This window comes from Panthera pardus, unplaced genomic scaffold, assembly GCF_024362965.1.
Source record: "Panthera pardus isolate Hobbes unplaced genomic scaffold, ASM2436296v1 HiC_scaffold_13, whole genome shotgun sequence".
In the NCBI taxonomy this organism is placed as follows: Eukaryota; Metazoa; Chordata; class Mammalia; order Carnivora; family Felidae; genus Panthera; species Panthera pardus.
In genome coordinates this window covers 49,361,853-49,846,995 of record NW_026526688.1, presented here as the reverse complement: position 1 = coordinate 49,846,995, position 485,143 = coordinate 49,361,853, and the positions used below count along the sequence as shown (strand labels likewise).

General features: G+C 42.0%; 4 protein-coding genes, 2 long non-coding RNA genes and 1 pseudogene across 14 annotated transcripts; 4 read left to right on the top strand and 3 right to left on the bottom strand.

The window, feature by feature from the left end:
- The first annotated feature begins 53,514 nt into the window (after positions 1-53,514).
- LOC109262192 (uncharacterized) lies at positions 53,515-103,158 on the top strand. Its single transcript, XR_002077659.2, has 3 exons — positions 53,515-53,609; positions 55,879-55,929; positions 102,948-103,158. It is a non-coding gene; the product is annotated as an uncharacterized LOC109262192 (long non-coding RNA).
- LOC109262191 (26S proteasome regulatory subunit 4-like) lies at positions 93,580-95,120 on the top strand (annotated as a pseudogene).
- A 64,216-nt stretch (positions 103,159-167,374) lies between the features above and the next one.
- ELP3 (elongator acetyltransferase complex subunit 3) lies at positions 167,375-265,009 on the bottom strand. Its single transcript, XM_019440875.2, has 15 exons — positions 264,895-265,009; positions 261,783-261,882; positions 258,940-259,078; positions 242,124-242,194; positions 241,259-241,322; positions 239,799-239,867; positions 236,754-236,908; positions 219,351-219,512; positions 216,825-216,951; positions 206,270-206,463; positions 193,295-193,385; positions 190,513-190,578; positions 188,665-188,892; positions 187,655-187,736; positions 167,375-168,606 (listed from the first exon to the last, which is right to left on the bottom strand). The coding sequence occupies exons 1-15, from the start codon at positions 264,911-264,913 to the stop codon at positions 168,530-168,532; spliced, it is 1,644 nt and encodes a 547-aa protein (XP_019296420.1). The 5' UTR covers positions 264,914-265,009; the 3' UTR covers positions 167,375-168,529.
- Positions 247,424-256,033, bottom strand: LOC128776518 (general transcription factor IIF subunit 2-like). Its single transcript, XM_053901090.1, is given in 2 exon segments — positions 247,424-254,628; positions 254,630-256,033. Coding segments are annotated over 2 exon segments (744 nt in total). The 5' UTR covers positions 254,696-256,033; the 3' UTR covers positions 247,424-253,950.
- A 120-nt stretch (positions 265,010-265,129) lies between the features above and the next one.
- Positions 265,130-320,645, top strand: NUGGC (nuclear GTPase, germinal center associated). 8 transcript variants are annotated; one of them, XM_019440864.2, is made up of 20 exons: positions 265,131-265,861; positions 273,235-273,356; positions 275,558-275,646; positions 278,588-278,692; positions 279,306-279,414; positions 280,231-280,453; positions 280,935-281,165; positions 285,298-285,507; positions 291,336-291,511; positions 293,089-293,107; positions 293,397-293,486; positions 302,030-302,135; positions 303,328-303,461; positions 307,604-307,768; positions 311,529-311,686; positions 313,391-313,529; positions 314,713-314,821; positions 315,533-315,669; positions 317,940-318,030; positions 320,402-320,645. In XM_019440864.2, exons 3-20 carry the CDS (start codon positions 275,604-275,606, stop codon positions 320,539-320,541), a joined length of 2,385 nt encoding a protein of 794 aa, XP_019296409.1. In that variant the 5' UTR covers positions 265,131-265,861; positions 273,235-273,356; positions 275,558-275,603; the 3' UTR covers positions 320,542-320,645. The 8 variants fall into 8 exon arrangements, with proteins under 8 accessions (XP_019296414.1, XP_019296409.1, XP_019296412.1 ...); XM_019440866.2 differs by lacking the exon at positions 265,131-265,861 and adding an exon at positions 267,991-268,110 and having other exon boundaries at positions 273,235-273,343; XM_019440863.2 differs by lacking the exon at positions 265,131-265,861 and adding an exon at positions 267,991-268,110.
- On the bottom strand, positions 305,545-366,326 carry LOC109262353 (uncharacterized). The gene is made up of 6 exons (XR_002077718.2): positions 366,094-366,326; positions 362,990-363,125; positions 318,441-318,594; positions 313,584-314,230; positions 311,525-311,878; positions 305,545-305,792 (listed from the first exon to the last, which is right to left on the bottom strand). It is a non-coding gene; the product is annotated as an uncharacterized LOC109262353 (long non-coding RNA).
- On the top strand, positions 356,394-482,853 carry SCARA5 (scavenger receptor class A member 5). Of its 2 annotated transcripts, none has more exons than XM_019440874.2 (9): positions 356,394-356,777; positions 361,128-361,245; positions 386,695-386,823; positions 430,788-431,462; positions 441,489-441,569; positions 443,635-443,733; positions 446,524-446,580; positions 470,387-470,581; positions 480,698-482,853. In XM_019440874.2, the coding sequence occupies exons 2-9, from the start codon at positions 361,134-361,136 to the stop codon at positions 480,832-480,834; spliced, it is 1,485 nt and encodes a 494-aa protein (XP_019296419.1). In that variant the 5' UTR covers positions 356,394-356,777; positions 361,128-361,133; the 3' UTR covers positions 480,835-482,853. The 2 variants fall into 2 exon arrangements, with proteins under 2 accessions (XP_019296419.1, XP_019296418.1); XM_019440873.2 differs by having other exon boundaries at positions 470,384-470,581.
- Positions 482,854-485,143: the final 2,290 nt, after the last annotated feature.

Here is a 485,143-nt window from a genome sequence, read left to right as displayed (position 1 = left end):
GCCTGAAACTTACACTTTGTTGTTATTACAGGTCAAAGCCACCACTCTGAACTCTGAACAATTAGCATGATATGTGGTCAGTTTTGCATCCTGATGTATGTTGGAATGTAGGCATGGAGTTTGATTTCGCACATAATGGGGCAGATATTCCTGGTTGCCTTCCTGATACTCATTCCTCTGTTCTTTCTTACTAAACAGTAACCTTGATTGTATTCTAGGTGGCAATGTGCTCTGCTACCCAGCCTTCTTCAAAGCTAAAGGTAGCCAATGAGAATCAAGTTGCTAGTCATTGGGTGGGGCTTCCAGGAAATCTTTTAAAGGGGGCCAATTCAACTAGACAAAGCGTCTTCTTTGCTCTCCTTCCTTTCTGCCTGGAACACAAATGTGATGGCTGGAACTCTAGTAGCTATCTTGGGTCATGAGACAACTTTGAGGATGAAAGCCATGAACTAAAGATGGTGATGCATAAAGACAGAAGAATTCTGGGTCCCTGATGACTATGGAGATGCCATATCCATCCTGGATTTCCAACCTCAACTTTTTTTTTTTTTTTCAAGAGAAAAACCTGAGATTTTTATTTTAAGTATCAGTCAGAGTTCAGTTAGCTATTGCTGCATAACAAGCCACACCAAAGTGAGAGGCTTAAACAAATCCTTTATGTGGCTCGTGATACTGCAAACTGGCCATTTTCGGCAGGGTGATTCTTTTGATCTCAGTTTGGCTTCCTCATGAATCTGCAGTCAGTTGTGTGTTGGCTTCAGGAAGTTGGCTGCTGTTAACTGGGGGCACCTTGGTTCTCCTCCATTTGTCTTATCCTTCATGTGTCTTTCGGATCCCTTCAACAGGCTGGTCTGGCATAGTTTCATAGCAAGGCTGAGGTGCAAGCCCAAGCAAGTATAATCAAGCAAGGAAACCAGCAGATGCACGTAGTATCACTTGAGACCTAAGCTCAGAGCTGGCACTCCACTGCTTTTGCTGCATTTACTGGCTCAAGGCAGTGACTCAAGGCCAGTCCAGAGCCAGGTTGGGTGGAAACTACAAAGTCATAGGGCGAAGGGGGTGGCTCCACAGAGGCTATTCACTGGAGCCATTGATAACTCTAATCTACCATGTTTTGTTTAAGCCACTTATTTGGATTTTCTGTCACATACAGTAAGAAAATCATCTTGAATGATATACCTGCCTTTGAGCACCTGGTCATTCCCAGGGTGTTTGGTAGCCAAGTGCTTTTCTTCCCATGCAGTTGAGGGAAAGAAAGCACAACAGTGAGAAGTCACAGCTTCTTTGAACTCTTCTCGCCTCATAGCAAATGAAAGAGTTGAGCCAAATGACCCAGAAGTTCTCTTTGGGTTGAATGAAGCTACATATTCTGATAGGGTCGTCTCCTATAATGCACGGAGGGGAAGGGCAGGAATGAATCTAGGACGGGACTTTACAACCATTGTTCTGTGGGGGGTATAAGAACCAAAAGCCAGAGAAGATTAGAAAGGGTGCAAATTGGGTATACTCACAATCACATAAAGACTTTCTCCTGGGCACTTTGCCCCTGAATCATGGCACCTTCCGGTCCATAGCCTTCCCTTAGGTGTGATAACTGGTCATTGAAGAATACGCTGTCCTCTGCTTTTCTGACAGTGTACATTTATTAAAATCATTGGTGAGGAAAGGTCACACAGCCTATCTCTAGCGATTACGAGGCAACGGCCGTTCACTTCTGCTTGTACCATCTTGCCGTCCTCTTGCAATAGAGACACCCAAGCCAAAGGGGCTGCAAGAATTAGACTCCATTCTGTTCAGATGGGTAAGTTTTGAGGCAGCCGTTAGAAGCTTTTAAAACCGCCACCAGAAAATTTCAGTAAAGAGAGTATAAGGGGAAGAAGGCAGCCATAGCTAGGCTCCCACAGTGAACTCCTGGAACCTCCACCCACCCAGCAATTTTCCCCTCTCAACGTAGAGAGCCTCTCACCATCAGGTTTTTGGCTGCTCAGAGTTTACTGATTAATTACAGCACCTACAGCCAATTGGTCTCCTTAGTAACCACACTAGCAGGGTCCCAGCTGGAAAAGCTGCTTCTTATTTCCAAAGAGGGCGAACCCTCTTCACATTTTAAAACACCTCCAATTGGAACACAAACAGACTTTTATTATATTTATTTATTTGTTTATTTTTTAGAGAAAAACATCCCTGCTTGTTGCAACAGAGAACTTTATTTTTATTCATTTTTATCTTCACTTATTTTTAAAATATTATTTAAATCCAAGTTAGCAAACATACAGTGCAATATTGGTTTCAGGAATAGAGCCCAGTGATTCATCACTTACGTACAACACCCAGTGCTCATCCCAACAAGTGCCCTCTTAATGCCCATCGCCCATTTAACCTCCCCACCCCCTACCCCTCCCCTACATGTAGCAACCCTCAGTTTGTTCTCTGTATTTAAGAGTCTCTTATGGTTTGCCTCCCTGTCTGTTTTTATCTTATCAACAGAGAACTTTAAAGTATTAAGTCTGTTTTCCTTTTTCCTTTTTTTTTTTTTTTAAAGTACAGTTGACACTCAATGTTACATTAGTTTCAGGTGTACAACATAGTGATTCAACATGTCCATTATGCTGTGCTCACCACAGGTTTAGCTACCATCAGTCACCATATAATACTATTATGATACCATGATTATATTCCCTCTGCTGTACTTTTCATCCCTGTGGCTTATTCATTCCATAACTGGGAGCCTGTATCTCCCACTCCCCTTCACCCATCTTGCCCAACCCTGTACCCTCTTCCTCTCTGGTAACCACCAGTTTGTTCCCTGTATTTATAGGTCTGTTTCTGCTTTTTGTTTGTTAGTTTATTCACTTGTTTTTTATTTTTTTATTACTTTTTTATTTGAGAGAGAGAACCTGCAAGCGGGGGAGAGGGGAAGAGAGAGAAAGAGAGAGAGAGAAGCTTAAGCAGGCTTCACGTTCAGCATGGAGCCTGATGTGGGGTTTGATCTCACAAAACTTGGGATCATAACCTGAGCTGAAATTAGGAGTCAGAAGCTCAACTGACTGAACCACCCGGGTGCCCCTTCATTTGTTTTTTTAGATTCCACATATAAGTAAAATCATATAGTATTTGTCTTTCTCTGGCTTATTTCACTTGGCATAATACCCTCTAGGTCCACCCATGCTGTTGCAAATGGCAAGATCTCATTCTTTTTTTTTTTTTTTTTTTTTGGCTGAGTAATATTCCAGCATATATAAATCCCACCTCTTCTTTCTCCATCCATCTATCTAACCCAACACTTGCGTTGCTTCCAAATCTTGGTTATGGTAAATAATGCTGCAACAAACATAAGGGTGCATATATATTTTTGAATTAGTGTTTTTGTTTTCTTTGGGTAAATGCCCAGTAGTGGAATTTACTGGATCATAGAGTAGTTCTATTTTTACTTTTTGAGGAAACTCCATACTGTTTTCCACAGTTGTTGCACCAATTCACATTCTCACCAACAGTGCATGTGGGTTTCTTTTTCTTCACATCCTCACCAGCATTTGCTATTTCTTATCTTTTTGATTCTAGCCATCTGGTAAATGTAAGGTGTCATCTCATTGTGGTTTTGATTGGCATCTCCCTGATTATTAGTGATGCTGACCATCTTTTCATGTGTCTGTTGGCCATCTGGATGTCTTCTTTAGAAAAGTGTCTATTCAGGTTCTCTGTCCATTTTTATTTGGATTATTTGTTTTTTTGTTGTTGTTGAGTCGTGTAAGTTCTTCACATACTTTGGATATTACCCCCTTATTGGATATGTCATTTGCAAGTATCTTTTCTCATATATTAGGTTATATTTTCATTTGTTGATAATTTCCTCCATTGCGCGTATTCCCAGTAGTTTATTTTTGCTCTTGTTTTTTTTCCCCCCCTTAGGAGACATATGTAGAAAAATGTTGCTTTGGACAAAATTTTAAAACAAACCCATGTTTCTCTACAACCTTGCTTCCAACAATGAATGGATTTTTGAGCAATTGAGGGAAACTTGAATTTTAGTGATCAGTAAGAGATGGGTTTTATTTATTTATTTATTAAAATTTTTTTTAAATGTTTATTTATTTTTGAGACAGAGAGAGACAGAGCATGAATGGGGGAGGGGCAGAGAGAGAGGGAGACACAGAATCGGAAGCAGGCTCCAGGCTCTGAGCCATCAGCCCAGAGCCCGACGCGGGGCTCAAACTCACGGACCGCGAGATCATGACCTGAGCTGAAGTCGGACGCTCAACCGACTGAGCCACCCAGGCGCCCCAGAGATGGGTTTTAAATGAAGACCTAGTCAAATATAATTTTAAGGCAAACAACCAGTTTGACCTTTACAAGTGTAAGTTTGACTACTCAGAGTATTCGAGTGCTATGCTAGGCGATGTGAGAACAAGAAGGACCTGGACACAGGTGTCTGCCTCAAGAAGCTGGCCTGGCGGACAAGACATATGATAATGAATGGTGGCTCGGACAGGGTATACTATAGTGTCTCAGACAACTTAAGAATTAGAAAGGGGCGCCTGGGTGGCTCAGTCAATTGAGTATCGTTTAGTATCCGACTTCGACTTAGGTCATGATCTCTCTCGCAGCTCGTGAGTTCGAGCCCTGCGTCAGACTCTGTGCTGACAGCTCAGAGCCTGGAACCTGCTTCAGATTCTGTGTCTCTCAATCTCTCTGCCCCTCCTGTGCTCGTGCTCTGTCTCTTTCTCAAAAATAAATGAACATTAAAAAAAAAAAAGAATTAGAAAGCACACAGTAAGGTGCTAATTGTAGATCAGATTAGAGGTTAAAGAGAAGTTCAAGTGAGAAGGGAGAGAGGGCATGATGTCTATCTTCTGTTTTGAGTGAAATGTTGAGATGCAGATGATCGACAGCAGGATCTGAGTAGGAGAAAAGTGACAGCAGGGCTTCAATGTGGGTGAGTATGAGGACTGCTGGGACATTAGTCTGCTCCGGCCACCATAGCAAAGTACCACGGACTGGGGGTCTTCAGCAACAGGCACTTATTTTCTCACAGTTCTGGAGGCTGGAAATCTAAAATCAAGGTGTCGCAGGGTTGGTGTCTCTTGAGGCCTCTCTCCTTGGCTTGCAGGAGAGGCCATTTTCTCCCTGTGTCCTCACATGATCGTCCCTCTGTGTGTCTGTGTCCTAATCTCCTCTTTTTATTATATTTTTTATTTAAATGCTTATTTTTGAGAGAGAGAAAGAGAGAGAGCACAAGCGGGGGAGGAGCAGAGGGAGAGGGAGACACAGAATCTGAAGCAGACTCCAGGCTCTGAGCTGTCAGCACAGAGCCTGATGTGGGGCTTGAACTCACAAACTGTGATATCATGATCTGAGCTGAAGTTGGATGCTTAACCAACTGAGCCACCCGGGCACCCCATAATCTCCTCTTCTTATAAGAACACCAGCCATATTGGATTAGGGCCCACCTAATGGTCTTATTTATCCATAATCGTTTCTGTAGAGGCCCTGTCTCCAAATACAGTCACATTCTGAAGTGTTGGGGGTTAGGACTTCAGCATATGAATTTTTCTTGGTGGGGAGAACCCAGTTCAGCCTATAACAGGAGGGAAATGATACTGTGCCATTAGATAATAGTTCCAGAAAGGGAACTAAAGATCACTATGTGTTAGTGGGTGACTAGCGTGCACAGTGGATTTTTTCTACCCTCTGGCCCCCAGGCTCGGGCACTGGTATCCCCAGACACCAAGCTGATAATGTACATCCCGCTTTGACATATCACAGTGTTCCTGGAACATCCATGCATTTAAAAAAATTTTTTTTTTGGTAATGTTTATTCATTTTCGAGACAGAGAGAGACAGAGCATGAGCAGGGGAGGGGCAGAGAGAGAGAGGGAAACACAGAATCTGAAGCAGGCTTCAGGCTCTGAGCTGTCAGCACAGAGCCTGGCTCGACGCGGGCTCGAACTCACAGAGCCCAAGATCATGACCTGAGCTGAAGTCAGACGCTCAACCGACTGAGCCACCCAGGTGCCCCCATCCATGCAGTTTTCATGGCTATGTCTTAAGAGTCTCAGCACCACTGGGAGGTGTATCCTGAAACTTGGAATGTGCAGAACAGAGCAACTGCAGACATGCCATGCTCAGAGTAAGAAGGCATCTAGCCACTTTGGGCACTTCAGATCATGGTTCCTGAGAAGTTTGTAGGATGGTGCGGTTTTTCTCTGTGGGGTCAGTATCTGAATGCCAGGGGGTGGCTCCGATATCCTAATATTCCATTACTCCCTATAAATAAGTGCATGTTCCACATTGTAGACACAAACCCCTCTCCAGCTTGTTTCTCTGTCAGATTAGGCATGAGTTTTGTGTGCAAGCTCATTTTCTTCCACAGCTCCACCCCTTGTGGGGACTCTTAGGTCCCGCTGCTGTCCACATCTCCCCTTGAGCTTTGGATGCCATATTTCCAATACCTTCAAGATCTCCAGATGTCACATTGATGCCCACAAGGATATTGTCATAGCCCCCTTAACTAACTCCTGCCCACATCTGCTAGGCCTATTACCACATTCATTCACCCCTACCACTCAATTATCAATAAACCTAGGGATGGCCATCCCTCTATGAGCCGGTACTGTAGTTACTGGATTCCGTTATAAAACAAAAGCATCCTTAGCTCACTTCTTACCCCAGGGAATGCCTCTTCCTTTAATTCCTATGCTTGTAATTATTGAAACTATTAGCCTCTCCATCCAACCAATAGCCTCAGCCGTACGACTAATAGCCAACATCACTGCAGGCCCCATCTAATTGGAGGGGCTACTTTAGCCTTAATAAGTATTAGCACCTCTGTCACTCTGATCACCTTCATCATTCTTGTCTTACTAACAGTCCTTGAATTTGCTGTAGCCCTTATTCAAGCTTATATCTTCACCTTGTTAGTGAGCCTATACTTACACAACAATACTTAATGACCCACCAAACCCATGCATATCACGTAGTTAACCTGAGTCCATGACCACTCACAGGAGCTCTTTCAGCCCTCTAATAATTTCAGGATTAGCAATATGATTTCACTACAACTCGGTATTACTATTAACTCTAGGAATAACAACCAATTTATTAACCATATGCCAATGATGACGAGACATCGTCCGAGAAATCACGTTCCAAGGCCACCAAACACCTATCGTTCAAAAGGGCCTACAATATGGGATGATGCTCTTCAGTATTTCAGAAGTGCTTTTCTTCGCAGGTTTCTTGGGAGCCTTCTATCATTCAAGCCTTGCTCTGACCCCAGAATTAGGAAGCTGCTGGCCACCTACAGGTATCACCCCTCTCAACCCCCTAGAATGGGGTCCAACACTTCCGTACTGGACTGACACTGAGAAATCTGGGCAGGAAATTTGTCTTGAACGGACTTCCTTCTTGCTCTTTCCACATCCTGTACCCAGGGTGTTATCGAATGTAATCATTTCATCTTTATTGCCATTTGTTAGAGCTCCAGCTCTCCATCTTTCTTCAATCTCGCCTATATACAGCAGCTTGCAGAATATTTTCTAAGCAGCATTTTCAGATTTCTTCAATCCCTTGCTCCAAAATTCCAATTTAAAGGCAAAGAGTGATAGGGTTGGAAGATAGTGGAGGTGCACTACAGAGCCCATTGGACTTGAACTCTAAAGACCCGGGTTGGAGTCTCAGCCCTTTTCCTGCCATGTGACTTTGGCCAAGTCACACCTGCTTTTAGGACCTTGTACTCTTATACATTTTTAAAAAAATTTTTTAACATTTATTTAGTTTTGAGAGAGAGAGAGAGTGCAAGCGGGAGAGGAGCAGTGAGAGGGAGACACAGAATCCGAAGCAGGCTCCAGGCTCTGAGCTGTCAGCACAGAGCCCGACACGGGGCTCAAACTCATGAGCCGTGAGATCATGACCTGAGCCGAAGTTGGACACTCAACTGACTGAGCCACCCAGGTGCCCCAGACCTTCTACTCTTATTCTTTAAAAAGGGACATAGTAATACCTAACAGTGGTGGTGTAAAATTTATACAGTTAATGTAAATGAAGGGGCTTTGAAAACTCTGAGCTACCTCACAGATAGAAAACACACCGATTATCCCTTAAGACCATCTCAAGTAACACTACCTCTTATAACTAATTAAAAATTGGCCTTTTCCTTTCCTGAACTTCCATAGCACTTTTCGGGACAGTGTTTTGTATTCAGATTTGCAGTTTGCATTGGATAGTGTGCCCCTGCTGTTCTCTGTGGGGTGGTCGTGGGGGTTGATATCTTGCCTGGCCAGGAAGACTGTAAACCACCAGAGGGAAGCAATTTGTATTCTCTCCTATTTCTCTCCAGTGAGCACAGAGCCAAGCACACCAAAGTCAACCAATCCCACATGCATGTGTTAAACAACAACTATTTGTTGATATGCACAAGGAACATATTAATAGGCAAGAGAGTGAATGAAATATAATAAAAATCCCAGCACTCAAAGAGCTCACAGTCTAGCTTGGAAGATAAACTGCAAGAGCTAAAAAGGGATGTACAGTTGACCCTTGAACAATGTGGCGGCTGGGGTGCCAACCACCCCCTCCGCCTCCTCCCCCCCCCCCCCCCCCCCGCCAACCATGGAAAGGAAAATACATGGAGGGGTGCCTGGGTGGCTCAGGCGGTTGAACATCCACTCGACTTTGGCTCAGGTCATGATCTCGTGATTCATGAGTTCAAGCCCTGCGTTGGGCTCTGTGTGGACTGCTCGGAGCCTAGAGCCTGCTTCAGATTCTGTCTCCCTCTCTCTCTGCCCCTCTCCTGCTTGTGTTCTGTCTCTCTCTCAAAAATAAATAAACATTAAAAATTTTTTTTAAAGAATAAAAGAAAATACATGTGTAATTTTGACTTCCTCAAAACTAATAGCCTATTGTTGACCAGAAGGCTTACTGATAGCATAAACAACATGTATTTTATATGTTACATGTATTACATACAGTATTCTTTTCAGTAAAGTAAGCTATAGAAAAAGGAAATGTTTTTAAGAAAATCATAAAGAAGAGAAAAATATGTTTATGGTACTGTACTGTAGAAAGTCCATGTGTAAGTGGACCCATGTATGAGTGGGCCTGCACAGTTCAAATCTGTATCATTCAAGGGTGAACTGCATAAGGCCGTTACACTGTTAGCACAGGATGGGTGGGCATTTAAGGGTGATGAATTCCCCTCTGGCTGGGATGGTAGGAAAGGCTTGGCCAAAAGGGAAGATTTGAGCTGGGACTTGAAAGATGGGTGGTATCTGGATAAGTAGAGATGGGAGGATGTAGGAGAGAGTGGACAGGACAGGTGTACTGAAACAGAGGAGCCTTTGCAGAAGAGAGTGGTAGAAGGGGCTGGACATTCGGTCTGCATGAGAAATAGAAGGTCTTGAATGGTGGCCTCAGTAATTGGTACGTTGGCAATCAGAAGAGACTAAAGATTTCTGCACAAGGGGTGAAATGTTCAAGGAGGTCTTTTGGGAGTGTGAAGCTAGGACTGACACTAAGTACTTATTGATTGGAGAAAGCAGGAGAGTATCTACCTGTGTAGGTGTTCATCAGTCTCTGTGGCTGGTTCTGTTTGGATGACTGAAGCCTCATCCCACAAGAAATAGACAAATAGTCAAGCAACTGCCCTGAAAGCTTCCTATTTTTTCAGCAAATAATGTCACATGAAAATCTCCTAACCTCTTGACATTTCCAGTTTCTAGACCAACTCCCACCTCTCTTCACCATCACGATCAGAGCCCTAACAGCCAGGGACAGTCTGAACCTGTGCCTAGCAAAGAAGGACCCCTTCTTCCTCCCTCTGTTCAAAAAGTGGCTGGCGTAAATCGTAGAATGACATTTCACAAAATTGTGTTGTTGTTCATGCAAGATGACTACCTTCCTAGAGCCATTTCATGGTTCTGGAAGGGGAAAATATAAAAATAAAGATTTTTTTTTTTTGAGAAAGAAAATTGTTTCAGTCGTTTGCAAAGTAAAATAACGGATCTCCAAGTCCAATTTTTTTCTGCTTCAATTAAAAGATATTTCCTAAGAACCTTGTTGTAACCTTCTCCCTCCTGCATATCCTCTGCCCACCCTGGGTCTCTACTGGCCACACACAAACATACAGCTGGTACTTCCGGCTCTGTCTACGATCATTACAATCAAAGAGCTTTTTACCAGCACCCACATGAGCTGGTGCCATTAGAGTTACTTGCAAAATTTGTCTTGTTGAATCATAAGAGCACAGCGCCTAAAAGAAAAAAAAAATCCAAAGCCACTTGGCTGGTTAGGATAATGAAATTGTTTCTCCGAGGGAAAGCTAGGTGATTAACCTCTTGTGTCACATAATAACAAAACTGAGAGCAGACCGCCAGGAGAGGAACTTTTTCAGCAACGAACTGGTGCTTGCCAAACATTGGCTCTGCCTTTTTTTTGTCCCGTTGCCCACCAATGTGGAAGAGTTATCTAGTCCTAGGCCGCAGGAGTTCAGGCTTCTATCCTAATGACAGATAAGACTAAATGAGAATGGGACTCCCCCCCGAGGTAGCACATCTGTGTTCCAGGCTGCCACGCCGCCTCCGTGGGGCTGCATCCAGGACCTGAACGTTTTATTGAAGCATTAATAGTGAATTTTCTGCTTGGATTCCTTGCTGCTTGGAGACAAAAGGCACCAGAGGGCTCTGAGTCAGGGCTCAGGGGTGGGGTGGAAACATTCTTATTTGCATTCCATGGCTTCGTGTGTGTGCACAGTCTAAACGCACACCGACCATCCCCTCCCCGCCAGCATAACTACATATTCCGGTTAATTCATTCAGCAAACACAGACCGAGGGCCTCCTCGGTGGGCAGGCACTGTGCTAGGAGCTGGGCACACAGATGACAATGAGACAGGATCCCGGCTGCAGCACACCGTAGCCCTTGAAGCTTGAAAAATGCATTTAGGATTAACACAGAGCAGTATATCTGCCAAACATGAATGGATTGCAGGGGATTTTAAATTAATGAACAGAAGATTCAGAAGAAAGCAGTAAAGGAAGGCCAGATGATTACAGCTGGGTAAATGATATGGATATAGATTGGTGGGAAACAGGAAAGAGAGAAATCATTGACATGGTGATTTTTCCTTCTTTTCAGAATTTTGTTTCATGTGTTGCTGTAATATTTATGCGGTAAAATAGGGAGAAAACACTTAAGTTTAGATGAGAAGATGTTCAAGATATATCCGGAGTCTTTGCAAGCAACTCAGTATTCTCTCATACTGAAATATTTGCTAAATGAATATTTCATCACACAAATAATTGTCTCCACCATTTCCAGAGATGGAAAGACAATTTATGGAATAGGAAATGGTGTTTTCCCCCCAAAATGAAAATAGTTATTTTTCTGACTCTGTAAGCAATGTGTGCTCATTGTAACAAAAAAAAATAGACTATACCCCCCCCCCCCCCCACAAGCATAAAAATGAAAGCATAAAAAAATCTGGAAACCCACAGAGATATAGTCAACTGATCTTTGACAAAGAAGCAAAGGGAATACAATGGAACAAAGATAGTCTTTTCAACAAATGGTGCTAGAACAACTTGACATTCGCATGTAAAAAAAATACATGTAGACATAGACCTTACACCCTTTACAAAAATTAACTCAAAAATCCATCGTAGACCCAAATGTAAAACACAAAACTATAAAACTCCAAGAAATAACATGGGAGAGAACTTAGATGACCTTGAGTATGGAGATGACATCTCAGAAATGCTACCAAAAGAACAGTCCATGAAAGAAAGAATTGATAAGCTGGATTTTATTAGAATTAAAAATTTCAAACCCGTAGAAAAGTTGAAAGAACAGAACAATAAACCTTTCATGAAATTCATCAATTGTTAACATTTTTCCATGTTCATGTGCCTTCTCTCTCTCCATACACACTCACACATTGGTTTTTTTTGCTGAACTATTTGAAAGTCATGATACTTGAATCCTTCAGCATGATCTCCTAAGGTAGAGATGTCTTTTGAACAACTATACCCTTATTGCACCTAAGAAAATTAACCACAATTCAACAATATCATCTAATGTCCAGTATATAGTGGACACCTGGGTGGTTCAGTCAGTTAAGCATCTGATTTCGGATCAGATCATGACCTCGCCGTTCGGGAGTTCGAACCCTGCATCCAGCTCTGTGTTGACAGCTCAGAGCCTGGAGCCTGCTTCAGATTCTGTGTCTCCCTCTTTCTCTGCACCTCCCCCGCTTGTGCTCTGTCTCTCTTTATCTCTCTCTCTCTCAAAAATAAATAAACATTAAGAAATTTTTAAAAATTGTTTTTAACATTTATTTATTATTGAGAGAGAGAGAGAGAGACAGAGCATGAGCAGGGGAAAGGCAGAGAGGGGGAGACACAGAATCCAAAGCAGGCTCCAGGTTCTGAGCTGTCAGCACAGAGCCCAACACTGGGCTCAAACCCAGATCATGACCTGAGCCGAAGTCGGACACTTAACTGGCTGAGCCACCCAGGTGCCCCTAAGAAAATTTTAAGGTCCAGTATATATTTAAAATTTCCCAAGTGTCCCACATTTTCCTTTATAATTTTTTTATCAAGGATCCAATCAAAATTTTTATATTGCATATCTTTGGTCATTTAAAAATCTGTAACAGTCATCCTGCCTTTCTTTTGTGTTTCTTTCTTTCTTTTTTAAAATTTTTTGAAAGAGTGTGAGTATACACAGTGGGGGAGGGGCAGAGAGGGAGGGAGGGAGAGGACTTTAAGCAGGCTCCACACCAGTGTGGAGCCTGATGCAGGGCTTGATCTCATGACTGTGAGATCATGTGCTGAGCTGAAATCAAGAATCAGATGCTCAACTGACTGAGCCAACAAGGCACCCCTCTTGATATTGACTGTTTTGAAACATTCTGGCCAGTTGTCATATAGAATGTCCTTCCTTCTGGATTTGACTGGTGTTTCTTCATTATTAGGTTAAGATGAAATATATTTTTTGGTGAATCAATTATCTAGGTGATGTTGTGTACTGCTCATTTCATCACATCAGGGGATAACTCCTAGTGATATTAAGTTTGATTACTTAGTTAATATAGTAACTACAAAGTCTTTCCATTGTAATGATACATTTTGACTTTCTAATCAGTAAGAAATCTGTGGGTGATAACTTTGAGATTGTTTCCCTATAAATTTATCTAATATTTTTAATGAACTTTGCCTGAATCAATTAGTATTTTGGAGTTTGCAAAATAATAATTTTCTATCATTCCTTCTTTATTTTTAAGTGGCATTTTTGTAAAGAAGAGTTTTCTCCATCCCCTGCCCCTGCCCCCAACCTCATCTTTAGGGGAGCTATAGAATGTATATCTTAAAAAAAAACTCAACCTCAAAGTATTAGAAACACTTACTGTAATTTTTCTTTTTTGATACTCAGATTGCTCCCAAATTTGGCCAGTGAGAGTGCTTCAAGTTGGCTTTTGTGTCCTGAGCCGATGCTATTAATCTTTGAACACTGTGTTTTCTGGCACAATATGTTCCAGAATTATCTTGCAGTTCCTTTCCCCATATCTGGAATCAACAAAAAGAGAGAATCTAAATGGCTTAACATGAATCTGTTACCCCTCACCTTTGACCCCAGTGGCTATGGAGAGGGGTAGAGTAGGGGGTAAGGGCCCCACAGAACAAACCTTCCTACCTGTGTGTGAGTGTGTTAGTGTGTGTGTGTGTGTGTCTGGTGGGAATGGGGATGCCTGTGGGGGCTGGAAAAATCTGGAAGTTTTAATATTCCAAGACACCAAGACTAGGACCAGTGACTAAACCAAGATTTTCTCACGTTACCCTTTTGGGACATCTCTATCACATCTTTCCACTTTAAATCTACTTCTGATGTTCATTTGAACCAAGTTTCACCTGTTTGAAAATGCTGGTGGGAACACAGCAGTTTTATTTGGGCTCCTCACCTCTAGAGATCCACATTCAGAAAGACTCTCAGAAATTCAGCTGATGTTTACTGATCCTTCCACTACATTCCAGGATAGCTGATTTCACAGACATCATCTCATTTAGACCTAAAAACAATCATGCAAACTAGATACTATTGTTCTCATTTTACACACATGGAAAGGAGTGTCAGGTTAAGTAACATGCTTAAGGTCACATACTAGTAAGTGGCAGAGTCCAGGCTTGAATCCATTCTTCAGACCCCAAATGTGGGTATCTCCCATTCCTTGTAACCTTGTATGTGAAAACAACCTGGTGTCCTTGTACAGTCAATCACCAAGTACGTCCTAAGTACCTATTATGTTTTCACCGCTACATTAGGCATGTGCAAGGATATATCATTTATTAAGCACTGACTGTATGCAGTGTTAAATTCATTAATGTAGCAAATGAACAGAAGGTATGATTCCCATTGTTCAGGACTTTATACTCTTGCTTGGGAGTGAGGAGAGACACACACAGAAGGACTCATATAAAGAAGTAAGTGCAGGTTAGCTGGACCCAATGTGAAAAAAGTGTCATAAGAATGTCTAACGAATAGATGCTGTAACAACCATGCTATGTTATTTCAACTTGTAAGAATTTTGTAAAAAAAAAAAAATTTGACCTGGGAGCCAAAAGACTTTAATAATAATTAGATACTCCACCCTCTTTTTAACTGAAGTGTAATTAACATACAGTGTAATACTAGTTTCAGGAGTACAACATATTCATTCAACAATTCTGTGCAACACTCAGCGCTCACCAAGATAAGCAAAGTCACCGTGCAGCGTTGTTACAGGGTTATTGACTATATTTGCTACGTTGTACCGTTCATCTCTGTGACTCATTTAGTTTGTAACTGGAAGTTTGTACCTCTTCATCCAGAATCGAATTTTCTTTTTAAGGCATCCAGTCTGTGGTATTTTGTTATGGCAGCCCGCGCAAGCCAATGCGCACCCATTCAAGGAAGGCAATAGGACCTCCACCTTTCAGACAAAGAGAACACGGTTCCGAGAGGACACGGTTCCGAGAGGCAAAGAAACTTTCCTAAGTTCCTGCAAATACGAAGTAGTGATAGCAGAATTCAAATCTAGGTCTGTCTCACACTGAAGCTATGACTTTTTTTCACTGCACTCTCCTTTGATTGCATTTGGGCACTGCTGCAGCTGAAGTACGTGCCATAAAGGCAAGGATGATGTCTAATTTGCCTACTGTTATGTCCGTATGGGCTGCTACAGCACCAGTCACAGTGCTCAAATGTTTGCTGACTAAATAAGGTTGCCCTAAAGAGCTTTATGATTTGGTTAAGGTAAGAAGGGAAGCAAATCTATAACTCACATTTAACCCCTGGTATGGAGAAGGGTTTTGGGATGGTAATTCTGGAAGGAAAATTCAGGGTGGGCTGGAACATGAGGGAAGGTTCTAGAAGGTAGGTGGAGCTCCAGCTGGACCTGAACTCTCAAGACACAAAGAAAAATAGTCACCATCAGGAAGGCTCAATGGTTTATTTATTGATCTTTTATATTTTAAGTCATTTTGTGAATACAGAAGTGAAAATAAAGGGAGAGTGAAAAACAACTTGATTATAATTTTAATAAGAATCCAAACAAGGCAAACGTCTTTGTATCAAGTAAGTTTTGAGGCACAAACACCGTCAAAAACGAAACAATGGTGTCACATGTCTTTTTAGCAAAATGGGATAAGCCAGGTTCTGTCACAACCTATTGCATGAAGAAGTTCTTCCTTTGACTGACTAACTAGAAGAAAATGCCATCTTCCCTTTTTGTCCTTAAAAGCACATTATTCATATGTTGATTCTTAAATTTGAGAAAAATCACGAGAATAGTGTCATTTGAGGACTCACTGTCTGAGATTTCACTTATGGGATACATTTTACCGTATTAATTGGGTCTAGTGTGCTGTTGTCTGTCTCTTTTCATGTCATCTTCTGGTTGTCTAATAATTTGAGATATCTTCTCCCGTTCATTTTCTTTTCTTTGCCTTTAAGAGTAGAAAATGAAAAATTCTGAATTGTCATTTGTTTCCAATGAAGGCTGAATGCAGACTACAAAGACGGCATGTCCCGCCTTCTGTTATCTGTTATGCCCCTTGAGAGATGATATATTTCTTTTAGCGATAGGAAAACCGAAAGATAGTGATTTCTTCACTACTGGTTCATCTTTCCAGACAATTCCATCATTCTTCCACCTAAAAGCTATAATTATTATCATTTTTTAGTATAGTTGGGGACAGTTGATGAGTAGTGATGAGGGATGATGAGTAACAATAATTCCAGGTAATGGAACAGTAACATGCTTGAAGATATAGGAAAAAATAAGATCATTAAGATCCCACATTGCATCTTAGACACATTGCCCTTCGATAAAACGGTTCATATGGTGATTTCAAGCTAAAATAAGTTTTGTGTAATTAAAAAACATTCAAGAGGTGCCTGGATGGCTCAGTCAGTTAAGCATCCGACTTCAGCTCGGGTCGTGATCTCACCATTTGTGAGTTCTAGCCTGGTGTTGGGCTCTGTGCTGACAGCTCAGAACCTGGAGCCTGGTTCGGATTCTGTGTCTCCCTCTCTCTCGGCCCCTCCCTGCTCATGCTCTGTCTCTCTCTCAAAAATAAATAAACATATTAAAAAATGCAAATTCTCCTTTTGTTCTTTGGAAGACCTCTAGGAAAGGATGAAGTCATAAATATCAATCCTTATAAACAGTTGGAATTCAGAAAAGAAACACAAAAGGGGACTTCCAGCTGTGTGGGGCAGAGTTGGCAAAACACGCAACTGGGAGAGGCAACACAGCACTGTGTATGGGAGTCCGTGAGTAGATGAGATTGATCACAGCTGATATTTTGTTGGAAAGTAGGGGGCTGATGATGGCTACCATCCACTTGAGCAATGCAGTCTCTATTCTGCAAGGCACAGCATAATAATTCTGAAAGCTTTTGAGCAGGGGTGGCAAGATGTGTGCAAACATTTTCTGGCTGTTTTCTACTATGATTGTGAAGCTTTATTCCTAAGGAAGAAATTTAACTTTGAACATGTAATAAAAATCATACATAAGAATCTTAATATTCAGTTCAGTGCCGTACATATTTATTTTCTAGTCCTTCAACATGTATTTCATTCTTTTAAACAAAGTAAAAACCCATATGCTTTTGTCCAATTAAAAGCCAATGAAAACCATACACATTGTAACAAATAAATTACTTAGTAATGTCCCATTTCGTTGGGAGTTTATGCTGACTCCATAGGCCTTGAATGTTTTAGCTGCTGAACTGGTTTGCCAGTAGGGGATGTGATGAGAAATTCTAGACGGTTCAGCTTGGAAAGGTGAAGTTTGAGTGAATATGATTGTAAGTTCTGAAATGGTAAGTGCAGTACATGAATCGAACATGCATTTGTTTTTCCAGTTCTGGAAGAGTTTCGTAGGGAAGAAGCTTATGGAACCATTATCCCAAGAGGGGGTAGTGCCTGAAAAAGTAATTTCAAAGATTAAGATAAATGTGGAGATGACAGCCATAATTGGCTATTAAAGAAACCCAAGTGCCCTGAGTGGTACTCCCCTAGAAGCTATTGTCAGGGCCATAATTTCTAGCTGCTTAGGCTGAATCACACCTAGTATAGCCCTTCTTACATTCTTAGGAGTCAGTCTGTACCAAGAGGAGAAACTCAGAACACATGCCAATTTCCTTCTGCCTCCCTCCCTCCCTTCCTTCCCTTCCTTCCCTTCCTTCCTTGCTTTCTTCCTTCCCTTTCTTTTTCTTCCTTCCTTCCTTCCTTCCTTTATCTCTCTCTCTCTCTTAAAAAAACAATCCTTTATTTTTAACTGGGTTTAGGAGGTGGTTCTCACTTGGGGTTTCTCATGAGGCTGCAATCAGATAATGACAGGAGCTGGAGTCCTCGCAAAGGCTGTTAGTGCTCTCTGGTTGTTAGGACCTAGATTGGGGCTGAGGACCTGGCTTCTCCATTTTTGTCTGGGTGTTCTCACATTATGGTGGTGGGACTGAAGAGTATCCCAAGAGAGGAAGAGCATCTTTTATGACCTAGCCTTGGAAGTCACACAATGCCACTTCTGCCCATTCTCTTCATTAGAAGTGAGTCTCTAAGTCCAGCCCAATACAAGGACAGGGGAATTAGATTCTACCTCTTCATAGGAGGCTCACTGACTTAACTGTCGTTACCACATATTGGCAATAATTATACCTAACATCTCTCTCTCTTTTCCATTCAATCAATCATTCATTCAGCAAATATTTATTATGTTGGCATTTCGTCTATACTTGACATCTCAATGGGGCCTCATTGCTTCAAAGCATCATTTACCTTTTTTGCTTGATATTCTCAACAGCCATGTATAATAAACTGAGCATATTTCATTACTTCAGTTTTTTTTTTTTTTTTTTTTTTTTTTTTTCAGATAAAGCAAGAGAGTAAGGAACTCATCTATGGCTGGTGCCTGGTACAGAGGTTATTCTAACCCAAGTCTGTCCTGGGACCATATTCTTACTATCCGCAGCACCACCACATCTCATTCTCTCAGCATGTCTAAGATTGGGGAGGTTGATGGACAGCCAGACAGACTTGCTCTGAAGTTGCATATCCTCTATACTGGGTGATAACATTATACCAGATGGGGATACTTTGAGAGTGAAAGGCAATGCTACTAATAATTATACAGTGATGATGGACATAGATCAGAAATGTTCCAGGTAAACAGGCCATATCGTCACCCTATCCACATAGTCAAACTGCATTGGAACCTATGTCCTGTGTATTTCCACCAAATTCCTGTCATATTTATTCAACTTCTCACCTCCTAAAGCAAACCCTGCAACTGTTAAGAGAGCCATCAGCGTGTGAGTGATTTACAGCTTCCCCGCATAAGTCACAGGGGCACCTACACACTTACATGCAACTGCTCGATCAATTCCTGGGACCTGGCTCATCCCATATGAGTGGAGGCCACAGTACAGGTTTGGATTGATGGGCAGAGGCCTGTGGGGAGACTGTCCAGCTGTCCTAGGCTTCTTTTCTCCTGTGTTACATTGTTGGCTGGGGAGGCAGGAAGACCACAATCTTGAGAGTTGGACGTGAGGGTAAAGGGGGTGACTTGGGGAATGGGTAAGAAAGGAAGGCTGCCCTGAATGGGTGGCCTAGAATGAGGGCTCAAGCCTAGAATTAGGGTGGGCAAGTCAAGGATGAACAAAATTGAGGAGAAGGTGGTTGCCAGTTGAGTGTGGGTGTGGCATAGCCCGGAGAGGCAAGTGCGGCAGGTAGGGTGCTCCAGAAACAGATGCTAAGAAGTATGGGATGGGAGATGTTTATTAGGAATCAGCATCTGTGAAAGAAAAAGGAGGGAAACAAGACTGGGCTCAGGAAGAAATCACAGTGTGATGCAGGTCTGGCAAAACCCTGGCTAGCCCAGTGGGAAGCTCTGGAGTGAATATTGCCCGCCAGTGTTGCCCCTATTAGGCAGAGATGTCTGGGTCTTTATATCCTGGCTTATTTAGTCAATGGATACAGGCTCCCCTGGGAAGGATGTGACTTTGGGTGACATTTCTACAAGTCCACTTCTACATTTGAGGCAGACCCTCATGGTGCGGAGAGCTGTAGGCTGTGTGCAGACCAGGCTTCCCACAGTGGACCACAGTCCTTCCTGGGAGGTGGTCTGGGTGGTGCATGTCTATGTCTACCCTGGGCTGTTATAGGAAGAACAGAAAAATAGGGAGAAATTTCTATTGTAAATTAGGTACAGTCTCACATTTAAGAGATCCAGAACTGCTGCAGATCCTGGTGCAGATTTGCTACTAATTAGTTGTGTGACCCCAGACGTGTCTTTGCCTCTCCCCAGACTCACCATTCCCACCTGTAAAAGTGAGACAGCCCAATTAGAGTTGGAGCCAGACTCCAAGCAGGGCACTTCCCAGCTCAAAGTTACCTGGGCTAGGCAGACTTTTCTGCCTCCTCGGTGGGTTGAATGAAGCATTTTTGCTGTTGGTTAGGGATATATGTCACAGGCTGTTCAAAGTAAACTAGAATACCCCCTGGAGAATAATGTTTTAAATGGAAGTACAGAAAATTTATTGTGACTGTTAAGTGGCTAAAGAACAGAGGATCCCTAGGGAGTGATCAGATGCCACTTGTCACACTTGGAAAAGATTTAGCCTTTCCATTAATGGGAAAGAGTATAGAATTGTGGTTAATAACTGCAGTGTGCCATCCTTAGCATTTATGGAGAACATTTTCGTGTCTTCCCTTTGGATTTTACTTCCTTCCTGAAAACCTGTCACTGGCCTCTTTTTGTGTCTTGTGAGCACCAACTTTAAATTGCACACTTGATGTGGAAGGTTTCTTTTGAAACTAATGGATTATCTTCAGCTTTCGATTATTCTTATCTCCTGTTCCCAAGGTAATTAAAAGATGGCTGGGCCACTGAGTGATTTCAAGCGCTTCATCCAGTTATCTACGGTTTTTATCTTTCTCTGTGTGGCTGAACATCCTCTTTCATTTCATTGAAGAAATGTTGGCACCTTCATTGTTTCTGACAGATTGCTGGTAGGAAGGATGGAGGTCACTCTGGGACCTGCGAGTTCTCTGGGCAGTCAGGTTTAAATGAGGTTGAGGTGGGAGCCCTGGTTGGCATCTTAGAACATTTTGCCCCCTGACTCCCCTGAGGACAGGTGGAGGATAAAGGGGAACCTGGGGACTTTGGGAAGTGGAAGTCTCTGCAGCGTGTGCAGCTCTGTTGGGGAGAGGTTCAGGGGGCTGTGATTTCTGCCAGGTCGGGGAGAGTAGAAACGGTCCCTTTTGGCAGAAGGACCACCTTTGATGGTGCTGGTCTTCAGCAGTGACAGGGGAGCTAGGGAACCAAAATTGGGGGGTTTACCCAGTTGATAATGGTCATCTGTGAGCTAATCCCAGATTTCCTGGAGGTGAGTTGCTGGCTGGATATTGAAGAAGAGGGGTATAGATGAATGGAGGGGAGTCAGACAAGTGACATGAAGAGACACTGACAGCAGGACCCAGCCAGTCACTCATGCATGTCTGAAAACAGACCTTGGCTGGCAGCAGGCTCAAGGGGGCACACTACGTAGATGAAATAGGATGACTGTTAGTAATCAGAAGTCCTTCCTCTCCATTTTCTGCCAGGAATCTGAGAGGTTGAAGTGGGAACCACTTCAGGTTCTTGAGCCAGTGGGAACATGCATTGGCAGCGTGATTCTAATAGCCTCTTGGGAATGGATCACCGTGTGGAAAAGACAGACCTGCAGGGGAGCAGCACCCGAGGGAGACTGGTGTAACCCAGCTATGAGAAAAGGGAAGGGAAAGTGGTGTGGAAACTCCAAAGTGCTGCACAAATGCTTGCTTACTGTCACCAATACTCTAGAAACCTGGACCTGAAACCCTGGTAATATCCCAAAGAGCTCCACAGTGAATCATTTCCAATATCACTGTCCTGCCCCTAATCGAGCCCATTAATAATGTGAATTTGGACTATTATAAGAGCTTCCTACCTGGGCTTCCTGCCTCTATCTCTTCTCCTTCTGGTTATGACTCCTTCACTGCATCTGGAGCAGTCTTTAAAAAAAATTTTTTTAATGTTTATTTATTTTTGACAGAGAGAGAGAGAGAGAGACAATGCATGAGCGGGCGAGGGGCGGAGAGAGAAAGACACAGAATCCGAAGCAGGCTCCAGGCTCTGAGCCGTCAGCACAGAGCCTGACACTGGGCTCGAACTCACAGACCATGAGATCATGACCTGAGCCGAAGTTGGACGCTTAACCGACTGAGCCACCCAGGTGACCTGGAGCAGTCTTACTAAAACACAGCTGTGATCCCCTCTTCTGGCTGAAAACCTCTTTGCATCCCCCCAGCCCCTCCAAGTGTGGCTGACTTCCTTAGCAAACACTAAGCCCTCTAGCTTGCTTTTTATTCTTATGTCCTGTCTCCCCACTCCCCCCGACCTTTTAGAAAGTGAATTTTAATTGTGCTGCTTTTGTGTGCTTATTTATAGCTTGCCCTCCAGATTAGAACCTCCTTTTTCTCCCCCACTCCAACCTCAGATATAGAACTCTTACCATCCCTAAGGCCTCTTTCTGATGCCACTTTGCCCAAAAAGCTGAGCAGCTTCTCTGGGCAGAATCTGTCTTTTTTTTCTCTGATACCCTATCACTATTATTTATTGCATGTAACCCAGTTTGCCTTATTTATTGGTTCTTTTCTTGTCTTTCTTGTGAACTGCTGGTAATCGAGGGCAGGGGTGGCACCTGACTGATCTGTATGTGCCACATGGTACCTGGAGACTCAGGGACAAATTGTTATAACTGTTACTACTCTCTCCCTTGAACTGTGGGAATCATTTACTCTCGTCCTACATGCTATTCCTCTTGGGCACCAAGATCCCCTCCCCAAAGTTCTGGTTTTGATTCTCCATAGTACCAATGCTATTCTGCTCCCAATGTTCCCTTGGATATATAATAACATTATATTTTCAGCCCCACTCCTGTGGCAGAAGCGTGATCTCACATAAGATTCATTTTACCTGTCCCAACATGGTAACCCATCAGGGTCAGAAGGGCTGAATCACTGGGCAAGGTCCCTAGCCTCATTTTGTAGATGTTAAAAATAGTGGTCAATAATTACTTCTCAAGGGGTATTAAGGATAACAATCAAAAGTGGGCAAAAAAGCACTGGTAAATAAAAGTTTAAACCTCAAGATAAAACACTTAGATGATCCTTTGTTCATTGTTTGTATTTTGGATGTTGTTGAAAGTATTAGTTAACCTCCATTTATCACCTATAATGTTAGAATTCAGGGTCCTCAGAAGAATTGTCTGACCCCCTGGAAGTGTGAGGGGTGGACGGAAGTTTAGTAACTGGCCCAAGGTCACACAGCTAGTGGGTGCTGCATTATATACATGACACAGCATTAACCCAAATACAGAGAGAAGGAAGTTCTGATTGAAGCTAGCTAAAGGGAAGATTTCCTTCCTGAACAGATAGACCTGGCATCTTCTCAACATGTTATTAAGTTGATTGCCGAGGCCATGGCTGTTGACTAAATGGGTCACCTGACTCACCTGTACCTCTTTCCAAACATAGACTCTGCCTTTGGGGTATCATGCTGAAGCTAGCTTACAAATGTTGCCATTATGGACAAAAGCAGTGTGAAAATGCATGGCCAGGAAACCATTAGCTTTCTCGTTGAGTCGGCTTGGAGAATTGGTGCAAAAGTTAAGAGATAACAGGTTCGAAACTCACTCCCCAGCTCCCAACACAGAGTAAGCATTTAATGAATGTCACCCATTGTTGTTATGTTTATTCATTCCACATTCCAGAACTGTAGCGTGAACTACCTTTATATCATCTCAGAATATTCAGCTGGAAGAAACTTTGGAGATCTAGTTTAACCTCTTCAAAGCGGAATTCCTGACAGATGGTGTAGACTGGAGTCTTGCTACCCATTTAATCAGAACTATTGCATTTTAATAGGATTTTTAAAAATAGGAGATCCTGTTAAAACAATCTATATACCTTTAAGTATCACTAGGGAAGGGGTTCTAACTACTCCCCTATTGGTTGGTTTTGTTAGTTCTTCCTTATACTGAATCTAAGTCTTGCTCAAGTGATGTGCACCCCTTGGTTGGAGTTTGGCATCTTGGTGCCACACAAACAAGGTCTTCCCTGCTTTCTCAAGGGCAATCTTTCAGTTATTTGAAGACAACCATCATTTCTCCCCTGAGTCATCTTTCTGCCCAAAGGAGCCTGATCCCTTTAATTGTTCATTCTGACCCATGACTTCCTGAGACTTCATAATCTTGCTTCCCTGCCTTTGGACATTTTTTCGGGTCTATAATTAATGCAGAGCATCCTTCCCAAAAGGATTAGAGGTGGTTTATGATGACAAGAGAAAAAATGCAACAAGGTTTGGCTTTATTCCTTATATTAAAGAGAAACCAAGATAAGGGAAAATGAAGGAAACAATATGAGAACTCTAAGGATTAATGAAATCGATGTAATCCAGTGTAGCATTTGGCTCTGAGCATCTGAACAGCAAAAGTAAAAAGAAAAGGACAATAAGTTGTGGGTACTTATTGTTAAAAAAGAAGAAAGCATATATAATCTCTTGGGAGATATATATATCTATATATATCTATATCTATATCTATATATATCTATCTAACTCTAAGCTTCTCACACAAGCCTTTTCTTTCTAAATGAACTTAATTTTGTAATAATTTTAGATTCATGGAAAAGTTGCAAAGATAGTACAGTGTTTCTGCAGACTCCTCACTCAGTTTCTCCTAACGTTAACATTTTACACAACCATGGCATGTTTGCCCAAAGTAAGGAATTGGCACTGTTGACCTTAAAAATAAAACAGCTAGTTATTTTACAAGGAAAATGAGTTTAGTTGGAAATAGCAGAGGAATTACAATTTGGAACAGTCAAGCTATAGCAAAAGCAGGGAGTTGGGAGGGGCTATTATAAACAAAAAGCCCATTGGTACAAACCAGAAGTTTGAAGTATAGTGGCTTTTCATTGGCTGAGTTGTGATAGTCTCTCATTGGCTGAGCTGTTGCTGGCCAAGGAGAAAATCTTCTTTCCCTCTGCTGAGGTGGCAAAACATCAGCTGAGTATTGGTGGAAGATTTTTTCCATAAAGAGGATAGTAGCAGATCCAATAGGGACAAATGATCAGTATCCTTAGACTCAGCCATAGTGCTGCTAGAGGTGGGACAAACACAAGATGTCTGGAGGTCATTTAATTCACTTGGTTGGCCATTTTGATTGTTACTGTCAAATTCCAGAATTGTTACCCCCTTTTGGGAGAAAGAAATTCCAGCATAATATTTTTCTAAGAAATCTTGACCCAGTAAATGAATAGTGGCAGAGGAGGAATTAAGGAGAAAAAGATGGGTATCTCTCAAAAGGCCTAGGCCAAAGGGAATAGGTTCAGAGAATGGAACCTGTTGAGGTTTATTAGAGACCCCCACTATTTGGACCATTTTAGTACTCCAAGGCAGGGGCTGCTTTATAGAAGCTGGGTTGAGCACTGAGAGTGTAGCTCCAGTGGCAATAAGACACCAAGAGATAAGAGAGAGATCAATTCCCAGTCTGGAGAGTTGTTTTTCCAAGCTGATTAAGAGGGAAGATTGGGAAAAGTCCTTGTTGTTCCTCAAAGCCCCATCACTTCGAATTAGAAGGATACTGGAAAGGCTGGTTAGGGGGCTTAAGGCTCCTGGAGCACTTCAGTTTATAAAAATATTTTTCCCAATGTACTGGCTTTTTGCAATAGTGGAGACCATGAGCTTTTTGGTTTTATTTTGGGGCCTCCATTTTCCAGAGTTGAAATTTAAGACTTGTGGTGGTCTTCCTTTTAGTTGAATCATCAACTAAAAGTTGAATCATCTAGGGAGTGGGTAAGCTGATTTGCCAAGTTAACTAAATCTGGAGTGGATATAGTTTCCCATTCTATCCTGGTACTTTTAACTAAAAGAGAAAGACCCTGGTTTAGCCTCTTAATAAACATAGAATTAAATGCTACCAGAGTGGATTCAACATCTAAAGAAAGACCAGATTTATAATAGTCATGAACAGGTTCATCAGGCTTTTATATGCTAGCCTGAATTTTGTTTCAACCAACAGGCTTAGGAAAAGCTATGGTAATTGCTTGGTGGAGATTTCCAGTGAGTGTTCTAGCATTTTGCTAAAAGTTAGGGGTCTGTTTCTCTAAATCTCTTTGTGAGGATATTCCCAGTGGGGCAAGTTTCATCCAATGTTTGGCCTGACCCTCACAAACAAGCATGTGGACTAATTAATATAATCTAAGAAACCATGTTGGTAAATTTGAATGACTATGTTGAATTCTTCAGCAAACCTGTGGGGGTCCTCAGTTACTTTAACTATTTACTTTAACTATGGCTTACACTTCAGCTTGAGTCCAGGGAGCAAAATTTGGGATTTATTTGGATCCTCAGAAGACTTAACTTTAAAGGAATAGGTTTTAATAGGTTCAGGAAAGGAGGGAGCAGGGAGAGTTTGGGAGGAAAAGGGAAGTTAAGCAAAAGGATTAGAATGAGAGAGTGGGAGAGGAAGTGAGACCCTGAAAAAGGAACAGAGAAAATGGCACCAGATGGGGCCTTAAGCACAAGATGGTTGCTGCAAGCGAGACAGGGTGGGGGGTTAGGGGGTTGGGGGGAGGGAGGCCTCAGAAGTCATTTTGACTTCTTTTGATTATTTGCCTCAGTTAATTTAGAAATAGTATTTTGCAAAGAGGCAATTTTAAAATCCTGAAAACATTTGGAAGCCTCATTGTATCAATTAAAATAGGCATCCCATTCAAGTTTTTTTTTTTTTAATTTAAATTTTGGAGCTTTCTAATTTAATTTTGAGAAAAATAAGTTTTGGGAGATTGAAAGTTCCCCATAATGGCCATTGAGGTTCTAAATTATCTTTAGCCAAGTTGGTCCATTTAGTTAAAAATGCACACGAGGAAGAACCATAGTTTTTAAACATAAAGCCAGCCAATGTTCCTGAAAGGGGTTGCCCTTAGAGCATTTAGATGACTAGGATTTTCTCTAGGGTTTTCCAGGGTTTTTCTCTAGAGCAAAAGAAAAACTAAACAGCCTGGCTGCAAAGGAGTGAGGCCAAATGAGCACAGTTCCAATAGGAACAGCCTGATTCCAAAGCATTTGGGCCAAATGCACAGTTCCAGGGGGAACAGCCTGATTCCAAAGGAGTCAGGCCAATACCAAATGAGTACTCACAAAAAGGACAAAGCCTTTAAACACCACCCTCCCCAAACAGGTCCCAGAAAAATCCTGGAGAGCTCAATGTGCAAAGAGAGTAGAGCTTGAGTTCAGGAGAAAAATTACCTTCAAACTCAAGAGTCTGTGAGAAAGAAGTGAGCTCAATGGGATCAGTGGGTACAGGCACCTATTTGCTCTTCAGCCTCAGAGTTGTTGGGGCGTCTTCTCTGGATTCTCTGACACCAAGTAATGTCGACTTTGAAAGCAATATGGCTAGTTATTTTACCAGCCAAGTGGGTTTATTTGGGAATAGCAGAGTAATTGCAATTCAGAGCAAGCAAGCTATAGGAGAAGCCATAGGCAAGTCCGGAGAACAAAAGAGGAATCCTCCTCCCGAGAGAAAAGGGGGAGGTTGGGATGACTGTTGTAAACAAAAAAATCCATTGGACTAACCTAGGAACTTGAAGTATACTGGCTTCTCATTGGCTGAGTTGTAAGAGTTTCTCATTGGCTGGGCTGTGGCTGGGCAAAGAGAAAATCTTCCTTCCTCCTGCTGAGGTGTAAGCACAGGCTTCTTCCTATTGGGTCTGCAAAGGGCTGTCACATGTGGAAAGTTGTGAGAGCTCCCCTTCCTGGCTCCTGAGTCCCTTTTAAATAGGGTTTTCTATATTCATTTTCACAGTACACAATTCTTAATTAAACTCCAGAGTTAATTTGGATTTCACCAGTTTCCCCACTAATATCTTTTTTCCTGTTCTAATGTTTAGTCCTAAATACCACATTGAATTTGTCATCTGGTTTCTCTAGTCTCCTCTGGTTTGTGAATTTCTCAGGCTTTACACAGGGTTTGTATTGTTGTCCTCATTACTGGAACTGCTGAATAATTTCCTTAGTCACAAGATTTTTAGCAAAAGCAGAATCACATTTCATATACCACCTCTTGTAGTGATGCACAATAAGAGTTGGTGTTAAAACGTTTAAGTGCACTTCAGTGAAGATGTTTCTGTAGCTCAGGCTAATGGGGGCCAAGTATAAATCCTTTTGGAGGTTTGACCTGAATGAACAATCGGTAGATTGAAGTTAGCAACAGATAACTCTAGGCTTTCTTTAAACCTCACATCTCTTAACAAGGCTTTCTACAAGAGCCAGAGTATGTGATTCAAGGTTATATTCTCTGACAGTGGCCTGCAGTACTGGTGTCTATATTGCTGATTAAAGTAGTGTCTATATTACTAAATCCTCATCTTTTGAAAAATCAGGTAATCATGTGGTAGCTCTTTGTCATACTGATATAAAATCCATCTTCTTGTTACGTTTTAAAATTTAGTCTATGCTGCTTTACTCTCCTTCCTTCCTTTCTTCTCTTTTTCTTTCTTTTTCCTTTCCTTTCCTTCAAACTTAGAAAATGAGTATTCTCTTCAAAAGTGTTTTTTTTTCAAGTTGCTTTCACCTCAACTTGTTGAGTGTTCACTCAACAAGAGCATGAGTGAACAGTGAGAATTGTTGCCAAATCGAATTCCCTACAGGATGTAGGTCATGGAAATTATATGGTGGTGATATATGGCAGTTATTAATCAGGCCAGATGAAAAGGGGTTTCGAAAAGAATGTATTGAATGGACCAGAAAATGTTTCTCTTTCTTCAAAGAGAAACTGACACCGGTCTGGTTGAAGGAATCCTCTGGCAAAGCAGCCAAGTCTTTTACCAGAGTGAGAATCATACATTCACTGCCGATAGCACATGTTGGCCTTCTTCACGTGGTTCATTATAGAATTTTGTGACATTGGCAGTATGAATGAGTTCTTCTGGTCTAGATGAACAAAAGTGTCAAGTTTGGATATACAGTGTGGTATCATTTTGGCCAAAATATTCATGTACAGAAACCCAAGTAATATTCCAATCTCAAATTGCTCTTAACATCCAGTATTACATGTAAAATAATAGAAAATTATTTATCATGTGAGTTGCACATGATAATAAAGTTTAAATACTTAAATTCATTAAATAATTGTCTTAGTCCTGCAGGGCTGCTATAACAGAATAGCATAGACTGGATGGCTGATAAACAATAGAAATTTATTTTTTACAGTCTTAAATTATTTTTTAGCAGTCCAAGATACAGGCACCAACAGATTCAGTGTCTGGTGAGAGCCAATTTCCTGGTTAATAGGTGACCATCTTCTTGGTGTGTCTCCATATGGCAGAAGGGGCAAGAAAACTCACTGAGATCTCTCTAATAAGGGTGCTAATTCCATTCATGAAGACTCTACCCTCATGACCTTATCACGCCCCAAAGGCCCTACTTCCTCATGCTATTATATTGGGGATCAGGTTTCAAATATATGAATTTTGGGGGACACAAACATTCAATCTATAGCAATAGTTATGGAACATTTGTGGAAGGATTGTAACAAAAAAAAGTAGAAATTTCAGTTCAGTTGGAAACTGTTTAACTCAATAAATAATATTTTGTGGACATGCCAAGTGTTCAGCACTGTGCTAGGCTTTAGAAATACATAAATGAATAAGACAAAGTCCTTCACCTTGAGGAGGAGTTAACACTTAGAAGGAGACAACGCAACTGAAGTTCAATAAAATGTGTGGTAAACATTATGAAAGAGGCATTCACAAAGTGCTATGAGAGTACTGATGAAGAGTATTCAACCCAACCTAAGGGTTTAGGGACAGCTTCTTAGAGGTGGTGACACCTGAGCTTATCTTGAGAAAAAGAAAACTTGGAAATGAGATATAGCAGCATCAGCAAGTGTACATGGATGTTGGAACTACAAGCAGTTCTGTCCTATTCAGGTGTAAAATATGCATCCGTGATTGGTAGAATAAAACTAGTAAACTCTGGTATACAGCTTGCACCTCATTTTTGTGTGAAGGAGTATCACAGAGGGTTCTCATCACGTATGTTTTTATGTGTTAGATACGTCCCTCTGGAGACTATTTGAAAGATAAATTCAGTGGTCATAGGACTGGATGCAGAGACTCTGGAGAGGTTGGATGGAGCGCACACTTTTATGGTCCCCCGTCCTCTTCTCTGCTGGGATCATCAACTAAGAAGAAAGTTGTGTTTCACTGCTGGAGCCTGGAGGGGAATCCCCAACACATCTGGAGCTCTGAGTGGGAGAAGTGTGGGTATGGACCAGTAGAAGGTTACATTTGTGCACCATTATTTGCAATTACGGGGAAAAGCCAAAGGACTTGGGAGGAAGCCAGACTTTCTGGCCAAGGCTAGGCCGGAGCCCACTGATCCAAAGGGCATGGACTACTGGTTCCACCAGTCCTTGGGAACTTCTTTGCTGGTTGAACTGCTTTCTTTCCATGTAATTGTGAGACAACTTTTCCCTCTGTAGTTCCTGTGAAATTGGGTGTCTCTTCAGGTGCCTCAGTCAAGAGATCCCAGCATGCCAGGCCATTTGACTCTGACTGAGAGTCAGAGATTCCTTCCTAAGCAGCCAGCTCCCCATTGCCTGTAAGAGCCCAGCATCCTAACCTGTATTAAGTGATGCAAGTAGGCAAAGAAAGTAGCTTGAAGGCAAATCTAACTAAAACCTGATTTGGTTCTGATTAAGACTCAGGAAGAAACAAGAGATTTAAAAAAATTATATAAATCTTACAGAGATATTAAACTATATTGCAAAGGGATGGTCAGAGAGCCAAAAATGTTTCTAGAAGTATAAAATTCTTTCTCAGTTGAAAAAAGTGAACAGAATGCCTGAAAAAATGGAACAAACATGACGATTTAGTAATCTGAAAGATCAAAAGGAGAACTGAATCTGTAGATAATTGTGATCTCTGCTCAGTTATCAAGGGATTACCAGGGATTTTCAAAGGTAGAAACAATGGGGCCATATTATGCATATGCATTTTACAAATTTATAAGCCCAATTATATATTTTTTAAATTTTTTAAGTATTTATTTATTTTTGAGAGACAGAGAGAGACAGAGTGGGGGGGGGGGAGGGGCAGAGAGAGATGGAGACACAGAATCCAAAGGAGGCTCCCGGCTCTGAGCTGTCAGCACAGACCCCGATGCAGGGCTCAAACCCACGAATGTGAGATCATGAAGTCCAATTATATTTTAACTAAAACTTTACTGCATTGTTGTTCACCTTCTCAAAGGTTGTGTATGGGTTGTATTTTGCGATGTCATCTCCTATAACATTTCAGTGAATAGATTCAGTTCTTCAGTTTAGTTCTTCGGTCTATATATTTACGTCATTTGTATGTTATTGTACACATTTGTTGGATTTTGCATCCATCACAGTTACTTTGTATTGTAATGTCTGGAAAACCAGTGGAATGAAGAACAGGAGAACATTTTATATCAAAACCAATTGGAAACAGCGAAAGTAACATGTAAGGGAAACTTTGTCTTAAAATGTAGTGTAGTATTTGCCCAGTTTACAAAGAAGGATGGATGGCTTGGAAGTGGTTCAATGAAGCGTAAAAATAGAGGTGAAAACAATAATGTAAACACTACAATTCAAATGTAGAATGTGCTGGAACAAGTAAAACTGCACAATTTGTCAAAAGAAGTGCAAGTAAGAAGTATTACAATAAATTAGAAATTGGATTTTGTTGGACAGGTAATCCATTTTCCCCCTCGTCTCTAATATGCTGTCTGCTATGAAACTTTGTCAAGTAGTGGTATAGAGCCACCAAAATTCTTGCAAATGAAGCACAGAAATCTCTTCAGTAAACCTCCAACTGATTGATTTTGATGCATAAAGCAAAAAAGACGCCAAATCTAGCGGCATCTTTCAGAGTTGCAATCCCCATAGCAATAAAAAGGTATTAGTTACATTATTGATGGGAAGTTTGTAAAACCAACCAAAAGGTGATGATAAATATGCTTGGAGAGGAAAGCATAACAAGTTGTTGAAAAATTCATTAAAAAAATAATGCTGTTGAACATCATAAGCAATATGAAAGAGCAATTACCATCAGGTAAGTTTGGACGAAACTAGTGATGTATAGAGTATGAAATAGCTCTGATATAGGTGTGATATATACATAAGGGAGAAGGGCTTTGAGACATTTTGCCTTGCTTATCATTTGAAAAGCACATGCTGCAGAAGAGATTTTTCATTTTGTTGCTAATTCGCTCATGAGTGTTGGTGTAGATTGGAAATTAAGTGTTGAGATCTTCTCTGAACTTACTTAACTAGGTGTAGAGCAAGAAGGGGCGTTCATTGCTCTACAAAGAAAAGAATTTGCTCCATAATGTCTTCCACTTATTGCCCTATTCACTGAGAACAGTTGGTGGCCAGCAGTATTCATGCTGTATTAAGCATGTCTTCTATTTTCTGTTTGTTGATGCTTTGACATCTAAGTCCTTGCAAACACTGGAGGGACTGCCTGTCCCAGGGTTGGCCAATTCTTAGAGACAGAAAATGATCCCCATGTGAGTGTGACTTTCATATGCAAACCAACCAATCCACAGCCCATACTCCACCTACTTTATAAGGCTCTCATACCCTGGGGCCAGTATCCATCTGCTAATCACTCCAGGACCAGATAGCAGACCACTAGTGACAGCCCCTGTGCCCCAGAGCGTGATGAAATTATCCAAACCAGCCAATCCTTACCTGGTTTACCCTGCTTCACCTCTTCCTTCCCGTTCAAACCACAATAAAGACTCTTGCCCACATTTCTCCTCCTTCACCTTTGCCTCAGGACGGACCCTGGTGCTTCCTCATGTGCTCTCCCCCACTCCCACGAAGTGGTGTGCTCCTACCTCCTGGTATCTGTATAATCTATATAACAATCTGTCTTTTCAATGGCAATTTTCTGTTGGCTTCTGTTGGCTTCACCATACCTGAATAATAATAAAGTCTACATTTCAAACACAATTTGACCTTGATTCAAGGTTAATAGAAATAGTGAAAGTTGTAAACCCATCCAAATTATGCCCACCGGCAGTGTATCTTTTCAACACGGTATGTCAAGAAATGGACATCTAGTACAAGACGTTTTATACACGGAAGTACCCTAGCTGTCAGAGAGAAGGTAGCTCTCAAGAGCTTTTGAAATTAGGAATGAAATAAAAACATTTCTTCAGGACACCGATAATGTCATAAACTCCATTTCTAAGACTTCAAGTGTTTTGCTCAACTGTGTATCTCAGCAAGGTATTTATGGTCTTTAGAGCCTGAGCCTATTGCCTAAGGGTTGAATAATAATGAATTTTAATATGGAGGATAAAATATCAGAATTTGTCCGTGGTACAAATAGCTCAGTTGCAGAAAGTTTGTCTTTTTTCTAGCACTTGCTGATTTTCTTCTCAGGGAGAAAGAAATCAATGATATATTATTGGGCATATTTTAAAATTACCTCCAAGGGCTGCAATGGAGCATGAAAAGCTACTTTCCAAAGAGTAGATTAGGAATCCATTCAGCACCAATTCCCAAATTCAGAGTCATCCGTCCAGCCTTTGAGTGTGATATGCTTACTGACTTAGCATCTGATGGAGAGCTAAAAGACTTGTGACTCATCTCTTCATGATTTCTGTGTCCCTATTCAACCCAAATATCTAGCACTATGTGCCAGAGCCAAAGTCTTGCTGTCCTGCTCAATAACATCATTGAAACTTAGTATTTTATAATTTGGTGGAAATAAAAGAAACTAATTGGATGTAGAATCTGGTGGCACAAACTAGGTCATCAAGCCAAAAAGTACAAGAGTTCAAATTGTCACCCCTTTCAATTGATCTGAAATAAACAGTATTGACTTTAAAGGATTTAATTTTTGTTATTAAAATTATGATGACTCTCTTTAGAAATGACCTAAAATTTGGCCCGTTAAGTGGTCTGTGGATGCCCAAAGTCAGAGAAGTCCCAGTTTAATGTAACAGCTCCTGAAGAATTGCCCTTCCATTCCTTACTGGGTCAAGTACATTTCCTTATTCTTCTAGGATCATTTCTCTGGCAAGAGGGTCTGTACTAGGGTTCCCCAGACAAACAAAACAAATAGAATATTTATGTATGTATGTATGTATGTATGTATGTATTTAAGAATTGGCTCACATGATTGTGGAGGCTGAGAAGTCCCTAGATCTACAATCCAAAGGCCTGAGAACCAGGAGAGTCAGTGGTGTAAATTCAAATCTGAGTCCAAAAGCATGAGAAGACTGATGTCCTAGCATGAAAACTATCAGGTAGAAAGCAAATTTTATCTTACTCAGCCTTTTGTTCCATTCAAGCCCTCAGTGGATCAGATGAGGTCCCCCATCATATTGGGGAGAGCAATCTGCTTTACTCAGTCTGCTGATTCAGATGCTAATTTTATTACCAAACACCCCCACAGACAAACTTAGAAAAATATTTAATCAAATATCAGGATACCCTATGACTCAGTCAGGCTGACACATAAAATTAAGCATCACAAGGTCTTCAGTCCTCCTGCACAGAGGATTATGTGTGACCATTCCATTAGCCTGCCATAAAAGGTATGATGAAGTCTAGCAAAGAATAGATCTTAAATTTTCTTTCCAAGAGGCACCACAGCCCATATAATTCCTGCACTAATAGACTTCTGGTGTGACTGTGCCATCAACTTTCTAGGTGTGCCTAGAGCCTGGATCTTTCTGGAGTTTCTGGATCTTTCATCCTCATCCAGGATCTCTCATCCTGGATCTGTCAAAGTTCTTAACTGCAGGCAACAGAAATTGATTCTGATTGATGTTAGTGGCAAAGTCATTTATTAAAAAGATATTCGGAAGGAAACTCTTGTGTACTATTGGTGGGAATGTAAACTGGTGCAGCCGCTATAAAGCAGTATGGAGATTTCTCAAAAAATTAAAAATAGATATACCATATGATTCAACAATTCTCCTCCTGGATATTTATCCAAAGAAAGCAGTCACTAGCTCAAAAAGATCCCTGCACTTCCATGTTCCTTGCAGCATTATTTACAATAGCCAAGACATGGAAGCAAACTAAGTGTCCATCAACGGATGAATGGATAAAGAAGATGTGGTGTACTGGAATATTATTCAACCATAAAAAAGGAGGTCCTGTCATTTGTGAAAACATGGATGGAACTTGAATTATGCTAAGTGAAATAATTCAGACAGAGCAAGATAATACTGAATGATCTCACTTGAATGCGGAATCTGAAAAAAGGAAATAACCAGAACTCAAAGATAGAGATTGGTAGTTGCCAGAGGCACAGGGTAGGTGTGGGGGTGAGGGAAATGGGTAAAGGTTGTCCAAAGGTACAAACTTCCAGTTATAAGATAAATAAGTCATGGGGATATAATCTCCTGCACAATGACTATAGTTAATAATATTGTATTGTATATTTGAATATATTGCTAAGACAGTAGGTCTTAAAAGTTCTTATCACAAGAAAAAAAATTGTAACTATGTGTGGTGATGGATGTTAACTAAACTTATTATAGTGATCATTTTGCAGTATATACATATATCAAATCATTATGTTGCACACCTAAAACTAATATAATGTAATACATCAATTATATCTCAATAAAAAAGAATAAAAATAATAAAATTATGATAATTCCAAAAAAAAAAAAACAAGAAAAGATATTGGGTAGCTCACAGAAGCCCTGGCTGAGGAAGGGTTTGGAAAACTAGGCTTGGAGGCCATACAACCAGGAGTCATGATCAAAATTATGCCTTAGATCTATCTGTGACTCCCACTGCTGACTCCACCATCAAGCACTCAGGTGTAGGTTGTTGACACTTTTGACCTTGGATAGAACAATAGCACGGCTGCCATGTGGCTCAGGAGCTCAATCAGTGCAATGCCACTGCCTCCAGGCAAGTTCTCCGTGGTTTTCACTTCTTTGCACCGTACACCTGGCTCCAAGTCTGGGGCAGGTGCTTCAGATTGGTAGAGTCTAGATTCTGGGCCCATGACTGCAGGGGGTTCCTGGGAAGTAAATTTCTGAAATTTTCTAAATGCTTCTAAAATGGCAGTTGGGTTCTGCCTTCCACCAGAAACCGCAAGATGGCAAATGTTCTGAATACAGTTAATAGAGTGAGGGCAATAGAGAGTAGTAAAGTGTGGACTTGGGGGTCAAACTCTCTAGGTACAAATTCAGGGTCTGCCACTTACTAACTGTTAAGTTAAATTATACAACATCCCTGTGACTGAGTTTCCTCATCTGTAAAAGGTGGAGAGTGATAGTACCTATCTCATAGGGTTGCCATGAGGATTTTATTAGTTAATATAGATAAAACATTTGAAACAGTGCCTGACATATGATGAGCACTCAATAAATGTGAGCTATAAAGATGGGGAGTTCAAATGCTGTGTGGCCAAAAAATTGGATGTCCATCAGAGTCCACCATTTTGATTGTCCAGTGTCATATACACACACCCTTCTTCCCATATTTATATTTCCATATGTAAATTTAAGAGCTCTAGCCTCACATAATATAGCAGTAGTACAATAGAAAATGCATCCATCAAAGAGGGTTGACTCAAATACTCATCAACGATCACATCTAGTTCCATTTTAGGATCTTGGGATAAAAGCCATTCTTGTAGTCTACCTACTACTAATCCTATATAGTTGATGAGGGCAAGGGAGAGGGATATCAGGGTAAAATTAAAATGCAGAATGTTTATTTGACATGTCAGAAAAGAAGATATGGAGAGATGTTATAGTTCTTGTTTCTAAATTATTCATGAAGCTGAGGTTGAGAGTTATGACCACCCTTCTACAGCACCATCCATCCCTTCTTCTCTTTGTTGTCAGCTAGCACTTCAGTTGACTGGAATTTGTCTCTCAGTAGGGTGAACCAAATCTTCATTCTTGAAAGCCCAAAGTTTTGATGGTCCTGCCTGTTTAGGGTAGCTCTGACCCTCCATTAATTTAAATGACTGTACATGTGCTTTAGGGTGCTTTTGTCAGCAAGTAATAGAAAACCTATTGAAATGGCTTAAAAGAAGATGACATTCATTCATTCTCTCATTTGAAAATGTTTATTGGGTGCTAATGGTACCCTAACCCGTCTAGGTGCTGAGGATTCAACAGTGAACAAAATGTTCCTCCTTCATGAAAAATTCTGTTTGGAGGAAGTAGGAAGGAAGAAAATAAATCAATAAACTATATATAGGGTATTAGTGATAAACTATTTTTGGGTGTATAAGTGCAAAGGAGAAAAACAAAGCGGGTTAGAGTAACTAAGTGAGGTAGGGTCTGCTATTTTTAATAGTGTGGTCAAGGAGAGGTTCCTCAATTAGGTGACATTTGAGCAGAGACCTGAAGGTAATGAGGGAGTCAGTTATGTGAATATCTGGGGGAAGGGCTTCCATTTTCAAATTAAGGTTAATTGGATTATTCTGACAAACTCTGTTTCTGAAAATAACTAAAAACGTTGGATTAATTTTTTAAGCAAACTTTTCCTTTTGAAACAGATTTAGGCTTACAGAAAAATTGCCAAACTAATACAGAGAGTCCCCATTTACCCCTCATCCAGTTACCTTTATTGTTAACATCTTACATAAGAATGATACATTTCATGACCCAGCAAGAACACTGCTAGGAATTTACCCAAGGGATACAGGAGTGCTGATGCATAGGTGCACATGTATTCCAATGTTTATAGCAACACTTTCAACAATAGCCAAATTATGGAAAGAGCCTAAATGTCCATCAACTGACGATTGAAAGAAGATGTGGTGTATATATACAATGGAATACTACTTGGCAATGAGAAAGAATGCAATCTGGCCTTTTGTAGCAACGTGGATGGAACTGGAGAGTGTTATGCTAAGTGAAGTAAGTCAGAGAAAGACAGATACCATATGTTTTCACTCTTATGTGGATCCTGAGAAACTTAACAGAAGACCATGGGGGAGAGGAAGGGGAAAAAAAGTTAACAGAGAGGGAGGGAGGCAAACCATAAGAGACTCTTAAGGACTGAGAACAAACTGAGGGTTGATGGGGTGTGGGGGAGAAGGGAAAGTAGGTGATGGGCATGGAGGAGGGCACTTGTTGGGATGAGCACTGGGTGTTGTATGGAAACCAATTTGACAATAAATTATATTAAAAAAAGAAAAAATAATAAAAAAGAATGATACATTTGTCAAAACTAGGAAACTGGCATTGACACATTACTATTAAATAAAGTCTAGATATTATTCAGATCTCATTAGTCTTAAACTAATACCCTCTTTCTGTTCCAGGATCCAATCCAGGATATACCACATTACATTTAATTCTTATGTCCCCTTCTGATCTTGTCTCAGTCTGTTCGGGCTGCTTTAACAAATTAATATAGCCTGGGTAACATAACATACATAGAAATTTATTTCTCACTGTTCTGGAGGTTGGGAATTCCAAGGTCAAGATACTGGCAGATTTGGCATCTGGTTAGGACCCAGTTCCTCATTCATAGATGACTCTTTTTGCTGTGTCCTCACATGATGGAAGGGCAAGAAAGCTCTGTGGGGTCTCTTTTTTTTCTTTTTTTTTTTTGTGGGGTCTCTTTTATAAGGGTGCTAATCCCATTCATGAAGGCTCTGCTCATGACCTAGTTACCTCCCATATGCCCCATCTTCTAGTACCCTCTCCATGGAGGTTAGGATTTCAACGTATGAATTTGGGGGGACATAAACATTCAGTCTATAGCAGTTCTGTATAAGCTTTTCTGTATTTTTCATCACCTTGACAGTTTTGAGGAATACTGGTTAGGTATTTTGCAAAATGACTCTCAGTTTGATTCTGTCTGATGTTTTTCTTATGATCAAGTTGGACTATTGGTTTGGGGGAAGAATACCAAAGAGGTGAAGCATTCTTGTCACATCATATCACAAGGTACACAATATCAACATGACTCATCATGGGTCGTGTTAACCTTGATCAAGGTAGTGTCTGCCTGGTTTCTTCAGTATTGAGTTGTCTCTCCACCTCCACCTGCCCCTTTCCGCACTCTGATCTTTGGAATCAAGTCATAAATCCAGTCCACACTGGGGTCTGGGAGGTGGGGTCAAAGATGAGAATGGTTGATTAAACTCCACCTCTGGGAGGGCATATCATCTACATAAATTATTTGGAATTCTTCTGTAAGGAAGATTTGCTCCTTCTTTACCATTTATTTATTTATGAAATGATTTACTTTAGATTATAACCCAGTACTATGATATTTATCTCACTGTTGATATTGTTCCAACTTTGGCCATTGGAAGCTCCTTCAGCTGCCTCTTGTGCCCCTTTGACATGTCCTTTTCTCTTATTTTTTGAACATTTTCTTACTCTCTGGCACTACAAGATACTCCAGATTCATCTTGTTTTTCCTTTGCCTCATCCTTAGGACAAGCCATTTCTCTACAGAATCCTGGTTCCTTTTATTGGGGAATAGTATTTAGAAAACAAGATATGGGTGCTGGATGATTTTGTTGCTAGTTGGGTGTTACTGTTGTTGGTCACTTCCACAGTCAGAGCCAGGACATGCATGTATATATACTAACCCATGTGTGCACATATAATTATTTCTGTATCTGTAATAAGGTTGACATGAATTCATACTGATGTCTTCAACTCTAATTCAGTATCTTCATTCTGGTCTTCCTTTCTTATTTGTAACTTACCTATCGAACATAGAGAAACTTGGCTCCCAGTGGCTCTGTCCAGTCCTACCTTTACTGCTTTCCTCTGGTGGTGCTGGTCTCACCCAACATCACGGCTAGGTGATTCAGAGAATATCTAGTTCATAGGCACTTCAGCTGTCATGGCCTCCTGGAGCCCCATGTCAGGTGTTTCATTCCTCAAAAAGAAAAGTGTTATGTACTAAGGAAGTAATATAGCTTTGTTCCCACAACTTTGGGGCTGCTATTGAGATTATCCTTTTTGGGTGGGGTGCCTGGGTGGCTCAGTCAGTTAAGTGTCCAACTTCGACTCATGGTTTGTGAGTCAAGCCCCGTGTCAGACTCTAGGCTGACAACTCAGAGCCTGGAGCATGCTCAGATTCTGTGTCTCCTTCTCTCTCTGTACTTCCCGGCTCATGCTCTGTCTCTCAAAAATAAATAAACATTAAAAAAATTAAAAAAAAATATTATCCTTCTTGGGTTTACTATGGCTCCCAAAGAGCATCTCAATGTGGCATAAGCATGCGGAATACCACTGGAAGCCCTGAGTCATGAGATAGGGCAAGTGGCATTGCAGTTTCCATGAAGTATGGGCAGCTCTTCCTCTACGCATTGCAGCTCTAGTATTGGGACAAATATCAGGAGAAAGTCAAGATACTATAGTATGTTAGTTTGCATATAGATTTCAGCAAACTCCCACAAGAGAAGGAGTAATTTAGAGGAGAGGTTGAGAAAAGAAAATATGACTTAAAGAGAGACATTCATTTCCAGCAAGTTACAGTCTATCTTAACTGAAACTTCTACAATTTGGAGCCTTGAGGGATTGGGAAAGCCAACTTCTCTAGGCCAAAATGAAGCTCGTAGCAGCAGCAGCCTTACCAGTTAGTGAAAAGACTAAAAGTTATTTACCCCCAGGGGGTGCCAGGGTAGCTCAGTCGGTTAAGCATTGGACTCTTGATTGAGGCTCAGGACATGATCTCATGGCTCCTGAGAGGAAACCCTGTGTCAGCTCCGTGTGGACAGTGCAGAGCCTGCCTGGGATTTTCTCTCTCGTGTTCTCTCTGTCCCTCCCCCACTCATGTTTTTTTTTCTCTCTCTCTGTCTCTCAAAATAAATAAGTAAATAAACTTAAATAAATTTATTTATTCCCAAATCCATTTTGCTCCTTGTCTTTAGTATTATGTTGCAAAGCACGTTGCTTTTTGGAATAAAGGACTAGGGGGATGGGTAGAACATACAAAGTGTTATATAAAAGGCATGAATTTTCAATCTTCCAGGTTCTGCTTAAACAACATCTTTGTGGTTAGTAACATGTGAAGTTGATCAGAAACGAATAAATTGGAAGCCTCTAAGTTTTTTAAAGCTGATTTTATTGAGATACCATTCATAAACCATACAATTTACCCATTTAATGTTTATTTATTGAGAGAGAGAGAGAGAGAGAGAGAGAGAGAGAGAGAACACTAGTAGGGGAGGGCCAAAGAGAGAGGGAGACACAGAATTGGAAGCAGGCTCCATGCTCTGAGCTGTCAGCACTAAGCCTGACACGGGGCTCGAACCCACGAGCCATGAATTCATGACCTAAGCCAAAGTCCGAAGCTTAACCAACTGAGCCACCCAGGCGCCCCAATTTACCCATTTAAAGTGTATATCTCAACGGCTTTTAGTATGGCCCACCAAGTTAAAATCTTTTCATTGTGATTGAATATACATAACATAAAACTGGAAGTTTTAACTGTTTTAGTGTGCAGTTCAGTGACGTTAAGTACCTTCACATTGTTGTGCAACCATCACCACCATCCATCTCCAGAAATTTTTCACTTTCCCAAACTGAAACTCTGTCCCCAGTGAAAAGCAACATCCCGGTAACCCTCCTCCCGGTATCTGGTAACCCATGCTACCTTCTGTCTTTATGAATTTAACTACCCTAAGTACCTTGTGTAAATGGAGTCATACATATTTATCTTTTTGTGATTGGCTTATTTCACTTAGCATCTCAGCCCCAAGATTCACCCATGTTGTGGCCTGTGTCAGAATTTCCTTCCTTTTCAAGGCTGCATAACATCCCACTGTATGTATATATCACATTTTGTTTATTCATTCATTGGGACATTTGGGTAATTTCCATTTTTTGGCAATTTGAACAATGCTGCTGTAAACATTGGCCTATCAAGTGCTTAATTAAAAATTTTAAATAGCTAATGTATTCGTATGGCTCCAATACAAAAGAATGGGTACACAGTGAAAAGTTTTGCTCCCATGGTTGCAGCCACCCAATTCCCTTCCTCACTGCAATCTTTGTTACCAGTTTCTTGAGTGTCCTTCCAGAGACAGATGACTTCCTTTCTGACACAAATGACACTTTCTATCCTATATGCACTGTTCTGCACCTGGTTTTGAAATTTTGCATTTCTTGGAGTCCTAAATTAAGAGCCTTTTCATCCCTTTTTTAAATAGCTGCATAGGATATCATTGTATGGGTATATCATACTTTATTTAACTGATCTTTATTGATTGTCACTTAGGTGGTTTCCAATCTTGTGCTTCAGAAACACAGCTGCAATGAATAATCTTGTACAAATGTCATTTTGTGTATATGAATACATTTGTATGATAAATTCCTAGAAGTGGAATTAGTCAAAAGATATTGCATGAGTAATGTATATGTATATAGCCAAATGCATTTAGATATCTATATATATCTCAAAATTACTCATATGTATATATGAATAATATATTTAGTCAAATTGCCCTCTAGGGAAGTAGTTCGAGTTTATGCTCCCATCAGCATATATATGAGAGTGCCTGCTTGCACAGCCTTGCCAACACAGTGTGTTATCAAAGTTTTTGATCTCTTCTAACCTGCTGGGTGAAAAATGGTTTCTGATAACCATTTTGACTTGTATAACAATGTATATAGTAGTCATGCTCATAATAATAAAAACCACATGTATCAATTTTAAAAGGCTGTGAAAGCCATGCAGCTCCCAGAAGGCCATCTTCCTCCATGTCCACCTCAGAGGGGCTGCAGAGGACAATGGGCATGGCAGTTTCTCTCAGAGGCCAGGACAAGGGGTCACAGAGGCCAATGGACAAAGGGGGCCATTCCAAGAGCAGAACCAGGAATTTCTGTGTTAGCTGATTAAGTAACTCATTCTTCTGCCAATGAATGTCTACTCTACTCATCTTCAGTGGAATATGGCACGTGTGATGGACCAGTGAACGAAGGAAAACTCCGTTCTCTTTTCAGGAAAATGTTATTCACCTATCTTATTCCTTTCTTATCACTGTATATTGGGTAAATTCAACTAGGTGAATTAAATACTTTTTTTATTTTTTTTTTTAGGTTACAGGTCATTAGAACTTGAGAAGGCACATTTGGGTCTAAGATCTTGGACTTGGAACTGGTAACTGGATCAGATATTAGGGTGTTGGCTTGTCTCATGGGTAGACTGTGGCAGATGTTGTTAGATCCTTGATAAACATTTATCCCATTTTCCTTTGGCCTCTGGGGCAGAACATAATAAAGAAGCCTGGGTCTTTGGTCTCATTGGACTTCTACACCAGCCCTGTAATTCTTATTTCTAGAGATCTTTTTATAGATTATAATTGAAATCCTTATTGTTTAAGCTACTGTTGACATAAATATTTTATGACTTCCAGCTGAAAACATTCCTAATGGATACACATGAAACTGCCAAAGTCCCATTTGTTAAACTAGTGGGATTTTTTTTTTTTTTCTCTTAAGCTCTGACCATTTCAGATAACCAACCTCCCAGGTCCACCATACTTCTTGTGTTTGTTGTCAAGAACTGTGAAAGATATGAGATTTTGTCTAATTGCAAGCTAATAAATTAGGTTGCCGAAATTTCATGGATGCTGGTGGAAGACATGAAACTCTTGGGTTAGAGACAAAGGACTACTACTCACTGCAATGGCAATATCCAGAATATCAACAATTTACACTAGTTTGCTGAGCGTCAATTCTCATAGGGTAATGTAAAGAGGTCCAGGTGATATCTACACACACACAGTGGGGTGTGCTTCAAGAAAGGAATGCCAACTTTAAGTAAACTGAATCTTTTATAATAGATGTAAACCTGCCTAATTTTTGTCCTAGAAGGAGACATTGTCTTCGTTATACCAGACTGTAACAAATCTGCCCTGCCCTCTGCTCCTGAGGAAGACCCTATGTTTTCCAAGGCTGTTCACTATACAAACATCCTTGAACAGATAGTCTGGTATAGAGTCAGAATCTCTGCTCTGATATGCAAAAATGTGGGAGACCCATGGATAATTGTTTCTTACCATCATTCTACATTCTTAGTTATAAATTGACTTTAGCTGGTGTCAGCAACAGAATAGACTTGTTAAAATGATATAAGATGCAACCACTTTAGAGGACTAGATATATGACAATATCTAGTAGACCTGGAAATGCTCATATGGTATGACGCAGCAATTTTACTCCTAAAAATATACCCTCTGGGAACCCCTGCACACGCATACCAGGAGACATGTACAAGAGGGTCTATAGCAGTATTATTTATATTAGTATAACATTTGAATAAGTTAAATGTCTGCCTTTAGGGGAATATATAAATTGTGGTATATTCATTCAATGGAATTCTATAGAGTCACAGAAATAAAAAATGAATGAACTAATAGCCACATATATATCATCCTGGTAGAATTCCATAGTCATAAAATTGAGTGAAAAAAGCCACGTGCAGAAAGATACATATAGTAAGACACCATTTATATAAAATTAAAGAATATATAAGATTATTACTATCTAGTGCTTAGGGTTATATACATATGTGAATGCAAACACATATGAGAATGCAAATACCAACTGAAAGCAGTGTGGTTGCCTCACTGGGGAAAGGCAAGTGGGATTTAACTGATTTGTCAATGTTTTAGTTTTATAGTTTACTATCTATATACCCTTTATGCCTTACATTTTGCTCTCTAAATTAAAATTTTATAAGAAATATATTGGCGGGGCATCTAGGTGGCTCAGTCAGTTAAACATCAGACTTTGGCTCAGGTCATGATCTCATCATTTGTGAGTTTGAGCTCTGCACTGGGCTGTCTGCTGTCAGCACAGAGCCCACTTTGGATCCTCTGTCCCCCCACCCCCCCCCCGCCCTTCCTCCCCTTATGCTCTCTCTCAAAAATAAATAAAAACATTAAAGAAAAAGAGAAATATATTGGCTAGTCCACTGAAGTGCTAGAGGGATATAGACATGGGCTCAGAGGCCACCAGGCCAAGATCAAGGAATAAGACCCCAGTACATTGCAATACAGAGTAGACTGGGGAGGGCACCTTTGGTGGTCTGCTAAGCACAGGGCCTCCTGTGCAGCACCAGAACCACTGGCTCCAAACACAGGCAGCCACCACTAGCACTGCACCATTCTAGAACTCTAGAACTTCAATCTTGTTTAAATTCCAGACAGAATCATCTGTGGTTCTTGAGTCTACCTCACTCACCCCCGTTTCAAAGTCTAGAGTGAGTATATCTGATTGTCAGAACTTGGGCTGTATGGCCATGACCTAGTTGCAGAGGAGACTAGAAAGGTAACCAATTGGCACTTTCAGCCTCTATAGTGGGAGGTGGGCTCTTCTTCTCACTAAAATTTGTGAAGTTGGTAATTCCCCAACTTCAGTGTTGGACGGAGGTTCTGATTCTGGGTGATCCAAAAGTGAAAATACCCATGAAAAGCCTTCAAAACATGTGGTCAGGTAGAGTTAGTAAAAAAAAGCATCCCAGGTAGAGGAAAATAGAAGAAATGAAAACATTTAAATGGTGTTTTTCTAGAATGTAGAAAAAAATAGTAGGAGAAAATTAATAGGCTAAACTTCACCTGGTTATAAGGAGTATTGAAATCTCAATCTCTCTGTCTGTGTTTCTTTTCTATTTAGTCATCATAATACATATTTTTGTATCAAACCAAAATGATCTCCTCTATTAGACCATAATCTTCTCAAAGTCAAGGATCATTTTTTACCTTGGAGAGACACCATGTTTGCTTTAGAAAGCATTGGCATTCAGGTCAGATGGAACTGAGCTTGAATCTTGGGTCTACTACTGATTAGCTAAGTAATAGTGGTTGTATAAGGCAGGCTCGCTGTGATTTGGTATCCTTGCGAGTAAAATGGAGATTGCACTTGCTTTTCTGTTTGGTAAATATTATATCCAGTATAAATAAGATTACAGCATAGATGTTCAGTAAAGATTTCCTTCATTACCTTATGTTTAGGCCCTTTCTGTTCCTCCTAAGGTCCTGCACTGGGCTTAGAAAACACTTGTCTGGTGTTTGCAGAAAGAATGAACTTTGCTTCATCACATCTGTAGATGTGCTTCTACCCCTTCCTGCCATATTTGAGCTGATTTCGGTAACAATTTAGGTAGCTTACTGTAGTTCCTTTTTACATGACAGCTTTGGGAGATTTTTACATAGTAAAGGACTTCACTCGTGCTACTTTTTCTTTTTTTTTAATTTTTTTTAATGTTTATTTATTTTTGAAAGACAGAGAGAGACAGAACAAAAGCAGGGGTGGGCCTGAGAGAGGGGGACACAGAATCTGAAGCAGGCTCCAGGCTCTGAGCTGTCAGCACAGAGCCGGACGCGGGGCTCAAACTCCCAAACCGCGAGATCATGACCTGAGCTGAAGTGGAATGATCAACCGACTGAGCCACTCAGGCGTCCCTTGTGCTACTTTTTCTTCATTTACTAAATAGTTCATTTGATAAATGGGACATCTGATATGTGCCAGGCTCTTGAGATGAATTACATGAATTTCACCATCATGGAATGTACGGTTGTTATAGGAGAGATGAGTTTTGAATTGCTACCGTATAACAGTAAGTGCTGCAGTAGAGGTAAACAGACAATGAGCAGCTCTCATGACCATCTATCTTAGGAGTTCAACATACACCATTTTATTCCATTGTTATGCCATATAATTCTTAGGGTTTTCCCAAAAATATGAGCAATCAGATAATGATGTCTAAGTATTTTATAAGAATATTTTTAGAAGAAGACATCCCTATACATGCCTCATCAATATGCCCATATCACAACTTTCACTTTACTTTTATTTACCTGTCTTGTGGTCTTCTTGAGTAGGAATTAGTCAAAGGTCCCATCTCAAATTTCCTGCTTCATGTAGTTTCAAAAAGCTCTATTCCCAGAGTTCATCTTGGCTTCTTCCTACTGAGAAGGATCAAGACAATAACAATTTCCACTGAGAACTAATTATGAAGATAGCAGTGAAATTACTATATCAACAGTCCCATTAATGTAATCACTCGAGAAACCGGATGGAAATTAGTGAAAGCTGTAACGTAGTAAGGGATTGGCCCACCGGAAGCACAGGAGTGATCACTGAACCCATCTGGCTCCAAAATCTGACACTCAGTCCTGAGGAGGAGGATGGAAAGAAGGCAGACACTGGACTTTTAGCAAGTCTTTAGCTGTTGAAAAGAGGTGAGGCCATGGAATACTAAATAGTTTAAATGAATTAATTAGAGTTAATACGTGGACAAAGCTCAAGACCATTCTAGAAAGGAAAAAAACAAGTTGCAGAATAATATAAAAGACTTCCAAATCTGCAAAACAATGCTCTTTGATATTTATGTGTAGATACTCAAGTAAGAAAACTATCAAAATGACAGAAATGACAAATTCTGAGTTCAAGAGAGTGGTTATTTCTGGAAGGGAGGAAGGATGATGAGATCCAGGTAGGGACTCAAATATTATCATGATTTAATTAAAAATAACAAAGATTTGAAGCAAATGGAAGGAAAATGTGTGAGAATTGAAGCTCTGCCACCCCATGCATACAGCCAAGGTGACAGAGAAAAGTGGATGGAACTGGTTGGGGAGGAGGGACATAAATCCAAGTCTTATCTCTGCTATGCTAGGTTGTGAAACCTCAGATGAGTTTCTTCAATGAATTTCTTCTGGGCTTCTTTTTGTAGGATGAGGAAAATCAGATTTAGCCATACCTTCTTTAAAGTGTTTCTGTGAATATTCCTTAATCAATGTGTATGAATACATTATGAAGACTGTTGAGTGTTCTCCAAATGAGTGTTTTTTTTTTAAGCAACCAATTATAGCTTTAGAGTATATTATGGTTAAGCCAGGAAAAGATTGAGATTAGCAACCAGACTATAGGAGGCAACCTCTGTATTTATCAGCAATATAGAGCTTAGACAGAAAACAGAGTGTTTCCAAAAACCTGCTAATCACTGAAGAAAAATATCCCTAAAACTCTGCGTTATGTTCCACATTCCCACCCACATGCCACCTTTAGGGTTGTCACATCTCTATCTCTGATGGTGCTCATTGGAACCTTCTGAGGGTGTGTGCTTACTGGTACAAAGGGCAGAGTGTGGGTGGGAAAGAACATCTGACATTACCCTGAACTGCAATGGTCTGATGTTACCTACAGCTAATTACCTGCTCTTCCTTAAGGGTGTGAATACTTGTGCAAGATTCATTTGGATGCATGAGGCCAAGGGCTCTCTATCCAGACTTTCCCATGGGGAGTAGCTTACTGGAGACCCAGGGTGGATGCAATTATACCTTAGAGACTTTCACCTGCAGTCTTTCCTGAAAAGATGGTCACTTCAATGACACACTCATCACCAAGGGTTTTGACTAATGATTTTGGGCTAAGACAGAGAACCTCTGCCAGTAGTCGTTTTGCCTATTGGTTTTTGTGTTTTTGCATTTGTCTCCACATGTCTGTCTCCATTGGCTGTGTCTGGCTGACCCTTACTGTTCTTTTTATTTCCTCCCAAGTCTTACCTGTCATTCATTTCTCCCCCCTCATTTCTCCTCCAAGCTTTTTGCTACTGCTGTGCATACTATATCTTGCTTTCTTGGATGTAGTCTCTCTTTTCTTTTTCTTTTTGGTGTGTGTGTGTGTGTGTGTGTGTGTGTGTGTGTGTTGTGGCTCTTTCTCCCTTTTGTCTCCTTATTTTGTGTTTTTCTGCATGTTATCTGATGCCTATTGTTTGGGGACCCCAGACTACTCTTTAGATTGGATGGGTTGGAAATCTTTCTCTGTTAAAATGGTTACTCATACTTAAACCAGTTAATGCTTTTTCCCTATTGTTCTGCAGGAACACATTTTGTCTGAGTAGAGTGTGCCAGGAGAAAGCAAATGTGAGTCACCGTTCTTTTTCTTCTGTGTGTGCCATGGTTCTGCTTTTACAAGACACCAAGAGTGAGAGAAGGCTATTGTTGTACTGAGTACCTTTTCCCTTGAGATTATGCTGAGTCATGGCTGAGGGAGTTACTTTTCAGGGAAGCAGACTCCAAGGAGTTACTGGGTGAGCAATATGACCTTGCTGTTCAGATATGATTATATGTTGGGAATTCAGAGAGCAGTTCAGTAGACAGAAGAATCCTCATTTCAGGGAGTCATAATTTTCATGGTAGCATGTCCCTGCAGATGGTATCAGAAAGAAAAAGAAACAACAGAAAAAAAATGGTTTAATTTCTCCTGTGGTCACTTGTCCAGCCCATACTTACTACACTGGGATGGTGAAATGAAGATGGAATTTTCTTGGGTTTGTGGAACTAATTAGCTCCCCAAACTGACAAAAACATGAACTGAGGCATTGAAGAATGATGTAGAGGTATCTTTTTTTTTTAAGTTTATTTATTTATTTTGAGAGAGAGAGAAAGGGAGCACAAGCAGGTGAGGGGCAGAGAGAGAGGGAGAAAGAACACCAAGCATGCCCCACACTGTCAACATGGAGCCTGATGCGAGGCTCAAACCCAGGAACCATGAAATCATAACCTGAGCTGAAACCAAGAGTTAGAATCTTAACCGACCAAGCCACTCAGGCATCCCTAATTTTATTTATTCTTTAATTTTTTAACTTTTACATTTTTCAAGTTTTTAAAAATTTACATCCAAGTTAGTTAGCATATAGTACAACAATGATTTCAGGAGTAGATTCCTTAATGCCCCTTACCCATTTAGCCCATCCCCCCCTCCCACAACCCCTCCAGTAACCCTCTGTTTGTTCTCCATATTTAAGAGTCTCTTATGTTTTGTCCCCCTCCCTGTTTTTGTATTATTTTTACTTCCCTTTCCTTGTGTTCATCTGTTCTATGTCTTAAAGTCCTCATATGAGTGAAGTCATATATTTGTCTTTCTCTGACAGACTAATTTCACTTAGCATAATAGCCTCCAGTTCCATCCACGTAATTGCAAATGGCAAGATTTCATTCTTTTTGATTGCCGAGTAATTCTCCATTGTGATATAGAGGTATCTTAAGGCAGCTTTCAATGAGCAGAGTGTGGAATTCAAGGTAGCAAAAAAGAGCTCCTGCCTCTCCCCAAGGTCTCCAATTCTTTTTGTCAATGTTGACAAAGGCTGTTGGCTCAAGGCACAGAAGCTTCAGCTGCCAATTCACACGTAGATGTTTCTCTAGGTTTTAACGTTAGGGTTGTGTCTAAGGCAGCCGTAAACTTTATTCTGATGAGTTCACACACAGTCCCTCCCCCCATGTACACACAGTATGCATCATGCAGCCATGAGCATAGATGCACCCTTACACACAAACCCTTTGCAAAGTGTAGACAGGTTTCCCCTCTCTTTGGAAATGACCTTGCCCTCATACCATGTCCTATGGGCTCTGATTTGATGCTTGCTGCTTCTTGCCAATGCACCTAAAGAGGCCAAGTGTCTTGATCTCACCTCCACACCCTTTTACTACTCCTCTTCCCTGTGGCCCTGGTTTTGACCCATTCTCCTGGTTGCTGCATTGCTCTTTCTGCTGCTCTCATATGCTTCAAAAAAATGATCTTGCCTCTTCCCACTCAAATCAAAGAGCAACTTTATTGTTTCAAACTTAGAGAGATGGATACAAAATAGTATAATGAAAACCCACATACCCATTATCCAGCTTCATCAAATCTTTATATTAAGCCATACTTGCAGGAGAATTCTTTAAAAGAAATTACACGTTATAGATATAATGGAGGCTTCCTGTGTACTCTTGTCAGATATATTTCCTCTCCCTCCCTCGCTCCCCAGAGGGGATCATACTCATGAATTCAGCCTTTATCATTTCCATCTATGTTTTTTATATTTTTGCCACATATGCTATGTACCCATAAAAATTATAAAACATTGTTATGCCCATTGTAAAAGTTGATATAAATGATGTCTTGTTGGAAATGTCACACTGTATCTTGGCTCTTTTGCTGGAAGTTGTTTCTGGGATTTATTCAGAGTTGATAGATGTAGCTCTGGCGCTTTCATTTTTAAATGCCAGATGGTGTTGCAATGTCTGAATATAACGTAATTGACCCATTCATTCTCCTGTGGGTGGGCATTAGGTTATTTCCATTTTTTTTTGGACTTGTTTTGACTCTATCACATACAATCAACATTCTTGTACATGTGTTTTTGTGCACATATGTTAGAGGTTCTTTATGGCATTTATAGACTTTAAATTTGCAGATCAAAGGGTATGTACATTTTCAGCTGGGCTAGATAATGCCAGATAGCTTCCTAACATCATAACAATGCATACTCCTCTGTGAGTATATGGTGTTCCCTGGCTTTCTTCATCTTTGCTAGCCTCTTCATCATCAGATTTCACATGTTTTGCCAATCTGATGGTTGAGGGCATCTCACTGTTGTTTTACTTTGCATATTCCTCATTGCTAGAGACATTAATTCATTTTTTCATGTGTCTGTTGGCTACTTGGGTTTACTCTACTGGAAACTGCCCATCATACTCTGTCCATTTTGCCTCTTGGGTGTGATTAGCACCTTCCCTCCAAGAAAAAGAAAGGGCATTCTGTATTCACGTGTTGACACAGATAGCACATTGTCCAAGCCATAAAATACAAACCCCATCCCTGCTGGTGGTAGGCAGAAGTCCATGCTCCCTCACTTAGAGGCAGAATTCCCAGCCCCTGGTGCACACACATTTTCCTTCAGTATTCAGCAAACAGTAACCCAGGTACTGTTGTGAAGGGATTTTTACAGATGTGATTGAAGTCCCAAATCAGTTGACCTTAAAATGGAGATCTTCTGTAGTCCTGACGTAATTCCATGAGACTTTCAAAAGCAGAGAGTTTTCTCTGTCTGACTCTAGAAGAAAAGGTCAGGGACACACTCTGGCCGACCTGAAAGAAAGCCAACATCCATGTTGGGAGCTGCCTTATGAAAACTGCACCTGGCAGAGACCGCAGGGAGCCTCAAGATCTGAGAGCTATTCCCACCAACAGCTGGAAGGGAAATGGTGAGCTGAGTCCTCTCTTGCAAGGAAATAGATTCTGCTAACAGCCACTGAGCTGGAAGGAAGATCCTGAACCTTAAAGAGAATGGCAGCCCTCACCTGGTGAGACCGTACCTTGGTGTGCTGACCCTGACCTACAGAAACTGTGATAATACATATGCGTTGTTCTACACCACTAAGTTTATGGTCATTTGTTACAAAGCAATAGAAGACTAATGCCCCCATCTCCCAGCTACTGTAAGTGCCTGCTGCACCCTTACCACTTAGAGCTTTAGCCTTAGTCTACCTTCCCTTCTCTTAGGTAAGGTTTATTAAAATACCCATAGAATTACCCATGCTTCCTGACAGTATTCAGTCCAGGGTGAAGCCTTGCTTACTTATACCTACCCCAAATCCCCTAACACAAACCCCAGTCCTATGATTTTGTACATCCTCTCATGGGGATGCCCCACAGTCTCCCATGGTGTGTGTTTCCACTTGCTGCCAGGTGCAATAAACCCAACTCCTTCTATAGGTGTGTTCCTGCTGTCCTTGGCTGGAGGACACTGACGCCCTGCATAGGATAGATGCCTGCACTTTTGAACCACCTTGGGTACTCACTGGCCATATTACCTTCCTGAGTCATCAATTTTAAGAGATCTTAGACGTTTCTTCTGTAGAATGAGAAGGTGGGGCTAGTTGATCTGGAGGGAAAATGTGTGTGGGGGAAATCGGCACAGACCTTTGGAGTTTGTCAGTCCTAGGTTTAATCTCTATTCTGCTTTTACTAGCTATGTGGCTTGGGCTACACATTCATCTTCCTGAGCCTCAGTTTTTTCATCTCTAAATTGGGATCAACAAACCAAACAGGTTTGGTATGAGGATTAATTAAATGTAAATTTCTTGGACTACACGGATGGTCCCTCCAATATCTCTCAATTTTTAAAATTATTTTTAATGTTTATTTATTTTTGAGAGAGAGAGAGAGACAGAGACAGACTGTGAGTGGGGGAGGGCAGAGAGAGACACACACAGAGAATCTAAAGCAGGCTCCAGGCTTTGAGCCATCAGCACAGAGCCCAACGCTGGGCTGGAACCCATGAAACACGATATCATGACCTGAGCCAAAGTTGGATGCTTAACTGACTGAGCCACCCAGGTGCCCCAATCTCTACTTAATTTTAAGTGCACATAAACTTTATAGCAATAAAAAGTATTTTGACAATAGAGGATGCTGATGTTAACTAATGCTTGTTTTGACTACCTTAACGTTTCAACTGTTCAAAATGCCTGATGCCAGCAAGATGTTGACAAGGGTGTGGTACAGGCAGTGGTATATGTGTTTATTGCCCCCTAAAAAGGGAAAACATATTTTTCTATTAGGAGATTCCCAGTGAATTTCCTTTTTCCTTCCTTCTTCCAAAAGATTCAAGCTCTTAACCTTTATGGTTATGCTATAATCTTTGCTGGTATGTATTAAAGTGGTGGTTCAATTTTATGTCACCAACGCCACTCACACACATGGACAGAATCTCACCAGGCTTTGACTCTCCAGGGGATCTCATCAGCATTCATAGCTGTCCCTCGCAAATAGTGCCTGTGTAGAGCTCCTCCAGGAGTCCCCTTCCCTTCATCTTCCTGGGGACCCCCAAAGAGCGACCAGAAGCCCTCATGTGCGGAGACACTTCTAGATTGTGGCTCACTGCACCGCTGCTTTGGACTGGGCCCCCACTCCCCGCCTGCCCGGAGCCCTGCCTGAGCTGTCTGCTCCCTCCACCACTCTCAGATCAAGGCCATGCCCCTTTTAGGCCTCAGTTTTGCAGGTGCCTTGCATTTGTCTGTGAGGTAAGACTAACAGATGGGTCTCACAGCAATGTTGCTGGGGTCCCCAGGGTTGACAGATAAGGTGAGCACTCGTTTAATTCATCAGAGTTCTTTCTTGCAGGAAATACACTTGCCACCAAGATGTCTGGGTTCAGATGGATTTGAGGAAAAGCCACCACTGCCTCTCCCCACTCCTCAGGTCTGGACCTGTATCAGGTGCGGCTTATCCTGTCAAAACTTGTGTTAGGGCACCTGGGTGGCTCAGTTAAGCAACTGACTTCGGCTCAGGTCATGATCTCACGGTTCGTGAGTTAGAGGCCTGTTTTGGGTGAGTTCGAGCCTGCCACGGGTAAAACATGAGCCCTGCTGCGGGTGAGCCCCACTTCTCTCTCTCTCCCCCTCTCTCTCTACTCCTTCTGGGATTCTCTCTCTCTCTCTGCCCCTCACTCACTTGTGCCCCCCCTCAAGAAACAACAACAACCCCCCCCCCCCCCCGCCAAACTTGTGTTAGAGTTCTTCAGAGAAACAGAAGCAATAGGACAATATATATGTGAGGGGGGAGGATTTATTATAATAAGAAAATGGCTCATGTGATTATGAAAACTCAGAAGCCCCATGATCTGCAGTCAGCAAGCTGGAGACCCGGGAGAACCAGTGAAAGTTTGAGTATGAAGAGCCAGGAAGGCTGATGGTGTAAGTCTTAGTCTGAGGGCAGGAGAAGACTGATGTCCCCCCTCAGCAGTTGGGCAAAGATTGTAAATTCTCACTTCGTCTGCTTTTTATGCTATTCAGGGCTCCAACAGGCCCACACACACTGAGGAGGGCAATCTGCTTTACTCAGTCTACTGATTTATATGTCAATCTCATCTAGAAACGCCCTCACAGACACCCCGAGAAATGCTGTGTGACCAAATATCTGAGCACCCTGTGACCCAGTCAAGGTGATGCCTCATATTAACCCTCACAAAGCTCTTCAGAGATGAAATCTGTGGGTGGCCCTGAAATCTCTTCTTCCCTGAAAGCTGTCTTCTGAGCCATGCTGGTTCTCTAGACGTATTTTGTCTATATCTGAATCTAAATAACCAACAATTCCTTATTCTGACACATGTTTAGGGAGCACCCCTCTGGGTCAGGCATTACTCCAGGTGCTGGGGATGTAAGGGGGACAAGAGAAGTAACATTGCTGCTGTCAGGTAACCTGTGCAGTGACAGAGCCAATGAACAAGTACCATAATAAGACAATTATAGAGTATGATCAATGCCAAGGAGGAAATAAATAGAGGGGGTAGGGTATGGGGGTGAGATACTTAGAGTGGCCTACTGTCTTCGTTTGCTCGGGCTGCTGTAACAAAAACCATTACCAGGTGGCTTAAGCAAACACTTAGTTCTCACAGTTCTGGAAGTCTGAGATCAGTGCCGGTGTGTTTGGGTTCTGGTGAGGACCCTCTTCCTGGATTGCAGAAGGATGTCTTCTTTTGTTTTTAATGTTTTGTTTATTTTTGAGAGAGAGCTTGAGCAAGGGAGGGGCAGAGAGAGAGGGGGACAGAGGATCCAAAGCAGACTCTAATCTGACAGCAGCAAGCCCAGCGCAGGGCTAGAACTCATGAACCGTGAGATCATGACCTGAGCCGAAGTCAATGCTCAAATGACTGAGCCACCCAGGCTCCCCCAGAGGGATGTCTTCTTGCTGTGTTCTCACATGGGGGAGAGAGACCTTTGGCCTCTTCATTTTCTTACAAATACACTAATCCCATCATGGGGGCTTCATCCAAATCCAATTACTCCCAAAGGGTCCAACTCTAAACACAACCACATTGGGGATTTGGGCCTCAACATGTGAGTTTTGGGGGGACACACACATTCAGTCTACAGCAGCAGGTGAGACCTTCCTGGGAGGAGTCACAAGGAGGCAGATGCAGAATAAACAGGATCACGTTTGCAGAGTCACGGAGGAGCTGCCAGGTCCTAAAGGCCTTGGTCAAGGCGTTTGGATTTCATTCCAGTAAGCAATATGAGGCAAATAAGTTACATGAACTTTGTCATAGTTAGAAGAAAGGCTAGGCTAATGTAACAAAGCCACCCAAGGACATTTAGTGGCTTCAAGAACACAGAAATTTATTCTCCTCTCATACTAAGGTCCAAGGTAGGTAGGTGGCCTCTGCACCATGACTCTTAGGAGCCCAGGCTGGCAGATGCCATTCTCAACAAGTGACGTGGAAGTTGCACACATCACTTTCAACTACAACCCACGGGCTAGAACAAGTCCCATGGGCATACCTGGCAGTAAGGGAAACTGGGAGATCCTTTCTCTAGCTGTCCAGCCATGTATCCTAGAAAGAGGGGAGAAAAAAACTGAGGAAGGACAGTACAACGGGCCTGGTGGAATTTGTCACATCTTGTTTGGTGATGCTAGAGGAAAGTGTATCTGTATTAAGTTTTATATGATTTCTCTGTTAATTGATAATTTTTTTTTTGTTTGCTCCAGGTGTCATCTGCGAAAGGAAAATGTATTCTATTCTTGGAGTGAAGCCTTGGGGTAAGATTCAAGGTTGTTGATGGTGGGGGGAGGTGTTGTCAGGAGACAGAAGCTCAGAACACTACCCGGGGCTGTAAGTTAATTGAGCAGAAACAATGATTTAGTCAATTGTCATTCGAGTCAGATATGTCTGACACACTCTATCATCAAAGCCAAGGCATTTTGGGAGAGAATGATTATTCTCATTCATTACATGGGGAGATTTTAGACACTTCAAAACCGTTGGATTACAAAGTTGCTGGGGCAGAACCTGCAAAAGATAAAGTTATAATTGAAAGCTACTTACGTGATATATTTAAAATGAGTTCAACGTTCTACTTCTAGGCATGTTAAGAAATCTCAAATAACTGTTTTTGGCCAGAGCTAAATTTTGAACCCCTAAGACAGATGGTTCTGACATGCTCTCACTCAAGTAATGTTAATGGTTTCTGTTTATTACATGCTATCACCGAGTTCCTTCTGCAGGTGTGAGGATGACAGGCCCTTGTAATCATTTTATTTAAACCTCACAATATCCCTGGGTAAGTTCTGGATTTAGCAAATAAAATACAGGATGCCAGGTGAAATTTGAATTTTATATAAATAATAAATAATTTTTCATAGTAAAAGTATGTCCCCAATATTGCATAGAACATACTTATAATAAAAAAAATGTTATTGAGGTGGCTCACCTGGGTGGCTCAGTTGAGTGTTCAACTCTTGATTTTGGCTCAGGTCATGATCTCATGGTTCATGAGTTCAAGCCCCACATTGGGCTCTGTGCTAACAGTGTGGAGCCTGCTTGGGATTCTCTCACTCTCTCTCTGCCCCTCCCCTACTCTCTCTCTCTCTCTCTCTCTCTCTCTCTCTCAAAAATAAATAAACTTAAAAAACAATAAATTTTTTAAAAATGTTACTGATTTGAAATTTAAATTTAACCAGACATTCCTGCATTGTATCTGGCAACCACACCTGAAAAGTAAGCGGTACCTTCCTAATTTTTCACATGTAGAAATGGGAGATTCAGGGAAGCTTAAGTGGCCTCCTTGGGTCATATAGCCAGTAAGGATGAGTACAGGATTTAGACACAGTCTTTTGGATTTTTAAGTTCATGACCTTGCCAGCACATTGTGTTTTTATCCTTTAGAGTGCTCCTTGATACCCTGCGGACCTGGCCCTAACTTCCCTCCAGTCTTACATCACCTCTCCTGTGCTCAGCTCCAACAGGACTCTGCTGGCTGCCACGGCATCCCTGTCCTCAAGAAGCTTCCATCCGTTAGAGGCCAGAATCCAGATAAGAATCCAGCTTATTATAGTACAAAGTGTTAGGTGAGGGGGACCAGTTGAGGAAATAATTTAATCTGTAGTAAAATACCATTGATTGGGTGGTTTAAACAAAGGGAATTTGTTTTCTATCTGTTCTGGAAGTTGGGAAATTCAAGATCGACATGTTGGCAAGGTAAATTTCGTTCTGAGGTCTCTTTTCTTGGCTTGCAGGTGGCCACCATCTCACTATGTGCTCATATAACCAATTCTTTGTATACATGCTATGGGGGGAGAGAGAGAGAGAGAGACAGGTATGTATATATATATATATATATATATATATATATACACACTGAGGGAGAGCTCTGGTGTCTTTTCCCACAAGGACATGAATCCTATCAGATTAGGGCCTCATCCTTATGACCTTATTTGACCTTAACGACTTCCTTAGAGCCCCCCTCTCTAAATACAACCACACTGGGGATTATGACTTTAACATACAAATTTTGGGGGGACATAAACATTCAGTCCATATCAGAGGGACAGTGAAGACTTTGTGGGGCAGGTGACATTTAAGCCAGGTTTAGAAAAATTAGCAGGCATCAACAAAGAAGGAATAAAGATGTTCTAGGTGGAGAGCACAAAACTATGCGCTATGTTAGAGGAACAGTAAGCAGTTCTGGCTTTGGAGCATTGACTTTCAAGCTTTTGTCTAGCTTTTGTGGACCAGAACATCACCTGGGAAATTTGTTTTCAATTCTGCATCAGTACCTGGGTTTAGCAGTCTGCAACATGACCAGAAACCAGGTGATTCTGTTACAGATGGTCTACCAGTCACACTGAGAAACTTGTTTCCAGAAAGCCCCCAGAGATGAAGCTGAATGGGCAGATTGCACCAGGTGGTGAAGAGTTTTTATGCTAGATTGAGAAGTTAAGATCTTATTTGAATGACAACTTTAGACATTCCTAAGGACAGAGATCAAGATGAAGGCTCCTCAAATAAGAATAGAGGTGTTTCTTGAAGTTTCACTTTGAAAAGATTCCAAATAATAAAACTAGAGCCACATTGATAATTCATCTCAGTGGGATCTGGGACTAGGGTTAATCCCAAGGATCAGCTGGAGATAGGGATGCTGGCCAAATGTGCTGTGGGTTGACTGACTTTTATTTATTTTTAAAAAAATTTTTTAATGTTTATTTTTGAGAGAGAGAGAGACAGACAGAGCATTAGTGGGGGAGGGGCAGAGAGAAAGGGAGACACAGAATCCAAAGCAGGCTCAGGCTCTGAGCTGTCAGCACAGAGCTTGACATGGTTCTTGAATTCACAAACCGTGAAATCATGACCTGAGCTGAAGTTGGATGCTTAACCGACTGAGCCACCCAGGCACTCTGACTGACTTTTAGATGCTTGGCTTCTGTCTGTCAGAGCTTGACTGAACATATGTTTCACTCTGGTAGAATTTTCAGCCAGTTGAGCCAGAAAACTGGTGAATGATTTTTTCAGGCTGAAGAAACAATGTATTTGTCTTAATACTATTTTGAAAAAGAGCATCTAGTGGATTAAACATAATGATAATATAATTTCTGTTCTCTGATTTATTCATTTAAAAGTTAATTTTTGTTATGAATAAGCACACCCCTCTTTAAGTAAATTAGGAAAACACTAAAAAGTAGAAGAAAAAAGTCACTCATTATTACTTCCCAAGCAAAATACATTACTTTTTTTGATTTTTAAAATTTAAAAAAGTTTATATTTTAAATAATTTCTTATTTGATGTTGTTTCCTATTTGGACTGGCTGTTTGCAAATGTCCCCAGCTTATCTCAATGAATGTGACTTTTTAAAAAGTTGGACCTGAATTGATGACCTAGTTTAAATTATATTCAATTTGACAATATCTACTGAATGCCTGCCATCTGCACCGTTTTGAGTTAGATCCTGTGGTGGTTACAAAGATTAACAAGACATAGCACTTGACTTAAGTAGGTTATTAGCTAGTGAGACAGCCAGACCTGTGTAGAACACAATAGAAAGATAATATGGCGGTCAACAAAGGAACAAGCTAATTCCAGTTGAAATGTTTATGTGTAGGGTGGAAATGAAGTACACAAACAGAGGTTTTTGAGAAGTTCCATTGAGCTGGAACTGAAAGGGTCCCTTGGCATTCAAGTATAATCTGAAGAAAGGAGAGCAAATATGTGAGACCACATGGTACTGGTCTTGGCAAGTGTGGTCATCATGCTTGAGTAAGTCATGAAGTAGAGAATGGGTCCATCTGAATTCTGAGTGGCTCTCCCTGCAAAAAAAGAAGAGTCAGTGAAGGAGAAGAGATTATATTTCCCATGGGGTGTTGGAAAGCAGTGAGGGTCTCTGGGCACAGAAATGATGGCCAGGGCAGGGAGAGGATGTGCAGGGAGAGTGATGTGTCAGGGAGGTAGGGAATGTATGTGTGTGCTCCTGTGTACACGTGTGTGCAGTGTGTGTGTATGTGCACGAGCTCATGTGTGTGCACGTGTGTATGTGTGTAAGCAGAAAAAGGGAGGGTGAGAGATTGATTTTTAGCAGTTGCTGTTGTGAAAAACATTTGATAAAGAGAGACTCTAAAGAGGATTCTAGAAACCTTTCCCTTTAAAAAAATTTGTTTTTACATTTATTTATTTTTGATAGAGAGAGACAGAGCACAAGTGGGGGAGGGGCAGAGAGAGAAGGAGACTCGGAATCTGAAGCAGGCTCCAGGCTGTCAGCACAGAGCCCGATGTGGGGCTTGAACTCACAAACAGCGAGATCATGACCTGAGCCGAAGTCAGACGCTTAACCTACTGAGCCACCCAGGCACTCCTAGAAAGCTTTCTATATGACATACCTTATAAACTCCATAAGCCACTTTTTCTCACCTTTTAAGAGTATCCTTGAAGAATGTGGTGTCAGATAATTGCTGTTTTGGGATGAGTTGACATGCAGAGTCAGATGGCCCATTATAGTCTGACTTCCTGTATGCTTTCTAAGATTGGGCCCTGAAAACTTTCCATTGATTGAGATGTATTTTCATTTTCTTGTTCTCTCACACTGGGTCAGTTATCTATTGCTGTAGCAGAGCACCCCAGATCTCTGTGGTTAAAAACAACTGTTTTGTTGCTTGTGAATCTGTGGGTCAGGAATTTGGGCAGAGCTCTGTGAGGACGGCTCATCTGTTTCATGTGGTGTCATTTGAGATCTAATATACCTCCCTCACATGGATGGAGTCCCAATGTGGTTGTCAGCCCAGGGATCTTGGCTTTCTTTCCTCTCCCTATAATTTCTCATCCTTGAGGATCTCTCCCTCTATGTGGCCTTTTTCTCTGGAAGGAGATCCTGGACTTCTTTACATGGTGGTTGTGTCAAAACAAAGAGCAAGTGGAAGCTGCAGGGCTCTTAAGATCTAGAACCTCACAATGTCCCTTCTACCACATTCAGTTGACCAAAGTAAGTATCAAGACCAGTCCAGATTCAAAGGGTGGGGGAATAGACCCTGTGTCTTGGTGGGAGATGCTGAAACATGCTGTGGTCATGATTTCCAATCCCCCAAATTTCCCAACAGCATTCCCAGGGGCTTCTTTTTACCAGCCCTGGCCCTGCCCTCCCAGCGAAAGTCTCCAGGTTCTCAAGCAGGCAGCCTCAACCTGGGGTCCCACACTTGCTCGACAGCCACCCCAAACCCTCTGCGGATGGGATGGGGCCCAGAGTAGAGACTCCGTATGTCGCATCTTCACGGGTCTCCTCTCCCCTTCCAGGGAAGAATTCAGTTTCCTGGAGAATTAGGACATCCCAAATTGTGTTTGGGTTACATATATATGTAGTAAACTCCTTTTTTAAAAAGCCAGGGACTGGGGCACCCAGGTGGCTCAGTCAGTTAAGCATCTGACTTCAGCTCAGGTGATGATCTCATGGTTTGTGGGTTTAAGCTCCACATCGGGGCTCTGTGCTAACAGCTCAGAGGCTGGTGACTGCTTTGGATTCTGTGTCTCCCTCTCTCTCTGCCACCCACCCCACTTGTGCTCTCTCTCTCTCTCTCTCTCTTAAAAATAAACATTTAAAAAAAAGGCAGAGACTAATAAACACAACATTCATGATGACGACTGCCTCTTGGGGGCTATGGTGAGGAGGCGGGGAGCTGGAATTAGGGAGAAGCTACCAGTAAAAAGATATATGTGTGTGTGTGTGTGTGTGTGTGTGTATACATGTGTATGTGTATAAACACATACACACACACACACATCTGGGAAAAGTTCAAGCACTAGAGAAATGTACAAAATAAGTAAAAGTCTCCTTCCCTTCTCAATCCCCAGCCTCATAGGTAACTACTGTTAATAGTACCCTTCTGATAAATTTTCAAAAATATTTTATGCACATCTCAGGCAGAGCGAACAGCCTCCATGGGTGCCCAGAGGCAGAAAGGAGCTTGGTGTGGCATAGAGCTGAGCAGCGAGTGTGCCTGGCGGAGAGTGAGCTGGGGAAAAAGAGGCATAAGGCCTTGAAGCCATGGTGGGAAGTTTGGATTTTAAGTGCACACAGAAGGGTTTCAAACAGAGGAATGAATGGATCTGATTTGCATTTTTACCAGGCTCACTTGGCTGCTGTCGCAGAAGGGCTTCAAGGGACTTCCTCTATCATTGACAAGTCTTTACAATTTCTGATTGAATTTGTAACCTATTAGCTCAATCGGACATCAAATGGGCTTTGACTTGCATATTCCCAGAATTAAAACTGACTTAAATTTAATCACTGATGTTTTCTGCTGCTTCTGATACAAGCATATCGCTTTGACTTATTTCTCTTCTATACTCAGGCACTTGTGTGTGCTCATTCTGGTTAGTCCAGCAAGACTCAAAAATCCCAGTGTGGGGCTGCAAAGTCCTTTAGGACTCCATGTAAGTGACACTCCTTCTTATCTCAGGGTCATCCTGGGTATCTTTTCTAAGAGCCTGGAACACAAACCCCACCCCTTGCCCACACTAACCTTGTCCATACAAGCCTTATCCATCTGTCAGCTTCAGCTTCACCTCACTTCTTTCCAGAAGCCTTTGCTTCACTCCAAAACACTCCCGCCTACTATGTGTGCCCAAACATCCTGCCCTTCTCCTTTGTAAGACTCAACGCTTCAGCACTTATTTAATATCTGTCTTCCTTGTTAAGCAAAAGTTCCATGAGGCTGGAGTGTTTGTTTTGTTCACTCTTGACCATTCTCTGAAAGAATCGTTTTGTTGAAAAAATAGTTTCCCTGTTTATTGTTGTCTGTGTGGGTCTTGGGGCCTCGTCCACCTCATTTATCATTGTAGTGCAGCACCTAATAGGCCCCGACACAGAGTGAGCTCTTCCAGAAGTTATGAATGAGAACACAGGTGTTGTGGAAAGGGGGCGGGGGTGGAATCACTCATGCCTGTGTGCCGGTCCCAGGTCACCTCTTACAACCTCTTACACCTCTTAACTTGGCCAAGTCTCAACCTCTTGGAACCTTAATTTCTTTATCTGCAAAAGAAAAAATTAAGATGGACTAATTATGCTTCAGAGGATCGCTGTGAGAATCAAATAAGGTAATAATTGTAAAGTGGCTTATTCTCTTGAAGCCTGCTGAGTTCCCCTTACTTCCCCGTTTTAAGGATTGTAGGGTTCCCAGTTGGGAGGGTACTATGGCAACACTCCTGCCCTAGCCCTGCTGAGATGCATCACCTGCCAGAATCCAATTTCCTCTTCCTCAAAGACTTTACTGTCAGTCGCTGTCTCTTGGCCAATTTTTTCCCTAAGGGGTCTGCTCTCTGAGATGTGAAAATTAGCTCCTTCGTACCATTCTGGGGACCCCTACATTGGACCCTGCTGGTCACAACCAAAGGGGATTTTTTCCCCATGTGAAGGGTCCTAGGAGTTGTCTTGCAAACAGCACTAAATTATGGTGAGTGGCTGGTGTCAGTTTCATTCATACAGCATTGCAGTCACCCTGTAAGCCTGATAATTATCTTCATTTCACAAATTTTCCCGTTGTCCCTTCTCAAAGCTAGAAAGTGGTGGCACCAGGTTCTCTGGTTCTGGAGCCCTTGCTCTCACCCTAAACCAGAGGGTTGATAATAAAGCACTTACCTGATGGTCCTGGGTGCTTGACCCTAGGGGGGAGTATGGAAATATCTCTGAGAGGATTTTATTATTTTATTTTATTTTATTTGAAATTTATTGTCAAATTGGTTTCCATACAACACCCAGTGCTCATCCCAAAAGGTGCCCTCCTCAATACCCATCACCCACCCTCCCCTCCCTCCCACCCCCCGTCAACCCTCAGTTTGTTCTCGGTTTTTAAGAGTCTCTTATGCTTTGGCTCTGAGAGGATTTTATAGTGACAGGATATCAGGGTGAATTGACCTCATTTCCAAATTCATCTGATTGATTCACAATAAATGTCCACAGTTTTGATCTGGATTTTTGAGCCCTGCATGATTTTGATGATAGACTCCTAAGGCTGTGATTCTGAATTGATGGCTCCTACTTTTAAAAAGTGTGGTGTCCAGGGCCATACAATAACTTCTGAGGACTCTTTGTTTTTGGAAAAGTGATCTATGGATGTAGTGAAGTGGAGTTCTTGGCCATAGTTTTCCTCATTTGTTACAGCTTCTCTGCCGTCGAGGCCTCTCTTTGCACAACTTGTTCCCATCTTGGGCTCACTGGTGCTAGAAGAGCGTATTAATCAAGGTTCTCCAGCGAAACAGAAACAGAATACACATTTCTGTCTCTGTCTTTCTCTCTCTCTGTCATCTATTTATCATATCATATCATATCATATCAATCAAACATATCTATCTATCATCTATCTACCTATCTATGCATCCAACCATCCATCTATTTAGATTTATTCTAAGGAATTGGCTGATGTGATTGTGGTGGCTGGCAAGTCTGAAACCTGTAGGGTACGCTGGCAGGCTGGAGATTCAGTAAGACTTGATGTTGCAGTCTTGAATCTGAATTCCACAGGGTAGCAGGCTGGAAACTTAGGTAGAAATTCTGTGCTGCAATCTTGAGAAGAATTGCTCTGGAAAACCTGTCTTTGCTCTTAAGACCTTTGACTGATGCATGAGGTCCACCCATATTATGGAGGATAGTCTGTTTTATGCAAAGTCTACTGACTTAAATGCAATCATATCTAAAAAATAACTACACAGAAACATCTAGACTAGTGTTTGATCAAACAACTGCGTACTAGAACCTACCAAACTGACACTTAAAGTTAACCAAAAAAAGGGAACGTGGCACACTCTGACCCCAGTGTCTGTTGCTGCTATCCATGTTGGTTCTCCTCTCCCCCACCTACTACCAACAATTTTGCCAAAGTTTGGATGACTCCTTACTTTATTTTCTCCTTCCAGAATAATGATGGGGGCACTCTCTTTGGCTCTTACATGTTTCCTGCCACCCCACCTGCTCAGCTTACCACCTACAAAGCTCTGAGGTTGCTCTAAGCTAAATCAGATCATTTTGAATACTTCTATTTGCTATACCTGTCTGAACTTTTCCAATTAACTCTTTAGGAAACTTGGACTGTCCAAACCATCTTCTCAAAGTTTGTCCAGATACCAAAAAAGACAAGGAAAGTTAGTATTAATTCCGTGTTTATAGTTATTATGGTTAATATGTTGTGGATAACAAATTATGATAAATAGAATCATACATTCATGTATGTTTATGAGTGTTCTATGGAATCCCTCTTTTAATCAGTATGTATAGAATATTTAAAATATATTTATGCCAATTCTTGCATACATTTTTCTTGTAAATAATTAGAGCACTATTTTATAGGTAGCACATCTTTGCTTTCATGGTATATTAATGGTACTCAATCAACTTCCAGTTATAATATGGTTTTCACCTGGAAAATATAATCTGCTTTATGATCTTTATGAAATAATTTTTCAGAATTCATTTTAGCCATCATGTGGGTGTCTAGTGCACTTTTCACTTCTGACCTTGGACCTCCCTTCCTTATTCTACCTTCCTTATTCTACCAGAGGCTTAGCTTTCCTCCAGCATCATTGAAGGCCAGCATCTAGTTATCTCTGGTGTAGCTTGAGAGAAAGTAGCACAGATATATTTTACTACATACCTATCCTGAGGATCAGATTTAATCCATAAAAATGGAATGTTTGCCTTCTAAGAAGAAATTTATATTTTTCTTGCTTTCAGAAGGAAGCCTCAAGCTAACATCCCTGTACATTTTAAAATGAAAAAGAGTCTTCAAACAAATCTTTGAATTCACCTTTTAGGAAAAAGCCGTGGGTCCTCGTTACTAATTTATTTTGAAAGGAGCTTTCCATCAAATGGAAGCAGTGTTTGTGAACATTCTGAGTCATGGGAATGGTAAGGCAGTGCAGGGTGATCTCTGAACAAAGGGAATAATTGTTCAATGAAATGCAGATTCAGGCAGTTTTGAGGCATATGGAGCTTGGAAAGAGAGGTGTAGCAGTAGTCCAGGAAGACTTCAGAGAGAAATAAAACTGGCCTTGTATAGGTACGCTTGGTGTGAGAGGAGAGGGGAAGAAAAGCAAGAGCAAAGTGTTGAGTATGGCTGAAAAGAGAGAGCTGGGAAACGGGCCCCACAACCTGGAGGGGGCTCATAGAAAAGGTTAAACAAAGGTGGTGATGCTGGCCGTGGAGCCAAATGAAGGACATGATTTCCTTTACACATCAGGTGTAAGGGGGGGTTGGGAAAGGTTCTTGGAAGAGACCAAATGAAGAGACTGTTTTGGAAGAATGAGTCTAGATGAATTTGAGGGGCAGAGATATATTTGAGTTATGCTAATATGGTAATTAAGGCTTAGTCTAGTTGGCAATCTGCCCAAAGACTCTACCCACACCAGAATCAGGACTCGAACTCATGTCCTTGGACTCTAGGTCTGGGTTCTCCTGGGTGGGGGGGTTGCTAGAAAGATAGCAGTCATCAGGTACCTGACAGACACCTCCTCTAAGCAAGGCCTGTGTGAGAGGGAAAGCCTGCTCATTTATTTCCTTCCTCATTCTGGAAAAAACTTGTTATTTGTTCCTTGTTTTAGGATATGGTTCCCTTCACATGGGGCTTTTAAAGAATTAGAAATGTTTCTGGCAGGCAGCCCATTCCCAGATTCTTTCTCCCTTTAGTGAATCAAAAATCTCTATGGAAGGCAACACAGTTGAGGAGCTCCTAAAAACTGGATTAGGAAATGTGGAGCACGAGAGGAAAAGGGTGTGGGGGTGCAGCATTTACTGATTGTTCTTTTTCACGGTGCTCAATCTTTTACACATTTGTACTCACATCACCCCATCAGGTTGATGGTTGCATCCTCATTTGCAGAAGAAGAAATGAAGGCTTACATATCTTGGTCCAGAGCCAACTTGGAATTCTTGGCCATGAGTCAAGCCAAGTAAAAATTCAGAGTCAGAATTCAGATTCTCAAGATTCCCGTACCTTTACAAGGAAACAAAATATCTGGGAAAACTCTTCCTCTTACAGTTAGGTATTGTATTTATGTTCCTTCTTTTCAAAAAAGAAAAAAAGAGTATATATATTTTTTTTCCTTGGGAGAGGAGAAGGTTCTGTGGAAAGAAGTAAGGGAGAGACTCAGTCCAGAATTTGGGGCTTTGGAGAATGGGGTTGTGTTTGTTTGCTCAGGGCTCCTGAGACAGTACCCGTTGGAGCTCTTAGCCAGAAGACCTACAGAGGGAGAGCAGGATTCCAAAAGCATCAAGAGGGAAAAACACAGAGCTTTAGGATTGGGGAAGTACACCCCTTGTACCGTTGTCTGTGTTCTGCTTTTATAAAGACTGGTAAATCTACTACTCAAAAGATGGGGAGGGACTCTTTACACTTAGAGGTATGGCAAAGAAGTAGTTAAAAGAGTGGTTATTGCCCTGTGGGTTGGGAGGACTCCTTTGCTTTTAATTTTGAAAATTTAAGCAAGTTTACAGATTAAAGAACCTCATAAATGAAACATTTTCTTTCTATTGCTACAGTTTCATCTTGGGTCTGTCAGTGCTGGTTGATTAATGTTTGCGTAGACACAACCTTTGTGGATGCAATCATGTGTCCTGCTTTTATCACTTGGTATTTTTCAAACACATTCCCAGTGTTAAAATCATTTATCTATTTGACATTATTTGCAGCTTCAGAATAGACCAGCCTAATGATTTATTATCCTTTACAATTTCTCTAGTTTTGGTGGGGGTAGTGGCTGGGGGTGGGGAGTGGTGGTACATGTCGAGGTGAGTATTTGAGTTATTTCTAAACTTTCAGTTTTCTGTATGAAACCACTGTGAACCTCTTTGTACAAATTATCTTTTTTTCTTGGGGATTTTCCTGGAGGCTCTTCCCCAAAGTCGAATTACTAGGTCAAAGAATGCAAACACTTTTATAGAACTTACTAGATGGTTTGGAAGTATTTTGCAAACAGTCATCACCCTCCCTTTCCCCTTCCTCCAATGATAGAGATATAGTTAGCTCTGTATTTTGTTCAAATCCTTTAGATTTTCCTGTTTATCTTTTCTATTTTAACTGAAAATCAAGTAAAACTCAGATGAAAACGTATGTAAAAGTACCAAGAAATCTACAAGTGAAGGTCGTTATCTTTAAGATCAGGAAAGGCAAGCGATTATATGCCTTGCAGGTGTCAGGCACGTCTTAAACTTCACCTTATTTAATCCAGTCTCATTGGATTCTTATTTGACCTTGCGAGGTAGGAGCCCACCTTTAATGCAAGAAGAAACTAAGATCCAGAGACAGTAGGTCATTTTCCCAAGTCACACAGCTAGGAAATGGCAGACACAGAATTCTAACCCAGGTTGGTTTGATTCTGAGTCCAGGCTACATCCAGGTTAGAGTCCTCTGGGACCGTTTGCTGTATCTCACTGGCTGACAATAAATTGAAGACTTTTTATTGATTGATTGATTGATTGATTTTTTTCTTTTTCATTTTTAAAAAATATAATTTATTGTCAAGTTGGCTAACATACAATGTATACAGTGTGCTCTTGGTTTTAGGGGTAGATTCCCATGATTCATCACTTACAACATCCAGTGCCTATCCCAACAAGTGCTCTCCTCAATGCCCATCATCCATTTTCCTCTCTCCCTCACCCTCCATGAACCCCCAGTTTGTTCTCTGTATTTAAGAGTCTCTTATGGTTTGCCTCCCTCCCTCTCTGTTTGTAACTATTTTTTCCCCTTCCCTTCCCCCATGGTCTTCTGTTAAGTTTCTCAAGTTCCACATATGAGTGAAAACATATGATATCTGTCTTTCTCTGACTGACTTATTTCACTCAGCATAATACCTTCCATTTCCATCCACGTTGCTGCAAATGGCATGATTTCATTCTTTCTCATTGCCGAGTAGTATTCCATTGTATATATAAACCACATCTTCTTTATCCATTCATCAGTTGATGGACATTTGGGTTCTTTCCATAATTTGGCTATTTTTGAAAGTGCTACTATAAACATTGGGGTACGTGTGCCCCTATGAATCAGCACTCCTGTATCCTTTGGATAAATTCCTAGTAGTGTTATTGCTGGGTTGTAGGGTAGTTCTATTTTTAATTTTTTGAGGAACCTCCACACTGTTTTCCAGAGTGGCTGCACCAGTTTGTATTCCCACCAGTACAAGAGGGTTCTCATTTCTGTACATCTGCACCAGCATTTGTTGTTTCCTGAGTTGTTAGTTTTAGCCACTCTGACCGGTGTGAGATGGTATCTCAGTGTGATTTTGGTTTGTATTTTTCTGATGATGAGTGACATTGAGCCTCTTTTCATGTGTCTCTTGGCCATCTGGATGTCTAAATTGAAGACTTTTTAATGGAGGGGGGTTCAAGGTAGATGTGTTAATTTGCTACGGCTGTCATTACAAAGTACCATAGCCTGGGTGGATTAAACAACAGAAATTTATTTTCTCATTGTTCTGGAAGCTGGAAGTCTGAGATCAAGGTGTTGGCAGGGTTGATTTCTTCTGAGGCCTCTCTCCTTGGCTTGTAGATGGTCATCTTCTCACTGTGTCCTCATATGGTCTTTCTTCTGTGTGTCTGTGTCCTAATGCCTTCTTCTTGTAAGGACACTAGTCATATGGGCACAGGGCCCACTCTAATGACCTCATTTTAATTTAGGTTAATTTTTAACTGAATCTTTAGGAGATAATCTTTAAAGACACTATCTCCAAATACGGTCCCATTCTGAGGTTCTGTGGATTAGGATTTCAACATAGGAATTTGGAGGGGACAAAATTCATCCCATAACAGTAGATAGAATTAATTAATTCCTTACTTCAGCCAATTTTAGTCAATGAAATGTGTGTACTGAATTTATCTGAAACAGAACTACTTTATAAATTGCATACTACCTTGGATTTACAGTGGATTACAGATTGGACACACCTTGCCATTTCAAGCCTTATTTAACAATGCTGTGAGGCATATAGGAGAGATGTTATTAATCTTCTGAAGAAACTGAGGCTTAGAGGTTTCATATGACTCATTCATGGACAGATTAAATTGGGTGTAGTTTTTGCTAGTCTTGCAGTAAAAAGTAAAACCTGGCGTTTGCATATGAAATGTATTGAGTAAAATATGTTGAGCTATTCTCCAGAATGCTGTACTATATACCTTAGACAAACTATTAAAGATGGGGGGGGGGAGAGATAATCACAGTTTTACAATTTTAGGAAAAATATTCTCTATAATTCTACTCCGAATACACCTATTCCCAGTTTTGTGTATTTTTTCTAATCTTTGCACATATTTTTACATAGTTGCAATTATTGTGTATAGCATCTATATACTGTTTTCACTGCATTTTTTTAGTTTTACTTTCTATTTTGAGATAATTGTAATTCACATGCACTTGTAAATAATACAGAGAGATTCCATATTCCCTTTACTCAGTCTCCCCCCATGGTCACATTTTATAAAAATCTAGTACAATATAACAACCAGGATATTGGCAATGATATAATCAAGGTACAGAACATTTTCATAGCCACAAGGATCCCTCATGTTGCTCTTTGATAGCCACTGGCATCTCCACTAATCTGTTCTATAATTTTGATTCTATTCTCTAATTTTGTTATTTCAAGAATGTTACATAAATTGGCTCATGCAGTATATAACCTTTTGATATAACCTTTTTGTTGTACATGTACATGTGTTTCTCTGGCATATATACACAGGAGTGGAACTTATAGAGTATGTGTGTCTTATACTATATAATAGCAACTTGTTTTCTAAATTGATTACACCAATTTATATTCCTACTGGCGATCTAATTTTCTACTGCTCCATATTTTTTTAATAACAAATAACATTTTATGTTTATTTTCTGAATTCTAATTTTTGTCTGTCTGCTGGGGGTGCAGTGGGTTCCCACTGCGATTTAATTAAAATTTTTCTGGTTGTTAATGAAACTCAGCATCTCTTTTCATATGATTATTATTGGCCTTTTGGATTTCCTGTTTTTGTGTGAAGAGTTTGTGTAATTCGTTTTAATAGTTCCTCCCACCCCAGCTTTGTCTGTGTTTTCAAGTTTAATTTTTTAACCTGAGGTTGTCCAGTTGCTCCAGCATCAATTGTTAAAAATGATATCATTCCTCTCTTGGGTTCCTAGGTGACCTATGTTGATATATGTTCCACAAGTACTTGAAAAGAATGTGTATTCTGTTGTTTGATGGAGTATTCTACCATTGATTGGATCCTGTTGGTTGATGGTTATGTTGAGTTATTTTATTTCCTTGTTGATTTTCTGTGTAGCTGTTCTATCAATTGTTGAAGTCTCCAACTATAACTGTGGATTCGTTTATTTCAATTTTACCGGTTTTTGCTCTATGTATTTTGTTTTGTTTTGTATGTCTTCTTGGTAGATTGACCCTTTTATCATTATGTAAAGTCTCTGTCTCTACTAATTTTCTTATTTTGAAGTTTATTTTATCTGCTATTAATATAGCCACTCCTGCTTCTTTTTATTAATGTTTGAATCATATATCTTCTTTTTATTTTCAACTTGCTTGCTTCATTATATTTGAAATGTTTTCTATAGTCATCATAAAATTGGGTCATATTTCCTAATTTACTCTGCCAGTCCCTGTCTTTTGATTGGTTGTCTGGATCATTTACATTTAAAGTAACTATTCAGATGTTAGGTCTTAAGTTTTTCATTTTATTTTTGTTTGTTCTTTTTGTTTTCTTTTCCCCCTCTGTTTTCTGTTTCCTCCCTTTATGTGGAACACTTGGACATTAAAAAAATTTTTTTTTCTAATGTTTATTTATTTTTGAGAGAGAGACAGAGATAGAGCACCAACAGGGGAGGGGCAGAGAGAGAAGGAGATACAGAATCCAAAGCAGGCTCCAGGCTCTGAGCTGACAGTACAGAGCCCCGTGGGGCTCAAACCCACCAACGGTGAGATCATGACTTGAGCCGAGGTCAGATGCTTAACTGATTGAGCCACCCAGGCACCCCACCACTTGGACATTTTTAAAAGTTTCATTTTTATGTTGTTTTCTTTATTTTATATGTTTATTTTATATTGTTTTTAGTGTGTGTATGTAGTACACAACTTATAACAGTCTTCTGGTATCAACACATTACCAGTTCAAGTAAAATGTAGAAACATTAGCTCTTTTAACTTTGCTTTATCCTTTTTGTTTACAATAGAATTGTCTTTAATACTTCCTTTACATACATGTAGCATCATATCAGACAAATGTTATTATTTTTGCTTCAATCATCAAATATAATTTAGAAAATTTAAGGAGAGATGGAAAGTCTCTATTTACTAATATTTTTCTTTATCATGTTTTTTTCTTACTTCCTGGTATTCCAAGGGTTCTTTTTTTTTAATTGTTTCCTTTCTGTTTAGGAAACTTCTTTAGCCATGAGAAATCCATTGTAATTTGAAATGTTTTCCCTTTATAGACAAGGTGTCATTTTTTCCCTCACTGCTTTCAAGATGTTTTCTTCATTTTTAGTTTTTAGAAATTTGACTATGATGCATCTTGGTATAGATTTCTTAAAGTTTATTTTCTTTGGGATTTGCTAAGTTTCTTGAATTTGTAGGGTTAGGTCTTTTGCCAAATTTGGAAAGTTTTCAGCCATTATTTCTTCAAGTAATTTTTCAGCCCAGCCCTTTTACATCTCTCCTGTTGAGACTCCAATGACAAATGTTAGATCTCTTGTTCTGGTTCCACACTTTACTGAGGCTCTGTTCATTTTTTGTCTACTCTATTTTTGCTTTGATGTTCAGACTGAGGAATTTCTTTTTTTATGTTTATTTATTTATTCTGAGAGAGAGAGAAAGAGCCTGAGTGAGGCGAGTGAGAAAGATAGAGGGGGAGAGAGAATCCCAAGCAGACTCCACACTGCCAGCACAGAACCCCATGAGGGACTCAGTTTCACCAACTGTGAGATCGTGATCTGACCTGAAATCAAGAGTCAGATTCTCAACCTACTGAGCCACCCAGGTGCCCCAGACTGGGGAATATCTATTGTTTATATTCAAGTTCACTGATTCTTTTCTGTTTCTCTATTCTGTGTTGAATCTATCTATTGAGTTATCCTTGCCCAGCCTTACTGAGGTATTAGTTGACAATTTAAAGTTACATATATGTAAGATGTACAACTCAATGATTTGGTATACGTATATATAGTGAAATATTTACTATAAGCAGAGTACTTAACATATCCTTTATCTCATATTGTTATCATCTCCTTTCTTTTGTTTTGGTGATGAGAATACTTAAGACATACCCTGTTAGCAAATTTAAAGTATAAAATACAATATTAACTATAGTCACATTGTTGTTCATTAGATCTCCAGAACTTATTCATCTTGCAAAGCTGAAACTTTGTACCTCTTGACTAACATCTCCCGATTTTCCTTTCCCCGCATCCCTTTATAATCACCACTTTATTCTCTGTTTCTATGAACTTGACTATTTTAGATTCCACATGTAAATGAGACCATTAGTTTCAGATATGCAACATAGTGATTCAACAACTCTATACATTATAGTATGCTCACCAAAAGTATAGCTACCATCTGTCACCACATAATGCTATTAAAATACCATTGACTATATTCCCTGTGCTGTAAATTTTATACCCATGATTTATTCATTCTATAATAGTATTTCCCCCTTTCCTTCACCCATTTTGCCCATCTCTCAAACCCCCTCTCCTCCAGCAACTATCAGTTTGTTCTCTGTGTTTGTAAGTCTGACTTTGATTTTTGAGTGTTTATTCATTTGTTTTGTTTTTTATTTTTCAAAAAAATTTTTTTAACGTTTATTCATTTTTTGAGAGACAGAGAGACAGAGCATGAGTGAGGAAGGGGCAGAGAGAGGGAGACACAGAATCTGAGGCAGTATCCAGGCTCCAAGCTGTCAGCACAGAGCCCTACGCGGGGCTTGAACTCATGGAGTGTGAGATCATGACCTGAGCCCAAGTCGGACGCTCAACTGACTGAGCCACCCAGGCGCCCCCATTTGTTTTGTTTTTTAGATTCCACATGTAAGTGGAAGATAAGGTAACACTAGATGTATGGATCTATTTTGGGGCTTTCCATTCTGTTCCATCAGGCATTATGCCTTTTTTTTTTTTTTTTAACACTAGTACCCATAGTGTTTTGATTACTATAGCTTTGTAATATATTGTTAAACCAGGAAGTGTAACATCTCCAGCTTTGTTTTTCTTACTCAAGATTGCTTTGGTTATTCAGGGTCTTTTGTGGTTTCATATAAATCTCAGTATTATTTTTATCTATTTCTATAAAAATGCCACTGGGATTTTGATAAGGATTGCATTGAATCTGTAGGTCACTTTGGATAGTATGGATGTTTTAACAATGTTGGTTCTTCCAATTCATGAACATGGGATGTCTTTCCATTTATCTGTGTCTTCTATAATTTCCTTCATCAATGGTTTCTAATTTTTATGGTATAAGTCTTTCACCTCTTTGGTGAATTTATTTAGGTTTATTTCTTGTTGCTCTTGCCATTGTGAATGGTATTATTTTCTTAATTTCTTTTTCTGATAGTTTGTTGTTTGTGTATATGGAAATGTGGTTGATTTTTGTATATTTATTTGTATCCTGCATCTTTACCGAATTTATTAGTTCTAATAATTTTTTGTTCAATCTTAGGATTTTCAGTGTACATAATCATATCTGCAAAAAAAGATAATTTAACTTTGCCTCCTCTGGTTTGGATGCCTTTAATTTTTTTTTTTTTTTCTGTCTAATTGCCCTGGCTAGGACTTCTAGTACCATATTGGAAAGAAGTGTTGAGAGTGGGCATTTTTGCCTTTTACCAGATGTTAGAGGGAAATCTTTCAGTTTTTCCCTATTGATTTTGTTGTTATCTGTGGGTTTTTAACATATGGCTTTATTGTGTTGACACAAGTTCCTTCTATACTTATTTTGCTGAGAGTTTTAATCATACGTGAATGATGAAAGTCATTCATACCAGGAAGTAAGAAAAAACATAAAGAAAAATATTAGTAAATAGAGACTTTCCATCTCTCCTTAAATTTTCTAAATTATATTTGGTGATTGAAGCAAAATTTATCAAATGCATTTTTCTGTGTGATTGAGAGATCATGTGGGTTTTCTTCTTTCATTTTGTTAATGTGTTGTATCATATTGACTGATTTCTGAATGTTGAGCAATCCTTGCATCTCAGGGGATTATTCTACTTCATCATGGGAATGATCCTTTAGATGTGCAGCTGAATTTGGTTTGCTAGTATTTTATTGAGAATTTTTACATTTGTATTCATCTGGGATGTTGGCCTGTAGTTTTCTTTTCTGCTAGTTTTTTTTTCTTTTTTTTTTTTAAATCTAGGTTTGGTATCAGGGTAAGTCTGACCTTATAAAATGAATTTGGAATGTTCCCTCCTCTGATTTTTTGGAAGAGCTTGAGAAGGATTGGTGTGAATTTTTCTTTATACATTTGGTAAAAATCCACCAATGAAGCTACTTGGTTCTGGGATTTTCATTGTTGGGAGATTTTTTTTAAAAGTTACTGATTCAATCTCCTTACTAGTAGTTGGTCTGTTCAGATTTTCTATTTCTTCATGAGTCAATCTTAGTAGGTCACATGTTTCTAGGAGTTTGTCCATTTCTTGTAGGATTTCCAATTTGTTGGTATGTAATTGTTCATAGTAGTTTCATGACCCTTTGTATTTCTGTGGCATTCTGTGTATTCCAGTTACAGCATCTCTTTCATTTCTAATTTCATGTATTCAAGTTCCTTTTCTCTTCTCTGTATGTCTCTTTGGTGAGTCTAGCTAAAGGTTTATCAATTTTGTTCATTTTTTCAAAGAGCCAGCTCTTATTTTTACTGATATTTTCTACTGTCTTTTTTAGTCTCTATTCATTTATTTCCACTCTGATCTTTGTTATTTCCTTCCTTCTGCTAACTTTGGGCTTCATTTGTTTTTCATTTCCTAGTTCCTTGACGTGCTAAGTTATTTGCAGATCTTGTTTCTTAATGAGGGCATTTATTGCTATAAACTTCCTTCTTAGAACTGCTTTTGCTGCATCTCATAGGTTTTGGTATTGTATTTCCATTTTGATTTGTCCCAATTTTGATTTCTCTTTTATTTTTTAAATGTTTCATTCATTCATTCATTCATTCATTCATATATTGAGGGAGAGGGAGGGGGAGAGAGAGAGAGAGAGAAGGAAAGGGGCTGAGAGAGAGGGAGAGAGAGAATCCCAAGCAGGTTCTGTGAGGTCAGCACAGAGCCCAACATGGGGCTTGATCTCACAAACTGAAAGATCATGACCTGAGCTGAAATCAAGAGTTGGATGTTTAACCAACTGAACCATGCAGGTGCCCCTGATTTCTCTGTTGATTTTTTTCTTTGAACCATTGGTTTTTCACTAGCATGTTGTTTAATCTTTACATATTTGTGAACCTTCCAGTTTTTTCTCTGTAATCAATTTCTAGTTTCATACCATTGTGATTGGAAAAAACACTTGATATGATGTTAATCTTCTTAAGTTTATTAAGACTTGTTTTGTGGTCTAACATGTGATCTATCTTGGAGACTTTTCTTTTTTTTTTTTTTCAATATATGAAATTTATTGTCAAATTGGTTTCCATACAACACCCAGTGCTCATCCCAAAAGGTGCCCTCCTCAATACCCATCCCCCACCCTCCCCTCCCTCCCACCCCCCCTCAACCCTCAGTTTGTTCTCAGTTTTTAAAAGGGTCTCTTATGCTTTGGCTCTCTTCCATTCTAACCTCTTTTTTTTTTTTTTTTCCTTCCCCTGCCCCATGGGTTTCTGTTAAGTTTCTCAGGATCCACATAAGAGTGAAACCATATGGTATCTGTCTTTCTCTGTATGGCTTATTTCACTTAGCATAACACTCTCCAGTTCCATCCATGTTGCTACAAAGGGCCATATTTCGTTCTTTCTCATTGCCATGTAGTACTCCATTGTGTATATAAACCACAATTTCTTTATCCATTCATCAGTTGATGGACATTTAGGCTCTTTCCATAATTTGGCTATTGCTGAGAGTGCTGCTATAAACATTGGGGTACAAGTGCCCCTATGCATCAGTACTCCTGTATCCCTTGGGTAAATTCCTAGCAGTGCTATTGCTGGGTCATAGGGTAGGTCTATTTTTAATTTTCTGAGGAACCTCCACACTGCTTTCCAGAGCGGCTGCACCAATTTGCATTCCCACCAACAGTGCAAGAGGGTTCCCGTTTCTCCACATCTTCGCCAACATCTATAGTCTCCTGATTTGTTCATTTTGGCCACTCTGACTGGCGTGAGGTGATATCTGAGTGTGGTTTTGATTTGTATTTCCCTGATAAGGAGTGACGTTGAGCATCTTTTCATGTGCCTGTTGGCCATCCGGATGTCTTCTTTAGAGAAGTGTCTATTCATGTTTTCTGCCCATTTCTTCACTGGGTTATTTGTTTTTCAGGTGTGGAGTTTGGTGAGCTCTTTATAGATTTTGGATACTAGCCCTTTGTCCGATATGTCATTTGCGAATATCTTTTCCCATTCCGTTGGTTGCCTTTTAGTTTTGTTGGTTGTTCCTTTGCTGTGCAGAAGCTTTTTATCTTCATAAGGTCCCAGTAATTCATTTTTGCTTTTAACTCCCTTGCCTTTGGGGAAGTGTTGAGTAAGAGATTGCTATGGCTGAGGTCAGAGAGGTCTTTTCCTGCTTTCTCCTCTAGGGTTTTGATGGTTTCCTGTCTCACATTCAGGTCCTTTATCCATTTTGAGTTTATTTTTGTGAATGGTGTGAGAAAGTGGTCTAGTTTCAACCTTCTGCATGTTGCTGTCCAGTTCTCCCAGCACCATTTGTTAAAGAGACTGTCTTTTTTCCATTGGATGTTCTTTCCTGCTTTGTCAAAGATGAGTTGGCCATACGTTTGTGGGTCTAGTTCTGGGGTTTCTATTCTATTCCATTGGTCTATGTGTCTGTTTTTGTGCCAATACCATGCTGTCTTGATGATGACAGCTTTGTAGTAGAGGCTAAAGTCTGGGATTGTGATGCCTTCTTGGAGACTTTTCTATGTGTGCTTAAGAAAAATATGTATTTTGCTGCTCTTTGATGGATTATTCTGAACATATTTGTTAAGTTCATTTGATAAGGTATAGTTTATTTCTAATACTTCCTTATTGACTTCTGTCTGGATAATCTATCCATTGAGGAAGGTCAAGTATTATAATCCTCTGTTATTTTTGTATTGCTATCTATTTCTCTCTTTAGGTCTGTTAATATTTACTCTATATATTTAGGTACTACTATGTTGGGTGCATGAATATTTACAAACACTATATCCTCTTATTGGATTGACCCCTTTATCATTATATGATGACCTTCTTCGTCTCTTATTACAGACTTTGTCTTAAAGTCTGTTTTGTCTGATATAAGTATAGCTACCCCAGATTTTTTTTGGTTTCAATTTGTCTGAAATATGTTTTTCTATATCTTCATTTTTAGTCTGTGTGTGTCTTTAAAGCTGAAGTGACTATATTACAGGCAGCATATAGATAGGTCTTGATTGTTATACATTCAGCCACTTTATGCCTTTGATTGGAGAATTTAGTCTGTTCACACAGTAATAAGTAATAAGTAATTATTGATAGCTATGAAATTATTGTTATTTTGTTAATTGTTTTCTGGATGTCTTTAATTATTTGTTCTTTTCTTCTTCTCTTACTCTCTTCTTTTATGATTTTATGATTTTCTATAGTGGTATGCTTAGATTAGATGCATGCAGAACCAGGGTCCAAAGTGAGGGTGTGTGTGTGTGGAGTAAATGTGTCTCCAGGGTCCAGGACACAGGTGCTCCCTCTATAATAGTGGCTCCATCCACTGAATTTTTATTTGATTATTTTACTTTTCAGTTCTATATTTTTTATTAGATTCTTCTTTATATTTTCTATTTCTTTCCTGAGGCATTCTAATTTTTGTTCCTTAAAGTGCATTTTAAATTGCTTATTGAAACACTTTTATGCTGTCTTTTTCAACATCTTTGTCAGATAATTCTAACATCTCTGTCATTTCACTGTGGTCATCTATGATTTTTTTTTTTTTTTTAGATCTTCTTGGTTCTTGGTAAGACAAGTGATTATTTTATTTTTTGATGTTTTTATTTATTTTTGAGACAGAGAGAGACAGAGCGTGAGCAGGGGAGGGGAAGAGAGAGAGGGAGACACAGAATGTGACGCAGGCTCCAGGCTCTGAGCTGTCAGCACAGAGCCCGACGCAGGGCTCGAACTCACAGACTGTGAGATCATGACCTGAGCTGAAGTCGGACGCCTAACTGACTGAGCCACCCAGGCACCCCAAGACAAGTGATTTTTAATGGAGATATTCATTTGGGTATTATGTTATGAGACTGACTCTTTTTAAGCCTTCTGTTTTTGTTGCCTTCCTCTGACACCACTCCATTAAGTGAGGGGAGATGTTGCCTCACTATTTCCAGTGGAGGTAAAAGTCCACATTCCTCTCAGCTTCTGATGATACCTCAATGGAGATTTCCTCATTACTACTGGAGACATGTAATAGCTGTATCTTCCTACTAGGCTTCCGCTATTACTAACTTGGCTATGAGAGGCAAGAGTGCCTTGTTATACTGCTCCCCATGTAGCTCCACTGACACTTTTTTTTTTTAACGTTTATTTATTTTTGAGACAGAGAGAGACAGAGCATGAACGGGGGAGGGTCAGAGAGAGGGAGACACAGAATCTGAAACAGGCTCCAGGCTCTGAGCTGTCAGCACAGAGCCCGACGCGGGGCTCAAACTCACAGACCGTGAGATCATGACCTGAGCCGAAGTCGGCCGCTTAACCGACTGAGCCACCCAGGCGCCCCTCCACTGACACTTTTAATGGGGGAACTGGTTTTGTTTCTGAGGTATGGCGATGAAAGTCCTGATTCTCCATGAGGAAAGCTCTGATAGCATTCCAGAGGGGAGAGGCAGGGTGCTTCTTTACTACCAGGTAGGAATAGAAGTCCAGACTCCCAGTATAGTCTCCGTTGACACTGTGGGGAGGGGTGGTGGTAGTGAACACCATTATCCCCTGGCAGGGTTGAGCATCCTGATCAGTACTCAGCCTTTTCTGACACCACCATGGTTGAACAGGGTATGTGTTGGAGTGCCTTGCAACAGCCTGGCAAGGTAGAAATCTAGGCTCTCCATTTGGCCTTTGCTGGCACGGGTGGGAGTGGGGCCACACTTTTTAAAGTGGTGTTTCACTGGAGAAGAATGATTCTAAATGTTTTCTGTCTTACTAGGCTGCTGTTTACTGGTTTTGGATAGAGAGAACAAGCTTTTTTTTGAGCTTTTTCATCTGCACTCATTTGTGTTTCTGAGTTGGTGGCTTCTTAGCTCCAGGTCTGTGATATGTGAAGCAAAAAGAAAACCCAGGGAATACACCACTAGGTTTCTTAGTAACCAAAGTCCCTACATATTTGACCATATTGTCTCCACCTTTCAGGGTCTTATTTTTTTTCCATATATAATGTTCAGAGTTTTAGTTGTACTTACCAGCAAGGATAGGGAAACGTCTGTCTTTTCCATCTATCCAGAAGTGGAAATCTCTACTGCAGATTATATCACACAATAGTTTATTTTTCAACATTGTCTTCATGACCCCAGTTTTTCTATATTTGAGGTCCATCCCTGGATATATCTAAAGCTGGAGTTTGTTCAACATTTATTTTCATATGGGTTTCTCTCCAAATAATGGCTTATACATTTTATACATTTTCAAAGCATTTTTGTAACCCATTTTGCCTTTCTAGCTTTGCTTTCTTTAGCATAAAATTTCTTTCCCCACATGACCAAATTCCTCTGACTTAGTAGAATGCTACCTCTATCTAAAAGTAGACTCTGTCTTCTGAACTTCTGTATTTGATCTGTTCTTGTGTTCTAGCACCCACACCATCCTTTGTTGTTTCTGTATTTCACATTTACCTTTCTGGACTACACATTCCTTGAAGGTAGAGACAGTTGTGCCTTTTCATCTTTCTATGCTGCATGTACTCACTGGTTAAGTTTTGTTTTGTTTTAAGAGAGAGAGAGAGAGGGCACAAGTGAGCGAGGGACAGAGAGAGGAAGAGAGAGAGAGAGAGAGAGGAGAGAGAGACGAGCGCACCTCATCCAGGGCTCTTGCTCACTGGATGTGGGGCTCGTGTTCACCTGATGTGGGACTTGAACTCACAAACTGTGTGATCATGACCTGAGCCAAAGTCAGATGTTTAATGACTGAGACACCCAAGACATCCAAAACTCATTATATTATGTGAATGAATCAATAATCTTATCTGACCCCTTACCTTATGTGCTGTGAGGTAGACAAGATTTACTATCTTCTCTACCAAGGGGGTTTCCATGTGCTCCCAATATGTGTATATTTGACTTTGAGGAGATGTGGTAGAATTCAAGGAGAAGGACCTTTGTGGTCAGACAAGTTTGCATTGTAACCTGGCCTCTTCTCTTACTGTGACCTCAAGTCCCTCAACCTCTTAGAACCTCCTTTTTATCATATGTAAAATGTGGACAATAACACCTGCCTCTCAGGATTGTCCAGGGTTAAATTAAATATTATTTCTTTTATTCTGTCTGTTCACTTTACTTTGTTACTTCATTTTTATTCAGTGTCTCTGCACTAAATAATTTGCCATCACTTGGGAGTTTTATGTAAGGCCTTAAAAAAACACTTTTTACTCATTATTTGCTCCCACCTCCACCTGCCCCCATACTCCTTGGAGTAAAAGATGCCGAGCTTTGGGACTCCTCAGCAGCACCTGAGAGGTTCCTGAACCTCACAGATAAGGCCAAATCTTTCTGTATGCTCCCAGAGGAAGAGATAACAATAGCTCTATATACAGTGTTACTGTTAAAATGGTGCATTGTAAAATGAATCTCCTTGTAACTGTAAGTGAAAGAACAATATATCTCTTTGGGTTTCTTTCTAAGTGTCCTCTTCCTCATTCAGATATCCTTACGATTGTATCAATACTTTTTCTACAGTGGAAAATGGGATCAAAGTGAAGGTCTGATTCCCAGAGTGGCATTAATTAGTTGCATTAATTGGTTGCAATAATACATGATTTATTTTTTATTTTATTATCAGGATGCTAGTAAGATCAATTCTTTGGATCGAAGAGTGACTGTCTATGGGTTTTTAAATGGTTTGACCTTGAGCATAGGCCTGACGGAAATAGACTCAAGATATAAAAATCTACCTACCCTCACCCTCTCTCTCAGGAAAGGAGCTGCAATTCATATCCACAGGCAGATCAATACTGTTGTGTCTTCAGCTGTGCACATTTTCACACAACAATTGTACCCATAGCACTTACGCCTGGGGGAAGTCCTGTAATTCCAACCGTTTCTTTGGCCAGTTGAGGAATGTAAAACTGTATATTTCCCAGGCAAGGATGTATTCAGGTGCAGAAGGTGAGAGGGTATGTTGGTACCCTATGGCTACTCTATCAAACTATTACAAACTTGGTAATCTAAAATAACAGAACTTTGTTCTCTTACAATTCTGGAGGTTGGAAGTTTGAAATCTATTAGGGTTGTGCTCCTGTAGGGGCCCTAGCAGAGTCCATTTCTTGACACTTCCTGCATTCTTGGGCTTGGGGTTGCCTCACCCCAGTCTCTGCTTTCATCTTCACATCATCCTCTCCTCTGTGTGTCTGTGTCTTCCCTTTTGTCCATCTTTTTTTAATGTTTATTTATTTGAGAGAGAGAGACAGAGAGAATGGAGGAAGGGCAAAGAGAGAGGGAGACACAGAACTCGAAGCAGGCTCCAGGCTCCGAGCTGTCAACACAGAGTCTAATAATACAGGGCTCGAACTCACAAGTGGTGAGATCATAACCTGAGCCAAAGTCGGATGCTTAACCGACTGAGCCACCCAGGCGCCCCTCCCTTCTGTCTGTCTGAAATCTCCCTCTGCGTTTTTCTTGCAAAAACACCTGTGGCTGGATTTAGGGCCCACCTGAATAACCCTCATTTCAAGATCCTTAATTATATCTGCAAAACCCTTTGTTCCAAATAAGGTCACAGTCACAGGTTCCAGATTTGATATAGATGTCTTTTGAAGGGTCACTGTTTTACCCCACCACAGAGGACTAAGAATGACTTTGAACTGAATAACTTGTAGATATTTTCTCATTAGTTTCATGCTTTGATGTTTGGGATGCAGCAAGATCTTTGTAGACTCACATACTAGACAGTTCCTTGGAAAGTACACAGTTATGTAACTAATATAAGCACTATAATTCTGATGATTTCTCCAATTCTGACAGTGAAATCTCACTGATTATAAATATTTTGTAATATGTGTGATTTCTAGGACTCACAGTATGCAAAAAGGAAACCCTTCATTGTTTCCCTTTAATTTCTATCTCAAGCTTCATTTACCTGACTGAAATTCAATCAAGCCACTTCGAAAAACTCAACCTCTTCAGTGATTTCTCAGTCCTTTAAGACTTAAAGTTAGTTAAGGATTTCTCCCACTCTGCTTTCTTCTCTGCAGGATTGATTCTAAATTCTCAGCTTAGGCATGCCAAAGAGTGTAATTGTTTTGTTAGCTTTCAAATCCATACTACCTGCACGGAAAACCAGCATCCTTACTTAGTAGCTGTGCAATCTGGGTGCTGCAGATTGGGTTCCCAGGGAGCAGACTATGAGATGTGAGAGATGTTTGCTAAGGAGTGCCTTTAGGGTCAATACTGTTGAAGGGTGGTGTAGGGAGCAGGAGTGGACACAGGAAGATGTCCAACTGAGATGCAGGCTCAGTGACGGCTTTGGTCAACCCCACAGAGAGCTCTGGAGCTAGGAAAGCCTTCAGAGCTGCCCCAAGTTGAGCCCAGATAGCCAGATCTTTATACTGTCGCTGGCTAATCATTGGATGTAAGCTGCCCTGGGAAGAGATGTGATCTCTGGCAAAGCAGCTCTCTGCAGTTGAGGCAGAGTCCCTTAAGGGGCTGACAGTTGAAAGCTAACTGCCAATAGCCACCCAGTAGGTGCAGATCTAGGTGATGATTTACAGGGTCCACTACAGCCCATTGCACTGCTTGGAAACACTTTCCCATCTATGCATGGGATGCCAGTGTACTTCTCCTCCTGGGGGAAATTTATAAGGGGAATGTTTCTGGGAGGAACTACAACACTACTTCTGAACTGGCCTCCGGGCCATGCTGACACTCATCATCTCCCTCTTCTGCTCTCCGTTCTAGGTTACCCTCAAACTCAGCTAGCACCTTTGCTGGTCCCAGTGGCTACCCTGGTAGCATAACACAGACTCTCACCTCTAAGGGGGTCTGAGCCCTTGTCACCAAATCCCACTCAGGCTGGGATTCCTGCACTTGTCCATTTTTGTTCGTTTGTTCTTTCTTTTTCTTCTTTCATTTTTTCAAGTTTTTATTTAAATTCCTGTTAGTTAATATACAGTGTAATATAGTTTCAGGTGTAGAATTTAGTGATTCATCACTCACATACAACACCCAGTGCTCATCACAAGTGCCCTTCTTAATGCCTATCACCCATCTAGCCCACCCCCCCTCCCCAGTAACCCTCAGTTTTTTCTCTGTAACTAAGAGTCTGGTTTGCCTCTCTTTTTTTCCTTTTCCCCCTATATTCATTTGTTTTATTTCTAAATTCCACATATGAGTGAAATCATATGATATTTGTCTTTCTCTGACTGACTTATTTCACTTAGCATAATACTCTAGCTACATCCATGGCATTGCAAATGGCAAGGTTTCATTCTTTTTGATGGCTAATATTCCGTTGTGTGTATATATATATATATATATATATATATATATATACACAACGTATATATACATGTATATATCACACCACATCTTCTATATCCGTTCATCAGTTGAAGGACATTTGGGCTCTTTCCAGTGTTTGGGTGTTGTTAATAAGGCTGCTATAAACATCAGAGTGCATGTATCCCTTTGAATCAGTATTTTTGTATCCTTTGAGTAAATAACTAGTAGTGCAATTGCTGGATTGTAGGGTTTTATTTTTAACTTTTTGAGGAATATCCATACTGTTTTCCAGAGTGGCTGCACCAGTTTGCATTCCCACCAACAGTGTAAGAGGGTTCCCCTTTCTCCACATCCTTGCCAACATCTGTGTTTCCTGTGTTTGTTTCCTGTGTTTCCTGTGTTCGGGGTCTTTTGTACTTCCACACAAATTTTAGGATTGTTTGTTCTAGCTCTGTGAAAAATGCTGGTGGTATTTTGATAGGGATTGCATTAAATGTGTAGATTGCTGTGGGTAGGATAGACATTTAAAAATGTTTGTTCTTGCAATTCTAAAATTCATATGGAACCACAAAAGGCCCGAATAGCCAAAGTAATTTTGAAGAAGAAGACCAAAGCAGGAGGCATCACAATCCTAGACTTTAGCCTCTACTACAAAGCTGTAATCATCAAGACAGCATGGTATTGGCACAAAAACAGACACATAGACCAATGGAATAGAATAGAAACCCCAGAACTAGACCCACAAACGTATGGCCAACTCATCTTTGACAAAGCAGGAAAGAACATCCAATGGAAAAAAGACAGTCTCTTTAACAAATGGTGCTGGGAGAACTGGACAGCAACATGCAGAAGGTTGAAACTAGACCACTTTCTCACACCATTCACAAAAATAAACTCAAAATGGATAAAGGACCTGAATGTGAGACAGGAAACCATCAAAACCCTAGAGGAGAAAGCAGGAAAAGACCTCTCTGACCTCAGCCGTAGCAATCTCTTACTCAACACTTCCCCAAAGGCAAGGGAATTAAAAGCAAAAATGAATTACTGGGACCTTATGAAGATAAAAAGCTTCTGCACAGCAAAGGAAACAACCAACAAAACTAAAAGGCAACCAATGGAATGGGAAAAGATATTCGCAAATGACATATCGGACAAAGGATTAGTATCCAAAATCTATAAAGAGCTCACCAAACTCCACACCCGAAAAACAAATAACCCAGTCAAGAAATGGGCAGAAAACATGAATAGACACTTCTCTAAAGAAGACATCCGGATGGCCAATAGGCACATGAAAAGATGCTCAACGTCGCTCCTTATCAGGGAAATACAAATCAAAACCACACTCAGATATCACCTCACGCCAGTCAGAGTGGCCAAAATGAACAAATCAGGAGACTATAGATGCTGGCGAAGATGTGGAGAAATGGGAACCCTCTTGCACTGTTGGTGGGAATACAAATTGGTGCAGCCACTCTGGAAAGCAGTGTGGAGGTTCCTCAGAAAATTAAAAATAGACCTACCCTATGACCCAGCAATAGCACTGCTAGGAATTTACCCAAGGGATACAGGAGTACTGATGCATAGGGGCACTTGTACCCCAATGTTTATAGCAGCACTCTCAACAATAGCCAAATTATGGAAAGAGCCTAAATGTCCATCAACTGATGAATGGATAAAGAAATTGTGGTTTATATACACAATGGAGTACTACATGGCAATGAGAAAGAACGAAATATGGCCCTTTGTAGCAACGTGGATGGAACTGGAGAGTGTGATGCTAAGTGAAATAAGCCATACAGAGAAAGACAGATACCATATGTTTTCACTCTTATGTGGATCCTGAGAAACTTTACAGAAACCCATGGGGGAGGGGAAGGAAAAAAAAAAAAGAGGTTAGAGTGGGAGAGAGCCAAAGCATAAGAGACTGTTAAAAACTGAGAACAAACTGAGTGTTGATGGGGGGTGGGAGGGAGGGGAGGGTGGGTGATGGGTATTGAGGAGGGCACCTTTTGGGATGAGCACTGGGTGTTGTATGGAAACCAATTTGACAATAAATTTCATATATTGAAAAAAAATGTTTTTTCTTCCAATCTCACATCTGTCGGAATGGCTAAAATGTTTTCAATCCATGAGCATGGAATGTCTTTCCATTTCTTTGTGTCATCTTGACTTGTTTTTTATCAGTGTTTTATATTTTTCAGAGTACGGATCTTTGATCACTTTGGCTAAGTTTATTTCTAGGTATCTTAAGGTTTTTGGTACAACTGTAAATGGGATTGATTCCTTTATTTCTCTTTCTGCTGCTTCATTTTTGGTGTATAGAAATGCAACAGATTTCTGTACATTGATTTTGTATCCTGTGACTTTACTGAATTTGTGTATCAGTTCTAGCAATTTTTTGGTGGAGTCTTTTGTGTTTTCTACATAGAATATCATGTCATCTATAAATAGTGACAGTTTGATTTCTTCCTTGCTGATTTGGATATCTTTTATTTCTTTTTTTTTCAATATATGAAATTTATTGTCAAATTGGTTTCCATACAACACCCAGTGCTCATGCCAAAAGGTGCCCTCCTCAATACCCATCACCCACCCTCCCCTCCCTCCCAGCCCCCATCAACACTCAGTTTGTTCTCAGTTTTTAAAAGAGTCTCTTATGCTTTGGCTCTCTCCCACTCTAACCTCTTTTTTTTTTTTTTTTCCTTCCCCTCCACCATAGGTTTCTGTAAAGTTTCTCAGGATCCACATAAGAGTGAAAACATATGGTATCTGTCTTTCTCTGTATGGCTTATTTCACTTAGCATCACACTCTCCAGTTCCATCCACGTTGCTACAAAGGGCCATATTTCATTCTTTCTCATTGCCATGTAGTACTCCGTTGTGTATATAAACCACAATTTCTTTATCCATTCATCAGTTGATGGACATTTAGGTTCTTTCCACAATTTGGCTATTGTTGAGAGTGCTGCTATAAACATTGGGGTACAAGTGCCCCTATGCATCAGTACTCCTGTATCCCTTGGGTAAATTCCTAGCAGTGCTATTGCTGGGTCATAGGGTAGGTCTATTTTTAATTTTGTGAGGAACCTCCACACTGTTTTCCAGAGTGGCTGCACCAATTTGTATTCCCACCAACAGTGCAAGAGGGTTCCCATTTCTCCACATCCTCGCCAGCATCTATAGTCTCCTGATTTGTTCATTTTGGCCACTCTGGCGTCAGGTGATATCTGAGTGTGGTTTTGATTTGTATTTCCCTGATGAGGAGCGATGCCGAGCATCCTTTCATGTGCCTGTTGGCCATCCGGATGTCTTCTTTAGAGAAGTGTCTATTAATGTCTTCTGCCCATTTCTTCACTGGCTTATTTGTTTTTCGGGTGTGGAGAGCTCTTTATAGATTTTGGATACTAGCCCTTTGTCCGATATGTCATTTGCGAATATCTTTTCCCATTCCGTTGGTTGCCTTTTAGTTTTGTTGGTTGTTTCCTTTGCTGTGCAAAAGCTTTTTATCTTCATAAGGTCCAGTAGTTCATTTTTGCTTTTAATTCCCTTGCCTTTGGGGATGTGTCAAGTAAGAAGTTGCTACAGCTGAGGTCAGAGAGGTCTTTTCCTGCTTCTTTTATTTCTTGGTGTTGTCTAATTGCTGAGGCTAGGACTTCCAGTGCTCTGATAAATAATAGTGGTGAGAGTGGACATCCCTGTTAATTTCCTGACTGTAGAGGAAAAGCTCATAGTTTTTCCCCATTGAGGATCATATTAGCTGTGGGTCTTTTGTATGGCCTTTATGATGTTGAGGTATGTTCTCTGTACCCCTACTTTGTTGAGGGTTTTAATCAAGAATGGATAATGTACTTTGTCAGATGCTTTTTTCTGCATCTATTGATTTGTGAATATTGAACCACCTTTGCAATGCAAGAATAAATTCCCCTTGATCGTGGTGAATGATTCTTTTAATGTATGTTGGATTCAATTTGTTAGTATTTTGTTGAGAAATTTTGCATTCATGTTCATTGGGGATATTGGCCTTTAGTTTTCTTTTTTAGTGGAGTCTTTGTCTCGTTTTGGGATCAGGGTAAATGCTGGCCTCGTAGAATGAGTTTGGAAGTTTCCTTTCATTTCTATTTTTTGGAATAGTTTGAGAAAAATAGGTATTAACACCTCTTTAAATGTTTGGTAGAATACCCCTGTGAAGCCATCTGGCCCTGGACTTCTGTTTGTTGGGAGATTTTTGATTACTGATTCAATTTCTTTGCTGGTTATCAGTCTGTTCAAGTTTTCTGTTTCTTCCTATTTCAGCTTTGGTAGTTTATATGTTTCTAGGAATCTATAAATTTGTTCTAGATTACCCAATTTGTTGGCATATAATTTTTCATAATATTCTCTTATAATTTGTTTGTATTTCTGTGGTGGTGTTTGTTATTTTTCCTCTGTTATTAGTGATTTTATTTATTTGGGTTCTTTCTCTTTTATTTTTGATGAGTCTGGTTAGGAGTTTTTTAATTTTATTAATTTTTTCAAAGAACCAGCTCCTGGTTTCATTGATTTGTTCTACTGTTTTTATAGTTTCTATATCATTTATTTCTACTCTAATCTTTATTATTTCCTTTCTCCTGCTGGCTTTAGGCTTCAATTGTTGCTCTTTCTCTAGCTCTTTAGGTGTAAGGTTAGGTTATATATTTGAGATTTTTCTTGCTTCTTGAGGTAGGCCTGTATTGCTATATATGTCACTCTTATGACTGTTTTGCTGCATCCCAAAGGTTTTTGACTCATATTTTAATTTTCATTTATTTCCATGTATTTAAAAAATTTCTGGTTTAATTTCTTGGTTGACCCATTCATTCTTTTTTTTTTTTTATTTAAAAATTTTTTTTTAATGTTTATTTATTTTTGAGAGTGAGAGAGATAGAACACAAGTGGGGGAGGGGCAGAGAGAGAGAGGGAGACACAGAATCTGAAGCAGGCTCCAGGCTCTGAGCTGTCAGCATAGAGCCTGATGTATGGCTTGAACTCACAAACTGCAAAATCACAACCTGAGCCAAAAATCGGACGCTCAACTGACTGAGCCACCCAGGCACCCCACCCCCATTCATTCTTTAGTAGGATGTTCTTTAACCTCCATGTGTTTGTGGCCTTTCCAATTTTTTTCTAGTTTCATAGCATTGTGGTCAGAAAATATGCATGGTATGATCTCAATCCTTTTGTACTTGTTGAGGCCTTATTTGTGACTTAGTATGTGATCTATTCTGAGAATGTTCCCTGTGCACTCAAAAAGAATGTGTTTTCTCCTGCTTTAGGAAGAAATGTTCTGAATATATCTGTTAAGTACATCTCGTCTAGAGTGTCATTCAAAGCCCTTGTTTCCTTGTTGATTTTCTGCTTAGAATATCTGTTCCCTGATGTAAATGGGGTATTAAAGTTCCCCACTGTTATTGTATTATTATCAATGAGTTTCTTTATGTTTGTGATTAATTGATTGATATATTTGGGTGTTTTAAGTTGGGGGCATAAATAATTATAATTGTTAGATCTTCTTGTTGGATAGACCCCTTTATTAAGATGCAGTGCCCTTCTTCATCTCTTGTTACAATCTTTGGTTTAAAACCTGATTTGTCTGATATAAATATGGCTACTCTGGTTTTCTTTTGACATCCATTTGCATGATAAATATTTCTCCATCCTCTCACATTCAATCTGCAGATGTCTTTAGGTCTAAAATGAATCTCTTGGAGTGCCTGGGTGGCTCAGTCAGTTAAGCATCCTACTTTGGCTCAGGTCATGATCTCACGGTTCATGAGATCGAGCCCCGCATCAGGCTCTGTGCTGACAGTTCAGAGCCAGGAGCCTGCTTCCAATTCTGTGTCTCCCTCTCTCTCTCTGCTCCTCCCCCACTCACTCTCTGTCTCTTTTTCTCAAAAATAAATAAACATTAAAAAAATTTTTTTAAATGAATCTCTTGTAGGCAGCAAATAGTTGGACCTTGTTTTTTTTTAATCCATTTTGACACCTTATGACTTTTGATTGAAGCATTTAGTCCGTTTAAATTCAGAGTAATGATATGAATTTAGTGCCATTTAATTACTTGTTTTGTCATTGTCTCTGGATATTTTCTCTGTTCCTTCTAGTATTTGTTGCTTTTGGTCTTTCTTTTGCACTCAGAGTCCCCTTTAATATTTTGTGCAGGGCTGGTTTAGTGGTCATAAACTACTTTAGTTTTTCTTTGTCTGGGAACTCTTTATCTCTTCTTCTATTCTGAATGATAGCTTTGTTGGATAGAGTATTCTTGGCTGCAGATTTTTCCCATTCAGCACACATGACATATCATGCCACTCCCTTCTGGCATGTCAAGTTTCTGTGGACAGATCTGTTTCTAGCCTTACTGGTCTTCCCCTACAAGTTAGGGACTTCTTTTGTCTTGCTGATTTTAGGATTTTTTTAAATCTCTATATTTTGCAAATTTAATCGCAATATGTCTTGGCATTGGCCTGTTTTTATTGATTTTGATAGGAATTCTCTGTGCCTCCTGGATTTGGAAGTCTGTTTCCTTCCCCAGATTGGGGAAGTTTTCAGCTCTAATTTCCTCAAATAAATCTTCTGCCCCCATTTCTCTCTTTTCTTCTTTTGAGACCCCTATAACACAAATGTTATTACATTTCATGGAGTCATTGAGTTCCCTGAGTCTACTTTCATGATCCAAGATTTTCTTTCCCTCTTTTGATCAACTTCATTATTTTCTATAATTCTATCTTCTATATTACTTATTCATTCCTCATTGTGGTCAGTTTTGTATCATGGTTATTGCATTTTTCATTTTGGCCTGATTGGTTTTAAGTTCTTTTATCTCTGTGGTAAGGGTATCTCTGATGCCTTCTATGCTTTTCTCCACTTGATCTTAGCCAAAAGGCCGAGAAGCGATTCTATGCTTTTCTCAAGTCTAGCTACTATTAAGATTGTTGCTTTAAATCAATCTAGGTATGTTGGATTAGGCATACTACTTATATCTGTTTTGATTAGATCCCTGGCCATGACCTTTTCTTGTTCTCTTTTGGGATGAATTTCTCTGTCTTTGCATCTTATCTAGGTCTCTGTATTCTTCTGTGTGTTAGGAAAGCCTGTTATGTTTCTTGATCCTGAGAGTAATGGCTTTATGAAGAAGAAGTTATATAATATCCACACTTATAGGTTATATAATGCCTAGCACTTCAGGAAGTGTCTCTGGTGTACGTTGTGTGCATTCTGCTATTGTGTTATTGCTGCTCTATTCCTCAGGTCAGTCCTCTGCAGAGTTTATCCTTGCTGATGGTGGGGAATGTTTGGATCATGGCCAGAGTATGGTGTGTTTTAACTAGGTGTGCTCTGGTATAATTGTTAAAAGAGATATGATACTATTTCCACTAGAGTTGAAACTTTGGAGAATTCTATGGTCAGTAGACATGTTGCATGTGGGAGTTTGTGCTGGTCTTCTGGGGGAAGGGACCCACTGCACTGGTTCTTAGGCACACTTGCCCAAGAAAAGCATTGCCAGGATAGTACAGGGGGGTGGGAATAGGTTTAGTGTAAGCAGATTAAGCAGCCAATGTTGGCACTGTCCTGTTTACTGAAGTTAATTTATGCTGAGGGGCAGGGGAGAGAAATGGTGCTAGCCAGCTCCTTTGTCCCTGGAGAGGCAATGCCACCTCTCTCAGATGTGCTCCAAGAAGGAGGAATCTTCTCTCCAAGTGCATCTCAGACGATCCTCAGATGATTATGCCTTCTGCCCCCAGGTTACTTGCCTGCCTTCTTTACAGGAGCACTGCAGCACCTTCAGGGCTCTACACCAGGACTTCTAAAACTACAGCTTTTAGATTTAGATTTAGATTTAGATTTAGATTTAGATTTAGATTTTATGGTTGCAAAAACTCATAAAAATCAGCCCCTCTTATTTTCCCAGTCAATGACTTTGTGGAAGTGTTTTCCTTGTGTGATCCTTTGTGCACTCCTCTCTCCTTTCTCTCTTTTCTCTCTCCATGACCAGGGCTCTCTCCCCTCTGCAGCACCCACAATCCATTTCTCCCCCAAAACATGTCTCCACACCTCCTACCTTCCATGATGTGGCCTCTTTTCTCCCTCTAGGTGTGCAGTTTGTTCTGTCAGTCCTCAGTTTCATTTGTTGGGTATTTAGAATGATTTGTTATTTATTTAGCTGTGTTCAAAGAACAAGCAAGCCCAGGGTCCTTCTACTACTCCATCACCTTAGCTCCCACCCACTCTTGTCCATTTTCTATCCAAACTGAACAAAGGAAATGCACCCAAATGGATCCTTTCTCCCTCCATTTTATCACAGCAGACATATCCTACTAATGATCAGTGTCAATTAGCCTGCCAGACCAAAACCAGATAAGAACACCACAAAAAAGAAAATTACGGGCTAATTAATGTCTCTGATGAATATAGATGCAAAATCCTAACAAAATATTAGCAAACTGAGTTCAACAATACATTAAATAGCTCATACACCATGATCAAGTGAAATTTATTCCAGGGATGCAAAGATGGTTCAACAAATCAATCAACATGATGTACTACATTAACAATAAAATGAAGGATAAAAATCACATGATCATCTCAATATATGAAGAACAGCATTTGACAAAATTCAACATTCATTTATGATAAAAACTCAACAAAATGGATATATAGGAATGTACCTCAAGATAATAAAGACCATATATGATAAGCCCACAGCTAACATGCAAAATGGTGAAAAGCTGAAAGCTTTTCCTCTAGTTAGGAACAAGACAAGGATGCCCACTCTCACTACTTTTATTTAACACAGTATTGGAAAGCCTCATCAGAGAAATTAAGCAAGAAAAAGAAATAAAAGGCATCCAAATCAGAAAGGATGGCATGATTTACAGATGACATGGTTTTATATATAGAAATCCATAAAAACTCCATGAAAAAACTGTCAGAATTATTCAACAAATTCATAGTATAGTCACAGGATACAAAATCAATATATAAAATCTACTGTTTCTATACACTAACACTGAGCCATCTATCAGAAAGAGAAATTAAGAAAACAATCTTAATTGCATCAAAAAGAATAAAATACCCATTTGAACGGCTGAAGCAAGATGCGTCAGAGTCAGAGTGGTGATCATGGCCCTGGAGGTGGCAAGAAGGATGACAAGGAAAACAAAAAGAAATATGAACTTCCTGGGGCGCCTGGGTGGCTCAGTGGGTTAAGTGTCTGACTTTAGCTCAGGTCATGATCTCGCAGTTCATGAGTTCAAGTCCCACATCAGGCTCTGTGCTGACAGCTCAGAGCCTGGAGCCTGCTTCGGATTCTGTGTCTCCCTCCCAACTCATGCTCTCTCTCTCTCTCTCAAAAATAAATAAACATAAAAAAGAAATAGGAACGTTCTGTACCAACTAGAGCGGGGAAAAAGAAGAAGAAAACAAAGGGACCAGATGCTGCCAGCAAGCTGCCACTGGTGACACCTCACACTCTGCTGGTTAAAATTACTGAAGTTAGAATTAAAGACTATGTTCTCATGGAGGAAGAATTCATTAGAATTCATGAACAAATGAAGCCTTTAGAAGAAAAGCAAGAGGAGGAAAGATCAAAAGTGGGTGATCTGAGGGGGACCCCAAAGTTGGTAGGAACGTTGGAAGGGATCATTGATGACAACCATGTGGATCATCGTGTCCACATCTGTGGGCTCAGAACACTATGTCAGCATTCTTTACTTTGTAGACAAGGATCTGCTGGAACCAGGCTGCCAGTCCTTCTCAACCACAAGGTGCATGCCATCATAGGGGTGCTCATGGATGACATGGATCCCTTAGTCACAGTAATGAAGTTAGAAAAGCTCCCCCAGGAAATCTACGCTGATACTGTGGGTTGGACAGCCAAATCCAAGAAATTAAGGATCTGTGGGGCTTCCTCTCACTCATCCTGAATATTATGAAGAGATGGGTATAAAGCCCCCAAAGAGGGCCATTCTCTAAGGTCCACCTGGTACAAGTAAAACCTTATTAGCCAAAGCAGTAGCAAACCAAACCTTAGTCACTGCCCTAAGAGTGGTTGGCTCTGAACTTATTCAGAAGTACCTAGGTGATGGGCCCAAACTCGTTTGGGAATTGTTTCAAGTTGCAGAAGAACACGTGCCATCCATTATGTTTTTTGATGAAATTGATGCTATTGGAATAAAAAGATAGGACTCAAATTCTGGTGGTGAGAGAGAAATTTAATGAACAATGTTGGAACTGTGGAACCAGTTGGATGGATTTGATTCAAGGAATGATGTGAAAGTTATCATAGCCACAAACTGAATAGAAACTTTGGATCCAGCACTTATCAGACCAGGCAACATTGACAGGACAAATGAGTTCCCCGGCCAGATGAAAAGATTATGAAGCACATCTTTCAGATCCAGATAAGCAGGATGACGCTGGCTGATGATGTAACCCTGGATGACTTGATCATGGCTAAAGATGACCTCTCTGGGGCCGGCATCAAGGCAATCTGTACAGAAGCTGGTCTGATGGCCTTGAGAGACCATAGAATGAAAGTAGCAAATGAAGACTTCAAAAAATCTAAAGAAACTGTTTTTTATAAAAAACAAGAAGGTACCCCTGAGGGGCTCTACCTGTAGCAACCACATTTGCCTTCAAGGAAGTGGTCGGGAGTGTCCCAACTCTTTAGAGGGATGAGGTTGGGGAAGTTGTCCAGAGGAACCCATGTTCCAGTTGATCTTTCTTAGCAAAACCTCCTGTGTACATTTCTAAGTGTTGTGTGTAGAATGCCCACGAGGCTGCCTTCATCTGTTGGCCACATGCAGTGCCCTCCCCCCAATAAAGTGAGCTCCTCCTAAAATAAATAAATAAATAAATAAATAAATAAATAAATAAATAAAACCTAAGAATAAATTTAACCAAGGAGATGAAAAACCTATACACTGAAAATTATAAGACATTGATGAAAGAAATTGAAGAAGACACACATAAATGGAAAGATATTCCATGCTTATGGATCAGAAAAATTAATATTGTTAATATATCTATGTTACTCAGAGCAATCTACAGATTCAGTGCAATCCCTATCAAAATTCCAAAAGCATTTTACACAGAACTGGAACAATCTTATAACTTATATGAAACGAGAAAAGACCCCAAATAGATAATGAAATCTTGGGTAACAAAGCAGGAGGCATCATGATACCTCCTACATGTTTTTGAACTAAATGACACAACTGTAGTAATGAAAACTGTATGATATTGGCAGAAAAACAGACACATAGATCAACTGAACAGAATAGAAAAACCTCGAAATAACCCACATAGATATGGTCAATTAATTTACAATAAAGGGGCCAAGATACAATACGGAAGGACAGTTTCTTCAAAAAATGATGTTGGGAAAACTGAACATCCACATGCAAAAGTATAAGACTAGACTATCTTACATCATATACAAAAATTAACTCAAAATGGACTAAAGACTTGAATGTAAGACCAGAAACCATAAAATTTTTAGAAGAAAACAAAGGCAGTAGACTCCTTGACATTGGTCTTAGAGATGATTTTTTGAATCTGACTTTAAAAGCAAAAGGCAACAAAAGCAAAAGTACAGTTAATTCTGAACTGCATGGGTCCACTTACACATGGATTTTTTTCAATAAACACAGTACAGTACTATAAATGTATTTTCTCTTTCTTATGATTTTCTTTTATTAAAATGTTTATTTTCAGAGACAGAGATCAAGCACACATTGGAGAGGGACAGAGAGAGAGGGAGAGAGAGAGAATCCTAAGCAAGCTCCACACCGTCAGCAGAGAGCCTGACATGGGGCTCGATCTCACGATCCATGAAATCTGAGCCAAAATCAAGAGTTGGTTGCTTAACCTACTGAGCCACACAGGTGCCCTCTTTCTTATGATTTTCTTTTCTCTAGCTTTATTATAAAAATATAGTATACATGTATACAAACATACAAAGTAAGTATTAATCAGCTATTTATGTTATCATTAAGGCTTCCACTCAACAGTAGGCTGTTAGTAGTTACATTTTTGGGGACCAAAAAAATCCACACATGGATGGATTTTCTACTGTGTAGGGTGTCAGCGCCCTAACCTCCACATTGTTCAAACTCAGCTGTGAACAAGTGTAGCTATATCAAACAAAAATCTTCTGAACAGCAAAAGAAACCATCCATAAAATGAGGAGGCAACCTACTAAATGGCAGAAGATATTTGCAAATAACATATCTGATAAAGGTTAATATCCAAAATGTATAAAGAACTCATACAATTCAATCACAAACAAACAAACAAACAATCCCAAACAATTAAAAATTGGGCAGAGGATCTGAATAGTCATTTTTCTGAAGAAGACACACATATTACAAACATGCACATAAAAAGATGCTCAACATCACTAATCATCAGAGAAATGCAAATCAAAACCACAGTGAGGTATTACTTCATACTTATTAGAATGGCTAATATCAAGAAAATAAGAAATAACAAGTATTGGTGAGGATATAGGGAAAGGGACCTCTTGTACATTGTTGGTGGAAATATAAATTGATGCAGCCACTATAGAAAATAAAAAAAGTTGCAAATACAACTAGCATATGATCCAACAATTCCACTTCTAGGTATTTATCCAAAGAAAATTAAAACAGTAATTCAAAAAGATATATGCACCCTTCTGACCTTTGCAGCCAGCATTATTTACAGTAGCCAAGATATGGAAACAACCTAATTGTTCACTAATGAATGAGTGGATAAAGAAGATTCCATATGATGGAATACTACTTAGCCATAAAAAGTTACATCTTGCCATTTGAAACAACATGGGTGAACCTAGAAGGTATTATGCTAAGTGAAGTAAGTCAAACAGAGAAAATGCCATATGACTTTGCTTATATGTGGTCTAAAAAAACAAATGAGAAATCAAAACTCATAAATACTGAGAACAGAATGGTGGTTGGCAGAGGGGACCTTGAGGTTAGGGAGTATGTGAAATGGGTGAAAACAGTCAAGAGATACAAACTTCCATTTATAGAATAAATAAGTCATGGGATGTAATGCTCAGTATGGTGACTGTAGTCAATAATATTGTATTGCATATTTGCAAGTTGCCAGGAGAGTAAATCTTAAATGTTCTACTCACGAAAAAATTTTGTAACTTTATATAACAATGGATGTAACTAGACTTATTGTGGTGATTATTTTGCAGTGAATACAGTTATAGAATCATTATGTTGTACACCTGAAATGAATATAATGTTATGTGTCAATTGTACCTAAAAACATAATAGCCCTGCCAGACTGGTGTCTCCCCTTCTTCCCTGGTGGTCCTTTGGCTCAAGTTGCTGAGATACACAGGTGGCAGTCACAGCTTAAACTTGAAGGGATTTTTGCTATGTCTCCTGGAAGAGATGTTCTCCCTTTGGGAACCAGGAGTTGAAGAGCCCAGAGTTGTGAGGACAGGAAGCACAAATTCCCTATGTGGTTTACTGAATGCGGTGGTAAGTGATGTCACTCCTTGGTTCCCAAGCCATGTATTCTTTCTTTGGGGGCACAGCCCCATATAAGGGTTTTGATTAAAAGTGGGTACTGCTTTGGGGGCACCCCATCATCTGAAATTATTACTGTCCAGCTTTGGTATCCAATTTGCCATTAATACCAGGCCCTATTCCCAGCAGAGTGTAATCACTGGGCACTGTTCCCTCTAATCCTGTCAGGTGGCCTGAGTAGTTTCCTCACTTGTGTGCACTATCAATACTTTGCTGAATACTTGTGGGAGACCCTCTGCAGAGCTCCAGAGTTCTCTTCCTATACAGCTCTGTGTCCTACAAACTCTAGCCTCCTTGGCCTCTCTAGATTCTCTGATCTGTCTTTCCAATTTAGGAGGTCTGCTAGGTTTTATCTGATCCCCCACCCTTCACCATGACTTGGAAACTGTCCCAAGGCCTTATCTGGGGCAATTGTAGGGCTTACCTGTTTATTTCCTATCTTGGAGAGCACTCCTTCCCTACCTGATGTCCACTCTCTTGAAAATCATTTTTCATGTATTTTGTCCAGTTTTTTTGTTGTTTCAGAAGGAACAGAGGTCTGTGTAACTCTCAGTGTGTGAAGAATTTAACTGGGGTTTTGTAAACCTCAATGTTCTCTCCAGTTTCTCCATCACTCCTTTTCCATTGGAGCAATGTCAGCCTGGGATTTCCTGGCCTGCAAAGCAAAGGTTCACAGGTTAAAATAATAGCAGGACAATAACAAACAAAAACAAATATTCCTTAATGACATCTTTCCTGAGGAAGAGATGCAGAAGATTCTATTGATTTCTAAACCCTATTTATTCTTGGTTTTGTTTTGTGGGGGAAATTGTCCAACCACACACGTGAGGAACAAAATTGCCCAATTTCAGGAACTTCAAATGTACCTAAGGAGAGTCCATTGTGCCCCCTGACGCTCTCTCCTCTCAGTAAGATCCATTTCTGCTTGCTTTAATATATAGAGAGTTTAGGTTTTGTTTGTGTGTCTTGATCTTTATAGCCCAGTGGCAGTCTCTGTAGTATTGCAGGCACTTTCCTATGTGCCTCACTGATGCAGGGGAGAGAGAGAAAACTGGCCTGGCTCCTAGTGGGGCTCCCATAAACCCTGTTCTCTGTGGGCATCACAGGGAAAGCAGAGGCTAGAACCCTGAGCATTTGACCCCTTACAGCATCTCTGGCTGTTTATAACCTATTCTGTGGCATTGAACTGATATAGAAGTGAAAGCCCAGCTTCTTTAAACTAACACTGTAGGAGAATGAGTGCTTTAAGTGGACTTCACTGAGGTGCACTGAAGATTCATTTTGGTTGATCTCCAAATAGCTCAGGGAAAAAATTCAACATTCAGCTAAAATGGAGGCAGAAGCCTCCTATCTTACTCCTATATTGCTATCATATAGTAAGAACTTAGAGGATATAGAATGAATCCGGCATTTTATTAAAAATTTAAAATTCTAGGGGCACCTGGGTGGCTCAATGGTTGAGCATCCGACTTGTGATTTCAGCTCAGGTCATGATCTCATGGTTCATGGGATTGAGCTCCGCCTGGGGCTCTGTGCTGTCAGCACAGAGCCTGCTTGGGATTATCTCTCTCCCTCTCCCTGTGCCTCTCCCCCCTCCTTAAAATAATAAATCAACATTTAAAAACTTTTAAAATCTGAAGTTCCACTTATAGTGAAAAACATGCATTTATTGTGTGTGGCTCAAACAGCCATATTAAAAATTCTTGGCATTTTGATTAAACACACATATGTACCTTGCACCATTACAATTGCACATAACAATTTAATTTTTGAAAATATATTGTTTAGATACATCACAAGTTCTGTTAAACATAAGTACTCACTTTCAAATCTGATACTCAAGGTGTGTAATTTGCCTGTACACAGGTAAGCTGATGGTTCAATATGCTTTAGTTGGAGGTACAACAGATCAGTTGCTGAAGTTCTGAATTTCCTGGTAGTGTCCATCTTGTACTTTGATGACACCCATAGAATGCTTAAGGGTACTGAAGTTTAGGAGATAAAGGCCAGATGTGTTCACTTACCTGCTGAATCAAACTCATGCATAACACAATAAATAGTACTTAAAACCTCCTTTAAATTACTATTTCCAGATCTGCTCCAACCACAGACTGTTCTTGCTTTGGGAACAGAAAAGAGAAAGACAGCTGTTGAGCATATTTCTTTTTATTTGTAGTGTTCCATTGAAGAAAAAGACTAAATTAGTTTGCTTTCTTTCCTGAATGATGGCAATTTCAGGAAATCCTGGAACAAATTGTTTCCAACTCAATGAATTCAGGTGATTTTCTTTTTTATTGTGGTGGACATTGGCTTAGGCTAAGCAGATGGACCCATATGCAAAAAAGTCTCTGTATATCTGATCTAGGTCTTATATACAAGCCCTACTAAGCATTTGCAAACACTTTTTGGCTATATTTGACTGTTTAATTATACTTAGTTTAAATTATACTTAGTACAGTTTGGAAATTTCTTACAAAACTAAACATACTCTTACCATATGATATGCAACAATCACTCCATGGTATTTAGTTAAAGGAGTTGAAAACTCATGTCTACACAGGTATCTGCACACAGATATGTAAAAGTGCTTTATTCACAACTGCCAAAACTTGAAAGCAACCAAGATGTCCTTTGGTAGGTGAATAGATAATAACCTGTGGTACATCTAGACAATGGAATATTATTTAGTGCTAAAAAGAAATGAGCTGTTAAGCCATGAATAGATATGGAGGAAACTTAAATGTATATTACTGAAATAAGCCAATCTGAAAAGTCTACATACTCTATGTGATTCCAACTATATGGTATTCTGGAAAGGCAAAGCTATGGAAACAGGTAAAAAGATCAATGATTGCCAGGGATTAGCAAGAGGGAGGGATGAATAGATAAAACAGAGGATTTTCAGGGCAATAAATACTGTAATGATGGATATATGTCAGTATATATGATGGTCCAAACTCATAAAATGTACAACACCAAGAGTGCACCCTAATGTAAACTGTGTACTTTGGGTGATCAGTGTGGCTTATGTGTGCCAATGGAGGTTCATCAATTGTAAAAAATGTACCATTCTCTTGGTGTACCACTCCCCATAATAGGGGAGGCTGTGCATGTGTGGGATTGCTCTGCCCTTTTTACTCAGTTTTCCTGTGAACCTAAAACTGCTCTAAAAAATAAAGACTATTTGAAAAAGATACTTAATAGTGAAATGAAGGATATTCCTACTGTTAAACACCTAATCAAAACTCCTCTTTCAATAATCTGATTAAACTATGGAATGCTAATGCAAATTATTTTATAGAAACACTTGAAGGGGGAAAAAAATCAAATGATATTTCTAAGTAACATTTTATTTAAAAAAAAATTTTTTTTTTACGCTTATTTATTTTTGAGACAGAGAAAGACAGAGCATGAAAGGGGGAGGGGCAGAGAGAGAGGGAGACACAGAATCGGAAGCAGGCTCCAGGCTCCGAGCCATCAGCCCAGAGCCCACGCGGGGCTCGAACTTACAGACGGTGAGATCGTGACCTGAGCTGAAGTCGGACGCTCAACCGACTGAGCCACCCAGGTGCCCCCCCCCTTTTTTTTTTTTTAATTTTTTTTTTTTACGTTTATTTATTTTTGAGACAGAGAGAGACAGAGCATGAACGGGGGAGAGGCAGAGAGAGAGGGAGACACAGAATCGGAAGCATCTAAATAACATTTTAAAGGGAGATAAGTTGATCAGCCTCTGAAGGTTAGTGTTTCCTACACTGTCATCTTGCTCCCCCACTGGGATGTGGCTGGACCATGACATTGAATTTATTACTTTTGTGTTTTTTTCAATACTGTTGGAAGTTTCCACGTCATCTTCCTCGCAGACTGAGTATGCTCTCATATTGTGTTAAGAGCAGGATTAGCCCCAAATGACTAGTGTATGAGTTTGCTTAGGCTGCCCTTTTATAGTACCACAGACTAGGTGGCTTCAACAACAGAAATTTATTGTCTCAGAGTTCTGGAGGCTGAAAGTCCAAAATCAAGGTGTGGGCAGGTGGGCCTCTCTCCTTGGCTTGGTGATGGCTGTCTTCTTTGTATGTCTTTAGTTGGTCTTCCCTCTGTGTGTGTCTGTGTCCTTTATCTATCTATCTATCTATCTATCTAATCTATCTAGTTTTTAAAGTTTATTTATTTTGAGAGAGAGAGAGAGTGAGCAGGGGAGGGGCAGCGAGAGAGGGAGGGAGAGAGAGAATCCAAAGTAGACTGTGTTGACAGCAAGGAGCCCAATATGGGCTCAAATCATGAACTGTGAGATTATGACCTGAGTTGGGCCTCAAATCATGAACTGTGAGATTATGACCTGAGTTGAAACCAAGAGTTAGACATAGGTGCCCCCTAATCTCTTATAAAGGCACCAGTCATTGGAGTAAGGCCCACTCTGATGACCTCTTTCACCTTAATTACACCTTTAAAGACTCCATCTCCAAATGCAGTCACATTCAGAGGTAATATAAAGCTCCTTTTTTTTTTAACGTTTATTTATTTTTTTGAGAAGAGAGAGACAGAGCATGAGCGGGGGAGGAGAGAGAAAGAGGGAGATGCAGAATCTGAAGCAGGCTCCAGGCTCTGAGCTGTCAGCACAGAGCCAGATGCGGGGCTCGAACTCACTGACCACGAGATAATGACCTGAGCCGAAGTCGGATGCTTAACCAACTGAGCCACCCAGGTGCCCCCACATTCAGAGGTAATAGGGTTAGAACTTCAACATATGAATTTTGGGAAGATACAGTTCAGCCCACAACAGCTAGGTTCTGACCCAAGCTAAAGGTCTATGGGGTGTGCTTGGAGAGTTCATGACCACTCTGTGTTACAGTCAATTTTTCTGAGAAGGCACCCTTTTGTCTGTTTGTCTGTTTGTTTGTTTGTTTGTTTGTTTACAGATGAGACAACTTGTTTTTGGATGTGTTTAACCAAGAGTCTACAACTACATGTTTGCAGTGATAAATATGGAAACTGAGAAGTTTGCTGAGCTGGTCCCATCTCCACATTCATCCAGGCAGATGGCACATGCATCATACCCATCTCCTTTCTGGAAATTACATAGACAACGCCTCTTAAGATGATCTTTATAAAATATTTTTTCTAGTTGGATGTTTGTCCTGGAAAAATTGTGTGAATATGAAAATGAGTGTCAGGATGAGATGAATGAATTAAAAAGAAGGAAGAATTCCAGAAGTCAGCTTAATTCTGGAACTGAATCAATGTCACTTCTTTCTTCATATGTGAATTCATCTTTCATAGAGTTACCTGATACTTTCCCAACAAAGGCAGATGGAATGTCACCTTTTCCCCCCAAAACACATTATGTGGATTCCATACTAATTACTTCAACAGTATCAATATTGTGAACTATGGCTGCTTTGTATCCTGTTCTCTGTGTGTTTAAAATCTTAATATCAAAATTACCCTTGATAGAACTGGGCAGAGAAATACAAGATGAGCTTAGAGCATCTTGAAAGCAGGGAAGTAAGGAAGTTCTCACTAAAGAAATAAAGTAAGGAAATAGTAAGGAAGGAAGAGACATGGAGAGAGAGAAATAGAAATTGGAGGTTGGGGGAAGAGTGGTGGGGAAAAACAGAGGGAAAAAAGGAAAGAAGAAAGAAAGAAAGAAAGAAAGAAAGAAAGAAAGAAAGAAAGAAAAGAAGGGATGAAGGATGGGGGAGTGTCAAAGGGACACAGGAGCCAACCGAAAGAACTCCCAATGGCCAAAGTTAGAAAATTTTGAACAATAACAAAAAATGATAGTAATGGATTATAACACAAAGAATAAAGTAACTATCCATTAATCTATACTGATATAAATGACTAAAGAAATAAATGGAGAAGGGACAAATCTTCCTTAAAGAGAATACCAAATTATATATGTGGATTCTCCTCCTTCCAGGAGGTGGATCTTAATTCCCCCACTCTTGAATGTGAGCTAGACTTGGTGATTCACTTCCAAAAAATTGAGTGTAGAAAGGGAAAATTCAGTAACTTTACAGTGGAGAATCCTCATGGGCATGACCTTAACCAAATGATCAAGGTCAACATCACCAGTGATAAATTGTGTTGATGTGTATTCTTTGACATGAAATGATGAGAACAGCACTTTATATCTGTGGCATTCTTGCCAAACCCATAACCCCAGTCTAATAATGAGAAAATACCAGACAAACCCAACTTGAGGGACTTCTACAATACACCTGACCTTTCAAGTTACGAAAACAAGAAAAGACTGAAAAACTGTCACAGAACAGAGGAGACTAAAAAGGCATGGTTCAAAGAAGAACCCTGGATCACATCCGGAGACAGAGGGCAGACATTAATGGAAAAACTAGTGAAGTTCACATAGTGTCTGTAGTTCAATTAATAGTATTGTACTAGTGTTAATTTCTTAGTTTTGACACATGTACCATGGTTAGGTAACGTGTTAACCTTAGGGGAAGTTGGATGAGGGGCATATAGGAACCCTGAACTATCTTTGCAACTTTCTGTAAATTGAAAATTATTCCAAAATAAAAATTTAATTTAAAAAGTTACACATGAAAAGCTGCTCAACATCACTCATCATGAGGGAAACACAAATCAAAACCACAATGAACAATCCCCTCACACCTGTCTGAATGACTAATTTCAAAAAAAACAAAAAATAACAAGTGAAGGATGTGAAGAAACGAGAAACTTCATGCAGTTGGTGGGAATGTAAATTGGTGCAGTCACTGTGGAAAACAGTATGGAGGTCTCTCAAAAAATTAGAGATAGATCACCTAGAATCCAGCGATTTCACTGGATTTCCAAAGAAAATGAAAACACTAACTTGAAAAGATATTTGTATCTCCATGTTCACTGCAGCATTATTTACAATAGCCCAGATATGGAAACAACCTAAGTGCCTATCAATGGATGAATGGATAAAGAAGATGTGATACACACAAACACAGATACTCTGAACTGTCATTCAACCATTAAAAAAATGACATCTTGCCATTTGCTACAATATGGATGGACTGTGAGGGTATTATGCTAAGTGAAATAAATCAGACAAAGAAAGACAAATACCGTATGATCTCACTTACATGTGGAATCTAAAAAACAAAACAAAAACCAAGTTCATAGATATAGAGAACAGATTGGTGGTTGCCAGAATTGAGGGGTAGAGGGAGAGAGAAATAGGTGAAGGGGGTCCAAAGGTACAAACTTGTAGTTACAAAAGAAATGTCATGGGGATATGATGTACAGCATGGAAACTATGGTTAATAATACGTATTGCACATTTGAAAGTAGCTAAGAGAGTAAATCTTAAAAGTTCTCATCATAAGAAAAAATGTATTAATTATGTATGGTCACAGATGTTAACTTACTGTGGTGACTATTTACAATATATACAAATATTGAATCATTATGTTGTATACCTAAAACTACTATAATGTAATACCTCAAGTTTAAAACAATCCATGGAAAGATAAAAAATTATAATCATTTTTCTAATTAACTCAATGACTATCCTAGTGATTTTTCAGGGGTGAAGGTGTTGTAAGCTTCTTCTCTGGTTCTAAATTAATCTCTGGTTCAAGCCTTTAGCCTAAAGTCTATAACCAAATCTTGCTTAGGGACATCAAATGTCTAAGGTACATTTTCAAAACTACACTAAATATGTAAAAATATCTCCATCTAAGGTCAATAGGTTTGAGAATACAAGGTGTCAAACAGCCATAATGGCCTGTATCTCAGTGGGCAATAGCATTAACATTGCCAGAGGGATAGCCCCAGAACACAAATAAGGTTGCTTGGCCATATAGCTACAGGAGGAATCTCTGCCAGGACTTCAGGATAAGTGTCCACACTCGTTGCTACAGCCTCAAGAGCAAGCCTACAAATGAATATTATTATATTTTTGTTGTCGAAAGTTTCTAACTCAAATTCTAAAAGTATAACACTCTAGTGAAGGAGTAATAATATTGCCTCGCACTTAGCAACTACATTCTTGCTCTTATTGCTATGCTATTTGCAACACCAAATAAGTGCTGGCTTTTAATGGCACATCAAAAAAATATAATTAATCCTTTTGTGGTGAGCCCTTATTGACATTTCCCCTTTTGAAGCCAACATTGTGGCTGGATCAGCTCTCGTGGTTCCTGTGATTGCAAGACATACCTCAGCAACAACGATGAGGAAACTTTGAAAACACAAGGTACTCTGGAAGACACCTGGGGTCTCATCACCTTGCTGAGCCCTGCAGGACCCTCCAAAGGGCCCACACCTGTGCCTCATGACAGAGCAAGCACATGGATGCCAGCTGGCCAGAGAGCCAGGCACCCTCATTTGGGAATAGCAACAATCAACCAAGACAGGGACCAACATATTTTGGATTTTTTTCCCCTAGAAAAAGCAAATTCTGTCATGGAAAGTTCTAAAATACATGATAGCCATTTCCATGCAGTATACTTTGCTACCAAATAACCCCATGTGCTTAGAAACAAGAACTCGGGCTTTAAAAAAAAAAAAAAGCAGATCACAGACCTTGTGAATGAAGCTCTACGCTATCTCAGTGCTTATAGCAGCATCCTGGTTGCTGTTAAGCCTCACAGGGAGGAGAAGGTGGTTTGTCCTGGGCTCTAAGAGGAGGAGGTGATGGCAGGAGCCCAGGTGAGTGCACATGGCCACGATGTTTAACATGGTAGGGCATGGGGTCCCTCCATCCTGCACAGTGTGATGTGTTGATGGTACACCTGTTGAAATGTTGCTTCCTCCAGATCTGATCCCGGAACTCTGCAGGATGGCTCTCAGAAAGTCTTGTTCCAGAACGGAGGTATTTCTTAAAATAAGACGTGTGTTCTAAGTGGCTTGACCACCAGCCCAGAGGCTAGTGCACGGCATAAAATAGTTTAGTGTTTTAATTATCATATTTTCTAGAAGTAACTCGATACCTAGGGGTCATAGCTTAGGTGAATCAAAAAGCCCTCCATCTTTACCTGCAGGCAGCATTCTCCAGTGAGTATGTTTACACAACTTTTGTTTAATATGTCTGTTTCTCTAGATCCCAAACTATATGGAATTGTTTTCTTAAAGAATTCTTATGAAGTCTGTTGTTTTCAGTTTGATGAGTAAACAAAAAAATGTGTTTTGGGTACCCCATTTTTCTCTATCATGTTCTTAATGACTTCATATATTTTATATTCTTTGTACCTGAATCAAAGATGATTAATCATGGATATTATAGCACATAATTTGGGAGTTTTACTCTCTTAAGAAATTTTTGAGAGCCCAGAAACAGAACCACCTGTGTATGGGAATGTCTTGCTATTGCAAGTTTGGAGGTCTAAAGTTTGTTTTGCACTCATGGCCTCTTAAGGGTAGGCCTGATTTTTTTTTTTTTCTATTTGCAATAGAGTCCTAAAATATTATCATTTCAATGTGTAACCAATGTAAAAAATTAAGATATTCTAGCTTCTTTTTTTACTGAGTCTTTGAAATCTGGTGTTTATTTTACACTTCCGGTGCATCTAAACCTGACCATTTTGACTAGCCCCATTTCTGGTGTTCACCACCTAAATGAGGCTGCCTGGTTGTAGACGTAATTCTCAAACATGCCTTGTTTGTTTGCTTCTTCACCCTCAAGTCTGTCTTTCAACTTGATGGGAATCACCTGGCAACTGTGTTACGCTAGAGTGGTTAGTGGTGGAGTAGATGGTGGCAGTCCTAATCTGATTTGGCTGTAGTGCTGATTCCCTCTGTGTAATTAAGGAACCTGGGTGTACTAGTGAAGCTTTTAGGGTTTAGATTCTTGGTTCAGCTTTTCCGACCCAAAATTTTATGCTACTTCCTCATCTTTGCTCTCAAACCAACTGTTGTCAACTGTGCTCAACTCTTCCTCATAATCCTTGCTGAATGCAGCAAACACCAACACGTGCTACCACTCCAACTTGTCCAACCATTTTCCTTATGACAATGGTCTCCAGTGGGCATTTGGTCTACCTTCCAAGTTATCCCAGGTGACAGTTTCACCAATGGTTTACCAAATGTTGGTTTGGCCTATGAAATCTATTTCCTGGTAGCTTGCCCTCAATTGCTAAGCTACGGTTACATATTTTGGTTTTAGTATGGCAGCACCCCACTTCAGACCAGGAATTTCTGATAAGGGGTAATGTTAGATGCTCTAGCAGTCCCCCCAAATTTCCATGGTTTTACATGATCAAAGTTCATTTTTTTCTCATATAACAACCCAGCTGGTGGGAATGAGGCTCTGTCTGTCTTGTGGATCCCAAATCCCCTAAGGCCTAATAATTCTCTGCTTTCAGCCAGAATGGGGGAAAAAAGGGAGTGTAGGGAAAGTATGAGTACTTAAAAGTCTTGGCCTGAAATTGACACATTGCTCACATTTCATTGATTAGAAAATAATCCCCTGGCCACATGAACAGCAAGGGAAGCTGGAAAGGGTAATCTTGGTACCCAGGAAGAAAAGGAGAGCTTGGGTTTTGTTGAGTGGTAGGCATCCTTACCATATGAGTGAAGTTGGCATTTAACATCCCTTTGCATACTTTTTTTTTTTTTTTTTTTTTTTAAGAGAGAGAGGGCAAAAGTGGGGGAGAGGGCCAGAGAGAAAGAGAGAGAATCTTAAGCAGGCTCCACGCTCATCATGGAGCCCGATGTCAGGCTCCATCTCATGACTGAGCTGAAATCAAGAGTCAAATGCTTAACTAACTGAGCTACCCAGGCACCCTTCTTTTTCATACATTTCTTGTCTGGTGTTTGGTATTCAAGGTTAGATTTGATTGTGCTAGTCCTAAAAAGATATAAATTGGGAGTAGTAGTTCTTTTTTTGAAAGAATTTGGGGAAGACTGAAATTTACCCATTTTTTAAATGATTGGTAGATTTTTCCACGCAAGTGCTTTGCTTCTTTGTAGAAAGAGTTTTAACCATTGATTCAGTTTGTTAAGTGGTTATGGAATGATTCAGGTTTTCTATTCTTATTAATTTTGGTAGGCTCTACTTTTTAAAGAAATTGATCCATTTCTTTTTTTTTTTATGTTTATTTTTGTGAGAGACAGACAGACAGATACAGAGTGTGAGCAGAGAAAGGGAGGCACAGAATCCAAAGCAGACTCCAGACTCTGAGCTGTCAGCACAGAGCCTGATGTGGGGCTTGAACCCACAAGCTGCAGGCTCATGACCTGAGCTGAAGTTGGACGCTTAACCAACTGAGCCACCCAGGCACCCCAGAAATTGATCCATTTCAATGAATTTTTCAATGAACTTGATAAATATGCGCACAATATACACTCCATGTCTTCTTTTATTTCTGCAGCATTTGGAAGTGTTTCCATTTTCATTTTTAGTATTTATCTACCTCTTTTAGGAATGTAGTTGAGGTTGTTCTCCAGCAAGACCAGGGTATAAACCAGGAAAGGTGAAAACATGGAATTGATGGCCTCTAACCCTGGAGGGAAGGGCAGGAATCCTGGGAGACAACTGTGTGATGGCCTCTGAAAGTCTCAGCCCACAAAGGAGAAGAGGAGTAAGGGTGGTCTTCAGGAAAAAAAGAGGGGGACAGTTCACTGAATGGAGAGTATGACTAAAAGTTTGGGGGGAAAGGCAGATCATTAAAGAAAATGAACTGAGAAAATATAAGGGATAAAACTGCACAAGAAACATATAAGCCAACATAAAATGTGACATAATTATTAGGAATTAATGGGGTGTAAAAATAGAGAATCTTATCTTTCCTCCATGCTAGAGATACTGTCTTTCAAGTGGACCAGTGTCATAAAATTGAATCCACAGAGGAATGAATGTAATTCTAACAATGCCATGCAGCCCAGCATGGGAAAATATTTGTATAACCATAATAATAAAATGCTTTTATGGATTTCAACTTAGACAGTGCGTAGGGATGGGCAAACACTTCATTGAAGGACAGAAGTAGAGTTTAATAAGCCTTGAAAAATATTCTAAAAAGTAAAAACTACAGTTATTCTCATAATGTACATCTTTATACATATGTCCCATTATTTCTTTAGGATGAGTTTCCAGGGGCTGGGTGTCTGCAAATATGGGTGTACACTTAGAATTAATACACTCTCCTTAGAATTAAATCACCCTCTGGAAAAGTGCACTAATTCATAGTCTCTAGGATGTCTCCCTGATCCTATCTGCTTCAGTTCTAGGAAATCCTCAGAGCTTCTGGCCTGTTTATGGTATCCTTCTCTGTTTTCCAGCCTTGCTACAGTTAGTTCCCTGTCTATTACTATTTAGTGGAACATTTCAAAGGATTTTTGCATCAGGCAGGAGTTGGAGCATGTGTCCTCAAATTACCATCTTGAAAGCAGGAGGCCCCTGCCAGCTTTTTAAGTGTAAATTTTTTTTTTCTTCCTGATTATAAAAGTAATGCATGCTCATTGTAGAAACAGTGTGAAGTGAAGCTAAAACACCTGAGCTTTCGAAAAGGCCTAGAAGTAGGAGCATACTGGCCAGGGCAGTCTGTTCTGTGGAGAGTGGTGAAGAGCCTTTTTGGTGTCTCATCTGCTGGGGCAGGGAAAGGAAAAAAACCACCTCTTTCTCCCTCTTGTTTGCCAAAAATATTAAGAGACCAAGATCATCTGGTTTTGCCTGGTAATTTTCCCAGTGGAAGCAGCAAGGCTTTATTTTGGTATCTTCCTGTGATCATTGGTGCTCCTACAATTGGGTTTGCCCCAATGTCTTTCTTTGGCCTCCCTGTACTCCTGAACAGTGAGCCCCATACCCTGGAACCCTGCTGACTGTGCCTGTTCCTTCCTGCAGCAAGATCATTCAGCTGGTTCATTTAGAACTGCTAATGACTTAGAAATCTATATGAAACGTATGTTACATCAGCCTGTGCCTGATGGATTGCCACCACCACGGGGAGAAAAGGAACTCTGCTAAACCAGTTAGATCCAGACTTGATTGGTAAAGAACCAGATGTCCTCAGGGGCTCGAGCACCCCTTGGAAGTCTGGTGGAACTTGACCTGAAATTCTTTCCACAGCCTTGGATTTTCAGTTTCCATACACTTCCTGTCTTTGTTCTCTTGTGGTTTTCTTCTCTGTTCCCACTTCACATCAGCAGCCTCGATTCACAGACATCTGACACATTCAGTAAGTGAAGTTTCATAGGGAGAGACCATTTCCAGCACCACTCACCTCCAACCTTGTCTTTTGTCTTTACTCTCCCTCACCCCCCATGCCTCCCTACCCTCACACCTGCTCAACCACCCATATGCAGGGCCTTAGAAAGGGCGACCCATCCAGGCTCCCAACCATTCACATTACACCAGATTGCCTATCCCCAACGCACTGAAATCCCGGTGAATTAAAATGTCTCCATCTTGTTTTTTTTTACTTTATTATTTGAAAAGAATGCTCTTATGTGATGGTTGGTTTTATATGTCACCTTGGCTGGGCTACTGCACTTAGTTATTTAATCACTGATCTAGGTGTCTCTGTGAAGATATTTCACAGATGTGGTTAACATCTACAATCGGTTGACTTTAAGGAGACCCTCGATATGGGTGCGCCCCATCCCATCCGTTGGAGGCTTTAAGACCAAACACTGAGGTTTTTCCTGACAGGAAGTTCTGCCTCAAGACTGGAACGTTAACTCCTGTTGGAGGTGCCAGCCTGTCAGCCTGCCCTACACATTTTGGACTTGCCAGACTCCACAATCATGCAACCCGATTTCTTTCTCTTTTTTTTTTCATTTATTTATTTTTGAGAGACAGAGCACAAGTGGGGAGGGGCAGAGAGAAGGAGACAGAATCCAAAGCAGGCTCCAGGCTCTGAGCTGTCAGCACAGAGCCCTACGCTGGGCTCAAACTCACAAACTGTGAGATCATGACTTGAGCTGAAGTCCGACGTTTCACTGACTGAGCTACCCAGGAGCCCCTTACAACCTGATTTCTTAAAAATAAATCTCTTTACACACCCACACACACCTATATGAATATTTCTTGTATGAATGTATATCTTCTATCTATCTGTTTTTTCTTATTGGTTTTATACACATCCTATTGATTCTATTTTTTGGAGAACCCTGACAGATATACCTTGTGTATTTGTTGCAATTCATAACTGAAGCATATTTAGTATAGACAATTACAAATCAGAGGAAAAATCTTACCAGCAATTTTACCACCATCAGAAAATAATCACTATTAACCTTTGAAGAGCTATGTGTAGGTGTACATATTTCAAAAAGGTGTATTTTACACTTTTAAAAAACATGTTAATTTTTATTTTGCAAGAGAGTGAATGGGGGATGGGGAAGAGGGAGAGAGAGAAAATCCCAAACAGTCTCCATGCAGAGCTTGACACGGGGCTCGATCTCCTGAACTGTGAGATCATGACCTGAGCAGAAACCAGGACTCAGATGCTTAACTGACTGAGCCACCCAGGGGTTCCTACACATTTTTATAAATAGCTTTCCCACTTAATATATTATGAATAGCTTTCTATGTCATTAGGTACAGAGATACATAATTTTAAATGGTTGCCAAATATTACATTGCTGGCTTTACTGGAATTTCTTTAGTCCTTCTAGTATCGGAAGATTACATTGTCGATTTTCATTATTATAAACAAGGTTGTAAAAAAACATCCTTGCACATATATCTTTGTGCCCTTGGTCTATGATTTCTAAAGGAAAAATTGTCCTGGCCACCCTCTCATGCTCCCACACACCCATACCCCCTGAGGATATTTTCTATAAAACAGTGATCTGCTTGGGCTGTTGACCTAAGTGGGGCTCATACATAGTTAGAGCTGGAAAGACCTTACAGATCTGGTCAAGCCTCATCATTTTCTCATAAATGAAGGCCATGAGAGGGGATGTAATTCCCCAATGTTACATAGCCAGCTGAGCACTACTGATCAGGGCCCAGAACTAAGTTTCACTAAATCTGTGCTTTAAGATGAATTGAGTGCATTCCCTTCAATTGGTGGATTTTATCTCTGCAGAGCACTACACCCTGTTTAGGTAATATCCTTCAGTTGTGTGAAAGTCAACATTCAGGGAAAATGTCTTTAGCATTTTGCCCCAGGGAAGCCAGCCCAGTGAAAGATGAAAGAGAAAAACTCAAGTTCTCAATTTCTGGAGGACCTAACTTCTGTGACTTTTTGATTAGGTAAACTATCCTGCAGGCAAGATAGTGGTTGCTGCTAAATCAATGTGCACAGTAATTATTCATGACAATAAAATATCCTTTTTATTAGGCAAAAAAGTTTTTACATTATAAAAATAACATATGGTCTTGAAAGCCAGGCATTTTGAAGAGTAGGAAGAAAACAAACTTTCTGTAGTCCTATCATCTAAAGATGTTAATATTTTAGTTAATTTATTTCTAGTTTTTGTGTGTTTGTAATTTCTATAATATGAAGTTATGAGAGTCTATATGGATTTCTTCCTTACTGTCACATTGTAAACATTGCCTTTGTTATTATATAGTCTTCATAAATATAATTTTAATAACTGCATAATAACATTAATGTGCCAGTGTAGCATTCCCCTATTATTGGACACGTGGTTGTTTCTACTCTTACACTGCAGGAGATAGAGACGGGGACAGAAAAAGGTCCTCCAAAGGATGTATAGGTTGGTAATGGTGGAAATGGTATTTCAAGGCTAACGTGTATTGGTAGCCCTCGGCTGCACTTCTGTTCAATAGACAGTAATAACTAGAAATAAGATAACGAGGATAATTCTAACCTGACATTATTCTTAGAGTCTTGAGCACCTGTTTGAAGAAGGGACTCTTAACATTCCTATTCAATCTAAGGATTTAAAAAAAATGATCACTTGTCCTGTACATTAAATTTGCAAGATTCTTTATAGGCTGATAAAGTCCTTACAGCCCCATTTTGTAAAACTGTCCTCTGCAAATGAATTGCCTGGGAAATATGTTAACATTTAGACTCCTGAGCTCACCTGTAGAAAGTCTGATTTGGGATTAGGATGGGACCTGAGGATATGCATTCTTATCCAGCACTTCAGGTGCTTCTAATACAGGTTAGACATCAGCCCACCTCAAGGAATTATGATGCTTGTTAGTGGAGTATCTTCTGCGAGATGGATGGGTATATGTCCCACATGTTCAAGTCCATTCACCCACAGAATATTTCTCCCATGCCTCAGCAGTTAGCGATGAATCAGATCTTTCCCCCCATATAAATGCAACTTATTCTTAATTGCAGCTGACATTTTACATCAAGATTAAGTTATAAATGATAGCAGGTATTACTGACTATCCCTTCTGTGGTAGGTATAAATCTAAACATTTTTTCTTAGTTTCAGTTTATTAAAAGGGAGAATTAGACCCTTTGTTTCACAAAATTCACCATAGTCTTCTATTGGACTCTTTTTAAGCAACGATTATGCTTTGACTAGATCTTGGAGTGGTGCACACTGTAAATATCTGTCTTTCCTATGAGCCCCCAGATTACATGAAGACAGAACTGTGGCCAATTATAACAGAGCAATGTTCTGTAGCACAGTCCAAAATAGACTTGTCCATCTTACTGAAGTCACAGCAGTAGGAGACATGAAATGTAACCCATAGTTCAGGGCCTTACTAACAGATATGGCCAACTGGGCTAAAAACAATGGCCATTAAGAAAAAATGGACTCAACAACAAAAAGACAATGCTAAAAAATGGGCAAAGGGCTTGGGTAGACATCTGTCCAAATGGACAATAAATACATGAAAAGATGTTTAGCATCATTATTCATTAGGGAAATCCAGATCAAAATCACAATGAGATACCATTTTATACCCACTAAAATGGCTATAGTGATCATCATCATCATTATTATAAAGAACTTAAGTATTGGTGAGGATGTGGAGAAATTTTAACCCATTGCTGGTGGGAATGTAAAGTGGTATATATAGCCTCTGTGGAAAATGATTTGGCCGTTCCTCACAAAAGGTAGAACCGCCACATAACCCAGCAATTACACTCTTAGGTGTATGCCCAAAAGAATTGAAAACAGACCCTGAAACAGATACCTGTTTACCAATGTTCACGGCGGCATTATTTACAGTAGCTCAAAGTTGAAAACAAACAAGTGTCTGTTAACAAATGAGTGGCTAAACAACAAATGGTATATACATCCAACTGAAAACACTCCATCCTAAAAAGGAATGTAGTTCTGGTACATGCTTCATGTGGGTGAACCTCAAAAGCATTATGCTAAGTGAAAGCAGGCAATAATAAAAGACCACCTATCATATGATTCCATTTATATAAAATGTCCAGAACGGGCAAATCAGTAGAGAGACAAAATAACTGAGGGCTGGGCGGGGGGGGGGGGGGGTATGGTAGGGGGATAAGTAAGGTATTCGGGTTTCTGTTTGTGGAGATGAAAACATTCTAAAATTGATCGTGGCGATGGATATGCAATTCTGTGAATATGTTGAAAAGCATCGAACTGTACATTTTAAATGTGTGAAATGTACAGTATATAAATTATATTTCAACAAGCTGCTTTAAAAAAGGAAGAAAAATTGGCATAAATACATTTATAGCTTAAATTCCAGGGGCGCCTGGGTGGCTCAGTCGGTTAGGTATCCGACTTTGGCTGGGGCCATGATCTTGTGGTTCATGGGTTCAAGCCTAGCGTCAGGCTCTGTGCTGGCAGCTCGGAGCCTGGTTCGGATACTGTGACTCCCTCTCTCTGCCTCTCCCCCACTTGTACTCTGTCTGTCTCTCAAAAATAAATAAACATTAAAAAAATTAAAAAAGAAAAAGGCTTATAGCTTATATTCCAGATTCAGAGGGATTTAAAAAAATCAGGATAACTATTGACATGGAACTCTGCTCATAATTTTATTTAAAAAAATTTTTTTAAACATTTATTTATTATTGATAGAGATAGAGCATGAGTGTGGGAGGGGTAGAGAGCGGGGGGAGACACAGAATCTGAAGCAGGCTCCAGGCTCTGTGCTGATAGCACAGACACGGGGCTCGAACTCACCAACCGTGAGATTATGACTTGAGCCCAAGTCGGATGCTTAGACAACTGAACCACCTAGGCGCCCCAGAACTCTGCTTATAATTTTAAAAGAAAAAGAGACAACAGAATACTTTAAGAAAACAAAACACCCAAAAGCTATGTATTAGTGCACAGCTTGTTGTCCAAAAAACCTACAAGCTGGCATTAAGTTGCAAATTGATATTAGATGATGAAAACTGGAAATATTTTCTTTTGCATTTTGGCTAAAGGCACACGCTCAGGAGAATGTTTTCTGACCTCTTCCATATATATACGTGCCTGTGAGTGCACATCTACATGTATTGTGCATATAAATTTATGTATAACCTAAGATGCATGCATATACATGCAGAGATCTAAAAATTGCTGGCCAGATCATTTCTTATTCCTTTGTGGCTGAACTTGTTCTCCTTACTTGCATTCTGTGAAGAATGCTCTTGATTATGTGAATAACCATGAGCAACTGATGGGCCTTGTATGGAAACTTCCTATGCACAGCATCTAATCCCTTCTGGGTTCCAGCTCCTGTTTCCCTAATGTCTTTCACAGTCTGGCCAATCCACTTGTTAATTCAACCAAAGAACCGGTGATAAAAGTTTACATCCTGAGACTTTGAATGGAGCCCATTAGAGTGGGAAGGAGTGGAAGGAAAAACATAAGGAGAAAAACAATGTTTCAGAAAAAGATTTTTTGCCACATTTTGGTGGTTTGGTTTAAAAGGTCGGAAATGGAGCACACACGTTCCAGTAGGTCCCAGGAAGAGCCTGATGTGTGTGAAGAACACTGTGCCTCCTGGCCCAAGAGTTTTTCATGTAGCTGTTCATCTGATCCTTTGTCATAGAGAGAGGTATGCACTATTGTTTCCACATGACCTGAAGTATTGTTCTTAAAATCTTTGCCCTTATGATTTTTTAAATAGACTTTCTTTTCTAGAGCAGTTTTAGATTCACCACAAAACTGAGCAGAAAGTTCAAAGTTCCCTTATACCCCCTGCCCCACACACTCACAGCCTTCCTACAACCACCATGCCTTACCAGAATGGTACATTTGTTACAATGAATGGGCCAACATTTACACACCATTGTCACCTAGAGTCTGTGGTTTACAGTTGGGTTCACTGTCAGTGTTGTTTATTCTATGAGTTTGTCCGTTCTAGTATCATCCAGAATAGTTCCACTGACCTGACAATCCTCTGTGCTCTACCTGTTTATCCCTTCCTCCCCCAATCCCTGATATTTTTACTGTCTCCATGGTTTTTGTTTTGTAGATTTTTAAAAAAAATTTTTAATACAAGTATAATGAACATACAATGTTACATTAGTTTCAGGTGTACATCATATTGATTCAACAATTCAATGCATTACTCAATGCTTAAACACAGTAAGTGTAGTTATCTGTCAACAAAATGGTGTTACAATATTACTAACTATATTCCCTATGCTGTACTTTTCAGCTCTATGACTTATTTATTTCATAACTGGAAGTTTGTACCTCTTAATCCCCTTTATCTATTTCACCCAACCCCCTACTTACCTTCCCTCTGACAACCATTAGTTCTCTGTATTTAAGAGTCTGTTTATTCCCTTTTTTAGATTCCACATATAAGTAAAATCGTATGGAACTATTTTGCTCTTATTTCACGTAGCCTGATATCCTCTAGGTCCATCATGTTGTTACAAATGGGAAGACCTCATTCTTTTTTAGTGCTGAGTAATATTCTATTACATGTATATACCACATCTAATTTATCTTTTCATCTGTCAATGGACATTTGAGTTGCTTCAATAACTTGGTTATTGTAAATAACTCTGCAAAAACATAAGGGTACACATATATTTTTGAATTAGTGTTTTCTTTTTCATTGGGTAAATAACAATAGTGGAATTACCAGGTTGTATGGTAGATCTATTTGTAATTTTTTGAGGAAACTTCATATTGTTTTCCACAGTGGAAATTTACATTCCCACCAACAGTGCACCAGGGTTCTTTGTTCTCCAAAATTTCACCAACACTTGTTGTTTCTTGTTTTTTTGATTCTAACCATTCTTATAGGTGTGAAGTGCTATCTCATTATAGTTCTGATTTACATTTCCCTGACAATTAGCGATGTTGAACGTCTTTTAGTGTGTCCATTGGATATCCATATGTCTTTTTGGAAAGATATCTATTCAGGTCCTCTGCCCATTTTTAATCAGGTTATTTGTTTTTCTGGTGTTGAGTTCTATAAGCTCTTTGTATATTTTGGATATTAACCCCTCATTGAATGTATCATTTGTAAATATATTCTCCCATTCAGTAGGGTTGCCTTGTTGTTTGTTGATGGTTTCCTTTACTGTGCAAAAGCTTTTTATTTTGGTGTAGTCCCAATAGTTTATTTTTGCTTTAATTTCCCTTGCCTCAGGAGATCTATCAAGAAAAAATGTTGCTAAGGCCAATGTCAAAGAAATTACTGCCTAAGTTTTATGGTTTCAGGTCTTACATTTAGGTCTTTAATCCTTTTGGAGTTTTCTTTTGCAGAAGATGGAAAAAAATGGTCCAATTTCATTCTTTTGCATGTAGCTGTCCAGTTTTCCCAGAACCATTCATTGAAGAGACTGTTTTTTGGGTTTTTTTTTTTTTTTTGCCATTGTTTATTCTTGCTTCCTTTGTCATAGATTAATTGACCATATAAGCATAGGTTTATTTTTTGGGTTCTCTATTCTGTTCTATTGATCTCTGTGTCTATACTTGTGTCCATCTCATACTGTTTTGATTACTACAGCTTTTTAGTATATCTTGAAATCTGGGATTCTAATACCTCTGGTTTTGTTCTTCTTTCTCAAGATTGCTTTGGCTACTCAGGGTCTTTTGAGGTTCCAGACAAATTTTAGTATTATTTGTTCTACTTCTGTGAAAAATATCTGTAGTTTGCTTTAGTAGTATGGATGTTTTAACAATATTAATTCTTCCAATCCATGAGCACAGAATATCTTTTCATTTGTGTCATCTTCAGTTTCTTCAAATAAATTTTCTATCCCCTTTTTCTCTGTTTTTTTAAGGATCCCTATAAAGATTTGGACCATTGTGTTTTGATTTTTCTCCATCTATTTTTTATTTCCTCTTTGATTTTTTGGTTAGCCCATTCATTATTTGGTAACATGTTGCTTAGCCTCCCTGTACTTATGTTCTTTCTGGAGTTTTTCTTATAATTGACTTCCAGTTTCATACCACTGTAGTCAGAAAAGATGCTTGATATGATTTCAATCTTGGATTTATTGATACTTATTTTGTGAACTACACGTGATCTATCCTGGAGACTATTCCATGTGCACCTGAGAAGAATTTGTATTCTGCTAGTTTTGGATGAAATGTTCTGTATACATCATTGTGTTCATCTGGTCTATTGTGTTGTTCAAAGCCACTATGTTCTTGCTGATTTTTCTCCCTTCTGTTGATGTAATTAGGACATTAAAGCCCCCTACTATTATTGTATCACTGTCAATTTCTCTGGTTTTATCTGTTAATCATTTATGTATTCAGGTGCTCCTATGTTGGATGCATAGATATTTATAATTGTTATATCCTATTGTTGGATTGTTCTCTATCATTATGTGCTGTCCTTTGTCTCTTGCTGCAGTCTTTAAGTTTATTCATTTTTAGAGAAAGAGAGAGTGTGTGCATGCATGTGCGAGCAAGCAGGGAGGGGCAGAGAGAATCCCAAGCAGGCTCGGTGCTGTCAGTGCAGAGTCTGATGTGGGGCTTGAACTCACAAACCATGAGAACGTGACCTGAGCTGAAGTCAGACCCTAACCGACCCAGGCCCCCCTATGGTCTTGTCTTAAAGTCTACTTTGTCTGACACAAATAGCTGGGATTGCTACTCCAGCATTTTTTCTTTTGGGGCTTCCATTTTTATGGTATATGATATATGGTATATGTTTTTCCAGCCCCTCACTTTTAGTCTTTAAGTGTGAAATGACTCTCTTATAGGTAGCACGTAGATGGTTTTTTTTTTTTTTTAATCCATTTATGTCTTTTGACTGAAGTATTTAGTTCATTTACATGAAAAGTCATTATTGATAGTTCTGTACTTCTTGCCATTTTGTTACTTGTTGTTTGGTTGTTTTTGTAATTCTTCTTTGTTCCTTTCTTCTTCTCTAGATAGTTTGATAGCTTTCTGTAGTATTATGCTTGGATTCCTTTCTCTTTATATTTTGTGTACTATTATAGGTTTTAGATCTGTGGTTACTATTAGGTTCATATATAACATCCTATGTGGATAGCAGTCTATATGAGATTGATGGTCACTTATGTTCGAGTACATTCTAAAAGCACTAATTTTTTACCCCCTCCTCCATGTTTTATGTATATGATGTCATTATTTACAATCTTTTGTGTATGCCTTGACTGATTTTGGTAGATATAATTGATTTTACTACTTTTGCATTTTAACTTCCATTCTGGTATTGTAAGTGATTAATCTACTACTTTCATTGTATGTTTGTATTTACCTATGGAAAATTTTCCTTTCATAATCTTACTTCTAGTTTTCTTTCCATTCAAAAGTTTTCTTTAACATTTATTGTAAGGCTGGTTTAGTGGTGATGAACTCTTAAATTTTGTTTGTTGGGAAACTCTTTATCTCTCCTTCTATTCTGAATTATAAACTTTCTGCACAGAGTAATCTTGGTTGTAGGTTTTTTCCTTTCAGCACTTTGAAAATATCATGCCACTCCATTCTGGCCTGCAAAGTTTTGCTGCAAAATCAGCTGATAGCCTTATGGGGTTTCTATTGTATGGAATTGTTTTCTTTTCACTTGCTGCTTTTTTTTTTTTTAAGTTTATTTATTTTTGAGAGAGAGAGAGAGAGAGAGAGCACATGAGTAGGCAAGGGGCAGAGAGAGAGAGAGAGAGACAGAGAGAGAGAGAATCCCAAGAGAGAGATCCCATGGATGTCATGAACCATGAGATCATGGCCTGAGACGAGATCAAGAGTTGGACGCTTAACTGACTGAGCCACCCAGGTGCCCCTCTTGCTGCTTTAAAAATTTTCTCTTTGTAATTACTTTTTGCCGTTTTAATTATTATGTGTCTTTGTGTGGACCTCCTTGGATTAATCTTGTTAGGGATTCTCTGTGCCTCCTGTATCTGGATGTCTGTTTCCTTCCCCAGGTTAGAAAAGTATTCAGCTATTAATTCTTCAAATATTTTCAGCTCCCACCCCCCACTTCTCTTTCTGGAATCCTTATGATATGAATGTTATTATACTTGATGATGTCCCAGTTCCCTTACTCTATTTTCATTTTTAAAAAATTATTTTCTTTTCTTTTTGCTGTTCAGCTTGGTTGCTTTCTGTTACCCTGTCTTCCAGGTCACTGATATGTTTTTCTGCATCCTCTAATCTGCTGTTGATTCCCTCTAGTGTATTTCAAATACTGGTTCTTTATCTGTGACTGATTCTTTTTTATATTTTCTGTTTGTTGATGTTTTCACTGATATCCTTCACTCTTTTTTCAAGTCCAATGAGTATCTTTATGACCATTACTTTGAATTCTTTATCAGGCATATTGCTTATCTCTTTTTTTTTTTTTTTAATTTTTTTTTTAAACATTTATTTATTTTTGAGACAGAGAGAGACAGAGCATGAACGGGGGAGGGGCAGAGAGAGAGGGAGACACAGAATCAGAAGCAGGCTCCAGGCTCTGAGCCATCAGCCCAGAGCCTGACGCGGGGCTCAAACTCACGGACCGTGAGATCTTGACCTGAGCTGAAGTCGGACACTCAACCGACTGAGCCACCCAGGCGCCCCTATTGCTTATCTCTTTTATTCAGTTCTTTTGCTGTCATTTTGTCCTTTTCTTTCATTTGGGACATACTCCTCTCTTCATTTTGTCTAACTCTCTGTGTTTGTTTTTATGTGCTAGGGAGGTCAGCTACATCTCCTGGTTTTGAAAGCAGTGGGCTTATGCATAAGAATTCCAGTGGTGCCCTGTAGCACCATGCCCCTGGTCACTAGAACCAGACACTCCAGAGTGTCATCTACTTGGGCTGCATGGGCCTTACTGTTGTGGCTGAGCTGTGTTTGTCTTCCATTCTGTCAGCTGCATTGACTACTTTGCCTGCTGTGGGCACACTGGACAGAATTTGGTCCCTGCATTGTTGAGGGTCCTGTCTGAGGCCAACAGGGGCTTATAGCTGGGCAGACTAGCACTCAGACTTGATGTCTGTGTGTAGTCTCTCTACCACAGATGGAGTCACACTGAACGGCAGGGTGCTTTCCTTACACAGTCAGCTAAAAGGCTTGGCTGCTGCAACTGGGGTTGTGCTGATGTGTGGTGTTATCTCCACCTCTCTCCTGGGCAGGAGTTACTTTGGAGTTGTACCAACCCCTAATGGGGTTGCTTGCAGGGTATGGCAGACAGAAGTTACTTTGGAGGGATGCCTTGCAAGGCAGGTGGGTTAGATGGAACAGGTGCACAGGGGAAAATGGAGGGTAGGCCCATCATGCTAGCAAGATATGTGGAGAGCGTTAGCACTGGTTCCCATAAGTGTCTAGCTATCTAGGCTGGAGGGAGGGGAGAAGTCTTCTTAGAGAAGTCTCCTGAAGATCTCTACCCCTCCAGGGCATGTTCAAACTGCTGCCTTTATACTGTGTCTTGGCCAAATTATTTATTATAATTGCTCTTTAAGGGAAAAGTCTGTTTCTTAAGCCCCACTGTTTTTTCAAAGCTGGATATTATTGGGACTTGTCTGACAGTACTGGTCTCCAGAGCCTAGTGTGGGGTCTGATCCTTTGGCTTCTCCATGCTTGGTTGTGTCCCACTCATTTTAATTGGTTCCCCAGCGTTTAGTTCCAAGTTGTACCTCCACCCCTTCTACCCTTTTCAGTGTGGCCTCTTATCTATGATTAACTGTGGAATGTCTGTTCTCCCTGACTTTGGGTTACTTTCAGAGCTAGTTACACAGATCTAGCTGTTATCTCATGTGTCCATAGGATGAGGTGAACTCAGGATCCTCCTACTCTCTCATCTTCCCAGAACTCCTTACTGTGTCCATAGATTTGCTTTTCCAGAATGTCATATAGCTGAAATCATACATCATGTAGTCTTTTCAGATTGGCTTCTTTCACTTAATGATATACGTTTAAGATTCCTCCATGTCTTTTCAATTCTTTGTAGTGCTGAGTAATAATCTACTGTCTGGATGTATCATAGTTTATTTACCTATTCACTTACTGAAGGGCATCTTGGTTGCTCCCAAGTTCTGGCAATTATGAATAAAGCTGCTATATATATCCATATGTGGGCTTTTGTATGGATGTGTTTTCAACTCCTTTGGATAAAAACGAAGGACAGCGATTGCTGGATTGTATTGTAAGAAAATGTGTAGTTTTGTAAAGAACTATCAAATTGTCCTCCAAAATGGTGTACCATTTTGTACTCTCACCAAGAGTGAATGAGAGTTCCTATTACTCTACATCCTCGCCAGCATTTGGTATTGTCATTGCTCTGGATTTTGGTCATTCTAATAGATATGTCGTGGTATCTTATTGTTTTTATTTATTTATTTTTAAAGTAGGCTCTACACTTAGTGTGTGGCTTGAACTTGCAACCCCAAGAACAAGAGTCACATGCTAGAGCCAACTGAGCCAGCCAGGCACTCCTCATTGTTTTTTTAATTTATAGTTTCTGAATGTCCTATGATGTTGAGTATCTTTTAATATACTTAAATGCCACTTGTATATCTTCTTTGGTGAGGTGTCTGTTCAGATCTCATCCCCTATTCCTAATTGGGTTGTTACTGTTGGATTTTAGGTGGTTTTTTTTTTTTTTTTGTATAGTTTGGGTAAAAGTCCTTTATCAGATATGTCTTTTAGAAAATTGAAGTATAACTGACATACAATATCCTATTACTTTCATACATATACCATAGTGATTTGATATTTTTATACATTAGGAAATTATCTCTATGACAAGTCTAGTTACCATTTGTCACCATGTAAAGTTATTATAATATTGTTTATATTTCCTATGCTGTACATTACATTCCCATAACTTATAAGTGGAAGTTTGTACCTCTTAATGTCCTTCATCTATTGTGCCCATCCCTGGTAACCAACAGTTTGTTTCCTGTATCTTTGAACTTGTTTCTGTTTTGCTTTGGGTTTTTTTTGTTGTTTTTTATATTCCACATAAGTGAAATCATACTATACTTGTCTTTCTATGTCTGATTTATTTCATATGAATACCCTCTAGGTCTATTCATATTGTCATAAATGGCAAGATTTCATTTTTCATGGCTGAGTAATGTTCCATTGTGTGTGTGTATATGTGTGTACATATAAATAAATACACACACACACACACACACACACACACACACACACACCATGACTTATTCATTTATCTATCAATGAACACTTAGATTGTTTCCTTATCTTGGCTATTGTAAATAAATCTGCAGTGAACATAGGGATACATATAGTTCTTCAAGTTGGTATTTTGTTTTCTTTGAGTAAATACCCAGAAGTGAAATTGCTGGATTGTAGGGTAGTTCTATTTTTATTTATGTATTTATTTTTTTGAGGAACTCTCACATTATCTCCCATTGTGACTCTATCAATTTACATTCCCACCAATACTGCATGAGGGTTCCTTTTTTCCACATATTTGCCAACAAAGATACTTTTATATACTAGCCATTTTGATAGATGTGAGGTGATCTCACTGTGGTTTGATTTGCATTTCCCTGATTGCTGGTGTTAAACATCTTTCCACATAACTATTAGCCATAGGTAAGTCTTCCTTGGGAAAATGTCTTTCAAGTTCTCTGCCCATTTTGTAATTGGGTTTTTAATTAGTGTTTTTAATAGTAACTTGTGTAAGTTCTTTATGTATTTTGGATATTAACCTCTTATCAGATGTATGATTTGCAAATATCTCTCATTCAGTAGGTTGCCTTTTTTTTTTTGCTAATAGTTTCCTTCACTGTATAAAAGCTTTTAAGTTTGATTTGATGTAATCTCTTTTTTAAAAATTTGTTTCAGCTTTTTTTGCCCTTGGCCTGAAGAGACTGATGCAAAAAAAATACTGTTAAGATTGATATCAAAAATCTTACTGCCTATATTTTCTTCTAGGAGATTTATGGTTTCAGGTCTTACATTCAAGTTTTTAACCTATTTTGAATGTATTTTTGTATATGGTACAAGATAATGGTCCAGTTTTATTCTTTTGCATATAGCTGTCCAGTTTTATCAACATCATTTATTGCAGACACCGTATTTTCCACATGGTATATTCTTGCCACCTTTGACATAGATTGACCATATAAGTATGGATTTATTTCTAGGCTCTCTATTCTCTTGTATTGATCTATGTGTCTATTTTTGTGCCAGTACCATATTGTTTTGTTGACTATAGTTTTATAATAAAGTTTGAAATCTTGGAATATGATGCCTCTAGCTTTGTTGGGCTTTCACCAGATTGCTTTGGCTATTCAGTGTCTTTTGTGGTTCCATACAAATTATGCGATTGTTAGTTCTGTGAAAAAATACTATTGGTGATTTTGATAGGGATTGCACTGAATCTGTAGATTGCTTTGGGTAGTATGGACGTTTTAGCAATATTAATTTTTCCAAACCGTGAGCATGGAATATCTTTGCATTTATGTGTGTCTTCTTTAATTTCTTTCATCAATGTCATAACATTTTCAGAGTGTAGGTCTTTTACCTCCTTGGTTAATTTTTTTCTCCTTGGTTAAATTAAAAAAAATTTTTTTTTGAGAGAGTGCAAGTTGGGTAGGAACAGAGAGAGAGAGAGAGAGAGAGAGAGAATCCCAAGCAGACTCCATGCTGTCAGTGTGGAGCCTGACACAGGGCTTGATCTCATGAACCATGAGGTCATAATCTGAGCCAAAATCAAAAGTTGGACACTTAACTAACTGAGCCACCCGGATCCGCCTTTGGTTAAATTTATTCCTGGGTATTTTATCTTTTTTAGTGAGATTCTAAGTGAGACTGTTTTCTTCTCTTTCTGATAGTTTGCTATTAATGTGTATAGACACAACCAATTTCTGTATGTTAATTTTATATTCTGTGACTTTATTGTATTCATTTATTAGTTCTAATAGTTTTTTGGTGGAGTCTTAAGAGTTTTCTATATATAGTATCTTGTCATGTACAAATAGTGACAGTTTTACTTTGTACTTGCAATTTGCATATATGTTGTTTCTTTTTCTTGCCTAATTGCTATGGGCAGGACTTCTAATATCATATTGAATAAATGTGGTGAAATGATCATCCTTGCTTTGTTCCTGGTGTTAGAAGAATGGCTGTCAGCTTTTCACCATTAAGTATGATGTTAGCTGTGGGTTTGTCATATATGGTCTTTATTATGTTGAGGTACATTCTACCTATATCCACTTTGTTGAGAGTTTTTATCATAAACTGCTGTTGAATTTTGTCAAATGCTTTTTGTACATCTATTGAGGTGATCATATGATTTTTTTCCTTCATTTTGTGAATGTAGTGTATCATATTGATTGATTTGTGAATGTTGAACAATCTCTTCAGTATGTTGTTGAATTTGATTTGCTAACATTTTGTTAAGGATTTTTTTTTTGTTTGGTTCTGGACTTCTGTTTTTTGAGAATTTTAAATTACTGATTTAATTATACTACTTGTAATCTATTCAGATTTTCTTCATGATTTATTCTTAGAAGATTGTGTGTTTCTAGGGATTTATCAATTCTAGGTTTTCCAATTTGTTGGCATATAATTGTTCATAGTAGTCTTATGATCCTTTGTATTTCTGTGATGTCAGTTGTAACTTCTCTTTCATTTATTTGGGTTCTCTCAATTCCTTAATGAGTCTGCCTACAGGTTTATCTCCATTTTGTTCATCTTTTCAAAAAACCAGCTTTTAGTTTCAGTGATCTTTTCTATTGTTTAGTCTCTAATTTATTTCTGCTCTGGTCTTTATTATTTCCTTCTGTCTACTACCTTTGCACTGTGTTTATTCTTCCTTTTGTAGTTCCTTTAGATGTAAGGTTAAATTGTTTATTTGGAATTTTTCTTGTTTCTTGAAGTAGGCCTGAATTTCCCTCTTAGAACTGCTTTTGTTGTGTGCCACAGGTTTTGGGAAGTTGTGTTTCCATTTTTATTTGTCTCAAGGCAATTTTTCACTTCCTCCTTGATTTCTAGATTGATCTATTGGTTCTTTTTTTTTTTTTAATTAAAAAAAATTTTTTTTAACATTTATTTATTTTTGAGACAGAGAGAGACAGAGCATGAATGGGGGAGGGGCAGAGAGAGAGAGGGAGACACAGAATCCGAAGCAGGCTCCAGGCTCTGAGCCATCAGCCCAGAGCCTGACATAGGGCTCGAACTCACGGACCACCAGATCGTGACCTGAGCTGAAGTCGGACGCTCACCGACTGAGCCACCCAGGGGCCCCTGATCTATTGGTTCTTTAGTAACATGATGTTTAGTCTTCTCATGCTTGTGTTTTTTCCAGTTTTGTTCTTGTAATTGGTTTACAATTGATTTAATACTATTGTGACTGGAAAGGATGCTTTTTATATGATTGCTGTCTTTTTGAATTTATTGAGGCTTGTTTTGTGGGATAAGATGTGATATATTCTGAAGAATGTTCTGTGTGCACTTGAAAAGAATGTATATTCTGCATTTTGGGGATGAAAGGTTCTATTGTATCTATTGAGTCCATCTGTCTAATGTGTCACTTAAAGCCAACGTTCCCTTATTGATTTTCTGTCTGAGAGATCTATCCACTGAATGTAAGTGGGATATTACATTCTCCTACTATTGTTGTATTACTGTCAATTTCTGCTTTTATGTCTATTAACATTTGCTTTATATGTTTAGGTCCTCCTACATTAAGTACCTAAACATTTATGCATGTAATATCCTCTTCTTGGTTTGGCTACTTTAACTTTATGTAATTTTCTTCTTTGCCTATTACTACAGTCTTTGTTTTAAATATTATTTTGTCTCTGGGGCACCTGGGTGGCTCAGTTGGTTAAGTGTCCAACTTCGGCTCAGGTCACTATCTCACCATTTGTGAGTATGAACCTTGTGTCAGGCTCTGCGCTGACAGCTCAGAGCCTCGAGCCCACTTCAGATTCTGTGTCTCCCCCTCTCTCTGCCCCTTCCCTGCTTGCACTCTGTCTCTCTCTCACTCTCAAAAATAATAAACATTAAAAAAAATAAAGTTTATTTTGTCTCATATAAGTATTGATATTCCACCATTCCAACTTTCTTTCTATCTGCATGGAATAACTTTTTCCATTCCTTTACTTTCAAGTTTGTGTGTTTGGATCTGAAGCGAATCTCTTGTAGGCAGCATATAGATGGATATTTAAAAATTTTTTTTTAAATGTTTATTTATTTTTGAGAGAGAGAAAGAGTCTGAGCGGGGGAGGGGCAGAGAGAGAGGGAGACAGAATCTGAAGCAGGCTCCAGGCTCTGAGCTGTCAGCACAGAGCCAAATGTGGGGCTTTAACTCACCAACTGCAAGATCATGACTTGAGTCGAAGTTGGACACTTAACCAATTGAGCCACACAGGCACCCCTAGATGGGTCTTAAAAAAAATCCATTCGGTCACCCTGTATCTTTTGATTGGAACATTTAGTCTGTTTACATTTAAAGTAATTCTTGATAGGGGCACCTGGGTGGCTCAGTTGGTTAAGCATCCAACTTCAGCTCAGGTCATGATCTCACACTGTGGATTCAAGCCCCACATGGGGCTCTGTGCTGACAGCTCAGAGCCTGGAGCCTGCTTCAGATTCTGTGTCTCCCTCTCTCTCTGCTCCTCCCCTGCTCTCTCTCAAAAATACATAAACATTAAAAAAATTAAAGTAATTCTTGATAGGTGTGTACTTACTGTCATTTATTCATTGTATTGGAGTTGTTTTTTTAGTTCCCTATTCCTTTCTTCTTCTCTTGGTCTCTTCTCTTGTGGTTTGATGAGTTTCTTTAGTGTTATGTTTAGATTCCTTTCTGTACGTGTGTGTGTGTGTGTGTGTGTGTGTGTGTGTGTGTGTGTCTATTGTAGATTTCAGTTTGTGATTACCATGAGATTCATATATATTCAGTCTATTTTCAGCTAATAGTCACTTAAGTTTGAATGCATCCTAAAGGAATTACATTATTACTCTTCCCACGTTTTATATTTTTGACATCCTATTTTACATTTTTATTGTGTGTATCTCTTAACTACTATAGTTGATTTTACTATTTTTTTCTTTTTACCTTTGCACTAGTTTTTAAAGTGACTGTTTCACTGACTTTATATTTGCCTATATATTTGCTTGACCAATGAGATTTTTTTTCTTTCAAATATTTACTTATTTCTAGTTATTCCCTCTTCTGTTTAAAGGAGATCTGTTAACATTTTTCATAACACCAGTTTAGTGGCAATGATCTCCTTTAGCTTTTGCCTGTCTGGGAAACTCTTTATCTCTCTTTCAGTTTTGAATGACAGTCTTGCTGGGTAGAATAGTCTTGGTTGTAAGTTTTTCCCTTTCAGCACTTTATTTTTTTGAAGTTTATTTATTTTGACAGAGAGAGAGAAGAGAGAAAATCCCAAGCAGGTTCTGCACTGTCAGTGTAGAACCCGATGCAGGGCTCAAACTCATGAACTGTGAGATCATGACCTTACCTGAAATCAAGAGTCAGACACTCAACCACCTGAACCACCCAGGTGCCCCTGCTTTCAGCACTTTAAGCCTTTCCACTCCCTGCAGGAAATTCAGCTGATAATCTTATGGTGTTTTCTATGCATGAGACTATATTTTATCTTGCTGCTTTTAAGATTCTCTCTTTCTCTTTTTAAAAATTAAAGTGTAGTTAACATACAATATTAAATTAGTTTCAGGTGTATAGCATAGTGATTCAACACTTATACACATTATGAAGTGATTACCATGGTAAATCTAGCTACCATCTGTCACCAAACTTATTACATATTAACTGTATTCTCTGTGCTGTACATTGTATTTCTATGCCTTAGTTATTTTAGAGCTGGAAGTTTGTACCTTTTAATAGCCTTTCCCTATTTTGCCTATCTCCCACCCCCATTCCTTTGGCCACCAGTAGATTTTTCTTTGCATCTAGGATTCTGTTTCTGTTTTTGTTTATTTGTTTTAGATTCCACATGTAAGTGAAATCATATGATATTTGTCTTTCTCTGATATATTTCCCTTCATGTAATACCCTCTAGGTCCATCCATGTTATCACAAATAGCAAGATTTTTATTTTTTATTTTATTTTTTTAATGTTTCTTTGAGAGAGAGAGAGAGAGAGAGAACGTGAGTGGGGAAGAAGGGCAGAGGGAGAGAGAGAGGGCGAATCTGAAGCAGGCTCCACAGTCAGCACAGATCCCAACACAGGGCTCAATCTCATGACCATGAGATCATGACCTGAGCCAAAATCAAGAGTCAGACACCTAACTGACTAAGCCTCTCAGGTGCCCCCAAAACTTTTTTCTTATGGCTGAATAATATTCCATTGTGCATGTGTTTGTGTACATACATATGCATATACACACACACACACACAGATCTACCACATCGTCTTTAGTCATCCATTCAGGTTGCTTCCACAGCTTGGCTATTGTAAATAATGTTACAGGGAACATAGGTTGCATGTATCTTTTCAAATGAGTGTTTTCACTTCTTCATAGAAATACCCAGAGGTAAAATTGCTGGATTGTATCAGAGTTCTTTTTAATATTGTGAAGAATCTCCATACTGTTTTCCACAGTGGCCGTACCAATTTGCATTTCTACCAGCAGTGTGTGAGGGTTCTCTTTTCTCCACATCCTACCAACACTTCTTGTTTCTTATGTTTCTAGGCTTCTATGTTTGTTATGTTTTTTATTTTAGCCATTCTTTCAGGTGTGAGGTGATATTGTTATTTTGATTTTCATTTCCCTGATGACTAGTGATAGTGCACATCTTTGCATGTGTTTGTTCGTCATCTTTGTGTCTTCTTTAGAGAAAGGTTTACTCAGGTCCTCTGCCCATTTTTGAAGTAGATTGTTAAGATTCTCTCTTTAACTTTTGCCATTTAAATTTAAATATGCCTTGGTTTGGATCTCTTTGGGTTCATTCTGTTTGGGACTCTGTACACTTCCTTGACCTGGATGTCTGTTTTCTTCTCCAGATTGGGAAGCTTTTCAGCCATTATTTCTTCAAATACGTTTTGTGCCCCTTTCTCTCTCTTCTCCTGGGACCTCTAAAATGCAAATGTTAAGGTGCTTGATGTTGTCCTAGGAGTTTCTTAAATTATCCTCATTGGGTAATATCTATTTTTCTGTCGTTCAGATCACTTATCTGTTCTTTATCATCTAGTCTGTTGTTAATTCCCTCCAGTGTATTTTTTATTTTAATTATTGTATACTTCAGCTCTGATTGGTTGTCTTTGTTGAGTTTCTATTTCTTATATTTCAACTCTGTTGAAATTCTCACTTTGTTCCTCCATTCTTCTCTTGAGTTTGGAAAATATCCTTATGATTATTTGAACTGATTGTCAGGTAAGTTACTTATCTCCATTTTATTAGCAGTCCCCCCCCACCACCACTTCCAACGTTTTATCTTGTTCTTAAATTTAGAATATATTCCTCTGTCTCCTCATTTTGTTTGACTTTCTGTGTTTGTTCTATAAATGAGGCAGAATTGCTGCTTCTTCCAGTCTTGAAGGAGTAGCCTTGTGTAGGAGTATCCCCTTTATAGACTGCATGTGCCTCGTGGCTTTGGCAGGTCAGGTGAAGGCGAAGCAAGCATAATCTGGGGGTCATGAGGTGCTCTGCACTGGGGTTGCCTTGGTGGGACGGCTGGAGCTGGAGCAGGTATATGCCAAGGGGATCCTGGTGCACACTGCTCTGGGGCCATTTTAGCTGGAGAGATGGATCAGGCACTGGCTAGGTCTGTCCCAGGGCATGTCATGCCAGGGCTGCCTTGGGATGGATAGAGCTGGAGCAGGTATGGGGTAGGGGAGTTTCCTGGGACCTACTCTGCTGGTGCTGCCCTGGTAGGATAGTTGGATCAGGCACAGCCTGGGGGTGGGTCCTGGAACATGCTGTGCCAGGGCTGCCTTGTGGGGAAGGCCAGAGCTCATACAGGCTGAGGGTCTGGGGTGTGCTGGGGCAGTACTAGATGGCTATTATGCAGGGACCCTGCTTCTTCATGAGCTGTCAAGGTGGAGGGGGGATATAAAAAATGGTGCTCATCAGCACCTCCAACCCTAGAGAGAGAAATTCCACCCATTTAATGGAGACTCTCATTTAGTGAACTCACACCCTCAGTTCTGTCTTTTGGAATTTTTTTCTCCCACCATGTGGCTCATATTCTCATTCTTGTGTTACGGTCTTTCTCAGAGCAGAAGTTTTTAGTTTTAATGAATTTCAGCTGTATCAATTCCTTCACACATCGTGTCTTTGGTGTCATATCTAAAAACTCATCACATACCCAAGGTCATCCAGGTTTTCTCCTGCTATTTTCTAGGATTTTCGTAGTTTTGCATTTTATGTTTAGATCTCTGATCCATTTGGAGTTAATCTGTGGGAAGGATATAAATTCTGTGTCTAGATTAATGTTTTTGCATATAGATTGCTGGACCATTTTTGGAAAAAAAAATGTTTAAAGGAATGTTTCTTTTCCCTTCAGTGCGGGCCTTTTCAAAGTCACATCATTCTAATAATTCTTAAACAGTTTTCAAACACAGAGAAAGGTTTTTTCAGCCTCAGTCAGGGACATGAATTTCTTGCTTATCATTTAGAAACAGCGTGAGCAAGAGCCAAGCACAGATCTGTTCTCTTGTTGATCTGATTTTCTTTTCTTTTTGAGTTTGGTTAGTAGCCTGGCAAGGCAGGGCATTTATCAGTGACAACAAGTTTCAGGTAAACAATGAGTTGGGGAAAAGATTACTGCTGATTTTCATTTAGCCAGCAGTGGCAGCTGTTGTATGGGGCCAGAAGCACAGAAGCAGATCCTAAATTGTCTCTGGAAGGGAAAACACAAAGTAGAAGCTACTGAGCAGGGCAGGAGGGGGCATTGGTGATTCAGTGTTTTATGGCTCCTTCTCTGTGAGTCATCACAGAAGCAATTTTCTCAAAGGAATGGTGAGGAGTGTTTGAGGAATGGGACCTGGTAAGTCAAGCCAAGCCTAGTTCTGCAAAGGGAACAAATGACACTGAAGGTGGGCCAGGCTGGTGCTCCTTTCCCTCAGGAGGTGGGGGTGGATGAGTGAAATTTCAACAGAAAAGTAATGTGGGACCTCTCCAATGGTGCACTGTCATGGCCTATGACTGTAGTGGTAGATGAGGTGGTAATCATCAGCAAGATATGGAAATAACTTTTCCTTATCAGTCCTACTTTTCTTATGTCTCTATTTCTTTCCTGGGTTTATTCCTTCATCTTTCCCCTTTTCTTGACCCTCTCTTTCTACTCTGATTCTCACACAGCTCCCTCCCTTGCTGTAGATTGGAGTTTTCACTGAGTCTCCAGCTCAGATTAAATTGAATATCTGCTCTGAGCCCAGACACTGGACCACCACTGGGCATTGGGGAAGAGGGAGAAGAAGAGGTAAAGAAATGTACAGTGGTGTCCTCTGATGTGGAGAACAAAGGGAAAAGGAAATGTAGATAAAATTAAATTTCCTTACAACTTGCAGCCCATTGACAAATACTTAGATTGGCAGAGTATGACATTCCTACAGGAACTCCCAACTGTGTTAATGTTAATGCTTTGCTAGAGGCAAAAAAACATTAGCTTGACAATAGCCAGGCCTCCAGGATCCTGTAAGTCATCTTTAACACAAGCAAATTCTCATGGAAACTTCCTTTGTCCCTAACCACGCCCACCCCCCCCACCCCCCCACCAACTTAAGCATATAACCAATTGCTCCTCACAATCCTAGGGCAGCTATTCCTGCCCCTAGGTCCTGTTCCTGTGCTATAATAAAACCACCTTTTGTGCACTGAAAATGATCAAGAATTCTTTCTTGACTGTTCACTGCTGGACCCCACATCACATCACCTTCTTATCCGTGGGGGATATGTTCCAAGTCCTCCAGTGGATGCCTGAAACTGCAGATAGTATTTAATGTTATATATACTATGTTTTTTCCTATGTATACATACCTATAATAAATAAAATAAAGTAAAATAAAAATAAAAATAAAATAAAATAAAATAATAAAGTTTGATTTATAATTTAGGGGCAGTAGGAGAGTAACAACAAGAATAATAAAATAGAACAATTATAAGAATACTGTGATAAAAGTTATGTAACTCTCTCAAAATATCTTATTGTACTGTGCTCACCCTTCTTGTGATTATGTGAGATGATAAAATGCCTACGTGATGAGACAAAGTAAGGTAGATGACTTAGGCATTCTGATGTAGCATTAGGTTACTATTGACCTTCTGATAGTACATGAAATGGAGAATCATCTGCTTCTGGACCATGGTTGATTGGGGTAACTGAAACCATGGAATGCAAAACTTCAGACAATGGAGGACTACTCTATAAGACATAGTACCTTTTACAGAGATCTTGGAGTGGGAAGATGCAAGACATATCAATATCACCATTCGATATCAGGATCATTTCTTAAAATTATGGTGAAAAATATAATATTAGATGAAAAAATGCTCAGCATCACTCATCATCAGGAAAATGCGAATCAAAACCACAATGAAATATCACCTCACAACTGTCAGGAATGGCTAACATTAACAACTCAGGCAATGACAGATGTTAGCAAGGATGCAGAGAAAAGGGAACCCTTTTGTATTGCTGGTGGGAATGCAAACTGGTGCAGCCACTCTGGAAAACAGTATGGCGTTTCCTCAAAAAATTATAAGTAGAACTACCCTACAACCCAGCAATTGCCTACTAGGTATTTATCCAAACAATACAAAAAATGCTGATTCGAAGGGGCACATGCACCCCAATGCTTACAGCAGCACTATTGACAATAGCCAAAGTATGGAAAGACCCCAAATGTCCATCAACTGATGAATGGATAAAGAAAATGTGGCATGTATATATACATATACATACATACACACACACACACACACACACACACACACACACACACACACACTGGAATATTACTTGGAGATCAAAAAGAATGAAATCTTGCCATTTGCAACAATGTGGATGGAACTAGAATGTATTATGTTAAGCAAAATAAGTCAGAGAAAGACAAATATCCTATGACTTCACTAATATGTGGAATTTAAGATACAAAACAGATGAACACAAGGGAAGAGGAGCAAAAATAATATAAAAACAGAGAGGGAGGCAAACCATAAGAGACTCTTAAATACAGAGAACAGACAGAGGGTTGCTGGCGTGGTGTTGGGTGGGGATAAGGGTTAAAGGGGTGAGAGGCATTAAGGAAGACACTTGTTGGGATGAGCACTGGGTGTTATATGTAAGTGATGAACCACTAAATTCTATTCCTGAAGCTTTTATTACACTATATGTTAACTAACTTGTATTTAAATTAAAAAAAAATTAAAAACTATGTAATATTAGATTTCTGGGGAAGATAGAGGAATAAAAGGACTCTAAGCTCAGTAGTCCCATGGATAACACTCATATAAATCTAAATAACCCAGAAAATGATCCAAAGACTGGGAGAACAAACTCCATAGTTCAATATAAAGAAGAAGCTACATTGAAGAGAGTAGGAAGGGTGGAGATGCTGTGGGGAACTAAACCCCACAGGAGTGGTCAATAGAGGGAGAGAGCCACCGGCCTAGAGAGAAGAGAGAAACAGACTATTACACCAGAGAGTCTGCATAGGGAAGGCAAATCCTCATAACATTTGGCTTTGAAAACCAGAGGGGCAAAGTTCATGAGTTCTTACAACCAACAGGACTTAAAGTCTGGAACTTCAAAAATCAGCAGGCTCAGCTCTGGGAGAGCTGGGAGGGCAACAGAAAATGGAGTCCTTACCCTTGAAACAGCACAACACACAGCCCATGGAGATTACAGTCTGAAAAATGCCTGAGGTATATGGGAAGGAGTTATTTACTAATCTCAGAGAAGCTGAGGGAATTCTCTAGGGACAAAGGAACTGGCAGGTGCAATTTCTCTCCCCTAGCTGCAGTATAAACACACCTATAGGAACCAGCACTGTGCAGACACTCCCTACTTAACTTGCTTACACTGTGCCAAGCCACCTCCAGCCAAGCCTCCCTCAGTGTCTGTGCTGTGGTCCTCTCCCCCAGAAGACCAGTGCAAACCTTGCCAACATCACATCTCCCAACCATATACCTTCTGTGGGGCCTTGGTTCCAGTGGTGGCTGATCACTTCCTGTGAAAGACTCATGCCCCTTGTTAAAACTGCATGCCCCATCCACAACTTTCAAAGGCAAGAGATGTAGCTGACTTTTGTAACAAGAGAAACAGACCAAATGGGAAGACTGAGGAATGTGTCCCTAATGAAAAATGAGACAGGGGCACCTAGGTGGCTCAGTCAGTTAAGAATCTGACTTTGGCTCAGGTCATGATCGAATGGTTTGTGGGGTCAAGCCCTGCATCGGGCTCTGTGCTGACAGCTCAGAGCCTGGAGTCTGCTTCAGATTCTGTGTCTCCCTCTCTGCCCCTTTCCTGCTTGCACTCTGTCTCAAAAATAAACAATAAAAAAATTTAAAAAAACAGGAAAAAATCACAGGAAGAGACTCATGGAGATAAGCAAAATGGAGATAAGCAAAATGTCTGATAGAGAATTTAAAGTAATGATTATAAAGATACTCACTGGACTTGAGAAGAGTAGAGGACCCTTATGAAAGATTAAAAAAAAGAACCAGTCGGAGATGAAGAACACAGTACTTGAAAGTAAAAATACTAGATGGAATAAATAGCAGGCTAGAGGAAGCAAAGAACAAATCAACCTGGAGGAAAGAGTAATGGAAAGTAATCGAGCTGAGCAGGTGAGAGGGAAAAAAAATATGCAAAATGAGAATAAACTTAGGGAACTCAGTGACTCCATCAAGTGTAATAACATTCACATTATAGGAATCCTAGAAGAAGAGAGAAAAGAAGATAGAAAATTTATTTGAAAAAATAAAGCTGAAAATTGGGGGAAGGAAATAGAAATTCAGATCCAGAAGGCAGAGGCACAGAGATCTCCTAACAAAATTAACCCAAGGAGGTCCACACCAAGACACACAGTAATTAAAACTGCAAAAAGCAGTGATAAAGAATTTTAAAAGCAGCAACAGAAAATAAAATAGTTATATACAAGGGAAACCTTACAAGGCTATAACCTGATTTTTCAGCAGAAACTTTAGAAGACAGTGACACGATATATTCAAAGTGCTGAAAAGGAAAAATCTGCAGCTAAGAATTCTCTATCCAGCCAAGGCTATCATTTAGAATAGAAGGGGAGATAAAGAATTTCCCAGACAAGCAAAGTTAAAATAGATCATGACCACTAAATTATCCTTGTAAGTAATATTAAAAGGGACTCTTTGAGAAGGAAAAACCATAAGTAGGAGTAAGGAAAGTGAGAAGTAAAAAAGCAGTAACGTAAATGTATCTGTAAAAATCAAAGGATTCACAAAATAAAAGGATGTAAAGTATGACACCATATATCTAAAACATGGAAAGGAGAGGAGTAAAGAATAGGTTTGAACTTAAGTGACCATCAAGTTAATATAGACTGCTATAGGCACAGGATTTTGTATACAAATATAATGGTAACCACAAATCAAAAACTAGTAATATATCCAAAAAATAAAGACATAGGGATCCAAGTATATTACTAAAGAAAGCCAACCTAGAGAAGACAGCAAAGGAAGAAAGGAACAGAGAAGATCCACAAAAATAAACACAAAACAAATAACAAAATGGCAATAACTACCTATTTATCAATAATTACTTTGAATGTTAATGGACTAAATACTCCAATCATAGAGTAATGGAATGGATTAAACAAAAGAAAACAAAACAAAAAGACCCATCTATATGCTACCTACAAGAGGCTCATTTCAGCCCTAAAGACACATGGAGATGGAAAGCAAGGGGATGGAGAAACATTTATCACACAAATGGATGTGAAGAGAAAACCAAGCTAACAATACTTGTAACAGACAAAAATGACTTTAAAACAAACACTGTAATGAGAGAAAGAAGGACACTGTATAACCATGAAGGGGACAATCCAACAAAAATACACAATTTAAAATATTTATGCACCCAAAATGAAAGCTCCTGAATACATAAAACAGTTAATAACAAACATAAAGGAACAATCTGATGATAATACAATAACAGTAGGGAACTTTAACATCCCACTTACGTCAATGGACAGACAATCTAAAAGGAAAATCAATAAGGAAACGATGTTTGATTTTGAATGATACACTGGGAAAGAGGGACCTAAGAAAAATTTAGAACATTCCATCCTAAAACAGCAGGATACACATTCTTTTCAAGTGCACATGGAACATGTTCCAGAATAGATCACATATTACATAACAAAACAAGTCTCAATAAATTAAAAAAGATCGAAGTTATAGCATGCATCTTTTCTGACCACAATGCAATGAAATAAGAAGTCAACCACAAGAAAAATCTGGACAGATCACAAATACATGAAGGTTAAATAACATGCTACTAAACAGTGAATGGGTCAACCAAGAAATAAAGGAAAAAATCAAAAAGTACATGGAAACAAAAATGAAACAAAAGGGTTCAAAATCTTTGGGATGCAAGCAAAAATGGTTCTAAGAGGGAAATTTACAGAAATGCAGGCCTAACTCAAGAAGAAAAATCTCAAATAAACAACCTAGCCTTACACCTAAAGGAGCTAGAAAAAGAACAAACAACACCCAAATGCAGCAAAAGGAAGAAAAAAATAAAGGTTAGAGCAGAAGTAAATGATATAGAAACTAAAACAAACAAACACAAGAACAGATCAATGAAACCAGGTGATGGTTCTTTGAAAAGATAAATTGATAAGCCTCTACCCAGACTCATAAAAAAAGAACTCAAAATCACAAAGGAAAGAGGAGAGATAACTAACACTACAGAAATACAAAGGATTATAAGAGAATATTATGAAAAATTATATGCCAACAAACTGGACAACCTAGAAGAAATGGATAAATTCCTAGAAACATATAACCTACCAAATCGGAAACAGGAAGAAATAGAAAACTTGAACGGACTGATTACCAGCAATGAAATTAAATAAGTAATCAAAAAACTCCCCACAAGTAAAAGTCCAAGACCAGATGGTTTCTCGGGTGAATTCTACCAAACATTTATAGAAGAGTTAATACCTATTCTTCTCAAACTATTCCAAAAAGTAGAAAAGGAAGAAAAACTTAGCAATTCATTCTATGAGGCCAGCATTACCCTGATACCAAAACAAGATAAAGACTCCACGAAAAAAAGAGAACTATAGGCCAATATCTCTCATGAATATAGATGCAACACCTCAACAAAATATTGGCAAACCAAATCCTACAATACATTAAAAAAAATCATTCACAACAATCAAGTGGGATTTATTCCCAGATTGCAAGGGTGGTTCCATATTTGTAAATCAATCAACGTGATACATAACATCAATAAGAGGAAGGAAAGAACCATATGACCATTTCAATAGATTTGAAAAAACATTTGACCAAGTACAACAATTATTTATGATACAAACACTCAACAAAGTAGGTTTACAAGGAACATACCTCAACATAATAAAAGCCATGTATGACAAACCCCTAGGTAACATCATACTCAATGGTGGAAAAACTGAGAGCTTCCCTTCTAAGGTCAGGAACAAGACAAGGATGTGTAATGCCTGAAGTTCCAAAACCTCCCACAAAAGACCACCAGAGTCGTAAGTCAAAGCCAAGCGGCAAGGGTCGTTTATTGCAGGTTCGAACCTGGTCCTCTGCGCACTCGTCGCCGGTGACGCAAGAGGCCACGATCAGGGTTGGGACAGCGTTTTTATAGACAGAGACAAATAGCACAGGGGAGGTTTCAAATTATGAGGGGCCTGATTAGTTGATTTTAAAGTAAGGACATTTGTTGTTCTCTGATTGGGCGTCCTTTGTCCTTTGGCGGGAAGGCTTTGTTCGTTACTTGTGGAGGGAGGAAAAGGGGGAAGGGGGAAGGGGGAAGGGGAGGAATGTGTTGAGCAAGCAGGTTTACAGAAGCGAGAAATGCCGGTTAGTTTATGTACAATCACTCATTCCATTACATATCAGACTACATTTATGAAGTTTTACAACCCATTCTACTACACAGCGGGTTACATTCAGGAAAGGCCTCACAATGCTCGTAGCAAACAGCAAGCAAAACAGACTTCTCAACAATTGTATTTCTTATCAAAGATCCATAATAAGCAGAAAAGAGAACCTAGCTTTAAACTAAGGCAGGGCTGTCATTTGGATTGTTCCTTTCAGATGTTCACTCTTAACCACATTTACCCACATAGTACTGAAAGTCCTCACAGCAGGAATCAAACAATGTAAAGAAATAAAAGGCATCCAAATTGGTAAGGAATAAGTAAAACTCACTTTTGGTAGATGACATGATACTATATATAAAAAACTTGAAAGACTACACCAAAAAAAAAAAAATGCTAGAACTGATAAATGAATGCAGTACAGTTGCAAGATACAAAATCAATGTACAGAACTCTGTTGCATTTCTATACACAAATAAGCAGCAGAAAGAGAAATTAAGAAGAAATTTCTGTATACAGTTGCACCAAAAGTAATCAAATACCTAGAAATAAACCTAACCTGGGCACCTGGGTGGCTCAGTTGGTTAAGTGTCCAACTTTGGCTCAGGTCATGATCTCGTTCACGAGTTTGAGCCCCATGTCAGGCTCTGTGCTGACAGTGCCAAGCCTGCTGGGGATTCTCTCTCTCCCTCTATCTCTGCCCCTCCCCTGCTCACATTCTCTCTCTGTCTGTCTCTCTCTAAATAAATAAATAAATAAGTAAACTTCAAAAAATCCTAGAAGAGAGCACAGACAGCTCAATGCTCTTTTACATTGGTCATAGCAGCGTCCTTCTAGATATGTCTTTTAAGGCAAGGGAAACAAGAGCAAAATAAACTGTTGGAATTACATCGAAATAAAAGGCTTCTGCACAGAGAAAGGAAACAATTAACAAAACTAAAAGACAACCTACTGAATGGGAGCAGATATTTACAAGTGACATATCTGATAAAGGATTAGTATCCAAAATACATAACTTCTACAACTCAATACCAAAAAAAAAAAAAAATTGTCCAATTAAAAAGTGGGCAGAAGACATGAACAGACATTTCTCCAAGAACAGATGGCCCACAGACACATGAAAAGATACTTAGCATCACTCATCATCAGGGAAATGCAAATCAAAACCACAATATCACCTTACATCTGTCCAAAAGGCTAAAATCAAAAACACAAGAAACAAGAAGTATTGGTGAGGGTGTGTACTGTTGATGGGAATGCAAATTGGTGCAGCCACTCTGGAAAACACTATAGAGGTTTCCCAAAAGTGAAAAATAGAACTACCCTATTGATGCAGTTTTGGAGTAATGGTGGGGGTCCAGAGCTGATGGCCAAGAAAGAATTCTTGGGATCTTTGGTGCAAAAAGGTGATTTTATTAAAGCACGGGGACAGGACTCTGGGCAGGAAGAGCTGCACTGGGGCTGTAAGTAGTAACTAATTATATACTAAGAAGTAGAAGGAGGTAAAGGCAAAAGGGAGGTTTCCAAAAGGACTTTCATATGCTAAAGAAGACTCAAATGATACCAGAGGCCTAGCTATTGTCAAGCTAAGATTGTTTTTCCCTCTAGAAAAACATTAACATTAAGACAGTAGGGAGTTTCTGGAGGAATCTTATACTCTATATTTGCCTCAAGTATTTGTCAATGGGCTGCAGGTTATAAGGAAATTTAATTTTATCTACCATTTTCTTCTTGCCTTTGTTCTCCACATCGCAATGGAGGGGAGGGTGATGTTGGGGCTCCATAAAACTGAGTCTATGGGTTTCTGGAGGTTAGGCTATTGATAAGATTGTCTTTTTTTTTTTTTTTGTCATTTACTAAGGCTTTTGTAAACTGATGGAGACTCCTGTCCTGCATGGCTGTAATCTCTATCAGTTAACCATAGTTTTAGCCTTTCCTTTGTTCTTGAGCAGCAAGGACTACCTGAGGAATATCACACATATCCCCTCTGAGGGCAGGGGGTAGGTTGCTAGCTTGTGCTTTGCCCTCAGCTTGCTGAGGTTCCTTCATCACTATGATCTGGTAATTGCACTACTAGGTATTAATGCAAAGAATACAAAAACACTAATTTGAAGAGATATAGGCACCCCTTATATTTATAGCAGCATTATTTACAGTAGCCAAATTATGGAAACAGCCCAATATCCATTGATTGATGAATGAATGGATAAAAAGGAAGTGGTATATATATATATATATATATATATATATATATATATATATACACACACACACACACACAATATACATACACAACGGAATGTTATTCAGCCATAAAAAATAATGAAATTTTGCCATTTGCAATGACATGGATGGATCTAGACAGTATAATACTAAGTGAAATAAGCCAGTCAGAGAAAGACAAATACCATATGATTTCACTCAAATGTGGAATTTAAGAAACAAAACAAATGAACAAAGGGGGAAAAAAAGAGGTAAGCCAAAAAACACTCTTAACTATAGAGAACAAACAGATGGTTAACAGAAGTGAGGTGCGTGGGGGGATGGGTGAAATAGGTGAAGAGAATTAAGAGTACATGTACCTCGGTGAGCACTGAGTAAGGTATAGAATTGCTGAAGCAATGTATTGTATACCTGAAACGAATATAACACTGTAAGTTAAGTACATTGGAATTAAAATTATATATATATATATATATATATACACACACACACACACACACATGTGTGTGAAATGAAATATATACATATATATATATATATATATATATATATATATATATATATATATATATTTATAGTGTGTGTGTGTGTATGGCATTAAATTTACCATCAACAACTTTTAAGTGTGCAATTCAGTGGCATTAAGTGTATTCACATTGTTGTGTGACAGATCTTTAGAAATTTTTCATCTTGCAACACTGAAGTGTGATACTCATTAAACACTCATTCCCTCCACATCAGGACAGGTTTAATATCTATCCTGACAACCACAATTTCAGAAAACAAGCAATTGCATTTTCACCTTTAAAAATATTAAGCATATATATTGATATGCTTTCATTTTCATTGAATATCTCTGAAAAGATGAGTGGTTGCTTTTGGGAGAGGGTGGGGTGTCTGGGGACAGGGTGGTAAAGGAGGTTTATTTTTCATGACATATCCTTCATAGCTTTGGAATTTTGACAGGTGTGCCTGCATATCTAATGAGTAAAGGCTGAGAAGAGAAAGAGTTCAAGTCGTGTGCACCACAGACCCTCTGTTAAAGAACAAAAATTTAATGGAGTAAATTTTAAAGGTCTAATTGGCTCTATTAAATGATTCATGAATGAGGCAACATCCCATCCAGCAAGTAGAGGGGTTCCAAGGAGGGGTACAGAATGGAAGGTGTTTATAGAAGGAGGGCAGAGCAAGACGTTACTAGCCAAAGAACAAGATTGTTCCAGGCAAGGCTGCTTTTCCTTAGGGGGAACGGCAAGAATTCTCATCCTGCAGATTACCTCATCGTTCGGGGGTGATGGAGAGGGCCCATGTGGAGGATGCACTGGCGCTGTTAGAAAAACTCCTGACTGACCCGTTAAGACTACATTTCTGGAGGAGGTGCAAACTGCAATTAGATTATATATGAAGCCCTGATCTGGGGACTCTGTCTAAGTGATAGCATTTTTGGCCTGTGGTTTTCTTTTTATTATAAAAAAGTGGTCAAGGCAGTGAAAATCAAGATGATTGCTAGAGAAAGTTCGAGGAAAGCATTCAAAAGTTGGCTACATAGGCAGTGGGGAGTGGGGAAAGACAAGGAAGAAAGCAAAGTCCATAGTGACCACAGACTCAGTCTGGGCAGTTGGAACGATATTGAAGCCATTAACAGAAATAGAAGTCAGACAGGGCAGCACTTTTATGGGGATGGATGGGGTCAAGTTTAATTTCAGATGACTTTAAGGTAACAGTGGGCCATTACAGTAAAAATGTCAAGAATGCAATTGGAAATGGGTGACTGGAGCTCATGAAGAGGGGACACGATTGTCACTAATAGAGTCACATTGCACCTTAGAGCAGAGTGGATGCATTGTCAGTGTGGAAAGGGGACAGGAGGCAGAGGGGAGGGCAGTGGGGGTGTTCAGTTGTACATTATAAAATGTCATAGAAGACCAAGGAAGGTGGGAGGGGTCATCAAAATCCCAGGCAAAGAGGCCCAGGAGGAAAAACTCAGGAGAAAGGCTGCCAGAGTTCAAAGTAGGAGATCAATGTTGACAGTTTAAAGCATAGACAAGTTTTTCATAAAAACACTTGAAGTAAAATCTCCCCCACTCACAATATTAAAAGCAAGCTATAAAATGTACAGCATCTTTGGTTAATTTTGTGTTTGGCAAGACAAGTGCAAAAAGATTCAGAAAAACAACATTTGGATTGACCACAATACCCTCAGCTTCTTTATAGTGTCTCCCTAATTCCACCACAGAACAAGGACCGCCATGTTTGCCGTTCTTCCAAAGAATGGCACTTCCAGAGGCCTTCTGGGTGCTGCCTGGGCTCTGGGAATACAAAGGTGAAGGGGGTGTCTGGTGTCATTGAGCCTGAGTAAGCTGGGGTTAAGGACGCTGCATTTGCAGCTCTGTGATCCCTCCCCCATCCTGCCCTTTGCTGCTATATTTTGAGTCCTCAGATGCCTTCTCTCCTTCACCTTTGTTCAGCCTATTGCTTTCTAAAACTGGTCTTTTTATTGTCTCCCCAGCTCCAGTCACCTCTAGGATGCATGCTGCAGCCTGTGGGATTCCCTTAGCCTAGAATTCTCTCTGCAGCATCTTGTTCCTCCTCATGCCCGCCCCTTCCCCATAGAAAGCTTTCTGGATTTCTCCTACTGAGTGTACAACCCCCTAGCTTTCTGTAGATTTCCTACCGTCCAGATCTTGGTAATCAATGAATGCCCTCAACTGGTCTCCAATGAACAGTTTTTGAGTGTTGACTTCCTCAAGGTAGCTAAACCTGCTGTGTAATTTCCAGGTGAGGGATAAGAGTGTTAACGGAGATTACAGATTTTGAGAAGATGTTGTGATTCCCTGAACTTTTTGCATATGAGATGTAGAGTCTAAAGATGAATATTCAAAATTCATCCTATTTTTAACCCTGTTAATGAAATTTCCTTAAGTGTTTTAAATCACATTCAGGAATTCGTATCAATTCAGTATACTCGATTTTGTTTTTATGCACTTCAAATGCTGGACTAGTCAGCTTATGACCTCAACAACAATAATTCCCAAGTAATTATTTTTAAAAAATCTTATAATCTAGGGTCACCTGCATGGATTCTTTATTTTAGCTTAAGTCATGATCTCATGGTTTGTGAGTTTGAGCCCCTTGTCAGACTCTCTACTGCTTGGGATTCTCTCTCTCTCCCTCTCTCTCCTGCATTCATTCTCTCTCTCTCTCTCAAAATAAATACCTGGAATTTAAATAAAACCTTTAAAGGAAATTAAACTTTAAAAATCTTATAATTTAATACATAAAAATTTCAATATAGCAAATCTCAACTTAAATATTCCAGGATTATGTACAAATATAGTCAAATTCTCTCACACCTTCCCACTTAGAATCATGTCTAGAAACCAACTCCACATTTTATTTATTTATTTATTTATTTATTTATTTATTTATTATTTATTATTTGGGGTTTACTCTTTTTTTTTTTTAATTTTTAATTTCCATCCAAATTAGCATATAGTGAAACAATGATTTCAGGAGTAGATTCCTTAATGCTCCTTACCCATTTAGCCCATCCCCCCTCCCACACCCCCTCCAGTAGTCCTCAGTTTGTTCTCCATATTTATGAATCTCTTCTGTTTTGTCCCCCTGCCTGTTTTTATATTCTTTTTGTTTCTCTTCCCTTATGTTCATCTGTTTTGTCTCTTAAAGTCCTCATATGAGTGAAATCATATGATTTTTGTCTTTCTCTAATTTCACTTAGCATAATACCCTCCAGTTCCATTCATGTAGTTGCAAATGGCAAGATTTCATTCTTTTTGATGCTGAGTAATACTCCATTGTATATGTGTACCACATTTTCTTTATCTACTCATCCATCGAGGGACATTTGGGCTCTTTCCATACTTTGGCCATTCCAACTGCACATTTTAAATTGGAATCACAGACTAATCTGTCATGTAATCTAAAATGTCAAATTCTCTGAAACATGACACTTTAAACTCTGAATGCAGACTGTCCTTAACCCCAAAGTATTGATAGTAAGAATTTCCTTTCGTTGTAAACTTTTCTGTTGTTAAACAATTTCACACATTACATATTCCCAGTCTGAGGACTGAAGGCTGATTCTGCCGTTACAGAGCAATGTCAGATTCCATACCTGTCACCAACAGGGGTAATCGATGACTAAACCAAAAATGGTAGTTAAATATTTGTTGTTCATTTTTCTTTCAGTCTTCAATTTAAAGTGGAAATCTAGTGTTGTCTATGCTAATCAAATAGGCTGACTGAGCAGATAGAGCATGACCATAGCTATCTTGAAGGAGTCCAGCTGATGGAAGGTTCTCAAGGGACATCCATGAGTTTTATGATCTCTCTCAGGTAATACAATGTCCCACCTTTTCCTTGAGCCCCTCAACACAGTCCTAGTTCAATAATGAGAATGTCCTGTCCCATACACTATCCATGGTTCAAAGGTGTGACCTCTGCCCTTTCCCCAGTGGGGGCCTGCTGCACTGGGGTGTCAGTGCCTCCTTCCCCCATGCCCCACTCCCTGCAAGAGGAAGGTAAGAAGAAGGATTTTAATATGATAGGCCTGTCCTAAGCTGGCTTTGTGCTCTCTGGGCCAGCAGAGGGTTAAGCCAACGTGACAGAACATCATGCATCTCTATTTTGGTTGGCCACTTATTCTTTCTGTAGCCCTTGGAATCTGGAAGTGCTTTCAGTTTCTCCTAGCTTAGACCTATTTGCCCCAGGAAGCCCTAGTTACCCCATGCTTCCTCTCCTGTGTGGCTTGCCTCTAGTTCCTGGAAATACTCCAACAACTGTATCTAGACACATCCTGAGAACAGGCATCCTTCCCTCATCTCCTTCCTTATTCCTATTCCTCTCACTTTCCCTGGAGGGGCTGTCAGAACCTTTCACATTTCCCTGGAGAGAGATCCCATGCCCATGCAGGGGGGGCACATAACTAGCTTTCCAGGATCCTGTTGAAGCTTTATTTAGGAGAGGGGCCACCCTTCACCTCGCTTCTTTGAGGAAAGGGATGGATCTCTCTTTTTAAAAATCTTTGAAAAATTATCTCTTCATCTGCATTTAGACTTGCTATGCTCCTGATCTGGATGAGAGGTTTAAGATGAGTGTAAAGATCTCCAACCATGTGAGGCGAGTATCTCATTTGGATAGTTCCCTTCTCAGGACTCTGCTGTAGCTTCCGTTTTACCTTTTGTTATACAGACCAGCTCAGCTGGCATCATCAGAAAGCAACTTTCTTTCTTTCTTTCCTTCCTTCTTTCTTTCTTTCTTTCTTTCTTTCTTTCTTTCTTTCTTTCTTTCTTTCTTTCTTTCTCTTTCTTTTTCTTTCATTTATTTTACCACCCTTGCCTTCACAAGTCTCCATCCATCTTCTTCCCTGCCCCCCAGTGACATCTCAGATCCATGATTTCCCTGTTTTAGCTATAAGAGCTGTTTCCTTTGTTGGCATTAAAACAAACAAACAAAAAAACAAACAAACAAAAAACAGTTCAAGTCAACAATGCAATGTACCACCCAGTTCCAGACCTTCTCCTCCCCTAGCCATGAGGAAGGGACCTAGATGTCCTGTCACTCTTCTCCATCTTGCTCTGTCACTGTACCTACCTCAAGGTGGGAGGCTCCTCAAAGGTGTGAGGGGGACAGGGGCCATAGAAGAGAAGGGGTAAAGCAGTCTGTGACAGAAGGTGCTGTTATAAGCCCACCAGGCACCTTTTACTCTAAACGCATGAGGTGCATTTCTGGGTCCTGGGAAGACTTTTGCAAGGACTTTTATACCACACTGCTTCTTGCTATCTGGCAGATTATTTCCCACCCTGATCCTCCCACCCTATCTGTATCTATAGTTTCTGCTATGGTCTGAATATTTGTGTCCCACCGAATGCATAGGTTGGAATTCTAACCCTTACTGTGATTGGTATCTGGAGGTGGTGCCTCTGGGGTGATTAGGTCATGGGGGTGGAGCCCTCATGAATGAGATTAGTGCTCTTACAAAAGAGACCCCAGGGAGATCCCTTGTCCCTCCTGCTGAAGATGGCCATCAGTGAACTAGGATATAAGCTCTCACCAGACACCAAATTTGCTGGTGTTTGATCTTGGACTTCCCAGCTTCCAAAACAGAAATAAATTGTTGTGTTTAAGCTACCCAGTGATATTTGTAACATGGACTAGAACTGTCTCTTCTTGTCAACTCCTTTCATTTCTGCAGACACTCCTCTTGGGAGGACTAACTTCAAGATGTCTCAAGCAGTCTGTGTTCCTGGGTCTGTGTTTTCATGAGAACATGTTCATCCTTGTATTGGTACTCCCCACTGTCCCCTCTCCTCTGTTGTCCTGACTATCCCAGTTGGCTCCCACTTGAGAATTCTCCTTCAGAGGTAGGCACTGGACTTCATGTTCAATATATCCCCTGTTTCTTCCACAAACCCTTTCTCACCATGTATACCCTGGTGGACACACAGAAATAGGCCCATAGGTTTCTACAGCTGGAGGGAGGCATGAGGCTCCCCTTTCCCAGGCACCCGCATCTTGCCTAGTGGTTCTCTTGGAGACTCTTCAGCTGGCTTGTGGGAGACCCTTGTCTCCCTCTTTTCCCATGAATTCCCTTCCAATAATACTCCTTTTCCCATTTCAGTCTCCCCTTTTTAGGCTGAGGGTGTCCAGCTAGATGGGTTCCGCTCTAGTTTATTAAACCCCTCTAGTTGGTCGAATCTCCATTTTCTGTAGAAGTAGAGTCTTCATCACTATCATCCTCAGCTTGGAGACTTTGGCCAAAATTCTGAGACAACAGGAAGAGTATCCCCAACTCTTGCTTGAAACACATACTTACGCCATAGTTTTGGTGGTTCTTTTTCTTAAACCAACTTTACTCATTTACGTTAATCCCTTGGCCACTGCGGGCATTTGAAATTTATCACCCCTGCTCTGTAGTTTTATATATTAAAAAAAAAATTGTTTGATCTTACTCTGACAAAGATGAGTTAGTCTCTCATTGCTATTGTGTTTTGTCAATTTTTCCTTGCAGGTATGGCTTTTTGTTCTTTTGCAAAAAAGGTTATCTGAAACTTGGAAAGGGGTAAAAGAGATTACTAGGTGTTTTTGTTTTTTTTTTTTTTTTTCAGTGCAATGCTGGCCTTAACTCTACTTACTAGGTATTTTCTAGGTCTGATAGGGCAGAAGTTAACTTTTAAATGGTTGTCAGGTAGAGATGGAAATAACTTCTAAGCAGAGGAACAGATAACCCCAAAGTTTACAGTTTATGGCCCTGTTGGACATTAACTAGTGTTGTATCTAACTCATATCCTATTAACTGTATGTACATATCTAGCTTCTCAGATGGTCTTTTGATTGGTTTTATGTTTTTCTGGTTCTCTCATTAATTAGGTAGTTAAATAAAATCTTTGACACATGTTCTCTTTGTATTTGTCTGGGAGTCCAGATTTTACCTTTTTGAAAATTATACTTTAATCATTTATTTATTTGATACTTTTATGTGGTACATAATAATTGATGTCAGTTATGACCTCAGTGTGGAACATCAGCTCTTTTGTGATAAAGTTTTGTGTGTTTAATACTTTTTGTCTCAAACTCAGCTTTGTCTGATATTAACATAATTCTGCTTTTGCTTTTGGTTGATGTTTAATAATCATGGGTTAAATTTAATAGGTTAGATACTTGTTAATTTCCATCTTTCTGAGCCACTTTACCTTAAATATTTCCTATTCAGGATTTACTTGAGCTATATTATTTGACCTAATGTGAGTTTGTTCTATTTACATGTTAAAATTAAAGCATGTGTTTGGTTTTAATGCTGTTATCTTCTTATTTTGTTTTATCTTCAATTCCTCTTTGTGGTTTTCCTTTATCCCTTTACTTTTTTTAACAATTCTATTTTCCAAAATAAAATCAAGTAAAATAAATAGTGCATAAAAGTCTGTATGCCTCTCAGGTCTCCTGGTTTCTTCAGTCTTGTTTTCCAGAGGCTCATGGTCTTTTCTGTACCCTTCTCCCCTGCCATCTTCTTTGCATATTGGACAATTATACATTATTTTTAGTTTTTCTGTTAATGACCATTACAACTTTGTCCTCTGTTTCTTGATCTGTCAAGGTAAAAAGTGAAGTTGAGTCTATTGATTCTTGTTATTAAATATGAGAAAATCAGTGCACTCATATTTATATCTTCCTTCCCTTTGTTTCTTATACTTCCTAATTTTTATTCATAGTAAACTGTCCCAGTACATTATGATTATAATTCTCTTACATTGTATAGTGCTTTTCTTTTTAATCCATTTTAATAAGTGGGAAATATATCATATTTTAAGGCATACAAAATATATATAAAGTATGAAAAGGAATAAAATAAACACCTGTTCTTACCTTATCACAACTTTATTATTATTTTTTAAACTTTATTTAAATCCAAGCTAATTAACATATAGTGTAGTAATGGTTTCAGAAGTAGAATTTAATGATTCATCACTTATATATAACACCCAGGGCTCATCCCAACAAGTGCCCTCGTTAATGCCCATCACCCATTTAGACCATCCCCCTACCCACTACCCCTGCAGTAACCCTCAGTTTATTCTCTGTATTGAAAAATCTCTAATGGTTTATCTTCCTCTCTGTTTTTATCTTATTTTTCCTTCCTTTCCCCTATGTTCATCTGTTTTGTTTCTTAAATTCCACATATGAGTGCAATTTGAAGTCTGGAAATCATTCCACTCTGACTGACTTATTTTGCTTGGCATAGTATACTCTAGTTCCATCCATATTGTTGCAAATGGCAAGATTTCATTCTTTCTGATGGCTGAGTAATATTCCATTGTATATATATACCATGTCTTCTTTATCCATTTGTCAGTCAATGGACATTTGGGCTCTTTCCATACTTTGGCTATTGTTGATAGTGCTGCTATAAACATTATTTTGCTTATGTTTCCCTTGCCTTAGGAGCCATATTGAGAAGGATATTGCTATGGCCAATGTAAAAGAGGTTACTGCCTGTGCTCTCTTCAAGGATTTTCTTTAAGTTTATTTATTGAGAGAGAGAGAGAGAGAAAATGTGAGTGGGGGAGGGGAAGAGAGGGAAGGAGAGAGAATCCTAAGCAGGCTCCATGCTGTCAGCACAGAGCCTGACACAGGGCTCAATCTCACAAACTCTGATATCATGACCCAAGCTGAAATCAAGAGTCGGACACTTAACTGACTGAGCCACCCAGGTGCCACTGTCTTCTAGGATTTTTAAGGTTTCAGTACATACATATAGGTCCTTAATCCATTTTGAGTTTATTTTTGTATATGGTGTAAGAAAGTGGTCCTGTTTCATTATTTTGCATGTAGCTCTCCAGTTTTCCCAGCACCATTTGTTCAAGAGACTCTCTTTTTTTCCATTGCATATTCTTGCCCCCTTTGTCAAAGATAAATTGGCCATATGATTGTGGGTTTATTTCTGGGCTTTTTGTTCTGTTCCATTGATCTTTGTGTCTATTTTTGTGCCAGCACCATACTGTTTTGATTACTACAGCTTTATAATATAACTTGAAGCCTGGAATTGTGATACTTCCAGTTTTGTTTTTCTTTTTCTTTCTTTATTTAAAAATTTTTTTAAATGTTTTATTTATTTTTGAGATAGAGAGAGACAGAGCATGAGCAGGGAAGGGGCAGAGACAGAGGGAGACACAGAGTCCAAAGCAGGCTCCAGGCTCTGAGCTGTCAGCACAGAGCCTGAGGCAGGGCTCAAACTCACAAACCGTGAGATCATGACCTGAGCCGAAGTCAGATGCTTAACTGACTGAGCCACCCAGGGGCCCTTGTTTTTCTTTTTCAAGATTGCTTTGGCTATCCAGGGTCTTTTGTGGTTCCATACAAATTTTAAGATTGTTTGTTATAGTTCTGTGAAAAATGCCATTGGCATTTTGATAGGGATTGCATTACATCTCTAGATTGCCTTGAGTAGTATAGATATTTTAACAATATTTATTCTTCCAGTCTATGAGCATGGAATATCTTTCCATTTCTTTGAGTTGTCTTGAATTTCTTTCATCAGTGTTTTATGGTTTTCAGAGTATAGGTCTTTCACCTCTTAGGTTAGGTTTATTTCTAGGTATTTTATTATTTTTCGTGCAACTGTATACAGAAATTCCTTCTTAATTTCTCTTTCTGTTGCTTCATTGTTTGTGTATGGAAATGCAACAGATGTGCACGTCGATTTTATATCCTGAAGCTGGACTGCATTCATCTATCAGCTCTAGCACTTTTTTGGTGTAGTCTTTCAGGTTTTCTATATATAGTATCATGTCATCTACCAAAAGTGAGTTTTACTTATTCCTTACCGATTTGGATGTCTTTTATTTCTTTACGTTGTTTGATTGCTGCTGTGAGGACTTTCAGTACTATGTGGGTAAATGTGATTAAGAGTGAACATCCTTGTCTTGTTCCTGACCTTAGAGAGGAAGCTCTCAGTTTTTCCACCATTGAGTATGATGTTACCTATGGGTTTTTCATATATGGTTTTTATTATGTTGAGTGTTTGTATCATAAATAATTGTATGTAAACCTACTTTGTTGAGTGTTTGTATCATAAATAATTGTTGTACTTGGTCAAATATTTTTTTTCAAATCTATTGAAATGGTCATATGGTTCTTTCCTTCCTTTTATTGATGTGATGTATCACGTTGATTGATTTGCAAATATTGAACCACCCTTGCAACCTGGGAATAAATCCCACCTGACTGTGGTGAATAATTTTTTTAATGTATTGTAGGACTTGTTTGCCAATATTTTGTTGAGGTTTTACATCTGTATTTATCAGAGATAGTGGCCTACAATTCTCTCTCTCTCTCTCTCTCTCTCTCTCTCTGTCTTTTTGTGGAGACTTTATCTGATTTTGATATCAGCGTAATACTGGCTCATAGAATGAATTTGGAAGTTTTCCTTCCTTTTCTGTTTTTAGAATAGTTTGAGAAGAATAGGTATTAACTTGTCTTTAAATATTTGGTAGAATTCAACTGTAAAACCATCTGGTGCTGGACTTTTGTTTTTTGGGAGTGTTTTTATTACTGATTTAATTTCTTTGCTGGTTATCAGTCTTGTCAAATTTTCTATTTCTTCTTGTTTCTGTTTTGGTAGGTTATATGTTTCTAGGACCTTCTCCATTTCTTCTAGGTTTTTCTATTTGTTGGCATATAGTTTTTCACAATATCTCTTATAATTGTGTTTCTATGCTGTTGGTTGTTATTTCTTCTCTCTCATTTGCAAGTTTATTTACTTGAGTCCTCTTTTTTTCTTGGTAAGTCTTGTTGGGGTTTATAAATTTTATTGATTTTTTAAATTTTATTTTTTTAAATTTACAAATTAGTTAGCATATAGTGTAACAATGATTTTAAGAGTAGATTCCTTAATGCCCCTTACCCACTTAGCCCATCCCCCCTCCTACAACCCCTCCAGCAACCCTCAGTTTGTTCTCCATATTTATGAGTTCCAGTTCCTGGTTTCATTGATCTATTGTTTTGTTTTAGTTTCTATGTCATTTATTTCTGCTCTAACCTTTATTATTTCCTTCTTTCTGCTGGTTTTACATTTTATTTGTTTTTCTTTTTCTAGCTCCGTTAGGTGTGATGTTAGGTTGTTAATTTGAGATTTTTCTTGCTTCTTGAGGTAAGCCTGTATTGTTTATACTTCCCTCTTATGACTGCTTTTGCTGCATGCCAAAGGTTTTGGACCCTTGTGTTTTCATTTTCATTTGTTTCCGTGTTGTTTTAAATTCTTTTATATTCTTGTTGACCCATTTGTTGTTTAGTTGCATGTTTTTAACCTCCATGTATTTTTGCTCATTCCACATTTTTTCTTGTGGCTGATTTCTAGTTTTATAGCAGTGTGGTCAGAAAAGCTGCATGGTATGACTCTGACCTTCTTGAATTTGTTGAGACTTGTTTTGTGGCCTAATATGTGATCTATTCTGAAGAATGTTCCATGTGCCTCTGAAAAGAATGTGTATTCTGCTATATTAGGATAGAACGTTCTGAATATATCTGTTAAATCCATCTGGTCCAGTGTGTCCTTCAAAGCCATTGTTTTCTTGTTGATTTTCTGATTGGATGATCTGTCCATGCTGTAAAGTGGGTATTAAAATCTCCTACTATTATTGTATTATTATTTATTAGTTCCTTTATTTTGAAATTAACTGTTTTATGTATTTGGTTGTTTTCATGTTGGGTGCATAAGTATTTATAATTGTTCATCTCATTGGATTGCCCCTTTTATTATTATATAGTGTCCTTCTTTGTCTCTTATTACCATCTTTGTTTAAAAGTTTATTTTGCCCAATATAAATATTGCTACGCTGGCTTTCTTTTGACTTCCATTTGCATGATAGATATTTTTCCAGCCCCTCACTTTCAATCTGCAGGTGTTTTTAAGCCTAATATGAATCTCTTGCAGGCAGTATATAGATGTGTCTTTTTTTTTAATCCATTCCGTCATCTCATGTCTTTTGATTGTAACGGGTAGTCAATTTACCATCAAAGTAATTATTGATAGATATGTATTTGTTGCCATTTTCTCTCTTTGGTGATATATTTGGATTCCTTTCTCTTTATTCTTTGCATATTAGTGGTTTTTGATTTGTGGTTACCATTAGGTTGGTATATAACATCTGCACATAGCAGTCTGTAATAACTTGATGATCATTTAAGTTTGAATGCATTCTTTACTTCCCTCCTCCTCATGTTTTAGGTATATGGTGTCATTTTTTACCTCCTTTTATTTTGTGGGTTCCTTGACTGTTTTTTACAGAACTATTCATTTTTACTGCTTTTGTGTTTCTTACTTTCATACTGCACTTTTATTCTTTCCACTTAGAGTCCCCTCTAATATTTCTTGCGGGATGGCTTAATGGTCACAAACTCCTTTTTATTGTTTGTCTGAGAAACTCTGTATCTCCCCATCTATTCTGAATGATAGCCTTGCTGGATAGAGTGTTTTTGTGTGTTGATTTTTCCCAGATATATCATGCCACTCCCTTTTGGCTTGGAAAATTCCCACTGAAAAATCCTCTGATAGCCTTATGAGGTTTTCCATATATGTTAAAGTCTTCTCTTGTCTTGCTATTTTTTATATTTTTCTTTATCACTATATTTTACCAGTTGAATTTCAATATGTCTTGGTGTGGATCTGCTTTTGATTTTATTTGGAATTTTCTGTGATTCCCAGATCTAGCTATCTGTTTCTTCATCCAGTTTAGAGAAGTTTTTAGCTGGTTTCTCTTCAAATAATTGTTCTGCCCCTCTTCTTCTTCTGGGAATTCTATACTATGGATGTTATTACATTTGATGGAGTCACTGAGTTCCCTAAGTCTATTCTCCTTTTGCATAATTCTTTTTTCTTTTTCCAGCTTGGTTACTTTTTATTACTCTATCTTCTAGGTCATTAATTTGTTCCTCTGATTCTTCCAGCCTGCTGTTCATTGCATCAGGAACATTTCTAATGTAATTTATTGCACTCTTCATCTCTGATTTGTTCTTTTCTATCTCTGTGTTAAGGGTCTCACTGATGTCTTCCACTCTTTTCTCAAGTCCAGTGAGTATCCTTATGATAATTGCTTTAAATACTCCATCAGGCATTTTGCTTACATCTGTTTCACTGAGATCTCTGGTAATGGCCTTGTCCTGTTCTTTCATTTGGGATAAATTTCTCTGTCTTCTCTTTTTCTCTAAGTCTCTGTGACTGTTTCTCTGTGTTAGGAAATTGAGCTATATCTCCTGTTGTTGAGGGTAATGGCCTTATGAAGAAGAGGTGCTGTAGTGCCCTACAGTATAGTGTCCCCTATTCCCTAGGGACTGGCACTCCTGGGAGTGTCTCCAATGTGTGCTGCATGTGCTCTGCTGTTGTGTTCTGGCCACTCCATACTTCAGGCCAGTCATCTGTGGAGGCTCTTTTTGTCTGTTGTGGGCAGTGTTTGGTCCCTGGCCTGAATGTGGCATGTTTTTACTAGGTGTGTTCTTGTCTGTTTGTAAAATGAGACCTGTCACCACCACCACCGCCACCAGCACTGAGACCCCCCAAAACTCCTGGGTCAGGAGATGTGGTTTTGGCAGGGGTTTGGGTTGGCCTTCTGGGGGAGGAGCCCCACTGTACTGGGACTGAGGCAAGTATGACCGGGGATGGCGGTTCCACTGGAATGCAGGGGGCAGGGCTTGGTGTAAGCAAATTAGGTAACTAGCGTGGGCATCACAATGGGTCCCACAGGTGGCCTTATGCTGAGGATGGGGTAGGGAAATGACTCTGGACAGTTTCTTTGTTCCAGAGGGGACTCTCCATGAGTGCTGGCTTCTCTGGGATGCTCTCTGAGATGAACAAATAACCTCCCCACTGTGTGCCCCAGGTGATCTTCAGATTGATGTTTCCACACTGTATGTCTAGGGGCTGTTTATCACTCCTTCACTCCTTCACTCCTTCACCCCAATGCCCTCCTGGCTCTATCCAAGCCAAGCCCACTGACCTTTAAAACTTCAGGCTTTAAGCCCCACGTGATTGTAAGAACTCCCTAAATTCAGGCCCTCTCACTTTTCAAGCCATTTGCTATGGGGGCTCATTTTCCCTGTGTGCTAGTCTGTCTCTCACCCTTCTCCATTACTGTGGTTCCTTCCCCACTGCAGCAGCCATAATCCATTTCTCTCCCAAACTACATCTCCACACTTCCTATTCAGTGTGGCCTCTTATTTATCTTTAGCTGTGGAGTTTGTTCTGCCAAACTTCAGTTCAATTTCTGGGGTATTTAGGGTGATTTGATAGTTATCTAGTTGTATGTGTGGGATGAGGTGAGCCTAGGGCTGCCACCTTCCCCTCCACCTTTATCATTTCTTAATGTGTTTATTGCTAGGAACATCCCTCTTAGGACTGCTTTTGCTGCAACTCATACATTTTGTTATGTTGTGTTTCCATTTTTGTTTGTCTCAAGGTGCTTTTTTATTTCTCCTTTAATTTCCTATTTGATCTATTGGTTGTTTGGAAAAGTTTTATCTCATTTTTATTATTCATGTGTGCTAGAAGTTTTCCTCTTCGTATTGATTTCTAGTCCCATACAATTTTTGTCAGAGTAGATATTTGGTATGATTTCAATCTTCTTGAATTTGCTAAGACTTTTTTTGTGGCCTAACTTATGGTCTATCCAGAAAATGTTCCATGTGCACTTAAGAAGAATGTGTATTCTACTGTTGTCTGATAGAATGTTCTGCATGTATCTGTTAGGTCCATTTGTGTATATAGTGTTGTTCAAATCTGTTTTATTATTTATTGTTTGGATGACTACTGAAAGTGGGGTATTAAAGTCCTCAACTAATATTATTGTTTAATTCTCCTTTGGCTTTGCCAGTTTTTACTTTATATATATAGGTTCTCTAATGTTGGGTGTATAAATATACAATTATATTTTCTTGATGGATTGACCCTTTTATATAATGGTCTTCTTTGTCTATTTTTTATTTACCATTTTTAGTCAAGGTATATTTTATCTAATATATGTGCTTCTGCTTTTTTTGGTTACCATTTTCTTGGTAAATCTTTTCCATCCCTTCACTCTCAGTCTATTTGTGTCTTTAAAGTTAAACTGAGTCTCTTATAGGCAGCATACTACTGGATCTTGTCTTCAAAATGCTTTCAGCTATTCTATGTCTTTTTAGTGGAGAATTTAATCCATTTACGTTTAAAGTAATTATTGATAGATAATAGTCATTTTATCTATAAAATGACTATAGTCATTTTATTAATTGTTTACTGGCTATTTGGTAGAATTGGTGTTCCTTATTTCTAATCCTGTTGTCTTTCTTTGTATGTTGTCTTTTGGCATCAGTATGCTTTTACTTCTTTATCATATTCTTGTGTGTAATCACTATAGGTTTTTTTCTTGTGGTTACCATGAGGCTTACATAAAATGTCTTGAAATTATAACACCCTATTTTGAACTGATTAAAAGCTTCAATAGTACTCCTAAACTTTATTATAATTTTACTTTTCTCCCCTGTCACAATTTAGGTTATTGATGTTACGATTTATTGTGTAACCAATAATAGCTTATTGTAGTTATGGTTATATTTACATTTCTTTTTTGACTTTTAAACTATCATTATAAGTGAATTATGTACCACCATTACCATATTATAGAATCTAACTTTGACTATATATTTATCATTACTAGCGAGTTTTATGCTACCATTTTATGTTTTTATGATGTTAATTAACATCCTTTTACTTCAGATTAGAGACCTCCCTTTATCATTTATTTATAAAGTAAATATAGTTTGGGGAAATCTTTTGTTTGGGAAAATCTTTATCTCTTCTTAATCTCTGAAGGACGGCTTTGCCAGGTGTTGAATTCTTGTTTGGCAGTTTTTTTCTTTGAATATTTTAAATATCTCATCCCATTCTCTCCTGGCCTGAAAAGTTTCCATTGAGAAATCTGCCAGTAATCTTAGAGGGGTTCTCTTATACATAACTTCTCTCTTTTCTCTTGCTATTTTAAAAGTTCTTTGAATTTGACTTTTGATAATTAATTACAGTATGTGTTGGTGGCCTTTTTCAGGTCCAACCTATTTGGGATCTTTTTAGTCTCATGGATTGATGTCCATTTCTCTCCCCAGGTTTGGGAAGTTTTCAGCCATTATTGTTTTCAATATGCTTTGTCTCTTTTTTTAACTCTTCTCTTTCTGGAATTCCCACAATGTGGGTATTATTTCTTTTTATTGTGTTCTATAAATCCCATAGACTTTCTTTACTTTTTCCCAATTCTCTTTTCCTTTTCCTCCTCTGACTGGATAATTTCAAAAGTCCTGTATTCTACACCACTGATTCTTCTGCATGGTCAAATCTGCTTTTGAAGCTCCATATTGAATTCTTTACTTCTCTCATTGTATTTTTTCAGCTCTAGATTAAAAAAATTTTTTTTGATGGTTTCTACTTCTTTCTTGAACTTCTTCCTTTTCATTTTCCCTTAATTTCATTTATTTGTGTGTTCTAATAGTATGCTAAGCTTCTTTAAGAGAATTATTCTGAATGCTTTGACAGTTCATTGATCTCTAATTCTTTAGGTTCAGTTATTGGAGCTTTATTAGTTTTCTTTGGTGGTGTCATGTTTACTTGATTTTTTTTTTTTAACAGTCCTTGATTCCTTACACTGGTGTCTGTACATTTGGGTAAGTGATCTCCTCTTCCAGACTTTACAGATTCCCTTTGGCAGAGACGGTTACTTACCAGTCAGCTCAGTTTGGGTTTCTGGATATGTGTGCTGGTAACTTCCTTGGGCAGATGGAGATTGCTAAACAGTGCCCATTTTTTTGGGTGAGGCCACTGCCTAAACCTCTGAGGTTGGTGGATGTGTCACTGGCTTAGAACAGTTGGCTAGGACTCCTGCCTTGGTTCCCTGTAGGATGAGATCTGTGCCTGCTGGGTTCTCTAGTCAGGCTTACTAGATGGTTAGGACTGGGTACTATACCCAGAAGTAGACAGAGCTATGAATTCTCTTCCCTTGCTCTGGCAGTGAAGCAGGATGGGCCCCAGGGCTTGCATGGCTCATCATTTGGGAATTTGAAATGGCAAGACTGTGCACTGAATTTCCTGGCCAGATGGGGCCACTGGTTTTGTTCTTCAAATGGGGAAAGCCACAGGGTACTCTCTGTTCAAGTGCCTCTGTCAGCAGGGCCTTATGCAGCTTCCCATATGCCCTGGTTAAGTTCCTGATAAGGTGGGATGAAAGCTGTACTTAGCAGCAGGTGAGGATACAAATTAGTTTCCCTGTCCAGACAGAGTGGGGAACCAGCTCCAAGATCAACAAGGCTTTTTTGTGGTCTTGCCTCATGCCAACTAATGCCCCAAGTTTCCTGGCCAAATGGTGTCCCTGGCTTTGCTCTGTGGATGATCAGTTCTGCCTGTTATACTCTCTTCTAGAATGTTGCTGGGCTACACAGCTTCCAGGTGTTCTTGTCAGGTTTTCTGGTCAGGAGGGCCCACAAGCTACACTCAGCAGTGAGCTGGGCTATGATTCAGCTTGTCTGCCTGGGCAAAGCAGAGGAACCCTCCAAGCCTGGCAAGACATTTGTTTGTGTTCTTGACTCAAGCCAACCTACTCTCTACGTCCCCTGGCTGAATGGTGCCACTGGATTTGCTCTGTAGGTCAGTTCTGCCTGCCATTCTCTCTGCTCAGCTTCAGCATGTTGGGTTATGCAGCTTCCAGGTGTTCCTGATCAAACTTTCTGGTTGGGAGGGGCCAGAAGCTACACTCAGCAATGGGTTGGGCTACATATAACTCAGCTCCCTGAGTGAAGGCAGAAGGACAAGGCCAGTAAACTTCATTTGGGGGCCTGAATGAGGTAGACTTGCATCCGGCTGAATTCCCTGGACAGACTGTGCCATCTTGGCTCTGCAAGTGAACAAAGCAGCGGCAGTCATTGTTACTACTAGGTGCCGCAGACATGAACTGGGTCTGTCAGGACCCTAGTGTGGGTGGTTGTGAGCTCTTCCCCCTTCTCCATCACAAACATATTCCCAGGGGTTGAGCCCCTCATATTTCCCTGAAATCCCCACAGGGCTCCCAGGAAGAGACCCACAATGCTGGGGAAGCTGGGTGTCTGCTATAGGCTTTCTTTTATCACTGGAGGAACCACAGACTCAGGGCAGACCTCTTGGTGTGGTGCTGTGCCAGCCTGGGTGAGGGGCAATACAGTCCACATGTACCACTCCTCTTACCCTTCAAATGCAGCCTGTCTTGGTCTCTTGTGGTGCAGAGGATGGTTCAGCCTTATCCCCATGTTCTAGAATTCTCTCAGTGGTGGGCTGCCTGTGGATAATTGTTAGCTGTCCTTCTTGTGAAGGGGAGCAAGTCAGGAACAACCTACGTCACCATCTTGTTGATGTCACTCTCCCCTGTTGTCTCTTCTTATAAGGACACTAATATTATTGGATCAAGGCTCCACCCTTATGACCTCACTTTGCCTTAATTACCTCATTCAAAGGGTCTATCTCCAAATATAGTTACATTGGGCTTCAATATATGAATTTTGGAGGGGGGATACAAACATTCAGTCCATGACACAGGGGCTTAACCAATTTTGCTGTGGAGTGGCCATTTGGGCTGTTTCCCGAGGAACTCCAAATGACAGTCTCTTTTTTAGGCCCTACCTCTAGGGCTGGTTAGATTCTCCAGAAGAGTCTTTCAATTTCTAGTCTGTAGGGAAACGTTTCAGCTGCCAGCATTCTGAAAACTGAGTTTCAGTACTCACTATTTGGTGTGCGTGGGTTGACTGAATCATCCTGTATTTGGTTATATTACCCCAACTTCAACTTTGCCTAGAGTTCTGTCATTCAAAGATCGTCAGTTTGACCCTCTTCAAGAAATAAGCCTCCTGGCCATTCGTGAGGTGGGAAACAGAGCATCTGCTTAATGCAGGGAGCAGGTACAGGGACCCAGGGGCCTACCTGATACCAATTGATTTCCATCGGTCCTCCTTATTTTGGCCTCTTCTCTTCCTCTCCAACACCTGCTGCTGTCAGTTCCTGTGGCTTTTGGTTTCTGTGGTATGAACTGTATTATTGGCTGTGAACTTTCTCCATTGTTCAGTTTCAACTGCTAAGTGAGTTACTACTATCCATCTGCTTTATAGCTTCCAAAATCTTATCACTTTCGTCTCTTCTGTTCTTCCTGTTGTATGAATTTTTAAAAATCCCATTTAGTCTGTGTGAGCTTTGGGTGGGAACAAAACTAGATCTGTGTATTCAGTCCTCCATTTTAACCCAGAAACTTCCATTCTTTTCCAAAGCAGTAACTTCTGGGATTAGTTTCAGTTCTGTATTTAAATAGATTGATTCCTTACTGCTGGTTCTTTCTTCCCATATCTCCCCTAGTTCCAAGTTCTTTATTTGGATGTATCTCTTGGCTGCATTTCTTCATCAAGTAGTTTTTTAGGGAAGAGCTTACTGGCAGTTGTGCTAAGAGGTGGCTTGAGGTAGGTGGGGTGGAGGGCAGATGGTATCTTGTAGGAAAACGTAGCTTAAAAAACACCCTTTTCTAACCCAATTGCCAGCCTGAACCCTTTTGTTTAGAAATTTAGAGTCCTTAAGTCTTTGCAAGTTTGTGAATGCCAGTTTGTTGCCTTTATGTTCAACTCTTCACTTCCTAGTTTTGTGGACTTGGTTGACTTGTTTGGGACCTTGGTTTCTAGTTTGTAAAATGGAGGCCATAATTCCTCAGAGGGTTGTTGGAAGGGTAACACCAGGCCTATCTGTTCAACAGATACTACTTCCCTTTCTCTGCCCTGTGCCCCCTTCCCAGCATTCCTTCCTCCCTTTTCCTCAGATGGATGTAAAGGATCCTTTTGCCTGCTGCTTTAGCACCCCCAGTACGCAGTGGTCCAAGATGCTGTGGAAACAAGCCTCAAACCCAGGCAGCTAAAAGCCAGGCTGGCTCTTCCTAGAGGTTCAGGTGCTGAGCCCTTTCCACCTACCCTGGTTGGGACAGCAGCAACTGTAATCTCGTGTTCACGGCTGCTTACCTCACAGATAAGATCAGCCCTGAGATAAGAGCATAACTTTCACTGCAGGGCTTTAGCGGGCAAAGGAATCTGATTCAAGGCAGTAACTTCCATCAGGGGAGAAAAGATAAGGTACGGTCACTTCTAATCTCAATAAGAGCATGTTCACGGTCTAGTGCCTTTCCGTGAACCAGCAGCTTGACATTTTCTATCATGGGACTTGTTCACAGTCAGGCCTGCCGCTGCTTTCTGAATGAAAAAGGCCAAGTGCCAGACAGGTTTGCTTCTTCCCCATTTCCTACAAGGTGTGTTGTGAGTGAAGGACTGAAAGACTTGGGGGTGGTCCATGCAGCTGCCATGGACGAATGAATGCTTGTAGAAAAAAAAATTTAAAGGAGCAAATCTTAGTGTTGAATCAACTTATGTGTGCAGCCCCCCTGCCTATATTAGGGTTATACATGATTCTAGCTATTGTGACAATGAGAATATAAGAGAACGGAAGACACGAAAGACCTGCTTCCATAAACTGTGGCATCTGCAGACAATAGAATAGTAGTTATAGTTCTATTCATTATAGGTAGCCATTAAAAAGGATTAAATGGATCTATGTGTACAGACACAGGAAGATGTTTACATTTGGTTAAGCTACCAAGGTTACAAAGCAACGTGCATAGTGTGAACATTTTGTGTGGAACTGATGATACGCGTGTGCTCACGTGCAGGTGGATGGAGGATGTTCATCACAGTGTTTATTTTACCACGGTTATCTCTGATGGTGGATTTCAGGGGACTTTGTGCTTTACTGGTTCATTTCAATTAGTTATAATGAGAATATATAATTTTTAGAGCCAAAAGCTTGCTTATCTATTTTAGCTATGTTCATTTAAATAAAAGCAGACTCTGCTTTGCATTCTCTCTTGACCTCATTCACTTCCACTATGTGCAATTTTAAAAACTGGGACAATAGGATTTTCCTCACCGGTTGTTTGTTGTGAGGATGAAATACTATGAAAGCCCACAGGCTTGTTGCTCAAAACCTGCAGGCTGAACAGCTTTAAACAGAAGAGGACTGAAATTTTTTTCCCCTTAAAACAGGAAATGTTGGGTAGAGTGGAGTGAGAAAGGCTGAGTCACTGACTTGTTTGACTCATATATTTATGTATTTATTTTTTTAAAGTTTGAGAGAGAGAGCATGTGTGCAAGCATGAGTGGGGGATGGGCAGAGAGAGAGGAAGAGAGAGAATCCTAAGCAGGTTTTGTGCTGTTAGTGCAGAGCCCCAGGTGGAGCTCTAACCTATGAACCGTGAGATCATGATCTGAGCCAAAATCAAGAGTCAGATGCTCAACCGACTGAGTCACTTAGGTGCCCCGAATCCTATATCCATTTGGTAGCTAAGATCAGGGCTGTCGTGCTTGGTCTTAGGGGCACTTTCATATCACAGTGCATGTGACCCTGACGCTTGAGGACTGGCACAGACTGGAACTGGGCGATGTGGCGGTCCTGCCTGACTCGAGGCTCAGAGGCGAAGATGCCTGCCCGAGTCCTCATTGGTCACGTGGGGGAGTCTGACATTCACCGTTAGAAGAGGACTTTTTTTTTTTTCAATATATGAAGTTTATTGTCAAATTGGTTTCCATACAACACCCAGTGCTCATCCCAAAAGGTGCCCTCCTCAATACCCATCACCCACCTTCCCCTCCCTCCCACCCCCCATCAACCCTCAGTTCTCAGTTTTTAAGAGTCTCTTATGCTTTGGCTCTCTCCCACTCTAACCTCCTTTTTTTTCCCCTTCCCCCCACCCCCCATGGGTTTAAGTTTCTCAGGATCCACATAAGAGTGAAAACATACGGTATCTTTCTCTGTATGGCTTATTTCACTTAGCATAACACTCTCCAGTTCCATCCACATTGCTACAAAGGGCCATATTTCATTCTTTCTCATTGCCATGTAGTACTCCATTGTGTATATAAACCACAATTTCTTTGTCCATTCATCAGTTGATGGACATTTAGGCTCTTTCCATAATTTGGCTACTGTTGAGAGTGCTGCTATAAACATTGGGGTACAAGTGCCCCTATGCATCAGTACTCCTGTATCCCTTGGGTACATTCCTAGCCGTGCTATTGCTGGGTCATAGGGTAGGTCTATTTTTAATTTTTTGAGGAACCTCCACACTGTTTTCCAGAGCGGCTGCACCAGTTTGCATTCCCACCAACAGTACAAGAGGGCTCCCATTTCTCCACATCCTCTCCAGCATCTATAGTCTCCTGATTTGTTCATTTTTGGCCACTCTGACTGGTGTGAGGTGATATCTGAGTGTGGTTTTGATTTGTATTTCCCTGATGAGGAGCGACGTTGAGCATCTTTTCATGTGCCTGTTGGCCATCTGGATGTCTTCTTTAGAGAAGTGTCTATTCATGTTTTCTGCCCATTTAGAAGAGGACTTTCTAGTAAAGAATGGGAAGGGCCTGGGGTGGAGCCCAGTGCAGTGGGGCTCAGCAGATGCTAGTTCTTTCCCTTGAAGTTTTCCAGGTGGACAAAAAGGGTATTCTAGGCTTGTGAAGAGACAGACGTGTCATGCACATTTGGATATAAAAAAGCAGCCAGTTTGCTACTTCTGATAGGGCATGAATTTGATTTTAAAATGAGTTTCTTTGTAAGCTTAGTCTCTGGGACTGCCTTCACAGAATTAAACAGAAATGTACTGCTGGTACGCGCAATTCTCATGTTTACAAGTGTGGCACCACCCTGCTTCACACCCCGAAAGGCAGCTAAGCTCCCTTGGAGGGACTCCCTAGGTGGACACAGCCACCAGCACACACGTGGGAGACTGGCCGTCCACATCATTCCGGGAAGACCCCAGAATCACAGTGAGGTTTTAAAATGTTTTTTTGCTGTTCTAGAGTCTCAGCGAGTCTCTTGTCCCTCAAAGCATGGATTTGATGATTGGCAACCTGTGACTTAGATGAATGAACTCTTCCTTCCTTTAAAGAGTGTTCATTCATTCCCAAGTTTTAGAAACTGTATCTTTGCCACGCCCCTTCACTTGGTGATGACCTATTTTTAAAATCTCATTTTCTATTCAGATTTCAGTCTGCTTTTGATATGGCTTAATTAAAACAAAAACCTCTCCAGGTAATAGAACAAGGTGAACCAAAAGCTTTGGGCTTGAGGTGGCTGCTAGGGACTCGTTCAATATAGATCAGTAACACAGGCTGTAGCTTTATTTTTTAAATTTCTTTTCTTTTAATGTTTTATTTATTTTTGAGAGAGAGAGAACGAGCAGGGAGGGGCAGAAAGAGAAGGAGACACAGAACCTGAAGCAGGCTCCAGGCTCTGGGCTGTCAGCACAGAGCCCGACGTGGGGCTTGAACTCGTGGCCTGTGAGATCATGACCTGAGTGGAAGTCGGATGCTCGACTGAGCCACCCAGGCGCCCCACAGGCTGCAGCTTTAAAGGTTCCGTGCTGAGGCTGGCAGGATCCCACTTCCTTGATCTGTCTTAGGAATTGGCCCATGGGACTGGGGAGCACGTATCTCCGAGGGGGGCCAGGCCGTGGTTGTGCCAAGCACCACACACATGCCTAGAAAAGCCCTTGGCAGTCAGAAGAGCAGTTGAAGTTTCTAGTGGCAGAGAGGCTGCAGGAATTTTGCAGGAGCCCCCGACTGCCACCCCAACGCTCCCTGTGCAGATTTGAAAGTTCTGCCGCTTTCACACAAACTTAGGAGACTCATTCCGAAGGTGGCTGAGGACGTGCTGGAAAGAGGTATTCTTCCGAGCCCCGAGATGAAAATCCAGATGGAACATTGGCTGATATCCACTTTCAGAAACAAGCAAGTTCCTAGGCAATTTGTTTTAAAATCTTGCTCTAAATTATTTTAGGATAAGTTTACATTTTTACAAAAGATCTGTTTGTACATTACACATTTTGATCCATTTAGGTAAATAGGACCTTGAGGATGAGAAAATGGAGGCCCAGAAACTCTTGTGTAAGCCAGGGTCACACTGTGGACAGAGGCGAGCCTGGGTCAGCACGCTCTCCATCCTGTCATCCCCAGTGGTGTGTGCTAACAGCTAGTGTGGCGCGTGTGCTGTTAGTTTGATAGTTTTGTTTTTAAAGGAAAAACAAGGATAATTGAGAAGTAGCTAAATCCCCTAGACTATACTCCCGGAAAGCCTCTGTAGCTCCACAAGCCCCCAAGAGAGCCAGTGTCATCTGCCCTGTGGCAGTGGGATGAAAAGGCAAACAGCACGAAGGAGGAAATAAATAGCATCGCAGATTGGAAACCCAAACCGGCAAATTCATAGCAAATGTCACTACATGTGTAACAGGGAGAGGGGAAAAAACCTTACATGAGTCTTCTCTATGTGTTGAAGATTTTATTTTTCAGGGGCATCAATTCCATTTAATAAAGCTTTGTAAAATGCCACAGAAGCCAGGGGGCACAGGTTTAAGCCATGCTCTTAAGAATTGGCCCTCTCCAGGCTGGGTCTCTTCTGCAGATTACCTAGAAGTTACAAAGAGGAGTTCTTGAATACAAACCTTTGAAAAAGCCAATCTTTTTCCTATTTTTGGATTTGGGCCAAATGCAGAAAGTAGATTTTCCACTTTCTTGCTTTGATAGGAGTTGAACTCTTATCTTTTTTCATTTAAAACAAGCCAAAGTCCCTCTTAAAGAATCATAATGCAGGAAACCGCTTCTGTGGAAGCGAACCTTGACTTAGGGCCACACAAGCTCAGGCATGTGCATGTCAGACTCTGCCTGCTCAGGACACACAAGAGGGGAAACCAAATGCTGCTGCCCACGCTGTTCTGCAGTTGTCTAGAGTAGGGGGAGCACAGACAAGAAAAAGTGCAAAATAAAGGGTGTTTGTAAGGGCCCAGAGTGGATGGGAGACCCCCACATGAGAACGCTGGTTTCAAGCTTCACACACAAACCTACAACTTCAATGCCTCTCTCCTCATCACACTGTTATTTCAAACATCAGCATGGGAATCAGAATTATTTCCATTAAAACAAGAGCTCATTTTCTTGTGCCGGAATGTATATAAAGGCCAGAGATCAAAGCCTGACAGTTTTCATGTTCCAGCCTTTTTGTCCCTACAGTATATAAATAACCTACTCCTAAGTTTACTCCTCAAATGACAATAGCTAGCTTTACTTCATGAATTATGGTGTCCAAATGAGTTGATTAATTTGCTTTCGTCACTGTGCATGAGTCATGGTAGATCAACTGCAGGCTTCATGAAGACTTTAGAAACTGGATACATGACTCAAGAACACGCAGCAGCTCTGGGCACCAGGGGCTTGGTGGGCTTGGTCGGCAGGCGCCTGGCCTGGCCCTGAACGCAGTTTCCAGTCTCTGCAGCTGCAGGATGAGGGTGAAGCTCCTTGCCAGGGAGGCAGGGTAGGTCCATTTGTTTTGCTCGGCCTCTCTGCTGAGTAGTCAAGGTATCTTGAATCTTTATTTTCTGCCAGGGAGGACACTGCATCAAGGCGGGCCGGTGTGGCCATTATTTCAGCGTCTTTACCATGTACGGCCCTTGTAGTCTGTAGCCAATCTTTCTGTAATAATTCCTGGTGCCGACCCCTGTGAGGCAGCAGAAAACCAAAGAAAGAAGAGTATTAAGCGTAAACTCCTGTAAAAACCCTCAAAGGCCAGCAGATGCTCCTCTCTCAGCTCCACCCCCGCCCCCCTCATATTCACAGACCAAATTCCAGTCCAGATCGAACCTCATTTTAACAAGTTTGGAACATTTTTATCATTTTGAATACAGGCTGTATTAAACCATAGAAACTTTGTATTTTAGAGCCTGTGTATTTCAGTCCTGTTGGCACACCATGGGAGGAGGTGGATTTAAGTGTGACCTGTCCACATCCTAAATGGAACCAAACAGTATCACAGTTCCCCGGAAGGTGAAAGAGAGGGGAGACAGGGGAAAATGGGGTCTCCACAGAGCCTAGAGAGGGAAGGGGCACCGAACGAAAAGAAGCTGTGCTTCAGTGTCAGTGCAACACGCCCTCATCGTGAGCGACAATTTCAACAGAATATTGGTCACATTAAATTAATGCTACTTAATTTGCATTTTATTAAAGTTTTGTTTAACTGGCATATTTCTTTCATGTATGAACAGTGTAAGTACCAGAAGTTCATACCTGTTTTAAGTTTGCATGCATTTAAGCAACATTAGCTGATTTAAGTCAATACTAAAGGTCTATGAACTTTTTTTTTAAAAGGGATCTACATATTAAGTTTGAGAAACACTATCCTAAGTGATCCCTCTAAATAAAATACTGTCCCACAGAAGATGCTGAGAGTGCACAGGAGGATAAATGCATGGCTTATAAGGTAGTGTCTACTGGCATGGTTAAGAGGGGACAGGCTCTGGATCAGTTTGATCTGGGTTTAAGACCTGGACCCATTTTACAGGTCTGTGGCCTGGGTCAGTTACTTAATTTCCCTGAACTTTTTTTTTTTTTCCATATAATTTATTGTCAAATTGATTTCCATACAACACCCAGTGCTCATCTCAACAGGTGCCCTTCTCAATGCCCATAACCCACTTTCCCCTCTCCCACTCCCCAGCAACCCTCAGTTTGTTCTCAGTATTTAAGAGTCTCTTATGGTTTGCCTCCTTCCCTCTCCGTAACTTTTTCCCCCCCTTCCCTCTGGTCTTAAGTTTCTCAGGATCCACATATGAGTAAAAACATACAGTATCTGTCTTTCTCTGCCTGACTTATCTCACTTAGCATAATACTCTCCAGTTCCATCCACGTTGCTACAAAAGGCTATATTTCATTCTTTCTCCTTGCCAAGTAGTATTCCATTGTACATATAAACCACATCTTCTTTATCCATTCATCAGTTGATGGACATTTAGGCTCTTTCCATAATTTGGCTATTGTTGAAAAGTGCTGCTGTAAACATTGGGGCACATGCATCAGCACTCCTGTATCCCTTGGGTCAATTCCTAGCAGTGCTATTGCTGGGTCATAGGGTAAATCTATTTTTAATTTTTTGAGGAATCTCCATGCTGTTTTCCAGAGTGGCTGCACCAGTTTGCACTCCCATCAACAGTGCAAGAAGGTTCCCATTTCTCCACATCCTCTCCAGCATCTATAGTCTCCTGACTTGTTCATTTTGGCCACTCTGACCAGCGTGAGGTGATATCTCAGTGTGGTTTTGATTTGTATTTCTCTGATGAGGAGTGAACACTTACAGCAATGGCTAGATGATCTAGACAGAGAATCAATAAAGAAACAAGGGCCCTGAATGATACATTGGATCAGATGGACTTGACAGATATATTTAGAACTCTGCATCCCAAAGCAACGGAATATACTTTCTTCTCGAGTGCACATGGAACATTCTCCAAGATAGATCACACACTGGGTCACAAAACAGCCCTTCATAAGTATACAAGAATTGAGATCATACCATGCACACTTTCAGATCACAATGCTATGAAACTTGAAATCAACCACAGGAAAAAGTCTGGAAACCCTCCAAAAGCATGGAAGTTAAAGAACATCCTATTAAAGAATGAATGGGCCAACCAGGCAATTAGAGAAGAAATTTAAAAATATATGGAAACAAATGAAAATGAAAATACAACAATCCAAACGTTTTGGGATGCAGCAAAGGCAGTCCTGAGAGGAAAATACATTGCAATCCAAGCCTATCTCAAGAAACACGAAAAATCCCAAATACAAAATCTAACAGCACACCTAAAGGAAATAGAAGCAGAACAGCAAAGACACCCCAAACCCAGAAGAAGAGAAATTATAATAAAGATCAGAGCAGAAATAAACAATATAGAATCTAAAAAAACAGTAGAGCAGATCAATGAAACCAAGAGTTGGTTTTTTGAAAAAATGAACAAAATTGGTAAACCTCTAGCCACGCTTCTCAAAAAGAAAAGGGAGAAGACCCAAATAGATAAAGTCACGAATGAAAATGGAATTATTACAACCAATCCCTCAGAAATACAAGCAATTATCAGGGAATACTATGAAAAATTATATGCCAACAAACTGGACAGCCTAGAAGAAATGGACAAATTCCTAAGCACCCACACACTTCCAAAACTCAAACAGGAAGAAATAGAAAACTTGAACAGACCCATAACCAGAGAAGAGATTGAATCAGTTATCAAAAATCTCCCAACAAATAAGAGTCCAGGACCAGATGGCTTCCCTGGGGAATTGTACCAGACATTTAAAGCAGAGATAATACCTATCCTTCTCAAGCTGTTCCAAAAAATAGAAAAGGAAGGAAAACTTCCAGACTCATTGTATGAAGCCAGCATTACTTTGATTCCCAAACCAGACAGAGACCCAGCAAAAAAAGAGAACCCTGAACCTTTATTTTATCCTCTGTAATAATGTACTTAAGTTTTCAGGATGTTGAGTATTAAATGAGATAGTCTATGGAATGTGATTAGTGCAGGGTCTGAAAAAAGCCAACTCCTCAGAAACATTGGCTGTTATTATTCTTTTAAAGCTGTTTACGATCTGGTACCCAACTACATTTCTAGCTTTATCTCTTGCTACACCTCTCTTCTTAAAAATTATGCTTCAGCCTTGGTGAATTTTCAATTTTTTAAGTTCTCTGCACATGTCTGGCTCTTTTTCTAGCTTCCAGGTCTTTGCTTATGCTTGTTCCCTCTAGCAAACTAATCAAACCTAAGAAGGGGGTGGTGGAAACCTCCATTTATAGGTCAGAAGCACTGGTAACAACCTGGACTTGCAATTGGCATTTGAAGTGAGGACATTCTTGTGGGCCTGAGCCCTTAACCTGTGGGATCTGAAGCTGTCTCCAGGTAGACAGTGTCAGAATGGAGTTAAATTACAGGACACACAGCTGGTGTGGCAGAATTGCTTGATGTGTGGAAACACCCTACATTCGGTGTCAGTAGCATAGGTATTCAGAGTATCGTGTGTAATGTGAATGAAAACAACTGCGGTTTTCTTTACAGTGTTCTGCCCCCCAGAACTCCCCATGGTGGACTGTGCCACTGTTGGCCTCCCTAAGTGGTACGAGTTCTATTTACCTTTTTCTTTACTTTGTATTCCTAGTGCTGAGTATTGTGCATGAAATAGAGACTCTTAAATACTGAGAACTGAGGGTTTGATGAGGGTTTAAGGGGAAAGTGGGTGATGGGCACTGAGGAGGGCACCTGTTAGGATGAGCACTGGGTGTTGTATGGAAACCAATCTGACAATAAATTATATAAAAAATTTTAAAAAAACCCAAAAAACAAAACAAACCAAAAACCCAAAGAACTGTTAGCTCTTTCAAGTCTAGCCTAGTTCTTTAGCCCAAACATTTGCTACTTAGGAAAAGGACTTTCCCCACCATGTTTTGTTTCCTATCTCCTTTGAAAGTTTTCAAGTGTTTAGAAAATTGAATTGAAGCTGACACAATGGAAGTAACAGTACTATATCATGTGATGACAGGTCACTGGACAATTTCCCTTTTAATTCAAGGATTACTGAGAAACCACAAGAGACTCCTAATGATAGGGAACAAACTGAGGGGTGACAGAGGGAGGTGGTTGGGAATGAGCTAGCTGGGTGATGGGTATTAAAGAATGCACTTGTTGTGATGAGCACTGGGTGTTGTATGTAAGTAATGAATCACTGAATTCTCCTGAAACCAATATTGCACTGTATGTTATCTAGAATTAAAAAAAAAATAGGATTACTGATATTCTATCTTGCACAATTTCACCTTGTCTCTACATTCTAATCATTACTTCTACTCAACATTGTGGCTTGGGATACAGCAAGAGGAAAACACACACAAAATATAGGTCAGATAGTAGCACACACCCACTGAATATAGGAAGACAGCTCAGAACCCCCAGAGGGGTACAACCACTTTATTGTTTGTACTATTTCCTAAAGCTCTCGTTCCATAAGCACATCCTATAACCCAGCAATTATATTCCTGAGTGAAGAGAGAAATGAATGCTTATATCCAACAAAAGACATTATTTATAATATCCAAACAGGAAATAACCCAAATATCTATCAGTAGTAGAATGGATAAATTATATTTTCACCCACAGAATGGAAAAAGGAACTATAGCTATCTGCAAGAACATGGATGAACCTCAAAGGCCTAACATGTATGAAAGAAAGCACATATGAAAGATCCCATCAACACAAAGTGCAGACACAGGTAAAGTTAATTTTATGGTCCTGGAAGTCAGAGTACTGGTTACATCTGGAAGATGGTATGAACTGAAAGAGGGAAGAAGAGTCTCCTGGAGGGCTGAAAAAGTTCCATCTTAATCTAATAGTTACATGGGAATATAATTCACATGCAAAAACTAATCAAGTGGTACACTTAAAATGTACTTTATTGCATATAATATCTCAATTAAGAAAAAGGCTCAAGAGGGGCACTCCATTTTATAGATGTTTCAATGTGTTTTGAGAACTCAATTTGTCCAGAGAATTTAGGAAATAAGGTAGAAGGAATAGGATGAGTGGCTCATTCCACACTGAACCCTCAACTTGGACAAACCCACCACCAGGAGACCTCGGAATATACTTCTCCTATCCACAAAGAAGCTAGAATTCATAGCATCTCTCTCCATGCTAGCTGCTTCCCTTACTTATAGTCCTGTTGTTCCGGTCGCCATGCTGTGCTTCATTTGACTTGCGTGTCTATCTTCCTAGAATGTAAGCTCTTTGAAGTCAATGACTTCCATCATTAGGAAGTGTCTGGCATATAATCAACTATTGTACTGTATTCAGTTATTATGTTGTATACATACAAAGAAATGTGCCCCTGAGGGATGTCTTTAAAAAGAAAAAAGAAAGAAAAAAAATTGCCTGTATGTTAGGTGACAGGTAGTGAAAATGACTCAGTGTAAAAGGCATGAAGGGCAGGGCTTTATCTAGTTCCAGCTTTCTTACCTTGTTAAAGATTTAGAGGCAGCTTTCTAATTTATACTGTTATCTCTTATAAAGTTGCCCCCACATTTTAAAGACATAGCTCTGGCTTTTTATATTTTCTAATTTCACAAAGTAGATGCCATTTTCCATGGACTTAATTTATTATGGAGAATATGTAAAAGTAGAGGTGATGTATCGAACTTCCATATACCCATTACCCAGCTTCAACAATGATCAATTAATTCACCAGACTGCTAATGCTTCTAGCTTTCTACTCATGTGAAGTCATAAAATACATTGGGTTTCCTTCTGGTTCTGCTCAGCATGTTCACTGGAGGCATGTTTTAATTGCCTTCTTTCAAATAAAGATGGTGATATCTCCTTTACCATTAATTACCAGACTGAAGGTGTACTGTTGGTCAAAGTGCATCCTAAAACAGCTACACCTGTTATCTGTCCACCATAACCAGCAGAGGTGAGACAGAAGCAGTTCCTTACATCTAACACAGGACAGCCCTCAGATAAGTGCAAAGTTCAACAGAGTGTGCCCTGATTTCCTAAGCTGCTGAAAAGAACAGCTTTACTGGGGTAACACTAAGCATTCCTCAGTCATGATTCCAACTGAGCATACAGACTCCCTGAGCTATTTCTGCCTTTATACAGGGCATGGGCCTTAGAAACCATTACAACTTGAGAAGAGGCATTCAGGCTTTGTGCTTTTTTGAAAGAAAGGTATATTTTCAGGCTCCTATCTTTGTTTCCACTAACATGCAGTAGCACGGAGATGGAAAATCTACTTCTGGACCCTTTGGGAAGATTTAAGTATTTTGGGGAAAGAAGTCTGACCTCCAGCGGGTCTGAACTCCAACCTCTTAAACAACTAAGCAAAAATACGCCCGTTTGTATTTCTTTGTGCCTCTTGTTTCTGGACAGCTTCCCCACCTCCATGCCCCTGCTGCATTTCTACAATCTGCAGAACAGGCTGGTAAAAGCATTAGCACTCTTAGCCAGCTTGGAGGAGAACAGGCCATCACTGGGGCTGGGTATGGGCCACACCCTGCTCCCCTCACCCCTTGGTGCTGAGCAGGGCTCCAAACAGTCCTCCTCACAGTAACTTTCCTCTTGTTAGTCGGCCAACAGCAAGCAATTACATTTCACAGCTGACGTCTGCCAGCCTCCTGGACTGACGTAGGCAGACTGTGTCACAGGCCTCAGCGTTAACACTGCTCCTGCCCTTGAGAAGAGATGCAGTGGACTCTACAAATAACTGACTTCTCAACCTGATCGCTTGGGTGTGTCTGCAAAGCCCAGTGGGCTAGGGAATGAGCAGGACTTGAACCGATATGCAGCAGTCCTCAGGGTGCCCTACTAGCATTGTTAGTAGAGCATTCGGGATGGGAAGGGCAGGGGGTGGTCCAAATTCCTGTTTTAGCTTCATTGCTTTGCCAGATGTGATATGATCAAATGAGATAAGGTAGAAAAAGAGTATCCAGACACGTGCCTAGAGTAATATTCTGTGATTTGGCTTTGGTCACCAGCCTCTTTAGCTACCTTCAGCCACATCACATTCCTGAAGCCAAACTTGAAAATATGTTAAATCAACCCTTTGAAACTTAAATCTGATTTTTCTGAGTAGGTACAAAAGATTGAGATGATGATTCATAATCATTAAAAAAAATCAGTGAAATAAAAACAAACTGTTTTAATTACTTTTGGGTTCAATTAATCAACTATTTATTGAGTACTTGGTATGTGCCTAGCAGCGTTAATACAAGGCAAATGTATTCATTAGTTTCATTCATTTGCTACTAAAATGAGACTTTATTACATCTCATTGATCGCTTAGTTGGATGGCACTATTTCACTCTTCAACAATGCCCATGTAGGAGAGTTGGGAAAGGTTTTTATTCTGAATGTCTGAAAATGAACCAGTTAACTAACTCAATGACCTTAAATCTTTGAAAGAGAGTTTTTTCCCCCTGCTATGTTAAAAAAAAAAAAAAGAAACTTACAAAATTACCCACATGTAATCTTAGCTCTTCAAAGCAGCTGACTATTTCAAATCATTAATAAAGCACATTAGGACCTTATTCTCCATCATCCTGGATGATACAGAGAATATCTGAGTAGAGGTATAAGATCCAACCTGCTACCCAGCAGCCTAAAATTCCTCTATCCATTCTGAAATGGCTATACCAAGGTAATAGCGAAGACAAAATGAACAAAGGATAAAAGTAGATAACTTGTATAGCAGTTACACAGAATTTAAATGAAACCTACTGTGGTAACTTAGAGTAGGATGACGGTGGTAGGTTATCTTACAGCTCTTAGATTTTTTTCCCCTCACACAGTGTCTGACCTAGGAGAGCCCACAAACTTCTAATTCAAAACTGGACTGGCTCTGTTCATATCAGTGCAAAATATCTGCTATGTCACAGATCATTCCCACTACTTTGCTCACGTCCCAAATCATTAGTGTGTCTCTGCAGAAGTTAAAGACTGTGCCATCTGCAACCTGGAAGGAAGTGGTATCCCTTATAGTTTTTTAAAAAATTGACTTTGAAAAAGCAAATGGTCAAATAGGAAACTCCAGAGATCAGTCCCTCCACTGAAACCACCATTAAACTGGAAAAAAATAGAACCAACCATTTTGAGACACTAGAAATTGATAAGACATTTATAGCAACCGGGGTGGGGGGGAGGGAGGGCACTTGATGAAGGAGCTGCTGAACTCTGAGAAGAGAGCAGCAGATGTAAACCACATACTCTCCCCCATTCCTACAGCAGTTAGCTAAAGCCAGCTAGCTGTGTATTTTGTTTGGTTTGGAGGCTCCTGGAGGAACTACTGCCTTTGCTTTGGCCTCTCCTTTCTGTGCTGGGTGTTTGTTTAAGATTTGAAGAGACATACAGCACCCTCCCCCATTTTTAAAGATCCAGACATTTAAGAAAATCTCTGTCAGGTCACAGGCTGATTGCAGAGAGGACAGAAACTTTAGTGTCCACATGCAACAAAGAACTGACTTTACAAAAATAGTTTGGAAAAGTCACTACACAAATGGATGACTGCAGCCCTTAAGAGCAATCCTTGAAGAGGGGGAGAATCTTTTATATTATTCAAATGTGCAGTTCTCAACATCAACAACAAAAACAAACCCAGGAAAATAAGGCCATTCATGGGAAAAAGAGAATTTGACAGAAACTGTGCCTGAGGAAGCCTAGATACTGGGATTACCAGGCAGAATCAACGGTATTAAATATGCTCAGGAGCTAAAGGAAACCATGAACAAAGAACTAAAGGAGCACAACCAACAAAAGAAAAATCACTAAGGGGGACTGTATCAAATTAAAAAGCTTCCATACAGCAAAAGAAATAATCAACAAAATGAAAAGACAACGTACGGAATGGGAGAACAATATTTGTAATTCACATATTGGATAAGGAATTTTATCTAATATACTTAACTCCTACAACTTAGTAACAAAAGTCAATCTGATTAAAAATGGGCAGAGAAATTAAACTGACATTTTTTCAAAGAAGATATCCACATGGCCAATAGGTACATGAAAAGTTGCTCAACATCACTACTCATCAGGGAAATGCAAATCAAGACCACAATGACATGACCTCATTCATACCTGTTAGCCTGGCCATCATCAAGAAGACAAAAGAACAACTGTTGGCAATATGTGGAGAAAAGAGAATCCCTTGTGTACTGTTGGCTGGGAATGCAAATTGGTGCAGCCATTATGGAAAAACAGTATGGAGGCTCCTCAGAAAATTAAAAATAAAATTGCTATATGATACAGGAGACAAAATGTTCAATTCATCAAGGTTTAACAATTATAAACACACATACACCTAACAACAGAGCCCCAAAATATATGAAGCAAAAATGGACAGAATTGAGGGGAGAGATAAATAGTTCTACAATAAGAATTGCAGACTTCAACAGACATTTTCAATAATGGCTTGAAAAATAAGACAGAAGATCAATAAGGAAACAGAGGACTTGAAAAACACTTTAAACTGATTAGACCTAACAGGCATATACAGAACACATCACTCAGCAACAGCAGAATATGCATTTTCCACAGGGGACATGAAGCATTCTCTAGCTTAGATCATAAATCAGGTCATAAAAGAAAACTTAATAAATTTAAAAAGACTGAAATCTTAAAGTATGAAGAAAAGTATAAAGAAAAAGAGACTGAAATTACTAAAATTAGAAATGAAAGAGAAATTTATTTATAGAAATAAAAAGGGTTAGAAGAGAATACTATGAAGAATATTGATGTGTGTATACACTAACATACTGGATAACCTAGTTAAAATGGACAAATTCCTAGAAACACAAACTACAAAGATTTACTCAAGAAGAAACAGGTCTATATGGTCCTACAACAAGTCAGGAGATTGAATCAGTAATAAAAAACCTTCCAACAAAGAAAAGCCCAGAACTAGATGGCTTTACTTGTGATTTCTATTAAATGTTCATACACACACACATGCACACAGCATACACACGTGGAATATTGTTCAGTCTTAGTAAAGGAAGCATAATCTTTTAATGTTATAGTATGAATAAACCTAGAAGACACTATGCTAAGGGAAATAAGTCAGACACAAAAGGCCATATACTGTATGATTCCACCTCACAGAGACAAAGTAGATTAGAAGTTACCAGGGGCTGGGGTGATGGGAGAATTGAGAATACTGCTTAATGAGGACAGAGTCTCTGTTTGGGGTAGTGAAAATGTTTTGGAAATAGTGGTGATGGTTGTATAACGTTGTGACTGTAACAAATGCCCCAAAATGTATACTGAAAAATGGTCATAACGGCAGGGGCACGTGAATGGCTCGGTTGAGCATCCAACTCTTGATTTCGGCTCAGGTCACCTTCCCAGGGTCATGGGATTGAGCCCAATGTTGGGCTCTGTGCTGAGCATGGAGCCTGCTTAAGATTCATTCATTCTCATTCTCTTTCCCTCTCTCTCTCCCCTTCTGCTTTTGTAGGCCCCCCCCAAAAAAAATTAAAAAAAATTTTTTTTTTTAATGTTTATAATGGCAAATTTTATGTCATATACAATTTACTACCTTCCCAAATTGAGAAAACAAGACTTCAAGGTCCATTAACTATTTTCAGGTGTTTGTTTGGGGGCAGGAATGTGGATAAGGGTAGGATATCTTTAGAGAGAAACCAGCCCAAAGATGGTCTATATTCTATAACCTAGAAGAAAGGTAAGTGGCCAATATCATAGATCTAAAGGATTAAACATTTAGATAGGCTTATAAAGGGAAATACAGAAATGTCCTCATGGAAGAGAGAGAGCAGACAAAAGGTCAGATGCAGGGGCTACTTGTGGGGGCCTGCCAAAGTCTACTTAGGACAGTGTTAGGTATAACTGTGCTGCCATGACTGGCTCTATGAAACCCTGATATTGGGTTTGGGACAAGAACTCTTGAATCTACATATGGCCAAAGACAGTCCATCCTGGGAGAAGGCTAAATGAAGTTTTCTGTAGAAAGGGACTGGGTAACTTAATCTCAAGTTAATGAAAACATATTTAACTTAGTAGGCAAAGGTGGCCGCCACCAGATCTTCTCTTTAAAAGTGGATATATTTCCTCTCTTTTAAAATGTGGGCTGGCCCAATGACTCTGGTAACCAATAGAATGGGGCATAAGTCACATTGTGGTAGACAGTCTCTAAGAGGAGGACTCCCAAAGTCCCTGTCTACTGGTATTCAGTCTTGCATAATCCCTTCCCCTTGAGTGTGGGCTGGACTTGTTGACTTATTACTAAGAGTAGGTATAAGGACTGTAGCTCCCATCTCAAGGGGCCGTCTCTGTGATCACTCTGCTGAGGGCAGCAAGCTGCCATGTGATGAGCAGCCCTTTGGAGAGGCCTACATGGCATGGTGAGGAACTGTGGCCCTAAGACCAACAGCCCATGAGGAACTGAAGCCTGTCAAACCACATGGTAAACCCGGAAGTGGATCTTTCAACCCCAATTGAATCCTGAAATGATTACAACTCCAGCTGATACCTTAACTGGAGTTTTATGAGATACTTTGAGGCAGAGGTACCTCGCTAAGTCACTTCTAGATTTCTGACTTACAGGAATTGTGATGACCGCTTGTTTTCAGACATTAAGTTTTGTGATTATTTATTACACAGCAACAGATAATGAATATAAGATGTTCTGGGACTTCTAAGTCTAGTCTTTGCTCCCTTCCTTTAAGAGCCCAGCCTTCATGCTATGAGAAATGCAAGTCAGGTGGAAAAGAACCAAGGTGCTCATGCTGACAGTCTCAACTGAGCACCCATTACCAGCTAGAACTGAAACTCCAGACAAGCCAACCTAGTCACAGCTGATGGCCATTTAAGCTACCCCAGCCAAGGTCCTAGACATCATGAAACAGAAGTGAGCCATCTTCTCTATGCCCAGTTGAATTTCTGACCCACAGAATCACTAAGAAAATAAATTGGTTGTTGTATTAAGCCATTAAATTTTGGGGTGATGTGTTACACAACAAGAGATAACCAAAACAACCACTAATTAGTAGGATTTGCAGTAAGAGGTAACAGGGCACATAGGATATAGATCTGGGGCTTCTGGACTGCTTTACCAAACAACAGTGATTCATTCATAAATGGTGGATAAACCAGACAACCGGATGCTCAGGGAGGTAGAGGATTGGGGGCAGGGGGCATAAGGAAATATAATCCCATGGCCACAATCTAAAACCCTAAATCCATCAGTTAATGTCTCAGAAATGTGAGTCAGAGACAACAGTTCAAGCCATGTGATAAAAAGAATAAGAAATTCCCTGTGTTATGTCTTGCTGGAATTAGAAATGCTTAAACTAAAAAGCTCTATAAAAACAGTATCTTGGTTGCTAAGGAAGGCAGCATCAATGTTTTCCAGAATTATTTAGTAATCTGCTCACCCAAAGGGGAAGAATCTGCCAAATCCTTGCCTCTAAGATCTAAAAGAGAAAAGTTTTATCAAAAATTGAGTGGATTATAACAATGTCAAATATTTATAGAAAAGAACAGTACTAACCACATGAAAGTTACATTGATAAGGAGTTAATACTGCAACAAACTAAAATCAGACATTGTGACGAACAGCAGATGATGAGAAGTCTAGACTAGACAACTCTGGAGAAGGCTTCCTTCCTCAGAAAAAAGCCGATGAAGCGTCTAACTTTACAACAAAGGCAGTCATTTATATCAAAGCACCCAGACCTCTCAGGAATATTATTAGAAGCCACATGATATAGCACTATTCCTCTTCCCAAGCAGAAGTACAGTCGTAATTCCCAATATCTATAAACTAAGAGGAACAAGAATGGGGAGAAAAAGTATACATATGTTAAGCATGTCAACATTAGCAGGGCTGTCCTCTGGGACATTAATGTACACATTTCTGAGATACAAGGATACTTGATAGCATGGACCTAGGAAGAGAAACAGCACTTGCCAGATGCTGTTCCTCCTGTGCCAACAAGCTACTACCTACTCCTATCACTAGCTTCTGCCTAGGAAACCTCACCATAAGATCCAAACAGTGGACACTCACCAGTGGCCTATTAAGGAATATTTGGAAAACACGCATTAGTTACTATAGTCATGAAATACAGAGAGAGGGATGGGTATAATGCACTTGATATGCAAAGTACTACAATCTGGTACCTGATTCCTCTACAAATGAATGAATAACAAATCAGGGAATGCAGAGTCCTGGGAGGAGCTATGCAAGGCTGCCTCCACAGTCCAGCTGCAATACACACACCAGTTGGCAAACATTTAGCTAATTTCTTATCTAGCAAAATAGTATTCCATATCATCATTGCTAGTCTAATGATTAAGAATCAAATTCTTGTAGCAATGCAATATTTTATGTTTTTATCTATTATCTTTAAACAGAAAGATATTACCCACCACCACAATACAATCCTATTGGAACATGCACCAAAAAAGAAATATGGGGGCACCTGAGTGGCTCACTTGGGTAAGTAAGTGGCCAACTCTTGATTTTGGCTCAGGTCATGATCTCATGGTTTGTGAGTTTGAGTCTGGCATCAGGCTCTGAGTTGACAGTGCAGAGCCTTCTGGGGATTCTCTCTCTCTCCCTCTCTCTCTGGCCCTACCCTGTTTGCACTCTCTCTCTCAAAAATAAATAAACATTTAAAAAAACATTTAATTGTTAGAATGCTAAAGTGGAATAAATAGAGGAATATACAGAACCCTAACAATGTGCATTTCATTAGGGGATAATTTATTACAAGATAAATTATGTAAAGGGATGAAACAGAAACTACAAAAGAGCACACAATCTTTCCCCTTTCTGAGAAGTCCTATGCACACAGCACACAGGCGGCACAAACTGGTTTGCATTTGGCAGGCTTCCTGTATCCTTAGCAAACAAATAAGCCAAAATGAGGAAAAGCTTTTCTAGGCATTTTGGTAAGGATCAAGAGTCCATTACCAGACACATCTAGTTACAAATGTACGCTTCTTTTCACCTAGATTATAATGCAGAGAATAAAACTACCTTCACCTTAAGTAAAGGGAGATGGGTTGCAGCCTGGAATACAGGTGAAGTTTCTGGGGTTCAGTAAGTAAATCTAAGCCATTTGTAGTTTAATGAAACCAAATGACTGTTATTTTCTGCCCACATATCATTAAACACTGGCTCTGGGGTACAAGACCATGAATTTCAGTCCCAGGAAACCATATTGGATTATGTAAGGCATAGGCATGTTGGTTTTTTCACTAGTAGGAATTGTAGATGTAGCTTTTAGAATCATATTCTGAGCATCATGATTTTAGAATGATCTCCTCTCCACAGTGACTTGTTTACTCACTCTATATTTAAGGTTTAAGGATTATTCATCCTATATATTTATCTTCCCCCCTTCTCTCTTCTTTGACTTTAAATGGGTTTAAACAAAATGGCTAACAGTCTCTGACTTCAGTGGATTTCTGTCATCAACCATTCAGACATTTTCCTCATTTCTCACCATCACTGTGTGATCTATCAGCCTTGTACAATTCTTGGCCAATGGCCATATTAATTTTCTACTTGAAAGAACACAAATAGAATACTGCTTATGACGAAGGTACTAGGGGGAGCTTGGGAATAGCTGTTTGTCTTGATGCATAGTAATTAGCTTGGCAAACAGAAACAGTAACACGATTGGATCTGATACCTAGCCAAAACTGCCAAAAGAAAAAAAAAATCATCTGTTGGGTATATTAAGTGGCTTTTTAAATAGCAGCTATCAACAGTTATATTTGCCCTTTTGGAAATGGTACGGGCAGTGTAACATCAGAGATCTCCAGTTTCCATGGTGATTATTAGTGATGGCATTTCAAATGTTGTAGGTTAGGTTCTACAGTATAATCACTTGTACTTGACACCATAAGACAGGGAAGAGAAAAAAATGGCTTCATCCTAACATATTTAAAGGAAAGAGAGATAAAAATCCACATAGATAAACATCATGGCTTTTAAGTAGATACAATTTGTTAATCTTAAACAGGTGTATGTTGACAGAAGCTACATAAGCTGGTGAGAGATACTAAAGCACTTGGATATAATAGGGACTAATTAATTGCTTATTTAGCAGTAATTAACTGCCCACACATGTTATAAACTGGTTGTTCTTACCTTACTGGTTTACCCATTTTGTATGTACAAAAAAGATTATTTTCTTATTCTGAAGCAATTAATCATGAGTTGAGATATAGTCTAAGTAGAGAGAAAAATTTATCTTCCTCTGGAGTTAAGGATAATCTGTGGGGTGAAGACTGAGTTAACTGTGCAGCCCAATTTCAACACCCCTCAAGGTCCAGGCAGTAGTATCTCATACTTTCTTGATCTGCCCTCTCAACTCCGGTCCCTTGAACATAGGAGACACTCAATACACTTGGTGATTCTGATGCTGATGAAGCCAATCATTTCATTTTTGCTTTAATCTTCAAATTTAGAGTTGATGGTTAACTTTGAAATACAGTTTACTTACGAAGACAATTATATATACTTAAAAAAATAGAATGAATAATCTAAAAGGTCTAAGTGCTTCACCTGACTCCAATAAACAAGAAAATTTTCAATTTCCTCAAGTAGCTATAAAATCAGTCTTTTAAAAAAGGATAAATTAGCTGTAAAATATTCAGTATATACCTTTTAGAAACAAAATATATTGAGGTAACAAAGATAAAAACCAATTTGTTTTTAACAGGGAAAAACAGAACACATGGAGTCTGACTAGTGATTCAAATCAGATCTACTGTGCAGTTAATCATACTGTCTAGAGGCAGAATCAAAGATTATAAATCCAAATAACAGAAAATCTGCTGGCAAGTTGAGGGGAAGTCATAATGAATCAGAATGTAATTAAAAAAAAAAAACTCGACATAAGTGCATTACTCTTACAGTCACTGTAACCAGAATGATAAATGACCTGTCTCTCCCTTACTCAAGCTACTAGTTATGCCAGGACAGAATATGTAGGCCACCACTGTGTACAAAAGCCTGCAGACCAGAACAAGGATGGATTTACAAATCAAGGACAAGGTCAGAAAAAAACATACGACGCTTAGGTCACAAAGTAGCACCAAATTGTGATGAAGTCAATATGTATCCACAAATCATAGGATAACCTAACCATGGGAAACTTTATCATTTTTATCATCAAATATCTAACATACAAGGAGACTAAGTGCAATTACTAATGAAATTAAAGGGCTTCCTAACATGGTTTCAGGAAAGAATCTACTTAAAATGTAATCAGTAAAACACAAGTGGTTATGTTGAGAACTAAAAGAGATGAAAACACTAAGGGGCAGAATTCTAGACTGCTAGAATTGTAGAAGATAACCTACCCCAATTTTTTTCAGTAAGGGAAGAATGGAGATCAAGTGAAATTATCCAAGATCACAAGAAGTGAGGGCTACGGTCAACACAGGATTGGAATCCAAACTCTCCCGCCACCAAGTGTCTCTTCCTATACAGCACACCTAATGAAGCACTGTGAATAAACACAGTAGACAAGCACCACTGCGATCATAAGGAGATTTTCATTCCAAGGATCAAATTATGGAGAACTGTTTGACTTTTTACAAAAACTAATTTCACACACACACACACACACACACACACACACACACACACACACAGTGTACTCAAAGCAGAAAGACCAAAGTGAAATATGAACAAACATGGAAGGACAAAAGCTACATAAAAGGTGATGATAATGCATACTTTAAATCTGTACTACTCCAAGTTCTGAATAATGGACATCTCAGGTGTCTGATTCAGAAACTTAACTGAACAATATGTTACTAAATTAGAGGAATAAAATGCATCATACATAGAGAAATATTCCTGGCTTTTTTCATTAGAAGGGTGATCAGATCTTGAGTCAAAGAGAAAGTCAAGGTACTATGTGCTTTCCCTAATAGAAAGCAATGACGCAACTTAGAGACTAGAGTGACAGGAAATAATGCTTCCTTCCTCCCACAGAACTCACTTTAGTTCCAAAAGACAATCCAGGACTGCTCTTACAGAAACCCACTAGCCCAAAGAAACCCCCTATACAGAAATCTAGTAGTCCTACTGTAGCAGCTAAGGAGAAAGGTTCTTCCCAGCTTTTTTCAGCAAGACTCTTATTTTAAAAATTCTACAAGCAGATGATCTGAAATTGAGCTATTATTTAGATTATGATAAAAAGCTAGAAAGAGGACAGATGCTGATTTCCACTTAGAAAGACACCCTGCTCATAAAAAGCAGAAACTAAGGCTCTTATGGGTGCCTGAATAGAACCTCAGCCAAGTCAGGGGCCCTCTCTGCATGTAACATTTCTACAAATGGATAGATATTATGAAGGTTAATGAAATAATGTGGAGAAGTAATAGAATACCAATAGTTCTTCGGTTGTAAAATTGATTATGTTCCCACAGATACCAGAAAACCACGTGACTGCACAGTAGACTGCGGGTGTGCAGGCCCCACCATGGTCACAGAGAGTATCTTTCCCTTAATGGTTTGGAAGAGAATATGAAAACCTTGCCATTCAAAATGTGGTCTGAAGACACAATTAGCACAGGTATCACTGTAAGTTGGTTAGAAATGCAGGCTCTCAAGCCCCACCCCAGACTGAATCTCCATTAAAAAAATTTTTTTTAATGTTTATTTTTGAGAGAGAGGGAGAGACAGAGCGTGTGCGCATGCGCGCGCGTACACACACACACACACACACACACACACACACACACACACACGAGTGGGGGAAGGGCAGAGAGAGAGGGAGACAGAATCAGAAGCAGGCTCAAGGCTCTGAGCTGTCAGGACAAAGTCCGATGCAGGGCTTGAACCCACGAGCAGTGAGATCATGACATGAGCCAAAGTCAGAAGCTTAACTAACTGAGCCACCCAGGCGCCCCCTGAATCTGCATTTTAACAGGATCTCTGGATAATGTACAAGCACATTAAAGCCTGAGAAGTACTGTGCTGAACACACTGACAGTGCTCTAGCGAAAGGGACTGCTGAATGTCAGGTGCTTTCAACCCTTCACAGGTGTGTGTGTAGAGTAAGTCTCAAGTCAGGCTGGACCTCTTCGGGGAACAGGAAAGGTTGACTTCTGGACAACCACAGGTTACAACTGAGACGTAAACATTTTTTATTACAAATATCAGTATCACTTAGGTGAGCCTCTTTTTAGTGAAATTAAGGTAACAGAGAAAAATATATAAAGCTAGCTATGTTAAGAAATGTTTTACTAATCCATCTGGATAATGCCAAAAACCATAGCCAGACTAAATGATTAAGTGAGCCTGGGTCATTACATTTTCATAATTATAATCATTAAAACCTGGGCAAGGGTGTTGATTTATTGATTAGCAACAATTTATTTTTTTTTTAAAAACGCATTTCAACTCTCATTTTCAGAAAAGATTATTTACAAGATCTTAAAAGAAAAGAATCTGCTTTAAGAAAGGAGCATGTTTTCTAATGGGAAAATAAACCTGGAGGAAAAAAACCCCTACATTCTGATCATGGCTTTTACCACATTAGCTTCTTATTAGGAATAGCAATTTTTGGGATATAGTACTAAACAGTAGGAGTGAAAGGGTATCTATATTATTTCTTTTTCTCTCACACTAGAATTTCCTTTTTGTGCCCACTTCCCTTTGTGTGATGTCCCACACAAAGTATGGGGAAAGCTGCAAACAAGGGAAAGCTGTTCCCTGAAGCAAAGTCACTGAGAGCAATATTTATGGAACAAAGAACTCTGCCTTTAAATATCTTGTACTGGCAACTGAGGTTCCATTTTAACTTTCTGAACAACAGTGTTGATAACAGCCACACTGGTTTACTTTTTCTTGGATCCATATCACCAAATTTCAATTTCCCAGACAGAGTAACTGGGCACAAAGCACAAGAGAGGAAATGACGACTAGTGGGGCAGACAGACGACTGGTGTGACAGCAAGAAAGATAGGACACCGATTACTGGTCTTGCCACTCCGTGCTTCTGAAAGCTCTACTCCACCAGACTGCTTACAGGAATTCTGTGTGTGAGCACAAGTCTTTTACTGTTGTACTTGGCCCAATCCTGACTAATCATAAATAGGGGTAAGAGAGGCCTGAGATAGTTTTAACTGTGATACCAAGTTAAAATGTGAATGAATCATGAATTTTGCTCTCCTCCAGTTACCTGATATAACAGCTATTTTCCCAGATCCGTGTTCTTCTCTAGCTATTCTTTCTGCCTCCTCCATCAGAAGCATGCCAAATCCCTGGAAGGAGCAAAGGAGGGGATTAGGGAATTGAGAAGAAAGGAAGTCAGTAAGAGGGGTCTGTAAAACAAAAAGGCTAATATTTAGTAGTTGCTAAAATCTGCTAAAATAAGAGTGACAAAAAAAAATGCATGGGAGTAAGAAAAGAGAAACCATTCAATTATACCAAAAATACCCTGTAGCAGACTAGTAAAAAAGGGAATAATTTTGCAACAAAAGCCATCAAAAGGTATTCTGTGGATGATGTAATCTCATCACAGCAAGGGGGCAATTGCCTCTCAACTTCCTGTCTCTTTTTAAATAAGTTCTAGGCAATCTCTAGGTGATGAAGTCTGGGGCATCTAATCTTGTATCTATTAGTCACCCCTACAATATCTAAAAGGTTTTTGAAAGCAGGCAATATTCTTAAATCACTAAGTTTGGGGTCTACTCTGTACCCACCAATAGTGGTTTTAAGCCACTTCCTGGAAATTTTAAAGAGTGAGTTATTTCTTTATTTAGGTTGTCTGTGGGGAGTGGAACAGCATTCCACTACATGTCAGATATAGCTTGCATCTATGAAGACCTTTAATATTTCACAAGTGCTTTCACATTATCATCTGCTTTGATTTCATAATACATAGCTGCTGAATCATATGAAATTGCTGGTATTAGGCCATTTCTGACTTTCAAAAATAGCAATTTCATATGGTTCAATCTAATACTATATTCTACCTGAGTCTCCAATTTGTCTCTCGCTCCTCCTCCTTCACACTCAAAAGAAAACATCTCTGAACATACAATATTAGTTCTTCAGTTTCTGTCCTTGCCTTTCCCCCTTCTTCCTTCCTCCTCTGCCTCTGCCCCCTCCTTCTGCCCATTCCTTTCCTCTCTTCCTCCTTTGGGCAAGTTTCTAATTATAGTCAAATAGAAATGGAATACAGGATACCTGATGCTGAAATTTAGTAGGATCTCGACTGCTCACAGGGACTACACTTCCGTACACATGCAGCTCTCGAACTATGGAAACACCTCCAACCAATTCAAAACGGAAGGTTTCTTCCGAACATTTTCGTAATCTCAGGAGGCCAATCAGAATGTCTTGATCTGGGTCTTCATATGATAAGAATGTTTCCCAGCCACCATTCGCAACATAATCTCTCCTTACCAATTCAACCTGTTTAATAAAAAGTCACACACACAAAGTTTTTTAAATTAGAGAAAATTCATTTTTATAATTGTAAGTATTTATTTAGGTTAATACACACAATTAAGGATAACAAATAATCACGAATTAGGTTTCTTTTTACTTGTCTACTTTCAAATATCAATGATTAAGAAAGAGTTCATGCCTTGTTCATGGAATATTATAAAAGGAAAACAATTCTAACTGCATAAATATTTGAACTTCATTAACCTTGAGATTCTTACAGAGATCTGGCTCAGTAAATGCTTCTATGTACTTAAACCTCTGATCCTCCATGAAGAGTCTCGAAGGTAAAATTACATATTATGTCACATGCATAGCTCTTGGGAGCACCACTGAGCCCCAGAACTGTTAGGTCCTCAATGGTTTCATTTTCTAGCCTTTAGTTCTTCCACTAAAACCTGATTTTGGGGGAAAAATGTGTTACTGGTCACTTGTTCCTTGATGGGCTTTTAAGAAAATATGGCATCCCACAGGGCCCTTAAAATATTATGACTAGTTATAAGATTAAACATTAAAGAAAATTCAAGAACTGGAGAGTAGCTTATGGGGGAAGCTCTGTGGTACCAATCTACATAGGCTTTTGACTCTTCAACTCATTGTTCAAGTGGCCCTTGAATTTTGCATCTGCATAAGCAATATGTAACAATATTCAGAGACAAACCTACATATGTGGGCATGGTCACACTCAGACACATTCTGAAGATAGGCTGACTGTACCAGTAGTGAAGTGAACAATTCAGACCAATGCTTAAATTTCCTCTCAAACTTAATGTTTACTAACTAACTGGATTGCACAAGAATTTGGAAAAATGACTAACTGTGCTTGGGTCTACTTTTTTCTTCAAAAGGTCCCAGATGTTAAAAACATCAATTAAACAAACCATGCATTTTGAGAACAGAAATATCAATGCAGGTGTCATCTAATCTCTCTCAAGTAGGGTTCCATAAAAGAGCTAATCCCCACAGAAAGTTTGGCATATAGCTAGGCATTATAGGTACATAGGAGAGAAGTTAACTCATTACAATGACTACTTTTAGGCATCAGGCTTAAGTTTTGTGGAACCCTTATTGACAAGGGCCCTGAATTCATCTGATTACCACCAATGGGCAATAATTTTAATAGTTGTAGTACCCACAAAGATAAACAGATCACATTCAGCTCTACCTGAAGGTAGCCACTAGCTGTATGTAGCTATTTATATTTGGATTAAAATTAAATAAAATTTAAAACTCAGTTCCTCAGTTGCACTGGCCACTTTTTAAGTACTTACCATCACATGTCACATTGGACTGACACCACATTGGATGGCACAGATTATAGTTTGCAACCCTGCAGAAGGTTTTAGTGGACAGTGCTGATCTAGAATGAAGTTCAGACTTGGTTTTCCTAACCTGTCTCTTCTACAGTTCAGCCACCCTCATATTTGTCTTTCCTGTCTTAACATCTATATTTGATCCTCAATTACTCTTTGCTTAGTTTACTTATTAACTTCTAGGGATCAGTCCTGTTGGTCAGAAAGTGTGGGTCCAGGTCTGAAAAAAATTTATGAACAGGACCCAATCTCTCTATGAAATGAAGAAACTAACCTGGTATGGCCGTACTTTGTGATGAATTTCTTGGATTCCAACCTCTCTGGTTCTCACGTCTCGACACTGAAGAAAAAAAAAGTGGAGGAAAGGGGCAAATACAAAACTGGGTTAACTAATTCAATTTTTATTCATACCTTTCCACCAAACCCTGAGTTCAAAATTAAGTTTGGACATAATTTACAATGAGATAATAAGAACTAAATTTAAAAATAAAACCATCTTTAATGAATCTGAGGATAGGGGAAAACAAAGTATGAAGTTAGTATAGTATTGCTTTACAAACAAGCTTAGAATTTAGAGATCAATATATGATACCCAAATAACATATGTCCTAAAATCTGGAAATAGTTTTTTTTACCCAGGGGATATAGCTGTACCTATAAGTAGAACCCAAAACTATGTATACAGAAGAGTAAAAAGCAAATTCCTAATTTTTAAATATCTTCATCATTTTATGGCAGTTAACATTTTTAGCATTACCATGCTTGTATCATTTAGAAGTTGGAAAGACTGCTGTGGTACTTTTTCTTTTTTTCAGAGAAGGGCACTGTGGGAGAAAGGATGGGAGGGAGGGAGGGAGGAAAGGAAGAAAAAAGATGGAACCTAGAGCTATTTATTATACATCTGAACCACAGTCACAAGAGCATCACTGGGAGGCTGCAGATGATATACATGCAATGCTTCTTGTATGGCCAAGCTTATGTGATAGGACTCTTATGTCTTTTTTTCTTCTTCTTAATGTTTATTTAAGGGGGGAGGGGAGGGAGGGAGGGAGAGAGAGGGAGAGGGCAAGAGAGAGTGAGTGAACACTCAAGCAGGGGAGGGGCAGAGAGGGAGAGAGAGAATCCCAAGCAGGCTCTGCACTGTCAACGCAGAGCCTGACACAGGGCTCAAACTCCCGAACCGTGAGCTCATGACCTGAGCCGAAATCAAGAGCTGGATGCTTAACCAACTGAGCCACCCAGGCATCCCGTGACCCTCACTTCTATTCCACAATACAGTATACATAACTACATAGCCTGACATTTATAATTACAGAGTCATTACAGTATTCCATTATATATCCCATGGTATATTTTCCCATACAGAACTGTAAAAATTATTTTCAGGATTCTAACATTTTCTACCAGTGAGAAAAGATCACCCTAGGAAATGTGATGATGTCATGCAAGCTATACTACTAAAACAGCATTATTTATGAAGTGCTGTTATATATGTAAAGAATTCCACGAGAAAGATAAGAGCTCACTATTCAGTTTTATAAAAACAAAGCTATTTCCATGTTCCAGACATGAGCCCAAGATAATAACGCTTTAATGTGGAATCCATGAACTCAAAAATTATATAGCAAACAAAGATCACAAGTCTCTGTAATTACAAATCTATTACATTTAGATGTTGTCTTTTAGCTACAGCAGTTCTATACAGTAGGTTGCATGTGAACAAGCTATAGTTACATGCTCTTAATGAACACCTGCATGCCTTTTTGGTGGTGGTGGTGGGGGGGGTGTTATGAGAGAATGCTTTTTAAAAGCAGAGATTGGTGTGTGCTCATTTTCTGGTAAAGACAGTCTGTGAGCTAGATGTCTTTCAGCTGTCTTCAGTGTTTAGACTCAAACCCAATTTAAGAGAGAATATAAGGGATACAGGGTTAACGACGATAGCTAGATAATGAAATTATCAGGATAACCAGGTCAGGTCAGTCACTTTGGCTGTGGTATTCTCAGAGGAGAGAGGTGTTGGAAGACAAGGACAGCTGGAGACTGGGAAGAAGAACGGGCATAATACAGACTTGTCTGCTTGTTTGGTGCTATTAATTACTCTGATTACTGTATTTGCTATTTTTCCAGAACTTGAAATTGTCTTTTTTTTCTTTCTTTTGTAGAATAAGCCGATCATGTTCACAAACTCTCCTTTGGACAATTTTCTGAAAAGGTTTCTCTATAACAATTTGACTGAGAGAATAAAATGTCTTGGGCAGGTGCACAAACATGACATGCAGTCTTCAAAACGATGTCTCTCAAAGTCTGTATTGTTCATGAGAACATCCCACAGCTCCATTCCAGACCTAGTGAATCTGAATTGCTGAAGGCAGAGCCCAGCAATCAATGCTCAGGCCTTGACCCCACTTCTGGCTTTTCCTCTTTAGCAGCTCTAAGAAGGAGTTTCTAGGGCACTGTGAATTTATGTTATAATCACCTTACTGTGATTTATGAATCATGTGCAGAGACTGTTAAGTTGCAGATTCCTGGGCTCTTCTGCATGTCCAAGGCCAGAAGAAAGAAGGTGTTTAGTAAATATCTGAAATAAGTAAGTACTTGAAAAAACATGGGGGTGGAGCAGGGCAAGGGACATTGGAATATGTGGGCAATAGCACTGTTTCGTAATTATTTTACACAGGTAATCCTGGTGTCTTCAAACATATACTCATATCTTCTATCTCCACTAGTCAAGAACTGAACACCCAATACTTCAAAAGAAAAAAAAAAAAGAAAAAAAGAAATACTTCAAAATTTAAAAAAGAGAGTTGAGATCATAGTTGGCATCTGGCACCCTTAAATCGACAAATATGCTCTTTTAGAAGCAAGCAGAGGGGTGCAAGGGAGAAGATGCAGCCTTTGCAACCACTGGTTTCAGCTTCATGTTTTATATACACCTAGTAAGAATGCCTTTAGTATATGAAAACTTTTTGACCAAACTTGGGAGTCTGTGTGTTCCAAAGTTAAGTGCCTTGTGTTTCAGATTACTTTGATCTCAACAGTTACTGTCAGACTCTTACCTGTATTCCAAGGTCTTTCATTCTTGCAAATGCCAGCTCTCTCAAATTACCATGCTCTACTCCTGAGCTGACTAAGGGCATTGGAATATCTCTGCAGAAAAAAAAAAAAAATCAGCTGTTGCAATATATAAATCATTCTCTACAGCAGAAAGGCAGGGATATTGTAAAAAAGGAAACAAAAAAAACCCAAACATACAAAAATCTACAGAGGAGATCAGAAAAGAAGGATAGTCTAACCAGGAGGCAAGGTTCAGGGCTTCTCTGTCCCTCAGTTTTCCCATCCATGAAATCATGATTTTCACCAACCACTCAGGGGTTTTGTGAGAAACACCTGATGGAAATCATTTTATAAGATTACAAAGTATAAAACAAAACTGATCATCATCAGTAATGATTTTTGGTTGAAGAGATATATGTACTAAACAAAACAAGAAATCCAATATGTCTAAAGAGGAGAAATAATTACTATTTTTTAAATGTTTATTAATTTTTCAGAGAGAGAGAGAGAGAGTGCGCACGCACACGTGCATGTGAAAGAGCACTGGGGGACGGGGCAAAGAAAGAGAGGAAGAGAGTGAATCCCAAGCAGGCTCTGAGCTGCCAGCATGGAGCCGGATGGGGGGATCAATCCAAGGCCATGAGATCATGACCTGAGCTGAAATCAAGTTGGACATTTAACCGAATGAGCAACCTAGGTGCCTCAGAATAACAATTATTATTAATGCACTACTTTATTGATGGCTTATAAACACTTTCCCATACCCGTTGTTGAATGATAAGTAACCAGGAAGCTCAAAAGCCTGGTTTAGCCAACAACTGGACTTAAAAAGAATATATTTTCCCTTGTTTCATATAAATCTAAATTAGAAGCAACCCTGCATTAGAAGAGTTACAGCTTGCCTAAAAATGAGTGGAGAAAATTCTATTTCCAGCCATCAACACAGCATAAAGGGCCAGGCATCAAGTAGACGTCAGTCAAACCTGTAAGTTATGAGTTTTATTTTGGTAGCCCCAACACCCTCTTTTAGACAGAAATCAGCATCTAAAGATAAAAGTTAAAACAAATCTGAAGAATATACTTAGCATATCTGTTTCCTATTCAAAGACAAGTCCCCAGTTTGTTTTGTCTAATATTTGGCTCATTAGAAGAAAGACTTGAAGAATACACCAAATATCCTTTCTTCTCATTTTTGCTTTTGAATTATCTCGAGTCTTTTTCTTCTCTTTTTACTTATCCCTCCAAATGTTAAGTACATACAATTAGCTAATTCACCCATTCAATTCTAATAAGATATTTCTCATTCACTCAAAAGGATCAAAGGCCAGTCAATTAACATTAAACCCTACACACAGGGGTGCCTGGGTGGCTCAGTAGTTGGCTAAGCCTCTGACCTTAGGTCATGATCTCGTGGCTCCTGGGTTAGAGCTCCACATCCGGTTGTATGCTGACAGCTCAGAGTCTGAAGCCTGCTTCGGATTCTGTGTCTCCCTCTCTCTCTCTCTGCCCCTCCCCTGCTCATGCTTGGCCTCTCTCTCTCTCTCTCTCTCTCAAAAATGAATAAACTTAAAAAAAAAACTATACACAGTAAATCTATTAGGCTCTGGAAGCCAATGGAGTTTCCATTAGACACTATATGAAGCAATGAAAAGCCAAAATTCTTTAAGACAATGAATGACACAACAGGGAGTTCAAAGTTAGAATGATATTGAATAAATATATTTTAAGTGATTAGTTAATATATGTGGTTTACTTACAGCTTTTAGTAAAAAAAACTATCTTTGAAACTGTAATTTCTTTTTTTATATAGCTTATTTATTTATTTTGAGAAAGAGAGAACATGAATGGGGGAGGGGCAGAGAGAGAGGGAAAGAGAGAATCCCAGGTAGGCTCTACACTGACAGATGCGGGGCTCAAACTCACAAACCATGAGATCATGACCTGAGCTGAAATCAAAGAGTCGAATGCTTAACTGAGCCATCCAGGCGCCCTGGAACTATTTTCTTAAACTCAAATACATTTTAAATTAGTAATCAGATGCAACTAAATGAAGGTTACTGAAGTAAAAAAATATGCTTTATTTCAGCAAGGAATGTGCAAATATACTGTTTTAAATATTTTGCTGTTTCATATTACATAAACCAAAGTTCAAGTCTTCTAAATGCCCTTTTATACCCGGAGACATTTTACAAATAACTTACAAATATCTGTACTTTCACAACTTAAAGTAAAATTTAAAATCCTGCTATACATGACATGAAATTAATCTGATAAAGTCAATGGCAATCACTGTTAGTACCCGTTATGTGACAGATACTTCGATTCTTGTTACTCTCTGCACTTAAATTCCATAAAGGTACCTTGCACACTGAATTCACAAATACTTAAACACAGCTCCTGCAGAAAATGCAGGGATAGGTTTCTGTGAACCTGTGGTCACATTTTCTTCAACTGATCAATACATAACTCTGTTTTATGTGTTTCTTTTTAAAGATGCTTTATTTAACATATAACAGATTTATTAACATAGTACTTGTGGGTAGCAGCAGTATAATTCATGTCTTAATGAAGCTTACCCAATATTCGTTTTCTTCAAAGGCTCATCACAGCCTTCTTGTGCTTAGGAATGCTAGATACAAAGCATTTTAGCGCTTTGCGTGGGGCCACTTTAAACAGCAAAATCAACACAGAGCACAATAATGTGAAAAATGGGTTAAGCAGATTGCGAAAAGGATGCCTGTTTACAGTACGAGGGCTGAAACAAGCACACAGTATCAGAACAAAATCTTGTTCCTCATCAACCCTTCAACTACTAGTCTAACATACACCACTGACTCTTGTTTCACCATCTCAATAATGGCTGTCAAATTGGTGATTATCATCCCTTCTGCATTTCTTAGTTGGGCTTGTAAGGAAGAACTTCCTCTTCTCCATTTATTTATTTATTTATGAACTCGTGGACTCCTATTTCATTCAAAGAGCTGTAATCTGATACTAACATTATTTATTTTGCTTAAATTAGATTTGGTCAGTAGGTGTGTATTCAGGCTGGTTTCTGGGTCTTTTTGACATGTCCTCATTCCTTGGATATTTCCTTACTTTCTGGAACAACAAGATGTTCCAGGTTTATCTTGTACGTTTGCTGTCCCAGCCCTGGAACTGGCCATTTTTCCAAGCAGCCCTGATTCTTTTAAGTGGAGAATGGTATTTATAAACCAAGATCTGGGCACTCACTGTGTTCATTACTACTGAGGTATCATTGCTTCTAGACTCTCAGTATAAACAACCAAGAAATTTATGTATGTATTATGTGTATATATATATACACACACACTCATATATGTATGTACATGCATGCATATGTTTATATATCCATAACTATATCTATATGTAAATTTAAAAGCCCCATGAGTTCATGCTGATAATTACAATTCTAATCCAGCATTCAACTTTCTACCTTTCAGTGTTTATAAATCCCTTCAGACAGTGAGAAATCTGGCTCTTTTATCTTTAATGTATTTACATTTTTGCTAAATCAAATAATTTATTTGCTCAGTATAACCAATCTCCTAACTACTCAAGCTGCTACCACTGTACTCCCTACCTTTACTCTCCCTTTCTTCAGATGGCAGACGGTTAATGCCTCCATGGCATTGCCTCCATGGCATGGTGATGGGAAGGAGAGATGGAAAGGGAAAGGAAGATGGGCTCTATAAGTATTTTTAATAATGAACCAGTACTTTCAAAAGACCCTAAAATTTTCAAAAGAAGTAAACTCTGTAAGGGATAGGTTTTATCATATAGTGTTGTTAAGCAGAATTATATGACAGAAAGAATTACCAGCAAGGCTGGCTAATAGTTTGTGGGGCCTAGTACAAATGACAAGAGCTTCTTGTTAAGAAATTATCAATAATTTCAAGACGGTGAAAGCAAAGCATTAAGCCAAGTTCCAGGCCCTATGAGACTACACAGGTCATATGTCCCAAAAGCTGGCCAAATCAGGGCCAAAGCACAAGTCAGAGAGGACCGAGTAATACAGGGCTTTATAATGATGCAGACAGTTCATAAATGTCCTTAAATTCATGTCTGTCACTACAAAACCGCAACATGGTTTTAACAGTCTTTGGCAGTGACGTGCCTCGAGTATGCCAGGTGCTAGTTTTTCCTCATTAAGGAATAGAAATGTGGCAATCTCCACTTTCAGTGATAAGGTCTTTCTCAATGAAAATGAAGGGCCAGAATTCTATATATCCTGAGCATCCTCTATACACAAAGTAGTGTAGTAAATAATCTGGAATATATAAACAGATATTGTTATAGTCTTCTAGGAGTTCAAAGCCCAGGTGAGATTACTGACCATCTGAACTCCATCTAGGTAGGAGTTAAAATTATTTTTAGGTTTCTCAATTTGTTTCAATCTAGTTTCACTTTCTTGGCTTGAAGAGAGATTACATTCAAGAATATTTATTCACTTTTCTATTTCAACAGGTAACATTTTAAGTTCAGAGGTGCTAATATTTGCAATTTGCTCATCAAAAACCTTTCAAAGTGATGTCTAGAGCTTTTCTGGTCTGAAGTTTCTCAAGCTTCAGAAGCATGTTTTGGTTGCAAATTGGTATTCCTATTCTAATGCTTCACAGTGACTTAAATATCACATGGAGGCCAACAGCTGTCAAATAGCCTGCAGGAAGCAGCACTTTCCTGAGGCTCCATCATGTGTCTGGACAGAATTTTACATTTAATCATTCACTGCACCCTTCAAGGCGGCAATACAGAATCACTATTAGAATACTGCTTCATAAAAATACCCAGTAAAATGTTATTGACCCAAGTGTCATAAAATTAAAAGTGTAAATTAGTTAAGGTGGGGAAAATGTCCAATTAAAAATATCAAGCAATGTATCTGTAAAATATAGTATTTTTAAAAAGCCAAGTATAAAACATTGTGCTTTCATTTTATTTTTTTATTTATTTTTTTTAAATTTTTATTTATTTATTTTTGAGACAGAGACAGAGCATGAGCAGGGGAGGGGCAGAGAGAAGTGGAGACACAGAATCCAAAGCGGGCTCCAGCCTCTGAGCTGTCAGCACAGAGCCCAACGTGGGGCTCAAACTCACGGAGTGTGAGATCATGACCTGAGCTGAAGACGGATGCTCAACCTACTGAGCCACCCTACTTTCCTTCCTCTGTCCCTCCCTTCTAACACCTGTCTGAAAAACATTTTTCTTCTCCCTGTATGTTTAGATTCACAAGTCGATACTAAGTATATCGCCTGTCACTGGCAGAAGTTGTCACTGGGTGAACCTACATAGGAAGAGTCAGATATCCTGAAGGCTCAGAGCACGAAGACACGTATGATTTTCCTTTACTATGATTTAAAACAAAAATAAACTCTAATTATTAAATTACCCAGATTCTGTACTCTGGGAGGAGGCTTTTCTCCTTTGCCAAAAGTTTCTTTATCAGTTTTCTACATTCTCCAAATTGCTCTAAAAGTTTAAAACTGAAGCTAGAAGGAATGTTGGTAAGTCAAAACCATATGATTCTCTCTTCCCAAATCAGGTTTCTTAGTCACTTAACACTGTGTAGAGACCCAGCCTTCTCTTGTACACACTGTGTACAATGTTTGAGTTACCCACTAAAACTTTCCTTAGCACCCCTATTTTCAAAAATTTACCATCAGCTATTGATATCAGTTTCTTTTCTATATTTATTTTTGAGAGAAAGACACACAGAGAGAGAGACAGAGCATGAGTAGGGAGGGGCAGAAAGAGAGGGAGACACAGAATTAAGAGCAGGCTCTAGGCTGGCAGCACAGAGCCTGACGTGGGGCTCAAACCCACCAACCATCAGATCATGACCTGAGCCAGTCGGACGCTTAACTGACTGAGCCACCCAGGTGCCCCACCAGTTTCTTTCTAGAGGTCCAGATATACCAAATTTGAGCTATAACCAAATATAAACATGAGTAAATGGAATTTAAGGTTTTTAAGCAGAGGCAGGAACCTGTTTTACAAGAACACAGCTATCAGACTGTTACTAAGTGTGAAGTGTACTATGTGAACACGGACATGGCTTTTTGTCTCCCTAGCCTTTGTATTTATCGAGGAGAGTGAAGATAATTCAAAAGGGCTCTGAAAGATAAAAGCAAAATTAATGAAATTTTCTTCGAGCTACCGCAATAAAAAGTACCATCTACTTTATGATCCAGATTCCTGAATGGCAAATTATATATAAACCGACAACTGATTTAAGAAGAAACACAAATAATAATCAGTTATATGAAGAAAATGTTAATCTTCACTAATTACTACAGAAATACAAATTAAAACCCCTGGGTAAATAAAAAATATAAGTATTCAATTCCATAGAGATAACTATTTATTACTCTAAATTGGTAGATTATCCAAATCCCTTTGGAAAACCATATCAATATATAAGCAAAAACTATAACTCCCCTTGTTCCAGAAAGTATATTCATCATCATCATACAAAGATGCTTACTTAGTTCCTTTATCATGAGTAGTCCTAGATTATACTAGTCTAGTAGATTACTTCATCAAAAGTAAAAAGTTCTATGTACATGGATTTTAGCTGTAGTGGAGGTCAGGAGAATGACTGCAAAGCAAAAACCCTTGCTTGAGGAAAGCATCGGCCTCCTAGAGACTGGAAAGCAAGGGCTTTGGATGAATGCACTAACCTCTGCCGCTACACTTCTTCCCAGCCTGTGCTCTTGCCTACAGTCTTAGACCCGAACCTTGGCCTCCAGCACTTGTCCCCTGCAGACTGGCTGCCCCCACAACCCACATCCTTCTATCCTGGCCATTTCTCCCACCTATTGGAGTTTTGTGCAATTCAGAGCTTAATAAACCGACAACTATTTGCATAGCCTTTAGTCAATGGGAGATTTTTGTTGAAAAAAAACCAAGGACATCCCTTCAGTCCTGAATAGAGTTTTACTCTTAATTCCTAGTTTGCTACTCATTAAATGTGTTAACAGGACTCTTAAAGCTTTATTATTTAAAGAATTTTTTTTTTTTAACGAATTTCTACACCCAATGTGGGGCTTCTGGATTGAGCCAGCCAGGGACCACCTTAAAATCTTATTTTATTTTAGCTTTACATTTCGGAAATGGTGAAACATATATCAGTTCAATTAAATAAGTAATAACCATGAAAAAAAATGATGAAAGAAAAAAAAAAAGAAGGCTGGAAGCAACTTACATGTCCAACATTAGGGAACATTTTACTAAATGAGACAAAATGCTAGACTACTGTGCTGCCATTAAAATTTTAACTATGGAGATTACTCTAAGCCTTTAATAAGAAATGGACACAGAAATGCAAACAGAATATTTGCCAGTATATAAAATGTACTGTTGTGTAAAGATGCATTTCAAATATACAAGGAAATTTTGGGAAAAATAATATTATTTATGTATATTAATATATGTATGTTATTAATACACATTTTAAAAATGTTTTTAAAGTAGCTTTATAAAGAAATTATTTTGGTATGTAAATACAGTACCGTATGGCTGGAAATTAAGTAGGAAATGTAATCTGGATAATTAATAATATTCTACAAACTCTGTTGGAAAAAAGTATAAAATCACATTCTCAGAAAGAAATGTCTTGGGAATCAATGAACGGTGGTACATAGAAGCACTCACTACCCTCAGCACCATGAAAATCTAGGCCAGAATTTCAGTGATTATTGACAACAAAAAGCATGTCAATATAAAATAAATTTGAACAACTTTTTATGCAGTATATACAAAGAAAATATGTAAATAAAAATGGGTAAAAAGTAGCAAAATATAAATCTGAATGAATTCCTATGTAGGTAGCGACAGTAATAGTTCAGTAATATTCAGTGCAAAACATAAGGTAACATATTTGAAGGAATTCTGTCCACGCTTACAGGGAAACCAATGCTTTATTTAACATTAGTCTACAGTAAGCTACATGAAACAAAAGAATTCTAATGGAAACTTGTTTAATAATAGCATAGTTGTATAGAAACAAAAAAAAATAAAAATAAAATAGAAAGTATCATAAAGATTTTAATCTTTATTCTAAAACACCTAGAAAATAATTGCATTCAAAATTAAGTGAAGTATCAGTCCCAAAGCATGAAAATCTGACATCACAGGTAGACTCTGGATGACTCTCTCTACCAAAGGCATTTGCTGTGTTAGGAACTAAGTCATCACTATCTTGAAATAAATTCTGAGTCTGAGATATTACTAATTCCACATTTTTAAAGAGATTGAACCTCGTTTCACAGCATTCCATTAAATTTTAATCCCCTGCCCCACATTTGTAAAGTAATAAGAGTGTCAATTCAAAATCTTAAACCCACACCCACCCGTACCATTTGCCCTGCATAAATCTCTTAAGTGATGTACTGACAGAAGTAGAACTGACAGTATGGCCTGTTGGCATTAGAGCTGAGGAACTCTTCTACTGCCCGATTCTCCAGAGAGAGCTGTAATGGGGTCATCACAGACAGGAAAACTGAGAACAGGGAGGTTGTTTTCATCAGCCTCAGGTTGGTTATCCACAATATTATGCCCTTCTCATCATACAACTTTTGGTTGTATAATACACATGTTCTAAATTCTTCTGGTCATGACCCCTTTACAATTGTCCTACAGAGATTATTTCTGCTGCTCTGGTTTTCTTAAAGTCCTTATCTTCTCAGTTGGTGGTAGGCCAGGATAATGTCCTATGGTTATATTTCATGATCTATAAAATTAAGCTTTTAATGTTATAGCACTGTCTCTGTTGCCTTTGACTCACTGGTACAGGAGTAGGAAATTTAAAGCTGAAAGTGAAGGGGGAGAATGCAAATTCATCTGATTGTGTGACCTATACCTTGTTACTTTTGTTAAGAAAACTATGGTGTCTTCGGCTGTGAAATTTCTATCTACTCTGTGATATTTGCTGCCATTCTCTGCTGGTGGGAAGTTATTATCTTCAGTGTTCTCTGGTTGCCCTGTAGTGTAAGTGCTTGACATTAAGTTTTTGATGTCAGAAGAAATCCATCCTGAATAAACACATTGCCACTGTATGACACAGCTACTTGCTAAACAACCAGATAAGGAATAAGGCTGCCCTTCCCCCCATGAGGTTCCCTCTTTCACAAAGCCCTGGGTAACCTAGATGACTGACCACCTGAGTGGCCCCATTTCTTCCTTATCACACCCTAATTCCCATTCCTATTCTTTAACCATAAAGAGTGAACCCACAAAGCCCTAGACACTACACCCTTGGATCCAAATAAAGGCCGAGGTCCAGGTTCATGCCTTTCCCTTCCTACCCCACAACCTCACTGTGTACCCCTCAGGTTTTCTGGGTACCCTCCAGGACATTTGAGTAATAAATGTTGTTTCTCAGGGCGCCTGGGTGGTTCAGTTGGTTAAGCGTCTGACTTGACGCTTAGCTCAGGTCATGATCTCGCGATTCTCGAGTTTGAGCACTGCGTCGGGCTCTGTGCTGACAGCTCAGAGCCTGGAGCCTGCTTTGGATTGTGTCTCCCTCTCTCTCTGCCCCTCCCCTGCTCACACTCTCTCAAAAATAAACATTAAAAAAAATTTAAATGTTGTTTCTTAAAGTCCCCCTGATGGTTTTTACTGAGGTGCATCCTATCATGATAAGCAGTTGAAAAGCTGGTCCAGCAACATGGTCCCCTTGGGGGAAATGTCTGTTGGGGCTCACTATGAGTAATAGGGGCCAGCTGAGTGCCTCAGGTACTCAGAGCTGATAGGATTGCTATCATTAACACAACGGAGAGATTTGTTGCCATGCTCTGCTACTGGGAAGTAGTATCTTCACTTATATCTAATTGTTCAAGTCAGTTAAATGCAAATAATCTTTTCCTTTTGTCTTTGTTAATACTACTTATTACATCTTTGTTTTTAATACAATAGTATTAGTTTACATTTTTTGGAACAATCCTAAAGTTACAGAAAAAGTCCCAAGTGTATTTCCTTAAATTATTTGATGGAAAATTGGGAACAAGCTGTTCCAACACTCCCAGCATACTTATAGTAGTTCCTATGACAGGGATCCTCTCTTACATAAGCATAACATGACCATCAAAATCAGGAAATTAACACTGGTACTTCACTACTGTCTAACCCTAGACTCCACTACAGGCTCACCACTGCCCAACTAATGTTCTTTATACCGAAAGGATCTAGTCAGAACCTTGTGTTGTATTTAGGGGTTGTGACTTTTTTAGTCTCCTTCAATATGAAACTCTTTCCTTAATTCTTATAATTTTGAAGATTTCAGGCTTTTTAGAAAATCCCTCAATTTGGGTTTGTCTGATGTTGCCTCATAATTAAATTCAGATTATGGCACTTTGGCTGAGTCACACAGAAGTGACTCTGTTTTTGTTTTTTTTTTTTTTTTTACATTTATTTATTTTTGAGAAACAGAGTGAGACAAAGCGTGAGCGGGGGAGGCGCAGAGAGAGAAGGAGACACAGAATCTGAAGCAGGCTCCAGGCTCTGAACAAGTGGCCAGCACAGAGCCTGATGCAGGGCTCGAACCCACGAACTGTGAGATCAGGACCTGAGCCGAAGTCAGACGCTCAACCCACTGAGCCACCCAGGTGCCCCGAAGTGACTCTATTTTTAATACATACTATCAGGTGGCACATGACTGTGCCTTGTACTATTACTGATGCTATTCACCTTAACCAGCTGCCAGTCTTCTCTAAAGTTCTTTCTTTCTGCTCTGTAATTACTAAGCATGTTGTAGGGAGGTACTCTGAAACAATGTGCAGTCAATTCTCGTTCTTCACAGTAATTATGTTCTACAAAGTTGTCGTGAACATTAAATTAGTGAATAGTAAGACATTGCTCCGAGGGGAAAAAACAGGGCTAGGTTCCTGTGAGCCTCTGGACACAACATTTTCATTAACTGACCAACATACAACATTGTTTCACACGTGTTTGTGTTTCAGAACACCATGTACTGCGGACAAACTAACACTGAACTCCCAGCCAATAGTGCTATAACTCAAGGCTGAATGAAACTTCTCCAACAAATGTATTTTCTCTATAAGGCACATGAGAGCCTTCTTACACTACACAACATTTCAGTACTACTTATGGGCCATTTTAAACAGTGAAATCACCAAGAAACAGCACAAAAAATGCAAAGAATGTAGTACTAAACAGGTTATGAAAAGGACACACACACACACACACACACACTATACTTATTATTTATTACATTTACAATTATTTCTGTATCTACCTATCTGTTGAAAACCATGAGTTCACACCAATGTCTCCTATTCTAAAACACCATGGGGCACATTCTTCTTCCTTTTTCACACTGTGATGTCCTTTTCAGGTAACACAAAATCTAGCTCCCATTAACCTTAATATTATCTACTTATTAGATCAACCCTCTGCAAGTAACCAATCTTTTGTTGCTGTCCTCCTCTCTGCACCCTGACATCCTCCTCGCCCTGCTCAGCCCTCAGTGAGAATGCCTTTTCACCACATTTGGTATGCAAGAGACCACACTGTTCACACTGCCTTGTCCACAAGAGCAGCCTACACATGCTGCTCTGAGCCTGTGGCCCCCACGTCTGTGCAGATGCCTGCACTGTTCAGCACCTCCTACTGCCTTTTGAACTGAACGGTTTCAGAAGGGTTGAAAAAGAAGGGGGAAGACAATGCAAACAATTTTGGCAGCTGAATTTCCTTCAGTATTTAAAAAAATAAATTGCCGAGATCATCTAGGCAATTTAGATCCTTAAATTGGGCCAATAATATAAAAAAACCCTAAGAAATCACTATGTTGTGGCAGAAGTATGGTGTGAACATCCTTCAACTTTTAAGCAAATCCATTTATGCTCTTGATAATTTTCCTTTAGTTGATACTTCTGCTTGTTTTCAGTATTGTTTCATATTATCAGGGAACACAATTGTGCTCAGTAGAGTAACAGTCACAGTCACAGCAATTGATTGCACATGCACATGCACGTGCAATTGATTGCACTAGTCACCTTTTCACTGTGTATTTGTACTACTAGAATCTGGGCAGGTTTTGGCAAGGTGGTGAAAATGTGCCTTACTGACCAGTAAATACAGGAATGGCTTTGTCAAGATTGTAGGTAGATAGGTAACTTTTTGGCTCCTAAAACTTCTTCAAGGTTATGTTTCTTGTAAAAAAAAAAAAAAAAAAAAAAAAAAAAAAAAAAAAAAGAAAGTAATAAAGGCCAGGAATGCAAATGAGATCTTTGTTTTTCTCTCCTAGGAAAAAAGCAGTTAAGATGATTTCCTTCATGCCATCAGGAACAGGTCAGTCGTTCTCCACACTTACATTAATATCTGGAAAGAATGGAATTGTTGCTACTCTTTCTTTTTTCTTCAGAGGCTCTACAACAGGGATAACAGACACACGGCTACACCTCCTCCTTCCATCCTCACTACTGTATCTAGTCATCAGCTCCTAGAACCAAGCATCATGCCTGTTACCATCTCAACGCCATCTCCTGGCACATCAATCAATGGCGAGATGAATACATGAATAAGATACTGGCAAAGTGGCTTGAACACACTGTCCTTTCATTTCCATCCCTATGTACTTACAGCATTCCAGGGTCCCATTTTTGATTAAAAAAAAATTTCAAACCCCTCAATATTAAATCAGACTATGCTCATTTTAGAAATTATAAACAAGGGGTGCGTGGGTGGCTTAGTTGGTTAAGCATCAGACTTTGACTCAGGTCATGATCTCATCGTTCTTTGTAGGTTTGAGCCCTGTGTCGGGCTCTGTACTGACAGCTCAGAGCCTAGAGCCTGCTTTGGATTGTGTCTCCCTTTTTCTGTCCCTCCCCCAATTGCACACTGTTTCTCTCTCTCAAAAATAAACATTAAAAAAGAAAAAAAGAAACTGTACACAGACTCATCACTGATTATTTCTGGCAGAAAAGATAACACACTACCTCTGCACTCGGTACACTCGAGTCCATGGAGGCACAAGAGCAAGGATCCGAGCCACCAATTCGATCAGGTCACTAGGAGAATAACTTTTATATCTTCCTGATTTCCAGAGCTCATAAAGCCCAGTTCCACGAATCACCAGGGTAGGGTAGAGTTTCAAACCATCAGGACGAAAAGCAGGGTTCTCAAAAAACTCCTGTGAATGGAGAACAGAAAATTACCACTCCGTTAGTTCTGCAGAGATTGGTGAAGTTTTGGTGGTCAAGTTTCAGTCCTGGGCCAAGTTCTCTCACATACCTACACAGTCCTTAGACTGCTTTTCCTTTCCATCAAGGGAGAGGATGCAGACAGAACAGAAACTCATTGTTTTCACAGCCTCACTGAAGCAAGCTGTGTGTGTGCTGGGTTACAAAGCCCTCGTTAATCCAGCCCCTGTCTATTGCTGCAGTCTCAGCTCCTGCCACCCTCACCACCTTGCCTTTCTGCCTTTGCGAAGGCAATTTCCTCTGCCTGGAAAGGACATCAATTTTATTTCATCTAGCTAATCTTCAGGTCTCAGCATGAATGCCAATTCTTCAGAGAGGCCTTCCTGACCTTCAAATACAAGTTGCCTCCCTTAAAAAATATTATATTGTATTCTGTATTACTGCTTGCTTAATATCATCACACTGATAATTTATCTGATGCCTGCCTTCACCTCTAGACTGTTTCTTTCCTTAATAATAGATTTAATTGTTTAAACTTCTAAAAAGTTGTGACAGAAATCATCACTTGCCTGCAAAACCTAAAATGCTTACCAAATAGCCCTTTGTAGGAAAAGTATGCCAATCCCTGGATATGACTATTTTGTCTTCAGGCCAGCTGGCACTGTTCCTAACCTGGGATACACACTATTTGTTATCTAGACACTGAGAAATACATCTAATTTATCTACTCTGACATAGTCATTTCCTGTACTATATCATCCCAGCTGGCTTTATTTGGGAATAAAGCAAGGAGACACCACGCATTACCCTTTCCATGACTTTGCACTGCTCATTTGCTTTTAATTTTGCACAATGTGTGATGGAGGAATGAAGGTGGACTCAGTTTCCTCTAACCCCACCCTGGCATTAGGATCTATAAAGCCAGCAGTACTGCACCTTGTGAAACCATAACAATGCTTTTTATTTCGTGCTACATTCTTGCCAAGCTTTCCATTGCTTAACTTGCTTTTCAAAGAAATGTAACTATAGACTTTTCGATCTCTCTCATTGACTTGTGTAATATTCTTAAATGCTGTATTCTTTGTGCATCATTTGGTCCTAGGGATATTCTTCTGTAATTGCAATGTAATTTTCCCTGTAACATTTATATATTAAAGATTCATCAGGCCTTTGATAGTTTATAGCCACCCAAAAGAATACATATGCAAGTCATTCTGTACCTAGTTTTGAATCCATATTAGAACATGGTATTTCAGAGGAGCAGTTCAGGTGCTTATATGATAAGTTTAGAAGGTAGATGGGCTGATAAGAATGATGATAGACGAAACTGCTTCTGGACTTCTGGCTAAACATGGAGAATTAAAATATGTGTTTCCTTCTTTTCCCTCCAAAACCACAGTAAAATAACAGAGATGATTTTTTCAAAAAGTGTAAATCCAGAAGAACAAAGAGAATATCAGAGGAGATGAAGGTGGAGGGGAGAGAGGACTGGCCCAGTGATGGTAATACATTTTTGAAAGACAAAAATGAAGACTGGTAAATGACTTTGCAAGTATAGAAAACTGTAAACAAAGTATTTGCAAAAGGGGATACCAATGAAAGACCAGCTCAGTTACACTACAGTCCCAGAAAGGCTCATGAGTCAAAAGTACCAGGAACCAGGCAGGATAGAAGCAATCATGGCATCAAAGTGTATACATGGAGGGATTTATCCCTTATTCCTTTGCCCTTCCCATAAGAATTCTACCTATTTGTTCCCTGAAGAAACTGCTGGATTCTGAAATTCCAGGTACAAAGGAAAGTCTGGGTGGGGATAAAGGCTGGAAACAGGGAGATTAAGTGAAAGTCAGCACACTGACTAGTGGATTCCCTGCCTTGCTCCCCTGATGCCAGCAGTCAATTTTCTATGACCTATTCATACTGCCAGCCCCCAAACAGGAAGTTGGAGAGTTCATCTCTGGATTAATCAAATGGCCCTAAATAAGAGTTCAAGATACTGACATTCAAGTACTGCTCTTTTAGTCCCTTACTTTTAAAGTATGACCATTTGGCTAAGGATCACCAGAAACTTGCGGAAAGCCTAGAAAAGAAAGGGCAGAACAAAACAAAAAGGAAAAAAAAAAAAGGAACTGAGAGGAAAGAGGCATTGTGTAAAGGAGAATAAAACTTAAAAAAAAAAACCAAAAACCTTTATAATTTCTTCAGAGAGATAAGAGAAAATATATTACATCCATTAAACACGAATAAAATGCTAGAGAAAAATCAAACAACCAGGATGTAAGAAAGAACTTTTGAAAATCAAAGCCATTACAAAAATTAAAACATGTATTAGAAAAGTTGAAAGACAAAGGATAGAATATAAGAAGAAAGCAGGAAAAAAAGGACAAATAGGTAAAAAATTTATGAAAATTCTTGATGACGAATGTGAGATCTAACATTTGCTTAAGAGGAGTTTTAGAAAGAGAACACAGAAGGGGCGCCTGGGTGGCTCAGTCGGTTGAGCGTCCGACTTCGGCTCAGGTCACCATCTCGCAGTCCGTGAGTTCGAGCCCCGCGTTGGGCTCTGGGCTGATGGCTCAGAGCCTGGAGCTTGTTTCCGATTCTGTGTCTCCCTCTCTCTCTGCCCCTCCCCCGTTCATGCTCTGTCTCTCTCTGTCTCAAAAATAAATAAACGTTAAAAAAAAAAATTAAAAAAAGAAAGAGAACACAGAAAATGAAAGGGGAAAATTATCCAGTGGTACAACAGATGACAGACCCTTCAAAATCTAGCACAATTAGTTAAAAAAAAAAAAACAAAACAAAAAAACTCTTGCCAAGATACATTACTGTGGAATTTCACAACATATGGGATAAAGACAATTTCCTAAAATATTCCAGAGTAAAAAACAAACCAACCCATCCAGGTTACATACATTATAGGATTAAAGAGTAAGGAATATAGGATGAGGAATAAAAAAGATATTGTGCTCCTTAAGAGCAGTACGAAAAGCTGCACGGCAGTGGTGCAATGCCTTAAAAAAATTATTTTACAGAATTCTGTAAGTGTGAAGGTAGAACAGAGCCATTTTTTAGCACGCAAAAGGCTTACTTCCCATGATGAATTCTTCCTCAGGAAGCTGCTGGAAAATGTATTTTAGTAAAGTCAAGGAATAAACCAACAAACAGGGTTAACTTGGAATCCAGAAAACAAAGTATCCAAGCCACGAGAGTGGTGACAAGAAGCCCCCAAAGAGGACACTTGTGAAGTAGGCACAGAGAACTGCCAGTTCAGTTTGGAGTTGGAAGAGGGGACATCCAGGAGTCATGGTGCTAGCCTAAAAAATTAACTGACAGAATATCTAATAAGTTAGGACACTGATAGAGAGGCTTTACCATTGGGTGGGTACATTTGAAAGTTACAGGTGCACAGAGAACAAGGTAAATAATAATAATTAAAAAAAAGACAACTGTTAACTCTAGAAAGAAACAAATGGTTGTTCAAGAAAAGAACGTTAGTATATTTCATGGCTCCATGTCAGTAATCATTTATGTAAAAACTGTAACGTAAACATTGACCATTAACTACTAATGTAACTAAAATAGTGATGTAACAATATTGGGAGAATGGGAGCAGAGTATTAAAGAATGAACTTTTCAAAGACTATAACAGAAAGACAAGAGAATCGATCTAAAACTGACAATCAGGAAAAAAGCAATCCAAGCCTGGTGGTAAGAAATATAGAAGTAAATACCAGGGCAACAACCCCAGCTACAACAGTTGAAAGTGGCAGAGGACTACTGTGTTTGTCATTTTATTATGTAACAGCTTTTCTATGATAGGGATAAAAAACTGAATAAACGTCATTCTGGTACCACGTGAATGGCAAGTAGAAGGGAACATGGCTACTGGCAGGGCGACTTAGCTGAGGAGCCGTTTCACTGTGCAGGTGAGCCGAGGAAAGTATGAACTCCAGTTGCGGCAGTGGGATGAAGAGGACATGACGACAGCTTTGAAAGATACGCAGAGGGAGAAACTGACAGAATGTCCCGTGGAATTCGACTCAGGGTATGAGGGGACGATCACAGCAGCAAAGATTTACTGAGCACTCACTATGTGCCAGGAACTTTTCTAAATGTGTTGCATGTATTTTCTCAGCAAATCTTCATAACAGGTTGATACTATAATTAATATCATTTTTGAGATGCGGAAACTGGGGAACAAAGCAGTCAAAACAGTCTGCTACTAAGTGGTGGGGCCAGGATTCAAACTGGACAGTCTGGCTCCAGAGTCCAAATATTCTCTACCTGCTCCTGAATGATTCCTGAATTTCTGACTAGGGAGAGTATATGGATAAAGGGGCCACCAACTATGATAGGAAATACAAGAGGAAGGGGGAACAGATAAATATGTCTATACTGGACATACTAAGTTCTAATTACATGTATGGCATCTGGTGCTAGTTGAAGAGTATTAAGTAACTGGTCCTAGGAGCCTAAGGCTTCAGGCTGGAGAGAAAATGAGGCTCACTAAAGCATACGTGGTCAAGTTAGAACAACAGAAGAAAGGCAATCATACAGAACAGAGCAAAAGATGGAACCTACATCTAAATGGAGGGAAGAAAAAGAAGATAGGGCAGAAAGAGGAACAGTCCTGGAGGTAAGAAGAGAGCCAGGAGATAGCAGAATCACAAAAGCCAGGGAAATGAAAATCCCAAAATGGAGACACTCTTTAACAATAACAAATGTTAAGACTGAATAACATGACAGGAGAGAAATATTCTTTGTGTTTGGAGATTAGGAAGTATTTTACAACATTTGAAAGAAGAGTTTCAGTGGGAGGTGGAAGCCAGATTGCAGCGGATTTGAGAAATGAAGGGGAGGAGGAGACAGAGACACTGGAGCGTTTGTAAAATGACCTGGGTGCACTCAAGGAAAAGAAAAGAGGGTATTGCTGTCTTTCACTGTAGTCACAATTTGACTTTTAAAATGAGACATGTATTCCTTTGATACAACTAAAACATAACTAAAAACAGAAAGAGGTTTAAAGTTTTGTTTAAAAAAAACCTCAAAATGGATAAAGGACCTGAATGTGAGACAGGAAACAATCAAAACCCTAGAGGAGAAATCAGGAAAAAAACCTCTCTGACCTCAGCCGCAGCAATTTCTTACTTGACACATCTCTAAAGGCAAGGGAATTAAAAGCAAAAATGAACTATTGGGACCTCATGAAGATAAAAAGCTTCTGCACTGCAAAGGAAACAAGCAACAAAACAAAAAGGCAACTGACAGAATGGGAAAAGATATTTGCAAATGACATATCGGACAAAGGGCTAGTATCCTAAATCTATAAAGAGCTCACCAAACTCCACACCCGAAAAACAAATAACCCAGTGAAGAAATGGGCAGAAGACATGAATAGACACTTCTCTAAAGAAGACATCCAGATGGCCAACAGGCACATGAAAAGATGCTCAATGTCTTTCCTCATGAGGGAAATACAAATCAAAACCACACTGAGATATCACCTCACGCCAGCCAGAGTGGCTAAAATGAACAAATCAGGAGACTATGGATGCTGGAGAGGATGTGGAGAAATGGGAGCCCTCTCGCATTGTCGGTGGGAATGCAAACTGGTGCAGCTGCTCTGGAAAACAGTGTGGAGGTACCTCAAAAAAATTAAAAACAGACCTACCCTATGACCCAGCAATAGCACTGCTAGGAATTGACCCAAGGGATACAGGAGTGCTGATGCATAGGGGTACTTGTACCCCAATGTTTACAGCAGCACTTTCCACAATAGCCAAACTATGGAAAGAGCCTAAATGTCCATCAACTGATGAATGGATAAAGAAATCATGGTTTATATATACAATGGAATACTACTTAGCAATGAGAAAGAATGAAATCTGGCCATTTGTAGCAACGTGGATGGAACTGGAGAGTGTTATGCTAAGTGAAGTAAGTCAGGCAGAGAAAGACAAATACCACATGTTTTCACTCATATGTGGATCCTGAGAATCTTAACAGAAGACCATGGGGGAAGAGAAGGGAAAAAAAAAAAAGCTAGAGAGGGAGGGAGGCAGACCATAAGAGACTCTTTTTTTTTTTTCTTTCAATATATGAAGTTTATTGTCAAATTGGTTTCCATACAACACCCAGTGCTCATCCCAAAAGGTGCCCTCCTCAATACCCATCACCCCCCCCCCCCCCCCCGCCCATAAGAGACTCTTAAAAACTGAGAATAAACTGAGGGTTGATGGGGGATGGGAGGGCGGGGAAAGTGGGTGATGGGCATTGAGGAGGGCACCTGTTGGGATAAGCACTGGGTGTTGTATGGAAACCAATTTGAAAATAAATTTCATATTAAAAAAAATAGAGTTTTGTTAAGATCCAACTTGACTTGTATTTCAACATCATTCAGGTCACACACAGTCATTCATAGTCAGACTTCCCTTCACCTAGAAAAGCTAACACAGAAAGATGCCATGGAAGGGGTGCTTACCTAAGAGCTTGGAGACTCACCACTGACTAACAGTTACTTAATCTCATGGAGCCTGTTTCCTCAACTGAGGAGACTATAACAGGTGGTCTTTTCTGATATAATACTCTTCTTAACCTGTACCCTATGACACTATCTTAAGTAATAAGCCTTTAAAACAAGGCATTAAAAACAAAACAAATAATAAGAAATGCCTCTAGCCATCCCTGCCAAACAGTAACTTAATCACATTGGCTTTGGGGGGAAAAACAGCTCAGTGGGGGTGGCGGGGGGGGAACTTGTGAGTGTCCAGCATTAATGGACTTTGAAAGACTTCTGGTAACTGACAGGTGATTCTGAAGAGAAATTTTTCCTAAAGAGAAATAGACATTCTTCATGCATTTTTAGCAATCTTAGCTTGGATATCCAAGAGCAGTCTAATTTTTAAATTAATAAAACACCAAACCAGCTAAAAGTTATTTTGAGTAATAAGTAAGCTCTATCTGAGGATAGGTGGAAAGGGCGAAGTTAAGAAAAAAGAAAACTTCATTTCTGAGTTACTGGAAAAGAGAAGTAAGTGCTATGTATCACACACAGCTATACGCTGTGCACCTACCACTGGATGAGAGTGTGAATTTGCAATAAACAGATGCAAATAAACAGACACTAAGAGTAGTGACCGAGAAATGACCTAAACAGCAAGGTGTAAGATCTAGACAATTTATAACACGTATACTGTTAAGCATACGACCCAAGATACGGCTGTGATAATCTCAGTAGGCTGGGTAGTAGCTTTATGGATCCGTGCCAGGAAAGGCTATCCTGTCCTCTACAGAGATAACATTTTGTAGACTTGTGTAATTATACCAGCAGAACCCCAATTTAGCAACCTTTCCTATGGAACAAAACACATTAAGGAAAATATATCTGTGGGTTGCTAATGATGTGACAATAAAATAAAGTAGGGAAAAAAGTTTTAAAGTATAAAATATTACTGCCTACTAGTTCAGGAAAGGTTGTGAATTCCAAATAGACCCAAACAAGATTTCCTAAACAAAAACTAGTTTTAAAAGTTTTATGTGAATTTTTATTGGAGTGTATCTTAAACACAGAAAAGTACACAAACTCCAAGTGTACATCTTGACAGATTTTTATAAATCATGTAACCAGCACCCAGATACTCAAATTAAGAAAAATCGTATCAAAACCTTAGAAAGGCCACCTCATACCTATTTCCAGTTACAATTCCACCCAAAGTTTTTGGACTTCATATTAACAGAAATGTGTTTTAGGTGGTCTTTTGGATCTGTTTTCTTTTGCTCAATTTTATGTTGAAGAGAGTCAGTCATGTTGTTGCATAAGGTTGTAATTCATTATTTTTTATAGTATTTCATTGTATAACTACATCACTATTTACACATTCTTTTGTTAATGGACACTTGGGTTCTTGTTGCTCTGATATTACCAACAGTACTTTGTAACCATGACTTTTGGTAAATATATGTAGGCATTTCTGCTGAGAATACATCTAGGAGTACAATTCCTAGGACATGGGTATGCATATGTTCATAATTAGCAGATAATGTCAAACAGTTTTTTTTTTTACCATGATATACCAATGTAAATTTACTGCCACAAGCAGTAAATGAAGAAAGAGTTCTAGTTGTTCCATACTCTTACTAACACTTGATTTTGTCTTTTTTCATTTTACCTCTTCTTAGCTTTTCTGGTAAGAATACAATAGGAACGCATCATAGTTTAAAATTTCATTTCTTTGAAGATTAATGACTTTAACAACTTTTAAATATGTTTACTGGCTGTTCAAATATTGTATTTCTGTAGTAGTGCCTGTTCAAGTGTTTTTGCCCATTCTCTTATTGAGCTTTCTGCTTTTTTCTTATTGATTTGTAGAAATTATTTAAGATAATTTTAAATTAATTTTGCAGAAAATTTTTCTCTAGAGAGAAATAGGATTTCTCATGTTAGCTCTATTTTGTCACTCATTTATGTGCTGGGATGTAGTCAGAAAAGAAATAATATAGTGTTCATATTCTCTTTGAGTTTTTCTGAAAAGATTACAAACAAGGAAGACAGATCTGTTTACATGAAGGGTTATCTTTGCAATATTATCACTGAACTTTTCTTTATTTTGAAGACACTAAGGAAAATGAATAGTAAGCCTCCGCTATTTGCTATTATTTGAAACATGCCATAATTTTTTCCCCAAGGATACTTAAAGTTATGAATTCTAGCTATATCCCTGATTAACCTAAGAGCTGTGCTAAAGAAAAGTGTTTCAGAGGACTTTTAGGCTTGAAGCCTGAGTACCTGGCTATTAACTACTGAGGAGAGGTTATTAGATTCAAAATCTACTACACAGCTAACACGGGGGAATTAGTAACAGGGACATTTATGAATTAGTACTATCTTCAGTTGTAATTCATGGGCTTAAAAATAAAAAAAATTTAAAAGGAAAGAAAGAATTATTAATGTCACAAGGCAAAGTGAATTCCATTTTTCTAAATAGAGTAAAATATTTTTGTGAATAAAATAACTTAATACTTTCATCCTCTTCTCTCCAAGAATATCCCTAAGGCACTTTCCCTATCTGAGAATCTAAAGGAAAAAAAAAAAAAAGTTCTTACCAATCTCATTTCCCAACATGTGACAGAGAGTAAAAACAAACAAAAACCCAGCCAACCCGGAGTTAGATATTAAAATATCAAAGAAGAGAAAACCCAGAAAAAAACCCAAACATTTTCTTTCACTATTTAAGGAAATCCTGAAAGAGAAAGGCAGTTCTAAATTCAGAAGCATCTGAAGAAATCATAAATAAACAGGATGGATTTGACAGCAGATACAAAAGTGAAAGGCCCAAGACAGGCTGGGTAAAAATATGTGTAACAACTATAAAAACAAACAAGGAATCTATAATGTCCTTACCTAGAAAGTTCATCTAAATTAACATTAAAAATAGTCATATCCAATAGAGTAATTGGTCAGAGAACAAAAATGCACAATTCTAAAAAGATGAATTATGATTATTGCATGCAAACCTAAAAAGCGTATTAATATAATTACAAAATACAAGTTGAAATGACATTTTTATCCACTAAATTAGCAAATATAGAAACATTATAACTATGTGTGTATATAAATATATAAACAGGAGAGTGTTACTTGGGGAAAAAATAACCCTGCTAAAGTGAGTATAAATTGTTATAACCCTCCGAAAAGCAATTAAGTAATATGGAGAAACTCTTGAAGTGTTTATACCTTTACCTGACAATTCTACTGCAGGGAATTTATCCTAACGAACAGTCCTAAATACTACAAAAAGTTATAGGCATCAAATTGTTTACCTGCAGTGCTATTTACAATACAAAAAACTGGTAATACCTTCAATTTAAAAAATTTGGAAGTAGTTAAGCAAAGTAAGGCATATTTATTCAATGGAAATTAAGCACACATTTAAATATGTTAACATTGACTAACACAGATAAATGCTTATATAACATTAAGTGAAAAAGCAATTAAAATAATTACTTATCATATATATGCCAGTTTGTCTGTGTGTGTGTGTGTATGTCTGTGTGTATATCTATATCTATCTATCTATCCATCCATATATATACGTCTGTGTGTATATCCCTCTGAAAAGCCTAAGCATAAAAAAATCCTAGAAGGAAGTACATTAAAATGTTAGGGTTTTATTTGGTGTGGGCACTGTGAAGAATGACTCTTCTTTGTTTACAGTGTTCTACTCTTCCATAATGAGGACATATTGCTTTAATAATGGGGGAAACATTAGCAGCAAATAATCACAAAGAGCAGAGGGTGTAGAAGCAGCATGCAGAGGCAGCCTAAATCAGCCTGGTTGAAGACAACACTTACTGTAAACTGTTCAATGTCCCTCTCTAGTCCCACATTTGGCAGATCAGGCATCATATGAGCCACGACTTTGAAACCAGAATCCTTGGCCAGGTGAAATGACTCGCAGACTGCCTTCACAGTGTGGCCCCTGAGGAAAGAAAATTCACTACCTGTTACACAAATAAAAGGGCAAGAAGGTTAACACAAGAAACAGAGGAAAAACGATCTATAACAGTGGTTTTATAATGAAGACTAATATGGTTGGGGAATAAAAATCTCAGAAAATCATTTTTATGTCTCTATCTCTGAGAAGGCCTGGAAATAAATCATTTCACTTCTGAGATATTTCTCAGAAATTCCTCATGTACCTACTCAAGGTTCTGACAGTAAATGACTGGGGTAACCAGAGTTAATGTCTACTAAAATTATTTGGTTTAGCATCATCAGCCAAAGTAAGGTTACTAATATACATATTTAAGTTAAAAAAAAAAAAATAATGGGCTCAAAACCAGGCAGAAGCAGCCTCTTGTGATGCTCTTTCCTCTAAAAACCTTTTGAAATTATTTGTAGAAATAAATTAGGTGTCATAGAGTGACACCTATGTACAAAATAGATTTCACTCTGGTGGTCTGCAAGGTCCTTTAAAAATGAGAAAAGTGAATGATACAGTGACAGGGCAGAATCATTTGCGGCCAGCTGGATAAATCACCTTAACATTCCAGTATCACATCCAAGTAGGAAGCAAGCCCAAGAACAATTTGGGGCTACTAATGACTGAAGCCCTATGTCAATCCTTTCATCTTTGAGACATTCCCGTTCACCACAAAAAATTCCTAGAAACATGGACTCCAGCCCACTCTGGATGTTCCCATCCATTTCCAATCTCTTTTTGCTAATCATTTCCCAATTTATATGACTAGGCCAGGCCTCTCTCCTGACACACCATCCAAATATCCAGTACTCTAAAACTGTACTGTCAATTGTACAATACCACAGTCTCTAGGCACAGTCACTCGGTTTATATTAATTAATTAAAATGAAAAATTTAGTTCCTCGTACTACCGTATCGGACATCGTAGGTGTAGAACACCTTTCTTCTTTAACACCTTCTTTAAACACCTTCTTGTTTAAATGAGTGCAACAGTCTCTTAACTGGTCTTCCTTCTAGCTTGTTCTTCTTAATCCACTCCCATACTGTGATCCTTACAAAGGGATCTTTCTAAAACGTAGGTATGCTCCTATCACAACTTAGTTTAGTCTGTCCTCAGATTAAAGCCCAAACTCCCTGGGCTGACTTCTAAGGTTCCTCATCATTTGGCCACCCTGGCTTACCTTTGCAGCCTCACCTCTTACCACTCTCCTATCTCATGCTCTATGCTGTAACCAACTTAACCTACCCCGAATCCCCGAAATATGCCATATGCTCAGGAGTTTGCTTGTATGCTTCTTTCCGCTTGAAATAATCCTCTTCCCCACCTAAGTCATACTCTTCCTTTAAGCCTCAGGTCTGACGTCATTCTTTTCAGAAAGCCTTCCTGACCTTCAAGAGACTCTTCCCATCTCCACAGGTATGACTCTTGATTACAGCAGCAGTCAAACCAGTGTTTCCGGTTTAAGCCTCCCCCTACAAGAGTGCATTCTACTCAGGTTAATCTTTCTTAAGTCTGATATCTGTTCAATTCTTCCCTGTGTTCAAAAGTATCTAACAGACCTCTATTACCTAAAGGAAAGATTCCTCCCTCCTCAGCCTGGCATTCTTCCTGGTTGTTTCTAAGATGCTGACTGGTGTAAGTTTCCCTAGTTCTCTTTTACTTCCTTCTCCTACCACAACCCCCAGTCATGTCTGCCCCTCCCAGTAAAGCAGACCCAACTCAACACATACCAATTCCCTGAAGCCTGTCTTTACACCTACAGTCAATGATCTGTGCTGCCTAATAAAGTCCTAAAATCTTTTGCTTTTCTCTAATTCACCAATTAATCATAAAGTTCCTTACACAGCTAACCTTTCATGTGTGTCTTTTCTCCCCAACTTAGTGATCTATTTCTAGAGTTCTAGAAGAGAGCTTCATAGGGCTCTATCAATCCTTATTTCTATCCTTCCTTACCTCCCAAATTTCTCAAAGCTTACAACCATTGCCCACCAACCTTTCATTACTCTGCCGACTGGCATCTGCTTCACAAAAACTAATCTTTTAAATATCACTTCGACTTCCTTCTTATTCAAACCCATGCTCCTCGCCTTCTCTCCAGCTTTAAACAACTGACCTTGAGCCCTGCCTTCTGCTTTCCATATGGGAAAGGCTGTTTATGACAGGAAGAAATAAGAGCATGTTTACAGGCTACTGGAAAAGAGCCAGTAGAGAAAAGGCTGGAAATCAAGGAATGGGGATGGAATTAAGAGCAGAGATAGAAGAATGACTCTGAGGAGAAGGAAACCTATCCATCCTTCTCTAAGATTGGTAGCAAGGTGGAGAGAATGAGTGTGAACATAGATATAATCAGTGGGAGTAGAAGAAGGCTTGTGCAAAATCATTTGCCCCATCTTACCTGTTGGTATCTCTGGCCACATCTTCATAGACACTCTGTACCCCAATCTCTAGCCTTGTGCAGCCATAGGTCAGCATGTCACTTAAATGCCGCTTCATACAGTAATCTGGTCTGGTCTCAATAGTAATACCAATACACTTTGTGAGGCTTCTCTCAGAATACCTGTAGAGCAAATCTAAAAGTAAACAACTTGCCACACTTTAGGACATTTGCTCCCATTTAAAGGACTGTCTTCTCTTAGTCCTCTCAGTATAAGACAGTTATTAAGAGCATGGCCTCTGGAGCCAGACTGTCTGAGTTCAAATCCTGGCTCTGCTACTTCCTAACTATGCAAGCAGAAATGTTATTCACCTCTCTGTGCTTTGGTTTCATCATCTGCAAAATGAGGCTAATAGTACCCATAGGACTGACATGAGTTAACTAGCATACAGTAGTGTTAGCATCATTATTATCATTCTTATTCTCCCATAGTATGCTGCAACCATAATCTCCTTGCAAGCAGCGATTTCAACTGTGAAAACCCCAGCAACCGTTTTTCATACAAGTGAAAACTATTCTGCCTTACTTACTTCCCATTCCATATTTTACATTCATATTAAAGAAAAGGAAAGAAAAAAAAAAAAAAGAAGGGGGTAAGGTATGTATAATGATCATAGGAATATTTTAGATAAGATGTCTTCTATATACACACAAGTCATTCTGCCAAGTCTATTAATCTTAGCAATGGTTTACAAAATTAGGAATCATTTTTCTTGTTCACTAACACCAGATATCAAAGTAGTGAATAATACTTTAGATTCAAGCTGCTTGAGTTAATGGCCTTACTGCGGGCCCAAAACCCAGAGATAAAAGTGACCTGCTAAGGGGGCTGCTGATGTGAAGGGATAGGAGCGGACATTTTATAGAGGCCACTGTGGCCAAGCACTATGCTATACGCTCCATCCATATAGAATGCTCCATCAGCTCTATGAAGTGTGTCCTCTCATCTCCATTTCACAGATGAAGAAACTGATGTTCAAAGAGATGAAATACCTTGCCAAGGGCACAGAGCTCATAAAGTCCAAGTCAGGATTTGAAATTGGATCCACCTGACTTCTAAATCCTTATTCTATATTTCACTTTATCCCATTGCTTAGATAATTCAGTATGGAACATCAGACTTCTCTTTTCAACTTCTCTAGTGTCCTAGAACCCAATGACTTTTTTCAGTGCACCCTTCCACGGCTTTCTCAATTTTGGGGGAGGGTGAGGGAAGCCTCTTCTTTTAATTTATTTATTTTTTTCCATTTAATTTCCTTCCTTCCAAAAGAGTTCATAGCTCTTTCTAGAAGTATAAAAATCATAAAATTTCCACAATTTTGTAACTACTCCTTTAGGTTCATTTCTTCATTGTCAGTAAAAATGGACTCACTTAATAACAGTTATTAACAAAGTTAAGAATCACTGAACTGGGAGGACTAATTCTAAAATCTTTCATTCTCAACATTCAAACTCTTCTGCAGTGTTTATTACTGTATTCTGTAAGGTTTTACACAGGATTACCAGAGGCAACAGGACTGAAAGTAAACAAGTAGCCCAAAGTTACTAAAAAAATGTAACATAAGACAGAAAAAGAGCTCAGATTTTATCAAATCTTGCCTAAGACAGGATACCAAATCATTCCGCTTTTTTGAAATGATTAAGTCAGAAAGTCTCATGCCTCTCAAATAGGTGGGTACCAAGACCTGCAGTAACAGAAGTACAAATGCCATGGATAAATGTAACCTTCTTTGAATTACCAATTGTTGTGTTTGGGGAAAATTATTTAAAAAAAAAATTAAAACAAATATTCCAATATTATGGAGAAGAAAATTACAGGAAGAGTGATTAAGAAAGATGAAAGCAGGAAACTCTAAATTAGTGTATTTAAGAAAGTAAATCAGAACATCTTAGAATCAGGCATTCCAAATTTGCATCACAAACATATATATATATATATATATATATATATATATATATATATATATATATATATATATATATTTTAATTAATTAATTAATATATGAAATTTACTGTCAAATTGGTTTCCATACAACACCCAGTGCTCATCCCAAAAGGTGCCCTCCTCAATACCCATCCCCCACCCTCCCCTCCCTCCCACCCCCCATCAACCCTCAGTTTGTTCTCAGTTTTTAAGAGTCTCTTATGCTTTGGCTCTCTCCCACTCTAACCTCTTTTTTTTTTTTTTCCTTCCCCTCCCCCATGGGTTTCTGTTAAGTTTCTCAGGATCCACATAAGAGTGAAAACATATGGTATCTGTCTTTCTCTGTATGGCTTATTTCACTTAGCATCACACTCTCCAGTTCCATCCACGTTGCTACAAAAGGCCATATTTCATTCTTTCTCATTGCCACATAGTATTCCATTGTGTATATAAACCACAATTTCTTTATCCATTCATCAGTTGATGGACATTTAGGCTCTTTCCACAATTTGGCTATTGTTGAGAGTGCTGCTATAAACATTGGGGTACAAGTGCCCCTATGCATCAGTACTCCTGTATCCCTTGAATAAATTCCTAGCAGTGCTATTGCTGGGTCATAGGGTAGGTCTATTTTTAATTTTCTGAGGAACCTCCACACTGCTTTCCAGAGCGGCTGCACCAATTTGCATTCCCACCAACAGTGCAAGAGGGTTCCCGTTTCTCCACATCCTCTCCAGCATCTATAGTCTCTTGATTTCTTCATTTTGGCCACTCTGACTGGCGTGAGGTGATATCTGAGTGTGGTTTTGATTTGTATTTCCCTGATAAGGAGCGACATATATATATATATTTTTTAATGCTTATTTTTTGGAGAGGGAGACAGAGTGTGAGTGGGGGGGAGGGGCAGAGTGAGAGAGGAAGACACAGAATCTGAAGCAGGCTCCAGGCTCTGAACTGTCAGCACTGAGCCCAACACAGGGCTTGAACCCACGAACTGTAAGATCATGACCTGAGCTGAAGTCGGACATTTAACCGACTGAGCCACCCAGGCATCCTACAAACCTCCCTATTAACTGGTAGTGTTATAAAGCCTCCAGTATTTCTTAAAAGGATGCCACTGAGTTAGGAAGCTCTGCAGCACAACAGAAATTGTTGTGTGCAACAGAAATTGCATCACTGGGAAAAAAAACTAGAGGGTGGGTAAGTGCAACTCTGTCTAGAGGAAAGAGAAAATTACCGGCTAATCTTTCTATTGCACAGGTCATCTAAGGCATACAGACATACAGAAGAAGCTGCTGCAGGGATGATAGGGTCTCTTCGTAAGTAGGCGGAATATAGTATAAAGACAGAAATAAACCCTATTCTCAATTTAATTCCATTTCAAAAATGTGTTTCCTTTGGAAGGAAATGTCATTACCTTTATCAGGCAAAGAAATGGAGGAATTAAAAAATAATTACAGTTTTTAAAAGCAAACACTTCATGTTCACAAAAAGCTTTTACCACTATATTCTTTTTAGAATTGTATTTTCATTTGAAAAGCAATTAAGCAGAAACTCTTATCAAATTTGAATGATAAAAACAATGAAGCATTGTCCTAAAGAACAGAGTATAAGGTCATCTTTCCTATAAGATCACTGTATTTTTATTAGGATTTTTGTTAATGCTCTTTTTAGGCCTACAGCCACTGAACCTGCCTCTTCATTTAACAGAGGTATAAAGATATTAATGATTGTTCTGTAAATATTTACATACAGGCTTTCAACTACTCTAAGCAAAATACGGCTTTCATGGCCTGCTCTAACATTCTGTTATTATTTAGGTAGCCATCCAATAGGATGAGTCTCTTTTAGTACCTAGCTCAACCCCCATACCTTCCCGGGGTCAACAGAAGTCTTAAGCTCTTGAGTACCTAGGAAATGTGCCAAACATTTTCCAACCTTGATCATAAACCCAGGTCTTCTGATTCCAATTCCACTGCTCTTTTTGTGATATTACAGGGTCATCTTAAATAAATCTGGAGACCACCAGTATGGGGCTACACATAAGTGCATCCTACACTTTTTTTGTATGCCACAGTAGTGGCACCAACTACAAAAGATGCTAATATGCTCTGCAAAGCCAAATGTAACTTAATAACTTATGTTGACAGTATTTTTTTTACAAGGTTGGGGGGGTTGAGTTGAGATGGGACAATACCTTCAGAATTTAAAGCACGCAAAAACTAAATGCTACCCAGCCTTCAAAATATAACTTAAATTACAGTTCTCCTTCCCCAACATCTTCCCAGAGCCTCGCATAACTTTGTAACCCCACTCCCAAAGCATCTTGCCTATGATATGAACACAGTTTGCCATGTTATTTGTGGATGTTTGTGCATCTAGACAGGAGGTTCTTGGAAGGCCAGTAGGCTCGAATATATTTAGAGGTAACTGCTTTAGGGCTTCAGCACTAAAAACTCTCCTTCAATATAAAAAAATACAAATATGAAGAATGAATAAATGAATCAGGCATAACCAAAGACACAGAAGGTCTCTCTTTACTCCCATGGCAGCCTCTAGATAATTTTGCTGGTTATCTTTCCTCTTACAGAGTCAACCCTAGAAGGTGCCTAGCACTAGACCAGGTATTCTATTGAAAGTAATAATACAGTGGCGCCTGGGTGGCTCAGTTGGTTAAATGTCTGACTCTTGACTTTGGCTCAGGTTATGATCTCGCGGTTTGTGAGTATGAGCCCCACATCAGGCTCCATGCTGGCAGTGTGGAGCATGCTTGGGATTCTCTCTCACTCTCTTTTTCTGCCACTTCCCAGCTCACCCACCCACTCTCTAAGTAAATAAATAAACTTAAAAAAAAGTAACAATACAATAATTCTTGTGCTAGAGATGCTAATCTAGCTGCAAGAAATGACACATAGATAAAATCAAGAACTACCTAAGAACAAAGAGCTAAAAGTGGCAGAAATATAAACATACATTATTTCTGGGTTCTATTTATAGGAAGAAAAAAGTGAACTATAATAGTGATTATCCATGGGGTGCCTGGGTGGCTCAGTCGGTTAAGCATCTGAAATGGCTGAGGTTATGATCTCACAGTTCGAGGTTCCAGCCCCACGTCAGGCTCTGAGCTGACAGCCAGGGTCTGGAGCCTGCTTCAGATTCTGCATCTCCCTCTCTCTGCCCCTTTCCACTCATGCGTGCGCGCTCTCGCTCTCTCTCTCTCTCAAAAATAAACATTAAAAAAATAAAAATAACTATACCTATTACTAACTCGTTGGTTGAGGGACCCCAACCAAGAGGACACTGAAGGAAGGCAGCAATTCAATGTTAAAGTCTCTGTTATCTTCTGGAAACTACATGAGTCACTCCAAGAAGGCTATGGGTATCAAAGACCGCTTCTCATTGCTATCAGTCGTTGCAGTCCTCTCTAAAAAACCTCCGTCATCAATAAAGGTGGCTATGTCTTAGTCTAGTCCTGTGTGAAATCTCACTACAGCTCTAGGCCTAGGTTCCTGAAAGCCCTACAGAACCTTTCCTACATAGACCTCACCCTGCTCAAAGCAAAGTGCAAAGTAAATAAAAATGGTACATAGATGGAATGTTAATTTTCATTTGTCATAACATACAAACTCTCTTCTGTATCTACAATCCCAAAATCGGTAAGTGGAATTTATAAACTTCTTTGGACAACCAAAGATTTGTTTGAATTGCCAAATAACATCTGGGGTTACTGGTACAACTGGTACAATTCCTCAGTAGTAGTGCCACAGAACAAATTCTTTTTGATATAATCATACTTGGAAAATTTCTCAATACAACTTTATGCTCTGTACAATGCTATGCTGGTGGTATTCTAGACTTATGAATGACCGATTTGGGTGTTTGATGATTTAAAAATAATATTTTTTTCCTTTTTTTTTTTTTTTTTGTTGAGACAGTGGTCAAGTTTGCTTCCTAGATATTGATTGTTATGTCAAATGACCGATAAAACAGTAAGGTTCTACCCAACACACACCAAGGAAACAAACAGAATTTTGATTTTTAGATGAGTACAACTTATGAAAAACTAACCTGATGACTTTGTGTTTTAGGAACTAATCAGGGACCCTTGATCCCTATCGTGTTAGTTGACAAAGTTTAAGGTATATTAAAAACAACTCATAACATTTTGGGTTCTGTTTCTTGCGACAGCTGACAAGAATGCTATCAGACAGTTAAGAACTAACAGCAAAGCATTATTAATAGACAAAAATCACAGTTATTACACATTCTTTTAACATTACATTCACATTCAAATTTAAGGACTATATTCATAAATGCATTATAGAAAAGTTGTCATTGTCAGAAAATGACTGCTATATGAAAAATAACTTGCAAACACATCTTTTAGATAAACATTCTCATTCCAATAAAATTCTTCAAACCACAGAATGTCAGAGAAAGAAGTAATTTTAGAGATAATATAGTCCCACCTCCTCATTTTTATAGATGAGGAAACTAAAACACAGAATACATAAGTGGCTTAAATTAGGTAATAACCTAAGATAATAACAGAAATAAGTCTGGAACCCAAGTCTCCTGATTCTTCATGCACAGTTCTTTACACTATGGTTATTTAATAATGTTTACTTAGTACTTTCTATCCCTAAGACATTGTGCTAGATATAGGCACAATGTGTCTCTTAAGAAAACATTCCCTATTAAAGGAAACAGGGAAAAAGTGCATTATACAGAATTAGACAATAACAGTATTCACTAAAACTATTATTTTTGGCTACTGAAAACCAAAGTGAGGGGATGATTAAAGTAGTAGATGCAAATATACTCGCACCAATAATTACAGTAAATGTTAACAGATTACCCTCCAGTTAAAAGACAATATAAAAATGAGTGAAAACCAAGACTCAACTACTATAGACTGCTGTCTAGAAGAAACCCACTTTCAATATAAAGGCACATATGGGTGGAAAGAAAACGGATGGAAAAAGTAATACATAGGGAAAACAGTAAACACATGAAGACTAATAAATTAACATCAACTAAAGGAAACTTCAGGGATAAAAACATTTCATAATGAGTAAAAGTTCATACATAAGGAAAAACACAGAAATCATAAATATGTATGCACCTAATAATTGAGTCTCAAAATAAATGAAATAAAAATTAACAAAACTGAAAGGAGAAATAGAGAATTCTTCAATCCTGATTTGAAATTTTAATATCACTCTCTCTTAGCAACCGATATAAAAAGTAACAGTATCAATCACCTGAATTTAACTGATATTTATAGAACATTACATTGAACCAGTGTAACTGATATTTATAGAACATTACATTGAACCATTGAAAGAATACATATTCTTTCAAATATACATAGTATGTTCACCAAGTGAAACCATATATGCCGGGGCCACAAAATGAGTCTCAATTAAAAAAAAAAAACAAAACAGGGGCACCTGGGTGGCTCAGTCAGTTAAGCATCCGACTTCAGCTCAGGTCATGATCTCGTGGTCCGTGGGTTCGAGCCCCGCGTCGGGCTCTATGCTGACAGTTCAGAGCCTGGAGCCTGTTTCAGATTCTGTGTCTCCCTCTTTGTCTGACCCTCCCCTGTCCATGCTCTCTCTCTGTCTCAAAAATAAATAAATGTTAAAAAAAATTAAAAAAAAAAACAAAAAAAACTTAAAAAAATTAAATTATATAGAATAGGCTCTCTCTGATCCAAATGGCATTAAATTAGAAATTGACAACAAGATATCAAGAAAGACTCGCTTTTGGTAATTTGGAAATTAAAGAACCCATTTCTATATAACTCGTAGGTCAAAAAATATGAAGGACTTAAAAAAATATTTTGAATGGAATAATAATTAAAATACAACATACCAAGGTTTGTGGGATTCTGTCATAATAATGCATAGAGGAAAACTTAAAGCATTGAATACTTACATTAGAAAAGAAAAAAGGTCTATAATGAAGGCCAAGCCTCTATACCTTACTAAGTCATAGAAAAAGAACCATAAAGTAAACCCAAAGAAAGTAGAAGACAATAAAAAAAAAAAAAAATAAAGCAGAAATCAATGAAATAGAGGACATAAAATCAAAAGTCAGTTCTTTGAAAAGAATAACAAAATTAATAAACCTCTAACTAGATTAATCAAGAAAAAAAGAGAAAACACAGATGATCGGAACCAGGATTGAAAGAAGGGTGATCACTAACATTATATAGACATTAAAAGCATAAAAGGGAATATTATGAACAACTTAATACCAAATAGTTTGACAACTAGGATGAGGTAGACAAATTCCTTGAAAAATACAACTTACCCAAAATGGACACAGATGAAACAGAAAATCTGAATATCTCTTTCTTTATCTATTAAAGGAATTGAATCAATCATCCAAAATTCTCCCATAAAGAAAACACAGCCCTGGATAATTTTACTGGTCAGTTCTAGCAAACACTTATGGAAGGATTAACATTCATTTTATATGAACATTTAGAAAACAGAGGAGGGGGGACGCCTGGGTGGCTCAGTCAGGTAAGCATATGGCTTGGCTCAGGTCATGGGTTAAAAGTTTGAACTCTGCATTGGGCTCTGGGCTAACAGCTCAGCCTGGAGCCTGCTTTGGATTCTGTGTTTCCCTCTCTCTCTGCTCCTCCCCTGCTTGTGCTCTGTCTCTATCTCAAAAATAAACAAACAAACAAAAAAGAAAACAGAGGAGGGAACACTTCCTAACATGTTTTATGGGGCTGGCATAATAACACTAATACCAAAACCTAACAAAGAAATTATAAAACAGGAAACAACAGACCACCATCTCTCATGAACATACACACAAAATCCTTTCCAATGTATTAGTAAAATGATATATAAAAAGGATAACACATTATGACCAAACAGGTTTATCCTAGGAATGCAAGGTTAGTTTAATATTAAAAAAAAAAAAAAGTAATCTACATGATCAGAATAAAGAAGGAAAATTATGTGATCATTTGAATAGATACAGAGAAATCATTAGACAATTGAATTAATGATACAACCTCTCAGCAAACTTCTTCAATAAAGGTATCTATAAAAAAACCCCTCAAGTAACATTGCAGTTAATACTGCAATATTAAATGTTTCACCTGTATTACTGGGAATAAGACAAAGAAGCTTACTCTCACCACTTCTATTTAACACTGTACTAATGTCCTAGCCATTACAATAAGGCAAGAAAAAGAAAAGCATGCAAATCCAAAAAGAAAAATTAAAGCTCACTTTATTTGTAAATTAAGTGATTGTTTATGAAGAAAATCCTAGCAGATTTACAAAAACAACTTTTAGAACTACATAGTGAAATTAGTGAGGTAATAGGATACAATGTAATGTACAAAAATCAATTACATATTATACACTATCTGTAAAACAATTTGAAAATGAAATTTTTAAGAAGTTCAATTTCTGTAGCATCAACAAACACAAAACTATTTTGACATAAATTTAACAAAAGGCTAACAACATCTCTACACTGAAGATTTCTATGAGAAATTAAAGAAGACTTAAATAAACAAAGAGACAGACGATGTTCATGGATCAGAAGACTCAATAATGTTGTCAATTTTCTCCAAACTGTTCTATAGTTTTAATACAATCCCAATTTTCTCACACTTTTTAGCAGAAGTTGACAAGCTGATTCTAAACTTTACATCGTAGAGATGCAAAGGAAATAGAATATCCAAGACAATCTTGAAAAACAATGACAAAAAAGACTCACAGTACCTGACTTCAAGATATACTATAAAGCTACAATAATCAAGACAGTGTGTTACTGGCATAAGAACTGAGAAATAGATTAGTGGGACAGAACAGAGCCCAGTTCCACATGTATAGTCAATCAATTTTTGACAAAGCCACCAATATAATCCACATAGGAAAGGGAAGTTTTTAAACAAGCAATATTGAAACAGTATCTACCTACAAGAGGAAAAAAGAAACCACAAATCCTACCTCACAGTATATATAAAAATTAATTCAAGATAGACCACAAGTCTACATAGGCAAGCTAAATACAAAAAAAAACTGTAACTGCAGGTAGAAGAAAACACAGGAGAGAATCTTGTCATGTATCTTCTTGGGAGTAAGCACAAGTTTAACAAAAACAATACAGAAAACAATAGCTATTAAATAAAAAAATTGCTAAATTAGACCTAATCAAAATAAAAACTTCTGCTTAAAGTTGTCCTTAATATAATGAATACTCAAACCACAGACTGGGTTTTCATATTTGTCAAATACAGATCCAACAAAGGACTGGTATCCAGAATTTAAACAGCCCAATAAAAAATGGACAAAAGAGTTTAACAGATAGTTCACAAAGGAAATATATACAGAAAACACAAGCATATAATAAAGTGCTCATCATCATTAGTCATCATGAAAATGTAAATTAAAGCCACAATGAGATACCATTACACACCTACTAGAACGGCTAAAATTAAAAAGACTGACAACACCATATGTTGGTGAGGATGTGGAACAACCAAATGCTCATACATCACTGGTGGGAGTACAAATTTACAACCACTTTGGAACAATGTCTGGCAGTTTCTTAAAAAATTAAACATATGATGTAGCAATTCTACTTCTAGCTATTACCTAACAGAAATAAATACTATATTCATAGTAAAACTTGTATGAGTATGTTCACTAATTTTATTGTAATAACCACAAACTAGAAACAGCCCAGTGTCCATCAATAGAACGGATAAACTGTGGTATATGCATACAGTGGAATACTACTCAGCACTACAAGGTAACAAAGAAATACCCAACAACATTGATGAATCTCAAAATATTATGCTCAGTGACAGAAGAGGGACACAGAAGAGTATATACTATATGGTTAATATGGAAGGGAAAAAAGGAATAATGATTGCCTGTGGGAGGTACAGGTGAGGATTTAATGGGAAGAGGAATGAAGGAACCTTCTGGGATGTTCTATATCTTAACGGAGTTTTGATGCACAGGTATATGCATTTATTAGAACTTGTCAAATGGTACACTTAAGATCTTTGCATTTCATTGTATGTAATTTTGCTTCAAAAGATAGCAACAAATGAACTAGTTAATGATGTACACGATGACATATTTGGAAAGAAGTGTACTGAAGTGTACAACTGACTTCGAAATGCTTAAAAAAAGAGGGATCCATGGAAGGGTACAGAAATGAATAGTTGGATAAGTATGTGATAAAGCAAGTACTGTAGAATCCAGGTAACAAGTATGTAGTACCTGACAAGTTCCTTCAATTTTTATTTGCTTCATATAAAATGTTGGAAGAAAAACAGCATCATAGATGACTGAGATTATTTTAGGTTGGACTGCCAACGTTAAGGATTCTGGTCACCATCCATGAAAATCTGGTTGACCAAGAGAGAGAGTAAAGGCAGTAAATATATAAAGTAAGGGGTGGGGAGTATTAGAGCCAAAGCCCAGAAATGCAAGTCTGAAACCTGCCGGAAATAATGCCCAGGGCACCAAGGCAGAAAATAGTCACTTGCAAGCCTTAGGAGATTTGCTTTTGCTTTCTTCCTAACTTCTGCAAGTCTATGAAACTGTCTTCTAGGCCTAGTATCCAGCAGTAAGCTAGCGCTCTAGCTCTCTAGCTTTTTTCCAAGACACATAAGGACACAGCTGGAGGATTTAAAGTCATTGATGAGGGGCAAAAAAGGAAGGAACGGAAATGAATTAAAAATTCCACTGGGAGAAGGTATGACTCACCCACTCCTTGATGGGTAACTGCCCTTCGAAATAGCATCTTTTGAAAACAGCCAAGGAGCATTAAAGATTGAACATAAAACTGCTTCTGGGCAGGACTGATTAAAGAGGAATAAAACTATTTTAAAAGGTTACTCTGAGTTATTTGGCAACATTTATTTGCATTCCGGTGAATGGGTGACTCAGATCCCACTGCCGGTCCTTTTCATCTCCAGAGCTATGATTTTTAGAGGACAATAGTCACCAGTAATTGTTGCTTTCTGGAGACAACTGAAGTCTCAGTCTAGCTGATAGAAATGAGTGATTATCACTTTGCTTGATTTAATGCGCCTTCACAGAAACCCTATACCTGCTTTATCCTTGAACTCTATTTCACTCAGCTTTTCAATTTTTCTATTTGCAAGGATATAACATACTTTTTGCTACTAACTTGCTGTAAATAATAACCAGGTTCACTTTTGGGGGCTATTCCTTACCTTAACTTTTAATCTTTTAAGTAAAAAGTAAAATAATCAGGTTTAAACATGGTCTAAACTTTGATTGGATTAGACATAGGATAGCAAAGGAGGCTAACACAAGCTAATAACCTCTAATTTGACCGAATACTGTAACCTTAAACATTGACTCATCTGTCACTATGTAATTTTTAACCTAATTTAAAATTAGTCTTTTAAATAAAAACCTCTGATACACTAATGAAAGTATTACATCTGTGTAGTCAGCAAGTACAAACAACTAATATCAACTAACACTAAAATAAAAATGAAGTTCATTACTTTACATCTGAAAAAGGTCAGCCACACTGGGTGACCCAAACAGTCTTCACAAATACCCTCAGTGAAAGATAATATAAAGAACGGCAAGTTAAAGATCACCTCCAAAAATGTGAAGAAAACATATTATGTACAAAACATAGTATCTCTGGGCTGTTCTTTATTTCACAAAATGTTACCATTTGAAAATGGTTTGCTATGTCTCTAGTTCTATAGTACAAACCAGATTACTATTTCTTTGAACTATATAACAACATTTCCCTAAAAAACAAAATACCACCTTCATTGTAGGGCGTTAGTAGTAAAAATTTACCTTAACAAAGCAAACAAGATGCCACAAATCAGCTTTTTTTCAGATTATCTCATAAAAGTATAGAGACCAGGAGAAAAGAGCAAAACATGTCAAGTGTGGGTTGGCATGATTCAGTGTAACATTTATGGATGGTTTTAAGGCTCCCAGATTGGACTTTTATTGTTTCCCAAGAGTCATTCATGAGATCTGTTGCAATGAAGGCTCAAATCATATATAAATTTTCATCTGAAAGTAAAGTGTTTGTTGCCCTCTTGAGGTAAATTCAAGAACAGAAACAAAACAATGCTGGCCTTGCCTAGTCCATTACAGAAAGGGGCTTTCTTTTCCAACAGGCTTTTTGGCTTTTTCTACAAACATATGATCTGAAGCTGGATAGTTGTAACGTAAACTCTATTTTTACCCCAACAACAGACAACTTACAAAAGACACTAGAACATTTCTGTAAAAATAAAACTAAAACTTTACACCAAGAATAAGCAAAAATTTTTAAGTTTCAATTGATAAAAATGTCAAACTAGCTATATCCTAAAAATTCATTAGGCAGATCTCCAGTTAGCCTAGCTCACCTGACCCAGGGGACCCAAACTATACACTGTGAAAAGCTTTGTGGCAAACTTTTATGGGAGCTGGGAGGGTGGGGCAAGTCCAAGATATGTATATTCAATTCCACTTACTAAGCAAGGTTTTCAGGGTGCCTGGGTGGGTCAATCGGTTAAGCTGTGATCAGCTCAGGCCGATCTCATGATTTGTGAGTTCAAGCCCCAGACTGGGCTCTGCACTGGCAGTGTGGAGCTTCAAGCCCCAGACTGGGCTCTGCACTGGCAGTGTGGAGCCTGCTTTGGATTCTTCGTTTCCCTCTCTCTCTCTGCCCCTCCCCTGCTTGCATACGCACACACTTTCTCTCTCAAAAACAAATAAACATTTAAAAAAATAAGCAAGGTCTTCAACACAATAACAGCTGCACTGAGAAAAGAGTATATGATATATAAGCGTGGGTACAAAAAGTCAATGGTCTTGTAGATTATCTCACCAGGGAATTCTCAGAGTTAAATGAATTTTAGTAACTCTGAGGTACTGTTGCCATTTCAGTGTCATGGGGCTTTGAACTAATGAAAGTTGTTTTCTCTCAAACTGCATTTTACACTAAGCTATCATTTGATTTTCGGTATTATTACGAAGAATGGGTTGGGTTACATCATTATTCCTCTAAAGTTTCAAACACTTCAGCGTTTTACTAAGCATGACTTAATATTCATGAATAATCAAGATTTTGAATGAGCAGTAAAAACATGGTTAGGGGTGCCTGGGTGGCTTAGTCAGTTAAGCCCCTGACTCTTGATTTCAGCTCAGGTCATGATCTCATTGTTCGTGAGTTTGAAGTGCGGAGACTGCTTGGGATTCTTTCTCTTTCTCTCTCTCTCTGCTCCTCCCCATTTGCTCTCTTTCTCTCAAATATAAATAAACTTAAAAAAAAAAAAGTATGGTCACCATCTTATCTTGCTACTAAAGCCCATGTAGGAGGAAGAGATCACACCAGCCAGTTGTTGTTAAAAACCTAGATTTGTGGACATACAATTAACCTACCACATTCTCTAGAGGCAATCCAAGTAGGTTGCTCACACACACTCTCCCAGCTGCTGGACTCTTTATACAGGTCCCTCAAGATACACTTGATAGCCAAAGGTCTCAACAGGGAAAGTAGGAAGGACACAAAAGATGTCCCTATTCTAAGCCCTACCTAAGTCATTAGCTGTCAGTATTTGACCTATAGATTGATCATTCACACAAAATGCATTCGGACATTTACTTACCGCTACTGTGTATCACAAACCATTTTAATTACGGTGTAATGAAAACCATCCTTAGATTCATTCAAACTTTGGTTCTACTTATCACCTCACAAAAAATTCTCTAAGAGGGGCACTATTTGAAACAACTCTGTAATTAGCTATATGACCCTCTCTCCCCAATATAAAAGAGAAGTCAGAGAAAAGCCTGAAGGCAGGAAGAAGAGTGCAAAAAAAAAAAAAAAAAAAAAAAAAAATCCAGAGAGATATTTTTTCCAATATTTTGAAGCTCTGGTGGTGTACACACACACGTGCTCGTACACGCACAGACACACATTTTCACACACTTTTACACGTAGCATAGTTTCTTGCTAATATTATAGCAAAGTTCAGGCTCTTAAAGCAAAGCCGCCTGGGTTTCACAACCCGACTCCCACCACCAACTAACTACCTTTGTAACTTTGGCAAGTTGCTTAATCTCTCTGTGCCTTGACTGCCTCATCTGTAAAAACAGGGATAATTTATTATTTTTTTTTTAAAGCTTTTTTTTTTTTTTTTTTTTAACATTTATTTATTTTTGAGACAGAGAGAGACAGAGCATGAACGGGGGAGGGTCAGAGAGAGAGGGAGACACAGAGTCTGAAACAGGCTCTGAGCTGTCAGCACAGAGCCCGATGCGGGGCTTGAACTCACAGACCGTTGAGATCATGACCTGAGCCGAAGTCGGACGCTCAACCGACTGAGCCATCCAGGCACCCCAAAAACAGGGATAATTTAAATACCGAACTCAAATATTTACTGTGAGTTTTAAATAAATGCTTATCACAATGCCCAGCCCAACCATAAATGTGCTCCTTTACCCCCATTCTCCTATGTCCTTTCCTCCTCTGCTCGAACTCATGCCTATAATAATCATCACTCTCACCCCCCTTTCACATTTTCTATGCATTTACATTTATGTGGATATACACAAATATGATGGATCCATACTGTAAGAATTGCTCTAAAAATTGCTTTTTCACATAGTATACCTCGGAAACCAGCAACTCTCCCACATTAGGTGATCTTATCCACTTGCATGGCTATAAATGCCATCTGTGGACTGATAATCCCAATTTTGCATTGCCAGCCTGGATGTCTCTTGTACAGCCTACCTGACATCTCCACTTGAACATTTCCTAGGCATTTCAAATTTAATGTATCCAAAGTAAAACTCTTGATTTTCTCCCATAAACCTGTTCTTCCATGTCTTTTCCATCTCAGGATATGGCGGCGTTACCCATTAACCATTTCCTACAACCAAAAGCTAAGCGTCTTCTTTGATTCCTTCCTTTCTTACCCTCAACCCAATTCAAAGTCCTGGCATTTGCAACAACAAAACAGAACTCTAATCCATCCTCTCTTCTCCATCATCACTGCCACCACCCTGAAGTAAGCTATGATGGGTTTAACAGTCTTTTCATCTGGCTCCTCACTTTCACTCTTGTACTCCGCTAATCCATTAGCCAGACAATAGACAGAATGACCTGCTTATCAACCTGAAATGTGTCACTCTCCTGCTTAAAACCATTCATCTACTTCCTACTGCATTTCAAATAAAACTTTAGCTCCTCAAAAGCATTCTATTCTCTGGCCCAGACTTAACTCTTTAAGCTCACCTTAAGACATTCTCTTTTGTTCACTGGAATCTAGTCACATTGGCCTCCTCTCTGTTCCTAGAAGACCCGAAAATCTTCCCCATTTCAGTGCTTCTGTCATATTTTTTTCTGCTTTTAGCCTGATTCCTCCTCATATACTTTGGGTCTCAGCTTAAACATTACCACTTCGTCTGGAGAAAAGTCTTAATCTCTATCACAGTAATCTATCTCCACCATAGCACTTCATGTTTGTTGAACTAGTAGAAATAAACACAAGGGCAAGGACAATACCTATCTTGTTTCACCATGCTGTTCCTAGTGCCTAAAGCAGTGCATAGCCCCTAGTGGGCCCTCCATAAACATTTGATAAATAAGAGGGAACAGTATATGGTAACTAACTAGGCTTTCCTGAAACTTCTGAAATACTGTATGTGAAACCTTAGTATTCTTTTTGCTAAAAACAGAGATACAACGTATCAAAAGAATGCATAATTTTGTTTTGCCAATTAGAATGAAAAAGTGATCTCATTCATAAACAGAAATTTTAGTAGTTATTAATAATAGCTATTAAAAAATAACTTGTTTTGATTGTATGGCAGCTAAATGTTTCAGACAAAGTGTACCCCTAGTGTTCTTTTTGAGGAGGCTGAAAACTCAACTGGTCAAATCAAAACTACTCCTGTACTTTAGACCAGCCTAAGGTTGAAAAAAACCTTTAGTGATTTAATGAATCACTCTTTCTCAGAGAATACAAATGTCAACAAACCACACTCACTTATTAAGAAAAAACTATTAACTATTTCAATGAAAATAATCCTTTCCCACAAAAAAGAAGTAACTATGAGAACTAGGAATGTATAGGACGATGGATGTGATTGTGATGGATGTGAAAGTAACTGTGGTAACCATTTCACAATGTATATGTAAGTCATTATGCTGTACACCATCAACTTTTACCACGCCGTATGTCAATTCTATCTCAATAAAACTAGAAAATATATTTAATTATAACCCATCCAAAATATGCAAATAAAAATAAAATCCCCCCCCCCCCCCCCAAAAAAAAAAAGAACTAGGAATGTAGATGTAGAACAAAAGGAATTCTCACAGGCTGCGGCTCAGGGGATAAACTGACAACCACTCTGCAGAATATGGTAAAATAAGGATTTCTTACTTGACTGCCTCGTAAATATTGTTGGAGGTATGTCCTGATAAGGCATCGTGTAAATTTCGAATAAAATAATCTCTGTATTCTTCTGGAAGGGCCATAAACGTTCCACCCATCACAATAAACTCCACTTTATCCACACTGTGACCAAGTTGTTTTAACTGAAACACATACAAATTCATCAGCATTAGATGGATATAGTCAATTACCCTAAGAAAGCACTGCAAATTTCTAATTTTATTTTGTAGTTTTTTCATCAGTATAGTTTAAAAATGAAAAGCAATTAAACATATTTAGCAAAGGTTTGGATTAAAAAATAGACTCCAGAGTCTTAAAGAAAAAAAAAATTACTAGAGATCGAGGAGGCAAAGTGAGAATTAAAAACAATAAACAAGAAGCTTGACATCAATACCTATGTGGAAATTTAAAAACATGTGGAATATAAACTAGAAAGCAGTAAGGGCAAATATAATAATACACTATGCAACATAATAAATAAATACTTATTGATCATGTATTTTTTATGTCAGACCTTGTGGTAAGCCTTGGGAACAAAAACAGTGACTGTGCAACATAATCAGGGCTTGATGCCAATGGAAGAAAAAGAACACCAGGTTAGAAATAAAAATTAAGAATGCAGTTTTAAACCAGTTGTGAAGATTATGAGCACAGGTGGCATGGCTTTCTGGAGAAAAAACAAAATAAAAATCTGATTGATAAACTATAAAATATTATGTCTCTCTACTAGTGGAGAGAATGGTACAGATTTTTCATTTTGCCAACTATAATAAGCCAAGATTCTAAATTTTAAAAACAGGTATTTAAATTTCGTAGGGTCCTTAAAAAGTTAAAAATAGAAATACAACATGATCCACTAATTACACTATTGGGTATTTAAAGAAAATAAAAACACTAATTCAAAAAGATGTATGTGCCCCTATGTTTATTGCAGCATTATTTATAATAGCCAAGATGTGAAAGCAACCCAAGTGCCCACTGAGAGACAAATGGATAAAGAAGATGCAGTGTATATATACAACGGAATATAACTCAGCCATTAAAAAAAGGATGAGATCTTGCCATTTACAAGTGTACAATATGGATGGAACTAGAGGGTATTATGCTAAGTGAAATAAGTCAGAGAAAAATAAATACCGTATGATTGCATTTATATGTGGAATCTAAACAACTAAAATAGATAAAAAGACGAAAGACCTATAAATGCAGAGAACACACTGATAGTTATGAGAGGGTTAAGTGGAGGAGGGGATGGGCAAAATGGGTAAAGGGCAGAAGATACAGGAATGAATAAATTATGGAATGAATGAATCCAGTTATGGAATGAACAAATCATGGGAATAAAAGATACAGCATAGAAAATACAATGATATTGTAACAGCACAGTATGGTGACTGATGGTAGCTATACCTGTGGTGAGCACAGCATAACAGACATGTTGAAACACTATGTTGTACACCTGAAACTAATGTATCACTGTGTGTCAACTATACTTCAATTAAAAGAAAAATTTCTTGCCCTATCTCAGGCTTGAGAAAAACTGGGTCAAGTAGACTACTAAACTATGAACTCTAATTAATGTTCTATGTAAAGGATGTCTACACTTAATATGGACAAAAAGGCACCTTTTTAAATGTTTGTTTCTGACAACGGCAAATAAAAATTTATACATATTTGTATCTTTCTGTAATTGTATTCATATATACATATGCATGAAAATATACATGTAAGTATATATAAGTGTGCATGTAAGTATATAGGTAAGTATGTTTATATGTGTGTGTGTGTGCATGTGTGTATATATATATAAATACTAAAAACAACTCTATGATTGTTCACAAGAGAAACACAACAAAATCATTCTGGGTACCTTTTTCAAAATACCTTGTCAGGACCCTAAACCAGACTTAATCAGAACTCCTGAGGTGAAAATCTGGCATATGTTTGGAAAAGATACTCGGGTGATTCTATTGCATTTACAGTGAAGAAAAAAATCACTGCTGTATGCTAGTTTCTAAACCTTTTAAAACCCATTCTCTTTTTGGTAAACATAAACATTTTACACTCTACTGAAACATTTTAAATGAATTAAATATCATAGCTAAAAAAGAAATTGAAGCAGTGGTCAGTTTAGAACATGCTTTTCTAGACTATACAGGTTGCACCCAGGTGAGGTCCTCTCCTATGGCTGACAATCCTGATCCACACGTGCTTGGGTGACAGTGAGGTGAAAATATGAACTGGCTGGTATTCATCGATACTAGCTAAATGAACAGAGAAGAGACTTAATGACTATGGTATGTACTACTTTCCTTTCGAGATTCTGTAGTTGCCCTACTAGGTGTTGTTACTGTAAAAATTATAGATGGTACTCACACTTTTTTAAATCGGACAAGTTTAAAATAAAACTATAAAAAAGGAAATCTGAATTACTGTTCAGATTTCTCAAGCAGAGCAAGGCCATTTAAACAGTACTACTTGTTTTTCATCAGTTATATTGAAGTATAATTTACATACACTAAAATCAATTAATTTTAAGTGTACAACTGGAAGGGTATGGATGAGTGTTTACAGTTGTGTAACTCCCACCACAGTCAGGATGCAGAACAATCCCACGACTCCTAAGAGTTCCTCACACCCTTCTGCAGTCAATTCCCTATTCCCACCCTGGCATACCAGTCACAATAACTTCTTATCTGGCTCATGGAAGCAAAAATTCAATCCATCCACCTACTGTCTAAGAACATTCTCACATCTCCATCTGTAAATTTCATATGGTTAATGAGTCTGTATAAGTTGAAAGAAATTTAAAGAATATAAAACGCTTAAAGAAAATAATACAGTCTCTAAAGGAAGCAGTGATTTTGAGCTTGCTGGGTATTGCAGAATAGTCTTCCTCCCCCAGATGGATATTAAAAACTTACCAAGGGGACAGGCACTCTTTTAGTTATTTCAGGTTCAACTCAAATTAAACAATAATACCTTCTAAGTATGTACAAAAATCTAACTTAAAAATGCTTTTTAGAAACTTACCTGTTCTATCCGGTGTCTTGTCTGTAGATAAGGGTCATATCTAGCGCGGATAGCTCGCATGGAGGTTGGCTAAGAGAAAAAGAGAAAAATCTCCTGCTGGGCCCACATTGAATAGAAAATAAAAAGTAGTTCAAAAGAATTATATTAAAAATAAAATTCTCTTGTGCTCCTTCCTTCCTTTCTCAGTTTAGGGATCAAAATACTGTTCTGAATAGCATCTGGCTAGTCTCCATCCCCACTGTCTTAAGATTCTGAACAGCAGGGCATCTCCTTGAATCATATTTATCTTTGTGTAAACACTTATGAAATCTCCAGGGTCACTTTCTGCTGGAGCAGAAAGGGGTGGCTAAGGGACAGAAACGAGAGGGAGCCTTTTCACTGAATAATTCCTTTTGTATTTTTAAAAATGTGAACTATGGAAAACAAGTAAAAAGTGAAATTCCATATATAAGAGAAAAAGTCCAATGGTTTTCTGGCTGCTGACCTCTTCCCGAAAAGGCTGACTGCTTCAAAAGAAGCCTGCTTGCTGTTCTGCTTGCACTCTTGCCCCCACTCTAATCCTTTAACCACACAGCCATCAAATGATCTCTTAAAACCCTATACTGGATCGCATCATTCCCCTGCTTTCAACCTTAATGGTTTTTCATGACACCTGTAACAAAATCCAAACTCTATGTCCAGCTTACAACCTATTTCATCTGTCTCTCCAATCTCATCCTTCCCCTTACCCACTATGTCCTGGAACACCCCACTGTCATTCCTACCATGGCTCCTTGTTCTAGCTATCCTCTCTGCTGGGAATGCTCTCTGCTGATATTCTTGCATGGCTCCTTCTTGTCATTCAAGACTCAGTTTAAGTATCATCTCCTCAGTCACTTCCTAACTACCAAGGCTAAAGTATCTACTCAGTTTCTACAAACCTCACTTGATTTTACTTCTCTACTTAGCATTTACTGGTAGTACCTGATATTTTCTTCTTGTTTCTTTATTGTCTATCTCTTATTATTAGAATGTAAATTCCATAAGATTAGGGACTTTATCCATTTTTCACTGTTGAAGAAGCACTATGATATCATGGTGAGGAACACAAAATTCAAAACCTGGCTCTGTCACTAATTAGCAGTGTATCTCTGGGCCAATTGTTTAGGGCCTCTAAAGCCTGTTTCCTTATTCATAAAGCCAGGATAATAGTGCCTGCCTTCAAGGTGCTGCTATAAGGTTTAAAGTTGTGAAGACTTATAATAGTTTAACATACAGTAAGAACAAGTGCTTATGTTAAGTATTTCTCCAGTGACTAGAGCAATATACGTAGACACTCAGCAAATATTTAATGGATGAACTTCTGTAATCAGGAGAAAAATTAAAAATAAAAATAATTTAAGAAAGTCAGTACTTGTAAGAGCACACTATAGGTAAAGTATGATGTCAAACTTCCTCAGGACAACCTCATATTACTTTACCTCATATCCAGTATAAGACTGGGTTGAATATTCAAAATCTGAATCAGGTCCACCAGGGCAGTATCTGCCAATACAACCAAAGAATGAAGATGTCAGATACAAAATTTACTTCAACAGTCTAGTTCAAGTATCTGCAGTCTCCATAAAATTCTGAGAGCAAACAAGTTTCATATTCAAATCCTAATCGAAGAGCCTACGTTTAAAGTATCTACAATTAATATATTTTCTACTGACAAGTAAACACAATAAACATATGAGGAACATCATAGTAGTCATTTTCAGAATATTGCAGTCACTATCATTTCAGAGATTTACACTTCTAGGGGCAAGTAACAGCATCTAACTTTTCCTAGGTTTAGAATGATACTCACAGTGCTCTCTTGGTAACTATACTTAAGAAAATCTCTCATTTAATCTTCCTACCTAGAATCATGCATTCTGCCTATTTTTCCAATTATCTAAATTTAAGAAGTTTAAAGGTTATTTATAGAGATAACTTTTTAATTTGATTCTTTTCTGATCCAAACTCATTTGAATTGCTGACAGAATTTAGGCAGTTCATATCTCCTTGTTTCATTTATCAAGTTAATAGACTTTTAGTCTTTCACGTTCTATAACAATGTATTTTTTATTGTTTACTGCAACATATTAAAATATATATTTCAGTTTTAAAGCACTGAAACATCCTATCAATGGCTGCTTGTTTCAAAGAACTAACTTATGCATCTACTGGATCAAAGTTTTAAATATTACCAGCATGCACTGATTAAGGCTCTAGGGAATTAACTAATTCAATTAAAGCGCGCGCACACACACACACACACACACACACACACACACGCTTGAAGAAAATCATCATACTTACACACATATATTTCCTGTAAAACTGATGTGTGGGCATCTGTGGGGTTTGCACATCACAGCCACAACAGCAATCTACAAAAGATTAATAAGAAAGCTATTATGGAATAATGAATATACAATGCTGGAGAGTGGTTATCTCCCAGGAGGGAGAGGAATGCAATCAGAGAATGGCACATAAGGGACTTCAAAGTATTGGTAATACTGTATTTCTTGAGCTGAGCTATGGGCATAAGGGTGATCCCTTTTTGATGTTTTTAGTCTCTAAAATATACATATGTATTTATATACTAGCTATTAAATAGTAATATTTTACAATAAATTAAGTGCAAAATAAGGCATTAATCATTTTCAAAGTCACAGTGATTCTCTTACTCTGATTTATTTTACTAAAATACCCTACAAGAAAAAAATTATGCAAGTCTACAAAATTGTATCTAAATGCATTAATTGAATATATATAAAACTGTAACTCAGCCTCCTCATGGACATATTAGATCTCAATATTCAGAGCAGACACTATTAAACTAGGAGCTACACTTCACAGAGTGTGTGCAAAATATTCTCAGAAGAGTCTGTCAGAGCCCTCCTGGGGTGAGGACATTATGTGCTTGAGAAAGAGGGTGATAACAGAGACAGAAGTATGGTTACATATGGGGGGAGTTGGCCAAATAAGGCTATAGACTAAGGTGAATGCAAGCCAGGTTTCTTACTATCAGAGAAGGAAGCTATAAATATAGAAAGGGACAGAACTTGCATGGAATGGAAGGTATTGCTGTGAACTCATAGTTTTCGATAAATACACTGATATGCAAATAAATATAAATGCAAAGGTGTTAGTATACGTATATGCAGGTGTATATGTATACATACAAATATACTTCCTTGCTTGGTCCACTAGAGGGTCTAGGAGCAGCAACACTCTAATAGCAATGAGTATATCTAGCACTCAGGTCTTGGTTTCTAAATACCCATCTCCAGTGAAAGAAACCAGGGCTCTTTAGAGAAATGGCTGATTCCAGACCTGGGGCAAAGAAATGACAAAAGAGCCTGAAACATTTTATTATGACAGAAAGCTAGAAACTGCTCAAAGAATGATGGAGACATTTAAAAAAGACACAAAAACCAGCTTGAAAGGGCTCTCTCACTGGTCAAATCAAGGATCATTTGTACATCAAAATAAATAATGATAGTAACAGACTATAACCCACCAAATAGGAAACCATTAATCCACTCATACAAATAAATGAATGAGTAAACTGAAAATCTGATGAGTTACAGAAAACTTACATAGCTTCAAAGTACTTCACCACACAAAACTTAATTACAAAGTGGAAAAGATTAACTTCACGGAGGAGAAGGCTGGAAGACACTATCTTGATCAAAATGAACAATATCAGAAAGAAGAACAAAGATGGAGGTATCATACTTCCTGATTTCAAACTATACTACACAATATGATATTGGCACAAAAACAGACACATAGATCAAAAAAAGCAGAGAGCCCAGAAATAAACCCCTCATGCATGGTCAATTAATTTACAACAAAGGAGCCAAGAATATACAATGGGGAAAGGACAGTCTTTTCAATAAATGGTGTCGGGAAAACTGGACATCCACATGCAAAAGAATGAACTAGACCATTATCTAGCATGACACACAAAAATTAGTTCAAAATGGATTAAAGACTTGAATGTAAGACCTGAAACCATAAAACTTCTAGAAAAAAAATGCAGGCAGAAGCTCCCTGATGTTGGTCTGGGTATTGAATTTGTGGATCTGACTCCACAAGCAAAGGCGACAAAAGTACAAAAATAAGTAAGTGGGACTACATCAAACTAAAAAGCTTCTGCACCATCATAGGAAACCATCAATAAAAGGAAACCATCAACAAAAGGAAAAGACAACCTACTGAATGGGATAAAATATTTGCAAGTCATATATCCAATAATTAATATCCAAAATATATTAAAAAACTCAACTCAATACAAAAACCAATCTGATTAAATAATAAGCAGAGAACTTGAACATTTTCCCAAAGACATACAAATGGCCAGCGGGTACATGAAAAGATGTTCAACTAATGTTGATGTTCACTAATTATCAGGGAAATGCAAATCAAAACCATGAGATATTATTGTTAGAATGGCCATTATGAAAAAAAACAAGAAATAACAACTGTTGATGAGGATATGGAGAAAAGGGAACCTTCATGCACTGCTGGTGGGAATATACATTGGTGCAGCCACTACTGAAAACACTATGGAGGTTAAAATTAAAAACAGGTCTACCATATGATCTGGCTATTCCACTTCTGAGCATTTATCCTAAGAAAATGAAAATACTAGTATGAAAAGATAAAAAGATATATGCACCCCTATGTTTACTGCCACACTGTTTACAATAGCCAAGATATGGAAATAACCTAATTACCCATCAATGGATGAATGGATAAAGAAGGTGCGATATAGATGTATATACAGTGGAATACTGCTCGGTCATAAAAAAGAATGAAATCTTGCCATTTGTGACAACATGGATGAACCCTGAGGGTATTAAATGGTAGATGAAATGAGTCAGAGAAAGACAATACCATATGACCTCACTTATATGTGGAATATAAAAAAGAAAACAAAACAAAACTCATATATACAGAGAACGGACTGGTGGTTATCAAGGAGGGAGGGGGCTGGGAGAGGGACAAAACAGGTGAAGTGGGTCAATTGTATGGTGATGGGTGGTAACTAAACTTATTGTGGTGGTTACTTTGTAGTGTATACAAATATCAAATTATTATCTTATACACCTGAAGCTAATATAATGTTATATAGAAATTTTATCTCAATAAAAATGTTACAATAGCAATTTACCTCAATGAAAAGAAAGAACATTATCCATGACAGGACAAATTGAAACTATATATATATATATATATATATATATATATATATACACACACATGTATATATATATATATGTATATATGTGTGTGTGTATACACATATGTATACATATATATACACGTATATATACATGTGTATATACACATACACACATATATATGTATATATACATATATACATGCACACATATATATGTATGTGTGTATATATGTATATATACACACATACATATATATACACACACATATATATATATATACACACACACACCACCTGATAGGATACAATAAGAATACATTATCACTTCTGTGATGTTCCAATGCTAAAGATGTATAACCTGAACCTAATTATGAGGAAACATCTGACTAAGCCAAATTGAGGAACATGCTACAAAATAACCTGCCTGAAATCTTCAAAAGTGTTAAGGTAATGAGGGCAAGGAAAGGCAGGAAGTGCCCAGAGTGAAGAGACAAGACAACCAAATGCAACATGTGATTCTGAACTGGGATCTGTAGGTCACTACTGAAATAGTGGGTGAAACTTGAACGAGATCTGAGGATGAGATGACAGTATTTATCAGTGCTAAATTCCTGACTTTGATGCTGTATTGTGGTGATTTAAGAAATGTCCTTGTTTGTAGAAAATGCATACTAAAGTATTCAAAGGCAACTTACTTTGCAACTTACTCTTAAGTGGTTCAGGGGGAAAATGTTCTTTATATTGGACCTTCAACTTTTCTGTAAGTTTGATTATTCTTCATAATAAAAATTATTAAAATTTAAAGCATTAAATAGTGATCTACAGAAAGTCCAAAATTTCAAAAAAAATTGCAATTCTGAATGAAAAATTTAGATTTTCAAACAAATGTTTTTAATACAAGCCACTGATGAGATCAGTCTAATTCAATAATTGAGGGCCCAGTACATGGGCCAGGTTCTGAGCTACACAGAGCAAATGGGCTTTGAGACCACAAAAATATTGCACTGTTTCTGTCCTCTGAAAACATACCTATCTAGGTGAGGAAGACACATAGAAAAAGGCTATTTTGGAACCACATGGTAAGAAGCATGTATAAAATACCAGGAATGCCAAAGAAGGCAATTAGCCCTGACCAGGGAAGTCAGAGAAGCCTTCCAGAGATGCTGATTAGGGTTAATTAAGTCAAGAGGATAGGGTAAGGTAGGGCCAGGGAAGTAAAGCGCAGTAGTTTTCGAAGAGTTTTTAAGCAGTAGAACTCTCCTTTCAAGTAACATTTTACTTAAAACCTCAATTTATAAATGAGATAAAAGCTACAGCCCTGGGTGAAACAGCGATGTCCCTGCTCCTGTGGTTTCACTACTTATTATGCCCCACAGTAGCTTCAAAAGACTTCTACGGAATTCAAGTTTTATAGAGTACAGTTTAAAAATTACTGGTAAAATAGAAAAAGCGATGACTTCGGATTCAGTCAGAGAGATGTAAGTTTGAATCTTTTCTTTGCCCCTTACTGTGAATTTTCCTATTTGGTAAAATGTAAGCAATAGCACTTACCTCTCAAAACTGTTTTGAGGATTAAATCAGAAACACAATAGCCAGTATGTAAGAGGTGGGCAACATATGGTAGCTGTTATTATATTTAATGTTGATAGGAAGAAGAAGAAGAAGAAGAAGAAGAAGAAGAAGAAGAAGAAGAAGAAGAAGAAGAAGAGGAGGAGGAGGAGGAGGAGGAGGAGGAGGAGGAGGAGGAGGAGGAGGAGGAGGAGGAGGGGGAGGAGGAGGAGGAGGGGGAGGAGGAGGAGGAGGGGGAGGAGGAGGAGGAGAGGAGTAATCATGGCATTCTAAGCAAAACAAACACAAAAACTCAAATACAAACTCAAAATGGATCACAGACCTACATGTAAAGTCAAAACTATAAAACTTCTAGAAGATAATACAGGAGAAAACCTAGGTCACCTTGGGTTTTACAATGAGTTTTTAGATCAACACCAAAAGAAAGATCCATGAAAGAAAAAATTAGTAAGTTGGACTACATTAAAATTTGGAAGTTCTGCTCTGAGAAACTCTTAAGAGAATGAAAAGACCCATACTCAGAGAAAACATATGCAAAACACATGTCTGATAAAAGATATGTATCATAAATATACAAAGAACTCTTACAGTTTTAGAATAGGAAAACAACCCAATAGGAATAGAGCAAAAGATCCAAACAGACACCTCATCAAATAAGATATACCAATGACAAATGAGAATACGAAATTCTAGGTATTTACCCAAATGAGTGGAAAACTTAGGTGTACACAAAACTCTTCAGACAATGTTTATAGCAGCATTGTTCATAACTATCAAAATTTCGAAGTAACCTAGATGTCTTTTAACAGGAGAATGGATAAACTGTGGTAAAGACAGTGGAATATTGTGCACTTCTAAAAGGAAATGAACTGTATCAAGCCACTAAAAAGACATGGCATAGCTTTAAATGCATAGTGCTAAGTGAAAGAAGGCAATCCGAAAAGGCTATGCATACTGTTTGATTCCAACTACATGACATTATGGAAAAGGTGAAACTATAGACAGTAAATAAATCAGTGGTTGTCAGAAGTTTGGAACACAGTAAAGGATGAATAGGGGAGCTTTAGGGCAGGGGAAATATTCCATATGATCCTGTAATGGTGGATACATGACATTATGCATTTTCTAAAACCCAAAGAATACACACCACTATAAGTGACCCTAATATAAACTGTAGGCTTCATTTAATAACAAGGTAGTAATACTGGTTTATCAATTATAACAAATGTACCAAATCAATGCAAGGGCAACCTGGGAAGGGAGGAAAGGAAGTATATGGGAACCCTGTGTACTTTCTGCTCATTTTTTAGGTAAACCTAAAACTGCTGTTAAAAAAAGTAAAAAATCACCACTAGAGTAATAGCAGGAATAAAAGCATGAAGGATAGGATGCATAGCAGACAGGGAATACAGTCAGCTGTATATGTACCTCTGATACTTTTATATTTTTAATTTTTAAAAAATTTTTATTTTAATTCCAGTTAGTTAACATCCAGTGCTGTATTAGTTTCAGGTATACGATAGGGTGATTCAACAATTCTATTCATCATCCAGTGCGTGTCACAAATGCACTCCTTAATCCTCATCACCTATTTAACCCATCCCCCCAAACCCCTTCCCTCCAGTAACGATCAGTTTGTACTATATACTTAAAGTCAGTTTCTTCATTTGTATCTTTTTCCCTTTGCTCATTTGTTTCTTAAATTCCACATACGAAATCATATGGTATTTGTCTTTTTCTTCTTTCACTTAGCATTATACTCTCTAGCTCCATCCATGTTGTTGCAAATGGCAAGATTTCTCATTTTTTATGGCTGAATAATATTCCAGCATGCATGTGTGCGCGTGTGTGTACACACACCATATCTCTATCCACTCATTGATCAATAGACACTTGGGCTGCTTTCACAATTTGGCTATTGTAAATAATGCTGCAATAAACAAGGGGTGCATGTACCCTTTTGAATTAGTGTTTTTGTATTCTTTGGGTAAATACCCAGTAGTGTGATTCCTAGATCATAGGGTAGTTCCATTTTTAAATTTTTGAGGAACCTCCCTACTATTTCCCATAGTGGCTGCACCAGTTTGTATTTCCACTAGCAGTACAAAAGGGTTTGTTTTTCTCCACATCCTTGCCAACACCTGCTATTTGTGTTGCTGATTATAGCCATTCTAACTGGTATGAGGAGATAACTCATTGTAGTTTTGATTTGCATTTCCCTAATAAGTGATGATGAGCATCCTTTCATGCATCTGTTGGCTATCTGGATGTCTTCTTTAGAGAAATGTCTGTTCATGTCTTCTGCCCATTTTTAATTGGATTATTTGTTTTTTGGGTGTTGAGTTTTACCAGTTCTATATATATTTTGGATACTAACCCTTCATCGGATATGTCATTAGTAAATATCTTCTCCCATTCAGCAGGTTGCCTCTTAGTTTTGTTGACTGTTTCCTTTCATGTGCAGAAGATTTTAATTTTGTTGTAGTCACAACAGTTTATTCTTGCCTTTGTTTTCCTTGTCTCAGGAGACTAGAAAAAAGTTGCTACGGGCGATGTCAAAGAAGTTGCTGCCGGTGTTCTCTTCTAGGATTTTTATGGTTTCAGGTCTCACATTTAGGTCTTTAATCCATTTTGAATTTATTTTTGTGTATGGTGTAAGTGGTCCAGTTTTCCCAACACCATTTCTTCAAGAGACTTTCACCCAATGGATATTCTCTCCTGTCCTATCAAACATTAATTGACCATACAGTTGTGGGTTTATTTCTGGGTTTCCTATTCTGTTCCATTAATCTACATGTCTATTTTTGTGCCAGTATCATGCTGTTTTGATTACTACAGCTTTGTAATGTAACTTGAAATCTGGAACTGTGATGCCTCCAGCTTTGCTTTTCTTTTTCAAGACTGTTTTGGCTATTTGGGGTCTAGTGATTCTATACAAATTTTAGGATTGTTTGTTCTATTTCTGAGAAAAATGTTATTGGTATTTTCATAGGGACTACATTAAATGTGTACATTGTTTTAGGTGTATAGAGATTTTAACAATATTTATTCTTCTAATCCGTGACCATGGAATGTCTTTCCTTTCTGTCACCTTCAATTTCTTTCATCAGTGTTTTACAGTTTTCAGCGTATAGATCTTTCATCTCTTTGGTTAGGTTCATTTCTAGGTATTTTATTATTTTTGGCGTCATTGTAAGTGGGATTGTTTTCTTAATTTCACTTTCTGATCCTTCATTATTGGTGCATAAAAATGCACCATATTTGTATCTTGCAACTTTAACGAATTTGTTTATCAGTTCTAGCAGTTTTTCGGTGGCCTTTTGGGTTTTCTACGTAGAGTATCATGTCATCTGCAAATAGTGAAAGTTTTACTTCTTCCTTACTGATTTGGATGCCTTGCATTTCTTTTTGTTGTATGATTGCTGCTGCTAGGTCTTCTAGTACTATGCTGAATAAGAGACTACATCCTTATCTTGTTCCTGACTTTAGGGGAATCTCTCAGTTTTTCCTCATTAAAGATGAATGTTAGCTGTGGGTTTTTCCTATATGGCCTTTATTATGTTGAGGTATGTTCTCTCTAAACCTACTTTGTTAAGGGCTTTATATCATGAATGTTGTATTTTGTCAAATGCTTTTTCTGGGTTTACAGAAATGATCACATGGTTCTTTTCCTTTCTCTACTGATGTGATGTACCATGTTGATTTGCGAACACTGAATCACCCTTGAAATCCAGGAATAAATCCCACTTAATCATGGTGAATGATTTTTAATATATTGTTGGATTTAGTTTGCTAGTATTTTGTTGAAGATTTTTGCATCTATGTTCATCAGGAATATTGGCCTATAGATGTCTTTTTTAGTGGTGTCTTTATCTGGTTTTGGTATCAGGGTAATATTGGTCTCATAGACTAGACTTGGGAGTTTTCCTTCCCTTTTGTTTTTTGAAATAGTTGGAGAAGAATAGGTATTAACTCTTCTTTAAATGTTTGGTTTGCCTATGAAGCCTTCTGGTCCTGGACTTTTGTCAGGAGATTTTTTATTACTGACTCAATTTCTTTGCTGGTAATTGGTCTATGCAAATTTCTTCCTGTTTCAGTTTTGGTAGTTTATATGTCTCTAGGAATTTATTTCTTGTAGGCTGTCCAATTTGTGGGCATATAGTTCTTCATAATATTCTCATATAATTGAATTTCTGTTGCTTTGTTATTTCTCCTTTCTCATTTGTGATTTTGATTCCTTTCTCCTGTTTTTCCTTGATAAGTCTGGCTAGAAGTTTATCAATTTTACTGATTTTTTTTTTCCCAAAGAACCAGCTCCTGGTTTCATTAATCTGTTTTATTGTTTTCTTAGTTTCTATATCATTTATTTCTGTTCTAATCTTTATTATTTCCATCCTTCTGTTGGTTCTATGTTTCATTTGTTCTTTTTCTAGCTCTTTTGGTGTAAATTTAGGTGGTTATTTTGAGATTTTTCTTGCTTCTTGAGGTAGGTCTGTATTGCTATAAACTTCCCTCTTAGAACTGCTTTTGCTGCATCCTAAAGGTTTTGGATCATTGGGTTTTCATTTTTGTGTTCATGTATGTTTTATTTTTTCTTTTACTTCCTGGTTGGTCCGTTTATTCATTGTTTAGCACGTTATATAACCTCCATGTATTTGTGGTCTTTCCAGATTTTTTTCTTGTGGTTGATTTCTAGTTTCACACCATTATGGTCAAAAAAGATGCATGGCAGGTCTTCAATCTTCTTGAATTTGTTGAGGCTTGCTTTTTGGCCTAACGTGAACTATTCTGGAGTATGTTCCATATAAACTTATTTATTTCTCTTTATTTTTTATTTCTTTATTTCTTTCTTTTTTTATTCTATTTTAGGATGGAATGTTCTGAATATATCTGTTAAGTCCACCAGCTCCAGTGTGTCATTCAAAGCCACTATTTCCTTGTTTCTGGTTGGATGATCTGTCCAATGATGTAAGTAGGCTGTTAAAGTTCTGTACTTTTATTGTATTACTATGGGTTAGCTCTTTATGTTTGTTATTAACTGTTTCATATATTTGGGTGCTCCCATGTTGGGTGCATATTTACAACTGTTATATCTTCTTATTGAATGTCTCCTTTATTATTATATAGTGTCCTTGTCTCGTTACAGTTTCTGTTTTAAAATCTATTTTGTCTGATACAAATACTGTTACTCTGGCTTTCCTTTGACATCCATTTGTATGATAGATGTTTCTCCATCCCCTCACTTTCAGTCTGCAGGTGTCTTTAGGTCTAAAATGAATCTCCTGTAAGCAGCGTATAGGTGAGTCTTGTTTTTTAATCCATCCTGTCACCATATGTCTTTTGATTGGAACATTTAGTCCATTTATATTCAAAGTGATTATTGATGGATATGTATTTATAGCCATTTTATTACTTGTTTTGTGGTTGTTCCTGAAGTTTTTTTCTGATCCTTTCTTTTTTCTCTTTCATGGTTTGCTAGTTTTCTTTAGTGATATACATTTGGATTCCTTTCTCTTTATCCTTTGCATATCTATTAGTAATTTTTGATTTGTGGTTACCATTAGGTTTGTATGTAACATCTACAGCATACAGCAGTCTATATTAAGTTGATGGTGGTTTTAGTTTGATTCCATTCTTTACTCCTCTTCTCTACAGGTTTTAGGTATATGGTGAATATTTATATCCTTTTATTTGTGAGTTCCTTAACTGATTTTTGAGACAAATATTCGTTGTTACTGCTTTTGTGTTTCTTACCTATATACTGCCACTTTTGGTCTTTTCTTTCCACTCCAAGAGTCCTCTTGAATGTTTCTTTTAAGGCTAGTTTAGTGGTCACAAACTCCTTTAGTTTTTGTTTGAGAAACTCTTTATCAAGTCTTCTTCTATTCTGAATGACAGTCTTACTGCATAGGGTATTCTTGGCTGCAGATTCTTCCTATTCAGCACTTTGAATATCATGCCACTCCCTTCTGGCTTGCAAGGTTACTGCTGAAAAATCTGATAGCCTTACGGGTTTTACTTGTATATAACTGTGTTTTCTGTTGCTGCTTTTAAGATTTTTTTTTAACCATTACTTTTTTAATTTTAATTTTAATTTTAATTACAGTATGTCTTGTCTTAGATCTGCTTTTGTTGTGGGTTCTCTGTGCCTCCTGGATGTAGATACCTGTTTCCTTCCCCAAATTAGGGAAGTTTTCAGCTATTGTTTATTTAAATAAATTCTCTGCCTCCCCTTTCTCTTCTTTTTCTGAGCCTCCTATAATATGAATGTTAGTTATTATGTTTGATGGAGTCACTGAGTTCCTTAAGTCTATTCCAATTTTGCATAATTTTTTTTCCTCTCTTTTGTTCAGCTTGATTACTTTCCATTATTTTGTTTTGTAAGTCATTAATCTGTTCCTCTGCTTCTTCCAGCCTGCTGTTCATTCCATCCAGCTTGTTTCTCATTTCATTTATTGAGCCCTTTATCTCTGCTATGTTATTCCTGAAATCTGTGTCAAATATCTCACTCATGTCTTCCAGTCTTTTCTCAAGTCCAGTGAGTATCATTACAATCATTGCTTTAGGTGTGTTACTCATATTTGTTTTGCTTAGATCTCTGGCCATGGCCTTGTCCTGTTCTTTCATTTGGGATAAATTTCTCTGTCTTCTCATTTTGTCTAAGTCTGTGCTTCTTTCTGTATGTTAGGTAAGTCAGCTACATCTCCTTTTCTTAAGGGTAATGGCCTTATGAAGATGAGGTCCTGTACTGCCCTGCTGTGTACAGTCCACTGTTCCCCAGGGCCAGGTGCTTCTGGGAACGTCTCCAAAATGTGCTGCATTTGGTGTGTTATTTTGTCCTGGCTACTCTATACTTCAGGCCAACTGTCTGCAGAGGCTCTCTTTGCCTTTTGTGAACAGTGTTTGGTCCCTGACTTGAATGTGGCGTGTTTTTTTTTTTTTTTTTTTCCAGAAAAAGGAATTTTGGCTTTTTATTCCTTTTAAGACTTTCTGTAGTTAACTTTTTTCTTGCTTTACCATTCACTTTGGATTTGCATTACCTCAACTCTGTGGAGATAAGACAAGGACAGAGAGTCCTCATTTAGAAATCATTTCCTAATTTTACATTTTAAGAGTCAATATTTAAAAAAGAAAAACCTTCTTAACCTCCCCAACCCCACACCCGCTCCTGAATAATCTAGTTTAATGCAGGCCTATAAATTTTTTCATCAAAAAACACTTAAGTAACAAGAATTGTTGTTTAAAAAATTTATGTAGGGAAATTAAATTTCCAGTCATTTTACCCCTATAACAGATGGAACTCAAGTATTTGATATCAATGGTGTTTCCTTAGCACATCACCTTTTAGTTGTTCTGTTAGCATGTTGGCTGAGAGTCTTCTTAATCGCTCTTTTCTTCTCTTTGATACTGTCTATACTCTGGCTTCAGCTCCCGTGTGTTTTTGTGGATTCCTTTTACATTCTGAACACCAATTTCTTTCAAGATTTCCTTTAGGTACCCCACAAGTTGTTTTGTGATGTCCACCAAATCCTTAAGATTGCAATACTGATGTTTCTCAAATGCTGAAAATAGCATGTCTAAAACATGTTGTTTATCAGCTTGAGCTTGTTTTCCATCTTTCTTTTTCCTTTCATATTCAATATTGTATTGATGATTAGCAACAGGTTTATAATTCGTTGTCACAACTTTGTCCAGTTGTGATAGCCTTACAGGTTTGGAAGATTCTTCTATTTTCAATCTCTTTAATCTCATGTAGTTTTCACTGGCAGCAGGTTGGCATTCAGCTCTTTGTACGACTATTCCTTCCAATGAAAGTTTATTTGATGAGCCTCCAGTAAAGACTGTTAAAGTCTGTCCTCCAACACTTTGTAAGACAAATGGATGTTCTCTAGCAGTGCTGACAGAAGCTGGTTTTCTGCCAATATCGTGACTATTTGCAAGAGCCTCATTCAGAGTAAATGACACCTCAGTCCTTCCTTGATTCTTAGCAATCTGCAGTTTCCCAACTTTACCTCTTTCAGAGGCTTCGGCCCATTGCTAGGACGAGTATTTAGGGAAACTTGATGAGCCATACTCTGGTGTTCTGTTTGGCGCCGGTCAAATCGAGTTCTTCAAGTTTGGCCATCAGTCTGTTGACGGTAGAGGCGAATAGGCCAGAGCAGCAGCCCGGGAGCCTGGGGTCCTGTGGCACGAAGGACTGGGGAACTTGGTACGCCGCGACCAGAGGCTGACTGTGAAGAAGCGGAGTCCACCTGCCAGGATATTGGGAAATCTCCGGAAAGCGAATGTGGCATGTTTTAACTAGGTATACTCTGGTCTGCTTGTGAAATGAGACCTGTTGCCACTGCTGCCAGAACGGAGGCTCCACAAAAGTCCCAAGTCAGGAGACACAGTATAAGCAGGAGTATGAGCCAGTCTCGTGGGGGAAGGCACTGGCCACGCCAGGACTGAGGCAAGCAAGGCTGGGAAAGGCAGTTCCCGTGGAGTCCAGGGAGGTGGAGCTTGGTGTAAACAAGTTAGGTGGCGAGTACGGGCACTGTGCTGGTTGCTGCAGGTAGCCCTATGCTTATGCTGAGGGATGGGGGAAGGAAATGGCACTGGCCAGTTCCTTTGTTCCTGGAGGGGTTTCTCCTTGAACTCTGCCTCTCTGGGATATGCTCCAAGATGAGCAAACAACCTCCCCACTGTGTGCCCCACACACTCTTGATATTGCTGTTTCCATGCTGTACATCACAGGTTGTTTGCCTGCCTTCTAGGAGCAATGCAATGCCTTCTGGGCTCTATCCCAGCCAAGCCCACTGACTTTTAAAATTCCAGGGTTTAAGTCCTGCTGGTTGTAACAACTCCCAAAATTCAGCCCCTCTCACTTTCCAAGACTATTGCTGTGGGGATTTGTTTTCCCTGCAGGCTTCCCTGCGTGACAGTGTTACTCTGTCTCTTGCCTTTCTCTGTGACTGCAGCTCCCTCCCCACCACAGTGGCCATGATCTATTTATCTCCCAAAATACATCTCCGCACTTCTTACCTTCTTCAGTGTGGCTTCTTCTCTACCTTTAGTTGTATAGCTTGTTTTGCAATTCTTCAGGTCAATTTCTGAGGTACTTGGGATGATTTGATAGTTATCTACTTGTATTTGTGGAACGAGGTGAGTCGAGGGTCCTCCTGCTCTGACATCTTCCAACCTTCCCCTGTACTTCTGATATTTTTAACAGCTCACTCTGATGATATTGTCTTACCTGCACCAAATCCATCTTTGACAAAATAGACTAGTTAGGAAATGACTGAATAGTCTAAATAAGAAGTAATGAAGGCCAGGGGTACCTGGGTGGCTCAGTCAGTTAAGCATCCGACTCTTGGTTTTGGTTCAGGTCATCATCTCACAGTTCATGAGTTTGAGCCCTCCAAGAGGCTCTGTGCTGACAGCATGGAGCCTGCTTAGGATTCTGTCTCCCTCTCTCTCTGCCCCTCCCATCTGCGCTCTCTCTCTCTCTCTCTCTCTCTTTCTCAAAAATAAACATTAAGAAAAAAAAAAAAGGATGGAGGTGAAAACATTCCTATTAGTGGTTGTGGAATGGACAATACATTTCACATCTTTTGGAAACTGAGTGGATGGAGGTACCATGAACTAAGATGGATGAGAAAGATGAATGAGCAATTTCGAGGTTAGTTTTGGTTATGTTATACTTGAGGGTATCCAGGCAGTCAGAAGAGAAAAGTTTGATAGGCCATTTGACATGAGCCTGAAGGTTAGGGAGAGGTCAGAGCTGGAAGTCAGCACATAATACTTAGAAATGTCAATGGATGAGAACACAAGAAAGGGCATGTACAGTACTAAAAACAGTGGAGCCAGGTCCACAGAAAACATCAATTTTTAGAGGCAAGCAGGACAAGAATAGATCTCAAAGAAAGAAATAATCAGAGGTAGGGTGAGAAGGACAGAGAATGGGGTCATGGAAGCCAGGTTTATCAGTCAGGTTGAAAGGTTGCTAAATCTTTGTCTTGCACAGCAGCAAGCTCATACCTAATGCTGAAAGCTAAGAATAGAAGACTTATCTATAAAGTGTGTTATTTAGGGATATGGAAGTAAATGCCAAGAAATCAGCTAAGAGTTAAAAGTGGTTGAGCTGAAGGGAAAAATGAGAGGTGAAGGGTTTGAAACTATAGTTGACCCTTGAACAAAGCAGGAGTTAGGGGCAATAACACCTCAACTCAGTTGAAAATTTGCATATAACTTTTGACTCCCCCAACACTTAACTACTTGAATAGTCTACTGTTGATTAGAAGCCTTACTGGTAAAAGAAACTGTCTATTAATACATATTTTGTATATGTATTGTATGCTATATTCTTACAATAAAATAAGCTAGAAAAAAGAAAATATCAAGAAAACCATAAAGAAAATACATTTACAGTACTATATACGTTGGAAAAAATCTGCCTATTAAGTGGACCCATGCAGTTTAAACCCACGTTGTTCAACTATATTAGTTTTTCTTAAAGAACCCTTTACACCAGGTATGAATAAATAAAACAAAAACACTGAAGTACAAAGGAGAAGAGACCAGGATTGGTGATACATTGTGTATAAAATTTTAGGGTTTAATTAGCCACAAATACAATCCAGGAGATATGGCCACCAAATAAGTCAACATAAACTGTAATTACTACAAGTATAATACTCCCATCCAAATAACAGACTGAAGTTCTATGATCATATCAGGAACACACAATTCAATTTTGAGTACCATGTTTTAAGAGGGTCCAAAATGTATCTTTCACACTTATTCTTTGTATCCTACAGCCCCTACCCTAATTCCAGCTCTTAACACATTTCACACCTAGATTAAACCAAGAGTATCTTAAATGGTCTTTTTGGCTCCAAGCTACTCTACATCTTGTAACAAAATTTTCTGAAAATCTGTTTTGTTCATATATCACTTTCCTTCTCAAATATCTTTAACAGTTTCTTATTATCCAGCTACTTTGCAGGACATTTAAGATCTTTTATAAGTTGATCCCAAACTAACTCTTCAACCTAATGTCCTGCTGCTTTCTCAAATGAATTATCAACTCTAGTCAGTCTGAGGTACTCATTGTTCCCTGCACATACCATACCTCTTATAACATCACTATCTGCGCCTTAGTTCCCTGTGCCCTTGCTCCCATTACTCAAGACTGTTCTTCTCTGTTTATATGAGCACTATTTATATGCCAAGCAAATGCCATGCTTTCTGTTGGGCTTTCCCTAGTCTCTTTTACTACCAGGCCACCTTTTCCTCTGGATTTCTATAGAGCTCCCAATTATGTTAGTCGCTTCACAAATACCATATATAGAATGACTTTGCACCATTAACTATCTTTTATATTTATTTATCTTTTAAAGTTTATTTTGAGAGAGAGCGAGAGAGCACGAGCAGGGGAGGGGCAAAGAAAGAGGGAGAGAGAATTCCAAGCAGGTTCCATGCTGCCAGCACAGAGCCTAATGCGGTGCTCAATCTCACAAACCATGAAATTATGACCTGAGCCAATAACAAGAGTTGGACACTTAACCGACTGAGCTACCCAGGTGCCCTCATTAACTACCTTTTAAAAGTAACTTCTACAGGGGTGCATGGGTGGCTCAGTCGGTTGAACATCCAACTTCAGCTCAGGTCATGATCTCACACTCCATGAGTTCGAGCCCCGCATCTGGCTCTGTGCTGACAGCTCAGAGCCTGGAGCCCACTTCAGATTCTGTGTCTCCCCCTCTCTCTGCCCCTCCCCTGCTCATGCTCTGTCTCTGTCTCAAAAATAAATAAAAACATTAAAAAATAAATAAAGTAACTTTTACAAGTATCTATTGTATTGAAAGCCATGAGCTTAAAATGGCCAATAATATTTATCATATTGTGACAGTCACCAAGCCTCAATTTATACTTTTTTTTTTTTTTTTTTTAACGTTTATTTATTTTTGAGATGGAGAGAGACAGAGCATGAACGGGGGAGGGTCAGAGAGAGGGAGACACAGAATCGGCAGCAGGCTCCAGGCTCTGAGCTGTCAGCACAGAGCCCGACGCGGGGCTCGAACTCACGGACTGCGAGATCATGACCTGAGCCGAAGTTGGACGCTCAACCGACTGAGCCACCCAGGCGCCCCTCAATTTATACTTTTAAGGACATAAAAACATCATCTACTCCTTTAAGCACAATAAATGTTTTTCCTCACTATGCCCTCATAACATTCTGCACAGGTCTCTACTGTAGCACATGTTAAAATATATGAATTTTATTAAACCAAATCCTTCATTTTCACCTAACTGTGTATTAGCCGGAGGCAAGGATTTCTGGCAGAGCAGATATGCAACCAATGTTTCGTGAATCAAACCACTCACCCCACTGGCAGTTCTGATGGGTTTTGCCTTTAACTTGGGGACCAAAACCTTTCGATACTGAGGTGGGACTGCAGCAATGATATCCACCAGGCGGGGCTGTGCTGAAAGGCCATATTTAGCAGCTGTCCTGGTTTTCACCCTGAAAGTAAAGCATCCATCATTATCAAGATCATAAGATTTCAAGACAATCTACCAAAAGAATGACCTATAAATAACACCATCAACTCCTGTCATCCCCCTATCCTTTCACCAGGTGACAACACTGGCTTTAACATTTGTTGAACAACAGGAGAATAGAAGAAAATCAGGAAAATGCATCAATGACTTCTTCTTACCCTGGAGTACCAGAAAACAAGATGACTACAGAAAGGGTCCCAGGATAGTGACAGAAGGTAGGTCTCACTCAAATTAGTGCTCCAGCTTCATAGAATTCTACCGTTTTCTCAACCTTAACACCATAGCATCTAGGATCAGGGTAATTCTGTTGCAAGGGACTGTTCACTATATTATAGGATGTTTAGCAGCATCACTGGCCTCTACTCACCAGCACCCCACTTCCCTTTATAACAACTAAAAAATGTCTTCTGACATTGAGAAATGTCCCCTGGGATGGTGGGGGGAGGGGGGGAGAATGCCTGGTTGTAAGCCATGGTCTTAGACCAAAAATAAAAACAATCAAAAAACAATTTAAAGGAAAGGTATGCAGAACCAAACAGGAAATAAGGTACATACATTTTTAAAAGTGTTTTAAAATGTATTCTAAAATATTATAAACAACAGAACATAAAACATAAATACACTTTAAAATTTAGGAAGCAAACACTTGTGTTACTACACTCCAAGAAACAGAAAATGATCAGGATTTCAGAGGATCCATTTATCCCTTCCTGACTGTAACTCTATCCCTAATCCCTAGAAATAACCTTTAGTACAACTAATAATTCCTTGCTTTTCTTTACAGTTGAATCGGTTTCTTGTTTCTTTGCTGCTAGCAAACCCTAACAGTCACCTTAATTTCTGATTTTAGTCCATCTAAAATTATTGTGAGGTGTTTGCATCATTTTCAAGAACTGTTAACCCAGTACCTGATTCGTAGAGAGAACCTAAGTACTTGGTATGCCAGGAAGTATAAGGCATAGTTGTTTCATGCCCTATGTTGGCATTTTGCAGACAGGCATGCACAAAAATAAATGTGTAAGTGATAAAAACCTATGTGATACAACACACATACAATAATGAATGTGTTCAAAGCTCAAGAAAGGATCCCACTGTGTGCTGGGGAGATAGTCATGGAAAACAGGCACAGAAAAGAGTTGGCTTCAGACAGGCAGTAAAGACATGGCGATGCCACAGAGAGCAAACAGGTGGGCTTATGTGAAGCAGGAATGCACATATTTTAAAATATATGGGTAGATCTGACAGAAAGCAGATTTTCAGGGTAAAGGTACAGAAATTTAAAAAGTTGGGATAGTTGAAGCCAGATGGAGAGACTTTACATAATGGGCTGAGGAATTTGCACTTAATTCCATAAACACTGGGAACATGCTGAAAGTTTCTGTACAGGGAAATGACATGATAAAAGATAAAACGAGGAACAATTAACCCAGTAAGGGATAAAAAGAGGCTGAAAGTATTAGCTACTGCACTAGTCTAGAATTAAGTTTAAAAAGAGATGGTTAGGGAGTTGGCAGTGGAAATGAAAGGGAGAGTCATGATGAAGAAAGTAGGCAAAGTTAAATCCTAATTGGACCTAACGAAAACAATTTGAAGAGGACACTAGAGTTTCAAGCCTAGGTGAAGGTTAACACAATCAGGCAAAGAGGACATCTGCATAGGGGCTGGTTTTAAGATGTTAGCATTTACTTTAGATGTGCTAAATTAAAGAAACTGACAAAAATAAACAAAAAGTAGGAATGTTCACTAGAAATAAAAGACTTGTATAATTAGGGGGATAGCCAACACAGACAGAAAAGAAACTTCTAAACACATGGTAGAAAAATCAGTAAACTATAATCTCATAGTCAAGAAAGGATACTTATTTACTCCTTTAGCAAAAGTTTATTAAGTGCAATATTCCAAGGAAGTGAAAAAACACTGAAGTATCTCAAGTAACAGAAAACAGTCTTTAAAAAAAAGTCATGTGTGTGTGGTGATTAGATTATTGGTGAGTCACCTGAGAGCAGGGAGAAAACTCTTTCATTAGAGCGGATCTATATAGTGAATATCTAATGAAAAAAAAAGATGCAGAGATGAAGGTCTACTCTTATTTGAGGTTGTAGCAAAGTCAACACTGAATGTGACTGTGGAAAGGAAATAAATGAACATGTCGAAGAGGCTGTAAAGTAGGAAAAGATCATGGACCTCAGAGGGAGTATTTTCATGAGAGACAGCTGCTGCTACTTCTGAGCCAGTAGGAAGAGAACAAGGATGTAAAGTAATGCAGCACAGAAGATAACATGGGCTCTGAAGAGAGACGATCTAATTCCAAATCTCAGTTCTGCTGATTACTGAGACAGTAATCTGTCTCAGATTACACATCTGTCAAATGAGGGTGATATAAGTACCTACCTCACACAGTTTTTCAGAGGACTGAGTTAATACAGACAATGAACTACTAACAGTGATTGGACCATAGTAAGCATCCAATAAATATTAGGAGCTATTAATATTATTAGGCTATGAGAGAATTTTGCCATAAATGAGGGCAGGGTAGAAAGCTAAATTTTCAACTAAAAACTAAAACATGAGACAGAAAACAAGAAGTATTTGATAATTTCATTAAAAAGGCCTACCACCTAAGAATAGGATTGCCTTTTTTTTTTTTTTTTTATAAATCCACTTACTTATTTAGATCGATGTCTTTCCCCTGTTCGTGGGCTTCAATTAGTTGTTTAATAACATCTCCAATGGTCAGCATCATTAGCTCAGCAGGGCTGAGATCTCCTGGAAAGATATTTAACAGTGTTAAAAATCATACTACTCAGTAAAGATTTTTGTAATTATTTTTTCCTTCCAAAATTTTCCCAACCATCCCAGATGAATAGCTCAAGTTTACAAGACACCAACCTCTACTAAAGTTTGATCATATCTTTTGTATCTTTAATTAAAACAAAACTGGCTTCACCTATATATGGGAAAAACTCACTCTAGAAGCACATATACTATAAAAATGTCAGAACCTAGTTGCATGAGAAAGCACCAAAGTGGTTAAAATAACTTCCCTTTATCTCCATAATTATAACTACCTTTGGATGCATTACTTCATCTTACTCTCAGAATAGGATGCAGTAGATAGAACAGAAATATTTGCTTGTTTTGTGAAAATGCTACCAAGGGGTAACAGTGAAACTCAAATCCAGGTATCCACAGAAGTAATATTACAAAGCAATGCAATACTACTTTGTAATACAAAGGATGTTAGTTCTATACTTGTACAGGGATCTTAATGCATCTCTAAGATATAGTCTGCTCACCATCACGACCTCCTGGCAACCGACACTTCTGTTCTCATCAAAAAGGCAATAGCAGAAACTGACATGTTTTTACTTGACCCCATCCCAATTACGGTTGATTGGTGCAAGGATGGGCACCTCTCCAGATCAGGCAAATCTGAGCTCCTTTCTCAAGGCAAAAACTGCCAGTCTCTCTTCAGTGATAAAAGCTGTGAGACTGCAGCTTGGGAACTGCCAGCAAACATACTTCTAGCCTGTAGAGAAAGCTAGTTGCACGTGCAAAGATGATGGAGTCATCAGAAAAAACTACAGATGAGAAAGCCCTGGCATTTATGGAGCCCTTTCATTTACTTTATCTCATGTGAAACCACACAACACTACAAGGTGGACATTGTTAGCCCCTTTTACAGATGTTAAAAATTAAGGGAAGTTAAGATGTCATTGTAAACGGCATAGTTAAGACTCAAATCCAGGTGTTTTCTCCACAACTTCCACGCTTTTTTTTCACTGTACCAAGCTGCCTCTAATTTAATGAAGCAAAGCTAACACAACGTGAGAGAAAAAAGTCCATGTACAATCAAAGGCTAAATGCTTTCCAAATCATGTAATTCAGCACTCCAGAGTGCCAAAAAAGGCACTGCAAGGACATGTAATAGAAGATTGATGATGGTGGTGATGGAAGAAGGGGGAGAAGGAGGAGAGGAAGGAAAGGGAGGGCTTCTTTCTTCATTAAGCCAAAGTAGCTCGGCTTTCACCTGTTTAATATATTGAAACACTATGTAATAATTAATTTGGAGAGGAAAAGGAGATTCAAGACATAAAGATTTTAAAAACGAATTGTATAGCTCTTGAGTATATCAAAACTTAACTAGAGAAGTAAATTAGTAAGGAAAGTCTTTATGGGGGAAATGGCATGGGGGTCTTTGAAGAAAGGGCAAAGTGGACAAGCAAAACAGAGGGCAATCCAGAAGGAACAGTGCCAGGTACAGGAATTACCTACCTTTGTGTGAAGGAGTGTTGCCTAACTAGAATATAGCCTTTCTGACAAGGCTCAATAAAAAACATAGTACAGGGTATGCTGACTACTAGGCAAGTCGTTTAAATGGACTGGATAATTATATAACCTCAAGTCTGGCAGTAAAAAGAGGAAAGTAGTGTTTAAAAAAATAAGTATACAAAGAAAATGATACAAAAATGATTCAGAAGGTGAAAAGAATACATATTAAGTAAAAGGCTCTAGAAAGGCAACAATGAAAAAATAACCCACAAAGATTTAAAGTAAAAACACTTGGACAATAGGTTCCTGTTCCCAGCCTCCAACACTCACTGGTTATGCGATAATGGGAAGATCAATGACTTCTGTACCCCCATATCCTTGCCTGCAAAATTGGGGTAATACAATACATATTTGACAAGACTATTGTAAGAATCAACTGAAATAACATTATAGGAAAGCCAAAGTACTAGTCAGATACTAGTTATTGACGAAGGTGGGTTAGGATGATGATGGCCAAAATGATGACTAATAAACTATTTCAGGAGGCAGGACTTAGCGACAGGTGAAGAGTGTAAAGCGGTCTGGCCTGACAGGCAGAGGAGCAAGGCAGAGGAAGAAGATTTGGGACATGTAGTTTGATGCCACAGGACAACTGAAGGTAACCTGGACATTTGGAATTGTTCCCAGAAATGGCAGTTGATGCCCAAAGCCATAGTGATAAAGATTTAAACAAACAAACAAACAAAAAACTGTGGGTTTTTTGGGTGCACACAGTCTGACCATCAGTTCCAATTCCTATGTATAATTTTGGACTGGGAACGTTACTTAACTCTGAATCTCAGCTGCTTCTTCTGTAAAGGGGAAATGATACCAACTTCAGAATTATTAGCAAACGCTCAATAAATAGCCTTTACTATGGCAACCACCAATCATTATTAGACTGCTCAACTGAGCGTACAGAGACAAGTTTAGAACTTGTGAGAAAATACTTGAAATTTGACTCCATCCTGTTGAAAACGAAAGACGGAATTGCTCCCGGCCAATTCAGGAGGTAATATAAATCGGGAAGAACTGTATGACTGTCCCACAGACAACCAAGGACTGAGTCTTTCTTTCTTTCTTTTTTTTAACTAAAACAACAACAGGTTAAACGTACCATAAAATCTTAGCAAATTAAGAGACCCGAGAGCACGTTAAATCGACCAACCACGTTGACTCCTTGTAAGGCATACCTTGGAATAAAGCTTTTCCTGCCATCTAAGCAAAAGACACCAAGTGACTGCCAAAAAAGAACAGAGTAACGGCAGGCTAGCTTAAAATGCACAATATGTAAAAGGAGAAGATAGAGGACTGGAGCCGACACACAGACTGACCCTAAGGTGGCAGAGCGACTGGCTGAGGCAGAGGATTCCCGCGGGAAAAACTGCTTTCAGCACCTGACCGCCAAGGTGTTCGCCCCTCCCCTACTACCCCGCAAACCCGCCCGCTTCTCCCTCCCTTCCGCACCTTTCCGCTTCTGCCTCATTTCTCCGCGGTAGTCGTAGCTGCTACCACACACCCCGTGGCTAACAACTCAGACCTCAGGCAAAGTTGACAGCCACAAAGCAACCCCAGCCTGTCGTAAAACGACGTTCAACATATCGTAAAGCTGTTCCCAGAAGACGGCGCGCGCAGAGGCCCGCCCCGCCCCCCAGCGGCGGCTCGCGCAGCTGCAGGAGGCGGAGAAAATCTCCAGCCCAAGCTGCTCCTGCCTCGGATCTAAAGGCTGTAGAATGGGATCCTCTAAACGCCGAGGAGCGCATGGGCGCTAGAAAGCTCGACCTGGACAGTAGAGCGGCCGGACAGTGCTTATGTACAGAGGCTACGCCAGGCTTATTTAGAGAGGCTCCGTTTTATCTATTGCGTTTTTAAGGTAGCCTACCCTTACTCTCTAACTTTTTGGCAGTCACTTGGTGTCTTTTGCATAGATGGCAGGAAAATGAGAGTGTGAATGGGGATGGCTCTAAATAAGGGTACTTGAGCCCAGGGTCCTCCTCCTCCAGGGAGGCTGGGCTGGAACCTCGGTGGGAGATAGTGCGAGGATGAGCCCGCTAGTGTGGTGTAAACTAAATCCAGGGCCTGGTGGCTATTATCATATTTACACTGGAGATTCCCAAGCTTGGCTGCGTATTAGAATCACCTAGAGAGTAGTGAAATATTCCAGTGCCCAGATCACATACCATACTAAATTAAATATCAAGGGGTAGAGCCAGTCATGTTTTAAAGATCCTTGGGTGAGTCCAATGTGCAGCAAAGTTTGGGAACTACTGAACGAGACTAGAAATGATTGTAACTTGAATCGGAGGAGTAAGCTGTGGAGATGATAAGTGTTCAGATTCTGAAAATATTTTGGAGATTTCAACACGATTTCCCGACAGACCAGATATGGGATGTGAGAGAAATAAAGACATCAACATCAAGCTTTTGGATCAAGGTACTGGAACCATATACTTGCCATTAGCTGAAACGGAGAAATCTGTAGGCAGAGTGGGGTTTTGAGGGGGGTGTAAGGAGGTCAATTTGGATATGTTGTATTTGGGATGCCTAGTTAGCAGTAAGGCATGAAAAAGGTTCAGGCTGTACATGCCAAATGAGAGTTATAGGTATATAGGTGAAATTTAAAGCTATGAAACAAGGTGAATGTAGAAAAGAAAGAGAAGACTAAAGACAAAGCTTTGGGGCATTCTAATCCTAGCAGGTTGAGAAGGGGAATAACCAGCAAAGGAAGGTGAAGTGGTGCCCCCAGGGAGTTTAGAAGAAAACTAAGAGAGGTGCGGTTACCTGGAAAACAAGCAAAAGTGTGTTGAGGAGGGAGTGATCTACTGGGTCAAAGGCTGCTGAAGGATCAAGTCAGACGAGGGTCGAAAATTGACTAAGATCAATGGAGACTTTGACAAGAACAGTTTTATGAAACTGTAGATGTGAAGGCTTGACTATAGAAGGTTTATGGTAGATTGAGAGGGGAGGAATTTGAGAGAGTGAGTTTACACACTCACTGCCTTCCTGTTAATAGATGAACTATCGAGGCACCCATTATAGATTATAGATTCTGATGGAAGTTTTCTTTCAATTGCTTCAGTGTTTCTGAAGCAATTCTGAATATAGATTCTGATGGAAGTTTTCTTTCAATTGCTTCAGTGTTTCCAGTGAATTCAATGAAAATGCAGCCTGGTAGCTTCCCCACACTTTTAACAGACCTAGCATTCAGGTGTCCAATACAGATATCAAGGACCACCATAAAGAAACCCAAGAAGCTTTAAAAATGATCAAAATTAATTTTAGTCATTAGGTATTTTAGTAGTGCCTCTGATTTCGAATACGGTTAACTGTTGAAGCAAAGAAACAGCCAGTAGGGGGAGAGCTAAGCATATGTGACATGAACAGAAGATTAAGGTGTAATTTTGCCCAGAAAGAGAAGTAAAGATCCAACATTAATGATGATAGTCACGTTGATTTTCTTTGCTTTGAGCTTTATACTGGTATTTCTATGGTTTTCTTATGGACGAGGCATATCATCTTGCTAAAAGTTCAAAACAACTTTTGAGATCACAGTCTAAATATTTATTTATAATTCTTGTTGACCTCTTTTCTTTCTGAATCCCCACTTTGGAATAAAAAATACCTACAGTTACTGAGAATTATCCTAGTAACAACTGAGTCCGCCTTTGAAGGTCAAACGTAACCTGAAGCTGAAGGTTAAAAAAAATAGCTTTTTCCCTATACTTGATGTGATTGTTTGGGTTGCCAAATACAGTAGAGTAGGTTCTACTTTCTTGTCCATTGGACAGCACTTTTTAAATATTTGTTTTTCTGGTTTAAAAAATATGAATATGAAATTAAGTTCCAGAAAGAGTTCTTTAAAACTGTATGACAGGGGCCCCTGGGTGGCTCAGTTGGTTGAGGAGCTGACTTCAGCTCAGTCATGATATCATGGTTCCTGAGCTCGAGCCCCACATCAGGCTCTGTGCTGACAGCTCAGAGCCTGGAGCCTGCTTTGGATTCTGTGTCTCCCTCTCTCTCTGCCCCTCCCCCTTGCGCTCTGTTTCTCTCTCTCTCTCTCTCTCAAAAATAAATATTTAAAAAAAATTTTTTTAACAACTATGACACTTATTTCTGCAATCAAACAACCTAGCGTTGTTTGGGTTTTGGTGAGTTGCAAGACTTTGTTATCAAGAATCGGTTTATCTTTACCATCTCACGTCATCCATCTTACCCAGTTGTCTTTGTGTTTGGGGGTGTGGGAACCAGTGCATTGTCTCTCTTGGGACTGGGGCATTTTTCCTAACTGCTCAAGTAAGTTAGATCCATCAGAATAAGTTTCCTCCTCAAAGAAAGGATGCTGCAGGGTTGATGGTGCAATTTATTTAGAAAGAATAAAAATGACTAATATCTGCCTGCTTGTAGGAATAGAGCAGAGAAGAATGTAAGATTCCCCAATTCACACACAATTCAAGTTTAAATGAAAGGGGAAAATAGCGTGAATCAGTTTCTGAAGGAGGAGATTGTCATAAATAACCCTCAAATGGCAAATCAGTTTCACTTCTGCTTGGGTGAATTTGGCTTGTGACTGTGGCCACAAAGGGTATATACCCCAGCTGGTTTCACATAGCTATACCAAGGCAAAGAAACGGCTACCATATCCTTTGTGGACTCCTAGAGCTGAAGCAGATAAAGTGACATCTGGTAAGTTGTATTTCTTATGTAATTTATGCTGTAACTTATGGTTGATTTAAGAAACAGGCTTTCGATTTACCGAAACATTGAGAAGATAGTACTGAGAGTCCCCATATAACCCACACCCAAGTTCCTCTCTTATCTTACGTGAGTCTGGTACATTTGTCACAATTAGTGAACAAATATCAATAGCATTAATATAAACTAAGGGCTGTACTCTATTCAGATATTCTTAGTTTTTATCTGTTGTCCTTTTTGTGTTCTAGGACACACATTACAGGTAGTGGTCATGTCTCCTTAGGCTCCCCTTGGCTGTGACAAGTTTCTCAGACTGTCTTTGCTTTGATGATCTTGATAGTTTTGAGGAGTAGTGGTCAGATCACCTGTAGGATTAACCTTTATTGAACTTTGTCTGCTTTTCTCATGATTGGACTGGAGTGATGGGTTTACGGGAGGAAGATCCCAGAGTTAAAGTGCTGCTGTCATCAGATCACATCAGGGTACATACAGACAGCATGATCTATGACTGTTAATGTTGACCTTCATCACCTGGCTGAGGCATGTCTGTCAGGTTTCTCTACTGGAAAATTCCTCTTTTCCCTTCCTTCCATACTGCCCTCTTTGGAAGGAAGTCACTCTGCAAAGCCCACACATAAAGAGTGGGGAGTTATGCTCCCTGTCCTCGAGGGTAGAGTATCTACATAAATTATTTGGAATTTTTCTGTATGGAAGACTTGTTTCTTCTCCCTCTCTTAATCTTCTTAAAGTAATTTTTTTTTTCATGAAGGAAAGTGGGTTTCACTTTCTTTGTTGGTTTAAGTGAACTTTAAGGCTAATGCAAAGACCAATGAACTAGAATCTGGAAAATCAAGTTTTAGCTTGAATTTTACATAAGGGTATGATCTCAGGCCAGTCACTAAATTTTCTCCCTTCCAGAAACACAGCAATTTCAGTCATCATTAGGGGTAGTATTAATGTCATCTTATGCCTCATTAGCTTTGGCAGGCTTGGGGGAGCAATATGAGAGGATTTGAATTCATTTTGTTAGAACCTGATAAGGCACATTATGAAAATATCTGCTTCTTTTACTTACCTATTCATCCAGGGGAGAAGGAAGGAAAAAATCATGCAATCCAATAACTCCTTTACCATAGCTACCCCTGGGGGCTGTGCTTCTCAGGTTGCACACATTAGCTCGTGTATTAATGCTGAAAATATAACTCTTGTCCTTTGGGGGTTCGAAGGCCCTTGTTTCACTTTTGCTTCTGAGCTAATGTGTTTAAATTGCTTTTTTGGCACATACCTAGTTCAGAAGAGCAGTGCAATGTCCAATAAGTGGTTACGACGTGTTGCCAATACTAAAGGTACTTAAAACTTAAAAAGAAAGGAAATAAATCCTAAATGTCACCAACATTCCGTAAGTTAAGAATCTCCTTTTCCTTATTTCATACTCCAGCCCACCCCCCAGTGGGAGGAGGACAAGACCTTCACCAAGGGTTCTTGAAGGATGATGAGTTAGAACTCACAAGGTGATTGATCAGTGTGGACAAGAATGGAGTCAGTTCATCAGTTAAGGTGGCATATGTACCCTCAAAACTAGAGACTTGGCCCAGGTGAATACTAGTACTGACTTCTAGTTTAACTGTCTTCACCAAATATTCTAAAAATAAACGACATTTGTAAACATGCTGAAGTGCCTGCAGACCAACTGTGCATACAATATTACACTTAATCCGGGTATGTATTATATTTAATCCAGTGCACTCCTGATACAGGTATCTTTATATTCTAATTTTCTAAGAGGGGTAGGTGATTTGATCAGTGTTACATTGAAGCCCTGGAGTGTGATCCCCAAATTCAGGCATTCTGACTCCAAATCCGGAGTAATGTCCATTACATTTTGGAATGTAAGCCCTGTGTGTGCAAACACCCTCCCCATTTTGTTCCCTGATGTATTACCAGCACCCAGAACAGTGCATGGCACGTAATAGACACTCAGCAATTATTTGAATAGATGTATGAATGAATGTAATTGCTGCCATTATTAATCTTTTTTTTTAATGTTTATTTATTTTTGAGACAGAGAGAGACAGAGCATGAACAGGGGAGGGGAAGAGAGAGAGGGAGACACAGAATCTGAAGCGGGCTCCAGGCTCTGAGCTGTCAGCACAGAGCCCGACGCGGGGCTCGAACTCACGGACTGCGAGATCGTGACCTGAGCCGAAGTCGGCTGCTTAACCGACTGAGCCACCCAGGCGCCCCTATTAATCTTACCACCTAAGATACACTTAAAAGATACACTTCATTCATTCAACAAATATTTATTCAGTGCTTACTATGTACCAAGCCCTTCCCACATTCAGTAAAAGTAGGGAATAAACCAGTTGATGATAATAATACCCCATAAAGGAAGTTTGCTAGGTTAGGCATTTTGATTTTTTTTTTTTTTCCCATTAGAGCTCCCTTGGGGGGTGGGGGTGGGGGACAGACAGAAATAAAAGGAAAACAAGAATCATGTAGGAAAGGTTAATGATGTGAAGCAAGGTAGGGTGAGATGAGATTCTGACTGAAGGAAAAGAGCTAGGGGAAGAGAACAGGATGTTTGGAATTCTTAAACACATTCAATTCTGCATTAGACACAGAAGGAATGCAGTGAAAGTGTACTATTCAGTCTCTCTCTCTCTCTCTGTCTCTCTCTCTCTCTGTCACACACACACACACACACACACACACACACACACACACAGTCTTGTTTTACTTCTGAGGGCACTGAACAATGTTCAGGCAGTACCTTCAGTTTGAGTCCTAAGTACATTTTTATCAAGTAGCTACTCTCAGTCCTACTCTACAGCTTTCATTCCCAAAATGCTTTTGTTATGTATTTGAAGGAGCCCCTCATTTGTGAGCACCCTTCCCTCCACTCTTAAGCTCCAGAGGCTTTACTTAAATAGTATCTATGAGAGGCTGCTTGGTGGGAGGACGAGAACACTGACCTTGGAGTCACTCCAACCTTGGACGAGTTCCTTCCCCTCTCTGGGCCTCAGTGTCCATATCTCTACAATAAGGGGCTTAGGAGCATTCTTTATTTAATTACACTATATGAAGCTGTTCTAGTACAGGAATAACTGTTACATTTGTGTCACCTCTGTTACGTTTCTTTAAGAAAAAAAGACATTAAGCAAGTACAAACAGAAGAAAGGAGGAGTGGAAGAAGCAAAAATAACTGTCAAAAATCATAATTATTTAACAGGAAATGCATTCTGTGCAACCTTCCCATATCTAGCTAAATATGCAGAGTCTCATTTAAAAGATGCTATTCTTAGGCTCAGTGCACATGAATGTAAATACGTACTAAAAGCAAAACTTAAGTGCTAACCGCATAGTTGAAATACAAGTGAAATAAACCACAGGTGAATACCTCGCCTGTGTGAGCAATAAATTTGGACTCCTTTCTATTGCTTCTCCACAGAAGCCAAATTTTCACAAAATACAACCACCGTTACTGCCCTTCCTTGGGGTAAAGTGGATCCCTACATAATCTGAGGAAGGACTATGCACCCATGGGTCATTGGCTCCTGAAAGTGAAATGAACCTGAAATTAGAGACACCTTCCTTGTGCTACTTTTGATTACATAGGAGCCCTAATCATTGGTATGGTCTTGGTGTCAATGGCAGGTGACATTTTAAAATAAGAACTTTAATCCTTTTGGCATCCAACTAAATCAGAGAATATTCATGGTTTAAGGACTTGTTCAACTCTCATTTATAGGTGGGAAAACTAAGCCCCAGGGTGATAAAATAACTTTTCTGAAGTCTTACAGCTCTTTTGACTGGTGGCAAAGCCAGCACTGTACTTTGCACACCTGATTTGCAGTTTATGGCCCTTCCTACCATCATTTAGTTTAGCTCAGTGACTATGTACAGAGTGTCTGTACCACACTACTCTATTCACTGAAATATTTGTTTATAAGCTTTCCTTTTTAAGTGCCTGCTGTTCCCTTCATTCTACTTTCTCAGTCCTACTGTTAGTTATCTCTTTCCATTTTCCTGTGTCTTAGTTTGCTGATTAAATGGTCCCTTTCTGCCAATCTTTGAACACTGGCAGAAGGAACCACAAGCACAGATAATTTTCAATTTCTCCAAATTTCAGTTAGGGATCACAGATTACTCATGTACCATAGATGCTCCTGCATGGGAGGCTCATGGTTTGGTGTGTCCCCACTGTGTGCAGCTAAGCCCACCCCGAACCCAGATAGTTACATGCTAACAGCCCTTGCTGGCCATTGTGTACAGTTGACTTAATAAATGACGTTAGATGAACTGAAGTTTCTGTGACCCCAATGGCAGCCAAAACCAGTGCCCAGGATTTGGTGAACATGTCTGCTTCTCTTCTAAATCTACTACTGTCTCAGATTGAAGGGCCTTATTCTCACTGTTCGTATGGTAGTAACACTTATCAACTTCTTAGTCCTCTTGGACTTCATCTGACTCCACTATTTCTTCCTGGATTTTGGCTACCAGAACACAAGTTGCCCTGGAGGTCTACAGTGCATTTGTCTATTGATAGGAGCACACATTTTGTTTTGTTTTCAGTGATCTCTATGATACAGTGCCTAATGTTTTGTGTGACTGTGGCTCATTGAGCTGCTGATTTCAGGAAACAACAGATCTCTTTCTTTCTTAGGGGTAATTCCTAGCTCTGTATCTAAAGTTATTGATGGGGGGGTGCCTGGCTGGCTCGGTCAGTAGAGCATGCGACTCTTGATCTCTGGGTTGTGAGTTTGAGTTCCACATTGGGTGTAGAGTCTATTTAAAAAAAAAAAAAAACGTTGGGGTCCCTGGGTGGCTCAGTCGGTTAAGTGTCCGACTTTGGCTCAGGTCATGATCTCATAGTTTGTGAGTTTGAGCCCCATGTGGGGCTGTGTGCTGATAGCTCAGGGCCCGGCACCTGCTTCGGATTCTGTGTCTCCCTCTCTCTCTCTGCCACACCCCCTCTCACGCTCTCTCTTTCCTTCAAAAATAAATGAACACCAAAAAAAAAAAAAGTAAAGAAAAATAAAGTTATTGATAGGCATTACCATATACTTACACACATTATAGCTCATCTATCCTTTGCTTTCCTATCTCACCTAGATCTTGATGTGGTTTGGCATTTCCAACTCAGCACTACAAACCAGGAACCGCTTGCAGCTCTCGTGAATTTTTGTGACCTCATAGAGGACTTCCACTGCCAGCTTTGCTGGTGAGCACTTCAAGTAAGAATATAGGATCTGGGATTTGAAGAGGCCTTCAACCTCATCTAGTCTAATGCCATTATTAAGTGGTCATTCCGGTATAGGTTCAGACACATTTAGTGGCAGAAAAGTCATTACTTTCTAATGAATTTTATATGCACCTCTAAGGTAGTGTATTTGAAGACCACTATGAGGTCTTCTCCCCGTCTTCTGCCTTTGCCTGTGTCATTCCTTCTTCACGTTCAGCTTTCGTGGTTCCTATGAAGTCGTCTTCCCTGTTGATGTTGTCCTTGTCTTCCCACTCTCCCCTTTATTTCTTAAGCCAGGATTCCAATTATATAAAAAACTAACATGGTTTAAACAAAAACGGAATAAAAACTGATTTGGTTTTTAAACATCCTTTGGTTTAGAATCTCATCAGGAGCTTCCCATCCATTATTTTATTTATTCATTCATTCACCAATTGTTGTCAGTCATTGCACTTCCTGATAGAAATGCAACATTGAAACAAATGTAGGTATGACCTCAGATAGCTCATGGTTCAGAAAGGAAAAAGGGACAAGGAAGCATGGTAACAGAGATGTCCTTGGAGCAGTGGTGACACAAGAAGGGAAAGATTTGGGAATCAGGACACAGTTTCACAGAGAAAATGATAAAACAGGATCTTAAAGAGTAGGAATTCGCCGAGAAGAAGAGCAGAAGAGTACCCCACATAGAGAGAACAGTCTATGCTAAAATGTAAGGAATAGGGCGCCCTGTCTTGGAGAACTGTAAGGAGTTTGGGGTGGTCTGAGAGGGAGCGTCAAGATAAGGAATGAAGAGATGAGGAACTCTGCCTAAGGCTCAGGACCTTGCACACAGTAGGGATTCACACCACATCCAGCCAACACCCACCAAGTACAGAAACCATTTGGCCAGTTAATATCCACCAGCCAAACTAAGAATAAGAGGCTGTTTTGACTGAGGAGCTGTGATTTTCATTTGGAGTTAATATGTAAATGAGGCATAATCTCTCTAACAGCCTATGGGTTTAGTGGCAGTTGACAGATCAGGTGGGATTTTGCATTTCTCAGAAGGGCCAGTGACTCTCTGCTTTTGAAGTACATGGCTGAGTGATCCAAACAGCAACATCAGGTAAGGAGAGGAAGCACTTTGGGGCTCTCCCCAACTGTGGTCCTCAAATTCTCCTCTGTGTGTGGAGACAAAGAAACTCCAGGGTAGCATATCATTACCCAGTGTCCTCTGTTCTGAGCCTCTATGGGTCCCATTCTCCCTCCATGCCCATTTTGTCTACCTATGGACTGGAGACAGGTTGGATTTGACATTTCTCCTTTTGGATGTGCCTCTCCTCCCCCAACCCCCCAACCCTTGCAGATGCCCTAACCTATGGCACTGCATATTGTCCATGAGCTGGGGTGGGGGGGTCTTCCTCATTGAATTGGAGTGGGGTAGCAAGAAAGACTCAGAGAACCTAGTTATTGTATCTCTCCTTCCCCACTCAGTAGTTCCCAAAGCAACTCCAGGGAACCCTAGAAATATAGAATATTCCATCCATCTTCCAGATTCTTGTTGAGATCTGCTGGGACTAAACATAACTGAACCTGATTGGGCCACTAATACTGCACCCAAAGCAGCAAAGCCATATAATTTCACCTTGATGGTTCTGATCACTAGAGGTTTATTGTTACTTTAGAGTTTATTGTTACTAAAGATCTCAGATAATATCATTTTAAAGTTCTATACATACAACTATTATTGAAAACCAATGGTCAGGGGCGCCTGGGTGGTTTAGTCAATTAAAAGTCCGACTTTGGCTCAGGTTATGATCTCATAGTTCATGAGCTCAAGCCCTGTGTTGGGCTCTGTGCTGACAGCTCAGAACCTGGAGCCTGCTTTGGATTCTGTGTCTCCCTCTCTCTGCCCCTTCCCTGCTTGCTCTCTCTCTCTCAAAAGTAAATAAACATTAAAAAATTAAAGAGAAAAAAGAAAACCAATGGTCAAACATTGATTTTTGTCATGTTTAAAGCAACATGTAGTATACGAGGCATTGTGAGGAATTCAAAGATAAGTTAGAATGGCCATTGCACTTTAACAGCTTGGAATCTAGTTGGGGAAACAAAGCATAAGCAGATTTACATGTTGTTGTTATTATTTTGCTTTATGTATTTATAATTTCTGCTGTTATTGTCACCCCCATCTTTGTACTTTGTATATATTTTTAGGCTGGTTCTCCTAAGTGGACAAAAGCAGGCATTTGCATAACAGGAAATGGAAGAAACTGAAGATTTTGTGGGTCAGGGACCACACCCAGGTAACATCCCTACAATATCCCCTGATGGAGTGCATACTTCCTATTTACCACTATATAATCAAGGGCAAATGGGTTGCGAGTATTTAACTGTAGTCATTGTTCCTTCCTCTTTATTCAGAAGCTGCTTTCTCATGACACAGTTTAATAGTGAATGAATATAAACTATTTCAAGAATTAAATAGCCTATTCATGATGTAGTGGATTATCTCACCAGCAATTAAATTTGAACACCTCTCCCCTTTTAAAGGGAGGTTTCAGAAAGCCATCTTGGATTTTCAGAGGGTATCCTCTCTGTGAATGGGCAAGGTAAGGCCCCTGGAATCATTTCAGGCACTGTTCTTAGAAGGGGAGATGTAGGGTGAATCCCCTTGGAGTCAGTGAGGTCAGCCTCCCTCCCTAGAAGGCTGGTGTAGGGTCCCTGGAGCCAAGGAGAGAGCCTTCCCTAGGAAGATGCTGGAAAGTTAACCCCTGTGTGTAGAGAACAGGATGTATCACATGTATTTCCTCACTCATAGGGGATGAAATCCCTTAGGGGCAAGGAATGTAGGGTTTCTGGGTCAGTGGGGTGGTGGCTAGCGCTGAAAGAGTGGAATTGTTCAGCTTGGAAGAGCCATGGCAGTCTCTGGCAACCCTCTGGATCAGCAATGAACCTGTATCTTGTGTTAGGTGGCTGGGGATCAGTTTTTTAAAGTGACACCTTGTGGCAGCAAGAAGTAACAGCGGCAGTAGACTAGGTTTACTTCTTTGGCTTGCCCCCACCCAACCTTACTGCTCTTTTTCTTGGGTGATTCAGTGTAAAATGCTGGGAAAGGGGAGGGAGTGCTTGAGCAGTTACAGGGAATGAGAAGAGATGTGGCCAGTTCAGGCCAGTTCATTCCAGTTACAATTTAAATAGAAATACTACCCTTAAATGGTCTAAGTCCAAGATAGACTACTTTCTCCTTTCCAAGTGGTTTTTCATTTTAGCGATTGAAGAAAAAGTTTCACATCCTGCTGTTTTGTCTGACTTCCTAGCCTTTGCTTTAGTTGAGGAATAAGCTTTCAAGCTTTTATCAGATTTCTTGCCAGTTCCTGTAAAATTGAAATGAAGGCCATGGATACATGGGCATGTCCCTTGTTTTTTTTTTGTTTTTTGTTTTTTTTTTTTTAACGTTTACTTATTTTTGAGACAGAGAGAGACAGAGCATGAACGGGGGAGGGTCAGAGAGAGGGAGACACAGAATCTGAAACAGGCTCCTGAGCTGTCAGCACAGAGCCCAATGCGGGGCTCGAACTCACGAACCGTGAGATCGTGACCTGAGCCGAAGTCAGACGCTTAACCAACTGAGCCACCCAGGCGCCCCGGGCATGTCCCTTGTTTTATACATGTGGCTAAGATGTGCAAATATCATTCACACAAAAGATTTCCTGAGTTACAAAGCTGAGATCAAGGCCTGACATCCTTTACTTTCCACACACAGATACTCTCTTGTAGCACAGACTAAAGTATTTGTCAGCCTGTAGCTTGTCTAAGGTCCTGAGTGGTACATTCTTTTCTTCTCTGCTTCTTCCTTCTCCAGCTCCAACCACTGAGCCAGCAACTTGGTATTTAATTCTAATGCGGTCCTTAAACTAAGGCATGATGAAATCTTTGAGTTGAGCTGAGTTAAGAAGTTAGAGTGTCTCAGATAGAGGGTCTGAAATACAAGCTCTTTCAACACCCTGTCACTGCATGAGCATATGAGGTGGCAGAGATTCCAGGTTTGGCAAACAGCACCTTTCTGCACTGTAATACTTTATGGGGTGTGAGCTGGCTCCAGGACATGGCAGGATTTGTTCTGGAAGCCATAAGGCTGAGCAGAGACGGAAGGCTGGCTGGACTATCTGGAAGACCTGCTGTCTGGAGCCCAGTAGTGGAGGCTGTACGTTGCAGGTTGCTCTCCTGAGTCCTGATGTGAGCCTTCTTCTCTGTGGTTCTTCAGGGAATATGACCTCCCAATATCATGCTCAGCTTTGGGGGCTCATACCCTTCCATGAGCCATGACTCTTGAGGATCAATTCTTCAGGTTCATCTCATGGCCATTTCCCAAGGCACGAGCCAATCCCAGGAGCACTGGGTTAGGATCATTTCCAATGACCTTGACTCCAAAGACCCACTTATTGCCCTTTTCTAACCATGTGGATACTGCCAGGGGGTATTTTCTAAAACTCATCCAGAACACAATGTTTTGGTTGTACCCTTTCCAGAGAATTATGGACCCTACCAGCCCTTCACTTCATAACCAAAGGAAGCCCATTAAAGTGAATAAATCTTGGGAGAACTACAAAGTTTTGCTTCATGGGGATTTCTATTCTTATTTGTGTAAGGAAGCAGCTGCTAATGACTTTCAGTGAGGAAGGGGGAAAATTCTCCCAAATTTAACCTCTGAAGGGCGTGCACTGGTAGAACATCCTCCTGAATTATTACATTGCATATATTTTTGTCAGCCCTCTCATCTCATAGATGGTCAAGAAATGGTTTGCCCTGGTCATGTGGCCGATTCTTTCCTCTGCATTCTGCTCCTGATCAATTTCTTTCCCAGTTTGAAATGACCTCCCAGAGGCCTTTCTTCACCCCACACTTAGTCCTCTCTTGGGTTTCTCTGTACACAATTGGCATATAGTGAAGAATATCCAGCCATTTTGGCTTCTTAGGGTTTCCAAACTTGTCATTTAATGTCAACATATGTTCTGGGGAGATATTTTGGACTCTGCACTTCAGATCTAGATGAGAAGTTCTGTGACTCCAGGAAGTAGGGACCAGACCGGAACGGCCCAATGGTGCCTGCTTCTGGAATGACTTTATGCATACAGAGCTGGCAGGAGCCTTCTTAGATTCTTTGGGTTTGTGTGTTGATAGAGGTCAGGCAAGTATACTATGCCCCAGGATCTTTAATTTTATATAATCTCTGTTTATCTCTAGTTGATGATGATTTATTTAAAGAGCCAATGAAAAAAAGAAGACGTTCAGATAGAGACCAGCGGTTCCGAGCATTTCCCTCCGTGGAACAAAGTGCTCTTAAGGAATGTGAGTGTCATGAAACTGCTGTGGAGCTTGTTTTAATGTGGCTCTGTCCTTTTCCAAATGTGTCAAAATGCTCAAGGGAAGAGAAGGTCAAATTGGAAAGAAGGATGAAACATAGTCAAATCATCCTGATCCAGAAAAGGGGGCTTCAGAGTCTCTGCAGAGATCTATAATTTGACAATTCATCTGTAGGAGTCTCTGGATAGGAGGGCTGTTATCAGAATAACCTCTTCCTGATTAGAACAAAGATTGTGAAAATGGTTGATTTGGTGCCTTGGTGAGTATTAATATGACGGCCTTGCAAGTTTTCTTTTTATGACCACAGGAGAGAAGAATCTAGAAGGGCTATAACCCATGACAAAGCCTATACTGACTTCTGTAACAAGGAGTTTCAGAGCAGGCTAGCTCCTTGAGAGGCTTTCACAATCAATAATTGCCATCTCCCATGAACTAGTATCTGTAGTGTCAGATAACTTGCTTTCATATTTAATTGGCTTTTCATTTCATTTCTTTTTTATTCCCTTTCTCTGACGTATTGAGCACATTGCTCTTTTGGAGACCTAGTACTTGATCCCTGCCAGGTACATCCCAGGTAATACATCCCTATTGATTCCAGATGAAAAACTGGAGTCACGGACCAGAAGGGTTTTGAGCAATACTTATCAGAAACTTATTCATTCTGTCTTCCTGGATGACAGCATTCCTAATGGAGTCAAGTATCTCATGTGAGTCTGATATCAGCTATCATAAAATCTTCCTTCCATGTCTTTCCTTATGTTACTGTAGATGCTTTTCTCCAACAATGAAAAGGAATTTTCAATTAGAAACTAAGGAAAGGAGCCTAAAAAGTTATATAGCTATGGGCTATTATGGTTTATACTGATAGTTGACATTCATAGGGTTGCCACTGTTGCTAGATAACCTGCTAAGTACATATATCAAATTTCATTTAATTGTCCCAATACCCTATACAGCAGGAACTATTTGTATCATCCCAGTTTTACTGAAATTGTGGCTTAGAGAGGCCAAGAAGACATTGACCAAAATCACACTGTTGGTAAGTGAAAGGGCATGAATCCAATCCAAGCTGTGTGAAACTTTAGCCTGTGCCCTCAACTGCTGGGCTCAGATGACTAGAGGGACTTGATTGGTGACAGGGCTGAATCTCCTGCTCAATAAGACTCTGTGTTGCTCTCAGCAATACTTTACCTCTGCCCAAACTTTATATCTAGGAACCAGACTATGTAATTTCCACAGGACATAAGCAAAATTGCTTCGTATCTATATAGGAATTACAGAGCTTGTATAGAATTATCATTTCCAAGTAATGGTACTTACTTTTTGCATAATATTTTTTGATCCTCGTGACAACTATGTAGTAAACAGGGACTAATATTCTCCTTTGATCAAGAAAATAGTGGAGACTCAAAAAGATGTACGACTTGCCTAGGATTCGAACTCGGGTCCTTCGTGTTCTGTTTTGATACTCTTCCCACTGTGCTTTGCTGACCATGACAATGTACATTTAAAAACCAATCTAGAAACAGGCTACTTGCCTTGATTGAAAAACCATCATTGGACCCAATCTACATTGGATTATTTGGAAGCACAGGGGCTGGGAAGAGCTCCCTGATCAATGCCATCATCCAGCAAGCAATGTTTTTACCAGTGTCTGGAGAAAGTATATGTACATCGTGTATTGTACAAGTGAGCTCAGGCTGCTGTGAACAATACGAGGCCAAAATCCACCTTCTCTCTGACCAAGTAAGTGTCTCCTTCCTTCCTTGCTTCCTTCCTTCCTGTTTACCCTTCCTGTTTTTCTCTCTCTCCCTCCTCTCTTTCCTCCTTCCCCCTCTTCTTTCCTTCCTTTTCTCTCTTTCCTTCTCCCTCTCATTTAGAGATTAACATGATATTCTTTGTAAATAGAATTTAGGCCTTTGTTAAATGGAAAGAACATAGTACAGAATGAGAAAGCTCAGTGGAGCGAGATGGGGGTTTTAGCCCGCATCCTGTCACTATTGTTATGGGACTTTGGGCAAGCCATTTCCCTCTTTGGCTCCCCGTTTCCTCACTGACAAAACAAGGGGTTTGGATTGGATGATCTCTTGTTGGATTAAATGATTTTAGATTTCCTGAATATGAAGTCTCCTCCTGCCACCCACTCCCCAGAGCAGTGGCCTCCTCCCTTTGTCGTGGTTTTCTGTATCTGTGTTTTGAGGGGCTTGGCCCTGCTCTCCCTTGGCAGGAGTGGAAGGAAGAGCTGAAGAACTTGACTACACTCCTGCACAGGACAGAGGAACTGGACAGAGAAGAGGCAGATGCATGGGACAGGGATGATGCAGTGGAGGAAGCCATCTGGAAGCTACAAATGCTTTATGGAAATGGGGCGGAAAGGAAGAACTATGAAGAGTTACTAAGGGCAAAGCCCAAAGGAAAGATTCCCACATCCAGAATCATCACCCTCAAGGCAGAAGAGGTAGCTTCAAGATTTTTTTCTTTATTTTATCATGTGTCTCAAGTATAATAATTGAATCCATTTAGGAGATTTGCTCAAGGCATGGTGTTTTTATTGGAAATAAGTTGATACCCAAATCAGAAGCATCCCTGACCAAGTTCTTTTTAGTTATTTATGGCTGTCAAATGAGAAATTTTAGTGTCTGAATGGGAGATCTTTTGTGCACAGGAAAGACTATTTATAGTTGCTTGAGGATTAATTAAGGATGCTTTGGGCTGCAGATGTTAAAAAAAAAAACACCCCATTTACAATGGCTTAAATGAATAAGGATTTATTCATTTTCTCACATAAGAGTCTGGAAGCGGTTGAGTTTGTGGGTTGGTTCAGTGGCTCAACAATATCAAGATCAACACCTCCTGAGTTCCCTTGGCCGTTCATCATACTTGTTGCCTCATAGTCACAAGATTGCTACTGAGGTGCTAGACTTCACAGCTGGCTTCATGGCAGAAAGAAAAGGATAAAAAGTTGGCATCAAACACATCTCCCCTTTCCTTGGAAAGTAAAAGATTTCTCAAAAACACCCCCAACAAATTTTCTGGGTAGATTTTTTTTCAGAACTGGCCTCTGGTTCGGGCACATGGCCTTTCCTAGCTGAAAGGGAGTCTAAAGCAAGAAGCAGATGTGTTGCGATTGGCTGCCCAGACAGACAGACAAACACTATTCAGCTAGCACAGACAGAGGACAGGATGGATATTGGATATAGTAGAACAACTCTGTCCTCACTTTTATAATCAATATCCATCTTATTAAATTACATTTCATTGTAAATTTAAGACTTGTAGAACTAATGTGTAACTTATTGAAATTATATATTTAAAACCTAGTTGTTTTTTTTTTGTTTCTTAAAATTCATTTTTAAAATGTTGCTATTCTATTTATAAATCCGGCATTTTTTTTGTATAAAATAAGAACAATTACTTACACTTGTTCTAAAATTTAGCATTCAATTACATCCTAAATTTAACATAGCAAATCCTCCTTAAATAGCTCACACTACTTATATAATTAATCAAATTTCCTTAGACTTTATATTATAGTTCAAATTTAATATATTCAGTTCTCTCAAAAATTTTTAAAGACTTGGCCAGGCACACTTAGAAGTCAAATAAATGAAATCTTTCAAGTCACTTAGCTCTTGTATAGCTAGGAAATCAACAAATATAATAGTCACTTTTTATATTTAAATGGGTATTACTGTTCAGAATAATTACACTCCTAATGTCTAAAACATAGACTGAGTATGTCCAAAGAAATACAATGATTATAAAACTGATTACTTTATCTGCATACACACAACTTAACACCAACTAACTTACACCAAGGTATCAGTATCTATTTCTTCAATATTCTGTATTTAGAAATATCCCTTCCCAGTGTTACAAATTTAGGGTTGAAACAAGGAGTGGAAATATTCATTGAAACACAATTACATCTCAGTGAGTGAGGGCACAGATTGGGTTTGTGTCCGAGGTTCCAGACTACAATGAAGGAAGCTGAGTCTGCCTCCTAGAATGATTTATCCTGAGCCAGTTTATTGGGTTGAGCCTTCTTACACAAAGGGACTTCTCAAGCCCATGTTTGTTCTTTCACATTGCCCTTAATGTATCTGCTTTATTACTATTTTTTAATGTTTATTTACTTTTGAGAGAGAGAGACACACAGCATGAGCAGGGGAGGAGCAGCCTGAGAGGGAGACACAGAATCTGAAGTGCGCTCCAAGCTCTGAGCTGTCAGCACAGAGCCCAACGTGGGCCTCGAACTCACAAACTGTGAGATCATGACCTGAGCTGAAGTCAGCTGCTTAACCGAGTGAGCCACCCGGGTGCTCCTCTGCTTTATTTTTAAATATCTTAAAGAACTTTTATCATCATTTCTTTCACAATTTCCTGTTATTTGATTAGAATTGATGAATTCTGTGACTCCCTACACACATTGCATCAAATCCCTTGATTTAAACCCAACTCTTTTAAGAATTTCCAGTTTTGGGGCACCTGGGTGGTTCAGTCCGTTAAGCGTCTGACTTCGGCTCAGGTAGTGATCTCAAGGTTCATGAATTCAAGCCCTACATCAGGCTCTCTGCTGTCACCATGAAGCCTGCTTCAGATCCTCTGTCCCCCTCTCTCTATGCCTCTACCCCACTCATTCTCTCTCTCTCTAAAAAATAAACATTAAAAAAAATTTCCATTCTTATCTTTCTTTCATGATTATTCTATAGATGTTTATTAACAATGACCACCAGGGACACCTGGGTGGCTCAGTCGGTTAAGCATCTGACTTCGGCTCAGGTCATGATCTCATGGTTGGTGAGTTCAAGCCCCACGTCGGGCTCTGTGCTGACAGCTCAGAGCCTGGAGCCTGCTTCGGATTCTGTGTCTCCCTCTCTCTCTGACTTTCCCCTGCTCATGCTTGCTCTCTCTCAAAAAATAAATAAACATTGAAAACAAAACAAAACAAAACAACGTGCACCATACATCCCAAATCTCCCGTCCTCTGAAGTGGTAGCCCAGTAAAGATTTGCTGCCACACACATAGTTGCTGGCCTGAATGTGTCACTGTCTCAAAATATGTTTAGGTAGAAGAAACAATGGGCTGAGAACAATTCCCCATCCCACTCACCATCATGAAAACATTCTGGAAATGCCTACATGTCAAGATATTTCTTGTACTACGAGGAGAAATTTTAAAACCCAGATCAATTTTTAATTTGGCAAATATGGTCACCATATCACTATCAATTTTCTGTAGTTGGGGACTTCTGGTAATCCAAATGTTTGCATTAGCCATGTTGGAAGAATACTCTGTCTCCAAAATTTAGATTGCATATTAATTGATGTGGTTTTGGAGTGGTGGGGGGGGGGGGTTGTCTGGAGCTGATGGCCAAGAAAGAATTCTTGAGATATCTTTGGTACAAAAAGGTGATTTTATTAAAGCATGGGGACAGGAAGAAGCAGAAAGAGCTGCATTCTAAGTGTGAGGAGTGGCTGATTATATACCTGGGAGCTGGGGGAGGTAAGGGAAAGGGGTGTTTCCAAAAGGACTTGCATATGTTAAAGAAGATTCACAAGATACTGGAGGCCTAGCTATGTCAAGCTAATGTTTTTTCTCTAATAATGCATTAACATTAAGACAGTAGGGAGTTCCTAGAGGAATGAATGTTTTACTCTGCCTACCTCAAGTATTTGTCAATGGGGTGCAGGTTATAAGGAAATTTGACTTTACCATTTCCTTCTTGCCTTTGTTCCCCATATCACTATGGAGGGGAGGGGAATGTTAGGCCTCCAGGAAACTGAGTCTATAGGTTTCTGGAGGTTAAGCTATTGATAAGATTGCCTTTTTCTTGTAATTTACTAAGACATTTATAAACCGATGGAGACTCATGTCCTGCATGGCTGTGATCTCTATCAGGTAACCATATGTTTTTTGCTTTCCCTTCATTCTTGGGCAGCCAGGAGTGGCTGAAGAATATCACACATATCCCACCAGAGGGGTGTGGGGGGGGGGAGGTGTTGTGAGGTATTAGCTTGTGCTTTGCCCTCAGCTTGCCTTTGGTTCCCTGATCATTAATCACATTAATTTTAGAATCGAAACGGGAGGCGCCTGGGTGGCTCACTTGGTGAAGCATCTGACTCTTTATCTCTGCTCAGGTCATGATCTCAGGGTTTCTGGGATCAAGCCCCACATCAGGGTCTGCACTGACAGTGTAGAGCCTGCTTGGGATTCTCTCTCTCCATCTCTCTCTGCACCTCGGCCATGCACACTCTCTCTCTCAAAATAAGTTAGAAAAAACTTAAAGAAAAAAGGAACTGAAATGGAATTTAGAAGATGAAATTATTATCCAGTGAAACTATAGCTTTACTGAAGCTCTGTTCTAACTGACTGTGGTTTCTTCATCTGTAAATTAAGGAGCTTGTACTTTCTGATCTCCAGGGTCCTTTCTGGCTCTTGAAAACTGGATAAGGTCTTCTGGTGCCCATTGTCCAGTGCTGCTTCTTACCACTATTGGTGTACCTTCACTGAACCTGGATCATAGGCGATCCAGGACAGAGGAGCTGGGAGAATGTCTGGTGTGTGTGATTGTGTCCTTCTTCCTCAGGCAGAAGAGCTGTCTGTCAAGCTGGACCCTTACATCCGGACGCACAGGAGAGACTTGGATGGCGAATCAGCTGAGACACAAATTTGGCCCTTGATCAAACATGTGGAAGTGACTCTTCCCAAATCAGAGATGATACCAGAAGGGGTTGTGCTGGTGGACATTCCAGGCACCGGCGACTTCAACAGCAAGAGGGATGAGATGTGGAAAAAGGTGATTCTCTTTCACGTGGCTTCATGTCCTCTTTGCTTAACTCCTCCACCCTTTCTAAAGCAACCAAGGGGTTTTATGAGCTCACTGGAGTTAAATTCTTCTACTTTCTAGGTTCTAAGCCTCAGGGCAATGGCAGGATGTGTGTGGCCAGAGACACTGGGGAGAGATGAATCATGAGGCAGACCTGGAAGTTAGAACAAGAGCGTGTGATCAGGAGAAGGACCAGCAATAGATTGGTCTAGAAGGAAGCAGAAGAAATACAGACAGAGGGGGAAAGGGAGGCCAAGAGTTGAGTACAAGGTAGAGAAGCTTACGGTCCAGCACCAAGGAATGAGGAGGCTGCTACCGTGTGTAGTTGCAAGGAACAGAGACCTGCTGAAGCAATCCCAAGTTAAGAGGCTAATCGGAAGAATATCAAAGGATCTCATGAGACACAGCCAGGCCTCAGGGCCACCTATCAGGATAAAAGCAGCTATTTTCTCTCTCTTCTTCTACATGGCTCTTGTGACTGTTTCTCTGTGCAGTTCTCTGCAGAGCCCTGTTTTTCTCTTAGTTTTCTCTACTTAGCCCTTAGGATCCATATTGTGAAAAATGACCACCTTAACCCTGTCTTTAAATGGAATTGTAGTTCATATGCCTACAACTCTCTGACTATAGTCTCTATGCCTTTTAGTTCAAATTCCTGAGGAGGAAAATGGGATCGATTACTGCCTAGCTAACTTAATCTCTGGATTAAGCATCTATCTTTAGTGCATGCGGTCAGCTGTGCTGAAGGTGATGGTTGAAATGAAAGTCTACCCCTTCAACCAAAACTTGGGTAGGGGTTCAATTCCTGGCAAATGAAATTAGAGCTGGCCAGGCACCTCCAGATATGTCTACAGCCAGAGTAAAGCATTGGGGTAGTTAGATCTGTACCTAATGATTAGAGGTTGAAATATTTTAAAGAATTTATCTCTTTGTTCATTTCCTTTTCATTCATCAAACATGTATAATATGTAAAACAATGTGCTTTGCATTGAGGATGCAAAGATTATAGCTAATAATAATAATAATAATAATAATAATATACCAAGCATTTACTTTGTGCTAGGTACTATTCTCAGTAAAATAATTTGCCCTTTAGCACACTGGGGATTTTAATAAAGGCAAGATGGCTTGAGAGCCTTTCTTCTCTTAAACCCCACTGTAATCCTACATGGTTAGACAAAGCTAAATTAAAAGATGCAGAGCATGAACTTTAATGTTAAGAAACATGTGTGTGCATGCACATTGTGTGTGTGTGTGTGTGTGTGTGTGTGTGTGTGTGGTGTTAATAAATGTACAGCAAAAGTAGAAACCTGCCTTTAGGAAGGATACACACCCAACTGTTAACAGGAATTTCTGTGATTACCAGCACTCTTTACTACATACACCCCTGTATTTTTTGTATATTGCATGAACATGTATTATCTTGACAGCTAAAAAGATGAAAGCAAAATAAAACAATGTTGAATGGGAAACAGAGCCTTCCTGCAAGGGGCTTAGAGTCTAATAGAGAAGAAACCCACAGATGTCAAAATCCACAGCAGAAAGTGATGTAAGAGAAGTCCAAGGTGCTATGAACACTCACAGATAGAAATTACCTCCAAAAAGAGACCTCATTCCTTCAGCGAACACCCACTGAGCATCTACTCAATTCTGTATTGGGTTTTGGATAGAGAGAGACAAAGTCCATGCCCTTGGGAGTCCTATAGTCCAGAAGAGAATCAGTTAGTCGTATTAATTAACAAACCACATTACTTAAAAAGGAGAGCAATAGTAATGAATTCTTTTCTTTTTGTAATTTTTTTTGTTTTTAAATGCTTTATTACAAACCAGTGTATGAACACCAATTCTCAATAACATCAATATACTTGAAAATTTATGTAAATGTGTAAGTGTTTATTTAGTATAACACAGTATAGTATAGAATATGATAGTATTATATGTGATTTAAAATAAAGAATAAGTGAACAAAAATGGAGTCATGTAAAACAGAGACTACAAATCCAGATGTCTATTTGGATGTGCATTAAACATATGGGATTTTTTAAATCAAAATATATTTTATTTATTTATTTTTCAGTAATAGAATTTAGTGATTCATCATTTACTTATAACACCCAACCAGTGTCCTCCTTAATGCCCATCACCCATTTACCCCATCCCCCCACCCAACACCCCACCAGCAACCCTCAGTGTGTTCTCTGTATTTAAGAGTCTCTCATGGTTTGTCTCTCTCTCTGTATTTAAGAGTCTCTCATGGTTTGTCTCTCTCTCTGTCTCTCTCATGGTTTGTCTCTCTCCCTTCCCTTATGTTCATCTGTTTTTTATCTTAAATTCCACGTATGAGTGAAATCATGTGATATTTGTCTTTCTCTGATAACTTACACACTCTACACTAGCTTATACACTCTAGTTCCATCCATGTTGTTGTAAATGGCAAGAATTCATTCTTTTTCATCACTGAGTAATAGTCCATTGAATGAATATATATATATATACATATATATGTATATATGTATATATATGTATATATGTACATATATATGTATATGTACATATATATGTACACATATATGTATATATATGTGTACATATATATATATATATATATATATATATACACACACACACCACATCTTCTTTATCCAATGAATTGTTTTTGGATGAGAGGGAAACTTCAGAGAGGGCACTTAAGCCCAGCTATCACCAGAGAAGATTGTTGAGAATGGGACCACTGAGCACTATTGTAGGCCAGGGAGCAGCAAAGACCCAGAGGAATGAAGGAGCCACGTGTTGTGGGAAGCATGAGTCTTCCTGGGTGGCTGGAGGAAACAGGTGTGGGGTGTAAGGAGAGAGGCACAGAAGACAAGTTTGGAAAACTTAGGGATGGGCTTAAATACTACCCTTCCTGGGGAAGCTCAAAGGATAAGAAGGACTGGAGCATGTGATAGAGAGAGAAAGGGTGTCTTTAGGCAGAAGGAGCTCGGAAGCACAGGGTGGGAACACGGGGGGTGAGACATAAGACTGGAGCTGGAAGGGGACTGGGAAGGAGGGCTGGTATCGGTAAATCATGAGCACCCCAGCACTGTAGAAGGATCCACTGGAGGATTTGTGCAGGTTTGTGCTAAATGAATGACTGAGGGCTGCAGAGCTCTGGACTGGATTTGAGTCAAGATCAGGATGATAGAATCAGGATGACAGCTTACAGATAATCAGCCTATGCCTGGATTTTACAGATAAGGAAATAAAGGGTCAGAGAAGGGAAGTAATTTGCCCAAGACCGCACAACTACTGAATGGCAGAATTTGAACCAGAGAGCAGGTTCCTACCTTCCCAGCTGAGGCTCTGTGTCTCCCCACAGGACCTCCCCTAACAGTTCTTTAAGATAAAGGCAGTCCCAGTGTCCTTCTCCTTGGTGGTCCGCTCAGGCCCGACCATGAGGGCCTTTGTTTCTACAGGGTCTCAGCTCTTGGAGTGGAATTGCCAACCTTGGCTAGTTCCAGGCTGGGTCCCAGGAGCAACAGCCTAGGGAGGCGGCTAGCCTCTCTCACCGGATGGAGCCATGGTTGCTGCCAGTTATGATACTCTGGGAAGCCAATCAAAGGCCACTCAGAACAGAGGAGCCAGCAGATCTGGCTCAGAACACCCGCTCTGAGGAGGTCCGGTTAAAGTGAAGGGACTGTTCCCAGCCTGCTCTGCTTGGCCTCAGCTCCCCTGCATTCTTGTGGTTTTGTGATATTCTCTCACAAGGAGTTACTAAAGACTCCCCTCTTTTCAGGGAGAACAGAACACCCTGCCCCCTCCCCTGTCTCTCCAGCTGCCAGCCTTGCCTTCCCTAAACTAAGAGTATTATGAATTTACATGTCCCTGGCTGCCACTTTGAAGTCCTGAGACTTTAGGCGTGTCACTTGAGCTCTGAGGCCCGTTCTCATCATGGGGAGGGAGGATGTGGGGGTGACTGTGGTACCACCACTCCTAAGCTCAGTTGCTCTAGGTTGGGTTTTTTGTGTCTTCTGCAACTCCAACTTTACCAAATCCCGGCAGCCAGAGCCTCTTGTAGGGTCTGAGACTTACAGACCTCTTCTTATGTTAATAAACATTTATTAAGCACCTGCAGTTTGCCAGGACTGGGGAATACGAAGGTACAAGAGGCCCTGCCCTTCAGGAGTTTGGGGTCTGCTACTCTACAGTGTTCCACAGCCTGAGTGAATAGCTTAGTAGCTTCCCTAGTTAGATTGTAATTTGGGAAGTAGGAGGGAGCTGTTGATTTTACTTTCCTGCCTAAATGTGAGTCCATCCACATAGGGAGGAAGTTCAGGACCCATAGTCGTGTGGCCTTAAACTGGTCTTTTGCTTCTTGGGGCCTGTTATCTTCTCTATAAAACAGTGACGTTTGTCTAACTCTAGAGATTTATGGTTTTAAAATAATGATCCATGAACAGAGGGTAGGTGATGTGGTGCAGGTGGGGGGGGGCCTCTAAACCTTCCACCTCCAGTTCAACTAAAGCAGTTCAATTTTTAAAAACCAATTGGAATTCTTCCTCAGCTTTCATTTGAAAAAAGCCTCCACTGCTAAAAACAAACTCAAAACCCACTACTCTAGGTCAAGATTTCTCAGGCTCAGCTGACATTTTGGGCCAGATAATTCTTTGTTGTGGGGGTGCTGACCTGAGCACGGAAGGATGTTTATAGCATCCCTGGCCTCCACCCACTAACACCAACGCCAAGTCATAACAATTAAAAATGTCTCCAGAGACTGCCATTCTCAGGTACAGAGTTGCCCTGAGTTACGAACCATTGGCATAAAGCAAAATGATGATTTAATTAGCAAATCACAAACTTGTTACACCTTTATGTGCAAAGTGCTGTCCTGAGGAACTTCAAATAAACTCAGTCCCTGAGCTGGAACAACTTTTCATTTATATGGAAAAGTAAGACCAGTGAAATAATATACCAAGAGAAATGTCACAAGGCAACACATAAAACCTGTCCCATAAAAGTTGCATAGCTAATAGAGCAATGATATTAATCATAAATTGTAATTTCGTGCTCATTGGCCTTTGCAACTTGGATCATAAGGTTTATGGCTCCTTGCCTCCACGTGGTGGCAGTGTACTGAATAGGCAGGGGCAGTCAAATATCAAAATGATGCCCTGTGGTGATAACTTTGGGGGCAATGCATGACCAGAACCAGTTCTGGAAAAACAATAATTTTCCCTAGAAGACAGCTGAGGTAAAGCAAGCCAGTGATGGATCTGGGACTGGAGGTCTGATTTCTTGAATTCTGTCAATCACTAATGCCACAGACATCTATGAAGCCTCTATTAGGGCCAAGCGCTGTACTGGAGGTGATGTAGATTCCAAGCTGTAAAGTGTAGCCACTTCTCATCAGGTCCCTTGCGGTTGCAGGGCGGCGGGGAGTGTGCAAAGAACTGATCCTGTACAATAGCTCTGTGAGGTACAATGGCAGGTAAGTCCAGGTGCTTGCTGTAGGATACAGAGGAGGGGGGGCCAACCCACCCTCAGGTGGCTGTTAGCAGTCTCAAAGAGCAGATGGAAGTCAAGCAGAGGCTGTGTGGCAAGTGCAAAGGTCCTGAGAGATAAAAGAGCAGGTCACACCTGAGAAACTTCGAGAAGCTCAGTCTGGCTGGTACATGGAGAGTGCCGTGGGGAGAGGTGAGAGGTGGGACTGGCAAAGAGATGGGGCAGAACATGGAGGCCACAAATGATACATGAAGAGACCACGTCCTCTACAACTGAGACACCATTTATGTTCTTAAACCTGTTGTGGTTATGTTTCACAGACCATTGATAAGTGCTCAGTGATCTGGCTGATCAGTGACATCGAAAGAGTTTCTGGAGGGAGAGCCCATGAAGACCTTTTGAATGAGAGCATCAAAGCCTGCCAAAGGGGCTTCTGCAGGGACGTTGCCCTGGTGGTCACCAAGACAGATAAACTCCACCTGCTGGAGTATCTAAGGTACCGTGCTGGGTTTGTAGGCCTGTGGGCTTTCCTCCATGGGCCCCGACTACTGTAACAACAGAGCCTTGACCCCTGGGCGTTTCAGACTTAGAGAAGTGACTGCTGCGGATGAAAGAGGAGTCTGGGTGGCTTCCTGGGATATCAGGACCCTTGAGCAGATTGTGTTGGGAATCTAAACCGTTGGGGACCCTCCTCCAGTGAAGCTGCTTAATACTCAATAGGCTGTGGCCTATATAGCTCCAGGGGAGCCACTCATGTATATGAGATGCAAAGAGCACCTCCTGGAGGTGTGCAGTGTGATGGTCCTCCCCGCCCCCCACAGATACGGAAGTGTAGATGCCCCGACAGCTAGTTGGCACTTTGTATAGTACTGTCTGGCACGGTACAGCTTTGAAGTGTCAGATTCTGTTTCAGATTTTAAGATTTGCTCCCATTTGGAGCAAGTTCTCCAAGTTTCAGAACTTTGGCCAAAAGTAGCAGGATTCTTACAGAGTCATACTCAGACAAAATTTTAATGGAAGGTAAGCATTTTAGAGTTTAATAGATGTTAAAATGTCCTGATTTTCATGTAGACCTCTGTACCCCCATACCCAGGAGAGCTATAATTTATTTTCTATATGGCACACTTTGAAGGTGGAAAGGGGGTGTTATTAACTCTTACAGAGAAGCAGCTGGTATAAACTGGTCTGTCCTGGGTGCGCGGGGCATATGGTCACCAGATGTAACGTTGTTAATGCTTCTCTGCTCTAAAAAGAGGATCTCTACCTGTCACCTGTCATCTCCCCCACACCCACTGAAACTTGAATTCTCCAGGAATTCACTAAGCAGAGACAACTTCCTGGATGAAGAAATAGGCCAAGGCTTTTCCTCCAACTTCTCACTTTCATGGCCTAGGTTGGAACTTCAGCTTTGTTTGTTTTCCCCCCTGAAGATTCCCTTCACCCCACCCCCCCCCACCCCATAATAGTATCTCCAGTTCTCCCGTCCCATGCCAGTTCTGCAACTAAACATAATTCAGTCAAACTTATGAAACCTTTATTGAGCATGGTGGTAGGGGCTGCAGATTCAGAGAGGCATATTGCCTAGTCACTGAGATCACTGACTTAAAAGAGGGTTAAAGATTATAAGAGAAGGACACACTGGGGCACCTGGGTGGCTCATTCGGTTAAGTGTCCAACTCTTGATTTCAGCTCAGATCGTGATTTTGTGGTTTGTGAGATCGAGCTCGGTGCTGACAGTGCTGAGCCTGCTTGGGATTCTCTCTCTCTGCTCCTCTTTCTCTCTCTCTCTCTCAAAATAAATAAATAAACATTTAAAAAAAAATAAGAGAGGGACAAAGTACTATGGGAGAGACTGGGCCAGTGGGCGAGGTCACGGAAAATTCTACCACCAGCAAAACATTGAGAAATAAAGACACTTTTTTCAAATGGACCCTGGAGGTGGATCAGAAGAGGGTACATGTGGACCAAAGAAAGTGTATGCAAAGGTATTAAGGTATATACTGCTCTCAGGGAAAGTTGAAAGACTGCCATGACACACAATAAGTTAAGTAATTGTTATAATTTTCATTTCAGGGAAAGAAAAGTGGGAAATGTAAGTATGGACTACTTTTATTTTTATTTTTTGAGCTCTGTTGGGATATAATTGATATACAAAAAATTGCACACGTTTAATGTAAACATCTTAGTGAGTTTGGACATATGCGTGAACTAGTTATTTTTAAATAATACTTTTCATGGTTGATATTATAAAATTTGAACACATGCACACTTGTCTGGGCCAAACGAAGATACATTGCCAAAAGAGATGTGCGTCTTATCGCTGTATCGCTCTTGATAACCCTGGACTCTTTGCCATGCTTTCCTTTCTCTTCCCAATCTAGCAAGCTATTCAAAGTCAGCGAGAGGCCGTTTTAGAAAGAAATGAAGTGATAAAACTACAAAGGAATAGAATTCTCAAGGAAAAACTAAAGGTGAGTTAACAGATTTGCCTATGTATTTTTTTCTGTTTTCAACCACTCACATTTATCTATTTGGTCTTGCATTGTAGCTATGCCAAAAGCTTTGGAGTAGACAGTTTGGACTTAACTTAGTTCTACTGATGAATAACTTTGTGACCTTAGGCAAATTACCATTCCTCTCTGAGCCTCCACTTTCTCATCTGTAAAATTGGGAAATGATAGTATCTACCTCCTGTGGTTGTTGGAAGGATTGAATGAGCATATGGTCTACTGAGAAATATGAGCAGGTAAAATCAGAGATCACCACACTGTTTGAGGGTGATCCGCTGTAGGAATGCATTGAATGCTGAGGGAAACACAGAAAGATGCACGGATCACACTGGCAGTCCAGGGCAGGTGGGGTGGTGGGGTGGTGCTGCAGAGAGGTGCAGGGAAAACTCACACTCTTGAGCAGAATTTTAAAGAGCCAGTAGTCGTTAGTAAGATGAACAAGCGAGAGAAAGGGCCTTCTGCAAGAGGTTTGGGAGATAAAGTCTGAGCTGTGTTTGTCAAACTTGAGAAATTGTTCTGCGGGAATCTTGGTGTTTTGTTAAATTATTTTTGTTATTCTATCACAGAAATCGTTATAAACATAAAACTCCTTACTGTAATAGTCTCTTACTACTATAAAACTGAAACCAATTTTAAGATAAAATATTAATGAAACATAGAAGTGGTACATCAGGGTTAGTATAATGTGATAGATGTTTTTGGTTTTGCTGAAACTAAATCTTCAGTGCTGGGTAATAGTGAAAACATATGGCCTGCTGTCCAGTTCCATATTTAATTGCATTCCATATTTTGAATTCAATTACGTTGATGCAGAAAATCATCTGATGTACAGTGTGGAGCTGAAACTTTCAAAGCTTTTGTTTCTAATTCAGAATAGTCAGATTTCATACTCAAGCCAAAATCTTTGACCAAGCAATTCTTGAATACTGGTTTTAATGAGGCAATAACTGAGGAAAGCTGTTCCTATTCTCTTTAATTGTTCTTGTTGGCATTACAGAAATATGCATTTAATGAGTGCCTGGTCATATTGTTTCTGGAAACAAAAACACAAAATACTTCAATACACAATCCACAACTATATTTATTGCTAATAATGCTAATGATAAATTTATTGCTAACAAATGCTAATAAATGTTGGTGCATATGAGATGGGGTCTGGACAACAGTGAGCCAACTTGCGGGGTGACTGCAGTTCTGACTATTACGGTCAAGTCCTTTTGAGGTCTGCACACCCTCACCTCTGACGGCCAGGCCATCTGATGGCCTTAATTCTCCAACCACTTTACTTCAGTCTGACTTAATACGAAAGCTTAACTTGTACTGTATGCCTTCTCATGGAGCAAATTTAATGTTAGTCATAGAAAATATGAGACACAAGTTGATTGTAAGATAGTCATTTGTATAGATGTCCATGCTTATTTTTTATTATAAAAATAAAAATTAGGAAACAATAGTATAGGAAAAATGACGGACCCCCGGAGGCTACATTTATGGACCTCAATTTGGAAATGCTATGTATTTTAGAAAGATTGTTATTAAGTAAAATGGATGGGGGAGGGGCGAGTGAAGGTTGGATCTGGGGAGACCAGTTGGAGGTTGTTCCTGTAATCAAAGCTGGAAGCGCTAAGAGCCTGAACTAGGCAGTCACTGTAGGACTAGAGGAGAGGAGATGCATTCAAGAGATGTTAGGGAGCTCACATCTATATGTCTGGATGACTAATTGTATGTGGCAGGTGGAAGAGAGCTGGGTGTTTGCATTCTCATGTATGTCCTTTTACCTACAGTATTTTACCTTTGCTTCAGAGTACCTGTAAAGAAAGCCATACTACTCCCATGTGTCTCCCTTTTACTCTCATGCTGGCAACACTCTCATAATACTTCTTCTTTTAAGTTGAAGTCGTTGATGCACAATATTATATTAGTTTCAGGTATACAGTGTAGTGATTTGACAATTCTATATAGTACAAAATGATCACCACAAAATAAGTCTAGTTACCATCTGTCAGCTGTTATTACAATATACAGTACTATTGACTGTATGCCCTATGCTGTACTTTAAAGCCCCATGACTTGTTTAGTTTGTAACTGCAATTTTGTACCTCCTAATCCCCTTCACCTATTTTGCCCATCCTTCCATCTATCCCCAGTCTGGCAACCACCAGTTTGTTCTCTGTATTTGTGAGTCTGTTTCTATTTTGTTTTGTTTGTTCATTTGCTTTGTTTTTTACATTCCACAAATAAGTGAAATCATATGATAGTCATCTTCCTCTGTCTGACTTATTTCATTTAGTGTAATATCCAGTAGGTGCATCCATGTTGTTGCAAATGGCAACATTTCATTCTTTTTTATGGCTGAGTAATATTCCACTGTACATATGTATAACCTATCGTTTTTATCCATTCATCCATCAAGAGACACTTAGGTTGTTTCCATATCTTGCCTACTATAAATAAAGTCGCAGTGAAATAGGGGTGCGTATATCTTCTCAAATTAGTGCTTTCATTTTCTTCATACAAATACCCAGAAGTGGAATTGCTGGATCACATGGTATTTCATTTCAATTTTTAATTTTTTTCAGATACCTCCATACTGTTTTCCAGAGTGGATGTACCAATTTACATTCCCACCAACAGTGCGTGAGGGTTTCCTTTTCTCCACATCCTCCCTAACACTTGTTACTTCTTATATTCTTGATACTTGCCATTCTGACTAGTAAAAGGTGATATCTTGTGGTTGTAATTAGCATTTCCATGGTGAGTAGTGATGTTGAGTGTTTTTCATGTGTCTGTTGACCACCTATATGTTTTCTTTGGAAGAATGTCTATCCAGTTCCTCTACCCATTTTTAAAATTAATTAATTAATTTATTTATTTATTTTAAATTTTAGTTAGTTAACATACAGTGCAATATTGGTTTCAGGAGTAGAATTCAGTGATTCATCACTTACATACAACACCCAGGGCTCATGCCAACAAGTGCCCTCCTTAATGCCCATCACCCATTTAGCCCATCCCCCCACCCCCAGCAACCCTCAGTTTGTTCTCTATCACTAAGTCTCTTGTGGTTTGTTTCCCTCTCTTCTCTCCCCCCTTCCCATATGTTTATGTTTTGTTTCTTAAATTCCGCATATGAGTGAAATCATATGGCATTTGTCTTTTTCTGATTGATTTATTTCACTTAGCATAATACATTCTAGCTCTATCCATGTCATTGCAAACAGCAAGAATTCATTTTTTGATGGCTGAGTAATGTTCTATTATATATAAATACCATATCTTCCTTATCCATTCATTAATTGATGGACATTTCCTCTACCCATTTTTAATTGGATTCTTTGTTTCATTTGGTGTGCTCTTTCATGAGCTCTCTATATATTCTGGATATTAACCCCTTATCAGACATATGATTTGCAAATATCTTCTTCCATTCAGTAGGTTGCCTTTTTGTTTTATTGACAGTTTCCTTCTCTGTGCAAAAGCCTTTCAGTTTAATGTAGTCCCAATCATTTATTTTTGCTTTTGTTGTCCTTGCCAGAGGAGATAGATCCAAAAAAATATTGCTAAGACCAATGTCCAAAAGTTTACTGCCTATGTGTTCTTTTAGGAGTTTTATGGCTTTAGGTCTTATATTTAGGTCTTTAATCCATTTTGAGCTTATTTTTGTATACGGTATAAGGAAGTAGTTTAGTTTCTTTCTTTTGCATGTAGCTGTCCAGCTTTCCCAATACCATTTATTGAAGAGACTGTGTTTTCCCCATTGTATATTCTTGGCTCTTTTGTTGCAGATTAATTGACCATACAAGCATAGGTTTATTTCTGGCTCTCTATTCTCTTCCATTGATCTGTGTGTCTGTTTTTGTGCCAGTATCATAGTGTTTTGATGACTGTAGTTTTGTAGTATAGTTTGAAGTCTGGATGCATGATACCTTCAGCTTTGTTCTTCTTTCTCCAGCTGCTTTCGCTATTTGGGGCCTTTTGTGCTTCCATTCAAATTTTAGTACTTTTTGTTCTAGTTCTGTGAAAAATGTTGTTGGTATTTTGATAGGGATTACATTGAATCTGTAGATTGCCTTGGGCAGTGTGGACATTTTAATGATATTGATTTTTCCAATCCATGCTAACACACTTAACAATACTTCTGATACCCGTAAGGTGCCTGGGTGGCTCAGTCAGTTAGGCGTCCAACTTTGGCTCAAGTAATGATCTCGCTGTCCTTGAGTTCGAGCCCTGCAACAGGCTCTGTGCTGACAGCTCAGAGCCTGGAACCTGCTTCGGATTCTGTGTCTCCCTTTCTCTCTTCCCCTTTTCCACTCATGCTCTGTCTCTTTCTCTCAAAAATAAATAAACATTGAAAAAAAATTTTAAAAAAACAATTCTTCTGACACCCGTGTTGGGATTTTCTCCCACATCGAGCAATTCTCTGTGACACCAGCAGGGTATCTTGCAATTTAACTCAATCTGACAATATCTTCCAGGACATAGCATCAGATCCAACAGGTTAAGGGCTTAGTCCCACAAGACTGCCCCCTACTTCAAATGCCAGATGCAAACAGTAGGTCCTCAGTTTACTCACAACTTCTGTCTGACTTGGCTGCAAATTGAAGGTCCCCATGACCTTCTCCCCCTTGGATTTGATTATTTGCTAGAACAGCTCACAGAATGCAATGAGAGAATTACTTACATTTACCAGTTTTTTGTATAATAAAGGATATGATAAAAGATACAGATGAAGAGATATATAGGGAAAGTTCTGAGAGGTTCCCAAATGCAAGAACCTCTGTCCCTGAAGAGTTGGAGCATATCACCCTCCTGGTATGTGGATGCATTCACCAACCTAGAAGCTCTCTGAACCCCATATTGTTGGGGTTTTATGGAGGCTTTCTCACATAGGGCATCATCAATTACTCTGTTTCTATCCCCTCTACCCTCTCTGAAAAATGGGGGGTGGGACTGAAAATTCCAAACTTCTAATAGCTTGATCTTTCTGTGACCAGCCCCCACTCAGGAGCTCACCCAGAGTTGCCTCATCGGAAAAAAAAAAAAAAAAAAATTCTCCCATCACTTAGAAAATTCCAAGGGATTTAGGAACTCTGTGTCAGGTACTAGAGTCAAAGGCCAAATATAAGATCTAGAGATGCTTCAGAGCACTGGGTGACTCAGTTGGTTAAGCGTCCGACTCTTGGTTTCAGCTCAGTTCATGATCTCATGGTTCGTGGGTTTGAGCCCCATGTCAGGCTCTATGCTGACAGTGCAGAGCCTGCTTGGGATTCTTTCTCTCCCTCTCTCTCTCTGCCCCTCCCCTGCTTGTTCTCTCTCTCTTTCTCTCAAAATAAATAAATAAACATAAAAGAAGAATAAGAGATGCTTCTACTGCTCTTATCACTTAGGAAATGACGATGGTTTTTGGAACTCTATGCTGAAAACTGGGGTCAAAGACTAAACATTAGAACAAAGGATTCTCCTATCACTCCTAATTACAAGGAATTTAGGAGTCCTGGGTCAGGAACCAGTGGCAGAGACCAACACATATATTTTTCTTATTAATATTACTTATTTTTCTTAGTTTGAAGGTTATAATGGGCTCATGGCTTTTCATAGAATTATTGTGTTCTTTTTGATGTTCAAGTTCATATCTCGGCCAACGGGAGCCCATAATTTAAGCTGGATCTTTTTAGCCTTACCCAGACACTTTTTTTTTTTTTTTTTTTTTTATTATTATTTATTTTTGGGACAGAGAGAGACAGAGCATGAACGGGGGAGGGGCAGAGAGAGAGGGAGACACAGAATCGGAAACAGGCTCCAGGCTCCGAGCCATCAGCCCAGAGCCTGACGCGGGGCTCGAACTCACGGGCCGCGAGATCGTGACCTGGCTGAAGTCGGACGCTTAACCGACTGCGCCACCCAGGCGCCCCTTTACCCAGACACTTTTAAAAACATTTTTGCTCTTTGGCAACAACAAAATACTCAGGCCCCTTTTATTTTTCCCTGCCCTAAGACATGGACCTACTACTCTCAAAGACACTTGGGTTTCATTTAGTAAAGAATAATATTAAAAATAAGACTTGGGGTGGTAGGGGTTCATATTAAATGATTTAATACAAGTGAAAGAAGTGGACAGGGTGATATCACTGCAAAATTATTTTAATGACGGAGCTAGAAAAGATAGATGTTTTGAAAATTGAGTCATGATTCGTATTACTGATCTCCAGCTTTGCTATCTCTTTTTGATGCCGCTTCTATCTAGTATCCCTTCTATTTTTTAAAAACTTTTTTTTAATTTTTTCATTTATTTGAGTGAGAGAGAGAGAGAGAGAGAGGGAATGAGTGGGGGAAGGTAAGAGAGAGAGGGGGACAGAAGATCTGAAGCGGGCTCTGTGCTGACAGCAGAGAGCCCGATGCGGGGTTAGAACTCAGGAATCATGAGATCATGACCTGAGCCAGAGTTGCTTAACTGATTGAACCACCCAGGTGCCCCTAGTATCCCTTCTATTTTGAGCTACAGGTTTCTTCTCTCTCATATACAAAATATTCTTACAAACTGTGGTAATAAACAATGTGTGTGAATTACAACAGTGACTAATCTTTCCATAGGATAATTTGGTGAGTGTCCACTTACCTCTTGCTGTATCCAGCAAGGTCGTATCCACCTACCTTCCAGCTGTAACGACATCTCTTTTATAATAAAATGGAACCTGCATACTGTAGTCACTTCACTGGCACCATAAAAATATTTCTCTGCACTATAATAACAAGCACAAAGGTTAACTAATCTTCAATGATTTTTAGAAGAGATATACAAAATTTAGAGCAAGGTTTTAAGTAATGTAAATACCTAGGCACAGCTAGGCATACTTCTTGCTTTCAACTGTTTTAAACCCTACTTAAATTTAATTCCGTATCAATTTTATCTTCCAGTGGAAGATAGTTTCAACTTTCCTAAACTGTTTTTCCAAAGTCAAAACGCTATCAGAAAGGAAAAAAGTTAATTGTGGCAAATCTTCTGTATAATTTCAGCCCTGTCTGCAGTGTGTGAGGCTTCTGGAAGCCTATCCAGGTATATCTATTCCAGCCTTGACTACACGGGCTTACCACTTGCCAGACATGTGGTCTCTGGACTCACTCAGCTCTTCTGTGTCTTTGCATCAGGAAGAGACTGGTGACTCTCTATGGTGTTCTACTGCCCCCAAACCTATGCACACACATGCACACTTTGTGATTTTTCTCTTTTCTTTTAAGTGAGAAAAATGAAGATTATGGAACAATATTTATGTATACTTCTAGTATTACTTCTTTGTGGTGATGATTTTTCTAATAAAAAAAACCCATTTACTCACATTCTTAATTCCTTGCCATTTAAAACCATCATTTACTTAAACACTACTCTGCTTTTAAATGTGTCTGATTACTCACTAACCACCCAGCTAAGAAATTGTACTTTTTTACACAACCTTTGCCCAGTGTCGTGGTGTTTAGGTAAATATATAACAACCAGATCTCTGTTTAAAAATAAAAGAAGAAGGGGTGCCTGGGTGGCTCAGTCTGTTGAGCATCCGACTTCGACTTGGGTCACGATCTCTCTTGCAGCTCGTGAGTTCGAGCCCCGCGTCAGGCTCTGTGCTGACAGCTCGGAGCCTGGAGCCTGCTGTGGATTCTGTGTCTCCCTCTCTCTCTGCCCTTCCCCACTTGCACTCACTCTGTCTCAAAAATAAATAAACATTAAAAATTTTTAAACAAACAAACAAATAAATAAAAGAAGCAAACCCCAAAAGTCCTGATTTCTAGCACTTGCTGATTCCCACCATTGCCAATTTCAAGCCACCAGGGTGATGTCACTAAAGGTGGAATTGGGGAGAGCCGTGTGCCGTGGCTCTCATGTGCTGGTGCAGCACATCACTGCCTTTGCTGGAGTTGTGCTTTTTTTCTTACCATAAAGCCTGCAGTACTTTTCCCCTCTGTGAACACTTTGGTACACTTTAAACCATTTTCTCTATACATTTCCTTCTAGAATTGGTATTTTTATTTATTTTAAAAATCTTATTTATGTTGGGTGTGGGTTGAGAGAGAGAGAGAGAGAGAGAGAGAGAGAGAGACAGAGACAGAGACAGAGAGAAGGAGAGAGGGAGAGAGAGAATCCCAAACAGGCTCCATACTATTGGTGCAGAGTGTGACATGGGGCTCGAACTCCCGAACCGTGAGATCATGACCTGAGCCGAAATCAAGAGTCGGACACTTAACCTACTGAGCTGCTCAGGCACCCCTAAAACTTCTATTTTTACCTCCTGAGAGAATAGTTTCCATGTAGCAGTTTTCTTACAACTTCCAACCTTATGAAGCCTGGACAGATAGGAAGACCTGACGTACAAGGTGTTGTGTGTTCTTTAAGGGGCTGTTGCAGCACCGAAAGTTAGTGAGCTGAAATTTGCGGAAGGCTCTTGTAAGGCCTGTGCATTATTTCCTTTACCATGTTTGAGTATTCTGTTCTCCGTGTGCCGCTCTCACTTCAGAGAAAACTGCCCGCCGACTCCAAGGTTCTGGAAGCCTCCGATCTCGTGTACACAGTCAGCGCCCAGGAGTACTGGCAACAGGCTCTTCTCACTGAGGAGGAAACTGGTAATTGATACATTTTTTATCTCAGTCTCTAAAATTCTCAAGATTGAGCTCTGAATTTCCCTCTCTAGAACTTTCTGCGCCACATTTCCAGCTTGCCACAGTTTCTGTACCTATTAACAAATGTATTTGTTTTTCTCTCTGCATTGTGGTGCCTGAGACAATTCCTCTTTCATCCAAAGTCTACCAAGAGTTGGTAGAGGTCAGTGATTGGGTTGTCCTTTCTCAGTGTTTGGCTTGAGATTCCTCACTCACCCAGCTACAGGTATTAGTATTTACTGAGCTTCTGTTGTATGCTCTGTCTCTGAGGAGGAAGAAGCAGAAGACATGACCCCTTTCTTGTCAGAATTTAAAATCTACATGAGCAAATGCTAAGCCATGTGTAAAACATCAAGGTAAAAATAAAGCTTGGTTAAATGGTGCTGTGAGTACAAATCCAAAGAACCTAAAAGTCTGTGTGACTGGAGCACTCAGTGAAAAGTGGGCAAGCAGGCAGGACCCGAGCTTGACGAGACCTGCTTCGAGTTAGCAGGCATCCTGCTTTGGGTGAGACCTGCTTCTCTCTCTCTCTCTGTCCCTGGTGGGATTCCCTCTGTCTCTCTGCCCCTCACTCATTTTCACCCTGTCTCTCTCTCAAAAAAAAAAAAAAAAAAAAGAATTTCCACTTATGGGAATAATGGGGGAAAAGGTAGGAAGAGTCTGTTACCTTCTGATGAACACAGCATTAGGACTAACATGAGTTTCTAAACCAGAATCCCACTCAGCAGAGGTTCTCATCCTTTCTACAGCAGGCATGAGCGATTTTCATGTTAAGGGTTATTTGATATAGATGGAGAAGTCTAGGGTGACTGAAGAGCTGAGTATCTCGGATTGTGGGCACCTTTGATTCAACTATTCTGGTAAGTAGCAGGCCAAAGGGAAGTGCCAATGTTTTTAAGCAGCCTGCACTTTTCTAATTACTTTGACTTGTACTGCTAAATAAAATTAGGAGTTAGGAGGCTAACTTCCTTATTGTTGATCCTAGACATGGAGAAAATACCCTCAGAAAAGCTGGTGTAGTGAGTGGGCAGTCAGCCCATGTAGGACCTCAACTGTGGTTAATTCAGACTGCCATTCTGATCTGTTAATTTTTGTGGATTCTATTTGCTGTGAACTCTGGCCTTTTAAAATGGTTTGTGCTGCCTGTGAATTCCAGAAATCCCCAAGTTAAGAGGCTATATCAGGAAAAGGCTCTTGGACAAGAAGAGGAGGATGGTGACCAAGTATGTTACTGAAGCCTTTGGTCTGTTGCTCCTCACGGACAGTTTCAACTGCATGGAAAACCTGCCGGTATGAGAGATACCTGTGCGTGTATATTCTGCCTCCCAACCTGAGCAGAACATTCCCTTTTGCAAAGCTAGAAAAATAACTTACGATAATTTTTCTTTTCATATCAAAGGAAGATACTAAGCCCAGAAATTCGAAGGGGACAAAAAGATAATTAGGGGGTTAAAATTGTGACATTTGAGTAAAAAAAGAAACAAATAATATTTTACATGGGTTGAGAGGAAAATGTAAAATCAATCAGCAGCTGCTTTTACCTCTCCTGAGACTTGAAGAAGATGGAATGTGTTTAAGTGATAACAGAAGTGATTTGTTTCAATCTAGTAGAATATTGGCAATTCTTGGTTATCCTACCAAGGAATGGCTCCAGTCCAAAAACTTTTTCATCTGTCTATGGATTTCCCTTATGCCTTGGTGCCATCAGAATCTCAAACTCAGAGCAGCCTAGCAAAATAATGTGAGGAAGGGATCTAGGAGGGACATTCAGCGAAGAGTTTATGTATTTATCTTCATGATCTAGAATGCAGACCTTCTGAATGGGCAGTTCAAAATTACTTTTCTCATAGTAATGGACAAATTTATCTTTTTGGTGGGTGGCTCTTTTTTTTTTTTTTACCCTAAAATAAGACGGATAGGCTGCTAGGTTAGAGGTTGGGGAGAGTTTGGGAGAAAGATCTGTTGCTGCAATCAGTCACCAAGTGCACTGCTTCTTTGTGAAGGACTGAATATACAAGTAGGAAGTCATATGTTAAACCAGAACTCTGGGGGCACCTGGGTGGCTTAGTTTTTTAAGTGTCTGACTCTCAGTTTTGGCTCCGGTCATGAGCTCACAGTTCATGGGTTCTGACCCTGTATTGGGCTCTACACTCGCAGTGCAGAACCTGCTTGGGATTCTTTCTTTCTCTCTCTCTCTTTCTACCCCTTCCCTGCTCTCACTCTATCAAGATAAATAAATAAACTTAAAAAAAAAACAAAAAAATCAGAACTCTGACTCACAGCCTGTAGCAACCTGCCTAGGAAACCAGCCCCTTATCTACAATAATGAGCTTAGGAAGGCAGCCTGCTATAAGTTAGACTCATAGGGAGTCAGACTGCTATCTGACTCCAAGAAGCTAAGCAATAATGTCTATAACAATTAGCCCCAAATGGGCTGATGGGTTAATAATCGACAACTTTCCTAATCTACATCCCTGCTTCCAGCCAGAGAAGCCAAATATGTACCCTACCGAATCATATAGGATCCTTGTTTCTAGTTAGCCCACCCACAGCTTCCCTGTGCCAGCGGCCTCAGATGGGAGCATACCTGAAGACTTCCCACTCCTCTGCTTGCCTTTGAGTCTCTGCCAAACCCAAGTGATGGTGGCTGACTCTCTTGCTACAGCAAGTTCTGAATAAATAGTCTTTGCAGGTTCTCATTTGGTTGGTGTTTATTTCCACACTTGCTTTCAGCCATCAGATTTGCACAACCAAACTGTCCAATTTCTTGTCATGCAGAAGGAGGTAGGGCCAGAGAAAGTGAACCAGTAGGGCTCTATGAGAGTTCAAGGGGCTGGTCCTGAGAATGTGGGTAGGTATACCCAGTTTGGCCCCATGGAGTGGCCAGGAGGAGCAGATAATGGGGACCTGACCTCAATGTGAAGAGTAAGCAATGCCAACTGTAGACGGCATCTGCAGTTTTGGTCAAATATCTACGTTAACAAAATTCTATATAAAAGTGATACATAGAGAGAGGTTCCCTGTCTTTTTCATCATGTTTCTTATGCCTCATTTTGGCTTAGTTCTGTGACAAAAACAAAAAACAAACAAAAAAAAAAAACCCAAAAACTAAAAAAAATAAAACAAAGCATAAAACAACCTCCTGGAATCTGAGATTCTCTAATTTGACTTTGTCCTCTGAAATACCAGGGAAGCATTTGACCTTCTAACTTCCCGAAAAAGTTCTTCGGGGTGAAAATCGCCTCTCTGCCCAGCAAAAGATTGCTTTTGGAAGTGCTGATGGAAAACAAATCAGATGTGGTGCCGTGTGCGGTGGTTTGTTTTACAAACACAAGGACGAGGCATTTTGCAATCAAACTCAGAAGTGCCCCCCCCCCCCCATGCTCTCCTCTGCTGAGGCAGAGGGGCAGCCCGTGTGGGGATGAAATACCATCCTTGCAGCCAGACTGTAGGCGACAGCAAACACAGGGCAGGGAGCTGGTTGGCGCTTCTCGGGTAGCCCTTCAGATAGCCTTTTGCCAGCATTTTCCCTCAAAATTCTTTGGCCTCAGATATTGGTCTCAAGTCTTTGTTCATTGATGGAAAGTTGGAAGGCAAGAGTTTTGTCAGTTCCTTTGCATTCTGAAAAAAAAAATCAAACCTAAGAATGTGGTGGTATATCAGTTTTAAGATTATGATTCAAACCAAAAAATAGAGAGTTTGCATAGTTAGTGATTTTAAATGAACAGGGATCTAGTCATTATTTTTATGAATCAGTAGGAAGTTCATTATGACATCTCAGTGTTGAATGAGCCCTGTGTTTATTCATAGTAAATACCAGCTTTTCCTCTTCTAATTGTTCCTTTATTCCCAGACCTGCTTTCTTATCATTCTTTTGTTTATTCAACAAGGATTTGTTGAGGGTGAGCCTTTGTGAGAATCTTGCCCATAGAGTTTCCATTGGTGACTCCTTTCTTATTTCCTTTTGATCACCAGTGACACCAAAAACTCAAAAGAATCCAGAAGGCCTTCTGAAAGAAAAGTATGGCTTATAGAATTCTTACTGGTGAAAAACTATGGGAATCCCCAGGGTTCGCTGAAAGCTGAATAGTCTCCATAAACTTTGAAACTCGTCTGCTCTAAGACTTACAGAGTGTGGGAGTTTGAGGAACACCTGTTGTCCAGAACATTCAACCTCATTCACTTCAATACAATCAAGATCCAGAAAAGCTCAGTCATTTGTATAAGGTCACACATCAATTTGAGAGCTATTTCTGTCATCACATTTGGAATAGAATTTAAAAGCCCACGTTGTCTAACAGTCTCTCTGGGGCGTTCATTCACTCCAAATTGTTTGTCAGCCACAAATCCTGTGCCATGCCTCAGAATAAACAAACATGAATAACACTGTCCATGGATTCTTCAGTGAGTTCCAAGTCTAGGGAAGAAGATATGGGATGGGACTGACATAGCACAGCAGGAGGAAGGCTGGAACACAGGGATGTACAAAAAGCAATGGAAGCATGGGAAAGAGAGCGCCAGTTCCACCACATGGGTGCTTTCGAGCTTTGGAAGGATGGGAAGCTTGTGCAAAGTTATGGGGTCACAAAAGGGATGACACATTTGGGAAATGGTAGCGCATTCAGGAGCAAATACCCAGGGATAGGATGACATCTTGGGCAAACAGAGAGCTGGTGGTGCTGGAGAAGTTGGTTGAGACCTGGCTATAAAGAGCCTTAAGTGCTGAGCTAAGTAGTATGGCTTCCGTCTGCTGCAGGCACTGTGGGGTCCCCCAAGATTCTCACACAGGGAACAACAAGACACAATTCCCAATTTGGAACCTAGGGGTCAAGGCTACCTCTCCCTTGTATCATTTCAGTAGATCTTTTCCTCCTTGATTAGACTGTATTCTCCTTTGAAGAAAAGGCCTTGTCTTTATTGTTGTGTCCTGTAGCTTTGTTATTCAAAGTATGGCCCAGGGCCCAGAAGAGCAGCATCACCTGGGGGCTTGCTGGAAATGTAGAATCTCAGGTTTTGGGATTTGACCAAATTCTCCCTGTGATTTGCACACATGTTAAAGTTTGAGAAACACTATCCTCAAAAACTGTTTTGTGCCCAGTCAAAATCCACTAAATGTTAGTAGAATCAGATGTCAATGAAAAATATGTTTTAACAGCAATTGGATTTTTATTCTACTAGTTATTCCCTCGAAAAGCCTAATGGTTTACATGCCCAAAGTAAGTTGTAGGAGGCATATATTTATTGTGTTCTCCAATCCACAAAACTTAAGGAGATTTGTGCACTGTGAGATGCTTTACTGGGACAATAGAAATCATCTGAGGGTGATTAGCTCAGGCTAAATCTTGTGTTGGTGGATGAGCATAAAGGAAGCAAAGTTTGAGAGAAAGTGTCCTTAGGAGGTGGCCTTATGCTTCTCTGACCCTTGTCCCTAGAACGAATTCTTGCACATGAGTGGCCTGCGGAGATTTGTGGAAGAGAAGATACAGCTTCTGGAGAAGGTCATTGACCAGTGCTTTGCCCACATCAAACAGCCTCTGCAAGAGGGAGTCAGAAATGCCAAGGCTTCCTACCGACGGATCCTCGGGACATGCCTGGTGGTGAGTGACCCTTTCCAGGGAGGACCTGTAATTTTCGGTGACATCTGCCTTACCTCCAAGCTCGTTTTGCACTATTCCATGGCCTTTGAAGGAACTAAAAAGCTAAAAGAGAGTAGGGGAGGGTGAAAATTGCATACAAGAAAGCATGTAGTGAGAACTGCCCAATTGTACGTGGTGAGGAAAGAGTGCATGGTTCAGTGGAGTTGAGCTGGAATTTCGGATCTGAGGTCTTTCTACCCATCATCCACTGTGTAGCCCTGGGTGAGGCCTGAAACCCATTTAAGCTTGTAGGTTTTTTCTTCTGCAAAATGAGGTGCTAAATACTTGCCCTACCTATCTTAACGGGGTTGATATAAATGTCAATTCGATTACACAGTAAGGAAACATCTTGAACCCTCTCACTAGGCATGCAAATTGTTTTATCTTTTAATTACTTATATGGGCTTTCTGAGGGATAAAAATGTAAGTGCCAGGCTTTATTTATCTAAGGCTAAGGGGTGGGGAAAAAAGGCGTATCGTATTAGTTGGCTAGGGCTGCATAACATAAAATATCATAGACTGGGTGGTTTAAATGGCAGGCGTTTATTCTGACAGTTGTGAAGGTTAGAAGCTCAAGATCAAAGCAGTGCAAGGTTGGTTTCTCCTGGGGCCTCTGTTTTTGGCTTGCAAAAGGCCACCTTCTAGCTGTGTTCTCCCATGGTCTTTTCTCTATGTGTGCCTCCCTGGCATCTCTCTCTCTTCCTATAAGGACAGCTGTCCAGTAAGATCAGGACCCACCCGTTAAGTCTTCGTTTAACCCTAATTACCTCCCTAAAGGCCCTATCTCCAAATATAGTCACATCAGGGTCAGGGCTTGTACATGTTGATTCAGAGGGATACAGTTCACTCCATAACACCTGTTAAGAGTAAAAAGTGATGAACAACACCGCTCATGTGACAAAGATGATACAGAAGTATCTAGAGCTGGGAGTAGCACCTAGATTGTATGTTGTTGCCATTGTTTTAATATGAGTTGGAAAGCTAGAACGTTAGCAGAGAAAAGGTGGTGTGCAATGGGGCTCTACATTTCCGCGGGCTTTTTTATATACACAGATGATACCACCTTTCTAGCATATGATCTCATCTGGGTGTTCTTACCTGCATGGCTTTCGTAAGAGTTTGTTTCAGGATCTAGATCAGTAGGTATGTGCCGTGACTGGGATGAGAGGGAAGGAGATGCCTCTGGTATCGGACAGAGAGAAAACGCTAGAAAACTGAAAGCTAAAACAGTAAAGAAGTGGGAATGATCGTGGGGTCATCAGAGAGGACTCTCAGATTTCTGACATAGGAGAAGGGGAGGTGGCATGCCTTCCGTGTGGAAGCGGGCAGCTGAGTGTCCGTGAATGTAGTATGTGCACGAGCATTCGCTCATGCCTTCAGCAAACGTGGAAGAAATGCTGACTCTGGTGCCCAGATACTGGGCATCACTGATTCAGTCCTCACAACAATTCCAGGTGGTAAACACTCTTATTAGTTTCATTTTATGGCCTTACAGAGGCTGAACAACTCGTCCGTGGCCACATATGGGATCCACATCTACTGCAGGCCTGTCTATTTTCAGAGCCTGGATGCCCAACCCCTACACTTGCCTGTTGCATCTCTGCAAACGATTGCAGCTACTTGTGATTGCCAACCAGTTACGTGATTCAACATTTGTAAATCCCCACAAAAGTAGTGAAGTCTGTCTAATAGCCAGCATCACCTTGCCAACTCTGGAGTGAGCCTCCTTAGGAGTGGGTCCTCTGGCCCCATTCTGGTGACTGTAACCCCAGCCAGTGCCTGACAGAGCCTCATGGAGAAGACCTGAGCCAGCACTGGCCCGGGCCCACTGTTGGGAAAGGTCAGCCTGTGCATGTGGTCTTTCAATCCCCACTTGGCCACATAAGAATGGGCCTTGGGCCTGGACCACTTCCTTACCAAGAGATAAAGAGCCCTCACAGCCTGTCCTGGGCTTATCGCCTTGTGTAGAAATATTCTTTCCTGTTTTATGCTCAGTGTGTACTTCTTTGTTCTGCTTAGTATAGGCGGCCAAGGCCCTTGGGCTAGCTCCCAGTTTTCTGTATTTCAGATCCTGTGGGGGAGGGCTTGGGTCCTTCTACACTGTGGGATCCCATATTGTGGGATCACCTGCATTGGCTGTGGAGGGGGTCTGCTGGCCACAGGGACCCGTGTGTTGCAAATGGCTGGATCTTGTGCACAGTTTTTCTCCTCTTGCTGTAAGTAAATGCTGTACTGCCTGAGCCTAGTGTGAATATTGTCTGTTCTCAGTGACCTTGAATCATGTACTTGTCTCTTTTCTGGGTGGTGTTTATCTGCCTTTTAACGTTGGCCACACAGCCTGGCCATCTATTGAACAGTGAAACAGCAACTGAGCTATATCTGAATTCCTGACCCACAGAGCTGGTGAGAGATAATAAATAATTGCTTATTTATTTCGTCAGGCCTGGGGTAAGTAAGTGACTCTGGGGAGAACTGTTTCTATATGATGGTAAAAGATCCCAGATCACCAAAAGTGAGTAAGTAGGTTCTGAGAAAGCAAAGGCACAAAGCGGAGACCATTCCTTTGAGACAATTTGCTCATAGAAGGAACATCTTCAGACCTTCGCTAGGATGTCATCCCATGAACTGTCCCCTGTCTCACCAGTTCTTAAATGGTGTTTTTCTCTGTAACTACAGACATGTCTGAGGTGTCTTGGATAGGACACTTTCCTCTGTGATCAGAAATTTGGGCAAACATTGTATGTTACCATCATATTATTATGTAACATAGTAAACTAACCTAAATATCTAACCAGAAGAGAATGGTAAAATAAATTGGGATATATCCACATGATATTATGTGGTTATTGAAACAATTTTTGCAAGCATTTACAATGACTTGAGGAAATGTTCATGTTATACTATTAAGTGAAAAGAGAATATTAAAATGAATATATACATATATATATATATATATATATATATATATATATATATATATATAGTATGATGCCAATTGTATTATGCTACATGACCATGCACTTGAAACAGATTTCCTTAAAGCATATGTCATTGATTGATCACAAGGACCTCCACTAAAATTTTGGTCAGTGCAAATATATTTTTATTCCCCTTACTAAGAATCACCATCTGGCTAAGATTTATCAATGTCTTGTGTGGCTCTAGCTTCATTGTATTTTTTTGCCTCTGATTTTTGAATTTATTTCTCTGGGAAAAAAATGTTATGAAGATGTACAAATCAAATTACATTTTATTAGGCATTCAACAAAAAGTATTTGAAAACTTGGACTATGCTTGGAAGGTCTGAAACATATACTCCCAGTAGGGTCATAGCACATTTTCATTTAATAATTGTTCATTTAAGCACTACTTATGCTGTTGCCAGATGGTAAGAACATCAAGGCAGATAAGACACTGTTTGTGTCCACAACGAGCAGCTGTTCTGGTAGAGAAGCGCAATGAGTAAACAGATAAATAGAAACTGTATGAGGAGACTTGTGATCAAGGAAGCACAAGACGCTCGGAAACCAGGGCAGCCGCCAACTCAGGCATGACTGCTGTGCCCTCTGTCTGGCTCAAGAGTATGCTGAAATATGAAGCTGTCCCTTCTCTTCCCTGTGATTCTTGGTCATAGCCTATGACCAAAGGCAATACAATTCTGATCCTGTGACATTGTAGTTAATGTTTACTAACTCTATTAACTTATTGTTTAATTACCTAGAGGAGTAGAGGAAACCAGGGCTTTCATCAGACTCTGAAAGCTGTTTGCCTGAAAAATGGCATCTATGCCTCCAGGACTCTTGCAAGAATAGATCTGAACGAAGCCATCACTCAGCCCATCTATGACCAGATCGATCCCGTTTTTGGAGGCATTTTTAGGTAAAAGATCCTTTCTCTTGCCCCTTCGTGAACAAACATCTGAAGAGCATTGGGCTGGAGTCTCCGCTTTATAAGAATTTGTACTTTGGATCTGGAAGCGTGAAGAGTAGCTTGCAACTTGAGGAGGAAAGCTTAGTCTCTGGAAAAACACAAAAGCCTTCTTGGTTTGGTTAGTTAATTTCTCGTGGCGACCTGGAGTACAGATGGAGATGTTACTTTTAGACTAATATTATGATTCCCATTATTTTTCAAATATCTCATACATGCAGCAAGGGATACATTTTCTTATGGATCTGAGCCCAGGACAGGTTATTTTGGTTGGAGAGTGTGGAGTTAAGCAAACACATGGCCTTTGTAAATTTCCCCAAATGCAAAACTGCAAAGTGGCTGACTGATGACTCTGTGTTTGTTTTTGACATACTGCATGCTTGCTGACTTACTAGCTGTCTGAGCTTCATGGTGCCTCCTCCTTCCCTCCTTCCTTGACCTCTAATCCTTTCTTAGTGCAAGAGCCTGCCCCCAGTCTCCCTCCTTGGCCTCTGGCATTTCACCACCTGCTGCTGCTTGAACCATTCTACCTTTGCATGATTCTTATTCGGTGTTCCCCTTCTCTGCCCCACCTTCCTTTAGCTCCTTTGGGGTCATGCCATTCCATCTACCCTATCTCAGTTTACAAGTCTGTAGGATAAACTCCAAATTATTTACAATGGCATTCAAGACATCCCACCTGCCTCTAACTGGCCTTTCCACTCTATCCCAGTCCTATTGCTCAGTCCCAGCCTCCTGCTTCAGCCAACCTGGAGGGTAGCAAAGAGCAAGCGAGATGTACCAGGAACTGTGCTAAGCTCTGTGCGCACATGATCTCATTAGAACATCTCAAAGAACATCTCAAAGACCTCTCAATAACCCTTTGAAGGGCCTTCTGTCTATTTACAAGTGGACAAGCTGAGATTTAGAGGACTTCGGACAGCTTTTCCAGTGTCAGTCAGCTCATAAGTAGAGAGCTAGGAGTTCAAGTCTATGCCCTCTCCTCTATAACCTGCTGCTTCTTCCTCCTGGGATGTTCTGAAAATTTTGTTCACTACGTTGTCCCCATGGGGAATAGCCCCTCCTTGTTTTCACTTTCCTAAATCTTATCCATCTTTTAAAATGTAGTTCAGGGGTGTCTGGGTGTCTCAGCTCTTTGAATATCCGACTCTTGATTTCAGGTCAGGTCACAATCTCATGCCCCATGTTAGGCTCTGCAGTGAGAGCCCAGAGCCTGCTTGGGATTCTCGCTCTCCCTCTCTCTCTCTGTCTCTCTCCTTCATTCTCTCTCTCTCAAAATAAATAAACATTAAAAAAAATGTAGTTTAAGTCCCACACTTTCAAATGGAAACACCTTGGCAGTGGGAAGACTGACCTTTGAGGCTAAACAGATCAGTGTACAAAGTAGCCTGGCTCTGCACTTGCTAGCTGTGTGACTGTGAACACAACAGCTGTCTTCTCTGAACCTCAGTTTTCTTGTCTGTAAAATGGGTTTCGTAGACTTTTAGGTGCAGGACCTGGCACAGAACAGTGCCTGGCACCAGTAGGAATTCAGTACCTATTCGTTCTCATCCCCTTGTCTTAAAAGTGAATAAAAGGATACCAGCTGGTTTCCTTTTGTTTTAGCCCCACGGTGGCCACGTTGTCTCTTAACGTTTTATATTGTTTCTTCTGTAGAGCTGGAAAGCCCACTGGGTCAGCATTGCTGCCTCACGTAGAAGCTTTTAAGCACTCTCTACAGGAGAAAATGATGGAAATTGGAATAAGAAGTGGCTGGAAATATGATAGTTACAAAAAAAGTTTTCTGATCCAGGAGGTAAGATCCCTGTAAAATGAAGAGGGCAGTGACGTTGGGCGGTGGCTTTCTTACCAGCAGGATTCCAGAAGTATTGCATGTCTCTCCCCCCTGCTCTCCTGGAGTGCCAAGGTCTGGGCACGTCTTGTAGCAAGTGCTGTGAGACACGACACACAGTGTGTGGGGTGGCCCTTAGGCTGCCACGAGGATGTAGGACGGGACACCAAGCCAGCTCTATGCCACTGGGAAGCAACCAGCAGTAAGTGCCGAGGTTGGAAAGGAGACTCAGTTCCCAAGAAGAATATTCAAAGAATCTTTAGATGTACAAACATTTGAATCCACCTGTAACATCCACTTGTAACTGACCTTCAATCATTTCTGCCAATATTATGAAGTCATTATTCACAGCAATGAAGCTTAAAGAAGAGTCTTTTTTTTTTTTTTTTTGTACATCATTTGTTAGTTTTGAGTACTCAAGACTCTTGTCTGTGACCCATTTTCCTCTAGCCTGTCTTAGTCTATTCAGGATGCTATAACAAAATGCTGTAAATGAGGTAGGGTATACACAACAGAAATTTATTCCTCACAGGAAGCTGGAAGTACAAGGTCAAGGCGCAGGCAGAGTTGGTGGCTGGTGAGGGTCCACTTCCCAGTTCATATATGATGGTCTTCTCACCATCACCTCACCTTAGCAGGGGCAAAGGAACTTGCTAGAGTCTCTTCTGTAAAGGGAATAGTCTCAATTATGAGGGCTCCCTGCTCATGACCTAGTCACCTCCCAAAGGCCCCACATCCTAATGCTATCACCTTGGGGGTTAGGGTTTTAACATATAAATTTTGGGTGGACACGAATGTTCAGTCCATAGCACAAGCACAGCCCGAATTACACAGCAACACTAGAGAACTATCCTGTTCTCACATCCTCCCCCTAAGAGGGCCTATTGACCACCTTGCACGTGCCTGAGTTCAACTCAGCAAATATTTGAGGCATTTGTAAGTGCCAGGCATGGTAGGAAACACTTTGGGATATAAAGATGCTAAGACAGAGTTCCTGCCTATGAGAAGCTCACAGTCTCATTGGGGAAATGACATGGAAACAGCCAAGCATAACATAAAGCAGAAGGAAATGGTGGCCACACACAGGAACACCCGCTTCTATCGAAGGAATTGTCACAAATGGCCTTTTGTTAATGTGGATTCTCAGATAAGTGCCATCCTGGGAGGCCTGGAAGATTACATCCTCAGAAAGAAGAGGAGGATCTATGAGTCTCTCACCACCTCTGTTCAGAGCGACCTGAAGCCCTGTTATGAAGGTGGGCGCTCCAGAGGGTGACATGTCTATTTCCTCTGGGGTCTTTCTGTCAGCTCCTTCAGCATCCTTTTCTTCTGCTCTCCTCTCAAAGTATTTGTCCTCCTGCGTCCTGAGTCCCTCTCATACTCTTAGTCCACAAATTGAAAACCAAATAACTTTAAGGGTCAGGGGACAGGTGACCCATGAATCAGTTTTATCTGTGTGTTTCCAGTGCTTTCTGCCCACCCTGTATCTATTCACCCTGCTTCTCTCTCCTCTCCTCGCTGCATCTCATCTGGTTAAACTATTGAATCCACTATCTGATTCTCATTCTTATTCCCTTTAAGTATTTGTAAACCTACCTTCCAGCTCCTTCTTGTTTTGGTGGTCCCATTGTTTTTTTCTGGTCGTGGTGGTGGTGGGGGGGTGCACGGGAATTTTGTAAACTTCTGCTTAATTCATCCATTAGATTTTCTGAATGACAGTTATCTAAATTCTGAGAATGCTGATCTTTTGTATCATATTATGATTAAACAATTTCTACTGTGTGGGAAATGGTGCCACATGTATGAATATATATGTGTGTATGTCCGTATGTATGTGTGTGTCTGTGTACACATACATATATGTGTGCATACATAGTTTTTGTTTGTTTGCTTGCCTTTCTTTCTGATGCTAAAGATTTCTCTGCAAGTCCTTGTTGTGGTGTGACTGTAGCTATCATTTTTGCCAGAGGCCGCTCAGATTGCTGGCAAAAAAGCGTGTGAGAGAATGAAAGACGTCATCAGGAGAGGGGTGGACCGGCAGGTGGCCGAGGGCATGTTTGAAAGGGCTCAAGAAAGAATGCAGCACCAATTTCAACAACTGAAGGTATTCGACACCCACAGTCTGAATTCCAGCCCCAAAGAGGCTTCTTGGAGGGAGCCAAAGAAGCAGGGGCGGATGGTGGAAGAGGTGGTAGTCATTCGGGTCCAGAAAGAGCTGATACCTTCTGTAAAGCGGCCCCAACTGATGCCTACGATGCCAGGAGAAGAGGCCAGCTGGCACTTGGCATTCCCCCTTCCCCGCCACTGCATCCTGGTGTTGGGGTCTCTCTGGGACTGTGACTTCAGAAATGCAGCCCCTCCGGCTCTCTCTCCTGTCTTTCCTCTTTACCAGGTCACCAGCAGAACAACGGTAATAGCCCGATAGGGGTCCTTAAGCTTTTGACATAGCTCATTTAACCCCAGCAAGCCTGGGAGGTAGGGACTATTATTGTTCTCATTTTACAGATAAGAAAACTGAGGTAGAGAGAGAGAGAGGTATAGCGACAGGCCACATAGTTACTAAGTTGTAGAGCCAGGTTTGGGACTAGGTAACCCAGCTCCAGCGTCTCCGTCTCTGACAATAGCATAATCTCCAGATGGATTTTTTGAAATGAGGGAAATGTCTAGTCTACATGAAACATCAATAAATAAATGCCAATAAACTATCATAGGTCAGTCACCTTTGACACCTAGCATAGATTTAGGTCTGATTCTATCTCAGAAAACAGTTCTAAGAGTTTCCTTGAACCTAATGCTTCTGTCAAGTACACTTGAGCCATCTTGTCTCAGCTCTGGGTCTCTTTGCTTGCCACCCCCCTCCCAAGTAATAAAAATTCTTTGTTTTAGTCTGAGCCACTGTTGGCCTCTCCATGGCCATGTGCATTTCCAAATTCTTCTGCCTCAGTCCAGACTTAGCTGACCCTCTCCTAAGCTGGCTACTTGTTACTTCCATTCACCTCTCAACCAACCTACTTCCTGAAATGTCTGCAACTTACTTAGGCTCAATCTTGTGTCCCCCACCCAGACCCCTACCCCCACCCCACTGCAGTTTTAGAAAAATACCATTCTCTATAATACAAAGTGTATAATTTCTCTCAGAATGAGCTAAGAGGTGTTTTGTTTGCCAGTAGCAGTTTACTTTCTGTCATTTAATATGTTATCATAGTCTACAAATACTTGCATAAAATTGGCCAAACTCTACAGCATGCAGTCCCCATTTGGTATATAGAAATTGGCCCTGGGGCACCTGGGTGGCTCAGTTGGTTAGGCGTCCGAATCTTGGTTTTGGCTCAGGTCATGATCTCATGGTTTGTGGGTTCAAGTCCTGCGTTGGGCTCTGCTCTGACAGCACAGAGCCTGCTGGGATTGTCTCTCTCCCTCTCTCTTTGCTCCTTCCCTGCTCATGCCCTGTCTCTCTCTCACTCAAAAATAAATAAACTTTAAGAAAAGAAATTAGTTCTTATCATACCCCCCCAAAACAATTCCACTAAAAAAAAAAATGATTAGTACGTTGATCATATACAAATGCATCTTAAATGACAGAAATGTGGGAAGTTGAAAGTGGGCAAAGACACAGAGTGACCCCATTCCTTGATCCTATGGACAAGGAGGCTGAAGCCCAGAGGGCCTGTGTTACTAGCTCAAGGCTCACAGCTAGAGCTGGGACTAGGGCTTAGGGTTCTTGGCCTGGTGTGTTGAAGAAAAAAACAAGAGTCATGAGACCCAGGCTCAAAATACTATGTCAGTCTAGATGAAAGAGTCAGGTGTTTTTCAGAGGTAGACAAGAGATGGTTAGAAGAGGGAAAATGGTTTGCATTCATAGAAGGACTGATATAAGAAAGAAGAAATTTCTCAGGCAGTTGGGACGAAGAATCAGGGATGTCAAATATGATGTGCTGCACAAAGCAGGTATTCAATAAACATCTTTCCAGTGACTAAATGCACAATAGGCTCGCGGGCTAGTGACCAGCTCTTTTTCTCTTTTTCCATCTCTGCGATTGCTGTTTTCTCCCCACTGCCCCTCCCCCCCCACCTCCATGAAGCCTCCTTAGCTCCTGACTCAATTGGTCAGCACCAGAGAGGTCCAATCACATATGAATCTTGATAGACAGGAAAGAAAGGAGATGCTGAGACAAGTAGGACCCCACAGAAATGTTGCTGTGAGGGTTCCTGAGCCACTTGCTGCACTCTAAAGTAGCCCACCCTTGGAACTGACTTTGATTTTGGCACCCCCAGTCTGCACAATTTGTGGGGGATTGGTTGGGGTCTCTTTCCTAAGATAACTTTTCCTTGGACTGTGCCTTCCTAACAGAATGACCATGCTTTGTTGTATAGAATGGAATCACGGAGAAGGTGAAGGGAAGTATTGCCACCATGCTGACCCTTGCTTCATCCCAGGAGGATGGTCTCTACAAGGAGCTTGCAGGTAAATACATAAAACTTTTGCATAAGCGATGACCTTGTGGGCACCCCTAGCTGTGCTTGCTCTTTGCTGGATTTAAAGAAATCAATTAGGAAGAATTTCCAGGGCATGGGATAGAGATGATGATGACGATGATGATGATGATGATGATGATGATGATGAAAACAATGACTACCCCACCCTTTGCTAAGCACCCGCCCAAGACCATGCATTATACTCGGGCTCTGTGTGCAGCATCTCGGATAATTCTCACGTTAGCCCTCAGAGGGAGATGCTGTTGCTCCCTTTTGCACATGCGGAAACAGAGACTCAGGTTAGATTATGTGCCCAAGGATCCGTGGCTGGAAAGTGGCAAATTCAAATCGATACCTCTGCTCTGCAGTCTCCATAAATCCATTGTTTTGAGTACGTACCTTTTCATGAAAAGCCTCATATTCTGCTGGTGGTAGAGAAAGGTTTCTCTTCATGGACCAGGAGCCTGAGAATGCAACAGCAGCTGCCAGCAACCATCTCTGTTCCATGCCATGAGCTCCCCCAGGCCTCCCGGTGTGAACTGGAGGGTATAAACTGGTACAAAAAGCAATCGGGACATTTGTAGCCAAGTCAAAAATGCACATATCCTTTGACCCAGCAATCCTACTTCCAGGAATCTATCCTGTGGTATCCTCATACATGAGAAGAATGGCACGTGGACAGGGTTATTCAGGGCACCATTGTTTTAGGATGGCAAACATTGGAACAACTCCAATATCCATCAGTAGAGCATTGGTTAAGTTAACTTAGGTACACAACTAGGGGAGGACCGTGCAATTGTTAGAAAGAATAAAGTGGCTTTTTATACAGAGTTAGTGGTGTGAAACAATCTCCAAAACATGTAAAGTGAAAAAGAGCAAGGTGAAAAACTGTGTGGAATACATTGCCATCTGTGAGAGAAGAAAAGGAAACACGTATGTATATGCATACAAATTTCCATGGGATACACAAGAAACTGTCCACACTGGTTGTCTCTAAGGAGAGGAACTAGGAGCCTGGAGGACACAGAGGACGGGAGACTTATTTTTCACTCCATATGTTTTGTGCCTTTTAATTGTTAAACTCTGCACACAAGTGCCTGCTGGGAAAAAAATGGATCTGATGCCATTGCTGTATATCATTGGATATGTCATGGTGAAAGTGGTCGGAGCTATTTCTAAAGTAAAAGCCACAGTTGCTGCTTCTAACCATCTGTCTTACACATATCTCTTGCTGTGGAGATAATTATTCCCCATCTCAGGTTGGTTAGACAGACATCTAACCTGTTCCTAATGGTCTCTTGGGAAGGTGATACAACACCCTTTCACTCTACTTTATGGAACTCTCTCATGACCTTCTGTCTAGGCCTTCACAGGAGCCTGTTTTAAGATTATAGTCATCCAGTTGTGTCTTCCTTAAAGAACTCCTGCTCACCAAAGGTCTTCCAACTATCTAGGTCTCCCACACAAAAAAATGTTCCCCTGAGTTTAATGTAAATTGCTCCTGCCATAATTTAAGATCATTTCCCTTTCTTCCCATCAACAATAAAATATATACTATGTAGGGAGTACTGTGCCAGAGGACAGAGGTCTAAAACAGTCCCTGCTCTGAGTATTACTTGGTTGGTAAAAAGATGTGTGAGAATATAAATTAAAATAGTAAAATGGAAATTCCCTCTTTCCTGGAGGAGACCAAGATTTTGATCTAGCCAGGCCTTCAACTAATTAGATGAGGCCCACCCACATTGTAAAGGACAGTCTGCTTTTCTCAAGGTCTAATGATTTAAATGTAAATCTCATCCAAAAATATGTTCACAGAAACATCCAGAATAGTGTTTGGCCAAATAACTGGGCACCATAGCCCGGACAAGTTGAGACATAAAATTAGCCATTATAAGGATATATGATTGCAGATCACAACGTGAAAACCCGAGCTGAGATGTCAAAACAGCAAATTCACTTAGAATGAGAACTGCTGGGAGCAGGGGGATCAGGGGAAGGAGAGAGAAGCCTGGAGAGGACTGAGGGGGAGGTTTGTTGTGTAGGTGGGCTTGGTATCTCCTTCCCCTGAGCTCTTGTGAAGACTCGGTGATTTCCTAGATCATTTTATGTGTCGGTTTGTGTTTCTTTTGAAGGGTGACTGCTATGCTGAGATAAGCCTTAAGAGCCAGAATGCCCAGTTTGATCAGGCTTTTTATGCAATAAATTGATCAGATGGACCATCTGATCTCTAAGTCCATTCCAGATGTCGCATTCTGGGACAAGTGACCCAGGTCCTAGCAAGATTCTCAGGAGGTCTGTTTTCTGGGGACATTTCTGAAAAGGACACTAGCTCCTGATGCATGCTTTCTGCTCTTGTGTAGACGTCAAAAGTGAATACAAGGAGATGGAGAAGCTACACAGAGGCCTGAAGGAGGTGGCTGAGAACGCGGTGCTACGGAGAGGCATGCAGGATTTCCTTCTGAAGATGTCCCCGAGCAAAGTTGTTCCCCCCAAATCATAAACATAATTCATAGGGCTTAGCACCAAGTAGATGAAAAACAAGCCTGGAGCCAAACAACCAGAGTTACTTGTGTTTTTAAAAATCTAATAAAGAATATCTCCCAACTGTTTGGACTTTATATACAACATAAAACTCAAAATACAGTTACTTCTGGCATAAGCTGACTGCTGAATAACATTACTTCCTTTGTATTCTGTAGCCAAAAAGCATCATCTTGAATTCCTAATGGAGTTCTAAAATTTTAGGGACAAGAAGCTCATGCTTCCGCAAAGAAAAATATCAAAACATTGAACAACTTAACTATTATGGAAAAAAGCGTTGCAAAATAAAGCTTTAGGGACCTAATTCTACTTCCCATTTTAATATCTATGACTCTTTTGGGTAAGGAAGTAACATTGTGCCATGGAAACAACATGAATTAGAGAACAGATGAGAGACCTGGCTTTACCACTTCCCAGGAGTGTTATTTATGGTCAGCACTTCTCAAACATTTTGATCTCAGGACGCTACACACTTGTTTGTGTGGGTTATAACTATTGATATTTACTGTATTCAAAATTAAAACTGAGAACAATTGGAAACAATTATTTACTAATTCACTTAAAATAAACTTATTACATATTAATACAAAAACGTATTTTTAAGTTTATTTATTTTGAGAGAGAGACAACACGAGTGAGGGAGGAGCAGAGAGAGAAAGAGACAGAGAATCCCAAGCAAATCACTGAATTAAGCTCTGCACTGACAGTGGGGCTTGAACTCACAAACCATGGGATCATCACCTGAGCTTGAAATCAGGAGTCAGATGCTTAACCAACTGAGCCACCTGGGCACCCCCCCAAAACATATTTTTATGAAAAAACCATTTTCAAAAAATTTAGTGAGAAGAGTGACATTATTTACACTTTGGCAAATCTCTTTACTCTCCGACTTAATAAAAGACAGCTGGATTCTTGTATCTGTTTCTGCTTCTGTCAGGACATGTTTTTGGTTGACATATATGAAGAAAATATAGATTCATGTGGTATAGAGTTAGAATATGGAAGAATATTTTATTTACTTATTTTTTTTAAATTTGTTTATTTATTTTGAGGAAGAGAGTGAGCACAAATGGAGGGAGCAGCAGAGAGAGAGAGGGAGAGAAAGAATCCCAAGCAGGCTCTGTGCTGTTAGCACAAAGCCCCAAAACTGTGAGATCATCACCTGAGCTGAAAGCAAGAGTCAGACTCTTAACTGACTAAGCCACTCAGGCGCCCCTGGAAGAGTATTTTAATAGCCTTTTCAGATAATTTTTGTATATTTTTCTTTGATACAATAATCTTGATAGTTTCTTAACTATTCTAAGATAGTTTCTTAGAGGTTAGTCGCAGCATAGAATCTGAAACCATATTGGTGAACTTTGTCATATTCTGTTACATCAAATTGCATTTCTATCTCACAATTTGAATGTATCTTTTACCAAAGGATGATTTTGTGGCATTGGTCATTTTGAAAATATTTTTTCACTGAATTAAGCAGATCTTCCAAGTGTTGACACATTTCACTATATAATATACTAAAAAAATCATATTTGTTAATATCTCTACCAACTTAATCAGGAAAGTCTTGAAGGATTTTTCAAGAAGCTGTCAAGTTTGGGACACCTGGGCCAGTTAAGCGTCCAACTTCAGCTCAGGTCATGATCTCATGGCTTGTGAGTTCCAGCCCTGCATCGGGCTCTGTGCTGACAGCTCAGAGCCTGGAGCCTGCTTCAGATTCTGTGTTTCCCTCTGTCTCTGCCCCTCCTCTGCTCATGTTTTGTCTCTCTCTTTCTCTCTTTCAAAAATAAATAAAAAGAGAACTTGTCAAATTCATGGTAGAGGATATAAGTTTTATAAAATTCTATTTTGTTCCTAAAAGTTTATCTTATGATTGCAACAAATATTGTCAGTTGCTTTCTTTGAAGTGATAGGTATTTTGTTTATTTTTGAGAAAATGTCTACCACATAACCAAGTATGATTAACCATAGTTTGTCAATCATTATTTCAAGTAAAAATAGATTTCTGTGGGAAAAAAAGTCAAGTTCAGCTTACAAATCACATTCAAGTGTTTTTCTTTGAGGTAATTAATAGAAGTGCCCTAAGTGTGCTCCCCTTTTGGTCACACAAAATAACAAAATAGCATCTATTTAAGGACCAATAATTTTTTTTAAAATTTTTTTTTTAACGTTTATTTTATTTTTGAGACAGAGAGAGACAGAGCATGAACGGGGAAGGGGCAGAGAGAGAGGGAGACACAGAATCGGAAGCAGGCTCCAGGCTCTGAGCCATCAGCCCAGAGCCCGACACGGGGCTCGAACTCACAGACCATGAGATCGTGACCTGAGCCGAAGTCGGACGCTTAACCGACTGAGCCACCCAGGCGCCCCTTAAGGACCAATAATTAATGGAACTAATAGCTTTACTGTTTCATTAGGAACATTCTTAAGTGAAACTTGCTTTTTTTTTTTTTTTTTAACTGAAAGTACACAGTGAAAAATACAATAGTTGTTGTATAGTTGGTGCCACTACCTTGGTTCATGCTAAGGTGCAAGTGGTTTTACCCACCTTTGTTTTTAAACCTTTAGTGCCAGTGTCAACATGGTTAAAAAAAATACAAACAACATCTTAATATTATCACAAAAATAGTTTGACCTAGGAGACCCCCAGGAGTGTTTCAAGGGCCACACTTTGAGAACTACTGGACAAATTATTTAAATTGTGTGAGCTTATCTGTAAAATGGCAATATTAGTAATACTTACCTTGACACTTCTAGAGTTGTCAGGATATTTGAAATAATGCTTACAAAGTATTGACACATGTATTTAATGGCACTGGAAAATGGTTATTTGGGGGCAGAATAGAGGTGGAATTGTTTAGTGGTTGTTTGTTGGGAGACTTGAGTTGTGATCCCACCTCTACCCTGTACTAAAATGACTTTTGACAGTTCCTTAACATCTCTAAGATTTCATTTCCTCATATACCAAATGAAGGAAGTGACCTGGATGATTTAAAAAAGTCTTTTGCTGCTTTGAAATCCTACGATTTTAAATCCTTCCATTTTTATTTTAACATTTTTTTTGCCTAAGTGAGATAAACAAGTATTCATTCATGTAGGTGAGTTCAAGTCCTTGTCATTTTAAACTTCTAAACACACAGTTTGATTGTGCTTTACATCATTTCATCTTTTATTTTTCAAGTAAGGGATGTGGAAGACTTCTGCTTCCAGTCATGATGGAGCAACAGGGACCAAATTTACCCTCTGGTGTTAAGCTACTAAAAAACCAGACAAAATTTGTGAAACAACAGTTTTCAGATATAGGAAAATAGTACAGGACAATAATACCTGGAAGAAGGGAGACAAACAACGTAAGCCCTATAATTGTCCCTTCCTGCTGCCTACATAGAATTTCCAGGCCAGTGTACAGGGAGGGGGAGCCCAAACAGCCTGGAGGTCTCCCTGACTTGAAGAGAAAGAGTTCAGAGTTTGGGGAGTCCAAGGTGGTTAGAATTCATAGGGTAGATTACTGTGGGGAAGAGAGTTTACAGACAGAAAGCTCCAGATATATGAAGCAGAGCTCTCTTGAATCTTTAACTGAATACAGATTAGTACATGCAACTACCAAGAAACAACTACCAGAAAGGAGCAGGAAGAAAAATCCCCAGATCCTGCAACAAGTTAGGAGTAGCTAGAGTGGAAAGACTTTCCTACACATGGGGTATCAAGTAGAGACCTCAGAAGAATATTGCCTTAGTAGTGGGTCCAAGATAGCCCTAGACCAAAGGCTGTGGTGAACCCACCTAACAGAGATTGAAAACAGGCCTCAAAAGGATCAAAATCTTTACAATAAACTGCATCCTAGAACAAAACACAAAAACATTTAAAGGAATAAAAAATTCTAGCACCCAAAAATGGAAAATCCACAATGTACAGCATTAAAACAAAAATTACTAGGCATGCAACAAAACAGGGAAATATGACCCATAATGAAGAGAAAAATCAATAGAAGAGAGCCAGAAATGACACAGGTGATAGAATTAGTAGACAGGGATATTAAAATAGCTATTATAAATTTACTCTGAATGCTCAAGAGGATGGGATAAAGTATTACTATAATGAGAGAAATAGAAGAAATTAAAAAGACCCAAAGAAAACTTCTGGAGATTAAGAACTTAATGTTCAGATGGGATTAGCAACAGAATAGATACTATAAAAGAAAATATTCATTTAAAAGTAAATATGTGAGGTAATTGATATATTAGTTAATTAACTTGATGGGGGAAAATTCTTTCTCAAAGTATGCATGTATGAAATCATATCAAAACATCAGGCTGTACACTTCAATTATCTTACAATGCAATTTGTCCATTATACTTTAATATAACTGAAAAAAAAAGATTAGTGACAGAAGACAGCATAATAGAAAACAGCCAAATGAAACAGAGAGGAAAGAAGTTTAAAAAAAATAGTCTACAAATGAGCTATAGGACATCATTTCCTAAAATTTTTGAAGTTTATTTAGTTATTTTGAGAGTGGGGGAGAGAGACAGAGAGAGAGAGAGCACATAAGCAGGGGAGGGGCAGAGAGAAGGAAAGACAGAATCCCAAGCATGCTTCATGCCATCAGTGCAGAACCTGAACTCACAAACTGTGAGATCATGACCTGAGCCAAGATCAAGAATTGAATGTTAACTGACTGCACCACCCAGGCACTCCATGAGCTATAGGACATCATTAAGCAGCTTAAAACATGTGTTACTGGAATCATAGGAGAATAAGAGAGATATAGAGACAATGAAAAAATATCTGAAAGCATTATGGGTGAGAATGTTTCAAACTTGATAAAAACTACAAACCTAGAGATCCAAGATGCTCAGTGAATACCTAGCACAAGAAACATAGAAAATCACACCAAGACACATAATAATCAAACTGCTGAGAACCAGTGAGGAAGAGAAAATCTTAAAACCAGGCAGAGGGGGAAATATTACATACAGAGAATTAAAGATAAGAATGACAGCAGACTTTTCATCGCAAACAATGCAATACAGAAAACAAGGAAGTAATCTCTTTAAAACAAAACTGTTAACTTAGAATTCTGTACTCAGAAGAAAACATTTTTTAAAAATGAGGTGATACAGATTTTTTTTCAGACATTCAAAAGCTGACAGGAGTCATTACCAGAAGACCACTACTACAACAAATGTTAAAGAAAATCCTTCACTCAGAAGGATAATGGTACCAAATGAAAATTTTTATCTACATAAAAAAATCTTTCTCAGGAAAGACATAAAAGACTTGAACAACATAGCAACCAACTTTATAAATTGATATTTATAGAACACTCTACTCAACAGCATCAGAGTACATATTTATTTCTAGTGTACTCGGAACATTTACCAAAATAGGATATATGCTGAGCTACAAAACAAATCTCAATAGATTTAAAAGTATTGAAATCCTACAGAGTTTATTCTCTGATCCCAGCGGAATTAAATTAGAAGTCAATAACAAAGAACTCTGGGAAATCTCCAAATATTTGGAAAGTAAACAATATACCTCTAAATAACCTATTGGCCGAGTAAGGGCTGTTCACTAACATCTTGCTGGATTTAGATCTCTCTCTGCTAAATCTTAATTTTGTCCAGATGAAATTACCTTGTTGTTATCAGAAGCCATGGAGTTAACTCCTGCCAAATCTTAGAAAGTTAGTCAGAGCTGACGCTGGCAGTGGGGCTGTATTTTAATTACCTGAAGAATGTAACCAAGAGCTAATCTATCAGGAAGGCACCAATACTGGGTGGAGCGAAGAAATGGGGAAAAAGCTGGGGCAGAGTTTCGAGTTCTGGCAAGAGGCCTCAGGCTGATCCAGGAGAGAAAATCAGAATTGATGCCAGAAAGAAAGGAAAAACTTAAACACCAAGGATAGCATTGAGAAGAATACAGGAGACTCAGGAACAAGAGCTACTGCTTTGGGAGGTTAATATTAGGAGAAACAGTCTTTCCTCATGTTCCTTAGTCTAGCCCATGGGTTCTTTTTTTTAATTTTTTTTTTTGTAATGTTTATTTATTTTTGAGACAGAGAGAGACAGCGCATGAACGGGGGAGGGGCAGAGAGAGAGGGAGACACAAAATCAGAAGCAGGCTCCAGGCTCTGAGCCATCAGCCCCAGAGCCCGACACGGGGCTCGAACTCACGGACTATGAGATCGTGACCTGAGCTGAAGTCAGACGCTTAACCGACTGAGCCACCCAGGCGCCCCTAGCCTGTGGGTTCTATCACGGGTTCTAAGTCATAGCAGATCCATCTTATTGGGAAAGGGGAGATTGGCTAAGATAGGCAGGACTCTACCATCAGAGACAGCAAGACTAAGGTTCAGGGGAGGCATTAGTTCTAGAGGAGACCAGGGAAGAAGGTATGTTGCTCAGAAGACTGTGAAGTGGGCAGAGAAAACAGTTTTTGAAAACGTAGCTTTAGATGCCTGCATAGTATTCTTTTTTTTTTTTTTAATGTTTATTTATTTTTGAGAGAGAGCACGAACAGGGGAGGGGTAGAGAGAGACAGAGATATGGAATCTGAAGCAGGCTCCATGCTCCAAGGTGTCAGCACAGAGCCCGATGCAGGGCTTGAACTCACAGACTGCGAGATCATGACCTGAGCCAAAGTCGGACGCTTAACCAGCAGAGCCACCCAGGTGCCCCTGCCTGCACAGTATTCTAATGTATAGATGTACTATCATCGATGTTACCATTATTCTATTGTTAGACATTTAGATGGTTCTATTTTTCTCCATTGTAAATAACATTCAGAGAATATTCTTATACAGAAATCTTTGTCCCTATCTCTTATTTTTTTTCTTCAGGATAAATTTTTATGAATTTCATTATAGGATCTGTGTTTAGGAGCATTTTAAAGTCTCAAACTATTTCCCAGAAACACTGTCTACTTACTAGCAAGACTGAGAATTCCTGTGACACTGATTTTTTTTTTTAACCAAAAATTGACATTATCCTTTTTTGTAGTAGGTAAATGGGATCAGATTTTTAACATTATCATCTTGCACAGCTCACTTTCTTTTTGACATTTTGCCTTTTTCTTTGAAAAATTTCAAACTTACAGAAAAGTTATAGTAATAGTACAATGAACTCCTATACACCATGTATCAACTTACTGACATTTTACTTGATCATTCTTTGTGAGCATGTACGTGTATGTGCTCACGTATACTTTTTCTGAACTATTTCAAAGTAGGATGCATACGTCATGTCCCTTAATATTGTAGTGTATTTCATAGAAACAAATATATTCTCTTACATCGTCACAGTACAGTGATGAAATTCAGGAAATTCAACAACCACACAACACCATCATCTTATCCACAGTCTGCATTCAGATTTCGTCAGTTGCCCAGTTACAGACTATAGAGCAATGCTTTTAAGTAGGGCAACCAGCCCATGACCACCTATTCCAAGTAGCTGTCACATCTCTTTGGTTCCTTTAAACTCAGACATTCTTGATGAATACAGGTCAGCTGTTTTATAAAAATTGGGGTTGTCTGCTATTTTTTCGTGATTACATTTAGAATCTTTGGCTAGGTGCACCTGGGTGGCTCAGTCAGTTGAGTGTTCGACTCTTGATTTTGGCTCAGGTCATGATCCCAGGGTCGTGGGATCAAGCCCCATGTCGGGCTCCATGCTGAGCATGTGGAGCCTGCTTAGGACTCTCTCTCTGTCTCCCTCTGCCCCTCTCTGCTGCTAGCTCTCTCTCTCTCTCTAAAATAAAATATATATATATATATATAATAAAATAACAGAATCTTTGGCTAAAAACAACCACATAAATGCCTTATCCTTTTTAATTAAAAAAAAAAGTCAAATTTTGCTGCTGGCCACTTGACAATGAGGAAGGAGATTAGGAAACTAAAATTGGATAGAGGTTTAACGGGGTGTGGAGGCAATCCCTCAATTCCTGTCCTGCAGGGTGATCCATAGGGAGGCTGAGGAGAATCAGGAGTAAGACTCCCAGTTGCTTAGTGCTGGAACGTCACCTGCCCACAGCTGCCAGTGACCACGGGTGGCACTGCTATGGATACTTGTACAATGTGGTGACGAGAGAAGGCAGTTGATTGACCTTAGCTCCATTTCACTTTGTGGGGATCAGGAGGCAGATACCTTCCTATCTTCGGCTTCCCTGCCTCTCCAGACCAGCTGAACTACAGAGCAGCCAGGCAGATCTCTGAGAGCACAGTAGAGGGAGGGCAAGAGGCATGACCTTTGCCACTAAGGAGAGGAAACTGCCAGGCTAAGGCTTCCAGAAGCTCCCTTTCTCCTGACCTCCCTCTGTCTGTCCTCCTCACGTCCTTGCTTCAACAGCCCCTCTTCAGGCCCCACACACCCTCCTTTGGGAACTATACCCTTTTCCACCTTTCAGTGGAAAATTCCACAGCTCAGGCTTTAGCCAGAAAGTAATGGAAATGTTCCTTTGCCCAGATCTGTCGATTCTATAGTGGGGAGGAATGACCTCTACAACTCAGCCTCTCCACCAGAAGAATTGTGGCCTTGCAAATTGTCTGTGGGCAAGCACATTAACCCAAAGCAATTATTATTATTATTATTATTATTATTATTATTAATTATTATTATTATTTAGAACCCAACACTTGTCTCATATGAGGAGAGCTTCCTCTTGGATTGTTTCTTGGCATGACTGTGTTAAGTCTCCTCTACGCCATCCTGTTCTGGGCTGATGTAACTGAAGCCTCAGACAGACTCTGTTACACCCATTTTAGCTGGGCCATGCTACCTTTAAGTAGCTTTTCTCCTATCCCCAGGTTTCTTCCTTGGGGGATACCACAGAATATATCCTGCCATAATTATAATAGTCATAAATGGTGATTGATTCATAAAAATGTTAAATTAAGGGACACCTGGGTGGCTCAGCAGGTTAAGTGTCCAACTTCAGCTCAGGTCATGATCTCACAGTTTGTAGGTTTGAGCCCTGTGTCGGGCTCTGTGCTGACAGCTCAGAGCCTGGAGCCTGCTTTGGGTTCTGTGTCTCCCTCTCTGTCTCTGCCCCTCCCCCACTAGCGCTCGCTTTCTCTCCCCCTCGCCTCTTTCTCTCAAAAATAAATAAACATTAAAAATTTTTTTTTGATGTTAAAGTAAGCCAGTAAGTTCTGCTTAGGAAAGCAAGGAAATGATAATTTTAGAAAGCACACTATCCAGTTTGTAAAAATAATAATTTTCTGTGCCAAATGACATAAGGGAATGCGTTGTTTATGGGGTGCTTTGTACCTGGCAATGCTGGATAGATGAAATGTTATTATCGAAATACAACATCAGCACTTCCATGTCAAGACCATGGAGAAGAGTCTCCTCATTCTCTCTGAAAACATGGTATCATGTGCAATCAGTGTTATTAACTGACCTTTGGTTCTTTTGTTTCATTTGCATTCCTTTCCATTCCGATTGAATTACCCAGAATAGTATGAATTTGTGCTGGTTTATTTTCTTCTAGCTAAATACCATATCATGACTCAATATATCCTCCCTTCTCCTAACCTCACAGTTTAATCTGATTAGGGACAAAGAGAAAATTGATAATGATCCATAAAATCTGGATAAGACTGTGTTCCAGATACCATCCGTGATAAAAAGCACTTTAACTCTCTATTTAAAAAATCTTGCTGCATAGTCTATGTAAAAGTTCTTTCAATTTATTTTTCAGCCTGGAAGAAACATGAGGGTTCTTACAGCCGGAAAGGGGACAAGTTATATGACCATGATCTTTATCTTTTGGCATCACATAGAGGAAAGGGCAGATTTTGCCTCAAGCTAGAAGATTAGAAAAGGCTATATACAGCTGGTAGGAAGAAAGCTGAGGATCGCTGTCTGGAAGATAAGTCCAAGGCAAGTGATTCTCTCTCTCTCTCTCTCTCTCTCTCTCTCTCTCTCTCTCTCTCTCTCAGAAATTAAAGCCTGTAGTAGAAAAAAAGTTTTTAAAAGCCTAGTAGATTAGTTGAAACTCTGGAACTACCTATGTCTTAGAAAGAGTTCAGGGTGCATTAAACATTCCTACTCAAGCCCAGATTGGGTGGAGCTGCCATTAGGTAGCAGTAATTGGTTAAAAATCTATCCTCAAAAGTTATAGAGCAACTTCCAGCAGGTGATGGAGAGGGCAGGTCTTGAGTAGGTCTTCTCAGAAATCAGAGCTGAGTTGAAGCAGAGGGAAGGAGAAGGCTTTCACTCTACCCCAAAGACATGAAGAAAAGGGGAAGGACTCTCCACCCCTACCCCACCACACACACACACACACACACACACACACACACACACACACTGTTGGTAACTGGCTGGGAGGGTATCTGTTTTTCCTTTCCCATTACCTACTTATCAACGTTATACCTAGCTAGCAAGTCTTTATTTTAAATTCTTTCTCTTCAGATGACTGGAGTGACTGATTCAGAGAATAACCAGGGCAGGGATGTACAGAGTAGAAGAGAGGGGTGCTGGCTATAGGACCCAGCCACTGTGGGTAGACAAAAATACTCGGTTTGACCCATATGTGTGGGTGAGGGTTCCTACTCCCTCAGTGACAGGCATCTTCTTGGGGCTGGGCTTTGTGTTCTTCTCCTGCTAAGAACATGTCTGCCCCCACTTGGGGACGATGGCATTAAAAAGGGGAAAACTTACAGTCTCAGGTCAGAAAAGAAACCAGAAGTGACCACATTGCCTTAGAATCACATCTGGTACCTACAAACAGGTGGTTACGGAGGGGTGGTGAATACGGGAACTGCCAACAGCTCCAGATTTGCAAGAATTGACCTCCTATAACAGGAATGGGGAACCTCTTTGACATTGTAATATGACTATTGATTTAAGAAAAAAGCCAAGAAGGGACACACAAAGCAATAAGATAGAATCACAAAATATGATAATAATTTGGTAATACAAATATGGCCCACATATTTGCATACAGGCATGCACTTAAGAGATTGCATATACTAAAACTCTCTTTTTTTTGTTTTTGTGTTTAAAGTCCTGCTTTCTTGGGCATAGAGTTTTAGAAATACTGGTGCGGGGGAGGTGGCGCCTGGGTGGCTCAGTCAGTTAAGTGCCTGACTTGGCTCAGGTCGAGATCTCACGGTTCGGGAATGTGAGCCCTATATCTGGCTCTCTGCTGTCAGTACAGAGCCTACTTGAGATCCTCTGTCCCTCTTTCTCTCTGCCCCTCCCCAGCTCTCTCGCTTTCTCTAAAATAAACATTTAAAAAAGAGAGAGAGAGAAAATACTGGTGGGCTGATAAGCAAAAGATCAAATCAGATCCAGAATGTAGGAATTCCAGCTATAAAGGAAATCTAATTTTGCCTGGAAAAGGGAGCATATATACTCTGTTATAAAATATGCTCATAAAGGCCACAGCCATAAGACAATCAGATGCACTGCAGTTTCTTTTCCAGTGGAGAGAACATTTTACACTTTGCCCATAAATTTCTACTTTCTTCTATTACTTGTTTATAACAAAAATGAGTCTTTCCATTTGGAGCCTAGAAATTGATGTTCTTCATAGAAACGGAAAATGATAACTGCTTAGATACTTAGTTATTGGTGATTCAGAATCTGGTTCACTAGAGTCTTAGTATGCTGAGACTGCTGCAAGAAAATACCACAGACTGTGTGGCTAAAACATCAGAAATGTACTTTCTCAGCTCCAGAGGCTAGAAGTTCAAGATCAAAGTGTCAGCAGGGTTGGGTTCTAGCAAGATCTGTCTGCTTGGCTTGTGGGTGGCCACCTTCTTGCTGTGTCCTACATGATCTTCCTACATCTGCATGCCCTGGTGTCTTTGGCGTGTCCAAATTTCCTCTTTATATAAGGCCACCAGTCAGATTGCATTGGGGCCACCCTAACTAACCTCATTTTAGCTTGATTGCCTCTTTGAAGACACTATATTTATATACAGTTGCATTCTGAGGCAGCAGAGGGTTAGAGCTGCAACACATGAATGTGGGTAGGGGGAGCACAATTCACTCCATAACAATGGGCCAGTCTCCCCAGAACCGAGGGAGGCCCAGGGCAGACCTGGTCCAGGCCTCGATGCTGGCCTCCAGGAGGTGGCTGCCTCCACACTTGTCCTCTTCACTGGTCCCTCTCTTCTAATTTGTGGTCAGCACTACCTTTCCACTAAGTCCTATTAAAGCTATAATGTATTGGAAGCAGTCCTTAAAAAAGTTTGCAATCTAGTGGACATGTGGGGATGACTTCTATAAACAAAGCCAAACCTAAAGAGAGGTCTAAAGAGTTATGGAGTTCAGTGGGGAAAGGGTGGTGGTTGCCTCGTGTCCTAGTCCATTTGGGCTGCTGTAACAATACCATAGGCTGGGTGGCATAAACCACAGAAATTTATTCCACAGTTTTGGAAGCTAGAAATCCAAGATCAAGGCGCTGGCAGATTTGGGGTCTGGTGACAGCCCGCCTCCTGGTTTATAGATAGCTGTCTTCTCGCCATGTCCTCATATGGCAAAGGGGGAAAAGCTGCTTTCTGGAGTCTCTTTTATAAGAGTGCTGATCCCATTGGTGAGAGGCCCACCCTCATGAGCTAATCACCTCCCAAAGGCCCCACCTCCTAACACCATCACGTTGGAGATTAGGTTTCAGCATATGAATCTTGGGGAACACAAATATTTGGTCCATAGCCCCCCAGGAGCTGCAGCCTCTTCCTGCGGAGCAATGATTCCATGACACAGTAGCTGAGCTGAGCTGAGCTGGTTCAAATCCCAGGCCCCCTCACTTCTCTAGGGCCTCCCCTTGGGCAAAGGGTCATGTTCTTGACATCAAGAGGGTGAGGAGCCAAGAGGTTGTGTCTTTGTTCAATCATGCAAATGTCACAGTAAAGACCTTCACAAGTAAGAGAATGAGAGAGGACAGGAGGCCACAGCTCCCCAGACTTACATGAGAATGCTCCACGGATGTCCTCTCTGAGACCATCTACCTGGGAGGGTAAGCTTCTCCAGATGAGTAGATTCATAAAATGCACACATCTAAGCCCCTCCTCCTCCTCCTCCACATAAAACATCCATCCTTTTCCTTCCAGAGTGAGGGGATTTGGGCTATGCTGAAAAAGGGTATACATCTAGAGGTGTCCACTGTTTCTTCACTGGGTATGGTGAACTTTCATGTGTATATGCAAGTGACTAGGAAGTCTTAAAGGCAAGTTCTGATTCAGCAGGGCTGGGGTTGGAGCTGAAGACACCGCCTCTGCAACAGGCTCCTGGATCTGCTCATGCTGTTGGTCTATGGACCACTCTTTAGGGAGCAAAGGTAAAGAGGAAGTCAAGATCCTTGGCTGAAGGGGATCTTTCTCCTATGCCTATACCAGTTACATCGCCTTTTCAGGCCACAGCCCCCTCATCTCAAAATGTGGTAATAGTGTGTCACTAAACTCTAAGTCCCTTCTGGTTCTCACATTCTAAGAGACTAACTTGAAGTTTGACAAAGGGGTAGGGCACTGTGTCCCAAATGGCAATGAGATTGGGTGAAGAATTAGGAAAGAATAGCACATGGCAGAGCTGCACGACTCCACAGAGTGCAACTCCCAGCAAATACGATGTGAGTAGTACCCCATGGATTTGGGCAATGGAGCAGCCATGGGGCCACCAGGCAAACTTTCCTATCTCTGTTTATTCCTTTAATTTTTGAATTCCCACACAATTCCTTTCCTTGTAGGATACATTGGTGATAATTTTAAGGGGATTGCTGTGTACTGGAAGAATCAATAATCTTCCAACAACCCACCAATGGTAGGTCCCCAGACTCCCTGAGACGGGCCTTACCCTTTCCACCAGAGAAGATTAGACATAAGAGGACATGGTGTCTGGAAGGGAAGTGTAGGAGTGACTGTGCAGTGCTTTGAATATACACCAAGCTATGCTGAAATATGAGACTGTGTGCTTGAATGTACTGAACTGAATAATGGAATGTCAGTGCCAAAGGGGCCCAGGAAGCCACCAGGACTCAGAGAGGCCAAGGTGTGGGTTTGGCATGTCAGCATCTGGATTCTTGGTCATCAGTTCCTCAGCAATGTGCCTGTGGTCTCTGGAGATACTGTCACACAGTCTGAAGATCAGTTATGCAGTGGAATGTGTTCTGTGTGTACCCAAGGTCAGGGATGTGGTTTGATAGAGGACCCCTCAAAGAAGAAAACCTGACAACAGACCTTGCTACCCAGGAGAATGACTTCTAAAGGAGGGATCCTTCAATCAAAACCCATAGTCAGAGAGCATAAAAGGTGGATAGAATGCCTCTTGATAAATCTCTGATTCAGGATGCACCTGCTGGGAATGCAGACTCTGAGGAGGGGTGTGGAGGGAGAAGGGGCTGGATTGTTTTTCCATCTAGTGTGGCAGTAGCCAGCGACCCAAAGAATATGACCAAATGGAGAGCCACTTATGCTTACACAGATATGGCGCCTGCTGGCACAGTGGCTTCATCTGGTGACATAACATGTAGACACATGGAAATGCCAGGACGGAAGGGTTGCTCCTGAGCAGTTTTCCTGGCTCAGCTCCTGTCTCCGGCTGAGATCTGACCATCTTTAGTCTGCGTCCTCAACAGCTTCCCTCTACACATTCAAAGGACTGGAAGAGTTTCCAGAGAAAGACAATGAGCTTCACAAGTCTGTTCTCACATATGCTAAGATCCTGGTAGATGTGATCTGCTCTGCCAGGGGCACAGAAGCATGTGTATAGCAGAGAGCCAGTACATGCTGGGGAAGTGGCCAAAGCTGCCCAATCCAGAGAAGGGGAGAGACGAACTTCAGCAAGAATTCTCATTCACCCTTGCCAAGAGCTCATCCTAGTGGATCTTAGGGAGCAGACACTTAATCCCAGCCAGTTTTAATTCTGAATCACTGCCTTTAACTTGGGTTTGAGGTTTCCATGCATAATAAGTTTCAGTTGGAACTGGGGAAGGGGAAAACTATTGATCTAGAGTGAATATATCTTGAGAAGTGCACACGTGTGCATACACTTTATAAGGAGCATGCTGAGGGACACAGGGAAAGAATCTTCAGTGTTGGCTACCCCCTATAAGCTGAACCTCTGCTGTGCCTCCCAGTGGAACACTCAAAAGCTCATGAGCAGAGAAGAGTCAGAAATGGTCTGTGGAAACAGTGGTCACATTATTCTGACACTTCCCCCCCCCCACCTTCTTTTGAATGAGGAAGGTAAAAGAGAAAGTGTTTGGGGCACCTATATGAGCACTGAGGTAGGACTTCCTGAGGTAGGACTTCTCTGGTACTGTCCACCTTGCATCACATCAGCTCACCGTATTTGTGTATTAACACAGTGTATTTGTGTATTAATCACATCATTTATTTCCTATATTCTAATGCTTTGAAATCTGGGGCCTTGCTGACCCTGGAGGGACTACTCTCCACCCCAATTCCTAGAGAGAGTAGATAACTTACCTTTCAGTGAGTGTGCTTTTCAAATGCTAACCAACCAGTCCAGAGCCCACACTCCAAACCACCTTCTCTATTGGGCTCTATATCTTCTAATCATCCCAGGGTCAGATACCAGACAACTAGGGACAGGCCCCATGCCCCATATCCTGCTGAAATTATTCAAACTAGCTAATCTTAAACCTTATTACCCTGATTTAATTTGTTCCTTCCCAAGGAAATCACAAAAAAGTCCCTTGACCACATTTCCTCCTCACTTCCTCTGCCTCCTAACTGACCCTGATACTTCCCAGGTAGCCCCCCAAGGTGTGGCATACCCTACTCTTTGAGAACTCTGAGTAACAAGTTATCTTTTCCGTGGCAGTTGTCTCCTTATCTGTTGGCCTTACCATACCACAAGTCTATTAATACCTTATATCTTGAAATTTTTCCATTCACATAGAGAAATAAAAAGATTCATGACATTTCTGTGGCTATGATGGAGAAATGTGGGTTGAATACCAAGAAGATAAACTGGCTGGGTTATAAGAACCAAGTACAGTTGCCCAGGGACTCAATATCATCTTGGGGAGAGAGCGCTGGTGAAGCCACCCAGAGCCTTGGTCCTGAGCTTTTCAGTGTATTATCAGTGGCTTGATTGTAGCAGGTGGAGGCTTAGCAGAATTGTAAATGACCAGTTGCTAGGATTAGCAATGACAAAGCTAGGATTAGCTAATACTAGGAAGATAGAATCAAAATTCAAAAGATCTCAAGAGATTGGAGTAATGAACTGAAGCTAATAAGATTAAATATAACGAGGGATATAAATGTAAAGTAGACTCTCACTCAGAATTTATGAGCCAAGTGCACAAGAACAAGATGGGGAAAACCTGGTTTAATAGCCCATGTGTAAAGGTGGTTTGGGTGACTTGGTCAACAGTGTGGAGTAGCAGTCAAGAAACATCATTTGGTCTCAGGCTGCAACAGCAAAAAGTTGCGTCCAAAGCAAAGAGGCAACTGTCTCAAGGTGCCATATTCCTACAGACCTGGGTTTAGCGTTGCATAGTGCTTCTCAACAAGCTCTTTGAGAAAGAATAGGCTGTTTAGAGAAGGGTGACAAGAATGGTAAAGGGTCTAAATACAAACCACGTGTAGAATGATAAATATGGTTCCTTATAAATTGGCTTAAAAAATCACAGGTGATAAAATCAATGGATTGGTATAAAATTATATGTGCAAAGAATTCTAAAAATTAAATAAATGAGATTTTTGGATAAATACGGCAAATTGAACACAAACATTTATCTCCTTTGCCTTTAGAATTCCACTAAAAAACCATAAAAGGGTTTTTGTATTTTGTTATTGTTGCTGCTGTTATTGTTGCTGCTGTTGCAGCCAAGAGCACAATAACAACGAAATTCTAGAAGCTGAAAAGCAGAAAAATGAGTGATGATAGCTTGGAAGTTTCAAGAAAATTGAACCTTAAGTTGGGAATGGGAAAAGCAGAGAGGCTGAGGAACAATCTAACTTGAAACATAATGTGGTTTTAAAACATAGCCCCCAAATGCTTTGACACGTCTTTGTCTTCTCCCCTTAATCTGGAAGGGCCCGTGACTTCTTCAGTCAACAGAGTATAGCAGAAGTGATGCTGTCTGACTTCTAAAGTGGATTCATGAAAGCTCATGCAGCGTCTGCCTGGTTCTCTTGGAACACTTGCTCTCAGGGTGCTCTCTCTCAGATCCCAGCTGCCCTGCTTGTGAGAGACCCAAACCACGTGAAGAGACCATGTACAGCTGCTCCAGTAGACAGTCACAGCCCAAGTTCTAGATGAAGAAACCATCTTGGAAATGGATCTTCCAGTCCCAGCTGTTTCAGCCTTTAGCCATTTGAGTCACTTCTAGCCAATTTGAATTTGCCTGAGGCCCCAAACATTGTGTAGTAGAAAGAAACCGTCCTTGCCTGGCCCATCCACATTCCCATTCCATGGAATCCATGAACCTACTAAAATGGGTTTTGTTTTGTGCCATGAGGTTTTGGGATGATTGGTTACACAGAAATAGTAACTGGTACACACCATAAAACTCCCCCAAAGTCTTAGGAACTGACAGCACCAGGTACCTCTTGAACTGGGTTTGAAAGTGGGGCTTAAAACCAGATGATTATTAGAGAATATGCTGATTAAGTGTTTCAACTCCTAGTTAGCCTTTCTGACTGCACACTCCTGGGCGACTGTGATTTCCCACCCAAACACAAAACTGTAGGCTGGTCTCTGGAAGATGTCCGGATTGAGGGACATCAAGCCTGGTTATGTTGCACTGAAATCAAGTTGATTAAGTGCACATATGGAATTCTGAGACCAACTTGCCAGCTCTCTTTCCCCCTTCAGGTCCTAAAACATTGGCTGCCAGTCTTCGGCTCCCCCAAAAGAAGACTGAATATGATCAAACAACAAGAAAAAAAAATCTTAAACATTGGGGGTTCCCTAGAACAACCCATGTAAATAACCCCACAGCAAAACCCTGAGTTGATGTGCCCATGTCCACAGAGCATTCAAATAGCTTCTTTTCATTCTTCCCTCTTAAATATGAAGACACAACCAAGACTTTAGGGAAAAAAGTCTTTTGTGTGAAAGATAATGACAAAAACAAGCAGAATATATATGTAGCTTAGAGAAAACAGAGACAATTGTAGGGAAAAGAAAATATTCCTTAAAAATGATCCTTAAAAACAGCATCTACAGGGAGATCTGTAAAGATATTGCATCATGATACAGGAAAAGTGTTATGATGAAAAATTTATCACAGAATAAGAAACTCTTGGAAATTAAAAAAAAATGTGCTGGCATAATTTTTTTTAAATGGAAAAGAACGTTTGAAATGTAAACTCAAGGAAATGTCCTCAAAAATAAAGCAAGAAAAAATGAGAAGATGGAAGCTGGGGGAGAAAAGCTGGGAAAATGAGAGATTCTGTCAAAGAAGTCCAATATCTAAATAACAAGTTTGAGAAAAAGAGAAGGGGGGCAGGAAGGAGGAGGGGAGGAAAATATGAAGGGAATAATTCAAGAAAATGTCCCAGAATGAAGAACCCAAGACTCCAGATTGAAAGTCTCTTTGAGTGCCTAGGATAATGGATGAAACCTGACCCATGCCAAACCTTATCTGCAAAATTTTAAAACACCGGGGACAGAGAAAATTTCAAACACTTCTAGAGAGGAAAAGAAGAAGGTCACATATAAAGGTCAGGAATGGGAATAGTTTTGGACTTCATAATATTGGAAGGACAATGGTAGAATGTCTTCAAAATTTTCAGGCAATCTCAACTTAAAATTTCATACCTAGACAAACTATCAGTCAAGGGTAATGGTAAAAGTCTAAAGATATTTTCAGACATGCAAGGTCTCCATAAATGTATCCTACCATAAATGTGCTCCACCAAAACAGGGAAGTAAACTAGGAAAGTGAAAGGCAGAATAGTAAGAAAGCAGAGGCTCCAAACCAAGACAGAATCAAGGAGAAGCTCCAGGATTAAGGTGAAGGAAAAAAAATCTCTGGATAATAGTCACGGGCTAGGTGTAGAGAGCAATTGGTCCAGCATGAAGCAAATCAGAATGTTTAGGGGCGACATCTACAAAAATATAAACTAGAATACCTGATCTTTTTGACTACATCTAGAGGAAATGGATGAAAATGGTGTAGCAGCTGGAGTGGAGGAAATTGGAGAAGAATTGGTGACAGATAAATAGAAAACTACACAAACAGAAAAAGTAAGATTATTATTAGTTCTAGGAAAGATAAAATGTTTCAGAAGAAAATATAGTGTATGGCTTGGTTGTGAATAGTATTTATATAATCATAATAAAGTAAACTGAAAGATGATCTAAAGAAAAGTATGGTGTAACTATACCAGGAGGATAGGGGAAGGAATGTGTGTGAAATGAGAAACAGCATAAAGAAAATGAACTCTCTTTTCTATAGTGGGACTCGATAATCCATGTAACAAAACAGAACAAAAATCAAGAAATAGCAGTATAACTGTGTTACTCCGAAATGTGGAAATAGACATAAAAAGTAACCATGCACCTATGGGAATTAGGACATGTGTATGAGAGAAGTTAGGAGCTGCTGCTTCCATAATAAGCCTGTAGAACTATTTGCTTATTTGAAAAGATTTTTAAAATGCATGCATGCCTTTGATAAATGTACAATCCAAATTAGAAAATGTCCATTTTGCGCTAGTCACAGTATGTATCGTGCTTTAGGAAAGCAGAAAAATATTATATAACTTTATATTCTGGTCCTTCACTTTTTCCCTCCCTCTTTCTCTCTTGTTCCATTTATTTGCCTTGTTTTCCTCTCCTTTATCTCCATCATTCTTTCTCAATCTTTATCTTTTCTCCTTTTCTCTCCTTCTGGCTCAATATGCAGCCAAAATATCTTTATTATTGTTACTTATGAAATTTACTGAATATAATGTTTCCTGTTCTGAGTTCTTAATATGAAAAGCATGCGTGGAATGCCCTTTTTCTCTCCCAGCCCAAGCAATCTAAGCAACAATATTGGTTGTAAGTTACTTTCTATCAAGGTGGAGAAAATTTTTGTGTGAAAACGCTCTTACACTTGGAAGAGATATCAAAGGTCGCTGGGTCCAACCAGTCCCTGATATAGAAGACCTCTTTGTGGTATTTCTGCCTCACACACACTCCCCAGGCTCTGATTAAACAGCGTGAGTGGGGAGTTTGCAGTCATCAGCTGGGACACCCAGATCCAGACAGCTCAATTGGGAATAAGAGATTCTACATGTTGAGTAGAAGTCTGCCTCGCCTTCTAGTATAATTAAAAAAAAAAAAATCTTAACACTGCTCCCCATAACAGCCCTTGATATATCTGCAAACAGAAATCATGTCCCCTTGGGTGGGTCTGTTCTGGGCCAAACACTGTTCTTCCCTGTTGGTTTCTGGATGCTTCATGTCCCTCGTCACCCCCATGGGCAACCTCCAAGCTGGGATTTAGTTTTTCAGTCAGAGGCACCTAAAACTGAACATATGTACCAGGTGTAAGCTCATCAATGCAGATTGCAGGAACTTTGTCATCTCCATTTTTCTGCTCACCATGCTTCTATTAATGCAGCCTAAGTTTTGAAATAGCTGTTTCTCTCAACTCTTACATCAACCTCAGTCATCTGAAATCTTAGTTTTTTTTTTTCCTTATGTGTCCCCGAGAAGCCTGTTATTTCACATCTTGTTTGCAAGCAGATGAATTTTTCTGACATTGCTGTCTGCTATACATTTATTCCACTAAATCGTTTCCTCTGAGTTTTGGCCCAAATTCTCACCCTGTTTTGAGAAGTTTCTTATGATTCACTTGAATGAACATGTTTGGCTACAAATTACAAGTTGCTCACGTTAAAATTACTTAATCATCCAATTCCCAAACAAAATTTACATCATCTCAGCTCCAGGGCAGATTCTCTTGGAGCCCCTCATATATGACCCATTTTGAGTAAACTGGGCCATTAAATTTTATTACAGAAAGAGGTCTGAGCAAGCCCTTCTCCTGGGTCTCTGGCCTTTGCACCTCATGGGGATTGGGCTCACCATCTTTGCTGCCTACGACCCTGGACCAGTGTCAGAAAACCTGGGCTGTCTCATGTAATTCATCATCCCCACACCTTCTGGGAAATGAATGAAAATGAGACGAGCACATGGAAATGAAGCAGATGGTTGGGTGGGTTCCATGATGTACGAGGAGCAGGGAACTCCGCAAGGCGGAGGCTCTTGCTCCCACTGTCTTAGACTCAGCGCCAGCTGTCAGCAGCTGGACACTAGAGAAAGAACCACATTACGATTAATACTCCATTTTTCAGGGGCTGTCAACTCCGAAAAACATTAACAGTGGCTAACATTCGCGAAGTGCTATGAGTTTCAACATCCCTCTTCCTTGCAATAACCCTTGAGATGGGAAGGCCAGGAAGTAGTAACCCAGTTTTACAAATGCGGAAATGAAGATTTAAAGAGGTTTAGTGATTTGCTTAATACCTGTAGCGCTTGTGGGGTGAAGCTGGGAGTCAAGGCTGGCTGCCCTGCCTTGGAATCCAGTCTTTCCTCCACACGGCATCTCTGAAGCCTCCTGTCCCCATCACCAATTAGTGAGTGTACATCTGCTTTGGGCCTATGCCTGGGCTCAAAGCTGGGGGCAGGGGACATGCAAGAGTATAACACATGAACCTGGATCTCAGTGAGCTCAGAGCTACCTGCAGCACTCTGTTCGGGCACCTGGGCGTGTGGAGCAGCCTCTGAGAACAGTGGTCATCGAAAGAAGAAGAGGGCCAGTCAGTGGAGAAGGTGTGGGTGAGGGACGGGGCTTGGGTTGACCATGAGGCATGAGTGATGTTGGAAAGTCTGGGGAGATGGAGGTGGAGGGTGGGCAGTGGGTGAAATCTCAGTAGGTAGGTGTGGATGGGGAGCGGGGAGAAGGGGCTGGGCCTCAGTGCCAAGAGAGAAACGGGAGTGGGGGTCAAGGCAGAAGAAGACAGGATCAAGAGGGTGAGCTAACGGCAGTGGGCAGTCATTGGCCTTGAGCAAAGAAGTGACACCCATGCTTCGGGCAACCAACTCAACGACATTACAGGCTATACTGCAGGATAGGAAGATGACGACACATGGGATGTGGTCCCTCCCTCAGGAACATGACTGGCAGGATTGTATTATTGTCCTTTCAGAATAAATGGCTCCTCTCCATGCTCCAGTAGCATGAGACATCTTCCACTGACTGGTACTCAGAAGAAGGACCTTCCAGTTTTCTAAAATGTTTTTGTTTGAATTGTAAACAAGTCTTTTTACTACCTTAGCTCAGAATTTCCTTCAGTGTGTCCTGTGGAACATTAGCCCTGTTCTCTGGGTTCAGTTAAAATAGAAAAGCCTTAATACCACATCCCTCTTGTGGAGAGTCACCATGCCCAATAACATCATAAAGGCTCTGATAAGTCCTGCAATTAAGGAACACCTTTTGCTTTGGCCAGAGATTCCCTTTTCAGGGCACTTCTAGGAACATCTTGTGATACTAGTGGGCTCACAGTCTCTGTCTTATCCCACCTGATCCTCACAACTACCCTGTGATAAGGGATTGTTATCTTTATGTCCAATGAGAATACTGAAACCAAGAAGTTCAATGATTTGCCCAAGGACATGTGACCAGGAATGGTCAGATTAAAGTCCAGGCTCCACACTATAAATCTAGGGCATTGTTCATAATTCAGCCTTACAATGTCTGAGTCATCTTTTAAAGAGGTTATTGTATTTTTCTTAATTAATAGTATGCATAATTCTTTTGGCAGGGGGAGATACAGAAAGTTATAGAGGAGGAACTAACAATCACCAGGAATGACTTAAAGCTGATCAGGTTTTGACTCTCTCAGAGGCTTGGGCTGCTTTTTGACTTGGAAGCCTCATTCCTTAGGTCCATATTCCCTCCCTCACATTTAGCTCCTATTGACAGGGGGCCGGGGGGCCAGTGGCTAGGGTGGCTGGTGGGTTTCAGTTGAGATCAGATGAGTGCATTGAAAGAAACACTAAGATGGCAAATCAGAAAGTATTTATATTATTGATCGAACAAAATTTTATAAAACCAAAAAAGCCAAATTCCAATATCACTTTGTGTGTACAATAACCACTTTTTACCAAAGTATCTCTTGAATAAGACCTAAGCTGATAAAATCTGTTGTATCATTAAACAGTAGTTACTTTTTAAAAATGGCCAATTCAGATTCTGGGCTTTGAGAGATGATATGCTTTTCACCAGGACATGTCTACAAAGCTGAACAACAGAAAAAGATGAACACTGGTTTGTGAACAACGGGCAGAAATTATTTTAGACATATTTAGACTTCACATAAACTGAGTTAAAAACTAGAGAAAAAGAAAAACGCTAAAGGCAAAAATGAAAGACTGTATCTTCTGTGGAGCAGGCCACAAGTGAAGAAATAGCAACGTCACTAGGTGTCAAAACTGTAGAGACAGAAAGCAGAGTGGGAGGTGCCAGGGGCCAGGAAGAAGGGGAAACCGGGAGCTATGGAGTTGTGGCTTTGCAAGATGAAAAGAGTTCCGGAAATGGAGGGGGCGATGGGTTGTACAACAATGGAAATGTGCTTCTGAGCTGTATGTTTAAAAATGGTTAAGATGGTCTATTTTATGTGTACTTTAGCACGATTTTTAGAATTTTAATTAAATAAATAGCAAACCATAGTGAAGATATAATGCAAAAAAAATGTAGAAATATGCAATACGGATCTTTGTGCTCCCTGGGAGAAGATGGAGACATATACAAAGAGCAGCGGCCTGGGTGTGCAGCTGCACTCAGAATAAGATCCAGACCCCCTCCTCTACCTGCACTTCCTGGTGCACCGTGTTCTCTGTGCTACAGCCACATGGGCCTCCTTTCTGCCCCTCCAGCGTGTCCACTTTGTTTCTATACTGGGACCTTAGAACCTCCTTGTTCCCAGTTCCTAGAATGCACTTTCCCCAAATCTTCATCCAACAAATACTTATTGAGCATTTATTTACCGTGGGCCAGGACCTGTTCTAGGCATTTGGGATGCATAAGTGAGCTGCCTTCATGGAGCTGATACTCTACAGACTCTAAACAATACAAACGTGTCATCACTGACAAGCACAGTGAATTATGTAGTAAGTTTAAGTCAAGGAGGACAATGGGAAAAGAAAAAGGCAGTGGGGCAGGATAAGGAGAATCATGGGTGCTGGGGGGTAGCTAGCAATCTTAAACAGGATCCTTAGGGTTAGCCTCCCTGAGAAGGTGACATTTGAGAAAAGGTTGGGAGGACACAAAGGAATTAGCCTTGCAAACACCTGGGGGAGCTGTTCCAGGCACAGGGAACAGTCAACACAAATCCACCAGGCAGGGACCTGCTGGTGTCAATGGAGAGACACAGACAGCGGGACTTCAGATTAAAAATATTAGGGTAACTAAGCATAGTTGAAGGAGCCTGGCTTCATTTGTCATCGGGAAAATGCAAACTGCAACCATAGTATGATGACGCTCCCTACCCACCGGAATGGATGAAATGGACAAGATGAAATTGCTAACACAGCGGAGGATGTGGAGCACTTGAACTCCCACACACTGCTGGAGGGAGGGTGAACCGGCACAACTGGCACAACCATCTGGAAAATTCTTGGGCACTACCTGCTGAAGCTGAACACCATGTTGCCGGATGACCCAGCAATTCCCTTCCAAGGGATATACCCAAGAGAAATGCACCCATATGCTCACCGGAAGACATGTGCAAGAGTGTTCATGGCAGGCCTCTTCGTAATAGTCAAAAACTAGAAACTACCCAAACGGCCATCACCAGTGGAAAGGACAGATGAATTGTGGTAGATTCACACGATGGGATACTTAGAGCAACAAGGAGGAATGAATTGTTAAACTCAACAAAGGGGAACAATCTCACACACGAGATGCTGAAGCCAGACACAGAGTGCCTGATTCCGTCTACGTGAAATTCAAGAACAGGCAAAATCATCTATGGCGATGGCGTGTGACCCAGTGGTTACCTGGTGGCTGGAAGGATTGAGGACCAGAAGGGACACAAGGGGAGCTTCTGGGGTGCTTGGAATGTTCTGTTTTTGGCCGATATGCTGTTTTCACCAGCTGTATGCAGTTTGTGAACAATATACACATGGGATAATAATGATTTGTGCATTTTTCCTTAGGTATGTTAGACTTTTTTTATTTTTATTTTTTTCAAGTTTATTCATTCTTGAGAGACAGAGAGACAGAGAATGAGCGGGGGAGGGGCAGAGAGAGAGAGAAAGACACAGAATCTGAAGCAGGCTCCAGGCTCTGAGCTGTCAGCACAGACCCGGACTCAGGGATCGAATTCATAGACCACAAGATCATGACCTGAGCCGAAGTTGGATGCTTAACTGACTGAGCCACCCAGGTGCCTCTGTATGTTAGACTTTTTAAGATAGATTCTTGTTGAGGTGGGGGGCGAGAAACAAAGTCAAGCCTGAGGATGAAGGTTTGCAACTCATCCAACAAAAGCAGTATGTGAAGCCACAAGGAGCCCCTTGAGGGAGCTGGGTGGTGACTCTTCACTGTAGTGCCTCTTCTCCTCTTGGGCCAGATCCTAAAGTGTGGGGGCTGGGTTTAATTCATGTTTGAAAGAATATTTGGGGGAGAGGCCAAGATGGCAGAAGAGCATGGAAGTTTTTTGTGTGTCTCACATCCATGAAATACAACCAGACCAACGCTAAACCATCCTACACACCTAGAAAACTGGAGGATTAACACAACAATCTGCACAACCTGAACCACAGAATTCAGCAGGTACGCGGTGGAGACAGGTGAATTTGGGGAGCAAGAAGGCGCAGGAAGGGGGGTGCTTTTGTGAGTGGAGAGAGGACAGAGATGGGAGAATATGGGAAAAGCACCCTTCCCCAAAAGCAGCTGGAGAGAAAGTGGAAAATTGGAAACAGCTGCAGGGACTAAACTAAAAAGGGAGAAAGGAGAAAGGAGAGGGTTTAAATTCCATTAAGACTATAAACAAGACTATAAACTAAAGTGCAAAGGCTGCAACTCCACAGCTCAATACCTAGAGGTGCTCTGGTGGGAAGGGCGAATCCCCAGGAACACAGTGGGGTCCAGGAGGATCTCAGGCACACAGGGAAAAGCAGTTCCACTGCTGGAAGGATATTTGGTAGAGACTGTTAAGCCACTTGGTCCCAGCAGACCCCAGAAAGTGGCCACATTCGCTGGTGCTGGGTCAAGGTCATTAAGGGTGAAGCCTGGTGCCAGATGTGTGTTGTGATTTTCCATAATCCCTGAAACGCTGCTGCTACACTGTCTCTCGAACTTTTTCTGGGACAGGCTGGCACCTGGCCACAGTCTTGGGGCACCGGCAGCAGCAGGGTCCAGCAAGTGTTCCTGGGTGCAGCTGACATTTGGCCATTGCTTGGGGAGACCCTCCCCCAGAGGGGCGGAACAGGACAAAGCCGCAGTGCTTCAGAATTAAGGGGCCTGGGAAAAGAGCTGCATCTGAGAAAAAACTCGGTAGAGAGGAAAAACTCGGTAGAGAGGTACTGCCTGGCGCCTGGTCATGGAGAATGAAAAAGCAGGGAGTGGACAGAGGATGGGTGCACGATTGCTGATTCGGGAGAACAGACTGGGTAGTTGGGTGGAGCCATTTTCTCCGCTCCCACGCATGTGCATACGCACCAACGAGCCCCGCAAGAATCCACCCCAGTAGGCTAGCAGCGCCATCTAGTGGAGAGCGGAGCTGTTACACTGAGCCACGCCCAACTGGGCCAATTTGTGGGCCAACACAAGCCTCACAGCCAGCTTAATTTATGGACTATAAAATCCTACATAGACTGACTTCTAGGGGAAAACAAAGTAATTTCAGTCCTACTTCAATCTGTTAGCAGGTTCATCTATTCAATTTTCTATCTTTTTTTTTCTTTTTCTTTTACACTTTTTCTTGAATACAGAAAGAGAAAAAATTCATTTTTATTTTCAATTTTTATTAAAATATTTTTCTTTAATTTTTATTACTATATTTTTTACTTTTGTGTAAATTTTTTCAAATGCTATTTTACTTCTATCATTTTATTTTAGTCTACTTCAGTGTATTCACCTTTTCAAATTTTCACAATTTCCTTTTTTCTTTCTTTAGTTTTCTTTTTTCTCTTTTTTGTTTCTTTTCTTTTTCTTGAATGCAGAAAGAGAAAAACTTCATTTTTACTTTCAGTTTCAATTAAAAAAATATTTTTATTTAATTTTTTTAGTATATTTTTTGATTTTATGTAATTTTTTCAAATTCTATTTTACTCCCTTCACTTTATTTTAGTCTACTACAGTGTATTCACTTTTTCAAATTTTCAAACGATTTCCTTTTTTTATTTTTTTAAATCTTTCTCTTTTTCATTTCTTTTATTTTTTCTTGAATACAGAAAAAGAAAAAAATCATATTTAATTTTTATTAAAAATATGTTTCTTTAATTTTTTTCTACTATATTCTTTACTTTTGTGTATATTTTTTCAAATTCTATTTTACCCCCATCATCTCATTTTCAGTGTATTCATTTTTTTCAAATTCTCAAATGATTTCCTTTCCCCCTCCCTTTTTTTCCCTCAAATCTGTCAAACCACTTTCAACACCCAGACCAAAACACACCTAGGATCTAGCATCATCTATTCGACTTTTGTGTGTGTGTTTTTAATTTTTAATTTTAATATTTTTTTAATTTTAATTTTTTGAATTTCAATTTTTCTAGTTCATTAATTCCTTTTCTCCCTTCAAAATGACAAAACAAAGGAATTCACCCCCAAAGAAAGAGCACTAAGAAACGACAGCCAGGGATTTAACCAACACAGATACAAACAAGATGTCTGAACCAGAATTTAGAATCACGATAATAAGAATAATAGCTGGAGTTGAAAATAGATTAGAATCCCTTTCTGAAGAGATAAAAGAAGCAAAAAATAGCCAGAATGAAATGAAAAATGCTATAACTGAGCTGCAATCACGGATGGATGCAGTGGCAGCAAGGATGGATGATGCAGAAGAGAGAATCAGTGATATAGAGGACAAACTTATAGAGAATAATGAAGCAGAAAAAAAGAGGGAGATGAAGGCAAAAGAGCACGATTTAAGAATTAGAGAAATCAGTGACTCATTAAAAAGGAACAACATCAGAATCATAGGGGTCCCAGAAGAGGAAGAGAGAGAAATAGGGATAGAAGGGTTATGTGAGCAAATCAGAGTGGAAAACTTTCCTAACCTGGGGAAAGACACAGACATCAAAATCCAGGAAGCACAGAGGACCCCCATTAGATTCAACAAAAACCAACTATCAACAAGGCATATCATAGTCAAATTCACAAAATACTCAAGCAAGGAGAGAATCATGAAAGCAGAAAGGAAAAAAAAGTCCCTAACCTACAAGGGAAGACAGATCAGGTTTGCAGCAGACCTATCCACAGAAACTTGGCAGGCCAGAAAGGAGTGGCAGGATATATTCAGTGTGCTGAATCAGAAAAATATGCAGCCAAGAATTCTTTATCCAGCAAGGTTGTCATTCAAAATACAAGGAGAGAGGGGCGCCTGGGTGGCTTGGTCGGTTAAGCATCCGACTTCGGCTCAGGTCATGATCTCACGGTCCGTGGGTTCGAGCCCCGCGTCGGGCTCTGTGCTGACAGCTCGGAGCCTGGAGCCTGTTTCAGATTCTGTGTCTCCCTCTCTCTCTGCTCCTCCCCTGTTCATGCTCTGTCTCTCTCTGTCTCAAAAATAAATAAACGTTAAAAAAAAAATTCAAAATACAAGGAGAGATCAAAAGTTTCCCAGAAAAAGGAAAATTAAAGGAGTTTGTGACCACTAAACCAGACCTGCAAGAAATTTTAAGGGGGACTCTCTGAGGGGAGAAAAGAAAAATATGTATATACAAATATATCTGTATATCTGTATATATGTATATATACATGTATATATACATGTATATATATGTATCAAAAGCAACAAAGACCAGAGAATACCACCAGAAACTCCAACTCTACAAGCATCATAATGGCAATAAATTCATATCTTTCAGTACTCACTCTAAATGTCAATGGACTCAATGTTCCAATCAAAAGACATAGGGTAACAGAATGGATAAGAAAACAAGATCCATCTATATGCTGCTTATAAGAGACCCACTTTAGACCTAAAGACACCTTCAGATTGAAAATAAGGGGATGGAGAACCATCTATCATGCTAATGGTCAACAAAAGAAAGCCGGAGTAGCCATACTTCTGTCAGACAATCTAGACTTTAAAATAAAGACTGTATCAAGAGATGCAGAAGGGCATTGTATCATAATCAAGGGGTCTATCCACCAAGAAGACCTAACAATTGTAAACATTTATGCACCAAATGTGAAAGCACCCAAATATACAAATCAATTAATCACAAACATAAAGAAACTCATCGATAGTAATACCATCATAGTAGGAGACTTCAACACCCCGCTCACAGCAATGGGCAGATCATCTAATAAAAAAATCAACAAGGAAACAATGGCTTTGAATGACACACTGGACCAGATGGACTTACAGATATATTCAGAACATTTCATCCTAAAGCAGCAGAATATACATTCTTTTCCAGTGCACATGGAACGTTCTCCAGAATAGACGATATACTGAGACGCAAATCAGCCCTAAGTAAGTACAAAAAGATCAAGATCATACCGTGCATATTTTCAGACCAGAACGCTATGAAAGTTGAAATCAACCACAAGAAAAAATTTGGAAAGGTAACAAATACTTGGAGACTGAAGAACATCCTACTAAAGAATGAATGGGCTAACCAAGCAGTTAAAGAGGAAATTAAAAAGTATATGGAAGTCAATGAAAATGATAACACCACAACCCAAAACCACTGGGACGCAGCAAAGGTGGTCATAAGAGGAAAGTATATAGCAATCCAGGCCTTCCTAAAGAAGGAAGAAAGATCTCAGATACACAACCTAACTTTATGCCTTAAGGAGATGGAAAAAGAACAGCAAATAAAACCCCAAACCAGCAGAAGACAGGAAATAATAAAGGTTAGAGCAGAAATTAATGCTATCGAAACCAAAAAAACAGTAGAACAGATCAATGAAACTAGAAGCTGGTTCTTTGAAAGAATTAACAAAATTGATAAACCACTAGCCAGTTTGATCAAAAAGAAAAAGGAAAGGACCCAAATAAAATCAAGAATGAAAGAGGAGAGATGGCCACCAACACAACAGAAATAAAAACAATAAGAGAATATTATGAGCAATTATATGCCAATAAAAAATGGGCAATGTGGAAGAAATGGACAAATTCCTAGAAACATATACACTACCAAAACTGAAACAGGAAGAAATAGAAAATTTGAACAGACCCATAACCAGTAAGGAAATTGAATTCGTAATAAAAAAATCTGCCAAAAAACAAAAGTCCAGGGCCAGATGGCTTTCCAGGGGAATTCTACCAAACATTTAAGGAAGAGTTAACACCTATTCTCTTGAAACTGTTCCAAAAAATAGAAATGGAAGGAAAAGTTCCAAACTCTTTCTATGAAGCCAGCATTACCTTGATTCCAAAACCAGACAGAGACCCCACTAAAAAGGAGAACTATAGACCAATTTCCCTGATGAACATGGATGCAAAAATCCTCAACAAGATAATAGCCAACCAGATCCAACAATACATTAAAAAAATTATTTACCACAACAAAGCAGGATTTATATCTGGGATGCAGGGCTGGTTCACTATCTGCAAAACAATTAACGTGATTTATCACATCAATAAAATAAAGGACAAGATCCATATGATCCTCTCAATAGACACAGAGAAAGCATTTGACGAAATACAGCATCCTTTTTTGATAAAAACCCTCAAGAAAGTAGGGATAGAAGGAGCATACCTCGAGATGATAAAAGCCATATATGAATGACCCAATGCTAATATCATCCTCAATGGGGAAAAACTGAGAGCTTTCCCCCCTAAGGTCAGGAACAAGACAGGGATGTCCACTCTCACCACTGTTATTCAACATAGTATCAGAAGTCTTAGCCTCTGCAATCAGACAACACAAAGAAATAAAAGGCATCCAAATCGGCCAGGAGGAGGTCAAACGGTCACTCTTCGCAGATGACATGATACTCTATATGGAAAACCCAAAAGATTCCACCAAAAAAACTGCTAGAATTGATTCATGAATTCAGCAAAGTTGCAGGATATAAAATCAATGCACAGAAGTCGGTTGCATTCCTATACACCAACAATGAAGTGACAGAGAAATCAAGGAATCGATCCCATTTACAGTTGCACAAAAAAACATAAAATACCTAGGAATAAATCTAACCAAAGAGGTGAAAAATCTATACCTGAAAACTATCTATAGTTTATGAAAGAAAGCTTATGAAAGAAATTGAAGAAGACACAAAAAAATGGAAAAAGATTCCATGCTCCTGGATAGGAAGAACAAATATTGTTAAAATGCCAATACTACCCAAAGCAGTCTACATACTCAATGCAATCCCTATCAAAGTAACACCAGCATTCCTCACAGAGCTAGAAAAAATAATCCTAAAATTTGTATGGAACCAGAAAAGACCCCGAATAGCCAAAGCGATCTTGAAAAAGAAAACCAAAGCAGGAGGCATCACAATCCCAGACTTCAAGCTATAATACAAAGCTGTAGTCATCAAGACAGTATGGTACTGGCACAAGAACAGACACTCAGATCAATGGAACAGAATAGAGAACCCAGAAATGGACCCACAAACATTTTGCCAACTCATCTTTGACAGAGCAGTAAAGAATATCCAATGGAATAAAGACAGTCTCTTCAACAAGTGGTGCTGGGACAACTGGAAAGCGACACGCAGAAGAATGAACGTGGACCACTTTTTTACACCATACACAAAAATAAACTCAAAATGGATAAAAGACCTAAATGTAAGACAGGAAGCCATCAAAATCCTCAAGGAGAAAGCAGGCAAAAACCTCTTTGATCTTGCCCGCAGCAACTTCTTATTCAACACATCTCCAGAGGCAAGGGAAACAAAAGCAAAAATGAACTACTGGGACCTCATCAAAATAAAAAGCTTCTGCACAGTGAAGGAAACAATCAGCAAAACTAAAAGGCAACCAACCGAATGGGAGAAGATATCCGCAAATGACATATCAGATAAAGGGTTAGTATCCAAAATCTATAAAGAACTTATCAAACTCAACACCCAAAAAACAAATAATCCAGTGAAGAAATGGGCAAAAGACATGAACAGACACTTCTCCAAAGACATCCAGATGGCCAACCAACACATGAAAAAATGCTCACATCACTCATCATCAGGGAAATACAAATCAAAACCATAGTGAGATACCACCTTACACCTATCAGAATGGCTAACGTTAACAACTCAGGCAACAACAGATGTTGGTGAGGATGCCAAGAAACAGGATCTCTTTTGCATTGTTGCTGGCAATACAAACTGGTGCAGCCACTCTGGAAAACAGTATGGAGGTTCCTCAAAAAACTAAAAATAGAACTGCCCTATGACCTAGCAAATGCACTACCAGGCATTTATCCATGGGAGACAGGTGTGCTGTTTCGAAGGGACACATGCACCCCAATGTTTAAAGCAGCACTATCAACAATAGACAAATATGGAAAGAGCCCAAATGTCCATCGATGGATGAATAGATAAAGAAGATGTGGTATACACACACACACACACACACACACACACACACACACACAATGGAGTATTACTCGGCAATCAAAAAGAATGAAATCTTACCATTTGCAACTATGTAGATGGAACTGGAAGGTATTATGCTAAGTGACATTAGTCAGTCAGAGAAAGACAAAAATTCTATGACTTCACTCATATGAGGACTTTAAGAGACAAAACAGATGAACATAAGGGAAGGGAAACAAAAATAATTTAAAAACAGGGAGGGTGACAAAACAGAAGAGACTCATAAATATGGAGAACAAACTGAGGGTTGCTGAAGGGGTTGTGGGAGGAAGGATGGGCTAAATGGGTAAGGGGAACTAAGGAATCTACTCCTAAAATCATCGTTGCACCAGATGCTAACTAATTTGGATGTAAATTAAGAAAAAATAAAAAATAAAAAAAGAAAGAATAGTTGGAATACATTGAATAAAGTTACACAACAGATGTTTGTTGAATGAATAACTGAATGTATGGATGGAATCCCTGCACATGTAGATGCTCTGGAGGTATGACCCTCAATTTCAGCATTGCTTGGTTTCTCCATATAGAGACTGGGGATGATAACTCCATCCACACCTCTGCCCCAGGGAATCACTGGGACAATCAAATGGAATCATTTAAAGAAAGTAGGAGGCATGTGAGCACATGGACTGTGTTCAGATGTCCAATTGACTTCCATACCCATAGATGCAGCCACATTGAAGTCTGTTCAACTCTCCTTCAACACAATCATATTTTCATAATACTGTCTGGGGGAAAATGCCTATTGTAAATGTCTTCTGTAATTGAATGGGAACAAACCATTTTTTTGGACCCTTCTGATATTAGGTGACAAGGAGGTGTCATTTGAGCTACCAGCTGCCTGCAAGACTTCACCCACTAGAATACTCAGCCTCTGGATCATCCCTACACATCCCTATCAAATGTCCCCTTGCCTGTTTTGGCAGTTCTATTCATATTAGGCAAATATTGGAAACAACCCAAGTGCCCATCAACAGGTGAAGAAACAAATTGTAGTAAATGCATATGATGGAATATTACTCAGCACAAAACAAAACCCAAAGAAGTAACTTGTGCTACATGCAACAGTAAGGACAAATCTCACCATCATAAAAAGTGGAGTAAACCAGAAACAAAAGAGAGGAATGGCCCCTTGCCTGAAGCCACAGGTTTTAAAAGGATGAGATTTGTTCCTCCTGAAATGTCATAGTTGAACAGTTCTGGGCCTACGTGTGAGTCTCTTGTGAAGAAACTAGACCCCACAAATTGTTTATCATCAATTACCAATACTAAGGAGAGGCTCAGCCAACAGCCTGGACTGCACTTGGGTCCCTGTCCCTCCCTTCCCCTATAGGCAAGGGCACACCAGTGTGGGAGTATTAACAACTGCTCTTTGTTTTAGGTAAAGGAAGACATCGCCAGGGTCTTACTAACGTGCTGGTATTTCTTGCTAATAAACACATCTCGCAGCAAAGATCCCTGGACAGAACATGTTGAGCACATTTCTGGCTCTTTTTATGATTGTATTCCTGGATATGTTGGTGAATCGATGGGTGATTAAAGACCACTTTTTCACGAGAGGTAGTATAGGGCATGGTAGGGCACAAATTGTAGAGTCATATTGCCTAGGGTGGAATGTAGCTCTGCCACTTACAGGCTGCTTGACCTTGGACAAGTCACTGAGTTCCTCTGTCTCTAGAAGTGGGAATAATAACAGGACCTATCTCATTTAATGTTAAATGAGTTACTATATGAAAAGCACTCAGAAGTGCCTAGCACATGGTATATACTCTAAAGTGTTTTTCCTCTGCCTCCTGCCTCTCCCCCTGCCTCCCCCCTCCCTCTTTCCTCTCCCCCCTCCTCCATCTCACCTCCCCTTTGCTCTTATTATATTACTTTTTATTACTACTACTGTTTTTTCCCTCTGTAAAATGGAGCCTCATATTGGAGCTGCTTCCCAGAGATGGCCAGGAGGTTCAGTCACTGAAAATGACTAAGACCTTTCAGATTCAGTCGTGGGTTGGCAACTGCACTATGGGGAATGCTGAGCCCTGGCACTTTGTTCTCATGTATGAGGTCTGACCCTCCAGTATTGAGACTGAATTTTTTTTTAATATTTATTTTTAGGAGACAGAGCCTAAGTGGGGGAGGGGCAGAGAGAGAAGGAGACACAGAATCCGAAGCAGGCTCCAGGCTCTGAGTTGTCAGCACAGAGCCCGACGTGGGGCTCAAACTCACGAACCGAACCAGGAGATCATGACCTGAGCTGAAGTTGGACATTTAATCGACTGAGCCACCCAGGCGTCCCGAGACCGAATTTTTAACCAATACATTGGGATGTATTCATGAACATTACCTTCAGAGCTCTATCCTCAGGGCAGGGGTGGGGGGGGTGTGTACTTGTAAATGGAGAGGTCAGCCATGGCTCAAACTATTTTTGGAATGTCCCTGATGCCTTTCCCCATCACCACCCCAATCTGAATATAATTACTCTCTTAACATTTTGGCAAGATCGCCTTTTTAAAAATGTTTTAGGTCACACTTAGGTTGACAGTTATTTGTGCCTGAGTGCACCTCTCATCCTGGATTGCAACCCCCTTGAGGACAGGGAGCCCGTCTTACTCATTCTTGCGTCCCCTGGACCTTATGCAATGTCAATGCTCCATAAATGCTGGCTTTGTTACAGGGCTGCACTGAGACTGTCTTTGGAAAGTTCCTTCAGCGGTCACAGAACACTCTTCTGAATATCTCCAGTGTGGCTAATCTGTGTCCTCTGGGAGTGGATGTGACTTCAGAAAAACACGTAAATTAATTCTAAGCCAAGTTTGGTGAATGAATTGAACAATGCCAATTCTGTCCTATAAATAAGTTCCTCAGACTGGTTTCTGGTGTGGCTCATGAGCCAGGTCTAGCTTCCATTCCTGTAGAAGCTTTCCAAAAATTATTTAAGCAGGGTTTTAGGCTAGGTGTGCGGTGTCCCAAGACAAGGCTGATGTCACTGCTCTGGACTAATGGGGAGAACCGGGAGGCTGTAATGCTGAGATTGGCCACCAGAGGGGGGACGAGTTCCAGACCCCAGGGGAGCTTCGGCAATTGCTCCAAGAACTTTATAAAGACTGGCCGCCAGAGCAGCTGCAGTTCACATCTCCTTCAGTATCTAGCAGAGCTGCGGGTGCCTTCACAGAACATCTCCCGAGCGCTGCCTGTGGCTGACTGAGGCGAGACACCAAGACAGGGACTCCCCAGCCACAGGCCCTGAATCAGGCACAAGGTTGAGTGCTGCCTCCTGAACCTGAGCCTCCCAGAGAAGGGACCCCTGAGACAAGTCACTGAGCACCGGGGCAGCCTCCTTCTATGACTCCGTCTGGCTTTGGCTGGCTGTGGGGAAAAGCTCTGCGGGACTGCCTGGGTCTCCGTGCGGTGACAGCAGCCAGCCCATCGGCCACCATGGCGAATGCCGGAAACTGAGGAGACGGGCTCTTCTGTGGACTCACTGGGTGCACTCAGGTGAGTCTTGGCACTAACTTTGTCCTGGCACCTGAGCACAGCGTCCCAACGGCGGCTGGGGGACACGGATGCGGCAGAGGGAGCAGGGCTCTGCGTTTGGGCATCTCGGATGCGGAGCACTGAGTTGCAGCACCAGCTGGGAAGGGCCTCCACGCTGTGGGCCCGCGGGGGTCCGCTGGCGTGAGCCCGCGTTTGGGGAAGCTTTTGCCTTCATGGCCACTCTACCTGGCTCATGCCGCAGCTCAAGAGCCTATTCTGGGAGCAGATGGCACAGGTGACTGTCCCTCTACACGTGTGAAGTGCATGTGCGTGGGCACATGCGTCCAGTGGTGGGATGAACGAAGGGAGAGCTTGTCTATAAAACATCTGCACCTTTCCAGCTTTTTAAAACATGTAGTAAAAAAAAATTTTTTTAAGTTTATTTATTTTTGAGAGAGAGAGAGAGAGAGAGCGCACAAGCAGGGGAGGGGCAGAGAGAAAGAGGGAGGCACAGAATCTGAAGCAGGCTCCAAGCTGTCAGCCTGCCTGCGGGGCTTGAACTCACACACCAACTCACACACCACAAGATCACGACCTGAGCCAAAGTCCGATGTTTAACCCAATGAGCCGGCCAGGTGCCCCTGCACCTTTCCAGCTTCGGGTTATGATTTAGGTTAACTAAGTACAGTTAGAGGACAGGGTCGTATTCATGGGGTTTTTTTACTTGGTTTTGATGAGTTTAAAGCTGTATGATTCAAGGAGGAGATGCGAACCCTGCAGAGTTAGATGCCGGGACCCAGGGACACTGTATTTGCAGCCACAAGTGAAGCTTATGCCACTTGCAGCAGCAGCAAGAATTAATTGAGTCCTTCTGCTGCCCAGAGAGTGACTTGAGAGTAAGGGTCCGGATTTCATATTCACAATTGCTTACTGCAAAGGGGACCCAAAAGAGCATTATTCCCGAGCCCGGCCAGGCAGGAGGGAAGCCTCAGGAACCTGAAGATGCCCCCCACCCTCACCTAACTGCTTGGAGGGATCAGAAGATGCCGGGGGTGGGGGTGGTTTCTCACCAGACTCCACCGCCGACTCCCTGTGCGCCCTTGCTCGGAAAGCCCTCCGTGTGCACCATCCCCCCCTCCCCCCCCCCCCCACCCCCGGCCTGAAATAACTGAGTGGCTGGTGGATGTGCTTCTCCCCTTCACAGAGGTGATGGCCTGAGGCTGAACAAGCTCAGCTGATTGGGCCAGGTTCCTGAGGAGTAGGAAGTGGCTCCAGGATAGAACCCTGTGTCCTCTGAGCTCCCCACCCCTCACAGGCCTGTATGGAGCTGCCTCGGTTGGAGCTAGGGGTGTCTGAGTGCTTTAGCTCTAACATGTAGCATCCTAACATGTAGCTCTAACATCCCTAAAAGGCTGGTGAGGTTTCCTGTCCCTGGGAGAGGAAGGCCCCACTCTTGGACTTGAAACAGGCTCCCTGGGCTTTATCCAAATGCCACTTTGGTGTCCACACCCTGCCCATATTTCCATGGTCCCGGTCCCCTCCCTGCTAGCTCTTATAGCCTCTCCTTGGTCCCAGGGCCTCCACTGACCCTCTGCGCTCCCTGGTCTGGGACCCTAAAGGTGGCTGCCAAAAGGGACGGATACATGCTTCCTGGACGAAGCAGCCTTGTCGCTGGGTCAGTGCCCTGGGTGGGAAGACTTTGCCTGGTGCCTCACCCTCCTCTGACATCATTGGTTCTTGCCTCTTTGGCAAGATTGCCCAGATTGGCTTATCTTTAAAATGGGAACAACAGACTGATACTACCTTCCCCACTGTGGTCCTGGTGGGGCAGAGAGATCCCAGATGGCAAATGGTCTGTAACTCATGGGTGTGTGTGCACGCAAGGGATGTCTGTCATCTCTGTGGTCACCACAGTTGGCAGTGAGTTGCACCTTGCTCGAGAGCACAAACTTGGCCCCCAAGGCTCTGAGATCAAATGACCAAAGGGTGCAAATTCCTGCCCCCTTTTCCCAAGAAAGAAAAATAGCTCAAAATAAAACCTGGGGCAGACAGAACATTCTTAGGTTTCATTCCCAAGTAACAAACATTAGCAAAGCTGGCTGAGCGTTTCTAATCTCATCTCACTCACATCTGGCCTCTGCTCTGCCCCAGCCCCTCTTCTCAACAGGCTCCCCAGGGCTTCTGCTCCACCAGCCCAGGGCTGTGGAGGGGAGAGAGGAGGGGCCGCCCTATAGACACATTCCAGATAACAAGCCATGCATTCCAGCTCTGGTCCAGGAGCTGATCGGCAGAGGGGAAGGTGGAAATGAAGACAGGGCTAACCTGGCCCAAGCTCATCTCCATACCCCCACTGCCAGCATGGCAGTGCCCCATCAAGCTCTGTGTGATCTCTGGGCAGCAGCGCCTGTTGCCTTTGGCAGAGAGAGGATTATCGCTTGCAGAAGAGACACTGGCCTCCTGCTTTGCAGCTCCCCAGGATCGAGGCCAGTAGGAGGGGTGCTGCACTTAGCACTTATGAAACAAGGGAGGGTCCCCTGCAGCTTAGCAGCGGTGGCATTGCTCGGGGGCCCCACCTAGAGGTCCATGGTGGGTGGAGGACTTGGATGGAGCATGGGTGTTGGGAGCTAGCAAACCGGACATGACTGCAGCACAGAGAAGCTGGGTGGGAGCGGTTTAGGGGCTCCCCGGGGCAGGGAGAAGAGATCCTGGCAGAGCTGTGGGCTCCCCTCTCCCGCAGGCTGGAAGAAAGGCCCACAGAGACCGTGAACACCCTGACTATGCGTGCTTGCATGCATGTGTGTGCAGGGCATGCCTGTGTGCAGGGCATGTGGTATCTCATTACTAGAAGAAATAAGAATGGAAGCCCCTGTCCATCCTTCCAGGCCATCAGAAGGACAGTTGTATGGAACCTGGTCAGTTCTGACCTCTTCTCAGCCCTGAAGTCAGAGGTCTCTGGAGACATAGGTCAAGCCATGAAAATAAGGGGGTTATGTTTTTCTCTGCCTGCCAGAGCGGTTCAGCTAGGCTCCTCTTTCATTATCCCTATTTACTGAGACATGCTAATGCCTCTTTTCCCACTGTGCCTCGGGAGAGGAACTGATTGGCTGCTCCCTTCAGTCAGCAGTCACTGTTCCCAGCACCACCCGCCCCCCCACTCCCCCCCCCCCGCCCACCTGCCAGGCCCCCATCATCTCCTCCCAGGTGGTAAACCCCTGGCTATCTGGGCCTCAGGGTTGAGTTTGCTCCATGCCGGGCCTGGGACCCCTCCATCCTCCCCGGGTCTTTTATCTTCCAAAGAATTTGCTCTTTAAAAGTGGATTTTGGGGGGCGTTCAATATCCAGATAGTCAAAAAGCATCAGGGCCAAAGGTCAAGCTACACCGATGGCTGGAAGGGAGTTGAAAGTAGAAAGTAATTTGTAAAATCACTGAGCATCTATATCAGAGAAAGAATACCAAGAAGTGGTCTGGCTCAAAAAGTAGATTCTTCCTATTACACAAAGAATGCAAACACATTGTAGAAAACCCAGAATATCCAGCAAACAAAAATAAGCACAACATCCCCACGATCCCCACCAGAGTCTTCTGATTATATGTCTTACCCGGAGCAACCCGGAACATCTCCAAATATAATCTTTCCGGTCACGTACTCGGGGATATGTGTATATATTACAAAATGGGATTGTCTTGTACACACTTATGTAAATGGCGCTGGTTTCCTTCAAATAGTATATCATTTTCCCAAGTACATGGGTACATTCCTGAAACACCATGGAGGAGACCCAAAGCCCCAGCAGGCCATGCAGACACCAGGCCCTCCCTGGTCTAAGGCTGCCCAGGTCTTAGTGTTTGGGGGACTCCACTGAGGCCTCCTACCCCTCCGGCTCGGGTGGGAGGTGAATCCTTGCCATGGCCTCACTGCTCTCAGCCCCTTTGGAACATGCCTGCCCAGTTAGCACATTTCCAACACAGAGCAGGAGCCTAAAGATCCAGAGTCTCGGAAACCACTCCATTGGCCTCAGGAGGGTCGGCGCCTCCAGGCCCCACAAAGCACAGCCCTCAGTGTCCCTCTGGCTCAGGCTCTGGCCCCAACCAGGAGCTACTGAAAGGGACAGATCCCGTGATCAGAAAGGTCCAAAGGGCCTTGGCCTTCCCAAGTGCTGAGGAAGTTGGGAGGGGACTCAGGATCCTGAGAACCTGGTAGATGGCATCCATCAAGGAGAGGCTCTCAGTGTTCAGGCTCGGGCCATGGGCATGGGCGCCTCGTTCTGTGCGTTTGTTTCTGGATCCACCTATAGTTTATTCTCTCTCTCCCCTGCCTCCTTTCTCCCTCTCCTCTCCCCTTGCTGTCTTTCCTGCTGCTGCTGCTGCAGGTCAGGATGGAGAACAAAGCCATGTACCTGCACACTGTGAGCGACCGTGACACCGGCTCCATCTTTGAGGAGCCCTTTGACGGCAGGAGCCTGTCCAAGTTGAACCTGTGTGAGGACGGTGAGTGCCCCTGGCTCGGTCTTGCGGTGCAAGCCCTGCCCTGCCTCCCCACCCAACTTTGGTATTTCCCCAGGGCAGTGGTGACCTCCTGTCGAGTACTTCCTATGTGAACTTCACATTTTGAAATGTCTTATTCATGCATCTCAACAAATCTGCGTGGCCTGCAAGATGCATATCCATCTCACAGATGAGCTAGTGGAGGCTGAGAAGGTATTAAGGATCCTACAGCTCATCAGGCATAGAGTTGTTCCAAAACCGAGTCTCCTGACTCCCAGGACAGGCCTTTCTGCCTCTCTGCCTTCCTCTCCTCTGAGTGAATGAGGCTGGGATCAGGCAAAGGCATCTGAACCAATGAGCCCAGACCCTCTCAGGTGAGGAGCCTCCAATCCATTTCCCGAAGCATTTGCGAGGAGAGAACATACCTCTTCAAGGTGCTTATCCTTCCCCTGGGTCTGAGACCCCAGCCCATGCCACAGGAAGGAGTTCTCTATCCCAGTGACCCAGAGGGCTCTGCACCTTTGGGAACTGGTTATTTGCTAAAACTGGGAATTCAACTGATGCTTCCTCCAAAGGAGCCCAGAGCACCTTGTCAACAGACTGAATCCTGTGTGTCCAGACCAGAGCTTGACACTTAGTGGGTGCTTAATAAATGCTTGCTACATGAGTGAATATACTCCGGTTTGCAGTGAGCATAGGCGAGGAGAGCATTGTCCCCACATCAAAGATGAGTAGAATGAAGTTTACCGAAGAGTCTCATAACGACTGATGGCCAATTAAGCAGAGACAGGCAGAAACTGAGTTCTGCAGAGAAAAGGAACCAGTGGGATATATACATATGTAAAGAGATTTATTGTGAGGAATTGGCTTACATGATTCTGGAGGCTGAGGAGTCCCACCATCTACGTCTTCAGGCTAGAGACCCAGGAAAGTGGGTGGTATAAGTCAGTCTGAGTCAGAAGGCCCAAGAACCAGAGGAGCCAATGGTCTTTGAGGGCTGGAGAAGATGAGATGCTATGTCCTAACTGTGCAGGCAGGCAGGAAGCAAAAAGCAAATTCCCCTGCCTTTTGCTCTATTCAGGCCCTCAACTGACTAGATGAGGCCCCCTCCTCCTGGGGAGGGCAATCTGCTTTACTGAGTCCACCAATTCAAATGCTGATCTCATCTAGAAACACCCAGAAATGATGTTCCACCTGGCACCCATGACCAGTCAAGCTGACAGAAATTCACTACCATGCAGCCCTTTATTCAAGGCTTTTCTCAGGCGCTGTGTTTTCTCTCTACTCTGCTTAGCTGCCTTTGTCTCAAAATTACTCAAAAAGGGAAATGCCTCCCCCTCATACTCTAACCGTGTCTTTCCTCCCACAAGGTGCTGAATGCCAGGAGGGAAATTGGGCAACTCAGAGAGGCAGGGATTGGGGACAGTCTCCCCAGGGAGAAGAGCCAAGATGTGGGCTCCTGACCACTAACCTCCCTCACCCTGCCGTACTAACTTGCTCACCATTGTAGCTCTTCCTTTAAATTCCAGTCAACGAACATATTTCGAAGACCTGTGATGTGTCAACCTACGGGTTGGGTGCCAAGGGTGCTCCAAAGAGAAATTAAACCATCCTTGCCCTCAGAGCGCTGTGATCTCAGTGGAAGGGATCGGCTTGGGACAATTACACGTAACATAAAGCAGGCAAGAATACATGTGAGTTCGGTAGTCCCCTCTTATCCGTGGTTTTGCATTCCATGGTTTGTTACCTGCAGCAGGCTGTGGTCTGGAAACAGATGATCCTCCTTCTGACCTATTATCAGAAAGTCAGTCGTAGCCTAACACCACATTGCACTGCCTGGGTCATTCTTCTTGCTTCATCTCATCACAGAGCCATTGTATCACCTCACATCACATGAAGGAGGGTGAGGACAGGACAGTAAGATGTTTTGAGAGAGAAAGAGACCACATTCACATAACTCATATTAGAATGCATTGTTATTTATCTAAATACAGTAAAACCTTGGATGGTGAGTAACTTATTCTGCACATATGCAAGATGAGCACGCGTGTCTAGTACATTTTAACTCGATAAACAAACTGTGTCTTGCGATACGAGTAGTACGTGATGCCGAATGTCACATGATCACACTGAGCCAATGGTTCTTGAAATTCACTTTGATATACAAGTGCTTTGGATTACAAGCATGTTTCTGGAACAAATTATGCTTCCAAAGCAAGGTTTTTCTGTATGTCTATTATTACTTATTCTTGTTAATCTCTTACTGTGCCTAATGTATAAATTAAATTTTAGCCTGGTATGTATGTATAGGAAAAAAAGGTAGGACATGTAGGGTTCGTTACTACCCATGGTTTCAGGCATCCATGGAGGTCTGTGGACAAGCAGGCACGAATGTACTGAAGTCAGGAGAAGCCTTTCTGGAAAGGCTTTAAAGACTGAACACAGTTTTGTCAGAGTAGGGTGGGAAAAGGCATCACCAGCTGGGTCACACCAAGCCAGGCCAGCGTTTCTGTTAGGTTACTGCCACCTGGGAGAGCCAGATCACTGGCCAGTGCTCAGCACTTCCCCATCAGCAAAGGTCAGGCTGGCTTTCATGTTGTTGATCCTGTCCTCTCCCTACCAGCCCCTTGGGAAAGAGGACTGGCTTGGCAAGAAAGAACTGGAGTACAGCGCTGTGGGGGAGCCTGGAAGACCAGTAGAGCTGGCCTAGGGGGCCGATAAGGGAAGGAAAGGGCAGGGAGAGGCCTGGGGTGAGAAGTATCACCAGGCCATCGCACCCTCCTCCCCCATCTTGTTCTCCCTTTTTCTGAACCCCAGACTTAAAAAGATCATTTGGACCAGAAGGGCTGAAAATAACAGTAATCTCAGCCACTGTGCTTTCCAGGCCCCCCAGCTGTGAGGAGATGTGACCAGAGGACAGCTTTTGAGCTCTGCTCCAAGAGTCCTCAGGGGTCACCTGAGGCCTGGCACCCCATGAGGTGTGGACAGAGGTTGAAAGATGTGGGGTTGAGGCCGCCTGACTGGGTCACATCCTTTTCTGGGCCTCAGTGTCTTCATCTGCCAAATGGGGGCAGACAGGAGAGGTTCTGTCCAGTTCTAAAATTCTGTGTGTAGAAACAGACCTGGTCATTGCATTCAGGGTGTGGTCCTTTGAAAATCTGAGTGCTACCTTGAGCAAAGTCTACAAAGCATCCCGCCTCAGTGCGAGTGATAACCCAGGTGCTGACCATGGCCAAGGAGGCTGCCGACCTTCACCTTGACCCTGGGAGCACAGGGTCACCTGGGGCCGCTGCTGCTGAGAAGCTTGTTCTCCCACCTCCTTCTAGCATTTGCTCAAATATCACTTTCCCCATTAGGCTTCCTGCCCCCCTGCACCTTCAGCCCCTTTCCCTGCTTCGCTATTTCCTTTTTCCCGTAACACACTATATCATTCTTATGTACTATGCTTATCATTTACTGTCTGTTCCTTGTGCGAAGACTATAGGCTGGACAAGGGCAGGTACCTCTGTTTTGTTCACTGAAGTCTCTCAAGCCTGGCACACAGTAGGTTCTCACTATTTATTGCAGGAATGAATGAATGAACGAATGAATGATTGGACATTGGGGTCCTTGAAAGCTCAAAGAGGCAAAACAAATGCATTTGAAGCCTGATTTCCACGTTGTCTGGGTCTTCCCCACTCTTCAATGACCAGCCCTCCAGGCACAGGGCGGTGGGGGCATGAGGGACCCAGAGAGACTGGAGTGTTCAGATGAAATGAGCCACCTGAGCTTGTGGATTTCTGGTTTGACTTTTTCCCCCTTCCCTTTCATTTCTAAGACGAAACCAGTGAGCTCTGACTTGGGGAAATTCAAGCCAGATTTGATCTGTTTCTCCAGGATTTTGCTCTTTGATCCTCATCTCTGGAGAGTGTAACCAGAGAGGGAGAGGAAGGGCGGTGGGGGAGAGGGAGGTTGCTGGGAAGGCAGAGGGTGGACAGAGATGGGGAAAGGGAGCGAGGCCTGAGCCGCGCAGGGGCCTAGAGTAGATTTAAACAGTAATGTCTGGTAGGCCTTGCAGGCACTCCAAATCCCTTCCAGGGTTTCCCCCTTGAAGGAAAGATGGGGAGGAGAGGCGGTGGCTCCTCTTGGCCCTGGGGTTACTGGGATCTGGGGAAGCAAAGTTGCAAAAATGCAGCCCAGATATTAAGGTGTGACTCAGACTTTAATGTGGGTGGGACTTTAAAGACATTAGGGTGTAAACTGGTTATTTCAGGGCTGATGCACTGAAACCACCCCCCCCCCCTCCTCTCCTCTCCTAACTTGTCTTCTCTTTCCCTCCACCCTGCCTTTATCCCTGCCCTTCTTTCCACGTAGCAAGTGAGGAGGGTGGGGAGGGGGCTGTTACCTGCCCTAGGCTCCCCTGTCCCCTTCATAAGGGCCCATCTGGCCCAGCTCCTACGTGGTGCACCCATACATCCTTCAAGGCTCACACCCTCACACCCTGCTCTGTGTCGGTCTTTGGGACCTCTCCCTTCTCTGCACCTCTCCTCAGGCCATGTCTCAGGACCCTGCCTCCTCCCTTGGGTCTGAGCTGTCAGCACCTCGTTGGGAGCCCCCCTGTTGTAGGGAAGGCCCCAAGGGTGGGCCGGCCTCCCCTCTGTGCCACCAGGGGGAATAGCATCGCTTCTAGTTGTGTTGCTAGAATTACATGAAAGGGCTAATCACAGAATGCGACCTTCAGTGTCCTCCAGCCCAGCCTCCTGTGACCTCGATGACCACTTCCACCTCCCTCTGAACACCAAACGGGGGGGGGGGGGGCAGCTGGACCTGCTTCCCCCTCTCCCCCCTCCCCTCCCTCCTCTCCCCTCTCACCTTCCCCGGTGCTGCCTTGCTTCTCTCGCCCGTGTAGCTGTAGGCCTCTCCCGTCTGGCGCCAGGAGGCGGAGGAGGCGGAGGAGGCGGAGGGCTGGGTGTGGGCCTGGCTCCTCCACGGCCCTTCCTGAGGGCCAGAGAGAGGTGTTAGTGTCAGAAAAATACTGTAGTCGTGCTCACCCCACGGCCTCAGACACTCCACCACGCTCCAGCGTCATCCTGCGGCCGCAAATGGGAGGCTCGCAGAGGTAATGAGTTACACATGCTCCGGGCTGCGCCTGGACGCCTGCAGCCAGGCCGCTTGCTGAGTTTAGGGCCCAAGCCCCCCCCCTCCCTGCCCCATCCCCGTAAAATTCCTAACCCGTAAAATTAAATTATTCTCCTCGGGGAACCCCCTCATCTACCTTCTCATCAATCAGATCTCCCTGGTTCATCTTGGCACAGCTCAGGGCTGCCGGGCAGCAGCCCAAAGGCAGGGGCGGATTTCCTGGGAGGGTCTGGCTGGGACCTCATGGGAGGCTCACCCTCTACAGGTTGGAGAATCAGGCACCGGGGCAAGAGGAGAGCAGAGATATTAACCGGCACGGGGCTGCGGTGTTCTCAGCGTTCTGTGCCTGTTGAACAAGAACACAGAGCCAAGTGCTCCGTAAATCCGTGGTCACCAGGCAGCCAGGCTGGATGCTGGGTCTCTATGGCTCAGTGGAATATCCCTCTGCAAGATGGGGAACAGCCTGGGAAGGTGACAAGAGCCTGGACGATTGCAGTTTGGCTGGTCTGGGCTCCCTGCAAGGGCGTCTGGTGTTTGCCACCCCTATTCTTGGCGGCCGCTGCTCACCCTGCACTCTGGCTCGCGGCGTTGGCCACTGGGGATGAGCCCGGCAGGAGGTGGGAGGACCGAAGACAGGGAGGTTGGAGTATTTATTCCCCCAGGTCCTGTCTTCAGGGTCCACCCTGGACTGCCTGTGTCCTTCCACCAAATGTCACAGACCCTTATAAGCTACCCTCTCCACGCGGGTTTTCTCCCGCCAGATTCCAGCAACTGTTCCCCTCCTTGACCCTGGGGGCCCAGTGTGGTCACATCCAGGGGACACCACTCCAGCCTTTGGGGGCATTTCACACCCTGGCCACACTTGGCATGTATTCCTTTATGAAATGCTCTGAAGTGTCTTATTTTGAGTGGGCCATCTCTTTCTCTGGGGCCTCAACTTTCTAATCTTCAGTGTCCCCATCTGCAAAATGGGAATAATGTTACCTCACAAGATCTGTGGGAAAATCAGGTGCCACAGGCCACATAAAGCACCTTGTGCACAGTACACCCTTGATACACATTTCACCTCCCCGTCCTTTGGGGAGTCCCTTGTAAATCCTCGGGAAGTGAGGAAGAAGGAGAGCAAAGGACGAGGGCGTCAGGAGCAGCTGCTGTCAGCGCCCCCCACCCCAGGTCTCCTAACAAACACCCACATCACTTCTCAGGAACGCTTGGCCGGGTGAGGATTTTAAGGCTGGTGCTTACCTTCTGCTAAAGGAAGCAGAGTTTTAGTTAGTGGGCTCCCTTATGAAGCCTAGATTTTCAAGGAAATCAAACAAAGTCTTTTAGTTGTATCCCCCAAATAGGGGAATCTGTAAAAAAATGTTCTGGACCCTGAGGCCTGGTTCTGGATTAGTGGAATCTGTAAGAAATGTTCTGGGTCCTCGTTCCAGGCCATATGTGAATCTATCCATTCATTGTCCCTGGTGGAAGCTGGTGTCTTGTGGAGGGAAGAGCAAGAGAAGCCCAGATGCCCCAACAGCTCCTTCCTACATGGGGTGGGGGGGGCACAAAAGGAGCCTCTGCTCCCTTCCGTCACTCAAGCCCCCAGCCCCTAAACCACACCATGTTTCATGTGGCATTGCCCTCACCATAAGGGCAGTGAGGATGGCTTTGAGGGAATAGCACTGACCTGACCACCGGCCCGGCACACTCTGGAGTGGGGGTGCCGGGGGGAGGTCTGCGGTAAAAGCTGGGTCATAAGTGGGAAGGGAGCTTCAGGAGAGGCCCTGAGTGGAGAGGTGATGAATCATGGCATGGCTATCCCTCATCACATCACCCATTCCTCCCTACCCAAAGACCTTGCTCAGGTGGTTCCTGGCCTTCATTCCCTAGGTCATTCAGTCATTCATTTTTCTATCCTCATTTTTCAACAAGAAAGATGCTCTGCGGGCCCCCTGCAGGTGCTATGCACTGGCTATGTGCAGGGAGGGGTGCAAGGAGGCAGGAGACATGGCCCGGCCCTCTGTCATTTCATCATCACTGTGGTTAGTCTGTCCCCTTCTCTCTCCCTGCCCTCCCCACTGTAGACCAGCACAACGTCGGTCCACATGCAAAGCTTACTTACCTAGAGGTGATCGGGTAGGAAGGACATTCAGGGTTTGGACCATGCAGTTGGTACAGACCGTATCGAGCCTCATTGGCTTCAGGTGCCCTCTTCCAAACTTAACATCCTTACCAGTCTTGTCTTCTCCACTGTGGGGAGGGCATTGCATGGTGGCGGGACCACAGGCTCCGGAGCCAGGCATGCTAGGTTCGGACTCCAGCTCTGCTGCGTGCTGAGAAATCCTGAACCAATTCTTAGCCTCAGCTTTCCCTCCCCTGTGCACTGAGATAATAGTCCCTGACTTAGGTTTATTGCAAGGGCTACCTGAGTTATTCCACGTTAAGTCCTTCTAACAGTGCCTGTTACATACAGAGCATTCCATCAGTGTTTAATCTTAGGATGACTATGGTTGCATCCCTTCCATTTGTCTGTTCCCAGCCTGGGGCCTGCCCATGGTACCCTAGTTCCTCCACATTCTCTATTTTCTTTTTAAAAAAATTGTTTTAATGTTTATTAATTTTTGAGAGGGGGGAGGGGCAGAGAGAGAGGGAGACACAGAATCCAAAGCAGGCTTCAGGCTCTGAGCTGTCACCACAGAGCCCAAAGCGGGGCTCAAACTCACAAACCTTGAGATCATGACTTGAGTCGAAGTCAGACACTTAACCCACGGAGCCCCCCAGGCGCCCCTCCACATTTTCTATTTTCAGTCTCCAGGACACAGAGTTTCATTCCTACCTTGTTCCCAAGTTTATCTGCTATTAATTCCTGGTGTCAAATAATAAGCAGAGTGACTGTGGCCCCCTGAGTCTAGAAGCCTGCCTTCTCTCTGTCTCTTTTCCAGCCCTTTGGCCTGGCTTCCTTGGTCCCTTTCAGCCCCTCCGTTCACACTATGCTACAGCTGTGTGCACCTAAGTCCCTCTGGACCGTAATCTCCCTGAGTGCGAATGCTGTCTGCCTTGGATTCATCTTAACATTCCCAATACCAGCACTGCGTCTTGCACATGGAAGGCACCTTTGCTTGTTGCACGAATGAACACATTCTTGTTCACCAAATCCTTAAGTACTAGGTGAAGGCTTGCTTAAAGACGTGAGTTTAAGACAAAAGAAACTATGATCTCATTCATCCAAAGGTGACAGGTTTCATGGTGCTGCTGGCGCATACAGAAATAAAAGGTCATGACTCCTGCCCTCAAGGGGCTTCAATTTCCCTGAAGACACAGACAGGTAAGCCAATCCTACCGTATCATTTGATTTACGCTCTAACGGAATTGGATGCAAAGTGTCTTTAGAGGGGAGAAGAAGGAGCCCTAAGTCTGCCTTGGGGAGGAAGGAAGGCCTCCTGCAGGGGTAGACACTGGAGTGAAATACTGAAGGACAGACAGTAGTGTGCCTGTTAGAAAGGGCAGAGAAAGGTTTTCCAAGTCAAGGGACATAGCACAGAGCTCAGGTTGAGGAAAGAAAGTGGTGGGAGGTAATGAATGTTTGTTTTTTGAGCTCTGATAGGTCAGGCACTGTTATAAGAATTGGACAAGGATAAGCTCATCTGATCCTTACATCAACCAGTAAGATGAGTCCCATTATTACAGCCAAGTGATATATGAGGAAACCAAGGCTCAGAGACCTGGTAACCTGCCCAGGATCACAGTCAGGAGAGATTGATGTCTTTGTTCACTGGGGCTGCTGTAACAATACAGCCTGGGTGGCTTACAAACACATTTATTTCTCACAGTTCCAGAGACTAGAAGTCCAAGATCAAGGCACTGGCAGATTCCATGTCTGGTGAGGACCCTCTTCCTGGTTCATAGATGGCTGTCTTCTTACTGTCCTCACATGATGGAAGAGGAGAGGGAGCTCTCTGGGGTCTCTTCCATAAAAACACTGATCCCATTCATGAGGACCTCACGCTCATGACCTGATCACCTCCCAAAGGCTTTACTTCCAGTTCTCATCATGTTGGAGACTAGGCTCCAATGAGAGGTAGGGGGGTACACATATTCAATCTATGGCAATTGGAGTCAGGATTAACTGACTCCACAGCCCACACTCTTAATTATATTGAAGCTAAAGTCAAACCATGAAAAGTCTACTGTAGCATCCATAGGAATTTGGGTCTCTGGAGGCAATAGGAAGTCAGCAAAGTGTTTCAAAGCAGTGAAAGGATAAGGTCTGATTTCCATTGTAAAATGCTCACTCTGGCTGCAGTAGGACATTAGATTTTCCAGCAATTACCTCTTCTGAGCCATTTCAGTTGAGTGGGAGAGAAGCCAAAGTGCAGTGGATTAAGTCTGGCTTGAAAGAAAAGGTGAACACCCAACACAGGCTCTGCTTCTGAGGTGCCTTGGCTGTGAGGTTGGGGAAAGACTCAATGGGGTGGTAGAGAAGAATACTGGGTGGAGTCCAGTTAGGATAATCCAGGCATGCTGTGCCTCCAAAGAGGCAAAGGCAGTGGAGGAGGTGAGAGGCAATCCAGTTCTGAGGTGTGCCTTTAGGTTAGTGCTGATAGACTGATGGTGTGTGAGAAATGAGATGAGGTCTAGAGAAGGGGCTCTGGTGAGCGCCATGCTGAAAGGTCTAAGAGGTTGGGAGATAAGGAGGGACAGCAAAGGAGACCGAGAAGGAACACCTAGTGAAAGAATAACCACGAGTTATTGAGCCCTGGAAATGCAATGAAGAGAAGTATGGCCAGCTGCACCCAGTGCCGCTCAAAGGTCAAGTTGGGAGAGCACTGAGCATTGGCCATTGGACTGAGCCATTGGAGGTGTGTGGTGATCTGATGTATTAGTCAGCTCAGGCTGCATAACAAAATACCACAGGCTGCATGGCTTCAACAACAGACATTTTTTTTTCTTACAGTTTGGGGGCTGGAAGTCTAAGATCAAGGTATGGGCAGGGTTGATTCCTCCTGGAGCCTCTCTCCTTGGCTTGCAGTTGTCTGCCTTCTTCTTGTGTCCTATCATGGTCCTATCATCTTTTCTCTGTGCCCATGCACCCCTAGTGTCTCTCTGTATGTCTACATTTCCTCCTCCTCATAAAGGACACCAGTCAATGAGGCCTCTGGGTGTCTCAGTCAGTTAAGCATCCAACTTCGGCCCAGTTCATGATCTCATGGTCCATGAGTTCAAGCCCCATGTCGGGGTCTGTGATGCCAGCTCAGAGCCTTGAGCCTGCTTCAGATTCTATGTCTCCCTGTCTCTCTCTTTCTCCCCCACTCATGTTCTATCTCTCTCCATCTCCCCAAAATAAATAAAAGTTAAAAAAATTAAAAATAAAAAAGGACACCAGTCAAATTGGATTGGGGCCCAAGCAAACAGCCTCATTTTTAATGTAATCACCTCTTTAAAGACCCTACCTCCAAATACAGTCACTTTATGAGACAGTGGGGGTTAGGGTTTCAACACAGGAATTCAGGAAGGATACCATTCAGCCCATAACACCTAGCAAGAGCAATTTCAGTGACATTGGATGGGGAGGATGAACTGGGTGGATTCAGGAGAGAACAGGAGGAGAAGTAATTGGATTCAGTGGGTCTTCAAGAAGTTCTGCTGTATAAGAGGACAGAGAAATGGAAGGGAATGGAGGTCAAGAAAGATTTTTTTATTTTAAGATGGAAAAAATAGTATCATTTATGCTGATGGAGTGATTCTGTGCAGAGGGAAACATTGGCTAAATAGAAGTGCTGGAATTCTGTCCTTGGGTAAGTAAGAGAAGGAATCTGATATGAGTCAGGGGTGTTGGCTTGGGCAAGAGCACAAGACAGTTCGACTACAGCGACAAAAGGAAACGTAGAGTGCTACGGCCTGGATGCAGGTCCGTGGTTACGTTGTGGGGGGAGTTTAAGGAAGCTCCCTCCTCATTGCTTCTGTTTTCTCAACTAGGAAACCAAAAGTGAAGGTGGAGGAGAAGGTATGAGACAGGCCTCTGGGGATGAGTGTGCGGATGGCCCAGGAATAGGTGGCAAGCCCACTGGATGGCACCAGGGCCCACTGGTCTGGCAGTCATGAGCTTACTGACAGGGTGGCATGGTTTTCCGTTTCGGGCTCTGCTCAGCTATGTGGATGGAAGCATAGAGTTGCAGAGTTAGCTCTAACCAGGTTGAGTTTCACCAATGTGAAGGTGCCAGAGAGGGGCAAGGCAATTGAGGGTATGTCTAGAAAGTGGATAATGCAAATCATGGAATATAAGTGGGTAAAGGGGGGAAGGAAGGACTGAGGGGGGAGATGAGGGAAAGGCAGTAGAGGCCACAGTTTGTAGGTCTTGGTGAAGTCAGGGAGTGGCCGGGGTCAGAATTCTTGAGGGAGTGCCTCTGGAGGACAGGAGAGGTGGTGATAATGTGGGACGTTTGAAGTGGGGATTGAGAAAGAGTTTCGATTATTGGTAAAGCCAATAGAAATGTAATGTGAGCCACATATGCAATTTTAAACTTTCTAGTAGCCACACAGAAAGGTGGAGACACAGATGAAACTAATTTAAATACAGTAATATGTTTTATTTGCTCTAATATATCCAAAATATTATCATTTTGATATGTAATCCCTATAAAAAAAAAACCAGTTGGAGGATTTATATATTTTTTTCTCATGCTGAAGGCTTCAAAATCCAGTGTGTGTTTTGCATTTCAAGCCCAACTCAGTGTGGCCCAGCCACATTTCAAGTCAGGGCGGAGGTTGAAATCAAGAGAGGAAAGGAGGTCAGGAGGAGTTTGAAACGGGGATTGAGAGAATGAGAGTGAGCTCAGAGAGGGGAAGGGTGAGCAGATGTCCCTTAGCAACAAGAAGTGTGCAGTCGTGATGTGAGCATCCAAGATGGGGAAGGGAGAAGAGAGAGAGAATGTTCTGGAAATAGCAACAAGGAGCAAAGAAAAACATGTACTGTGCTGTTAGGCCACTTGTATGAGAATGGAAGACTGAAAGCCACACTTGGGAAGATAACAAACCTGGAAACAGGTTTCAATTAAAACAAGAAAGTAAAAGAAATGTTCAGAGCAGAGGCTGAGAAAATAAGGGACTTTTCTACATGACTGGCTGGGAAGTCCAGGGGCTATACAGTGGAAAGGTTTCAGTAATTGGGAGAATGAAATGGCCAAAGGGGCATAAAAAAGGCTGTTTGGGGATTTTCATGGGTGATGGGGAGTCCTGAGGGTTCTGTGGCTTCTGTGGGGCTGACAGAAGCCAGGACCCAGGATGCAGTGAGATTGGTCATGTTGGTTTCAGGGCAGAAACTGATGGTGAGGCAGAAGAGGTCTCACCAGGAGCACACAAAGTCCTGGGGCAACCTCTCTGCCCACCACAGTGGTGTGTGGACAAGGAAGGGGGACCTTGTCCTGCAGCACTAGGAGCTAGGGAGTTCATTTTGGCTCCTGTGGAGACAAGGTAACCAGGGGAGGCCAGGGGAGGTGGTGGGCCAGTATCAGCCTTGTGAGAAGTGATTATAACAAGGAGGTAATATGATAGCTCCCCTTGGGTGAGCATGTGACACAGGCAGGCATGTGCTCAGGGCCCAATATATTGTCTCCATTCGACCTCAGTATGTATTATTATCCCCAGTTTATGGATGAGAAGGTGAAGTCTTAGGTGAAGCAAATTGCCCAAGGTCACCAAGCCAGTCAGAGGCGGAGCCTAGCCCTTCTAATATGCCTGCCCTTCTAGTCCCTAAACCCACCCCTCCTGCTGCTCACCCCATTCCCCCCTGGGGGGCCAGGCTTTGGGCTCTGCACACCACCCCCTCCCAATACAATCAAGAGCCGTGCTGGTGGCAGTGAGAGCTGTGAGTGTGGATTCTTGGAGTTTAAGGTTTCAGAGGTGGAGACTTTCTGGGTGATGACGAAGCCAGGGTGGGGCCGTGGGAATAAATGGCTGCAGTGCAGGAGACACATGGAATGAATTACTCTAAGAGGTGATGCTGGCAGGAAATAGATATAAATGCAAATAGGCTTGGACAAGAGCACAGTGACAGGGTCTTAAATGGCTTCAGAGGAAGCCTGGGACACTAACCTCAGGCCGCACTTCAGGTCAGAGAAGTGCCCCGCCCTCCCCAGCAGCCCCTGCTCCCACTATCCCCTGGGACTTCTGGCCTGAAGTCTAACCTCTATATGCAGAGTTCAGCCACGGGGTTTGGAAGATACAAACACAGCTGTGAGGACAGGGCCCAGCCAAGCAGGGCCAGCCTGGCCCCCACCCTGCAGGCGTGGTTGCTGGTTAACGTAATGCTCACAGAGCTGATGGGGGCGAGTGATGGTCCCAGGCTTATGCACAGTGCCTTAGGCCTGTCTGCTGTGGTGCCTTCCCACTTCCTGCTGTCTGGCTTGAGAGCGGATTCAAGTCAAGAAACCCAAGATGTTCAGAGTGCCCACGCAGAAACCTTGTCTTTAGAAAAGTCCTGTTAAGGGAGGAGGCTGTGGGGGGCAGGGAGGCTGACTGCTGGCCTCTCCTGACACCTCTCTGTGGGTGAGTTTCTATCATCCACCTGTCACCTTGGAGGAGAGCACAGGGAATCTAACTGATGGAGGAAAGACTAGGAAAATAGAACATACTAGAGACTCCAGGGGACAGATGGCAGCAATCAGATCGGGAGGGGCAGATTGAAGAGAATTGCTGAGGGCAAGGGGAAACTGAGGACAAGCTTTCCCAATGAAGGCCATAACTGCCCCACCCACTTCAGTTTGCAGGAATGATCTTGGTTTATGCCCACTCTTTCTGCATAGTGATTAATAGGGCACAATTCATTCTTAAAAGTGTCTCTGTTTGAAGGTGATCTTATGGTTTGTCAATAAATAAAAGTGAGCCTGACCTTGTCCCCCGTACCTGGTGACTTGTATCTTGGCATCTTGGCTCTCCGGTCCTGTTTGACTTTACTATACTCTGCCAAATGTGGGGATTCACTTCTTCCTTCCAGAGTTATGATGATGCCCCCACCCCGACCTTAGGGCATCTATTAAGATGTAAGTGTGGGGCACCTGGGTGACTCAGTCAGTTAAGCACCTGACTCTTGGTTTTGGCTCAGGTCATGATCTCACGGTTCGTGACTTCGAACCCCGTGTCAGGCTCTGTGCTGGTAGTGTGGAGCCTGCTTGAGATTCTGTCTCTCTCTCCCTCTCTCTCTCTGCCCCTCCCCCACTCCCACTGTCTCCGTCTCTCTCAAAACAAATAAATAAACTTTAGAAAAAAAGTAAGTGTAACATTTTAAGTATGTTAGGCATTTACAGGGTGCCCAGGGGGAGTTGCTTTTAACATGTGGGCTTATACTGGGGACCCCCGAAGGGTATTAACAGATTAAAGATAAGAAGGGTGCTGTCTTGCCAGTGAGTGGATGTGGATGTAAGAAGAACCTGTCTGCCTGCCTTGCAGATGCCCAGGGCAGCCTCTGGGACCTTTGACTTACTGAGTGTGCCCTTTCCCTGACCTCTGCCCATAGGTCTCCTGGTAAAGGAGTTCTGTTTTGTGGTCAGCAATAATTAAAAAAAAAAAAAAAAAAAAAGGTTGTTCTCACTACTCTATTTGTAGATAAGTTTTCAAAGCTCCAAAGTGTTGCTTGTTGCTAGCTTAGATCTGAGATTCTAGGAGGTGATAAACCTTTTTTTGAGGGGCAAAATTCCACCACCAAAAGAAAGTCAGAAACGGAATGGCAGCTGGATACCACGGTAAATTAAGTGGTTAGGGGAAGATTCCTACCCCAAGCTCCCGGGCTGCACTTCCTGCCTTGGGGTAAAGCTGACATAAGACAAACAGCCATGCGGTTGTCCTCTGGGTGTCCCCAAAGCGGTACCCTCCAGCATGCTCTTGTCATTGGTCTTGGCCCTGGCTGGCTGAGGGAGAGAGAACTGCCCTTTTCACGGGTGGGCTCAATGGTCCATGGACACGGGGCCTGGAAATCAGCGGTCTTAGCCGCTTGTTCAAGGAGTGGTTGCTGAATGAATGGATAAAACTGTCCTTAGGTTCCCTCCCCTGACATCCCCGTTCTGCACACCCAGACCCCAACTCTGGACCCTTTCTGCAAGGCTAAAACATCCCAGCCCTGCCACTTTGGGTAAATCACCTAACTTATCCTCTCTGAGACTCAGCTTTATCATCTATAAAATAGAAGTAATATTACCTATCTTCGTGATTGTTGTTGTGCTTAGTATTATCGAAGTGTTCAGCCCAGAATAGGTGCTTGGGAAGTGGCAGCTGCTATTCTGTTGTATCCCACTGTTGGCTCCAGAGCAATTTTATCTTTTTTTTTTTCAGTATATGAAGTTTATTGTCAAATTGGTTTCCATACAACACCCAGTGCTCATCCCAAAAGGTGCCCTCCTCAATACCCATCACCCACCCTCCCCTCCCTCCCACCCCCCCATCAACCCTCAGTTTGTTCTCAGTTTTTAAGAGTCTCTTATGCTTTGGCTCTCTCCCACTCTAACCTCTTTTTTTTTTCCTTCCCCTCCCCCATGGGTTTCTGTTAAGTTTCTCAGGATCCACATAAAAATGAAAACACATGGTATCTGTCTTTCTCTGTATGGCTTATCTCACTTAGCATCACACTCTCCTGTTCCATCCACATTGCTACAAAGGGCCATATTTCATTCTCATTGCCACGTAGTACTCCATTGTGTATATAAACCACAATTTCTTTATCCATTCATCAGTTGATGGACATTTAGGCTCTTTCCATAATTTGGCTATTGTTGAGAGTGCTGCTATAAACATTGAGGTACAAGTGCCCCTGTGCATCAGTACTCCTGTATCTCTTGGGTAAATTCCTAGCAGTGCTATTGCTGGGTCATAGGGTAGGTCTATTTTTAATTTTTTGAGGAAACTCCATACTGTTTTCCAGAGTGGCTGCACCAGTTTGCATTCCCACCAACATCCAGAGCAATTTTAAAATGTAGGCTTTATTCTTATTCATGTGTGGTGAGGCCAACAGGTGAGGAAAGGAGTGTCATTGAAAAGATTGTTACACCACCGCCTGCCAAGGAATGGGATTTGTGGGTGAGGCAGTTTGTGCAAGCTTGGAGTGCAATAGTTCGAATGATTTCAATGGATTCTGGGACCTAGGGCTGTCCCTAGTTGTCCGGTACCTGGTGACAGGGCAGGTGGATAGTGGCTTAGAGGGAGAAAGTGACAAAGGAGGTGGTTGTAGGATGGGCTGTTGATGGGGTGGTCTGCACACAAAAGACTCGCTTACGGGCAAGTTTCTTTATTTGGGCTATCCCTGGGAGGGGACTCTCCAGAGTCAGTGCCCCCAGACGGGCACTTCCCTGAGATGTGAAGCATCAAATCAGAAGCTAGAAAACATGGTTATTACAAAAGCCTAAATAATGGTTTGGCATACCCAGTAAATTTGCATTTAGTTTATTAGGCTCATTTAACCACAAACAGCCAACAGGTGTTAATTGAGCACCTACTACATGCCAGGACCCGTGGGATATAGACCCTGCCCTGTGGGAGCTGACCCTCACAATTTCCCAACAAAGCTCTATGCACGATAACTGTTGTTGCTTCCGGGCCTTACCAGGTGGCAAAGCTTCAGTGGATCTGAGGTCCACTGTCTTCACTCAGATCCAATGAACTCTCTTCTGTGGCTCAGCCAGCTCTGCTTTCTGCCAGAGACCACAGAACTGGAGGCCTCTGAGCCCACAGGCTTCAGGGACCAGCTCAGTCCCGCACGGGTGGCATGGGTTGGGATCTTAGCCTTCCTCTTTGAAACCAGACACCCAGATGGCCCTCCCAACTCAACGAGGGGAGCTGAGGCAAGGAGACAGGGGATGTTAAGTTTATCCATTCCTGCCCTGAGGCTAGACCAATGCCCCAGACAGAGGCAACCAGAAAATGGGAGGAAGGTTCCACTAGTGGCCTGGGAAGAGTAGTGATTCAAAACTGAACACAGCCGAGCCCTGTCTTCTGCATTGCAAACACATCATCAGATGATGTATTTCCTTTGACAAGGGGCCAGGGAAAGAATTGGGAATCTTTTCGAGAGGGACCCAGGGCCACTCTGAAGGAGTGTCTTTTGGCCTGAATTTAGGCAGAACCCCAAGCCTGCTGTCGTTTGAGTGTCTGCACTGACAGCATTTCTTCTAAACCATGCACTGCCTGTGTTGGGCCAGAGTGTAGGCATCTTCTACAAGCCCAGGATTCACTTCTTCTTCCTGGGGGCCCCATGGCCCCTCCCTTCCTCCTGGGTCCCCATGACCCACCAGCTCACCTTCACTGCCCTCGTCTCCCCTCCCACCTGGCTTTCTCTCTCCATTCCTCAGCCCAGCTGCAAAATAATATGCACACCAGCCAGAGTCCCTTCCTCCTCCCACTTTCCTCCGGCTGAAAATAAGCACACAAGCCCTTGATTGTTTTCAAGAATTTTTATGCACAGTTACTTGGGAAATAGATAGGAACTGAGAAGAATAACAAATACTGCAGACATGTTACAAAATGACAAGATATCTCTAGAAGTTTCAGAAGAAACTGTCCTAGATCGTCACAACATCTAAACCAAATTAGCTCTGGCCACCATGCCTTCCACCCTGCTCCCTTTCCTAGAAATGGACATGAAAGCGTCAGAGTCATCTGATCATGCAAAAGACCATAGTCTCCTTGGCCTGCGACCCTCACTGGGTCATCTGCCTCGGGGACTCATGTCTGTGGCTCAGCCGGACACAGGTAACTAGTGTTCCATGTACCGCATCTGGTGCCTCCTAGACTTAGGTCAGATGAAACCGAAGGTTCAGTGTCTCTGCCCCACACCCTCCTCTTCCCTTTGATGAGGGAAAGTAAACAGTGGTGCTCATTAAAGCCAGAAAGGGGGCACCTGGGTGGCTCAGTTGGCTGAGCGTCCAACTTTGGCTCAGGTCATGATCTCGCGGTTTGTGAGTTCGAGCCCTGCATTGGGCTCTGTGCTGACAGCTCAGAGCCTGGAGCCTGCTTCGGATTCTGTGTCTCCCTCTCTCTCTGCCTCTCCCCTGCTCATGCTCTGTCTCTCCCTCTCTCTCAAAAATAAATAAACATAAACAAAAAAATAATAAAGCCAGAAAGGGAGAGCAGCTTCAAAGACAGAGGTTATTTGGGGCTGCCTATTACAATGAACAATATGAGTGGTGAGTAAGCAGAGTGGGGATGATGAAGTCAGTCTTGGGTGGTTTTAACAAGATCCTTGGATAAGATGAGCTCTGTGGTCCCTCGCAGCAATAGAACCTTATTTCCACCTGCTATTTATAAGCTGCGGGACCAAAGCTAACACATGGAAAAGGACCATTTGTCGCTGGTAAAACTGAAGTAGGTAAACATGCCATGACCACATCCTGTTTTCTATGTTGTGTAGACCCCCGTTCTTCAGAAATAAGTACATACTCATTTTTATCAATTTGTATTTTTTTAAGTGGGAGGAAAATAAGTTTAAGCAGCTAACTCCCAAATGCTCCAAAATTATGATTAAGAATCTGAAAAATCTGTTTTTTCAAAGAAAGGCTGAACTAATAAAGGGAGTAGCTGAGACTTTCTTCCCGTGGTTTCACAGTTAACAGGAGACAGGGGCAGGCTTTGGACCTCCCTCGACAGAGCCCCAAACTCATGCTTTCCTCCAGTGAGAGCATGTGGAAACAGGGAATCAGAATTTCCAAGGCTCCCACTGTAGTGTGGCCCTGACACCAGGAACTGGCTTGTGGTGTGTCCTCAGCTTAGCTGTCTGGGGTTGAGTGACTGGCAGACAACCTTTCCTTTTCTGTTCTTTAACCCTGTTCCCACGCACCTCTCCACCCTCTGCAGACAGCACTTTAGCAAAAACTCTTTAGGGGGTACTCTTGTCCTCATGATTAAAAGGAACCCTTCACAGTTTAACCTGCAAATGATAAAGTTGTTTGAGACAACCCCGTGTGAATGTGTCTTATTAAAAAGAAATCAAAATCAAAAAATAATAAAGTAAGCTCTTATAATCGTAAGGCTTTTCACTGATTTTCCAAGAATGTGTCTTCACATTCTCTTTTGATATGACAAATGCCTTTCTCCAGAACTGTGTATTTCTGTGCCATGGATGTATCATTTCGTCTTGAATCAGAATCAGAACGTCCAGGGGTGGGGATCAAGCCTCAGGATGGGTAAAAAGTTCCACTCATGATTATGCGACTCAGCCGGGATTAGTGTCAGTTCAGTTCCAAGGAATTGCTCCCACATTTTACCTATATGGGCACTAAGTGGCAATCCGAAGCCACGGATGAGCAAGGAAAGCCAAGATTTTGTGGAACTTTTCAGACCAAAATTTGGCTCAAAAATATGTTTTCACAGCCGACAGAAACGGATCAACTATTTGCATAAGACAAACGTAACAGAGGATCTTCGCAGCAAAAATAAGTACCTTACACACGTCTTCGTTCCTGCAAGGAACCTTATAGTGGTTCTGCCGTGTGCTGGTTGATGGGTAGACAGCAGTCAGTGAGATACACCTTGCCCTCAGGGGTCTTCTTAGACAAAGTGGCAGACAGAGGGGTAGGTAGACCATTGTGAATAATAAGGTTAGTGCTAGAGATGGGTGCAAGGTTCTGACACGCTTCTTTCAGTGGCACCTAATCCCTAACGTGCTACCTTCTAGAATATTTTTAATGGTGAACATCTAAAAAGTTTGGTTTTGCTTCCCTGCAGATGAAATCAAGTTTTTCTTGCAATTTGCTGTTGTGTTGTGATTTCGCTGCTTTTCCTGAAGTCACTGTTGCTCAGAATGTGTCTCTATATCATGTAGTCATACTCAAGAGGACTCTAAGTGATACACAAGTATAAATTTGTTATTGTAATGGCCAGGTATTTATTTTAATGTGTAAGAGGAAGATAACTGATTTTCCACTTACACTGATATAAAATTTCCTTCTCAAAGAAGTTAAAGTTTTAAGAAAATGGAGCGACAAATTCTCGGCCATGGCAAACTTCTGCAGGCTACACGCAGGTGGAATATCTTGAGGCAGGGTAACCATCCATTTACTTCCAGCCGATCAGGAAACCATAGGCCCATGCTGAGATGAACAATGTCTTCCAGCCTGGCATTCAGGGGCCTTCTCTGCAAGTCACGTTGCATTTTTCTTTTTCTTTTTTTTTAGTTTCCATTTGTACCCTTAGAGCCACTATCCTTGCCCTCCCCAAGCTTCCTTCTCTTGGCTTTCTGATCTCCTGAGAAGCCACCCTCAGTTTGTGGAGGCCACTACAAGATGGAGAAAACTTTCCCTTGATTCTCCTAGATCTTGGAAGCATTTTCTGTTTGTTTGTTTTGCGTGTGTGCCATTCTCTCCCTTGATCTGGTCTTGTGTGTGACCATGTCTGCAAACAACAACTATGTTTAATAACTAACAGCTTTGCCTGGTGCTTTCTTCATAACTGTTCTCACATGGAGGAAGAAGTTTTTCTTCTTAAAGTCATAGTTTTCAAATTTAGAATAGCTGTAAATCAGAGGATGATGCTGAAGGGAAAGATAACGGATTGTGGCTCATCTAGAAAGGCCTGCCCTTGTAAGCCTTGCTGAGTTGCTGCCTTCTTCATGCAGCCTCTGGGACCTCTTCCCGGACACAGAATGAATCACCAGCTTTGCAATGCAACATTTTACTTGTGCTATCTCTCTCGTACATACCTGTTTCATTCACACCTCTGTAAGTTGTCTCTTTATGTGTCTTCTTCCCCTCATATGTGAGCATCTGAAGGGCTATGGCCATATTTTAACTTCTCATTCAACAATTATTTTGAATGCCTATTACATGCCAGCCACTGGTCAGAGAACTGGGAAGTTGGAGGTGAACAAGGCTGACACTGTCTCTCCCTCATGCAGCTTGTTGCCTTTGCCTTTGACAATGTCTGTCATAAGTGTATTAGTTACCTTTTGCTACATAACAAATCAGCCCAAAACTTAGCAACTTAAAACAACAAAAAGTTATTATCTTCCCAGTTTCTGAGGAAACCATGAGTGTGCAAGGAAAGCCAAGATTTCGTCTCCTTTTTCAGATGAAAATTTCACTCAGAAACATGTTTATATATAATATAATCTGGCAGAAATCTGGGAACAGCTTAGTTTGGTAGTTCTGGCCCATGGTCTCTCATGAGACTTCTGTCAAGATCTTGACCAGAATGTAGTCATCTGAAGGTTTGATTTGGCTGGTAGATCTGCTTCCAGGCTCACTCACGTGACTATGGGCTGAAGGCCTCAGTTCCTTACCAAATAACCTCTTCATAGGGTGTTCATAGCGGCTGGCTTCCCCCCAAATAGATGTTCCAAGAGAGACAAAGTGAGTGAGGAGAAGTTGCCGTGTCTTTTATCTAATCTCAGAAGTGACACACAATCACTTCTATTGGTCGCACAAACCAAACCCTGGTGCACTGCAGAAGGAGACTACATAAGGGGGCATGGATCCTGGGGGGGCCATCTTGAAGGCTGGCTACCACAGTGGGGCAATCGATACTGGCTGTTCAATAAACGCATGGTAAAGTTTGCACCTTAGTAATCCATAAGTCAAAAGCTCTAGTTTTTTTAAAAATAGACTTTACTTTTTAGAGTGGTTTTAGGTTTACAGCAAAATTAAGCGATAAGTACAGAGCATTCCCATATGCTCCCTGCCTCCATACGAGCACATCTTCCACCACAGTGGTACACATATTATAATTGATGAACTTACATTGACACATCACTATCACCCAAAGTCCACAGTCTACATTAGGATTCTCTCTTGGTGTTGTGCATTCAATGGGTTTAGACAAATGTACAATGATATATATCCATCATTATAGTATCATATGGAATAGTTTCACCACCCTAAAAATTATCTGTGCTTTTCCAATTCATCCCTCCTTCCCTCTAACCCCTGCCTTTTCCAGAATGTCATATAGAATCATACATTATATAGCCTTTTCAGGTTGTAACTTAGTAATATGCATATAAGCTTCCTGCATGTTTTTTTCATGGCTTGATAGCTCATTTCTTACACTTTTTTTTTAACAAATAAGTGAACATCCTTTTTGCCCTGGTTTTACTGACTGTATCATTTTGGAGTGTTTTTAAATTTTTTTTTTTTAACGTTTATTTATTTTTGAGACAGAGAGAGACAGAGCATGAATGGGGGAGGGTCAGAGAGAGAGAGGGAGACACAGAATCTGAAACAGGCTCCAGGCTCTGCGCTGTCAGCACAGAGCCCGACGCGGGGCTCGAACTCACGGGTGTGAGATCATGACCTGGGCCGAAGTCGGACGCTTAACCGACTGAGCCACCCAGGCGCCCCATTTTGGAGTGTTTTTAATCTTCCACTAGGCCTAAATAATTTGAATGGTTTACCCAGCTAACAGACTGCTGCCACATTAAACTAAAAAGCCAGGAAATGTGTTTTGGACAGACTTAGTAATTCATCTTTCCCCTAACTCGTCTTTTTTCCCTTATTATCACATTCTCTAGGTATCTTTCCAGAATCATTCATGTTCTACTTATCTAATGCAGTTGTGGAAAACCTCTGTTTGAAATTCTTTAATGTTCTATTTAAGATATTGAGTCTTGCTAGAATAACTGCTCTCTAAGAAGAAGGACTATGTTGTGTGTTAGTTGATAAAGGGACCTATTGCCAGTGTGTGCTGGCATTAAATAGAAGCCTCAGATACAGAGGAAGGAACTATTCTTTTTTGATGGGAAAAATAGGGCTATAGCATTGCAGTTTGCCCCATTCTTACAGTGAGCTAGCAATGCACATGTACACAAGGAAGGCAATATCAAGTTGGCAGTATTGTTGTCTATGTGGCTTTCCTCCTGTTCTGCCAAGATTGAAGGTCAGTACAGACTTGACAATAAAAGGATGGTGTTCTAATGGGTGAAATTGAAGAAAAAGCAGCCCTTGCCCTTGTGGTTGATTAGTTTGGGAAAATGTTTTCATTCTTAGAGAAGGAAGGAGATCTTACTTTTTTGTTTTCCTTCCCCACGTGAAAAATTTCAAGCTGCAGGGCAATCAGCACTCATCTGGCACTTTATAAATTGTGATATAGCCTTGTTAGTCAAGCTGAAAATGTATGTTGTTGCGTGCAGTCCTTAACTATGTTAAGATTCATCTTACTAAACTGCCTCAAGTTCAGGCAAGTTGTAATGACTCGTTGGGCCTCAATAAAAAAGTTACATGCAAAAAAAAATTATATCATTTTTTTTTGGAGCAAGAATGATTTCTTGTTATAATGAACCAGAAATACAAGATTCCATTGAAACTGGAACAGTTAACGGAATATGGTTGATATATATATCAAGGGAAATAAGAAGAGGGTCAAACAAAGCCAATGAAGGAAGAACCCAAGATTGGCTTGGGATAAAGGTAAGGATAATAGCATTTCAGCACAGGCATCTTCTGACCACTTTCAGCAGTTAGTTGGCCATTGTCAGCAGCAGTGCTGTCATCATCTAAAGAGGAAGCAGGGTGTAGAGCAGGAGAGCTGGAACAACTGTCATGTTAGCAAGGACTCATATTTGTGTAGTGTCCAACACTGTGCCCGCCACTCTGACTCTGCAAGGAAACAGTTTGTCTCTAGTACGTTACAACCAGAAAGCCAGCAGCGCTCATGAGAACAACAACAAAAGGCTGAGGTGCTACAAGAAGCCTTCATATTCAGGAGCAAAACAGCTTATAGATTCTATTGTGTAAAAATCAATAGAAAGTCCTGGAAAAGGACTGAGAGGGAGTTGAAAGGATGTACTCTGCTCAAGTCTTAGTGGAAAAGCAGGTTAACTTTTCAAAATTTGCCAGTAGTTAAGGGTTGATGAGAATGGTAATTTGTCTTTCTTTACCAACTGCTCCAAATTGTATCCAATGTTTTATGTAAATATTATGTAATAGTTCTACCTAACTGTTTTAACAGCAGTATTTTCACTAAAATGGAGTAGATGAGTGGGAAAATGTTCTTTGCTCAACAATACCTCTGGGGAGTCAGGAAACCAATGTGGTCACCCATGCTTTCCCTCCTGATAACCAAACCTCCTGAAGGCCCCCAGAGGTGGTTATGGTACCTGAGAGATAATAAGTAGCCCCAGAAGCATCTTGCTTGCAAACCCAAAGTTACCAAGGAATTACAAATGATCACATCATCTTTAAAAACATTTCTGAATATCAATTATTTCAGCCTTTTTCTGCTCCCACACCTTCCTCCACGTGCATCACACTCCAATTGGCAACACTGTCCTTCACCAGAGAGGGAGAATAAGTATAAGAGGGGCATGTGGTTTTGAAAAAAAAAAAAAGGCTCTTATCGATTCTTACCTGCCCTTCTGGGAGTCAGGGCAGGAGAGCATCCCTTCCTTCCCACTGTCAGTTGACATAGCAGATGGAGGTTAGTGGCTTCCTGGCCTCCGTGAAGGCCAAGAAACCTGCCTCAAAGGAGGAGTCCAGCTGAAAGATGACCAAGAGTCAGGGCACCTGGGTTCTCACCTAGGATTTGCCACTAACATTTGGCAACCTTTATCTGTAACCTCAAGTGGTTGGACTACAAGATCCATGAGGTCCAGTAGAGCACTGATAATTTGCTGTTCCATATTGGCCAGAAGAAGCTGGTGAGCCTTATGTAGTTTCGCAGGAGGAAGTTACTATGTTTTCCCATAAATCTAAATCTGTGGTTGCAAACTGGTGGTCAGATCTGGCATGTAAGTGCGTTTTGTTTATACTCCCTAGTGTTTTGTAAGTTTTTGTCTTTTATTTTTATTACTAGTTGTCAACACTTGAAACATAGTGCAATTCTCAGTATCACTTCTGGCTTGTCTTGAAAATTCTGTGTCTGGCAACACCTGGCCCTTACTCTTACATCGCAACCTCTTCCACACTGGGCCTGTGCTGTTAGGTTCCTCAGGTCCACATGGCCCACTCTGCTTATTTCCATCCATTCCTGGCCACTGTAGAAGTTAAAGTTTGCAACCCCTGTTTTAAATTTTCTCCATATTCTCTGGGTCACATGGGACAATGTAGAGTATGTGTAAAAGACACATACTCTAGCCTATTTGAGCTTTCTCTGATGCTTGGACTGGTTCCAGGAGGATGAGTTCCTGGGCATGTGAGCTGTGGGCATGCCTATTTGGCTTGGTCATGAATGAGGACGGTGGGGTAAAAGCTAGAAGCTCATAAGCTTGTCATGTTCTGGAAAGTTCCCCATTGTTACAGCTGCGTTACAAGTGTGCAGAAGGTGTATGAGAGGTTCCATGTGAGCATCTGAGTGCATCAGGAGAGATAAGACCAGAAGAAAAAAATGCTTGTGGGGTTTTCAAGTGCCTTTTCCCCTCCTCTTCTTACCTTTATTGTCTAGGTCCATGCCACAAGCGACGGACAGGTGGCTGCTGCACTCAGCTGGGCTCCCTGTCAGCCCTGAAGCATGCTGTCCTTGGGCTGTACCTGCTGGTCTTCCTGATTCTCGTGGGCATCTTCATCTTAGCAGGTAAGGGCACCCTTTCCTGTTGTGGCCTTTGAGAATGTGAATGGAGGTGTATAGGGAGCAACAGTAGATGGGAACTGGAGAGCTTAAACCTCTGCTCTCCATTTTCACAGTCATAAGCCCAAACACTGCCCCTGTCACCATGGAAACCACGAAGGAGGAAGCTGGCTGGTCTTTCAGACCAGCATGACTCTTGAAAGCATTGCCCATTTCATGTGGGATGAGGAGTTGGCAGGCGATATATGAGTTTGGAGAACCTCTGAGTCCAGGAGCAGAGATTTAGCTACTCTGAGTGGCTTCTGACTTTTCGGGCATCATTGTGTGACTTGTGCATCCAGGGCCTCCCTGGAGCTCTATTCTGTGGTTTGCACAAAGCAGGCTAAGCCCCTTGTCCTGGGCATGATGAAAATAGTCATGAGACATTTTGCTGCTGTGGTAATCAGAGTCATCATCAACCTGCTGTCCTTTTGTGATTACTCGGGGGTGGGACAGGTTTGTCCCAGTTCAGCTGGGCTCTTCTCCCCAGTGTCCATCTGCAAGACAGGCTGGTCATAGGCTGCAGTTAGGAGCACATTTTCTAGATAGGAAGAAGGAGAGCTCATGGACTTAGAAAGGGATCAAGCAGAAGACCACATGTGAGCAACCTAGTTCACTGCTCACAGGTCACTCCACAGGTCACAGGTCACAGGTGATGGAGATGGTGAAGCACAGAGGGGCAGAGGTTGTAGTGGTCTCTCCTGACTCCCACACAGAGGGAGAGGTGCCCAATTCCCACCATTCTCAATGAAAGTATGTAAGAGTTGACAAAGTAAGACCAAGGGTTCAGTTTATTTCAACCTCACCCATCCTACATGATAGCCTACTTTGTGTCAGGTTCAATGCTAGAAGTGGATATGCAGCTAAATAAGACCCATGGGCTTCCTTCAAGGAGCTCCCAGTTGTTGGACAAGGCAGAGGCACACAGCTAGAGCTCTGTCTCAAGGCGGAATGTGATAGGGCTGATGACAGAGACTGTATATTGACAACAAGTGCTATGGTAATATAGAGGAGACACACACAGTGGAAGTATGGGTAATGCATGGAGGGGGGTTGGTCAGAGCAAGGCGGCTGGCCAGACCAAGATGACTTAGAGTGCCGAGGGTGGGGCCCATGAGTTAACTCTAGGACAGGGATCGGGAGGCTAAGCACTTGCAGATGACCTTTGCTGGAAATCATGAGGCAGATGCCTAGGACCTCATTGGTATTGTCTCACTTTCTGTCAAGTGAGAATAGTCACCTGGGGCCTATGATGGAATGTTCAATGCTGCCTTCACCTTCAGGGTTCCACACTTGGGGCAAAGGGCATGATTAGGGGTGGTGTCTGTCCTACCACCCCTTGACCTGAGTGGGGGGACAGCCAACAACAACGAGAGAAAGTCATGATTCATCTCAAGGACCCATGGATGATGTCCAGCCAGAGGATGATTTGAACATGTTCTTGGGCTGCTCAGTGGGAGATTGGGATCTGGGTTTTGTGGGCTTGGCAGCCACAACCATAACAAATTTCCAGAATTTTTGGAAACTGTTTCAGCCCAGCAGGAAAGCTAGGCTATGGTATTACAATCTCTCTGCTGAATAGGAACTTTTAGATGACAGAAGAGGGTCTAGAAGAGAGTACCAGACAAATGGGGACCATAGGGCAGGTCTCTAGAGCCTGGAAGCCTGGAAGCGTGGAAGGGCATAATTTTGGGAGAAGATAAAGTTCTCTTCTGTGTCTAGCGGGTTGCCATAAAGCAGGCATATTCTGTGTGACCTCAGAGGGTAGAATTAGACAAATGGGTGAATTTTGTAAGGAAATAGATTCTCATTCAAAATAGAGGAGAGGCTCTAGCAAGTAGTGCTGTTTGGGATGCTGCAGAAAGACTTTTCTCCTGACTTTGTCAACTTGGAGGTCGAATGGGATTTATGATGACATCCTGGAAGTTTCAGAAGGGAGGGTGGATCATGGTTTTCCAATCTAACCAAAATATTGCCATGCTTCCTTAGTTTTCTAGACAGAAACCTGGGGAGGATATTGATCATTATGATCACCTTTGAATTTGAAGTTTCTGGATGCCAAATTGCCTGTGTGGAATGACAGTTTGGGGCGTATCAGAACTAATCTGATGAAACAGAGCATCATACTTTATATCTTGGCTCTGGGGCATGACCACTGTCCCCTCCCCAGGTTCTTCTCTGGAAAATCATGCTGGCCTCTGGGAGGGTTTTGGTGAGGGTGGCCAACGAAAAAATGTAGTCACCAACTGCTTCTCCCCTAGGGAGGCGACTTAAGAATGTAGTGAACAAGTCTGGGATTCTTCAAGGAGACCCTGCCTGACCTAGGTAGGAAGTTTCTTCAGAGCACCCTGATTAGAGACCTCCAGTTATGTCTCCTTTATGAAAATACCAAGACTATGGAGAGATACATGGTTCAGTGTAAATTAGAGCTTACCTAGCCTTCTGTTAGGAGTTCTGCTGTGGCTGCTTCCCCATGTTGGGCAGAATATGCTCTTCATTGTCCTGCTGAGGTCGCCTTCCACAAGAGGTGCTAAAGACTGAGTTGTGCCCCACCACCAAATTTATATGTTGAAGCCCTAACCTTTAATATGATGGTATTTGGGGGTGGGGCCTTTGGGAGTTTATTAGGTTATGAGGGTGGGACCCTCATGATGAGATTAGTGCCCTTATAAGAGGAGAGAGGAGAGGAGAGGAGAGAGAGGAGAGAGAGGAAGAGAGAGAAATCTGCCACGTGAGGACACAGAGAGAGTCGCCTGCAAGCCCGGAAAACAGCCCTTACCAACAACCGAATCTACCCACACCTTGATCTTAGACTTCCCAGTCTCCACAACTGTGACAAACAAATGTCTGTTGTTTAAGCCACCCAGGCTATGGTGTTTTGTTATAGAGGCCTGGACTAAGACAGGAGGAGTTCTGTTTGAACCACTCTCAGATTTCAAAATCTCCTTGTCGACCCAAAGCTCATACATCCTACAGTTGGATACCAAAATTATCCACTCTGACCAAGCACCATGTCTGAATGACTGGTAAAAAATGGTTGTGGTACACGTGCTTGCTCCTGCTGTTTTTCAATATTATAAAATTATAATCTAACTACATAAAATATTACTCTTATAAAACTTCTCATGAGTCTTGTCTCAATTCATCTCTTTATCCAAGTATTCAAAATAAAAGGCAAATACTGTACCTTGTGTTCACGCATCATCCCAACATCCCCTGTTCAATCCAGACATCTGGATTTAAATGATTTTAAACCACACTATTTTCTCAGTTGGGCTTTCTACCCAACTATCCATTCCTAACTGGCATCCTCTTGGGAACTTTATTGATACTCCCACAACATTGCCAAGTTCTATGCACACAGTCTTCCATCATCACTCAACGAGGCTGCATCAGTCCATTCTTCCCAGCCCCCAATTCCTTTAAGACTTTCTATCTCTTCAACCCATTTGATTTATTACCTGGGCTGATGGTTCCATATTATGTTTTTGTTCTGTTCCATGTTCAGTTTGGGACAGAATTGACCATCAGGCTTAATTCAATTCATGAATAAGAGGGTTGAGATTGGATGGTTGTGGGTCCTGAGGTCTTCAGTTCAGCACTTCAGGGAAGATGTGATGGAGTGAAAGGGTTAGAGGAGGTTCATTATTACTCATGACTATTCTGGGACATCACTGTAGTGACAAAGAGTGGTCATGGGGAACAACCTCTTCTTCCTCCTTTCTCCTACCATGACACTACTAAGGAATTTGAATTCCTGCTGTGAAAATGTAATAGCAGAAAGGGGAAGTGCAAACATCTGGGGGCTGATTAACCTGGAGTTTTACAGCAACATAGACTGGAACGGGGAGAGTTCCTGGTGAAAAGGGCTCCTCTCACAGCTTAATTTAATTCTTCCTTAACAGCAACAGTCAGATATTGCCATCATCATCCTTAATCACTGCTTCACCTGTACATGAGTGCTTAGTGGGTGCAGAGTAACGGAACAAACCCTGGTATTTCAGTCCATTGAGGCTGTTATAACAAACTGCCACAGTCTGAGCGGCTTAAACAACAAACAGCTGTTTCTCACAGTTCTGGAGGCTGGGAAGTCCAAGATCAAGCTACTGGCAGATTTGGTGTCTGGTGAGGACCCACCTCCTGGTTAATAGACAGCTGTCTTCTCACAGTGTCCTCACATGCAGAAGGGGTGAGGGAGCTCTTTGGGGTCTCTTTTATAATGGCACTAATCCCATTCAGGAGGGTCCTACCCTCACATCCTGATCACCTCCCAAATGCCCCACCTCAAGATACTATCACACTGGGGGTTAGGATTTCAACATATGAATTTGGGAGGACACAAACATTTAGTTCATAGCATGGGAATAAAAAAGAATCATGAGATGTGTTTCCTGCTCTGGGAGAGTTTAAAATAAGAAGCATACAGGGGTGCCTGGGTGGCTCAGTCAGTTAAGCATCTCACTCTTGGTTTCAGCTCAGGTCGTGGTCTCGTGGCTTGTGGGTTTGAGCCCTAGCACAGAGCCTGCTTGGGATTCTCTCTCTCTCCCTCTCTCTCTGCCCTTCCCCTGCTTTCTCTGTCTCTGTCTCTGTCTCTGTCTCTCTCTCTCTCAAATAAATAAACTTAAAAAAAAATGAAATCAGAAGCACACAAATACATTAGAACAGTACGATGTAGCTGATGCTATGTGCCAAAGGAGAGTCTGCTGATGCAAAGGAGAGTCTGACTCCTGACAGCTGGAGTGGCTGGGAAGGCCTCAGCCTGGGGAAAGCTGAACACTAAGTGTCCCAAATGTCATTTGAACTGAGCACCCCTTTTGTTTATCGCCTCGTTTCAAGCAGGTTTTGGACTCTGCAATCAGAGAACAGTGCGCTCAGAGCCCATAGCCATTTATGTGGCAGATTATTGAGCTCATCATGCATCTCAGAATGAAGAGTGTGTTGCCTGTAGACTTTATTGGGACACCCTGTTGAAGCAGCGCCATGAAATTCCACCCTGTGCTTATTGTAGGGGTGCTGCTGAAGACGTTGTTCATCCCATTACACAATGTTGACACACGCAGAAATTATTTTCTGTCTTAGCCTCAGAAGGAGGTGTGCTTGTCTTGAGGAAATAGTTCGTTTTCACCTTCAGGAGACTGTGAATCTGAAAGTAATTAAAATTGCTTTCAAGAGGTAATTAATGCAAACCGAGAGTTAGCTGTCATCCCCTTGCAAGATGTGTGAATTTGAAAGTAATTAAAATGAAAACCTGCAGACAGATCTGTGGTCCACCCACAGCCACTGTATAGACTTTCCAGAAAGCATTTTTCCATTCATCCTGTTCCTACCCCCATTTAGCGTCTCTCACTACTTCTTCCTTTATCTTGTTCTCATCTACTGTTATGTTAGTGTATTTTATGTGTCCTTGTAAACTGCCTTAATCCTTTTTGGAACAAGGAAGGGTGTTATGCACAGTTTTGTCTTGTAAAAAAAAAATTCTGCCTACTCTCTTCAATTCTGCAAGTGCACGATGTTTTTAAATATGCACATGATGAGTGAGTGAGTGAGCGAATGAATGAATGACAGAGACTAGGAACCTTGGAGGGAATCTTATTTGTGGGGGAAAATGATTATTTCATTTCAGTCAAGTATCTACATGGCACGGTAAATATGGAATCACCACTCAAGGACATGTGACTGGTGGAAGAAGTGTGTAATTAATTACATTATGACACATACATCATAGTCTGTACTGGGTAGGCATTATAGCGTTTAGGGGGAATATTAAGACAGGCAGAGTCACGCAGTACCTTATACTGGTGAACACCATGGACTCTGAAGCCAGCCTATGTGGGTTTGAATCCCCTCTTCTCCGTTACCAGCTATGAGATGTTGACCAAGTTACTGGATCTTTCTGTACCTGAGTTTTTTCATCGGAAAATAAGTATGCTTGCTTCATTGGGTTGTTATGAGATTTAACTATGTTAATATATTTAAAGCACTCAGAAAAGTGGCTCCTGGCACAGAGTGAGCACGCTGATAGTACTCTTGTTATGATAGCAGCATTACTACCCCTACTATATTATTATGCCTGTTTTTTCTTGCTTTTCTTTGCAGTCAGTTAAGCTTGATAGAGGAACTGAGAGTCAGGAATGCTTGAGTTCGGTCCCAGCTCATCCATTAACCCTCTGTAATCTTGGGAAAAATCACTGTCTGAACCTTAGTATACTCATTTGTAAAGTGAGCAGGTTGGAGTAGATCAGTGTTTCCCAAACTTTTTGACCATGACCTAGTTCACACATATACCCATAACTGAAATAATCTTAAGTGTGTGGTAGATGCTGATGATTTTCTATTCTACTCATTGTAAAAGAAATATTCACCATCTATATATTTATGTCATGATTCACAAATAGAATGCAAGCTTTAGTGTAAAATCAAAGGGCTAAATGATAATTCTATTACTCTATGTGTCTTTCAAACATTATTTTTTTTTTTTGAGAGAGAGAGAGAGAGAGAGTGGGGAGGGGCAGAGAAAGAAAGAGATAAAGGATCCAAAGTAGGCTTCATGCTGACAGCAGACAGCCCTATGCGGGGCTTGAACCCTCGAACCATGAGATAGTGACCTGAGCCAAAGTTGGACATTCAACTGACTGAGCCACCCAGGTGCCCCTCAAACATTCTAAGTGAACAGCTATATTCTCTTCAGGATATGGACTTTGAGGGGAAACTTCTGGGTTCACATCTGGGCTGTGCCACTGAATGGTTCTATAATCTTAGGGCAAAAAATTTAACCTCTCAAATCCTCAGTTTTTTATCAGTCACATGGGATGACAATGGTACCTACCCCATAGAGTTGCTGTAAGGATTAAATTAGTTTATACATGAAAACTCTTCATGCCTGGCACAAAAATAGTATTCAATAAATATCATCATTAGTCATTAGTATTGTTGCTATTTAACAATATTGCTATTATCATTGGTCTTGGAACAATCAGAGGGACTTTGTTGTCAGAATAAGAAAGGGTGAGAATCCTGCTTGTTTAGCCTGAGCACCTAGTGGTTTTGTCTATAAACAGAGAACGTTGTATGCTTGGTGTAGTGGGAGGGTCTGTGCCCATACCCCACACGTTTCTAATAAATCCACAGGGGAGGCCTGGAGACTTTGTCTGAGGGATCCTGGCCTTGCCGTGACAGTGCAGGGCTCAGTAAGCCAAGAAACAGGATAGTGTTTCCAGCACTGTGTCTCCTTAGGGAAGAGAGTGAGCAAGCCAGCACCATGGTCCCGTTCCCACCCGTGGCACTCGGGAGCTTAGCCTTGGAAGGAGTCTCAGAGGACATCTTGTACAACCTCCCTCCCTCCCAGGGCAAGAACCTCCCTCCTGACTTCCCAGACAGATGAGGTATTGCGCTTCTACTGAAGAACAGCCACAAGTGACAGAAACTCTTGCCTAATCTTCCTCAACTATCCCACGCATGCTGTTTCTAGCTCCCCTTGTAGGAACAGCTCGCAACAAGCCTTTCTCCTCATCCTCGTGATTGTTCTTCAGCGAGGTGAAAATAGGCTAAGCAAGATTCATTCTTCCAATAGTGACTTGGTCAGGAGACCTACGTGTGTGTGTTCACACCTGCTACGTTATATTGAGGTCATCGTTTTACATACCTGCTCCTCTTCTCGTCCAGAACAAAGCTCCTTCATGATAAGGTACTGTGTCTTGTTCATGCCGGTGCCTGGCATGATGCCCTGCACAGAGTAGATGTTCAGCTAAGGTTTGGCATCAACGTAATGGCCATCCTCCCCCTCCCATCCCCACCCAATAAGCTCCAGGTTTTCGTGGAAAACAAAATTAGACACAGCACTGTCGGTGTAGTCTGGCCAGGGCAGGGTGTGCTGAGCTGTGACGAACTTTGATCTGGACACTGCCCGTCTGCTGATGTAGCCTAAATTTGCACGAGCCTTCCTTGCGGTGACTCATAGTAATACACGATACCACATCCAAGGGATGGGATACTAAGCAGCCATTAATAATCATGTCTGTTCACCAACCCCACCCCCAACTCCAGATATCTTTCAAAGGGAATATTGCCTAGTGAGGGCTTCTCTATCCCATGTCAGTACAACTGACTTTGGTTGGTTTTCTTGTTGCCTTAACTTAAATGCAGATCTTGTTAGTAATCCCAATTAAATGTCATCACGCCGGCTTCTGCCAAGTATTGCAGCCTGTTGGATCAGTTTGAATCTGCATTCGGACATCTGTCATTTAGCTTTCCCTTTCGGGCTTGTGTCATCGGTCACATCTGAGCCAGTATCCCAACACAGTCTCCATTCCACAGCCTGCCGCCACGTGTACGGTTACCGGGAGGACATGACCAATGACACCCCAGCCCGTGCACAGGCTTTACCATCCTGGGAGGTGGGATCGCCTCAAAGACCTCCCCCCTCCCCCGCCACCAGCCTTTTCCTTAAACCTAGACCCTGCTCACCTGAGACACTACCTTTCCCCCTATGTTCCACCTTGGCTGTGTGAACCTTCCCAAGCTATCAGTTTCCCCAGCAGAAGAGACCCCAGCCTTTCCTTAGTTCCAGGGGAGTGGGCAGGAAAAAGAGGAAGAGAATTTTGACATCCTGGCTTTTCCACAAAAAATTCATGGCCTAAGATGAAGGACCTTCCATATCTCCCTTACTTAGATGGATGCCTCTGACCACCCCTGAGGTGAGGAAAGTGAGCATGGGAGAAAGCCACCTGCAAATTTGGTATTATGTTCTCTGGGTCTTCAGTCAAACTGTACCATAATTAGGACAGTGCAGAGGACTGATCTCAACTACCTCTTTCTGCAATCCTCCCTCTAGACAAAGGGCCAAATCTGGCCAGTGCCTGCGTTTGCCAATAAAGTTTTATCGGGACACAGCTGTGCTCATTCATTTATGTATTGTCTATGCCTGCTTTCGTGCCACAGTGGCAGTGCTGGGTAGTTTTAACAGAGACAGTATGGCCTAGTGAGCAAAACATAGTTACTCCCTGGCATTTTGCAGAAAACGTTTGCCAACCCCCCTTTAGGCTTATACTGACCACTATCAGCCCTTTAATCTTTCACCTCTGGAGTGTGCTTTATAGTGTTCAAAGAATTTACACATATGTTATGTCATCTATTTCTCCTAACAATCGAAGGAATCCAGAAAAGAGTTCATAGTCCATTGTTGAAGGAACTGAGGCGCAGAGGAGTTGCGCATGCTGGCTCACGGTCCCACAGCTGAAGCGTGGAACCTGGACCATGGACGATAGGTTGGTGTGAAGTCAGTCAGCCCTTCTCTTACCCCAGTCTCCTGCTGGAGGCATTAGCCATGGCCCAGTGACAAAGCGCCTGGGCACTGGAATCAACCTGCCAGGGTACAAATCTTGGCTTTGCCACTTCCTGTGTGCCCTTGGGCAAGTTATTCAAGAGTCATCATCTATAAAGCAGAAGTGACACCACTGCCCACTTTGAAGTGTCATGATGAGGTTGAGATAAATTCATCCATAGAAACTATCTACAATAGTCCATGGTATGTAGTAACAATCATCAGTGTTGTTAGGTGATTATAATCGAGTATAACTCCCTCCAACTGTGCCTTACTCCAGCCCTCATTTCACCATGCTATCCAGGAAATAGTAAGAGAAACTTGTCAACTGCTTTGATTTCTGTCCAAGGAACCAGGATTGGGGGAAATTTTAGAAGCACTGTTAACACAGCACCCAGATTTTGCTAAGAAAATGACATTTCTTAACTAAGCACAAATAGATGGGAATGGGCTTGAGTTAGTCTTTTGCTTCCTCCTGCAGCTCACATATCCCTCTTCATGGCTCAACCGTTGTACCTTCAAAACCTACCTTTCCTTCTGCCTTCTGGTTATGTCTTCTGCTTGTTGTGCCAGAGCTATGAAGTAGATGGTGTCACTAACTGATGGCTTTGAGTTTGGGCTGGGATCGAAGCCTAGGAACTGGCAAGCTTTTGTTCCCTGCCCTGTTGAAGAGAAGTTATAAACTCTCAGCATTTCTGTTAGGATCTTGTTGGCATTGTGCATTTTCTGCCCCCGCCCAAGGGCTTAGAGCCCTCATGCATCAGATCCAAAACAACAAGCGTGTATGGAGTGCCAACAATGTGCCTAGCAATGAGACTCAGGGAGATATGAAGAGAAATAAAGAGAGGCCCCTGACATAAATAAAGATCATACCAACTGAAAGAACAGATATGAAAAAAAAAAACAAAAAAAAACAAACAGCCCTAGAAAACAGAGCATGGTTCAAAGAACAGATGTTTTGGAACCAGACAAACCCAAACTCTGATATCAGCTTGATCGCTTATGAGTTGTGATCTGGAGAAATTCTTTAACCTTCATTAAAAAACAAAACAAAACAAAACAAAACATTAAAACAGGGATAATAACGATCACTTAGCAGTGTTGTGATGATTCACTGAGGTAACACATAAAATGCCTTGCACAATGCCTGGCTTATGCCAGGGGCTCACCAAATGTTTCCCTATAAATCTCAAAAAAGAGGTACTCACGTATTCTGAGAAGTTCTGATTTAATTCAAGGAAGTAATCTGTTGGTCTCCTATGCTGCTCTGCTCCTACCTACTTTACCTTTAAATTTTAGAGTAACTAGGAGCTCAGTCCTTGGTCTTCTTCCCTTCGTTAACTGAGCTCTCTTGCCGGTGAGCCTCATCAAATTCCATCATATTTCATATCTGAATTCACCTCTAACTTTTGCCATGAAATCCAGACCAATCTGTTCAACTACCTACTTGTGTCATTCCCGCTTGTTTCTTTAATGAGTGTCTCCAACTAAATATGACACTAAAAGTGAACAGAACTCTTGATTTTCCCTACCCAAATTGTTTCTCCCCTATTTTTCTCCATCTCTGTAAACAACACCATGATCTAGCCAGTTGTATTAGCCCCAAACCAAGGAATCCTTCTAGATTTCTCTCACCTGCTTCCCATGTTCACCCCCTCAGCCAGCCCTGATGGGCCCCATCATCTCTCACCTGGACCCCTCCAACTGCCTCCCAACTGGGGAGAGTTACCAAATAAAAATACAGGGTGCCCTGATAAATTTGAAATGATGAACTATTTTACAGACCCGGGAAGAAGGATAACAAAGCAGGGAGTTTCTCAAGTCTGTGGGGACATGGGGGGGGGGGGTGATGTCTCTGTCTCCCTGTCTCCCTCTGGTTCCCTGTCTCCCTCTGTCCCAGTCTCCCTCTGGTTCCAGGAGAGGCAGATGGCCCACAGCTATGGCCTCCAGGTAGATGATGTGTTTGGCCTCATTAGAATAATGGCAAGCTTCACCCCATGCCCTCCATCTCTGAGAAGTCCTTCAGAGATAGGAAGCCTGACTTCTTGGCCCCAAATGCCCTCCCAGCTGGCAGCCCAGTATAGCCTTATGGCCACCAGGCATCCCAGGACTCCTGCCCCTCTCTGTGCAACTTTGTGAGAGCCCCACATTCTCCGAGATCCTTTTTAGAGCAATCTAAGGGATAAAGAGAACTGGGTGGGGGAATCTGCCCCTTCCTGTAGTCCCTCCCACATTCTCCCCTCCTCAGGAAATCCCAGAAGAAAGGCAGGCCCGGGCTCTACTCCAGCTAAGGGGGCACGGCTGATGTCTCTCAGTGGTCTCTCGCCATGCGTCTCTAACGCTAGCATCAATCAGAGCTCAGCTGTCATTTAGTAGCGCAACGTGGAGCCAGCCTACCTTGTCCCACAGATCCCTATGTCTAAGAGGGGTCGTTGGAGCCCCTCCCCCACTTGGCACCTGCATGAACATGGGGGAGGGCAGTGAAGAAGATGTCCCAAGTGACTCCCAGGAGGCAACGGTGCCCATTCCCAGGATGGGAAGTAGGGGACTCATACAGAGCTGTAGCCACCCTGAGTCACCCTGGGAGGGGTTTCTTCTGCCGAGCGCTTTGTTTCTCTTTCTTGCTGTTGTCAACAACGACAGGGTCTGGCCAGTTTTCCTCTGTGAACCATTTCGGCATATTATCTGCCAGGGTTTTGGAAAGACTGCATCTTTCCGGGAGGAGTCTGAGGGAAGGCGTCTCTTATTTCCCCATTAACACTTGTCCCCTGACCATTAGCTGGGGCCCCAGAGCATGAATAAACAAGCAGATTGCCTCAAGAAAGTCAGTGTCCTTTCAGGGTCTATAAAAGCAGTTTACACCCTTTGGCTCGGAAATCCTACTCTGTTGGCCTAAAGGAAATGATGACAATGAAGGAAAAATGGCACGTGTGTAAAACTCTGAGCAACGGTATTCACCATCACCCCAAACTGGAGAAATCCTAAATGTCCGACCTTAGGGGGTTGGGTAACTCAATTACGACAAAGCACCACAAAGGAATATTACACAGCCATTCTGAATGTGGAGTAGGAAGCCACCTGGGAGAGCCGTCCCTGAACTCAGCTCGGGGAAGAAAGGCTGGGTGATGGGGTGGCTCGGGTGCTCCTGAGTTTAATGTGCGAGCAGATATGCATACAAGAGGGGGAGGGATGAAGGCCATTGTGGCAGAGCGAGCCGCTTATTGGTACACATTCTTCTCTTTCAATTTCCTCTAATGTTGGGGTTTTAATAAAGCCACCCTTTTAAAAAGCCACAGGAATCCCTCTGTAACCCTAGGAACGGGGCACCTCGCATAGTTTCTGCTGTCCCGGAGACACCCTCAGGTGGGGCCCACGGGTCCCTCCTCCCTTACTCCCCACATGTGTGCGTGTGCCACCCCCGCTTGGGTTTGGAGGGCTGCTGACAGAGGCTCCCTCCGAGTCATGGACCAGAGGACACTCCTGCCACAGCTGGTGAAGGGGGTCAAGTGTCCCAAGGGCACACAGGAAGGGAGAGGCCAGAGGACGACTAATGAAACCAGAGCTAGGAAGGATTAGATCTGGCCTCAGCTTTGTAAATGAGACCGAGGCGGGGGTGGGGAAGTGTTCTACTCAGCGTTCCCTGTGCTTCTGTGGCTGATAGGGACTTGCATCAGAGGCTCCAGATGCCCCCAGACTCCTGATCCTCCCAGAGGCCCTGTCTTCCCAGGCACCTTCCTTGGGGGTCCCAGTCGTCACCTGCAACCAGACACATGCTTCCCGGAGCCTCCCTTGGTTCTTGAAGCTCACTGCTTAGCTAAGTGATTATTTCTTCAAAAATTTTTTTTGTTTATTTATTTTTGAGAGAGAAAGAGACAAAGAGACAGAGAGTGAGCAGGGGAGGGGCATAACCAATGGAGCCACCCAGGCTCCCCTGAGGTGATTATTTCTTTTAATAACCTCTACCGTCTTTGAGGGGCAAAGTCATTATTTGGAGGCAACGGGAGTAAAGTCTAAGACTCCAAGTTTCTCTTTAAACTGGTTTCCTTCCTTCCCTCTCTCTTTCTTTCTTTCTTTCTTTCTTTCTTTCTTTCTTTCTTTCTTTCTTTCTTTCTTTTCTTCTTTCCCTCCCTTCTTCCTTCCCTCCTTCCTTCCTTCCCTTGCTCCTTCCTTTCTTTTTTTCTTCTTTCTTTCTTTCTTTCTTTCTTTCTTTCTTTCTTTCTTTCTTTCTTTATCTTTTTCTCTCTTTCTGACTTTAGCTCCCTGCCCCAGCTTTATTGAGGTATAACTGACAAATAAAAATTACATATATTTCAGATGCACAATGTGGTGTTTTGTTTACATGTACATTATGAAATGATCACCACAATCAAGCTAATCAGCATCACCATCACCTTGCGTAGTTATGATTTTTATGCGCGTGGTGAGAAAACTTGAAATCTATCCTCTCAGAAAATGTCAATTATCCCACATATTTGTTAACACTAGTCATCATGCAGTGTATTAGGTCTGCGAAACTTATTCATCTTGTATGACTGCACCTGTGCACCCTTTCTCCAATCTCTCCCCGTGAACCCCACTCCCAGCCCCTGGTAACCATCACTCTGCTCTCTATTTCTAGGAGTTTGAAGTTTCTAGATTCCACATATAAGTGAGATCACACAGTATGTCTTCCTGCGTCTGACTTGTTTCACTCAGCATCATGTCCTCCAGGTTCATCCATGGTGTTACAAATGGCAGGATCTCCTGTTTTATGACTGAACAACATTCCATTGTATGTATGTACCACATTTTCTTTATCCGTTCATCCATCCACAGACATAGGTTAGGTTGTATCCATGTCTCGGCTACTGTAAGTAATGCCGCAGTGAACACGGGGCTGCAGATAGCTATCTCTTCACGTTCCTGATTTCATTTCCTCTGGGTATTTGCCCAGAAGTGGGATTGATGGCTCACAAGGTAGTTCTATTCTTTTTTTATTTTTTTATTTTTTGAGGAAACCCCCTAATGGTTCTCCATAACGGCTGCCCCAGTTCTTGCATGCCTATCTTCTGTGCACGAGGGCAACCTGTTTCTCTCTACCTGCTCCCACACATGCGCACCTCCTTCCATGTTAGGAGCACACCTCAGTGCTGTGACCCACGTCTCCTAATGTGTGTCTGCTTTCCCAGCCTCTGCTACCTTGTGTGGATTCTGAGGACTTCAAGTCCCTAAGTCTTTCCACATAGGCAACTGCCTTGTAAAAACTCCCTGTGAAGTCCCCCTGGGCACCTCAGATTCAGCGTGCCCAAACCCAGACTGACGTCCATTTCATGGCTATATTATCTTCTCTTTAACAAAATCTGTGTCATTGGATGCTAAAGTTTCCAACTCTGCATGGGGGCCGGGACACAACAGTTGGTTAACAGAGATGTTCTGTGGCTGGCCGAGTCCAGGAGGGCACAGGATTGCCCTTTTTAGCCCAGGTCTAAAGGCCCTTTGGACCCACACTGTGTGCAAAGAGGAAAGGGCTCCTGTAGCATGTCACCCAAACCCCTTCACTCTGGACTTTGGGGCCCTCTTCTGACCCTTGTGGGAGCCTCCCTGTTGCTTTGACTCCATGGGCCCCTCCCCCTAGGTCTCTTACATCTCTCCTCTTGGCACCCCACTCCACCATCCCTCCCCATCCCATCCTACTGCTCCCTCATAGCCGTTGGTCCTGCTTCCCACCTTCAGGCCATCTAGTTTCCCTCTGGATTAGCCTGCAGAAAGAGGGAACAAGATCGTATTTGTTTCCTCGAGCTATTATGACAAAACATCACAAACCAGGCAGCTTAAACAGCAGAAACTTATCTTCTCACAGTCAGGAGGCTGGAAGTCCAAGATCAAGATGGCAGCATGTTTCTTTTCCCCGGAGCCCTCTCTCCTTGGCTTACAGACAGCTACCTTCTTACTGTGTCCTCACACGATCTTTTCTCTGTGCATGCATCCCTAATGTCTCTCTCTCTCTCCTTATAAGGCCAGAGTCCTATTGGATTAGGACCCCACCTTTATGACCTCATTTAACCTTAATTTCTTCCCCAAAGGCCCTATCCACAAATACAGTCACAGTGGGAATTAGGGCTTCAACATATAAATTGAAGGGTGGGGTGTGAATACACAATTCAGTCCATAACAAGGGTGAAGAAAAACATCCCTCACTAGTTCTACTTCAGGGTCAGATATCCATGTGCATCAGAGCTTATTCTGCAAAAGTGGGCACCAGCCTGAGGGCTCAGGGGCCAAGGTAAGCAGGGCTTTGCTGGGTCTGCAACCCATGCCCTTAGGTGGTGGCAGCAAAGGCAGAAAGAGAGTCACTGTTCACCACCTTTCCAAGGACTTGGTCCATACAGATGAGTATCTCTAGCTAGACCCTCATATTCAAACTTGGGTTGATCAGAAAATGACTCTCCACACGTGTCAGTTTCCTGGAGCTATCATAATGAAGCACCGCAAACTGGGTGCCTTAGAACAAAGGATATGTATTTTCTCACAGTTCTGGACAGAAGTCCACCATCCAGGTGTGGGCAGCTGTATTTCCTCTGGACACTCATTGGAAGGAGAATACTTCCTTATGTCTTCTAGCTTCTGGTAGTTGCCAGCAATCTTTATTTTCTTAGCCTATAGATGCAACTATATTATCTGTGCCTCTGGCCTCACATGGCTTTCTCCCTGTGTGTCTGTGTCTCTACATCCAAACTCCCCTCTTCTTCTTATACGGACACCAATCATACTGGATTGAGGGCCTACCCTCATCCAGTATGACCTTAACTGCATTCCATCTGCAGAGACCCTCTTTCCAAAGGCCACACCCACAGGTTATGGGTGGACATGAATTTGGGGGCAGGGGAAAGCAGCAGGGGCATCAGGAGATGGAAGACAGGGGGGAGGGGTGAACTTAGGCCATGGCCTTCACTGGGGTTTCTTCAGGTAAGGAAAGATGAAAAGTTTAGGCCTGGCTAGTTTGAAGAGCTTTGGTGGGCTTTGGGCTACCTGGGTGGTCTCCAGTTGCCTGGTCCTGCACGCAGATGCATAGGACAGAGGAAAATTGCCTCCTGGGGTGTACCAGCCAGAGAGAAGTGTGGCTCTGCACTGGTTGGTTTGCTTCTCAAAAGCATGCTCCCTGTGGGTCCTTTGCTCTCTCCAAGAATTGGCTAGTCCAGGGACAGGCAGTCTCTTCCCTGGCCAGGAAGGTTTTTTAAGATGTCAAAACATCAAAATATACAAGAAAATTAAAAATGTGTCCAATACACTCTCTCCCATGGGAAAGAGGAAGGATCTGGCTCCCTTGGTCCCCAGCTCCTATATACTAACACAGTCTTCTGGGTGTCCTGTCAGGGTTTGCTCACATTCTAGATTGGACTCCATCTTCTACCTTACCTTGTGACCATGGGAAAGTCAGTGCTGCACAGGGAAGACAGGTCCCCACCCTGATGGTCCAGCCTTGGGCTCTTGGTCTCGGCACTGCCTCTGGCTATGTGACCTCAGGCAAGAGGCCTTGCCTCTGGGTGTCTCAGGGCCTGATCATTTGGTACATCACTGGGCACCAGTTGTTGGCCTCTGACAAAACCCATTTCTACTTTGGGGCTCTCTGGAGGTTGTACAGGGACCCTAGGTTGGCAGTCTCTGAACTAGAGCTTTGAATTCCCATCAGCTGTGAGAATTCTAGGTCCTAGGAAATACCCCTGGCACCTGTTCCCACACTGTTTCCCTGTTGCATGCATTCAGCACATGTTTCATCTTGGTCTCGTACAAGGCTGGTGGTTTCATTGTCTGACTCCCCACGACACTATAACCTCCATGAACACAGGGGCCGTATATGAATAGCTTTGGGTCAACCACACTAGCCTAGACTTTGGGTTCCAATCCCATACCATTCCATTTACACTCTGTGACTTTGGACAAGTTACTTCCCTCTTTGAGCTGCAGTTTGCTTATCTGTAAAGCGGGGATCTCACTGCCGTCCTCTGAGTAATATGGTGGCCCCTGAATGAGACCATGTATTCAGGCACCACCACCTCTTGAAAGGAATCCCAGTACAAGGTACCCTTATGGTACTCTTGCTGGGATGTACATAATAAGCAGCTTAATCTATGCTAACCTATTTTTTTTCTCATAGAGCTGAGTGCTAGGATAGGCTTTTTATAACAGATCTCAATGGGATTGATTGAATGAGTGCATAGAGGGTATCTGTTCACATAATCGAAGGAAGAAAAATCAGCATTCAGATTCTCGATGATGGATAAGGTTAGTGCTGCCTTGAGACCCAAGCAAATGGCCTGGAGCAAATGGCCTCCCCCCATGCTTTAGAGGCCCCCACTCAGTCTCTCATCTGGCCACGCTCCATCCCACAAGTCAGGAAGTCCTCGGCACTAAGAGAACATGCCCTCCTGGAGCCTGTGACCCCCTTCTTCCAGGCCATGCTCCAGTGAGCTGGCACTGGGGAATATGCTGCTCTGCAGGCCCAGCTTTCTTCCAGGGCGTTGGATCATCCTGCTGAGGGCAAATCACAGTATTGGCCAGAAGGCAGCAAAGCAGGAGCTATTTGCAGGTGTCGGGGCAGGGGGCAGGGGTGGGGGAGATGGAAGGAACTTGGATGTGCAGCCATGCTTGGTGTCCCCAAGCTCAGGTGTAAGGCCCACTGTGGTACAGGACTGCGCAGGGGGCACGAGGGGGCCTGGACCAGGTTCTGGGTAGGCAGATGTGTTTCTGGCACCTCTGAAGTTTGGCTCTTGTCAAAGCCCAGACATGGGTCGTTTAATGGCAATGAATGTGCTGGTGTCACTGCCTCAGACTCAGGGGGCTGGCGTCCAGTTGGCAGTGGCAGTGTGCTAAGCTCTTGCCTCCTCGGTGGCTCTGGACCTCTCCCTGCTGCAAAGACTCAGCTCACAGGCAGCCAGTGGGTGGCGCTGCTCTTGGCCCACGTCTCAGCGCAGGGAGCAGGAGCGATGATGTGCAGAACCTATTTACCGTGCCTTCCCTGCTCTCTGCTTGGGACCCGGTCGGTGCCCCCAGACCTGTCCAGAAGCAGCTCATTCCTGCGTGACATCCCCATCGGCCACCAGCTCATGCCAGCCCAGTCCTTTCTGCAGTTTCCTGCCTGTGGCTGGGGCAGTGGCTCCTCGGGCATCCCACCCCTCTGCAGCCTCCAGCTCTTCCCCAGGAGCCACGCCCATGTCCACCACCCTGTCCTGGCCTAGGCTGCCTGCAGGGGAGCACGCAGACCCCCAACACTGTCAGGCAGGGGCTTCTCTCATCTGGCTCTAGTCATAGTGAACACTGCGGTTTCCAGAGGGAAAAGCTCTTTTAGTAGGATGTGGTCAAGGTGGAAGGAGGGTGAATCATGCATTACAGTTAATCTGTGCTCTTCTTCTCATTCCCACCCTGAGTTATTGTGTGGCACCAGAGCCTAATTCCCCAGCTGCCCAGCATCGTGGTGCCCAAGGCCCCTGCCTTCCCCCAGGTGGCCGCTGCCACTACCCCACCGCTGCCACCGTGATACCACAGCAGTATTCTAGTGCGCGTCCATTGTGTCATGTGATTCTCACATTCTACTGGGAGCTAGATACAGTTAGCCCCACTTACAGGTGAGAAGATCGAAGCTCCCAGAGACTGATAGTTCTCACAGGTGAACAGGTGTTGCTTAAATTCACACGGCACCGACGGTCAGGATCTCAGCTGGTGCTCAGACTCCAGTTTCCTAGTTAGGAGCTCATGCCATGAACCCCCCTTGTCCCCTGCATGGTTTCCACCTGGCCCCCACCGAGGGAATGCAGATCAGCTTGAAACCAGAGCTCTGGGCCAGGCAGGAAGGGCTCTGCTCCCTCAGGATCCAAACCGGCTTGGGACTAAGTCTTCTGAAGTTCCCGGTTCTGTCCACCACACCACATGGCCTGGGGGCAAGAAGTAGATGGAGAAACTGAGGCACGTGGCCCTGAGGGACAAGGAGGGCGATTTTCCACAAAGCAGGCTAGTTCCAAGCCAGTTCTCTGTTCCACCCATGTGTACGGATTCGCACAGCCTGCCATGTGGGTTTTTCCGATGTCTGCCTCCATAGTACACATCATACAAACAGATCTACGGAAGGAGATTATGAAGGAAATTATGTAGTCGAGGATGGATTTTTAAATTTCCTTGATAAAACTGGAGGTAATGGAGAACTTATTCTTTCTGCAGCCCATTGCTTTCGATTTAACTAGGCATTTAGGGCTGGAGTTTTGTTTTGTTTTGTTTTGTTTTCCCCCTCTCCTTCTTGGAAAGTGTCCCACAGCTGGAACCGCGTGCTCTCAGCTGTTTGTTTTTCTTCCTTGGAGAGGGACTTGGGAACGTTACCCACCAAACCCCATAGGAACGGGCAGTTTGAAGAGCGTTCAAGCCCCAGACGCACAAACCCCAAATGCACACGCTCCAGGCTGCACTCATCCTGCTGGTGGCCGAAAGGCTGGCTGACAGTCTTGACCTCCTCCCCAAAAAGCAGGGCCAGTTCCAGGCCCCTCCACCTTACATTTGATGGCAGAGGAGGTGGGGGAAGGGAAAGAAGATTCCAGCCCCTGGGCCCCAGGCCAGGCCCTGAAACTCCAGTTGTGAAAGCCGAGCAGGGCTGCTGCCGGAGTGGCTCTCCGTGGGCCCGTTTATCATGCGGCCTTGGGTGGGACTGGGCAGAGCCTGAGTCATGCTTGCCCAGAGTGCTTGTCTGGACCCAGCCAGGCTCTTCCCCAAGTCCCACCCTCACCCTAGGGGGTCCCCAGCCCCAGGCTGAGTCCATCTTCCTGCCCCTCCCCACCCCAACTCCCCTCATTAGTTCCCCTATAGAATTATTTTGCGTGTGTGGTAAAAGAGACATAAAGCGTCCCATCTTAACCATTTTTAAATGTACAGTTAAGTGGTGTTAAGTGCATTCACACTGTTATGGAACTGTCGCCACCATCTGTCTCCAGAGCACACTTCTGGTATTTTCTAAACACTCATTTCCCATCCCTCCGTGCCCCCCTTCCCACCCCTGGTAACCAGCATCCCATTTTCTGTCTCTATGGAATTGACTGCTCTAGGTGCCTCCTATAAGTGGAGTCATACAGGATTTTTCCTTTCGTGGCTGTCTTACTCCACTTGGCATAGTTAATGTCTTCAAGGCTCATCCACGTTGCGACATGGGACCAGATTTCCTTCCTTTTTAGGGCGGAATAATATTCCTTTAGATGCATAGGCCACATGTTGTTTACTCATTCATCCATCGATGGGTTGCTTCCACCATCTGGTTATTGTGAATAATGGTGCTGGGAACACGGGTGTGCAGAAACCTGTTTGAATCCCTGCTTTAATTCCTTTGGGTGTATACTCACAAGTGGCATTGCTTACCCTTTGGATTTTTAAATCAGCTTGCACAATGGGTACCCGGATGGCTCAGTGGGAAGAGCGTGTGACTCTTGATCTCAGGGTTGTGAGTTTCAGCCCCACACTGGATGTAGAGATTCCTTAAATAAATTTAAAAAAATGAAAAACAATAAATCAGCTTGCACTTAAACTTCCAACAGGACATTCTGACCACCTGAGACCTCTGTTGCCTGGGAGAGACAGAAGAGGTTGAGAGAGAATCGAGAAGAAAACAAAACATTCAGGGGATAATGAACTCCCATCACCCACAGCCCTCAACTCACCACATCACTAAAATAGGACTGAGGCAGGGCTGTTATTGGAAATCCGGCTTCCAGGGCCCACCCATTGCTGAATCAGAATCTACAGGCTATGATCTTCAAGTTACTTGGGTACTTCTGATTTGTAGCAAGTTTTAATTCTATTCAGTTATTTTGAGAGAGAGAAAGTGAGAGAGGGCATGAGTGGAAGCAGCAGAGAGAGAGGGAGAGAGAATCCCAAGCAGGCTCTACACTCAACATGGAGCCCAACACGGGGCTCCAGCTCACAACCGTGAGATCATAACCTGAGCCAAAATCAAGAGTCAGACCAACTGAGCCACCCAAGTGCCCCTGTAACAAGTTTTAGAGCCACTGCCTGGAAACTGGACACTCCACTCACTGGGATGAGGATGGCAGAAGGGACCTCATTAGATTCTCTGGTCCTAGGTACATTTGGAGTGTCAATAATGACCATTCTACCACATCCAGTCTTCTGGTTATCAGATCCTTGGATAGAGCTGGATCGGCCCTGCCTGGCTAGGTTGACTATTACAGTCTGTATTAGTTTGCTGGAACCACCATAACAAAATATCACAGGCTGGGTGACTTAAGCAATAGAAATTGATTTTTTTTTTCTCACAGTTTTAGAGACTAGAAGTCCACGATCAAGGTAGTGGCACGATTGATTTTCTCTGAGGCCTCCTCTCTTCTCCATGTACGGATGTCCAATCTCTTGCTGCCTCTTCACAAGGTCACCTCTCTTTGCTGCCTGTGCCTGGTGTCTTTTCCTCTTCTTATGAGAGCACCAGTCATATGGGATGATTTCATTTTAATTTGATCACCTCCTTTAAAGACCTTATCTTCAAATATTGCCAACATGTTAAGGTGTTGGTACTTCGATATACAAAAAAAAAGGGGGGGGGGATGGGGAGCACAATTCAGCCCACAACACAATCATTTCCTCATTCCTCCCTTACCTGATTATTTTAAATTCTTTATATTCCTCCAACAAAGCAATACCATAAGGAACTAGAGTCAAACTTACCTATAATTCCATTGATTAAAAAATCAATTATTTTCAGCAATCCCAGTTTTCTTTTAATCCTGTATGTGTGTGCATGTGTGCGTTTGCTTAATATTATAGCATATGCACTTCCCACACTGTTGCATAATAGACCTCATAGCTGTTGTTTATAGGGTTTCATCAAAATCCATCTAACTGATGGGCCCACGATTTAATTAGCCTTGAATTGTTCATTCATGACTTCTCCATTTTCCATTTCTACAAACAAAAGGGCAATGAGTTTCTTTGTGCTATAGTGTTTCCCTCTTTTTGGATTATTTCCAGAGGGTAAATTCCCAGGGGTGACATTATTGAACAGAGGACGTGAACATTTTTATGGCTCTTGATAGATCTTGCCAAATGGCGTTCCAAAAGCGTTTTACACTGTCATCAGTGATGTATAAACATACTAGTTTTCACCACACTCTTGCCAGCATGATGTAGCACTGTCCCATTATTTTCAGAGAGATTTCATTTTGTTTTATTTTATATCTCTTTGTTAGCTAATGATCTCATAAAGTTTTTCATATATTTGATTATTCATTATATCATCTCTTAAGGGAACTTAAGCCCTTAAACCCTCTGTAAGCCCTCTGGTCTGCTTACTTATTAAGTATAGACCACCTGTTCACTAGCATGGGGTGCTATGGGTCACCAAGGAAGTAGAAGGCCTAGTTCTTTCCTTCCAGAGTCCTACAATCGACGATCACATCTTATTTAGTTATTGCTGACTTCTTTGTACCTGACCTACTGCTTTGCACATTGTGCTCAGTAAATTTTGTCGAATGTAATTCAATTCCAGATAACATGTTTATGTTCTTTGCGGTTCAGAGATCTGTATTCAATTCAAAGGAATGCAGAGCTCAAATCCAAAATGAGTCTGAATCCCAGGGAGTTAGTCCAGACCTTAGAATCGAATATGGATGAGCATGAGATTCTATGCTACAGCAGAGGGAAGATGCGCCTGATAGCAATTTTAAAGCAAGGTTTAGGGGTTGAGCTTGGCAATATGAGCCAATGTATGATGTGGGTGCTCGCCAAAAGTGATTGCAGTAAGACTCATATTAATAGAGGTATAGTATGGAGAATAAGAGAGGTGAGAGTCCCATTGGACCCTCTGCAGATTAGACAACTCTGCAATTCCTCAGTGTTTGTCTCTTTTTTTCAGTTTTTTCTTTTGAAAACATTTTTGAACCTACAGAGAAGTTGGAAACATTGTATAATAAGCACTCCTGTACGCTCCTTCATCTGGATTCATCAGTTGTTAACATTTTGCTACATTTTTCTCTCTCTTTCTCCCTCCCCCCCTAGTCCTCCCCCCCCCCACACACTATTATTATTCCTATTTTTATTGTTGTGGAACCATTTGAAAGTAAATTGCAAACTTTACCCTTAAATACTTTAGTAAGTACTTCCAAAAACAAGGAAGTTCTCTTATATCACCACTTACAGCTGTTAAGTTCAGGAAATTTAACTTTGGTACAGTAAGTACAATTACAAACATATAGTCCATAGTGAACTTTCTTCAGTTGCTCCAGTAATGTCCCTCATAGCATTTTTGTTTTTCACCCTGATCCAGGATCCGATCCAATACCAGGCATTTAGTTATATCACATCTCTGTAGTCTTCTTTTATCTAGAATGGCTCCTAGCCATTCATAGTTTTTCATGACATCAACGATATTTTCGAAGAATGTAGGTCACTTGCTTGCTGTAATGTTCCTTAATTTCAGTGGGTCTGTTTGTTTCCCCATGATCAGACACAGGTTAAACATTCTTGGCAGAAATACTCTATTAAATTCAGCTCAGTGCATCACATCAGGGGGCATATGGTATCATTTTTTTCCCTTTATTGGTAATGTCAAATATGATCACTTGGTTAAGGTCTTTATCTACAGTAAAGATATCTTTATTCCCTTTCTAATTAAGAAGGGATCTGTGGGAGATACTCTGCTACTGTACGGATATCAACAATCTGGCACACGATGATTTTAGCATCCATTGACAATGCTTGCCTAACTCCGTTATTACAAAGCTGGTGATAAGGTGAAGATTTTTCTAACATTTCTGACCATCCTTAATGTTATTTTCCTGTCTGGGCGTTACGGTTATAGACAGAGGCAGACCATGGCGTGCTAGAGTCGGTTCCAATCGAGTGCATCTTTTCCCAACCCCATATTTAGTGACGTCACGTTGGTAGCTTGAGATTGGCCATAGTGAGAGTATTTACACCTCAGAAACTGGCAAGCACTACAAAGTGGGAGTTTTGTTGTTCTCCTAGAGGACCGGTTGTTAAACGTTTACCACTGGATGCAGACAAGCTGAAACACGTTCAAAAAATGACTGCTCCTGGAGGGACTTGAAACCTTAAGGAAAGGAGATCTGTCTTCAAATATTTAAATGACTGCTTGTGGGAAATCCTCATTAGCTGGGAGGTAACCACTTAACTGTCCCGCTCTCCCTCCCACTGGGTGCTCCAGCTGTGCATGGGTCCTTGAAGGAGTCACAGGCATCTTCCCCCACCGGCTTCCTGTGGGGAAGCAGCAGGGGTGGCATGGAATCAGGGGCTGCAGGTCTCCTCGAGAAGGGACCCCAGGGCTTCACCCTCTGATCCTGGAAACAATGTGGACGCAGAGAGGTGCAAGGTGCAGAGGACATAGGGTTCATGCTAAGTGGCTTTCATATTCTTGGTAAATTAAGTTCAGGTTTACTTGAAAGAGTGAGGGATAAAGCAGGCTTGGGCATTTAGAGGCCCCAAGAAGCTTTTGAATGACAGCTAAGGGATTTTTTTTTCCCCACCAATCCACTCAGAGCAGTTCAACTCCAGGTATATGCAAACAGCACGAGAATGAGCCAAGTCCGCACACTTCGTCAGCAGGACTGTGCTGTCTAAGAGGTAAAGCAAGGAAAGGTGCAGAAAGAGGCTGCCTTGGGTTTATCATTGATGCCTACAGAGGTAGGTACACTTCCCCGGAGGCCTGGGGCGCATGAAAGCAGCTGTGGATCCAGGTACAACAGTGATTCAAGTATAGCCGGTGGGGGTGAGGGGGAGCTAATGGAGGATGTCAAGTTCCTGGGATCAATCTGCCCACTGAAGACAGTGAGAAAGCCAACAAGCTTAGTGGTGGTTTGAAAAGAGGGGGATCACTTTCCAAAATACCAAATGTTTACAGGTCCTCGGGTGAACCGTACTGGGGGATGCTGGGAGTGAAGAAGGTGAAGAGTTATGTGTTCAGCCTGTCAGAAAGTCACAAACGTGAAGAAAATAATGTGCCTCACAGTGCTTTGTAAAATGTAAACCTCTATCCAACGGTTCAGTGTTCCATGATGAGTATGAATGCCCACAAATCTGATAATCAATGAGCCCACGAATCTGATAATCAATGAAGAAAGGGAGAGCCTCTGGAGCAGAGGGTGTAGGTAAATGCCAATAGCATGAATTTGAACAGAGCTTTGCAATATATGTGAGGTTTTCTTCCCATATACTTTTATCAAATGAGATCATATCTGCATAAAATACAAAACTCAATGCCTGGTCCATAGTAAATGCTCAGTTAAGTTTATTCTTTTCTTTAGTCCTCACAACACCCTCCTGTGGTAGATGTTGTTAATTCTATTTTTAGATGAAAAGGAAGGGACTCAGAATGATGAATTCCCTTGTCTGAGAGTAATGAGTTAAGTGATGCGCAAGACTTTGGATTCTAAGTTTAATATTCCTTCCCTTCTAATGTTTCTAATGTGTCTAAGGGCCTGTCTGATTCTCAGAGTCTATAAAATTGTCAACTCCACTTCTTTCATATAACCTTTTGTACTTCACACAAAGCTGTCAGTGTTTGAAACGGCCATTGTGAACATGACATATAGGTGATGTTTCTTACTACATACAGTATGTTTAAAGTTGTCGTTAAAATTTTTCCTTTTGTAGGAAAGGCTCTGAATTCATATCACATCATATCGTGACTGATGATTGTCACTGGCACGATTTCATATGTCTCTTTGCAATACTAAATATTTTTACAATATTAAAGATATCCAACCTAATAATTCAAGATGCTCTGGGGACCAATGATTACTTCAAAGTAACCTTAGTGTCAATGTTTTCCACCGGAAAAGCTCTCTCTGTTTAGGTGGAAACGCTTTTTGCATCATCATCAAAGATGGTTTGCATGGATGGATAGATGGATGGACTAGATGGATGAGTGGGTGGGTGGCTGGGGGGGTTGATACCTAATTCTGACTTCCTGGATAGCAGGGTGATCTGATAGAAAGAGAAGTGAGCTGGGTTTCAAGAAATACGAGTACTAGCTCTGGATGATGTGGGGCATTTCATATCACCTTTCTCAGCCTTCATTTCCTCATCTGAAAATGAGAAGTGAATGATTATTAAGGTCGCTTTCGGCTCAAAGCATCTTAGTGCCTGGTGAGTCCAATTTTTGAAAAACAGTAATGTGAGAGATTTGACATAAGGGCTGCCAACCTCGTGTTTGGACAAGAGGAAACCCAATAAGTATCTAGATTTCCTGGCAAATCTGGCCCAGATTCCTTACATGCCTATTAGTGAGAATAATCTCCAACCTCCTAAAAATACTTTATGACAAGCTCAACGAGCGAAGAAAGATGGATTTGAGAAAAACGTCCAACAGGGAGAGCTCACACCCCTCCAACCAAGAGCTGCGTGGAAACCCTGGGGGACTTGATACGGAGCTGTTTGAAAACAAGCACTCACGGAACAAATTGTCCGGAGAGATAGAAACACTGAAACACGCTTGCTGCCCTCACTGATTTCAGATTAGGGCCTCATGTGACTGCAGCCGGGGGAAGACTGGGGAGATGGAGGAGGACGCCTGTAACCCGGCGTAAGCAGGCTCCTGCTAGCCGGGGAGGGATGGACTGTGCACTGGGGTAGGGCAGAAAGTCAGGCAGCCCCGGGGCGGGGGGGGGGGGGGTGGGTGTTAAAGCTGGATCTGCCATCGCCCGGTGGTGTTGTCTTGAACCATCTTGAACCAGCCACTCCATCTCTGCAAGCTTCACCTGTACGACTGACACGTGAACATATTTTGTACTTTTTTTATGACATGGCCAGTCAGGTGATGCCACAAGAGGAGACAGGGGAGCAGCTCAGGCAAACAAGGTGTCGTGTACTCACAGGTGCTGGAGACGGGAGGCCCGCACCCACACAAGGCCACGTGGGGAAGCACCAGGGTGCTTAGGAGGCAGACACAAGAGTGACGGGAGCAGTTAGGGCCTTTATTGTGGTTTCTGGGAGAAAGGCAGGATGGTGTAAGTAATTCAGGATTGGCTAGTTTGAATAATTTTGGTGGACTTTAGGCTACTGAGGTGGTCTCCACTTGCCTCGTACCTGGCCCTGGGATGACAGAGGCAGAGGAATAGTGCTTCTGGGGGCCAGATAGAGGAGGTGTGATTCCAGAGGGGCCGTCAAAGGCATGCCCCCAGCTGGGCCGCTTGCTATCTCTAAGAATTGGCTAGTTCCAAGAGAAGCAGTTTCTCCCCAGCTAGAAAGGTTTCTGAAGATGTCAAAGCATAATATACAGAAAATAATTTTACATGGATATACACACATGTATATATAATTATTATATAAAATCCAGAACACATCTCATCTAAAACTGGACATAGGAACAGTGATATCAGAGGATCACATGAGATACAATGCATGACAACATCCAGCCTACAGCCTGGTACTGAGTACCCAGTACTGAGTACTACACCCATTGATAGTAGTTTTCTCTCTTCTTCCATCCAGTTTAGTGGATGGCCTATCTATACCTCTGTCTAGCTCTAGGGCAGGAGGGTTCTTCTGTCTAGGACTCCATTTTTTTTTAAGATATTTATTTAACTTGGGGCGCCTGGGTGGCTCAGTCGGTTAAGCGTCCGACTTTGGCCCACGTCATGATCTCGTGGTTTGTGAGTTCGAACCCCGTGTCGGGCTCTGTGCTGACAGCTCAGAGCCTGGAGCCTGCTTTGGATTCTGTGTCTCCCTCTGTCTCTGCCCCTCTCCTGCTCATGCTCTGTCTCTCTCTGTCTCAAAAATAAATAAAACACTAAAAAAAACTTTAAAAAGATGTTTATTTAACTTAAGTTTTTAAGTTATTTATTTTTTTAAGTTTATCTAAGAGAGAGAGAAGGAGAGAGTGAGCAATGGAGGAGCAGAGAAAGAGAGAGAGAGAGAATCCCAAGCAGGCTCTGCATTGTCAGCACACAGCCCAATGTGGGGCTTGAACTCAAGAGCCATGAGATCATGACCTGAGCTGAAAGCAAGAGTCAGTCGCTTAGCCAACTGAGCCACCCAGGTCCCCTTAGGACTCTCATCTTTTAACCTGTGAAATAGGTTAAATAGGTTAATAGGTGAAATAGGTTAATAGGGCATCCAGATGGTCACCAAGGTGACTTCCAGGCCTGCCTTTGCCCCTTTCTTGTCTGATTTCTGCTGAGAGCTGCAGTGCACATTTGTGGGTTAGAAGGGCAGGGGCAAGAGATCCCATTGGGGGGCCTGGAGAAGGGAGCTTGGAGGTTGAAACAATGTCACCAGATTGAGAAAGAGATCGCCCACACCTTGAAAGCACAGACCTCAGCTCCAGCACGGTGGCCTGCCCAGGACAGTCTTTGTAGAGCCCACACAAGTAATCTCTCCAGTGTCCAACCAGGGCCCGGCCTTTGGTGAAGCAGGCAGAAGCAGCATGCTGTTTAAGGTAGTGGAACACAAAAGATGCCTGTTCCACCACATACGTGTAATTTTCACATTGATGTGAGTATCTGGCCTGTAGATCAAAAACCCTATTTCCCCCACAACATCTATCTCTGAGGACTGCTATAAAAATGAAAAGAGCTGAGTGGGCATCAGGTGTTCCATAAGTGGTAAAGTATCCAGCACAATGCCTGATGATCAGGAAGTACTGAATCAATGAAAGGTTCTCCTTTTACTAATTATTCAGGACCTGATTATTACGTCAGCGGACGATATTTCTGCAATAAGTGCTGGAATGCTCTCACGTCTGTTCTTAATAAAGTTCAAGCCACTTGTCTGCTTTTAAAACTACATAAATGATCAACTTGCTAGCTCAGTGATGAGATGAGATTCTTGAAAGGATTTCCTGCTTTGTGGTGGGTAGGCACCACATATATAGAAGAGTCACTCATGGGGACGCCTGGGTGGCTCAGTCGGTTGAGCACCTGACTCTTGGTTTCGGCTCAAGTCATGATCTCATGTTTCGTGAGTTCGAGCCCCGCATCGGGATCTGTGCTGACAGTGTGAAGCCTGCTTGGGATTCTCTCTCTCTCTCTCTCTCTCTCTCTCTCTCTCTCTCTCTCTCCCCTCTCTCTATGCCCCTCCCCTGCTCCCTCTCTCTGTGTCTCTAGAAATAAATAAATAAGCTTCAAAATATTTTTCTTAAAAAAGAAGGATCATGCATGAAGTGAAATCCAGCAAGTTAAGGATTCCTCTCCCCTTACTTTTCTTTTTTTTTAAATTTTTTTTAATGTTTTATTTACTTTTAAGACAGAGAGAGACAGAGCATGAGTGGGGATGGGGCAAAGAGAGAGGGAGACACAGAATCTGAAGCAGGCTCCAGGCTCTGAGCTATAAGCACAGAGCCCGATGCGGGGTTCGAACTCAGTAACTGTGAGATCATAACCTGAGCCAAAGTTGGACCCTTAACCGACTGAGCCACCCAGGCACCCCTCCCCTTACTTTTCAAATATGATGAAAACTGCTAGAGATAAGAACCACTTTGGGCTCTCGAAGACTGGTATTTACACCCCTCATGAAGTACTGTGTCATTACAGATTGGGGACTTAATTATATTGTGTATCAACAGGGACTTTAGCTTAAATGCCAACATAGCTGAAATGATACCCTAGGAAAAATCAGTGTATCATGGGCAAGTCGCCCCTATCTAAATAGCACTCCGTTTTCCAAAAACGTGTGCTTTGAGAACAGGCTTTGGGTTTGTCAGGAGAGGTTTTTATTTTTTCTATAACTATATTCAGTTAGTAAGTCTTTCAAGTCTTTGAAGGCCATTTCCTAGCACTAGCTGCAAGAATGGACCAACAAGCACATTAAAGTATTGAGAAGATTCCCTGCAAGAGGACTTCTAAGTTTCTAAGCAGAATTGGCAGGCCCCAAGTGTGCATTACCCACAGGCAGCAGTGATTTCAAGAAGTGTTTGGTAGGTGGGGCTCCGAGCAGCCTGGCCCCATGAGACTCGCACTGGCCACATTTTAGGTCCTTCTGAGTCTTCGGGACCAGTTCCATCTAAGGGCATGACCAAGGCTTGAAAATCAGCGCCCACCTTTACGGTCCATCCCAACTTCCTCCCAGATCATCTCTAGTAAAGACCCTCATTGGTTAATGAGATGGCTATAGGTTAAATTGTGCTTCCCTCAAAATTCCTATGTTGAAGCCCTAACCCTCCAGACCTCAGAATGTATCTCCAAGTAACTAGATTTGGAGATATGGTCTTTAAAGAAGTAATCACTGGGACAGGCCCTACTCCGATATGACTGGTGTGCCTATAAGAAGAGGAGATTAGGACACAGAGACACACGTAGAGGGAAGACCATGTGAGGACCCAGGGTGAACCCAGCCATCTCCAAGCCAAAACGAGAGGCCTCAGGAAAAATCAACCCTGTGCACACTTTGCTCCCAGACGTCCAGCCTCCAGATCTGTGAGAAACAAATGTCTGTTGTTTAAACCCTGCAGCCTGTGGTATTTATTTATGGCAGTCCAAGCAGACTAAAACACCGCTCACTTGTGTTTTCAAAAACATCCTCCCCGCCAAAAAATAAATAAAATAAACAAAGATGAGAAAGAGAGAGAGAGAGACAATAACAAAAATCATCCACGGGTAGAATGCTTAATAGACCTGCCTGTCTCTGGATGATCTATTGAAGCTTGCAGGGGGACTCCAGGTGCACCTTAGGATAACCACGGGCAGTAATTGTATTTACAACACTGGACGATAACATCGTACCTTTTTTTTTTCATGGTGCATGTTTGTTTCCTTCCACCACCACCCCCCACAGCATGACGTGAAGCCAAGAGGAGAGTCTGGTGCAGAGGGGGACCCTGGAGTTAGTGTCAGAAGACCCTGGCTCCACATTTTGGGTCTGTCCCTCCCTGGCTAGGAGACCTTGCAAGACTTACTTGATTTCTATAAGCTTCAGCTACCCCATCTTTAAAGTGGGGATAACGGTGCCCATTTTCCAGGTTGTTTTGAGGATTAAGAGAGGTATATGGAGTATCTGAGGTATAGGTAGGAATATTGACAGTTACCAGCTCACTCATGCAGGATCCAGACTGTTTCAGAGTCTGATGTAAAGGCAAAATACCACATTTGTCTCTGTTTATGTAATCCTCTTGCCTTCAGCTGAGATTTCACACCCATTAAGGGTAATTTTGAATGTTGATATTGTCATCTGCAACATTACTCTTGCCAGCTTTGGTCATCATGATGATTCATGATTGATTCAACAGGGCCGAGGATTGCCTGTCACCAGATGCTGTGTCATTCAATGGTATTGAAGCCTTTCTCCTTGTCAGCCTCCAATTCTGAGAGGCCGCCGAGTTCTCACAATGCTATTTCTTTATGATGCCTTGTGTGTGTCCCTCCTCTGCATCCCGGCAGGCACAGTTCTGCTTCGAGACCTTCTGTCACCAGGACCACAGCCTCCTACTCCGTGTTCCTCCCTGAGTTCGTGACCTCCCCAGTTCATTATCCACATCGCTGAGGGAGACATCTGACAAAAATACACACAGAACCCTGAGACCCCCACTACTGAAGAGTGTTCACTGATTACACTCGTCATGTCCAACTTGTTCAGATAATCTTAATGATGGGTTTGGTGCTTTCACTTCCCAGTGAACATTTTGAAACACATTAGAACTGAAGAGTTTAAACAGGCTCCTTTTTGTGTGTGTAGCTTTCTCCCTAAGCAAATGATAAATTTTTTGATAGGAAAGCTTGTATTCTAGACTTCTCTGTATTTATTATCACCCAGACCCATATGGTGAATTGATACTTCACATACACTATTGGATGACCTAATACATGAATGAACAAATGAATATCCTAATTTCAAACTTATCTGTAGCTCTTGGACAATGGGGAATTGAGATGTAAAGAAGCAAAGAGCAGGGCTCGTGGGTGGCTCAGTCGGTTAAACGTCCAACTCTTGGTTTGGGCTCAGGTCATGATGTTGCAGTTTGTGGGTTCGAGCCCCATGTTGGGGTGTGTAGCTGGCAGTGTGGAGCCTGCTTTGGATTCTCTGTCTCCCTCTCTCTCTGCCCCTCCCCCACTCACACTGTCTCTGTCTCTCTCTAAATAAGTAAACTTAAAAACAAAAAAAGAAGAAGCAAAGAGCAAAAAAGAAAGATGGGAAGAGAACCAGCCCCTTTGTGATGCTTCATGTCTTAGCCTGGGATTTCTATGGACATCAGAGCCTGAGACACAGGCTTGGAAATTTATTGTGCAAAGTGAATCTGGCAAGCAGGAGTGGGAGATGGGGAAGACCAGAAAGAAGGATGCTTTCCTTGAGTTGGTCTCCACCAATGGCCACTGGGGGTCAGTCCTGCCAGGACTTCTAAAGAGCTATGTGGTAAGAGCTGCAGAATTGCCTGTGTGTGAAGAGCATTTATTGACCAGCCCCTGCCCCCGTAGGCCAAGTTTCCTCCTGAGGATCAAGGCCATGCATGGATGAGGTCCAGATGGTTTCCACAATTCTGAGAAGCCATAGAAGCCCCGGGGGAAAAAGCAAGAGATGGGAGTGTAGATAAAGTGAGGTGCTGCCGGGTTTCAGCCACCTGGAAGGGGTCATTGTGGCCCTGGGTGGAATAAAATGTAGGCTGAGAGTGTGAGGTAGGGCCCACAGGCTGCTCTGTCCATCTCTGCTCATCCTTCTATTTCTCAGGAGAGATGCAGGTGCTTCTTGGCCCCATAACACTCTCTATTTTGAATCATTCACTTAATCATTTGACAACTTATTCATTGACCACCTACCGGGTTCAAGTTCTGTATCAGGCACTGTGTTGGTCTAAACAGCAAGTCCCTGGGGCACCTGGGTAGCTCAGTCAGTTAAACTTCTGACTTTGGCTCAGGTCATGATCTCACAGTTTGTGAGTTCGAGCCCTACATCAGGCCCTGCACTGACAGCTCGGAGCCTGGGGCCTGGAGCCTGCTTCGCAGATCTGTGTCTCCCTCTCTTTCTGCCCCTCCCCCGCTCATGCTCTGTCTCTCTCTGTCTCAAAAATAAATAAACGTTAAAAAAAATTTTTAAAAAGGACATGAGAGGCCCTGAATTACAAGAAAAGGTGCCTGCCATGTCTATGTCTAAACAGCAAGTCCTAATTCCATCTGTGAATTCACAAAGAGTTAGTCTTTTTCCGAATAGATGTATGCATGCCATCAAAATGCTGGGTTTCCTGACATCTCTGGTAATGATTTCAGATACTCTAGTCTTGAAATTGGAATCCTGGGGAAGTCTCCTCCATAAGAGCCTTTTGATTTATAATGCATCTTGGATCTCATTTCCACAGTAATCCACAGTGAATTACCAGAGACTCCATCTGCTTGGACCACCAAAGGGAACCCTTGTGCCAGGAGCACAGAGTCTCCAGCCACACCTCTGCAGAAAGTAATAAATATGTTGGTGGGGGGTTTGCTTCTTTTGAGGTTGTGCCAGGCCATCCTAATATGAATATCTGTGGCCATCACCTGGCTACTAGCCAGCCTGTGCTCCGTGCATCCTCCAGTTCAGTCTGTGCTCACCGATGTGCCAGAGACGGGATCTATTTGTAAAGGCTGGGCATCTGGGTTGCGGCCAACTCACCATTCCAGTGGGCAGGTGGTCTTCATCATTTGCCTGTTTGTTGGACCTTGCATACAAGACCCAGAATTGGCTACCTTTGCTTGCTCAGTGAGAGACACCTGCCTATGAACTGATAAAGCCCAGTGCAGGTAGGCATTCGGGCCATTCTGAGCCAGAAATAAGATAAAGCTAGCTAGCTAGCTAGATAGATAGATAGATAGATAGATAGATAATAGATAGATAATAGATAGATAGATAGATAGATAGATGATAGATAGGTGATAGATGATAGAGCTCACCAAAAATTTACCAACATGATGCCCTCCTCTTTGGGTCCTTATGAATGAGCCCCAGTACTTCCCTTCCTCATCTGCTTCCTTCCCCTGCCTCAGTCCTTCCTGATGCCCACAAGCAGCTGAGAGCAGGCAGCATTTGAGCAACCTACCCTGCCAGTTCTAGAATCCAGATGTGTCCAGATGTGCCTAGAATCAACCCACCTTGGCCAGTGAATAGCCAGTTCTAGAATCCAGATGTGTCCTTGTGGGTCCAGCACTCTTGAGGCTCGTCCTGATTCTGTACCGCCAGCTTTCCTGGGATCCTGAGCCCCTCACACTGTCCCAGCCTCAGCTGTCTCCGCTCCTTTGTGCCTGTAGCTCCAGGACTGGCTTCTGTTTTGGTGCTTGCATCCTGCCTGCCCTTCCCAGCTCTTCCCCTCGAGGCTGGGCCCTACAGTCCTGCTCGCTGACTGTCCCATGCCTGAGATGCCCTCACCCTGCAGGTGGTGCTTTTGGATGACACCTGTCTGGTGAGCTCAAGACTCACCCTGCTTGGTGGCCCTGTTGCTGCACCCAGACCCCCTACTGAGGGCCCTGTCTTACTGTGCTACAGCTGCTATAAAAAAATACCATGGACTGGGCAGCTTACACAACAGACACTTATTCCTTACAGTTCTGGAGTCTGGAAGTCTGAGATCAGGGCACCGGCACGGTAGGCTTCTGGTGAGGGCTCTCTTCCTGGCCTGCAGGTGGCGTTCTTGCTGTGTCCTTATATGGTCTCTTTCTCTCCTTCTGAGGACTTTAAGCACATCATGAAGTCCCCACCCTCACGGACCTCACCTAAACCTAATCACCTCCCAACGCCCCCAACGCCATATGCCATCGCGTTGAGGTTTAGGGCTTCCACATGAATTCTGGGGGAGACACAAACATTCCATCCACAGTAGCCCGTATTCTCTTCTCTTGTTAAACCTCCTATTGACCATTCCTCAGTCACCACCAAGCAGCCTATTTGTGCTTTCCTCCACTTCAGTGACACCTCGCTCCTGCCTAGATCTCTTCCTTGACACCTAAGGAAGCCACCCAGCCTTGGATACCTGTATTCGTGTCCTGTGGCCACCTGACAAAGTGCCACACTTTCTCACAGTTCCGGCGGCTACAGGGGCCAAATTAAGGTGCCAGTACTAATTAAGTACAAATTAAGGTGCCAGTACGGCTAGTCTCTTCTGTAGACTCTGAGGGAGAATCCACTTCATGCACCTCTCCAAACTTCCGGTGGCTGCTGACAGCCCTCGGTGTTCTTACTCCTGGTGCTGCATTATTCCAATGTACACCTCCATCTTTACATGGCCTTTTCCTCCTTGTGTCTACGAATGTCCTCTTATCTTTATAAGGATGCCAGTCACTGGGTTAAGAGCCCACTCTAACCCAGTAAGACCTCATCTTAACCAATTACATCTTCCTATAATGTACAAATAAGGTCACATTCTGAGGCTCCAGGTAAATATAAATTTTGAGAGGACACTATTCAACCCACTATGATACTCCAATTTTTAAGTTATGCTAAAAAAACAAAAACTACCCAAAAGAGTTATTTTGTTCTTAATCCTGCCTGTGGCTTGCACACTCAATTCCTTGAACAAGTGCCTAGGGTATGTAAATAGGTAAGGTGCCTGCCCTCCTGAGGCTCTCAGGGTAATGGAAGAGGCTGATGAGTGTCACTGCATTTTATGGTGATGATTAGTATAGTAGAGATAAAAGCAGCAAACTTTATCCAACTGGGAGTAGAAAAGGCTCTGGGAGGGCTTCTTAGAAGAGGTGTGAATTGAATGATGATTAAGACAACAGTTATGGAAAGACAAGGCATTCTAAGAGGGACCAGTTTGACCACAATTCTTGAGGCAATCCTTTCAAGATCTCTTATAGGACCTTACAGTTTTCCCACAGAAGTAAACTTAGGTCGCCTGGTGTTCTGGGTTGGTGTTGCCAAGAAGTTCCTCCATCTATCTCTAAGTGATTGGCCCCTAGCAGATGGCCCCATTGAACGAGAGCCATGCAGAGCCCTTTGGAAGCCAAGCATTGTTTCCTGGACCATCCCTCTCTTTGCAACCTCACATCCACAGCCAGTCACCAATGCGAGGGCGTTTATTTGACCAACCTACATGGCTGTCTTCAGTGTTGGCACAAACCTTCACTGATTGCTTTGATATGGAGAAGACTGGAAAATCACAGGGCCTCCCTTGCACAGAGGGAGCTCATCATCAGAGGTGACATTGCAGAATTTCTGTTAAGGCTGGCAGTAGCACCACACCTTCTCCTCTCCCCTCAGGCACCAAACCACACCCCAACACTTGTTTTCTCTTATGGTTGACTTCATTCATTGGCACAACATCTGCACTTATGTATGGCTGGTGACTCCCATATCTGCACTTCCAGCTCTCTCTTGGTGGGCCCCAATTCCAACAGCCTTCTGGGCATCTCTGCCTGGAGGTCCCTCAGAAACCTCAAACAGTATGAGCTGAAGCTGCTCCCCTCCACAGTCACGATGTAAATCTGCCCTGTCGTGGTCACTTCTCACTGCGCAACTGCTTGGAAGAGTAGATTACATACGCTCGTCCTCAACATTATTCTCTGTACCCCCAAGAGGGTAACAGAAACTCATTCTCTATACCCATGCATCTCCTGGTCATTGGGGTGTTAAAGGACACTGTTATGGACCGAATTAGCCCCCTCTCGCGGATTCATATGTCAAAGTCCTAACCTCCGATGTGACTGTATTTGGAGATAGGTCTTTTAAGTAGGTAATTAAGGTTAAATGAGGTCATAAGGGTGGGGCCCAAATCCAATAGGACAGGTGTCCCTCTAAGAAGAGGAAGAGACACCAGGGATGTGCACACAGCGAACAGACCACACGTGGATGCAACTAGAAAGCAGACATTTGCAAGCCAAGGAAAGAGGTCTCGGTAGAAACCAACCTTTCTGGCACCTTGATCTTAGAGTTCCAGCCTCCAGAGCTGGAACATAAATGTCTTGTCTAAGCCACCAGGCCTCAGTATTCTGTTATGGCAGCCTGAGCTGACCAAGACAGACCTGCCTGGGATTTGTCTGTTCTGGGTTGCCATGGGGCCCCAGAAAATGGACAGTTGTTAGTTTTCTCCAGGACCAGCTATATAATTCACAAGGCCCAGTGCACAATGAAAATGTAGGGTTCCCTGTTCCAGAAGCAGGAAAAAAAAAGCTGTTTTTCTTTTCTTTTCTTTTTTCTTTTCCTTTTTTTTTTTTGTGTGTGTGAGAGAGAGGGCAGCAGAGAGAGAGGAAGAGAGAGAATCCCACGAGAGGGAGAGAGAAAGAGAGAGAGAGACAGAAGCAGGGCTCATCCGAGGTGGGGCTTGAGTTCACCTGATGTGGGACTCAAACTCATGAACCGTGAGATTGTGACCTGAGCCAAAGTCTGATGCTTAACCAACTGAGCCACCCAGGCACCCAAAGCTGTTTCTTTTCTTCTATTACCTCTTGACCTGTCATGCTGGTTTTTATTTGCTGTTTACAATAACAATACCAGGCACAAGGATGCTCCAGCATGAGTGCAGATCCTTCTGGAACTGACTGGATCCTGATGTCCCTGTTGGGGCAGGGGCCCCTGGGTGGGGGTAGGAGACTTTGTCCCAGGCTGGCGGGAGGTGGGCATGCACATAGACCGAGGTGCCACTGTCCTATCAGACTTCACTTACACAGACTCAAAGAAAAATCATCAAAAGTTCAAAATGGTGACTGCAGAGCACAAAGCCCCAGTACAGTCCCCTTCTGAGCCTGGAGCCCTGTGGGACTGCACGGGGAACATGCCCCGAGGCTGTCCCTGGTTCCCTCCTGTGTCTTGGAGCCAGGCGAACCCTAATAAAGGTGTGCATCACTTTAAATCATAAAGCTCTGGTGATAACCTAATTGTTACACATTCTGGAGGAATATTAGGTTCCACTTTTTTTTTTAAGTTTATTTGTTTATTTTGAGAGATAGAATGAGCAAGAAAGTGCACATGTGTGAGCAGGGGAGGGGCAGAGAGAGAGGGAGAGAGAAAATCCCAAGCAGGCTCCACACTGTCAGAGCAGAGCCCAACGCAGGGCTTGAGCCTGTGAACCATGAGATCATAATGTGAAACCAGACCAGGAGTCAGATGCTTAACCAAGTGAGCCACCCATGCACCCCTAGTCTCCACTTTTAAATTTATTTTCTGTTAAAGTCCCATGTATCCAGAGCTCAACAAATTCAAGCCAGCTCTGCAGACCCCCTGAAAGAAGGCCCCCCTCTTTCTCGTGGTGCTTCTATCAACAAGCTCACTTTGTAGTTTTATTTCAGCCCCATCCATTCCCACACTGTGCCCTTAACACGATCTATGACTTCTGATACCCGCCTACCTCCCTTCCTCCCGTGTCCCTGGCCTACATGAAGACAAGGCAGTACCATGGCGTGAGGCAATGAAAGAAGTGTGGACTCCTGGAGCAGGGTGGCCGTGAGCTGGTTCCTTAATCTCTCTAGTGTTGCTATTTTCTCCTACAAAATGGTGATACCGTGTGCCTGCAGGCTTGGGAGGATCACCAGGGGAACTGCATGGCATTTGGCAGTGTTCTAGTGCCTGCCCCTCCCCGGCCCCGTGGGTCACCCTCCCCCCAATGGCTCAGATGCCACGTCACTTCCTGCTCTCCCAGCCCCTGACTAGTCCTCCTGCCCCGTGGGCTGGAGTAGAGCCAGTGCACTCCAACAGTGCTCCCCTGCCAAGACAGGGGACAGGTGCTCTATGCCGTTTTGTGCAAGGGAGGAAACGTGGTAGAGCCCGCGGGACCATCAGAGCCTGAGCAGCCACAGCCTGCTATTGTGCTCTGCCACCTTCATGAGCTTCTTCATCTAAAATGGGCCTAATAATTCCTACTCCACAAGGTTGTTGGGAAGAGCGAATGAAGCAACTTCCGGTAAGAGAGAATGGAGTTTGGCACATAGCAGGTGCTTAGTAAATGTCACCTCCCGCCCTCCTTCCCCCTATAGAACTTGGAGTTCAGCTAGTGACTGACTATCCCAGCAGTAGGTTTTGAGGACGATGTGCTGGATTAGGGGACACAGGACCCCAATTCATCCTTACTTGATACTTCTGGCAATCTCTTGACGCTTGTTTTCATCCTTAGATTAGCTTATAAGTACTTGCCCCGCCTACCTCCCCAGGTTAGTTATGTTGAAAATTAAGAGGTAATGAGTGCAAACTTTTATACAAAGATAAAGGGTCATTGACACCACCACCCAAGGTTTCAGCCAGGTCACACCAAACAGAATGCTTAGCTTTCTTCCTCCCTGCCCACACGAGGCTCTTCTGGCTTGCAGGCATCGCAGGTATGCCAGATGCATTTGGGGAAGACAGCCTCTGTGGTCACTCACATCTGGAGCACCTCCACTGAACTAGCACGTGATGGCTTTTTTTCAATTAATATAAAAGACAACTGTGGAACAGAGGGCTGACTCAGGGCCAGGGAGTGGGTGGGGAGGCAATATTCACTTGCTGTGCTGGCAAGAAGGCTGCAGGAGGTGTGTGTGTGCAAGCCTCGTAGCCCAGGACATGGCCTAAGGCAGACGTTAATGCACTCATCATGTATTATTAACAGTATTACATGCATTAACACGTTAATTAGGATTCAGCCCTCAGTACTGAATCAGAATCCAAGTTTGAATGTCTACATGATTCCTGACGAGCAGCCTGACTCCAGCCTGAGTTTATGATGGGGAACTCACTATCTTCAAAAGCTTATTCCATATTTGTACGTCTTTGTTTAAAAAAAAAATTGTTCAGTCCTTTCCATCCTTTTAACAATACCACGAAACGGTCAAGAGCCGGGAGCTCTGGAACCAAACTGCCCAGGGCCCAAAGTCAGTCTCCTCCCTCTATTGGCTGTGTGACCTTGTGAGTTACCTAACCTCTCTATGCGTCAGGTTCCTCGTTTGGAATCTGAGGATAATCGTAATATTTATCTCATAGGGTAGTTACGTGATGGAGTGTATTAATGTGACGAGCACTTAGAATAGTGCAGACACATAGTAAGTTCTCGGGAAATGCCAGTTATTATTGTTACTCTATGATTTCTTGTCTCCTTTGTGAAAGTATAAAAGTTGAAGAATAATGAAAGCACATTAAAAGAAAGTACGCCAGGCAGAGAGATAAATGAACTGTTTGCATAAACATGAATTAAGAGAGTCACACTCAAGAAGAATTGTTCCCTGTTGAGGACAGCAAACATCTGGAAGGAATTAAATGGGGGAAGAGGGTGGGTGGTGGTGGTGGTGTGGGCTGAGAACACACTGTGACTGTTGGAAGGAGATAATTCATTTTTGGGGTGGGTAAGTGATCCCGAAAAAGGGAGGCTGCTCCAGGCTTCTACAGTATGATTTGGTGCCCGGAGAGGATGTACCCCTCCAAATAATTTCTGTTCTAAGTAGCCTGGGTACCTAAAATGTCTAAATCATTCCTTTGAGCTAATGCATTCCCTTGAAAAGGCTGCCTCTAAAATGCACATATACTAACACAAAAAATAACAAGGTGCTATTTTACATCTGTGAAATTAACAATATGAAGATCCGTGAACACCCCGTTGCACTGAGTATCTGGCATGTTTAAAATGGTACATTTAAAAATCTATAATGTGCCTGTAAATACATATAACTTTGGGGGAAGTGATTTGGCCAGAGCGTTTTAGAATCACAAAAATGTTTATACCTTTCGACCTACTAATCCAACTTCTGGGAATTTGTTGTTAGGAAAACATTCAAAACAAGGAGAGACCTTTCGGCATTTATTTTGCTATGATTGAAGACAATTTTTAATGGTAAGAGAATGGGTAACTTACCACACATCCCCTTGCTGGGCTCTACGGGGCCACCAAAATTATAAAAGACAGACAGAAGGATGGGAAGATGTTTATGAAATAATCATATTAAGGGAAAAAAACCAACTCAGAAGTCAAATTGTAAAGATTGGGGATGCTTAGGAACGAAGCAAGAGAAAGAAACCCAGTGTGCTTTGTTGGAGGCTGTGGGAACGTGGAAGAATTTTTTTCTCTCTTTTATTTGGGTGTCTGTTTATACTGGTTGTGCAATGAACAAGAAGAAAAGACCCAAATGAACTCTCAGGGATGGGGTAGCTGACTGTCAACCACACCACATGGGCAAGTTTCAGCCCAGTTTTCTGGACAGAGAGAAGGGCCCTAGGGCTGGCACATTCTGAGAGGAGGGCTGATGGGCAAGGCCAGGGCCCTCCGAGGGCACAGGGCACCCATCAGGCACGTGCGTCACCTGCAGAGGGAAGGAGTCACCGGGGAGCCGGCAGAGGGTAGGAGTGTTCTGTTGCTGCTTCTGGCTGACCTGAAACTCAAAGCAAGTAGGTTGTGCTGTTCCCCTCAGTCACTCACAATTCAGGTTTCAAACCAGAATTTGCAAAGCTCAGAGTGTTCTTACTACATCTGATAAGCTGCAGTGTCTCTCTGAACTCCAGGGGCATCGTGGGCAGGGACTGACACTAAATTACCGGGCTTTCTGTTTTCCAGTCACCCTGTCTCTAATACTTGCCAACCAATCTGGGTCGAATATGGGACACACACTGGCTTTAAAATCAAAGCCTGGCCTATGATGATTTCTTAGGCAGACAATTCCTGTGGTTGTGACTGGGTCATGAATTCATTTCCCCAGAGCCTCAACTTGTATTGACAACTCTGTAGCTCAGCTTCCAGAGCACGGAGCAGTGACATGAACCATTGGACCAGGAGGCAGAATGCATGCCTTTGGGCAGTTCACTTATACTCTCCTGGCCTCAGTCTTTCCATCCGTAAATTGGGGAGGTTTTTCACCAAAGACTGCATAGATCCAAATCCAATGACTAAAATCCACAAAGCCCAGATGAGGCTAAACAGGGCCCAGTTTGGGCCACATGAGAAGTCTCATGCCCAGAATGAAAGAGACGATCCTTCTACCATAATTTGTCCAGTCTGTCCACACCTTGGAAAAGCACACTTAGATAAAGCACCACCCCTAAGGGGATGTTGACACCCTGGAGTGTGTGCAGAGGAGGGCAGCCAGGATATATGGAGGGAGGCTTAGAACCTAGTCATGAGAGAACAGATGAACGTAATACAGATTTCAAACCAGAAATTTTGAAATTCTGAAGAGCTGTCTTGTGGGAAAAAAAATGTTTCACTAACTCTACATGACCCCAAAGGGCAGGACCAGTGGATCGAAACTACGGGAAGGCAGATTTCCAGTCTGAAGCGAATGCAGAACATTCCAACAGTTAGAAGTAACGGAAGGCAGAAAAACGAGTATAAGCAGAGGCTGGATGCCAACTCGGCATGTGATCTTCTTGGAGATTAAAGTTCTGGGTGAGGGAGACGTTGAGATGGGGACTCCAAGGCCCCACCTAGTGCTGCGGGTCTCTGAATCTAATCTGAAGTGACTCAGCCCCTCCAGAGTGGCCACCACAGATGCTGTGTGCCTCCAGAAGCATCACCAAAGGATGGCTCAAACACGTGAACAACCTATCCGCCCCCTTCCCACCTGAGGTTCTGGGAGAGAGCTATCCTATCCCAAGTTATCTTTGTCTGAACAGGCTGCGGACAAAGTTCCTTGCTCTCCCCATTCCAAGATTTCCAAGGCAGAATTCCCTCTGTGCTTCATCTGCTCCCACCTCCTACCCTGTCCCACGCTAGTTTCCATTTCTCTAGTGTGCAGAGCAGAGGTGGGTACAGCCATGGACAACGCACAGCAGACAAGCAGCATCCCTCGACTTCTGGGGTGTGTGGTGAACCTGAGTCAGCAGAGTCCACAAGCTTCCAGGAGACACCAGATGCTAGACTGTAATTCTTAAGATGCACAGCCTTCCCCTTACTCTTGTGAAATAGCTGCTTATAACCAAGAAAAGGGAGCCTTTCCAAAAGGAAAGGGTGAAAAGTCACTGAGGTGGGTTGTTTGCTTGAGGAGGGAAATAGAGGATTTGGGGAAAGGGTTTGGAGGAGGCAGAGAAGGGAGGGTATGAATAGAAAAGCATCTGTACCTGGGGCTCTTGGCGCAGCAGGGGAGCAGGGGTGGGGGATGGGAGCCTGGACTCAGGAGGCTGGGAAAGACAGTGTTGCCTAGAGCCTGGCTGAGTCCGCTGCTGGTGTGCTCCCTTCAAACAGTTCTGGGGGCACACTTGTAGGGAAGCACCCAGCTTCTGGAGCAAGCAAGCCCAGAATTTCCTGGGTTGGAATCCTGGCTCCAGGACTTACTTGCTATTCTACTTTGGGGGGATTTTAACAGCTCTGACCCGAAAGGGGGATAATAATAGTACCAGCTTCCTAAAGTTGAGAGGATAACACTCAATATATCGGGGCTAGCCACGTGAAGCTGCTGATATCTGGCCATTTTCGACATACAGAAATGACCATGTCACGTGGATCGACCTCACCCATATGGTGAGTTGAGTACCACTGCTCTGCACCTTAGAATTATCTTGGGCTCTTTTAAAAATGCCAAATCCCAGGTCACACCCCAGACCAAGTGGATCACAATTTTTTGTGGGCAGGACGCCTCACCAGGTGAATCTAATGGGCAGACCAGTTTGGGGACCAGTGGCTTAGCACCGTGCGCGGGATCTACTGAGGCACTCCACCATAGCCACCCTCTGCTTTCCTTTCACTGAGCGCCTACTGGATTCTAGGCTCCGGCTGGGCCTGCCTCCCGGGACCTGGGACCCTCCCAGCGGAGCTCATATCTCCCCTCCCCCCCCCCCCCCTCCTCTGCAGTGTCCAGGCCACGGAGCTCCCCCGACGACCTGAAGGTGCTGACCCGGAACGTGAACCGGCTGAACGAGAGCTTCCGGGACTTGCAGCTGCGGCTGCTGCACGCTCCGCTGCAGGCGGACCTGACCGAGCAGGTGTGGAAGGTGCAGGACGCGCTGCAGAACCAGTCGGACTCGCTGCTGGCGCTGGCCGGCGCGGTGCAGCGGCTGGAGGGCGCGCTGTGGGGGCTGCAGGCGCAGGCGGCGCAGACCGAGCAGGCGGTGGCCCTGCTGCGGGACCGCACCGGGCAGCAGAGCGACGCGGCGCAGCTGGAGCTCTACCAGCTGCAGGTGGAGAGCAACCGCAGCCAGCTGCTGCTGCGGCGCCACGCGGGCCTGCTGGACGGGCTGGCGCACAGGGTGGGCGTCCTGGGCGAGGAGCTGGCCGACGTGGGCGGCGCGCTGCGCGGCCTCAACCGCAGCCTGTCCTACGACGTGGCCCTGCACAGCACGCGGCTGCAGGACCTGCAGGTGCTCGTCAGCAACGCCAGCGAGGACACGCGCCGCATGCGGCTGGTGCACATGGGCATGGCACTGCAGCTCAAGCAGGAGCTGGCCGTGCTCAACACCGTCACCGAGGACCTGCGTCTCAAAGACTGGGAGCACTCCATCGCGCTCAGGAACATCTCCCTCGCCAAAGGTACCTGCCTGGCCCACTGGAGCCCCAGCCCGTTAGCTGCCTGGGCCCCCTACCCCCCGCCGCCGTGCAGGCTTTCCTCCTGCGCACCCCTCCTCCAGGGCTCGGGAGTCCCCCTCCCTCCCCGAATCCACTCGCCACGGAGAGGCTAGGCCCCTTTATTAAATCTTGCCCTCTAGGACCCTGGAGCTTTTACGCCCACAATTTCCTGGCCTAGGTCGGTCTCTCCCCTGGGTAACCCTAACCCCCCTCCCACCTCCCAGAGAGCACGCGCAGTGTCCACACCCTTGGGCAGCAGAATGGCCAAGGGTCGCTAATGGAGGACTGGGTCGCCAGAGCTTGGATGTGAGGGGTGGGGAACCTCCAAGGGTTTCCCGCAGGGGGTGAGGCAGCAGGCTCAGGGCAGGAACAGGCGCCTCCAGGGTCGTGGTGTTCCAGCGGGACAAGGAATTGGCGAACCCCACATTTGAACTTGGCCTTCCAGGCTGTTACCTATATTCATCCAGGCAGAAGAACACGTTGAACAATGTGTTAGCTTCATTTAGAACTCTTCAATATAATGGCAAAAATGTGTGGGCCCCCATTGGTACTTTTGCCCCAGCCCACAAACTCTAGAACCTTTAGAGTCAGCTTTCCTCTCTTGGAAGCACCCCTAACTGCCCCCTACCCGCCTCACCCCTTCTCCTTCCTGCTGCTGTCTGCCCTGCACGTACATCACTGTCAGACGCGCCTTTCATGAAATGCACTTTTCCCACATCATCTGCCCCCCACCCCTACTCGGGACTCTCCTGTGGCTCCCCGGGTTCTGCCAGATTCAGTACATACTCTTAGCCTGACAGTAGGCAATAATAATACCATGCTGAAGACCAAGTATGTCAGGTACCATGGAAGCATGCCTCCTATGACGTCTTTTATTTTTAAATTTTTATTGAAGTATCGTTGACACACAATGGTACGTTAGTTTCAGGTGTACAACGTAGTGATGAGACAACTCTATACCCTAGGCTGTGTTTGCTGCAAGTGTAGCTACCACCATATAATGTCTTTGAAAAACAACAGTGAGTACGCTGAGATTCAGGAACCTGCTTACTACTGTCTCTCGCTAGGAGGTGATGGAGGCGGGATTTGGACCCACGCTTTTCTGATCCCAGAGCTGCTGTGCTTTCTATCACACACCTGACCCCAGCTGTCTTCCCGGCCTTCTCCTCTGCCTGTTCCCCTATACCAGAGGTTACAAACAGAACTGTCTGTAGGGGCAAGCTCAGCAGTGCCAACGAGTGGTGTGACCTTGGTGGTGAGTAGTTGGGGCTATGATAGGTCCACCGGATTTGGGCCAGGCTGGAATGTGGGCCTGGCTTTGACAAAGTCTTCCCATTTTACACAAGAAACCAGAAACGTGGAATGTTCTAGAAATGTTTAACTGTCTAACTCTGTGGGCCACATACGGTCCATAAGCAGCCAGTTTGTACCCCATGCCCTGTGGGAAGCATCCCGTCCAGCGGGACGCGTCTTGTCACTGCCCCAGAGACACGGCCCACACTTCCCACCTCCTTAGCTATTCCTTCTACGGCAGTGCCTCCTTCCTCCTCTTCCTCCTCGTCATCCAGATCCCACTGATCCTCCAGATCTCACTCAAGCCCGCCTCCTCCAAGAACGCCGCCGGCCCCTGTAGCTCACTGAAGTCTCCTCCCCTGAGCTTCTCCATTTAGCAGAGCAGAAAGTGGTGACGATGGAGCCTTCCATTTGCATGGTACCTTCCAGTCCACAGAGGGCTTTGAGGTGCATTATTTTGCTTTAAAGTGGGTCCCAAGACCAACTGTGAGGTTGGTTGAAGGCAGCCTTTATTATTTAGTGCAGGGTAGGATTCCTGCAGGCAAACAACTGAGGCTCCCAGAGGAAATGCCTGATTTACACAAGGCCACACAGCTGGTAATGATCTGACCCAGGATGTTTTGTTTTCAAACCATTTTAATAAGGTACAATTTACATGCTGCAGCGTTCACCCACTTAAGTGTATAATTCAGTGATCCGGCCAGGATGTTTAACCCGCTGCCCAGTGCTCACCACGCTGCGCTACACCCCAGCCCCTGCCTCTGTGCCCCCCTGCACCTCCCCCAGCACCTCACAGTGCAATGCACATGAACTCCGTCAATGTTTGCAAAGTGACTGTTAGATCTTGAACCTGGACAGTCAGAGCGTTGGTTTTCTTGTCCTGGGTCATTCAGGTTTTCACTTCCCAGAAACCAAAGGAGGGCAGGAGGTAGAATTTATTCTTCCAAATCCACACCCCTGGGATTTTAGTTTTTCCCCTCTTCTCTTTTCCTTGGCCTTCTCTGCCCATAGCCACCTGTCAGGTACTTTCTAACAATAGCAGCTGTACTGAATTATGACCTACTATGAGCCAGACGTGGTGTCGACACTCATTCTCTAAATAGACATTAAAGACTGCTAATCCTCACATCCTGCAAAAGGGTATGATTGTCCCTATTTCATGGATGAGAAAGTTGAATAACTTTCCCACTGTTTCTTATGCAATTGGCAAGTAGCAAAGTCCAGGTCTGAATGGGGATCTTTCTGGTTCAGAAATCATGTTCTTGTCTCTGACCATCCTGCTCTCTAGGGAGGAAAGATCCCAGCTCTGAGCAAAAAGGGAGAAGAGAGTTGTCTCTTGGACTCCATCTGGGGGTGTTTGGGGGGAGTCCCTCCCCGCCCCTCCCCCCTTCCTCCCTCTTGCAGTCAGTAGACACCACCATGCTTCCTGCTGGCACATCCTCCTGGGCCTCTTCCAGCATTTCACATCCTGGTTCTTCAATGTGCAAGCCTACTCTCCTTGGCTTGAACCGAAGCGGCTGTGGGGCATTCATTTGTGAAGGTTTTTCCAGTGGAATCCTGCAAATAGTCTTTCTTTGGTTCTTAAACTAAGATTCACACTCTGTTCCCTGGAACCGAAAGTTTCATCTCAGTCCTGCCCAGCCTGCCTTCTAGTCCTCAAGCTTTGCATTCTCGATGGGCTGCTGGCTCCTTGGAGACGAACACCACTCAGTCCCTCTGGCTCCCAGGATCACCACCGCATCCAGTATCTCCCTTTTCCACTTCCCTCTCTCGTGGTTGCCAGGGACCCAACTGGCATGATTAGAGAAGATTCTGTGTGGCATATCTGATGTAATTGCCATTCAACTTTAAAGGTTTTTTTTTTTTTTTTGAAGTTTATTCATTTTAGAGAGACAGAGAGTGAGTGTGGGAGGGGCAGAGAGAGGAGGGAGACACAGAATCCGTAGCAGGCTCCAGGGTCTGAGCTCTCAGCTCAGCTCTCAGCTCTGAGCCTGATGTGGGGCTCGAACTCACCGACTGCAAGATCATGACCCGAGCCGAAGTCAGACGCTTAACCAACTGAGCCACCCAGATGCCCCATCACCATTTAACTTTAATGAGACAAAACTCTACCCTGGCTTTTGGATAAGAGGTGTTTTACTGGCTAAGCTTCTATGCATTTCCATACTGCTCTCTGGAATGGCCTTTCTGCCTTAAGTTTGTCCAGTTCCTCTCTTAGTCTTTAAACACACACACACACACACACACACACACACACAGTCACATTCACACACACACTCACACTCTCCCCCTCTTTGCCCTTTCCTGGTGCAAAATCTACAAATACTCAACTATGTATATTTTTCAACTATGAGCTTATTTATGTTATTCTTGAGCTTGACCCCAAATGGTTTTCATTCTCTCACTTCGTTATACAGTTTTCTCTGAACTTTGTCTCCGGTTTGTCTTTTGTGTACATTCACAGCAGTGCTTTTTGTTTTCTGCTTTGGATTTTCAGTATTAATCATGTCTGTTGAAATCTGTCTGTGGTTTGCGAGAAGCAGAGAACTTAAATGATCAGAGAGAAAAGGCATACAGGAGTGAGGAGATAACCGAGAGTGGGGGGCATCCCAGGAGGGGTAAATGTAACTAGTGAGGGGGGCATACAGGAGGGGGAAGATAACCAGAGAGGGCAAGTGTACCAGAAGGGGGGAGATAGCCAGAGAAGGGACATACCAGGAGGAGGAAAGGTAACCAGAGAGAGGCCATACCAGGAGGGAAAAAAATAACCAGAGAGGGGAGGCATACCAAGAGGGGGAAAGGTAACCAGCGAAGGGGCCATATAGGAGGGGGAAGATAACCAGAGAGGGGAGGTATACCAGGAGAAGGGAGAGAAACCAGCAAGGGGTGAGCGAGGCAGGAAGGCAGGACTCTCCATCATATTCAGATGGCCTGTTTGCTAGATGGAAAGTTATAGAATCACAGAATGTTACCCTGGTAATGGGCTCTGTAATCATCTAGTCCACTCCTCTTGTTTTACAGTTGAGGACCTTGAGGCTCAGAGAGGGGAAATGACTTGCCCAAGTCAAATCCCAAGTGGGTGGCCCCAGCCGGGACTCGAAAATGTATCTCTCAGTTCATGAACACGAGTTGGCGGAGCAGATTTATCTGTGAGCCGCTTTTTAAACATGCTGTGTAGTAGAGAGTCCAGTTCCAGCAGTGTTATAAATGGATGACGTGATGGAGCGAGGCCATGGGTTCCGGGCTCCAGCTCTGGCCTCTCATGCATAGGGACGTGTTGGAGGTGACAAGGTCTCTGTGAGCAGGGTGATATGTAAATAGTGTTCCTGCTCTACCGAAGACTGGGAAGCACAGACTGTGTGGAGGCTCCCCGGGAGGGCTAGATGGCATTGTGTCCTGTCACCTTCCACACCAGCCTCTCTGCTGGAAAGGGAGTGGAGAGCACGCACTTGCATCCGGCCTGGCCCGCCACCCCTTAGCCCATGACACTCAGACGAAGGCTGGCCTTACAGGCTGGGCCGGAGCCAGGGGCAGCACCTGCGCCTCTGGGCCAAGCCCCCCCCAAGCCAGGAAACACGGCTAACAGTCCTTGCCCTGGGCACACAGTGAAGGAAGTGGGAGAGCGTGCAAAACTGTAAAGGTAATAGAGCTGAGAGCCCAGTGCCCACGTGACGTCAGGGGGTGGGAGTGGGGCAATTAATTGGGGGACTCCACCTTGGTCAGCCGCCCTGGGATTAGCGTGGTGCAGGGGGTGGTGTTTATGGATTTGGGTTGCTGTTCTGCTGGCTTCAGGCCCACTTCATCAGCTGGAATGATAATTTGTTCTTGGCAGGGATCTGTCCAGATTCCAGCACATGCGGGTCCCCCACCCCATCACTCAAACCAGGATCCGGGAAGGGAGGACGGATTGCTTTTCCCTCTCTGTTGGCTGGTTCCCAGAGGAACCCTGGTGTTTCTCCCAAATGCTCAGTCACACATCCTTCGTTTGTTCTCGAGATGTTTCCAGCTGGCACAGCTCATGGGCAGCCCCCTTGGGGGTAGAACTGCCCTGGGGGCAGTGTGGGAGCACAGGACTGGACTGGTGGGCAGGCCCCAGGAGGGGACTCCAGACACAGGGCACAGGGCTAGAGAGTTCTCTCCCTCCTCCTCCTCCTCCTACTCCTCCTCCTCCTCTTCCACCTCCCTGTCCCACCTGTAGGAGGTGGGCTGAAAGGGAAGCTGGTGCCCTGGACCAGAAGCAGAATGGAGGGGGCGCTGGAAGCGTTTTCACAATTGTGGAGAGATAGACCCCACTCCTCCTTGTCCCAGACTGCCTCCATGCTCTGGCCTGCTCTAGTGAGAGAAAGGATGAGCAAGTCACAGTATAAAGAGTCAAGAAGTTAAAAAGCTCAGCTGGGTACCACTAGGACCGGTGATAACCATAATGGCTTTTACAACTGCCCAGAAGTCGTTCATAGTATCTCTACGGTATGCCAGGTGCCCTGTGAGGTATAGGGCTGCAGAGAGTGGGGCTCTGGCCCTATAGACAGGCCTGTCCTCCTTGGGGACCACAGTGCGAGATGAGTGACAGGGCCCAGTGAGTGGGCACAAGGTGGCCTGCCCAGGTTTAGGGGTGCTTCCATGAGGAGTTTGTGCACAGTGATGTGTGAGGGGCCTTCCAGCTCTGAGATTTGGGGGCTCTTCCCTCGTACCCTGAGAGATCAGAACGGTGTGCTTGGAGGTGGGCTCCAGGCCTGAGAGGGACAGGACTCCTAGAAAGGGAAAGATTTGGTGGATGTCTGGGGACACATGAGAATGGTTTTGTGGAGATGAAAGAGAGCTCGCATCTGGAAGCATCAGGCTGTGAGTTTGCAGAAGGGGTCAGGTGGTGAATGATCTGTAGGGGTCTCTAGGAGAGGGGCTGTGGCCCCTTGTGCTTTGAGCACAGAGGCTGTGAGTTCACTGGATTCTGACAAGATCAATGGGACAGCACAATGGGTTTTAGCCCTCAGACAAGGAGGTCTTTACAAGGTTGGGTGTGAGACTCTGATGAGGGTGGTGGCAATGAGGAAGGAGGTAGAGAATTACATGGGATTCACCTTGATGACGAGCCTTGATGAGCAAGGGGGTTATGGGGAGCAGGGAAAAGAGAGGAGTCAAAGCAGGCTCAATTTTTGGCCTGGATTCCCGAGAAAATGATAAAATGTCAGAGCCCAAGTGTGCATTATCCACGGGGCAGCAGTGATTTGAAGAAGCACTTGGTCGTTGGAGCTCCAGGAAGCCTGGCCCCATGAGACTCAACCACTGACCACAGTTTAGGTCCTTCTGAGTCTGTGGGACCAGTTCCACCTAAGGGCGTGACCAAGGCTTGAAAATCAGCGCCCATCTTTACGGTCCATTCCAACTTCCTCCCAGTTCATCTCTAGTAAAGGGCCTTACTAACCACTTATCTGTGTCTTAAAAAACTACACCTGTGTGTAGGATGTCTTCGGCCCTCTCCCTGAATGAGCCAGCCAAGCGTGGCAAGGTGATTTTGGGTGCAGCTCGGAATGACTATGTGAGGTGATCTTGGAATCGTTCTGATGAAGCATTATGAAAGTGGGGGTACAGACGATGAGGATGGCCTTGCCACTCAAAGGTTACCAAGCCCCTTTATAGCCCGTGTGTCATGTCATCTGCTTACTCCTCACTACAAATGTCTGGGGAAGGAACTTTAACTTAGATTTTCCAGGACCAGGATCTGAACTTAAGACACTCCATGTCCGTACTCAACCCCTACCTTCCAAATGATCGCTGCCACCCTGATGCCCTACCGTCACGGATCATTCCCTGGGCAGCATCCTTCTTTGGTGAGAATTACTCCTGGGAGGATCCACGTGTTGAGGCACACCCTCAGCAGAGCAAATAGAGCAAATTGTGGAGTGTTCAAGCCGTTGCATCCTTGACCTGATCAGTTCCAGGCGCGCTGTGTTCCAGGTGGGGAGGGTAGGAGGGCACAGAAGAGTGTACTGGGGGCAGGGGGGAGGGGGTCTCGCTCAGGGACAGCTCGTAGAGTGCAGACATCCAGGTACCTCTCCGTGTCCCTGGCGGCAGCTCTGACCTGACAGAGAGATTGCTGGAATATGGGGTGGAAATCTCATCTGCTCCTTCCACCATGCCTCTCCTTTGCTGTATAATCTCAGGTGTGTTCTTAACAGATTCTGTGTCCCAATGCTGTCACCTGAAACCTGGGATCAACATGGCCAGTCTTCCTTTGGTTTTCTTCATAGAAGAGAGGAAGATGGCCACAAAACGCGGTCCCTTTAAGTGATTTGTGTGTCATGCGTGCATTTTTAAGTTGTTGACTGCTTTTTTCCTGTGTATGTGCCATCGAATTATTAAACAGCTGTCAACTTGGGTTAGGGTCTGATGATGGTGCCAACTTTTGGAATGTATCAGTACATCTCGGTCTTGGCTGCCTGGTTGTTTTGTACGTATTAACACCCTCTGATCTCATTCATTCATCAAATATTTATTGTGCAATCCATTGCTGCTGTGTTGTGAGTGTGCATGTTTTGGTTTCCTGGGGCTACCATAACAAAGGACCACAAAGTGGGTGGCTTCAAACAACAGAAACCGATTCTCTTGTAACTTTGGAGGCTGTAAGTCTGAAAGTCAAGGTGTTCACAGGCTCATGTTCCCTCTGTAAGCACCAGGAGACAATTCTTCTTGGTCTCTTCCTGACTTCTGGTGGTTGCTGACAATCCTTGGCATTCCTTGGCTTGTAGACACTACAATCTCCCCCCCACCCTTCACATAGCACTCTCCCCATGCGTCTGCTGTGCTTTATCTTCTTATAACAACACCAGCCATTGGGTTAGGACCCACCCTCCTCCAGGATCAGCCCCTCTTAACTAACTACATCTGCAAATGACCCTATTTCCAAATACGGTTCCATTCTGAGGTTCCAAGTGGATATGAATTTTGAAGGGACACTCTTCAATTCGCTACAATATGGATTTGGCATTTTCCTGGGTCTTCTTTTTCTTTCACAAGGCAGCAAGAGGAGGGAGCTTAGAGTCTGGCTCTTCACAGCTGGGACAGGGATGCCAAGAATGAAGCTGGCAGTTTTGTTGGGAAGGAGAGGACATGTATATCTGTGAGTCCAGGACAAGGCAGTGTGAGATAAGTGTTGAGTGGCACCAAATATGCCCGTTCAGATGGGCCATGCCCACCCTCAGCAGGAACGCTGGCTCAGAGAGGCTCTGGCCAAAAGTAAAGTGATGCGCGAGCAGCCTGGGGTGGGGGGGACGGTGGGGACAGGCGGGCATAGGAGATCGATGGGGAGCACAGCAGGCTGGGGGGGTGGTGGGAAAGTCTAACCGCATTCTGGGAATGGCAAGCCATCTACTGTGATAGGTGAGGCCGAGGGGCAGGGCCAGACAGACCCGGGTCGAAACCTGGGCCCCTTTTCTTGCCAGCTGGCCGTGTGGCCTCAGACGAGCAACTTCTGTAACTGTTGTTCTAAGAAGATATGCGCAGCATTGTTGTGGGTACTGAATCCGGTCACATGTGCTGGAATCCCCGCCACAGTGGAGCCCGGCCCTAGAAGAAAGTCCCGCTCAGGAGCAAATCGACACCCCTCCCTGCCCCCAGATGCTCAAGCCAGATGCTCCACTTCCCCCAACCTCACCTATGTTTAGTCAAGGTCTGTCTGTTCTACCTCCACACGGCCACTCTCATCCCTCCGGACCACCACCTCCCACCTGGGGTGCAGCTTCCTCATGGCCTCCCCGCCTCTGCTTTCCCTCCCGTCCTGATCCATTTTCCAACATGGCAGCCTGAGCCGTCTCCCTCGTGTGCAGATCTGATGACACTCTTGTTTTCCCTCACACCCTGTTGCGGTTTCTGGTGCCCTCAGGGTCAAGTCCAACACTTAGGCCATAACTCCAAAAGCCCCCACTTTTGCACCCTCCTTGTCCAGCATATGTCCCCAGCTGCTAATCCCACATGGCTCACATGTCTCTTTCTTATCTTTAAGCTCTTACAAGGATGGTTCCTCCTCCCTGGAGCTCTCCCTGTCAGTCTCCGTCCGTCCGGGCTGCTAGGACAAAATACCCCGCACTGGGGGGCTTAAACAACAGACATGTCTGTCTCACAGTTCTGGAGGCCGGAAGTCAGATCAGGGTGTGGCACGGTAGGGTTCTAAGGAGACCCCTCTTCCTGGCTTACAGACGGCCACTTTCTTGCTGTGTCCTCACATGGCAGAGGGAGAGGGAGAGGGAGAAAGGACACCTCAAGCACGAGGAAGGGGATAGGGAGCAAGAGTGCTCTCTGGTGTCTCTTCTTGGGGGCCCTATTCCCATGACCTTATCTAAACCTAATCACATCCAAAGGCACCACCTCCAAATACCATCACATTGGAGATCAGGGCTCTGACATATGCATTTGGAGGCGGGGGGGAACAGAGACATTCAGTCCATAACATGCCTCCACTCCTCTTTTTACTTAGCCACCTTCTGTTCCTCCTCGAGATTTCACTTTGGATATTACTTCTTCTAGGAAGCTTTCCCTGATTTCCCCTGCACACACACAGACTGGGCTAGGTGGAACCCTCTGTGCTTCCTAGGCATAGTGCTGACCGTTTCTCTCTTTAAGAAGGAGTTTTTTTCTTCCTCTATAGGTGGCCTATTCCAAAAGCTACCCTCTAACCTTGCTGCCATCTTGTAACTCTTTCAGGACCTCCCGGCCCCAAAGGTGATCAGGGGGATGAAGGGAAAGAAGGCGAGCCTGGGATCCCTGGATTACCTGGACTTCGAGGTAACTGGGAGGCCCCGGGAAGGACCTGGGCATATCAGGAAGGAGAAGTGCCCCCATTCCGTCCCTGACCCTCCACTCTCTCATTGGTATTGGTGAAGGGGCCCCCGGGAGAGCCCCCAATCCACCCAGCTTCAAATGCCCTGCTGTGTCAAGACACTGATGCGTTACTGTTATCACAAGGATGGGGCAAAAACTTCTTCACATAAAGTACCAGGATCTGAAGGCAAAGGGAGGCATGAGAGGCTCACAGCTTCCTGCAGCCACTTCTCAGCCCGGGAGGCAGGGTTCACATGACCAGGGCCTTTGGAAGGAATCGAGGGTATTCCACAAGCATGCTGTGCATCCTCAGTGTGTCCTGAGCCACCGGGCACCCGATACTCCCTCCTCCTTGCTGATTCTGCCCAAATCAATCAACACACTAGTGACAGCCCTGAAGATCCGGTGGCTGATGGGGAGGATGTTTTTTGGCCTTCTGGAAAGAGTGTGTTCTTCTCAGACTCGTTGTCTCAGGACGCTTCTGTTCTGTTACTTTCTCAAACTTGGCCTCCCAGACTGTTCGCTTCTGAGCCTCTGCTGTGAGCGGCATTTCCCCGGGAGAGTGCAAAGTCTTCTCAAGGATGTAAGAAAAGGGGAAGTTTATCTGGGGAAAGATGTCTGTTTGTTTATGTCAGGAATTCCATCTTCAAACCATCTTCTTCCTAAATCTTGAGGAGGTTGCACACAGGAGAGGGGCAGAAGGTAATAGGAGGAGAGCCCACGGCCTGGCCTCTACTCCTGGCTCACCTCCAGGGGAACCCCCCAAATTCAGAACTGAGGATGCCTAAACACTCACAGGCCTGTGGAAACTCTTTTTCTGCCTTATTAAATTATATGATGGGGAGCCCTGGGCATATCCCATACTAGATTCCGAACTCTGTGGCAACGGGGCCATTGGACTCCACACAGGTATCTCATGTTAGGAAGGAAAAAAATAAATCAATCAGCCCTTCTCTGAGGTACACCATCATCTGGGCCATTCATCCTCCTCCAGACATTTGATGTGAGCTTTGGAGAAATCATTACTGGAAGACAGGTTTCTCCGTGTCACGCAAAGAGACCAGAGAAAGCCAACCCACATTCAAAGCGGGAAAGAACAAGTAATCAGTTAATTAAGAGTTCTCTGCTTTACAGAGATAACTGTGGGCTTAGGTCAGGCCTCTCGGGGAGCAGGGCTCTCACTGGGTGAAAGTATTTGTTGATTCTGGCTCTCCATAGTGACGTGCAGGCAATGGCCACGGGACCTCGTGGCTGGGAGCCCCGGGGCCTGATCTGGCAGCCAGTCATCTCTCCCATTTACTGGCCTTGCTGACTTTCTTCCTCCTCCTCACCCTATGATCCCCTTTGCTCTACCTCCCTGGGGTTTACAGCGGGGAAGGGATCTTTGTGGGGTTTTTTGTTAAAGAGGATAAGGAACTATTTCATCTGCCTCTTACCCTAAATATCAGTAAGCCCTTTTCATCCAGCATGAGATAAACCTGATTGACCACAAGCTTTCAGTTCAGGAAGACCAGAGCTCAGATCCTGCCCCCAACACTCTCTGCTGTGTGACCATGGGCAGGTTACTTAACCTCTCTGGGCCTCAGTTTCCTCATTCGTAACATAGGTGAAATAGTACCTTGGCTGATTGTGAGGATGAAATGAGGTACTCTATGAAAAGAATCCAGAACAGTGTCTGACACATAGAGAGTACTCAAAAAACTGTTTGCTGAGTTGAAATCTCCAGCACAACTAGAGGCAAAGGGACATCTCCCAAATGCGGTGGGCACCACCACCATTACTCACAATAGAATTGGACCTTCCGGGGTCAGGGGCCCAGCCTAACTGGCTAAGAGGTGCCGGTGGGGAAGGTTTGTGCTGACCTTTCGAACACTGTTTTTGCAGCCTCTCTAATTTCACTGAGAAGAATCAGTAAGGAAAACCCACAGGAGGACGCGTGGTTGAGGGTGATGGCCAGGCCAGATGGTGACCTGTAAAGGCCCTCCAGCTCTGAGTCCGAGGCCCCACAACTTGTCCTGTGTCTTCCCAGGTCTGCCAGGAGAGAGAGGAACCCCAGGGCTGCCAGGCCCCAAGGGCGATGATGGGAAGATGGGAGCCACAGGACCAATGGGCATGCGCGGGTTCAAAGGTAAGAGCAAACCTCAGAGCACCTGTGTAGCCTTGCTCATCGCTAGCCCCTGGGCAGCAGCACGGGCACCGGAGCAGATGGACTGTCTTTGCATTTTGGCTCTGCCACTGACTAGCTCAGTGACCTTGGGCAAGTCACTTGGTCTTGTTAAACATTCATTTCTTTTTTTTTTTAATGTTTATTTATTTTGAGAGAGAGAGAGAGAGAGAGAGAGAGAGAGAGAGAGAGCACATGTGTGCACACAGGGAAGGGGCAGAGAGAGAATCCCAAGCAGGTTCTGAGCTGTCAGCACGGAGCCTGATGCAGGGCTCGAACTCATGAACCGCGAGATCATGATCAGAGCCTAAACCAAGAGTCGGATGCTTAACCGACTGAGCCACCCACATGCCCCTCTACATTCTTTTCAAGAGTGAGCAGATTTCCATGGTAACTGCAGCACAAGACGAGGAAATCTGATGCTGTGTCCCCAGTCTTAACCCTCTCCCTTGTAAATATGAAAACTAAGAAAAAGTACTATTAATCATTCCTATCCCATGTCTAGGATGGTCTCTTAGTCTTGGATCACTGAGAACTTTTATTCTACTTTCTGGTGATTAAACAGGCTGAGATTTTTCTTCCTTTTATGATCTACATTTTAAAAAAATGATTTTGGGGTGCCTGGGTGGCTCAGTTGGTTAAGCATCCGACTTTGGCTCAGGTCATGATCTTGCGATTTGTGAGTTCAAGCCCCGCGTCAGGCTCTGTGCTGACAGCTCGGAGCCTGGAGCCTGCTTCAGATTCTGTGTCTCCCTCTCTCTCTGCCCTTCCCCTATTCACGCTCTGTCTCTTAACAATATATAAACGTTAAAAAATTTTAAAAATAATATAAAATTAAATTAAAAAATTTAAAAAATGATTTTAAAACAGACTACAAAAGCAGCCTATGCTTGTTGAAAGTATTTAACAATACAGAAGCAGATAAAGTGTAATGTATAAAGTGAAAAGCGAGTCCCCTGCCCCATAGCCCCTTAAGCTATTATTCTTTGGAATAACTACTGTAAACATTTTGGAGCATATCCTGCCAGAACTTTTTCTAAGCATATTTATATTTACATATATGGTTGCCTTTGTTTTGGGGTGTTTTCTTTTCTTCAAAACTTGGATCGCATTAGGCATCCATCCCTGGAACTTGCTGGCTTGCTTTTTTTTCACCAGACAATAGGCCATAGGCTTCTCTGACTTGCAGATTTTTTTTTTCAATATATGAAATTTATTGTCAAATTGGTTTCCATACAACACCCAGTGCTCATCCCAAAAGGTGCCCTCCTCAATACCCATCACCCACCCTCCCCTCCCTCCCACCCCCCATCAACCCTCAGTTTGTTCTCAGTTTTTAAGAGTCTCTTATGCTTTGGCTCTCTCCCACTCTAACCTATTTTTTTTTCCTTCCCCTCCCCCATGGGTTTCTGTTAAGTGTCTCAGGATCCACATAAAAGTGAAAACATATGGTATCTGTCTTTCTCTGTATGGCTTATTTCACTTAGCATCACACTCTCCAGTTCCATCCACGTTGCTACAAAGGGCCATATTTCATTCTTTCTCATTACCATGTAGTACTCCATTGTGTATATAAACCACAATTTCTTTATCCATTCATCAGTTGATGGACATTTAGGCTCTTTCCATAATTTGGCTATTGTTGAGAGTGCTTGACTTGCAGATATTTTTATGGAGAGACTTGGAATGGAATTCCCTGGTCACTTTAGTGCCCTCCCCCTTTTGAGTGGTGTCAGGACCTTCTACTTCTTTGTAGAGTGAGATGCTAGCTTAGAAAAGGGCTCTACGGTTTCAGAGCTCTTTCCTGAAAAGGAAATTCTACAATTCCCTAGAAGCTCTGCCTCGTGTTTCATAGCCTCCCCCACTGGAAAATCTGCCTGACATATAACCTCTGTCCTCCCTGTGTAACTGAAGTCCTCCCCCTGATCTTCCTCTAGTGCTTATTAAGACAAACTTGGATGCGTACTTCTAAAACCTTGACTACTGGGGAGCTTGGGTCAGTTAAGCGTCGGACTTTGGCTCAGGTTATGATCTCACGGTTCCTGGGTTTGGGCCCCACATTGGGCTCTGTGCTGACAGCTCAGAGCCTGGAGCCTCCTTCTGATTCTGCGTCTCCCTCTCCCTCTGCCCCTCCCCAGCTCACGCTCTGTCTCTCTCTCCCTCTCAAAAATAAAAACATTAAGAGGTGCCTGGGGGATTCAGTTGGTTAGGTGTCTGACTCTGACTCAGGTCCTGATCTCACTGCTCGTGAGCTTGAGCCCCGCGTTGGGCTCTGTGCTGACAGCTCAGAGCCTGGAGCCTGCTTCCGATTCTGGGTCTCCCTCTCTCTGCCCCTCCCCCACTCACGCTCTGTCTCTGTCTCTCCAAAATAAATTAAGACATTAAAAAAATAAAAAATAAAAACATTAAAAAAAAATAAAACCTTGACTACGTAATAGGAATATCTTTGCCCTGTCTTCTTCCTGCTGAATACCACATACTCTAGTCTGTGCTGGTAGACTCTACCCTTCTACACTTTAGTTAGGGAACGAAACTTCTTAGCTGGGCCCCCCAATCTCCTTCTTGGGGTGCCCAGAACATGCAGCATAATTGACTCAAGCTCTTATCTTTCCTGCCATACCAGGCCCTCCAGTGCTGTAGGCTCCTGCTGAGAGTTTCTCGGGTTATGGGTTGATATGTCTCCTGCAGGTCACATTTTATTCACCAGTAGGGTTTATTTCCTTTTCTAATGCCAGTTTTCCTCCTCTGTTTCAGGTGACCGAGGCCCAAAAGGAGAGAAGGGAGACAAAGGAGACAGAGCAGGGGATGCCGGTAAGGACATTCTACTGGGGTCACTGGATTCTGTAGCTGTCATCCAAGCAGCCCCACGGGTCTGGGGGGACCGGAGGCTAGAGCCAAAGGAGCTCCCTACCTGTTTCAGGGCCCTGCTGGCCCAGCAAGAGACAGCTATACTGAAGAGGGCACAGACCATGCTTCCATAAGCCCAGTGGTTGTATGGGATGATCTGGAGGCAGACTGTCTGCCCTCCCTCCTGGCTGCCTCACTAGCTAGCTGAGTAATCTCTGCACCTCAGGTTTCTCATCTTTAGAATGGGGATAAGAAGCATCCTTACCTCGCAGGATCATTGTGAGAAGTGAATGAGTTAGTCCACATAAAGTGCTTGTTACACTGCCTCCACTGTGGCTAGGATTCAGTAAGTGCTGAGTATTATTATGCCGGGTAATACATTAGTTCAGACATACCGGCTCTCCAGGTACTTGCATGCGGAAAGGTGCAGAAGCAAAATAGAACCCTTTCTGTTTTCCTCCTTTGCTATGAACTGAGTAGTGACACTAGGGATCTCCTTATTGGGCAGAACACCAAGTCTAGGAATGGAAGTCTCTCTGACCAGCGTCCTCCCTAAAATGTTGACAAGGGCTACATGTAGAGCCTTGGAGAGATTGTCAAAGAATGAGTCTCCTAGCCAAGTTTCAACAAAATGCTAGCATTTTGTTGGGCTAGCATTTGTTGGGCTCTGAAATGATGCCATTCTATGGGAAGCCATGAGCAGATTCTCCCCTTCTAGGACACCTGTGCTCCAGTCCTGGCTCCCTAGGAAGACTGCACCTGTACCCAGGTTCTGCTGGTGACACTCAGGGACAGATGCCACTGCAGATTCACACACTGGCCCGAGACCACAGGTTTCCCTACTGCTGATCTTTGGTTCCATCCCAGTCACGCAGGACCAGGAAGGACACCTCTCTCCTAAGTAGGGCCTTTCCAAGGTCCTCTGAAACTTGAACTTGCCTGCTACCTCCCCTGGCCTTCTCTTTCCCAGGGTCGTGATTAAGATCAAATAGGAAAAATGCACATGACAGTACTTTGTCACTCGGTAGTGGTGGACACGGACGAGGACCGGGTGTGCCTATGCTCGCTCTGGGCTCACCGCGTCCACTTTACCCTAGATGCTATAACCCACGAAACAGTTTCTGTGGTTCAGTCTTCCTAGCATTGTCTACAGTCCCTTTCTGGGGCAGCCAAGGGTTTAACTGGGAGTGTCCTGGCTCAATGAGGAGACCTGGTGGACTTTGCTAGGAGCCAAGAGGAGAGTTTTGAAGACAAAATAAAGGAGTCTGGATATGATCTAGGACATCTGTGACAGATCTGAGTCACACTTATCTAATGGACTGGGCTCCGTACTTTGTCTTTGGGGTGCTCTCTGCTCTGTTTGTTGACTGCTTTCTGATGGAATGCTGCCAAAGTAGCGGAGAAGGACGGCAGCCTTTAGCTCTGTGAACTAAATAATTCCTGCTGTGGTGGCAGGAAGGGGGGGACTGCGGAGAGATGACCTGTGAGAGGGGGATCAGAAACGCTGCCCACATACCGGGGGTTCTTGTCAGGAACTCTTTGGCGACTATTCCTCAGCCGATTTGACAGGAGAGAGGAGGTCCGTGCTAGCCTGGGAAGAGGTGGTGGTGGCCAGTCCATTAATCCAAAGGATGCTTTCATCACTGTTTACCTTGGTTCTGTGGGCCCAGCTGGCTGGCCTCTGCAACTGGACCGGGCTGTGAGGTGCTGAGCCACAGTGGTGTGGGGCTCCCCCAGGCGTGGGTGGGGAGCATGGGGGAAGGGCATCTAATCCACTTGGCCCTGGAGTCTATGGGCTGCACCACAAGAGGCTGATGTCAGCCCGGAAGAGCCCCTCCTCAGGGACAAACAGCTTTCTTTCTTTCCTGCCCTGAAGAGGCCACACCCTCACTGGAGTCCAGAGCTCAGACAATGGCCTTGACACAGAGCCCTAAGCTTTTCATTGCCATCTCCCAACCCCAAAAAATATCTTCGTGGGTGATGGACCTGGAAAGTGAGCTGGCTCAGCAGAGACAGCTCCACAGATAGGAGGCTTTACACAGCGTGCAGGGGAGCATAGGAGACACGCGGGAATTGTAGAGCGTAACTGGAAGGCCATCCATCCGTCACCTGTTCCAGAGGCTTTCAGGGGCAGGACGACTCTCCCAAGGCAGGAGCAGAAGCAAAGTGGAAACCCAGGCCTCTGACTTCTCTTAACTCTGGAATGAGATCTTAGGCCCCTGGTCTTTAAGAGTCCGGTTGGGCTCCTTAAAACCTAGTGAGTCCCTCACCTGCAGATATGGATTTAAGGGAACCTTTAAAGCAAATCAGAGCTGCCCCATGCGGTGGCAGGGGAGTGCTTTCCCACGGCCGGCACCCCTGGCCTGTCTCTGACTACGCCAAACCCACGCTATATTCAGACTCCTGGTATGGTTTCTAAGGAGCTCCAGTCCAACAGGCGTTAACTGGATCCCTGAGACCACAGCTTTGAGGAGGAAGCCAAGGATCATCTTTCAGGAGAGTGTGGAAATTCTGATGAGCACGGAGTGCCCGCTTCTGGGAGGTTCTCAGTCATTCCCCAAGCCCAGGGCAGCCCCTCCGTGAGATCTAACGGGTGGGGAAAAGGACTCAGCACTAGAGTTCTGCCCTCCTACACAAAGGAACACCGTGGAGAAGGAACCCTCTTGGGATACCCAGCTCAGGGCACCTTTACCAAACACCACACACCCTTAGCAGAAAACCTGAAGTTCCAGCAGGTGGGGTATTACTACATAAAGGGATCGAGAAGAGCAACAAGTTACCTACCCCTCAGGTCAGAATCAGAAATTGGGGGCTTTCCTTTGAAGAGGGCATTACAGAGAAGATTTCTTGGGACCCATGTTTTGAATCAATATTAAAATATTTTTCAGGGGAGGGGCACCTGGGTGGCTCAGTCGGTTGAGCGTCCACTTTGGCTCAGGGCATGATCTCTCAATTTGTGAGTTCGAGCCCCGCATCGGGCTCTGTGCTAACAGCTCAGACCCTGGAGCCTGCTTCAGATTCTGTGTCTCCCTTTCTCTCTGCTCCTCCCCTGCTCACGCTCTGTCTGTCTCTCCTACAAAAATAAATACACATTCAAAAAAAAGTTTTTAAAAATATTTTTCAGGGGAAAAATAAAATAAAAAAATAAAAGTTACCAAAAAAAGGGTGACTGGGTGGCTCAGTCAGTTAAGCATCTGACTCTTGATTTCGACTCAGGTCATGATCTCAATGGTTCATGAGTTCAAGCCCCGCATCGGGCTCTGTGGTGATGGTATGAACCCTACTTGGGATTCTCTTTCTCCCCCTCTCACTTTGCCTCTCCCCAGCTCACATGTAGGCTCTCTAAATAAATAAATAAATAAATAAATAAATAACTTAAAAAAATTTTTTTTAATGTTAAAAAAATATTTTTCTGGGGGCTCCTGGGTGGCTCAGTCAGTTGAGTGCCCGCCTCTTGATTTCAGCTCAGGTCGTGATCTCACAGTTCATGAAATTAAGTCCTGTGTCAGGCTCTGCACTGACTGAGGGTGCAGATCCTGCTTGGGGTTCTCTGTTTCCCTCTCTCTTTCTCTCTACCCCCCCACCGCTTACATTTTCTCTTTCAAAATAAATAGACATTTAAAAATAAATAAATAAATAAAAATATTTTTCAGGATAGGATCTTGCAATTGTTTACCCATGTTTTGATCTGGAGTCACATGATTCTAGAGTCAAACGGGGTTTCAGGCTGACTCCTCTCCCCCTCCTGAGCACCCCCCCCCCACCTCCAGTTCACTGAACTGGGACCAAGAATAGAGGTCTGGAGAGAATCCCCACCGTCTCACGGCTAGGCCATGGTTCAAACTGAGTCTGGAATCCAGATCTCCTGATTTCTGCTTGACAAGAGGTAAAGTTTTGTTTTCTTTTCTTTTGTTTTGAGGCAAGGGAGGTATCAGTCATTCTGTTAGATGTTTGGCTTTGGGGAGTTTGGCCAGGAAAAAAATAAGCTCTATATACATATCTCAAGACAGAAAAACGTTTGTTTTACCCTCATATATGGTCCATTTGCAGGAAAAATAAATAGTATTTTTGCAGTTCAGGGGTGGGTAAAGTTTCCAGCATGAATTTAAAGCAGGATAGAAGTTCAGATTGTTTAAAAACTTTTCCTCAATTTGGTTTCACGTGGGAAAAATATGCAGAATGACCCAGGGGTAGATTCTAAGCCAGGTTTTGTTGGTAGTTTCTAGTGGCATCTCATAAAATTAGGAAAAATGTTTAACACCTTGTGTGTGTTTGCAGTATTTAGCAAAGTTTGTGGGTGCGGGGGGAGCAGTGGGCACCCCATCATGTAGCGTAAGCTCAAAAGAAATTATCAGGGAGGTGGCTTCTAGACAGTTTTGTCCACAGCTGCTGAGATGTTTCTATCTCTGTTTTAGAATGCGGGGGCGCCTGAATGGCTCAGTTAAGTGTCTGACCTTGGCTCAGGTTGTGATCTCATGGTTCATGGGTTGGAGCCCTATGTTGGGCTCTGTGCTGACAGCTCAGAGCCTGGAGCCTGCTTCGGGTTCTGTGTGTGTGTCTCTCTCTGCCCCTCCCCTGCTCACACTCTGTGTATGTCTCTCTCTCAAACATAGATAAACATTAAAAAAAAAAAAAAGAATCCGGAATGCAAAGAGAGGCCTTCAGTGTCCGTGAGTTCCCTTCCTCCCATCCCCGTAAGTACAGTTACCTGCACTGGGTGCCCCAGGGAATCCCATTTGGCACCAAAAGTTAGCATTCTTGCAAGCATGGAGAGACAGAGATGCTGGACCTTTTATATGCAAGTATATTTCTTTACTAACTGGATATATTTCTTTAATTCCTTATACAACTCTAATGCCCCAGCAACAACGTGATCTAAAAGTAAACCACACTTCTCAGAATAATCAACTATCACATGCTACTGTTAACAAACTTGTAGCTGGTACTATGAGAAGCAAAGTTTCTATGCACATTATTTCACTTAATCCTGACAGCACAATTCAGAAGTCCTGGTTATGTCCACGTTAGGGGGGCGGGGGAGGCTAAGGGTAGAGAAGAAGGGAGCTGCCCAAGGTCACCGGAGTTCGTAAGGGGCAGAGCCAGGTTACAGGTCACACCTGTCTGGCCTCGAGCCCACTCTCCATCCTTTGCTACATCCTTGGACTACCTCTTATTCTCTCTGGCCTTTGACAGCCTAGGGCCCTCATGGGCCACTGTCTCTTCTCAGTGGGTTTGATACGAAAGTGCTAATTCTCACTTTTAAGGATTTCTTCCCCTTTTTGCTGAGTTTCACCCAGCTTTGGCTGCCTTGTGCTTCTGTGGCCCCATGAGAGGCCGAGCACAGGTTTCATACTGGAAGTTCTGCATCTCCCAGCGAAGTCCTACCCTCACTTGCTTCTCCGTTCTCTTGTGGGTAAACCGAGCCTGCCGGCTGGACGCAGCAGCACCCACACGCATCTGTCTGTGTTCACTCACACGCTGGTTCGGTTCATGCAGTCCTTCATTCCTTCTCTTTATCCTCACACAGCGAGTGGGGGGCAGATGCAAACCCCAGAGGGTATGTGGAGATGGCCAAGTGTCTTTCAGATGTCTCCTCCCCTGAGTGTATGTCCAGGGACTGAAAATGCACGGGGCCCCAGAATTCACTCAGAAAAGTTGTCCCGTGGCAAACGCGGCTTCCAGCCCTGGCTGACGCAGAGTGGGAGGCACCAGAGAGAAAGGAATGGGCACAAGGACATGGTAAATGAGGGATGTGGGAAGCAGATGGAAACTGAGCAGGCACAGGGACAGCAAAGGCCCAAAGCCCGTGGGTCAGAAACCGGGGCTGGCATGGAGTTGGCTGAGGAAAGGAGCAGAGGTGAGAGGGATTGGCCTCCCTCACTTCCATCATAAAGAAAAAATAGAAGACGCACCTGGGTGCCTCAGTCGGTTGAGTTTCCGACTTTGGCTCAGGTCATGATCTCAGTGTTCATGAGTTCGAGCCCCTTGTCTGGCTCTCTGCTGTCTCCCTCTCTCTCTCTCTGCCCCTCCCCACCTCTCAAAACTCAACATAAGGAAAAAAAAAAGAAGAAGAAAGAAGTGTGGCAGGAAGGAAAATATTTATGGAAGAGAGTATTGCTTTATTCACTTATTTGGCAAACTGGTATTGAGGCCCTGGCTAAAGGCTGGGGAACCAAAGTGGAGTAAGGACCAGCCTCAACTTGAGGAGCACACTATCTAGCAGGTGAAGAAGACACATACACACGCGATCACAGTGGAATGTGATGAGGGCTATAGGAGACGTATGTACAGAGGCTAATTTTGCCTACTGTTGTGGGAGTCACTTGCTGAGGTGTCTTTGACAAATTGGTATCCAACAGGTGGATGTGGAAGGCAAAGGCATTCCAGGGAAAGAGAGCCCTGCATGAAACAGGAAAGCATTGCCCGATAAACCCAAATAGTTTGGTGTGATGAGGTTTAGGGATATAAGAAACAAAAAATAAGGCCAGGGAGGTATGCCGGGGTCAACAGTCTGGAGTTCAGGTCGACCTTCAGGCACTGGGAAGCCGGGATGGGCTGTCAGCAGGAAGTGACATGACAGCAGTGAGAGGTGACTGGGGGAGAGCCGGGCTGAGAGCTGGGACCAAGGGGTAGCTGGCCAAGGTCATGAGAATGGAGCTTCAGCTGTCCCTGGTAATCTCAGCTCTAAGACCAAGGCTGGGCACACGGTAGGCAGCCCCTTCCTCCCCACAGAAAGGTCCATATTCCAAGTCCACATTTCTCTGCTGCTCTCGCTCCTTCTCTTGGCCGAGCTGCTCCTCTTTTAGAAAGTGCCTCCTAAGAAGATGAGACGTGAGCTCTTGGACGAGCAGCATGGGCCGCGGGGTAGCAAGCTTGAGACCCGAGTCCCCTTCTGACCTACTGACAATGTGGCGGGGAGACCCGGCCCTCAGCCTCCCGTGCTGCAATCTCCTCTTTTTTTTTACCTCCTGTTCTGTGCGGAGGATGGGATCTGGCCTTCCAGACGTGCTGGTTTGCCAAGAGTTTATCCTAAGCCTTCCAAAAACAAATCCACTGACTTTTCCTGAGAGCTTCCTAGTGACCCCTTCCAGGAGGGCTTTAAATTGCTATGTGCAGAAAACAGTTGTGTTCTGATTAATCCGTGCTGCCCTCGGTATGATGGCTTAAAATAGATTCAGGAGGGCCTGGAAAAACAAAAGACCTGGCTCCTTTAAGAAGCCAGGTGGTAGAATGGGGGGTGTGGTGGGGGTGGGGCAGCTGCCTGAGACTTAGGAACAGCTTTGCGAGCTAGGGGACATTCATGTCTGATGAAAGGGGAGAGAGAAGAGCTTCCATTTGAGCCCTGGTGAGGAAAACTGCTTAGGTGAAGAGGAACGAAGCCCCCTTGTGGCTGGGTGCTCTCAGACACAAGCAGAGGGGTGCTGAGAGGCCGTTGGCAGGGCCGATAGCACAGTTGACCCTTGAACAATGTGGGAGTGGGGATTAGGGACGCCGACCCCCAGCCTGTGCCTTCAAAAATCCATGTATAACTTTTAGGACACCTGGGTGGCTCAGTCCATTAAGTGTCCGACTCTTGATTTCAGCTCAGGTCATTATCTCAGGGTTCATGGGTTCCAGCCCCGTGTCAGGCTCTGCACGCACAGCATGGAGCCTCTTGGGACTCTCTCTCTCTCTCTCTCTCTCTGCCCCTCCCCTGCTCACACGCACGCACTCTCTCTCACTCTCTCTCTTTCAAGAATAAATAAGCATTTAAAAAAAAATTTTAAACTCCATGTATAACTTTTGACTCCCCCAAACTTAACTACTTATAGCCTACTGTTGACTGAAAAAGCCTTACTGATAACCGTCAAGGAACACATATTTGATATGTTACGTGTATTATATGATGTATGCTTACAATAGAGTAAACTAGAGAAAGGAAAATGTTATTAAGAAAATCCTAAGGAAGAGAAAATACACACACATACAGCATGGTACTGTAGTGAAAAAATTCTGCATGTAAATGAACCTATGCAATTCAAACCTGTGTTGTTCGAGGTCAGCCGTACCTGTATTCTACGTACATACTGGGTTGGGGCGCCTAGGTGGCTCACTCAGTCTGACTTCGGCCTAGGTCATCGTCTCCTGGTTCGTGAGTTTAAGCCCCGCGTAACTCTGTGCTAACAGCTCGGAGCCGGGAGCCTGCTTCGGGTTCGGTGTCTCCCTCTCTCTCTCTCTCTCTCTCTCTCTCTCTCTCTCTCTCTGCCCCTCCCCTGCTTGCTCCCTGTCTCTGTCTCTCTCAAAAATAACATTAAAAAAATAATAATAAAAATGAAATAAATACATACGTACGTACTAGGTGAAAGCGGGAACCAACTGAGGGCCAAAGCCAAGGGCTAGCTGGAAAAGAAGCAAGCCAGTGTTTGGAGTTCATGTTGAGACTTTGGGGTTAGGTATTATAAGTGGAACTTGGGAAGGTTTGCTTCTTTTAACTGCTGGTCTGCGGGGCCTTTTACACGGTGATGGGGGGTAACCAGTTTGTTCCCTAAGCACCTATTCTTGTCACCGTGAGTGAGCAAGGGAGCATGTTCTGTGCTGTGCCTTCATTTCTCACATTACCCACATTTATCTGACACTGCTGTACCCATCCTTTGGAGGGGAGTCTAGAGGGGGTTGCCTCTCCCAAGGACTGGCATGTCCCAGTTTCCTGGCAAACACGTGGCGATTTCTGGGATTTGCCCTGAAGAAAACTCTTTTGGTAAAGCAGACCTCAGACTGAAGGTGAACAGGGCATTTTCTACAAAAAACAACACCTTGGACCACTGCAGAACTGAAGTTTGGGTCTTTGATGTGGGTTTCGTATGAAGAAAAGTTTTTGGTTGAGACGTACATTAAAACCGGGAGTGGTTAAACTGTTTATTTAGAAAGCAACACAAACAAACTTTGGAATTCTTAATCCCCGTGACCCTGCACTCCCTCCTCTTCTGTTGGAGGTGAAGTTTGGCTGAAGGCACTGCAGATTGAGTCCCTGAGCTTTCGCTGCCTCTGCATTAAATGCATGGCTCCACTTCCTGTCGTGTCCTTTGACAATGGAAAACACCATTGAGGTGTCCTTGGAACCAGTTGAGATGGACCGATTTCCCCTAGGGCTGGATTTCAGGCTGCCTTCTAAAGGGCGCTGGTGTAGAATTCTCACGGGAGAAAGAAGATGAAAGCGGGAGGCAGAGCCTGTGGACATCCTGGGAGGTCTTGTAGATGCTGTGGGGGAGGGGTCATGGCTGGCTTTCTCCCTGACTCAAACGGGGGGCCATTCCCTTGCCTCAATCCCTCAGGCCCCCATCGGGATCCTTGGGGCTTACATGGAATTTAACACTATTTCTTGAGAACCGACCACCCCAGTCACTCAGCCTACCCAGATTTCAGAATGACTCTCTAAGGCAGGTGTCGTTATCCCATTTAACCGATGGGGAAGCTATTCTGAGAGGTTATATTACTTGCCCAAGGTCACAGATCTAGAAAGTGGTGAATGTGGTGGTGGAGGTGGGTCCTGCCTTCAAGAATTTATAATACTGGGGTTGGGAAGCATCTCAGCCAAGGACTCTCGGACCCTGAACTTGAAGGAGAATAGAACTGAGAGAAGAACCAGGGCAGGGTGGGGACGGTGTGGGTGAGGGCAGAGGGTGAAAGTGCCTTCTTAACAAAGGCCACCTGTCCTGGACATGGGACCCGGAGCTAAAGGCGGCAGGGGCAGGTCCACGAAGACTTTAGAGGGATGCCATGCTGTATAAACTTCAGAACCCCCTACAGCTGCAGGCGTGATCAAATGAGGCCTCCCTATCATTGGTTTTTCTCCTGGCTCTACTGCATTTCTTTCTACTCCTAAAGGCCTGTTGACACTCAGTGACCCTTCACTGCCCCTTGAGAGACCCAAGAGCCAAAGCATGGCAAAGGACTCACCTCGCTACTGGGCTGCCCAGTGAAGTCCTACAAGTGCCTCTCTGGGTGTTAGTGGCATCTTCCCACTGCGATGGGGTGAGCTCCTGGTTCAGGGCGGGGCAGGCAAAGCACTTCCTTTATTATTTGATCAGGCACATTTTTATTGCACCTCCACTAGTAGCTGGGCATCCGTGAGTAAGGCAACAGAAAAACAAAATCAGACAGGACAAACTCCCAGTTTCCAAAAGAATAGACAACAGAGTTGGGGAGACCAAAGTTAAAAACAGTTTTACAAAAAATCCGGCATGACCAGTACAGTGATAACTTGGGAGGTATTTCTGGCTGCTCCTTCTACCCAGCAAAGGCCCAAGCACCCCATGTGACCCCCAACTGAAGACACAGAACAGTAGTCCGGGGACTGGAGACCCAGATGTGGTTCGAGTGTGGCCACTTTATCAATGTAACCCTTCCTTCCCTGAGTCAGCTTCCCCATCTATAAAATGGGTATAACAAGAACCACCCACTTTAGAGAAGGGCTACAAAGATCAAAATGAAACCCGCTAACAAAAGTGCTTTGAAAAGGCACAAAGCACCATATTAAGTTCAGAGCAGATTACCATTAGGAAGTAGCATTTTATAAAAGCGTACCCACAGGCCAGACCACATTTTAAAAGCAATGCCCTCCAGCAGAGCCTGACCAGACATTCCTCACTTTGCTTGTGGGATGGCTCCTGTCCTTCCCATACGGACCACATTTCCCACAGATGTCAGGGGAAAGAGATGTGTCGTGTCAAGAGAAGGACGGGGCCCAACGTCCCCCACCTCGGGGAGGTGGGAAGCAGAGCCCCCGTGCTGCAGGCCGGCTGGGGCCATGGGGAGTTCTTTCTTCACCAGAGAATGAAAAGTTCAACTTCCTTAATGGGCAGATGGTCCAAATTATCCCCGGGGCTCTACTCTGCAGCTGCAGAAAATCAGAGCCTATTTTCCCAGCCCCATGTGTTTATTTCGACTCTACACAACCTCCTTTCTTTTGCCCGGTTTTGCTTTGGCCTAGAAGGCAGGATAAACAAACCTAAAGGGTCTGTGATGTTTCAGGCTTAGGCTGGGTTTCCCTCCTCTCCTGTTCTTTAGAAGCAAAGTTCCCTGGGCTTTGGGGCCCTTCTGATGCACAGCCAAGCAGGTTCTGGGGTATTTAGGGATCAGTTCTGTTCCTCGAGCCCAGCAGAAGGCTGTGGGTCCCATTCATCCATCCACTCGCTCGGTACAATTTGTTAAGTGCTGCGATGTGCCAGACTGCCTGCGAGTGAGGACCGACCGCATTTCCCACAGATGGGAACCACCAGGGTGTTGAGTGGCTTTTGCTTTCACGGAGCTTACAAAGATGAGTGCACACAGACCCGAAGGAGGGAATGACGGTATAATATTTCTCATATGTGGGGAGCGCATGTTGGGACAACAGATGAGGGAAAAACCCTCCCAGAAGAGGTGTTACCTACATGCCTTACTCACAAGGTCCAACAGCTGGTAAGTTGCGTAGCGGGGGTGGGGCTTCATCCCCGATCAGTCCCTTCATACACTTCTTCTCCACCTTGACGCGCATTGACATCACCAGCCAGCTGTTCCAAGCTATAACCCCCTCCCCCCACCCCCGCACCCGTAGATTTTAAAGCACCCCAGGTGATTCCTACCTGCAGCCCAGGCCACTTGCCTCAGTCCACTGAGAGAGCCACTGCTTTAACACCAAGGCTCCTTCCCTTACTCCCTGACTTACACTAACTACCGTAGACCCCGCGGGACTGGTGGGCGGTAGGTGAAAGGCGCTTTTTGTATGAAGAGAGCTGTTAGTAAATATTTGTCTTAAGTATTCAGCCTGATAGTTGGCTCTGTGGATTGAAAGAGCAAAGGCCTTTGCTCTCCTCCCTGGCTCTTCCTTATAGCCGCTGTGTGATCCTGGGCAAATCGCTTGACTTTTCTGGGCCGATTTTCTCCTCTGTTAGGTGAGATCCATAGTAACTAAACTCATGGAACTGTCATGAAGAATAAATGAGAGAATACATGCACGAGCTTCTTTGCAGGGTCTGGTATGTAGTAGGAAGTGAGTATACATCAGTTCCCTCGGTGCCCATCCTTGACTTGAAATCTCTTGGATAGTGCCCAGAGCATGGCTTTGCTGTAGCTGGGTTGGGGGCAGTTCTGAGCCAGATGTGGACAGGCTCCACAGGCAGTACACAGTTCTCAGTCTAGCCCAGCCCTGGAAACCGGTTTTGAGATGGTAGCCACTGGCCATGAAACTGTCCTCTCAAACCCGCTGAGGGACCCAGTAATGAAGCCACTCCCTTGGTTGTGTTCCCACCAGATGCTGGAGAAAGAGGAAGGTATGTTGCGTTTCGCTTCCCAATAACTGCAAAACCCAAAGCATAGACAGTAAAACAAGGTAGGAAATCATCAGATGAAAAACCCTGGAGGCATCCAGTGATGCCAGCAGATGCCGTAAATGAAATGAAACCCGACGCTGGCTTTAAAATCCTGGAATGGGTTCCCAAAGGAGGTAAGATGAGCATCTGTCAGGCATGGGACAGAGTGGAGAGGATCCCTATGTTTAAAGCGTGAAAATGGGTTCAAGACTAACATCCAGGGCTTCTCTGGTTCTGGGGTTCAGAGATTCAGAACCGGGGGAATCTGGGGTTGACCCTGCCTACTTTGTCTGGGACTTTGCTTTTCCTACGTATATATTTATAAGGAAAAGAGAGCAAAGAAACATTTGTTTCAAGAAGAGAAACCCACATACTGGATTTGTAAGGTCTGTGCTAGGAGCCCCAGAGAGGCCTCAGCTGGAGTGCTACATTCCTGGATCATTCTGGAGCTGCTTTGCTTAAGGAATCACATTCAGCTCGCATTAGTGAGCAGAAAGTTGCTGACAGCAGGAGCTAGTCTTCTGCTGATGCCCCTGTCCCTCTCCCTTAATATACTAAGGAGCCAGGAACTGTGCTCTGGGGAGAGCAGAGGAAGTCAAGAGACTAATCCAGTGAGAGGTGTGAGCGCCCCTTGTCCCTACTCCCCACCCAGCAGGATTACTTTGCAAAGAAAGCTTTCAAGGTTGTGATCCCTGGTCAGGCCACTGTATACCAGCCATCCTCCACAACACAGGGTGATCTCTCAGAGCTGACCCATAAGTTGCTGGACAAATTGCTGGGCAGCCAGGGTGGGAGTTCATAGTGATGGGTGCCCATGATGTACCAACAAAGACTTGTGTAGTTGCTCCCAACCACCACCATTATACCCATTTTAAGAAGAAGGTAGGTGTAGAGAGGTTGAATCTGTCCACTAGTGGAATCAAAATTTGAATTTGAACCCTGTTCCTGAGTCCAGAACCAGCCTCTTTCTACTCCCCCCCCCACCATTGCCTCCCCATAGGAATTATCACCACTGTGTTTTCCTCCATCTTAATTCCCAAATCCACCCAAGAGGCAAGTAGCTAACCAGCCCTTAGATTGATGTGTGGCATACCCAGGTGCTCTCTTTGCGCATTTTTGGTAGCAAGGACCAGAGAATCATTGGGTCACTTCAAACAATGGGGGCTTGTCGTAAGGACACTGGGAAAGACTTTGGAACAAAAGGACTCATGATACGATGAGCGTTGCAGAGCCTAGGATGCGAAAGTCATCCAGAATCCAAGGCATTTCTGCGGACCCCAGCAGGAGGGGTTCATGGCTTCACCCTAGTGTCTCATCTCCAGCATGGCTTATTAATTCCATTGGCCCTGCCTCTTTTTGTATCGGCTTCTGCTCACTTATCTCCATATTCCCCCAACTCACATTCCTAAGGGAGTCTGGGCGGTCCTGAGCCAGACCAATCATTCGTGGCATTACCCATGTGTAAGGAAGTGCCCACAGGCTGGGAGCATGGCAGACACCTTGACCTTGTTTAATGGCAGTCTTCTCACATCTGAGGTCAAAGATTAACAAAGCTGGATGCTAGTTAAAGTGGTCGGGACAGATCTTAAATTAGTAACATACTCTTGCAATAGGGGAAAAGAGGCCAGTGTGAACTAAATTCAACTTCTATTTGTACAGAGGTGACTGGGTGTCTTAAAAGGAGAATAAGGAGAGAGGGAGGGGGTAAGGAGAGAGGGGGAGTCAAGGAAGTGAAAAATTATAAAAAACAGGAAGGGGGTTTGTCCTTGTGAAACCCATCTGGGTTTGCTAACTGGCTCTTATCCAAGTTAGGCTCCTTTTCTTCCACAGAGTCTGGGAAGCAGGGCCCTATCTTCAGGTGTTGGCTGGAACACACAATAAATTCTTTTGACAACCTTGAGTTTTCTCCGGCAGGCACGTTAAGGGAGGTTAAGGTCATTGTAGGGATGTGGTGTTGAGCTGTTAGAAATTATGTGAGTATTCTGTTCAAGTCTTTATAGGTCAAAGTTGAGGCCTACTTGAGAGGGCTCAGGAGCCTGGCTAGGGTTTGGCCAAGCAGAAAATCTTTGTCACTGATCTGCTCAGCATCCCTGGGAAGTGAGTGTGACGGGTGAAAAAATGAAGAGAATGTCTTAGTGCCTCCAGACTTAAGAACATTGGCAGTATAGCTTGACCAGCCCCCACCAGTCCCCTCTACTGACTGGCTGCTCTCCTCACCATGCCACACCACCTGCCATAGACCCATTCTCGTGGCACTGGGCAGGGATGGCCTGGATTACCTTGTAGCATTTTTGTGTCCAGAGGAGAAGCCTGATTGTATACCTCTCTGTCCCCATGACTGGGTCAATACTTGTTTAAAGATCAACCAGTAGTAGGGAGTCTAGATGAACTACAGAGAGCTAGCCCCAGTAGATGTAACCCAGGGTCAGGGCCCCTAGCCATTGTGTGCACAGGGAGCACATGGTCTCTATCCTGGGGAGACACCATTCCTGCCTCAGCTGGTGGGATCAGTGGATGGATGGGCACAGTACCCTTTCTGAACAGTCAGACACTGAAGGTTAAGACTGGAACCAGGGATACAGGAAACATGAGGCATTCAGCTGGGGATTCCGATCATACCCACTAACAGAGTCATGCATCCATCCACCCATCTGCCCTCCATCCCATCAAACATTTAATTAGCATCTTCAGCCAACCAGGCATGATATTAAGTATCGAGGGATCATGGATAAACAAAACAGTGTTTCTCTGCCCAAGGGAAAATGAGCTATGTTTCCATAACTCTCAGAGATTGCAGGTTTTCCCTGAGCTCTTGCAAGCAGTCTGGGGAGTACCAGCCCGCCTCCATCCTAGCCCTTTTCAGGGCCCCAGACCAGCTTAACCCTGTGTTGTGGCTTAGGCAGTACTTAAAGTGGCCAGCATTGGAAGGAGAAGTGGTCTAGGAAGAAAGAGATCTGGTATCCCAGTGATAGCTGGTTACTTCCTCTCTCTGAACCTCAGTTTCCTCATCTCTAGGTGAGGGTTTGGACTGGGGAGGTCTCTGCCAGCTCTGGCATTCTGTGCTCTTATCCATCTTAGGCTGTCAGTTCATTAGACAGCCTTGAGGGCAAAGACGACACTTAGTTGTCCTTAAATCCTTAGCCCCTGGTACCATTCTGGAATGTGGTAGGATTCCAGAAGTGCATCTGGGTGGATAAGGAAGTGAATAATTAGAAAGAGAAATACATACATTGATAAAGATATGTATAAAGAATTAATAAAATAATGCATCTTCAGCACCGCAAATCTGTGCACAAGAAGTAGAATCACCCTGGACGTCAATAAATGTGATCACTACTCTCAAAAGCTAAGGCTGATTTATCTTTCCCCTGCCCAGAAACAGAGACACGTTCATTTTCAAATACAAACTCAGCAACAGCCGTGCTTCACAAGGGCATCCCTGCATTGTTGGTCCTCCTGTAAAACTTAGGAGAAGCCAAACTATTTCTATGAATTAGGGGTGGAAGCATGACAGTTCAAGGGTTAAAGTAATTCTTTTTAATGTAACTGCTTCATCAAAAGGCATCTTGCACTGAAGTCATGAGGTAGAATTAGTGGGCCCTGCCCAGAGAGCTCAGAAAGAATGAGGGATCTTATGAAAAATGAGGAAAGAGAGGGACAGGTGGAGAACTGCCTCAGGGAAAGTCTCAAGGTCAGGTCCCAGCTCTTCTACTTACTACGAACTGTGGGATGACCATGGGCAAGATATATCACCACTCTGAGCCTCTGTATCCTCAAGTATCACATGAACAGTTTGGGCCAAGTGATCTCCAGGTCTCGGTCAGCCGGCAAAGTCTAGGCTTCTCCATCATTTGTGATGATTAGAAAAGCCTAAAGACTATGTGACTAAGAGTAGCTCTATGCACCAAGTAATGGTGATATCTGAAGCCCCCTATTAAGCTTAAGGAAGTTGTTACTAGATATAACCCGAGAAAATGCAAAGGCTCCTAGTCCAGACACCACGCCTTATTCCTCTCCGTGATCTGACCCCCTCTGTGCCTCAGCCCCACCCTCTGTACTGAGGGGCCAGGCCAGGACTGGAACAGGTCTGGGGTCCTACCTCAGGAGGGATGAGGGCCTCGTGGTTGGTCCCAGCAGTAGCCTGGGTAAAGGGCAGGGTCAGTAGAACAGGTCGGAGAATGAGGAGGAGGGGTTCTATGGTCTGGCATGGCAGCTGGACAGGAAAGCTCCAAATGGAGATTAGAACCACTGATGCTGTGGAAAATTTGTTGATGAAATGCTTGATCCTTTTGATCCAGGAGAGGGCAAGGAGGCTGCCCGGCTGAAGAGGGCAAGTCTTCTGCTCTGGGTTCTGTTCATCAGCTTCCTCCCCTAGGATTACACCATGAGACCACTTCTCATGTGACCACTTCTGATGTGAGCTTTTTTGTTGTTTTTTTTTTTTTAAGTTCATTTATTTTTTGAGAGAGAGAGAGAGAGCAAGAGCAGGGGAGGGGCAGAGAGAAAGGGAGAGAGAAAATCCCAAGTAGGCTTCATGCTGTCAGGCCAATGTGGGACTCGATCCCACAAACCATGAGATCATGACCTGAGCCTAAATCAAGAGTCGGATGCTTGACTGACTGAGGCTACCTAGGTGCCCCGATGTGAGCTTTTTGAAGGGAAGGGACTCTTTTCTGTCTGCTTCTCTGTATAAAAGGGGAGCACCTCTGACCCCAAATCATGGGTAGCAGGGCAAAAAGAAACAGGCCTGACCCTGTAAGCATCTGGATATCACTGCTCTGGGGAGTACTAGGAGAAGTTCTGCTCAAGATTTAGCGGGCCAGGGATTTTGATGTCCTCCAGGCTTTTGATGAGGAACAGTTCCTTGGTATTTCCCATAATCTTGGATCTTCCGGAAGATCTCTTTTTGCAAAGAGCTGGGTGGGGGCCAGCCTTGTGGTCACTATGGCTCTGTCCACTTGCAAACCATGGTACATGTCCGGGTAGATTCCAGTCTGCAGGGTAGGGACCCCAGGACAAGAAAACGAGTTTCATATTCTCTCTACCTGGAAGGTTCTCTTTGTGAATCAAAATCTGATATCCACATAGAGAATGGTGGAAGTCAGGGTTTTCTGCAGAGTTGCTGATTTTCTTTTTGCTCAGGAAGGATTTTCCAGGCCCCCCTGAGGTAGGATGCAAAGAAAGAGGTAAAGGGGCCTGTCAGACAGTGCAAATGTGGTTGTTAAGGGAAGTCACACACAGTTGCAAAAGCCTGAGGTCATCATGAGCACGCTTTTTTCTCTAATTAATTTTTTTTAATGTTTATTTATTTTTGAGAGAGAAAGAGACAGTGCATGAGCAGGGGAGGAGTAGAGAGGAAGACACAGAGTCCACAGCAGGCTCCAGGCTCTGAGTTGTTAGCACAGAGCCCGATGCGGGGCTCGAACCCACGAACCACGAGATCATGCCCTGAGCCGAAGTCGGGTGCTTAACCGACTGAGCTACCCAGGCGCCCCTCATCATGAGCACTCTTACCTTCTGCCCTCCAACTGGGCCATTCCCTCTTTTTATCAGCCTAAGAGTGCCTGAGTTTTATGCAGTCCAAAATCTCTGCCTGCCATTTTCCTTTCCTGTCATGCAGAGAGGCATCTCCTTGACCTCAAGTGGCCCCACACACTCCTCGGAGACCACTCTGGGCGGGTGTCTGACGAAAAAGCTCCCTGGACTTACAAGAAGTGTCCTGAGGGTGTTACAAACCAGGCTGAAGCCTCCTGTCAGGGACTACATCTGCTTGTGTGGGGGCTGACACACCAGTGGTGGCTGGTTGATTGGTGGGAAAGCTTTGCCTGGGGCAGAAACTGCTGGGAAAAGCAGAGTTCAAACCCTCTGACCACAGAAACCCAAACCTTTTACCAAGTCATGACATCCTTCCCAGGCCAGGGAGGGAGTCACTGTTGCAGTCATTTAGTGATTCCCCAAGTGCATGCCAGGAGGTGGTATCATTGCCCAGGCCCGAGGGGATGCCTGCCTGTGGCTCCATCAGAAGGCCAGAGACACTGTTCATGGACCAACCCCTTGGACTGTCCAAGTCCTTGCATTGGGGCAGTTTGCATCATAATCAGATCAAACCTCAGTCTCTGGTTTTCCCAAAGGAATTATCCACAGAGTTGGGCTTTTATTATGGGAAAGAAAAGGATGCAAAAATCAGCCTTACTGCCAAGTTCTATAAGGACTTGAACAGTATGTGCCATGTCATTTGGATGAGTCCAGGGGAGGTCAGGTAGATTTCAGAATCATTTTCATTCTTTTGGGGCATGCAACATCCCATGGGCAGGTGACTGTGTTCTGCCTCCATTATGAGGAAAAACCCTAAATCTGGAGGATCTGGGAACAAGTTACAAGGAACAGGTTCCAATGCTCAATGAGCCAACCTAGGGTCTGGGAGGTGGGGTGGTCCTGAGGGCCACAACTTTGCTTGGTTTATGAGGACCATGGGGCACAGACTGGAGAGACATCCTTAAAATTGATGTTATGAGTCCCCTAATTATGGTTACCATATGTGTGCAATTTTTTGAGGTTGTCCTGTTTCCAGATATTCTTTTGTCACTTCCATATACATTGAAGTCTTCTGGGAATTCCAATATTTCAGCATCCAGATGACATTTTCCAGATTTCTTCTAGTACCCACCATAATTATATGACCACATCCCTATTTTCTCATTTGGAATGTTATAGTCATTCACCAATAGCCTAGTCCTGGGGTCCAGAGCCCAGGACCATCCCACCAAAAGAAGCCATTAGAGAATGAGTTAGTAGACGGGGCTATGATGTAATAAAGAGGGGGTTAGAACTGTGGGATACCCTGAAGGCAGATTCTCCTGACTCATACCGAAGTCCTAGGCTCGAAGAGCTATGTCCCATACAGAGGACCTGCCCATCTGGATCTGTATCATCTGAGTTCATTCATTCATGCCTTCATTTTACACAGCTTGGGCATCTTGGTGTACAGACACTGTATAGGCCATGTGATCTGTCCCTGGAACGCTCACAGTGTCCTAAGAAGATAGATAGGCAATTATTAGATGAAGTGCTAAATACATCCATAGAAGAGGACCTGGCCAGGTGTGGGGCATGAAGGGAGGTTTTTTTGGGAGATGGGACATGTAAGCTGAGATTTAAGGGACAAGAAAAGCATAGGCTGGAGTACAGAGAGGGTTTTTTGAGATGGGGGAGTCCATGTACTCCCCTGGCTCATTCAGGTCTCTCCTCAAGGCCTTCCTTGTTCCCTCCCAGCCAAGGTGGTACCTCCCTTCACTCTCTATTCTTTTCCTTGTCTCTCTCTCCAAGATGGCACCTTCTGTCACTCTCCACTCCCTTGTCTCTCTCTCTTTAAGATAGCACCTTCCCTCATTCTTCATTCCCTTCCTGGTCTCTCTCCAAGATGGCACTTCCCCTCACTCTCCATTCCTTTCCTTGTTTCCCTGTCCAAGATGGCACCTTCCATTCCCTTCCTTGTTTTCCTGTCCAAGATGGCACCTCTCCCACTCTCCATTCTCTTCCTTGTGCCCTGTCCAAGATGGCACCTTTCCCTCACTCTTCATTCACTTCTTGTCTCCTCGCCCAAAATGGCAACCCCCCTCAATGTCCATTTCCTTCCTTGTCTCCCTATTCATGATGGCACCTCCCTTCACTCTCCATTTTCTTCCTTGTCTTTCTGTCCAAGCTGATGTCTTCCCTCACTCTTCATTCCCTTCCTTGTTTCCTCATCCAAGATGGCACCTCCTCTCATTCTCTATTCTCTTTCTGTTCCTGTCTCTGCACTCATCACTACTTGGCCATAGTTATATTGCACTACTTTGGCCATAGTTACATTTTTGTTTCCTAGATTCATTGCTAGTCTCTCCACTAAAATACCAGTCCCTGAGGGCAGAGACTTTGTTCATGGATGTATCCATAGCTCCTAGAACAGGACCAGGCCTTTAGCAAATGGTCAGTCACTTATTTTGTTAAACAAAGACATGAATGCAGTGAGTTCAGGCTGGCCAGAGCAGAGAGGATATGGGGGAATCTGTGAACATCAGCCCTGGCTTCCTGTGTCTCACCCAGCCTCTTCCTATTATTTTGACCTGACACCCTGAACTCTGCCTGGCCTGCTCTGGGACCCACAACATTCTCCTGTCACTTCTCCCTCTACTTATGACCCCACACTGAGACTTCTGTTGGAAGCTAGCCTGGCGTGGCCCACTGCCACCATGACAGGGTGCTGACAGCGGTGAGACAGGTCTGTGAGAAATCAGGGCTGACATCTCAGCCTCAGCCAATCCACCCAGGGCAAGCCCTCAGCCAGGGGCCAGGGCTCATTTGCTGCTGCTGGCTCTAGGTTAGCTTGTCATTACCGCTCCCTGGGGAGTTTCTCTGTCTCAGACCCAGTCTCTGCCTTCCAGCTTCTATGGTTTCCTTCTCCAGGATTCCTGTGTTCTCTTGCTCATCCTTATCTCTTTTTGACAGCCTGGTATGAGCTTGTGTTTTCAGCAAAGCCATATGGGGAGAATGGTCAGCGATGAAGGATGTGTAGAAAATGGCATTAAGCATTTCAAGAAGCCTTTCAGAGTCAACCATCTGTGATATTTCAGCGCCTTGGGAATGGTGTGGTTTCCTGGTGACTTCTTTAGTTCCCCCATGCAGAATATCCTGGGGTTTCCCCAGCCCAGGCAGCACATAACAGACACATGGCCAATTCTAACTCCTCTCCTTTCTCATGTGGTACAAATGTGGGATTTATCAACTTTGCCCTCTCCTCCAGGGGGCCCATGAGGGTCACAGTCATTGGAAGGGGGATCCCCCAGCCCAGCTGGCCAAAAAAAGAAAAAAATAGCCCAAGGATGCAGTACTTACTGGGCACAGAACTTGATTTGGTTTGGTCTTTTCTCTGGCAGTTCACATCAGGATCTTTCTGCATCATTTCACTCACTTGTCACCGTGTCACAGTACAGTGACTTTACCCTACATGCCCCAGGTGGTTTCCAGCTGCAAAAAAAGAGACACCTGTTACCTCTTCCCTGGCCTTGGTATCACTGAACACTGGAGCTGGAAAAAACCTTACAGCTCATCTACTCGTATCACTCCCAAATGTCAGTCGACATACATGTATTACCTTGGAATCATGTGGGACACTTGTAAAAAAAAAAAATACAGACCTCTGACTCCCACTGCCAAGATTCTGATCCAGTGGGTCCGAGGGGGGCCCAGGAATCTGCATTTCACAGGCATTCTGAATGATTTTGATGTGTGGCCAGATTTAAGACCCAGTGACCACTCCAATGTCTTATCAAATAAGGAAGTTCTGGTCTCCAAGGGGTGAAGATCATCACCCCGCCTCCCAGAGTGGGGAGCAGGCAGGATGGTGAAAAGGACCTTGGAAGACACATCAGAAGGAATGCCCGGGTGGCTCAGTAGGTTAAGCGTCTGACTTCGGCTAAGGTCATGATCTCGCAGTTCGTGAGTTCAGGCCCTGAGCTGGGCTCCGCACTCACAGCATTAGAGCCTGCTTGGGATTCTGTCTTTCTCCCTCTCTCTCTACCCTCCCCCATTCCCACACTTTCTCTCTCTCACAGGATAAATGAGTGAACTTAAAAAAAAAAAAAAAAAAAAGGGAAGAAGAAGACACATCAGGAGACCCAAGCCCCCACTCCAGCTCTGACACTTAACAGCCTGTATGGCCTGACACTGTGACTTCCCAGCCAAACCCTGGTTTTGAGATGAGTCTAAGGCTTGTTTCAGCTGTTCCAGTGCTCTTTGAGTCCCCAAAATATCCCCTTGGAGAAATAAGGCAGTGCTTTTAATGCAAAGGGATGAATCTTCATTCATTCATCCGTGGAGCACATTTACTGTTCATTTCCTAGAGCCAGGCTCTGTGCTAAATAGCTTGTAGATGAATGTGATAGAGTTTCAGCCAACAGAGAAGAAGGGGTGACCCAGGATTTCCTGAGTGTCTGCAGTGTACGAGGCATCATGCTCGGAGCCTTATACACATGACTTCCTTTAGGCTGCACAATAGCCCTCTGTGTTGTCCCCATGTCACTGTTGAGGAAATACCCTCAGAGAGGCTCTGAGTCTTTCTTAAGGTCATTCAGGTAGACCAAAGAGCCTTCTATGTGCCAGGCACTGTTCTAAGCTCTTCATGTCTTGCCATATCTCACTGATCCCCTGACACACAATTTCACATCACTGAAGTCTGGAAGCATCTAGCCATTGACATCATTTGCCACTGTAACTGGCAGAACTCTTTCCTTCTTAGTAGCATATATAGTTGTGATGTGCCATATAAAAAGTGGCATCTTTCGATGAACTACTGTCTCCCGCTTACACATAGTGAGCGGCAGAGACAAAATCCACACCCAAGTCTGCTGGCTTCACACTCTCATGCTCACAGCCCAGTGGGGAAGTGGCCTTGAACGGTGGAACTCAGGGCTGAGACACTTCCCAGGCTGCTCAGAGAGTCTGGATGTCCCTTGGTTTTCTCTGTTCCCCCTTCCCCCTCCTCCATGGTAGGCATGACTGCTGGTCACCAGGTCCCAAGAGGTAGAGAGAAATCCAGCAATCATATTCCTTGGGGATCTACCCAAATGAGTTAAAAACTTATGTCCATACAAAACCCTACCCAGGAGTGTTTGTTGCACCTTGATTCATAATTGCCAAACTTTGGAAGCACGTGTCCTTCAGTTGGTGAATGGATAAATAAACTGTGGCACATCCAGACAATGGAATATTATTCACTGCTCTCAAGAAATGAGCTATCAGGCCACAAAAAGACATGGGAGAACCTTAAATGCATATCACTAGGTAAAAGAAGCCAGTGTGCAAAGGCTGTGTACTATGTGATACCAACTGTCTGACATTCTGGGAAAGACAAAGCTATAGCGACAGTAAAAAGATCAGTGGTCACCAGTGATCAGAGGCTGGGAAGTGAGACGGCGGGGTGCAGAGGATGTCTAGGGCAATAAAACTACTCTGTACGATACTATAATGGTGGATACACGTCAGTATACATTTGCCCGAACCCGCAGAATGTACACCAAGAATGAACCCGAAGGTAAACCGTGGACTCTGTGTGATTGTGATGTGTCGGTGTGGGTTCATCTTTATAACAGGTGTGCCACTCTGGTGCAGGATGTCCACACTGGGGGAGGCTGGGCTTGTGTAGGGGCAGAGGGTGTATGGGAAATGTTTATACCTTCATCTCCATTTTTCTGGAACTTAAAACTGCTCTGAGAAAATGAAGTCTGTTAAGAGAAAAAAAAAGAAAGGTGGAGAGAAGCAGGCTGATTAAGGGCAGGATGAGACACCAGGGTTTCTGCTGGTCATGGTCTTGTGTGGGGGGCGGGGAGGGCAGGGTAGAGGAAAGTCAGGGCAGGGCAGGGGGTGTCCAGAGTACAGTGGTGACTGCCGGCTGCCCCCAGCAGGTAGCGTGGAGGCAGTGATGATCCGGCTGGTGAACGGCTCCGGCCCACACGAGGGCCGGGTGGAGGTGTACCACGAGCGGCGCTGGGGCACCGTGTGTGACGACGGCTGGGACAAGAAAGACGGGGACGTGGTGTGCCGCATGCTGGGCTTCCGTGGTGTGGAGGAGGTGTACCGGACGGCTCGATTTGGGCAAGGTAAGCGCTCTGGGGGGCAGGGACACAGGGACCAGCTGGGTCTCCTCTCCAGAGCACGAGTCCCCTGCACAGCGGTCCCACCGGGTGTCGCCTGGCCTCTGCCCCCATGCTCCCTGCGGTGGGAGGTTCGCTGGCCCCCAGGCAAGGAGCTGTGCCCTCACACAGTTCTGATTATTAGAACACTCTTCTTTTCCTTGAATTGACTTCCTTTTATTTCCCGTGTCCTGTCAGATTCCCCTGCGGACCCTCGTTCTCAGCCCTGCGTCTCAGGCGCGGATCTAAACCCACTCCCACTTAACTCTACTACATGTTTTTGTAAGTTTATTTATTTATTTTGAGAGAGAGAGAGAGAGAGAGAGAGAGTGCACACACACGCGAGCGAGCAGGAGAAGAGAGAGAGAGAGAGACAGAGTCCCAACCAGGCCTCCATGCTGTCAGCACAGAGCCCCAGGTGGGGCTCGAACTCACAAACCTGGAGAACATGACCTGAGCTGAAATCAAGAGTCAGATGTGGGGCGCCTGGGTGGTGCAGTCGGTTAAGCGTCCGACTTCAGCCAGGTCACGATCTCGCGGTCCGTGAGTTCGAGCCCCGCGTCAAGCTCTGGGCTGATGGCTCGGAGCCTGGAGCCTGTTTCCGATTCTGTGTCTCCCTCTCTCTCTGCCCCTCCCCTGTTCATGCTCTGTCTCTCTCTGTCCCAAAAATAAATAAAAAACGTTAAAAAAAAAAAAAAATTTTAAGAGTCGGATGCTTAACCCACTGAGCTGCCCAGGCGTCCCTATTACATTTTTGTTATGGAGCCCAGCGAGTGCTGAACACTTAATGCACCCATTGTGTGCCTGGCTCGGCTCTAAACACGTTACAAATACTCCCTCAGTGAATCCTTACAACACCTAGGAAGTGGATACAGAGATCATCCCTGTGTTCCAAATGTGGAAACAGAGGCACAGAGAGGTTGACTAACGTGCACAAGGTCGCACAGCTAGCAAATGGAAGAGCCTGGTTTCCCTCAGACCCCAGCAGGAGGCTTAGGAGGCCAGGCTCCCACCCACTCTGCTGGCTGTCCCTGCCCCTCTCCGAGTCCTTTCTTCTTCAGATGAATATCTCCGGTTACTTCATCTCGTCTTTATGTGACAGGATTTCGCAAAGTCTTCACCATTTTGCTGCTTTCCTTTCGACATGCTCAAGCATACCTCCCTTCCTGTGGATGGTACAAGAGACTTGGAGGGAGGGGTGCAGACGTTTTCTGGGCAGATAGCGGATTTGAACCGTCCACCGCTCTCCTGCTTCGAGGAGGACAGCTCTGCCCCAGCTCCAGTCCCCGTCCATGGCACTGCGTCTGTCCCCCAGGCTAGCTCTCTGTATTAGTCTGCTCAGCCGCTGTAACAAAGAGCACAGACCTGTGGAGCTTAAACAACAGACATTTATTTTCTCACAGTTCCGGAGGCTGGAAAGCCCACAATCAAGGTGTCCATGGATTTGGTTTCTCCTGAGGCCTCTCTCTTCAGCGTGTAGATGGTCGTCTTCTCCCTGTGTCTTTACATGGTCTTCCCTCTGGATGGTGCCTGTGTCTCCTCTTTTATAAGGACGCAGTCATATTGGATAGCACCCCAATGACCTCATTTCACCTTAGTCACCTCTTTAAGGGGCCTGTCTCCAAACACAGTCACATTCTCAAGTCCTGGGGTTAGGACTTCAACTTGGTAATTTGAGGAGACACAGTTCAGCACATAACACTCTCTAGACCTTGGCATGCTTGCTGTGACCACCACCTACTACACACAACCTGGGACCGCTTATTTTTTTTTTTTTAATGTATATCCATTTTTGAGCGAGAGAGACAGAGTGCGAGCAGGGGAGGGGCAGAGAGAGGGAGACACGGAATCCGAAGCGGGCTCCAGGCTCCGAGCTGTCAGCACAGACCCCGATGTGGGGCTTGAATTCACGACCTGCGAGATCAGGACCTGAGCCGAAGTCGGATGCTTAACTGACTGGGCCACCCAGGCGCCCCGATCTGGGACCATGAATAACACACCTGCCGACATGTGCTATAAACGTTTATCCATAGCGCCGCACACACTTTCACACTCAAATATAAACATTCACATTCACACATGCTTTTTCCTCCATCAGACCTTGAACTTGAAGAAACCTGTGTTGAACCATAACTAAAACAATAGTCCCACGTGCACAAACCCAGTACTCCCCGCGCCCTCAGGAGAGAGTACTGACCCGTGGCTGTGTGAGCTTGTTGCTTCTCCAAGACGCTGGGTTTTGGCGTCCCCATGTGTAACTTAAAAGGGCTTGAGGGCTCTGATGTGCCTTCCAGCTTTGAGCCCCCTGGGATTGGAAATGCTCCTGTTCACCTGTCAAGAGGACCCAAGTTCTGACAGGTGTGGGGAGGGGTTTGGACTGATCCTCTCATCCTTGGTTTCCAGGCCCCCCTTGTGGCCTGTGGAGGAACAGCTGATCCCTGTGGGAGCTCCTTGTATCATGGAGCGGAGCCAGGCCTGTGTGCTGTCTTGCCTGACGCCATGGCTGCCCGACCCACCGGGCTCGATGGCTAAAGGGACTCATGGGATGGCATGAGAGGAGGGGCCAACACATCCTCTCCAGATAGGGAAACGGAGCCAGGTCACGTCCAGACCGGCCGGGACACCTCCACTCATCTGAATCACCATTCATCTCGTCCCCACCAGGGGCTGTTGTAACTTTTGTGCAGAATCTCAGCCCTTAGACCTCAGTCGCTGTTACAGACTGAAGGTTTGTGCCTCCCCCAATTTCCTGTATTAAAATCCTAACCCCCAGTGTGATGGGATTAGGAGGTGGGGTCTCTGGGAGGTGATTAGGTCGTGACAGTGGAGCCCTCATTATAGGACTAATGCTCTTACAAAAGGGACCCCAAAGAGTTCTGTCTTCCTCTTTCCCTGAGGAAGCACAGAGAAGTCAGTAGTCTCCAACCCAAAAGAGAGCCCTCATCAGAAGCCGACCATGCTGGCAGCCTGACCTTGGACTTCCAGCCTCCAGGGCTGAGAGAAATAAGTGTCTGTTGTTTACAAGCCACCCAGTCAATGACACTTTGTTAGAGCAGTCTGGGCCGCCTAAGATGATCCCATTGACGGAAAGTGACGGGGTGAAATCTGTTGTGACAGCTGGCAGAGAGCAGCTGACCAGCCCCACCCGTCCTGGCCTCTCTACCAAAAGGCCGGAGCGCGTGGGGAGTTCAGAGAGTCCAGCTCCTCGGAGGGCAGCCCACCGGAGAGAGCACTTTCCTCCCACTTAAAGCTTTGGGCCGGATTTCAGCCTGTTTTCTTCAAGGAAACCGCCATCCCTGTTTACATGAGGAGCTGGAACTGTAGGAACGGTCCCTGCTATTTCATTCTTGACTCCAGTGAGGACTCCTGCCTAGTAAGTGGAGGTAAAACCTTGTGGGGAAAAGAAAACCCAGAAACTCTTGGGGCTCCTGAGTGGCTCGGTTGGTTAAGTGGCTACCTTCTGCATAGGTCATGATCTCACGGTTTGTGGGTTCAAGCCCCACATCAGGCTCTCTGCTGTCCACGTGGAGCCCGCTTCAGAGCCTCTGTCCCCCCTTTCTCTCTGCCCCTCCCCCCATTCTCTCTCTCTCTCTCTCTCTCTCTCTCTGCCTCAGTCTCTCCCTCTGTCTCTCTCTCTCTCTCTCTCTCTCTCTCAAAAATAAATAAACAAAAATTTATTTAAAAACAACAACAACAGTGTCTAGGGGGTACCTGGGTTGCTCAGTCAGCTAAGTGTCTGACTTCAAGCTCAGGTCATGATCTCGTAGTTTCTGAGTTCAAGCCCCACATCGGGCTCTGTGCTGACAGCTCAGAGCCTGGAGCCTGCTTTGGATTCTGTGTCTCCCTCTCTCTCTCTGCCCCTTCCCCACTCCTGCTCTGTCTCTCTCTGTCTCTCAAAAACAAAATAAAAAACGTTAAAAAAAAATAAAATAAACGGAAACTCTTTTAGAAAAACCAAAAGAAATCATTTGAATGTCATGGGCGGAGTTAGTCCCAAACTGAGACTCCGTGGCCTCTTTGATTCCCCCTTGACTTTTGTATCATGTGACACATGGGGAAGCTCTGAAATCACCACTGTAAACCAGTCAGTGGAAAGCCAGACTCACTTTTCTGCACGTATCACACTTGCACTGTGATTTCCCCATCGCGGTCCAGTAACTTACGTCATGTGATATTCGAGACCTCGACAGATCAGCGGGCCAGGTGTTATTAATGGGTTCACGGAGGGTAAGAGAAGGGCTGGCCCAGCCGAGGCTCATCTGAGCCCTTGCTCCTAAACCAGGCTGCACCGCCAGCTTTCCTCAGGCATCGGTGGGCACTGGGCTCAGTGGTGGGTGCAGGGTTGAATGAACCTAGTCTCCAGCCTCAACAGGTTCAGTGTAGAGGAAAGACAGGCGTGTTTATCGACTCTGAACAGCATGGTGGGGGCTCTCAGGTTATGGTGGCCATGGGCGCAGCGGGCAAGGGATGCCGTCTCTCCTGGCAGCGGTGGGGCCGTACATCAGATCCACCCTCTGACCACAGCCTCCTTCCCCACCAGGGCCCAATGCCTCATCCCGATCTGCCCATCCCCAGCCTCAGTCTCCCAAGCCCCGGCCCCTCCCTCCATGGCTTGGCTTCTCTCTGTGCCCTCTGGACGTGCTTCCTGCCTGCCAGCCAGGACCACGCGCCTATCCCCGTCCCGCTCTCCCCCACTCCTCATCCCACATCTGGCTGGTCCCTGGGTCCCACAGTGTCTACTCTCTGCCATCCCTTGAATCTGTCCCTTCATTCCCCCTGCTCTTGCCTTAGATGCCCAGGCAGGGCAGGGCAGAGCAGTGGTCAGGAGCTCAGGCTGTGGGTCAAACCTGAGTTAGAGTCCCAGATCTGCCACTTGGAGCCAGTGACCTGGAGTAGCTTCTGTGGCCCCCCTCTAGCTTCAGCCCTTCTGCTATCGAAGGCTAATGGCAAACGCTAAATGAGATCACGCGTCTGGCGGTAAGCATGGCACGGGCCCTGTGGTGCACACTCCTCTGATATACGTTGGGCGGAGGTGGGGTGCCAGTCAAGGCGGGCGTATGGGGGCTGGGACCCTCCGTGAGCCACTTCCTCGCTGCTGCCTCACCTCCAGCTCCAGCCTGCCTCCTGCCGCCTTCCTCCTTGCAGCTGCCAGGGTTCTATCTGAAATGAGACCCTTCCTCCTCTGCCTCCCACCTCCCTCTCAGCCTTCAGCCACACGCAACCACTTGTGTTTTCCGAGCTCCCGTGGCTCTTTCGTGTCTCCGTATCTTCTCAGGCTCCGTCTGGGATGTCTTCCCTTCCTTCTTCATCTAGCTACCTCGTATTCAGCTTTTCAAGTCAGCTCCCTTATCACCTCCTGAGGGGAGCTTTGCTGGCAACTTCCTTTCCCGCCCCACCCGTGCCCTGGGATGTCAGTGCCCCTACTCGGAGCTCCCCGGGTGTCACGTCTCTATCATGACACCTCTCACACCCTCCTGAGCTCTGATACATGTGTGAACACCTTTGTGCACGAGGCTTTACCTTCACAGCTCCAAAACCCAGGACTCTGCCTGGGACATACTAGGGTAAATGGATAAAGGCTGGAGGGAAGGAAAGGAGGGAGGGAAGAAGGAAGGAAGGAACTTCTGTGCCTGCCTAATCTGACTCCTCCCCCCGTAGAACACAAGGCACTGCCAATCCCTCCCTGGCAGTTCTCTTGGGGGGTCTGGCACCATAAAATTTTCCCTGGACAGGGCCCAAAAATCAAATTATCAGTTTCTCTGGCAAAAGGCGAGGAAAGAGCCGGATGGGAGAGACTTAAAGGTGTTTTTTGATTTTAAATTGGTCCAAGAGCTGTTGGAGAAGGAGCAAATGCAGACAGAGCAGATGGAGGGTGATGGCTGGAAGGAGGTCTAGGAAGGGGTGGAAGGAGCAGAGGGTAGCCCCGCTGGGAAGGAGCCTCACATCTGCAGAGAAAATCTTTGTGTAAGACACATAGAGAGAGTAAGGATGGGTACAGATGGAGACAGATTTGTGGGTGGGGGTGAGAGGGATGGAACTGGGGGTGTTCGCTTCTAATCATATCATCATTACCAGTGTTTGCCCCTTTTCTCTAAGATAAAGTCCAAATACTGGGAGGTGGCTTTGTGCACAGATCCACAAACATGAAAGGGCTAGGTAGGAAATATTTTAGACTTTATGGGCCAAAGGTTTCTCTCCCTGCTCAACTCTGCACTTGTAGCATGAAAGCAACCACAGACAAAACATAATCAAACAGTGGGGCTGTGTTCCAACAAAATTTTGTTTACGAAAGCAGACGGTGGGTTGAACTGGTCCACGGTGTGCCACCCCCGACCGAGTGTTCGTGCTGGGTACTGTGTACCCAGGAGGAGCAAATACTGGCCCACCGGCACGTCAGAGGCCTGGGTCGTGGCCTCCTGCCCTTGGTCATCATGGGACAAGTCACTTCATCCTTCTGGGGGCTCAGTTTTCCCATCTCTTAAATACCCGTTTGATACTTGTCCTGGCTACCTCTGTGTGCAGCTCCGATGGGTGGATTCGGCGTAACTTATGTCTTCTATTAATGTTACTCCAAATAAACAGGTAGAAGCTCAAATGTTAGCTCCTTGAGGCAGAGATTTGTGTTGCTGTTTCCTCCTTTTTTGTTTGTTGATGTAGTCCAGACACCCAGAATAGTGCTGAGCATGGAAAAGGTCCTCAAATACATGTTGAATGAATGAATGAATGAATGAGGAGGATAGATTAAAATCTCCACTTACTCATCCCAACAACATCACCTTCAAACAGCGCCTAGTGTCTGGGTGTCAGAAGACCTGGCCTCTGGTCCCAATTTTGCCTCCTCAAGATAAACATGTCACCCTATTGCTTCCTTTTTCTGATCTGAACAGTGGGACTTAGTTATCACGGGGCTTTGCTAGGGAGCTTGGAGAGCTAGCCCGAGACGGGCTTCTCAGATTTGAAGGCGCACATGAATCATGGGAGATCGTCTTGAAATGCACATTCTGATTCAAGCCCGGGTGGACCCCGGACTCTGCGTTTCCAGCAAGCTCCCAGGTCATGCTGACGCTCCTGGTCTTGTGGCTACACTTGGAGGAATCGGATGTCAGTTCTAAAGCTGAAGTGGTGATTGGTACAGAGAAATGGGAGTTCTAGGCTCTTTGACGTGGTGAGCGGCAGGGATGGTTCGCGGGTTAACTGGCCCTCCGGCGATGCCCCACGCTGCCGTAATACTGCAGAGACCCGGCCCTGCCGATTTAATGAGCCTATTCTCATTTTATGAGCTCTTCCATGACTGAACAATAGCCAGAACTCCCTGGCTAAACACCAACTAGAGTTTGGAGTTTCATGATCCTGTATACGCATTTGGGCTGGTTACCTTGGGTCTGTTCTGTATTTGTCAGTTTCCTTCATTTACTTCTTTATTTGTTTTGGGTGTGACTAATCCCACAGAGCTCTCGGGCCTGCAGGCTTTTCCTGGGTAATTTGTAAACTGATGTGTTTTCCAGGAGACATTTAATCTGCAAATTATTGCTAGGCCTCAAAGGGCTTATTGTGTAAGAGGCACAGGGTATCCGGCCAGGGAAGAGGCTCTTGTGAAGAAACAACGGCCAAGGCAGCGGAAGGAGGCCTCTCCTCCCAGCTCTGTCCCTGAATTCACTGCTCGGCAATCCCATGACAACAGATGCTGAAAATATCTACATAACGAAAATATGTCTAAACCACATAGCTCGTGCGGTAGATTTTGTGGGCAGTAAAATGGTTTAGATAACATCCTTTGTAAAGAGATTTCTCCTATGCAGTTCAAGAGCGAGTGACGGCTTTAAGGTTTTTACAGTCATCCCAACCATTCCTCCACAAGGAGAGGTTATCTGGATGCTGAGAGATGGGGCCGGGAAGAGACAGGGCTACTAGGATCAGGACACGGTACCAATCCCTGAGCTACCTTTTTTATAGGGTTTTGGTAGATTTCAAAGTCCTTTAAAAATCAGGAACAGGGGCACCTGGGTGGCTCAGTCAGTTGAGTGTCTGACTTCAGCTCAGGTCATAATCTCACAGTTCATGGGTTCAAGCCCTACCTCAGGCTCACTGCTGTCAGTGTGGAGCCTACTTGGGATTCTCTCTCTCTCCCTCTCTCCCTGCTCTCTCTCTCTCTCTCTCAAAAATAAAATAAACATTTAAAAAAGAAAAAAGAAAAATCAGGAACAATTTTTTACTTCATCTGGCTTGATCAGGTTGACATAGCTAATTTATGACCTTTAACCCCATGCTTTTTGGTGCCAGCTCATAGGCCTAACAAGCTAGAGCACTGGAGTGACCAACAATCCTGGTTCAGCCAGCATGTACCTGGTTTTAGCACCAAAATTCTCACATCCTGGTAATTCCCTCCCAGTTTTAAAACTGAAATCGTTCCCCTGATGGGGCTGAGATTTGAATCAAGATCTGGCCTACTTATTGTAAAGCCCTGCTTCTTCTGCTACATCAGTGCTTCTCAAATTTCAGTGCTTAACCTCTTGGTTAAAATGTAGATTCTGGTTCAGTAGTCCTAGGTGGGACCTGAAAGTTCTGCATTTCTTTTTTTTTTTTTTTTAATATTTATGTATTTTTGAGAAAGAGAGACAGACAGAGCATGAGCAGGGGAGAGGCAGAGAGGGAGACAGAATCTGAAGCAGGCTCCAGGCTCTGAGCTGTCTGCACAGAGCCCAATGCAGGGCTCAAACTCACGAACTGCAAGATCACGACCTGAGGTGAAGTCGGCTGGCCAACCAACTGAGCCACCCAGGTGCCCCTGAAGTTCTACATTTCTAATCAGCTCTGGGTAATGCCAATGCTGCTGGTCCAGGACCACACTTTGAGTAACCAGGCTCTAAGCCACTGCTTCTGTGGGTGTCCTGAAGCTCAGTCGTGCTTCCAGAGGGCTCCCAAATGGGCTCCCACCATCTGGGGCGTGGCATGGCCATCCGCACAAGAGAGCGCACCAGAACCATGGGTGATGGTCCTGCCAGTTGATCAGTGGGGGCTCCAGGTGACTTCTCTTGCAGCCCACTCCCCTCTCCATTGACCCCTGACTCCAGACAACCCCCCTCCATTCCTTCCTGAAGCCTCACCCAGCTGCCCTATTGCTCTGACATTCATTGGGGACCTTCATTGTCAAGTTTATGTCTCTCAAGGCGCTGGTTCAATCCTAGGAAAACCAACTAAAGGCTCCCCTGCATGGGCAACTTCAGACCAGTGGGTTGGTCTCCTTAAGATCTGGGTAAATGGGACTGGCTGCAGGTGGAGCTCACGTAGATTGTCTTAGGGACCTTGTATTTGGGGAACTGACCTAATTATGGTTGGGGATGCTTCTTCCTGTCATTAAATATATATATATATATATATGTATATATATATATATATATATATATATATATATATATATGGCTATAATGTTAAATTCTGGGGTCCTCTGTCATTCTAGCGCCACTGTTTGGAGTTCATAGAGTGGAACCATCTGCTTTAAATTTCAAAAGATTGGGGGTCATGTTGCGCAGACATACTTGGTTATAGGGCACTGGATCTGTCCAGTCCAGGATCTGTCTGACATTATCCCTCAGATTAGGCCGTGCTTGAGTACTCATCAACAAAGACTGCAAGACATTGTATCTCAAAAGCTATGAGGTGTCTCATATAAAGTATGTGCCGAGACCAACTTGGTCTTGAGTTTCAGACTCTGCAACTTACAAGTTGAGTAGCTCTGCACCAACTGTATCCTGAGCATCTATAAAACGGGTGTATGAATGTCTACCTCACGGCGCCGTGCTCAGAATGGAGGAAGATCACACATGTGAAATGTCTGCCGTGTAGGAGATACGAATAAATGCTGCCATCACCACGATTGTTGTTACTCTGCCCTCAGGAAACTGAGCCTAGAAAATGAGTATTTGGTCTTGGTGGGGAGGAGAGGGCAAGGGGAAATGGCTCGATTTGAGAATTGCCAGCAGAGCCCGGGACAGCCCGGTTAAGAACAGACACAGCGGTGCTGTTTTTCTTCTGTCCTGCTCTCCTGCATATCTGCTAAGAAACCATGTTGACTTGTCCCTACAGGCACGGGGAGGATTTGGATGGATGACGTGGCCTGCAAGGGTACAGAAGATACCATCTTCCGCTGCAGCTTCTCCAAATGGGGGGTGACAAACTGCGGACACGCTGAAGATGCTGGGGTGACGTGCAACAGACACTGAAACTGGGCGCAGTCCACAGTCCGGGCCCTGCTGCCGAGCCTCCTTCCTGCATTCCTGGGGCGGGGGCATCACTTGGGACCATGCCTCGGCCCTGCCCAGCCCAGCATCCCCCTCCCCCATATCCCTGTGCCAGGACCACAGTGGCCTGTCGTCATGCTCCTCTTGGACATCAGCTCCAAAGTGCAACTCTGGGATCCACTGCCTGTCTCTCCCTTCTACCAGGGTTCCTGCATGTGAAGCCCTGGGCAACTGGATCGTCATTTTGCCCGCCCTTCTAAGCACCATGCATCAAGACTCAACATCCATGCTCCCTTTGGTCTGTCAGTTAAATGCTGAGAGTGTGTTGGCGAGAAACGCAGCAGTGGACACGGGAGGGAAGCATGACAGGTCATTTACTCTTCAGATAATTCCCTTAGTTAGGCCAAGAGCTTTGACATCTTCCTTCCCACCAAGAGACCATACCAAATGATTCATTCTTCCCTCTCTTTACTCTGCCTCTGCACACCATTTGTTAGTCTGGGGAAGTGATATAGAGGAAGGGCCAGCTGTAGGAGTGAGAGGGAAATGCACGTCACATGCAGGAGGCAAGCTGGCTTTGCAGAAGAGGAGTGAAACTAACATCCAATGAGTGACTCCCATGTGTACTACACATCTTGGATGCTAAATTCATTTATCCACTTTGTAGCGTTTCTACAAGGCTTGTTAGCTTGGGTAAGACCTTACCTCTAGGTAGCACTCAACTGACCCATTCACGTAGCCAGTAAGATTGAAGATTGAGAATGACTAAATCATTCTTTCTACCTGCATCCTACTGTGTCTTTCCTAGGCTTGGGCAGGACACTCAGGTGCAAGACATGTGGGATTACAAGGTTACATACTCCAGACTACAGAGTATAAGATTGGACGTGACTGGCTTCCAGGCCAACCAGGAGGAAGGCGATTTGGAGGGTGACACGGGGACTTATCTGGGTTTAACTGAGACCAGCGTTCATCATCTGACGGTCAGCCTTAAGGCCAACTTACCTGTGTCTCAGAGCTGTTTGGAGGTGAAGCTATCCAGGCTTCTTTGGGTGTGCTCCTATGATCAGAACGCATGTCCTTACGGATCCTGTAAGCGTGGAAGGAAATGACGATTTCCTATAACCTCTGGCAGAAGAAGCAGCCATGGACCTCTGCCAGTCCTCAATCTGCACCCCTCTCCTAGCGACAGGAAGATCATATTCTTCCTCTGACATGAGGAGGAGGTCAAACCAGGCCATATACATATTCTAGGACTAGGGAAGCTACATGGTAGTAAGTGAGCACAGACTCACCTCCCTTGGGGGAGTCACAAACTGAGTCAGGCCTCGGACACACAAATCCCTGTCACATGGGGTGAGTATCAGCTTAGCTGGGGAAAGTGACACCTGGGACCTCCCCCCACCCCCCAGGTATAGGACCAGCAAAATTCCTGGCTGACAACAAAACCAATATGTGCTATTGGTTGTTCTTTGCTTACAGTATGCTTGTTATCCATTAATGTCCTAATGATCAGAGACTCTCCTGATCAATTGCTATGTTTACATAACACGCATGTACTCAAGCATCTTTCTCCAGGGCCAATATATGCATGCATATATGAACATAGCACTCTTTACTACATAGCTCAGCACATTGCAAAGTTTGCATTAAAAAGAGAAAATACTAAAGGTGGAAAGATGTCACACTGAATGAAATAAACCCCAGGTCATTTCTGGCAAAAAATCTAGCTATCCCATTGATGAAGACCCACATAACTTTCTTACGTGGTCTTTTCATTTAGGAAAACACAAGTCTTGTTTTACATCAAATAAAAATCACAATGATAAGTGTTTGAACCTTAACTGAAAAGTCTACTAGTTTACATATTTACTTACGAGGACATGGAAATAACCATGGATCTGTATTTCAGGGACTAAAGGAAATTAGGCCTGGCCTAAAATACATCAGACCTTTTGTAAGAAAGAATTTCAATAAAGCTAAGAACATGTCACTAACAAACTTTGTGTCACATTCTTTCTCATGAAATTCTGGTGAGCATGGGGAAGACTGGTAAAAACTGGATGGTCTGATCATTTCTCACTGGGGATTGGTAGAATGGGCAGCTTATGAGAAGCTATCTTAATACTTCTGGAGCACAATAAACACAGTGTAGACCAAGAACATGGTGGAACACAATGTCTTAAGCCTTAGTAGGTAACCTAAGGAAGGGGTCCCAAGCAACAGAAAAATCAAGGCCCAGCTTATAGGAGAATTGTACTTTTATTCAATCAAGGAAAGAACACCTATTTCCTGATATCTCCAGAGTTGGTACTTGGGAATGAAAGGGTACTTCCTATAATCATCTTCCCTCTGTCATAACCAGAACAGTGTGCTTAACGCATAATTTCAAACATTGGGCAACACATGTAACACAAGACCGTGATCCTTGAGGAAGGGCAGCAAGTGGGGTAAGCCTACCCTGGCCTGGGCTCTCTGTCCAACTGTGGCACAGTTGAGGGGAGCCCTGAGTCCAGGAATCTCACTAAGGTGAAGACACAAGGATTGGAGAGACAAAGACACACAGGAGAGACAAAGGTGGCTGGAATTTTCAGGGCACAGTGCTCAAGAGTAGAGAACTATACAAAGAAAGTTCCAGAAAGGTGCATAAGGGTTCCCTTGAGTTGTCAGCTGAACAATAACCTGTGTGAATCCCATGAGGCCAGCTAGAACAACTTCTGAGGAAAGCACCATTACAAGAGCTCACACAGAGCTGAGAATCTTTCAAGTTCTCTTGCCAGAGTAGGAGAATTACCTAGGGGACTGAAAGTCCTTATTGAAAACTCTTTAGCCTGTTTTAATTGGGGGGGGGGGGGGGAGTGGTGAGCTGGTGGAGAGGGATAAATAAAGCTGCAGCCAGAACCCCATCTCAGCTCCAAAAAGCTAAAGTTGGAGGGTAAGGAGAGGAAAAGGAGGGAAAGGAGAGGGGTATTCTATGGAGGGTTGAAGGGAGAGCCATTCCAAGAAGAGAAACACAAGTGATTCACACATTTGACATTTTATAGAAATGTTAGCATGACTATCATAAAACAATGTAGCTGGAGAAACTAAGGGGTGCTTATGGTGGAGAGAGTTTTGGCTCCTTTCCACATATCGAGTCAACTACAGTGGCTGGCTTAACTACAGCACACATAGGCCCCAAAGGTTACTTCTGACCAGCACTTGAGATGAGGGCATTAGTGGTGCCTTGTAGACATTAGACAGGGCAGGAAAAGAGGGGTCAATGCCCTTCTCCATGAGGGCGGCTCCTACTACTGGCTGAGTTAAGCTAAGGATGAGCTACAAAGAAATAATTCCAGAAAAATACAACTTTAAAACAGACAAGTCTCCAAAACAGAAGTCTTAGACTCTTCAAGAACTACTTGAGTTGTAGTCTCAAAGAGCTGATAAAAATTTCCTGGCTCCTTGCCTGGACCACTTTCCTCTCAGCCCCACCTATGTCCACACCGTGGGTGCTTTCTAATGTCCTGTCTTGTGTTCTCTACAAGTAGAAGGATGTGCTGACTGTGGTCTACCAGGGCTCCAATCAGTGCGACCTTGTTCTGGGTCTGACGAAAAGACCTCTCCCTCCTGTGATGAATGGATTCAGGTCATTTTAACAGGCACAGGGAATCACCTTTCTTTTTCAGAGGAAACTCATGCTCTACCCACAGAAGAAGGGTTTTGACAAAGTTCTTGCCCTTCTTTCATTGGCGTGTTCATTTGGGAAGTCTTTACTGAGTGTCTACCATGTGCAAGGCTCTGTACTACATACAGGAGACACAGTGGTAGAGCAGACCAATTTGGTTCCTGTCCTCACAGAGCTTACATTCTAGCTTTTACCCTTTTCACGGGCTTTCAGCATAACATTAACCACACGAGAATAATAATGTCCAACAACAAGGAATGTACAGATGAAGGGGACAGTGGTTGCTTGCCAAGGTACTTATGCAAAACACAAATAGCTCAATTGTTTAAAAAATTACCTTTATTGCTAGTAAGATAGCAATAACACAGGTGGCTCTGTTTACAACAATAGCCAACAATAGAAAATGGGAATGATAAACCATAAGTTTATACTTACTGTTAAACAGTAAGTTTATACATGCTCATTCATTCAAAATAGTAGTAGATAAGCAGAAATCTTACAACAGAAACCATAGCTAACATCCCTTGAGCATTTACTGTGTGGCAGGCTCTTGGGGCTTTACAAGAATGAACTCCCTGAATTTTTATAACTACTGGTTTTGTTCTAATCATCCCAATTCTATGG

Coding starts and splice junctions, on each gene's coding strand:
- NUGGC (XM_019440869.2), top strand. CDS start 275,604: ATGGAAGAAACTGAAGATTTTGTGGGTCAGGGACCACACCCAG. Junction 279,415..280,230: donor AATGGAGTCAAGTATCTCAT/GTGAGTCTGATA, acceptor AAACCAATCTAG/AAACAGGCTACTTGCCTTGA. Junction 313,530..314,712: donor AAAGTTTTCTGATCCAGGAG/GTAAGATCCCTG, acceptor GTGGATTCTCAG/ATAAGTGCCATCCTGGGAGG.
- ELP3 (XM_019440875.2), bottom strand. Junction 236,909..239,798: donor CAAGACACCGGATAGAACAG/GTAAGTTTCTAA, acceptor TATGTGTTTCAG/TTAAAACAACTTGGTCACAG. Junction 187,737..188,664: donor CTACTAAATTTCAGCATCAG/GTATCCTGTATT, acceptor TGCTCCTTCCAG/GGATTTGGCATGCTTCTGAT.
- SCARA5 (XM_019440873.2), top strand. CDS start 361,134: ATGGAGAACAAAGCCATGTACCTGCACACTGTGAGCGACCGTGACACC. Junction 443,734..446,523: donor GGGCATGCGCGGGTTCAAAG/GTAAGAGCAAAC, acceptor CCTCTGTTTCAG/GTGACCGAGGCCCAAAAGGA. Junction 470,582..480,697: donor GACGGCTCGATTTGGGCAAG/GTAAGCGCTCTG, acceptor TTGTCCCTACAG/GCACGGGGAGGATTTGGATG.